The sequence below is a fragment of the Scyliorhinus canicula genome, chromosome 13 (assembly GCF_902713615.1).
Source record: "Scyliorhinus canicula chromosome 13, sScyCan1.1, whole genome shotgun sequence".
NCBI classification, from domain to species: domain Eukaryota; kingdom Metazoa; phylum Chordata; class Chondrichthyes; order Carcharhiniformes; family Scyliorhinidae; genus Scyliorhinus; species Scyliorhinus canicula.
The window spans coordinates 134187659-134764374 of NC_052158.1; the positions used below are offsets into that span (position 1 = coordinate 134187659).

Below are 576716 nucleotides of genomic sequence, written 5' to 3' on the forward strand. Positions count from 1 at the left end.
ACGCCGAGGTCCCGCCAGCTCAGAGCTTGTTAGAACGGTGCCTGTGGGACTCGGGTTTTTGTTTACGGCCGCTCGGCCCATCCGTGCCGGAGAATCGCGGGGGACCACCGGTGCCACGCCGGCCACGTTGGCCCCAATGGCACCGATTTTCCGCTCTGCAGAGAATCACATCGGGGCGGCGTGGCGCGATTCGCGTGCCCCCCCCCCCCCCCCCCCGGCGATTCTCCAGCCTGGAGCATGGTCGGAGAATCCCGCCCTGAACATTTAGAAGTGCGAGTATAAAACCAAAACCGTTGCATGTTCTGCACACTGCTACGACACATTGAAGAAAACACATTTAACTGTGTTAATACACAGGCAAGCCCGATTCAGTTACATTTGGCTGCGCTGAACAACAGTTTTTGTCACTGCTTTCCAGAGGAGAAGTTTTAGATTTTCAAAGAGAAGAGGTGGTGAAAATTCCTTTTGCGTTTGAGACCCCAGAATGAATTATTAACTTACAGCTGACTCCAAATGAAGAGACGGAGCTTCTGCACCTCACCTGTGACAACACATTAAAATAATGCCACAAGTCCATGAGGCTGTCAGTATTCTGGAGTAGTGTCTCTGAGAAGTATCCAGTGCTGAGTAAAACAAGTATTTTGTTGCTATTACCCTTCACAACGACCTACATTGAGGTTGGAATTTCCATCCTCACCAATTTAAAGACAGCACAAAGGAACTGGATGACATCTGCAACTGATATGTGCATTTCCCTCTCCTCCTGTGAACCTGACTGGAGTGAGATCGGGAGGACCAAGCAGGCTCATCTGTCGGAATAAAGGTCAGCAAAAATGGGTCCTGGGGAGAAAAAGTTTGAAAAACATTGCCCTATGTGGCAGGTTCCACGTTCCTGCATGGTTGAGCACTCACACAGTTCATAAAGGACAATTGTTCAAATGTACTTCATTGCCAGTGAAGTGATTTGTGATGCCCTGAGGATGTGAAAAGTGCTTGATAAATGCAAGTTATTTCTTTGTTTTCTCAGGATCCATAGATGTCACTTAATAAGAAATGCACTGTTATCTCTGCCTGCTGATGAGGTATAGAAAGTCACTATTTTTGTAAAGCTAGCGTTTTCTCATGATCACAAACAATCCTGAACAATGAGGTTTCTGCAGAATTCCATAAGCTCTTTAATGTGTTAATCTGTGATCTATTTTTCCTGTTGAATTTTTATGCTATTCAGTACAAATTTATGTAACCAGGATAGACATGTGCAGAGCCACTGAGCACTAATGACCTCAATATCCAATTGTACACCAGCGCTTTGAATGAGAACATCCTCCAAAACATTTTGATCTTTGTATCGTCTGATTTGGAGATTTACTGTCAAACTAAAAACAGAATGAAATCCAACTGTTCTGATGTTTTGATGTTGGATTTTATTAGTTCTTTTTCAGACAGCTTCTGCAACAGAGGAGGTTTGAGCAGTAAAAGTAAAGTCACCATTGTCTGCTGACTGGTGGTGATTTAACCTGAGGCGCTACACCTCAGGCGAGGGGCAAGGCTGAGAAGATGGGGCCTTCATGAATAACAGGAATATGAACCTGTTTGCCTCACTCTGCACCATGAGCCAGACATCCAGCAAACTGAGCTAAACTGGCCCCACTTTGAGCAGTAAAAATACCACAATTATGGCCTAACCTGGAAATTATTAACAGTTAATTTCCACATTTGTTGCTTGATGATCAGGATTAATGACATGTTTAAGGTCCTTCTTTTGTGGGACACACGTTATATATAAAAATGAAAGGTCATCCAAGTTCGAGTGCACTTGGAATCCTTTGATTTATTAGCACCACTAAGGATTGCAACCGTATTCATGACCACAATTAACAGCAGCCAGAACTCACAAAAGAAACACTTTTTCCACAATGTGTGTTTAGGCTTCGGAAAGAACTTCCTAATATCACAGTGCCAGGGTGCCAGGAGTAGTGCCAAGAGCAGTGCAGGGTGCCAGGGGGCAGTGCAGGGTGCCAGTAAGCAGTGCCAGGATGCCATGGAGCAGTGCTAGGGGCAGTGACAGAGTACCAAGGCAGAGCCAGGATGCCAGGGTAATGCCAAAGAGGGGCCTGTTGGGGAGTCCCACTGTGGGAGGGTGGGGGACTCCCCTTTTTGATGTGTGTGAGAGGGGCTTACCATGTACGTGGGGGGGGGGGGGGATTCTTAGTTTCATATTGGAGATGCCAGCATCGCATGGGCCCCACACTGTGTCAGCACCTCGACAACTCAGAAGAGGTGGCAAGAAGTTGGAGCAGCGGAAAGTTCAAGGTTTTCTAACCTTTAACAGAAAATAAATAGCAAGGCTGATATTTTCAGTTGGCAGAGACTCGCCATTACCCCGGGAATCCCGGGGAGCCTAATGTTTCCACACAGACTGATCACAGCACTATCGTGTCCCTCCCACTCCTTCTGCATCCCCCGAGACAGTACTCGCACTGCAGACACAGTGAAGACTGCTGGCCACCCTCGCAATGATATGCCCTGAATCGGTTCCCCCCCCCTCCTCAAGCTGCCTGCCATCCCTAATTGGATGATGATCATAGAGGTGAATTCTGAGTTGGAATCCTGCTGGAAGATTGAACCGGAAGACATGCTGCTGCTGTGATCCAAGTCGGAACCCGAAAATGGTCCAGACAGCTAAAAATGTTCCAAGTCTGGAAAATTCTGCCCTATTTTCTGAGTCTTTATGACATGGGTTAGATGCAGAGTGAAGTTTCTCCTACATTGTCCCATCTAACATGCCCAGGTTAGGTAAAGCACAATGAGGTATAGTATAATCCCGTGTCCACTGTATTTGCGAGAGTCTTCGAAGAGCAACCCCAAATACTCAAGCATGACTTTTTCCATTTCCTACAAAGAGTAAAATGTATCTTCCTCAGTCTCAGTCAGTGCAGATTTGCTGGCCTTTTTGTATCGAGCGACCATAACTTGATATACATAATGTGACTAACCATTTTTATTTCACATTCCACACAGCAGAGAGGCAATTTTCATTGTATCTGTCTGGATTGAATTTTGAAGTGAGGTCTCAGAATGTTAGGCATTATTGTCATGTCCTGTTTTAGTGATCAGTCCTTTCTCAATTCATAGAATCATGGAATTATAGAATTTACAGTACAGGAGGCCATTCAGGCCATCAAGTCTGCCTTGACCCTTGGAAAGAACACCCTACGCAAGCTTCCAACATATCCCCGTAATCCAGTAACCCGATCTGACTCTTTGGACACTAAGGGGCAATTTAGCATGGCCAATCCACCTAACCTGCACATTTTGGACTGTGGGAGGAAACCAGAGCACTCGGAGGAAACCCACGCAAACACGAGGAGAAAGTGCAAACTCCACACGGTCAGTCACCCGAGGCCGGAATTGAACCTGGGACCCTGGAGCTGTGAAGCAGCAGTGCCACTGTGCATCCCGAAGTTCCATCATAGTCCTGTCTCAGTCCATCTCAGTCCTAACTTAGTTCCATCTCAGTCCTATCTCCATTCAATCTCAGTCCTATCTCAGTCCTATTAAGTCCTATCTCAGTCCTATTAAGTTCTATCTCCGTCCTCAGTTCTATCTCCTTTCTCAGTTCTATCTCCGTTCTCAGTTCTATCTCCGTCCTCAGTTCTATCTCCGTTCTCAGTTCTATCCCCGTTCTCAGTTATATACCCGATCTCAGTTCTATCCCTGTTCTCAGTTCTATCCCCATCCTCAGTTCTATCTCCATCCTCAGTTCTATCTCCGTTCTCAGTTCTATCCCCATCCTCAGTTCTATCCCCATCCTCAGTTCTATATCCGTCCTCAATTCTATCTCCGTCCTCAGTTCTATCTCCGTCCTCAGTTCTATCCACATCCTCAGTTCTATCCCCATCCTCAGTTCTATCCCCAACCTCAGTTCTATACCCATCCTCAGTTCTATCTCCGTCCTCAGTTCTATCTCCATTCCCAGTTCTATCTCCATTCTCAGTTCTATCCCTGTTCTCAGTTCTATCCCCATCCTCAGTTCTATCTCCGTCCTCAGTTCTATCCCCATCCTCAGTTCTATCTCCATCCTCAGTTCTATCCCCATCCTCAGTTCTATCCCCATCCTCAGTTCTATCCCCATCCTCAGTTCTATCTCCGTCCTCAGTTCTATCTCATTCCCAGTTCTATCTCCGTTCTCAGTTCTATCTCCGTTCTCAGTTCTATCTCCATCCTCAGTTCTATCCCTGTTCTCAGTTCTATCTCCATCCTCAGTTCTATCCCTGTTCTCAGTTCTATCCCCATCCTCAGTTCTATCTCCATCCTCAGTTCTATCCCCATCCTCAGTTCTATCCCCATCCTCAGTTCTATCCCCATCCTCAGTTCTATCTCCGTCCTCAGTTCTATCTCATTCCCAGTTCTATCTCCGTTCCCAGTTCTATCTCCGTCCTCAGTTCTATCCCCATCCTCAGTTCTATCTCCATCCTCAGTTCTATCCCCATCCTCAGTTCTATCCCCATCCTCAGTTCTATCTCCGTCCTCAGTTCTATCTCATTCCCAGTTCTATCTCCATTCCCAGTTCTATCTCCGTTCCCAGTTCTATCTCCGTCCTCAGTTCTATCTCCGTCCTCAGTTCTATCTCCGTTCTCAGTTCTATCTCCATTCTCAGTTCTATCTCCGTCCTCAGTTCTATCTCCGTCCTCAGTTCTATCTCCGTCCTCAGTTCTATCTCATTCCCAGTTCTATCTCCGTTCTCAGTTCTATCTCCATTCTCAGTTCTATCTCCGCTCTCAGTTCTATCTCCGCTCTCAATTCTATCTCCATTCTCAGTTCTATCTCTGTTCTCAGTTCTATCCCCGCTCTCAGTTCTATCTCCGTCCTCAGTTCTATCCACATCCTCAGTTCTATCCACATCCTCAGTTCTATCTCCGTCCTCAGTTCTAATCCCGTCCTCAGTTCTATCTCCTTTCTCAGTTCTATCCCCATCCTCAGTTCTATCCCCGTTCTCAGTTCTACCTCCATCATCAGTTCTATATCCGTCCTCAGTTCTATCCCCGTTCTCAGTTCTATCCCCGTCCTCAGTTCTATCTCCATTCTCAGTTCTATCTCCGTCCTCATTTCTACCTCCATTCTTTGTTCTATCCCCCTTCTTAGTTCTATATTCCCCATTTTAGGGTGACTAACTCAAAGGAAAGAAAATAAGGTACACTTTAACCAGATCTGAAGGGGTTGGTGCTGGCGAGACTAAGGAAGTTGGAGCTTTATAATCATCCACTTGTTATGGGAGGAGCGTTTTCAGAACCCCAAAATGTATCATGGAGTTCAACCAACCTCTCCCTTTAATGTATTGTTGCTTTTGAAGCACACGGCTTGGTCTCCAGGTGTGGTATTACAATTATGGACACAGGGGTTTTTAAACACAAAACAATGTTTATTCCATGAATTCAACTTAACCTTTTCAAATAAACATTGGATCCCGTAACACCCCTTACTTCAAAGATAACCCCGAAAATAATACAACACTAAATAATCCCCCAAAATGTTCCTTCAAACCTCCAAACGACTTAACACCTTTAAACAGAAACACATCAGGTTAGAGACATTACTATTATGAGTTTAAATCACCCAAATGATTCAGAGATAGTCTTTCATGGCAGAGACCAGCGCAGATCCAGCTTACTGCAAACACAGACACATCCAAGCTCTTTTCCTGAAAAGTGAACCCAAAACACTGCAAAATGGCTGAGCTAAAACCCAGCTCCACCCACACTCTGACATTACTTCAGTAATAGGAGCTGTCCCATTTCTTAAAGGTACTCTCACATGACACACTCAATTAAAGATTTATGTTCCTGTGTGGGGAAATTAGAATTCACCCAACTACAAAACCTGCCCCCTCGGAACACACCTCATTTAACCCACTTTACTTCTAGTTTGTTTCCTTGACCCTTTCGATGTTCCACACATTGCTCCCTCGACCTTCCACACTGCTTTTCACCACACATGTAGCTCTTCCCAATTCCCTTCCCTGCACAGACTCACTCAGTAGCCCCTCTTCCCAACACCCCTGCTACTCATTCACAAAGCACTGCAGGAACCCCACCCAAGATTCAGACTCCAGTCCTCTCAGGGGCCTTTCCCCATATCACTCGGGCTGTGCTGTTCACATTCCCTACTCTCACACCACTCTGGGCCCATTGCTTAAATTAATCAACATTATGAAATCAGTATTTTTGAATTCACAAAGTTTTTATAGCCATGCCAGAGGTGTGTGACTACTTTAGTGGAAACCTTCTGCTGTCTTTCTGTTGTTCCGTAACCTCCCAAACTGCTGTAAATGTATCTTGAAGGCACGTTGCTGGTGACTTTAGATAGTAGTTTTGATTACAATTCCAGTTTCAAATGTTCGGGGAGGTCCGTATGGCTGGTATCTAAGTATTACTTAAGGGGACTGATTGGATGGGTTTAACTTTTATATTTTCATCTCTCAGGCTGGATGCCAGTCAGAGCTACATAAGGGCCATTGTAGCTATGGAGCAGGATTTTCAAGCTCAGGGTCGTGATCCATGGGTGGCTGGTATTGGGATGGTCACGGAGTGACCGGTTGCGGCGTTCCCGACTGTGGGAGAAGTGCCCAACGGCCGTGACCAGCTTTTAAAAATGCCGGCCATGACCAGCTTTCAGGTTGAGAATGCCGGCCGCCACGTGCATATGTGCCCCCTCAGATGGATCCAGCAGTGCACAGGCCCAGTGCCCAGGGGGGCAGACTGCCTCTGCCTGACATCAGCGTGCTGTCCCAATACCGTCTCCTCCTGATGTCAGCGCGCTGTCCCAGGACCAAATTTATTTTTAAAAACGGCAGTCTTCCCGCCAGGAGCGGCGGCAGAGAGCAGGTGACCCGTCCAGCATGGACACTGACGTCATGCGGCCTGTACTTTTGGTGTGAAATTACGGAGGAGAGATTCCTCTATTTTGTAGCTGCAGCAAGCAAGCAACAGAACTGTGTGCAGAACTGAACATGAATCAATAAGGAAGAGAGGGCCAGAGGCACAAAAGGGCCAGGATCTCACAACTGAACCTGCTGGTGAGAGCTTCACAGCAGTGCCAACGGCAGGACAAAGCAGTGGTGTGAGCTCCAGGGTCTCTGATGAACAACCCATTAAGAAGAAGCTAAAATCAATTACAAAGCAGGACAAAGATGATTTCCTGAAATTTGGCTTTATTAATTGTGCCAATGAAAATGGGATGCAAAGCCCATGAGTGTTATATACAGGGAAGTACAGGCAAATTAAAGTTTAAAACCCTCAAAACTTCAAAGGCATGGTGAGTTCAAGGACAAACCGCTTGATTTTTTTCAGAGGATGCAGCAAGACCTTAAATCATCAGCTGAAATGCTTAGCAGAAATGTAACATTGAATGACAAAGCAAGTGAGATCATGAGAACCAAGCAGGCTCACCTATCGCATTAAAGGGAAGCAATAATGGTGTGTCGCAAACTTTGGGCGGCGTGGGTCGTGAAGGTCGGCCAGTGTGGGTCGTGAAGGTCGGCCAGCGTGGGTCATGAAGGTCGGCCAGCATGGGTCATGAAGGTCGGCCAGCGTGGGTCGTGAAGGTCGGCCAGCGTGGGTCGTGAAGGTCGGCCAGCGTGGGTCGTGAAGGTCGGCCAGCGTGGGTCATGAAGGTCGGTCGGCATGGGTCATGAAGGTCGGCCAGCGTGGGTCATGAAGGTCGGCCAGCGTGGGTCATGAAGGTCGGCCAGCGTGGGTCGTGAAGGTCGGTCGGCATGGGTTCCGAATTGGTAAGCCAATTGGTAAAAATGGGTCCCGGAAAACGAAACTTGAAAAGCACTGCTATCGATCACAGACCAGGTGCAACAATGTTACCTTTTACCAGAAAGGCGTGAAGATATTGTGTCACCTCTCAGGCAATGAAGTAAGAGTAATGTTGTCAGCTGAATTACTCAACAACAGAAAATACTCGATAATGTTTGCCAGAGGATTTGTTTGCAAATTTACAATTGAAAGAAGCCTCGTATATCCAATGTTTGTGACTATTTTAAAGGGATGTTTTAGCTTGAATCTAAATCAGCAGGGTTTCCACCTTTCTCTTAACGTTTAAGGGGATAGCATAAATTCCCTTTGTGTTCGCTTTTCTCTATTCCAAATTATTTTGTGAGGAGCATACCGTCTCAGTCTGCAACATCATTAAAATCACTTTTTGATTTTCCTTCTCGTTCAAACACACCAATTAATCTTTATCTCTCCAAAGCTACTACCTCGGAATTAATAAGCCATTGCCACAAAATACATCTCCATAGCGACACCGTTGGCCCAACGGAACCTGGGGCTGTAGAAAATGGTGAGTGTAACGCACCTGCCACCTTCCAGCACAGCCTGTGTAGCACCAAATGCTTGTTGGGGAGGCCGTGGCGCAGTGGCATTGTCACTACACTATTAAACCAGAGACGGAGAGTAATGCTCTGGGGACCCAGGTTCAAATCCCGCCAGGGCACATGGTGAAATTTAAATTCAATAAAAAATTAATTTGGAATTAAAAGTCGAATGATGACCATGAAAGTATTGTCACGTATCTGGTTCACTAATGTCCTTTAGGGAAGGAAATCTGCCATCCTTACCTGGGTCTGGCATCCATGTGACTCTAGACCCACAGCAATGTGGTTGACTCTTAACTGCTCCCTCAAGGGCAATTAGGGATGGGCAATAAATACTGTCACATGAACAAATAAAAAAAAGAGGGCATTGTGGTACATTGTAGCAGCTGATCATATTGTGATGCTGTCCGATCTGCTGGGAGTGTGTGAGCAGCACAGTTGCTTCACAGCTCCAAGGTCCCAGGTTCGATTCCCGGCTGGGTCACTGTCTGTGCGGAGTCTGCACGTTCTCCCCGAATGTGCGTGGGTTTCCTTCGGGTGCTCCGGTTTCCTCCCACAGTCCAAAGATGTGTGGATTAGGTGTATTGGCCATGATAAATTGCCCTTAGTGTCCAAAAATGGTTAAGTGGAGTTACTGGGTTACAGGGATAGATGGAGGTGTGGGCTTGAGTAGGGTGCTCTTTCCAAGGGCCAGTGCAGACTCGAAGTGCCGAATGGCCTCCTTCTGCACTGTAAATTCTGTGATTTCATGATTCTGTGAATAAACCAGGTGACAACATGGCCGCTATAGTAGTCATCATGTGAGTTATTTCCAGTTCAAAACAACAGAGGGTGGGATTTTGTTTTTACATTTTTTACATTTCATTTGACACACTTTTTGAAACTCCTGAAGTTAAATCTGAGGCTATTTTGAGCATTTCAAAAGATTGCTCTATAGTCAGTAAGTCAGGAGTCTGTGTAGGGTACATAGTGTAGAAACGTTTGCGTCTTTACACCGCAGATCTATGAACTGTGGGCAGATATGAGTTTAGACCGACTGCAAGAAAAAGGTGCACAAAAAGCATATTTAGGGGTCAATGGGAGTCGTCATCCCTAACAAAGAAGACTTGGGTAATTATGAATGAATGTGCAACATTTGGATGAAAACAAATAAAACAGATGATGAGGGTAAAGCTGATGGAGTTCTTCACCATGACGGGGGCGTTTGATGTAGTGTCTATCCAGTGTTGCCTGATGCAGGAGAATGTTGAGGGGGTTTTGAAAGCAATGACTCCAGAAAACAAGGGAGGGATCGTCTGGTGCTGCCCACTGCGAGACCGGAAGTTGCTGCCTGAAGCCGGTGGGTCTTTGGCTTCTGAATAAGAGTCATGTTGGACTTGAAATGTGAACTCTGTTTCTCTCTCCGCAGATGCTGCCTTACCTACTGAGTTTTTCCAGCACTTCCTGAAAATGAGTCACAATACATGAGGCATGAAACCTGGAGAGTTCAGTGTTGGTCAGAATGTTGTGATGAAAAATAACTCAGGTGACAAGGCAAATTATGTGATTGGAGTTCCAAAGGTATTAAGTGCATTAATGTATCTAGTGAAGATCGGAGAGCGACTCCATCAGTTTCATGTCGATCATTTGTTTGAAAGAGGAAATCAGATGAAAGGAGAAAATGATAACCATTCTATAATCCAAATTCCTCCTCCTGTCCAAAGTGAAAGTCAGAAAGTTAGTGAGAGCCAGGGGTAAATTAGAAGCATCACAGAATCCACCGGTCAAGCAAAGTGAACCAGAATCTTTGATTGAGACAAACCAATCAATCCCACAGTCCCAACCATTAAAGTGTATTGCAAGCCAAAGTTCAGCATTCTTACCATCAGAGATGCTGAGAGAGCAGAGGCAAGCGCATGTAAATAGAAATGATAGAAATTACCCAGACAGAAAAAGAAAGAAGCCAGATATGTTAATTGAAAGTATATAGGGAGTAAGAAGCAGGAAATGCAAGTGGAATAGGAAAATTGGAAGTAAACGCCTACTGACTATTCCAAGAGGAGTTAAATTATAATTTTTTATTTTTCTATTGATGCACGATCAATTAGGACGAGACGACAGTAGAATGTAATCGAGGCTTTATTACACAGATGTGTGGGCTCCTACAGCAGCTGGCGAAAGGCTGCTGTTCGGAGAGCGCACACATTTATACTCCGCCTACTGGGTGGAGCCAGCAGGCAGGGAACTACCCCCATACCTGTAGTACAGGGGCCTTACCGTAATACCAGTATATACAATATAATACAACAGTGGTGACTACCACATTCACCCCGTTAAAAATGAGTCCAGCAGATTGGCTTTAAAATTACAGAGAAGGTTACAAATTTAGACGATTGGGCGCCTTGATCTGTCGTTGAGAGCGCCGCAGTGTTGGTGGCAACTCAGGCGTCGGCTTGGTCTTTGGTGACTCCGGGAGTGTGTCGACATCCTCTTCATCCTCTGGTGGGTCGAAGGGAAGGATGGATTGTCCTGGAGTGGGGGCTGAGGTGGGGCATGCTGGGGGGAGTGAGGGTGGTGCCGGGGCAGAGGGGGTGGGGTGTGTGGGGACCCAGCTGGTGCCAGGTCCCTGAGGGAGAATGTGGTGGACATCGGGGTACACTATGTAGGCGTACTGCGGGTTTGCGTGGAGTAGCTGTACCCTCTCAACCAACAGGTCCGCCTTGTGGAGCCGCACATGCTTGCAGAGGAGAACGGGTCTTGGAGCTGCCAGCCACATTGGGAGCATTGGGGACGGCAAAGAGACGTTCATGGGGGGTTTTGTTAGTCGCAGTACACAGGAGCGACCGAATGGAGTGAAGTGCGTCGGGGAGGACCTCCTGCCAGCGGGAGGCCGGGAGATTTCTGGACTGTAGGGCCAGCTGGACAACCCTCCAGACCGTCCCATTCTCCCACTTCACCTGCCCGTTGCTCCTGGGGTTGTAGCTGGTCATCCTGCTCGAGGCAATGCCCCTGTTGAGCAGGTACTGGCGCAGCTCCTCGCTCATAAATGAGGATCCCCAGTCACTGTGGACAGAGGCGGGGAAACCGAACAGAGCCAAGATGGTGGTGAGGGCTTTGATGATGGTGGCAGACATCATATTGGGGCATGGGACGGCGAAGGGGAATCGGGAGTACTCGTCGACCACATTGAGGAAATACGTGTTACGGTCGGTGGAGGGGAGGGGCCCTTTGAAGTCCATGCTGAGGCATTCAAAGGGATGGGAGGCCTTCACCAGGCGTCCATGGTCTGGCTGGTAGAAGCGCAGTTTGCACTCCGCGCAGACCGGGCAGTCTCTGGTGATAGCCCTGACTTCCTCGATGGAGTAGGGCAGATTGCGGGCCTTAATGAAGTGGTAAAAGCGGGTGACTCCTGGGTGACAGAGATCGGCGTGCAGGGTCCGGAGTTGGTCTGCTTGTGCGCTGGCACATGTACCTCGGGACAGGGCTTCGGGGGGCTCGGTGAGCTTACCGGGGTGATACAAATTCTCGTAATTAAAGGTGGAGAGCTCAATCCTCCACCGCAAGATCTTATCATTTTTGATCTTACCCCGCTGTGTGTTGTTAAACATGAAGGCAACCGACCGTTGGTCAGTGAGGAGAGTGAATCTCCTGCCAGCCAGGTAATGCTTCCAGTGCCCCACAACTTCAACGATGGCTTGGGCCTCCTTTTCGACTGAGGTGTGCCAAATTTCGGAGGCATGGATGGTGCGTGAAAAGAATGCCACGGGTCTGCCTGCCTGGTTGAGGGTGGCTCCCAGAGCGACGTCTGATGCATTGCTCTCGACTTGGAAGGGGAGTGTCTCTTCGAACCGCGTACATCGCGGCCTTGGGGATTTCGGCCTTGATACTGTTGAAGGCCTGGTGAGCCTCGGCTGTCAGTGGGAAACCGGTAGAGTGGATGAGTGGGCGGGCCTTGTCTGCATAGTTAGGGACCCTCTGGGATTCGTACGAAAAGAACCCCAGGCATCGTTTGAGGGCCTTGGGGCAGTGGGGAAGGGGGAGTTCCATGAGGGGACGCATGGGATTGGGGTCGGGCCCTAGAACTCTGTTCTGAACCACATAGCTGAGGATTGTAAGTTGTAAGACTTGTTGTAAGTTAGGTTGAGGAGTTTGGCGGTGTGGAGAAATTTGGAAAGGTTAGCGTCGTGGTCCTGCTGGTCATGGCCGCAGATGGTGATGTTGTCCAGGTACGGGAAGGTGGCCCGCTGTCCGTACCGGTCAACCATTCGGCCCATCTCCCGTTGGAAGACCGAGACCCCGTTGGTGACGCCGAAGGGAACCCTAAGGAAATGGTAAAGGCAGCCGTCTGCTTCAAACGCAGTGTATGGGCGGTCCGCCTTGCGAATGGGGAGCTGGTGGTAGGCATACCATATCATACCATACCATAACAGATATGCGTGGGAGGGTTACGCGTCGAGCTGTGTGTACCGATTGATGGTCTGACTAGTCAACGACCATCCTGTTTTCTCCACAGCTTTCACCACTACGACTTGGGCTCTCCAGGGGCTGTTGCTGGCCTCGATGATGCCTTCCCACAGCAGCCGCTGGACCTCAGACCTGATGAAGGTCCTGTCCTGGGCACTGTACCATCTGCTCCTGGTGGCGACGGGTTTGCAATCCGGGGTGAGGTTTGCAAACAGGGAAGGCGGGTCGACCTTAAGGGTCGTGAGGCCGCAAACAGTAAGGGGTGGCAGGGGCCCGCCAAATTTCAGGGTTAGGCTCTGGAGGTTGTACTGGAAGTCCAGGCTGAGTAGCAAGGCAGCGCAGAGGTTGGGGAGGACGTAGAGACGGAAGCCCCTGAACTCTAAGCCCTGGATGGTGAGGGTGGTGATGGAGTACCCCCGGAGTGGGATCCGGAGGTCAGGGAGATTCTCTGGTTAATGGGGTGTACCTCGAGGGAGCAACGCCTTACCGTATCGGGGTGGATGAACTCTTGAGTGCTCCCAGAGTCCAGAAGGCAGGATATATTGTGCCCGTCGACCTTCACCTTTTCGACGCAGTCGCGAGGTTGTGCGGTCGAGACTGGTCGAACGTGACGGAGGCGAGATGCGGCTGGTCGTCGCCGATTGCAGACGATGAGCGGCCCGATGAGGTGCCCAACGGGAAGGGGTTCTGAGGCGGGTAAGATGGCAGCGCCCACGGGCCACTCATGTTGTGGGTGGAGCAAGACGGCGGAGCCCACGGGCCGCATGTGGTCTGAGGAGAGGAAGATGGCGGTGCCCACTGTCCGCATGTGGGCGGGTGCCGGGACAATGGCGGCGATTGAGCAGGCTTAGCACACTGCAGCGAAAGGTCCCTTCTTGCCACAGGCCTTGTACAGCACGCTCCACGCCGGGCAGCGCTGCCGGGGGTGTTTTGTCTGTCCGCAAAAGTAGCACTTGGGTCCCCCGGGGCTGGTTGGCTGCCGCGCTGCACAGGCGTTGGCTGGGGGCGGTTACTGGTGGGGTGGCCGCTGGCGGGGTCCACGATGCACAGGAGGGGTGGGCCGTGTGTTCGGGAACATAAACCTGTACGTTGCGTGAGGCAACTGTGAGCGAGAGCGCTAGTTTCTTGGTCGCAGCGAGGTCAGGCGTGGCCCCTTCTAAAAGGCGCTGGCGGATATAGTTCGACTCTATGCCCGTAACAAACGCATCTCTCATCAGCAGGTTCGAATGTTCAGTGGCCGAAACGGCCTGGCAATCTCTGTGTGGACTTTGCACATTCTCCCCGTGTCTGCGTGGGTCTCATTCCCACAACCCAAAGATATTCAGGTTAGGTGGATTGGCCCATGCATATTGCCCCTTCGTTAAAAAATACTCTGTGTTGTGTAACGGACAGGAGGTGGCTTAATTTAAACAGCCCTGATTTCTCCATTCATGACCCATCCCGAAACTGAAAGGTATATTGATTTCCCCATTTGTAAGTGTTGTAATATTTCCAACCTCTCAGTTTTGGTCTGCTCGAACTTTTATTAATAACCCCACAGTAAACATGTGTTAGGGTAAAATCAGAGGGTTTGTTTTGTTCACATACACTCAAAATACAGGAGGAGGTACCATTTCATAAAACTAAAGTGTGATCGAGAAGGATTTAGGGGGCAAAGAGTTATTGTTTCATGTGAGTCCAGAATCAAAGTCCTATCATGTGTTCATTCACCGAGGTCTGCAGGCTGGAAACTTATGAAAGATAATTTACTTTTCCAGTCGAGATAACTTCCACGATGATAGGCGTGCAGAGATACATTAGTTTGTAAGCATTGGTTTAGAAGTTCAGAAGTCCCAGTAGAAAGAGTGTAGATGAGGGTCAGCATTCATACCTGGGCAAAACCTTTTTCGGAGCCGCTATTTCGTACACTGAGCTTTGTAGCTTCATGATGTTACAGGTTCTTCACGCGACAGGGAGTCATGTCACCTGACTCCCTACTCTCCACTTTGGCTTTGACTAAAGGTGCATATTCCTTTGTCGGGTTCCTTAGATTGTTAACATCCCAATCATTGAGAATTACAAAAGAAGATTTCAGGGCTCATTGCCTCAACAGTCTAGTAGACCAGGCCTAGCTTATAAAAGGTAATTGGTCAGTTTAAAACATTTTAGGATATGTTGATATATGTATATTTCATAAAAAGATAGTATGAGGTCTTTGCTCCATTACAGTACACAGATTCACATTGCAGCTTCCGTGCGGGATGGGGAACAGTCGCCATGATGCTGGATTCTCCGTTTGGGAGACAAGGGGCCAGATTTTCCGATTCTGAGGCTAGGTGCGAAGGATCTGTGGCATTTAACGTGGAAATAATCAGCGCCACGGCACATAAAACTCCCGGCCTCCACAAAATAAATGGCTGGAGAACGGCTGGGTCCATGGCCGCACATGCGCACGGTGACGACGTGCAGCGGTCGTGCCGTAAAAAATATCGCCGGCCGTGCGTGGACCCGGCCTGCCAGATAGTGTCCCCCTAGCCACCCCCTCGCCACCCTCTAGCCACCCCCCACCAGACCCCCCAGCCCTCACAGAAGACCCCCTCGGTATTTAGCACAGCTCCCACCCGACTGTGGAGGCGCTGGACACAGTCTGCAGCCGCCATGCCGGGTTCCCGCACGGTTGACACCATGAGTGAACCACGGCATTGTGAACTCAGCCCACTGGGGGCGGGGCATTGGGGGAGGGCATTTAGATGATGCGCTGAGGCCATCCCAACAGTGTGGGACAGGAGCCGAGATGACGCAGTTTTGGAGGGGCGGAGCATACAAAACCTGCGTCAAACAGGTACCACCCCCGATTTCGGTGTCATGAAATCGGTGTCGGGGAACGGAGAATCCCGGCCATAGAGCTCCCGTGGAACTGAATCGCGCACAATTTGCATTCCTGCTGGGAGCTATGTTTGGTCTGAAATTCAGGATATGTAAGCAATTCCCAGTCCTGTTGGCGTGAGATTCGCTGAGGCCGGAATTCGCGTTAAAGAGCCTGACAAGTTGGAACTGCTTATACGCTCTCCACTCAACCACACACTCTCATTCCAGTCAAGAAGATGGCTCAGTGAAGACCTGACTCTGATTTCAGAAATCTGAAGTGAGCTGACTGCTCGATGCCAATAAAAAGAGGAGGGACACCCTCATCACCAGAGTGGGGCGCAGACTCAAGCCCTCCCTCCATGAACAGCACCTAGGAGGAGGTGGCAGAGGCAGTCAGTGCTGCCAGCCTCTCCAGGAGGACCAGCATGCAATGCAAGAAGATAAATGACCTCCTTAGGCCGAGCATCTGGTGGGCCTGGTACAGATTGAAGGTGAAGCAGTCTGATGCCTGGATGCATAGGGCATCTGTCACCACTCAGATGCAGCTGTGTGTGGACGGTTTTCAAGATCCCACACAGGTCCCCACTCAAGTAGGCTGATGTAAAGCAAGGGCTTTACAGAAAGCAGAACACAGAATCTGATAACTCCGCAGAACAGGTTGGTCTGAAGATGTCCAGGAAAAGCTGTGAGTAAGATGTTGCTGACTGCATGGACGATCAGTATGGGCTGTAAACCAGAGATTTTAAAGCATGCTCATACAATGAAAGTGCACTGAAGAACGCATTATACAAAGCAATAACTCTTATCTTTTGACCTTAACCCTTATTATTTTACCTTTTTCACCCCTCTGTGTTTGTCTGTCTTGTGTTTCTGGGTGGAGGGTGGTCCAATTGAAGAGGAGCCGGCCATTAGCTTGACACTAATCAGCTGCATTCACTGCATATTTCATATTTGTTCTAGTTATAGTAAAACAGGAATTATGTTTAAACTTACAAACCTGGTGACTGTCATTATTGGACAGAACTGGCTTGGTTATAGAAGACAGAGAGTAACGGTGGAAGGGTGTTTTTCAGAATGAAGATCTGTAGCTAGTGGTGTTTCGCAGGGATCAATACTAGGACCTCTGTTTTTTGGAGTATATACAAATGATATGGAGGAAAATGTGGGCCGTCTGATTAATAAGTTTGTGGATGACACGAAGATTGGCGGATTTGCTGATAGTGCCGAGGATTGTCAGAGGATACAACAGGAGACAGATAGATTGGAGACTTGGGCACAGAAATGGCTGTTGGAGTTTAATCTGGACAAATGTGAGGTGATGCATTTTGCAGGATCAGATTTAGGTATGAATTATACTATAAATAGCAGAATCCTTTGGAACATTAACATACAGAGGGATTTGGGCGTGCAGGTCCACAGTTCCCTAAAAGTGGCAACACAGGTGGGCAAGGTGATTAAGAAGGCATATGGCATGCTTGCCTTCATCAGCTGGGACATTGGGAACAGGAGTTGGGAAACAGGGCCGGCTCAAGGCACCGGCAACTCGGGCGACTGCCCGGGGCGCCATGTGCTCGGGGGGCGCCAGAGACTCGGGTCCCGCGCATGCGCAGTTGGGCCGGTGCCAACCAGCGCATGCGCGGTGGCCGCCCGCCCCCAGGGCGGCCCCCCGGCTCGGTCCGCCCCCCCGCTCAGTCCCCCCGCCCCGCCCTCGGGTCCGCCCCCCCGCCCCGCCCTCAGGTCCGCCCCCCCGCCCCGCCCCCGGGTCCGCCCCCCCGCGTGTCCGCCCCCCTCTCGGGTCCGCCCCCCGCCCCTCCTCGGCCTCGCCCCTCCCCGGCCCCGCCCCCCTGCCCCTCCCCGGCCCCGCCCCGCCTCGCCCCCCCCCCCTCGCCCCCCCCCCCTCGGCCCCCCTCCCCGGCCCCGCCCCACCTCGGCCCCGCCCCCCCTCGGCCTCGCCCTCCCCCCCCCCCCCCCCCCCCCCCGGCCCCGCCCCCCCCCCAAGGGCGCCGAAGTTCAGCTTGCCCGGGGCGCCAGCAACCCTAGAGCCGGCGCTGTTGGGAAACCATGTTGCAGCTGTACAAAATCTTGGTTATGCCGCATTTGGAGTATTGCGTGCAGTTCTGATCACCAAATTATCAGAAGTATGTGGAAGCTGTGGAGAAAGTGCAAAGAAGATTCACCAGGATGTTGTTGCCTGGTCTCAAGGGTGTTGGCTATGAGGAGATGTTACATAAACTAGGATTGCTTTCACTGAAATGATGGAGGCTGAGGGGAGACCTGATAGAGGTCCATAGAATTATGAGAAGCATAGACAGGGGGGATAGTCAGAGGCTTTTTCCCAGGGTGGAAGTGTTAATTACAAGGGGGCACAGGTTCAAGGTAAGAGGGGGAAAGTTTAAGGGAGATGTGCGGGGTACGTTTTTCTCAGAGTGTTGTGGGTGCCTGGAACACGCTGCCAGAGGATGTGGTGGAAGCAACATTTAAAAGGCATCTGGATGGGTACATGAATAGGGAGGAAACAGAGATACGGACCAAGTAATGGCAGAAGGGTTTGTTTTTAGTTAGGGCATCAAACATGGGCAGCACAGTAGCACAGTGGGTAGCACTGTTGCTTCACAGCTCCAGGGTCCCAGGTTCGATTTCCAGCTTGGGTCACTGTCTCCACTGTCTGTGTGGAGTCGGCACGTTCTCCCCGTGTCTGCGTTGATTTCCTCCAGGGGCTCTGGTTTCCTCCCACAGTCCAAAGATGTGTGGGTTAGGTGGATTGGCCATGCTAAATTGCCCGTAGTGTCCTAAAAAGTAAGGTTGGGGGGGAGGGGTTGTTGGGTTACGGGTATAGGGTGGATACGTGGGTTTGAGTAGGGTGATCATTGCTCGGCACAACATCGAGGGCCGAAGGGCCTGTTCTGTGCTGTACTGTTCTATGTTCTATGTTCTAAGTCACGAAAGACATGCTGTCAGGAAATTTGGACATTCTGAATTCTCCATCTGTGTACCTAAACAGGCGCCGGAATGTGGTGACTAGGGGTTTTCACAGTAACTTCATTGCAGTGATAATGTAAGCCTACATGTGATAATAAAGATTATTATTAAGATTGGCATATGCTTGGAGGGCCAAAGGGTCTGCTCCTGTGCTGTTCTTTTTTGTTCTTTGTATGTGTAGTTGGTGCAGTAAGTGTTTAATGTCTGAGATATGTATGTAACTGCTTTATGTTTTTAAAAATCCGGGTTTAAAAGACAGTTAGGCTTTTTGGAGACTGATATGCAATTAAATCATCGTAAAAGTTTGGGCTAATGGACTATTGTTTATATTAAGAGGGTTCCTTGTGGAGTTGATAATTAGAGACAATGGACTGGATTCTCCGTTATTGGGACTATGTCCCTCCGCCGCGGTCAGAACTGTGGACTTTCACGCCAGAAAAAATGGCGTGAAAAGGCCACATACTCCTAGACCTGCAGGAGGCTGGCAGGCGGCGTGCTCCATGGCAGACTCGGACCATGGTGCTGGACCCTGAAAATAAACACCCCGATCGGCTGCGCGGCCCGATCCTGACCACGCACACAAACATTTCCCGGCCCCGGGCCCTCCGATCGGCCCACCCCCGACTAGGGCAACCTGAGTCCGCAGCCGCCACGCTAGATTCCCGACTGGCTGGACCACGTTAGATCCACACTGTCGGGACTTTGGCCGGTCGGGGCGGAGAATGGCGGAGCAGGCCTCCAGCAATGGTCCCAGATAGGTGCTGGGCGGTGCCACGTACTCTCTGAGTAGGCCGCTTTTCGGCACTGGTCCCGATTCCGTGCGGGGACATGGATTCTCCGCCCCCGAGCCAGCCGTGATTTTGGTGTTGGGGTGTAGGGAATCCAGCCCTTGGGTTCAGCTTAGTAAGATGACGTAGCTAATGGGAGGAGTCAGCCTGAAGCAGGTTCTGGTATTGATCTGTCTATGAACAGACTAGCCTCTTCTCTCCCAGCTGTTTAGTAAAAATGATTTTTGCCTGTGGACAGCACAGAGGTTTCTGAAAAGGCAAGAGTCTGCCAGTTGTTTCCTGGAGGATATTTTTCTCAGAGTAGTTTATCCAAGGCATCACTTTACAGCAAGTATTCCTGAATCTGCTAATTGTGTTTAAAAGTGGATTGTGACCTGAGATGGGTTTTCCTTGAATGGAGATAAAAGATAGCAGTTCGGAATTAGTGTTTGATTGTCATTGTTAAGTATTGTTTGATGAGTAATTGTAAGCTATTCTCTTGCGTGATGTTAAGGAGATTTCAATCCTGTGTTCGTAATAAAATTTGTTTCAATATACCATCTCCCTATTTGTAAGTGGAATCACTCCTGTAGCTAAGTGTTCTTTCCTCACAGACTTACAAAATTAAAATAAAATATTGGGGTTTCTGTCCAGTATTCTAATAACTATTGGGGTCTGGTCTGGAATCATAAGAGAAGGAGTCAAGAGCACTCTGTTGGGCCAACCATGTGCTTCGGATGTCAGAGTCCCAACAATCAAAGGAAGTCTTCTTTCCCCAGATCAAGGAAGGCTCCCGGACAAGAGGAAGACAAAGAAAGCACTTCAAAGACACCCAGGCTTAACTCAATAAATGCAACATAGATGTCAATGCCTGGGAGACCCTTGCTCAGAAAAGGAACTCCTGATTGAAGGGACACAATTCTTCGAGGATACCTGATGGCAAGAGGAGGCCCAGAAAAGGAATCTGAGAAAGGAATACCAGCAATCCAGAGTACAAGTTGTCAAATGTGCAGTCGAAGATGTGGTTCTCGAATAGGGCTCATCAGCTATGTAAGGACCCACAGGGCCTTTCCGTGCCTTCAGTTGGTGCGTTTCTCGTGTTAAGGATTGCCTTGTAAACATCCATGCTTGATTTATTCAGTTTCTTGATGACTTTCTTAATTTTGGTGAGTTTCACTATTGTTTCAACCTTTCCATTGAACTGGGGATAGAGTGGAAATGGTGTATAATTTTGAATTTCCCAATCCTTTGTGATTCAGCTGAATTCTTCACTCAGGAATTGAGGGCCATCATCACTCGTCATAATGACTGGAATGCCATAATTATTGAAGTGTACTTTCAGGCTTTCTACAGTTTCACCGGTTGCCATTGAAGTCAGCTGGTTTAACTCTTAGTAACATAATCAGCTCCTATGAGAGTGAAGAGGTCAACTCCCAACTTCATCCATGGCGTCTAGGAGATCATGCATCCTCAGCGGCTTTCTAACCAGGTTGGTACTTATTACAAACACTGCTCTGGCTGGTGTGGTTCTTAATTTCTTTGCTCATGTTTGGTCAATGGAGAGATTCTCTTGCTTTCCTCAGACTTGACTCCCCAAAACCACAAGATATAGGAGCAGAGGTAGACCATTTAGCCCATCGAGTCTGCTCCACCATTCACAGGATTCAGTAATTTGCATTACTGCTGTCACATATAGATCAATATATTATTTTTCCACCTTTAGCCCTAATTTAAATACATAACATTCATAAGTTATATTCACTTGGAGTTCAAAGCATGTCTTCAAGTCTTTCAAGATTATTGCCATCTGTTTTTTCTGTTCTTCAGAAGAATTTAGGGTGTTAAGAGTATTCCTCCTCATATTGGCTCCAACTTGTAAATTTAAAAATTATGTTGCAATTTCATGATTTTGACATTGTTAGTGGAAAAACTGCCAGTTCTGCCACATATCGCCTTTCAGTTCAAAAGGAGCAAGGAGAGAAAAATTAACAACCATATTGACTCACCCAGTGCTTTACTTGCAGGCTGCTTTTTTTGTTTGCTTTTCCTTGTCATTGGATTTTAGCAGCTTTGGGTTTTTCAGTGTTCCTCTTTTAGTAGCTGTGGCCTCTCTCCAGCTTTTCAAAACAATCTCAGCTTCACTCCTGACCTCTCCTCTCCCAAGGCCTCCAACCATCTCCAAAGCCCATTATTTCCCCTCACCTCCTGCCAACCAACCTTCTCAATGCTCTTGATCGAAGCTTAAAACCCCAAGGCCACAGATCTTTCCATCCAAAGACCTCTCACTAGCAGCCCCCAGACTTCGTATCCTCGAATCTCTGACCACCACACAAACCCAAGGTTTTGGACTCCATTCATGGAGGCAATTGGATACACCGCCTCCTTCTCAGGAATATACCCTGCAGGGCCCCAGGACTGGACCTCCTGGGATCATAACTCCCCATCCTAGGATCAAGGATTCCTGGATTCAGACCCTCCCTTTTGTCAAGGCGGCGACCCACCTGGTCCTTCAGGCCTCCTCTGGACCTCTTTCTGCCTTGAAGCTGAACCTGCCAATCAGGCCAGCTTCTTTGATACACTGATATTCGGGTTCCCCTGGTCTGCTACTGGTTATTTGATTTGATTTTATTTGTTATTGTCACACGTATTAGTATATTAGGTGAAAAGTGTTGTTTCTTGCATGCTATACAGACAACGCATACTGGTTTGAGTGATGGACTGGGCTACATTCACAACCTTTTGTAGTTTCCTGCGGTCTTGGGCTGTGTTGGGCATACCTAGCTGTGTTACAACCAGAAAGAATGTTTTCTATGGTGCATCTGTAAATGTTGGTGAGAGTCGTAGCTGACATGCCAAATTTCCTTCGTCGTCTGAGAAAGTAGAGTCGTTGGTGGGCTTTCTCAGCTTCTATATTGTTGGCATGAGGGGACCACGACAGGTTGTTGGTAATCTGGACCACCTAAAAACTTGAAGCTCTCGAGCCTTTCTACTTCGTTCCCATTAATGTAGACAGGGGCATGTTCTCCACTACGCTTTCTGAAATCGATGACAATCTCCTTCGTTTTGTTGACATTCCCCCTTTGCTCCTCCGCTAACCCACTCCATCTGCTTTGGCCCCAGCCCGCTCCCCTTCTCAGTTCCTGACGGGTCAAAAACATGTAGACCCCAGGGAAAGAAAATAACGTTTGAATTTAGATTTGTGTTTATTGATAACACTACTGTCTCCTTCATAAACGAGCACAGAATTTTGTTGGTGAAAGATGTTTCTCTGCGCAAGCCTTTGTGTTGCTTTGGCAGTGCTACTTTTTCACTCCCATTTTACTCGTCTCCTGCAAGAACAGGAGCTCTGAGTTGTGAATCTGTAAGCAAATGACATATTGTCATTTGATTTCAAAGCTGCAGTACAACTTCCCAAGCTGCCTCTCTTTGGCAGATGGAATAAGTGCATGAATCCATCCCCATGGTAACTGCAGCTGTGCCAGGCAACCAGTACTCTGCTGATTAAAAAAAGACTGCAAAAAAAAAAACCAAGTTGTCTAGCGATCAGAGACTAGGATCACTATTAGCCTAAATAAGCGACAGAGAAAGCAAAGGCGAGACAGAGGAGCTATAAATACAGCAAGAGGGGGTAATTTTGACTTTGATGGAAGTAAATATCAGGAGAGATGTAAAATGGGCCAGTGATGTGTTACCACCCACTTTTCACCATGGCACAAATTGAACATTACCCCCCGAGAGAGTGAGATAAACACTCACGCAGGAAACAATACGCAGCGACTGTGAAAATAACACCCATGAAGAGACAGGCAAAAGAGAGGGAGAGAATCACAAAACGAAACAGGCTCATCGAGCTTTTTTCTTAAATATCTTGCATTTTTTTTCATTCCTTACATGGCGATGAAAAAAACAAACCAGGGAGGAAGAATTTTATTCGAATCAATAGCTCCAGCTGAAGAGATGCCGTAGTTGCGATGGGCCGAGTGGAGTCCTTGTGTGTTGTAATTTCTCTAATTCAGTGTAAAAATGGAGCAGGATTAACTGCACAGATTTTACACACTTCAATACATTGAGCCCCTCAATTTCCTGGGCAACATGAAACAAAACAGCGACTCACAGGAGTGATTTCGTTGATGCACTGTTTGTGTGTGACATTGCATATGGGAAAGGCATCTCTGAGATAGACTTACTTCTGTATCTGAAATTAAAATATTAATTTTTTAATCATCCATGATTCCGGTATCTGGGTCCATTGAATGTATTTGCCAGCAATACTTCAAAACCACACTTAAGTATGTGAATATAAGCTTAGTTGAAACAGACGGCGATGGTTTTGAATGTGCGGAATAATCATTTCTATAACTTCAGGTTGGCACAAGAAGCCATTTGTATTGCCCCACGGGCACAATATAGTCCTTGTAATACAACCTGGCAATTCAAAATATTAAAATGGATATATTTACATCAAGAAACATATATAAATGAAAAGGTGTCCAAGACTCTGCGGATGCAGAGTTTATCCAGAAATGACGTCACATTTATTACGTAAATATTAGTCTCTAAGAGAGACCCTCACATTTATTCCCCAGTCTGTTATACTCAATAGGGCTAGACAAAAGCCATCTTGTTCCTCAGAGGATTGGAGCTCCTTGCAAAGACAGAACAATCATCACAACAAACACAGGCAGAAACACTGTTGGTCTGAAAGGAAATATGTTTGTCTGTCTCTTGGTCTTAAATTCTAAACCTTAGTTCAAAATTCCAAATTTTTAAAATGGTATCAATATTGTTACAGGTAATTTATCCTCTCTCGCAGGCTTTGTTGTTGTTCCAATTGTGCTTTCTTTCCACCCCCCCCTAACACTGATCTTTGTTTACAATTTCTCCATCCTGTTCCTCCAGCAGTGATACAAAGCATTGTGGGGATTGTTGTGATACAAATGCACAGAGGTGGAGAAAATGGCATTATTTCAAAATACAAGAGTCCTCGTGGAAGGAATATAAGAATCTGACACTAGAAGGATTTGCAGCTTGTCAAAATCAATATAAACACTAAAATGTTGCCACCTCTGTTTGTTTTTTTTAGGAACAAAATTAAATTGATGAATGCCCTACTGTGTAAGTTGTCTCCTGGCGTAAACTGCTTTGCATTTTCCATTCATTGCTAGTATTCCATTTTCTTCCCCGTTTCTTCGCATCACCAGATCGTACAAAGTTACATATTGTCTGAGATGATAGTTAAAATGTGAATATAAAATATGTGGAGCCAACTACATCATGAACCTGTGGCCTTGTAAATCTGTTTTGTCCTCTTAGCGAGGGCCCGGAGTGGTAGAGAGGAACCATTCCGTTCATGGGATCTGGTTTGGATCACTCTTTGCGCAAGTGACATTTCATTTGAGTGGTTATATCCAGCCATAGCTCAAAGTGTCTCGCTTCTGAGTCAGAAGGTTGCCTGTATGGGTCCTAGACCAGACACTTGGGCACATCTAAGCTTACACTTCAATGCAGTACTGAGGGAGTGCTGCATTGTCAAAGGAACTGCCTTTCAGATCACAGCATCAGGATCCCAGGTTTGATTCCCAGCTTGGGTCACTGTCTGTACGGAATCTGCACGTTCTCCCTGGGCGGGATTCTCCGACCCCCTGCCAGGTCGGAGAATCGCCGGGGGGGAGCGTGAATCCGGCCCCCCGCCGGTTGCCGAATTCTCTGGCGCTGGAGATATGGCGGTGGTGGGAATCACGCCGCGCCAGTCGGCGAACGCTGGCAGCAGCCCCCCCAGCGATTCTCCAGCTCGCGATGGGCCAAGTGGCTGCCCGTTTTCGGCCAGTCCCGCTGAAGTATGTTACACCAGGTATTTGCAGGCCGGACATGGCTGCGTGGGCGGCCGCCGGGGTCCTCGGGGGGGGGCACGGGGGGATCTGGCCCCGGAAGGTGCCCCCACGGTGGCCTGGCCCGCGATCGGGGCCCACTGATCCATGGGCGGGCCTGTGCCATGGGGGCACTCTATTTTTCTGCACCAGCGGCTGTATCGGTCTGCCATTGCTGGTGCAGAGACGAACCCCTCTGCGCATGCACTGGGATGACACCAGCACACGCTGGCGCTCTCGCACATGCGCCAACTCGCGCCGGCCAGCGGAGGCCTTTCGGCACCGGTTGGCGTGGCGCCAGGCCCCTTCTCCGCCGGCCGGCGCGGCGCAAACCACTCCGGGCCGGCCTAGCCCCTGAAGGTGTGGAGGATTCCGCACCTTTGGGGCGGCCCAACTCCAGAGTGGTTCACACTCTTCGGCGCCGGGACCGCCCGCCCCGCCGGGTAGGGGAGAATCCTGCCCCCTGTGTCTGAGTTGGTTGCCTCTGGGTGCTACGGTTTCTACCCATAAGTCCCAAAAGATGTGCTGTTAGGTAGTTTGGACATTCTGAATTCTCCCTCAATGTTCCCGAACAGGCGCCGGAGTGTGGCGACTAGGTGATTTTCACAGTAACTTCATTGCAGTGTTAATGTAAGCCTATTTGTGACAATAATAAAGATCATTAGGATTATTAAGATTATTATATCAAACCTAGATTAAACTTGTCTATCCTATCTAAGAGGATCCTATGGCACCATTTGATGGGGGACAGTTCTCCCAGTGATTGGCCAATATGCATCCCTTAACTAACATCACCAGAACAGATAATCTGCTTTTGCTATTTATTGGATCTTGTTCTGTACAAATTGGTTCCTGTGTTTCCTACATTAATACAGTGACTACACTTCAACACATGACCGTCATTGCCTGTAAAGTTATTTCTTCCATCTGACTTACTAGCTGTGCTGTATGAGAATACTACTGTACCAGAACAGCACCTGTTAGGTTGTAGCACTGCTGCTTCACAGCATCAGGGTCGGGGGTTCAATTCCGACTTTGGGTGACTGTCTGTGTGAGGTTTGTCCAGGTTTCCTCTATACCATGAAGGATAGGTACAGAATTTACTCTCGCGAAACGAAAACAACAAATGTATATCTGCGACAAAAACAGAAAAACCTTGAAATACTCAACAGGTTAGGCCCCATCTGTGGTGAGTGAAATGGAGTTAGCATCCAGAGGAGGGTAGAACAATTTGAAGAAGAGTATTCCTGGAGGAGAAGTGGGAGTTAGTTAAACATTGAACTACCTGCAAAGTGGTGCTGTACAAGGATCAGTGTTATTGGGCCACTGTTACACGGAATTTCCACCGCTGACTCGGATTTAGAAATATGTATCTCAATATCAAAATACGCAAATGATGACAAACTAGCTTTAACTGAGGAATAATGCAACATAATGCAAGGTGGCATTCACAAGCTTGCTGGCATGGCAGTAAGTGCTAAATGAACTTCAAGATAGAAAAATGAGAGCTGATGTTCTTGCAGGAAAAGAGAAACACCACCAACACCTTAGGAAATGGAAAAACTGAATAAGGTAGAAGAGTAAAGGAATCTTTAGGCAGAAAGGTGAGCAAATCATTTAAGAAGTCTCACAAAACCAGGTCCAACAAGTTTATTTGAAATCACAAGCTTTCTTCAGCAGGTAAAGAGGAGGCAGGTTCACAATCACAGCATATACAGGAGAGACACAATTGCAAGGTAATTACAGATTGGAATGCGAAGAGTGGTTAGAATGCGAGTCTTTACAGGTGAACAGGTCTTTACAGGTACAAACAGCGTGAGTGGAGTGGCGGATCATCACAGGTAATCAAGGTACGGTTTGTCTCAAGTCAGGACAGTTAGTAGGATTCCTCACGCCGGGCAGCACGATAGCATGGTGGTTAGGACAGTTGCTTCACAGCTCCAGGGTTCCAGGTTCAATTCCCGGCTTGGGTGACTGTCTGGGCGGAGTCTGCACGCTCTCCCCGTGTGTGCGTGGGTTTCCTCCGGGTGCTCCGGTTTCCTCCCACAGTCCAAAGATGTGCAGGATAGGTGGATTGGCCATGTTAAATTGCCCTTAGTGTCCAAAACAAAAGGTTAATTGGGGTTACTGGGTTAAGGGGATGGGGTGGAGTACGTGTGTGCTTGAGTGGGGTGCTCTTTCCAAGGGGCGGTGCAGACTTGATGGGCCGAATGGCCTCCTTCTGCACTGTAAATTCTATGACCACTCTAAAATTCACCATCCAACCTTCACCAGCTTGTGATTTCAAATAAACCTGTTGAACTTTAACCTCATGTTGTAGGACTTCTTACTGTGCCCACCCCAGTCCAACGCCGGCCTCCCCACATCATGGCAAATCATTGAAAGCAGCATCACAGGTCAGCAAATCAATTTAATGCTAAAAAAGCATTTCACTTTATTGCTTTGGAGGTAGAATTCAAAAATAGTGAAGTTATGATAAACTTGTACAGGACCCTGGTCAGTATTGTACGGCCCATGGTTCTGGTCTCCATACTGTAAAAAGGGCATGGATGCGTGGGGGAAAGTGCGAAAAAAAAGACTGACAAGAATGATACCCAAAGGGAGAGTTTAAAATTATCGGGAAAGATTGAAGAGATTAAGGCTTTCCAGTTTAGGAAAGCTTAAATGTAGGCTGGGACTTTCTTCGATATCAGCAAAGGCTGATGTCAGGCGGGAATCGCTGTCTGCCACTGACGGGGGAAGGGATGATTCTGTTATGTTTTCACGTTGGTTTGAAATGTGACTTTGGACTTTTCGCAATATTTTTTGCTCCTGCCCACTGAAAACGGAGCAGAAAATCTTGGCCCCCAGTATTTAAAACTAGGAATGAGTTGGACAGAGCAGATGTGGAGCGAATATTACTCAGAGAGCTGTTGTACGGATCTTGCTACCAGAGGAAAATGTTGTGGTGAATTATAAACACCTTTTAAAGGAATCCATGGGTATGAGTCACCCACTGAGTTGCATTCGGCATGGATCAGGGTGCGGTGGGTAAATAGCGGGAAAGGCCAAAATCGAGAAACGCGCCAGGTACAAACCAGTGTGCAATTTTCCTGGCCTGCTCCCGATGGCAAGTTCCGGATCTTGGCCAAAAAAAGCAAGCATATTGTGGTGCTAACAATTGCACACAAAGACTCGAATCGGTACAAGAGAGGCTTTATTACAGTGAGATGCTATTCCTTTGGCTGCAGCTGTAGAATGGCATCTCAGGGAAACTTATGAATATTTATACTGCTCCCTGTGGGCGGAGCTAGCCGGCAGGGGCTTACCGGAAAACCTGTAATACAGGTACTGTCGTACATCCCCTAATGCAAGCAGACACATATATATACAGTGGTAGGTCACCACACATATCATTAACCCACATTTGCATTTAGTTCAATCTCAGTAACGAGATTGAAGTCGAATACAGCAGCCTCCTGGGAATTATCTGACTCACCAGCGAGGAATCACGCGGGCGTCGTTTAGTACTCCTTTTTTAAAATGTGAAGCTGGAGCAATGGCTGCTGAGGGAGAGTGAGCAGGTGAATAGCCATTTCAATTTTCCGGCATGTGGCTGAAGGGCACCAGAGCTGTTGTGCCAGTGCTCAGGGTGGGGAGGGTGGTGCGAGACCCTCAGAGGAGTTGGGCTTGGTCACAGTCACCCCTAGGTCAGGGCAGGGGGGGTGGGTAGGAGGGTTTGGGGTGGGGGGGTGGTGATGGCCTTTTGATCTGTGAGGTCTTCAAGCCATATTTAAATATTGTGAAGACCCATAAAAGGGGCAAGCTACAGCCTGTCTGTGCCATCAAACACTCTTCCAGGATAGAGCCTTGTTGCGTCTTCAAAGCTGAAAGTCAATTTCACTCCCTTTGACTGTGACCAGCCTCTAGCTGCACAGTTGAAGGCTATTGTAAATGATGAATTAGTTGTGAGAGCACTTGACAGCTGCAGGTTGTATTTGCTGCTGCTCCTGCTGGTGGCTGCAAATACCTGGAGACTGCTGTGGCTGTTTCCTCTCTTACTGTAGCCAGAAAGAAAGGCAATTTTTTCTAAGATAGCTGGGCCCTGGAATACCAGGCCCAGGGGGATTTATAAGTCCAGCAGGCAATCTGGTTTGAAAGGAGAAGGTTATGCGGAACTGGGTGCGCGACATTGTTCCAAATGGGCCACTTGAGGACATCATTGAAGAAACGCTTTTGTAGATTGATGATGCTCTGGTTCCTGGTGCGGTGAGTGCTGCATATAGCTAGCATGTCACTACGGCTTAAACACGCTGGAAATCAAAGATGTTCAACTGCACCTTGAGCCCCAGTGGGATATGTGGATGGGAGGATTTGGTTACGGTGAGATTGGGAGGGCCTGTACAGCTGCGGCTCCTGGATGGAGAATGGCACTCCGTGGATTCGTGGAACAAGTAACACATTGATGGATCAATTATTTCTGCAACAAAACTCTGGACATGATCACACATTTTCAGGTTTATCCTCCGTTTCTGTTGAGGAACCTGCGAAGGATGATACTGTGCGTTTGGTTTTATTTGTTCAAAAGACTTGACTCAATTACAAACGGGCACAGGTTCAAGGTGAGGGGGGAACGTTTCGGGGAGATATGTGGGGAAGTTTTTCACGCAGAGGACGGTGGGTGCCTGGAACACGTTGCCAGTGGAGGTGGTGGAGGCAGACACAAAAGTAATGTTTAAGATGTATCTTGATAGACATATAAACAGGCAGGGAATGGAGGGATACAGATCTAGAAGAATCATAGAATTTACAGTACAGAAAGAGGTCAAACGGCCCATTGAGTCTGCACGGCCCTTGGAAAGAGCTCCCTACTTAAGCCCTCACTTCCACGCTGTAACCCAGCAACCCTACCTAACCTTTTGGACACTAAGGGGCAATTTAGCATGGCCAATCCACCTAACCTGCACATCTTTGGACGGTGGGAGGAAACCGGAACACCCGGAGAAAACCCACACAGACATGGGGAGAAAGTACAAACTCCACACAGCCAGTCACCCAAAGCCAGAATTGAACCTGAATGCCTGGCGCAGTGAGGCAGCAGCGCAAACACTGTGCCACTGTACTGCCAAGATCATTTGGGCAATAAAGTGTAGGCCTAAATAAAGAAACAGGCTCGGTGCGCCAAAGGGCCTTTTCTTGAGCTGTAATGTTCTTTGTTCTTTGATATACTTCATATTGGTACCAATATGGAACAGTGCTGTTTCCTTGTTGTTTAGTGGTTAGTGTGAAATGTGGAATGTTACGTATCTTTGTTTCAAAAATCTTTGTTACTGTGGACCGCTTAATAAACAAAATATTCTCAACTCTCAAGTGCCTCCTCAAGAGCACATGTGCCATGTCTCAGAGGATGATTAGTGGATAGCATCTCAGGAAACTTTGAACCTGAATACTGTGCCTGAACTGCAGAAGCATCAGCACCATTGAGGCAGCTACCAATCAAACATTAAAGAGCAGACCTTCAGCACCCGGGATCCTCTCATGACCAAAGGGTAAGTGTGTGGATCAGGGGAGGTCACCGGTGCATGACCTCCCTGCAGAGGTCTGCGGTCTTGGGTCTAAGAGCCCCTGATGTGGCTGCGGATGAGAGTTCAGAGCAACATTTACCAGCACAACTGGTTCACTGGACTGCACTCTGGCAGAAGGCAAGAGAGTCATGGTAAGGGTGGGGGGGCTTGGGGGTGGGTTTGTGGCATTTGAGGGTCTCGGGATGGAAGCCCTAAAGGATTATTGGTCTCTGTCCTTCTCCAATTCCTTTCAGATTAAAGAAATGTTTGCTGGTGTGGATTCCATGCCAGACGCTATCCTCACTTTGCTGGTGGCAGCCAAGGCAGGCAGAGGTTGGTGAAGGCAGCAGGAGCAGGCTGGAAGCAGCACCCAATGTGCAGGGGACCGCAGGACAGCCTAAAGACCAGTCCGCCTATATGGCCAAGGGGGAACCCAGCGGGGGAGGCCAGCGATGGCCCAAGGTGTACAGGCAACGTTGGTCTTTCGACGAGAAGGCAGACAGCATTGCCACAGGAGACTCCACCTCAACAAGACAGTGCGGCACCTGGAGGAGGACACCCATTACCGGTGGCCATGAAGATTACCGTAACCCTGAACATCTATGCAATAGGCTCATTCCAGGCCTTGAGGGGGTTCTATGCGGCATTTACCAAGCTGCAGCCCACAGGTGCATTTGGGAGGTCACTGATGCCCTGTGTGCCCGGGCATCCAAATACATCATCTTCAACCTGGACCAAGCCCACCAAGATGCTTGCATTGCAAGATTCTCTACCGGGTCCAGGGGGCACTCATGTTACCTTGTGCACACCAAGGCATCAGGGAGTGTGCTTAACAGGAAGAGGTACCACTCCCTGAATGTTCAGCTCATGTGCAATCATCACCTCCACTTCATGCACTTGTGTGCATGCTGCCCAGGGACCGTGCATGACAGCTACATCCTGGGAAGCTCTGAGATCCCCAGTGTCTTCGAGGACGACCCAGGGATTTTGAGTTGGCTCTTGAGGACAAAGGGTACCTGTTGAGGTCCTGGTTGATATCGCCTGTGCAGATGCCAGAGGCCAAGGCAGAGACTCGATATAATGAGGCAAATGCTGCCACTCGTGTTGTCGTTCAGCAGTGCATCAGACTGCTCAAAATGCGTTCCGATGCCTGGACTGCTCTGGTGGTGCCCTGTAGTACACCCCCCAGAGGATCTCCAACGTTGTGGTGGTCGTCTTCATAACCTAGCACAGCAGTGGGGTGAAATGTTGGAGGAGGAGAAGGAGGAGGAAGAACATGCGTCCTTGTCTGAGGAGGAGGAGGAGGAAGACCAAGAGGAGGACGAGCTCGGAGAGGAGCAGCAAAGGTCCCGCATGCCTGGAGGACAAGGGAGGCCTTCATTCACATCAGAGTCACATTGGACAAAGCTATGTCTGTCAGCTCAACCCCTCCTCCCCTGATTTCCCTCCTCTCTGCCCAATCCTCCCCAAACTCCGGGGGATAACTCTGGATGGCCTGGCCTCATTATATGGAGATCCTGCGAGACAATGGACATGTGGTCAGTGAGAGGGAAGGATCATTTATTCTGACATGAACTACTCACCTGGATCAGATCATCTGGCTGAAGGGATAGTGGATCCTCTGTGGTACAGACCAATCTCGCTGTCGGTGACTGCTCTGTTTTTGGTCAACCCCGTGGTCTCCACGGCCGTTCCTCATCGGTGGTGAGGACTCAGATCTCTGGGACTCCATCCAGTCTTGGCTCTTTCCCATTTATCATGGGCTATCTTCTCCTGTGGGGACAAAGAGAGGGCATTGTGAGTCACGCGCTTGATGGGTCAGGGTGGTCTATAGCAGATGGCATGTGTGGGCACCACACCTTAACATTAAGGGGCTGTGCTGGTGTGTGCTGGGGTGTTCTAAGGAACAAGGACAAAGATCGGATGCGGAGACGGTACGAGGTGTCAGCCAGTGCTCTGGGGGCAGGGGGTGGCGGGTTGGGAATTTGAGGGGTGGCAGGCAGAACTGATGCCAGGAGAGAGGTGGTCACTTGCCCTTGCTGCTCGGTGGAGGTCGTCGGTCTTCTTCCGACATTGAACTGCTCCTGGACATGCGGCCCACACTGATCACCGCTGCTTCCCAGGATGCATTGCTGATCCTGCTGCTGGGCCTCTGACCTTATCGGGAAAACAGAATGTCCCACGTCACATCCACAACGTCGAGAAGCAGCAGGTCTGCTCACTGCCATGCTCGTGTGTTGACTGGGAGTGAGCGGTGAGGAAGCGTTTACAAGCAGCTCCCCCTGGTGAGCGGCAAGACGCTGAGATGCAAGTCTGGCAAATCAGACAGTGAGACAGTCAGTAAAGGCGAGATTCAAGTGGGACTCATTTTCGGCACGGGAAGTGATCTCGCCAACACGGCTGTTGAGGAACACCCCACCAAACACACCTAAAATGACACTTAGAAATGTTTCCGTTGAATCATACCCCAGTTAAGTGCATGAGAATAATGGGAATAAAAATAAATTTTGAAAGGCTGAGATGAGACAGATGGAATTAGTGGAGGTTCATGTGGAGTAAAAACACGAATCCAGTTGGGTCAAATGGCTTGTTTCTTTGCTGCATGTTCTATACAATTCTATACTCATGTCTGATAGTAAACACTATTGCAAAATGTGTGAATGTAGGCATATCTATCAAAACTATTATTCCACTGTTTAGAAGTAATCAATGCCAAATGAAGCTTCGGAAGTAGTGAAGTAACGTGAGAACTCTACATGAAGCAGTAATACATTTTATAAGCTTCAGAGCCGTGCACAGAGAGACTCCAATAAACTCAAAGGTCTAGGACATAAAAAGGAAATCTCAGTTCAGTTTCTGGCATCTTTCTATAAAAGTTCAGGAGGCCCAGGGAGGTTAGCTTGAACAAAGTTTAGTTCCACGACAAAAGCAAAGGCCGCAATGCGGCTTACAGGCCAAAGGTCCCAACCAGGACTACCGATCACGCTGGTCCCAGTTCAGGCCAACTTTTACAAGGCGATTTCATGAGCTGCAGTTGGTGGGCCTCCAAAGGCCTCCAAGGGAGCTTGTTTACCATGTGTCTCCTGGGCGATACCAATCGGTGTGTCCTCATGGGTGTCGTGAGGGTTATTATACCTTCCATCTGCAAAAGATGATGGACATGCAGCAAAAAAAGTCAATTTCAGATGGCTGATTTTCTTGTGGTGCATCTTTGCTGATGACTGCTGGAGGCTAATCCTTTTTTTAAAAATAATTTTTATTGAAATTTTTTGAAAAATATATGTCAACAAAACAATAATAACAATAACAATAATAAATACCCCCCGGCACCCGTAACAACGCATCTTACAAACCCCCCCACCCCCCCCCCAACCCCAATAAACAACAGAATAAATTAACAATAAGCAAATTAACTTAAACTTAAACACTATCCCCCTAAACCCTCCCCCCCCCTCCCCCCTCCCCCCCGGGTTGCTGCTGCTGCTGACCTAGTACCTTATCGTTGAGCCAGAAAGTCGAGGAAAGGCTGCCACCTCCTAAAGAACCCTTGTACCGGCTCCCTCAGGGCGAACTTGACCCTCTCCAACTTAATGAATCCCGCCATGTCATTAATCCAGGTCTCCACACTCGGAGGTCTTGCATCTTTCCACTGCAGCAAGATCCTCCGCCGGGCTACTAGGGACGCAAAGGCCAAGACATCGGCCTCTTTCGCCTCCTGCACTCCCGGCTCCACACCAACCCCAAATATCGCGTGTCCCCAGCCTGGCTTGACCCTGGATCCCACCACCCTCGACACTGTCCCCGCCACCCCCTTCCAGAACTCCTCCAATGCCGGGCATGCCCACAACATATGGGCATGGTTCGCTGGACTCCCCGAACACCTGATACACCTGTCTTCACCACCAAAGAACCTACTCATCCTAGATCCGGACATGTGGGCCTGGTGCAGCACCTTGAAGTGGATGAGACTAAGCCTCACACATGAAGAGGAGGAGTTCACCCTCTCCAGGGCGTCCGCCCATGTCCCCTCCTCAATCTGCTCCCCCAGCTCCACCTCCCACTTAGCCTTCAGCTCCTCTACCGACGCCTCCCCCACCTCCTGCATTACCTGGTAGATGTCAGACACCTTCCCATCCCCAACCCACACCCTCGAAAGCACCCTATCCCTTACCCCCCACGGGGGCAACAAAGGGAACCCCTCCACCTGTCGCCTAGCAAACGCCTTGACCTGAAGGTACCTGAACATATTCCCCGGGGCGAGCTCAAACTTCTCCAGTTCACCAAGGCTGGCGAACCTCCCGTCGATGAACAGGTCTCCCAACTTTCTAATGCCTGCCCTGTGCCACCCCACGAACCCGCCGTCCATGTTCCCTGGGACAAACCGGTGGTTCCTCCGCAGCGGGGCCTCCACCGAGCCCCCCGCTTCCCCCCGTGTCGCCTCCACTGCCCCCAAATTTTGAGGGTAGCCGCCACCACCGGGCTCGTAGTGTACCTCGTTGGAGGGAGCGGCAACGACGCCGTTACCAGTGCCTTCAGGCTCGTGCCTCCACAGGACGCCATCTCCATCCGTTTCCATGCCTCCCCCTCCCCATCCATTACCCACTTGTGTATCATCGAGACATTAGCCGCCCAATAGTACCCAGAGAGGTTGGGCAGCGCCAGCCCCCCATTATCCCTGCCCAGCTCCAAAAAGACCCTCCTTACCCTCGGAGTCCCGTGCGCCCAGTGGAGGCTAATCCTTGAGAGACAGGTTCTATCACAAGTGCAGCACATGAAGCTACCGAGAGTCATTGTGGGTTTTTTTTGTTGTCGGTGTCAGCATTGGTTTTCAAGACTCTGTAGCCATTGTGGCAATGCCCACCAGTCACACAAGCACCATTTTCTCCTGTCATCAGTGAGTATAATCTATCACATTGAGATAAACATGGAATCACAGATGCAAAACATGATTGTATATTTAATAAGATTGAAAATCATACTTGTGTCTGCAAGTAATGAGCAAAGAATTCTGCTTTTACTGTTGCTTGCTCGACTTCTGCAATTACCCTTTCCTCTATTTTCAAATACACGTTGGAGGTGTATCCCAACATCAGAGAATTATACTTGTCTGCCTGTGGCAAGATACTGGCCTCAAAACAATGTGCATTTAGTAAGAATGTGAATGGTAGGTAGCCTTACTGCCACTGATCGGTCCAAAGTGCTCAGCCACAAGGAGGATATTACCATCATAAAGCCTCAGGGATTGTTTTTATGGAATTGCCAATAGGATGAACTCAATGTCAAATGATGCGTCCAGTGATTTTCTTGCTCCTGCCACTGAAGTCATAAGCAAGCTTTTGGTGCAACCTGCTAACAACAAAGCAGTGACAAACATTATCAGGCAAAAGTGGAGCACTTGAAGCTTTCTAAGAGCAGTTAATGTTGCAAAAGTGTATCATGATTCAGGGTGTTGTGAGACCAGAAGGCATGCCATGAAAATGAAAAGAGATCAATGTACACTTACAAGAAGCATAATCATGCAATAATGATCCTGTTATTCTTCTGTTGACTACAATTTATAATCAATCCTGATCAAAGGGTTTTTTGAAACTACTGTTCATGACTGAAAACTCAAATTGGCTCCAGTAAATTGATGAGAATATCATCGGGGTTTGGGGAAAGTGATGTACTAAGTTGGCATCTGACCCAACGGAAGGTAGCTTGCAGAGTGTTCTGCACAAAGAATTCTTGATGAAACCGTTCGACAGGAAGAATGGGATCCATTCTGTATCACGGAGCTAATGATGTGAGAAGTGGCAGGAACAGTATTTATGTTAAATTTCTAACAGCTGCTCTGGATAAGGGAGGATGGAGAAGTGATCTTACAGACCAACGCCAGGAAATATTCCCTTGAAGCTGGGCTCACAAGATTCTGTATGAAATGAGCAAATCCTGAGTGTTCCAGAGAACAGGTGGCTTCTATCCAGGATGAATCAAAGTAACCCTGTAAATTACTGAGGATATTTGCTGGCACCAGTCGTTTGCAAGGTGTTTTTTGTTTTGTAGGTTGTTGGATTTCACATTAGATACTTTGGAAGCTGATTGAGTAATCAGGATATTACTTTTATGAAGAATGCGTAATATTGGGCTCAGGAAAAACTCATTTGTGCGACTTCTACTGACTTTTCTGAAGCATTCGAGCTAAAATTATGCTGTTCATATAAAGGGGCTGCAAACTGTAGGCATATATGGTTTAGCTCAGTTGTCTAGACAGCTGGCTTGTGATGCAAAGCAAAGCCCACAACATGGGTTCAATTCCTGTACCAGCTGTGGTTATTCATCAGGCCCCACCTTCTCAACCTTGCCCCTTGCCTGAGATGTGATAATCCTCAGATTAAATCATCACCATTCAGCTCTCCCTGGCAAAGGGGAAAGCAACCTATGGTCATCTGGGACCATGGAGACTTTATTTTTCACCTTTATCGAGCTCTTTAAATACACTTTTGTTGCAATCACATCTCAGCAGTTCAGAATGGCCATTTGATATTAGAGGTTGATGACTCAGAATTCTACTGGAATAAAAAATGGAAAACGACATAGGGTCAGTTTTTAAAATAGGGTCCAATAATCCATATTATTGAGAGCGAAGGCCTAATACCTGTATTATACTCAATGCACCTCATGCATCCAAATGCATCTTGCCAGCACAACATTCAGTAACTGTTCCACCCAACAAAAATGTAAAGTAAAGGCCTATTCATAATGTAGCTGGATCACTTCAGAATTGCACCACAGTAGCCGATTGGACTTGAAGAGGAGATCTTGTACCCACATCATCCTTGAAACTCCCATCACCTTTAACATTGTTTCACCTTTGGCGTACTGTTTTGGGCTCATCTCCCAAACCACAATATCCCACGGGTTCTCTATGGGGAGCCAGTGGTACTTAATCTGCTGCTGGTGCCTTGAAGTTTGGCTCTCGCTACTCCCAGCTAATGGTATGCCAGTTTTATAAATGAGAGCGATAGGTTGCCTCAGGTCATCTGAACAGCAATACAACTCCATAGGAACTGAATTAGCGGCACAATAATTAACTGCAGAGGCATTTTGTTGGCAGAACCAAATCTGACCAGGGAACCTGTGGAATGCTGAATGAGTGGAAATCTGGCATAACAGGCCTCTGCTTCTCTTTCTAATCAGTTAGGCCCACATCATGCCCATCATTTGGGCATAACTGATGAAAACTCACCGCTGTGAAATCTGCAGTGACCTAACATTTAAACATAGCTACACACATCATACTTCAGTCAATTATTATTGTATGTACTAGTTGTGGCATCTTATTCAAGCTTATAATCCTTTGAGCTCACAGAATTATCTTTTCCCAGAAAGAGAATGCTTTTAAGCAGCAACCTAGATAGGGAGGGGAAAGATTAAGCACTGTGAGTTACAAATGCCAACCGTTTATAGGTGATCTGCTCGAGTTCCATCCGAAAAGTCTTCATAATAGAATCGTGGAAAGACGGTGAGGATAACAATTCAGCTGTTGTAAATGCGCAGGTACTTTAGGAATTTGATGCATCACCATCCTCTACAAAGACATGCTGTGCTATCAATAAAGGTTCATCACTCCCCTTCTTATCAGTTATTTTTGAGCTCATTAAAAAATTATCCTAGACAAGACGGTTGCATCTTCTGACACGTTACTCTTGCGTCTAAACTGGATTGATTTTTGCCAACCTTTCTATCCAGATAATTCTGGCTAGTCTTTCCACTCTACTCGAGGCTGATGGACCCATGGGTATGATAAAAGGTTTTACAATAAAGGGGAGAATTAATAAGGTGAATGTAAAGAGTTTCTTGGAACAAAACCAGAACAGGGACAAGGCAACTGAAGAATACAGTTGCAAAGAATTTACAAATACTTATGCTTTGTCCTTGAGCAATGGGTCATGTGATCAATAGTCATTGAGGCACAAAAGTCCGGGGGAGCAAGCGTGCAAGGAACTGAGGATGGCGGGCATGACATTTCCCAACACGGGCTGTCAAGCCGGTTTCCGGACATTGTTCTGACAATCGGTGATTTTTTTCTAATGAGATGGGATGGTGGGACCTGGCAGCCCGCCTGATTCAGAGAAATTTCCAACTAAGTCTGTTAAAGAGCCTGTTGTCATCTCATTCTGGACTAGCCTTTGTGCCAAGGCAAGGGTTTACCCTGCATCTGGAACAGGTCAAGTAGAAAGGGGTGGCAGCACAGTGAGAGATGTCATGGCCATGCCATTTAATGAGCTGAGCTTATAAAAGTGGCCATGGCTGAGAGGGCCATTCATCCATTGGGATACCATCGCTATTGAGTGAGAAAAGTAACTGGACGGTGCACACTCGGTCAGTGGAGTGGGTTGTGACCTTCCAGATCACCGGGGCCATAAGGGAGTGTACAGTAAGCATTATGAATGCAGCTGACCGCAAGCAAGTCGACAGCTGGACTTGGACAAAGGGATGGGTAGTAATGAGGGTCAACAACCTCACAATTAAATGCACTGCCCGAGGTATGAGAGGGCAGAGGAGAAGAATGAGGGGTAGGAAAGCAATGAAGTCCGTACCCTCAGAATTGAAACGTATCACTGGAGAAGAAGCTTGCTGGACCTTTCAGAGGATCAGTGCCAAAGGGGACTGTCCCTATGTTGACAGATAGCACATGAGCGTTGTGGCTTTGTTGAAGAAAATGACACACCTCATAGAACTGCTCATCATGCTCTGCCAGTAGCTCTGAAAGTTACTGTGGCTTTGAACTTATTCTCCTTTGGATTGTTCCAAGGATAAACGTGGACCTGGTGGCGTCTCTCATGCAGCAACACGCCATTACATTTCACCAGTTATTGAATCCTTATTTTTGAAATCTGGGCAATATAACAATTTCAAACAGTTGGGCCTCATAGCACCAACATTGGATTGCCCCAGAGACATGTTTCACTAATTGCACCAATGTGGTCATCAGGCACAAAGTAAGCGGCCAATGAAATTCATTAATGGGGAGGGCTTCCATGCCCTTAATGTTCAGCTGGTCTGTGACTGTAACAGGTCCACATTTGCTTTCCGAATACTTGCCATAACACTTTCATACTCTGGTCCAGGCTGCTGAAGCTCTCCCAACCCCCCAAAAAGTGTGGTTGAATTTGAGGGGTCAAGGGATAGCCCTTGAAGAGATGGCAACTCACCCCTTTCCCGGACACTGAGACAGACGCATAGAGGTACTATAACCAAAGCCATCAGCTCACAAGGACCAACCATCGAGCAACCCATCGGTTCTCAAAGCACTTCCAGAGCTGAACCGATTGATACCCTCCCGCACAAATCTCCTAAATTGGGGTCTTCTGCTGCTCTTCAAAACATGGCCTGCCAGAGAGGAGATGGAGGATGATGCAAAGCAGAGAGGTGCCCATGCTGTGCAGAGAGGTGGCAGGGATCAGCTCAAGAGACTCAGGTCTCATCAAGATGATAAGAATACCAGGGAACATTTGCTCCAAGCGAGTTTCACCTGAACACTGCTCCTCCAATTTTCTGTGTAGCTTCCTCCAACTTGATTAAAATCAAGATTGTGCAGGAGGCCAGAATTGGAGGAACACTGCGGCCTGCACAATCTTGATTTTAATCATTCCATCATTTGATGACAGTGCTTCCCCTACCTTGGTCCTAGATATTTCCTCCCTAAACTTTTCTGTTTCTATCTTTCTCTTCTTTTGAGATGCTCTTAAAAACTTAATCTAGCTTTTGGTCATCTTTCTTGATTTCACGTTCTGTGGCTTGGTGTCAGAAAAGGTCAAAAAATATATTTATTGATCCTGCTATCATTAAGTGCCTTGAGATGTCTCACTGAATCAGATGCACAATGTAAATGTAAATGGTTGATATTGTTGTTTCATGGCCAGCTTCACACTCATGTATTCTTGGCTAGTTTTGTGTTTTGTCTTATCGCTTTATTCCATTTATTTGGGGAGAAAAGTGTGTCCCATGAGTTGAGCTGAGTATTTTCCATCAGCTTGCTGGCTTGTGCAGATTTTGTGAGTTCAATATGTCAACAAGTTCCCTGCTGTTTTGCTGATTTTAGGAGACATTTGGGATGATATAGCTTTTGGGCAGTAGCACAAAATAGGCAGTAGTGAATCGCAGCTGTTTCATACCATCAAAGTCAATGGAAAATTAAATCAACCAGGGTGTAAAATGGGCTGTTAATTAGTGACTGCCCATTTCATGTTACTGCCCAAGACAAATTTAATCTTCAGTGATGAATTTCATGGAGTCGTCTTGATTTTGTAGAACTCATAAAAATTACAGCCTGTGAAACATATAGGTAGGTGGTTCCCTGCACATATGCAGGGTGATTTAATTCTGCCTCCAAGTAGTGGTAAGATTTAGTAAAGTCACATGCAGATCCACATAATTACTCAGGAACACTCCAGGCTCATTTGTTCCCATACGGATCAATTGGGAGCAGTACTATGTTATGTACCGAAGAGTCCAAAGCCATATGTTTTGATCAAAAAAGGATGTTTAATCCAAATAACTGAGTTTATAACGTCAATATTAATTCAATATGCAGATATACACAAGCTGGTTTAGCTCACTCAGCTAAATCGCTGGCTTTTAAAGCAGACCAAGCAGGCCAGCAGCACGGTTCGATTCCCGTACCAGCCTCCCCGGACAGGCGCCGGAATGTGGCGACTAGGGGCTTTTCACAGTAACTTCATTGAAGGCTACTCGTGACAATAAGCGATTTTCATTTCATTTCCTGTACAGAGGTTTGTGTCGTTTGGTGAGTTTAAGACTGCAGAATTGTGGAAATGGCCAATTAAGACTGCAAAGATGTTATAATAAAAGGAGTTAAACAGGTTGCAATGTTGAGTTGATAGCTCCAGAGGTAAATGGAGTTCATAATCCTCTGCCTCCCACAATCTCCCATTCGTTAATGATATAAAAGATCTATTTGTTGATCTTTGAGAGTCATAAAGACTATTTCAGGGTTTAAAGTATCTACTGTATAACATTTGAGAACATTATTTGCTATAAATCTTCAAATTTGAAGTTAACATAGATACCAAGAAAGGCATAGATTCGATCAGTGTTTATATGTGTAATCATGGCAGCCTTAGAATAGATGATTTTTGAATGTGTATTTTAGTTTCAAAACTTGAATGCATTGTTTGAGTTAAAAAAGATGGATTTTCACTGAAGAACTTATTCTCCATTGTTTCACTCATGTCAGTTTAAATAACATCATGACAGTATAATAATCTCATTAAAACATTGGTTGGAATCTCAACAATCTTCTTTCTTGTTCCTGGATGAAGGAGCAGCATAGACTGTGGAAGGGTAAGTCTCTCCACACACTCTAAAGGTCAAAAGGCCTGATCCATGAACGTAGTAGCATTGATGTGACGTTTACATGAAGTATAATAACAGGGTTTATTTACAAGAAACTGTCCTCTATTAATAGAAAGTGAATGCAGATTTGAATAAATTATTCATATCTTGCAGTGTAACCTACAGTCACACACTGAGGAAACGAAAAGCAATTCTCTTGTGTTTATTCCTTCAAAACTGCCACTGTAATCTTTAATTAAAGTGACAAGCATTCGAACATATCAATCGGATTTAAAATAATAGCCATCACTGAAGATTGCGTAATCATCTACATCAGCATTGGAGCTGGGACTGCCGGGCAGAGTGTAGGTGGCCTGTTACTGGATCAATAGAGCGGTCTGTACTTGAGCCAGCTGTCCTGCCATTATGGAACGGGAGCAAATGATAGTCTGAGGAGTGCGTTCACTACCCTGCTATGTCTGCCTCGGCAAGAGTGTAAAAGAGTGTTGGGGTAACACACTTAACAGCAAGAAAACCTATGAACATTGCAAGGCATAATTTCCTGTGCAGGAAAGTGTCAGGAGTCTGGAGAGTAACAAGGAGAAGACAGATAGGAAGCCAGGGAGAACAGATGCAGGGCATTCGCTTGATGGCAAACCCTCGTTTCCCTTCATTTAGCATTGCCCCATCTCCTCGATACACTGCTGACATTGAACCTTTCATCTCAAGGCGCATCCTCGAAGGGAAGCACAAACTGTCTGTCTCCAAACTTCCCCATGTTCTCTATCTGCAGAGCCCAGAGGATTGATGTTGTTCTAAAGTCAGCAAGAACGCACTTGGTAATTATTATTACAACACTGAGCATCAGACTGATTGTGGCAGAAGTCCCCGGGCAAAACAAAACCGCGAAGGCTGCCAACTGTTTTCTGCATTCAAAATGTACACAGTAAATTAAGTTGAATGGTTTCAGTTATGCTGAAAGTTGTCCTACTTACATTCTGAACGATTGTCTGGGGAAGTTTGGGGGAGGTGGGCGGTGGGGTGCACATTTCGATTGCAGAATTAATGAAGGACTGTAGCTGATTTGATTTTGCAGAAGCTTACCATTCGAATACTAAGCCTGCTTTAAATAGTTTTCATCTTGCTGAGAGTTTAGGCTGGGTTTTTTAAAATCTGATGTAATTTACGTTGAGGTGGGGGAGGTGCTGTCAGGAAAAACAAGGCAGTTTCTAAAATTATTCCCAGTATTCTTTCATGGTATTGAGATTGGGCTGGTGCCCTTGATGGATTTTGGCGGTTTAACTGAAAATACGACATCCTGCACTTAAATATATTTCACAGGCACTTGACGGTGTGAATGTGAATAATTGCTGAGGAACTGGAAAGATTTATCTCCTCTTCCGCCCCCCCCCGCCCCCCTCCCTTCCGCAAAAAAAATGTCAGCATTGTCTTGGAATTTGCCTCTGCTTTTCTAAACCCGGAAATAATTTATTGTTTTACCTAATAAATATAAGCAGAAAGGTCTCTGCTGCGTGGATCAAAACAGTCAGGCGTGGTGAACTATCAGATCAAGGCAAAAGTTAATCCTTTTGTGCTTCCATCTTGGCCACTATCCAAAGATTTACATGTTAGCAGAGGGTTAGTGCTGAACACATTAGAGATATTACAATCTCTCCCATCAACCCAGAGTCTCTTAATGCTCCAATTTGAGACAGACAACATAATGACACAGATGTAACAATCATTTTCTTTTTTGCAAATTGATTGTTGTAGGCAGCATTAGATTATCCTCCGAATGATTCATAGTCGAGATATTATCATTCTTTTCCTGGCTCAATTTTGGGTCAATTTAATCACTTCCAGTTCAACCAGCTAGAAATTTACAGGCTGATTTGATTATTACTCTTTCAATCTTCCAGCACTGAAGTAAAATGTGAACAAGTTTAAAATAAAAATTCTCAGAGTGACTGAGTCTACACAATCTCCCGCACAAAGCTCAGTATATTCAAAGTTATGATATTTCCAGTGAAATCTCTGATGTGAACATTCTATTGCTAGGATACATTTATTTTAAGTGTATAGGTTACATTAAGATAAATCTTATACAACAAAATAAACAATGCAAATGCATAATCTAGGATAGACCTATCACTTTGTTTCAGCTGCATTGGACAACTATTTAGCGGAACATCTCTCAGACCCAGCCCCACAATCTACCCTACCCCCAACAGCACCATTGAGCTTGACCCAGTTTTCACAGCAGTACAGGGGCCAGATATACTAGGATTTGCTTTTGGCTTTTTCATTTTATATAGCCCGAAGGTGTGTAGAGATTGGCAGGTGATGTATTGGGTAAGCTGGGTCTACGAGGACTGCGTTTGCTACAGTAGTGAGGGACAGGCTTCCAAGACTTGAAGAAATGCAACTCGATTTTATTGAACACTTAACTAAAATACATGCTTTAACTGTGGGTTGACACTATGCTGACTTGACTGGAGACCTGAGGCTAACCTGACCAGACTATCTTACTACCACATGGTGTTTGTTCTAGTTGCTGCTCACGAGCTCTGACTGTCTCAGAGGTTGGATCCCGAGAGAGCGGGAAAACTAGTGCCCTCTGGCTTTATAGTGGCCGTGTCCTGTCTGGCGATTGGCTGCTGTGTTCTGTGTATTCACTGGTCATCCTGTGTGTCAATCACTGCCTGTCTGCACACCACCATATACCTGGATGTATGTTATGACATCTCCCCCACCTTTAAAAAAAAAATATGTTCAGGTCAATAAATAGTGAGTATGTGTACAGGAGCCTGACTATATACAGAATCTGCTAATTTATTTACATGGGAAGGTGTCCAGTGCAGATAGAGGGCAGATAACACATGAGAAAAAAAAATGATATGTACAGATATGTAAACGATGAGATAACAAGGTAATGCAACATTCAGTCTATAAATTCAGTCTCTGTAGCGGGCGATGAATTCTGGTTGACCGCCTCAAGGGTGGGTCAGGTGCCGCCTGCACTTGAATGGGCGGAACAGCCTCCAATGTAGAGGTCGGTAGAATAACTGGCAGATCGGTGGCCTCGTGGAAGGGCGTGTCCTGAGGAACCAGTGTGCGAGGCTGGACATCACGGTCAGGTGGCGGGTGTGGAAGTCGACGCAGTGCCCGCCTGTTACGCTGAAGAAAGGAGCCATCAGGCATGTGAACGAGGAACAACCTCCGGGCCACTTGTTTAACCACCACAACTATGGCAGACCAGCCACCGTCAGGTAGCTGAACACGAACTCGGTCAGCAGGGACCAGGTCAGGGAGATCTGTGGCGTGGGCGTCGTACGCCGACTTGCATTGGGCCCGAGACTGTTGCATCTTCTGTAGGACCGGGAAGTTGTCAAGGCCTGGAATGTGGATAGCCGGCACCGTCGTTTGCAGTGTGCGGTTCATAAGGAGCTGCGCTGGGGACAGCCCAGTGGACAAAGGAGACGCCCTGTAGGCTAACAGCGCCAGGCTGAAATCAGAACCCGAGTCAGCAGCTTTGCACAACAGTCTTTTAACGATGTGGACCCTTTTTCAGCCTTCCCATTCGACTGGGGGTAGTGGGGCTGGATGTGACGTGCTGAAAGTTGTACAGCTGGGCAAAATCTGTCTACTGCTGACTGAAGAAGCAGGGGCTGATGTCACTCATGACCATGAGTGAGATCCCATGCCAGGCAAAAGTCTCCTTGCATGCCTTGATTACCGTTCTGGTAATTTGTCAGTTTGACCACCTCGGGGTAGTTGGAAAAGTAGTCCACTAGGAGGACATAGTCTCGGCCCTTGGCATGGAACAGGTCAACACCAACCTTGGACTATGGAGAAGTGACAATTTCATGCGGCTGTAGAGTCTCTTTAGACTGAGCCGGCTGGAACCTTTGACACGTTGGGCAATTGAGGACCGTGTTGGCGATATCTTGGCTGATGCCTGGCCAATATACTGCCTCTCGGGCTCGATGATGACACTTTCCGGCCCCCAGGTGACCCTCGTGGACTTGGCCGAGGACCAACTCTCGCATGCTCTATGGGATCACAATTCTGTCGAGCTTCATTAAGATGCCGTCTACCACCGTTAGATCATCCTTGACATAAAACTGGGGGCACTGCCCCTTTTGCCGACCATCTGTGAGGTGTTGCATGACCTGCTGGAGTAGAGGATCCCTGGCCGTCTCCTGACGAATTTGCATGACCCTCTCATCAGTGGCCGGAAAGTTGGAGGCACAGAATTGCACCTGCACGTCTATTTGACAAAGTCAGTCTGCTCACACGGTGTGGTGATAGATCTGGAGAGTGCATCGGCCGCAATGAGTTCTTTGTCCGGGGTGTACACCAGGTCGAAATCGTAGCGGCGGAGTTTGAGGAGGATACGTTGTAGCCGTGGCGTCATGTCATTGAAGTCTTTTTGGATGATGTGAACCTGTGGTCCGTCTCGACCATGAATTTGGGGAGGCCATACACATAATCATGGAACTTGTCGATCCCATAAGGAGGCCCAGGCATTCTTTTTCAATCTGAGTGTATCGTTGCCCAATGGACGTCATGGCTCTAGAGGCATATGCAACTGGGGCCCAGGAGGAGGAGTCGTCCCGCTGGAGGAGTACTGCCCCAATGCCAGCCTGGCTCGCGTCGGTGGAGATCTTCGTCTCCTTGGCAGGGTCGAAAAACGCCAGCACCGGGGCCTTGGTGAGTTTCGCCCTGAGCTCACACCACTCTTGCTCATGAGCAGCTAGCCACTGGAAGTCCGTAGTTTTTTTAACGAGATTGCGGAGAGTTTTGGTGTGTGATGCAAGGTTGGGGATAAACTTCCCAAGGACGTTGACCATCCCGAGGAAGCGGAAGACCGCCTTCTTGTCCTCCGGGGTCTTCATGGCGTTGATCCCCGAAATTTTGTCTGCATCTGGCTGCAAGCCGAACTGCGAAATGTGGTCGCCGAGGAATTTGATTTATACTTGACCGAACGAGCATTTGGCTCTATTGAGTCGGAGGCCATGCTCGTAGATCCTGTGGAACACCCGCTTGAGGCGATCGATGTGCTCCTGAGGAGTTGTGGACCAGATAATGATATCATCGACGTACACTCGCACCCCCTTGATGCCCTCCATCATTTGTTCCATTATGCGGTGGAACACCTCTGAGGTGGAGATGATGCCAAAGGGCATTCGGTTGTAACAGTAGCGACTGAACGGGGTGTTGAACGTGCACAGCTTTTGACTGGACGCGTTCAGCTGTATTTGCCAAAACCCCTTGGAAGCATCCAGCTTCGTGAAGAATTTGGCGTGAGCCATCTCGCTGGTTAGCTCTTCTCGTTTAGGTATTGGGTAGTGTTACCTCATGATGTTACGGTTCAAATCTTTGGGGTCAATACAGATTTGAAGTTCCCCTGATGGCTTTTTGACACAAACCATGGGGCTAACCCAGTCCATGGGTTCTGTGACCTTATAAATGACGACATGGTCCTGGAGGTCTTGCAGCTGCTGCTTGAGGCGGTCCTTGAGGGGTGCCGGCACCTGACGCGGTGCGTGAACCACAGGGGTGGCATTTGGCTTCAACAGGATTTTGTATCAGTAAGGGAGTGTGCCCATACCTTCGAACACGCTATGATATCACGCTATCATGTCATCAAGTTGGGCTTGGAAGTTGACATCTGGTGAGGCCGTTGCCTCTGCAGACGACATAGTGTGAACCCGCTGCACAAGGTTCAGAAGTTTGCAGGCTCGAGCACCGAGCAGGGAAGCTCTGTTGGTTCCTACAATTTCAAAACGCAATATTGCTTTTGAAAAACGATGGGACACCGCAAGCTGGCATGGGCCACTGGCAGCAATGGCATTGCCATTGTAGTCGAGGAGCTGGCAGGCCAGTGGAATAATGCTTGGCTTGACGTGAATGGTGTCAAGGTCAAACTTTGAAATGAGATTTGCTGAAGCGCCGGTGTCCAGCTTGAAGCCTATGCGAGCCCTGTTAACCATAAGGGTGGCACACCACTCGTTGTCCGGATCAATGCTCATAATTGGGAGTTGTTTCACCATCGTTGAAAAAGGCAGCATATGCTTGGTGATGACGCCCACCCGGAATAGGGATTTGAGGCCCTCAGTGTCGGGATCTGGTAGACTGTCTGGATCGGAGTCTGTGACGGGTTGCTCTACTGACTGGATGCTCCTGCACTGTGGCTATGATCGCTGTGTGTTGGGCAGTGGAGCAGATCTGAAAAGGGCTGCGTAGTGGCCAACCTTGCCACACTGGAGACAGCGTCGAGATTTTGCGGGACATTGACACATTAAATGGGCGGAGCCACAGTTGGAACACGTCATGGCGCTGACGTCAGGACGTTCCGTGCGCCACCGCGCATGCGCAGTGCAGTCGAACGACGTGCGCACTTGCGCGGTCTAGTCGTCGGTCTCGCCGCCCCCACGGTCATGGCGCGCATGCGCTGGAGCCCAGGAAAAGCGTGCGAAATGGCCACCCTCATCCAGACTCAGGCCCTGCATTTGTTTGATGGCCTGCACCCGTTCTGCCTCGTGGGGGTTTTGCCGTGCCGTTTCTGCCGCCCTGATGTTGGAGTACCTGTAGTTAGCGTGCTCGTGGAGGACGCAGGTCTCGATAGCGATGGTAAGGGTGAGCTGCTTAACTTTTAGGAGCTGCTGGTGAAGGGGATCGGAGTGAACCCTGAAAATGATCGGATCCCGGATCATGGAATCAGTAGTCGAGTCATAGTTGCATGACTGCGCGAGGATGCGGAGATGGGTTAAAAAGGACTGAAAAGGTTCATCCTTACCCTGAAGCCTCTGCTGGAACATGTACCGTTCAAAGCTCTCATTGACCTCGATGTCATAGTGGCTGTCGAACTTCAGCAGGACTGTTTTAAACTTTGTCTTGTCGTCGCTTTCAGCAAAGGTGAGGGAGTTAAAGCTGTGGATAGCGTGGTCCCCGGCTGTAGAGAAAGAGAGCGATCTTCCTGGCATTCGATGCGGCCTCGAGGTCGGTGGCTTCAAGGTACAGCTGGAACTTCTGCTTGAAAATCTTCCAGTTAGCACCGAGGTTGCCGGCGATGCGGAGCGGCGGGGGAGGGCGGACGCTGTCCATGGCTGGTTGGCTGATCGCTGGTCAAAAGCAGATTATCTCAAGGTAGGTCCGTCAAACTCGAGCATGGCTCACTGGTACCATGATGAGTTGGGTAAGCTGGGTCTGCGAGGACTGCGTTTACTGCAGTGGTGAGAGAGACAGGCTTCCAACACTTGAAGAAATGCAACTCGATTTTATTGAACACTTAACTAAAATACATGCTTTAACTGTGGGTTGACACTATGCTGACTTGACTGGAGACCTGAGGCTAACCTGACCAGACTATCTTACTACCACATGGTGTTTGTTCTAGTTGCTGCTCACGAGCTCTGACTGTCTCAGAGGCTGCATCCCGAGAGAGCGGGAAAACTGGTGCCCTCTGGATTTATAGTGGTCGTGTCCTGTCTGGTGATTGGCTGCTATGTTCTGTGTGTTTACTGGTCATCCTGTGTATCAATCACTGCCTGTCTGCATACCATCATATATCTGGATGTATATTATCACAGCAGGGACACCAAGTTTGGCATAATCACAAATGTCCTATTTTCACCATTTTAATATTTAAAGAAACGCTAAGCAAATATCTGCTCAATAATAACCAGGTTGGTATTACCTTCATTCTTCTAAATATATTTGTGAGTTTAGATCGTGTTTTAAATAGTCACCACGGTCCCAGGTTCAATGCCCGGCTTGGGTCACTGTCTGTGCGGAGTCTGCACGTTCTGCCCGTGTCTGCATGGGTTTCCTCCGGGTACTCTCGTTTCCTCCCACAAGTCCTGAAAGACTTGCTGTCAGGTGAATTGGACATTTTGAATTCTCCCTCTGTGCAACAAGTGCAGGAGTGTGGCGACTAGGGGATTTTCTCAGTAACTTCATTGCAGTGCTAATGTAAGCCTACTTGTGACAATAAAGATTATTATTATTATAGTCTGAATGATGGCTGTATGTTAACATCTGCTCGTATTTGTTTAATAGGCAAGTTGGTTCCTTTCTAGCCAATGGCAACTGATAAACCATTCCGATGGAATCCAAAGGCTACTGAAGGGGTACTGTCTACCTCTGATGTTTGCAGCATTAAATCTAATATTAGACACATCATTTTAAAATAAAATTTGTCATACTATGGTTTTGTAATAGGATTATCAGAGTGAACGCCCAAAACCGCATCGGAATTGTTAAAACATCTTTTGAAGAGTCCCATAATAAGGGGAATTTGAAAATCAAATTGTTTTTAACACCACATGCAGCTTCTCGAGGGTAATTAGAGATGAGCAACAAATGCTGTCCTCACCAGAGTCACTTACATCCTTATGAAAGAATTAAGAAAGTAAAAATGGCAGTTTGGCATGGAAGGAGACTTCTCATTTTCAGCAGGAAGTTAGAATGATGGTAATGGTTTTCATAGCGTCAGGAAAACAGCAATTAGGGTCTTTATTGGGTCGGCATATCCAATTTATAACAGCATGCTACAGTTCCTGAGAACTGAAATGGTATGCTCATTAAATGGTTTCCCGTTCCCGTGCAAGAATAAATGAGCCAAATAACTTGGCAAATCCAGCAAATGAATAGTAATATGCTATCTGTTCCTATAATGGCTTCCACAGTCCTGTGAGGAGAAACAGAATGAATCAGAGATTAAAGAAAATCTGGTTATCACTCATTCTCAGTTAAGGAAAGCTTTAATAAGGTAAAATGCATCATGCATCAGTCTGACTGATGGCTGGTCACATTGATGGAACTATCAGGCCAATGTCTATCTGTTTAAAAGGTTAATGTACGTACATACACCAATAGCAAAATTAAATATATTGTCTGCTGTGGAATAGGTTGTCCTCTCTTTGATCACGAGCATCCACTACCATTGCCTCCTGCCTCATAGCTAATTAAACAGATAAGTAACAGAAGGGGCAATGGCAGAATTGGTTAAACACATTAATTTATCAACCTTTTTGAAAGCTTGCTCTTTTACATTATGTTGTCTTTCCTTTATTTCCAAAATGCCATTTGAATATTTTCCTTACAACTAAATCTGCTTAATCCCTTTTTACTCAAAATGCCTTAGGTGTCTATTTATCTGAGGTTAAACAACTCATATGCTTACTGTCAGATCCATGCTTATTAGCAATCTTCCACTCTATTTTTCTGGTGCATTCTAAATAAATATAGGGGCTGGTTTAGCACACTGGGCTAAATCGCTGGCTTTTAAAGCAGACCAAGGCAGGCCAGCAGCACGGTTCAATTCCCGTGCCAGCCTCCCCAAAAATGCGCCAGAAAGTGGCGACTAGGGGCTTATCACAGTAACTTCATTGAAGCCTACTCGTGACAATAAGCGATTTTCATTTCATTTCATTTCATAATGTTCATCCTTCGGCTTTCGAAAATGTCAGTTCTGCACCCACCATATCTCTCCACAGACAACTGTCAAGCTGCAATACCATGTTCCCCAAGCCCTTTCTGTTTGTGCTGAACACTTGCACTTATCAATTCTAAGCCACATAACTGTTCATTGATTCTATTTTACTCCATTGCTCTATTTTGATACATATATTCTATAATCAACCACAGGAGCCACAGATGAACCTTTAAATGTGTTGCATTGCACAGTTGTGTGTTTTATAACTAGAAGCTGAAGAATGAAACTCACCAACACACAACAATTATGGTCTGGGGCTGGTAGCTCGATCCCACTAATTTTTGGCTATTGCATTGATTCAACTGTGCCCCTTATTAATGGAAAAAAGGTCATATGTGTTTTCATATTGTCATGGGAGTGTCCCTTTAAGAAATGTTTTCTATTATCACATGGCTTCAGTGCTGTCATTGTGTGGGTGGAGCTGGGCTGTGGCTCTGGGCTTTACTTTCATTTTGAGCTGGGAGCTGGCTGTGACTCGGAGTTTAACTATTGTTTTACACAATTGGAAGCTGGATTCAGACAAAGAAGGCTTCTCTTATCTCTTGCTCTCCCTCTGCATGTTAAAAGGTGTCCAGATCACTTGATAATTTAAATGTGATAACTGTTTTCTGAAAAGAGTTCAAACCTACTTTTGGTAAAAGGGTTTTTCTGGTTTACTAGATGATATCAAATTGACACAGTTAAAATGGAAGTTATTAAAGGTTATATATAGAGAGAACTGTAGCTGTGTGAGGTATTTATGTCTGTACTTGATAAAAATGCTTACTGTGCGTGTTTATAGAAGTGTTAACTGAATTTGGAGAATAAACAGTGTTTTTGATTAAAAGTGCTTAAGTCCTCTGTTGAATAATAGGCCTGAAAGGTAGGCCCTTATGCTCCTCATAACCAAACTCTATAAACAATTGTAGGTCAGGTGAACTCCATGATATACTTTGGAGTTTTCTACACCCGGGCACATAACAAGATATAATTGATATCAATTATATTCACTCAAATCCGGTGATGTTATTAAGTGGAGAAGCTAATGTAACAACTTTCACAATATTTCATCAGAACTACAACAACAGCTTGTACTGATATCACCTTTATCATACTAAGTGTCCCAAGGCACATCAAAGGAACAGTATTTTAAAAAGCCTGACACAGAAATATATCAGGAGACTTTAGTTGATCAAAGAGGTCGTTTTTAAGGAGCATTTTAAAGGAGGGGAGAGAGATCGAGAGACGGAGAGATTTAGGAAGAAAATTCCAGAGCTTAGGTTTTCAAAAGTTGAAGGCACAATGGCTTATTCTGCGATTGTCGCTCGATCCTGGATTCTAGGCATGGAACTTGGTTAGCTGACAGCAGACATAATCTGGTAACTGCTTGTTTATTAGTACTACACCTAAACAGGTTACAGAGTGGCCATGTTGCTCCCGGGCTGGATTCGAACTTCTCTCTCTGAGAGATAGAGATGCCATGTTTTAGGTTAGTATTGCGGCACCACCCTGCCCAAACACTGGAAAGATCCCCCCACCTCAATCCCTGCAAGGCCGCTCCCCCAAGTGAGTAACACCCTGTTATCGGCTTGCCAAATGCCCCCATTTCAGGCCCTTACCCTCAGTTCCCCTCATTCAAGCCCTCCCTTCAGGTCCCCCCCCCCCTTCAGTCCCTCCTCAGCACCCCCATTCAGGAAATCCCTCAGACCCCTTCAGGTCCCACCCCTTGGCAGTGCCAACCTGGGACCATGGATTCCGATGAGGGGGTAAGAGGTGAGTATCCTCTCTTCATGTACCTCCAGTACGCAGAGGAGATCCTTCAGGGGAGGTGCAAATTGGGAGGCTCGGGCTGGACTGGAGATGTTTAGGTTGAGTGCCTTTCCTGGCATGGGGTTCATTTGGCAGGTCTTTCTCCTGTAACTTTGAAAATCATTAAACTGGCTTTCAGCATGTCAAGGCGTAGTTAAAAGTTTTTCCTCTGATGTGTTGAAACCCTTTTATGTCTCTCCCAGCATGCAAATATCAATGATGTGTCTGATGAAGGTATAGTGTTTCTTTTGATGTGTTGGAAACATTTGAAGTGCTTTTCTTTCCAGTCAATTTAATTCCTTTTTAACTTTTTCTAGCCTCTGGGTATACTGAGAAGCCTAAAAGCTTTGAACTGCATTGCCTATATTCAATTTCACAATCCATTTCCTTTTAGCAGCCTCTTGATTGACAGGTCCAGGCTATTCCAGAGGAGGGGATGGCTTTGTTTGTTTTTATAGCTCTTCACGTGGCATGGTGGCACAGTGGTTAGCACTGATGCCTAACAGCGACAGGGACCTGAGTTCGATTCCAACCTTGGGATGAGTTACCTGTGTCTGCATGGGTTTCCTCCCACAGTCCAAAGATATGCAGGTTACGTGGATTGGCCATGGTAACGTGTCCCTTGGTGTCCAAAGATTGGGTGGGGTTACGGGGATGTGGTGGAGAGTGGGCCATGGTAGAGTATCCGTTAAGAGGATCGATGGGGGCTCGATGACCCAAATGTCCTCCTTCTGCACTGTAGGGATTTGATCATTAACTCTTAAGTGCTTACTCATTTGAGCAAATGTTCTTTCTAACTGCAGTTTTTTTTACAAGAGTGTGTTTCTTTGTTCTGAAGAGCTTCCTAGAAAGAGCAGGTGAGGGGGAAGCACTCAGAACTTGGTGAGTAAACAGACATAATCTGGTATCTGCTTAACACTTGTTTATTAACACTATATTTAAACAGGTTACAGAGTAGACTTGTTGCTCCCAGGCAGGATTCCAATCTCTCCCCCTCTCCGTCTCCCTCAAGAGAGGGGCTAACATGATTTACTGATGTCAGTGGTGCATCATCATCTATGTCATATACTAGCATGACCCATCGGTTAACCCTTTATACGACATGGTGGAGCAATTCAAAGCCGGAATGCACACATTGGAGAAATGCAGATATCGCAAGGCACTGTAGGGTTAGATGAGGGAGAGTTGAGGCCATTGACTAATTTAAAAGCAAGGAAGAAAACTTTAAAATGTAAGTGTTGCTTAACCATGAGCCAATGCAGGTCATCAGGTGCAGGTGTGATAGGATGGTTATTAGTGACGCGATGGCACTTCAGACTTGTATTATTCAAGCAAAAGAAAAAGTAAATAATGGACCACTTGCCAATAACATAGCAAGGCACCAAAATCAGAATTTGGATTAAACAAATAACATTTTGTCATCCTGTAATTTGCACCTCATGAATTGCAAACTAAAAATTCAGAAAGTAAACAAAACTTCTGCTTCTGTATAAAAATTCATTATTGAAGTTCAATTTGTTCCTTCCTCGACTCTGGGTTTTAAAAAAAATCACGAGTGACATGGCCGGACCTCTCCGATTGCGATTCACGTTCCCCGTCGGAAGCGCACCAACCCCCCCCCCCCCCCCCCCCCTGCTCTTCCAGATTTTCCGGTGGCATGGGGTGGTTTCAATGGGAAATCCCATTGGCAAGCAGCTGGAAGATAAAATAGATAAAATCCCACCGCTAGCGAACAGGGCATGCCGGAAGACGCGCAGTTGGGGACCCGGAGAATCCCACTCAGTGGAACCACTCGACTATGGGCAGCACGGTAGCCTTGTGGATAGCACAATTGCTTCACAGCTCCAGGATCCCAGGTTCGATTCCGGCTTGGATCACTGTCTGTGTGGAGTCTGTGTGGAGTCTGTACATCCTCCCCGTGTGTGCGTGGGTTTCCTCCCACAGTCCAAAGATGTGCAGGTTAGGTGGATTGGCCATGCTAAATTGCCCTTAGTGTCCAAAAATTGCCTTTAGTGTTGGGTGGGGTTACTGGGTTATGGGGATAAGGAGGAGGTGTTGACCTTGGATAGGGTGCTCTTTCCAAGAGCCGGTGCAAACTCGATGGGCCGAATGGCCTCCTTCTGCACTGCAAATTCTATGATGATGATTATTTTAAAAGGGCAGCACGGTAGCATGGTGGTTAGCATAAATGCTTCACAGCTCCAGGGTCCCAGGTTCGATTCCCGGCTGGGTCACTGTCTGTGTGGAGTCTGCACGTCCTCCCCGTGTGTGCGTGGGTTTCCTCCGGGTGCTCCGGTTTCCTCCCACAGTCCAAAGATGTGCAGGTTAGGTGGATTGGCCATGCTAAATTGCCCTTAGTGTCCTAAAAAGTAAGGTTAAGGGGGGGGGGGGTTGTTGGGTTACGGGTGTAGGGTGGATACGTGGGTTTGAGTAGGGTGATCATTGCTCGGCACAACATCGAGGGCCGAAGGGCCTGTTCTGTGCTGTACTGTTCTATTCAGCCACTTGCTCAGTTAATGAGTGGGTTTTGTAATAAAATGAAGCCATTGATTTGAACTTCATGTGCCCCTGTCAGATTCGGCAACCTGAGACTTTGACTGCCCTCTCAAGTGGTAAAAGATTTCAATGGTGCCACTTCAAAAAAGAGCAGAGGTTAGTTTTGTTTTCAAATTTCCAAGCCAATGTCAAGCAAACCAACTGACATAGGTGATCTGGCCATTGTCTCATTGCTGTTTGGGAGATCTTATTGTGCACAAATCCTCTGCTGTATTTTCTCCATTATAACAATGACCGCATCTCAAAAAATTCTTCAGTGCCAGTTAATTACTTTAGGACATTCTGCGATCATGCAAGGTATGATGAAAAAAAGTATTTCTTTCTATTCAAGATATATTCAAACTTAGTTAGGGAATAAATTCTCGTTCAAACATTCTGAGGTGGCCTCTCCTCTAAATTGCTAGCACAGGGAAGCAAGGTATGTGTGTCATGCACTGAGCTACAGGTTATAGATAAACATAGAAAGATATAAAATAGGAGCGGGAAGAGGCCATTCGGCACTTCAAGCCTGCTCCACCATTCAAAATGATCATGGCTGATCATCCAACTCAATAGCCTAATCCCACTTTCCCCTATATCCTTTGAACCCCAAACTTGTTCTGTGAGTAAGCACCTCTATCCTATTTTTGCCAGCAGGAAATCAGCCTTCGAATGTCTGTAAATAAAAAAAGACAATGTTGGAAATACTTGGAGAGAGTTGCCCCCTCAACCAACCAGCCCAGACTGTTGCCATGCATGTCAAAATGGTTTGTTTTGAAGCCACGTCTTCCAGGCCCAGAGCAGCTCAATATCAAGCTGCAAGGCCATCTGGAGGTACTGTGGTGATCGTAGATCTGTGTAGATGCAATACAACTGAGCAAGCACTAGAGGGAGCACGGGAGAGCTATAAATACAGAGGGACAGGAAGTGAGGGCACACTTCACAGAATGGGGGACTTGGCAGCAGGACAGGCAGGCAGCATTTGAGGTAGCTGTAAGTTAAGCTCTGAAGACAGAACAAATTCACAATAAAGCATCTTCTCCAACTTTGAGACTACGAGCTTTATTAAGACACAAGGAACAACACAGGTACGTGCACTGGAAGTCAGCAGCTTTGAACCAACCAAGCGGCGGGGTGGAGAGTTCCGCCCGCGATTTATAAATTGCAAAGTGCATTTTGTGTTGCCCTCTAATTTTTGAGGGTCAAGATGGTGATTTTTGAGTGGTGAAGATGACAACATGATGGACAGAGGAAGGTCCAGGAGTGTGGGATGATTAGGGTTGAGGCTAGCTTCTCACATACAACTGGACAGAAGGCTGCCGTCTACTTTGCAACCTCCCTTTCTCTTCTCCTATCTTCCTCCTCCCTCTACTACCAGCTTGTCCTGCTTCTGTGTGGCTTCCGTTCATTTTTCCAGTCATGCTCGATTTTAAGTGATGGCATCCTTGTCTGGGGACAACTAATTTGGACACAATCCTTGCAGTCAGAACAAAGCACTTCAGCCACATCATTCCCTGTAAACGTTTGAAACTTGAAATAAAAAAACTCTGGAAAGCTCCAGAACAACCAGAAGAAATCAACCAGCAACTAATCTGCAAATAGTTGCGCATCCCCTTCAGTAGCCCAGGTGAGAATTTCTTTCCTGTTGTTTAATATATGTTGAGCTGTGTAAGGTTAAGAGACAGTATCAGCTGGAGAAAGGATCTCCAGAATGGCAGTTCTAACATCAAATCAGTGCTGTATGTGAATTGATGTAATGACCTCCCTACACTATATTTCTGGTGGATATTCGCTGCACATGTGCCAACCCGTCTAACAAGATGTCTGACGCTCTTTGCATTGGAAGTATGTGTGCAATGTAGATGGAATTTTAGAATCCTAAGGCACTTGTAACACCCAGAAAATGGGTGCTGCCACTGAAACCCATTTCGTGCCCTGATTGCACAGAGAATGAAAACAATTAATAATCCTTTTATTCCCTTCAAGTGATCCATGCTGTACTTTTTATTTCCACAGCTATTTAAAGAAATCTTTTAAAAGTAGGTCCAGTTTCAATACATTTACTCCAGCCGTTTCAATGATAAGACTCACCTTGTTAGGAAACACCTTCAATTTAAAGGTTCTCGCATTTGTAGATTGATTTTTTCATCTTGGCAGTTTGAAGTACTCAGTCAGGGTGCTGAAGATTTCTTCACATTATGCGGAATCAAAGTTTGGATGCTGTTTGCTGTAATCTTTCGCAGTCTGAATAAATCACACTTTCAATTGGAATTGGAGAAAACACCCCACAGGCAAACTAACAGTTGTGGTGATTCACACAGATGGGAGCAAAGTGAAAATGAGAGGATTAACTAGAGCTCGCCAATAACTCCAGGTTGATCAATGTTATACCTTTTAAAGAAGTATGGAAAGATAGCACCTCTTTCGAAGATTCAAACTAGATTAACTGTTGTACTATGAAGAGTATTTATGATTGATTCTCTGGACATGTCATTTCCAATCCACATCGCCATCAACTTTAATGTCCATATTCACGCAATACAAGTCACAGCAGGCATCATTGTGTTACGCTCTCCTTCCATAAGTGCCGTAACTTCCAGGTGGGGTAGCTGAACTAATATCACCAAGTATGATCTCAATTCATCTTGCTCAGTCTCCTCATATGTTCAGTTCATTAATCCATTTGATCTTCAGATATAAATAATAATAATCGTTATTAGTGCCACAAGTAGGTTTACATTAACACTGCAATGAAGTTACAGTGAAAAGCCCCAAGTCGCCACACTTCGCCGCCTGTTCAGGTACACTGAGGGAGAATTCAGAATATCCAATTCACCTAACAGGCATGCCTTTCTGGATTTGTGGGAGGAAACCGGAGCACCCGGAGGAGACCCACGCAAATGCAGACGTCTCTCTCTGTTCCTCTAAACTTTCCCAATCTGTTCCTCTTTAGTTCCTCTTCCTTCTCCTCCCTGTTAGGATTAATTGTGTCACTAAACACAACACAGGAAGATTAAGATAATGTTGAACATTTATGAGATAGGTCAGGCTGCAGTTTTGGATATCCCATTACAGAAAAAATAATGGAAATGGTGCAAGTAGATTTACTACAAAGACACAAGAAATGTGAAGATACCAATATGGTGAAACTCAAATTCACAGGAGAGATACGTGGGGGTAAGGCTAAGGGATGGAGAGAAAGATTGATGGCTTCAGAGAGTCAATGACAGGTGCAGTGGTCTTTGGGCAGGTGGGGCAGCACGGTAGCATAGTGGTTAGCACATTTGCTTCACAGCCCCAGGGTCCCAGGTTTGATTCCCGGCTTGGGTCACTGTCTGTGCGGAGTCTGCACGTTCTTCCCGTGTGTGCGTGGGTTTTCTCCGGGTGCTCTGGTTTCCTCCCACAGTCCAAAGATGTGCAGCTTAGGTGGATTGGCCATGCTACATTGCCCTTAGTGTTCAAAATTGCCCTTAGTGTTGTGTGGGGATACTGGGTTATGGGGATAGGGTGGAGGTGTGGGCTTGGGTAGGGTGCTCTTTCGAAGAGCCGGTGCAGATTCGATGGGCTGAATGGCCTCCTTCTGCACTGTAAATTCTATGAAATTTATGAAAAAATATCTAGAGCCAATACTCTACTAGCTCTGGTTCCAAAATCATCTTGATAACCCAAATTGAAGAATATAATCTTTGTTCCTTGAAAACATTTTGCTGGTAACAACCTGACCTTCCAATAGTCCGAACTAGTCAAGTAAGTTAAATGTTAAATTCAAGAGGCTGGGACATGTGCTGCAGAGTGGTTGATTTTGGTAGAAAGCATCATCGGTTGAGAACAGCCTACAGAAGTGCCTGACTGGTGTGCCCAGCAGCAGAGATGCGGTGTTGCAGTGAACCAAGCAGTTGACCTGTGGCAGCCAAGTCAAAATTGAAAAACAGCCCAATGAACAGCATAGATTCAGTTACCATTCATGGGAGCTTGAGTGTTGAGTCACATTTGTTTGGGTACTTTGATGGGAGATGTTATGATTTTTTAATATTTTGGGAGTCTATTGTGTTATTATGGGAAGCATGCTTATGTTCTGCCTGTGTGTGAAAATACTTTAATTAAGCAGGGAACTGATTGCCTGATAGGGTTTGAGATATGAAAGGAGTGTAGGTGTTAAAGGCATGCTTTGAAGTCAGTATGGCTAAGTGAATTTTCTATAATTAAACAAGCAGCGAGTAGAAATTTGCATTTGCAGATAAGTAAAGATTTGGATTTTCAACTGTTAAATATCAATGGGGAGTAAAAAGATTTACAACTTGGAAAATGCAGTAAATAAATAAGAAAAGGTTATTATATTTTATTTGATCCAAAAGTGGGGACAATTGGGAGAAAATAAAAGATTTTTATATTTTTGGGAAAGTTAAGTTCAAAGAAAAGCAAAGGGCAATGATATTGAAGATGAAAGAGAAAAAGGATATTTCAGAAGAAATAGTGAGCTGTGTTGCTGTGGCTATGTGAGACCTCTTGGGGTACAGCTTTGTGTGGGAAAACGTGCTGTGAAAAGGTAAAATTTGAAGTAGCCATTCCAGAAAAGTGTCTGTTTGTGAAGTTTCCTGAATTTCCACAGCACAGTGGAAGAATTTAGAGAAGTCCTATGATATACCTTTCCTACGACAACAGCGGGGTTGCCTTGTGGTAATATTATTGGAATTATGTAGATAAACATCTATAAGTGAGTGTTGCCTAGATGGTGTTTACTTGTGTGTCTAATCAAATTTTGAGGGATGTTCTGTGAAGCAAATTTTAACTGAGTAACTATAATCTTGTGTGATTAAGTTTTCTTTTCCTTTGTTAATAATCGTTCTAACTTCATTTTTCAAATCCTAAAAAGTGTGACTGGAATTTGTGGCTTCAGAGTTCAGTTGACTATTTTTTTCATTGTCAGAACACAAAAATAAAAGATTGTGAAATGTGGCCCAAGGTTTCCTTCGGGATTTCCCTTCCTCAGCTCTAATCTACGGAACTCAAGTCTCCCTACCTTTCTTTTTCCCTTTAAAACTCTCCTTAAAATCTATCTCCTATTTAAATATTGCCTTATGTGGCACAGTGTAACATTTTGTTTATTAATGTTCCTTTGAGGCACCTGGGATATTTTACTGTATTAAATGTGCTAAATAGATGCAAGTTGTTAATCGTGAATCCATTATCCATCAAGCCAAGGAGTTGAGCGGGGGGGGCCTAATGTGTATCACTTTCAGTGACAGCCTTTACCATCCCAATACACCTCTTAATGTAACTGGTAAGAGACCTTCATTGATTTGTCACTTTGAGCTAACATGCAGGTGAAGACTCAATTAAGCCAAGTTAGCTTTGACTGCAAGAGGGATTTGAGTGTAGGGTTTGAAGAGGGGTGTGTGCAGTTACATACAGACTTAAATATGAACATTCTAATTCGTGGCGGAGCACATAATTTGAAGATCGAATAGATTAATGAACGAAAGATATCAGAGGGATCTTAATTTAAGTGAGGTGGTCGTTTAAGAAGCATTGATGAAATGTAAATGAGTTCCTGACATTGTTCGTTGGGAAACTCGACACTCCTTTATCCTACCATTAAGGTCCTAAAACAGGTTCATTCTGGCATCGGGCAATTGTTTTTTTGGCCTCATGCCAAATTAAGCACCTGCCAAGCTTCCTGCTGCTGGTGTGACAGGAAGATTCCGCCACGGGTTCCATGAATTTTGACCCAGTGACAAATCACCAAGGAAAAACATTAGCGATTTAATGTGGCCACCACAGCTTTCTTCAGACATGTAGGGCAGGGCAGCACGGTGGCACAGTGGTTAGCACAGCTGCCTCACAGCGCCGTGGTCCCAGGTTTGATCCCAGCTCTGGGTCACTGTCCATGTGGAGTTTGCACATCCTTTGCCGTGTTTCGCGATTTTGATGTCAGCCAACGGAGAATCCAACCCAATATATATATGCACTTCCCGGTAAACCCTACAGGGTTCTTGTTTGGCCGGTGCCTTACTGGCCAACCTTATATACTCTGAGTAATTGAGATACCCCGACCTTAGTGAGAGAGCTCGTACTCCACAAGGAGCACAAGGGAGACAAGCATTCTTACCCCTTAGGTCCCATGCAGGATATTATACCAACCTACAAGGCCCTTTAATGCCTGTGACCAATGAAGCAATTAGCAGCAAGGTAGGACACAGGAAACGTCCAAACAGTGCATGAGAACTTATATTTACAAATCACAAACCTATAAACAATGATTGTGCACCTCTACCACCTGTGTGCCTTCAAGGCTTAATATTTTGTTGCCTGCCGGTGCATCTAGGTGCAACCCCAAAATCCACAGCTGAGGTGAACGCAGCCTCTGACTGCTATGCCCTGTTGATTGTGATGACTTTGGCAGGCATTCTCTGGTGTACCGAGGCCTCGAGGGCCTGGCCTGCTAAGGGTTTCCTGCTCAGTGGTCAATGAACATCTCTGGCAGCCACCGCACGTTCTTCTGGACCTGGATCTCCAAGGTGGCCACCGCCTTTCCATGGAGGTAACCAGGTGCTCACATTCCAGAACCACAGCATCAGGCATAGAGAGGACGGACTCCTCCAGCCTTCACGGCTGATTGCACAGACTCACCATCTGCCGGGGGCTGAGCAGGGCCTGGTCTTCAGCAGTCCTCTGAGAGTACCCGGATGTCACCTCCTCTACCAGCTGTGGGCCTGTGTCAGTGATATGTCAGTAAATTGCAACCTCAAGTCTACTCCAGAACATGGACTTACTGAGGCGCGTGTATCTGTGCTGCTGGAGACAGCCGGTAAACACATTGATGGTGCATCCTCGGAGGTTCTGGGTCATCCTCCTCAGTTGGACACAGGTTGGTCTGCTTGTTGGCCTCTCCCTTTTCTTGTTGGTGCCTGGAGTAGAGAAAAGAAAGTATTAGTTAGTGATAGTTAATTAATGTCTCACTCTGAACAGCTGAAAGCCACAGACTGGACTGTGGACAGTACGGTGACACAATGTTTAGCACTGCTGCTCAGGGCCCAGGTTCAGATCTGGCCTTGGGTCACTGTCAGTATGGAGTTTTCACTTTCTCCCCATGTATGCGTGGGTTTCCTCCGGGTGCTCCAGTTCCCTCCCACAGTCCAAAGATATACAGGCTATACAGGCTAGGTAGATTGACCATAATAAATTGCCCCTTGGTGTCCAGGGAGATGTAGTTTAGGTTATGAGTGTAGGGCGATTGGGCATGGGTAGAGTGCTCATTCAGCGATTGCTGTTGATTCGATGGGCCGAATGGCCTCCTTCTGCACTGTAGAGATTCTATGATAATCAGTGGCTTCCCGAGGGAGTCCAATCTCACCTCCAGTACAGGCATGGTCCTGGTGCTCCCTGGCTATTTCTGTGGCCTGGCTTTATATGGAGTGGGTACTGGAATGTCCAGATTTCTGCTTCCAGTCTGGGACAGCTCCTGCTTGTTGTGGGCACTCTTCTGCAAAATGACAGAAGGATTGGTTTCATCCCAATGGTCACACGAGCAGTTCAACGGCGTGCATGCTGATGGCAGCTGTTGAGCCCTCGCCAGTACGCTATTCAGAAGCAGGGTGTCCTACAACTGATACAAGGTTGAGGGCACAAAGTGGCTGGCACACATTCAGTGCAGATGTCCCACCTCCTGATGTGTACTGCAAACCAATCTCCAGTCTGTCACTGAAGCTGCCTGATGCCCCTATAGCATCCATTTACAGTGAGTAGATGGTGCACTTAGCCGAGTGTAACATTCATCCTCTTCCAACACTGCTGGACATTTCTGCGCTTGGCTCCATGGATACTAAGCTCCACTGCGATCTCTGTCCAGGCCATAGTGTGGCCATACCAGGGAAATAACACCCCTTGTCTTTCCTGGACAGCCTGGAGGAGAGCCTCCAGGGGTGATTCAATGAACTGTGGGGGCTATGCACTATTTTTGCCTCTGGGATATCCTTGTTTGGTGTTGGAGGATAGCCAGAAGCTCCTGACCAGAGTAAATGGCTGCCTAGGTGCCCTTTAAATATGGTGCCCAGTCCTTTGACTGCATATGGTAATGGCGGGAATGGTGGCATTCTGCCTGCCCACCACGAGGCTCCGCAAAGATGCGTGTGTAATGAGCTGAACCGTGCCAGATTGTGCATGGGCAGCCAACCCTCCCCCCCCCCCCCCAGTGTGAATGACCCCTATTTCTGTGCCCGCCACCAAACCTGGACTCCAGAATGGAAGATTTTCTCCTCTCTGTCATACAGCACTGTGGGCATACCGACACAATATGTCAACACTGCAGTGGTTCAAGAACACAGCACACCATTACCTTCTCAAGGATAATCGCAGATGAGCAATAAATGCTGGCCTTGCGAGCAATGCTCACATCCCATGAACGATTAAAAGAAATGCCAGCGGCAGGATGTTCAGTGCTCTGCTTTCCTTGATGCGAATCCTTCTGAGGATTAACACAGGGGGAAACAGCACGAGTGAAAAAACAAGCAGCAAATGGTGAAATATTGATATCAGTTTCAAGGCACAGAATTGCACTGCCTGGGCTACAATCATGAATGTTAAGGATATCAAACAAGCTGGTTTCAATTGTGCAGCTAGCGAAGGCAGGAAGGTAATATTTATGCCTTGATCAGAGCAGCTTGCGACTTGAGAGGATCTCCACCCATCCATCAGTAAATTGATCCTTTCTGTTTCTGTCATGCAAGGACAAAGGTAACACCTGGGCAGGTTGCTGCTGGCATGAAAATGATGAATCTTCCAAGTATAGGCCGTACTCAGATAAACCAACAGAGGATGAATGAGCAATGATAAGAAAAGAGGACAGTGCAGGCTGTCAGTTTTCAACTCTTGGATAATGATCACGGAACAGTGCCCAAGAAAAACATTGAAATTGCAACTTTGTTTCCTGTGAAAAAAGGTGACCACAATTGGTCCAGGTAAATGTCACTGATAAGTTGGAGGTTATTCTTCAGGGACTGAAAATTGGGCACAGAACACAAATATCTTGAATATTTCAACGTGTTGCAAAACAGCACAGGTTATTAAAGTTGTCATGAATATTTATTTCAACTTCCTGCATCTTTAATATACTTGAAGTATTAATGCTACTAAACATTGAAATATTTGCATATTTTGCCTTTAAGTCATTCAGAATTTTATAATTACAAGCAAACATTGACAGAGCGCCGGTCAAGGTGAATTATTACTGGATTGCTGAGACATGGCTACAGAAAACTCAAATTTGGGAATTAAACATTGCCTAACATATGTAACATATTTAGTAAAAAGAGACAGAGGGAAACAGGGACGTGGAGAAACTGTGACCGTGATTCAGCGACTCCGTTGTGCTGGCGCGGACCTGAGCGCAACGGGTGAATTGCGTGAGAGCCACGTGTCGGGCTCCAGGCAGGGCCGATCATGAGTCACCCAACTCGCTCTTCCCGGCGTGATCTGGATCTTGCCCTCGTTGGGTGAGATTTAGATATGTATGTTTAAATAAGCCTTAAATTCCCGGATGCAGGATTCACCCGGCACCCGGGACTCAATGGCTGGGCCTGCCAGACCCGGCCAGGGAGCCATTTAGTACAAACATGAACCATGTATAATGTCACCTCGATAGGGGTGGGGGGTGGGAGGGGGGGGGTCTCGCAGAGCATTAAATATCCCCGGGTAGTCGAAGAAGGGCAGGGTGGTACTTTAGCACCCGGGCACTCAGATTGACAGTTCCACTTGGGCACCCGGTGAATCACCTCGCCACACGCGCCCAAAAGTGGACTTAGTTTTATGTCCACTGAAGCACGCCCTGTATTTATTCAGGATAACATAATGGTGGGAGAGAAAAGAGATTCAGCAAACTAGGAGACAAAAATAGAACCTGCGGTCAGAGTTTGACGTTGTTTGGGCTGACGTGTCCCCACCTGGAAGCTTGTGACATCGCGCAGATAGACGTTGGGCGCCCGCCCCAATGCCATTGTGAACTGGTGCAATAATTTGGTTGGTGGCGTGCACTAGAAGCGGTCGGCCGACAATCAAGGAAGCAATCTGGCCCATGGCCAATTAGGTGTAACGTCATGTAGCTTTTAGGTTGGTGAGTGGGTCAATTGGTCAGGCAGCCTTTAGGTTTTAGCTGCACTTTCAATCCAGGATGGGATGAACTGCCAGGGCTGAAATAAAATTTCAAAGGTGTCTAGGGTGAGGTTTGCCTTTGAACGTCCTGCCCAGATGCTCTTTGCAGCTTTTTTCCATTGCAATTTGTTCTTTCTACATGTCGTCGGCTTCCTGAGATAGCTGCAGTGGCTGAGCTCCAAAGCGACGACATTAAAATCGCCAGCCGCACCCTCTCCTTTCTCTGCACCCACCCTCACCGAAAGTGCTGAGCCATTCCCAGTGTGCGTTTCACACCGGCTGCCCATTAGTTAGCCAGCCAGCGTGAAGTTGCATTCCAGGGGCTGGATTCTCCGACCCCCCGCCGGGTCAGAAAATCGCCGGGGAGTGGCGTGAATCCCGCCCCCGCCAGCCGCCGAATTCTCCGGCACCGGATATTCGGCGGGGGCGGGAATCGCGCCACGCCGGTCGGCGGGCCCCCCCTGGCGATTCTCCAGCCCGTGATAGGCCGAAGACCCGCTGCTGTAATGTCTCTCCCGCCGGCGTGAATCAAACCACCTCCCTTACCGGCAGCGCGGGTGCTGGGGGGAGTCGGGGGGGGGTCTGGCCCCGGGGGTGCCCCCACGGTGGCCTGGCCTGCGATCGGGGCCCACTGATCCGCGGCGGGTCTGTGCCGTGGGTGCACTCTTTTCCTTCCGCGTTGGCCATAGCCTCCACGATGGCCGACGCGACGTGACCCCCTCCCCTGCGCGTGCGCGTGGGTGACGTCAGCAGCCGCTGACCGGCGAAGTCCCTTCGGCCCTGGCTGGCGTGGCGCCAAAGGCCTTCCACGCCAGCCGGCAGGACGGGAACCACTCCAGCGCGGGCCTAGCCCCTCAAGGTGAGGGCTTGGCCCCTAAAGGTGCGGAGAAATACGCACCTTTAGGGCAGCCCGACGCCGGGGTGGTTCACGCCACTCCATCCCGCCGGGACCTCCCGCCCCGCCGGGTAGGGGAGAATCCAGCCCCAGGTTCGCTCACGCTTGGGAGCGTATTTTGCGTCCGCCGAGTGCACGTGCCCAGCAGGCAAAAACATTCAGTGAGTAGAAATAAAAGGCAATCAAGGATTAATCACATTCATAGGTACAGACATCATAGGTACAGACAACAGTACAATGGAGGTGGCAGAAGAAATATGCAGGCAAATTGAGGAGTTTAAAAAAAACAGAATAATAATCATGGAGGATTTCAACTACCCCAATATTAATTTGTCAGAAGAGGTACGTAGATGGGATTAGGGTATCTAGTTCCTGCAATGTGTATAGGACTCCCTTCTAACCCAATATGAAAAAATTCCAACAAGGGAAAACCAGATTGGCAAATAGCTGATTTTGAGATGCCAGAATTGAACTTGGGAAAACAAAATTGGTAACAACATTGACAAACTGCGACATATCACGGTAATGGGAAACATTGAAAAGTGTGTTGAGCACAGTGTAGGGAATTATATATTATGCTATAAGGTAACAACAAAATAAATATTAATGAAACTCCATGGAACAATAAGTACCTAAGGGAACAATTGAGGGTTAAAAAATAATCATACGTGAAGTACATAGACGGCAGAAGATTGCATGATCAGAGAGACTACAAGAAGATTAGAATATAAATCAAAAGAAAAACAATTATGAAGGCAAAGAGGAACAACAAAATTAAATTATCAAGAAACTTAAGACAAAATAGTAAATGATCTTACAAGTACATCAATTTAAAAAAGGAAAACTGGGATAGGAATAGGACCATTGGGTACAGACAGGATTATACCAAAACTAACAATAGGGAGAAGACAGGAATATTAAATAATTATTTCACTTTGGTATTTACCAGGTGGCTTTGATCAATGAGATTATTGATTTTACAATAAAAAAGGTGATGCATTAAATAAACTTAACAAACACAAACAGGATAAATCCCTAGTCCAGCTGAATTGCATTCATTCATTTTACAGAATCTAGGGAAGAAACATCAGAGGCATTACTACACATATTTAATATTCTTTTTAGAAAGGAGAGTGCCAGAGGCCTGACAGATAACTAACCTAATTTCTACTTTCAAGAAGGGTTCAGAACATGCCCAGGAAATTACAGACCAGGCATCTTAATATCAGCTGAGGAAAAACAATGGAATCCCTCCTGAAGGAGAGAAGAGGAGAACATCTAGAAAATAAATACATAATAATGAACTGTGAGCATGGATTTCAAAAAAGGAAAACCTTGCTTAACTAACATTCCTGATTATTTTTAAAGGAGGTAATAGAGATATTAGCGAATGGTAAGGCAATTTATATGTATTTTCAAAAGGGCCTTTACGAGGTAAACACTTTTTTATTTTGGTTTTATAAATTTAGAGTACCCAATTACTTTTTTTTTCAATTAAGGGGCAATTTAGTGCAACCAATCCACCTACCCTGCACATCTTTGGGTTGTGGAGGTGAAACCCACGCAAACACGGGACGAATGTGCAAACTCCACACGGACAGTGTCCCAGAGCCGGGTTTTAAACCCGGGTCCTCACCTCAGCGTCGTCGGCAACAGTGCTAGCCACTGTGCCACCATGCCGCCCAACGAGGTGATCTCAGGACTCATGAATAAGGTCAGGAAATGTGGAGTCACCGGATGGGTGACAGAGTGAATTGAGAGCTGACTTCAAGACAGACAGCAGAGAGTGGGAGGACAAGGCAGTTTTAAAAGCGGCAGAAGATGAAAGTGGCATTCCACAAGGATCACTGGGACCACTGCTGGTCATAGCTTAGATTAATGCTTTGGACTTTGGAATCAAAGAAACAAATTCTAAATCTGCAGATGACACCAAATTGGTGGGTATGGTCAGTACTAGGGGGTGTAGTCTATACTGAATTACAGGAAGATGTTAATAAACTTTCAGCATGGGCAAATAATTGACAAATGAAGTTCAAAACAGATAAATAAGAGGTAGTATATATAGCTAGGAAGGTCTCGGAGCTCGCTTATTACTTGGAAGGTGAGAATCTTCATTGGGTGGAGAAACAAAGTGATATTGATGTCTAAATACACTAAACACTAAAAGCTGAATCACAGGTTAGCAAGGCCATAAAAATGCAAACCAAGCACTATGCTTCATTTTTAGACATAAAATTGAATAGTTGGGAATTTATGCTTAAACCTGAAAGAAACCTTGGCTAATTATACTATACTTCAGAGTAGTGTGCAGTCCTGGTCGCCATGTTAAAACAAACGTGGAAATGTAGCCAGTGACTGACCAGATGTTGGGACCTTGAATTTGGGCAGCTAACATGGAGGTTTGGAGGTGGGTTGGGAGGTGATGTCGGGAAGCATCGAAGACCACATGAGTGACAGGATGCCACAATATTATAGAATCATAGAATGATACAGTATAGCAGGAAGTCAATTGGTCCATCATGTCTCTGCTGGTTCTTCGGTAGAGCTATAGTCCCTCTATTAAGTAGTTATCTGACCTGTATGTTGACTTTCAAATTGAGTGCTGTGTATGAATTCAACCATCCAGAAAAATAAATCTAGGAGTGCAATCAAACAGAAAGGAAGATGAAAGAAGCACAACCATTAATGACCCAGAAATTAGCTAAAGGCCCAAAGAGAGTTTGAAGTGAAGGTCAAAGGCCCAATCAGGAATCTGCTTTCATTTTCAATTTGTGGGGAGCAAATAGGAGGCTGCGACGTTGATTAAAAAGAGGATAAGTAAATGAATCCACACAAAATATTAAGACAATATATAAAAATAAAACTGTCTTGAGGAAAAAGCCAAGAGAGCTAACTTAAATACAGAAACGTTTCAGGGAGGATTTGTGTAAATGTTCACAGATTGGTCACAAAGCTATCCAGTGGCAAGGTTGTGTAATTATAGCACAACAGGTTTACCTGTATTAATTGTCAGTTTCTGATGAGGAAAGTTGACACAAAAATAGGACAAGAATATAACAACAAGGAGGCAAGTGGAACAGCCAGGAAATGCAAGCTTTTTGAAAAGATGGAGAGAGTTGATAGGGTCCTGTTGGTTTGCAGTCTTTCAACAATTACAGGCTGGATTCTCTGCCCTGGAATGCCCGGAATGCATTCTCTGATGGTATGGAGAATCGGGCATTGGGGCAAAATCGAGATCGTTGGCGGGTGCCAATCCGAACACGATGTTCCAACCCCCCCCCACTGCTGGTCTGTGGGGCATTACTAGGTGGATGGGCGGTGTGTGAGTGATCCTGGGGGCTTCCCCGAGGTTTGGGGGAGGGGGCTAATGGGGGTGGACTGAAAGGAGGGGTAAAGATCGGGGCAGCGAGGCAAAATGAGCCCTGATCTGCGAGGAGCCTTTCTCGCTGGGCACGCCAACAGGAAGAGACACAACTGTGACCTCAGCCGATAGAAACTCCCCGAGGCCAAAGAAAACCACAAAATTCCATTGAGCAGCGGGGCGTTTCTCTGCACTGCTGTAGCACCCCGCTAAACGTGCCCAAAACCGGACATAGATTTTCTTCCTCTGAATCTCGCCCGTACTCTTTAAAGATAAGACCGCCATTCATTGATGCACAAATGCCCAAAGGAAACTGCTTCCTGTATTAAATGTTCTTTACCATCATACCAACTGAACTGTTATCTTCACTCCAATATCTTCATTGCTTACGTCTTGCGAACATTTCTTCACGTCGATGCAGCACTCTTCTATACATCACAGCAACCATGGCTTTCCTTCATCTTCATGTTCCCTCTTATGTCATGTGAGAGTACCTTTAAGGAATGAGTGTTTAAAGGAATGTGGGTCACATAGACCCATATCACTATTGAACACGGATGTGAAAGTATTGGCTAAGTTGTTGGCGGTGAGGATGGAGGAGTGTGCCCCGGGGGGTGGTTCCAGAAGATCAAACAGGCTTTGTGAAGGGCAGTCAGCCCGCGAGTAATATAAGACGGCTGTTGAATGTGGTGATGAATCTGTCGAGAGCTCTGGTACCGGAGGTGGTGGTGTCCACGGACGCGGAGAAAGTATTTGATCAGGTGGAGTGGTGGTACCCGTTCGATGTTTTGGGAAGGTTTGGGTTTGGGCCGAGATTTGTGGCATGGGTGTGGTTACTGTATGTGGCGCCAAGAGCGAGGGTGAGGACGAATGATATGAGCTCACAAAGTTTTGACTTACTCAGGGGTACGAGGCAGGGGTGCCCGCTGTCACCGCTGCTGTTTTCTCAGGCCATACAGCCATTGGCGATGGCTCTCAGGGGATCGGCAGAGTGACAGGGGATAATGAGGGGACAGAGGGAGCATCGGGTGTTGCTCTATGCCGATGACCTTTTGCTTTGTTTTGGATCCGTTGGAGAGTATGGGAAGGATTATGGGCCTGTTGGGGAGGTTGGGAGGGTTCTTGGGATACAAGCTGAATGTAGGGAAAAGCGAAGTAGACCCAGTGAATGAGCTGGCACAGCGGGCTAATTTAGGGGGGGATGCCATTTAGGGTAGCGAGGGATACGTTTAGGTATTTGGGGATTCAGGTAGCAAGGGAATGGACGGGGCTCCATAAGTGGAACTTAACGAAGTTGGTGAAGGAGGCCAGGGAAGATCTTACGAGGTGGGATACACTGCAATTAACGTTGGCGGGGGGTGGGTCCAAGTGGTGAAAATTAATATTCTGCCGAGATTCGTGTTTATCTTTCAGGCTCTCCCGATCTTTATACCAAAAGCCTTTTTTCGGAAAGTGGACACAATCATCTCTGACATTGTATGGATGGAGAAGGTGCCGAGGGTAGGGAGGACCCTGCTACAGAGGCAGAGGCAGCAGGGGGGGTTGGCATTTCCAAACTTGCTTCACTATTATTGGGCGGCGAATGTGGACAAGGTGCGACGGTGGCGGGAAGGAGAACAGGTAGAGTTGGTTAGGATGGAGGAGGAATCTTGTAAGGGGTCTAGTTTGAGGGCTATGGTGACGGCAGCATTGCCAATGGCTCCAAGTAGGTATTAAGGGAGTCCAGTGGTGCAGTCCACGGTGAAGATATGGAATCAGCTGAGGAGGCATTTTAGGGTGGAGGGGATGTCGGTGCTAACGCCGCTGTGCAAGAATCATGGGATTGAGCTGGCGGGGGAATAGATAGTGTATACAGGAGGTGGAGGGAAATGGGGCTGGTCAAGGTGGGTCTGGTCAAGGTGAGGGATTTGTATTTGGAGGAAGGGTTCGCTAGTCTGGAGGAGCTAAGGGAGAGGGTAGAGCTGCTGAGGGGTAGTGAGTTCAGGTATCTACAGGTTAGGGACTTTGCACAAAAGGTCTGGAAGGGGTTCCCTAGACTGCCGGGATGAACCCTGTTGGAGCGACTGTCGCTTCCGGATGTGGAAGAGGAGGGAAGAATTGGGGATATATATAAGTGGCTGGGGAAGAAAGAAGAAGTTGCAATTATAAAATCTCTTTCATTTTTACAGAACACACCAAAGCACTTCACAGCCAATTAAATACGTTTTGAGTATTGTCACTTGTTACGTAGATAATTCGGGAGCAGCAAGCGTGTGCAAAGCAAGGTCCTGGAGCACATGCAGCATTATGATGAATGACTAAATCATCTGTTTTAGGTGGCCTTGGTTGAAGGATGGATATCACTCAGTGCCCCAGGTGAACTTCCTGCTTCCTTTTGAAACTATACCCACCTGAATAGGCAGTTCAACATCTTGGAGTAGAAATTGGGAATCGGACAATCCAATTGACTTGCGTAAGATTGGCTCAACTGAAGGTCAATTTCAGGAATCAGTATCCTGCATCCCAAGGACACCTGAAAGGTGGGTTGGGCCTGATATTGAATGGGCGAATGTATCAGGGATTTCTGGCAGCCACCTGAAGCAGTTGGTAGGTCCCCTGCACACGTATATGAAGGCTACTGCCTGTTTTAGGCTGTTGGGAAATTGGATTGTGGCCAGTGAAACAAGCACCAAGACTGCTTCATTTTGGATTCAGCAGCAGCCCCTGCCACCTGAGCAAAAGCCGCCAAAGGCAGGTTCGAATATATGGAGCAGGAATAATGTCGCGGAATTGAGGGTGAACTCAGAAACGGGTCAGAACTCCTGATCTGAAAGACAGTAACTCGATCAATCCAACACTCCCTCAAAACACCACTGAAGTGTTAGTTGGGTTTTGTGCTCAAGTCTCTGCAGAGGGACATCCACAATCTCCTTGATGAGCGATCAATGAACACAAAAACGAAGGAGTAGTCCGAATCGAAGGCTTTAATCTACAAGAAGTGTGCCCAGCAACAGGAGTACAGAAATGACGATGGCTGCTGGGAAACACGGGTTTTTATACTCCGCCTCATAGGCGGAGCTACCTCCCTCGACCAATGAGAAGACACACTTGGGCGAATGGGCAGTGAGCCTTCTACACCAATAGCAGCTCACACTCTCAGGTACCGCAATACCCCTAGTCAGACTACCACATTCACCCCGTGTTGAGAAAAGAACCCGGGGGGGGGGGGGGCATGTGCCTTTGAGAAGCCGGGGAATGAGAGGGGGGGGGGGTTGGGGTGTGTGTGTCCCGTGCGAGTGGGATAAGAGAATGGTAGTATGACTAGTGATGTGGGATCATACCTCTCCAACGGTGGCTGCCCACTGGCCCGTAACTATATACAGGGACGTGTTAGAACACGGCAACTATTTACAGAGTTGAAAAACGGAAGAACAAACAAAAAAAGTCCATTAACAATTCATATCGACTTGATCAGCCGATCGGGGGCCTTGGACGTCCTCTGTGACCTGCGGAGCTTCGCTGGAGACATTGGAGATGCGGCCGTCCATGACTCCGGGAGCGATGATCCGGTCCTCGTGGCTGCGTCCATACCCCTAGGCGGAGCTGGTGAGGGCCAGGCCGTGGGGGGGGGGGAACCGGTCCTCTCGGCGGCGCGGGGGGAGAGGGTTGGCGGGCCAGGGAGGGGAGCTCCTACGGGGAGCAGTTGCGGCTGGAGGGGGGGCGGGGGGGGGGGGGGGGGGGGGGGGGGGGGGCTGGTGCCGGGGGCGATGGCGGGGATCCGGCGGGCGCCAGGTCCAGTAGGGAGACCGTATCCTGTCGGCCATCGGGGTACTCCACATACGCCTATTGCGGGTTTGCGTGGAGCAGCTGGACCCTCTCGACCAACAGGTCCGACTTGTGCGCCCGCACGTGTTTCCGGAGCAGGATGGGCCCGGGGGCAGCCAGCCAGGTCAGGAGCGGGGTCCCTGAGGAAGACTTCTGGGGAAAACAAGAAGGCGTTTGTGAGGCATTTGATTGGTAGATGTGCAAAGCAGTGACCGGATTGAGTGGAGGACTTCTTGCCAGCGGGAGACTGGGAGATATCTGGACTGTAGGGCCAGCAGGACGGTCTTCCGGACCGTACCGTTCTCCCTCTCGACCTGTCCGTTACCCCGGGGGTTATAACTGGTTGTCCTGCTTGAGGCAATGCCCTTGCTGAGCAGGAATTGACGCAGCTCGTCACTCATAAAGGAGGACCCCCGATCGCTATGAATGTGAGCGGGGAATCCGAACAGGGAGAAAATGGTGTGGAGGGCTTTAATGATGGTGGTTGTGGTCATGTCGGGGCAGGGGACGGCGAATAGGAAGCGGGAGTACTCGTCAATCACGTTGAGGAAGTACGTGTTGCGGTTGGTAGAGGTGAGGGGACCTTTAAAATCCATACTTAGGCGTTCAAAGGGGAGGGAAGCCTTTATCAGATGCGCTTTTATGGGGTGGTAGAAGTGCGGCTTGCACTCCGTGCAGATGTGGCATTCCCTAGTGACTGTCCTGACCTCCTCGATGGAGTAGTGCAGGTTGCGGGTCTTTACAAAGTGAAAGAAGCGGGTGACCCCCGGGTGGCAGAGGTCCATGTGGAGGGTTCGGAGCCGGTCCACTTGTGCGCTGGCACAGGTGCCGCGGGGCAGGGCGTCGGGAGGCTCATTCAGCTTCCCAGGACGATACAAGATGTCGTAGTTGTAGGTGGATAACTCGATCCTCCACCGCAAGATCTTGTCATTCTTTACCTTGCCCCTCTGTGCATTGTCAAACATGAAGGCCACCGACCATTGGTCTGTGAGGCGGGTGAACCTCCTGCCGGCCAGATAGTGCCTCCAATGTCGCACAGCTTCAACTATGGCCTGAGCTTCCTTCTCGACCGAGGAGTGGCGGATTTCGGAAGCATGGAGGGTACGGGAGAAGAAGGTACGGGTCTGTCCACTTGGTTGAGGGTGGCTGCCAGAGCTACATCGGACGCGTCACTCTCGACCTGGAAGGGGAGGGACTCATCGATAGTGCGCAGCGTGGCCTTTGCGATATCCGCTTTGATGCGGCTGAAGGCTTGGCGGGCTGCCATCGACAGGGGGAACGTGGCTGTTTGGATGAGTGGACGGGCTTTGTCGGCGTAACTGGGGCCCACTGGGCGTAATATGAGAAAAACCCGAGGCAGCGCTTGAGGGCTTTGGGACAGTGGGGGAGGGGGAGCTCCGTCCGGGGACACATGCGTTCCGGGTTGGGGCCTATCACTCCATTTCACACTACGTAGACAAGGATGGCTAGATGGTCGGTGCTGAACACGCATTTGTCCTTGTTGTAAGTTAGATTCAGGAACTTTGCGGTTTGGAGGAATTTGCGGAGATTGGTGTCGTGGTCCTGCTGATCGTGGCCGCAGATGGTGACGTTACCGAGATACGGGAAGGTTGCCCGTAAGCCATATTGGTCGACCATTCGGTCTATCTCCCTTTGGAAGACCAAGATTCCGTTTGTGACACCGAAAGGAACCCTTAAAAAGTGGTAGAGCCGCCCGTCCGCTTCGAACGCAGTGTAGTTGTGATTGCTTGCGCGGATGGGGAGCTGGTGGTAGGCAGACTTGAGGTCCACCGTGGAGAGGACCCTGTACTGCGCGATCCTGTTGACCAGGTCGGATATACGGGGGAGAGGGTACGCATCCAGCTGCGTAAACCTGTTGATGGTCTGACTGTAGTCTATGACCATTCTATTCTTCTCCCCGGTCTTTACCACCAGAACTTGTGCTCGCCTGGGGCTGTTACTAGCCTCGATGACCCCTTCCTTCAGATGCGCGATCAATGAACACAGAAACGAAGGAGTAGTCCGAATCGAAGGCTTTAATCTACAAGAAGCGTGCCCAGCAGCAGGAATACAGAAAAGACGATGGCTGCTGGGAAACACGGGTTTTTATACTCCGCCTCGTAGGCGGAGCTACCTTCCTCTCGACCTATGAGAAGACACACTTGGGCCAATGGGCAGCGAGCTTTCTACACCAATAGCAGCTCACACTCCCAGGTACCGTAATACCCCTAGTTATACTACCACACTCCTGTTTTAGACATGAGCCAAAGTGATATATGTCAGGGGCGGCACAGTAGCACAGTGGTTAGCACTGCTGCCTCACAGCACCAGGGACCCAGGTTCGATTCTGACGTCAGGTAACTGTCTGTGTGGAGTTTGCAGATTCCCATGTCAGCGTAGGTTTCCTCCGGGTGCTCGGGATTCCTCCCACTGTCCAAACATGTGCAGGTTAGGTGGATTGGCCATGCTAAATTGCCTCGAGTTGGGTTTCAGGGATAGGGTTGGAAATTGGGCCAAGGTTGGGTTTTCTTTCAGAGGGTCGGTACAGACTCGATTGGCTGAATGGCCTCATTGTGCACTGTAGGGATTCAATGTGACACATTGTGCAACTGTCCTTCTGTATCAAAGATAATCTATATTTCTCATTGCTTGAGTTAGTAAAGATACGCAGGCATCAATGTAAAAGCATGCTTGCCAAACTTACCATTCAGCCATTTTGTTAAAGTATTGTGCCTTTAACAGTTGAATTATTACATTTTTCACCACTGCAAAAGCTTTGAGCAATAGTGATTACAACTGTCTCAAGGTGGTCAGTTTTCTTTCTTGCTCGAGCTAAAAAAATTAATAATTCAAAACTGTGGGCGGGATTCTCCCATCCCGCGGCAGAGTCCCCGTGCCGTCATGGACATCATGTCGCATTTTACAACGGCGTCAGGGGCCCGATCCGACGACGCATTCTGGCCTACAAAAGGGACAATACGGGCGCATCGCGGGGGGGGGGGGGGCGTGGTGCCATAGCGGCGTCATTCGCGTGACGACCCAATGGCGCGGCGCCAGGTCGCTTAAAATGTGCGCGAGGACCGCAAGTCATGAGACAGGCAAGATGGACGCCCCCCGCCGTGCCGTCCCGAGGTTCCGTGACCACGACCTCGAGACGCTGCTGGACGCGGTGGAAGATCAGAGGGTGATCCTGTGCAGTCGACGTGGCCACTGCCAGCACAGTGCGGAGGAATTGGCGTGAGGTGGGCGTTGCAGCAAGCGCGGTTGGGCAAACCCCACGGACGGCCGAGCAGTGCCACAAGAAGATGCACGACCTGACGAGGGCAGCCAGGGTGAGTACACCGAGACGTGCCCCTGGCACCACCCAACCCCTACCAGCCACACATGTGACCAACCACCCCCCCCCCCCCCTCCCCCCACCCGAGGAGCATTGCCAAACCCCCTACCTGACCCTCATGGGCTGCACACCCCTGAGAGCCGCTGTGGCTGGCTGCCCAGTGCTCCCATGCCATCATATAGGCGACACCTACGCAGGATGCTGTGTACCGATTAACTCTGATGCCTTGCTGCCCCTCCCCCCCCCACCCCCACCAGGAGAAGGCCGCCCACAACCACAGGGAGCGTGCGAGAACTGGAGGGGGTCACCTGTACTGCAGCCCCTCACAGTTCACGAGCAGAGGGCACTGGACCTGGTTGGTGGAGCCGACGACCGGAGGTTGCCCCTTGCCAGATCGGTGGTGCACCAGCAAGTGAGAGTCCCCTGCCTGCCTACACCCCCCGCCCCAGCACACACCCTCACCCCAACCCCCCCCCCCCCTCTCCAGCACACAACCTCACCCCAACCCCCCCTCCCCAGCACACACCCTCACCCCAACCCCCCCTCCCCAGCACACACCCTCACCCCAACCCCCCCTCTCCAGCACACACCCTCACCCCAGTCCGCGTGTGTAACGATACATGCTGCATTGTGTGTTGCAGGACCTGCCGCATGTCGTCCCGGACCGTCTGGTGCTGCTCGGACCACACAAATGCCAGGTCCAGATGCCCCCAGGGACGGACGGCACGGCGGGGAGGGCAGACGGCAACGAAGGCCTTCCTCCGTCATGAGACCGCAGTCGGATGCACAGAGGACTGAGATCCAGGACAGTGATGAACAGAGGACAGACACACAGGACAGCGACAGCCCTGAAATGGGGACGATGGACACTGACGCTCAGGACAGTGACACACAGATGATGGACAGACCGGACATTGCCCCTCAGATGGGGGCGAAAGAAAGAACACCGGCCCAGGGGTCGACGCAGGAACCACATGACTCTGGGACCGATGATTACCCTGACATGGTGTCACTGCACTCACCCACACCCCCCACCATCGCAGAAACTTGCACCTCGGTTGGCCACTTTAGTGATGAGGCTTCTGGGACACACACTGGTGCGCACCACACAGCTGTACCAATATAGCAGGTGGATGTAGGAGCAGCCGAGAGTCCGGATGGCCGGAGGGCAGCCGAGTTCCAGCAACCAGCTGCCGCCCAGACGGTTCCCAGGTTCCTGGACTTTCCAGTCCCACCCATAGACCCGATGCAGTCATACACCCAGGGACTAGACAACGGGATGACGGCCAGCCTCCAGCAACTGCAGATGCAGGTGGAGGAGTCCATCCGCGTCCGGGAGCAGGAAGTGGTGCCGGTCATGGCTGCCACCCAGGCCGAAACCGCGCGGGTGGCGTCCACAGTGGAGGCAATGAGTGCAACGGTGTCAGCCATGGGTCAGGTTATGCAAGGCGTGGGGCTTCATGTGCATGCGTCATCCGTGGCCCAGGACAGGGCCGCCCTCTCACAGGCAGCCATGTGCCAGAGCAAAATGGACATCTCATCCGGTCTACAGAGTCTGGCCGAGTCTCAGCAGGCCATCGCTCAGAGCATCGGCGGCATTGCCCAGGCGATGGCCCAGTCTCAGCAGGCCATCGCTGTGAGCATCGGCGGCAATGCCCAGGCGATGGCCCAGTCTCAGCAGGCCATCGCTGAGAGCATCGGCGGCATTGCCCAGGCGATGGCCCAGTCTCAGCAGGCCATCGCTGAGAGCATCGGCGGCATTGCCCAGGCGATGGCCCAGTCTCAGCAGGCCATCGCTGAGAGCATCGGTCATTGCCCAGGCGATGGCCCAGTCTCAGCAGACCATCGCTAAGAGCATAGGCGGCATTGCCTAGGCGATGGCCCAGTCTCAGCAGGCCATCGCTGAGAGCATCGGCGGCATTGCCCAGGCGATGGCTCAGTCTCAGCAGACCATCGCAAAGAGCATCGGCGGCATTGCCCAGGCAATGGCCCAGTCTCAGCAGGCCATCGCTGTGAGCATCGGCGGCATTGCCCAGGCGATGGCTCAGACTCAGCAGGCCATCGCTGAGAGCATCGCCAGCAATGCCCAGGCGATGGCCCAGTCTCAGCAGGCCATCACTGAGAGCATCGGCGGCATTGCCCAGGCGATGGCTCAGTCTCAGCAGGCCATCGCTGAGAGCATCGGCGGCATTGCCCAGGCGATGGCCCAGTCTCAGCAGGCCATCGCTGTGAGCATCAGCAGCATTGCCCAGGCGATGGCTCAGTCTCAGCAGGCCATCGCTGTGAGCATCGGCAGCATTGCCCAGGCGATGGCTCAGTCTCAGCAGGCCATCGCTGAGAGCATCGGTCATTGCCCAGGCGATGGCTCAGTCTCAGCAGGCCATCGCTGAGAGCATCGCCAGCATTGCCCAGGCGATGGCTCAGTCTCAGCAGGCCATCGCTGAGAGCATCGGTCATTGCCCAGGTGATGGCCCAGTCTCAGCAGGCCATCGCTGAGAGCATCGGCGACATTGCCCAGGCGATGGCCCAGTCTCAGCAGGCCATCGCTGAGAGCATCGGTCATTGCCCAGGTGATGGCCCAGTCTCAGCAGGCCATCGCTGAGAGCATCGGCGACATTGCCCAGGCGATGGCTCAGTCTCAGCAGGCCATCGCTGTGAGGATCGGTGGCATTGCCCAGGCGATGGCTCAGTCTCAGCAGGCCATCGCTGTGAGCATCAGCAGCATTGCCCAGGCGATGGCCCAGTCTCAGCAGGCCATCGCTGTGAGCATCAGCGGCATTGCCCAGGCGATGGCTCAGTCTCAGCAGGCCATCGCTGTGAGCATCGGTCATTGCCCAGGCGATGGCTCAGTCACAGCAGGCCATCGCTGAGAGCATCGGTCATTGCCCAGGCGATGGCTCAGTCTCAGCAGGCCATCGCTGAGAGCATCGGCGGCATTGCCCAGGCGATGGCTCAGTCTCAGCAGGCCATCGCTGAGAGCATCGGCGGCATTGCCCAGGCAATGGCCCAGTCTCAGCAGGCCATCGCTGAGAGCATCGGCGGCATTGCCCAGGCGATGGCTCAGTCTCAGCAGGCCATCGCTGAGAGTATCGGCGGCATTGCCCAGGCGATGGCTCAGTCTCAGCAGGCCATCACTGAGAGCATCGGTCATTGCCCAGGCGATGGCCCAGTCTCAGCAGGCCATCGCTGACAGCATCGGCGGCATTGCCCAGGCGATGGCTCAGTCTCAGCAGGCCATCGCTGTGAGCATTGGCGGCATTGCCCAGGCAATGGCCGAGTCTCAGCAGGCCATCGCTGTGAGCATCGGCGGCATTGCCCAGGCGATGGCTCAGTCTTAGCAGGCCATCACTGAGAGCATCGGCGGCATTGCCCAGGCGATGGCTCAGTCTCAGCAGGCCATCGCTGAGAGCATCGCCAGCATTGCCCAGGCGATGGCTCAGTCTCAGCAGGCCTTCGCTGAGAGCATCGCGGCATTGCCCAGGCGATGGCTCAGTCTCAGCAGGCCATCGCTGAGAGTATCGGCGGCATTGCCCAGGCGATGGCTCAGTCTCAGCAGGCCATCGCTGAGAGCATCGGCGGCGATGGCTCAGTCTCAGCAGGCCTTCGCTGAGAGCATCGCGGCATTGCCCAGGCGATGGCTCAGTCTCAGCAGGCCATCGCTGAGAGTATCGGCGGCATTGCCCAGGCGATGGCTCAGTCTCAGCAGGCCATCTCTGAGAGCATCGGCGGCATTGCCCAGGCGATGGTTCAGACTCAGCAGGCCATCGCTGTGAGTATCGGCGGCATTGCCCAGGCGATGGCTCAGTCTCAGCAGGCCTTCGCTGAGAGCATCGCGGCATTGCCCAGGCGATGGCTCAGTCTCAGCAGGCCATCGCTGAGAGCATCGCCAGCATTGCCCAGGCGATGGCTCAGTCTCAGCAGGCCATCGCTGAGAGCATCGCGGCATTGCCCAGGCGATGGCTCAGTCTCAGCAGGCCATCGCTGAGAGTATCGGCGGCATTGCCCAGGCGATGGCTCAGTCTCATCAGACCATGGCTCAGTCTCAGCAGGCCATCGCTGAGAGCATCGCCAGCATTGCCCAGGCGATGACCCAGTCTCAGCAGGCCATCGCTGAGAGCATTGGTGGCATTGCCCAGGCGATGGCCCAGTCTCAGCAGGCCATCGCTGAGATCATCGCCAGCATTGCCCAGGCGATGACCCAGTCTCAGCAGGCCATCGCTGTGAGCATTGGCGGCATTACCCAGGCGATAGCTCAGTCTCAGCAGGCCATCGCTGAGGGCATCGGCGGCATTACCCAGGCGATGGCCCAGTCTCAGCAGACCATCGCTGAGAGCATCGGCAGCATTGCCCAGGCAATGGCCGAGTCTCAGCAGGCCATCGCTGTGAGCATCGGCGGCATTGCCCAGGCGATGGCCCAGTCTCAGCAGGCCATCGCTGAGAGCATCGGTCATTGCCCAGGCGATGGCCCAGTCTCAGCAGACCATCGCTAAGAGCATAGGCGGCATTGCCTAGGCGATGGCCCAGTCTCAGCAGGCCATCGCTGAGAGCATCGGCGGCATTGCCCAGGCGATGGCTCAGTCTCAGCAGACCATCGCAAAGAGCATCGGCGGCATTGCCCAGGCAATGGCCCAGTCTCAGCAGGCCATCTCTGAGAGCATCGGTGGCATTGCCCAGGCGATGGCTCAGTCTCAGCAGGCCATCGCTGTGAGCATCGGCGGCATTGCCCAGGCGATGGCTCAGACTCAGCAGGCCATCGCTGAGAGCATCGCCAGCAATGCCCAGGCGATGGCCCAGTCTCAGCAGGCCATCACTGAGAGCATCGGCGGCATTGCCCAGGCGATGGCTCAGTCTCAGCAGGCCATCGCTGAGAGCATCGGCGGCATTGCCCAGGCGATGGCCCAGTCTCAGCAGGCCATCGCTGTGAGCATCAGCAGCATTGCCCAGGCGATGGCTCAGTCTCAGCAGGCCATCGCTGTGAGCATCGGCAGCATTGCCCAGGCGATGGCTCAGTCTCAGCAGGCCATCGCTGAGAGCATCGGTCATTGCCCAGGCGATGGCTCAGTCTCAGCAGGCCATCGCTGAGAGCATCGCCAGCATTGCCCAGGCGATGGCTCAGTCTCAGCAGGCCATCGCTGAGAGCATCGGTCATTGCCCAGGCGATGGCCCAGTCTCAGCAGGCCATCGCTGAGAGCATCGGCGGCATTGCCCAGGCGATGGCCCAGTCTCAGCAGGCCATCGCTGAGAGCATCGGTCATTGCCCAGGTGATGGCCCAGTCTCAGCAGGCCATCGCTGAGAGCATCGGCGACATTGCCCAGGCGATGGCTCAGTCTCAGCAGGCCATCGCTGTGAGGATCGGTGGCATTGCCCAGGCGATGGCTCAGTCTCAGCAGGCCATCGCTGTGAGCATCAGCAGCATTGCCCAGGCGATGGCCCAGTCTCAGCAGGCCATCGCTGTGAGCATCAGCGGCATTGCCCAGGCGATGGCTCAGTCTCAGCAGGCCATCGCTGTGAGCATCGGTCATTGCCCAGGCGATGGCTCAGTCACAGCAGGCCATCGCTGAGAGCATCGGTCATTGCCCAGGCGATGGCTCAGTCTCAGCAGGCCATCGCTGAGAGCATCGGCGGCATTGCCCAGGCGATGGCTCAGTCTCAGCAGGCCATCGCTGAGAGCATCGGCGGCATTGCCCAGGCAATGGCCCAGTCTCAGCAGGCCATCGCTGAGAGCATCGGCGGCATTGCCCAGGCGATGGCTCAGTCTCAGCAGGCCATCGCTGAGAGTATCGGCGGCATTGCCCAGGCGATGGCTCAGTCTCAGCAGGCCATCACTGAGAGCATCGGTCATTGCCCAGGCGATGGCCCAGTCTCAGCAGGCCATCGCTGACAGCATCGGCGGCATTGCCCAGGCGATGGCTCAGTCTCAGCAGGCCATCGCTGTGAGCATTGGCGGCATTGCCCAGGCAATGGCCGAGTCTCAGCAGGCCATCGCTGTGAGCATCGGCGGCATTGCCCAGGCGATGGCTCAGTCTTAGCAGGCCATCACTGAGAGCATCAGCGGCATTGCCCAGGCGATGGCTCAGTCTCAGCAGGCCATCACTGAGAGCATCGCGGCATTGCCCAGGCGATGGCCCAGTCTCAGCAGGCCATCGCTGAGAGCATCGCCAGCATTGCCCAGGCGATGGCTCAGTCTCAGCAGGCCTTCGCTGAGAGCATCGCGGCATTGCCCAGGCGATGGCTCAGTCTCAGCAGGCCATCGCTGAGAGCATCGGCGGCATTGCCCAGGCGATGACCCAGTCTCAGTAGGCCATCGCTGAGAGTATCGGCGGCATTGCCCAGGTGATGGCTCAGTCTCAGCAGGCCATCGCTGAGAGTATCGGCGGCATTGCCCAGGCGATGGCTCAGTCTCAGCAGGCCATCGCTGAGAGCATCGGCGGCATTGCCCAGGCGATGGCTCAGTCTCAGCAGGCCATCGCTGTGGGCATCAGCGGCATTGCCCAGGCGATGGCTCAGTCTCAGCAGGCCATCGCTGAGAGCATCGCGGCATTGCCCAGGCGATGGCTCAGTTTCAGCAGGCCATCGCTGAGAGCATTGGTGGCATTGCCCAGGCGATGGCTCAGTCTCAGCAGGCCATCGCTGAGAGCATCGCGGCATTGCCCAGGCGATGGCTCAGTCTCAGCAGGCCATCGCTGAGAGCATCGCGGCATTGCCCAGGCGATGGCTCAGTCTCAGCAGGCCATCGCTGAGAGTATCGGCGGCATTGCCCAGGCGATGGCTCAGTCTCATCAGACCATGGCTCAGTCTCAGCAGGCCATCGCTGAGAGCATCGCCAGCATTGCCCAGGCGATGACCCAGTCTCAGCAGGCCATCGCTGAGAGCATTGGTGGCATTGCCCAGGCGATGGCCCAGTCTCAGCAGGCCATCGCTGAGATCATCGCCAGCATTGCCCAGGCGATGACCCAGTCTCAGCAGGCCATCGCTGTGAGCATTGGCGGCATTACCCAGGCGATAGCTCAGTCTCAGCAGGCCATCGCTGAGGGCATCGGCGGCATTACCCAGGCGATGGCCCAGTCTCAGCAGGCCATCGCTGTGAGCATCGGCGGCATTGCCCAGGCGATGGCTCAGTCTCAGCAGGCCATCGCTGAGAGCATCGGTCATTGCCCAGGCGATGGCTCAGACTCAGCAGACCATCGCTAAGAGCATCGGCGGCATTGCCCAGGCGATGGCTCAGTCTCAGCAGGCCATCGCTGAGAGCATCGGCGGCATTGCCCAGGCGATGGCTCAGTCTCAGCAGGCCATCACTGAGAGCATCGGCGGCATTGCCCAGGCGATGGCTCAGTCTCAGCAGGCCATCACTGAGAGCATCGGCAGCATTGCCCAGGTGATGGCCCAGTCTCAGCAGGCCATCGCTGTGAGCATCGGCGGCATTGCCCAGGCAATGGCCGAGTCTCAGCAGGCCATCGCTGTGAGCATCGGCGGCATTGCCCAGGTGATGGCCCAGTCTCAGCAGGCCATCACTGAGATCATCGGTCATTGCCCAGGCGATGGCTCAGTCTCAGCAGGCCATCGCTGAGAGCATCGGCGGCATTGCCCAGGCGATGGCTCAGTCTCATCAGACCATGGCTCAGTCTCAGCAGGCCATCGCTGAGATCATCGCCAGCATTGCCCAGGCGATGACCCAGTCTCAGCAGGCCATCGCTGTGAGCATTGGCGGCATTACCCAGGCGATGGCTCAGTCTCAGCAGGCCATCGCTGTGAGCATTGGCGGCATTACCCAGGCGATAGCTCAGTCTCAGCAGGCCATCGCTGAGGGCATCGGCGGCATTACCCAGGCGATGGCCCAGTCTCAGCAGACCATCGCTGAGAGCATCGGCAGCATTGCCCAGGTGATGGCCCAGTCTCAGCAGGCCATCACTGAGAGCATCGCGGCATTGCCCAGGCGATGGCTCAGTCTCAGCAGGCCATCGCTGAGAGCATTGGCGGCATTGCCCAGGCGATGGCTCAGTCTCAGCAGGCCATTGCTGAGAACCGGCGGCATTGCCCAGGCGATGGCTCAGTCTCAGCAGGCCATCGCTGAGAGCATCGGTCATTGCCCAGGCGATGGCTCAGTCTCAGCAGGCCATCGCTGAGAGCATCGGCGGCATTGCCCAGGCGATGGCCCAGGCGATGGCCCAGTCTCAACAGGCCATCGCTGAAAGCATCGGCGGCATTGCCCAGGCGATGGCCCAGGCGATGGCCCAGTCTCAGCAGGCCATCACTGAGAGCATCGGCAGCATTGCCCAGGCGATGGCTCAGTCTCAGCAGGCCATCGCTGTGAGCATCGGCGGCATTGCCCAGGCGATGGCCCAGTCTCAGCAGGCCATCTCTGAGAGCATCGGCGGCATTGCCCAGGCGATGGCCCAGTCTCAGCAGGCCATCGCTGTGGGCATCAGCAGCATTGCCCAGGCGATGGCTCAGTCTCAGCAGGCCATCGCTGTGAGTATCGGCGGCATTGCCCAGGCGATGGCTCAGTCTCAGCAGGCCATCGCTGAGAGCATCGGCGGCGATGGCTCAGTCTCAGCAGGCCATCGCTGAGAGCATCGGCGGCATTGCCCAGGCGATGGCTCAGTCTCAGCAGGCCATCGCTGAGAGCATCGGCGGCGATGGCTCAGTCTCAGCAGGCCATCGCTGAGAGCATCGGCGGCATTGCCCAGGCGATGGCCCAGTCTCAGCAGGCCATCGCTGAGAGCATCGGCGGCATTGCCCAGGCGATGGCCCAGTCTCAGCAGGCCATCGCTGAGAGCATCGCCAGCATTGCCCAGGCGATGGCCCAGTCTCAGCAGGCCATCGCTGAGAGCATCGGCGGCATTGCCCAGGCGATGGCCCAGTCTCAGCAGACCATCGCTGAGAGCATCGGCGGCATTGCCCAGGCGATGGCTCAGTCTCAGCAGACCATCACTGAGAGTGTCGGGGGCATTGCCCAGGCGATGGCTCAGTCTCAGCAGGCCATCTCTGAGATCATCGGCGGCATTGCCCAGGCGATGGCTCAGTCTCAGCAGGCCATCGCTGTGAGCATCGCCAGCATTGCCCAGGCGATGGCTCAGTCTCAGCAGACCATCGCTGAGAGCATCGGCAGCATTGCCCAGGTGATGGCCCAGGCGATGGCCCAGTCTCAGCAGGCCATCGCTGTGAGCATCGGCGGCATTGCCCAGGCGATGGCCCAGTCTCAGCAGGCCATCGCTGACAGCATCGGCAGCATTGCCCAGGCGATGGCTCAGTCTCAGCAGGCCATCACTGAGAGCATCGGTCATTGCCCAGGCGATGGCCCAGTCTCAGCAGGCCATCACTGAGAGCATCGCCAGCATTGCCCAGGCGATGGCTCAGTCTCAGCAGGCCATCACTGAGAGCATCGCCAGCATTGCCCAGGCGATGGCTCAGTCTCAGCAGGCCATCGCTGAGAGCATCGCCAGCATTGCCCAGGCGATGGCTCAGTCTCAGCAGGCCATCGCTGAGAGCATCGGCGGCATTGCCCAGGCGATGGCCCAGTCTCAGCAGGCCATCGCTGTGGGCATCAGCAGCATTGCCCAGGCGATGGCTCAGTCTCAGCAGGCCATCGCTGTGAGTATCGGCGGCATTGCCCAGGCGATGGCTCAGTCTCAGCAGGCCATCGCTGAGAGCATCGGCGGCGATGGCTCAGTCTCAGCAGGCCATCGCTGAGAGCATCGGCGGCATTGCCCAGGCGATGGCTCAGTCTCAGCAGGCCATCGCTGAGAGCATCGGCGGCATTGCCCAGGCGATGGCCCAGTCTCAGCAGGCCATCGCTGAGAGCATCGGCGGCGATGGCTCAGTCTCAGCAGGCCATCGCTGAGAGCATCGGCGGCATTGCCCAGGCGATGGCCCAGTCTCAGCAGGCCATCGCTGTGAGCATCAGCGGCATTGCCCAGGCGATGGCCCAGTCTCAGCAGGCCATCGCTGAGAGCATCGGCGGCATTGCCCAGGCGATGGCCCAGTCTCATCAGACCATGGCTCAGTCTCAGCAGGCCATCGCTGAGAGCATCGCCAGCATTGCCCAGGCGATGGCCCAGTCTCAGCAGGCCATCGCTGAGAGCATCGGCGGCATTGCCCAGGCGATGGCCCAGTCTCAGCAGACCATCGCTGAGAGCATCGGCGGCATTGCCCAGGCGATGGCTCAGTCTCAGCAGACCATCACTGAGAGTGTCGGGGGCATTGCCCAGGCGATGGCTCAGTCTCAGCAGGCCATCACTGAGAGCATCGGCAGCATTGCCCAGGCGATGGCCCAGTCTCAGCAGGCCATCGCTGTGAGCATCGGCGGCATTGCCCAGGCGATGGCTCAGTCTCAGCAGGCCATCGCTGACAGCATCGGCAGCATTGCCCAGGCGATGGCTCAGTCTCAGCAGGCCATCACTGAGAGCATCGGTCATTGCCCAGGCGATGGCCCAGTCTCAGCAGGCCATCACTGAGAGCATCGCCAGCATTGCCCAGGCGATGGCTCAGTCTCAGCAGGCCATCACTGAGAGCATCGGCAGCATTGCCCAGGCGATGGCCCAGTCTCAGCAGGCCATCGCTGTGAGCATCGGCGGCATTGCCCAGGCGATGGCTCAGTCTCAGCAGGCCATCGCTGTGAGCATCGGCGGCATTGCCCAGGCGATGGCTCAGTCTCAGCAGGCCATCGCTGTGAGCATCGGCGGCATTGCCCAGGCGATGGCTCAGTCTCAGCAGGCCATCACTGAGAGCATCGGCGGCATTGCCCAGGTGATGGCCCAGGCATGGCCCAGTCTTAGCAGGCCATCGCTGAGAGCATCGGTGGCATTGCCCAGGCGATGGCCCAGGCTCAACAGGCCATCGCTGAAAGCATCGGCGTCATTGCCCAGATGCTGGATGGCATCGCTCAAGCACAGAGGGAGGTGGCACAGTCCCAGAGAGGAATGGCCCACTCCCCGAGCTCCATCTCTGCTGACGTTCGGATCCTGGTCAATACCACAGCGGGCCTCCAGGACTGGCAGCGCCAGGTGTCAAGGGTGCCTCGGGGCCCGTCCCAGAGAGAGGCCCGGGGGCCACCAGGCACCCCGAGGGAGGAGGAGGATCTGGGGCCCGTCCCGGTGACTCCGACAAGGGAGATCCCCTGCTCAGAGGGCCCCTGCTCGGAGATCCCCTGCTCGGAGAGCCCCTGCTCGGAGATCCCCTGCTCAGAGGGCCCCTGCTCGGAGATCCCCTGCTCGGAGAGCCCCTGCCCCTGCTCGGAGAGCCCCTGCTCGGAGAGCCCCTGCTCAGAGGGCCCCTGCTCAGAGAGCCCCTGCTTGGAGAGCCCCTGCTTGGAGAGCCCCAGCTCGGAGAGACCCTGCTCAGAGGGCCCCTGCTCAGAGGGCCCCTGCTCAGAGGGCCCCTGCTCGGAGAGCCCCTACCCCTCTAGTTGTTTAAATGTGCAGCTATTAACGCCTTGCGTGCGCGCTGCCCAAGCCGGTGGTGTCGTGGAGCCTCCTGTCCATAACCCGCCCCCATGTCGCGTCCGTTGCCCCCCTCGTCCCCATCCTCCTCATCTGGAGTGGCGTCCCCTCCCCCGGCCATCCCCTCTGCACCCTCCTCCTCCTCCAGCACATCGCCCCTCTGCTGGGCAATATTGTGGAGGATGCAGTAGACAACATCTATGCAGCCGACCCACTCCGAATGGTACTGGAGGGCCCCTCCAGAGCGATCCATGTACTTGAAGCACATCTTCAGCAGCCCAAAGCACTTCTCGATCACCCTTCTTTTTGCTGCATGGGCCTCATTGTATCGGGTCTCCGCGTCGGTCTGTGGCGTCCGTATAGGCGTCATCAGCCATGACCGCAACAGGTAACCCTTGTCACCCAGCAGCCAGCCCGCAGGCAGGGGGGCATCCCTCGAACTCGGCGGGGATGAACAATTGTGCTATTATGAACGCATCATGTACACTGCCGGGGTACTGCGCGCAGACGTGCATTATCTTCATGCGGTGCTCACAGACCACTTGAATGTTCATGGAGCCCTTCCTGTTCATGAAGACTTCCCTGTTCTCCGCTGGTGGCCGCATGGCGACGTATGCCCCATCGATCGCCCCCTGTACCATGGGTATCCTAGCCACGGTAGCGAATCCCGCTGTCCGGTCATTCTGGTGGGCGAGGTCCACTGGGAATTTAATGTAACGGTCCGCGATGTTGTAAAGGGAGTCAGTCACTGCACGGATGCACCTGTGCACCGATGGCTGGGAGATGCCGGAGAGGTCCACACTCGGCGACTGCAACGACCCTGTCGCATAGAAGTTAAGCACCACCGTTACCTTGACGGCCACCGGGAGAGCATGTCCCCCGTCCCCCCCCGGTGCAAGATGTGCCGTTCGGTGGCAAATGTTTGCGAACATTTCCCGACTCATCCGGAGTCTCCTCCTGCCCTGTCCGGCAGGTCCTCGAACGACATGCGGCACCAGTAAACACGTGGCCTCATGGGACGCCTCCATCGCCTTGTGCCACCATGATCTGCTCGATGTCCTCATCGGCCACCTCCTGCGCCGGTCGGGTAGGCAGCCCTGCAGCCTGTGCATCCCACCTGGCCTGCTGCAGCCCGTCCCTCTGCTGCAGCCTGTCCCTCTGCTGCAGCCCCTCCCTCTGCTGCAGCCCGTCCCTCTGCTGCAGCCCCTCCCTCTGCTGCAGCCCGTACTTCTGCTGCAGCCCGTCCCTCTGCTGCAGCCCCTCCCTCTGCTGCAGCCCCTCCCTCTGCTGCGGCCCGTCCCTCTGCTGCGGCCCGTCCCTCTGCTGCAGCCCGTCCCTCTGCTGCAGCCCCTCCCTCTGCTGCAGCCCCTCCCTCTGCTGCAGCCCGTACTTCTGCTGCAGCCCGTCCCTCTGCTGCAGCCCGACCCTCTGCTGCAGCCCCTCCCTCTGCTGCAGCCCCTCCCTCTGCTGCAGCCCGTCCCTCTGCTGCAGCCCGTTCCTCTGCTGCAGCCCGTCCCTCTGCTGCAGCCCGACCCTCTGCTGCAGCCCGTCCCTCTGTTGCAGCCCCTCCCTCTGCTGCAGCCCCTCACTCTGCTGCAGCCCCTCCCTCTGCTGCAGCCCCTCCCTCTGCTGCAGCCCGTCCCTCTGCTGCAGCCCGTCCCACTGCTGCAGCCCGTCCCTCTGCTGCAGCCCCTCCTCCTGCTGCAGCCCCTCCCTCTGCTGCAGCCCCTCCCTCTGCTGCAGCCCCTCCTCCTGCTGCAGCCCCTCCCTCTGCTGCAGCCCGTCCCTCTGCTGCAGCCCCTCCTCCTGCTGCAGCCCCTCCCACTGCTGCAGCCTGACCCTCTGCTGCAGCCCGTCCCTCTGCTGCAGCCCGTCCCTCTGCTGCAGCCCACCCCTCTGCTGTAGCCCCTCCCTCTGCTGCAGCCCGTCCCTCTGCTGCAGCCCGTCCCTCTGCTGCAGCCCGACCCTCTGCTGCAGCCCGACCCTCTGCTGCAGCCCGACCCTCTGCTGCAGCCCGACCCTCTGCTGCAGTCCGTCCCTCTGCTGCAGCCCCTCCCTCTGCTGCAGCCCGTCCCTTAGCTGCAGCCCGTCCCTCTGCTGCAGCCCCTCCCTCTGCTGCAGCCCGTCCCTCTGCTGCAGCCCGACCCTCTGCTGCAGCCACTCCCTCTGCTGCAGCCCCTCCCTCTGCTGCAGCCCGACCCTCTGCTGCAGCCACTCCCTCTGCTGCAGCCCCTCCCTCTGCTGCAGCCCGTCCCTCTGCTGCAGCCCGTCCCTCTGCTGCAGCCCCTCCCTCTGCTGCAGCCCATCCCTCTGCTGCAGACCCTCCCTCTGCTGCAGCCCCTCCCTCTGCTGCAACCCCTCCCCCTGCTGCAACCCGACCCTCTGCTGCAGCCCGTCCCTCTGCTGCAGCCCGACCCTCTGCTGCAGCCCCTCCCTCTGCTGCAGCCTCTCCCCCTGCCGCAGCCCTTCCTCTGCTGCAGCCCGTCCCTCTGCTGCAGCCTCTCCCCCTGCCGCAGCCCGCCCCTCTGCTGCGGCCTGTCCCTCTGCTGCAGCCCCTCCCTCTGCTGCAGCCCGTCCCGCTGCAACCCATCCCTCTGCTGCAGCCCCTCCCTCTGCTGCAGCCTGACCCTCTGCTGCAGCCCGTCCCTCTGCTGCAGCCCGTCCCTCTGCTGCAGCCCGTCCCTCTGCTGCAGCCCGTCCCTTAGCTGCAGCCCGTCCCTCTGCTGCAGCCCGTCCCTCTGCTGCAGCCCCTCCCTCTGCTGCAGCCTGACCCTCTGCTGCAGCCCCTCCCTCTGCTGCAGCCCGTCCCTCTGCTGCAGCCCCTCCCTCTGCTGCAGCCCCTCCCTCTGCTGCAGCCCGTCCCCCTGCTGCAGCCCCGTCCCTCTGCTGCAGCCCCTCCCTCTGCTGCAGCCCGACCCTCTGCTGCAGCCCCTCCCTCTGCTGCAGCCCGTCCCTCTGCTGCAGCCCGTCCCTCTGCTGCAGCCCCTCCCTCTGCTGCAGCCCGACCCTCTGCTGCAGCCCGTCCCTCTGCTGCAGCCCGTCCCTCTGCTGCAGCCCCTCCCTCTGCTGCAGCCCGACCCTCTGCTGCAGCCCGTCCCTCTGCTGCAGCCCCTCCCTCTGCTGCAGCCCGTACCTCTGCTGCAGCCCGTCCCTCTGCTGCAGCCCCTCCCTCTGCTGCAGCCCCTCCCTCTGCTGCAGCCCGTCCCTCTGCAGCCCATCCCTCTGCTGCAGCCCCTCCCTCTGCTGCAGCCCGTCCCTCTGCTGCTGCCCCTCCCTCTGCTGCAGCCCCTCCCTCTGCTGCAGCCCGTCCCTCTGCTGCTGCCCCTCCCTCTGCTGCAGCCCCTCCTTCTGCTGCAGCCCGTACCTCTGCTGCAGCCCGTCCCTCTGCTGCAGCCCGACCCTCTGCTGCAGCCACTCCCTCTGCTGCAGCCCCTCCCTCTGCTGCAGCCCGTCCCTCTGCTGCAGCCCGTCCCTCTGCTGCAGCCCCTCCCTCTGCTGCAGCCCATCCCTCTGCTGCAGACCCTCCCTGTGCTGCAGCCCCTCCCTCTGCTGCAAGCCCTCCCCCTGCTGCAGCCCGACCCTCTGCTGCAGCCCGTCCCTCTGCTGCAGCCCGACCCTCTGCTGCAGCCCCTCCCTCTGCTGCAGCCTCTCCCCCTGCCGCAGCCCTTCCTCTGCTGCAGCCCGTCCCTCTGCTGCAGCCTCTCCCCCTGCCGCAGCCCGCCCCTCTGCTGCAGCCTGTCCCTCTGCTGCAGCCCCTCCCTCTGCTGCAGCCCGTCCCTCTGCAACCCATCCTTCTGCTGCAGCCTGACCCTCTGCTGCAGCCCCTCCCTCAGCTGCAGCCTGACCCTCTGCTGCAGCCCCTCCCTCTGCTGCAGCCCGTACCTCTGCTGCAGCCCCTCCCTCTGCTGCAGCCTGACCCTCTGCTGCAGCCCCTCCCTCTGCTGCAGCCCCTCCCTCTGCTGCAGCCCCTCCCTCTGCTGCAGCCCCTCCCTCTGCTGCAGCCCGTCCCCCTGCTGCAGCCCGTCCCTCTGCTGCAGCCCGTCCCTCTGCTGCAGCCCCTCCCCCTGCTGCAGCCCGACCCTCTGCTGCAGCCCCTCCCTCTGCTGCAGCCCGTCCCTCTGCTGCAGCCCGTCCCTCTGCTGCAGCCCCTCCCTCTGCTGCAGCCCGACCCTCTGCTGCAGCCCGTCCCTCTGCTGCAGCCCGTCCCTCTGCTGCAGCCCCTCCCTCTGCTGCAGCCCGACCCTCTGCTGCAGCCCGTCCCTCTGCTGCAGCCCCTCCCTCTGCTGCAGCCCGTACCTCTGCTGCAGCCCGTCCCTCTGCTGCAGCCCCTCCCTCTGCTGCAGCTCCTCCCTCTGCTGCAGCCCGTCCCTCTGCAGCCCGTCCCTCTGCTGCAGCCCCTCCCTCTGCTGCAGCCCGTCCCTCTGCTGCTGCCCCTCCCTCTGCTGCAGCCCGTCCCTCTGCTGCTGCCCCTCCCTCTGCTGCAGCCCCTCCTTCTGCTGCAGCCCGTACCTCTGCTGCAGCCCGTCCCTCTGCTGCAGCCTGACCCTCTGCTGCAGCCCGACCCTCTGCTGCAACCCGTCCCTCTGCTGCAGCCCCTCCCTCTGCTGCAGCCCGTCCCTCTGCTGCAGCCCCTCCCTCTGCTGCAGCCCGTCCCTCTGCTGCAGCCTGACCCTCTGCTGCAGCCCCTCCCTCTGCTGCAGCCCCTCCCTCTGCTGCATGCCCCCCCCCCGGCTCGCGTTGATACCTACCCCTGGCTTCTTTCTCCGCAAGGGGTGAATGTGGTGGTATGATTTACATAGCTGCCTGTCATTGGTGCAGAACACCGGCTTACCATTGGCCCTGGTCTGTCATGTGCCTCTCGACCGATTGGGTGAGACCAGTCATGTGACAGCTCCCCGATTGGTCGAGAGGCTGAGTTAACCCCCGCCCTGAGGCGGGGTATAAATACCCAGTACTCCCGGCGGTCGTCCTTATACTGTAATCGACCGCAGGGCTAATATCTAGCTGATTAAAGCCATACTTTTGTACAGCAACTCGTCTCGCGTTCAATTGACGGTACACCGCAAAACTCCTTAACCTAACTTACAATAAGGATAAGTGCATGTTTAGTACTGACCGTCTAGCCAAACTCGACTACGTAGTGCGTAACGGAGTGATAGGCCCCGACCCCGAACGTATGCGCCCCCTGATTGAACTCCCTCTCCCCAATACCCTCAAATCCCTTAAACGCTGCCTGGGTTTCTTCGCTTACTACGCCCAATGGGTTCCCAATTATGCCGACAAGGCCCGTCCCCTCATTCAGTCCACGACCTTCCCGCCATCGTCAGAGGCCTGCCAGGCCTTTAGCCGCATCAAAGCGGACATCGCAAAGGCCACGATGCGCGCCATCGACGAGTCCCTCCCCTTCCAGGTCGAGAGCGACGCATCAGAAGTAGCTCTGGCGGCCACCCTGAACCAAGCAGGCAGACCCGTGGCCTTCTTCTCCAGAACCCTCCAGGCTTCCGAACTCTGCCACGCCTCAGTGGAAAAGGAAGCCCAGGCCATAGTCGAAGCTGTGCGACATTGGAGGCACTATTTGGCCGGCAGGAAGTTTACCCTCCTCACAGACCTATGGTCAGTGGCCTTCATGTTCGATAATGCACAGAGGAGCAAGATTAAGAACGACAAGATCTTGCGCTGGCGGATCGAGTTGTCCACGTACAACTATGATATCTTGTATCGTCCTGCGCCAGCGCGCAGATAGACCGCCTCCGCTCCCTCCACGCGGACCTCTGCCATCCAGGGGTGACCCGTTTCTATCATTTCATAAAGACCCACAACCTGCCCTACTCCATCGAGGAAGTCAGGACAGTAACCCGTGACTGCCACATCTGCGCAGAGTGCAAACCGCACTTCTACCGCCCCGAGCGCGCGCATCTGATCAAAGCATCCCGCCCCTTCGAAAGTCTCAGCATAGACTTCAAAGGGCCCCTTCCCTCTAGCAACCGCAACATTTACTTCCTGACGGTGATCGATGAATACTCCCGCTTCCCCTTCACCATTCCCTGCCCTGACATCGACCGTCATTAAGGCCCTCCTCTCCATCTTCTCCCTGTTCGGCTACCCCGTGTACATACATAGCGATCGGGGGTCCTCCTTTATGAGCGACGAGCTGCATCAATTCCTGCTCAGCAGGGGCATTGCCTCTAGCAGGACGACCAGCTATAACCCTCGGGGTAACGGACAGGTCGAGCGGGAGAATGGCACTATCTGGAAGACCATCCTACTGGCCCGCCGGTCCAGAGATCTCCCTATTTCCCGATGGCAAGAGGTTATCCCCGATGCCCTACATTCTATCCGCTCCCTCCTCTGTACCACAACAAATCAGACATCTCATGAACGTCTTCTTGTTTTCCCCAGGAAGTCGTCCTCTGGTTCCCCTCTCCCGACGTGGCTGGCCGCCCCCCGGACCCATCTTGCTCCGGAAGCATGTGCGGGTGCACAAGTCCGACCCGTTGGTGGAACAAGTCCAATTACTCCACGCTAACCCACAGTATGCGTATGTGGAGTACCCCGACGGTCGGCAGGACACGGTCTCCCTCCGGGAGCTGGCACCCGCCGGCGTGCGGCCTCCCCCCCTTCACCACAGACCCCCCCCCGCCCCTTTTCCCCCAGCGCCCCACCCAGGCCACCCCTTCCTCATCCATGGCGTCTCCACCACCAGCCCGGGGTACGGAGACAGTTCAAGGACCATCGCTCCCGGAGTCGAGGACATCAGCTGAATCACCACCATCGGCTGAACCAACGTCACCAACTCCCCTGCGGCGGTCTGCCAGGACGTCACAGGCAACAAAAAGGCTGATCGAGTCCATTTAACTTCAACACCACCATGGACCTTGTATGGACACTATGTACTGTTGCGAAATGTCTGGGCCAGTGGGAAGCCAAGGATACATTATTTTGTTCTCTCCTTACTACTCATACCACCAGTTCTCCCCCCCCTCCCCCCTGCTTCTTTCACCGCAAGGGGTGAATGTGGTGGTATGATTACCATAGCTGCCTGCCATTGGTGCAGAACACCGGCTTACCATTGGCCCTGGTCTGTCATGTGCCTCTCGACCAATTGGGTGAGACCAGTCATGTGACGGCTCCCCGATTGGTCGAGAGGCTGAGTTAACCCCGCCTCCAGGGCGGGGTATAAATACCCAGTACTCCCGGCGGTCGTCCTTCTACTGTAATCGACCGCAGGGCTAACATCTAGTATATTAAAGCCATACTTCTGTCCAGCAACTCGTCTCGCGTTCAATTGATGGTACATCAAGGCCCGACCCCCCACACAAGATGGAGGCCCCACCCTGCCAACGTAGAGGCCCGCCCCCCCTGCCGAATGTGCAAGCAACCCCCCCCCCCCCCTCGTCCGCAGCCCCACGACTGGCTGATGATTTTTTTTTGCCGGTGTGAATGGCGATGGCGTGACCTGGGGTGACACCGTCGGGACTTTGGCCCATCCGGGCCGCAGAAACAACGGGACACCGGAGAATCGCAGGACTTGCCCCCTCGGCCGATTCTCCAGGTGGCATGGTGCTGTTCACGATTGCGCCGTTCACGCCAGGTGGGAGAATGGCGGGACGGCGTCGGACCGGCGCGGCGTGAAAAATTAGCGCGATCGAGGATTCTCTGACCCGGGGTCAGAGAATCCCGCTCTGTGTTCTTACTGCCCTGTTAGAGGGTTATAAATAGCAATACAAAATAGGAATTCAAAAAATGCTAAAGTCGGCCCATGGTAACCAGCAGGCCACAGGCACTGAATGTTAAACCGTTGCCACTCTTTCCATGCATCTTGTGCAGGTGTTGCTGATGTCCGGCCGATTTTACCCCTGCTTTTGTTTCAGCATCTTGCCCAGTAGTACATCAGTAGTTTCAGAGTTTAATTTGCTAATGTTGCTGATTTTAATGATGGCAGTATTTCTGGCAGATTGCGACGCTCCATATGAAAGCACGGCTGATTTTGTTGCCTGTGCACGGCTGGTTAGATTGCTGGGGTAAGCTGATATTTTCAGATTGCTTTAACAGACATACCACATCAAATACCTTCATTGGGTCTAAGGAAGTCAAAAGAATCTCAGTATTTGAGTGGCCCACAGTACTCCTTACTGGTGCTGATCCCTAATCCTGAGTTACACGGCCATCATTGCAAGATGATTAACTTAACACGCTTTATAGAACCCTTACTATATCATGCAATCACAACTCTATTAATAAAACCCTAATTTTATTATGGGTATCTGACTATCGATTATTGGACCCATATTATTTCATGACATCAACTACAAGGGGCGGCTTTTCCCTGTATTTGACGGAGTGCAACCGCGAATGGGGCCAGTGACGTTGAAGCCGTCCTCGCCACCGGTGGTTTCTCTATAAAAGAGAGGTAGCAAACTGAAAAACTGTGCCGCCCTGATTTCGCCGTATAAACGATTCTCCAGCTAATCGGCGAACCCTAATGCATGAGCTATCTGTATGATACCTTAACCTATGACCTGGAAGTGGTGATACGAGCTACTTCCAGGTCCTGTACTGTAACCCCGGTGGGCTCCACCTCTGGCTCCGCCCTCACCGGGGCCATATATAGACCGGCCACCTGTGGGTGGCACTCATCTGTACAGCCGACTCTGGCTAGGCAAGTTCATGATTAATAAAGCCTAATGTTCATTCGCTCTCTCAGTCTCTTGGTGAATTGACGGTACATCAGAGGAATGAAAGAGGAGCCGGGAGTTTATAAAGAGCGAGAGAGGAGCCGGGATGTCCCGAAGAACAAAGGCACCTCGGCGTGTTTGTCCATAGATTTCTGAAGGCAGGAGGACAGGTGAATATGGTGATGAAAAAGGCATATGGAACACTTGCCATTATCAATCGAGGCATAGATCACAAAAGCAGGGAGGTCATTTTGGAATTGTATAGAACTTTGGTGAGGTCACAAGTGGAGCACTGTGTGCAGTTCTGGTCGCCACATTATAGGTGTGGTAGTATGACTAGGGGTATTACGGTACCTGGAAGTGTGAGCTGCCATTGGTGCGGGTAAGTCATGTGCCTCTCAGCCGATTGGCTGAGAGGTAGGTAGCTCCGCCTACGAGGTGGGATATAAGAACCCGTGCTTCCCGGCAGTCGGCCTTTCTTCTGTACGCCTGCTGCCGGGTACACTTCTTGTGTATTAAAGCCTATCGTTCGGACTTCATCTACGCTTCGTGTCCATTGATGGTGCATCAATTTAAAACACAAGATTTTAAAGGATGGAGCTTCGCATCAAGTAGAAGGGCCTTAAACTCAGCCCGCACGCAGCAAATGCAACAGCAGCATTTGAACACTGGCTGGCTTGCTTCAATAGCTACTTGAGTACAGCCGAAAACGTCCCGCGAGGGAACAGAAATTGCACATCCTCCACTTGTGCGTCGGCACCACCGTGTACACGTTCATAGAGGACACGACAGACTACAACGTGGCCATGGACTTGCTTAAAGGACATTTCATCCGGGTGGTGAACCAGGTCTACGCTCGGCACTTACTGGCCACGAGGCAGCAATTTCCTGGTGAGTCTCTAGACAAATTTTACCGTACCCTCCTCATTCTGGGGAGGAACTGCGGCTGCCCACAAGTTTCTGCGGCCGAGCACACCGAACTTTTAATCAGAGGCGCATTTGTTGCGGGTATGCAATCTTCGTAGATCCGCCAAAGACTTTTAGAGAAAGAGACTTTAAGCCTCACCAAGGCACGGGCCCTCGCCTCCTCCCTAGACGTTGCGAATTGTAATGCCCGCGCATATGCCCCCGACCACGCTGCGGCCCCCCCTCACCTCCGCAGACTCGGACTCCCCCCCAGGCCTGCGCCGCAGGGCGCCCCGATAAACCCATGGGGCTCCGCTGCTACTTTTGCGGCCACGCAAAGTACCCACGCTCCGCAACCTGTGAAGGCTGCGGCAAGAAGGGCCACCTTTCGGCTGTCTGCCAATCAAAGGCGGTCGCTGCGGTCCCCCCCCCCCTCTCCTCAGGGGCCCCATGCGGCCCACGGACCTTGCTGCCCCCACCCCCCACGGCCATGAGTGACCCCCGGGTGCCGCCATTTTGAGCCCCCGACTCCACGTGTGATTCCCGGGCGCTGCCATTTTGTTCACCCCCCCCACCACGTGCGGCCGACAGGTGCCGCCATCTTGGATCGGCACTGAGGACCCTGCAGGCGACTGCTCTCTGCCAGATGACGACTCGGAGTTCCTGCCACGACTCGCCTCAGTCACATTGGACCACGCTTTCCACGGCGACCACGAAGATCCTCCTCAATGGCCACGAGACAAGCTGCCTGCTGGACTCCGGGAGCACAGAGTGTTTCGTCCACCCCACCACGGTAAGACGCTGTGCACTTCCTATTTACCCGGAAAACAAAGAATCGCTCTGGCCTCCGGTTCGCACTCGGTCCAGATCACAGGGTGCTGCATAGCGGACCTCACGGTCCAGGGGAGGGAGTTTAAAAACTACAAGCTGTTCGTCCTTCCCCACCTCTGCGCGGCAGCACTCCTGGGGTTAGATTTCCAGTGCAACCTCCAGAGCTTAACGTTCAAATTCGGTGGCCCTATGCCCCCCCTTACTGTCTGCAGCCTCGTGTCCCTCAAGGTTGATCCTCCGTCCTTGTTTGCAAACCTCACCCCGGATTGCAAACCCATCGCCACCAGGAGCAGACGGTACAGTGCCCAGGACCCAACCTTCATCAGGTCCGAAGTCCAATGGCTTCTGAAGGAAGGGGTTATCGAGGCTAGCAACAGCCCCTGGCGAGCACAAGTGCTGGTGGTTAAGACCGGGGAGAAAAATCGGATGGTCATAGACTACAGTCAGACCATCAACAGGTTTACGCAGCTGGACGCGTACCCTCTCCCACGTATCTCCGACCTGGTCAACAGGATCACGCAGTACAAGGTCTTCTCCATGGTGGACCTCAAGTCCGCCTACCATCAGCTTCCCATCCGCGCGAGTGACCGAAAGTACACTGCGTTTGAGGCGGATGGGCGACTCTACCACTTTTTAAGGGTTCTTTTCGGTGTCACAATCGGGTCTCGGTTTTCCAACGGGAGATGGACCGAACGGTCGACCAATACGGTTTACGGGCAACCTTCCCGTATCTCGATAATGTCACCATCTGCGGCCACGATCAGCAGGACCACGACACCAACCTCGGAAAATTCCTCCGTCCGCAAAACTCCTTAATCTGACCTATAACAAGGATAAATGCGTGTTTAGCACCGACCGTCTAGCCATCCTCGGCTACGTAGTGCGTAACGGAGTAATAGGCCCCGACCTCGAATGCATGCGCCCCCTAATGGAGCTTCCCCTCCCCCACTCCCTCAAAGCCCTCAAGTGCTGTTTGGGCTTCTTCTCATATTACGCCCAGTGGGTCCCCAATTACGCCGACAAAGCCCGTCCACTCATCCAGTCCACCTCTTTTCCCCTGTCGATGGAGGCCCGCCAGGCCTTTAGCCGCATCAAAGCAGACATTGCAAAGGCCACGATGCGCGCTATCGACAAGTCCCACCCCTTCCAAGTCGAGAGCGATGCGTCTGATGTAGCTCTGGCGGCCACCCTCAATCAAGCGGGCAGACCCGCGGCCTTCTTCTCCCGTACCGTCCACGCTTCCGAAATCCGCCACTCATCGGTTGAGAAGGAGGCACAGGCCATAGTCGAAGCTGTGCGACATTGGAGGCATTATCTGGCCGGCAGGAGGTTAACCCTCCTCACAGACCAAAGGTCAGTGGCTTTCATGTTCGACAACGCACAGACGGGCAAGATAAAGAACGACAAGGTCTTGCGGTGGAGGATCGAGTTGTCCACCTACAACTACGACATTGTGTATCGTCCTGGGAAGCTAAACGGGCCTCCCGATGCCCTGTCCCACAGCACCTGTGCCAACGCACAAGTGGACCACCTCCGAACCCTCCACGCGGACCTCTGCCACCAGGGGGTCACCTGCTTTTTCCACTTCATAAAGACCCGCAACCTGCCCTACTCCATCGAGGAGGTCAGGACAGTGACCAGGGACTGCCACATCTGCGCGGAGTGCAAGCCGCACTTCTACCGCCCTGAGCAAGCGCATCTGATAAAGACTTCCCGCCCCTTTGAACGTCTCAGCATGGACTTCAATGGTCCCCTCCCCTCCAACAACCGCAACACGTACTTCTTTGATGTGATTGACGAGTACTCCCGCTTCCCGTTCGCCATCCCCTGCCCTGACATGGCCACGACCACCAACATTAAAGCCCTACACACCATTTTCTCCCTGTTCAGTTTCCCCGCTTACATCCATAGCGATCAGGGGTCCTCCTTTATGAGTGACGAGCTGCGTCAATTCCTGCTCAGCAGGGGCATCGCCTCCAGCAGGACGACCAGTTACATCCCCGGGGTAACGGACAGGTCAAGAGGAAGAACGGTACGGTCTGGAAGACCATCCGACTGGCCCTACGATCCAGACATCTCCCAGTCTCCCACTGGCAAGAGGTCCTCCCAGACGCCCTCCATTCTATCCGGTCACTTCTCTGTACCTCCACTAACCAAACGCCTCATGAACGCCTTCTTGTTTTTCCCAGGAAGCCTTCCTCAGGGGCCCCGCTCCCGACCTGGCTGGCCACCCCCGGGCCCATCCTGCTCCGGAAGCATGTGCGGGTGCACAAGTCGGACCCGTTGGTCGAAAGAGTCCAGTTACTCCACGCGAACCCGCAGTATGCGTATGTGGAGTATCCCGATGGCCGACAGGACACGGTCTCCCTTCGGGACCTGGCACCCGCCGGATCCCGGCCACACCCCCGGTGCCAGCATCCCCCCCCCCCCCCCCCCCGACCCCAACTGCCCCCAGCAAGCCCCCCCCCCCGGCCCCACCAACACCCCCACGACCCAGCGGACAGGCCGCCTCTCCCCCAGCCTAGCCCCCGCTAGCTCCGACCAGGGGTACGGACACAGGAACAGGATCATCGCTCCCGGAGTCATGGACGACCACCGCTCCAACGTCGCCGGCACAGCTACGCAGGTCAAGCAGGACATCAAAGGCGCCCAATCGACTGATTGAATCGATGTGACCTAGTGGTAGACTCTTGCCTGCTGAGGGACTCTTGTTTTTCTTGTCTGTTCTCCATTTTATTTCCCCCCCCCCCCAAATTTTTATATACTGTACATAGTTTGTTGTATTTTGCACATAATTGCGGGCCAGTGGGCAGCCAACAATGCAATGGTATGACCTAAATGTCTCTAGTCATACTACCAGTCTCTCACGTACTCACGGGACATGCGCCCCCCCCCCATGTCCGCGTTTCCCGTACCACCCCCCCCGGTTCTTTTTCAACAAGGGGTGAATGTGGTGTATAACTAGGGGTATTACGGTACCTGGAAGTGTGAGCTGCCATTGGTGCAGAGGACTCACTGCCCATTGGCCCGGGTAAGTCATGTGCCTCTCAGCTGATTGGCTAAGAGGTAGGTAGCTCCGCCTACGAGGCGGGATATAAGAACCCGTGCTTCCCGGCAGTCGGCCTTTCTTCTGTACGCCTGCTTCCGGGTACACTTCTTGTGTATTAAAGCCTATCGTTCGGACTTCATCTCGCTTCGTGTCCATTGATGGAGCATCAATAGGAAGGCTGCAATTGCACTGGAGTGGGTGCAGAGGTGATTCACCAGGATGTTGCCTGGGATGAAACAGTTAAGTTATGATGCAAGGTTGGAGAAACTTGGGTTATTTTCATTGGAGCAGAAAGACTGAGGGGTGACCTGATTGAGGTGTACAAGATTATGAGGCGCATGGACAGGGTGGATAGGGAGCAGCTGTCCCCCCTTAGTTGAAGGATCAGTCACAAGAGGACACAAGTTCAAGGTGAGGGGCAGGAGGTTTAGAGAGGATGTGAGGGGAAACCTTTTCATCCAGAGGGCGGTGACAGTCTGAAATGCGCAGCCTGGGAGGGTGGTAGAGGCGGGTTGCCTCACAGCCTTTACCTGGATGAGCATTTGCCACGACATAACAGTCAAGGCTACGGACCAAGGGCGGGATTCTCTAATCCTCCTGGGGCTCCAACCTGTACAGACCTGGATAAAGTTTATCAAACGCTGCATTAACCTTCGCTGGCACGAAGACCAATGTGCCACCCGAGTCCCTTACCTGTACAATCTCCCAGGAGCTGCCTCAGCTGATGCACTAAAAGGTGACTGGCCTTCTCCCCATGCTCATAAAAGGTCCCCCTCAGACATCGCAGCTGGCCCACCTCCAAAGCTGTTGGGAGTAGTTTGAATTCCATCTGTAACTTCTTCCTACTTGCCAACAATTCCGGTGTAGGGGCAACTGAGTACTGGCAGTCCAGTTCGAGGATGGAATCCACCAGCCTCTGCTGCTCCACCCTCCCTGTCCTGTCCTGTCCTGCATGATTTATCAGAAATGATCTCGTCCTAATGACCACCTTGACGACATCCGAGAACGAAGAAGGGGAGACAGAATAAGGAGGAGGTCCTGCGCTCACAGGAATATTTATCTGCCAACAGCCCCATGTCCAATCTCCACAGCAGACATTAAGAGGGAGCCGGCTTGAACACCAAATCCACAAAATGTGGAGCATGATCTGAGGCAACAATTGCCGAGTATCCTGCCCTCTTCACCGCAGGAAGAAAGACCTACCCAGCACAAGAAAGTAAATCCAAGAATAGACCTGGGGTGGGATTCTCCGATTGCTGATGCCGAAATCATTTTCGGCGATGGGCCGGAGAATCCCCGTTTGCACCGAAATCGGGGGGCGGAGGCGTTTTTGCGATGCTCCGCCCCCTCAAAAACATCATACTCTGCCACACGCCCTCAGGACATCACCTGAGGTGCTCCCCCGATGCTCCGCCCCCGATGGGCCGAGTTCCCGACGGTGTGAAACACTTATGCTATTTTTTTTCGTCGCCCCCCACGTGGCGGCTGCAGACTGTGTCCAGCGCTGCCACAGTCGGGGGTGGGAGCCATGGCGCTGGCCGGAAGGGCTTCGGCGAGGGCTGGGGCAACTGGTGGAGGTTGGTCTGGGGGGGTTACTGGTGGCGAAGGGGGTTACTGGCCGCCATTATTTGGCAGGCCGGGACTGCGCACAGCCGACGCCATGTTGCACGGTGCAGCTGCCGCAGACCGCCGCCGTGTGCATGTACGGCCACAGACCCGGCCATTATCCAGCTGTTTTTGGCATGGGAGCCGGGAGCTTTACCGGGCACAGCTGCAAACCCCCCAACCGTCCCGGAATCAGTGCAGTTGTTGCACCGTTTCTCTGGCGTAAAATGTCACTGTTCCCACGCTGGCATTAGCACTTAGTCTGGATATTGGAGAATCCAGCCCCTAATGTATATGGGATAAGAACAAAATGTCCCTTATCCCTCGAATATAAAAACCGCCACAGGTCTGCTCCCCCATCTGCTCCCGTGTGTGCGTGGGTTTCCTCCGGGTGCTCCGGATTCTTCCCACAGTCCCAAGATGTGCAGGTTAGGTGGATTGGCCATGCTAAATTGCCCTTAGTGTCCAAAATTGTCCTTAGTGTTGGGTGGGGTTATTGGGTTGTGGGGATAGGGTGGAGGTGTGGCCCTGGGTAGGGTGCTCTTTCCAGGAGCCGGTGCAGAGTCGATGGGCCAAATGGCCTCCTTCTGTAAATTCCATAATAAATTCCATGATAATCCATGATAAAAGTCCCCAGCACTGCTGTCACCCCTATTGGAACCAAAGATTTAAGCCTAGATCGGTCCATTTGAGAATCTAAACCACAATTAAAGTCCCCCCAAAATTAGCCGGTGTGAGTCCAAATCCAGAATAGTAGTCAGTAGCTTGCTAATAAAAGCCGCATCATCCCAATTTGGAGCATACACATTCACTAGAACCACCGATGTGCCTGCCAAAGCCCCACTAACCACCACGTCTCTCATGTGTTGGGACCGCCATAATCCTAGCAGCCAAAAAAGAATTGCAGGCTACGGGTCCTACCATCAAAACCCGAGTGGAATATTGTGGACAGAGCATTGTGGATAATGGGGCTGTAGTAGAGAAGACTAGACCAGTCTCTTACGCGGTCAAAACCAAGCAGCAGACGGTACGCAAACAAATGGACCATCTGAAAGGCAGATGGTCTTTCATCTGCACCAGAGCCAGCCCCGCCAAATGAATCAGTCCTTCGTCCCTCTTGCCCAGCATCCGTGAGTCAGGCAGCAATATTGCCCAAGGGCCAGGATACAGATATGCGCAGGGAGGAGGATTCTGGGTCAGACATGAAGACAAAAACATTTATAGTCACGGATGACAGTTTGACCAGGGGAGACCATCAACAGGACCCCCCACATACTCAGCATGGAAGCGACGCTCCCGAAGCATTACACACACCCCCAACCCAGCCCCACAAAAGCTGTAAACACAGCCACAGGCAAAGAAGTGAAGGAGACCAGCTCAACCTCCAACGACAGAGGGACCTATGGACTTCGGGCGGGAGGGTGTAATTACTTTCACGAGACCCAGGAGGATGACCCAATTGGTCTCCCCATGTGGCCCATGGAATACAAGCTCCCCCCCCCGCTGAGGGGCAGAGGGCTAGCAACTGGGGCTCGTGAAGCAGGTACTTAAAAGCTGGCCAGGATTGGGACAGGCATGCCAGGATTGGGACTGGCATGCCAGGATTGGGACAGGCATGCCAGGATTGGGACTGGCATGATCGGTAGTCCCGGCTGGGACTTGTTTGCTGTATGTTGTTGTGTTATGCTTCTTGACGTAGCATAAGCTGCTTCCTTGATGTACACTTTACAAAGGAAGGTTCAGACTTGGAGATAGCTTTGACACATTTACTGAACGGTTAACTATTCTCCTACTTGAGTTCAACTCTCTTGCTAATCTAACTATAGTAACTATACCTAACTAACCAGTCTGCTGTAATCCATGCGGCGGGTGTGATACTTTCCTGATCTGCTCCTGTCTCTCCGAGTGTCGCCTATGGAGAGAAAGAGCATGTGTGCCCTGTTCTTTTATATGGGTAGCCCCCTTGTGGTAGTATCACCTCTGGGTGTGTCTTGAATGCCCATTGGTCGTGTCCTATCTTACTGGCCTATTAGTTGAATGTCTGTGTGTCATGATGTCTCTGGTGCTCCCTCTAGTCTTCATCTAGTCTAAGTGTATTTACATTAACCCCTTGTATATTTACAGTGATGCATATCACCACATATGTCGCATTGCAGCCTTTACTTTTGTTTACCTAAATAAACCTTTGTTGTTTAACCATCTTGGGATTCCTGAAAATATTCTAAAGGGGAAGCTAGATAAACACACGAGGGAAAGGGGAATGACAGGCTATGCTGAAAAAGGCTCTTTCGCCCTAAGCCAGAAGCTTCACTCCCAAGACTTCAGCGTTAAATCTAGGCTGACACTCCAGTGCCATACTGATGCTGCAGTATCAGAAGTGCCATCTGTTGGATGAGATGTTAAAACTGAGACCCCATCTGCCCTCTTGGGTGGACATAAAAGGTCTTGTTGCACAATTTCCAGGAACACGGGAGTCCTCTATTAATCTCTCAACGAACATAACTAAAACAGCTTATTAGACCATTTATTAATCCCATTGTTCTTTGCGGAACATTGCTTTTTGCAAATCGGTTGTCACATTTCCTTTTGTTACAATAGTGACTCTATTTCCGAAGTGCCTTATTGGCTATAAAGTGCTTTGGGACATCCTGAGCTTCTGAAAGGGCCATGTAAAAAGAAGTTCTTTCTTTAAGCATCCAGCAATTCGAGGGCTAATTTCCCAATTGGTCACTCTTGGCATGGAGTAGCTCTCGGAAGGGAAATTATGAGCCTGCCGTGCTTGAGGTTTCATCCGTTAATTGTTGTTTTGGCTCGTAGTTTAACCTTATGCTCAAAACAAGTGAATGATGCAAACATAATCCAGCTGCCAGTACAAACACAGTAAGGTACGATTTATTCTGCTCTATTTACTGGGGAAAGCAGAGTTCTGGAAATAACTGAGCTTGAAATTTTATGAATTATATATTCTTCAGCTTCAGAACGTGAGCTGACATGTGTGATATGTGCACATTGCATGAACATTCACTGCCAAAAGAAGCTAATTAAGCTTTAAAAAGCTTCAGAAGCAGAAGGAAGCATAGGTATGTGTGCATTACATATATTATAGAGATAAAACATATAGTATAAAGATATATATATATGTTCATACAGAGAGAGAGAGAGTTTATCTCACATTAGACAACCAAATATAGTTTCAGAAGATTAAATTGTCATATTGGAACTGGAACAAATTATCAGATGCAAAGTGAAAGTGATAGCTTGTCACAGTTGTGGGGAGGAGTTTCATTCTCAACTATCAGAATAACAATTCAATAGGGTATGCGTGCCTTTAAAGGTAGGTTTTCACAGATGTTCAGTTACTTTTGAAGCGTCAAGCAAGAATCGCAAGTCAGTTAATTTACATATATGTAATGCACGCAACTAGAATTATATTTGATCCTAATTGGAAAAGACTAGTTTGTCTGGAAACATTCACTCAGATCCCGTGCTAATCTGTTATCCAGCTTCTTCCCTGAGGCATCTAATTTTATCCCAAGCTGCTACCTTCTTGCAGTCATAGCCAATTCCATCTCGGAATCTGCCCTACGTGGTACCTCCTGAAACTGTTGCTACAAATCCCATGGTGACCCTTAATCCTTCCCAATGTTGCAGGTTGTGGTGGTATGATTTGCATAGCTGTCTGCCATTGGTGCAGAACACCGGCTTACCATTGGCCCTGGTCGGTCATGTGCCTCTCGACCGATTGGTTGAGACCAGTCATGTGACGGCTCTCCGATTGGTCGAGAGGCTGAGTTAACCACGCCTCCATACCGAGGTATAAATAGTCGGAACGCCCGGCAGTTGTCCATTTTATTGTAGTCAACCGCAGGGCTAAGTTCTAGCTTATTAAAGCCTAACTTTTGTATAGCGACTCGTCTCTCGTGCAATTGATGGCTCATCACAGGTATTCCTCCCATGCACATTCACTGCTTCCAAATATTGTTCCCAATATTAGTCATTTTTTCCCCGTGTTGTGCCTGCTCATCTCAAAGATACTGTAAGGGTGGTCCCAGTACTGCATTTATTTCTTCCATGGTCACTGTCACCATTTCTCTGAAGTTGTCATAGAATAAAATAATTACCACAGAGGGCGATCATTCTTCCCAAGAACAGGCTGATGTCATTATCATTACAACTGAAACCATCAATTTTAGAATCTCTACAGTGCAGGAGGAGGCCATTCGGCCCATCGAGTCTGTACCAGGCTTCTGAAAGAGCACTCTATCTAGGCCCACTTCCCCAACCTTATCCCCGTAACCCCACCTAACTTGCCCAACTTTGGACACTAAGGGACAATTTAGCGTGGCCAATCCACCTAACCCGCACATCTTTGGGCTGTGGGATGGAACCCACGGAGACATGGTAGCATAGTGGTTAGCACAGGGTCCCAGGTTCGATTCCCGGCTTGGGTCACTGTCTGTGCGGAGTCTGCACGTTCTCCACGTGTCTGCGTGGGTTTCCTCCGGGTGCGCAGGTTTCCTCCCACAGTCTAAAGATGTGCAGGTTAAGTGGATTGGCCATGATAAATTGCTCTTCGTGTCCAAAAAGTTTAAGTGTAGGTTACTGGGGTACAGGGATATGGTTGAGTGGGGTGCCCTTTGTAGGGGCCGTTGCAGACTCGATGGGCCGGGTGGCATCCTTCTGCACTGTAAATTCTATGTAAAGACATGGGGAGAAAGTACAAACTCCACACAGACAGCCACCCAAGGCTGGAATTGAACCTGGGTCCCTGGCGCTGTGAGGCAGCAGTGCCGACCACTCTGCCACCATGTCACTTTTGTAGCACTAGGGACTAAGTAATTGGGCTTGTTAGCAACCTAGTTTTTTGGGTGGTATGAATGCCCTTGGAGCTCCAAATTGGCATGCATGGTCAGCCTGCACAGTTTCCGGGTGAATCACAGTGGGCACCATATTTGTGATGCACATGAAGTGAACAGCTGCCAGATTTAGGTAGATGGTGATGTCAATCCACATGGAACACTGATTTGACTCAGCTGGGCCGTGTCGGAGCTCAAAGTCCCGGCTACTTACTTCTCTTCGCCTCGCACAGCTGCACATGTGTTCAGCAGCAGGAAGGATTCCCCATTAGCTTTGTTTGAAGTGATCATCAACTATTTACACCTTCTTTAGGCTGTTGTTACAATTCCTAGTGTTTGGAGCTTCCTTTGGTTGTTTCAAGTTGCAAAGGTCTTCAGGGAGTGGCTTGGAAGGCGCTGACGGATTTTTAATGGCTTGAACATTTTTGCACAAGCTAGTTGCCCCAGACATGGAAGCATTAAAAGCTTTTACTTCGGGAATGCAGCTTTACTGGAAGAATGAGCAGAGGCACACAGCGCAGGACACATAGAGCCTGAGAACGAGGAGCAGGAATAAGCAATTCAGCCCCTCGAGTCCACTCCGCCATTCAATACAATGATGACTGATCTCCTCTCATCCTTAACTCCACTTTCCTGTATGTTCCCCATAACCTTTCAATCCATTACTAATAAAAATTCTGTCTACCTCCTCCTTAAATGTACCCAATGTCCCCGGCATCCACTGCACTCTGGGATAGTGAATTCCACAGATTCGCAACCCTTTGAGAGAAGGAACAGAGCAGAGTAAGGATCACATGGCCTTTGTGGCCAATCGGGATTCAGAGTGTAGAGTCACCCCCATGGTGAGAGAAGCTCCGAGACAGAGACATGTTGGGAGCTTGCAACGGCCATGAGGCTACTGTACAATTCTTATTAATTAATACCATTTGTGTTCACCAATGAAGTCTCTGGATGTGCATCATTACATCTGGCACTCCAGATAAATTATCCTGACAATGCCTCTGTGTCTGAAAAACAAAAGTAGTCACCAGAATGCCTCTCTTTTAGCAAATAGACCCATTTGACATCTTCATGAAGGACTGGAGGCAACATATCGAGTTTCTTGGGTATTATTTCTGAGAAAACAAAAATAGGGGAGGAGGTGAAATGTGAAGCAATTCTCCTACGTATTTGTGGAGCTCTGACCCATAAGGTTATTCACAGTCTTACAGCCTCAAGCACGCCTGGCTCCAAACCATTTAGTGAGCTTGTGGATTTAGAAAAGGCTCAATTTGGGGATGGCACAGTGGTAAGCACTGCTGCCTCACAGCTCCAGGGACCGGGTTCAATTCCGGCCTCGGACTCTGTGTGGAGTTTGCACTTTCTCCCCGTGTCTGCGTGGGATTCCTCCGGGCGCTCCAGTTTCCTCCCACAGTCCAAAGATGTGCAGGTTAGGTGGATTGGCCATGCTAAATTGCCCCTTGGTGTCCAAAAGGTTAGGTCGGCTTACTGGGTTTATGGGGATAGGGTGGCGGTGTGGACTTAAGTAAGGTGCTCTTTCCAAGGGCCGGTGCAGACCCGATGGGCCGATTGGCCTCCTTCTGCACTGTAAATTATATGATTCTATGATTTCAACCTCAAGCATCAATCATGCTCCAGAGATTCAACTTTACTTTGAGAGTGAGAGCCCCAGGTGAATCGATGGGGCTTTGCAGTGCTGCACTGAGCAATTATCGGAGTATTGTGATTTTAGAGTCACACTGGCCTGTTATAGGATAGGTTATTCTGTGGTATGAACACCAATACCATTCAGCACAGATTAATTGCAGAAGGTGACATAAATTTTAAATGACAATGGAGAAAGTGCTAACCATGGAAAGTGCTGTAATGATGCCATTCACCAGTTAGAGAAGGAAGCTGCAGCCAGTCCTGTGCCAAAACCATCCAAGCAGCTGCAAAGCAGGAAACAATTTCAGCAATTCCAACAAAGCAAAAAGGTACAGAATATGCAATCAGTCTTGGTGCTTAAAGGAGAATGTTACCAATGTGGACATAACCACACTCCTGGATCATGTTCATAAATTAACACGATATAGGAGCAGAATTAGGCCAATCACCCATCGTGTCTACTCTGCCATTTGGTCATGGCCGATATGTTCCTCATCTGCTACCTACAATGCTACAGACCAAGAGCTGGATTGCGAAATCAGCCAGAGCATCTCCTCCCCAGAACACATGACCTCGGAGCGGAAATAGGAAATTTAGCCTCGCGGGCGTAACACCCTCAAAGTGATCATGGCTGATCCCATCCTGGCCTTAACTCCACCGTCCTGCCTGTTCTCCATAACCTTTCAGCCCATTACCAATTAAAAATCTGTCCAACTCCTCCTTAAATTCAGTCACAGTCCCAGCATCCAACGCATTCTGGGGTAACGATTTCCACAGATTCACAACCCTTTGGGAGGAGTAGTTTCTCCTCAACTCTGTTTGAAATTTGCTATTCTAAGACTATGGCCTCTTGTTATAGAATGTTCACAAGAGGAAACACCTGCTCCATGTCTACTTTAGCCATACCATTTAGCATCCTGTAACCTCAGTTTGATCTCCCCTCCTGGAGCACTATCAGATCCCTGAGGATTTTGAGGGAGAGCAGTAGCTGCGGAGATGGGTCCTCGGGGACAAAGGGTAGCACCTCAGGAGGTGGCTGATGACGCCATTGTGGAAGCCGCAAACACCTGAGGAGACTCGCTATCATGAGTCTCATGCATCAACGCACGCGCTGGTCGAGTAGGCAATTAGATTGTTGAATATGTGGTTCTGGTGCCTGGACTGGTTAATGGGATGCCTGCGATACAGCCCCCAGAGAGTTGCGCAGTATTGTGGTCTGCTGCGATCTCCACAACTTGGCATTGTAGAGGGAGACTAGCTAGACTAGGAAGACATGGAGGAGTGCCACATACACCCCTTCAGATAAGGAGGAGGCTGAGGAAAATGGTGAGGCGCTACTTGCGGAACAGGAGGAGGAAGGACCTTGGGCCATGGCCAGGGCCCGTGTGGGCCGATGGGATAGGAAAGCCCTCATCGCCTCTAGATTTAGGGACGACCAGGACTAGGCAGTGAGGAGCTCTCCCACCGTGCTGGCTGAATCCCGTCCATAAATATGTAGATATTTATTCCGTTCCTGAGACTAAGTGTTGACGCCAGGACAGGATTCGTGAACGTCTACGACAGCAAATCTAGCGCCACACCTGGACCGATTCACCGACCATTGAGTGGCTAGCACCGGTGCCACGTGAAACACGATCAATTCCAGTGAGAAACGGTGTCCGATTCGCCTGGTTCGGGATTGACACTCTGTAGGCTCGCAAGCTGCAGCCGCACATACACACATTACTCCCCACACACACCATCCCAGCCAACAAGATGGCAGCAAGGAGAGCGGCACTCCGATTTATGAATGCTGAACTGGAGACCCCGCTGGATGCTGTGGAGGGGTAGTGGGTGACTCTGTACCCCGGGTTGGGAAGGAGGCTGCCAGCCACCTCCGTTTGCCGTGCCTGGCCGCAGGTGAAAGAAGTCATGAGCGCAGTGGGCAACACCCTAGGACCATCCAGCAGTGCTGTAAAAAACTGCGCAACCTCCTCAGGTGACCAAGGTGAGTTGGCAGCACTGTGCGCCAGGCAATGATCCTTGTCCCACACACCCCTAATCCCACATGCCGGCCGCCATCGCAGCATACCCTGGCCACTGAAGCCACCAGCTACCCACCCCTTGGGCTACATGCTTTGGGCTGTCTAACATGGTGCATATTCTGTTTCCTCTGCCCTGCCTACCCACCCCCTCGGAGAAGGCCACTCATAATCGGCGTGAGTGGTAGAAGACTGGAGGGGAACCGCCGGAACAGAGGGCACTCAATGTGGTCGGTAGGCCCAGAGAAACGGCAGTCGCCAAGGAGGAGGTTGGCACTGGGTGAAGAGGTGAGGCCCCACTGAGTTGCATAACCCTTGGCACATGAGTCACACCACCCCCCCCCCCCCCCCCCACACCACCCTCTATCCCCCCACACCGTCTCTCCACCCTTCTATCCACAAATCCCCCCCCACCCGGCCCGTGATGCAAACATGCATCCTATCTTGTATCTTTATTGTCACAAGTAGGCTTACATTAACACTGCAATGAAGTTACTGTGAAAAGCCCCTCATCGCCACATTCCGGCGCCTGTTCGGGTACACTGAGGGAGAATTCAGAATGTCCAAATTACCTAAGAGCTCGTCTTTCGGGACTGTGGGAGGAAACCGGAGGAAACCCACGCAGACATGGGGAGAACGTGCAGACTCCGCACAGACAGTGACCCAAGCCAGGAATCGAACTTAGGACCCTGGAGCCGTGAAGCAACAGTGCTAACCACTGTGCTACTGAGCTGCCCACTCTTGCAGGAGCTCCTGGTGATGGCGTGGGCCCTTCAGGTGATGGCGTGGGCCCTTCTGGTGTCCTGAACTCCCGACCCCAACAAGAACCATAAGTGGATGGCAGCGAGGACGGGGACATATACAGCGAGAGGAGCCCTCGGCAAGCATCCGGTGACACCCTGGGGCTCGTGTCTGGGGAAAACATCGTGATGCCCCGCCGGCGGGTGGCGGCCAGTGGTGGGGGTGGGGAGGAGTTGTGGTATGACTGAGGATGTGATCCGGGGGTGGCATGGCAGACGGTGGGTTGTGGGGGATCGTGGGGTGGCATACCCCATGGCCTGTGGCACTCTGCAGAGCCACAGGCCACGGTGGATGGTCAGGGGGGTAGACAGCAAGATGGCTGCCTTGAAGGCCATGATAATGGTGGTCGGTGCCTGGACACCCCTGAACCATAGGGGACACCCCGGCCCCATGGCAAATCTCCTGGTCACCCCCGCATCCCACCCCCACAGCCCAGCCAGTGTCAGGACTAACACCCCACGATCCTGCCTCTGCATTTCCTCCCTCTTCTCTCTCCCTCATCAGCCATGGAGCCTGTTTCCTGATTTTTAAAAGCACAAGTGAACCTCGCCATCAGGAATTGTCAGAGGCAGAAGATCACGGATGCCCCGGAGAATACTGGGTCAGGCCCGCTAATGATACGCAATGCATGCACTTACTGTACAAGCGGAGTGGAATGCATTGACACTGCTGTTGAGGAACCGGCGAATTGCGATTTCTATGAAAACCCTGCGCCGGCTACGATTTCAGCGTTTGGAATGATTCTCCGCCTTTCCCGATTTTGGCATTGGCTGATGAAGAATTCCCCCCCAATGTATATAAATTCCCACTTGATAGAAAATTACGTGGGAATGTAAGATTTGAGAAGGGGAGGCTTCAAAGAGATACAGGCAGGTTGAAGGGAATTTAACCCAAGTGACAAAGGATGTTGGTCAGAGCTCCGCTTCACCTCATTTGGGGAAGGCCCACCATATTAAGTGCCGGTCAGGCCCCTGAGTGATCAGTTAGCGGCCTTCCCCGGGATCAAGAACCCTGGGCCAGTAACTCCCCATTGTCAGGAGAGCGGTGGCAGTGCCAGCAATGCACCTACCAGAGGCCCAGGATTAGTGAGGGGCCGAGACTGCAGGTGAATGAGGAAAGGATAAGGATTGCAGGAGAGTGTCTCTGGCTGAGGGGGTAGGGTATTAGAAGACAGCGCAGGGAGGTGGCTCTCAATAGGCCCCCTCCCTGTTCCCAATGAGTGTTTGTCAATGAGGGACCTTCCCCACCCTCATTCCCAGTTTCTCACAAGCAAACATGACTCCCCATGTGGCAACTGCCCCGCTTCCCACTGATTGAATAATACAGAGGCGGGGTAAGGCTCTTAAGTGTGCAGTGATTGCTAGCCAATATAGAACCCTATATATGTTGTGGTACTAGTCACAGCAGTTGTATTAATAATAAGCTTCCATTTAATTTTAAACAAATATAACACCGGATTGCATCAGTCCATACTTCTATTTGCATGACTGGCTTCTATTTTTGGTTCAAATGGCAACATTTCACAACTGTGTGAGATTCAATGAATGAAATGGATTTAATTCAATGAGACATTTTTGGAAAATTGAAAATAGTTCTCAGTAATTAACGCATTCACAGATAACCTGACAACAGCTGGGAATTAGCAACAACATATTATTTCTGCATAACCAAAACAATTTGGCACAAAATCACAGTTTAAAACCTTTCAAAATTGTTAACCATTAAAATGCCCCAAATCTTAGTCTGGTGTGCTTGAGACTTGATTGGTGGAATGCCAGATGGCCTGATTGGCACCTACGCAGGCGATAAGAGTTTCCATCACTCTTCAGCCACCTCAACTAATCTTACACGCCATCCTGGACATAAATTTGACTTGTGCCTAAAGAGTTAGAAAGTAGGCAGAGCATTTGCTCCATGTGTCATCCATAATAGCCTGAGGACCAAACAGAGGTCAGCCATGGACCTCGTTTAAATATCACTCATGGGTTTCAGACACTAAATGGGCACTGTGGTATTTCTACGTTTGCTTAAAACAACCTTATCATCCTCATGCAGGATTCATGAACTAAACTTAGGTTTTGTTTGTTTAAAGACATAGTACAAAAATGCATAGCAGGCAGATTTACTATAAAGATTCACCAGCTATTGTTAACAAAACATTGCAGCTGCACTTCCTTCACACCACATGCTGCTAGCCAGACTGAAAGCTCCTCTGAAAACAATCTGTGGGTTACATGATTAACATGGTTTACTTGCTCAGTATCATAATCTCTCTTAAACAATATCACATTCAGCACCACCATGCAGCCCAGCAGTTGTAAAGTATCTGATTCCCACGCTGAGCTGACCATCAGGCGGGGTCTGGTGCAGTAATGATGGGTGGATAGGTAGGCTGGTGGGGAGATTCCTGAATGGCCTGTCAGCAGACTAGTGACTATTTTCCAGTCCCAGAAAGAGGACTTCTGAACACAAAAACTCAAAATGTCCTTGGCCATTTATCAAGAAGCTTCAAACTATCCCTTTTAATGTCTGCTGGTTAAGGCTATTAAATGCCTTGTTCAAGGAGGCAAAATGTGTACGGCACATACTCCACCACCAATTTATACATCTGGGGCGCAAGATCTCTCATTTTATAATATAGAGGGTGGGATTCTCTGATCCTGAGGTTAAGTGGTGGCCTGAGGATAAGCAACACGGCCCCAGGATCAGCAATTCTGGCCCCTACAGGGGTCCAGCAGAGCACTGGAGCTGTTAATGCTGCTGATCCAGCCGTGGAATGGGCGTCGAGGGATGCGCGCATGCGCAGTGGGACCGGCGCGAACCCGCGCATGCGCAGTCCCACTGGCGCGATTTCCATGCATGCGCGGTGTCTTCCTTGTCCGCGCCAGCCTCGACCCAACATGGCGCAGGAGTACAGGCGCCCCCGCGGAAGTAAGGAGGCCGGGAGACAGAGAGGCCTGCCCGCCAATCGGTGGGTCCTGATCGCGGGCCAGGCCACATTGGAGGCCCCCCAAGGGTCGGACCCCCGGACCCTTGAACGTCAAGGTCCCGCCAGCCCAAAGCATGTTAGAACGTTGCCGGCGGGACTTTTTTTTTTAACAGTTGCTCGGCCCATCCTGGCCGGAGAATCACGGGGAGGACCGCTGCCACGCTGACCACGCCGGCCCCAATGGCGCCGATTCTCCACTCTGCGGAGAATCATGTCCCGGCTTCGGGGCAGCATGGTGCGATTCTCGCGGCCCCCCCCGGAGATTCTCCGACCCGGCGAGGGGGTCGGAGAATCCCGCCCAGAATCTTTATGAGTGTCACAAGTAGGCTTACATTAACACTGCAATGAAATTACTGTGAAAGTTCCCTAGTCGCCACGTTCCAGCGCCTGTTCAGGTACACTAGGGAGAATTCACCTAACAGCACATCCTTCTGGACTTGTGGGAGGAAACTGGAGCACACGGAGGAAATCCACACAGACATAGGGAGAACATGCAGACTCCACACAGACAGTGACCCAAGCTGGGAGTCGAACCAGGGTTTACATCAGTTTCATGCAGGATCTGACTGTCATAGCCTGCATGGGATCTATGGGGTGGGAATGATTATCTTCCCTGTAGCCCTTACTGAGTACGAGCTCTCCTGCTAGGGGTGAAGAATCTCTATTGACCTCAGTATAAAAGGTCAGCCAGCAAGGCACTGACTGATGAGGAACCCGGTAGGGATCTGCCAGGCTGTGTATATATTGTGCTGCAAATAAAAACTTGAATTTCTTTATTTTACTGAGTGTGGACTTCCCGTGTCCTTATTAACCTGGCGATGAGGAGTAAACTGGCTTGCTATCGATGCTGTGACCTACTCCCCTGAGCCAACTCCCCGATTTTCTGGACCCAGGTTTGGATTTACATGATTCACCATGCCTCTGTTTGGTCGGTTAGACGCATTTGACACAGGTGTTAAATACTGGAACCAATACGTAGAACATCTTCCAGTTACATCTTCCAGGTTAACAACATCATAGAGAATGAACACCAGACGGTCATATTGTTGACAGCCTGTGGAGTCCACTCTTTCAGAGTGATCTGGAGTCTCACGTACCGGCTGCACCAGATATGCAATCATTTGACCAACTCGTGGCAACAATTTAACCCGATCCCGAATGTAATCGTTCAAGGTTATCAGTTCAATACGATGGAGGGGCCCCTGGTGATTCTGTCACCGACTTTATATCATGGCTGCGGAGGATAGCTGAGTCTTGTGAGTGTGGAACTGCCTCATCCAATATGCTCCATGATCGTTTGGTCTGGGCTCGCATGCACGCTAATTTCACTGGTCCATTCTTGGGGTTGGTGTTCCTCATCCTGGTGGATGCCCACTAGAAGTGGCTGGAGGTCCACAGAATGGCGATGATCACGTCCCAGGTGACTGTCGAGAGACTGCACATTTCTTTTATCACTCACAGAATCCCTGAGGTGCTCATGACAGATAACGGGGCCTCTTTCACGAGCCAAGAGTTTGCCACTTTTGTGAAAAATAATGGGATTCACCATGTCCGCATTGCCCCATACCACCTGGCATCAAATGGCTTGGAGAAAAGGGCCATGCAATTGGTTGAACTGGGGCTAAAGAAACAGACTTTCGGTTCAATAGACACCAGCCTTACAAGATTTTTGTTCTCATACAGGACCACACCGCACACAGTAACTGGAGTGGCCTCCACTGAGAGTTTACTGGGTCATAGGCTTCGTACATGACTGAGTTTGATTATCCCGGTCATTGGCATGAAGGTGTGGCGTAACCAAGATTTACAAGGGTGTTCCCCAGTTCGACGTCGACCACTTCGATCTGACGACATGGTGTTTATTCGTAACGTCAACAATGGCACTCACTGGCTCTCTGCAATTCTGCAATTGCCATTCTCCAAACAGGACCAGTCTCTTACCAGGTTCGGGTCTGGAGGCAAATTATGCGACAGCATTTGGATCATATTTACTCACGGAGGTTGCTTCCTCGTGAGGTTCCTCAAAAGAAACCTGTCCTGGGTCCTCCACGGCCTTGATGTCTCTGGTCTCTCTCAACGCCGACATGCCCGCCAACATGCCTGACATTGTATCGTCCGACTCTGAAATGGAGACGCCGGTCTGCTGCCTCCCATCAATCAACCACCACGGCATTCCTGCTGCAGACGATGTTCATCAGAACGGTATACGCCAACCAATTTGGTGCATAAGCTCAATGACAAATTGCCGTCCACCTGCTCCTCCTTCTCCGTCCCATCGGTCATCAGGGGGGTCTTCGGACATTGAGGGGGAGGAATGTAACACACGAGGTCTACAAGGTGGGAATGATTACCTTCCCCTTGGCCCTTGCTCAGTACGAGCTCCCCCATTAGGGGAGGTTGGGGGAGGAGGTCTCCATTGACCTCTGTATAAAAAGTCGACCGGTAAGGCACCAACCAGAGAGGAACCTGGTAGGGGTCTATCAGACTGAGTCTATATTGTGCTGTAAATAAAAACTTTGTTTCTTTCCTCTACGCGGTGTAGACACCCAGTGTCCTTATTAAAGTGACCACTCTCCCAATTGCAAGCCCACCTGGAGAGGCCATCAGACATGCATTGGACATCAAAATGGCAGCCATGATCATCCTTCCCAACTAATATTCAATTGTTGGCCCCTTGCTTTTCAGGTGCAGCCAAAAGTTGAATTTCCCCCTTTCTTTTCCCAACAGAATGTGATTTCCACATAAAGGAATTGGATCCGAGATGCCGTGGGCTGGGTCCGACTGGGCCACCTCTTTGGTTTGCTTTATCTCCAAATATCACCTGAACCAGAAGATAATACAGCATGTAGTATTCACGCAGGACAGATTTGCCGACAACTGAACAAGAACAAAATCAAACTGCTGTCAGCAGTATTCCTGTGCTGCGTGAGTGAGAAGAGAAAATAAGGGTGGTCACACGGTTCCTCATTAGTAATTTACTTCCCGCTGTGCTGTCTTGACAATCACCAATAATAACATTCAGGTTGAGCTCTTCTTAGATTGTCAAGCCAGCCCAAACACCCCGCCATTCCCAACGGATTCCAGATCCAGAAAAAGTTGCCGTCTTTAAAGAGGTCACACAGCGGTGGCTCAGTTGGGAGCACTCTCATCTCTGAGTAATAAGGTTCTGGTTTCAAGTTGCACTAAGGGGTGCAAAACTCAAGGCTGATACTCCAATACTGTAGTAAGGGAGCGCTGTCCTGTGGGAGGTGCCATTGGCTGGGATATCAAATGGATGCCCCATCTGCCTGGAAAGATTGAACGGTGCTACTCCGAAGAGGAAGAGATTTATCCCATGTACTCTAGCCAATAATTATCCCTCACTCAACAACACAAAACTGTATCATATTGCTGTTCATGGGAGTTTGATGTGTGTAAATTGGCTGCTGTATTTTGTACATTACACCAGTAATTACACTTCAAAAAGTACCCCTTTGGATAGAAAGCGCTTTGAGATGTTCGATGATTGTGAAATGAGCTCTAGCTGTGCAAATCATTTGTATTTTCTTTAAATCAGGGGCAGGATTCTGCGGTTTCCCAGCCATGTGTTTATCGGCAGAGCGCCATTCTCTGGCGGTGGGATTCTCTACTTGTCATGATCTGCAAACATGCAACCAATGAACACTCAGAATAGGACACAACCAATGGGCAGTCAGGACACTCAGAGGTGGCATCACCACAAGGGGGCATGACATAAACACTATAAAAGGGATGAGGCACTCACACCCTGCCTCTTTCCACAGACAGACATCTAGAGAGTTAGACAGGGTTGATCAGCAGCATCACACCCCAGCACGTGGCTTAGAGCAAGCTGGTACAGTTAGACTGAGTTACTACAGTTAGATTAACAGAGAGTCAAACTCATTTGAGAACTGTGTTAATAGTTCAATAAACACGTTGAACTCATTTCAGAGTCTGGAGAATCCTTTAGTTAAGACTGCATCAAGTAGCAGCCTGTGTTATCCGAAGCAGCAGAACACAACACTACTCCTGCCACTTGTCAATGGGATTTCCCATTGAAGCCACGATGCCAGGAACCCCGCAGAGAATCCCAACGGTCGGAGAATTCTGGCCCAGGTTGTACTGTGGAAAGGAATTGTTTGAAGGATAGTGGCCTCGAAATTCAGCGATGTCATTGCCCATTTTATAGGCACAAAACAGATGTAAAAACATCTGGGGCTGAATTTCCGATATTTTTTCCGAGTGTTAGTTTCTGCGAGAAAACTGACGTGTGGCTGTCCAGTTGCACAGCCGAGCTTTCTTTCCAGTTTCTCTGGCAGTCTGTTCATAGAGAATCTGTGGGTGGTTTCACAGTCACGCTGGCGGGGTCTGATAGAGTTGCCAATGTCGACCAATAGGGATCGGGATGCCATCTATAAAGGGCTCCCCAAACTGCATCTGAATCAAACTACCAACCACAGCCCCATGGACACGGGGATCCCCACAAGCACCAGGGTGAGCCCTCCCCCACCAAAAGCATCGGGCCAGCCCAGCCCCCCCCCCCCCCCCCCACCCCCCACCCCACACACACACACAAAACAGACATTGGGGCGTCCCTTCCCCCCACCACACAGGCATCAAGATCATTCCTCCTTCTCCCCCCCCCCCCCCCCCCCCCCCCCACACACACACACAAAACAGACATTGGGGCGTCCCTTCCCCCCACCACACAGGCATCAAGATCATTCCCCCCTCTCCCCCCCCCCCCCCCCACACACACACAAAACAGACATTGGGGCCTTCCCCCCACCACACAGGCATCAAGATCATTCCCCCCTCTCCCCCTCCCCCCCCACACACACACACAAAACAGACATTGGGGCCTTCCCCCCACCACACAGGCATCAAGATCATTCCCCCCTCTCCCCCCCCCCCCCCCCCCCCACACACACACAAAACAGACATTGGGGCCTTCCCCCCACCACACAGGCATCAAGATCATTCCCCCCTCTCCCCCCCCCCCCACACACACACACACAAAACAGACATTGGGGCCTTCCCCCCACCACACAGGCATCAAGATCATTCCCCCCTCTCCCACCTCCCCCCCCTTCCCTGCCTGCCACAAGCATCAGGACGCCTCCTCCACCCCAAACATAAGGAGAACTCCCAAAGGTGGTTCTTTCATTTCAAGAGGTGAAAGATTGAGGGAGACATGTAGGAGATTGTTAAACATGGTAAAACCTGTTTCTTCTTAATGTAGGAGAACTTCTTCATCATACACTGTGGAATCTGACGAAAGGCAAAGGACCAACATGTCCTAATCCATTTTGTGAAAGGGGTAAGAGAGATCGAAACTACCATGTCCTCTGAAGCAATAGGTGGTGGAGAGGTTCAAGCGTCGGCAGCTGGAGTTGGCTCATGCAGGACAGACCTGGCCAGCTGAAGCAGCTTGATGTGCATCATTTCTGTTACTGCTATTGGCTTAAACATATGACGGCAACAGCAAAGGAAATGGATGAAATAACATTGCCGTGGTTGATTTTCTCTCCACAGAAGAAGGCACAGTGTGTAAGGTCAACATCAATCAGCACCACAAAATAGTTCTTCCACTCTATCGCTTAACTAATCGGCAGCAGTAACCAGCCCAGGCAGGAGTCACCTGAACCGAATTTGCAGGAATGTGGGAGAAAACAAAACTCCAGAGCATGTGGAAGTGGAAGAGGAACTTGAAGTTCAGAAGTGGATGTCCAGCAAAATCCTCTGGTTCCAGATGCAGCCGACAATGATCTGAGGAATCACTTCCAGCAGCGAGGCAAACAGATCTGAAGTGTCTGTATTCCAGCTCCTACAAAAGTGTGACACTTGGATGCCCAGGCAGTCTGAGCTCAGGTCTGTCTTTTGGAGGGAAAAAGGGGGAAACTCTTCAACGTATTGCATCCTGGAGTAATTGGCAGCTGCCGGAACAACTTCATTGTCCTCATAATAAGAAGGATTTAAGGCCATGAGAATCGACAACCTGAATACATTTCTTAATGCCTCACGTCTTTACAGACAAAGAATCAGTGGCAATCCTAGTCTCTACATATCTACTCCGCTGACCACCTATAACCCCCACCAAGAGATTGATGTGTGCAGAATTCCAATTTCCCCAGAGTACCACCGTGGAGGGTTGGCAAGCCACCAGGTACACTCTCCCTTCAAGGTATAAGGACCTTAATGAATTAATTAGGGCTGTTTTCGGTGGTCACCAGCAAAGTTCTCTTTCTGTATTTTTTCCAACTATGATTGGAATGAATTTTGTTATGTACATTATTGTCAAAATAGTGTGCACCACCAGTAGGAACAGAAAAACCTGTTCATCCAATGGGCGCAATTGTTGCGCACTCACTCGAGCGAAATGAGGCCGGTGAGTTAGGGGGAGAAGCCGCAAACGAGTACCACGCCAGCCACCAAACAGTTTGCAATGAAACCGGCCCGCTCCCGTAGACAAAATTGGGATCTCGCCGTAGCGTGGGTGAAACTAATTATCACTACTTAAGCCGTATTTCCATACAATTAATGGGAGCCCCCCCCATATCCAACCCCATATCATGGTTAAGTGAGCACTTCACACAAGCCAAGTGGATTTCTGTGGGTGGGCGGGCCATGTAGCGTGTGGGAGTCGTTGCCCAGCATCCCAATCACACCTTGATATCTGGATGCTGTGCTTGAACACTGAGAGAGGAACACCACACACACAGCAGCCAACATCCGAACACCCAGGGGATGGGACACAGCTCCAAGGACATGTCCACAGCTGGAGGGTGGGTGAGTGCCCAGTCCAGGTGACGTTTTAGGCGGGTGTTCGGGGTACAGGGCCTGTGGTCCAGTGCGGAGAGCCTGCTGCCGCTGGGAGTCCATGGGCATGCCGTTCCGGGTGGGGTGGCTGTCACACTCACCGCAGCCCTGAACCTTTATGCCTCAGGATCCTTCCAGGACTCGAACGGGGCCTGTATGGCATCTTGCAGGTCACAGCCCACAAGTGTATCTGACAGGTCACGGATATCCTGTTTGCCTGGGCGGAAAACTACATCAACTTTGACGTGGGCCAAGCACAATAGGATACCTGGGCAGCAGGTTTCTCCGCCATTGCTGGGTTGCCCCAGGTCCAGGGGTTAGCAGATGGCATTTATGTCACCCTGCACTCACCGGGCCAACTGGGAGTGCCCGACGTTAACCAAAAGAAGTTCCACTCCCTGAACATACAGCTCGTGTGCGACCCCCAGATGAAGATCATGCATGTCTGTGCAAGCTTCCTGGGAAGTGTGCATGACAACTACATCCTGGGGCAGTCAGTCATCTCCGGCCTCTTCGAGGAGCACCCCAGGATGGGCGGCTAACTCTCGGCAGATAAGGGGTATCCGCTGAGGACCTGGCTAATGATGCCAGTACGGAGGCCGGAGACTGAAGCGGAGACCCGGTACAATGTGGCTACCCAAGCTGTCATTGAGCGGTGCATCGGACCCCTCAAGATGCGGTTCCGATGCCCCGGCCGCTCCGGTGGTGCACTCCAGTACATCTCCTGGAGAGTCACCCATATTGTGGTGGTCTGCTGTGCCCTCCACAACATAGCTTGATGGAGGTTGGGAATGAGGAACATGCGGCCATCTCCGAGGAGGAGGACGAGGAGGTGCCAGAGCAGCAGGGGCTTGGAGGACGAGCCCAAGGAGGAACCAGAGGCCCACCTGGAAGCACAGGACAGGCGGCAAGCACGGAGCGCAAGAGAAGCCCTCATACTCACCAATTCACATAGGACGTAGCCTGGTCCATCATCGCTACCTTACCACCCCCTCCCCACCCCTCCAGGGACTGTGTCGGTACCATGAACGGGTCACTGTCGAGGGTAGGGGGGTGATGCATGGTGCCGACATTGTGCACCAGGCTCTCCACTGCAGTCACCACCTTAGCAGTGTTGGCCTCAGTGCTGCGCATTGCCAGCAATATCTCTTGCGCCAGGAGCCTCTGTGATTCCTCCAATCAGCTATGGATCTGCTGCAGTGTTGCTGACATCCTCCTCTGACTATCCTGACTGCCCCCTATCGTCTCCATCTGCTCTGGGAATATCTCTTCCATAGGCTCAGCATCAGGCTGGGACACAGCTGGGTCCTGGGATCCAGCAGACCTCTGACTGCTGTCTCACCTGCAGGTTCCTGCCTCCACCTGATGTACATCATCAGCGGTGTGGCGCTCACCAATTTGTGCCCCAGAAGGCTGATTATCAACATTTCCCCCTGAGGTGCGTGTATCTGCGCTGGTGGAGGGTGAGGATGATAGTTGTGACACCTTGATCGTGTCTTCCTCGGAACTCCCCTCCGAGATGGCCCACTGGGAGGTTAGGGAGGGGGCCGGAATGGGCTGGCGCCGCGGGAGAATGGACATGTGGTCAGTAGGAGGATGGGTCAGTTAGTATTGCAAAAACTCATGTTTGACAGGTCCTCCGAGTGGAGCCGAATGGTTCCTCACCTCTGTGGCGTCCGCCAACCTCCAGGTGGGTGAGTGCCCTGTCCTCGGCCACCCCAATCACCTCCAGGACATGCTTCCCAAAGGAGGTGAGGATTCTTAAGTCTGGCTCCCCACCGCCAGTTTGGGCCCTTTCCCGGCGATTGTGGGACACACAGAAAGGGCATTGTTAGCCACATGCTTGGTTCAAAGTGGTGGGGGTGTGTGTGAAGGAAGGTATGGGGGAGTTGAAGGGAGAAGGGGTGAAGGAAGGGTTGAGGGTCACTTGGAGAGTTGGGGGGGTGTGGATACACGCATGGGGCAAAAAAATCTTGGGGGATGGGGGGGCATTGTGTCTACTCACTCGTGCTGCCCGGTCTTTTCGGCATCAGAGACCAGTCTTCCCGGTCACACGCCCGGAGTTTACAGCCGCCGGCACCTCGTCCAAGGCAGCACTGGCTGCCCTGTGGCTGAACCCCCAGAACCCTCAGGGGAACAGGACATCTCTCCTGGCTTCCACTGCGTCTAGGAACCTTCCCCGAATCTTGGGGCTGGTATCGTGGGCGCCATTGTTGTGAACTTCATTTATGGCGAGAAGCCTATGGGGCCTCATTAAGTTGACCAATTAACGTTGAATGCCGTTGCTGGCCTCGTTGGGCTGAGCGCTGGTAAGCTCATGGCTGTTCCCGCTCGCTACCACACTTAGAAATGTTTCCGGAGAATTACGCTCAATATATTTTTGTATTTATTTCTAAAATGCATTATGTGTATAAAGAAATAACGGGCAGCACGGTGGCGCAGTGGGTTAGCCCTGCGGCCTCACGGCGCCGAGGTCCCAGGTTCGACCCCGGCTCTGGGTCACGGTCCCTGTGGAGTTTGCACATTCTCCCCGTGTTTGCGTGGGTTTCACCCCCACATCCCAAAAATGTGCTGGATAGGTGGATTGGCCACACTAAATTGCCCCTCAATTGGAAAAACTTAATTGGGTCCTCTAAATAAAAAAAAAAGAAATATCATTAAACCAGGGCATAATTAACAAGTTGCACCGCTTAAAATGATAATTTGAAATGATATCAGACAAAAAAAATTTAAAACTGCAACATTTTCAGTAGCCTTTTAGAATCTTACAAAATAATCAATTCAGAAAACAAAATATGTTATGAATTTTAATGCCCACAATCAAATAATATTCATATTTATGCTTAAAATTACCCACTCTTAGTAACTTAGCAACTTTAGCAAACTTAGCAACTCTTAGTAACTTAGCAACTCTTAATAACTTAGCAACTCTTAATAACTTAGCAATCTTAGTAACTTAGCAACTCTTAACTTAGCAACTCTTCGTAACTTAGCAACGCTTAATAACTTCTTCCTGCTCATCAATTTCTGACTCCAGCTCATCCCAACTCATCGCACACCCTCCAAAACTTCCGCTCTCCACTTCCCTCCAGCTCGCTGCCTCTTCCGCCTCACCATTTCCCTCCCAAATCCTCCAGCTCGCTGCCTCTTCCGCCTCACAACTTCCCTCCCAAACCCTCCAGCTCGCTGCCTCTCCCGCCACACCACTTCCCTCCCAAACCCTCCAGCTCGCTGCCTCTTCCAACTCACCACTTCCCTCCCAAACCCTCCAGCTCGCTGCCTCTCCCGCCTCACCACTTCCCTCCCAAACCCTCCAGCTCGCTGCCTCTTCCGCCTCACCACTTCCCTCCCAAACCCTCCAGCTCGCTGCCTCTCCCACCTCACCACTTCCCTCCCAAACCCTCCAGCTCGCTGCCTCTTCTGCCTCACCACTTCCCTCCCAAACCCTCCAGCTCGCTGCCTCTTCCGCCTCACCACTTCCCTCCCAAACCCTCCAGCTTGCTGCCTCTTCCGCCTCACAACTTCCCTCCCAAACCCTCCAGCTCGCTGCCTCTTCCGCCTCACCACTTCCCTCCCAAACCCTCCAGCTCGCTGCCTCTTCCGCCTCACCACTTCCCTCCCAAACCCTCCAGCTCGCTGCCTCTCCCGCCTCACCACTTCCCTCCCAAACCCTCCAGCTCGCTGCCCACCTCACCACTTCCCTCCCAAACCCTCCAGCTCGCTGCCTCTTCCGCCTCACCACTTCCCTCCCAAACCCTCCAGCTCGCTGCCTCTCCCACCTCACCACTTCCCTCCCAAACCCTCCAGCTCGCTGCCTCTCCCACCTCACCACTTCCCTCCCAAACCCTCCAGCTCGCTGCCTCTCCCGCCTCACCACTTCCCTCCCAAACCCTCCAGCTCGCTGCCTCTTCCGCCTCACCACTTCCCTCCCAAACCCTCCAGCTCGCTGCCTCTCCCACCTCACCACTTCCCTCCCAAACCCTCCAGCTCGCTGCCTCTTCCCGCCTCACCACTTCCCTCCCAAACCCTCCAGCTCGCTGCCTCTCCCGCCTCACCACTTCCCTCCCAAACCCTCCAGCTCGCTGCCTCTTCCGCCTCACCACTTCCCTCCCAAACCCTCCAGCTCGCTGCCTCTCCCACCTCACCACTTCCCTCCCAAACCCTCCAGCTCGCTGCCTCTCCAACCTCACCACTTCCCTCCCAAACCCTCCAGCTCGCTGCATCTTCCGCCTCACCACTTCCCTCCCAAACCCTCCAGCTCGCTGCCTCTTCCGCCTCACCACTTCCCTCCCAAACCCTCCAGCTCGCTGCCTCTTCCACCTCACCACTTCCCTCCCAAACCCTCCAGCTCGCTGCCTCTCCCGCCTCACCACTTCCCTCACGATCCCTCCAGCTCCCCATGTCTGCTGCCTCACCACCCCCCTCCCAAACACCCCTGGTCATCACCTCGCACCCCCCGCCCCCTCCATTACCTGACCAATCCTTCCTGCTCACCACTTTCCCTCTCACCACCCCTTCCCAACCCTCTGCTCACCACTCTGCAGCCTCACCACCACCCTCCCAATCCCTCTACTCACCACCTTTCCCCTCACCACCACCCTCCAAAAGGTGGCAATAATGTTGCTGGGAATCCAGAGAAGCAGCTTGCCTTAGGTCAATTCCAGAAGTTAGCATGCCTGAGAAATGAACTCTCTTTATCCGGAGCGTCATTGTAAATGTAAGAATTCTTTCAAAGAGACCCCGGGCTGGATTCTCCGATTTGAAGACTAAGTGCTGACGCCGGCGTGGGAACAGTGGCGTTTTACGCCCAACAAAAAGGCGCAAAAGCTGCACCGGTCCTCTGTCTGGTGGGGGGGCGAGCAGGCACGCAGCGTAGGCTTTACCTGCAGATACGGCCAGAGAATCGCCAGGCCTGTGGCTGCCCATTCGCACGGCGGCTGCCTGCAGCAGCCACCCGTGAAACATGGTGCCGGTCGCGCACGGACCAGGCCTGCCAACTAGTGCCCTCTTTAGCCAGGCTCGCCACACCCAGACCACCTCTCAACAGTGCCCCCAGCCCCCACCAAAGCCCCCCCCCCCCCCCCCCCCCCACCTGCAGAACGGCTTCCCCCGACTGTGGCGGCGTTGGACTCAGTCCGCAACCGCCATGCCAGATTCCTGAAGATAAATAGCGTGAGTGATCGACGCCATCAGGAACTCAGCCCATTGGGGGCGGAGCATTGGGGGAGGGCCTCAGGTGACGTCACGAAGCTGTCCCGACGGCGTGCGGCGTACTCCGAGTATGCCGGTTTGGAGGAGGCAGAGCATCGCAAAAGCGGCACTGCCTCCAGATTCGACACAAATTCTCCGTTTGATCGCCGAACATAATTGCAGCGTTGGAAACTGGAGAATCCCCCCAGGTCCACAGACAGCGTCAGGAATATCGAGTGACATTATACATTTCTGACCATCTCCAGCAAGATAAATCTCCCCTTGACATTCAAAAGCATTAGCATCGCTGAATCCCCAAATATCCACATCCTGGGAGTTACTGAACTGAACTACCCATATAAATACAGCATGATAGCACAAGTGGATAGCACTGTGGCTTCACAGTTCCAGGGTCCCAGGTTCGATTCCCTGCTGGGTCACTGCATGTGCAGAGTCTGCACGTTCTCCCCGTGTCTGTGTGGATTTCCTCTGGGTGCTCCGGTTCCCTCCCACAGTCCAAAGATGTGCAGGTGAGGTGGATTGGCCCTGAGTGACCAAAAAAAAGGTTACGGGGGTAGGGTGGAAATGAGGGCTTAAGTTGGTCAATGCAGACTCGATGGTACGATGGGCTGAATGGCCTCCTTCTGCACTGCATGTTCTACTGTGGCTACCAGAGTAGGTCAGAGGCTGGGAATGCTGAGGTGAGTAATTCACTGCCTGATTCTCCAAAGCCTGTCCACCATCTATAAGGCACAAGTCAGGGGATGGAATACTTCCCACTTGCCTGGATGAGTGCACCTCCAACAACACTCAAAAAGCCCAACAGCATCCAGGAAAAAGCCCGGTTTATTGGCACCCCATCCACCACCTTAAATATTCACCCCCTCCATCTCCAACACATAGCGGCACCAGTGTGTAGCATCTCTAAGCTGAATTGCAGCAACCCATCAAGGCTCCTTCATTCACACCTTTCAAACACGTGGGCCATGATCCAATGGCCATGCTGTGCCAGAGTAGCCGATAACAGCCGCTTCCAAGATTTACTCTGCTCTCAATGCCTTGCAAGATCCAATGCGATCTTGCGAGAACATTGCAATGTGAATCCCGCTCATTGTAGGCGTGATCACCTTTTGGAAAATCTGCATATTAGAGTGAGGCAGTAAATCTCATTCTAATGTGCAGTTTCCCGAGGAACCTGAGGCTTTGGGATTCGTCCCCTTCATCTCGAAGGCCTGGGTGAGTGCGACACTGGTCACCCATGTGGCACTGCCAGGGTGCCAGGATGACATTGGCATGGGCAGTGCCATGTTAGCACTGTCGAGGTGCCAAGCTGGCATTTTTTGTGCACGTGTGATTGGGCAGGTGTGCCCAGGGTGGGTGTTGAAGAGGGTGTATAGGAGGTTCTGGGGATCCTCCAATAGTGCATTCTGGCTGGGGGGAGATCGTGATCACTTTGGGGGCATCAGAGTTTTGGACCCCATTTTAAAATGGCGTCCCAATCTCTTGCTACACGGAGAAGTTCTGGCAAGCGGAGCTCCCCACTGTACAAAACTATGTGCGGCATCGGCCGCGCGTTTCCCGTTGAGGCCCCTTTCCAATGCGAGTCACGTTGAATAGCCATGTGTTTCTCAACACTGCAATCGCCAGGAAACACGCGGCTAAACGCACTCGCTATGGGACTTTGTTCCCATTTGGTTGAATCAAGCCCATGATCTGTACCATCTAAAAGGACAACAGATACATGGGAACACCACCATTTGCAAGTTCCCCCCCGAAGCCACTCACTATCCTGAATTGGAACTATATTGCCATTTCTTGACTGCCACTGGGTCAGAATAGTGGAACTCCCTCCCTAACAGCACTGTGGGTGTATCTACACCATAGGGACTTCAGCGGTTCAAGAAAGTGGCTGACCTTCTCAAGGGCAATACGAAATGGGCAATAAATGCTGACCTAGCCAGCAAAGTGCACATCTGAGAAAGAAATGTTAAAAAACTTGCAAGAGGCATGTGTGAGGGTGGTTCTTATCTTAGGTGTTATCAAATTGTAGCAGAACCATAACCGTAGTGATGTATTACATGCTATAGTTCAAGATGAAAATTAAGGTTTCCATTTTATTCTATATTGCTTTTCATGAGCACTGGACATGTCAAAGTGCTTTACAGGCAATGAGATACTATTGAAATATAGTTGCTGTTGTAATTAGAAGTACAACAGCTAATGTGCACACAGGAAGCCCCCCCCGCCCCCCCCCCCCCCCGCCCCCGAAAACAGCAATATGATAATGAGCAGATAATCTGTGTGATGTTGATTGAGGGATGAACGTTGACTAGGGCACTTCATCCCCTTCAAAATAGAGCCATAGGCTCTATCACACCCACTTGAGAGGGTAGATAGGGCCTCAGTTGAATGTGTCATCTGAAAGATTGACCCTCGGATAGTGCATCGTTTCCTCAATACTGCACTGGAATGTCAGATTTGATTTTTGTGCCCAAGTCATTGATCCGTACTTCATAATCCCAAAATGAATTGGAACTGCAAATGTTAATAGTTGTTACATTCGGTCAAAAAAATGTAACTGGAAATGGAGAAAAAAAAATAAAAAATAAGCCTGGGGTTTGGAGAATAGTGACCTTGATATTTAACCTGCAATATGAATTGGACCTGCAGCTGACTGTGATGCAAATGATCCTCGTCATGCCCCATCACTTCCTGCTTGATAGTTTCAGCCACTACTTCGCTTTCCTTCTCAGAGATGTCTATCTGAAAGTCTTTCTTCCACAACAAGAAAACATGCGGCACACAACAAGCTATTACTATTCTGAACACCGAGCTTTGAAAACCTGACCACTGAAGGCTCTTGAATCTTCCTTTCAAAAGACCAGTAGTTTGCTTAATCCTGATTCTAGTCCATATGTGACCTAATGCTCCTCTTCCGCGTCAGTTTAATATAGTGGAATCAATTGAGAAGGGAACATCAGCAAGCATTGTCACCGAGTAGCTTTCTGTTAACTGCCTTTATTTGTTAAAGGGAGTAGGGACTTAAGACTGTTTCCGAATAAAGGAATCACAGCAGTTCCTTGCAAACATAGTATCAATGTGAAGAAAGTTGCGATGCTAGTTACAAAGAACAAAGTCCCTTAACAGCTAATTAAATGGTGAGGGTGGATTTATCACCACATACCTGCAGTGAATTGCTCCAACAACTTCGAAAAATACTTACAATTCTATTAAAGTTATCAACCTTCTCACTCATTTACCAGGGTCAAACTGAGATGAACTGAGGCGGTTGGATGCACAAGACATTTGTACTCTTACTAATGCAACAATGCACTTCACATTAACTAACTTGACAGAAGTCAGTAGTAGCCGCTTGGAGCAACGCAGTAATAAAATATTGTCTTACCTTCAGTGTTGTTTTCTCCTGTATTGGAGCATCATCCTTGATGAGCTCTGCAGCTCATTCTTTGGGGAGGTAAGGGCTTTCACAGCTGCAAGAGTGAAATGAAGCATCTGGAAGCATATCGGTAATGATATGTTGAGAAATAAGCATCATGGCCTCTGCTCACAGGGTACCTCTGCGAGGGTTCCCAGTCTAGCCTAATCCCCCTGGTTGAATGGCAGCTCATCTTCCTCTTCTCCCTCTGGGTGAACATGGTGGATAAAAGGAATGCTTTGCGGGAATTTCTTTCTGAAGCACGTTGCTTCCCAAAAATGAGCTCAATTGACATGAACACTTGCAAAAATACCATAAATCACGGAGTTCCTAAGGTGCAAGCACGATTAGCTTTTCCCCGGAAACAAAGCAAGAATAAGTCACAATTTCAAAAATGTTGGACAACTTCAGCTTTTGTACTTTGCTTTCAAGAAACCACTTCTGAATGCATCATCAGTGTGACATTATGATAAATATACAGAACTGTATGGGTTAATATTATGTCCAAATCAACCATTAGAGGGATCTAGATATAGAACCAAATAAAGCATTGATGCTAAGCCTTGGGGGTGAGAGGTTAAGGAGAAAGCTAGAAGACAGGCTGTCGGAAAGATAGTGTGAGTGAGAGCAGGTCATAGTTAATGTATTAGTGTAGAGATTTGTAATAGTTGAGTGTAGATTGTATGTTTATTACCAACTGTATTAGCTAGGAGTATGTGTTGAAACCAATTAAGTTGTGTAAATAAATATTTAGCTTAGTTCAATATAAAAGCTATTTGTGGTCTTTGTGAATACTACGCCAACCATCCTAGGATTAGAACTACAAAGAACACCACAATCAGGTTCTTGCAGAACTGCCTGTGAAACACGGCGGTTTGTTATGTGAGCGAATTCCAAGCCACGGCGCCAGTGAATCATTTTTCAACAATATTCTTTCCATTTCAACGAATACCGAACCCAAGATCAAGCAAATAACAGCAAAGCTGCCAATCAAACATCAAAAAGATGATATCGTGGTAACTACTTTTAGAAGCCAGGCAATAAAAGCCAGGTTTTGCTGTTGGAGATGGATTCAAGAGTTAACCGAGCATCTCTTCAGGACTTAGTGTCAGAGTTAATAAGCATGTTTGTTAACGCAAGATTTCATTATTTTGGGACCAGCAATAAATTCATCCTAATACCCATTCAGTGGGCTGTTCAATGGAGTGGCAATATCAATAATGAGTGCTAACATCTGTCAGCAATGTTAAATGTCCCATTGAAACCTCTGAGGTAAAGCAGATGAAAGTAGGGCAGCTGGTAATTTTTCTGTGCTATGGAAGCTGGAAGAGATAAAAAGCAAGCATGGTGACCAGGCGCTGTGAGAACTTGTCGAAGGAGGGAGAGACCAGAAGAAGTGGCCACTGAGCAACTGCCTCTGAACCATCAGATATGGATGGAAGCAGACAAGCTTTTCAATGCTATCTCTGGTACCTGGTATACCTGTAATTATATGAAGACACAGGGAGTGAAATTTGTCTAAAGTAACATAACAAAATAGGAGTGGATCGACAGCTCATGAGATCCATGAAAAAGAAAGTTGGGATGGTGCAAAACAGGTTGCTGATTTGCTATTGGCTGCTGTCGGCTACTGCACAAGATTAGTCCCACCTCCCAAGATAACTGACTAAATCCGCTCGATGAGGCAAATCACTGATGTGCATTACGACCACTGAAAAAAGTCACATGCAACAAAATTTCCCTAGCCAAACTTTTGATCATTTTCTACTGAATCATGTTATCCAGAAGAGGCTTTCCCAGTACAATATTGGCATGACTGAACTAGGACAATGAATATTTGATATTAATGGAGACTCTCTCACATGGCAGTATACGTGTGAAAAGCAATGGAGCAGGTATTCTCAGCCTGAGAAGCAGCAGAATCAAGCAGAGGGACTCCAGCTCTCAACATTACACTAAGTGCTGAATTTGTTGGCCTGCTGGATAGTTATCAGATCCTGAAAGCCCGGAGACATAGTGGTCTCCACATTCTGCAACTGCAATTCTTCTTGCGCTCCATTCCAGAACTGCAGCCTGTGTTTCCACTGAGTTGGGGGCACCGATTGCTCCCTGGCCACTTTCAGATGGGTATCTGCTGCCATTTAGGTTGCCACTCACTCCCTCGGCAACCTGCATGAAAGACAAAGCTTCCATGATGTTGGAGTAATGCACGATTGTCGGCAAGAGAATTCTACATTGCAATTGCCTTAAATCCTTGAAAATTGATCTTTGACCTTCATATAAATGTAATGGTCTTCAAACATCTAAGGGCTGGTTTAGCTCAGTGGGTTAGACACCTGGTTTGTGATGCAGAACCAGGCCAGCAGCGCGGGTTTAATTCCCGTACGCGCTTACCCGAACAGGCACTAGAATGTGGCAACTAGGGGCTTTTCACAGTAACTTCATACTTGTGACAATAAAAGATTATTATTATTACATCCTTGCTTCAGGAAATCCCCAATGAGATCTGGACACCATCACTCCAAAGCCATTGATCTACACTGGGAAGGGGCCACATCCCCATGAAGTCCCAACTCCTCCTGCCCCTCATGCACAGTGAATGATTTGGTGCTGTATCCTCAATACCATGACCTAACTCGCCCCCTCAGATAATAGTCTCCCAGCTGGTGCATAGGAGAGAGGAAGCAAGTACTACAGATGCAGATTGAGGGAAAAGAAGATGGGGTGGGGTGAAACTATTACCATTAGTGTTGGTCTGGTTATCATACAGCATTAGAGTGAGAGGGTTGTCCCCTTATCAGAAGCTGAGTAATTTGGACCTATCTATCTCTGTCTTTTTTAAAATAAATTTAGAGTACCCAATTCTTATTTTTTTTCAATTAAGGGGCAACTTAGTATGGCCAATCCAGCTAGCCTGCACATCTTTGGGTTGTGGGGGTTAAATCCACGTAGACACGGAGAGAATGCGCAAGTTCCACATGGACAATAACCCAGGGCCGGGATTCGAACCCGGGTCTTCAGCTAACCACTGTGCCACGTGCCGTCCATCTATCTCTGTCTTCAAGACACTCAGCAATTTGGCCTCCACAGCTTTCTTCAACAGAGTTCCACAGATTCACCACCCTCTGGCTGAAGAAATTCCTCCTCATCTCTGTTTTAAAGGATCGTCCCGTTAGTCTGAGATGGTGCCTCTGCTTCTAGTTTTTCCTACAAGTAGAAACATCCTCTCCACGTCCACTCTATCCAGGCCTCGCAGTATCCTGTAAGTTTCAATAAGATCCTCCTCATCCTTCTAAACTCCAACGAGTACAGATCCAGAGTCCTCAACTGTTCCTCATAAGACAAGCTCTTCATTCCAGGGACATTCTTGTGAACCTCCTCTGGACCCTTTCCAAGGCCAGCACATCCTTCCTTAGATACAGGGCCGAAAACTGCTCACAATACTCCAAATGGTGTCTGACCAGAGCCTTAAATAGCCTCAGAAGTACATCCATGCTCTTGTATTCTAGCCCTCTCAACATGAATGCTAACATTGCATTTGCCTTCCTAACTGCCGACTGAACCTGCACATTAACCTTAAGAGAATCATGAACAAGGACTCCCAAGTCCCTTTGTCCTTCTGATTTCCTAAGCATTTCCCCACTTAGAAAATAGTCTATACCTCCATTTCTCCTTCCAAAATGCATAACCTCACACTTTTCCACATTGTATTCAATCTGCCACTTTTTTGCCCACTCTCCTAGCCTATCCAAGTCTTTCTGCAGCCCGCCTGCTTCCTCAATACTACCTGTTCCTCTACAGATCTTTGTATCATCTGAAAATTTAGCAACAGTGCCTTCAGTTCCTTCTTCCAGATCATTAATGTATATGGTGAAAAGTTGTGGCCCCAGCACCAACCCCTAAGGGATGCCACTAGTCACCAGCTGCCATCCTGAAAAAACCCCATTTATCCCCACTCTCTGCCTTCTGCCAGTCAGCCAACCTTCTATCCATGCCAGGATCTTTCCCGTAACACCATGGGCTCTTAACTTATTTAACAGTTTCCTATGTGGCACCTTATCAAAGGCCTTCTGGAAATCTAAATAAATCACGTCAACTGGTTCTCCTTTGTCAAGCACCCTTGTTACTTCCTCAAAGAACGTTATCAGATTTGCCAGATATGACGAAGCAGTGCTGATTCAGCCCTGAATGGATTGGCAAACCATCCAAATGTCCATTGACTTCAATCGGATTGGAAAATTCCGCTAGATGAAAATTCTGTCTTTGGTCTCTCAGAGAATCCAGTGATAATGGGAACAGACAGGAAAGTCAAATTGAGGCTGAAGATTAGCCATGATCATATTAAATATCCAGAGCAGACTTGAAGGGTTGTATGGTCATCTCCTTTTCCTATTCCTTATGTTCATATTCTCTGCTTCATCAAAGAGGACACATTCTCCATCTCTGCTTTCTTCTCCTTGTTTTTATCATCATTATTCATGTGCCTCCCATTGCTGTAGTGGATCCGCAAGAAAGGAGTGGATAGAAAAGAGTGGGTGAGCATTATCCTTCAGGTTCAAGGAGAGAAAGATAGGCAGTGGAACGTTCCATCTGAAACGTGCTTCAGAGGGATGTCAGGTAACAATGTAGCCTATCATTCATTAACCTGGCACCAACAAGATGCTGGTTAGGGTTAGGGTCTGCATCAAGAGTTGAGTCCATGATCTCTACAGCCTTGTCCTTGAAGAGGTGGAGTGGGTTAAAGGCTCACCGCTCTGGTCATCTGTCTTTGATGAGAATTGAGTGTTTTCTTTGCTTTGAAAAAAAGGTAGAGCTAATGGCGGTAAGATTACTGGTTCGGAATATGTGCCAGGAGGCATAGGCAAGGTGGGGAACTAGGCTGTAGAAGTGGACATAGCAAAATAATGTGCCTGGCTCACCATAAAATAAGTTGTCAAATTAAAAGCATCTAAAGGGAGTGAAATATGAAGAATTAGTTGTGGAAGATACTTGAAGTATGCTGTTGCCAAGGGTGATCAAAGAAGAAAAGCAGAGTGCCCAGCGTAACACTGTGGCAGTCCTGGGGAGGTCACTAAACCTTTCATATCAGTATTGCACAATCCTGATGGCGCAGACTTGGAACTGGTTCATTTCTATCACAGGTCTGATGAAAGAAACGCTAGGGTGAATAGGAATTGGTCCTCAGGCCTCAACTGCATAATCTCATTAGGCTGTTTGTGGAGAGCAGACAAGCAACTTACCCAGTTGGAGAAACCAAGTTGGGGCTATGTATCAGCAATCATCAGCTAAGTCCCAGGAGGTGGCTTAGTCAGCATCTAAGGAGGGTTGGGGGAGGATGGGGGTTGCCTTGAGGGTGCAACTGCGATGTCTGTGGTGTTGAGAATTCCTCCTGCTCTTGGTTTCAGAAGAAGGGATTTAACAAAAAAAAGGATTTACATTTAGTTGATAGCCATGGGGCAAGTGACCTTGCCATTGGCCTTGCAACATCGACCCTTTGCCATCGTGGGCACAGTGGGCTAAACAGCAGAACAGGGTAATGCAGAACAATGCCAGCAGCACGGGTTCAATTCCCGTACCGGCCTCCCCGAACAGGCACCGGAATGTGGCGACTAGGGGCTTTTCACAGTAACTTCATTGAAGCCTACTTGTGACAATAAGCGATTATTATTATTATTTAATTCTCCTGCCTCACACCTTATCACAAACCTTTGCTTTTGATCTTTTTTCCCACCTTCCTCTTCTCCCCCTTCTTGAAACCTTTTCCTGTCTCCGACTTTGCTCAGTTTTGATGAGATGTTATCAACCTGAAATGTTCACCTTGTTTGCGTTAGCCCAGAGGCTGCCTGACCAGCTGAGCGTTTCCAGCATTGTCTGTTTGTATGTATTTACGGTGGGGGGGGGGGGGGGGAGCTTGACGTTTTCACAGAATTATGGAGCACTACAAGGTTTTCTGTAGAAATCAGGGGCTGAGGGGGAAAATGCGATGTCAAGGTGAAACAGCACCACGCAGGGAGAAAAACATCAAAGCCAAGTCAAACTCAAGTGGCTCACTCAGATCTCTTAAGATATTGTTACAGAACAGCTTTGGCAAGATCACTCACAGTTGTGATTAAGGATGATGCGCAGAAGGAGGAATGGGATCAAAGGAGGGAACAAAAGTAACCGAGAAGAGAGAAACTAAGATAAGTGCTTTTTGTTCTTGTTGAGGTGTGAATCTGGGACACTCAGTCGCTGTAATCATCTTTTTGTAACTGGCTGACTGCCTTCAAGTTCACTGAACTCTGTGCTTATGCAGACATTGGCTCGGCACACATTTCACAGGCCAAGGAATCCACCAACACAGATATTAAGAATAAAAGACTTTTGACATTCTGGCTTTTAAGGGAAAGGCCATATATCCCCAAAGGATCTTGTGGTTCTCTGCTTGAGAACTAGCTGACACTGCATTGGAGACCCCCAGCTGCAGTCGCAGCTTAAAAGCCCTCTTGGCGGCATAGTAGCGAATGTTACACAATTGTAATTAACTCAAGAAGGGGAGGTGATAGAATTGCACGAATCATAATGGAAGCTGCGGTCTTTGTCGAGTTGTTTTAGTAAATGCAATCATTAAAAGTCATCGCCATGACAAAGGGTGGAAAAGAAAGAAGCAAAACATCTGCATGCTCACTCGACACGAAGACACTGACACTAGATTGCTGTCCGTGGTGCTAAAAGAACAGTGAGGAAACTTTAATTCTCATTTAATTTGAACAAGATTTAAAAATTCCCCAGCCTTTTCTTCACCACCATTTCATGTTTCTCAAGCAGACTAATCTCTGTGAAGAATAATTTCACGTTGCACCATACATGGAGGAAAAAGAATTGAAAAGAGGATATGGAGCATTGACTGCCTTGTCAGAATTAAGCGGCTGCTCATTTTACTGAAGCGTCACGTGCTCAAATTCACCTTTCCCCATCACGTGAGAAGGATCCACATCAGTGAGAGGTTGACTTTGACTGCTTTTCCGAGCTGTGGGGGAATAACACAAGGTGTGCCACACAGTGGAATTGAGGCAGTTATTTTAAATTCTGTGCAGCCTCGTTCACTAATTAAAGAGGACTGTTGTGTGGGGAGGAAAGGGAGCATGGGTTGCTGCCTAGACAGCAGCCTCTAATGAGGATCGCGACCCCTGGGAGCTGATATTGAAAGCAGAGTGAGTTTGCTTTGCTGCTTTCTCTGCCACCACAGACACTGATCCCCTTCCCCTCATCGATGGGCCTAGCCAAAAGCTGTCCAGAGTGCTGGCATGTTGATCAGACGGTCAGTAAATACCTGCAGACTGCACACAGACCGAAACAGAACTGCTATTTCCACAAGAAGGTAGGCTGCCTTTGCTGGCTGTTGATTTAACATTCAGAATCCTTGATTAATCCGCAGTTAGTTTCAAGGACTGAAGCAGCTGAGGATTGTAAGCTTGCCAGTACTTATTGGGGAGGGGTGAGCGGTGGCGGGGGGAGGAGAGATGATGCCACAAGACAGAATGCACAGAACCTGCTGAAGCTAATAGGGAGAAGGGAAAGGATGAGAAAGCATCTCTCTGTACCAGGAGGAAACCATTAGAAGATGCTGCCGTTTATTTATTATTCGCATCTCTTTTTGCCTGGGTAACATTAGCGTGTGCAAATGAAGCTTGCTGGCGGACTGGAGGTGATTGTATTAGGGCTGTGCCGTTTCCTTCGGTGTTTTAAAGTGGGTGAAAAGGATCCAGCTGTCTTTTCACTAGACTGACAAGCAAGGGTGTAATTTACAGCCGGGGCCCCCCTCCCTTGGTTTCTCTCGATGGATGTGGATAAGTGGAAGACAGCACCTGTTCTCAATCTGAGCTAAAGCCAACAACAAAGAATCCAAGGACAATTTTTGCATGGTAAACAATCTAAGAGGGGGGAAAATAATCAACTTGTCATTTTCCTGCTTTTTTTCCTGCGCACCACGAGAATCGACAGGACTTAAAGCTTCATGCAATGTGCTGCAAGGAAAGCTTGATTTAAAAAAGTGTTGCTGGACAGTTAGTACCGGAAAAGAAAATCCTTCGAACTGCACTGAGGTGATCGACAGGAAAGGAGAAGGGCTTTATTTAAAAGTTCATTTGTTTAAAGGCAACACAGTGGACAGTGGTCTCCTAACTGCTTTCGTTCAGTATCTCAGCACATGTGGGTATGTTTGCTGATTCTTTTACCACATTGTCTGTTTGAGTGATCTGCTCTTGTGTTTGCTGGATTTCAATTAACCGTTCGAGGACTGCAATGGCATTTCAGCACCCAAATAAAAATTAACATAGATCAAGGTCATTATTTTATCGTTGGTTCCAGAAATCGCACGTTCCAGAACTAACATAATTTTTTAAAAATTGATCTCCTATTTTCTGTGTACCTTTCTTTTTATTTCATTATCAAAATCAAACGGTGCGGGTAATACACATTAAAGGATGCTATTGGGACAAAAAAGGTCATTCAGTGCACAGAAGGTTAAGTGGAATTAATTCTCCCTGTTAACCAGTGACTACCTGCACAGATTTTATGGGAGGGCAAATCTTAAAAAAAGGAACTAGTTTACATTTTTGAAATTAAAGTTATCATCATGTATTGCCTTCACAAGTCACTTCTTTATTAATGAGCCAATAACTTTTATTAATAATTCATTATAGCTGGCAAACCGAACACTGTGCATTTCTTCTATAGTTTATTAATCATTTATGCTATCATGGCAGTTTTTTGACAAGCACCACAACTTCCTCCTGGAATCATTTATCACACATTCACCCAGAAGCTCAGCCCATCCGTTAAATGGGATTGCAGTCTGTGATGCTCTGAGTCTTGTACATGCTACATGCAATTCTGACATTTGCTGTAGAATCCATTTTGTTTGCCGTGTGCAATTTATTCCACAGCCATTACTGTATGTCACATGAAACATGCCTTATTTTGAGTGTGCTTTAAAAATACTCTTGCTTTGCTCCAAAATGTAACAAGAAAGTGCAATTGGAATCAATTCTCCCTTGAGCGCCATGCAGCAGCTGCATGCACGTGTACCATGGCATCCACAGTAAATGTGCAAGAACGAAATTAGCTTGCACAAATTTTCTAATTTTAATTGTGAGTTCCCCTCTGCACCCATCAAGAGGAATAAATGTGATTCAGGGAGAGACAATGATTTCACAATTTCTAAATGGTTATTTTGCCTATCCTGGTGCATCCGCCTAGAGCAACTGGCAATGTGGGACGATCTAACTTCAAACAGCTCTTCATTGTGTTCACTGGCCCGTTCTGATTAAACAACATTTTAACAGTTTCCAGTCCCTGATGAAGGAAGTTTCTGGATATTGGACTTTGATTTTTTTAAAGTTATGAACTGGGAGTAAAGGTAATTTTACTGAGAGCTTTGTGTGCGTTCGCAATGAAATAGAATCAAAGCTTGGGGCAAGTGTTCACTGCAACTGTTTAAACTGGTTGACCCTTTGTGTATCACCCTGCAATAGGGAATTACTCTTACACAACAGAGAAAATAAACCCTCAAGTCTAATTACGAAACATTTGACCTTATTGGTAATAGCTGTGATGAGTAATTTGAACGTGCTTGCTGTTTTTAATAGAGATACTCTCTCCACATCACAGAACGTGCTACTCCATTTCACATCTGCTTTTTGAAGGAAGATGACTTCTAAGCAGGAAGATGCTGCCTTGACCAATTTTCTCCAGTTCATTGAAGACAAGGGACTGAGGGCTTATGATGCTTTGGTGATTCAAAATGCCTCAGACATTGCTCGTGAAAATGATCGCATGCGGAATGAAACAAATTTGGCATACCTCAAAGAAAAAAGTGAAAGACGGCTGAGGCAAGAGGAAGCAATAAAACGGTAAATATTAAAATACATTTTTCCATCTGATGACCAATTGGAAAAAAAGCACATTCCAATATCAATGACACTTCTGAAATAGTGGAGAATGCCCGGTAGAGATGCCCACTGTAAGTCATAGACTCATAAAATCTCAGAAACTGGCATAAACGAAGGCCTTCAGCCCATCATGTTTCTGCTGGCTGAAAAACAGCCAATCACCCTAAATCCATGATCCAGCCTGTGTCCTTTTGGGTTATCGCAATTCATGGGAACATCCAAGTACTTTTAAAAATGTGCTGGGTATTTCTGCCTCGATCACACTCTCAGGCCTGAATTCTGACCGCCCACCAGGTGAACTAATTCTCCTCTAATCCTTCTGCCAATTACTTTCAATCTATGCCCCCACTTGTGGTCCTTCCTATCCCCTCTAGGCCCCTCTTAATTTTATACATCTGAATTACACTTCCCTCAATCCCAAAGGGAAAATAACACCCTATCAAATCGTTCCTCAGAGCTAAAATCCTCCATTCCAAGGAACATCCTCGTAATGCCATCGGCACTCTTTCTAGTGTGACCACATTTTCTCTCTAATATGCCGACCAGAACTGTACACAGGCCTAACTGGTCTAACTAGTGCTTTATACGTTTATTTAATCCCTGCTTTTATATTACATGCCTTGGCTAATAAAGGAGAGTGTCCTGTGTGCCTTCTTTTTTTTTTAAATTTAGATTACCCAATTATTTTTTCCAATTAAGGGGCAATTTAGTGTGGCCAATCCACCTACTCTGCACATTTTTGGGTTGTGGGGGCGAAACCCACGCAGACACGGGGAGAATGTGCAAACTCCACACGGACAGTGACCCAGAGCCGGGATCGAACCTGGGACCTCAGCGCCGTGAGGCGGTTGTGCTAACCACTAGGCCACCGTGCTGCCCGCTGTGTGCCTTCTTAACCACCGCTTCTACCTGGACTAGCCAATTCAAGAATTGGTGGACGTGCCCTCCAAGATCGCTCTGTCATTCTACACTTTACAGCAGCCTAAAATTTACTGTGTATTCCCTTGTATTTTTTTGCTCACCCCAAATATGACAACTGCAAGGCCAATTTTTTCTTCATCTGAAAACCTCTGAATTATGTCCACTACATTCAGGTCTAAATCATTGATATATACCACAAAAAGCAAGTCACCTGTTACTTAGTCCTGCGGAACCTCACTGTAAATGGCCTTCTATTAATAAGAATAACTTTCATTGGTGTCACAAGTAGGCTTATATTAACACTGCAATGACGTTACTGTGAAAATCCCCCAGTCGCCACACTCCGGCGCCTGTTCGGGAACACTGAGGGGGAATTCAGAATGTCCAATTCACCTAACAAGCACGTCTTTCGGGACTTGTGGAAAGAAATTGGAGCGCCTGGAGGAAACCCACGCAGACATGGGGAGAACATGCAGACTCACATAGACAGTGACCCAAGCCGGGAATCGAACCTAGGGCCCTGGCGCAGTGAAGCAGCAGTGCTAACCACTGTGACACCGTGCCAAAAATATTCATCGACCATAACCCTTTACTTTTTGCCATTGAGCTAATTATGGATCCAACTTGCCACTTTCCCTTGGATCCCAAGGGCTTTCACTTTTCTAACCTGTCTGCCTTGTCAAAAGCCTAGTTAAAATCCATGTAGACTGCATCAAATATGCTACCCTCACCAACTGTCCTCGTTACTTCATTTCTCAAGTCAAGTTAGTCAGACACAACCTTCCCTTAACAAATCCATGCTGACTGACCTCGATTAATCCATGCCTTTCTGAATGATGATTGATAATTTTACTCCACTTTTTCTGTTGGTTTGTCCATCACCAAGGACTGTAATTACTGGGTCATTTTGTTTTGTTGCCCTTTTTGAACAAGTCAGTGTTCAGTCCTTCAGTCCTCTCATGTTACACCTGCAGCTAGAGAGAATTGGACAATTTTGATTCAAGTTTTTGGTATTTCCTCTCATTGCTTCTTTCAGCAGCCTTGGATATATTTCATTCAAGTTGAATGATGTGGGGCAGAGGTTTCCCATCCCCACCCTCCTGCCTCTGCGGGTGGGTTTAAAGGTGGGAGGGCAGGGAGAATGCAGTGGAAGGTCCAAAAATCATTCCATTCCATAAAATGACGGTGAGAACTTCCACGTCTGCCCACCATGACAGCACACTTGATGGCAGCGCAACATTGATCTGAATTCGGCTTATGGAATGCAGATGAATGTCCGACCGGAATTGCCGTCCCATGCCCGATCGTTTGCGATGTTATTGGGCAATCACACCTGTCCCGAACACATCTGGACTAATGTGATGTGTAAAAGTCGGGACTTACCTGAAGAAGGTCGGTGACTGTCTCCGCAGTTTGGGATGCAGACCTCCAGTGACCGTAGACACTGAAATATGCAGCAGTGTGTGGGGGGAAGCATCAATGAGGTGCATCTTCCAGCTTTGAGGAGGTCCAACCTCAATCCTCAGTGTTCCTTAAGATCCAACTTCTATCTTCAGGAGGTCCACCTTCTATCTTCAACGGTGGGTCAGTTTTGTCCAGATGTCTTTTAAAGATGATGTGTGGAGATGATGGTGCACGGAGATGATGGTGGGGCACAAGCTGCCAACTTGCCCTGCCACTCTAAACATCACAAAATGCCCCAATGCTTATTTAATGAGGCCGGTTCCCGCAATATGGCGCAAATCTATGGTGGCCTCTGCTGCGGGAAACACTTCCTGTCCCCAGCCCAGGCCATGGGACTTAGTCCCAGATGGGATAATTCCACCTAATTCCAGGTGTTTTACAAGGACTGTAACATTATACCACACGACACACAATATAATGTTTCACGACTGGCAATTGGTCTGTTCCTTTAAGGCCACAAGATCTAATAGTTATAAATAGTAATATTATGAGGTTAATTAGAGGTTGGTTTATTGTAGATTAATTAAAGGGTAATTGTTTCTCAATTGACAGCAGTTTTGTTAATCAATGTCTCTTCTTAATCCAGAATAAATGAACAAAATGAGACTCGCTATTAACTGGTCTTAAAATTGCTTTGCATCTGTAACAAGTTTTAAAATGTGACATCTCAGGTATGACAGACACAGATGTGTGCTATATGAAATACTTCTTTATTATGTGCCATTTATATAAATAGAGTGAAAGTGGGCCCATGGGGCCATGTGACACAGACACAAATAGAATACTTTGAAACCTAGTAATGCTACAAGACTATGCAATAAGCAAGATTTTCAGATTGTTTGATTTAAATTATGTCCTGACAGATGTGAGTAACACACTAATGTTTACTTATTTTATTATGGAAAATGCTTCTGAAATACAAATCGCTGTATCATGGAAATTTGCGCTGCTAGAGGAGCTGTCTTTTGGGAGAGACAATAAACCATTACCGAGTTTACTTGATGCAGTGATCAAGGTGAACATAAAAGATCTCAGCCCACTATTTGAAGAAAACCAGGGGCCTCAGCCAGTGTCTAGGCCAATATTCGGCCTTCAACCAAAACACCCATAAACAGCTCAAGTGGTCATTCAGCTCACTTGCTCTGCATGGAACCATGCTAAATTTGAAGTGGTTTTCAATTAGCCTACACAACAATAGTGACTACTTTCCAAAAGCATTCATTGCCTGTGAAGAGTTTTCAATGTTTCTCAGGAGTGTGGCAAGGTGCATATATTAATGCAATCTTTCCTCATTTTTCCATTATTCCCTGTATAAAGACCTGGATATTGCTGAATTGGGGTACCTCACAGTACCTCTTACATAATTACACTAGAAAAAGGGCAGGAGTGAACATCAAGGCCCATTTAGCCTACTCTGCCGTTCAATACGATCATGGCTAATCTTGGGCTCCGACTCCATTTTCCCACCTGCTCCCCATACCCCTCAAATTTCCTGAGAGATCAAAGGCAGAATTTTGCCTTTTTTTTGCGTAAACTCGGGTGGGATTAGCAAGTGCAGTCCAGCACAAGCTGCATTGCCGTCTTCCCCTGCCATATGTTTTGACACTTTTTCAACAGAAAAGCAAGTGCGTATCGCATGAGGTCATGCTGGTGTGCGGGCTCTGATTGACATCGCGCCCCCCCTTCACCCCACCCCACAGCAACCTAGGCTAAAAGGGAGCCTTGATGTAATAATGCTAGATAAAGGAACACCCCATGGACACGGAACTGTTTCCCCATCCCCCCTCCCCTTCCAGGGACATGGAACTCCCTCCATTTCCCTCAACCATGGAACCTCCGGTACCTCCCCCATGCATACTCCCCGGGACTGCCAGCTGATACTTTCGCCAGGCACTGCTCCAGCGACAATTTGTGCGGCACAGTGGTTAGCTCTGCTGCCTCACAGCTCCAGGGAGCCAGGTTCAATTCCGACCTCGGGTCACTGTCTGTGTGGAGTTTGCACGTTCTCCCTGTGTCTGCGTGGGTTTCCTCCGGGTGTTCCGGTTTCCTCCCACAGTCCAAAGACGTGCAAGTTAGGTGGATTGGCCATGCTAAATTGCCCCTTAGTGTCCAAAAGATTAGATGGGTTACTGGGATATCGGAATAGGGTGGGGGCATGGGCTTAAGTAGGGTGCTCTTTCTAAAGGCCATTGCAGACACAATGGGTCAAATGGCCTCCTTCTGCATTGTAAATTCTATCATTCTATGACAATGCCTGATGTGCAATCAGGTGTAAATGGGGATCCCGACTTTTAAAGTTGGAATTCGCGTTCTGTAATTGGAGGGAGTCAGGAATAATCGAGCAGGGAAATCCCACCCACGCAAGGCCTTTTTGGGTCTCCCACTCGATTCTCCCCCCCCCCACCGAAAATGGGGGCGGAAAATCCACCCCCCCCCCCCCCCCCCCCCCCCAAAAATGTGTCTACTCAATCAGCCTTAAATATATTCAACAGTGGACCATAACCCTCTGGGATAGAGAATTCCAAAGATTCACAACTCTTTGAGTGAAAAAAACGCCTCGGTCCTAAATGATCAGCCCCTGATCCTGAGATTGGGCCCCAAGTGTTTTCGATTCCCGAACTAATGGACGCAATTTCGAAGTGTCCACACTATCAAGCCCCTTGTACGTTTTAATGAGATTGCCTCTCATTCATCTAAACTCCAAAGAACATAGGCCCAATTTACCCAGCTCTTAGTTTATCCTTCGCCCTTCAGCTTGAAAATGTCTTGCCGTGTAAGCTGCTGAAAGTGTAAGCTGGCATTTGGGACCTTGCTGAATAACAGGAACAGCAACCCATCTTCAAATCCAATGAGATTTAAGGATTGTGAAGCAAAACACAGGGATGATGTAGAAGGAAATAGGGATGCAATACAAATGCTCGGAAGGGATGGAGTTGTTAGGGAAGTGGCGGGAAGATTTGAACTCTGTTCCATAACTCTGTTGTGGGAGTTGATGAGTGGAGTCCACTCCATTCCTGCCGATCCCCGACTTATTTGTGCCTCCCTGTGCCGCCACTGCATTCCATTTGGTGTAGGTACAACTGTTTGGAAGGGAGTTGGAGTTTTTGATCCATGTCAATGAAAGGTATAGTTCGACGACCAGATGGGGTGTGTAATAACTTCACCAAGGCCAGTCTTCTAACAATAATGATAAGTAACAAAAAGGGCTGCTACCAAAGCTTACAACACTCGTGTCCCAGCCCGGCCACCTAGGATGATGCCAGTCTCGGTTGGAACTTCAGGTTTTAAGTCCCCCACCATGCATCTCCTCGTGGATGATCCTCCTCCACCCGCTCAATCAGGAGATCTATTGATGGTCCCCCGTGTCCTTCATGGCCACTATAACAGTGTGAGTCTTGCCGAGGAACTTGCCAGTGATGCTATTACCATGTATCTGTTGCCCTTGCTCTTCTAGGTGGCAAAGGTCACGGTTTTGTAAGTTGCTCTTGCAGCCTTGGCAAGTGTCTGCAGTGCATCTTGTAGACGGTCACACTGCTGCCACTGTGTTTCGGTGGTGAAATGAGGGAATGTTTAAAGTGATGGAAAAGTTGCCGATCCAGCAGGCTGCTTTGTTCTGGATGGTGTTTAGCAAAGGTCAAACTCAGGCAGGAGCCTCTTATATAAAATGCCAATCAGTTTTTACAATATCAACGGGACCCTAAAGTAAATTTAACCAGAGTTGGTGTATGGAAGCCCCTGTGGCCCCTCCAAGTCCTGCAAAGAAAGTCATACTGTCTTTTCCATCAAACCTCCCCTCTTGCCCACAAAACTATGCAGAAACCTGTATAGGTAATTACTTGCAATCCCCAACTTCCTGTGCCAACACCCACTCGGCACCTTCTTCTTGCCCGTATTGGATGGGAAGTCGGATGGTGACATTGAAGCGAGATCCATGCAAGACTTCAAATACCTCAGGCCTGAAGCGTGGGACTGGAGAACAAACCATCTTCTTAAAATCAAAATGCTAAAGTAGCCTTTTCTCTAAAAATCAGTTAGCTGACAATATGATAAGCATCATATAAATAGGATTGTTAACAAAGGCTAAAGTGATGCACTGTTAATGTTGCTGTACAAATAGGACAGTTGGTGGGTAGCTGTATGATAGGCCAGTATTTCTCAAATGTAAAAGTGTACAAATAGAATTACTCGTGTACCATTTTGACACATTGGTGTTTGTCACAGTGTTGTCAGAATAGTAGGGGGCATGTTCTGGTTGATAGCGAATTATGCACCAATTAAATTGCATTTTAAAAATGAGAAGATTTGTGATTAGAGGGGATGAGAGACTGTTTGTGTACTTGTGACAGATGCAGAATCACGGTCCAAAATAACTTGAGGAAAGGGAATGCGTTTTGAAAGAAATTGGAGAGTGCAAGATGGCTAAGCCACTGAGTCTCGATGACAAGCATCCTAGGTTATCAAAGAAAGTCAGAGAGGAGATAGTAGAGAGTCCGACCACAATTTTTCAATGTGCCTTAGAGTTGAAAATTGTGCTGGTAGAACTGGAGGGTATCTATAGTCTATAATACAGTGTGGACAAGCTTTTAGGGTAGGATTTTCCAGCCCTTGCCACTGGCAGGGACTTCTGGACCCGCCGGTTTGGCCATCCATGGCAAGTTCCCTGGTGGTGGGGTGGGTAAGCCATGAAAAACGCCACAGACTTTGGGGGGAACGAGAAGATCCTGCCGGTGGCTCATGACTCACTACACCCACTGCGAGAAACCACAATTCGAGATCAACAAAGTGATCATTTAGAGACACAGAGGCTAATCATTATGCGATGCATGGATTCATTAAAGCAAATTGTGATCAACATGTTCCATAGGTTTATTTGGGAATGAAAATGGATAGGGAATGTAGTAGTTGTGGAGTATATGGATTTTCAGAAGATGTTTACTAGGTGTCTCACAGGCTTGTAACAAGAATTTAGGCATACTGTGTCAGAGCAGGATGGAAAGAAAGTTCATTGACAGACGGGGGTTAGGGATAATTGATGCTGCTCAGATTAGACAAGGGTTGGAATTGGTTTTCTCAAGGATCAATGCTGTATTGGTTTTAGCTCTCATAGATCAATGATTAAACTTGAACTTAAAATGGACAAGACTGAAGTGGCAACACAAAAGCAAAATGCTTGACTAATTAATTCAAAGAGTACTGCACCAAATTTCAGAAGGCCATAGTTAAGCAGGTGACAGCGAAATGTCAGGCAATACATGGTGGGCGAAAATCACCAGGATTGAGAGTGTGCCCTTAATGTGGGTCAAGAAGAAAGCCTTGGGGGTTAAACACATAGGGCGCTATTTTCCCAAAAGGAAACAAAGTCCCCAAGTGAGCGTGTGTTCCCAGCACTCGCAGTGCCAAGAAACACATGGCTTTTCACATTGAATAAGGGGCCTGAGCAGCAAACACGCAGCCTGAGGCCGCACACATAGCCCTGTTTTTTTACAGTGGAGAGCTCCTCTCACCTGAACTTCCCATTGTAGCGAGAGATCAGAACGTCATTTAAAAATGGTGCCCCAATCTCTGAGGCCCACGAAACAATCCCTGACATCCACCCCAGCCCGAATGCAGTTTGGGAGAGTCACGTTTTCTCTCCCCCCCCCCCACCGCCCCTCGCAACCCCAACACCAGGCAACCCCAGCCCAATCGCGCATGCAAAAATGCCAGCTTGGCAGTGCCAACCTGGCACACTGACAGTTCCCATTCCAGCTGGCAATGCCACCTGGGCAACTTGGCAGTGCCAGGTTGGCACTCAGGTAGTGTTCCAGGGTTCCAGGCTGGCACTGCCAGGTTGGAACTGTCAGGGCATCCAGGTAGCACCAGCAGTGCCAAGGCACCACACTGCCTAAAGTGCATGCAGCTGGGGGCCTCCAATCCCTTGGAGACCCCCACGAGTGCCATTCCGTCTGGTCCCAATTTGTGGGGACCAGCACCAAACACGCTTGCCCGAGGTTTCTGAGGTGAAGCGGTTGAATCCCAAATCCTCAGGTACCTCGGGAATCTGCACATTAGAGTGAGACTAACTCTCACTCTAATTTGCAGATTTTCTAAAAAGTGATCGTGCCTATTGTGGCCGGGTCGGAGAATCGGCGGTTGGGGGAGGGGGGGCATGATTTAACGCGATGCTGCTCCGAAGCCAGTCTGCCGATTGTCCGGTCATGGTCGGCGTGGCGCCGAGCGCCCCTCCCGGCGATTCTCCGAGTGGCTGCCGAGATAGGTTGAGTCCTGCCGGCGCTGTTCACAAGTGGTCCTACCTTGCAGGACCTCGCCATTCATCCTGCAGGGGCGGCCTGGTGGGGGGGAGGGGGGATCCAAACCCTGGGGGGGGGGGGGGCCTCCACCGTGGCCTGGCCCACAATCGGGGCCTACCAATTGGCGGGCCAGCTTCTCCAGGTGGGGGCCTATTTTACTCTGCGCCGGACTCTGTAGCTCTCCGCCATGTTGCGTTGGGGCTGGTTCGGAGATGGCAACTAGCGCGAATGCGCGAGTTCGCGCCGGCCGCAGTACACACGCACAGACCTGCAGCGCCCGTTTGACTCCAGTATCGGCAGCTGGAGCTGCATGAGTCGCTCCAGTGCCATGCTGGCCCCCTGTGAGGCGCAGGATTGCTGATCCTGGGGGCCTGTTGACGCCGTAGTAAAATGTGATGCCGTTTACGACGGCGTCAACACTTAGCTTCAATATCAGAGAATCCCAGCCCACATTGCAACGTCTCGCAAGATTGCATTGCGTGGTGTAGGATCGTGTGATTTTTGGCCATTGCCGGCATTGGGATCGTCCAGTTGTGTAGAAAGTTAACAGACTTTTGGCTGGGCTGCCAAATCTCCCACGGCGTATCTACCATGATGGTGCATACCTGCAAGGGCTGTGAAATTCAGACATGCAATAACACTTCTCGTTGAACAGCACAGGCCTACTTTCCTGCAGAGCGAGGCCAACAGTGCGGAATCAATTCCTGGACAGACTGAGGTTATTCATGAATGCCCCGCCTTCTCATCCTTGCCTCTCGCCTGAGGTGTGGTGAGCCTCAGGTTAAACCATCACCAGTCAGCTCTCTCACTCAAAGGGGAAAGCAGCCTGTGGCCTTCTGTGACTATGGCGACTTTACTTACTTTACTTTACTTCCCCAGAGCACAGGCTACGCCATGGGCCACACAGCTTTTCATTGATCCCACTCCTTTCTGAGGGTGGACGTTAAAACCTGGCGCTTCCCCACCCTCTGCTGCCAACAACTGTGACATCGCTCCTCATGCCAAACTTCACATCCATTGTGGATTCTTCTGTGTGCCTTGGTGTTCAATTTTCTAGAATTTCTATTGCAGTGATATACGTGAGCAACTTCCCTTTAAGAGACAGCCCATCTGTAGGAAAGAGCAGGCTGTCTGAATCACATGCTGCCTCACTGTAGAAAAGCATTAAAATTATAAAGAGCACCCAGACTGCATTCACCAGGCATAAACTACTATAGTTCTGTGAAGAGACCTGAGATACAAGGATGACTCCACTGCAGCATTTAAACCGAAGCAATTTAAAAAGAGATTTGAAAACAAATTTGAAAGTTTTGATTAAGTGTGCAGCAAAGTACTATTTCCTTTATGGATAACGATGAGGAATCATCAATTTAAAAACTGTCACTGGAAGGATAACAGGAGAAGTTAGGAGAATTTAAAAAAAAAATTTAGATTACCCAATTTATATTTTCCAATTAAGGGGCAATTTAGCATGGCCAATGCACCTACTCTGCACATTTTTGGGTTGCGGGGGCGAAACCCACGCAGGCGTGGGGAGAATGTGCAAACTCCACACGGACAGTGACCCGGGGCCGGGATCGAACCTGGGACCTCAGTGCCGTGAGGCAGCTGTGCTAACCACTAGGCCACCGTGCTGCCCGAAGTTAGGAGAAATTATGCAGTAAGTTGTTGGAGCATGAAATGGTGTGCCAGATGATAATTGCTGGAATAGAGATAAATGCACCATTTAAGATAAAAGAGGCCAACTATTTGAAGCAGAGGAAGATGCAGAATGATTAGCATAGAGCAGAACAGTGAGATCAGCATTGGATTGTCCAGAAACAGGTGCCACAGATATAATATCCAAAATCTTCCCAGGCCTGCGGAACAGCTTTGGAGGTGGGAACATGAAAGAAATTGACCCAACGCATTCTCGCCTCCGAGCGCTTTTCCCGTAATTGGATTAAGGGATTCGATGGCAACCTGCTCGGCGGTAAGGGGGAAGCTAATTAAGGCTAATAATGAACCAATAACCTGCAATTAACCTCGTCGCAAGTGACTTTCCCTGGAGGACAGGTCCTCTGTGTCAGGGGTCCGGCAATGGATCACAGCCAACTTCACAGCAGAATGTCCAAGCTGTGACTCAATTGAAGATTTACACTTATTTGCCTGTCATAATTCACAAAGAGGACATATCCTCAAGCAACAGGCATGCACTTGCAGCCACTTCCTGGGGACTGAAGCCTTTGCTCATACATGCCCTGCTTCAGCGATAGCTGCATTGCTCCCACTTGAAGGCACCTCCATGCCTTATCACTCCTCCTGATGGTTCGGCAATGGCCATACTGTGAAAGCGGATGGCAGACTTATCCATAGGCCACACTGATTGGACCTCCTGAATTAGGACCCAGCACCGTCCATGATTGGATGTGGGCCACAGGCATGGCTTCTTAATTGGCCAAATCCAGGAAGATCACTTCTGATGTCCTGTCGCTCACTCTTCTGGGTTCCTGAGCTAGAATTCATCACGATGGTCTGCATTGGCAGTCCAGTGGCAAAATTCAGCCAAAAGGGTCTCATCGGCTTCCATCTCTGGTGTAAACCCCTCTAGTTCTATGTCTGCTTAGGTAATATGCTAAGTTATATCTCCAAATATGGGTTCATCTAAATAGAAAGGTTTCACTGAAAATAGATTGAAAACTCTAAAGTCAATTATTAGTGGCTGATTCAAACAAATTAAACAGAGAGCCATTCTTTGACCATTGCAGCCTGCTGCCCACATAGCTTGCACAGTACATTCCCACAGTCCAAAGATGTGCAGGTTGGGTGGATTGGCCATGCTAAATTGCCCTTAGGTTTAGGCAGGGTTACGGGGATGGGTGGAGTGTGTGGGCTTAAGTGGGTGCTCTTTCCAGAGCCGGTGGAGACTCGATAGGCCGAATGGCCTCCTTCTGCACTGTAAATTCTATGAGTCTATGATTTTATGGCACCTGCACTAATATTTGCCGAGGCACTGGGATAGAAATCCAAATGGTGGTGACTTTTCTTCACTTGTTCTTTGAATGCTTGTGTCTGAGGAGGAGGAGTCGGAAGGAAGTGGTGAATATTCTTACATAAAAGAGAAGCACGTAGAACCAAATACCCTTCACCTTGGGAAAGATTATGATTTTCTCTGGTTATAAATTTATTCAACGCTCGAGAAGCAGAAAACTTGTTGGGAGAATCGGGTCACGTTTGTTATGTACTAAATCTCCACACTCCATTTGGAGGGATTTTAACTGCTGTAGCTCTAAACATCACCATAATCATAATTGCCTTCATCTCTGGTTTGTCCACGGCACCAAGAGGTGAAATTCTTGTGTAGATAAGAGGGATTAATAACATCCTTATTGAACAATACTTCAACCAAAGCAATCCCTTTAATCAAGCCTCTATCATGAGGCAGCATGATGGGGCTGTTAATATGATCCTGGCGCCTCTGCTCATCAGATGTTGCAGTTCATTTGAAGATTTTATTGTTGCTCCCAGCGTATTACACATGAAGTGTTCATTAAGGAAAGCAGGCCTTCATTAAACAGGAAATAGGATCAAAATGCGCCTTGCATACATTCTCTCCTCAGAGTAAAATCTGCAACTGGTGTACTTCACGGTGCAGTGAGCACATCAGGTACTGAATAGGCCTCAACACCATGTAATCTGAAATCATTTCACTCAAAGACAGTCGCAATTGTAGTGCCAAGGATCACCGTAAGATCATAAGAACAGGAGTAGGCCATTCAGCCCCTCGGGCCTGCTCCACCATCCAATAGGATCATGGCTAATCCGACATTCCTCACGTTAACTTTCCTGTCCGTTCCCCATAGCCCTCAATTCCCTTATTGGTCAAGAATCTATCTATCTCAGCCTTTATACACAAGGACTCTGCCCCCACAGCTCTCTGTGACTACGATTTCCAAAGACTCTAACCCTCTGAGAGAAGAAATTCCTCCTCATTTCAGTCTTAAATTGGCTCCCCTATATTCTAAGACTGTACCCTCTGGTCCTAGATTCTCCCATGAGGGGGAACATCTCAGCAATTACTCTGTGAAGCCCCTTTAAGAATCCTATATATTTCAATGAGATCACCCCTCATTCTTCTAAATTTCAATGAGCAGAGACCAAACTTGTTTAATCTTTGCTCATAAGACAATCCCTCCAAACCGGGGATCATCCTAGTGAGCCTTCTCTGAACCGTCTCCAATTAAATATCTTTCCTTAAATAAGGGACCAAAACTGATCACAGTATTCCAGCTGTGTTCTCACCAGTACCTTGTACATTTGCAGCAAGTCCTCCCTCCTCTTGTACTCCAACTCCATTGAAATAAGGGCCAACATTCCATTAGCCTTCCTGATTATCTACTGCACCTGTGTTCCAGCTTTCTATGTTTCGTGCACAAGTGCCCCCAAGTCCCTTTGTGTTGCGACTTTCTGCAGTTTTTCTCCATTTAAATCATATTTTGTTCTTTTGTTGTCCCTTCCAAAATGAACAACTTCATGTTTTCCCACATTGTACTCCATTTGCCAATGTTTTGCCTACTTGCTTAACCTATCAATATTTCTTTGCAAACTGTTTGCATCCCTCTCACAACTGGCCTTTCGACCTATTTTTGTGTCGCCTGCAAAGTTGGCTATAGTACATTCACTTCCTTCCTTCAAGTCATTAATATATATTGTAAACATTTGTGGTCCCAGCAATGATCCCTGTGGAACCCCACTAGTTACAGGTTGCCAGCCTGAAAAAGAATCCTTTATTCCCACTTGCTGTTCCCTGCTAATTAGCCAATTCTCTCTCCATGCCAATATACTACCTCCAACAGCATGGACTCTTATCTTATGACTTAACCTTTTGTGAGGTACCTTGTTAAACACCTTCTGGAAGTCTAAATACAACACATCTACTGGTTCCCCGCTATCCACTGTGGTTCAGAGCTCCTAGAAAAATATATTAGTCAGACATGATTTCCCTTTCATGAAGCCATGCTCACTCTGCTTGATTTGATCATGACTTTGCAAATATACTGCTATTACTTCCTTCATATTGGATTCCAACAGTTTCCCAACAATAGATGATTGGCTAATCGGCAGAGAGTTACCTGCTTTTTGCCTCCCACGTATTTTGAATAGGGGTGTCACATTGGCAGTTTTCCAATCCTCCGGTACTTCTCCAGAATCCAAGGAATTTTGGAAAATTCCAACCAATGCATCCGCTATCTCTGTAGCTACTTCTTTTAGGACCCTAGGATGCAAGCCATCGGGGCCAGGTCACTTTATTTCCTTTAGCCCCATTAGTTTGTCTAATGCTCCTTCTCTGGTGATGGTATTAACAGTGATGTGGAGTTGGACTGGGGTGGGAACTTACAACACAGGTTAAATTCCAACAGGTTTGTTTCGAATTACTAGCTTTCTGAGTGCAGCTTCTCCTTCAGGTGAATGTATTAACAGTGGAATTCAGAGAATAGATCATTGTTTGGATTACATCTAAATAGACAGGGACCTTGCAAACTGGGCCACAACTTGGATACTGTGGTTGGAAAATAGTTTTGAAGCAGAAATGGAGTGACAAAGCATAAACCAGAGAATGATAAATACATTTAATGGCTGAACATATAAGAATCTTACAGTTTATCCTAAAATGAAAGTTCAATTTCAGAACTCAGCTGAACTGTTTTAACACACAATACAATCATCTATATACATTTATTCCCAGTTGAAAATGATCTATCCAATTTCACTTCAATATTTCAATCAGCACAGCCATCCAGTAATCACTCTTGCTATTTTTAGCATCAACATTCATTATTTTACGTTTATTAATATTAAATACAATCTGCCTGGGTTTTAAATCTGTCTCTGAATTTTAATGTCATCCAAAATCTCTCAATATCCTAATCAAGATCATTTAGATCCTGAAATGACACATCTACACTATTCCTTAGTCCAAAATTTCAACATCTTGTCAGTTTTACTTTCCACATTGTCATGCCAAAGGGTTAGAGTTTGAGGGGGGTGGGAGGGGAAACTTCACCTCAGACATTGTCAATCCCAGTTTTTATATCTTTTGTTCTCCACTGGCTGTACATCGCCTGAATAAAATAGTGTCAGCCCAATTCCCCATGATTGCTACTTTACAACACAGAGCAGTTAGCATAAATTAGTTCTTAATTATGAGCTTCACTTAGAGAGGCCCTCAGGATCACTGGTGTTGGGATGGGAAAATTCAAACTGGCACAGCAGAATGCATGACCTGAGGGGCGTGATGCTGGTGTTAGGCCGCAACATTAGAAAGGCATCCTAATCTCTACCAATAACAGCTTCTTTTCCTTTATTCTTCCACGCGATATGTGTTTTGCTGGCACCATTTGTGGCCCATCACTAAATGCCCTTGAACTGAGCGGCTCAAAATACCGTTTCAGAGGGCATTTAGAGTCAACCACAATTCTGTAGGCCTGAAGCCGCAGGTAGGCCAGTCCAGGTAAGAATGGCAGATTTCCTTCCTGAAAAGGTAACATGATAGTTTCATAGGAGTAGCTTTCACTGCCAGATTTCATCAATTGATTTAAAATGTATGGGATTTGAACCTATATCCCTTGGAGCATCAGTCTGGGCCTTTGGATTACTAGTTTGGATTACCACAACACCATCGCCCCCAGTTTTCACCTTGAGAGCCAGAAAGGGATGAAAAAAAAATGTAAATCATTATAACTGCCTCGAAGTGGAGAATGAATCCTTGGGTGTTCATTGGTAACAGCTGCTCAATTGAAACTAGTACCACTTCCCATGATTTTCAGTTTTATTTTATTTTTTTTTAAATTTAGAGTACCCAATTCATTTTTTTCCAATTTAGCGTGGCCAATCCACCTACTCTGCACATCTTTGGGTTGTGGGGGCGAAGCCCACGCAAACACGGGAAGAATGTGCTAACTCTACACGGACAGTGACCCAGAGCCGGGATCGAACCTGGGACCTCAGCGCCGTGAGGCAGCGTGGCTAACCCACTGTGCCACCGTGCTGCCCGATTTTCCAGTTTTATATTATTTCACCAATTTGAAATCCAATCAAGAATTTTTTCCTTTACTAGAATAATTTTAACTTTAGCCACATATTTCTTATGAAGCATTTCCTCATTGTTTTCTGGGAGTAATAACATACCATTTTCATTCAGATCAATCTGTCAATTGTAATAATAATAATAATAAGAATATTAGTGTCACAAGTAGGCTTACATTAACACTGCAATGAAGTTACTGTGAAAAGCCCCTAGCTGCCACATTCCAGCGCCTGTTCGGGTACACTGAGGGAGAATTCAGAATGTCCAATTCACCTAACAAGTACGTCTTTTGGGATTTGTAGGACGAAATCAGAGCACCCGGAGGAAACCCACACAGACACAGGGAGAATGTGCCGACTCCGCACAGACAGCGACCCAAGTCAGGAATCAAACCGGAGTCCCTGGCACTGTGAAGCAACAGTGCTCACCACTGTGCTTTGCGCGGACAAATACTTAAAATAATCCAGTGTTAAAGTAGCGAATAAAGAAATTTCATAAGAAAACATAATTTCATTACTTAAGTGATTTTGAATCAATGTATTCTTGTGTGGCCGCTTTCATATTTCCACTTAAAGAGTACAGCCCTGGAATTGAAACTCATGAGGTCTAAGCTATTCTGTCCTTTTTACTCTATCTTTGTGCACTGGGTCTTATTGGAGGGCCAAAAGATAGGCACCTACTGTTCTGACACACATATATTGGCTCTGGCCCTCTTTTAGTGCATTTCCTCACTTCATTGATCTCCCTGCTTTAGCTGTCATCCATGGCTTCACTGGCTCTGAATCAGATGATTGCAAGTTTAAGTCATGAGACTTGAGTATACAATTCAGGCTGACAACTCAATGTAGTGCTAAGAAGGTGCCGCACTGTCGGAATTGAGACATAACAAAAGTCCCAGTTGCCTGGGTGGAAAAGATCCCATAACATTTATTCGAAAAAGAGCAGGAGAGTTCTCCTGATGGCTTGAATGAACGTTTCTCCCTCAACCAACACAGCGATAAAAAGACGATCACATTATTTTATCTCATTGTAGTTCGTCTGATCTTGCTGTGTTTAAATTGGCTACTGCGTTCGCCTTCATTACAGAAGTCAGTGAACTTTAGATGTCTATTGATTGTGGTGCTTTGCAAGAATGTCTAAAATCCAGGGGCGGGATTCTGCTAAATAGCATTTGGTCGATGGAATGCCAGATAATATTAGTTTGGAATAGTTGAAGATAGAGCAGATAGAGCGCTAACACAATTTCAGGAAAGAATAGTGGACGGTATTCTCCCTTCTGGGGACTAAGTCCCCACGCCCGCCGGAAAACGGGCAGGAATCACTCCGGACTTTTTCCGAGGAAGTCCGGGGTGATTCTCCATCTAGAAGGTGGCTAGTAGGGCCCCGGCATGCATCCCGCAGCTCCAGCTGCCGGCGGGACCCTGCAATTACATCCGCCCAGCCACGCATGCGCTCGGTGGCCGGCCGCTGGTCTGCACATGCATGCGGTGGCCATCTTCGGCGCAGAGGGACATAGCATTCCCCCCCCCCCCCCCCCCGGAATGAGAGGTCCCGCCGATCGGTAGCCACCGATCGCAGGCCTGGCCACCGTGGAGGCCCCCCTGGAGTCGGATGCCCCTGTCCACCCCCACCAGGGTGGCCCCGCAGCCAGAACGCTGAGGTCCCGCTGGCTGGGACCACAAGGGGCTGTTTAGCACAGGGCTAAATCGCTGGCTTTGAAAGCAGACCAAGGCAGGCCAGCAGCTCGGTTCGATTCCCGTAACAGCCTCCCCGAACAGGCGCCGCAATGTGGCGACTAGGGGTTTTTCACAGTAACTTCATTTGAAGACTACCTGTGACAATAAGTAATTTTCATTTCATTCATTTCATGTGAACCACGCCGGCGAAACTCGGCGGGCACTTGGCCCGTCGAGCACGGAGAATCGCCGCGGGGTCCGCTTTCAATGGCCCCCGACCAGCGCTGCGTCGCTCGCGTGTCCGCGACTGCTGGTGAATTTCCGTCGCCAGAGAATCGCATGCCGGCGTGGGAGCCTAGTTTAGGTAATTGTCTGCCCCGTGCCGAGTGCGTATTCGGCGTGTAGGGTCGGAGAATCCCGCCCAGTGTGCATGCTTTTTCCATGTACCAATTAACACCACGTAACAACTCAGTTCAGAAGTCCTGCTATCTTGGGAATATCCTCCCCAAAATCACCATGTGTGATGATGAAACCACATTGGTTGGCAAAAGCAAAGTCATTATTCCACAGGTTGACCCATAGACTTTGGAGAGATCCTCAAATCAAAGATCAAAGTCTACCAGACATTGGCTCTCATAATGTCTCTAAGGCTGTGAAGCATGGACAACCTATCCCCATCATATAAAGTAACAGGAATCATTCCGCCTTCGCTGCTGAAGATCTTTAACATCAAGTGGCAAGACAAAGTCCCAAACACTGCAGTTCTTGCAAGGTGCTGCATACCTGTTATTAAGAGCATGCTCATCAGAGATCAGCTTTGTTGGTTTGGTCACATGATTCATATTGAGGATTCCCAAATAATAAAGACAGTATCGTACAGCCAGCTGAGCACGGAAATCTGATAGGCTGTTTCGAACTCAGATCCAAAGATATTCTGAAAGCCAAACTTAGAGCCTGTAAATTAAGCCCCGTTTCATGGGGAGAAAAACTCCCCAATTTTGGACAGATCCAAACGGAGATGTCTTTGTCATTAAGCAATTTCAACAGATGCAGAGAACAGAGTCAGATCCTGTGATGGCTCGAGACGTACACTGGAGGTGCCCAGTAGTTAACAAAGGGGTTTATTGATGAAAGGCAAAGGCAGTTAAGTAACAGACACAGAGCACCATACACCATGCAGGTCTTAACATTTCAGCTCCCTCGTCCACACTGCCTGAATCCTGCTCCCAGCACCCCGCACAAACTCCATATTAGCGGGGTTGACGTGTTTCTGCATGATTGCCGTTCACGTGGCCTGTGGAGCTCATTCCTTAAAGGGACTTCCACAGGTCCCTGAAGGACAAGTGAGCACATCATAAAGCCATTGCCTTCACCCACCCCTCCAACAGTGACTTAATGGGCGGGATTCTCCATCCTGCCAGCCGGCCAATGGTGTTTCCCATGGTGGGCAGCCCCACGTTGTCGGGAAATCCTCTGGCGTGGGTACGCTGCCAGTGCAACGTAGAATCCCGCCAGCGGAGAACCCAGCCCCATAGATTCTTTGATTCTATTTAGCTTAGATCGGCTTTTTGGTTGGCATGAACCAGTTTGGGCCGAAGGGCCAGTCTCTGTGCCATAGATTCTATGAGTCATATGTAATATTTGCAGTTGGATCTGCAAATCAGTAGATGACACCAACCTAGATGGTGAACAACTGGCCTCCTTGCTGAACACTCATCCATCTATGTGATGGGGGAATCGATCACCATATGTGGGTGAATAGAGGTTTGTTGAAGGATGTTGGCGACAGACCTGATTGAGATTGTGACTGTGGCTAAATATGTTAGCGTTTGCTACTGTAGCCATTCTCAAATATGATACAGTGAAATAAAACACTTTGCTTAATTGTTCTGGGTCTTGGACTGAGTTCTAAATGACACATTGCAATATTGAAAAACAATCTGCAATACTAGTTCCAAAACGAACCAATTTTTAAACTTATTTGTTTCAGTAGTGGGATCCAGTGACATCAACAAGAAAACTTCCCACATAAGACTAACAGTACAGGGAGCTGAATCAAAATGTATCTCTCAAATGGCAAAATTACTGGAGTACTCTTACTTAAAGATTGTAATTACCTGTGTTAATTAGTCTCCATCATTCTGATAAAGCTAATCAGAATTCTTTACAACTCTGTCTTCTTCAGATGAGTAACTAGGTACAGTCATTAATCACAGCACTGTGCTTCCCCTCTCTTTATCCGGATAGGATGAAGTCCCTTCACTGTGCAATACAGAATGGTAAGAAGTCTTACAACACCAGGTTAAAGTCCAACAGGTTTGTTTCAAATCACTAGCTTTCAGAGCACAGCTCCTTCCTCAGGTGAAGGGTGCTCACCCCAGTCCAATGCCGGCATCTCCACATCATGGCTACACAGAATGAGCCTCTGTGAAAAGGGTTTGAGTAGCCACATTGGAGGTCCCAGTGGATAAGAATCAATAGCAGAAAACAATCAGTAATCCATTGCACATCAGTACTTGATTGATAATCCCATCTAGAAAAACAATAATTTAATTGGTTTGGGCACTGTTGTAGACAGAATAAAATTATTGTGCTGTGCAGGGCAGAAGGATGCCTTTCGGCCCATCAGGTCTGCACCAGCCCTTGGAAAGAACACCCTACTTAAGACCACACCTCCATCCTATTATCGTAAACCAGTAACACCTAACCTTTTGGACACTAAGGGGCAATTTATCATGGCCAATTCATCTAACCTGCACCATCTTTGGACTGTGGGAGGAACCCAGAGCACCTGGAGGAAACCCACGCAGACACGAGGAGAAAGTGAAAACTCCACACAGACAGTCACCCAAGCGCGGAATTGGAGGGCAGTCCCTGGAGCTGTGAGGCAGCAGTGCTAACCACTGTGCCACTCTATCTTTCATGACATCAGCATTCCCCAAAGCATTTTGCAATGAATTGTTTTGGAAATGTAGTTACCATTGTAATCTAGGGAACCGCAGTAGCTAATTGGCAAACATCAAGGTTATGCAACAGCAGTGATATAAATACAACACCGGGGTTAGCACTGTTGCCTCACAGAACCAGGGACCCGGGTTTGATTTTCGCCTTGGGTGATTATCTGCGTGGAGTTTGCACTTTTCTCCACCTGTCTGCCTGGTCTTCTCCCGGTGCCTCCGGTCTCTCTCCCCCCCCCCCCCGGTTTCTTCCCCCCCCCCCTCTGGTTTCTTCCCCCCCCCCCCCTCTGGTTTCTTCCCCCCCTGCCCCCGGTTTCTTCCCCCCCCCTCTGGTTTCTTCCCCACCCCCCCCCTCTGGTTTCTTCCCCCCCCCCCCCCCCCCCCCCCCCCCCACAGTCCAAAGATTGTGCAGGTTAAGGTGGAACAGCAATTTACATTTATGTGGCACCCTTATTGTAATAAAACTCTCCAAAGCACTTCACAGGAGTGTTTTACTGAGCCACACAAGATGATGTCAGGTCAGATGGTTGAAAGTTTAGTCAACGAGGTCGATTAGATGAACATGTAAAGAAGGAAAGAGAGATAGAGAAGCATTGAAATCGTCAAGTCCAGAAGTAACAAAGGCATGGCTACTAGTGGGTCAGATAAAAGTTGGAAGTCATTTCAACTCCTTACAGCAGTCATTACTGAGGTTTCTGATTGGCCTGAGAGTGAAACCTAATGGTTTGTGCCAAAGTCTTCCACTGTACCAGAGGGAAGTGTGGTGTCGCAGGAGACCGTGAACCCAGGGAAGAGCATTTCAGTGCTTCAATAATACTGATCGGCATCTACTGCTGGAGGCTATGAGGGAGTTGAAGTCCTATTTCCAGAGGGTAGCAGGAAGTGGCCACATTCTCATGCAGCTTATAATAATCGTCATTAGTGTTACAAGTAGCTTTACATTAACATTGCAATGCAGTTACTGTGAAAATCACTCTCAGACCAGCATCATTCCCCTCTATTCAGCATCATCTCCGCCTGCCTCTTCCACCTCCTCTCTATTCCTTGTGCTCCTGCTTCTCCCCCCATATCCTGTCTCCTTCTAGGGCCTCATCGTCCTCAATATCCACACTTCTCTGAAGGACCGTGTTATAGAGAGTGCAGCAGACCAGCATAGCAACTGAGACCCCTTTCAGGAAGGCATCGGAGAGCACCTCCTGACTGGTCAGGGCACTGGAATTGAATCTTCAGAACCCCAATGGCGTGCACAATGATTATCCTACTGAGCTAGTGGCATTTGTCATTTTGCATCTGTGCCTCCGTCTGATGTTCACATAGTCAGCAGCCACCTCTTCCAGGGATATCCCTTGTCCCCTTCAATCCATCACTTTGGGGGTTGGAGTGAAGATCTGATGCAGCCAGGACTGATGGAGGGGGAAAGAGATATGGAAGCTGCCAGGAAAGCAAGTGCACGCATGCAGGAACATCTTGTTGTGATTGCAGATCACTGAGTGGAAGCCATCCCTGTTAATAGATCTTACAGGCAGATCACTGGGTACTTTGATGGCCACATGGATGCAATTAATGATGTGCTGGAGCTGGGGAAATCAATGGTGCAGTTCAAACTCAATGTCCACTGTCCTTCCAACCCCTTGATCAATTCCTAACGAGCTTTGAATAGATGCCAAATGGCCTTAACTGGGAGGAGAGTGGGATTCCTGCCTTGCCCTCCTTTACCCTGCTGAATATTGCCAGTGCCCAGACCAGCACCTTGAAATTGACATGTCGCCTGGAGCCTGTGTTTGTATGGCCTCCATTCTCGGCTTCGAGGAAGCTGAAAATTCAGCCCCATATGTGAGATGCAGAAACTGAAAAAAGTTCCCATCCCCCAATGCTAATGCCCTGAAGAACACAGTAAATCTACTGAACCTTTTTTTTTAAAAAAGGGACCCATTGGTAAGAATGTTTTTTGTTGATTTTCTTCTGAAGTTTCAGTGCAGAGACTGCTGAATAATTCATTGCAATTTCAAATTATATTTTAGCCTTGCCCTTCAATCAGCTCTTTCTCCTCTATTCCAACACTCAATCTGCTGCATCAATCACGTGCCTCACAGTAGGCACACTTCTCAAGTTTTAATTAGCTCTCCATCTTCGATACCAATGCGGAAGCTGCTTTCTTCATTTGCCATAGCTTCATATTCTGCTCTCTCATCATGCTTTAGTCACATCTCTGCCCCTGTACTATTCCCTTTGGTCTTTATTGTTTTGTGACAGTTGCTGGAACTGTGTTGGTATAATCGAACAAAGGGGCTGATAATCCGCTTGGCAGTAATCTTCACACTGTGACGATGCTGCCTAACTGGCGTAAAAGTGCTGTCAGACAGTAAGGACAATGACAGTTTGCATTTGCAATGATGGGTTTAACAGGGTGGTCACATTTTAATACTGAGGGAGGGAACGGTGCAATGTCAATTTGCATTTTCTCTGACAGGTTTAGAGGAGCGTTCAAATTTTGATGTCAGAAAAATATAGTGCAACCATATTCAAAAGTATAGAATTCTTATGGCAATTGAACCAATAGATTCCAATTAAAGCTCACGGTGGGTCTGTGCAAATTAATAAATATAGGAGCAAAGGAAGGGAACCATCTGGTACATAAATGAGTTATATATTTAGACATTCAAATAAGAGATATCGGTTATGAACTGGATACATATTTCAAGTTCAGAGAGGCCATTTTATTCGAATCTACCTATTTGAAAATTAATACGATTGGGTGGAATGCTGGTTTCACACCCTGCACAATTTTATTTTCCAATAAAGCCAATTAAGGTTAGGGTGGCGCAGTGGTTAGCACTGCTGCTTCACTGCACCGAGGACCCAGGTTCAATTGTGGTCCCGGGTCACTGTCTGCTTGGAGTTTGCACATTCTTCCCGTGTCTGCATGGGCCTCACCCACACAACTCAAAGATGTGCAGGGTAGGTGGATTGGCCACGCTAAATTGCCCCTTAATTGGAAATTAAAATTTGGGTACTCTAAATTTTTTAAAAAGCCACTTAAGGTTAAAATTAGACGAAATTTAAAAGCAGCGATCCACCAGTGAAGGCAAGGGTTTCTTGTCCTGCAATATGGGTTAAAAATGACCCGACCATGAGTTTGGTGTGATGATATGCATCATGTAAGTCTGTACATAAGGTTATGCAAGCCCTTCAACCAGAGGTGGCATTGCAAACACATCATGTCACCATGTGATCTGGGAGTTGGAAGTTGGTCGTGCTGGAAGATAGACGTATTTGCAGCAGTTCCACGAGAGTTGGTTAGTGTTAATTGTTTGTTAGTTAATTTATCCTCGTTATCTTGCCACGCAGTTTGTTCTATAATTTATTTAAAACTACATGTTCTATAGATTATTATTCACTCCGGCCAGTCTACAGAACATGACATTTGGTTTGGCTTGAAAGGCTTGTCCTTACACAGTCCTCATCACATCTCTTAGAAACACCTCAAAGTACTTCAGGTGTGGTGAGTTTGCCAAAACTGTGATGACTTTGTTATGTAATCAAAGGTAGCAGGCATTATGCACAAGATTCCATGAACAGCAGTGGTCTGCTAGTCTGTTCTGAGTGATTTTCATTGTGGGGAAACCACTGACCAGGACACCAGCATAACTTCCTGCTCTTCTACTTCAATCAATGCTCAGGAATATTGTTCCCCATCACCAGAACAAGCAGATCGGACCTTAAATCATTGGTAAACCGCGAGTTCAGCAGCTGCAGCGAGGCACAGTTCCTCAGGACTGTTTGGAGTGCCAGCTATGATTAAGGCTTGAATGATATGATTTTAACCAGCCAGTTCACCAGTAGGAGGATGTATTCAGCAACCAGTCAGCTATTTGGCCATCGGTTCATTGCAATAAGAATTGACCTTCAGAGAATAATGGAGCATATTTTTGTCTGGCTCTGTAACGTTGGGGCTCGGAAGACAGGAAATTAGGGAAGAGCCGTGTTGTGATGTCTCTCAGCCACTGGGAAATAGATAGGCTGCCAACTCCACAGCGGAGGGCCCAATTAGGGCAATTTGGTGGCCTCACTGGCATTTTGCAGCTTGCAGTGGAAGCCACCTCCATACAAAGGTTGTCTCCGGAGGCGACCTCCCTACTGCAGGCTGTGGGGTCATCAGAACCAGAGACTCCATTCTCCAGTGACGGAGCTGGGACAGGCAAGGCTGCAATTGGGGCTGCATCTAATCCAGCGGAAATATTTATCTTCCATTCTGAGAGGTCTATTTTCTTCAGTGCTCATGACTTTTTAAAGTTTAATCCATACCTCCAAAATGTTGACCTGCTGTGTTTCATGTATAAGGACAGCAGACTGATTGCCTTGGATCTGTCAGAGTCTTTATTCAACTAAACAAGAAAGGCAGACAACAGTCAAAGTGCCTCATAGCAAAGTCATAGAAACATAAACACATAAAAAATAGGAGCATGAGGAGGCCGTTCGGCCCTTTGAGCCTGCTTCACCATTCATTACGATCATGGCTGATCATCCATCTCAATCGTCTCATCCCACATATCAAGTGCTATATCTAACTGCTTCTTTAAAACATGCATGCTTTGGCCCCACCATTTTTCTGTGCAGCTTGTCAGCCTCCCAGGTGTCAATCATGGACCCAGCAAGTCCTGCATCATTTTCCATTGGAATCGATTGTGTTCCACGTGGTGCCAGTGCTAGCTCCTCAACAGTAGCGGAACCGGTGCAGGTGTGGCGTCAGGTTTGTTGTCGCGAAAGTGCACGAATTCTGCGTTGACGTCAACACTCAGAAACGGAGAATCCTGCTGCTTGTCTCAGTCAGAGGGCAAAATTTTCCCAAAAGTGTACAGAGTTTCAGTCTCTGACTGAAAGCCAACGTGTTTCTCTCCAAAACCACAGTCGAATTTTCAGACCAGATTTTCTGGCACTCAGTGCACAGAAATTCTGGGGACGTAGTTTATGTTGTCACTCTGGAGGGACAGGGCCTGATAGATCCAGCAAGGTCAACTTCACAGAGATCGGGCACCATCTTTAAAGAGAAATTCTCCCCACCTCTCCCCACGAACATGCAGGACCACCCCCATAAACCTTAGGATGACCACCCCCCACCACAGACGTATCTAGGGAACTTTGCCCCCTCCCCCAAACCTCACATAATGTGAATCCCCTCCCCCAATGGAAGAGGGTTACCTCCCCGGCCATGCCCACTTAGCACTGTCAGGAAGCACAGCTAGGGTGCAAATCCCAACCTTGGCGCTCAACCTCCGGGTCCTCCAGGCCTCCAGTGTGGTCATCACAATAGATTTTCACTTTTGAAACCCAGCAGTGATTAGCGCCGGCGTTACATCACACCGCTAGGAGGGGAGGATCCATCACGTGTGGACGTTGCGGCTTAAAGCCTTTGACACATTTAAATGTATTAAAACAGATGGAAATCATGATCACACCACTAGCAGGGACGTGGATGGTCCTCTCATGAGGTTTAGCACCCATAATGGGATTAGCGCCAATGGCGAATGGGGCTGCTATATCCCAGAGTTTTTGGCTGAAATGTTTGGGATCTTCCCACCTGCGGGATCCTCCAGCCCCACCAATGGTGATCCCCTGCGGTGCATTCCCCAGCGGGGGAGACTGTGAGGGCATTAGTGAGAATAGAAGACCCCCTTACTGACCAATGGGCGGCTCTCTCTACTGCCAGAAAATATGCCAAAGGGAGACGAAAAAACCCACCCTTTGTTCAACTGATCAGAAATGGCAGCCTACAGTCAGAGTGCTTCATGGCAGAGGCACTTGATAATGGCAGGACAGTTACTCAGGTCTTCCAAGATTGCATTTTCAAAATCCAAACACGCAGCACCTTTAACTTCTGATGGGGTTGCTGGCCCGCTGATCGGGACCGCAGCATGTAGGATGAATGTGGAGGTGGCCAATGAGAAGACCACCTGGCAGAAGGTCGTGTTTGTGGACACGTTGCTAGAAAGTTCTTGATTCGTGACACCCGACATTGGTGTCTAGCAGCTTGCGGCAAAGTCAAGCCCCAAGATATTAGTTGTGTTATAGGTTCTGAAAAGCTTTTCCAATTACGTTATTGCACAGATTTTTATAAGACTTGTCACAGTACTTAATGGCGATTGTTAGGGCTTTGCACTGTTCGGATTTCTTAACCTATTGCCAGTGGTAACAAGTTTGGAGAGTAAGTTTTGTGAATTCATGTAGGGGCATGAATTCATAAAACTTAATCTGATATCTAAAGAGCTTTCATGTAAATAGCGCAGATTATCATTCGCAAAGACTTTCAGGCATTTTATAACAGTTGTAATTAAAACCCTTGGTGCAGCCAAGTTGGATGGAATCAGTTTTTCATTCAGAATTGAAAAGGAAAGATTTACAGAGCTACGGGGAAACAGCAGTAGAGTGGAACTAATTGAATAGCTCTCTCAATGATCCAGCATGGGCAGTGTGGCCTCCCCCTTTGCGGTATTAACCTATGATATTTAGTATGATTTTATAATTTTCTTTTAGAATTGCAGAAAGTATTGTTATTGTAGTCCATTTGAGAAAAGGTATTTACCCTAACCAGATCAAACCAGTATCTATCCAGAGTGCCAAAATCATCAAAAATGTTTCTTAATTCTAATAGCTTCTTTTGCTAAATGGGAGAATTTTGTCAACCATTCAGAACTCTATATAATTATTGTAAATTACTAGCTCTTCTTTTCTTCTCAACATTTAACAGGAAACCATGAGCTAGATTTTTCTCATTGCAGCTAGGGTAACAATAGCTAGGGTGACACTTCAGACCATTACTACAATGCCATTACAGTATACTACAGCTAACCAATTTTACTGGACCAGGGTATATGTGGCAGGCAGATTAGTCTTCCAGGGGGATCTCCAGGAACAAAAGCATGACCAGGAAAATTCTGGACTAGAAAAGGGCACAAAACCCCAAGGCAGAAGTTAGGAGCTTGGATCCATTATGGAGAGGGAGGAAGCCACTACTAGGCCCATCTTCCTCTGTCGACTGAACCAGGGCCCTTTTTGCTGTCACTTTTCCTGAAGGCATTGTCCAGTTGGGCAATATACTTTTCTCAGTCATCAACCAACTCAATGATGGGGGAACACAATCCAACGCCCGCCCTGCCATCACTACCGCCCTTGGACCACCTATCTCAGAGTGGTCCCTGGGATTGGCTGACAACGTGGTTTGTTCAGGCAGGGAATCGCCCAGAATCCTGACTCATCCTATCCCTACCATTTACATACAGAAAGAGTGGCCAATAGCATCCCAGCCAGAGTTGGTGAGGAGAAATTGAAGTCTGGGCTGGAATGTGGCAGTGGGCCACAACCCATTTCCTGCAGACATCTTGCCTGATTTCAGATACAGGAGTGAACAAAAATCAATCCTTATGATATTAAAATGTATTATCACAACATTAATTTATTTGAAAAGAGAAAGCTTGCTCCCTCTCACACATGGAAGAATTTTTGCCACAAACAGCGAAATCCCTTGGAATACAGATGGTTTATTTAATCCAAATATTTAAAAAGTAGAAAACAGGGGCAGGATTCTCCCCTCCCTGGCAGGGCGGGAGGTCCCGGTGGGACGGAGTGGCGTGAACCACTCTGGCGTTCGGCCGCCCCAAAGGTGCGGAAGCCTCTGCACCTTCAGGAGCTAGGCCCACCCCGGAGTGGTTGGTGCCCTGCCGGCTGGCGGGAAAGGGGCTTGGCGCCACGCCAACCGGTGCCGAAGGGCCTCCAACGGCCGGAGCGAGTCGGCGCATGCGCGGGTGCGCCAGCTTGTGCTGCCGTCATACCCGTGCATGTGCAGAGGGATTCGCTTCCGCACTGGGAATAGCGGAGGACCAGAGCCTCCGGTGCAGAATGTTAGAGTGCCCCGACAGCACAGGCCCGCCCACGTTTCGGTGGCCAGGCCACCGTGGGGGCACTTCCCGGGGCCAGATCCCCCCGCGCCCCCCCCCAAGAACCCCGGAGCCCGCCCGCACCACCAGTCAGTAAGGGACCCCGGTCCCGCCAGTAAGGGACCTACTCTAATTTACGCCGGCGGGACCGGCAACAGACGGGCGGGACTTCGGCCCATCGCAGGCCGGAGATTTCGGTCAGCCCCAGGGCTCACTGAGTCAGGCCGGACCCCGCCATTCTCCGACGCAGGCGGAGCGACTCACGCCGAGGCAGTTTTTGGGGTGCGGGAGAATTAGGAGGACGGCGGGGGTGGGATTCACGCCGAACCCCGGCAATTCTCCCACCCGGCAGGGGGTCGGAGAATCCCGCTCCAGGTTTTTCAGTGGAGTAAGCGCTGTTTTATTTTGTTGGTTACATTAACCAGAGATGAATATAAAATTGTTTCCTAAAAAAATCAATATGTTTGTTGGAATGTACTTCAGTAGCTGCTGTTGAGGAATATTTGGGTGGACTCTATTTTTGGTGATTTTGTTGGTCTGTATTGTGATGATCTTGCTGGGCTATTGCTCATAGTTAAGTGGTTATTCTGGGATGTAATGGGTGGTTTTCCTTTGGGGTTTTGAGATATGATTAGAACAATTTATTCACATAGTGGGTAACAAAATGGCCTGTTTCCATGTTGTAATTTGCAAGTATTCCCCTGTATTTTTAATTATTTAGATGCCTTTCCAGAATATCGAATCATCGATGGATTACAGCACTGAAGGAAGCGATTTGACTCATTGGGTCTATGTCAATGAGGACGACTATTTCTCACTCCCTAGCTCTTCTCCAGGGGCGCTGCAACTGTTTGTCCCTTCAGCTGTCTCTCCAATTCCCTTTGGAAAAGGAATATAGTTAACTGGGTTTACTGGGGTGGGTGGGGGGGCATGGGAGGGGGTTTACTGGGGGGGTTGTGCAAGTGGATTTACTGGGGCATGTGTGAGTGGGTTTGCTGAGGGGACATGCAAGTGGGCATTCAGGGGACATGTGCAAGGGGTTTACCTGGGGATCGTATGGCTGGGTTTACTTGGGGAGGGGGCACATGAATCCTCAATGATTTCTCCATTGTTATTTTTTAAGTCCACATGGAAAACATTTTGCTAACATCTACACAAACCAGTTGCATCCACACGTAGATGCACTCGCAGACATGCCCCAGGTATTATAACATGGCGTGAGAATGAACAGATGCCACACAGCGAAGGACAAGCTGCTGGAAGAAAGGGAGAAGGAGGGAGATGGTGAGAGGGGAATGGTGGACATCAGAGTTGGTAGGGGGAAGGAGGAGTGTTTGTGAAGGTCAGAGGCAGGCAAGGGCACATCAAGACCAGTATTGCAACTTTCAGTAACCAAACCTGCAGATGGACTTAGAGGATAACCTCAAACAGTTCTGCACCTAGAAGGCCCGGTTGTGGATTGCACTGCCTCAGCATGAGACGGTTAGGCTGGACTGGTTGACTGGCAACAGCAAAGTGACAGGGTAGACAGATGAATGTCGTCATCCAGGGAAAGAACAATATAATGCTTGGGAGGTCTCCCTTGACTGGTACGTTCTTGGTCTAGCTAGGCAGTAGACATTGCTGAATCTGCTGCTAGGGAATGAGCTGCTCATTGCGGATTAAGTGTTTGTCAGAGAATACTTGGGTAAGAGTGATCACCATCTCATAAGGTTCAGATTAATACAGGTACCGTGACTCAAAATCTAGCAACCTCGGGTCCGGGGGTGAGCCGGCTTTATGATCTTTCTGGACTTTGGGTTGGCAGTAAGGGTCAAGCTGGATCAGGTGGGGTCAAAGGTCACATGGAGCACAGGAATAGACTGGGCTCCTTGGATGATTAACATAGAAGATTACAGTGCAGTACAGGCCCTTCGGCCTTCAATGTTGCGCTGTCCTGTGAAACCCTTCTAAAGTCCCTCTACACTATTCCCTTATCGTCCATATGCCTATCCAATGACCATTTGAATGCGTTTAGTGTTGGCGAGTCCACTACTGTTGCAGGCAGGGCATTCCACACCCTTACTACTCTCTGAGTAAAGAACTTATCTCTGACATCTGTCCTATATCTATCTCCCCTCAATTTAAAGCTATGTCCCCTCGTGCTAGACATCACCATCCGAGAAAAAAGGCTCTCACTGTCCACCCTATCTAATCCTCTGATCATCTTGTATGCCTCAATTAAGTCACCTCTTAACCTTCTTCTCTCTAACGAAAACCACCTCAAATCCCTCAGCCTTTCCTCATAAGATCTTCCCTCCATACCAGGCAACATCCTGGTAAATCTCCTCTGCACCCTTTCCAATACTTCCACATCCTTCCTATAATGCGGCGACCAGAACAGCACGCAATACTCCAAATCCAGCCGCACCAGAGTTATGTACAACTGCAACATGACCTCATGGCTCCGAAATTCAATTCCTCTACCGATAAAAGCTAACACACCATACGCCTTCTTAACAACCCTCTCAACCTGGGTGGCAACTTTCAGGGACCTATGTACATGGACACCGAGATTTCTCTGCTCATCCACACTACCAAGAATCTTACAATTATCCCAGTACTCTGTCTTCCTGTTATTCCTTCCAAAATGAATCACCTCACACTTTTCTGCATTAAACTCCATTTGCCACCTGTCAGCCCAGCTCTTCAGCTTATCTATGTCCCTCTGTAACTTGTAACATCCTTCTGCACTGTCCACAACTCCACCGACTTTCGTGTCATCTGCAAATTTACTCACCCACCCTTCTACGCCCTCCTCCAGGTCATTTATATAAATGACAAAAAGCAGTGGCCTGAAAACAGATCCTTGTGGTACACCACTAGTAACTGGACACCAGTCTGAACATTTCCCATCAACCACCACCCTTTGTCTTCTTCCAGCTAGCCAATTTCTGATCCAAACTGCTAAATCACCCTGAATCCCATGCCTCTGTATTTTCTGCAATAGCCTACCGTTGGGAACCTTATCAAACGCTTTACTGAAATCCATATACACCACATCAACTGCTTTACCCTCATCCACCTGTTTGATCACTTTCTCAAAGAACTCAATAAGGTTTGTGAGGCATGACCTACCCTTCACAAAACCATGTTGACTATCTCTAATCAAATTATTCCGTTCCAGATTATGATACATTTTATCACTTATAAACCTTTCCAAGACTTTGCCCACAACAGAAGTAAGGCTCACTGGTCTATAGTTACCGGGGTTGTCTCTACTCCCCTTCTTGAACAAGGGGACAACATTTGCTATCCTCCAGTCTTCTGGCACTATTCCCGTACACAAAGATGAGTTAAAGATCAAAGCCAAAGGCTCAGCAATCTCCTCCCTAGCTTCCCAGAGAATCCTAGGATAAATCCCATCCGGCCCAGGGGACTTATCTATTTTAACACTTGATGAGGTGGTAACACCAGCACAAGTAGAAATAGAGGTTCAAGCATCCATGGCTTGAGCCATAGGGCAAGTAGGGAGGGGGGTGCCTTCATATTCTTGGAGCATTGGAGCCAGTTCTGGGGCAGGAGGCACCTATTCAATAGGGATAGGTTACACCTCAACAGGACTGGCACCAATGGCCCTATAGGGATATTCACTAGTGTGGTTGGGGTGTGGCCAGCAGCATATACAAGTAGAAAACAGGGATATGCTATATAAAGTAGTCTGGGCTACTGGGATGGTACTAGGAAGAAAATAATACCATATTAGATAGGAGCATACCAAGAAAGGTTACAAAGAATATAAAAACAGGTTTACAGTGTAAACGCTCAAAACGTGATGTGTAAGGTTGGGAAGCTGCAAGCAAAACTAGCCGTGTGGAAATATGATGCAGTGGCAATAACAGAAACGTGGCTTTAAAGCGGTGAGGACTGGGCAATTAATATTCATGGACAGAAAGCGCCTTCTCCCCGTAACCCCTGATCCTCTTATTAATCAAGAACCTATCTATCTCTGTCTTAAAGACACTCAGTGATTTGACCTCCACAACCTTCTGTAGCAATGAGTTTCACAGATTCACCACCCTCTGGCTGAAGAAATTCCTCCTCATCTCAGTTTTAAAGGATTGTCCCTTCAGTCTGAGGCTGTGCCCTCGGGTTCTAGTTTCTCCTACTAGTGAAAACATCTTCTCCACATTCACTCTTTCTCAATATCCTGTAAGTTTCAATAAGATCCCCCTCATCCTTCTAAACTCCATAGAGTATAGACCCAGAGTCCTGAACCCTCCTAGTCAACAACCCTTTATTTGGTTAACCAGCATTTTTTGGGGTACTTTGTCAAACACTCTCTTAAAATCCAGATAGACAACATCCACCACATTTATTTCATCAGCCTTCTCCATTTTGTCATCAAAATGTTCAATTAGAATAGTCAAACAGGATCTGCCTTTTACAAACCCATGCTGGTTCTCCTTCATTAATTCAAACTTATTATTTCTTTCCCATGCTTACTGTTTGTAATCTCTTGAAAGTCTGACTGTATCTGCTTTCTCTATGTTGTTGGTACCAATGTATACCACAACTTGTGACTCGCTCCCTTTCCCCTGTGGAGTATTCTTAATCTTCTCCATCCTGTACCCTGGCAGCAGAGCATGCGGGATTCCTGTTGGTAGTTATAGAACTGTCTGTTTGTCTCCCTGCTTATTGAATCTCCTGCAACAATTGTATTTCTACACTCTACAGTTTTGCCCTGTGCAGTGCCTTGCCTATGAATGTCATGTTTTTGACTACACTCTTTCAAGGTTCCATCTATACTAGCACTCTCCAACGTTGAGTACTGATTTTGAGAGTGGCAGGCACCCTGACACCTCCCGCACTCTCTGCCCTCTCCTACCCTTTCTGATCACCAGCTATCGACTAGCTGGTCCTGGGGTCCCGGGGTCCTGGGGGGGGGGGGAGGGGCTGGTTTAGCTCACCAGGCTAAACCGCTGGCTTTTAAAGCAGACCAAGCAGGCCAGCAGCACGGTTCAATTCCCGTACCAGCCTCCCCGGACAGGCGCCGGAATGTGGCGACTAGGGGCTTTTCACAGTAACTTCATTGAAGTCTACTCGTGACAATAAGCGATTTTCATTTTTCATTTTCATTTCCTGACCTTTCTCCGCCGATGGGGTGGATACCCCCCTAAACCATTTGGCCCAAGAGGCTTAGCCTCTCTAATGTTCCTCAGTGACTGGAGTTGCTCCTCCAAGTCAAACTCAAACTCACAAAACCTGAGGCCAAGTTCAGTCAGTTGGAGACACTATCTGCCCACGTGGTTCCCCCAAGATACATGTCCTGAAGTTCCCAGTCAGGAATTGGAAACAACAAATTTCAGCTGACCATCTAAAATCTGAAAAATATCTCTATTCCCTCTTTTGGAATTTAGCTAGTAATTAGTTTAAGCTATTAATTTTAATTAATGTTTCTGAACCTCAGATTCCAGCTCTCATTGTCTCCTGCTCAGGCTGCTCTTAGAGTCATAGGGCGGGATTCTTCGACACCCCCGCCGGGTCGGAGAATCGCAGGGGGTCGGCATGAATTCCGCCCCCGCCGTCCTCCGACTTCTCCGGCCCTCCAAAAGTTGGCGAGGCATGAGTCGCGCCACCCGCCTCGGAGAATGGCGGGGACCGGCGCGACTCAATGGGCCCCGGGGCTGCCTGAATTCTCAGGCCCATGATAGGTCGAAGTCCCGCTGGTTTTTTGCCAGTCCCGCCGGCATGGATCAGACTAGGTCCCTTACCGGCAGGACTTGGCGGCGCAGGCGGGCTCCGGGGTCCTGGGGGGGGGGGGGGGGGGGGCGATCTGGCCCCGGGGGTGCCCCTATGGTGGCCTGGCCCACGATCGGGGCCCACCGATCCGTGGGCGGGCTGGTGCCGTGGGGGCACTCTTTTCCTACGCATCGACCGTGCCAGCCTCCACGATGGCTGATGCGTAGGTGACCCCCCCCCACCCCCCGTGCATGCGCGGGGATGACGTCAGCAGCTGCTGACGCTCCCGCGCATGCACGGACTTGAGCCAGCCGGCAGATTCCCTTCGGCCCCGGCTGGCGTGGCGCCAAAGGCCTTCCACACCAGCCGGCGGGGCGCAAACCACTCCACCGCTGGCCTAGCCCCTGAAGGTGCGGAAGATTCCGCGGGCCGCGCCGGAGTGGTTCACGCCAGGACCCCCAACCCTGCCGGGTACAGGAGAATCCCACCCATAGTCAGAGATGTTTACAGCATGGAAACAGGCCCTTTAGCCCAGCTTGTCCATGCACCCAGTTTCTATCACTAAGCTTGTTTGCATTTGGCCCATATCCCTCTATACTCACCCTGCCCATGTAACTGTCTAACTGTTTTTTAAAGGAAAAAATCATACCCGCCTCTACCACCCAGATGCTCACCACCCTGTGTGTGAAGACATTTCCCCTCTGGTCTCTTTTTTATCTCTCCCCTCTCACTTTAAACCTATACCCTCTAGTTCTAGACTCCTATACCTTTGGGAAAAGATGTTGATTATCTACCTTTTCTATGCCCCTCATTATTTTATGGACCTCTATAAGATGAAGCCTAAGCCTCCTATGCTCCAGGGAAAAAATGCCCAGCCTATCCAACCTCTCCTAGTAGCTCAGACCATCAAATCCTGGTAGCATCCTCCTAAATCTCTTCTGCACTCTTTCTAGTTTAACAATATCCTTCTTTTTAAAAAAAATAACAGAAGAGCAGCTCCTCCCTTGCTGCACAAAACTCCCTTGCTCCTTTAATTCCACAAGTTTAATATTCTGTGCAGGGAGTGCTCCATAGAGCCGGACGGACTCCATGCATTAGCAAAGATTCCAAAGACCTGAGTCAGCCCATGCTGACAATAATTATCAGATCCTAATTACCAGTTATCTAATTAACTAACTATGAAGCTGGCACTAGCAGGCAGCTTGTTTATCATCGGCGAACATTGTAAAATGAATTATCAATTAATATTAAAGTTAAGTTAAATATTGAATTCAAAACTTAAATAAATTTTAGAACAAGATCACCCCTTGGTACCTTAAAATTGCCTCACTCACTAAATTTCCTTAGATTAGTATTCAACAGAAACAGTTACGCCACAAAACTATAGCCGGTGATGCTTACTTAGCATTTCTTCGAACTTGATTAGCTATGCATCTGTGTTTCAATTTGAATGGGTAAGTGAAATTTCCAATGCAAGCGACATGAATGAGTAACACAGAAACAGATTTATGTAGGGGAAAAAAACTCCGAAAAGGTGCTTAATCCTTCTTTGGCCCTGTAGGGATTAAACCTGGCTGGAGATTACAGTTGCTTGCTTGTGACCGAAGTACTTTGATCACTGCGAACATTTCAAAGGAAGTTAAAAAATGCACGAACACACTTTACCATGGATTTAATGATTATCTCACCTTTTAGGTAATCTTCAGTGACTAAAAACCTATGTTAATTGCCAAGAACATTGTTAATTCTGATTACCATCGCTACTGACTATTGAAAGGCCTGGATACATTGCAGGACAGATCATTTGTATCATTAGCACTGTAGTTGTAGTATAATATTCATGTCATAAAACGCAATGAAGCACGATCGGTATCATTCCACCTTGCTTTACCCACATTTGCTTTCAATGTGAGATTGCACTTTACACAAAGCCAATAGCTGTTGAATGCTATAACTACGTTCCTGAGCTGAGTCAGCTCAATATTGATTCCCTCGTCCAGTAAATGTAGAAAATTGTGCTGTGGGGAGTGCAGCCTCTCTTAAATGTGATTACTGGCATAATTAATCATGAGCAATTAAAAGTGCTTGTCCATAAGTAATTGTAATTTTTTTTACAAGTAATGGCACTGAAGCAGATACTCCATAACTTCAGGTCTCATTTTTGCTGATGTAGCTCAAACACTAGTTTGAATTAAATGTGGGATATTAAAATCCTTGCAACATTGTCAGCCAGTTGTGGGATAGCATCCTTAAAGATTTACCAGACTATTGTATATTATTCAAATCGAATTGACAGCGCAATGCAAGCCACAAAGTGCAGGATACCTGTATTCTTTAATATCATGCAACTGGACACGGTTAAAAAAGTAAAAATTTAATTTCACAAAAGTTGCAGACGGCACAAAACTTAGAGAGGGGCCTGACGATCCCGCCGGCAGAAGGGCCGGAAAATTCTGCATGTTTGGAAAAATAACAAATTATGACAGGAGGAAGAGCATTTTGTACAATGAGGGTTAGGGTCTGAAATGCACCAACCTCAGTGTTATGGAGGCAGATTCAATGTGGCTTTCGAAAGGGAATAGGATAAGCATCTGAAGAGAAATTGAAATGCGCAGGGCTACAGGGAAAGAGGTGGGAGGGGGAATGGTATTAGCTGACTTTGCCCTGCACAGAACAGGCACAATCACAACGGGACGGCCTCCTTCTTTACTGTAATCATTTTATGACTTTCTGCAGTGAACATGGGGGATATAATTCCTCTTGGGAAAACTCTACTTCAAGATTGCAACTGATAGATTTGTGGGAATGGTCAAGTCAACTCCATTAAATCTCCGCATATTCCAGGCAGTTTGGCAATTGGCTGTAGATGTAAGATGTGTTTTTATTGTTTGGGAGGTGACAGTGGAAAACCTCTCATAGTTCTTCCTGCACTTCAATACACAATTAAAGAGGAGTGGTAATATAGCGGTTATGTTACTGGGCTAGCAACTTGGGAACAGAGTTCAAATCTCCACCACAGCAGATGGAGAAATTGAATTTGGTTAATAAATAACTCTGGAATAAAAAGCTAGGCCATAATTCCCCAGCCATTGCGATTCACCTTTCCTGCTGGCATCGCACCCCATCCACGGGTTTCCAGGCATCATGGGATGGCTTCAATAGGAAATCCCATTAACAATCGGCAGGAGTATAGAATGGTGCCACCAGCGTACTGACAAGAAACATGTGGCTGGGTTCACCAATGTTCTTTAGGGAGGGAAATCAGTCTGTCCCTTGCCTAGCCTATTGTGGTGCAGACAACAGCAATGTGGCTGACTCTTAACTGCCCTATGCAATGGCCCAGCAAACCGCCCAGTTAACGGCAAATAGGGATGGTCAATAAAATGCTGGCCTTGCGAGTGATGCTCACATCCTGTCAATAAATATACAAAGCACTGATCGTAAGTAGCTTCAATCATCATTCAGATTTTAAATAGTTGTAACTCTTCCCAGAATCTGTATTCAAATAGGTTGTAAAATAAAATAATTCCTTTTATTGCAACAGTTTAACATATTCCATGTACACTATGCAATTATACTTTTATGAATTATAATGATATATGTAAGTTACATAGAGATTGTTGTAGGTAGTTCTGAAGCTGGTAAAAAATCTCAAGTGTCCTGGTTTGGTCCAACACATAAAAACATGTGCATTGATTAAGGAACATGTGAACACCTGGATGGAATTATTTTTGTCATAAATCACACTCATAAACTCACTGTAGGGGCCAGAATTTCTGATTCTGAGGCCGTGTTGACGCCGTCGAGAAACGCGACGGTGTTTCCTCAGGATCAGAGAATCCCGGCCATAGAGTTAACGGGTGTGATTCGCTTCCCCAAAGTTTCTAAGTTAATTTATGGCGGGTTTTTCAGGGTGTTTCCAGCCGGCTCTGCCGGCGAGTTCCCACCGCTATTCAATCACACTAAGGGCTGGATTCTCCTGCCACGCCCACCGCAAAACCGCCACGGGCGTGCCACATAGGATGGAAAAGTCCATTGACATCAGGCGGCATTCTCCAGGCGAACATGGCCAGAGAATCCCCCACTTAGTCATTTTTTCGGGGCCTGGGGAGTTTCTCGCCAGCTTAGGCCATTCTTTGTGGACACGAATCTCCAGCCGCGTTGGGCTCTCACTTGAGCGCAACACAGCCAGAGAATGCCAGGAGAGGCCTCTAGGGAGCCTCTCTCGATTCTTCAGTCTCCCCAGAGAGGCTGCAGCCAGGCACCAAGTTAAGGGGCCCAATTCTCCCCAATGTTCTCAGTTAATTTGTGGCGGGTTTTTCGGGAAGTTTCCCGCCGTCTCTCCCAGCGAGTTCCCCACCACTCTTCAATGACATTAGGTCGCTTTTTTGGGTTCTGGGGAGGTTTTCACCAATTTAGGCCACACCTAGAATTTCTTTTAACACTGGAGAGCTGAACTCCGATATAGGACCACCATTTTGAAAGGGTACCCCAGTCTCTAAGTGAGCTTGTGGGTCCCCCCCCACCCATTGGCAATGTCATCCCCGCACACATGGACACCCCCCCTCCCCCGCAAGTGAGGACACCCCCTTATGGGGTCCCTGGGTGTCCTCCCTCTACAGGCCCCCCAAACACCCTTACAGCACTCCCTTTCTTTTAGGACCCCCACCCATCACCCACCTCCCAGAGGCCCCTTCTTACCTGCCCTGCACACCCCTACCCTTCAACATCCCCCTTCCACCCTAATTTTATGGGCATGTTCCCCCTTACTCCCTGACCCTTTGCACTGCCACCCTGGCACCCAGGAAGTGTGCCTACTGGCTTGGCTGTGCCACCCGAGCACCTTGGCAGTGCTGGGTGCCAATGCCAAAATGCCAGCTGGGCATTGTCAAGGTGCCCACAATCCAGGGGGGAGGGCCTCACTGAAGAACAAAGAACAAAGAAAAGTACAGCACAGGAACAGGCCCTTTGGCCCTCCAAGCCTGCGCCGACCATGCTGCCCATCTAAACTAAAATCTTCTACACTTCCGGGTTCCATATCCCTCCATTCCCATCCTATTCATGTATTGAAGAGTGTGAAGTGTTTCCAAAACAATTGTCAAAAGCGTAGTTACAGAATGTGAGCTTGAAAGAGACTCTGCCAAGGAACAGTGTTGAGAATCTACTTTCATGTCCAGAAAATGAGTTTGATGAGGAAAAGCGAAAACTGGCGAGAACACTGGAGTGTCGCTCGCAGGAAATAGAAAGCTTTAAAAACCTGCTTAAATGATGGACTTGTACAAACAAGTTCAACAAAGGCAGACCTTCAATTAAAACGTGATGAACTTCGAGCTGAGCTCACCTGTCCAGGAATTGACTTTAAAGAGTAGCTTCGATGGGGTGTTCCTCTGCAAGGCCCAAAAAACCAGCAAATGCAGCACCGAGAAAGACCCTGCTAAATGCATCAATCAGCAGACTTTAACTTGGGTCCGCTGAATCGCACCCACTATCCCTTTTTGGCACCTGTCCTCATGCATTGAATTTATGGGCAGAGTCATCTGGCCCCCCCCTATTGCAGGTCATTTATATTGCTAACGCCTCCTCAGGTACAGACATCCAGGAAAGAAATAGAAGAGATTTGAGTATAAACTGTTGAAGAAAAGAGCAGGATCTGGTGCCTATTTTTCCTCTGCATTGCCCCTGTTTCCTGAGTAGAATTTGAGAGCAGTGGTAAAGCGGGCCGGCGGCTTTACCTGATCAAATGGCCCAGATAATTTCATTCACAAAAATGACCTCAATGCTTTTAATGAAATGGGGTCGAGTTGGATTAATTTGTGTTCTTAACAAAATTACAGTACACCGTGAGGTAATTCCTATGTATAGTATTGTTTCCTCTTATTTTGCTCAGTATCTCTTAATAGCATTTTCTCATTTTCCTGATGGCATACTGATGACTAAAGATAGTTGCTGATGACTTTCCGACTGAAGGATTAATGATCATAGCATACTATAGTCAGATTACTGAAATTAAATCGCCAGATGATTACTGAAAATAATACGGTTAAAATTTAGTGGCTGCCTTGGACATTCTTTGTATGTACAGTGGTCACCCGTCTCAGAGATCTGAGCATTTTTGAGGTTGTGGGGTGTACTGTCTGATATTTAACAATGTGATTGCATAACTCAGGACCGTTTTATTAAAATACCTTTTTGATCTTAACTTGTAAATTGTATCTTTTATGAAAGCAGACTAAACAGTTGGCAAGACAAGGCCAAACCATTCAGCCTCTGTATTTAGTAAACTGCAGATGAACACAAAGAAGAGAATTCAAAACATTTTTTTTCTTTACTCCTTAATAGGATGTGGGTGTCACTGGCAAAGGCAACACTTTGCTGGGCTGAGATAGACAGATTTTTAATCAGCAAGGGAATCAAGGATTATTGGATAAGGTGGGAAAGTGGAGTTGATGATTATCATATCAGATCAGCCATGATCTCATGGAAAGAAGGAGCGGAAAGGGTGGAATAGCCTGCTTCTGCTCTTCCGTCTTATGGTCATTTGTCGCCAATTCCTAATTGCCCTCGAACTGAGTGACTTTCTAGGTTATTTAAAAGGGAAGTTAAGAGTCAACCATATTGTTGTGGGTTTGGAGTCACTTGCAGGCCAGACCAAGCAAGGATGACAAGTTTCCTTCCCTCAAAGACATTTGTGAACCGGATGGGTTTTTATGAGAATCGATGATAGTTTCATGGTCGCCATTACGAAGACTAGTTTTCAATTCCAGATTTTGTGAATTGAATTTAAATTCCACCAGCTGGCATGGTGGGATTTGAACCAATGTCACCAGAGCATTAACCTGGGTCTCGTCTGGATTACTAGTCTTGGGGCATTACTGCTATACCACCATCTCCCCCTGCTCAATTCCACTCAATCTCATTCCTCTCATGCAAAATATGAAAGAAATTAATAAACCACATGCCCTGTTCCTTTCATGGGCTAACTTACTTGTTTTTGGTATTATTCTAACTGCAAAAATTGACCTGCATTTTTGGTGTACAGCTCCAGGTCCAGTTCTGTCTTTAAAGTGTGTCTGCCCCTGCATCTAGTTGTCCCTTTCCTTCTGTTAACTCTGGCCCCAGGAAGTGGAGCGGCCATGACCCTGGTACCCCCTAAACTGAGAATAGGCACCGAGCCTCATCAAAGCTGATGTCCATCACCAATAAGTGTAACCTTTTGCAGAATACATATGCCAACATGAATAAAATATCCGTCACCACAATGAATGTGAATCTTTGTTTGATGAATGGAGGTAAGATGGTGGGTTCCTTAACATGCTCAATCATCTTTAGTACTGATTCTGGAATAATGATGTGGAGATGCTGGCATTGGACTGGGGTGAGCACAGTAAGAAGTCTTGCAACACCAGGTTAAAGCCCAACAGGTTTGTTTCGAATCACCAGCTTTCGGAGCACAGTTCCTTCATCAGGTGACTGGAATAAGACAAAAGGGGGAGGTGGGGGAGGGGGGGGGGGCGGAATTGGCCTTTGGCATTAGCTCAAAAAGCATGATAAAGAATTGGGAGTCCGTTGTACGATTCGCCTTGAAATGAAGATGAAAAATCAGTGGTTTGCTATAGGAGCTGTCAATTCCTTATGGCACATTTTGTACTTTTGTCAAAGACAAACTTTACCCCCCAATTATTCTTCTGTGTCTTGTAGGTCTGGCAGTACAGTTAGTTATTTATCTACTCATATTATATCCTTATTATAATAGATACAAGTTGTATTTATATGAACTATATTGCATGGCAAACTGCCTGTTAGCGTTTTCACATACTAAATTACTTTTTAAATGCAGAGACTCTTACATAAGCATCAGCAGAACTTTATTTCCCCAGATATCCACTGCTGGCACATGTCACGTTTAATTAAAATGTTTTTTTATTTAAAAAAAACTAACAAGTAGTGAATCCAAACACATTTTTACTATGTAATACTGACCGCAAACAAGTATGATAGTTAATACAAGGGTGGTTGGAGTATCTTATGCAATTTCAGTAAGATCACACAAAGGACGAGTATATATAGTTATATGTGATTTTAAAAAACTAGGGATGTATTCACTAGATTAGGGAAGATAACAGCATCAAACAGAAATGCTCAAATTGTGAAAAGGTTTGAAAACAGGAAAAGTGAGGGATGTTTGTTTGAGGTGGCATAGTGTGATTGTCTCGGAACTGGTAATCCACAGACCCAGGTAATGCTCGAGGGACCTGGGTTTGAATCCCGTCATGGCAGCTGGTGGAATTTTAGGACAGCACGGTAGCACAGTGGTTAGCACAGTTGCGTCACAGCTCCAAGGTCCCAAGATCGATTCCCGGCTTGGGTCTGTATGGACTCTGCAAGTTCTCCCGGTGTCTGCATGGGCTTCCTCCTGGTGCTCCAGTTTTCTCCCACAGTCCAAAGATGTGCCGGCTAGGTGGATTGGCCATGCTAAATTGCCCTCAGTGTCCGAAAAGGATGGGTGGGGTTACTGGGTTGCGGGGATAGGGTGGAGATGTGGGCTTAAGTGGGGTTCTCTTTCCATGAACCGGTGCAGACTCAATGGGCCAAATGGCCTCCTTCAGTATTGTAAATTCTATGATGCTATGAATTCCACTGGTGGGTGAATTGGTAATGAGGGGACATAAAGATATATTTTTGTCCGTGTGTTATTAGGGTACAGAATACTTTACAACAGTTGCTACTTAAGCCAAGTCAGTTACCATGAAGAAAAATATCCAAAAAATGTAGGGAAATGAGACGAGGGAGGTTAACTCTATTGAAGAAGTTAGCACTGTAAGGTGAGTGGTCTCTTAATGTTTCTGTGATTCTTGACACTGTACATGTTGCATTGTGTCTTTTACAAAACGGCCACTCTGGCCAGTGAACAACAAACAACTGATAAAAATATTCATTGGGCAGAATTTTACGCTCCCCGCCAGCTGGGTTCTGAGGTGGGGGTGGGAGGGGACCTTCCCTGACTCAGACGCAATTTCACAGTTTGCCGGGCATGGCATCAGGTGGGAAAGACATCCTTTCCCCCATTAAGACCCTTTGTCTTTTTCTGCCCAGCCTCAATTTTTCGGCCGGCAACTGTGGGTCAGAGACAGTCCCTTCAGATTGGGGCGTCCTCCCCTCCAGGTCCTGGAAGCACCAGCCTTCCCTCCTCTCTAGCCTGATGCCATGATTGCCTCCTCTCAACCCCCAAGGACATCTCCTACCCTCCAGACCCTGGGACCCCTGGGATTTACCTTAAGAATGGTCGCGGGGCTCAGTTCGAGGCAGAGCACTGCAATACCTCTTCTGGCCACTGCAACGCTGGTGTCTGGACGGGTTGGAGAGTTGGCTGGCAATCTGATTGACCGACAGCTCTCCAAGGCCGGACTTCCTTCCAAGGTGGATGGAATTCCCGCACGTTGGCAATCAGAGCTCAATTGAATGTGATATGGCAGTGGGCGTCTGAGAGCTGGCAGGAGGGTGTGGTGCGCCCACTCTCAGGATGGCGCTCACCATCCTGAAAATTAAACTGAGCTCAAAAACATTTGCAGCCAGTTACGTTGTGTAACACAAGATTGACGTTTTGTGGTGAACAAACTATTTGTGTTATGTTATATCTCAGTTGTGTCATTTTGTATTTGGAAACAACATATAATGGTTACTACCAACCCTCCTGAGTATATAATCTATATAATTTATATTTTGTACACAAGGGATTCTGTAACCATATAAATTATATTGGCACAAATGATTTTCTGCTGCTGCAGAAACATCATAATAAGGCACATTATTCTGAGACTTAATATGCTTTATTAATATTTCATGATCCTGCACACATATAAATTATACCAGCTATTTTCAGGATGAGCTGCACCATAGCACATACCTTTGGATCAGGCTGTACTGTAAAGCATTCTCATAAACCTCAAAATCCTAATGTGAAATATCAACATTTAATCATTTCAACATCAGCATTTCATTTCATTTGAACTCCCCTGTCTGCCAATTTAGTGGAGGTGTTAACCTATTTATTTGAAACTAGTTAATGGCTTCCTACCAAAATATAAAAGGAAGGGAAGAGGAGCACGTTATGCAATTATATGTCACTGGGCCCACAGTGAATGTGAGGTGATTTTGCATGATTGGTATAAGAGCGAAGGTGGGTTGGTGGGGGTGTGGATTGGCATGGGTTGGCACTAAGTTGGCATTGGGGTTCTGGAGGGTCATGGGGTGCGAGGGGCATTGATTTTCATGGAGGGTATGAGGGACTATGGGAGTGTGGAAGGATGATAATCTAATAATCTTTATTATTGTCACAAGTAGGCTTACATTAACACTGCAAAGAAGTTACTGTGAAAATCCCCTAGTTGCCACATTCCGGTGCCTGTTCGGGTACACTGAGGGAGAATTCAGAATGTCCAATTCACCTGACAAGCATGTCATTCGGGACTTGCAGGAGGAAACTGGAGCACCCGGAGGAAACCCACGCAGACACTGGGAGAACGTGCAGACTTCGCACAGATAGTGACACAAGACAGGAATTGAACCTGGGACCCTGGTGCTGTGAAGCACCGTGCTACGCATTGTGTTGCCGTGCCGCCCCATTTGGCATGTATGGGGCAGGGGCAGTGTGCGTAGAAGGGGAGGATGAGGGGTGAGGGCTGGACTGATAGCTCATGATTTAATCATTATTTTAAACTTTGGTCACCGTTCTGGATCCAAAGTCAGGCCTCCTGCCCCAGACTAAACCTGTACCCAGTGTCTGCCTCAGTTCTGCCTGGATTGCCCAGCCTGCCGCCCCCGGATCTAAAATCTGATATCTAGGCATTTCTATTTCTAAACATTGGTTTTTCAGACCCGAGAGCGAAAATAAGTACCTTCCAGTTAGAACTGACTTGCCGACATGGCAGATGAATCATTCGTGATTTTAATTTTTTAAAAGAATTTAAAGTACCCAATTCTTTTTTTTTTTCGAATTAAGGGACAATTTAGCATGGCCAATTCACCTACCCTGCACAGCCTTGGGCTGTGGGGGTGAGACCCACACAGACACGGGGAGAATGTGCAAACTCCACACAGACCGTGACCCGGGGCCAGGTACTCTCCACGGCGCTGCCGAGCTGCCCATTCATGATTTTATATGGTATTTCTGTCTGCTGGTCACAGTGATCAACCTGTTTATTTTAGATTGATTACTATTTCACAATATTAGTGGATGGAAGACTGTCATACCAACGAGTTAAGAATTCATCCAATGAGCCTTTACTAACTTCAAATGAATTTGAAGCTGGAATAATTTAAACCAGTCTGACTGAGTAAGCAGCAGAAAAGAACATCAATATTTATGATGTATGTAGACTACTAAAGGAACAATGAAGGATTCTGATGCCACTTTACAAGGTGGACATCCTGGCAGTTTAACAATCATGCAGCTAATGATCTATCAATAATCTAATTAGGTTCCTTTGGACAACCCATAATAAAGCAGATATTCAATGTAAAAGCTTTTCTCTTTCCAGGTGAACCTCTCCAGAAATGCATTTGCCAAACTTGCATTGATGCAGTAATGGATTTATTCAATGTACTCCTGGGAAACAGGATTGATTGATTTTTCATGCACTGGCCCTCAATTGCCAAGACCTTCACTTATGAACCTCGGCATGATCTGCCTGCATGGGATGAACTGGCAAAATCCTGCCCAAATTCCCAAATTATCTAAAATAATGTTGTTCTCCCAGGCAATTCTGATAAATAACATTTTCTGTAAGATAGTCCGATTTGCAGAAGGAAGTTCTGATCCAGATGTAATTTGCCAATGAGAGAAGTATTTTTTTGCTTGGTTGGCTATGTGTTTTGAATTTCGTTTTCTAAGATGCCAAAATTGATGGAAAATTAAAGTAGACTATTGGGTTTTCAAGCATTATATGCTGTTAATGTTGCCTTTGTAGCTTTACACACCCTTTCCTCTAGCTCGGAACTGACCCTAGAAGCGGTCTGCCTTGGAGCTGTACGAGTGCAGCACCAACAACATTCAAGAAGCTCCAAGCCATCCAGGACAAAGAAGCCCACATGATTACTACCCCATCCACCACCTTCAGCATCCACTCCATCCACCATTGATGCTCAGTGGCAGCAGTGTGTACTAGTCACAGGTGCACTGCAGAAACTCAGCAAGGCTCTTTGACAGCGCCTTGCAAACCCGCAGCCTCTACCACCAGAAGGCCAAGGGCAGCAAATATATGGAAACACCATCACCAGCAAGTTCCCCTCTATGGTATTTTTAAAGGATTAGCTTGTCAAAGACAAAAGTACCAACAAACAAGAGCTTGATTGGAAAGGTGTTTACTCTACTGGCTGTTAGGATAGACTGCCCGTTTACCTGGGCAACCAGCCGATGATGTCATCAATATATCACGTGATCAGACACTTAAAGTGACCTTGTTCCAACCAACGAATAAACATGAATACACAACATTTTCCTCCCCCTTTATATTAGTGGTTCCTGCAATTAAAACACAATATAATGCTATCAAAATTTACAATATGAACAATAAACACAACAGTCAATAAGTTAGACATTTCAGAGGACGTTGATATCTGTGTGGTTGTCCACGAAATTCGGGGGTGGGATTCTCCACCCCACCGCCGGGTCGGAGAATCGCCGGGGGAGCGGTGTGAATCCCGCCCCTGCCGGCTGCCGAATTCTCCGGTGCCAGAGTTTTTGGTGGGGGTGGGAATCGTGGTGCGCCGGTCGCCGCCCGCTGGCAGCGGACCCCCCCCCCCCCCCCGGTGATTCTCCGGCCCGCAATGGGCCGAATGGCTGCCTGTTTTCGGTGGGTCCCGCCGGCGTAAATCACAACAGGTCCTTACCGGTGGGACCTGGCTCCATGGGCGTCCTGCAGATTCCCGGGGGATCTGGTCCTGGGGGGCTCACTGACCCGCGGCCGGGCCTGTGCCCTGGAGGCACTCTTTCCCTCCGCACTGGCCGCTGTCAACCTCCGCCATGGCCGGTGCGGAGACGAACCCCCCTGCGCATGCACTGGGATGCCACCAGCACATGCTGGCGCTCCCACGCATGCGCCAACTCACGCTGGCCGGCGGAGGCCCTTTGGCGCCGGCTGGCGCGGCACCAAACACTCCGGTGCCGGCCTAACCCCTGAAGGTGCGGAGGATTCCGCACATTTGGGGCAGCCCGACACCGGAGTGGTTCACACCACTCCTCGGCGCCGGAGTGGCCCGCCCGATCACTTCGCGGAGAATCCCGCCCCGGGTGTTTGATTTTTACTTGACCGAAACCTGGTGTTTTTGGTTTAGTTTGGACATTGTCCGTAATTGTCTCAACCGGAGTAAACGTAGTGTTGACGTTGGCTTGCCGTTGAATTGTTCTCAACTTGGGTATGAACTCTCACAGTTGTTTTTGGTAATGTCAGGTTCTCAGGAATGCCTATGTCTTCACTTTGCGCAGTTTGTTGTGGACTCTCGGTTGACCCTGTCACTGGCAAACTAGTTCTAATTTCTGAACGTTGAGCAGTGTGTCTCCCCCCCACTACATCGTCCCGAGTTTGAACGGTGCAGGAGACCGGTCCCGGGTGTGCTCAGACGCTGGCAGGAACCCACTTCTCACTGGTGGTATAGTTCCTGGCCAATAGTTCTTGACCTTTGTGAAAAACAGGGGGTGTGATTCTCTGTCCCGCCGAACCTGATTTCCGATGCGGCTTGCACCCACTGGCATCAGCCGACCGATGGGATTTCCCATTTTGGGCACCCCCACACCATCGGGAAATCCACGGGCGTTAGTGAGCTGCCGGCGAAACGGAGGATCCCGCCGACGGAGAATCTAGCCCACGGTGCTTCACGTCGCAAGGCCTGACTTTGCTGCTACCTCTCGACAATCTTTGGCTTCATCAAAGCAAACGCTGTGCGTTACAGACATTTTCCAATGAGTAATGCCAGAGAACTTTGCGTTGGTGAATGTGTTGCATTCCTGTATGTCATTTGGAATTGGTTTTGTCATTTTGATAATGATCCTTGTCACGAGTTACCATCAATAAATGCTTCACAGTCTGAACAAACCTTCCAACCAGCCCATTTGTGGCAGGATGTTAAGGAGCGGATTGGATGTATTGGATTCTGTTCTCCTTTCGATAATTTGCAAAATGAACGGTTGACGATTGTTGCTAACAAGTTGTTCAGGGTAACTGAATCTTGAAAAATCTCACCCAATCTTTCTCTGGTTCCCTCCGAGAACATAATCTTCAAAATGACGGCCTCAGGCCACTTCGAGTGCCCGTCTGCCACAATGAAAGAAACTCAAACTTCGAATGGTCCGGCATAATCTATATGAACTCTTTGCCGTGGCCCTTTGGTCATTCCCATGGGTGTAATAACGCCAGTGATGGCAGGTTTCAAACCTTTGCACAAACATAACAAATGCCCGTCTGCTCCTTGATTTCATTTTGGAGCCCTGGCCACCAAAAATAACATCTGGCTACCTCCTTCATCCTTACTATCCCACAATGACCTTCATGAAGTTGGTTTAGGACATTTTCCTTAACAATGGCAGAATAGTGACCCTCATTCCCCAGAGGAGACAATCAGCCTGTACTGATAGTTCTGGTCTTCGGGTAACATTTGGTTTCAACTCCAGGTTTGCTCTCGCGAAGTACCATGTCTATAACTCCTGACAGTAGTGGATCATTTTTGTATACTTCTTAACTTGTCCTGCGGTTACAGGAGTGTTGTCAACTTCTTCAAAATAGAAAACATTACCACTCAAACTATTCACAGACAACTTGTTAGGTAAACGTGTTAGAGAGTCCAACAGCGTTCCCATGGAAATTTGAATCATGATATTTTACCGTGTATGTGTGTGATCAACAGCAATGCCCTTATCTGCACCCAACTCGCTGCTAGAGATTGAATACCGGTGTGCAGCCCAAGTATTGTTGACAGTGGTCAGTGATCTGTTAGAAATGTAAATTTCCTTCCATATATCTATTGGTAAAAATATTTGATTCCAGAAATGATGCCAAGAGCTTCCTCCTCGATCTGTGAATAGTTAATTTCTGTTTTGTTCAAGGATCTTGATGAAAATGCAATTGGCTACTCTTCATCATTTGGTATTTTGTGAGAAACCACTGCTCCCACCCCATATAAGGTGATGCGCTGTACGCCAATTGCTGGGGTAACTTTGGAGCAAAGTGTGTCAGGACTTCTGACTTCAGTTGTGCCTCTTTAGCTTGTATGAAAGCCTTCTCACACTGATCCACACATTTCCATTTCCTGTTTTGACACAATAAGTTGTGAACAGGCTCGAGAATAGTTGTTAGATTAGGGACATACCTTCCATAATAGTTTAATAAACCCAAAAACAATCAATGTTTAATGATGTTTTGAGGCGCAGTTGCCTCAATTATGGATTTTACATTGGAAGGCAATTTATGCCGACCCTTTGCATCTATGATATGCCCCAGGCTGTTTCCTGACAGGATCTCTTTCTCTCTTCAACCAGTCTCTCAAAAGGTCTTTCTCTCCAAAGATAGCCAAGTAATTCTGTGTTTACTAACTTTATTTAAAAGTGGATTTTGACGTGTGATGGGTTTTGCTTGATTGGAGATATAGAGGTAGCAGTTAGGAGTTAAGTGTTTCATTTTATTGTTTTTAAATAGTACTTGGAAGCAATGTGTCAATACTGTTAAAAGCTGTTTAATACTGTGTTAATAATAAGTTAATAAAAGTTAATAATAATAATCCTAGTTGTGTGTGGAATCACTCCTGGAATGAAGTATCACAAGTATGCCTACCCTCACAATTTTACACATTTTAAAAAAGTGATTCCTACCCGAGTGAATGATGGGATCTGGTCCGGGATTGTAATAAAATTAGGGGCTCACCTAAGATTTAAAAGTATAATGCCAAGTTTTGTTTGAGATTATTGAACTCAAAAACAGTGAGTGTGTGAGGAACTGGTGGCAGCACGGTAGTATGGTGGTTAGCATAAATGCTTCACAGCTCCAGGGTCCCAGGTTCGGTTCCCGGCTGGGTCACTGTCTGTGCGGAGTCTGCACGTCCTCCCCGTGTGTGCGTGGGTTTCCTCCGGGTGCTCCGGTTTCCTCCCACAGTCCAAAGATGTGCGGGTTAGGTGGATTGGCCATGCTAAATTGCCCGTAGTGTTCTAAAAAGTAAGGTTAAGGGGGTGGTGGGGTTGTTGGGTTACGGGTATAGGGTGGATACGTGGGTTTGAGTAGGGTGATCATTGCTCGGCACAACATCGAGGGCCGAAGGGCCTGTTCTGTGCTGTACTGTTCTATGTTCTATGTTCTATGGTGCTTTATTTTAGGTTTGCAGTTTAAGTAGGGATTGACTTGGGAAATGGCTCTTTCCATTGCAAAGAATTTCCTCAGTGTGAACAAGGTCACTCTGGTTGGCTTTCAAAGGGTAATTAAAGCAAAGCTTTTGGATTTGGTGGTTAACCTGCAGTTGACTTTACCAGAAGGGGTGAGGAAGGTGGAGATAACACAAGCGATAGCTCACATTTAAGTTTTCCAGAGACGCAGCCTGAATCATTGGAATGAGCTGTAGTTCAATTACAAATGAAACAATTAGAAATGCATAAAAAGTAATAGAACTGAATGAAGTAAAAAGGCAGGCAAAAGAGAGGGCTTTCCAAAAGGAAATGGAAATAAGGAAACTTTATGTGGAAATGGGAAGATTGGCAAGGGAAGAAAGGAATAAGGAAAAAGAGGGAGAAAGGCAATGGCAGAAACAAAGGAAAAAGGAGAGAATTTGAACTTCAGAAAATGGAACTACAAAGAGAACAGCAACGTAAAATGTTGGAGTTAGAGGCCAAAGCTGAGGAAAACCTCGAGGATGGATTAGCACATCCTGGTCAAAGCCTAGAGGGATATGTATAAATGGATTATTTTGGAGTAATTTAAAGATTCACTTTCCAGCAGTAGTAATAACTCACGTGGAAGAGCAAAGGGTTAAAACCGTTAGATTGGCAGCAAAAAATGGCAGTTGAATTTGAATTAGTTCATAAATCAAGGCCTTCTTTTGATATAAATTTCAATCTGTGAAGGATAGAAACTGCGGAAATGAGAAATTCACAAGTGGGCAAGGCGAAGGAGATCTTGTTGGAGATATTAAGGAGAGTTTGCCTCGGGTTAAAAAGGAAGCCTATGACAGGGGAAGAGAGATAAGTAAACTTAAATGTTTCCATTGTGATAAAGTTAGACACGTGAGGTTGCAGTGTTGGTAGCTCAAGAAAAGTACTGGGAAGATAGACCATTAAAAAAATTTAAGCCAGTGGGGTTTATAAAAGTGGAAAAAAAAACATGGGGCGGGGTTCTCTGATCCTGAGGCTAAGCGTTGACGCCATCATAAACACCGTTGCGTTTACGACGGCGTCAACAGGCCCCCAGGATCAGCGATCCTGTGCCCTACGGGGGCCAGCACGGCACGACTCACGCAGCTCCAGTTGCCGATACCGGTGTCAAACAGGCACCGCAGGTCTGCGCATGCGCGCTGCGGCCGGCCCAAACTCGCGTTTGCATACTGCGACAGGCGCAAACTCGCGCATGCGCACTAGCTTCCTTCCCCACGCCAGCCCCGACGCAACATGGCGGAGAGCTACAGGGGTTGGCACGGAGTAAAAGAGACCAGGAGAAGCCGGCCCACCGATCGGTAGGTCCGATCGGGGGCCAGGACACGGTGGAGACCCCTCTGGGGTCGGATAACCCCCCCCCCCAAAAAGGCCGCCCCCTGCAGGATGAACGCCGAGGTCCTGTCGGGTAGGACCACATGTGAACGGCGCAGGCGGGACCCCGGGCTATTGTGGCGGCCACCCGGCCCAATCCGCGCGGAGAATCGCCATACGCGGCCCCGGCCTGCACCGTGCCGAACGCACGGTGACCGGAGAATCGGCGTCGGGGCAGCGTCGCGTGAATCACGCCCGGCCCGGTGATTCTCCGACCTGGCCCAGGGGTCAGAGAATCCCATCAATGGTTTCAGCGGAAGAGGTGCAAAAGAGTGTACAGCCTGTTCAGAGGTTGGTGAATAAGCAAGTGCTGGATCTTTTAAAATATTTTATTTGTGAGGGTAAGATTTACTCGTATGTTCAAGGTGGAGTAGGTAAGAAGATTAAGATCTTAAGAGATACAGGAACAAGTCAATCTTAAATGGTGAGCGATAAGTAGATATGTAATTTGAAAGGAGTATTGCCAGGAAAGGAAACTGATGGTGAGAACAGTAGTGTGCCACTATGGAAGGTAAGGTTAGAGAGTCTGGTGTAAAGTGGTGAAGTGATGGTAAACTTGGCTAAAAGTGAAAGTTACATCCTTAGGCCATACAGTTGGACATGATCAGATGGCCTCATGGATAGTGAAAATAAAAGCTATTGGAGAGTTGCCAATACCATCAACAAGAAGAGAAGTTCTGAGATTTCTGTACAGAATGTTTTATGACAAATGTTAGCAGTGTCGTTGCTCCACTGACTGAACTTCTGAAAAAGCATAGGAAATTTCAGTAGCCATCAATATGTCAAGAGGCATTTGACAATCTGAAAACTGTTAACCACTGCACCAGGTTTAGTGACACCAAATTATGCCAAGCAATTTATGTTGACAATTGATGCAAATGATATGGATATGGGTGTTATACTGTTACAGGAAGACAACAAAAGAATAGAAAGGCCTGTTGATTATCTTTCTCAAAAACTAAATATTCATCAAAAGAAGTACTCGATCATTCAGAAGGAGACATTGATGTTGCAACATTTTGCCATTTATGTTGCGAACAATTCATCGTAGACAATTGTATATACAGACCTTAATCCATTAAAGCTTTTGAAAAATGTTTAAGGGTCCGAATGCAAGAGTTAACTTGAAAATTATACATGTAGCATAAAGATAAAACATGATTGCAGATGCTTGCAGATCCCGTACCAGCCTCCCCGGACAGGCGCTGGAATGTGGCGACTAGGGGCTTTTCACAGTATCTTCATTGAAGCCTACTCGTGACAATAAGCGATTTTCATTTTTCATTTCATCTTTGAAATGTGCGAAGAATAGAAAATTTGAAGTTGGAAAAGAAAGATTGAAATGGACTATACTCATGTTTAAATTTGCATACTTCAATATAATATGATATGTATCTTAATAAATACTAGTGGTGTTTAATAATGAGTAATGTTTAAAGTTAAAAAGCTTTTAAAAATGAAGCCATTTTTTCATATTGCTAGTTCATTTTTTCAAGAGGGAGGTGTGAATTTAAGAAATTGGTGTGTGTGTATACATATATCTACCATATATTATTATTTGTATTAGGTGTAGTATTGGTTAACAGCTTGGGGTAGGATTTGTATATATCTGTTGCAGTGATATATTTTTTAAAATTCAGGTTTACAAGAAAGACAGACTCTGTGGCTGCAGAGGTGCAATTTGGATGTCGTATAAGTGAGATAATTGTTATTTCAAACCATGCTTATGTTTAAAAGGAGAGGCCTATTGGGTGACTGTTACAATTTCTGGAGAGTTGATAATTGGAGACATTGAGCAGGATACTCCCAGCCCTGCGCCGGGCTGGAGACTCCCCGCAAACGGGCCACGCCGCCCTACAAATCGCTGGGGGGGGGGGGCGTTGTGAATCCTGCCCCGCCGCCCTACGACTGCTGTCGAATTCTCCGGCGCCGGTTTTTTGGCGGGGGCGGGAATTGTTGGGGGCCGTTGGCAGCCCCCCCACCGCTGATTCTCCACTCCACGATGGGCCGAGCAACCACCCGCTTTCGGTCAGTCCCGTCAGCATAAATGACACAAGGTTTGTACTGGCAGGACCTGGCTCTGAGGGCGGCCTGCAGAATCCTCGATCGGGGGCGCGTGGGGATCTGGCCCCGGGGGAGGGGGAGAAGAGGAGGGGAGAGGAGATGGGAGAGGAGGGAGGGGGGAAGAGGAGGGGGGAGAGGAGGAGGAGGGGAGGAGAGGGGGGAAGAGGAGGGGGAGAGGAGAGGGGGGAGAGCAGGGGGGAAGGGGCAGCCCACGGTGGCCTGGCAACCGATCTGCAGGCGGGCCTGTGCCGTGGGGGCACACTTGCCCTCCGCGCTGGCCGCTGTAAAGCTCTGCCATGGCGGGAATGGAGAAGAACCCCCCTGCGCATGCGTCGGAATCACGGCAGCGGGTCTGGGTACACGCTGACGCTCCTACGCATGCGCCAACTCACGACGGCTGGCGGAGGCCCTTTAGCGCCAGTTGGAGTGGCGCCAATCACTCCAGTGCCAGCCTAACCCCCAAAGGTGCGGAGGATTCCGCACCTTCCGTGCAGCCCGATGCTGGAGTGGTTCATGCCACTCTTTGGTGCCGGTATGGCCCGCCCGCCAGGATACCGGAGAATCCCGGCCATGGAACTCAACCAAGCCCAACAAGAGAAACAGGAGACGCAAGAGGGAGGGGGCGAACAGGTGCAACAACAACTGAACCAAAGGGGAGAAAAGCAAAGGGAAAACTGGTGGGAAGTGAAATGCAAGGGACCATAATCGCCACTGCAAACACTGTACGGAATTAAAAATAGGAGAAACTGTGATGTATTTATGTAAGTAGTCGAAGCCTATCTATATGTAAATAGTTTTAGTTTTACTTCTTATATTCTCTTGTTTCACTCCCGCTGTTTGCTCATATTTATATTTGTTTTGTATACCAAAAACACAAAAACATTTTTTTTAAAGTATGGGAATAGGGATCTGAACCCTTCATGGTGGGATCCTCATGGCAATGATATGAGGGATATGTGGGTGGGGGGGGGGGGGGGGGGGGGGGGGGAAACAATGTCAATGGGAAAGCCTGCCGGTGTAAAAGCTGTTTGGAACCTTATGTTAGATTCTCTGCTCCCACTAGCTTAACTGCCTGCTGAAAACGGCGCTGGAAAATTCCCCCCCCCCCCCCCCTCAGGAAGAGCTAATGAGGCCTAACGGTTCGATAGCACAATGTGTTAATAGCAGAATTAGTACTCTCTGAAAGAAAAAACAAAAGAGCAAGTTACAGTCTGCCCCTGTGGGAGGAGGAGTTTTGGAAAAAAAGGTTTAGCAAAATGAAGGACAGCGTTCATGGTTTGCAGTTGTTGAACTCAATGTTAAAGTCCAGAATGGCTGTAAAGTGCCGAATCGGAAAATGCTGAAGTGTTGAACCTCCAGTTTGCATTCTGCTTCACTAGAACCTTGCAACAGGCCAAGGACAGAAATATGAGTGTGAGAGCACGATGGTGAATTTAAATGGCAAGTGATAGGCAGATCAGGGTCATGCTTGAGGGCTGAGCAAAGGTATTCCGCAAGACGGACACCCAGGCTGTGTTTAGTCTCACTAATGTAAAAGGGACTGCATTGTGAGCAAAGAATGCAGTCGACCAAATTGAACAAAGTGCAAGTGATTCGCTGTTTCCCCTTGAAGGGGTTGTTTGGGTTCTTGGATGGTGAGGAGGGAGGCGGTAAAGGGCCAGTTGTCACACCTCCTGCGATTGAATGAGAAGGGGTGTGTCAGGGTGATAGAGGGGTGGACCAGCGCGCCACGAAGGGACCGGTCCCTATGGAATGCTGCTGGGGGCGATGAGGAGAAGATACGTTCCACGGGGATATCATGCTGGAGTCGGCAGAAATGGCGGAAGATGGCCCTTTAAATGCGGAGGCTGGTGGAGTGAAAAACGAGGACTGGGGGGACCCTATCACGGCTCAGGGAGGGTGGAGAAGGGTTCAGGCAGAAGTGCGGGGGCTGAGGTGGACAGAGTTGAGGTAAATACTATGAAGATTCATGCATTTTAGTGATGGAAGAGTCTTTGACAACATACAACATACCAATATACAAAATAAGAACATAAATCATGATAAAAATCTGCATTGTGCTATTTGCTTATGACATGACTGAGACAAAATGATGGATGGATCTTCTCCCCCTCAAATCAAAACATGTCTGTCAAAAGATTTGACAAAGACTGTGCCAGTTGATAATTTCTCTCAGGGGCAATATATATTTCCACCTTTGGATGCATTTGATTTTCCTGTTCTGAGGGATTAATGCTAAATTAGAGATTATTTGGTTAATACAACTGGGACTACCATTGAGGAACAGATTAGTCACAAATGTAGCAGATAATAGTTTGTGAATTGCGATGCATACAGCTTAGCAAACGCCCACGTGCTTTCAAAATAAATTCTTGTATTTTGCATATTCTGACATCTGGCTGTCCTCTGGAGCAAACCTGGGCTTTTGACATGATAATGTCATTAGCTTTCATTACAAATCAACTGACTGAATGTGTTCAGCAATATCTTTTGTTGGACATGAAATCACAAGGAACGTAAATAAAAGTTTAAACCATGTTGTATGAGGTAACAGACAGCAATGGGTGATTATTAAGCGACACAGCCACTAATTTGCGATCCCAGAAAAATGGGGGTGTATTAGTACATCGATTTGGCAGATCTATGTTCATATGACCAACCTCTTGTAGGCCCTAGGTTAATGGTTCCGTCCCCTCAGGGGCTATTCTCCCATTTCCCAATCTCCCCTACTCCTGCACAGATCCCACTTTGCCACTTTGGATCAACCTCCTCCCCCCCCCCCCCCCCCCCCCACCCCGCCAGTTTCCGCTTGGACTTGCCTGTTGCTATGGCAGTCAGTGACCAGCCAGCTGCCTGCCCCACTGAAGGCCAAACTTTCAATCAATATGGGCCTCCAGATGCCCCCCCCCCCCCCCCCCCCCCCCCATCACAAACCCTGTTCTCTAGCCACTGACTCCACATCCCTCACTGGCCACTATCTAAGGCTGAACCACACTGTTTGCAAACAACACATATCCATGTCATCACTTAAAACCTCCTATTTCTGCCTCAATAACTGTACCCCTGACAGCTTTTGACACCTACCCTCATATTTCTTGAAGTGGTTCGTGTATCACATTTTGTTTTGATAATGCTCCTGTCAAACATCTTGGGATGCCAGCATTTGCAGTGAATTAAACAAATTTTGGCATTTTACTATCTGAAAAGGAAACACAATTTTGGCAGGGCTTGATGAATCATACACCGTCATGAATAACAATGAAACAGAATACCCAGAGGCCTTGTTCATCGTGGCCGGCAACTTCAACCAGACCAACCTCGAGTGTACTGCCAAAATTCCACCAACACATGTCCTGTCACTTCAGGTGCGCCAACATCCTTGACCACTGCTACACAAACATCAAGGGCGCCTTCCGATCCATCTCCCGACCACAATTCGGAAAATCGGACCACAAGACAAGTGCTCCTTCTCCCGGCATACAAGCATAGACCTAAGCAGGAGAATTCGGCTAAGAAAGTCGTGCAATGCTGGTCCGAGGCAACAGAAGAACTCCTACGCGACTGCTTGGAGTCAGTGGACTGGTCTATATTCAAGAACTCAGTGGCCAACCTAAACGTGTGTGTCACCACTGTCACAGACTTCATTAGTCAGTGTGTAGAAGACTGCATGCCAAAGAAGGTAAGACATGCGTTCCCCAATCGGAAACCATGGTTTAACCGGGAGATCCATGCCCTACTGAAGTCCGAGGCATTCAGCCAGGCGACCCTGACCTATCCAGGAAATCCAGGTATGGCCTCTGCAAACCCATCAGGGATGCCAAGTGACAATACCAGACTATGCTAGAGTCACAAACTAACAACACAGACTATCATCGGTTGTGGCAAGGCATAAACATCATAACGGGCTACAAAGCAAAGCCGAGTAGAAGCTCCGGCAACAGTGCATCTCTCCCCGATGAACTCAATGCATCCTATGCTCGTTTCGAGCAAAAAACCAACAAAAGTTGTCAACTTCCCCAGCAGCCTCAGACACACCCATATCTACCATCACAGCTTCCAAAGTCAGATCGGCCTTCTTGAAAGCAACGGATCCTGCGAAGCCCCTGGTCGTGCACTCAGATCCTGCATGGACCAGTTGGCAGGTGTGTTTGCGGATATCTTCAACCTCTCCCTACTCCATTCCAAGGTTCCTACCTGCTTCAAGAAGACCACCATCATACCGGTACCAAAGAAGAACCAGGCAAAGTGCCTGAATGACTACTGTCTGCGGTGGCTTTGACATCTATCATTATGAAGCGCTCCGAGAGGTTGGTCATGAGACACATCAACTCTATACTCCCAGAATGCCTTGATCCACTCCAATTCGCATACCGCCACAACCGGTCCACAGCAGAAGCTATTTCCCTGGCCCTACACTCATCCCTGGAGATCTCGACTTCCACGTCAGACTCCTATTCATTGACTACAGCTCCACCTTCAACACTATAATCTCAGCCAAGCTCATATCAAAACTCCAAAACCTAGGACCTGGCTCTTCCCTCTGCAACTGGATCCTGGACTTCCTGACCCATAGACCGCAATCAGTAATGATAAACAGCAACACCTTCTCCACCATAATCCTCAATACTGGGGCCTGCTAGGCTGCATACGTAGCCCCGTATTATACTCCCTATACACATACGACTGTGTGGCAAAATGTGGCTCCAACTCCATCTACAAGTTTGCTGATGACTCGACCATAGTGGGTCGGATCTCGAACAATGATGAGTCAGAATACAGGACAGAGATAGAGAACCTAATGGAGTGGTGTAATGACAACAATCCCTCCCTCAACGTTAGCAAAACCAGGGAGCTGGTCATCAACTTCAGGAAGCCAAATATCGTACACACCCCTGTCTGCATCAATGGTGCTGCGATGGAGATGGTTAACAGCTTCAAATTCCTTGGTGAGCACATTCCCAACAAACTATCCTGGTCCACCCAGGTCGACACTATGACCAAGAAAGCACAACGGCACCTATACGCCCTCAGGAAGCTAAGGAAATTCACCATGCCCATATTGATTCTTACCAATTTTTACAGATGCACCATAGAAAGCGTCCTATCTGGCTGCATCACTGCTCGGCCCAAGACCGTAAGCAGCTACAGAGAGTAGTGAACATTGCCCAGTCCATCACGCAAACCCCCCTTCCACCCATTGACTCTGTCGACACCCCCCGCTGCCTTGGGAAAGCAGGCAGCATTATCAAAGATCGCTCCCACCCGAGTTCTTCTCTCTTCCAACCTCTTCCATTGGCAGGGGATACAAAAAACTGAGAATATGCACCAACAGTTTCAAAAACAGCTTCTTCCCCACTGATACCAGACTCCTGAATGAACCTTTCATGGACTGAACTGATCTTGCCACACATCGTCTCGACTGAGTAGTACGACACTCCGTATGCTCACCCGATGCCTGTGTCTTTATATTTACATTGTGTATTTGACGTATGTCCTATGTTTTTTCATAGTGGAATGGGTGGAATGATCTGTCTGGACTGGACGCAGAACAATACTTTTCACTGTACTTTGGTACATGTGACAATAAACCCAAATCCAATCCATTGTCCTATTGGTACCTTCAAAATCATTAGCTTCCTGCAAGGGAGGGAGTTTTGCTGCTCATGATTTTTACTCTTCCATTATCACATTCCATTGTGACAAGATCCCCTGTAATGACAGTCCAGTATAATGAATCCCTCTGTAATCATTCTCACTGTCAGTGCATGAAGACCCCTATAATCAGGAAAGTTAATTGGCTGAATGTTTATTTTCTATCTAAAACAGATGGAGTGCATAATGGACCAACTTTATCAGTGTTAATTTTTTGAAACTCTATTTTGACCTTTATTGGGCTTGGCGAGTTAGCAAAGGCAATCTGAAGCCTGGACATTGACTTCAGGTAGAATAACTGGATGTGCTGGCATTGTATATATCATTACCACAGCAAGGGGTGACTGAGCAGTTGGATGAAATTTTGAATTGCCCAGTAAATTAAGTTTAAAAAATTTTTTTTTTATAGTTAATGTTTACTGAACATGTTTATTTATCAGGCTCCGAGCCCTTTTATCATATAATCATAGAATTTACAGTGCAGGGCAGCACGGTGGCCTAGTGGTTAGCACAGCTGCCTCACGGCGCTGAGGTCCCAGGTTTGTTCCCGGCTCTGGGTCACTGTCCGTGTGGAGTTTGCACATTCTCCCCGTGTCTGCGTGGGTTTCACCCCCACAACCCAAAAATGTGCAGAGTAGGTGGATTGGCCACACTAAATTGCCCCTTAATAGAAAAAATAATTGGGTAATCTAAATTTATAAAAAAAAAGAATTTATAGTGCAGAAGGACGCCCTTCGGCCCATCAGGTCTGCACCAGACCTTGGAAAGAGCACCCCACCTATGCCCACACCTCCACCCTATCCCCATAACCCTACCTAGCCTTAACACTAAGGGCAAATTTGCATAGCCAATCCACCTAACCTGCACATCTTTGGACTGTGGGAGGAAACCGCAGCACCCGGAGGAATCCCACGCGCACACGGGGAGGACGTGCAGACTCAGCACAGACAGTGAGCCAAGCCGGGAATCGAACCTGGGACCCTGACGCTGTGAAGCAACTGTGCTAACCACTGTGCTACTGTGCTGCCCTATGTTCAAGACCATCATGGAGCAGAGACTGGACGTTGCAAAGCCACTTGTCATCAAATTCATTGATTTCAAGAAGGTTTTCAGCAGAACCCGTCCGCAGTCAGTCCAGTACATCACAAGATGGTACAGTGTACCAGAGCAGAATGTTATCATCATCAAACCTTATACCATAACCTCAGCTGTCACATTAAAACCAACACAGGCACCAGTGACTCCTTCAACATCATTTCAGGAGTACGGCAGCAAGGCTGCATAATCTCAACACTGCTTTTCTTCTTGGTTATGGTTTTATCATGAGAGAGGCGATGGTTGGCGCAGACCTTGGCACTACGTGGCACCATGTGGCAACACCAGCTGATTGGCGGACCTTGGATTTCAGGATATTCAGTCTTGAGACTGGCGGTGCCAAGGTTGGTTTACGCATCAGCTGTGTGAAGACTCGACTGCAATAAGGCCCTCCCATCACCATCTGGCAGCAGAACATCGAGAGTGTCGAGCGTCTCCCCGACTGAGGAAGCAACATCTCCAGGGAAGGTGCTGTAAGGATCGACATCCACACAAGAATCAGAAAAGCAGCATCAGGCTTCCATTGGGTTGACAAGGTCTGGACGTCCCGCACCATCAATACAACCATAAAGCTGTGACTGTACGGGCATGGTTCTCCCATTTAGAGACTAAGCTGCCAGCGGGAAAACCGGAGTGGCATGAGGAGTGATGCTGGGATGCTATCCCATGGCACTTAGAAAATGTATTTCATGGGATCGGGGTTTTCCTGCCGTTCCACGGCACATATAAATTTTTAAAAGAGGATTGGGGTTTTGCTGGGCCTGAGGGGGCAGGGCCTCGGGGCCGAAGGGCAGCACCCCCCAAATCGCTGGCAATTCCCCCAACCTGAGCCCACCTCGCCTCAATTCCCCCTGACCTCCCCCCAACACAGCCTGCCACCCCCAGATCACTGGCAAGGCCCTCACCCCCCACCCCACCCACTCAGCGCCCCTACACCACCAGCCTCAGCAACTCCCTCAGTCCCCCACTTATCATAGAATCATCGAATTTACAGAGCAGGTGGAGGCCATTCAGCCCATCGAGTCTGCACAGGCCCTTAACAAGGGCGTGCTAACTAAGCCCATACATCCACCCTTTCCCAGTAACCCCAACGAACCTTTTTTTGGACACTGAAGGCAATTTAGCATGGGCAATCCACCTAACCTGCACATCTTTGGATTGTGGGAGGAAACCGGAGCACCCGGAGGAAACCCACGCACACACGAGGAGAAAGTGCAAACTCCGCACAGACAATGACCCTAGCCGGGAATCGAACCTGGGACCCTGGAGCTGTGAAGCAACTGTGCTAACCACTGTGCCCCCCGCACTTCAAGCCTCATCTCTTGGCAATGCCAACCTAGCACCTTGCACTCTCCCTACCGCCCTACCCTTGCCTCCAAGGGTGGTCGATTAACTCCGAAGAACAGCTGTTTTTCTAACCGCAGAGGCTGTCTCTTTGTTCTGAAGAGCTTCTGGGCGTTAGCAGCGCCTGGTCCTGTCATGCCGATAGACAGTTTAAAGGCTCCAGGTAGGGAGACCAGCCAAATAACCCCCATCCCAGATAGGCCCTCAGCCTGAGCCCCTCCAGCACAGTACCAGCCTCTCCCTGACCCCACCTCCCATGAATGACATATCCCCCCCCCCCAGTATCCTGGAGGCAAGTGTACGGACGATACACACCCACTAGCGGCACACCCGGCTGGGGAAGTTGCTGGAGTGTCCCAGGAGGCCAGTGCATTGGCTGGCGGCGACCCCAGACAATCCCCCTTCCGCACCCGCTACATATCCATTGTAATACCAACTGTAAGCAAAACATGGAGAAGAACAGCAAAGGTGTCTCATAATTTAAATAAAAGCAAATTACTGCGGATGCTGGAATCTGAAACCAAAGAGAAAATGCTGGGAAATCTCAGCAGGTCTGGCAGCATCTGTAGGGAGAGCAAAGGGTGGACGTTTCAAGTCCAGGTGACCCTTTGTCAAAGTTATAAGACAGAGAAAGTGGGAAATATTTATACTGTGGAGAGAGAATGAAATATGAGTCATAGACACAGAAACCCAGGGAAATGGGGAGCTAATAGCCACAGAAACCAAGGGGAAAGAGTGCTAATGGCAGTCCCCAGAGAGAACAAAAGGTGTGAAAAGCCAAACAGCAGAGAAACTAACATCAGAGGGTAAACTGTGACAGATGTAGATGTGGGGGGAGGGGAAGGGGAAAGAAAAGGTAAGGAAAGGTGGATAAGATGGGGGGGGGGGGATTATAGATAAAGAAAGAAAGAAATGATACAAGACAATTAAAATGAAATGGGATGAAAACAAATGGGTCGAGGTGGGGTAGAGCTAATCATCTGAAGATGTTGAATTTGATGTTGAGACCGGAAGGCTGTAGCGTGCCTAACCAGAAGATGAGATGTTGTTCCTCCAGTTTGGGTTGAGCTTCACTGGAACATTGCAGCAGGCCAAGGACAGACATGTGGGCATGGGAGCAGGGTCTTGTGTTAGAATGGCAACGGGAACGTCAGGGTCCTGAATGCTCACAGACCGAAGGGGCTCAGCAAAGTGATCGCCGAGTCTGTGTTTGGTCTCTCCGATGTAGAGGAGACCACATTGGGAGCAACAAATGCAGTAGACCAAATTGGAAGAGATGCAAGTGAAACACTGCTTAATCTGGAATGAGTGTTTTGGGCCTGGGATGTTCAGAATAATCAACATTCTACCTGGGATAATGTTAAGCCTGGGATGTCGCATAATTTAGATGTTTTTCACCAGCACTGCCTATAGTAAGATCCTGGGCATCACATTGAGAGGCAGCGGCGCCCATGAAGAAGTGCTATAGAGGACCGGTCAGGGTCGTACGTGGGGCATCGTGACAGAGAAATGACTGACAGCGGCCACGCAGATATTTCATCTCCTTGACGCACACACCACCACCAGCTGTAGAATGGACACCATCAGGCCAAAAAGGACCTGGTGGGGTACATTTAAATTGGACCTTCAAGAGCAGGGCACCAACTGAGCTGGAGCGAAAGAGATTGCGGGGGTGTCAATTACAAGGGGTCACGATTTCAAGGTGAGAGGGGGAAAGTTTAAGGGAGATGTGCGTGGAAAGTTTTTTACGCAGAGGGTGGTGGGTGCCTGGAACGCTTTGCCAGCGGAGGTGGTAGAGGCGGGTACGATAGCATCATTTAAGATGCATCTAGACAGATATATGAATGGGCAGGAACAGAGGGAAGTAGACCTTGGAAAATAGGAGACAGGTTTAGATAAAGGATCTGGATCGGTGCAGGCTGGGAGGGCCAAAGGGCCTGATTCTGTGCTGTAATTTTCTTTGTTCTTTGAACCGAGGCTGGTGGTAGATTCTTGCTGTTCATTGTCCCACAAGGGAGCAGAGGAACCAAGTCTAAGCAAGAAAGTTTATTCTGCCGAGTCCAGGTCCCTCGCAGTAACAATATGCGATTATTATTCATCTGGCAGATTATGAATATGCATTGTGTATTTCGCAGGATAAGGATTATTAATTATGTAACTATGGGATCACTGTTGATTTAGCAGGGTAAGAACCTCTTGTAGTAACTGTACGCAGTTATTGCTTACTCAACAGGGAACGATTGCTCATTGTGTAACCTTATGGAATTCCTGGGACAGAATATTCTCTGGAGATTTTCTTGTAATAAGGAGAGGAAAAATCAGGCAGGCAGCTGTTCCACAACTGCCTGTCGCACTCCAGCAGTTGCAGTGATTTTATGCATAAAGCGACATTGTGAAGTGCACCTTCACCCTGGCAGCCATATTGGTGCAAGTGACATGATTTCCTTCCGATGATGCGTAACACAATGATTGCCAACAGGAACACACCGTGTCACACTGGCAGGTGGATGTGCATTTAAACTTCAGTAGCCCAGGTGAAAAGTAATCAGTTGCCCAATAATCAATTCCAACCCCGAAGACACCTTCTGTTAATTGAAACAAAAAAAAATCATTTTGTTGGCTATCGTGAATCCGCCAGCCACGGGAAGCTGATGTGGACTGCTGGGTCCTGTGGAAGCAGTTCCGCTCCCTCCCTCACAAACAGGTTTAGGGCAGAAATAGCTTGTTTCACCAAAGGACCAAAAGCATAATAGCTGTTGCAGGGGGGATGGGGAAGTTTGAGAAGGGTTGTGGGTGGGTGGGAATGGCTTGTTTTACTTGTTGCTGCTTTGCAGATGTTTGGAATAAAGTACTTTTTTTATAAAGCACCTAATCTAATTAGAACTGAAACAATAAAACCCAATAAGAATTGTCCAAGCACATTTGAATATAGATGACACTTTTTGATCCGGAAATACTATTGACAGTCGGGAGTCCTCTGCTCAGTATTGTTCCACTGGAAGTCAATGTCAGCAGAGTTGAGGTCAGCACACACATTTACTAGAGGCTGTGACAGCACTGGTTTACTTGGGGGAGAGGTTCAGTACAAATGAATGCTTTCATTTCAAAGAAAGATGCCTGTCAAAGTGTAAAAGATTAACTAGCTTCCGAGTCAGCAGCTTTAAAATGTACAGAAAGTATAACAGCATGTGTTGCATTGTGAGACCATGTGGTGCACAGATCGACTGGGTGCTGGAGAGTGACTCCATGTGGCCATCTACTGTAGTGCATGTGCTGAACAATGACATCATAGGAGCTGCTGCCCTGTTAATGCTCGATAGTGGCTCCATGTGGTCATCCATCATAGTGCATGCAACCAAGAGATCTATAATGTGAATCCACACTCCAAACTATAAGCACTGCACAACAATGGCATGTAGGAAGCTATGACCCATTGTTACCATTCAGCCCATCAAGATCATGACTGATCTGATATGATACTCAACTCCACTTTCCTCCATTATCCCCATAACCCTTGATTCCCTTAATGATAAAAAATCTGTCTATCTCAGGCTTGAGCATACTTAATGACCCAGCCTCCACAGCACTCTGCAGTACAGAATTCCACAGATTCGCTACCCACTGAGAGAAGAAATTTACCTCATCTCTGTCTTAACTGGATGACTCTTTACACTGAGATTATGCCTCTGGTCCGAGACTCTCCCAAAAGGGGAAAGAACCTCCCAGCATCTACCCTGTCGAGCCCCCTGAGGATCCTGGGTGGGATTCTCTGAGCCTCTGCCAAAATCGCGCTCGGCGTGGGGGCGGAGAATGGGACGTCAGGCCCGCAATCAGGTCCGACACCTACCCACAATTCTCCGGGGACCCAGTCCACGGCCGCCCTGGTGGGTGCCGGGGGGGCCTCCAGGACTGCCAGGCTCGTGATCGGGGGCCACCGTTCGGCAGGCACGCGCGATCTGGGTGGGGCGATATTGTTGGGGCTGGTCCGCGATGTGGGTCCTTCAAGTTGCGCGAGGCCGCCGTCACAGGCGCGGACCCGTGGTCAGAAGTGCAGGGCCCTGTATCGGCAGCCGGAGCTGCGATGTGCACTCCGGGACCCTGCAGGCTCCCTTCGAAATGGAGAATCACTCTGTCATAATATATACCAATATATCATGGTGCAGACACACACTGATGGACACACACAGGGACCAATCAACATGTACAAACACCGCAGCCAATCACCAGTTAGAAAACACACACTAAAAAGGCAGAGGGCACCACGGTTCCCGCTCATTCTGGGTGCTGCCTCTGAATGTAACAGGAACTTATTCAGCCCAGCACAGACTCACAACACGTGCTGAGAGAATCAACTGGTTCGGACAAGGCTTAGGTCTCTAGTTCAAGTTCGCATTATTTAGACCCACAGTCATCGTGTGTTAGTTACTTAGAAGTAGTTAATAAAATTGAGTTGAACCTTCATCTGTGTTGGAAGTGTCTGTTCATCTCTCAAGCCTACACAAGCCAACACAACACTCTGGACTTTCTCCACAAAAATCCAGAGTGATGCGGGCCCGTTTTCCCATGGGTGTGAGGACATAGCCCCATTATCAGAGAATTCTGCCCCCTATATTTCTCAATAAGGTCACCCCTCTACTTTCTAGATGCCAATGAGTACAGGCGCAACCTACTTAACCTCTTCTCATAATGAAATCCCTCTATACCCGGGATCAACGTCATGAACCTTCTCAGGACTGCCTCCAATCCCAGGATATCCAAAGATGTGCGGGTTAGGTGGATTGGCCATGCTAAATTGCCCTTAGTGTCCTAAAAAGTAAGGTTAAGGGGGGGTTGTTTGTTACGGGTATAGGGTGGATACGTGGGTTTGAGTAGGGTGATCATGGCTCGGCACAACATCGAGGGCCGAAGGGCCTGTTCTGTGCTGTACTGTTCTATGTTCTATGTTCTATCTTTCATTAGATAAAGGACCAAAATGGTTCACATTATTCCAGGTGTGGTCTAACCAGTGCCTTGTACAGCTTTAGCACAATTCCCTATTTTCATACTCCATTCCCTTTGAAAGAACTATCAACATTCCATTTGCCTTCCTAATTACCTGCTCAACTTGCATGTTAACTTTTTGTGATTTACATACAACGACCCCCAAATCCCTCTGCGTTGCGGCTTTCTCCATTTAAGTAATTTTCAACTCCTTTATTCTTCCCATCAAAGTGCATAATTTCACTTTTTCCTACATTATATTCCAACCGCCAAGTTTTTTTTGCCATCTCACTTAACCTGTCTCTATCCCTCTGCAGATTCTTTGTCATCCTCACCAGTTGCCTTCCCACCTATTTTTGTGTCATCCACAAACTTGGAAATAGTTGCATTCACTTTCCTTGTCCAAGCTGTTAAAAGATATTGGGCGGGATTCTCCGATCCTGGGGCTAAGTGCTGACGCCGTCGCAAATGGCGGACAGGGGGCCAGCACAGCACTGGAGCGCTTCACGCAGCTCTAGCTGCCGATACGGGCGCCAGCACGGCCGGCGCGAGTTCACACATGCGCACCACGGCCGGCTCGAGTTCGTGCATGCGCACCAGGGCCGGCGTGAGTTTGCACATGTGCGTGGGTTGCCATCTCCGCGCTGGCCCCAATGCTACAGGGGCCTGGCGCAGAGGAACATGGGTCCCCACTGGGATGAGCCCGCCCGCCGATCAGCAGGGCCCGATCGCAGGCCAGGCCACCGTGGAGGCCTTCTCGGAGTCAGATCCCCCCCCACCACGCCGCACCCGTAGCCAGAACGGCGAGAACCCACCGGGCAGGACCACACGGGAACGTCGTCGGCGGGACTCGGCCGAACTCTGCAGGCACTCGGCCCAACGCGCGGGGTGAATCGGCGGGGAGGCCGCCTTGAGCGGCCCCGACCAGCGCCGCACTGACGGCGCCGGTGACTTTGGCGCCGATTCTCCAGCGGCCTGGAGAATCGGTGGGCCAGCGTCGTAGTGGTGTCGTGGGATTCCCACCCGGCGATTCTCCGATCCGGCGCGGGATCGGAGAATCCCACCCATTGTAAATAATTGCAGCCCAGCACTGATCCCTGTGGCGCTCTACTAGTTACAGGTTGCCATCTTCAAAATGCCCCTCTTAACCCGACTCCCTGTCTTCTATTAGTTACCAATCCATGGGCGGCATGGTGGCACAGTGGTTAGCACTGCTGCTTCACAGCATCAGGGACCCAAGTTCAATTCCATCCTCGAGTGACTGTCTGTGTGGAGTTTGCACTTCCTCCCCGTGTCTGCGTGAGTTTCCTTGGGTGTTCCGGTTTCCTCCCACAGTCCAAAGATGAGCAGGTTAGGTGGATTGGCCATGATAAATTGCCCGTTCGTGTCCTAAAGATTAGATGGCGTTAGTGGGTTATGCGAATGTGATGGGGGCTCTTTCCAGGGCTTGGTGCAAACTCGATGGGCCAAATAGCCTCCTTCTGCACTGTGAGGATTTGATGATTCTATCCAAGCCAATATACTGCCCCCAACAACAAGGGATCTTATCTTATTAAGTAGTCTTTTGAGCGCTACCTTATTGAACATTTTTTGGAAATCCACATGAAAATTAAAGTCATTCATGATTAAAGTACTGCCTTTTTTACATGCCCTCATTATCTCCTGATTTATTCTTCATCCTGCGGTATAGCCACTCCCACCAATGTCTTCTTCCCCTGGTATTTCTTACCTCCACCCAAGTGGATTCTGCATCTTCAAATCAGAGATAATTTCTTGCTATTGTACTTGTTCCATCTCTTACTAACAAAGCTACCCCACCACCCTTTCCTTCTTGCCTATCCTTCAGGAAATCACATTGCCTTGAATGCTTCCCCGCTTTGATCTCCTTGTAAACACATCTCTGTAATGACAATAAAATCACACGCACTAACCTCAATTTGTGCCGTTAATTCATTTATTTTGCGCTGAATACTATGTGTACATATGTACAGAGCCAATGACTTTCCTTTTTTTACCATTTTTTGTCCTTTGACCCTATTTGCTGCTTTTTAAAATATTTGTGCACTTTGTCATTTCCTGCCATACCCTGGGTGTCATTATTTAAATAGCTGCCTTGCAATGGTGCCATATCGTTTTGCCTTGTAAGCCTATGTATTCCCTCTACAGAACATCCCCCCTCCCCACCCTCAGCCCCACCGGCTCCTATTTTGTTTCAAACCCTCTGTACTTTCCACGCTGTGCGGTTTGCAAGAATACTGGTCCCAGCAGGGTTCAAATGTAGGCCAGCTCGGCGACACAGCCTCCACTTTTCTAGTACTGATGCCAGTGTTCCGCGAACTGTAGATAGCAACAGATGTACAGGCGGGGCCTTTTGGATCTATCCTTGCACCAACCCTCTTCACTACATGGTGGGGAATTGCTCCTGTGAAATGGAGCCTGCCAGCACAGGGGTGGACAATCTGAGCAATGCAGTAAAGCCATCAGAAGCAGCAAGGGGATTTAAAGGAGCGGTACAATGCTAAAGATAGGATCAAGGCCCACACTGAAGCCAAGGCCTGGGCCTTCAACAGGTGGTTGATCTTGTAACCGCAGCGATGGCCATATTGTACTGCAAGTAAGTGCCAGGTTGAAGACAGGAAGGAAAGCTGCAAAACCATGGCTCATGTCAATAGGATTTTCAGCTCCTGCTGTTCCTGCTGATTACGGAATAGCTGCATCCCATTTTCAAGAACCTAAAAAATGACGGATGCCTAAACCATTCAAATGCCATCGTAAACCGATTAATTATTAGCAATACACTTAACCATGGAGTGGGTGCATAAAACTAATTTTAAAGTACAATTTGGCGTGAGTACAAAACTTGAACTCCCTCTTTGTGCTTATGCTGACTTGTTAACAGGCAGAAATGTATTCACCTAGACCACCTCCACCAGCACAAACAGTGTACGGAAACAATTAATCTGCTGTAAAAACGATCAGGAAAATTATCGCTAATATTTCACCATAAATATATACTGTATCCCTCTTGCATACACTTCCGTGGCAAAGGTCACAGGACTGGAAGTTCCTGTGGTTGGCGAGTTGTTGCAGTACATTTTGTAGAGGATACACACTAGCCACAGTGCACCGGAGTGCATGTTTAAGGTGGTGGACTGGGTGCCAGGCAACTTTGCCCTGGATGGTGTCAAATTGTTTGAGTGTTAGAGCTGCACTCGTCCAGGCAAATGGAGAGTATTCCATCAACACATTAGAGCAACAGTAACTGCACTGTGAAAGTAATTTATTTGATGTGAAACACTTTGCCATGTCCTGCGAGACATCATAGAATTTACAGTGCAGAAGGAGGCCATTCGGCCCATCGGGTCTGCACCGGCTCTTGGAAAGAGTACCCTACCCAAGCCCACACCTCCACCCTATCCCCATAACCCAGTAACCCCACCCAACGCTAAGGGCAATTTTGGACACTAAGGGCAATTGATCATGGCCAATCCACCTAACCTGCACATCTTTGGACTGTGGGAGGAAACCGGAGCACCCGGAGGAAGCCCATGCACACACGGGGAGAACGTGCAGACTCCGCACAGACAGTGAGCCAAGCCAGAATCGAACCTGGAACCCTGGAGCTGTGAAGCAATTGTGCTGACCACTATGCTACCTTGCTGCCCTATGTGCTACCGTGCTGCACATGATTGGGTGCTATGTGCATGCAACTTGTTTCTTTCAGTGGTGATTGTGTGCAGAAATGAAATAAATGAGTAAATGCTCATTGCGTTAAGTCAGTTAAACCCTCCATCAACCATGTGTCTCTCATCAATAAATGGGTGTCTCATCGTTGAGGAAAAGACGGACTATGGGCGGGATTCTCCGGTCGCCGGCAGACGCGGCCGGAGAATCCCGCCCGAGGTCAATGGACCTCTCCATTGCCTGCACCCTCGCCTATGGCATTCTTGCCCTATGTCTTTTGATTGATCAGCTTTTTCATGTGATAGTTGATGGCAAGAGGTAGGAATTTAAATGTATCAATTTAATTAGCTCGCCATGACGTTATGTTGCATTTGGAAGGGTAGTGGTGCAAGGAGGGGGGGGGGGGGGGGGGGAGGGGGGGCTGCTCCCGTTTTATCTCACGCCTTTGACAGATATTGTGAAAGGCAATAAATTGAGATTTTTAAAACATTAATGCCGCTGACATTAATAATTCAACTCAAATTCCGTTCGACAACCTTCAACCTTCTTAAAACCCAGCATTAACCTCGAGAGTGCACACTGCCAGTTTTGCTATTGACTTCGATGATGAAGGCTGCACCCCTTGAAATGTGTTGTTTGTTTTCCATTTCCAATTTTAGTCCATTAAAAATGTTGAATTTGCTTTCGACCATAAAACTATAGTGCTCTGTCATTTGCGTGGGTCCACCTTTTATTAGCAGCTGAAGGATTTATAAACAATCCCAGCCTGACACACAATGAAGGTACTCACATTTGAGACCCGTTTGGTTTGATTTGATTTATTATTGTCACATGTATTAGTATACAGTGAAAAGTATTGTTTCTTGCATGCAGTACAAACAATGCATACCGTGCATAGGGAAGGAAGGAGAGACTGCAGAATATAATGTTACAGTTATAGCAAGGTGTAGAGAAAAGATCAACTTAATACAATTCAAAAGTCTGATGGCAGTAGGGAAGAAGCTGTTCTTGAGTCGATTGGTACGTGGCCTCAAACTTTTGTATCTTTTTCCTGACGGAAGAAGATGGAAGAGAGTATGTCCGGGGTGCATAGGGTCCATAATTATGCTGGCTGCCTTTCTGAGGCAGTGGGAATTATAGATGGAGTCAATGGATGGGAGGTTGGTTTGCGTGATGGATTGAGCTAAACTCACGACCCTTTGTCATTTCCTCAGGTCTTAGGCAGAGCAGGAGCCATATCAAGCTGTGATACAACCAGAAAGAATGCTTTCTATGGTGCATCTGTAGAAGTTGGTGAGAGTCGTAGCTGACATGCCAAATTTCCTTAGTCTTCTGAGAAAGTAGAGTCGTTGGTGGGCTTTCTTAACTATAGTGTCAGTATGGGGGGACCAGGACAGGTTGTTGGTGATCTGGACACCTAAAAACTTGAAGCTCGTGACCCTTTCTACTGCTTTCCCATTGATGTAGACAGGGGCATGTTCTCCTCTATGCTTCCTGAAGTCTATGATAATCTCCTTCATTTTGTTGACATTGAGCTTTCAGGAAGCTTTGCTGCTCTCCCATCCCTGAGTTTAGCCTTTAGGTACTTTACAATTACTGAAGCCTTACAACTGAAGGACAGGATCGCACACAAAGCCGAAGTCAGCATAAATCATACAGCTGTGAAATCAACCTCTGTTACATAACATAAATCTTCACATTCCTACTTTACGGTTTAGAAGAACACAGCTTTTTAAAGCGATCGTGTTCTCAAGCTGTGATCCAGTTTAGCATAAGGAGAGTAATATATGGCCATCTTGTGATCGGAATGGCCAAGTTTAGGTTCTTTAAACATTCTGATAGTTATGCTGGACATGTTTAGGCAGAGGCTATTTGTAAAATGGACTATAATTAGGTGATGAATTGTAGTCACATTGAGAGCACAAACTAATAACACGCACTATGGAACAGAAAAACAGCACCACGTGCGAGATGATTTATCAGTCTCCTGTGGGTGCTTTACTTTTCTACATTCCTACAAACATAATTTATTGCTCTTACATTCTGTCTGGGAGATAGAACCAGAGAAATTGCTGTTGGTTATGCATTTGAAGTTAGATTTTCACCTTTACTGTCTCAGCGTTAAGCTGGGTGTAGCCCAGAAAGTAAAGTCTAGTGGGGAGCTGCACATGCACAAGGGACCTCTCAGGTTGTCCTTGCTTTTGAATTGAATGGAAGGACGATCATCAGATTCTGGAAGGGGTGTGCAATCAGTTTGAATTGCTAAATGCATCTCCACTTACATCGAAACGCACAAACACACGCACGCGCACACACACCTAACAATTCGTCGAACTTTCAAATTCCTTCTGGGAATTTTAGTATTTACCAGATAGCAAAGAGCCTCCATACATTTACCCGCACCAATCCATGCCTGAGCGCATTGGTTTGAATGAGCTCCTGTCCAGATTCAGCTTCTTCATTTCTGTTCCTGTCATGTTTTTACATCGATCCATGGGTCATCCATCTTCATTCAGCAGTTGTTTATTTTCATAGAATCAATAGAATTCCTACAGTGCAGAAAGAGGCCATTTGGCCTATTGAGTCTGCACTGACCCTCCGAAAGACCACTCCACCAGGGCCCATTACCCCATACTATCCCCATGCATTGATTGTGGACAATCCACCTAACCTGGGCACTTGGGCACTTGGGGGCAATTTAGTATGCCCAATCCATCTAACCTGCATATCTTTGGCCTGTGGAAGGAAACCAAAGCACCCAGAGGAAACCCACACAGACACAGGGAGAATGTACAAACTCCACACAGACAGTGATCCAAGGCTGGAGTCGAACCTGGGTCCCTGACGCTGTGAGGGAACAGTGCTAGCTACTTTTGTGATTGTATAATGATTCTAATCACTTCCACAAACTTGTTGAGAAATAATGCCTCAAAGATTGGTTAGTTTGCGAATGTCATGTTTTATGACACAGTATGTGACATGTTGGTACCAACAAACATGGTAGGCAGCAGGTTTTTGGGGATCACTGGTGTCCCCAAGTATCAATATTCAAAGTTCAAGGTGCTACACACAAGAAGTGTAATTCACATGGTGATTAATTCTAACTCTCTGAAACAGCATCTCAAGCACTGTTACAAAGCATGATTTTTAAATTAATTCTCGGAATTTGGGTATCATTGGAAAGGAAGATGAACATAGTCTGAGGCCATCCTGACTATCTATGTAGTCTACAGAATGGGTTGGATAGGATAAATAAATCTTTCTCATTCCTATTTTGATGTTCTAATGTTCGGATATGAATAACACCCATTTTCCACCTGGTCTCGAAATAAAATCATATTGGAAAGCGATAAAAAAACAGACCAATATCCTGGTACACATTGGTACCAAAGTTCTAGGCAGAAAAAGGAATGAGGTCCAGAAAGAAGAATTTAGGGAGCCAGAATGTAGATTAAAAAACAGGGCCCAGAATTACTTCCGGCGCTACGTGTTCATGAATGTGGAAATAGGAGGGTTGGTCTAAACGAATGTGTGACTGAAGAATTGGAGCAGGAGAGAGGGCTTTAGATTTCTGGGACATTGGGACTGTTTTTGGAGACAGTGGAGCCTGTAGAAGGTGGACAGCACTGGAACCAAAATGGGTGAAAAAGTAGTGCTAACCACTGCTCACTGTGCAGCCCGGTTAGGTAATTGTTTTTGACCAGCGCAGGTGGGATGGGTTGAAATTCTTTGCTGTCGGACTCGATGACACTAAGTGACAAAAGAATTCTTCACATAACAGGGAATGATAAAATTGCTTTTCATTACCAAAGGCTGAAAAAGATGGAGCAGAAATTCACCTTTTGTGTTGTAACCATCTCTTGTTGTTTTTCTTCCAGGTTAGGAGGAGAGGTTGGGAAAGGAAGTGAAAGCACTTGCATGGGGAAACACTTTCGGATGGGATTCATGACACTGCCTGCTCCTCAAGACCGCCTGCCGCACCCTTGTGCCAGTGGCTTTTCAGTAAGGTCCCAGTCGCTTCATTCTGTGGGGGGTGGCGATGATGAAAGCCATGCCTATGCGCGCAAACAGCCACCTCCAAAACCCAAGCGCGATCCAAACACAAAGCTGAGTATTTCAGCAGAAACTGTGAATGTTGGGTTCACAGCAACGTCAGGAACAGCAGGAACGCCAGTCGGAGCAGGATGGGCGTCAGGAACAGCAGGAACGCCAGTCGGAGCAGGATGGGCGTCAGGCACAGCAGGGACGCCAGTCGGAGCAGGATGGGCGTCAGGAACAGCAGGAACGCCAGTCGGAGCAGGATGGGCGTCAGGCACAGCAGGGACGCCAGTCGGAGCAGGATGGGCGTCAGGAACAACAGGAACGCCAGTCGGAGCAGGATGGGCGTCAGGAACAGGTGGGGCACTAGAAGCCGGGACATCAGGAACAGAAGGGATACCAGGATCAGGAGGAATACCAGCAACCGCTGGAATAGGAGGGACTCCAGTGGCAACTGGAACCACATTGAAAGAGCAGGACAAAAATGCAGGTGAGCGAATCACACACACCAAATGATTGAAATGTTATGGGTACAGTTTGGGATGTTTGCAACAGTATGAAACATGTGATGGTCAATCAGCAGCTTGTTTTCATCTCAGGTAGATTTTTAGAATCATCGAATCATAGAATTTACAGTGCAGAAGGAGGCCATTTGGCCCATCGAATCTGCACTGGCCCCTGCAAAAAGCACCCCACTTAAACCCACACCTCCACCCTATTCCCGTAACCCAGTAACCCCACCCAACCTTTTTTGGACACTAAGGGGAATTTAGAATGGCCAATCCACCTAACCTGCACATCTTTGGACTGTGGGAGGAAACCGGAGCACCCGGAGAAAACCCACACAGACACGGTGTAGTACCCTCAATAACGGCACGAGAGTGTGGAATGGTAAATGAAGGCTTCAATAAGCAGAGAACTAAACAGTTAGCGAGAGGCTTACTGAGTGCCACCTACAGGGCATCACCTTATAATCGGTTCCCTGGTGGGTGGAGCCGGAGGCAGAGCCCCCAGGGTTCCAAACCTGCTCTTAAAGGGGCATCACCTACATAGTGTTAAGGGTACAGTAACCATTCATTACACATGGGGAGAACATGCAGACTCTGCACAGACAGTGACCCACGCCGGGAATCGAACCTGGGACCCTGAGGCTGTGAGGCAACTGTACTAACCACTGTGCTATCACGCTGCCCCAATTTCCTGATGAAAGGTGGCTCCCGAAGAAACAAAACATAAATTTAAAAACAATTTGCTATTTGGAATAGCGTGGTGTGCTTTTTATTGCTTTCTGCTGTTATAGAAAGCAATGTTTAAAAGGGATCTTGAATTGTTACATTTCTTCACTCACAAACTCTACTCCAAGTTAAATCAGCTTCTTCTTTGTCATTAACATTGTCTTACCCAAGTTTCACCGGTTCCACCCCTCAAACAATAGAGGCATTTGCTGCTACGTACAAGTTCATGCCATCCACTCTACTTGTCAAGGGTGAAGTCTTGATATAGCCCCTGGTTTAGGCTATGGTATAAGTAGATACTGGGCAATGTGAGTTGACTCAGGAATGTATTGTAGGAGTGCCAGGCAGAACTGAATCAGAGGAATATTGAAGGGGTTGCCCTGGGACTGTGTCCATGCTGTCAGGATCACGTTGCAGTGCTGTTCTGGGTCTGAAGCCATTCTGTCAGGGGCGTATTGAAGGGCGGTCCTGGAGCGGAGGGCACACTGTCGAGGGCACATTGAAGAGATTGTCCTGGGGCTGTGCAGACATGTTAAAGGGCTCACACATGTCTTGGCCCTTGCCTTGGTCGGGGGAAGGCCTCTCTGGGCAGTGATGGTCATGCACAGTATGGTGTGCCGGGCATGGTCAGTCACCTAAGGAATTTGGTCCTGGGGTTAGAGTCATGGTATTGTGAGGCAGATGGACAGTAATGGGTAGGGGAGCATCTGTATTCTGTATTTCTGCAGCTATAAGGTCATGGGGATGGTCTTAGGGCAGAGGTGGTGGTGGGGGTGGGAAGGTTGGTCCCAGAGAGTCGGGGTGCATGTGGCCTCAAGAAGGAGGAGGGGTCAGGTCAACAAGGGCTCAGGGCCATCAACAATAAAGGAAAGGAGGACAGGAACATCCTCATGGATGAGGGTTAAGTGGTGACTGGGTGAGTCTGCATAGTGATAGGAGGAAGGAGAATTAGGGCATTTATCTGTGCAGATAGAGGGTGCAAGTGAACACAATGACGGATCTTCAGCCAATGGTTCCTCAGCATTCTCACCTGAAGTGGTCTGGGGCTAAGGCACTTGCTCAAACTCTTCCTCGGCTTTTTCTTGCTTGTGGCTGGTGCTTGGCCAGGCAGTTCCTGAACTAGAGGTTACTCATTGTCTGCATGTGGAATATTATACTGGAGGGAATCTCACTGGCTTGTTGAGGGAGGCCGATCTCTCCTTCCATGTTGGAATGATCTCCTGTCCATTATGACGATCTAGTTCTGCATGAAGGCAAATGGATTGACTGTGAGCACTACGGATTAAAGAGCAGTAGACAAGCATGCATACCTACTGAGCCCTCCCCAGTGAGGGATTAAACGCCGTATGTGCAGATTCTTACATGAAGTGGCACAGTGGTTAGCACTGCTGTCTCACAGTGCCAGGGACATGAAAAAAAATGAAAATCGCTTATTGTCACGAGTAGGCTTCAATGAAGTTACTGTGAAAAGCCCCTAGTCGCCACATTCCGGCGCCTGTCCGGGGAGGCTGGTACGGGAATCGAACCGTGCTTGGTCTGCTTTAAAAGCCAGCGATTTAGCTCAGTGAGCTAAACCAGCCCCTATGGGTTTGATTCCAACTTCGGATGACTGTGTGGAGTTTACACCTCCCCGTGTCTGCGTGGGTTTCCTCAGTGTGCTCTGTGTGGAGGAGTGGGCCTAGGTGGGGTACTCGTTCAGGTGTTCATTGTAGACCCGATGGACTGAATGGCCTCCTTCTGCACTGCAGGGATTCTATGATTCTATTGAGAGCTTAAAGTAATCAGCAGATATTCAGTTTTGATGTTCCATCTGCTGATAGTGTGTGACATCTCTGTGGACGCCAACCCTTTGACTGCTGATGACCTTATGAGAGTGTAGGTTTGGCATGAGTAAAAGTTTCAGGTAACCTGGCAGAACTCATCAAATAATTCATTTATTTTCTGCTCTGCAGAAAGTTCCTTTTTTAAGTGCCATGGGTACTGACTTTCCTGGCGACCTCCTCCCTTGCCAGGGTGGTCAGGTCAGAGGACCTGCTTCTCCTATTCCAAGAAAAGAGGATCTTCCATCTGTCCTGGAGGAGAATCCTTGAACCATGGAGCATATGGTTTTGTATGATCGGCATTCTGCCGATGTTCAGCTCACACTTGGCCTGCGTTATCAGGTGTTGGGCATAGTTTTGGTAGGTCTTATTAAAGGATTTGTAGTCTTTGGTCATTCCACAGTAAATACTTATTAACTACCAGAAGCACTATGCATAGGTACAGTAAAGGTCCAAGCCAGGAACTGTCTCCATGCTTGTTTCTACACACAGCTCTGTCCAGCACTCCACTGAACCCGAGAGGTGCCAGTCATGTGTTCTCTTATATCACTGTGTGGGTAGTACTGTACTGTCTCATGTTAACCATTCTTGTGCCAGATCCTTGTACTAAAGCCAGCCGTGAATGAATGTCTGGTCTGGGAATGCAATAGTTATAGGGGGTTCAATTGTGAGGAGAATAGATTGACGTTTCTCTGACTGTAAACGAGAGTCTAGGGTACAATGTTGCCTCCCTGGTGCTAGAGTCAAGGATGTTTCGGAGTGGCTACAGAACATTTTACAATGGGAGGGTGAACAACCAGTGGTCATGGTACACATTCTTACAAATGACATAGGTAAAAAAGGGGATGAGGTCTTAAAAGCAGAATATAGGGAATAAGGAAGTAAATTGGAAAGTAGGACCTCAAAGGTAGTGATCTCAGAATAACTACCAGTGCCATGGACTAGTCAAGCAGAAGTAACAGGATATATCAGATGAATATGTGGCTGGAGAGATGGTGCAAGGGGGAGGGTTTCAGATTCCTGGGACAGGTTTTGGAGGGAGGTGGGACCAGTACAAATTGGATGGGTTACGCCTGGGCAGGACAGCGATTGATGTCCTTGGGGGAGTGTTTGCAAGATCGGTTGGGCAGGGTTTAGATTAAAATGGCAGGGGGGGATGGGAACCTGTACAAGGAGTCAAAGAAGGGGAGACTCATGGACAAGAACAAAAGATAGAAAGGGGAGTAAGAAAAGTGATAGGCAGAGAAATGAAGGGCTAAAATAAATAGGGCTACAGTGAAAAATAATAGGAATAGGACAAGGAATGTTAAAAAGACAAGCCTTAGGGCTCTGTGCCTTAATGCACGGATCATTCAGAATAAAGTGGATGAATTGATCATGCAAATAGATGTCAATGGGCATGATATAGTTGGGATTACAGAGGCATGGTTGCAGGGTGACCAGGGATAGGAATGAACATCCAGGGTTATTCAGTATTTCAGAAAGTCAGACAAAAAGAAAATGCCAGTGCTGATTCATTGCTGGTTAAAGAGGAAATTAATATAATAGTGAGGAAGGATATTAGCTCCAACAATGTTGAATCTGTATGGGCAAAACTGAGAAACACCAAGGGGCAAAAACTGATAGTTGTATATAAACCCCCAAATTGTAGCAGTGATGTTGGAAATGGCATAAAGCAGGGAATTAGAGAAACATGCGATAAAGGAACATCTGTAATTATGGGTGACTTTAATCTGTTTATAGATTGGGCAAAATCAAAATAGTAACAATACCGTAGAGGAGGAACCCCTGGACTGTGTACTGGATGGTTTTTTGGACCAATACATTGAGAATCCAATGAGAGAACAGGCCATTAAAGATTGTCTATTGTGCAATGAGAAAGGAATAATTGGCAATCTGATTGTGCCAATTCATTGGGGATGAGCGACCATAATATGAAAGAGTTCTTCAACAAGATGGAAAGTAACAGTTGATTCTGAGACTTGGGTCCAGACCTAAATAAAGGAAACTACAATGGCCTGAGGCGCGAGTTGGCTACGATGGATTGGGAAACTTTACTTAAAGGGATGACGATTGATGGGCAGTGGCAAATATTCAAAGAGTGCATTGGTGAACTGCAACAATTGTTCACTCCTGTCTGGTGCAAAAATGAAACGGGAAAGGTGGTCAAACCATGGCTTACATGAGTTAGTATTAGATCCAAAGAAGAGGCACACAAATTGGTCTTTAAAAAATCAGACCTGAGGATTAGGAACAGTTTAGAATTGAGCAAAAGACAAAAGGGTTGATCAAGAAGGAGAAAATAGAGTATGAGAGTAAGCTTGCAGGGAATATAAAAACTGACTGTAAAAGCTTCTATAGGTATGTGTAGAGAAAAAGGTTGGTGAAGACAAATGTAGATCCATGACAGTCGGACACAGGGGCATTTATAACAGGGGAGAAGGAAATGGTTGACCAACTAAATACATACTTTGGTTCTGTCTTCTTCAAGTGAACACAAATAACGTACCAGATATGTTGGGGTACACAGGGTTTAGTGAGAGGGAGGAACTGAAGGAAATCAGTATTAGTAGGGAAATGGTGATGGGTGAAATTGATGGAATTGATGGCCAATAACTTGCCAGGATATAATAATGTACATCGCGACAAATTTAAGATTACGGCTCTAGAAATAGCAGATGCATTGATGGTCATCTTCCAGTATTCTATAGACTCTGCAACAGTTCCTACAGATTGGAGGGTAACTAATGTAACCCCACTATTTAAAAAGGGAGGTAGAAAGAAAACAGGAAATTATGGGCCAGTCAGCCTGACATTGGTCATGGGGAAAATGCTGGAGACCATTATAAAAGATTTAATAGAAGAGCACTTATAAAACAGTGACAGGATCAGACAGAGTCGACACGGATTTATGAAATGGAAATCAAGCTTAACAAATCTCCTGGAATTCTTGGAGGATGTAGAAGAGTTGGCAAGGGGGAGCCAGTGGATGTGGTTTATTTGGACTTTTAGAAGGCTTTCAACAAAGTCCCACATAAGAGATTAACATGTAAAATTGAAGTGCATGGGATTGGGGGGAGTGTACTGAGATGGATAGAAAACTGTTTGGCAGACAGGAAACTAAGAGGAGGAATAAATGGGTCTTCTTCCAATTAGCAGGCAGTGACTAGAACATAGAATATAGAACAGTACAGCACAGAACAGGCCCTTCAGCCCTCGATGTTGTGCCGAGCATTGTCCGAAACCAAGATCAAGCTATCCCACTCCCTGTCATTCTGGTGTGCTCCATGTGCCTATCCAATAACCGCTTGAAAGTTCCTAAAGTGTCCGACTCCACTATCACAGCAGGCAGTCCACTCCACATCCGAACCACTCTCTGAGTAAAGAATCTACCTCAGACATCCCTCCTATATCTCCCACCCTGAATCATATAGTTATGCCCCCTTGTAACAGCAACATCCACCCGAGGAAATAGTCTCTGAACGTCCACTCTATCTATCCCCCTCATCATCTTTCCATCCACCACCACCCTCTGTCTTCTATGTGATAGCCAATTACTTATCCAATTGGCCAAATTTCCCTCTATCCCACACCTCCTTACTTTCTACATGAGCCGGCCATGGGGAACCTTATCAAACGCCTCACTGAAATCCATGTATACGACATCAACTTCTCTACCTTCATCTACACACTTGGTTACCTCCTCAAAGAATTTAATCAAATTTTTGAGGCAAGACTTACCCTTCACAAATCCGTGCTGTCTATCCCGGATTAAGCTGCATCTTTCCAAATGGTCATAAATCCTATCCTTCAGGACCTTTTCCATTAACTTACCAACCACCGAAGTAAGACTAACTGGCCTATAATTACCCTAGTGGGATGCCGCAGCAATTGGTGCTGGTACCCCAGCTATTCACAATATATATTAATGATTTATATAACGGAACTAAATGTACTATCTCCAAATTTACAGATGACACAAAGCTGGAGGGAGTGTGAGTTGTGAATGGGCAAATGCATGGTAGATGCAATATAATGTGGATAACTGGAAGTTATCCATTTTGGTACCAAAAACAGGAAGGCAGATGATTATCTGACAGGCTATAGATTGACAGAGGGGAATGTGCAACCAGACTTGGGTGTCCTTGTACAGTAGTTGCTGAGAGTAAGCATTCAGGTGCTGCAGGCGGTAAAGAAGGCAAATGGTGGCCTTCATAGCGAAAGGATTCGAGTACAGGAGCAGGGATTTCTTGCTGCAATTATACAGGGCCTTGGTGAGGTCCTGGAATGTTATGTGCAGTTTTGGTCTCCTTATCTGAGAAAGGGTGCTCTTGTTATAGAGGGAGTGCAGCAAAGGTTTACCAGACTGATTTCTGGGATGGCGGGATTGACATATGAGGAGAGATTGAGTCAGTTAGGATTATATTTATTGAGTTTCGAAGAATGAGGAGGGAGCTCATAGAAACGTATAATATTCTAACAGGACCAGACTGGGTAGACTCAGCATGGATGTTCCCGATGGCGGGAGAATCCAGAAGCAGGAATCACTCTCTAAGATAGGGGTAAACCATTTAGGACTGAGATTAGGAGAAATTTCTCCACCCAGAGTGTGGTGAGCCTGTGGAACTCGCTACCGTAGGAAGCAGCAGAGGCCAAAACATTGTATGGTTTCAAGAAGGAGATAGTTATAGTCCTTGGGGCTAAAGTGATCAAAGGGATCAAAAGGGATCATCTAACCTTTGGACATTTAGGGTCAGTTTAGCATGGCCAGTCCACCTAACCTGCACATCTTTGGGCAGTGGGAGGCAACTGGAGCACCCGGAGGAAACCCACACAGGCACTGAGAGAATGTGCAAACTCCACACAGTTAGACACCCGAGGGTGGAATTGAATCCGGGTGCCAGGTGCTGTGAGGCCCCATCATGCCGCCTTTTAGAACGACTGTTGGCGTCAAAGTAATCTGCAGCTGCAGTTTACAAAAGAAGTCATCGCGAGAGATAGAAGCAATTATTACTAATGCTATTTTATGTCTCAGATCGAACAATTTTCTTTAATTATTAAAGATTTTTCATCACTTCATTAGAAGGGGAAGTAATTGATCTTTTCTGTTTCTGGGAAAATGTCTGTACTGTTGGGATTGGTTTTCGCTTTTCTTTGTAATGTGTTTTTTCTAAACGTGGCACAGCAATTTATACCTGTCACACTATCTGTGTCAGAGAGGGTGGGGAGTTTGATTCCCGTTGTGTGGGATGGGCCAGTGACTTTTCCACTGGATATCTGCCCTATTTAACCAGGTCCTTCAAACTCCAGAAGGGCAGGATGGGGACAGGGACAAAGGGCTACTTATATCCCCTTAAATGTCCTGGGGTAGCTCCCCAAAATATAAACAGCTTCCTTGAATAAAATCCCCCCTTCCTCCCTCCCTCTTTCCTCCCTCCCCCGTTCCCCCCCCCCCCCCCCCCCCCCCAGCATATTTTCCAGCAGCAGAGACAGCTAGTAATTGTCTGCCGGTGGGATTTTCCAGTTCTGTCAAGGTCTATGGCGTTTTGTATGGTCGCCCACTCCACCGTCGGGGAAACTGCCACGGGGGTTCACCTCCGGCAGGGCCAGAGGACCCCACTGGCGGGAAGAGTCGGAAAATCCTGCCCCACTTCTTTCATTTGAAATCCCAGTCAAAGTGAGAGCAAGTGTGACAGATACAGAAATTGTAAAGCCTGGACAGTAACTCAAGATTAATTGCATAAATCAGTGCCATTGGGATTTGTGGGATGAAAAATCTTCAGGGATTAAACGAAAGATTTCCATCGGAGACATAAAATGGCATTACTAATAATTGCTTCTATCACACGCAATGACATTGTTTTGTAAACTGCAGCTGCAGACCACCTTGACGCCTCCAGTCCGGCCTTACCCATTCATTTACTCACAAATGAATAATCATGCTGAAAATATCTAAAGATTGGTACACTTCTATTCCATTGAATGGTCAGCTCTGTGACATTCGGGTGGTCAGACTGGAAACTTTTATAAATTGTTGCATGGGCAGTAATGGATTTGTAATTCAATAATACAAAATGTTCAAATGGCTCCCTTGCTGCCTCAGTGATTTTAAGCAGCATACCAGGAATACCTCGCTTTCCTGCATGTTCAGCACTGATTTAGTTGAATTCAGCCTTATAATTAATCCTGGCGCGGAAGAGGGAGAATCGGTCAGCCTTCTTGGTCCTAACTGCTGATTTCTGATGGATGTGAGCCAGTGTGGATATCAGATGGAGATGGGAATGGGGGACAGTTGGTGACGTTATCTATGATCAAATTACCCGTCAACGCTCACGGGTGAATGGATGTTGATTTGGGTGAGGCCAGAATTTCTTTCTAGGGTCCTGAAAAATTATTGAGAAAGAGTAATATCTTTAAGAGACAGCGTGACATTTTACCATCAGGTGACAATCAAAATGACTTAAAGTTGCATCATACCACCCGGCATTATTCTGCATGTGATTTCGCAATAGGTCGGAAAAATCAAATCCGTAATCCCAATTTTGTCATGTTTTATCGTGCTGATTGTACTTTTATCAAATGCCCCCAGGTGGAAATTAAAATCAAAAGATTGTTGCAAACTGTTGGAATCTAACCAGCACCCCAGTGTAAGGAACAGGGCCAAGGTTTTACATCCCCGCCATGGTGTGCCTCCCCACAGCGGATGTAGTGGGCCAATTCAATTGCTGTTCACTTCGGCGGGACCGTAATATCCTGCTGGGCGGGAGGGGCTGTAAAATCCTAGTCCAAATTATAGAAGGAATTTAACCGAACAACTGGAGGACCTTATTATCGTGCTTCTCTTCTGTTTCCTACCTGGCAGCCAGCCTGATTGTCAGGCCAACCAACTGATACGTGGTAAGCGCATGGTAGAATGTCATAGGCAGGGAACATCCAAAGATGTGCGGGTTAGGTGGATTGGCCATGCTAAATTGCCCGTAGTGTAAGGTTAATGGGGGGATTGTTGGGTTATGGGTATACGGGTTACGTGGGTTTAAGTGGGGTGATCATTGCTCGGCACAACATCGAGGGCCGAAGGGCCTGTTCTGTGCTGTACTGTTCTATGTTCTATGTTCTATTTCGGATGGATCCCAGCAACGAGGAACAATTGTGTGTTGACTGGTGTGTGTGTGTGTGTGTGTGTGTGGGGAGCGGGGGGGGGGGGGGGGGGCTGTCAGACTGACAAACAGATGGGAGGGAGAGACCAAGAGAGATTGCAATTTAGGGATGGAGGGGGTCCACTCAATGCGGCAGGAGGTTTGCTGGGAGACCAGGGAGGAGCGCTCCTTCTCCTCGCTTACGAGCCATGCTATGAAAGGTACCGCCTGTTGCATCTAGCTGCTCCACCATCCTTTTACCTGCTGGGTTTCCTGAGCCCTGGGAAAACGAGATGCCCAGCAATACATTTACATTGTTGCCAAAGTATTGTGAGCCAAGCTCGAATTACATATCACAACGACAGACCTGTTTCACCATAACAGACTACTCTGACACTCCCATGACCTGTTTAAAATTGAAGTCACTCCATTGTGGGTTGGGTTCAGGGTTAAATATTTTCCAATTTAACTCCCCCGACCCTCTTTTGCCCATCATGGGGGAATTAAAATGATCCTCAATTCTTAGGCTGATAAAAGGGAAGAAGAAGCTTCAGGTGGATGTATTTAAACCTTTAAAGCTAGTGTCCCACCGAATAATTTCAGTGCCATCACATTGTGGAGCCAGCAGGCATTGTCATATCCTCAGTCATGAGGATAAGTACAACTCACGAGTGCCATCATGATGCCTCAGGTATCATGCTTCCTGTGCAGATATACATACACCCTGATATCGTCCTTGTATAAGCGTGGTATTTAGAGATATCCTCCAGCAATTTTTCTATTAACTTCAATCAGAAATATATTGAGCTGTTGTTCTAATTAATTCTGCATAACTATCCATTCAAACAATACCAAAAACTATGGCCAGCATGTGCAATAGTAATCAGAATGCCCACTGTGACCGCAGACGGGTGACATGCTAACATGCCTTTAACTTGTTTATTTTTTTTAAATGATTCCATTGAGGGATGTATTGGGCCTGATCAGGCCAGTGTCATCCTCACGTTGATCAAAGTTTAAAAAAAAATATTTTGTGGTTTTACAATAAGCATTGTCAAGCTTCACTGCTTCAATTATAACAGATAGGTTTTAAAATTGACCTTTTCTTTATTATGGGAGGGATTGTGGTTCTTTGCAAGACATGCTGATTTTGAAAGGTATGGGGCAGCACCCAGTACAATTGATCTCGAGAAAATCAATGGCTGGTTCACAAAGAAAGCCTCTAAAAGTAGAAACAATCTAAGTAATAGCATCTGCACAAATGCAATGGAGACAGACAATCATGACCGAATAAGACAAAGACATGCTTTTTAGTTGCATAATTCAATTTCAAAACCGTATTGGAAATGGGAAAATTCTTCAATGCTTTGACATATAATCTACTAGACACATTCACCTCCAGGGGAAATGATTCCCTTCTCGTGGTTTATTGAAATTGTTGTTTATAAATGTCAGTTCTAATTTGTCATACGCGCGTCCTAACAATACTGGAAAAGCCTATCATGATTGTTCGTATTGTGCATTTAATATATTTGGGTGTTCCACAAAGGCAACACTCAAATAAGCAAAGTCAATTCTGAAAGAGTTACACTTAGGTTCATGTGTGCTTCATGTAGAATCCACCAAAGAGACACACAGGAACGCCCAGTAGGATGTGAAATGAACCCAGGTTTATTTGGTACACGCAGTTTCCTCGTCCTGAAGGGTCGCCATGAGGTTCCCTCTTGCCGAGCGGAAGCTTTGTTAACTGGGGGTGTTCATACTCTGTGGCCATTGAGGGGATTGCATAGTTCGTGACCTCTGAGGGGGTCATAACACTTCAAAACAGTAGCTTAGAAATTGTCTCAAATTATTGTTTCATCCATTTGTGTGACTTTTGTTTTGCCACTTGTACCACAGGTATTATACCATTTATTTAAAATCAGTGAAATCCTTTTTGAAAACACCACTTCAATAGCAGTTTGAAGGCCTCATATGGCAGCATGAACTCTCCATGTTCAATGGTGATACTTCCAATAAAATACACAAAACAAGCCGATAAATTAATTTGAAACACACATTGATCAAAAAAACTGGCTGGCTTGTGTTTTGGCAGCAAGAACATAAGTCTATAGTTCAAGCACCATGCTTACCTGTGGGAGGTAATTACAGAGATAGGGGCGGATGATATGGTTCCACTTAAAATTGGTGTAACCCTGACAAAGATCTGAATATGAATTTGTAACTTGAAATCATGGAGCATCCAGGTAAAACTGTCTGAGCCCTACTGTGACAGCTGGGTCAGACCCATGGCAACACTGTGGTACCAGCTGGGTGAACTACTTTCATCACCAATGCACTGCACAGCCAGATCAAATACACCAACAGGCCTTATTGCTAGTGTCAGTCAAGTTTTTCCCCCCCCTCCTGTATGTCAGCGTAGTGATAAAGAGTCGCCTCTAAAAGCTTATCCGCAGCCACATTTTAAGTGTTCTGTGGAAACCTAGTGACACAGAGAATCTACAGTCTGTATACATGCTGCAAAGAACCATGACCATTCTTCATTGAGAACAGTTTGCGTCTTCTGTGTGACAGCTTTATGACAAGTAGACAATACTGCAGATGCTGGAAGTCTGAAATACAAACAGAAATCGCTGGCCTGGCGCAGAGAGAATCAGAGTTAATGGGTAGAATTTACTGATTATGGTGGGTGGCGGGGTGCATTCACCTGCTGAAAAACAGATGGCACCCACTGTTTGGAGGCCTCAATGGGAGTACGTAGCTCCCAATTGGGCACTACTTACCTTCCTGTACCATCAAGCTTTCTGAGTGGAACTTACCTCCAGGTATTCTCGTGCAGGGTAGATGCTGGCACCACCAGGTGCAATGGCCATCATTGCAGTGCGGCCTACACCATGGATCGACCATGGAACATCAGGGAACAGGTGAGTCTGGGCCCGACAAGTGGTGCAGGGAAGGGGGGTCGACTTAAAGGTCAGAAGGTCCCTCACTCCGAGTCTCTTTATTCCTGCCTGGTTTAACACCAGCACCAATTAAGGGCCTCAGTTGGCCTCCAGGTGTGAAGGCCATCTCAAGCTTTCTAGTCCAGGAAGGTGACTGGTTCTCCACTCCACAACTTCATGCCCAATCACGAGGCTTACCCCCAGTTGAACCTGTTCCAGGGAGGGTATTAAATTCCGCCCTATCTTTGACAAATAGTCATCTTCAGTAATTTGCTTTAAATACCACACCCAATGTTTCAAGTCAATGACCTTTCAGTAATATTGGGAAAAGTTAGAAATGTAATAAGTTTAGAAATGGGTGGGTGGGAAATGGATGAAAGGGCATGTTGGCGAGGTTTACTGGGAGGATGTTCCCACTTGTCGGGGAGACTAGAACTAGGGGACACATTTGAAGAATAAAAGATCTCCTTTTTTTAAAAAGAGATTGGAATTTGATTCTCTCAGATTATCATTAGTGTGTGGAAATTTCTTCCCCAGAAAGCACTGGAGACTTCAAGGCACAGTTCGGCAGATTTTTGATAGACAAGGGGGTCAAGGGTTATATGGGGAAGGCAGGAATGGGGAGTAGAGACCAGAATGAGATTAGTCATTAAATGGCAGAGCAGACTCAAAGGGCCGAGTGGCCTAATTTTGCTCCTAAGTGCAATGTCCGTATGTAAGAAGTGTGCTGATAGTGACAGGTTTCTTAGTCTTCATCACCCCCATTTACATTCCCTTTGTCTTCCTGTCCTCGACATCTTTGTCAATCTCCACCTATCACTGGCCCTCTAACAAGCCCCACTACTCCACGCACCGCACCACACCCCCAACAGTATAAATCTTTTTTTTTAATAAACATTTTATTGAGGTTATTTTTGGCATTGTAACAGCAGCAATATAAACAATGTACATGAGAGTATAAACATAGTGCAAATACCACCTCCCTCCCTAACAGGTCCCACCCATTAATTAACCCCCTAATCTACGCTAACCTCCCCCCCCCCCCGCTGACGATTAATTTTCTGATGAATGGTTGCCACCTCCGGGTGAACCCTAACAGTGACCCTCTCAGGGTGAACTTGATGTTCTCCAAGCAGAGAAAGCTAGCCATGTCAGAGCCAGGTCTCCAACTTCGGGGGCTTTGAGTCCCTCCAAGCAAATAGTATCCGACTCCGGACTACCAGGGAAGCAATGGCCAGAATGTCTGCCTCTTTCTCCTCCTGGATTCCCGGATCTTGCAACACCCCGAAAACCGTCACCTCTGGACTCAATGCCAGCCTTGTTTTTAATACCCTGGACATGATATCAGCAAACCTCTGCCAAAATCCCCTAAGCTTTGGACATGCCCAGAACACGTGGACATGGTTCGCTGCTCCTCCCGCACATTTGCACACCTGTCTTCCACCCCAAGGAATCTGCTAATCCAGGCCACTGTCATGTGAGCCCGGTGAACCACCTTGAATTGAATCAGGCTGAGCCTGGTACATGTTGCGGTCGCATTGACTCTACTCAACGCGTCTGCCCATAGACCATCCTCTATCTCACCTCCCAGCTCCTCCTCCCACTTGCACTTCAGCTCCTCAGTCTGCATCTCTTCTGACCCCATAAGTTCTTTGTAAATGTCAGAGACGCTCCCCTCTCCTACCCACCCTCTGGAAACTACCCTGTCCTGAATACCCCTTCGCGATAGGAGCAGGAAGGTTGACACCTGTTTACGCAGAAAGTCCTGCACCTGGAGATATCTATATTTGTTTCCCCTCACCAATGCAAACTTCTCCTCCAGTGCCCTCATACTCGGAAAGCTCCCTTCTATAAACAAGTCCCCCATCCTCTCAATCCCTGCTCTCTGCCATATTCGGAACCCCACCATTGATCCTTCCCGGGGCAAACTGGTGATTATTGCAGATTGTGGACCAGACCGATGCTCCCATATATCTCCTCCATTGCCCCCAGACTCTCAGGGCTGCCACCGCCATGGGGCTGGTGGATTACCATGCCAGCGGGAACGGCAGAGGCGCAGTTACCAACGCCCCCAAACTTGTGCCCTTGCGTGAAGCCACCTCCATATGCACACATGCCGACCCCTCCCCACCACCCACTTCCTAATCATGGCTATGTTAGCCGCCCAGTAATAATTGCTAAAATTCGGCAGCGCCAGCCCGCCCTCTCCCCGACTCCGCTGAAGCATTACCCTCCTCACTCGCGGGGACTCCTCCCCCCCCCCCCCCCCCCCCACGAAGCCCGCAATAACTTTGTTGATTCGCTGAAAAAAGGACCGTGGAATAAAGATGGGGAGACATTGAAATACAAACATGAATCTCAGGAGACTGTCATTTTCACCGTTTGGACTCTCCCAGCTAGAGACAATGGGAGCGCATCCCATCTCCGGAAATCATCTTTCATTTGATGCACCAACCGGGCCAAGTTCAATTTATGTAGCTGATGCCAATCCCACGCTACTTGAATACCTAGGTACCTGAAACTGTCCCCTACCACTCTAAATGCCAGTTCCCTCAGCCGCCTCTCCTGACCTCTCGCCTGGATCGCAATCGTCTCGCTCTTCCCCATATTGAGCTTATACCCCAAGAAGCGGCCAAATTTCCCTAAAATTCCCATGATTTCTTCCATCCGCTCAATTAGATCTGCAACATACAGGAGCAGGTCATCCGTATAAAGCGAGACTCTGTGCTCCACCCCCCCTCGTACCACCCCTTCTAGCCCCTTGAGGCCCTCAGAGCAAAATTTTGGCCAGCAGGTTGCCGTCCACATTCAACAGGGATATCGGCATGTAGTACCCACACAGCTCCAGGTCCTTGTCCCGCTTCAGAATCAACAAAATCGTGGCCTGTGACATTGTCTGGGGCATTCCCCTTGCCTCATTGAACATCCTCAAGACCACCGGCCCCAATATCCCGGAGAACGTTTTGTAGAACTCCACTGGGTTCCCATCCGGTCGCGGGGCCTTACCAGCCTGCATGGCCTTCAGACCCTCCACTATCTCTTCCAACCCGATCGGGTCCCCAGTCCTTCTACCAGCTCCTTGTCCACCTTTGGGAAAGTCAGCCCCTCCAGGAAGCGCCTCATCCCCTCTGGCCCCGTAGGGGGTTCCGATCTGTACAACCTACTGTAGAAATCCCGAAACAACTTACTCACACCCGCCAAATCCCCAACCAAGTTCCCATCCCCATCAATAACATTCCCTGTTTCTTTTTCTGAGCTGCTGTGCAAGCATCCTGTTGGCCTTCTCACCATGCTCGTAGATCGCACCCCTCACCTTTCTCAGCTACTCCACTGCCCTCCCTGTGGTTAACAGGCCGAACTCCGCCTGTAGCCTCCGCCGTTGCCTTAAAAGCCCTGCCTCTGGAGTCTCCGCATGCTTCCTGTCGACTGTAGAATCTCTTTCACCAGTCGGTCCGTCTCTGCCCTGTCCGCCCTGTCCCTGTGAGCCCGGATCGAGATCAGCTCTCCTCTCACCACTGCCTTCAGCACTTCCCAGACTACCGCTGCTGAGACCTCCCCTGTATCATTTACCTGCAGGTTATTTTGTATGCATTTCCTCAGCCTCTCGTACACTGCTTCGACCGCCAATAGCCCTACATCTAACCTCCATTGCGGGCGCTGATTGCTATCTTTACTAACCTGCAGGTCAACCCAGTGTGGAGCATGGTCCGAGATTGCAATCACGGAGTACCCCGTGTCCACCACCCCTGCCAGCAAGGCCCTACCCAAAGTGAAGAAATCGATCCGAGAGTATACTTTATGCACGTGTGAGTAGAAGGAGAACTCCTTCGCCCTCGGCTGCCTAAACCTCCATGGATCCACCCCCCCCCCCGCCCCCCCCCCCCCCCCCCCCCCCCCCCCCCCCCCCCTGCTCCATGAACCCTTTCAGTTCCTTTGCCATTGCTGGCAACCTGCCCGTTTTCGGGCATGACTGATTCAGGCCGGGATCAATAACTGCATTAAAGTCCCCTCCCATGACCAGTTTGTGCGAGTCCAGGTCCGGTATCTTCCCCAACATCCTCTTTATGAATTCCACTTCATCCCAATTTGGCGCATACACATTAACCAGCACTACCTTCATCCCCTCCAACTTACCACTAACCATAATATATCCACCTCCCACATCCAAAATTATTCTACCCACCTCAAATATCCCCCGCTTATTAATCAAGATCACAACCCCTCTTGTCTTTGTGTCCAGCCCCGAGTGGAAGACCTGACTGACCCAGCCTTTCCTCAATCTAACCTGGTCCACTACTCTAAGGTCCGTCTCCTGCAACATTACCGCGTTCGCCTTCAGTCCCCTCAGGTGCGCGAACACACATGCCCTCTTAACCGGCTCATTTACCCCTCGAACATTCCAAGTGATCAGCCGAGTTGGAGGGCACAGTGACCCCCCCCCCCCCCCCCCCCCCGCCAATCAGCCATCCCCTTTCTTGGGCCCGCCTCCTGCCCATGCGCCCGCCCCCCCGGCTGCCCCCGCCACCAACCTCCTCTCTGTCCCTCAACCGAAGTCCCTCCCTAGTCAGCAGAACAACTACCCCCCCCCCCCCAGCAACACCTCTCTGAAACCTAACCCATATAGCAAACTAAACATAGACACACACCCCCACTGCGCTTCCATGAGCTAGCTCACCCAGCTAGCTTGGTGGCTCCCAGTGCCAAATAGTCTCCCACCTTATGTTCCCTCACTCCCCTCCCACCCCGCTCATAAAAAAAACGATCTGACGATCCCCACACAATCACCCAACTGAAAGAAAAACACCGAAATCCAAACAAGCGTGTCTCCATCCCCCAAAAGTGCACATCAAAGCAAAAGGCATTGCCAACATTCACCATAAAGAAAACCCGAACAGGAAAAACTTTTCTCCCCCCCCCCCCCCCCCCTTCTTAAACAGAACTCAAAAACAGAAGAGGAAACAAAAACCCAATATACGTCAAAAACTTACATCAAAGTTGAAAAGTCCTCAGTTCACCACCAGTCCTTTTCTTTTCGCGAAGTCCAGCGCGTCTTCGGGCGACTCAAAATAATGATGCTGGTCCTCATGTAACCCAGAGACGAGCCGGATACAGCAGTCCAAACTTCACCTACTTCTTGAAACAGATGGACTTAATTTGTTTGAAGCCTGCTCTTTTTCTGGCCACTTCCACACTCAGGTCCTGGTAAACCCGCAGGATACTGTTGTTCAAGCGTTCGCTTGGCCCATTGAAGAATACTGTGGAATCTCACCACCATTGCCCTCGCAGGGTTCCCCGTTCGTGGCTTCCTTGCAAGCACTCTGTACGCCCTGCCCACCTCCAAGGGTCGGGAGAATGTCCCCTCCCCCAGGAGCTTCTCAAACATACCGACTACATCTGCCCCAGCATCAGCTCCCTCAGACCCCTCCGGGAGCCCAACAATTCTTAAGTTCTGCCGACGGGACCTATTCTCTAGGTCCTACACCTTGTCCAGCAGACTTTTCTGCTGGCCCCTCAGCATCCCCACCTCCAGCTCCAGCGCAGTTTGATGCTCCTCCTGCACTTCTCAACCTTCTGGATCGCCCGATCCTGGGTGTCCAATCTGTGCTCCAGCCGATCAATCGACTCTTTTATCGGGGCCAGGCAGTCCTGTTTCTGCTTAGCAAAGCCATCCTGGATGAGCTGCATCAACTGCTCCGTTGATCGCTGGGCCAACACACCAGGAGTCCGATCCTCGACCACGCTGCCTCCTGCTGCAGCTTCAGCACAGCTCTTGCCTATCTTTCTATTTCTGCCTTTTCGTGCACTTCTGGTTCTCTTCTCCATGCACCGATACGTGGAAACGGTGCCCAATTGCCTCAGCCTTCGAATTTACAGTTTAAAACCGGAAAAAAGTCGGGGGGAAAGGTCCAAAAGTCTGACCAGAGCGGGAGCCACCAAATGTGCGACTTACTCCTTCATAGCCGCCACCGGAAGTCGGCCAACAATATAAAACTGACCCTATTTTAAGTTCTATCTAGCTTTGACAAAGAGTCATCCAGAATCGAAATGTCAGCTCCTTTTTCTTTCCACAGATGCTGTCAGACCTGCTGAGAATGTCCAGTATTTTCTGTTTTTGTTTCAGATTCCAGCATCCGCAGTAGTTTACTTCAATCTTAAAGTTAATTAATGTTCGGGTTCCCTAGTATTGCATTTAGTGAGTATTCCAATGATGCACTGGGGAATCTCACTTGGAAGTTCCCACATGAAGGTTTACCTGGAAATTGCCCAGAAGCACTAACTTCCCCTGGACAGTTACGCTGGGCTCGGAACCATATGACAGATGTGACTTAAATCGCTAACTTCGGATGGTTCTGCCAGTTTTACCCTGATGGGTACTCTGAATGAGTTAGAAGGAAAAAAAAGACTTCTAACTCCAGGGTAACTATTTAAAAACCCAACCCAGCCTTTGCGCCCTCCCCCCATCCAACCTGACCCCACCCCCGACCCCGCAGCCCGCCCTTCGTTTCCCCTCCCCCCATCCAACCCGACCCCGCAGCCCGCCCTTCGTTTCCCCTCCCCCCCATCCAACCCGACCCCACCCCCGACCCCGCCCTTCATTTCCCCTCCCCCCATCCAACCTGACCCGACCCCACCCCCGACCCCGCAGCCCGCCCTTCGTTTCCCCTCCCCCCACTCCCAGACTGACCCACACTCCAGTCTGGCCCCCTCCTCCTTGTGCAATCCATCTAATCCCCTCCTCCAGTCTGACCACCACCCCCTCCAACACCATCTCCACCACCACCTCCCTGTCTGATCCGAGCCAATCCAACTCTTCTCCCTCCAGGACTGACACAGTCCGACACCCCCATCGCGGTCCGACACCCCCTCCCGGTCAACACAACCCCCCCTCCCTCCGGTGCAACACCCCCTCACCCTCTGATGTCATTACAGGAAAACTGTACCGCAGGCCCCAACCAAACAGAAGCATGTCTGAGGTGGTACTGAAACGTTATCAGATATTACACCAAATAGGCCTCACTGTGAAGCTGAGCAGTGAGTAGGTCAATGCACCAATATACGTGATGGGTAGCTATGCACACGAGATCCCGTTGGGGTAAGGATCTACAAAGACAAAGGTTATGTATGATGAAGTATTAAAAGCCTACTTCAATCTGTGTAAGAATATCATTGTTGAATGGACTAGATTTAACATGTGTACTCAAAGACAAGGAGAAAGTATTGATACATTTATCAACAATCTATTTAGACTTGCAAAGGATGATGAATAAGCCAACTTAAAAGACTAACTAATCAGGGGCAGAATTGTTGTTGGAGTCTCGGATGAAGTATTGTCTCACCATTTGCAATCAAGTGCTGATTTAACACTTACAAAGGCCATTCAACTGGGCAGACTGGCTGAGAACAAGAAGCAAACTCCATCGGTGATTTGGGGTGACAGGGAGAACCATGTCCTAAAAACGAGTGATCAACGGAGAATGTTAAATCTAAAAGCAGAGAGATAGCCATTCAAAAGCTGGGGGGGGGGGGGGGGGGAGGCAGGAAAATTGTCCATCAACCACCCCAGATAACTGTAATCAGTGTGGCGGCAAGAAATACATGTGTGAAACATGTCCTACCAAAGAGGCTGAATGCCATTTCTGCAGAGAGAAGGTTCATTTTCAGGCTGTGTGTCAATGCAAGAAGCTGATACAGAATAAGCCATAGAAGAAAATTCTTTAAAAGGTGGCAAGATCCATGAAATAGAATATATCAATGATATTATGATGTCTTTCCTTGAAGAGACCCAGGAACCAAATGGAAGTTACTGGCTTACTGGTGTCCGAGTGGAGGGAAACAAGACACCCTGTAAGTTAGACACAGATGCAGCAGTTTCAGTTCTTTCTGATGTTGAACAGTGGTTGGAGAAAGGTTTTCTTCAGCCATCACGGTTCAGGAGGTATAGAACTCAAGGTGACTGTAACCTCTCAATATAGAGAGAGAAAAATCACTGAGAGCTTAAATGAAATATTGAACCAGAGTTGATTACTCTTAAACAGGAATGCCTGTATCAATGTACATCTGATTTGCAGAATAGTGATTCTGGAACTTTGAGAAGATCAACCTAAAATCTTCAGAGCTGAATCTCCACAGCCATTTACAGGAAAGCTGAAGACAGCAGACCACATCACAATGTACTGAAATGAAGCCACTCTGAAAAGTTCCTCATCCGCTCTTTCCAAAGGCAAAGAAGGAAATTGACTCTGTTGAAGCAAGGAGTTACTTTAACTGTGACAGAACCAACAAATTACTGCTCAGGGATGGTCCCAGAGCCAAAACCCAACAGATCTAGTAGAATTTGCATACATCTTACTCAATTGAACAAAGCAGTTGGATGTAAACTCTGTGGACAAGAACTTTGCAAAATTGGGAAAGAATTCAAGCTTCACCAAGTTTGATGCAAATAATGTTTTTTGGCAACCACTCCTTGATCATAGAACATGCAGTGCAGAAGGAGGCCATTCGGCCCATCTAGTCTGCACCCACCCACTTAAGCCCACACTTCCACCTTATCGCCGTAACCCAATAACCCCTCCTAACCTTTTTGGTCACTAAGGGCAATTTATCATGGCCAATCCACCTAACCTACACGTCTGTAGTTACATTGTATATCTATGTAGCTACAGTGTATATCTATGTAGTTACATTGTATATCTATGTAGTTACATTGTATATCTTGTGTTGCCCTATTATGTATTTTCTTGTATTTTTTTGAATTTTGTTTAATTCCCTTTTCTTCCCATGTACTGAATGATCTGTTGAGCTGCTTGCAGAAAAATACTTTTCACTGTTCCTCGGTACACGTGACAATAAACAAATCCAATCTTTGGACTGTGGGAGGAAACCGGAGCACCCGGAGGAAACCCACGCAGACACGGGGAGAACATGCAGACTCTGCACAGACAGTGACCTAGCAGGAAATCGAACCTGGGACCCTGGCGCTGTGAAGCCACAGTGCTATCCACTTGTGCTACCGTGCTGCCCTGATGAAGGATCAAATATGCAACCTTTGGGAGGTTTTATTTCAACAGATTACCCTTCAGCATCAAATCAGCACCAGAAATCTTCCAGAGGATAATGTCAAGCATCCTAGCAGGACCCAGACAGAACATGACACTAGAGTGCGAGCTGTGCTGTAACACCTACAGGAAGGAGGACTTACACTCAACAACAAATGTGAATTCTCACAGCCGACTGTCAAGTTCTTTGGGCATATTGCGGATGCACCTCAAATCAGAGTTGACCCATCAAAGACAATAGCAATCAAGGAGTTTCCAGTACTTCACAACATGACCGAGCTCCAGAGATTCATGGGTATGATAAACTAATTTGGAAAGTAATTACCCACACTTACTCTTGTGACCGAGCCACAACTTTTACAATTGGCACTGGGAGGAAGCAGGACAGAGATCTTTTGAGAAAACCAAAGAGATGCTGGTATCGCCTGATATTTTAATTCACTATGGTCCAAATCTCTGTCCACTATCATTGTATCTTCTGCAGGACTACAAGGTGTACTCTTTCAGATACAGATGAATGGAAAGCGGAGGCAAGTTTACGACGTGTCCTGTTCACTGACAGAGACTGAATAGAGGTTTGCAATGTTAGAGAAGAAAGCATTAGCTGCTATACGGTCTTGTGAAAAGGTTGTGTATTATGTTCCTGGTTTCCACTTTAAGATAGAGACAAACCACAAACCCTTAGTGACGCTCTTAGATTCTAAGGAGTCCGCAAAAATGTCTCCACGAGTATTACAATTCAGAATGAGGATGTTGAGGTTTGATGTGTAGCCAGTGGCCATTTGGGATCACCTGCCGGAGCTGAATTGTACCTCTGTGGGGGATCTCTTCATTTAGGGGCTCTCTAAGGGGGGGGGGGGGGGTTTCCTTATTCAGAGGGTCCCTGTTGGTGGCTCTCTTTATTTAGGAGTTCTCTGGGGTGGAGTCGACAGGTCTTGCATTGGGTTGGGGGGGGGGGGGGTGTAGGGTAGCCCTCTGATGGATTTTGGCGGAAACTCCCTTACAGAGTTACCCCCTTGACCTACTGCGAGGTCTACCACATCAGGGCCATGTTTGCCAGGACCAGTAGTAATTCTGTCCCACATGATTCCCATCCCAGTGGACCCAGAGACTATGGTACCCGGTCCGCTAAGTCTTAACGACCCTTTTTTTTTGTTCATGGGACATGGCCGTTGCTGGCTGTGCCATCATTTATTGCCCAACGTTAATTGCTCTCGAGGGGCAATTAAGAGTCAACCACATTGCTGTGGGTCTAGAGTCACATGTAGGCCAGGCCAGGTAAGGATGGCAGATTTCCTTCCCTAAACAACATTAGTGAACCAAGTGGGTTTTGACGACAATCGACAATGGTTTCATGGTCATCTTCAGACTTTTGATTCCAGATTTTTATTGAATTCAAATGTCACCATCTGCAGTGGCGGGATTTGAACCTGGAACCCCAGAGTACTCTGCATCTCTGGATTATTAGTCCAGTGACAACACCACAACCCAATTTACGCTAGCGCGGGGCTTGAACATTGATCCCGCCGTCTGTGAGGGACCGGAGCATCGGAGACAGATCGGCGTCTCCCAATTTCTCCCCGATGCTGGATTCCATGCCTCATCGGTAACTCTGCAATGCATAGCGCGAGGCGGAGAGTCCAGCCCAGCCTATATTCTGAGAAAACAGCAGATTACAGAAGATGCTTAATCCTGTATCTCAGTGGCAAGGCCAGAACAAGTTGATGTAGTCCTTCTTGAAGAGATAGGAACCTTCACATCAACCAACAACCACAAGTCTACCAGCAACCACTCAGCGGCTGAATATAACTAGAGATGTACAGAAATCTAATGATGAATGTGCTCAGGTCAGCAAGCCCTGTGTCAAAGGATTCTCAGCATACATGCCACACAGTCCCATTCTCAAACAGTACTACGAACAGAGAGGACAACTCAGTGTGGCTCATGATTTACTCATTCATGATTTATGACAAGAGATTGGTCATTCTGAGAGGTCTGAGACTCGATATACTACAACTATTGCACCAAGGACATTTGGGCATCGCAAAAGGTGTTGAGCCAGTGCAAGGTATTCCAGGTCTGATTTGGTGGCCAGGTCTCTCAAACTGTATTGCTCGTGCTGTTCATTGTCAGGAGACAAGAGAACCAGGATACCCAGGTGGGACTGCCAGGCTGGCAGTGCCAAGCTGCCCAGCTGCCAGAGGGAGTACCAGGGTGCCACCCTGCCCTGTACCAGGGGTCCACATTTGTGGAAATCAGTACCAAACGGCACTCTAGCGAGGTCTCCCTGGCACAGCCGTTCAGGTCTCGGGTGCTGGGAAAATCCCAGGAATGCATATTTAAATGAGTCTAATGGCTCCTTTAAATATGCTGATCTGGATCACACCCAGTGAGGGAGAGGTCCAGATCATGCCATCTTGCGAGACTCGGTTAAATCTCGTGAGGTGTTTTGAGCTCCGCAAATCTCACGAGAGGCCTCCCGTCCTGACACCATCGTTAAATCACACCATTAACTATGTTGTGAAACATCTTAAAGTGGCTTCTTTTTACCATGAGATCTACAAGCGGGAGCAAGATCATGTGATGTTGCATCACTTCCTATGATCATCAGCATACCACAGTTAGAATTAACCCGTAAGTCTCTGATTCCCCCCATTTTATATCTCCCTCACAAGTGTCTAACTTATATTTCTTTTATGATAAGGGCAACCAACCACGTCTGTGGTTTCACTAGTCAGAGTTTGGGTGCAGAGGGTGGCAGAGCTCGGGTGCCAGGTTGGCACTGCCATGGATCGGGTGGTGGGGGTGAGGGGGTGTTTCCGGGGGCCTCCTCGAGGTTGCGGGGGAAGGGGGGGGTTGAAAGAGGTGGGGGGAAGGTCGGGGCAGGCAGACAAAAGGGCTGCCTGATCTGACGGGAACCCTTCGCGCTGGGTTCGCCGACAGGAAATGACTCTGTGCGGCCTCGATGGAGAGAAACTCCCCACTAAACGCGACCAAATCCAGACACAGATTTATTTTCCCAGTTAAATCGCGCCCATTGTTTTCCTTACTTCAGCACACTCTGCAAATATTATATCCCAGCACAATGAAAGCAAGAATATCGTAGAAGGCTGGAGATATTAAATGACGAAAGAGCTACAGAGCAGAGCCAAAGAGAATGGTAATGAGACAAGTGCTCTTCGTCCTTTGAGTGACTTAAAATCCAATGTACTTCTGTCCTTGCCCAATTGTAATGAAAGGTCATCTACCTGAAATTTTAATTCTGTTTCTCACTCTCCACATGCTGCCAGACCTGCTGCATATTTCATGCATTTTCTGTTTTCGCCCATTCAAAAATGATTGAGATGCTTCATTCCTTCCTCGCCAGATGAAGTGTTTAAACTGTCTATACTTAGCCCTTTAGTGCCATCTCGATGGAATAAACCAGTGAACTACAATCAGCCTGAAAATATCAAATGGTTGAGGTGCCGCTGTTGTCAACATATCGTTCTCAAAGGGGCGGCACAGTGGTTAGCACTGCTGCCTTCCAGTGCCAGGTACCCGGGTTTAATTCCGGCCTTGGGTCACTGTATGTGTGGAGTTTGTATGTTCTCCCTGTGTCTGTGTCGAGTTTGTATGTTCTCCCCGTAGTCCTCCAGTACTCTGGTTTCCTCCCACAGTCCAAAGATGTTCAGGTTTGGTAGCCATGCGAAATTGCCTCTTAATGTCCAGGCATGTGCAGGTTATGTTATGGGGTTACAGGGATTGGGCGGGATGGGCGGGGGAGCCTAAATGGGTAGAGTGCTCATTCAAAGGGTTGGTGCAGATTCGATGTCCGAATGGTCTCCTTCTGCATTGTAGGGATTCAATGGCATCAGGGTGAATAACTCAATTATTGCACAACAGCAACTTCAGTTGAGGACAAGGAGAGAAGGGCAAATCCCAAAGACTATACCGTACCTTTCTAAAAAGTTACAATTTTCATTTCCTTTAACAGTCAAGTACAGAGTCACACTTTTCTATTTCTAAGATAACCCAAGTTCAAGTGTGTCAATCCAATCGAATGTGGGTTAGCTTTTCTACAGTTAACATCATAGGCAGGGCGAGGAAGGAAGTTCTGCAGAGGAATTAGGCACTAAATTCAGAAGTAGAATCATAAAGGCTCCCTGAGCCATGTTCAAATTGTCAGAGGACAAATAAGATTAGAGAGATGAATGCTTGGCTCAAAAACTGATGTCCGAGAAGTGGGTTCCGGTTTGTGGGCTACTGACACCAGTACCGAGGAAAGTGAGATCTGTACCGTTGGGACGGTTTACAACTGAACCGTGCTGGAGTGGTGTTTTAGCGAGCCGCATAATTAGGGAAGTAGAGAGAGTCTTAAACTGAATAGTGGGGGGAGAAGGATCAAATTTAGGAAGATATGGAATATCAAAGAGACGAGATTGGTACTAATACAGGAAATGATAAATGGACCATGGCAGGAAAAGACAGAGAGGACAAATCTAAGAATAAATCAGCAGGTAAGGCTAGATGCTGCACAAATAATAAAAGGACAAAACTAAAGGCTCTGTATTTAAACGCACATAGCATTAAAAACAAAACAGAGAAATTGATAGCAAATAAAAATTAATAAGCTCAATTTGATAGCCATTATAGAGAGATGACTGCAGGATGACAAAGATTGGGGCCTGAATTTTGAAGGGTATGTGGCATTTAGAAAGGACAGCAAGTTAAGAAAAGGTGGAGGGATGGTTCTGTTAATTAGTGATGGTATTACTACAAGAGAGAGGGATAACCCAAGTTCAGGAAACTCGTATGTAGCAGCTGTTTGGGTTGAAATGAGAAATGATATAGGCAAGATGTAACTTGTGGCACTGGTGTACAGGCCCCCTAATTGTAACTACACAGAAGGACAGAGTGTAAAAGAAGAGATAATGAAAGCTTGTCAGAAAGGTAGAGAGATAATCATGGGGGAATTTAATCTACTTATAGATTCAAAAAATCAAATGGGAATTTAATGTTTTTGAGAAAGTTTCTTAGAACAGCACATTCTGGAGCCAAGCAGAGGACAGGCTACACTGGACCTGGTATTGTGTAATGAGATAGGATTAATTGATAACGCCATAGTGAAGGCACACCCAGGGAGCAGCGATCATCGTATGATTGAATGTTACATTCAGTTTGAGGGAGAGGGAAATCATCCACAACTAATATTTTAACCTTAAATAAGGACAGTTATGAGGACGTGCAATAAGAGCTAACCTCAGTGAACTGGCAAATGTATGTAAGGGATAGATCAATAGATGTTCCGTGACAGACATTTAAAGGGATATTTCAGAATGCACAGATACATTCCAATGAGAATAACAAACTCCAAATAACAAACCCCGTCATCCATGGTTAATTAAAAAGGTTAAAGACAGTATTAAACTTAATGAGAAAGCATATATTTGTGCAAAGATGAGTGCCATGTTAGATTGTAAAGAAAATCAAAGAATGACAAAAGATTGTTAAGGAGGGAAAAACTAGAGTATGAGGGAAAGCTAGCCAGTGATATAAAGATTGACAGTAATCATTTCTGTCGATGGTTAAGTAAGAAAAGAGTTAACAAAGTGAGCATTGATCCTATAGAAAGTTCATCTGGGGAATTGATAATGGAAAGCAGGGCTACGGCGGATTAAATAAACAAGTGTTTTGCATAAGTGTGTACTATAGATGACAGAAGTAACATCCCAGCAGTAGCTGAAATCAGGAAATGGAAGGGAGAGAGGAACTCAGGAAAATTACAATCTCCAGGGAAGTGGAATTGAGAAAATTGTTGGGTCTGCGGGCTGACAAAACCCAGGTCCGGATGGACTTCACCTGAAGGTCCTGAAAGAAGTGACTAGATAGTTGATGCATTGGTTTTAATTTTCCACTCTTCCCTAGATTCAGGAAAGGTTCTATTAGATTGGAAAATCGCAAATGTAATTCCTTTATTTAAAAAGGGAGGGAGACAGAATGCAGGAAACTACAGGCCAGTTAGCCTAACATGTGGCATAGGGAAAATGTTATACAGCATTATTAAAGATGCCAAGCAGGGCAGTTGGAAAAATTCAAAGCAATCAGGCAGAGTCAACAGGGTTTTCTGAAAGGGAAATCATGTTTAACCAACTTATTGGAGTTCTTTGAAGGAGTAACGTGCTGTGGATGAAGGGGAACCAGTGGATGTACTGTACTTAGACTCCTGTGAGGCATTTGATAAGTTTCCACATCAAAGGTTATTGCGGAAAATAAAAGCTCCTGGTGTGGGGGGCAATATATTGGCATGAATTGAAGATTGGCCAGCTAGAAGAGAGTTGGCATAAATGGGTCTTTTTATGGTTGGCAGGGTGTGACAAGTGGTGTGCCACAGAGACAGTGCTGGGACCTCAACTTTTTACAATTTATTTAAATGAATTGGATGAAAGGACCAAAAGTGACCAAAGAAACAGGTGGATGAGGGTAAAGCGGTTGATATGGTGTATATGAATTTCAGTAAGGCATTTGATAATGTTCCCCACGGTCGGCTATTGCAGAAAATAAGGAAGTATGGGATTGAAGGTGATTTAGCGGTTTGGATCAGTAATTGGCTAACTGAAAGAAGACAGAGGGTGGTGGTTGATGGCAAATGTTCATCCTGGAGTTCAGTTACTAGTGGTGTACCGCAAGGATCTGTTTTGGGGCCACTGCTGTTTGTCATTTTTATAAATGACCTGGAAGAGGGTGTAGAAGGATGGGTTCGTAAATTTGCAGATGACACGAAGGTTGGTGGAGTTGTGGATAGTGCTGAAGGATGTTATAGGATACAGAGGGAAATAGATAAGCTGCAGAGCTGGGCTGAGAGGTGGCAGATGGAGTTTAATGCGGAAAAGTGTGAGGTGGTTCACTTTGGAAGGAGTAACAGGAATGCAGAGTACTGGGCTAATGGCAAGATTCTTGGTAGTGTAGATGAACAGAGAGATCTCGGCATCCAGGTACATAAATCCCTGAAAGTTGCCACCCAGGTTAATAGGGCTGTTAAGAAGGCATATGGTGTGCTAGCCTTTATCAGTAGGGGGATTGAGTTTCGGAGCCACGAGGTCATGCTGCAGCTGTACATAACTCTGGTGTGGCCGCTCCTGGAGTACTGCGTGCAGTTCTGGTCACCACATTATAGGAAGGATGTGGAAGCTTTGGAAAGGGTTCAGAGGAGATTTACTAGGATGTTGCCTGGTATGGAGGGAAGGTCTTATGAGGAAAGGCTCAGGGACTTGAGGTTGTTTTCGTTAGAGAGGAGAAGGCTGAGAGGTGACATAATAGAGACATATAAGATAGTCACAGGGTTAGATAGGGTGGACAATGAGAGTCTTTTTCCTCGGATGGTGATGACCAACACGAGGGGACATAGCTTTAAATTGAGGGGTGGTAGATATAGGACAGATGTCAGAGGCAGTTTCTTTACTCAGAGAGTAGTAGGGGTGTGGAACGCCCTGCCTGCAACAGTAGTGGACTCGCCAACTTTAAGGGCATTTAAGTGGTCACTGGATAGACATATGGATGAAAATGGAATAGTTTAGGTCAGATAGGCTTCAGATGGTTTCACAGGTCGGCGCATCGAGGGCCGAAGGGCCCGTACTGCGCTGTAATGTTCTATGAATGATTGCAAAATTTGTTGATGACCTAAAGATAGGTAGGAAAGTAAATTGTAAAGAGGACGCAAGGAAGCTACAAAGAGACATAGATAGGTTCAGCGAGTGGACAAAAACTGACAAATGGAATATAATGTGGGCAAGGATGAAATTGTCAATATTGGCAGAATGAATAAAAAATAAGCTTATTATCTAAAAGGTGGGAGATTACAGAGCTCTGAGGTACAATGGGATTGGGGTGTCCTAGTGCATGAATTACAAAAGGCTAGTATACAGGTACATCAAGTAATTAGGAAAGCTAATAGAGTATTATTGTTAATTGTGAGGGGAATTGTGTACAAGAATAGGGAGGTTATGCTTAAGTTGTACAGGGCATTAGTGAGACCACATCTGGAGTATCGTGTACAGTATTGGTTTCCATATTTAAGGAAATATGTAAATGCATTAGAAGCAGCTCAGAGAAGGTTTACTAGGCTTATTCCAGGAATGCGTGGGTTCTAGGGAATACAAATTAATATAACCCTAGTCATTGAGAGCAGGCGGACAGCCATCAGCCAGGCAGGATTCAGGCATTCATAGAAGCTCTGTGATGATCGATGCACTATTTCTACTGCAAGTCAGCATCATACCCCGGGAATGTAGGATTATGGTCAACCGCTCCCTCCCCATGACAGGAGCCTTATCACAGGTAGTCTGCATTTCCATCAGTCAGACGGAAGATAAATGTTCACAGATGCATGTGAAGATAATGTCATGCCCTCACTGGATGTCTTCATCTAGCTTTGTCCACTCTAGTGGATCCCGAGCTCTCATCTCAGATGCAGACATTGTCCAAAGCTTTGCTGCAAGGCCGTGCACACAACCTGGTCTATGGAGGGAGGGGGGGGGGGGGGGGGGGCGCATGTCAATTAGCACCTCAGCACATAGCCAAGGATTAGGAGTGCTTTCTTCAGGCAATATAGCTATTGCCATTGCAAACCCTGTAAGGGGATATAGTTGCTTGCCCAGTTGGCCAAAGGTACAGATATGCCTTGGCAGTCATCGATTTTTGAAGTCAGCACGACAAGGGTTAAATGCTGACCAGCAATCTGTGCCACTCACACACAGAAGTGGTTCTTGATTGGGCATAATTGTGTGACCAGTTTGACTCCAGGCATGTCAATTAAGTTACAGCTGAACAGTCTTTGCTGCAACCGAGTACTGATCATGGACATATCTTTCCATTAGCTTGGCCTTTGTCAACGTCCAGCTCCAGAAGACACCCCCCCCCCCCCCCCCCCCTCCATCTGTCTATGATGATTCCCCACCACTGCAGTGCCCAGGCTTCCTTTCCCTCGGTGAGGTCCTTCCAAGGCTCCCGTGGTGCAGCAGGAGAAGGAAACCTCAGGAACTTGGGGTTGACATGGGGGATATCGGTTCCGACTCAGGGGTCACCAGGCTTTGACCCGGGAGTGACTTGAGGCGGCACAGTGGTTAGCACTGTTGCCTCACAGCACCAGAGAACTGGGTTTAATTCCAGCCTTGGGTAACTGTCTGTGTGGAGTTTGTACGTTCTCCCCATGTCTGCGTGGATTTCCTCCAGGTGCTCCAGTTTCCTCCCACAGTCTAAAGATATTCAGATTAGGTGGATTGGCATCCTTAATAGCCCCTTAGTGTCCAAAAAGGGGAGGTGGGGATAGGGGATAGGATGGGGGCATGGTCCTAGATAGGATGCTCTTTCAAAGGGTCGGTGCTGACTCGATGGGCCAAATGGCCTTGTTCTATACTGTAAGGATTCTTTGATTCTAAAATTCTATGAACTGTGCTTTTCATGCATGATTTCCATTGTGATTGCTCAATGGTGATTTGGTGCTAGGCAATGCATTCTAAGAAATGACATACATAATGAATACCTGTGACCAAAACCTACTTGGTGCAAAACATAAGTCTTGAACTGCACGGCACATGGTCGTCATTGATCACTCAGGCTACATAATACGGCCTGACTAGATTTTCCCAGGGTTACAATTCAGATGGGAGATTAATTATGTATAATTAATTGTCAAGAGGGTGGCAGAAGGAGTTAGTAGCAAAAAATTTCCTAACTTCTTCCAATATACTCACGGTATATTGGGCCTCACGGTAGCATGGTGGTTAGCATCAATGCTTCACAGCTCCAGGGTCCCAGGTTCGATTCCCGGCTGGGTCACTGTCTGTGTGGAGTCTGCACGTCCTCCCCGTGTGTGCGTGGGTTTCCTCCGGGTGCTCCGGTTTCCTCCCACAGTCCAAAGACGTGCGGGTTAGGTGGATTGGCCAGGCTAAATTGCCCGTAGTGTAAGGTTAATGGGGGGATTGTTGGGTTACGGGTATACGGGTTACGTGGGTTTAAGTAGGGTGATCATTGCTCGGCACAACATCGAGGGCCGAAGGGCCTGTTCTGTGCTGTACTGTTCTATGTTCTATACTCCCAGTTAATCAGAAAGGGATTCCCATCAGCAGTGTTGAAGTTTCCTTACTGTAGTGAAATGCCTGGCCTCTATAAGATACCTCTCCACGGGCAACACATTTCAAGAATACGTACATGCCAGTGTGAGAGATCCTAAGTGTAAACCCACTAAATAGAGTTGTTTGTTAGCAAAGATCACCATTGTGTAACTATCATTCTATTTATTACAGGTATTTCAATTGAAAATTAAATGAGCTTTAATGAGCATCTTCGTAGCTCTTTTGAAGCATAAGACCATTAATTGAGCTTGTTTAATGGTGTGCCTTTGTACTTGCAGTGTTATCTGTGTCAAAACATGATTTAATTTCCACTGGTATGCACCCAAACAAATATTATAAAATATGTCACTATTGTATTCTCTTTGTGTGGAAGGCTAATGTATGACTCACAAGAATCTTTCCACTGCAACAATAAGAATAAATATCTGAATTGAATGAGTAATTTATGGCTAGAAACCCGTGGAAGAATGATTTACATAATAACACACCTGCTTAACTTTGTCTAGCATCAATAAAACCCAGACCACACAGTGATGAATATGGCAAGAAGATACCCCCGCCTAAACCTCGGCGCGATCCAAACACACAGCTCAGCACATCCTTTGATGAATCATATGGCACAAAGCATGGTGGCAGAAAGTCAATGTCTATGGCAAGCAAAGAGAACACTTCAGGACAAGCTTTCAGCCCAACCCAGGGCGCTGAGGAAGATGAGCCGGTGTATATCGAAATGGTTGGGAATATACTCCGTGATATTAAAAGGGACGATGATGATCAAAGTGAGGCCGTCTATGAGGAAATGAAATATCCAATGTTTGATGAGGTGATCCAAGATGTCAAATGGATCAGTGCAGCCAGTTCAGACCCTCATTCTCAGTGTGCTACTCCTACTGTGCCTGACTTGGAAATTACAAAGTCTTCAGTGCCATCAACTCCAAAGGGCTTATTTTGTGAGATTCCACCTCCGTTTCCAAATCTGCTTCCTCATCGCCCCCCACTACTAGTGTTTCCCCCTGCTCCAACACAGTGCTCCCCAGCCTCTGACGAGTCTCCTTTAACCCCTCTTGAAGTCACGAAACTCCCAGTGCTGGAAACAAGCATATCTTTTATCAAGCAAGCTGGTGCTTCTCCATCATCACTCCCAGCTCAGGCTTCTGGATACCAGAAAATAGAAAAAGACTTGCCACCTTCCCATGGAATAAGTGCAACTGGAAGGTCCTCCTCTCCACCACTCCCTTCAACTCTTTATAGGACTCCATCACCTCATAGTCTTCAAGGTCACTTTAGTCACTCAATATCCCCATCTCCAGTCACTATGGGGCGCTCCATGACTCCTTTAGGCTTAAAAAGACCCCCACCCTATGAGTCTATACATCCAACCCCAAGATGTTCTTCCGCAGTGCCTCAATCTACAGTGAAAACCCCAGTACAGGAAGGAGGGAAGATAGGAAATGCTGCTTCTTCTCATGGAGCTACGCATACTGGGTCAAGGTCCAAAACACCAACCAGTCCCTTGGAAGAGCTCAGTTGCCTCTTTACCTCAGGAAGGAGTCTATTGAGGAAATCTGCCAGTGGAAGGAAATCCAAGGAACCCACGGAAAGTAAGTGATCATTCAGTCTTATAATTCATGAAACAGTAACTTGTTTGGTACTCTTCAGTTCCAAAAATGTAAGCATCTGAGGGGTGGAGGAGTCATTTTTTTAAACTCATACCTGAACCCTACAAACCAATTGAATGGTTGATATGAAATCTCTTTCACCATTAGTGGAGTGGTAGGTCCAACTGATGATGTAATCAGGCATATACTTTTCACCTTCTTGCCTATATTGCAATCCAGCATGGATAATGGGACAAAGGTCTCCTCTTCAGGCAGACAGTACTGTTTGCCAGCACAGGTTCCTGTGGGCATGAATCCAGAGCAGAAAATTGTCCACAAATTGTGCAATAAATGTGGCCTTGACAGTATTACCTGCATGCCATGGACAAAGGTTCATGCTGTACCTGGTCTGAAATAGCTCTGTGTTGGTAATGGATGCAAAAGATGGAATAATGTTCCTTTCCCCAGAACAAGCATCTTTCAATTTCGAAAGGGCAAAATGTACAAAAAGATAATGGTCTGATTTTGCCCTCAATGCCAAATGAATGGCACCAGATATTCAGCACACTTTCACTGGCCCACAGACTTTTAATGAGATTTTGCACTGGAACTTTGAGTGTGGCACCCACTACATAGCTGCTGGAAGCTGTGTTAAAGGGCAAGTATCTATATTTTTTAATTGATCAGATTGAAGGATCATTAATCAGCAGCCAAAAAGTGTCAGTTGGAATATTTAATTCAATGTTTAAATCAGGTATAGAAAGTGAATCAAAGAGAGTGAAAAGATAGATTAAGAGAGAGGAATAAAAGAGACAAACAGATTTTTAAAAGTTGCTTTATTTTTAGATGTTTAATAAATTAAAACCTGCAGAAGTGCAATTACATATTTTTAAAGAGTGAATTTTCAGAACAGAAATTAGGACTAATCATTCCATTAAATAAGAAAAAAAATAGACCTATCAGTTGCGCTGTAGGTTAGCAAGGCCTGAATAGAATTGAAAAGTGGAGAGGTTACTCTAAGCGTGCATGGAACATGGGTTAGATCACATTCAGAGTACTGCGTCGAGTTCTGGTCGCTAAATTATATAAAGGATAAAGAGACACTACAGTGGGTGCAGATAAAATTTATAAGAATTATACTAGAAATATATGGCTACTCAGATAAAGTAAGGATGAATAGACTGTTTTGTTATTCTCTCGCGTAGCATAAGCTGCTTCCTTGATGTGCACTCTGACAAAGGAAGGTTCAGACATGGAGATAACTTCAACACGTTTATTAAACTATTAACAATTCTCCTACTCGGATTCGACTCTACTGTTAATCCTTCTATAGCTACTCAGACTGACGAACCAGTCTGCTACAATCCACGTGGTGGGTGTGATGTTCAATCAACCCTATGCCTGTACTCACTGAGTGTCTCCACTGGAAAGAGGAAGATCATATGTGCTGTGTCCTTTATATATGGGTTGGTGTAACGCCCCCCTGTGGTAGTGTCACCTCTGTGTGTATCGTGAATGCCCATTGGTCGTGTCCTATCTTACTGACCTATTGGTTGAATGTCTGTGTGTCATGTCTCTGGTGCTCCCTCTAGTGTCTAGCTAGTCTACGTGTATTTACATTAACCCCTTGTGTATTTACAGTGATGGATATCACCACATAGACTATGGGCGAAAATCTCCTAAAAATTTTCTAAGTGTGGTCTCCGGCAGGAAACGAGGTGCGATTCCCACTCGGTGGATCAGCACAATCCAGATTGCAATCCAGCCAAACTCAGCTGGGGTGATCCGTGCCAAAAATGTGATGTGTGGGACCCGAAGGCGTTGGCATTTCCGGATCCTCAGCGATCAAGGCGTCATCCTTAAAAGAAACCCCAATCTCAGAATCAAGATACAGTAACCCCCTCCCACCCCGCCCCCCCTTTTGCCTCCCTCACCAGCAAAGACCCCCCAATCACTGTCATCAGACCCCCCCTCCAAGTGAGCAAGACACTGCTTTGGGTTCACTAAATGCCCCCCTACTTCAAGCCCTTGCCCACTTCAGACCCCAATCCCCTCAGCCCCTCCTTCAGGCCCTGCCTCTTGGCAGCGCCAAACTTGTACTGCTCCCCTCACCCTGACAGTGCCAACCTGGCACTGCCAGAGAGCAGTGCCAGGGCACTGTCCAGCCATGTCCCTGACCACCCAGGGGCTACAAAGGCCTCCAAGGCCCCCCCCCCCCCCACCCCCCAGGGATCTCCTTGCCCCTTCCTGCTGTCCAAATTGCGTTTAAATTTTGAGGATTCCAAAATTAAGCACTTGGATCCTGGAGTGTGACTGGGCACTACCCGGCTTTCATTTGAGGGGAAAAACAGACAAATGGTAACACATTTGAGAGCCAATTTGCATTCCTCTCTTTTTATCCGATTATTGTTAGAGACATTGTTGGCTGGAGTATTTACAGTCTTTTGATGGTGTGAGCAAGCCTCATTAACGTTGGTCTGTCACCCAAGGTTGCACCAGCTTTTAAAATAGGATTATTCAGCTTCCTCTCAGGAAGCACTGAGCGGAGGTATTGTCTAATAGTTCTCCCAGCAATGTTACGACCGTCATGCTTTAACAAAACGTCAACTCTATAATTGGATGTAACAAAAAGAAAGTAATCGAACTCAGATTTCTTCTGTCACTGATATTGATAGAGGCCTTGATGGCAAACAATCCATATTTACCATGGTCTCTCTGTTTAGCAGAACCTCACCGTTTACCTCTTGGTAGGACAGTGTGCTGAGATTGCTGGGAGCACTGCTGGTCAGTGCCTTGTTACATTGATGGACCAAGTAAACCTGCACACTCACAAGTTGCAGCAACTCAAATCCATTTCAAGGCACTTTTTATCACAATGTTGCATTCCTTTTGGAAATCTGGCACAGGAAATTGCTGGCATATGTAGGTGGCTCCAAGAGCCAAGTGTCTGATTGACCGAATGCCCAGTTTCTCATTCAAGTCAATAGCTCTCCTGCTTTGGTGGCTTTTGCAACCTGACATCAATGAAGCTTATTTTGTTGCAATTTCACACTCTTTTATGTATCACTCGCCAAAGCTGAAATCATATGATTGGGGTTAACCTGTAAGATGGCATTTATTATTTCCTATTGCTGACAGAGCAGTCTGTGTAATGAGTACAATAGAAGGAACATTTGAGAGCAATTTATTTTCCATTGATTTCCCTGCGACTCTATGGATTTTTCTGATACACTGCACCACTGGAGCAAAAGCGGCTGTTCAACACTTCCTAGGAGAAATTTGCACATCGCTGATTGGGGATCAGTAGTGGGAGTAGGAGGATAGCTTTTTAATGGGTGGTGAATAGGTTTGGGAGAAGGTAAGACCTCAGACTCGGGTTATGAGAAATCAAGATTAATTATTTTTTATCCGCACAAAACACCAGGGGTGGGATTCTCCGTTCCTGAGACTAAGGGCGGGATTCTCCGACCCCCCCCCCCCTCCACCGGGCCAGAGAATCGCCGGGGGGCGGCGTGAAACCCGCCCGGCCGCCCCAACGCCAGCTGCCGGATTCTCCGGGGCCGGTTTTTTGGCAGTGGCAGGAATCGCGTCATGCCGATCGGGGGCCGTTGGCAGTGGCCACCCTGGTGATTCTCCGCTCCGCGATGGGCCGAGTGGCAGCCCGTTTTTGGCCAGTCCAGCCGGCGTAAATTACACAAGGTCCTTACCGGCAGGACCTGACTCCGCGGGCGGCCTGTGGAGTCTTCGGGGGGGCGTGGGGGGATCTGGCCCCGGGGGGGGGGGGGGGGGGGGGGGGGGGGGGGACACGGTGGCCTGGCTTGCGATCGGGGCCCACCAATCTGTGGGCGGGCCTGTGCCGTGGGGGCACTCTTTCCTTCCGTGCCGGCCACTGTAACGGTCCGCCATGGCCAGCATGGAGAAGAACCCCCCTGCGCATGTGCTGGGATCAAGCCAGAACACGCTGGCGCTCCCGCGCATGCGCCAACAAGAGGATTCCGCACCTTCCGGGCGGCCCAACAACGGAGTGGTTCACGCCACTCCTCGGCGCCGCCCTGCCGGATAGCGGAGAATCCCGGCCCAAGTGTTGGCGCGGGGGAAGGATTCGTGGACTTCTACAACAGCAAAACTGGTGCCACACATGGACCGATTAAGCAACCATAAGGCGGCTAACACCAGCACCACGTGGAACACAATCGATTCCAATAAGGAACGGTGCCGGATTCGAGGTTGACACTCAGAAGGACGACTTCACTCCCCACACACAGTCACCCCAGTCAACAAGATGGCACAGGTTGCGCTGGAGTAGTCCCATCCCGTTGATGGGTCGGCTAGGGCAAGAGGACATTTTGTGGGTGGTGGGCTGGGGATACACCAGAACGACCCATGGCACTAAGTTCACAGTGAGCAGATAGCTGGATGTGCAGCTGCATGGCTGTCTTGCAGCTTCAGCAATTGTGTTCCTTGCCCGTCCACCCCGAATCCCACAACCCAGCACCTGGCCACCACCCCACTGTGGCACGGTAGCACAGTGGTTATCACTGTTGCTTCACAGCGCCAGTGACCCGGGTTTGATTTCAAGCTCGGGTCACTGTCTGCGTAGGTTTTATCCGGGTGCTCCAGTTTCTTCCCAGAAGTCCCAAAAGATGTGCTGTTAGGTGATTGTGACATTCTGAATTCTCCCTTTGTGTACCCAAACAGTCGCCGGAGTGTGGTGACTAGGGAATTTTCATAGTAACTTCATTAAAGTGTTAATGTGAGCCTACTTGTGGTACAAATAAAGATTCCTATTACTATTATGACTGCCCCCGGCCTTGGCAGAAGCTCCCCAGCTACTGGCACAACTGTCAGCGCACTATAGCAATGCTGGACATTTTCCATACCCCCTCTCTTCCCCCTCAGCAGTCACAGCACCTGTTTCCCAATTTTTAAAGCACAAGTGAACCTCGCCATCGGGAATTCCCCGCAGTGGAGGGGGAGAATAGCAGAGGCCCCGGAGAAAACCAGCGGCTGGACTGTCCGCAACTCCGCGCCAAAATCGCATTTGGCGCGAGGGCGGAGAATCGATGTTTGCGCGGGAAGATGGAATCATGCCCGGCGCCGCTCCCGCGTTTCTCTGGGGGGGGGGGGGCATTGACAGAGGCCCCCCCCCCCCCCCCAGCGATTCTCCGGGCAAAACTGGCCGAGTTCCCGGCGCCGTGGTTCTAACCTCAGGTGGCGGCTGAGGACTCGGTACACGGCAGCCCTGGTGGGGGTTGGGGGGAATGAGCATCGGGGGGAGGGACGTCATGGGCGGGGATTCTCCAATCTGCGAGGAGCCCTGCCAGCCCCCTGCAGGTAGGAGAATCACTCTTGACTTTTTTTACGAAAAGTCAAGAGTGAAGCGGCAGCATTTTTACACCTGCGTGGGGACATAGCCCCATTTTTGGAGAATCCAGCCCCAGGTCAGGCCCGCTAATGATATGCAAACGGTGTTTACTGCACATGCAGAGAGGACCGCATTGACACCGCTTTTGCGGCACCGGAGAATTGCGATTTGGCGTGAACCCGACACAGGCCATAATTTCAACATCAAACTCGATTCACCTCCCAATCACCTTTCCTGATTTCGTGGTCAGCCGATGGAGAATCCAGCCCCAGGTGTGTAGACCAGACCAGACTCAGACAAGGTAGACCATTGAGTCCATCTTGGTTCGTTCCTCCAGGGAGAACCTGCAGTCCTAACATTGCCGATTCTAATTGTTTCTTAATTCATTAACAAGGTTCACTTCGGTTGTCCTTCCTTTTGAGACTGGAGGAGAAGCAACTGCCCATACATATCTCTAATCATGCAAATTATTGCTAGAGTCTGGCTCCCAGAGATTGCGGTCTGGGAGGATACTGTACATCATCCAGTACATTGAGAGATATTTTCACATCTCAGCAAATCACGCCCTTTTGGAAATATTGTCATTTACAAGACAGGAAACAAAAGATTAAAAGATCAGGAAAAAAATCATTGGAGGGATTCTCCGCGAACTGGCGGGGCAGGCCACTCCGTTGCCGAGGAGTGGTGTGAACCACTGAGGCGTCGGGCTGCCCCAAAGGGGCGGAATCCTCCGCACCTTCCGAGGCTAGGCCAGCGCCAGAGTGTTTGACGCCGCGCCAGCCGGCACGGAGGAGCCTCCGCCGGCCGGCGCGAGTTGGCGCATGCGTGGGAGCGCCAGTGTGTGCTGGCATCATCCCAGCGCATGGGCAGGGGGATTCTTCACCACACCGGCCATGGCGGAGGTTGACAGCGGACAGTGCGGAGGGAAAGAGTGTCCCCATGGCACAGGCCTGCCCGCGGATTGATGGGCCCCGATCGCGGGCCAGGTACCGTGGGGGCACCCCCGGGGCCAGATCCCCCTGCGCCCACCCCCGAAGACTCTGCAGGCCGCCCGTGGAGCCATGTCCCGCCGGTAAGGACCTGTTATGATTTACGCCGGCGGGACCCGCCAAAAACGGGCAGCCACTCGGCCCATCGCGGGCCGAAGAATCGCCGGGGGGGGGGGGGGGGGGGCTGTTAGCGGCTGCCGACCGGCGCGGCACGATTCCCACTCCTGCCAAAACCCCGCCACCAGAAAATTCGGCAGCTGGCGGGAGCGGGATTCACGCCGCCCCCCCCCCCCACCCCCAGCGATCTCCAACCCAGCAGGGGGTCGGAAAAATCCCGCTCCGTAGGTGCAGGAGACAAGTCAGTCCATTTGTTACATCTACCCATAGAAATAAAGCAAAAAAAGACAGGGATAAGCTAATATGCGTATGATACAGAAAATGGGATGAGAATAGATAGATGCTTGATGGCCAGCGCAGACACGATGGACCGATGGATCTCTCTCTGTGCTGAAAAAGTCGATAACTCTATCACATATAAACAGAGAATTCAACAGTGGCTGTGAGAAGGCCTCATGGAGGAATCCTTGCACTTTAATATCTGAGTGCCGACGGCTGCTTCTGTGGTGGCAAGGTACCTCCAGGGCAGACACGCATTTCAGCCGAAAAGATTGCTGTCAGTCAGAGTGCATGGTCTTTCTAGGAAGCGCTTCAGAGTAGAAAAAAAATCCACTCTGAAAGGAAGTACTCCGACAGAGTGCATGGGGCGGCTTTCTCTGTCCCACCAGCAGTCGGCCAATGGAGTTTCCTATTGTGGGCAGCCCCACGCCGTCGGGAAATCTCCGGGTGTGGGTGCGCTGCCGGCGCAATGGAGAATCCAGCCCAAGGTCTTTCTACGAAGCGCTTCAGAGTGGAAAACAAAACCACTGAAGAAAAAATGCGGTTAAACAGGATACCTGCTCAAAGGAGGAAGCACTTTAGAGTTAGTGGACCATAAAGTGCCATCAAAACAAAGAGAAACCCTCCCTTGAGATAGCCGTTAGCTGTCAATCAAGAGGCTCCTAAAAGTCAATGAGGTGTGAAATTCAAGGTAAATGACCAAGTACAAAGGGATAAAAGCAGGCATACTGCAAAAGTGAAACCACAGAGCCAACTGAAACCTCATGGTATATAAACAAACAAGTCCAAAGGGATAAAAGCAGGCATACTGCAAAAGTGAAACCACAGAGCCAACTGAAACCTCAAAGGGAGTGAAATGGTATATAAACAAACAAGTCCAAAGGGATAAAAGCAGGCATACTGCAAAAGTGAAACCACAGAGCCAACTGAAACCTCAAAGGGAGTGAAATGGTATATAAACAAACAAGTAAAAAGGTACAAAATAAAGCATATTGCAACATTGAAACTACAGAACCAAATGAAACTTCAAAGGGAATGAAATGGTATATAAACAAACGCGTACAAAGGGATAAAATAAGGCATATTGCAACATTGAAACTACAGAGCCTATTGAAACGTCAAGGGGGGTGAAATACTTCTCTAAGAAACAAGCTGCAGAATGGCTCTTCCTGTGAGATGATTTTCGGACAGACAGGCTGCAGTTCTGGTTTGCTCTGCTATGGGGTGTTAAACATGACAGAAAGTGGGCTTCACAAACCCAAAGCGGCCCCCATTCCCAGGGGAGGCAACTGACTTGGCCCCGTCCAGCCCACCACAAGTCCCCCAAGCCTCAGTTCCTTTAAAGGATCCCCATGCCCGCTGGAAAACGGGCGAGAATTACTCCGGACTTTTTCCTCAAGTCTGGGGTTATTCCCCGTTCTCCAGGGGGCTAGCAGGCCTCTGCCGTGTGTCCTGCAACTCTGGCTGCCGGCGGGGCCCTGCTGGACAAACCATGCAGCCGTGTATGCGCACGGAGGCCGCAAGCAGGTCCGCGGATGCGCGCGGCTGCCCACCTCGGCGCGGGCCACGCACAGGACCCACGCACAGGAAGATAGGTTGCTCCCGGATCGCGATGGCTCGCTGCTCGGTGACCCCCCGATCGCAGGCCTGCCCAGCGTCAAGGCCCTACTTGGTGTCCAATCCTCATGCCCCCCCCCCCCCCCCCAATCATAATGCCCCCATCAGCCGCGACTCCGAGTTCCCGCCGGGTGGAACCACATTAGAACTACCCTGACGGGACTTGGCGGGTACTCGATCCGTTGAGCGTGGAGAATCGCCGGGGGGTCCTTTTCCAACAGCCCCCGACCTCACTGCATCAATCACGCGCGAATGGCACCGATTCTCCAGTCAGTGGAGAATCGCGTGCATCGTGTGGGCCTACTTTGGGTAATTCTCCGCCCCTGCGCCAAGTGCAATTTCGGCGCAGAGGGTCGGAGAATCCCGCCCCATAACTAAAGGCCATTAATACAAGATAGTCACCAAGAAATCCAATAGGAGATTCAGAAGAAATCTCTTTGCAAAGGGTGGTTACTACAGAGAGTGGTTGAGGAATATTTTTGATGCATTTAAGGAAAAGGTAGGCAAGCATATGAAGGAGAATGGAGAGAGAAAGATGGAGGAGACTCACGTAAATCATAAACACCAGCACGGTTGGACCAGTGGCCTGTTTCTGTGTTATATATCCTTTGTAATCCTATGTAAAGATATGGGGCGGAATTCTCTAATCCCGCGGCAGAGTGTCCACGCCGCCGTAAATGCCGTCGCGTTTAGCAACGGCGTGAATGGGCCGACCCGACGGCTAATTCTGGCCTGCAAAAGGTGTCAGCATGGCACTCGAGTGGTTCACGCCGCTCCAGCTGCTGAACCCAGTGCGAACTGGGCGCCGCGGGATTCGCGCATGTCCAGTGGCGCCGGTGCCAACGCCAACCCCGACACAACATGGCGCAGGACTACAGGTGCCGGCGTGGAAGAAACGAGGCCCCCAGCCAGAGAGGCCGGCCCGCCGATCGGTGGGCCCCGATCGCTGGCCAGGCCACATCGGAGGACCCCCCCCGAGGTCAGATCCCCCATCCCCCACACAGGGGGATGGGGGATCCCCCTCCCCCCCCCCGACCCTTCCACGCCGAGGTCCTGCCAGCTGAGAGCAGGTGTGAATGGCGCCGGCGGGACTCGGTGTTTTCACGACGACCGCTCGGCCCATCCGGGGCCGAGAATCGGCGGGCCAGCCGTGTAGAGCGGCACCTGACTGGCGTCATGTCAACCATGCTGGCGCCAATGGCGCCGATTCTCTGCTCTGCGCAGAATCACATGCTGGGCTGAGAGAATCCCGTCCATGCTTGCCACTGGAATGGACAAGCACTTCCTTTTCACTTCCTTGCCACTGGAATGGACAAGCACTTCCTTTTCCTGATGACATTCTCTTCCTGGGTACTCGACATTTCGCAGAAACAAACAAAAATGAAAAGGAGTGAATGGCGTTGTTAGTGTTGGATGAAATCGGCACAATAATGAGAGAGTATATTCTAGATGTAGATGCATGGAGCTAAGAAGCAACAAGTGGAGGGAAAGATTAGTGTGAGTTGTCGAAAAGCTTTGAGCAGTCGTAGTAAAGTAGGGGATGGCATTAAACAGGAAATTAGAGATGCATCGAGCAAGGGTGCTACATTCATCATGGGTGACTTTAATCTACATATAGATTGGGCAAACAACTTGGCAACACTACTGTGGCAAATGCATTCCTGGCGTGGGTACAAGATAGACCAGTATATTGAGGAACCAACTCGGTAACACGCTATCCTAGATTTGATATTATGCAATGAGAAGAAGTTAATTAATAATCTTGTTGTGCGGGGTCCTTACGGGAACAGTGACTATAACATGATAGAATTCGTCATTAGGATAGACAGTGTAGAAGCCTGATCTGAAACTAAGGTCCTAAATCTAAACAAAGGACAGGCAACATGGTTTTGTATGGGGAAGGTCGTGTCCTACCAACTTGATTGAGATTTTTGAAAGAGGTGATAAAGAAAATTGATGAGAGAAGGGCTGTGGATGTTGTTTATATGAACTTTCGTAAGGCGTTTGACACGGTCCCACATGGCAGACTGGCACAAAAACTAAAATCATATGGGATTCGGGGTGGGCTGGCCAGGTGGGTACAGAACTGGCTGGGTTATAGAAGACAGAGAGTAGCGGTGGAAGGGTTTTTTCAGAATGGAGATCTATAGCTAGTGGTGTTCCGCAGGGATCAGTGCTGGAACCTCTGTTGTTTGCAGTATAAATGATCTGGAGGAAAATGTGGATGGTCCGATTAGTAAGTTTGCGGATGACATGAAGATTGGCAGAGTTGCCGATAGTGCTGAGGATTGTCAGAGGATACACCACAATACAGATAGATTGGAGACTTGGGTACAGAAACGGCAGATGGAGTTTAATCCAGACATATGTGAAGTGATGCATTTTGGAGAATCAAATCTAGGTATGAATTACACTGTAAATGGCAAAACCCTTAAGAACATTAACATACAGAGGGAACTGGGCGTGCAGGTCCACAATTCCCTAAAAGGTGGCCAAGGTGGTTAAGAAGGCATATGATATGCTTGCCTTCATCAGCCAGGGCATTGAGTACAGGAGTTGGGAAATCATGTTGCAGCTATATAAACCGTGGCTGGGACGCATTTGGAGTTTTGCGTGCAGTTCTGGCCACCACAATATCAGAAGGACGTGGAAGCTTTGGAGAGAGTGCCAAGAAGGTTCACCAGGATATTGCCTGGTCTCAAGGGTGTTGGCTGTGAGGAGAGGTTAAAGAAACTATGATTTATTTCACTGGAAAGACGGAGGCTGAGGGGAGACCTGATAGAGGTCTACAAAATGATGAGAGGCACAGACAGGGTGGATAGTCAGAGGCTTTTTCCAAGGGTGGCAATGTTAATTACAAGGGGGCACAGGTTGAAGGTGAGAGGTGGAAAGTTTAATGGAGATGTGCGGGGTAAGTTTTTCATGCAGACAAGGTGGGTTCCTGGAATGCGCTGCCAAAGGATGTTGGGAAAACAGGCACATTATCTTTATTTAATTTATTTTTATATAAATTTGGAGTACCCAATTCATTTTTCCAATTAAGGAGTCAATAGGGCCTACCCTATCTTTTGTGTTGTGGGGGCGAAACCCACGCAGACACAGGGAGAATATGCAAACTCCACACGGACAGTGACCCAGAGCCGGGATCGAACCTGGGACGTCAGCGCCGTGAGGTTACAGTGCTACCCACTGCGCCACCGTGCTGCCCCTTGCAGGCACATTATTAACATTTAAGAGGCATCTGGATGGGTACATGAATAAAGAAGAAATGGAGGGATATGGACCGAGTAAGGGCAGAAGGTTTATTTTTAGTTCGGGCATCATGCTCGGCGCAGGCTTGGAGGGCCAAAGGTCTTGTTCCTATGCTGTACTTTTCTTTGTTCTTTGTTCTTTGAAACTACGAAGGTATGAGGCATGTGGTGGCTAAGATAGATGGGGGAACTTCATTAAAAGGCCTGACGGTGGATAGACAATGGTTAATATTTAAGGAACAAACGTATGCATTGCAACAGTTATACATTCCTTTCTGGTGCAAAAACACAACAAGAAAACACAACTATGGCTTGCAAAAAAATTAAGGATGGTATTAGATCCAAAGAGGATACATATAAAGTTGCTAGAAAAAGTAGCAAGCCTGAGAATTGGGAGCAGTTTAGAATTCAACAAAGGAGGACCAATAGATTTATTAAGAGGGGAAAAATAGAATATGAGAGTAAACTTGCAAGTAATAAAAGAGGACTGTAAAAGCTTCTATCGGTATGTAAAAAGAAAAAAATATGAGTGAAGACAAATGTAGGTCCTTTAAATCCGAAACAGGATAATTTATAACAGGGAACAAGGAAATGGCAGGGCCAGTAAACAGTTACTTTAGTTTGTTCTTCATGGAGGAAGAAATAACTTCCCAGAAATGCTAAGGAACCAAGGATCCAGTGAGAAGGATGAATTGAAGGACATTAGTATTACTAAAAAAATAGTGCTGGAAAAATTAATGGGACTGAAAGCCAATAAATCCCCAAGGCCTGATAATCTAAACCCCAGGGTACTGATGGAGTTGGTTATGGAAATAGTGGGTGTGTTGGTTTTCACCTTTCAAAATTCTGTTGATTGTGGAACAATCCAAGGTGAAAATAGATAAGTCCCCGGGGCCTGATGGGATTTATCCTAGGATTCTCTGGGAAGCCAGGGAAGAGATTGCTGAGCCTTTGGCTTTGATTTTTAGGTCGTCATTGGCTACAGGAATAGTGCCAGAGGACTGGAGGATAGCAAATGTGGTCCCTTTGTTCAAGAAGGGGAGTAGAGATAACCCCGGTAACTATAGGCCGGTGAGCCTAACGTCTGTGGTGGGTAAAGTCTTGGAGAGGATTATAAAAGATACGATTTATAATCATCTAGATAGGAATAATATGATTAGGGATAGTCAGCATGGTTTTGTGAAGGGTAGGTCATGCCTCACAAACCTTATCGAGTTCTTTGAGAAGGTGACTGAACAGGTAGACAAGGGTAGAGCAGTTGATGTGGTGTATATGGATTTCAGTAAAGCGTTTGATAAGGTTCCCCACGGTCGGCTATTGCAGAAAATACGGAGGCTGGGAATTGAGGGTGATTTAGAGATGTGGATCAGAAATTGGCTAGTTGAAAGAAGACAGAGAGTGGTAGTTGATGGGAAATGTTCAGAATAGAGTTCAGTTACGAGTGGCGTACCACAAGGATCTGTTCTGGGGCCGTTGCTGTTTGTCATTTTTATAAATGACCTAGAGGAGGGCGCAGAAGGATGGGTGAGTAAATTTGCAGACGACACTAAAGTCGATGGAGTTGTAGACAGTGCGGAAGGATGTTGCAGGTTACAGAGGGACATAGATAAACTGCAGAGCTGGGCTGAGAGGTGGCAAATGGAGTTTAATGTGGAGAAGTGTGAGGTGATTCACTTTGGAAAGTATAACAGGAATGCGGAATATTTGGCTAATGGTAAAATTCTTGGTAGTGTGGATGAGCAGAGGGATCTCGGTGTCCATGTACATAGATCCCTGAAAGTTGCCACCCAGGTTGATAGGGTTGTGAAGAAGGCCTATGGTGTGTTGGCCTTTATTGGTAGAGGGATTGAGTTCCGGAGCCATGAGGTCATGTTGCAGTTGTACAAAACTCTAGTACGGCCGCATTTGGAGTATTGCGTACAGTTCTGGTCGCCTCATTATAGGAAGGACGTGGAAGCTTTGGAACGGGTGCAGAGGAGATTTACCAGGATGTTGCCTGGTATGGAGGGAAAATCTTATGAGGAAAGGCTGATGGACTTGAGGTTGTTTTCGTTAGAGAGAAGAAGGTTAAGAGGTGACTTAATAGAGGCATACAAAATGATCAGAGGGTTAGATAGGGTGGACAGCGAGAGCCTTCTCCCGCGGATGGAGGTGGCTAGCACGAGGGGACATAGCCTTAAATTGAGGGGTAATAGATATAGGACAGAGGTCAGAGGTGGGTTTTGTACGCAAAGAGTGGTGAGGCCGTGGAATGCCCTACCTGCAACAGTAGTGAACTCGCCAACATTGAGGGCATTTAAAAGTTTATTGGATAAGCATATGGATGATAAGGGCATAGTGTAGGTTAGATGGCCTTTAGTTTTTTTCCATGTCGGTTCAACATCGAGGGCCGAAGGGCCTGTACTGCGCTGTATCGTTCTATGTTCTATGTTCTATGACTGGAGAGTGGCAAATATAACCTCGCTTTTTAAAAAAGGTGAGGGAGAAAATGGAATTAGATTGGTTAGCCTCACATCTGTAGAAGGGAAAATGCTGGAGTCTATTATAAAGGATGTGATAACAGGAGACATAGAAACTATCAATGGGATTAGACAAAGTCAACATGGATTTATGGAAGGAAAATCATGGTTAACAAACCCACTGGAGTTTTTTGAGGTTGTAACTCGCAGAATAGATCAGGGTGAACCAGTGGAAATGGTGTTTTGGATTTTCAGAAAGCTTTTGAAAGTACCACATAAGAGGTTAGTGCAAAATTAAAGTGCATGGAATTGGGAATAATATATTGGCATGGATTGAGAATTGGTTAGGAGATGGGAAACAGAGAGTAGGAATAATGGGTCTTTTTTTGAAAGTGGCAGGTTCGAAGTGGGCTCCTGCTATTCACAATATATACCACTGATTTGGAAGAGGGAAACAAATGTAATATTTCCAGGTTTGCTGATGACACGAAACTTGGTGGGAATATGAGTTAAGAGGCTTGAAAATGATATGGACAATTTGAGAGAGTAAGAAAATGCATCGCAGATGCAGTATAACGTGGATAAATGTGAAGCTATCCACTTTGGGTGGACAGAGAAACAGAATGGCCGAGTGTTATTTAATTGGTGATAGATTTGGGAAATGTTGATGTACAAAGGGACCAGGGTGCCCTAGTACACCAGTCACTGAAAGCAAGCATACATGTACAACAAGCAGTTTGGTAGTAAAATGGTATGTTGGCCTTCATTGCGAGAGGACTTGAACACAGGAGCAAGGATATCTTGCTGAAGCTACACAAGACATTGGTGAGATCACACCTAGAGTATTGTGTGCTGTTTTTGTCTCCTTATCGAAGAAAGAATATACTTGCCATAAAGAGAGTGCAGCAAAGGTTCTCCAGACTGATTCCTGGGATGGCAGGATCGTCGTATGAGAGGCGATTGGGTTGATGAGGCCTGTATTGACTGGGATTTAGAAGAATGAATGAGGATCTAATTGAAATGTCTCAAATTCAGACAGGGCTGAACAGACTGGATGCAAGGATGTTGTTTTCTGTGGCTGTGGGGTCTAGGGCAAGGTGTCACAGTCTCAGGATACAGGGCAGGCCATTTAGGACTGAGATGTCTTCATTCAGAGGGTGATGAACCTTTTAAATTCTCTACCACAGAAGGCTGTGTAGACCAAGTCACTGAATATATTCAAGAAGGAAATATATAGATTTCTTGGCTCTAAGGGCGCAATTCAGTGACTCCGTGAATCGTGCGCGAGTTCATAATCGGGCTCTGCCCAGCGCGATCTGGATCTTGTCCTCACTGGGCAAGATCCAGATCTGAGTATTTTTAAATGAGCCTTACAGCTCACTGGACCTACTGGCCATGCCTGGGAGACCTCGCCAGGGTGTTGTATAGTACTAGTCCGCACAAACGTGGACCCTTCATAGCAACATCTGGGGGGGGGCGATTCCCAGGCAATTGGAGATCCCCAGGTAGTCAGGGACAGGGCAGGGTGGAACCCTGGCACTCCCCCTGCCACCTGGGAACCTTGGCACTACCAGCCTGGCACCCAGACACCTTGGCACTGCCAACCTGGCATATCAGTGCCACCCTGGCCTTGCCATGATGTTAGGTTGGCGCTGCCAGGCGTCAAGCCCAGGGGGCCACATGCAGTCATTGGAGGTCTGATTTACACTTGAATAATAAGAAATTTCTGATAGCCTCCCTGTTATTTCTGCAGCAAAATCAATCCAATTGAAGAAATATCATTCTTGCCTGTGCTGTTCCCCATTGGTGAATACGCTGACTACCAGTGATGTTGGTCTTTGATTTTCCAGCATAACTGCTTCATTTGGCAGTCATCAGTGAAGCCATGGCACTTGCTGTTGACCTCATCATGACAGCTGTCCACAAAGATAATTTGTGGCGTTGATTTCTTGTCTCCTGACATCAATTTGATTTGGCCACCAAGTCAATGTAGTTATGAACTTAGTACACCATTAAAAAGCCAGCTCCACCTCATTCGACAAAGTATAATGCTTTGAAGGATTTTAAAATTGAGACTAAGAACATAAGAATGAAAGTTCCCGTCCATTTAATGATTTCTGATTGATTGCATTCTGGTAGAATCTCAACAGCGCACCCTAAGGTCAAGTGTAGAATCACTGACAACTTCACTTTTAACTGCACATGTACAGGCACCAGGGCCAGAATTTTACACATAAAGTTCAGGCAGGCACCGGACCCAGAATCAGAATCACAGAATAATACAGTGCAGAAGAGGACCTTCAGCCCATCGAGTCTGCACTGACACACGAAAAACACCTGACCTGCCCACCTAATCCCATTGCCAGCACTTGGCCCGTAGCCTTGAATGTTATGATGTGCCAAATATTCATCCAGGTACTTTTAAAAGAATGTGAGGCAGCCCGCCTCGACCACTCTCCCAGGCAGTGCGTTCCATACCACCGCCAGCCTCTGAGTAAAAGGGTTTTTCCTCAAATTCCCCCTACACTTCCTACCCCTTAACTTCAACGAAAAGAAACAAATGTCCACTATCCATTCTGTCCATACCCCTCATTACACCTCGATCAGGTCACCACTCAGCCTTCTCTGCTCCTGCAAAAATAACCCAAGTCTATCCAACCTCTCTTCATAAGAAATGTTCCATCCCAGGAAACATCCTCGCCTCTGCAGTCCCTCCAGTGCAATTGCAACCTTCCTATAATGTGGCGATCAGAATTGCACACAGTGCTCCAGCTGTGGCCTCACCAAAGTTCTATACAACTCCAAAATGACTTCCCTGCTTCGACTGATAAAGGCAAGTGTCCCATATGCCTTTTTCACCACCGTATTAACCTGTCATTCTGCCTTCAGAGATCGATGAACAAACAGGCCAAGGTTCCTTTTTCCTCAGGACTTCCCAGCATCATGCCAAGAAGGGTGAAAAATTCAGGACCAGAAGTCACAGTCAGTTTCCGAGGAGTAATGACATCCAATGCTGACAGTAACATCCATAACTCATTCCTACTGCAACACCCAATCTTTCGGCTATAACCTCCCAGGAGCGGTGATCAGAGCTGGACTGCCACTCCATAACGACTTATCTGAGCTTAAATTCTTAAGTACCTGTCTTGCTGGGCCATCCTGACTCAGGTCGGGGGACACCCATGCAGCGCTGGCCCTGGCTCCGGGGTCGAAGGGTAGAAGAAGCAGAGAGAAGGAGGACGCGCCCATTTTTCTATGGCACTGGCTACCGTAAAGCAGGCAAATTAAAAATAACAGGCCAGGGAGTTGTTACGTGTCTAAGGTAAATGGGATGTAGAGTAGTGGGGGAGTTCGGACATGGGAAGGGAGTCTGACATTGGCTGGGGTGTAGAAAGGTCAGCCATCGGTGGGGTAGGGTGGGGTGGGGGGATTGGACATCTGGGGAGGTTGGGTCGTGGGTGGGGTGGGGTGGGGTAGATTGGGTCAGATCGGGTGGGGGGCGCGCAGAGGGGAATCCCATGCAGGTTGGGAATCCCATGTGGATGGAGAATACCATGGGTGGTGGGATGCTTAGTTGCAGGGGGGTAGGGAAGTCCTGGGGGTGGGGGGGAGGGGAAGTGTTGGGAGAGGTGAACCAATGGGGAGTGGTGGCCCCGGGGGCATGTCCCATGCAGGACTCGATCTGAGTATTTAAAATAGTTCCACTGAAATTAAAAGTGCTTTTATTTCTTCTAACTCTTTCAGAATAATTATTAGCACATCACTGGCAGAACCATCCAAAGTTAGCGGTTTAATTGGCTTTGTCGGGTGGTTCTCAGCCCAGCGCAGTTGTCCAGGGGAAGTTAGTGCTTCTGGACAATTGCCAAGTAAACCCTAACGTGGGAATATCCGAGAGATGTTCCCCACCACATCACTGGGGTGCCACCCAAATCTGACACTACACAGGCAAGAAATTACAGGCCAATATTTTATAAGATATTTGATGACACGGTGTTCTGGAAAATGCCGAATAATGCAGCTTGCATCTAAAAGCGAAGGAAGAGAACAAGGGGTAAATTGCTTTGTATGTTAAATCAGCTGCTGCCTTTTATTATTAATAATAATAATAATCTTTATTGTCACAAGTAGGCTTACATCAACACTGTAATGAAGTTACAGTGAAAAGCCCCTAGTCGCCACAGTCAGGCGCCTGTTCAGGTACACAGAGGGAGAATTCAGAATGTTCAAATTACCAAACAGCACATCTTTCGGGACTTGTGGGAGGAAACCGGAGCACCCGGAGGAAACCCACGCAGACACGGGGAGGATGTGCAGACTCCGCACAGACAATAACCCAAGCCGGGAATCAAACCTGGGAGCAGTGCTAACCAATGTGCTGCCGTGCTGCCCTCATGAATGAGATTTCAAATGAGATTCAAGAATGTGCATAATTTTGCAATGTCTGTGAAGAGCGGAAATTAAATTAGTAAATGGGATTGGGTACCTGTGCTGTGAGAAAAGGCTGAGGCCGGAACGTGCCGTCTGTTCACGCCAGTGGGATCTTCCGGTCCTGTGATGAAGCACCTCCATCACGGGTTTTGCAGCGGTGAGGGGTGCATTCCATGGGAAACCCGTTGACCATGGCAAAACCAGAAGATCCCTCTGCCGTCCAGTAGGGGGTGAGTATTCACAGCCAGTTGTGTGAATAATCCCACCCTCGGAGCACTGAAAATGTTTACATTAATAAAGAGATAGTTAAGAGCATGGGAGCATGGGACCCCCCCCCGACCACCACTCTCTATCCCACCCCGGCCACGGGACTTCCCTACGGCCCCGAAACTAAGCAACCCACCAATGCCCCCACCCCCCCTCCCCCCCCCCAACCCTGCCCAGGCCCCATTGACCCGACCCATCCTCGACCCAACCGAAATTTAAACCGGAAGAGGTGAATGGATAGTTAAGATGAAGCATGTTCATACAGAGTTGTTGACATGTGGAATTGTTTGGTCAAGAAAGTTGTGGAAACAGCTGACCTTATAATGGTTAAGAGTGTCGTGGATTTTTTAGGCGGACAGGGCTGTTGAAGGACATCAGAAGTAAAATAGAGATGGAAGTTTGAAACTGGCCGTGAATGGAACTTTTGATTTCGATGTATGATCCTATGACGGCAAGACTTGTGGCTGGCCTTCCTGCCCCGCTGCCAATTGAGGCCCTTAGTGGGCAATTAATATCCACTTAAGGGTTTCAGCCAACCACCACTGGTATTCAACGAGCAGCTGGTGCTGAAGACACCACATGGGAAACCAGAAAAGCAAAACCCTTCCTGGTGTGCTTCCAGGTTCCCAGGGAGGTCCTTCTGTCAGGTATTCAGACCGAGGGACTTGGCAGTGGGAAGGTGGAGGGGGCATGAAAGTCACCCCTGTCCTTGCTGCCAACACCCCACTGCTTAAGTCACCTGTGGCCAGGACCCTTCGCTGATTCTGAGCCTCTGTGCATTTCTGGCAGCTGTCACCCCTCTTACCGCCACTGCCTGCAGTAGACAGCTGACAGCCTCTGAATGGCAGCTCTCAAGCACTGAATTTCTGCCTGGGGAAGAGAGGGGGCAGAGGCCGTGATCCCAGGGAAGGGCTGGTGCTCATCATTTTAGTGCCTGATTGGCACTTAACGTGGTGGACATTCCCCAAAGGAGGTTACTTGGTACTCTCGATGGCTCTCCAGTTAGCAGGCAAGAACCCCATAGTCTGGATTAAATGCCACCCATTGTCTACACTTCATATGATATTATCGCTTCCTATGACTGAGGGTTTTCTCTCTCAGCCATCCTGCCTGTCTTTATTAAACAGTGGGTTTTCTTCTGTTCTTAATCTAGCAAGAAAACGTAAAAGGGGAGCAAATAAAAGGCATGGCTATTTCTCCTTCCCGTCAAAACCAATTGATTAACTATTTTAAAGTGTAAAGCAGACTGGAATGGTCACACATCTCCGTTCTCTCGGTGTCAGCTGTGGCCATTTTTGTGAAAGTGGCCAATTTGGCAGGAAGAATAATAAATAATCTTATCATCTAAATGGTGGGAGATTGCAGAGCTCTGAGGTGCAGAGGGATCTGGGTGTCCTAGAGCATAAATCACAAAAGGTGAGTTTACAGGTACAGCAAGTAATTGGGAAAGGTAATAGGATGTTATCATTTATTGTGAGGGAAATTGATTACAAATATATGGGGGGTTATGCTTCAGTTACACAGGACATTGGCGAGACCACATCTGGAGTAGTGTGAACAGTATTGGTCGTCTTATCTATTGAAAGATGTAAATGCGTTGGCAGTTCAGAGAAGGTTTACTAGACTAATACCAGGAATGAGCATGTTGTCTTATGAGGAAAGGTTGGAGAGATTAGGGGCGGGATTCTCCAACTCCCCGCTGGGTTGGAGAATCGCCGGGGGGGCGACGTGAATCCCGCCCCACCGCTCCGACGCCGGCTACCGAATTCTCCGGTGCCAGTTTTTTGGTGGGGGCGGGGACCACATCGCGCTGGTCGGGGGCCGTTGGCAGTGGCCCCCCCGGTGATTCTCCGGGCTCTGATGGGTCGAGCGGCCGCCCGTTTTCAGCCAGTCCCGCTGGCGTGGATTAGACAGGGTCCATACCGGCGGGACCTGGCTCTGAGGATGGTTAGCGGGGTTCTTTGGGGGGGGGGGGCAGGGGGATCCGGCCCCAGGGGGGCCCCCACGTTGGCCTGGCCTGTGATCGGGGCCCACCGATCTGCGGGTGGGCCTGTGCCCTGGGAGCGCTCTTTCCCTCCGTGCCAGCCTCTGTAATGCTCCGCCATGGCCGGCCCAGAGAAGAAACTCCCTGCACATACGCAGGGAGCACGCCAGCGGTTCTGCGCATGCGCCAGCCCGGCCCTTTGGCGCCGGTTGGCGCAGAACCAACTACTCCAGCGCTGGCCTAGGCCCCGGAAGTGCAGAGGATTCCACAACGTCCGAGCGGCCTGATGCTTGAGTGGTTCACTCTTTGGCACCGGTACGGCCCGCCCGCCGGTTGGGAGAGAATCCCGGCCTAGGTTTGCATCCACGGGTGACTTGATCAAAACCGTTAAAATCCTGGGTGGATGTGGAGTGGATGTTTCCTCTTGTGAGAGAATCTAGAACTAAGGGATCACTGGGTTTCCCTTTTAAGAGAGATGGGGAGTAATTTTTGTGACCAGAGAGTCGTATGTCTCTGGAGTTTTCTTCCTTAAAAGGCAGTGGAAGCCGAATCTTTAAATATTTTTAAGGCAGAGCTGGATAGATTCTTGGTTAACAAAGGGGTGAAAGGTTATCAGGGTGAGGCAAGAATGTGGGGTTGAAGTTACAATCAGATCAGCCTTGATCTAATTCAATGACGGGGCAGGCTCGAGGGGCTGAGTGGACTACCCCTGCTCCTTGTTCGTATATTCATATTGTTTTAAGTTACAAGGTCCTAGCCTGGGCCTTGAGGCAAAAATTGAAAAGTGGACCCTCTGGTGTATCGCTGAGGGGGCACTGCACTGTCAGAGATGCTGTCTTTTGGATGGGATTCCAAACCAAATCTCATCTGCCTTCTCAGACCAATGTAAATGATCCCATGGCGCTCTCGGGAAGCAGAGGCAGGTCGGTATTCCAGGTGTCCCAGCCAATATTTATCCCTCAATCAAGATCTTGAAAATGGATTATGTCGGTCCAATCACATTCCTATTCGTGGAAACTTGCTGTGTGCAAATGGGCGGCTACATTTCCAATATTACAACAGTGACTACATATCATTAAAAACACATCATTAGCTGCAAAGCTCTGAGGTCTCTGCTGGATTTCAATATAAGTGCAAGTCTTTCTTTTCTTTCTTTTTAGAACGTAGAACATACAGTGCAGAAGGAGGCCATTCGGCCCATCGAGTCTGCACCGACCCACTTAAACCCTCACTTCCACCCTGTCCCCGTAACCCAATACCCCTCCTAACCTTTTTGGTCACTAAGGGCAATTTATCATGGCCAATCCACCTAACCTGCATGTCTTTCCTAAATTTCTCTCTTACTGCACAATAATAAAAGGCAGAAGACTATATTGTGTATTGGGCTACAAGGTAGAATCAGTGAAATGAGGATGGGATGTGGAGACATTCTACGTGGTTATCTTACACACTATAGATACAAAGCAACATCTTGTGGTTATCTATAATGTCCGGACACATTCCCGATCCTATCAAAACTTCCTTTGAAGAGGAACAACCAACATGTTTTTTTATCCAGAAGTATGTAACATTTTCATCAGTAACAAGCAGGCTAAGCTTTGATAGATCACAGAAATAAATGAAAGTGATCATTCACATAATTTCAAGGAAGGTTATCATTCCAAATATAATAATAATAATGATAATTTTTATTATTGTCACAAGTAGGCTGACATTAATACTGCAATGAAGTTACTGTGAAAATCCCCGAGTCGCCACACTCTGGCACCTGTTCGGATACACAGAGGGAGAATTTAAAATGTCCAATTCACCTAACAAGCTCGTCTTTCGGGACTTGTGGGAGGAAACCGGAGCACCCGGAGGAAACCACGCAGACACGGGGAGAACGTGCAGACTCCACACAGTCAGTGACCCAAGCAGTAATCGAACCTGGGACCGTGGCGCTGTGAAGCAACAGAACTAACCACTGTGCTACCGTGCCGCCAATACCTATGAGCTCACTGTCACAGCATCTAACTATTGCTTGAATAATTCCAGAATTTGTGCTTCAGTAACTGATGAGCCATCAATTGCACGAGAGACGAGTTGCTATACAAAAGTTAGGCTTTAATAAGCTAGAACTTAGCCCTGCGGTTGTCTACAATAAAATGGACGACCGCCAGGCGCTCCGACTATTTATACCTCGGTAAGGAGGCGTGGTTAACTCAGCCTCTCGACCAATCGGAGAGCTGTCACATGACTGTTCTCAACCAATCGGTCGAGAGGCACATGACCGACCAGGGCCAATGGTAAGCCGGTGTTCTGCACCAATGGCAGACAGCTATGCAAATCATATCACCACAGTAACCCTACCTGTAAGTTTCAGTTTGCAGAAGTAGGTCCTGTCATGAACTTTTTTACTAGCTTACAACAATGGCTCGTTGTCCTTCAGTTATAATTTAACTTGGACCATTTCTCTGGATTAACTTCCTCGATTCAAATTATTCCCCTCTTATTACCCTCCAAGATCCTCCTTTGAAGATTTGAGGAATCAGTTTTTCTAAATTTTCTTAACCGTACATCAGTCCTTTGACGTACGGACATAAGAAGCAGGGGGAGGAGTAGGCCTTTGGGCCTGCTCTGCCATTCAGTGATATCACGCCTGAACTACCTCATTACTATTTTCCTGCACTATCCCCATATCCCTTTTCAATATGTAGAAATTCATCAATCTCATCATCAATGACTGAACCTCCACAAAGCTCTGGAGCAGAGAATTTAAAAGATTCGCCAGCCTCTGAGTGAAGAAATCCATGCTCATCTTCGTCGTCAATGGCCTTCCCCTTATTCTGAGACTGACCTCTCGTTCTAGACGCCTCTTGTTCTAGACGCCCCTCGCTCCCCAAAGCCAGGCGGAACATCTTTGCTGCACCTACCCTGTCAAGCCCTGTATGAATTTTCGATATTTGAATAAGGTCACCTCTCATTCTCCTGAACTCCAGAGAATAAAGGCCCAGCCTATTTAAACTTTCCTCATAGGACAATCCCTCCATCCCAGGAATTAATTAAGTGAACATTCATTGTACTCCCTCTACGGTAAGTGCACCTTTCCTCAGGTAAGGAGACAACAATTGTGCACACAACCCCAGGTGCTACCTCATCAAGAACCTTTAATCATTGCAGCAAGGCATCCAATACACAAATCCTCTTGTAATAAAGGCTAACATATTCGAAATTGGCCTTGCCCCGATTTAGAATTTTAACTTGTGGGCCAGAACTATCATTTTCCATCGCTATCTTAAAACTAATGGAATTTTGGTCACTGGTCCCAAAGCGATCCCTCACTAACAATTCCGTCACCTGCCCTTCCTTATTCCCCAAGAGGAGGTCACGTTTTGCCCCCTCTCTAGTTGAGCCATCTACATATTGAATGAAGACTTCTTCCTGAATACACTCGACAAATTTCTCTCCATCCAAACCCCTGGTGCTCTGGCTGTCCCAGTTAATGTTGAGAAAGTTAAAATCCCTTACTATTACAACCCTAATCTCTTTACATATTTGCTTCTCGATTTCCCGCTAACTATTTGGGCAACTATAATACAGTCCTAGCTCAGTTGGCTGGACAGCTGGTTTATGATGCAGAACTGAGGCTGCAGCACAGGTTCAATTCCCATACTGGCTGAGGTTATTCATGAAAGCCCCAACTTCTCAACCTTCTCCCTCGCCTGAGGCACGGTGACCATCAGGTTCAATCTCCCACCTGTCACCTTGCCCCTCTCAAAGGGTGACAAAAATGTTACCTTTTAAATTTCAGTCCCATGCAGGCGATGCATTAGTGCACTGAAGCAATTGAATAGTGTCAGCTTCAACTTGGAAAATTATTCAATTCACTACCAGGCAGTTATCAGATCCATTATAAATAGCTTCATTTCTCTCTGACAGTGATTATAATCTCAGAACCTAATAATTACAAAGCAGTCACCTTTTTATTAACATTGCTCTTCCACCTTGAAGCAAATATTAGCCAGATATTAGCCAGGCTTGGATTTTGATTCAACAGTTTCTCGAAGCTCGGTATCTCACACAACCCTACGAGGAGGAACAGCCCATAACCTACTGATAACGAATGTCTGACTGAGCTCGCTGTGACATTTGGTCTGCCACAGTTGTTACTTAAAATGATTGCTTTAGTTTAAGTACAGTGTGGCTTCGTGCCTGCCGCCTGCTCAAAGCCGCTAAAATTGATTTAGTTAGCAAGTTCTGTCTGATTGATGCCTGTTACTGACACTAACTCCACTTTGTCTCGATTGAGTATTATGGTAAAACTGGGTTGTTGGCCCTTCCCCCACCTTGATTTATAACATTTGCTGGTCTCTTTAGTCCTTACCAGACATATTGACCAAAATAAATATTCAAAACCAACACACACTCTTAAAAACAAAATCACAATTTGTAATTGAATTTCTGAAAGAAAGTACTGGTGAACGATCCATAATTGGGACAATTCAGAATGTGGTTTCATTTTGTATCGAGGACCTGCGCACTGTATTAATAACAGCTCGAGTTAGCAATGTTTAAATGTACAGTACAAATGGGATGGCAATGCTGACTTACTGCTGGACTGTAAGATGACTGAGTATCTCAGCAAGGGTTGGTTTATAAATGCAATTGCTTCCACCTTTGCACTGAAGTGTTTCTGTGCACCTGTCCGTCAGCTTCTGCACAAGCAAAGAGAGAACTTGCATTTAAATGACAACATTCACCATGTCAAGTTGCCGTATAGAAAATGAAGTGTCTTCACTGTTTCTGATGTATAAAACAATGTTGTGGTGAATTGTCACCTGAATGTTTGACTTGCACTTTTTTCTTTTTTTTCCTATTTCTTTTGTACCTTGTTCTTCCTTTTTATATTTTTCGAGCTTTTTTTGTATTTTACTTGAATTTATTGTTAAAGTAAGCGCCGGAATGTGGCGACTAGGGGCTTTTCATAGTAACTTCACTGAAGCCTACTTGTGACAATAAGCAATTATTATTCCGCCTCTGGCCACAATGGGAGTTGACCTCAAATAAACCTTTGTGAGAAATAAGTCAAGTAGCTCCAACAAGCAACAATGCGATAATGAGCAGGGCCGCGATTTAATGGAAAATGTTCTCAGTGTCATAGCGGGCTCGACTTCCTGGGTGTTTCCCGATGGTTGAGACGATAAGATTGTGGCCTGTAATTAACAGCACTTGATGCCGGGAATGATCCCCACGGGCTCCACGCTGGAACTGGCTGTCCCGTCAGCTATTCACTGGACTTGCACCCGGCAAATCCCCACTAACAAGGGGGAATTTCTCATTAGCTCTCCCTCCAAACTCACTCACAGGCAGCACACAACCATGGCACCACATAGACTGGCTCCATGTTTCAGAGATGCTGACCTGGCCAGGTTGTTGGATGCCACGGAAGGCAAGACGGGACACTGTTCCGCTGAGGGGGTCGGAGGACCAGCAGCAGGACTACCGATGCCACCTGGGAGGCAGTGGCAGTGCACGCCATTTTGGGCAGCGTGACCAGGAGGACCACCGTACAGTGCAGGAAGAAGACCAATGACCTCCACCACCCCCACGTCCTCCCTTCCACCCCCAAGTCAGCATCTAGCACCTCGCACCCTTCCCCACCATGCTCATGCTCCTACACACCCGATCACCCACCACCCACAATCCCTCTGTGCCCAAAGCCATAGACCGCCCTGCTGCATCATGCGTGTGGCTCACAATGCCGCCTCTCTTCCCCCGGAGGAGAAGATAACCCATAATAGGTGCGAAAAGGCCCAGAAGGACTACAGAGTTCCAGGCATCACGCCAAGAGGAACAGGCCCTGGAGATCACTGGATTGGCCGAGGATAGAGCAGTCACTGACAGCGAGGTTGGCCTCCCCTGCAAAGGTGAGGAACCACTGCCCCTTCACCCAGATGACCTGCCTCAAGTGAGTTGTTCATGTCAGACAATATTATCCTTCCCTCCCATTGACCACATGTCCACTCTCGCAGGATCTCCAGCTGATGGGCCGGGGTGGACCCTCCGCCACCCAAGAGAATACCTTGGAAGAGAGCTCCGAGGAAACCACCATCAAAGCATCACAGCTGTCATCCCCACCATCCACCAGCGCAGAGAGACATACCTCGATGGGCGACACTGGTGGACAGGTTTTTGGGGCACAATCTGTGAGCGCCACACGGTGCACTTTGGTTGGAGGCAGTAACACCCAAAGGAGTCAGGAGTCCTCTCAGATGCTGAGCTTCTGCACAAGGTCATTTCAGAGCTGATGTAGATGCTAGGACACAGCCGTGAGATTCAGGAGGGGTTGTCAGCGACACTCTGGCAAGTGCATAGCCGATTGGAAGAGTCCCAAAGGCTCTGGGCGCAGGAGATGGCACTGGCAATGCATGGCGCCAAGGCCAACACAGCTAGGGTGATGACCGCAATGTAAGGCCTAAAGCACGACGTCAGAGTTATGAGTGGTGGCATCTAAGGCGTGGCTCAGTCAGTGACGACCGTGGCTGAGGGCCTCAACACCATGTCCCAGTCAATGAGAGACAAGTCCCAGAAGCAGATAGACATTGTCGAGGCTCTGCAGAGTGTGGCTCAGTTGCAGGTGAACATTGCCAAGGATTTCCGGAGCATATCTCAGTTGCTGAGGAGCATCGCCGGAGGCGTCAATGCCATAGTGCAGAAAACGAGGAGATGCCAGGACCGGCACAGTCGGTGCCCGCCACCAGAGAGACAACAACGGTCTCCACCTCACACGAACCCCCCCCCCCCCCCGACACCGTGTGTCTCCAGGTCAGTGGGTCGAACAGGGTGGCACGGCAATGCCAGTGACGCTGGTAAGTCGGCTGGGGCCCCCCAGCTTCATAGAACATACAGTGCAAAAGGAGGCCATTCGGCCCATTGAGTCTGCACCAACCCACTTAAGCCCTCACTTCCACCCTATCCCCGTAACCCAGTAACCTCTCCTAACGTTTTTTGGTCACGAAGGGCAATTCATCACGGCCAATCCACCTAACCCGCACGTCTTTGCACTGTGGGAGGAAACCGGGACACCCGGAGGAATCCCACGCAGACACGGGGAGAACGTGCGAACTCTGCACAGACAGTGACCCAGCGGGGAATCGAACCTGTGATAATCACTTGTGCTACCGTGCTGCCCTCTGGGGGCTTCAGGCCCCCAGAGGATGCCCGCCAAGGGCATCAAAGGCCACAGGGCGCGAGAAGCAGCAGGCTGTCCCCACCTCCTATGTGCATCTTGGGGATACACCTCAATATAATGGCAGAGCATGGAACATTAAGAGGATAGAGGATCACTAAGTTGGCATTGGGGGTGGGGGGGCACTACCTGTAAGTAGGGACAATGGAAGTTTTAATTGTTCACCATTCACATCTAAAACCTGAGGCATGTGAAGCCTCTGTCATGTCATTATGCACAGTGTGCCTGCCTCTAACCCCACCCACTGCTGCCCTCCATTCCACCTAACCCTCTGCTTCCTAGGTACAGTGGTCCTAGAGCAAGAGACCCCCGATGCACACCCCATGCAGGTGATGGGTGTGAGCGCGCTGTCAGCAGAATTACGGGACTCAGACTTTGGCATAAACTGAGGAGCACCAGATCTTTCCTCACAGCGAGCTATCATCACCCTCGTGCATTCTAAATTGACCCATTGACAGTGCCAACGCAGGTCCATCACCCTGCACTGATGTCACACGGATCCTGGGAGAGTGGAACAGAGTAGTCGGGGAATGAAGGGTGTGGAGGGGGTTGAGGGTTGTGGAAAGGGGGCGGAGGAGGGAATGAAATGGGTGGGGAGGAGGGGCAAGTGGATGGTCAATGGGGAAGGGGTGAATGGGGTGGGGTTGGGAGCTGGAGAGAGTGTGGCGACGGACAGAGCCTTAATTTATGCAAACAAGTGAGAATGAAGGCCTCCCTGGCCCTCCGGGGATGCTGGACCCTCGCCGCCGCCTATCCTCATCCTCTGGCTGTTCCCACCGGGCTAGTCCTCCAGCCCCTTATGGTGCGGCTGCTTCTCATCCTCTTCAGACAAGGCCGCATGTCCCTCTCCCTCCTCCAGAATGTCACCTGCTCTGCCAGGTTGTGGAGGGCGCAGCAGACCACCACAATGTGGAAGACCTCCTGGGGGTTTACTGCAGTGCACCACCAGAGTAGTCCAGGCATCAGAACGGCATTTTCAGCAGCCTGATGCACAGCACAGGTGGTAACATGGTGCTTGTTATATCAGGTTCATCAACAAGGAAAATGCTTGGTGCCTTGTACATACAAGTACCTTTTCACAGAAGAATGTTGGTCCAAACACAAAACTACAACAATCCACTTGTATGAGGAAAACCATACACTACATCACCCTTCGTAAGATTCTCTGCCAAGCTGGCAGCAACACACAGCAGTGTGAAACACATTCGTACAACATGCCATGCTCATCTGCCAGTCACCTCCAGGGTTTGGGATGGAGGCCGCCGGCAGGCCTGGAACGCCTCAGCAGTGGGGCGGGGGCGCATCCACAGGTGGATCTTCCACATCAGGTGTCCTGGAGGTGGGTCCATCCTCCAGCCTCAGAATGTTCCTAGAGATCCATCTTCAATCTCAGGAAGTCTATCGTCCAGTCTCAGAGTGCTCCCGGGGATCCAACGTTCGGCCTCAGAGAGTTGCTGGAGCTCTTATTCACTTTCAGCTTCTTTCTTCAATGGTGGGTCAGTGACGTTGGGCACCTTTTCAAAATGGCACCCGGACACAACAGCAGACTAAGAGCTCACCCAGGCTTGCCCGTCCACTGAAAACAGCATGAAACACCTGGGTGCATAATTAATGAGGTTGGGCCAGATGATTTGGCATGTTTTCCCGCCAGCCTCCGCAGAGGGAAACATTCCACTATTCTGCCCGTGCCACAGCACTTCATCTCATAATGGGAGACTTCCAGCCAGTACCTCCGTGATCTAGATTCCCCAGCCAGAGGAAACAACCTCCATCCTGTCAAGCCCCTTCAGAATCTTTTACGTTTCAGTGACATCGGCTTCAAAATGAGAGAGAGTATAAACCCAAATTACTCAACCTCTCATAGGGCAACCATCTCATCCCATGAACCAACCTACTGGACTGCCTTCGATGTACCGCCTCTAATGCAAGTATAATCCTCCTTAGATATGGAGACCAAAGCCACCAGGATTCCAGTTGTGGTCTCACCAAAGCTCTGGACAATGGTGCCAAGGCTTTCTTATTCTTATACTCTAAACCTCTTGCAACAGTGGTCAACAAGCCACTGGCCTTCCTAACCTAATTGCTTGCTGCAGCTGCATGCTAACTTTCTGCGTTTGTTGAAAGAGAACATCCAAATCACGCCTTTTGAAACATATTCCCTTTTCCATTCTTATTACCAAAATGAATAACCTCAGACTTCCCCAGATTATTCTCCATTTGCATCCTATTGCCCCCTCATTCAACCTGTCCATATCTCTTTGTGTCCTTTGCAACACTCACCAAGCAATTTGAAAGTGTTCCATTTCTTCCTATTCTCTGCTTCTTGTCTGTTAACCAGTCCTCCATCGTGGGTGTGGGTTTCCTCCGGGTGCTCCGATGTCCTCCCACAGTCCAAAGATGTGCAGGTTAGGTGGGTTGGCCAGGCCAAATTGCCCTTAGTGTCCAAAAAGGTTAGGTGGGGTTACGGAGATAGGGTGGAGGTGTGGGCTTAAGTAGGGTGCTCTTTCCAAAGGCCAGTGCAGACTCGATGGGCTGAATGGCCTCCTTCTGCATTGTAAATTCTATGATTCTGTATGATCCATGCTAATATATTTCACACCATTCCATGAGCCTTTATGTTTTATTTTAACATTTTGTATGACACCTTACTGAATACTTTTTGGAAATCCAAGTATACTACATCTACTGATTCCCCTTTATCAGTCTCACTACCAGCTTCATCTTCAAAAACCTCTAAAGAATTTGAAAAACTTGCCCTTGTCATAAACAATTTCCTTTTCATAAAACCATGCTGACTGTTGGGTCATACTTTGACTTTGTAAGTGCATGGAGGAGACTTCTTTAATAATAGATTCCAGCATTTTCCTGATGACTGCTGTCAGGCTAATTGATCTGCGATTTCCCGCTTTTCTCTCTCCCTCTTCTCTTGAACAGCAGTGTTACACTTGCTAACTTCTAATTGGCTGGGACCATTTTATAATCAAGAGAATTTTGGAAAATCATCTGCAATATCTGCAGATATCACTCCTTTCAGAGCCACAGAATGTTGGCTATCAGTTCCTTGGGATTTGTTCTTTCGTCACTCATGTTTTTAAATATTTTTTCTCTGCTGATATCAATTACTTTAAGTTCCTCAATCTTATTAATCCTTTCGTCACCCCTATTTCCGGGACATAATTTGAGTCTTCAACTGTGAAGGCAGGCGCAAAATATTTGTTCAATGTCTCATTCCATTTCTCCATTCTCAATGATGATTTCTCCTGTTTCTACTTCAAAGGGATCAATATTTATTATCCTTTTTTGCATACTTATTAAAGCTCTTGCAATCAAATGTTATCCTGACTCATTGCTCTTCTTCCAATTTTTTGCCTTTTTAGTCAAGTTTTTGCTCAGTCTTTGCTATTAACTAAAACTCTCTCTATCCTCAGGCGTACGATTACTCTTTGCAAAACCATCAACCTCTTTTTTAATCAAATACTGGTCGAGTGGAATGCGTGTCCTATAATATGTGTAAAGTCATGGTCGCTACCGGCACCCTAGACAGCCAGAGGTGCTGGAAGTGCTGACAGCTGCAGAAACTTGAGCTCTGGGTTTCGGAGCTCAAGCGGCGGCTGGAGTCGATAGGGTGCATTCACGAGGCTGAGAGCTACGTAGATAGCACAATCAGAGAGGTGGTCGCAGCACAGTTTAAGAGCCTGGAGGCAGAGACGGAATGGGTGACCATGAGATAATCGAAGAGAACTAGGCAGGTTGTGCAGACGTCCCTAAGGATCCCGCTCAGAAATTGGCTTTCCGTTTTGGAAGCTGATGGGGGCACTGGTTCCTCAGAGGAGTGCAGTCAGAGCCAGGTATGTAGTACCACAAGTGGCTTGGCTGTACAGGAGCAGAAAAAGAAGTAGGGAAGAGCAATAGTGACAGGGAATTAATTAGTTAGGGGAACGCACAGGTGTTTTTGTGGCTGTAGACGTGACTCCAGGATGGTATATTGACCCTTTGGTTACAGAGTCAAGGATGTCAGAGATTGGCGTCTGGACATTCTGCTGGGGGAGGGTAAACAGCCAGAGGTCGTGGTCTACATTGGTACCAATTACTTCAGTAGCAAGGGAAATAGGGGGTGGGATTACCCCAGCCAAGGGCTGGGCCGGAGAATCCCCCCGAACGGGCCACATGACCCTACGCTGGCATGGCGCCGGCATGTTTGGCGCGACGCCAGTCACGGGCTGCTCTATGCGACCGGCTCGCTGATTCTCCAGCCCGGATGGGCCGTGCGGCCGTAGGAAAAGAGCCGAGTCCCGCCGGCGCCGTTCTAACCTGCTCTGGGCCGGCGGACATCGGCGTGGAAGGGTCAAGTGGCGGCCTGTGGGGTGGGGGGGGAGGGTCCGACCCGGGGGGGCCTCCAATGTGGCCTGGCCCGCGATCGGGGCCCACCAGTCGGCGGGCCGGGAGCCTCCTTTCCTACGCGCCGGTCCCTGTAGCCCTGCGCCATGTTGCATCAGGGCCATAGAAGGAGGCCACTGCGCATACGTGCGTTGGCACTGGCACCACTGCGCATGTCCTCGTTGGCACCGGCGCAACTGCGCATGCGCGGATTCCGCGGCACACAGTTTGCGCCGGGATCGGCAACTGGAGCGGCGTGAACCGCTCCAGCGCCATGCTGGCCCCCTGTAGGGGCCAGAATTAGTCCTGGAAGCAGCCCGTTCATGCCATCGTAAAACGTGACAGCATTTACAACAGCATGGACACTCTGCCGCGGGATTGGAGAATCCGCCCAGGGTTATGCAATCAGGGAACTAAGTAAAAATGATTAAGCTGATCCAGTAATGTGATAATATCCGGATTAGCCCAGTGCCATGTGCAAGTTAGTACAGAAATAGAAGGATAAGGCAGATGAATGCATGGCTGGAGAGATGGTGCAGGAGGAAGAGTTCCTGGGACACTGGCTCCGGCTAAATCAGGGTTACTGTGCATGTATGTGGATGCATGCTGTATAGTAAAAAGCTTTGGGATGTTTCAGGTACAGTATGCATTGTGGAAATAGATGTTGTGCCGATAACAAAGACTGGCTCAAGAAAGATTAGTACTGCGTGTTAAATATTCCTGCGTGCAAGTTATTCAGAAAATATGGGGAAGGAAGCAAAGGGGTGAGGTCGGAGGAATGGTTAAGGAGAGCATTGCAGTGCTGGGGAAAGAGGGTTCAAGGACAGATGAATTTGACTAGAGCTAAGGATCAAAAAAGATTCAATTTACATTGCACGGTGTAGTCCATAGATACCTAACTAGTGAATGAGAAGACCAAATCTGCAGGGAAATTATAGCGCAATGCAAACATTATAGAGTAATTATAATGGAGGACTTTAATTACCTGAATATTGACTGGAACAGTGGTATTTGGCATTGTAAAGAGCAGAGAGGGTTAAAAGTTCCTAGATTGTGTTTAGGACAATTCTCTACAGCAGTATGTGTCCAATCCAACAAGATGGGCCAAATGGCCTAATTCTGCTCCTGTACCTAATAAAGGATGCATTGTTGGACCTGGTTCTTGGAAATGAGGTGGGTCAAGCAGATCAAGTGTCAGTGGGGTAACATTTAGAAAACCGTAATTATTGCATTGTAAGCTATAGGATGATGATAGAAAAGGATAATAGGTAATCTGGAGGTACGCAGATGATTGTAACCCCAAGGGGGGGAAGAGCGTCATATCTGGGCAATGCCCCTGGCATTGCCTGAGCAGTGCCAGGGAAAGTGTCCGTGGCAATTCCAGGGTGCAGTGATTGGGGGTGTTTTATTCGGGGGTTGTGTTGTATGGCTGGGTGTTCCATTGGGGGCTGGGAGTTCTGTGCTCATGTGGGGTGGGGGGAGTTGTGGGGGGTCCCATGAGGGGAGATTTCCATGATGATAGACTGGAGGGGGGGAGTTTATGGCTGGGGAATGGGAGAGTTCTGTGGTGGGGGCAGAGTGGGCTCCATAGTGGGAGAGGCAGTTGCATGGGTGGGAGATCTATATTTATTTTTGAAATAGAGGGGGGGGGGAGCCTCGATCTTTTGTGAACCCAACCCGAGATTGTGCTGTCATGGGACCAGCCCCTTAATTTGTTTTGACCAAGTGGCTAAAAATAAGGCAGAGGAAATGTGGCCAACGGCTTCCTCTGCCATTTTCCCACCTGCTGCGCCACTCTGCAAACAAATGAGAAAATTCCGCTCTTTGATATGAAAGTGACCGGTATTACAAAGATCCATCTTGTATGTTCAAAATATTTCCCCAAAAGCTCCGAAGAGTAACACAAGAGTGAAATATGGATTTGTTAATCCCACCACGTTTGAGAACTGGATAGAGCCCATCGTATAATGTCGTCATACTGCCACAAAGATGAAACAGCAGAACACATTCCCAAGTACTGAACATCAAATCTGTGCTGGTGAATTCACAACTGACATCAATAGGCAAGCTAAACAGTCTGCTGAAGTAAGTCCTATTTGGAGAGCTGAAAAACGGCAATTAGGTCCGAGATGAATGGCTTTTGGAATGTGGATCATTTTTGCGATTGTGTTAGATATTTGTAAACTGAGCCCCGCAGGCTGACAATATCGCTTTAAGAATATTTTATACGAGCTTGCCTGAAGATCTAAGAAGCTGTGGTGATGTCACCCTTACAATGACAAATTCAATAATACAAATTGCATTTGACTGGGGGCTATGATTTGCATTGAGTGTTCACTTCCAGTATCCGCTGGGATCTCTCCACGTGTATAAGATGTGATCTCAGGCCCCGATGGGACCCATATTACTCAATTTGGAACAAGTGCAGCTTAGAAACTGAATAATATATATCCATTGCAGGGTAAGTAGGTAAAGTACTGTATTGACCAGCTTCAGTTAGGGCTGTACTGCTTCCTGTTACAGATGTATCTGTTGCAATTATTCATTTACATGCAGGCTTATGAATAATTCCGCTATATTTATACCAATCAATGTTTAATTCCTATTGTAACATGCAGATATTGAACCATCCAAACAAGTCTGAATAGTAAATTTTGATTAGCTCCTCACTCCTAACCGAAAGAAAAATGTTCCTGTTTATAGTCTGTCCACAATGCCCTAAAATGAGTGCTGATGGAGGAAGGCTCCAGGCTGCAGACTACTGCAGACAAAATTGATGATTTTGACTTTCCCCACATCAGCATGGCCATTCAGGCATGCAACGCTGAAGGTTATCACGGCTCACACATACCTCTGGCAGAGTCACCTAAGATCCACATCTCGAATGTGGCCAAGGCTTTAAGGGCTCAGATAATTCAGTTGCTTTATTTTGTTGCAGAACCAGGGGAGGACCTAAAAGGACGGAGTTTCAGCATTGAACTGGTGCCAAAGGCAGAAAGCAAAGAGAAAGGGGCGCAAGGTGCTTCAGGAGAGCCAGTCAAATCTCAGGAATGGGATGGAAGCCCTGGGCCATCAGCAGCAGTGTCCAGTCGAATGGGAAGGTCCTCAGTCAGCCCGACTCTGTTGGCAGGGCATAGCAGCTCGGATACCATGCAGCCAGGTAACTATCAAACTCTGTGCCAAACAGTACATGCATTTAAATACAGTGACCTTAGAACTGTTTCTGTTTCTTTACAATCTTCATACTTCAGTGCAGCTTAAATAGTAAATTTACAACATCTACTGCTGTAAAAGTGATCCCCAACCCAAACTGACATTAAATAGAACATTCTAGAAAATCGTATTCAAGGACAATGTCAATTTTTTAAGGAATTCACTCCAGTTTGGGTTTAACATCTCGGGTCACTTCCATAGGCAATTTAACACATTGTGGGTTTTTATCTGTCTGATACTGATATAATACGTAGTACATCCAACAGAAAACTCGCATTAGAATATTTTAGCTTTCTGGGTTTCAAAAGAAGGTACAGCATCTAAAGCATGCTCGGGTTTTAAGCTGGCAAGCCAATTATTAAACAGTAAATGGATCAGAAAACAGAAGCAATTTGCACATACAGAATTTACAGTAGTGCCGGAGCAAGTCGGGATCCGTTAATGGGCTAGCACCGCCGACACCACGTGGAACTAGTGCCATTCCAATGCATGATGGCGTCCGATTCGCCGAGGTCAGGATTGGCACTCCAGAGGCTGAGAAGCTGCAGCCGCATGTAAGCACTCCACTCCCCACACATACTCATTCTAGCCAAGAGGATAACACCCCAATGAGCGGCACCCCGTTTAAACTATGCGGAGCTCGAGACCTTGCTGGGGTGGTGGGGTGGGGGAGGTCGGTGGTGGGGTGGGGACACCCATATGGCTAATGTCGCTCTGCGCAACCTCGGGCCATGGTGGGCGGTCAGTGGGGTGCGCAGCAAGGTGGCTGCCTTGCAGGCCACGGCAATGGCAGTCCACGCCTGGACACCCCGGTCCCGGATTGACGACCCAACCCCACGGCCCATCCCCTGGTCATTCCCCACGGTCACACCTCTGGGAACATGTCCTACCTCCTCTCTCACCCTCAGCAGCCACGGCGCCTGTTTCCCGATTTTTAATACCACAAGTGAACCTCACCATTGGCAATTCGTCCTGGCAGAGGTGGAGCATCGTGGGAAGCCCAGAGAATACCAGGGCTGGCTGGTTAATGACAATGGTGTTTATTGTACAATTTGCATAACCACACTGGCATCAACTTCACATTCCGTCTGCTCCCAATCACCTTTGACTCCCTTATTAGTCCAGAAGTTATCTCCCTTTGCCTTAAAAATATCTATTGACCTGCATCTACCGCTGTATGGGGACGAGAGTTCCGAAGATTCACGACCCTTTCAGTGAAAACAATTCTCCTCATCTGAGTCTTAAATTGGAGAGTCCCCATTTTTAAACAATGTCCCCCAGTTGTAGCCTCTCCCACAAGGGGAAACATTCTTTCAGCATCCACTCTGTCAAGCCCCTTCAGGATCTTATATGTTTCAATAAGATCACCATTGTGTCGTCTAACCTCGCATGGATATAGGCCCAGCCTGCCCAATCTTTCCCCGTAAGATAACAACCCCATCCCAGGCAAGTGAATGTTCTCTGAACGAATTCTCACATATTTGCACCCTTTTTAAATAAGGAGACCAAAACTGTACACATTACTCTTGATATAATAACACGCTTCACAACTGTATCAAAACATCCCAATTTTAGATACCATTGCTTTTGCAATAAATAACTACATTCATCCTGCCTTCCTAATCATTTGCTCGACCTCTGTATTAACGTAATGCAGCAGGACACCCAGATCCCTCTGTACCTCAGAGTGATTGAATTTCTAAGTGATATTCTGTTTTTCTATTCTTGCTGCCAAAGTGGACAAGTTCCCATTGGGCGGCATTTTTCCGGATATTGGCAAAGTTGATAGCGGTTGGGAAAAACAATGTTGAAGCCACCGAAAGCAACCCCGCTTTCTCGTCTCATCATCCCAGATTTAGCGTGGAAAAACCTGAAGGGGCGGGTCCCACAATGTAACATTGGCAGGGCGACCTCCTGATCGAGCCTGAACCACCAGAAACTGAATCCCTCAATGATCAGGGTGCCATAAAGGCCGCCCCAGCACACAAGAGTTTGCATGTAACCACCTGGCTCAAGCATTGCCCCAGGCACTTTCCCACTAGGGGGCAGTGCCTCGATTGTGCCATCGGGTAGTGGCAGATCCCGGACAGTGCTTGGGCAGTACCCGTGCATTTCCCCCCCCCCCCCCCCCCCCACCAGAGCAATACACTCACCTGAGCTCCCTGGGAGGTCTCCTTGCCAGGTGCATCCCTGTCGGGTTTCATGCTGATCTGCCCTTACGCTATCATGAATAGAATTTCTGACGGCGGGGTATTGATTCAGGTGTAGAGTCCTGATAATGAGATGATAATGTATTCAAACATGTGTTCCCGACATTGAACATCGGGAAGTGCGCCCTGTCACTGAGAGGGGAGGTGACAATCGTGTCACACGTAAATGTCAGCATTCATCACGATTTGAGACTTCTTACGAGATTTCCCGCTTCCTTCACCGAACCCGCCCTACGGAAGCGGGAGTGGAAAATTCAAGTCAGGAGCAATTAAGAAAGGTTTGTCCTCAGAGTTTAGGCACAAATACCCATGTTGTTGAGGTCCATCTGGGGCTGAGTTCTCCGCCTCCCGACGCTGGCAGCCAGAATTGCGATTGGGCGGAGAATAGCGGGTCATGCAAAAATTGCGATTTGTGCCTGGCTCCAATTCCGAAGCAATGCTCCACTCTGTTTCGTTGTTTTGTCTGTGGGGACAAAAGGTGGAAACTTTCAGCTTGACAGGGGCAGGAACCTACCTCCTGAACTGTATCACCAACATATCCACAGATCCCTGAATATAGCAGTGCAGGTAGATGAGGTGGTTAAGAAATCATATGGGATGTTTGCATTTATTAGCCCAGGCACAGAATTCACAAGCAAGAGATGCCATGCTGGAACTAAAGAAAACGCTGGTTAGGCCACAACTGGAGTACTGCATGCAATTCTGGTCATCACATTATAGGAAGGATAAGATTGGAGAGGGTGCAGATGAGATTTACCAGACGCTGTCTAGGCTGGAGGGTCTGAGCTGTGAGGGAAGGTTAGATAGGCTGGAGCTGTTTTCCTTGGACCGGAAAAGTTGGTAGAGGCGTATAACATGATGCGAGGCACAGATACCGATGGTAATTAAAGTACTTTTTCCATAAGTAGAGGGGTCAATAACCAGGGAACATAGATTAAGGTAAGGAGTAGAAGGCTAAGAGGGGAGTTCAGGAGAAACTTTTTCACTCAGAGGGTGGTGGGAGTGTGGAACTCACTGCCAGAAAGGGTGGTTGAGTCAGAAACTCGTAGCATTTAAGAAATATTTAAGTATTCATTTGTGCTGCCGTAACCTCTTGGGAGATGGACCAAGCCCTGGGAAATAGGTCGAGTGTAGTCAGATCTTAGTTGATCGGTGTGGATAAGATGGGCTGAATGGCCTCCTTCGGTGCTGTAAACGTCTATGTGTCAATAAATCTTTCACCCACATTGAATGTAAGAGTTGAGGCCATTCTGGAAGATTTGACAGAGAGTAGGATGAGAAAAATTATTCTTGAGGAATCCCTTCATGTATTTTAGATGCACCCTACTTCTTAGGAGGGGTGGAACGTGCACCAAGCATGAAATATCAGCACTTCAGAAAGGAACTCTTTTAGCCTTAATGTCAGACTCAATAATTGAAGATTGTGTTACAAAGGGTGTGGACAAGCTTTAAGGAACACTTCCTACCAGGTCTGAAGAGTTTTAGTGCAAGTATTTCACTTAAATTTAGACCACTTATAGTATCAACATTTATATCCTTCTGGGGCAGAAATTATTCGGCCTTATTTCTAAAATCTTGGATAAAGTGCTTTTTGTGCTATTTTAATGAAGGCATTGGCTCATTACCTTCTGTTACAGAGTGGACACAATGTTAGGAAAGCCTTTTGGTAATATTAGCAAATGAATGCTTAATATATTTGAACGACCTTCCTCTGACTATTGTAATGGAATTATTTTTTTAGAAAGTAAATAGGTTACCATCCCATTAATGTAGCGGGAAGAACAAGGTCATAGAAATGCATTAAACATTCATACAATGATGTTACCAATGGTAATTTTTAAGCAATAGGAAGTGTGTTTGCCAAGCAGTTATTTCAGAATCATTCTAAGCTTTATCCAAAGCCATTGGTATAGCATTAAATGTGGCTTTATTAACATGCTGCAAGGCATGGGCCTGGACATCCACTTCTTTTCTAACTCAGCTTTCCATCCACAGAGACAAAAGCAAGCTGCAAGCTGGGCCGATCTGCGTCTACTTCAGGTGTGCCTCCTCCATCCATCACTCCTCTCAGGCAATCCAGCGAGACACAACAGAGCCAGGTACCATCGCTAGCCACTCCAGAATGACCTCACAGTTCAACATGCCAAAAAAAAAGTTGTCACATGTCTGTCCTCCATTTTATTACCAGCTTGTTGCCGCCTCCCTCCGTGTCAATCATTGGCAGTAGCAGGTTTCCGAAAGGCATATGGTCTCTTTCTGTGGCTCATCTTTCAGTCTTTCCTCTTTTTTTAAACTTAAAAGAAACAAAAACTTTTCATCCAGTGTTATCTGACTGTGAATGAGATGTACTCTACATACATAGATATAGAGACTTTTCTGACTTCCTCATTGTGTTTTGTGTGTTTTAGCAGATTTGTGTGTCTTTGAAATGAACAAATCTGATAAACAAAAAATGTCTCCGATCTATCCTTGCTGGTGTACATTTTTTCTTCGCTCTGTCGTCATAAGGAGTTGCAGTGTTGTGATGTTTCGTTGCTAACTTGTACATCTTTTAGTGGAGTCAATCTTCTTTATCGTTGTTTCTTAGTCGTTTTGATGTCTGTCTGTTCTTTTGTGGCCATATCATATTTTGTGTACATTATCTTTATTAAAACTTCTCAGAACATTTCACAAAAGGCGTTGGGAGTGTTGAAAATCTTTGCGATTAATTCATTGCGATGGGCTGCCTGCCAAAGTTCCTTATATGGAAAGAAAATCTTTTCAGAAAGAGTGTCGGGGGCAGGCAAGAATGGAGAGACTTCTGAGGGAGCCCATGATTGTATTACATCATTATAACCAAGAGTGCTAACCTATGGGTTTTTCACATCGAAATTAATGAACATTTTTCAGGAAATTTGGTAATCCCATTCATTAAAATAGAATTTTCCTGATTCATTAACTTCTGCCCCAATTCTAAATGCATGAAATTGTGAGATGTGTTGCCATAAACGTGAGTAAAAGAGCGGAGATCCCGTGTGACAAAGATGCATTGTGACTAATTCAGTCACACTCAACATCTTACTGGATATTTTATGCACTGTGCAATGTCCCAGAGGGATTTAGAAGTTTTTAGATCGCTTTATATTGAGAGTTTTCTGTTCCTTGGTGTCATCACCTGAGTCCACCCACGCATTTTGACAATCGCTGAATGGATAGACTTTGCCTGACCAGCCAGTGTACAATCCTTGTTCATGTCCATGTGATAAGCAGAAAGCAAATTTATAGTAAGTGCTAATGTTATTTGACTGAAAGGAATTCAGTGGAACATGAGCATATGGAATTTGCAACAAAATCTTGTAAAACCCTATAATCAGTCTCATGCTGCAGTTGGTCTGAATTTGTTTTGGGTCAAAAACATTGTAACATCATTTTACTGATGATATTTAGCATAGTGCCCGCACAAGTGAATAACATGCCAGAGGTTTCCAGATATGGTAAGTAATCAAACTTATTTTCTTTAAAAATGAGCACAAAATAGTCTATTATTTCATATGTTAAAGAATACATTCCTTTAGAGGGTGACTAAACTTTAAAAAGAACATTGTGGTCCAGGTACAGCTCTCAAACTATAGCCTGACAATTTTGGGTATCCTTCGAACCTGGTAATTGCTTTTCAGTATTTTCAAGTTGATCTTGAGGAATATTCTTCCCAGTTCTGTCCACGATCAGTTATTTCTTTCTTTTACCTTTGTGATGCCTCTTATGCGCTTGCTTTATATAATTATTGCCAACCCAATTAATGAAAGTAAATGAAAATTGCATTATTCCTGTAACAGGCAGCCAATCTGCAGTGTTTGTTTTATGTCTTGGTAAAAAGTTGGAAATCTACCACGGTATCCCTGAGGACTAACACAGCAAACAGCCTTCCGAAACATTTAGGAGCGAGAATGGGAAAGGGAGATACTATTCAAACCGGACACTTTGAACATTAGCGTAGTATCCACTTTACAAGATCTTGACGTCAAAGTTGGAAGGCCCTCATTAACCCTTACAATTGAACACACTAAATCCAGTTAATAAACAATTGATTATTTACCTACTTGCTTCTATTACGATTCCAGACCAGAGCCCAACAGTAGCCAGGATACCAGACAGAAACCCCAATGTTTTATTTTAATTTTGTAAGACTGTGAGGAAAGGATGCCTCAATCCAGTAGTGATTTCACAAAAACATAGGGATATGATATATTGAAACAAATTTATAACTAACACCGTATTAAAATACCAATTAATGAAAGTAAATGAAAATGAAAATATACGTCACACCAGAAAATAACTTACATTTACCCCTTAAACGATGCGAATCAATGCAGTAGCACAGTAACTCTTATCTGCAATGTGTATTCCCACTCAAACATCAAAAAAACCCATCTCGGCTCTCAATCCACTGTTAAAATACATTTAGCATTCAGGAATATCTGATTTACAGAGCCGTATGAAAGAGAGATCTTTTGACACTGCTTTTAAAAAACGATCTGACTCCTGTCAGAACCATGCAGAAAACTCTGGCTGTATTTCTCCAGATGAGGCAGTGGCGTAGTGGTATTCTCCCTGGACTAGTAATCCAGAGACCCAGATTCAGAGGACCTATGTTTGAATCCTACGAGGGTCGTTGGTGGAATATGAATTTAATGAAAATCTGGAATTAAATGTCTAAAGGTTTTGTGGAAACCATTGCCGATTGTCATAAAAACCCATCTGGTTCACTAGTGTCCTGTAGGGAAGGAAATCTTGTTGTCCTCACCTGCTCTGGCCTACATGTGACTCCAGACCAACAGCAATGCCCTCGGGGGTGGGCAATAGTTGCTGACCTAGCCAGCGACGCCCACATCCTGTGAATGAATCAAAATATCCTTCTCAAATTGTTTCAGCTCACCACCTGTTCAGACAAGTCATAATTGCTTGAAAAGACTGCTAATCTGTCTACAGACATATTTTTAACTAAACTGCAGTGAGAGGAAAATGCTTGATGTCTGCTAACAGCGCCATCAAATTCTCAACTGAAACTCTGTTTTCCTGCAAAATGCCTGGGCCTGGATTCTCTGATCCCACGCCAGGTCGGAGAATCGCCGGGGGGCGGGCGCAAGAATCGTGTCACGTCGCTCCGCCGCCTATTGGGCCCGCGGGGTTGCCGCCGTGCCAGTCAGGAGCCATTGAAAGCAGCTCTCCCGGCAATTTCCGTGCTCAACGGGCCGAGTGCCCGCCGGGTTCCACCGAGTCCCGCCGGCGTGGGTTACGTATGGTCCTAACTGGCAGGACCTTGGAGTTCTGGCTGCAGGGTGCGTCCTGGTGTGGGGGCGTGGGATCCAATTCCAGGGGGGGGGGCTCTACGGTGGCCAGGACTGCGATCGGGGCCTACCGATCGGCGAGTGGGCTAAGCCTATATTGCTCCGCGCAGGGCCCATGCGTGGACCCGTGAGCACTCCAGCGCTGTAGTAGCCCCCTAGGAAGGGGTGAATGCCTGGTCCTGGAGGCCCATTGATGCCAGCGCCACTCGCGCCTGTTTTGACAGGGCTCAACACTTGGCCAGGATTTCGGAGAAACCCGGCCCTGATACCTGAGCTCCACCCACTCACTATATCATCCTACCAAGCTGAAATCTAATGAACGCCACAGGGAACCCCTCCCCCCCTTTAATCCAAACAAAACTGCATTAGTCCAAGCTTTTATAATGCTAATTGCACCCCTGGCTCCCCAAAACATGCCTTTTGAACCAGGATTCTTTAAAAACATGACTGCAGCAGGCATACACACACTAACCCAGCCTGCTAACCTTTACTACATCAAATACAGATATGCAATACAAGCCCCCCTGCCCCATCTCCCCATGACCCCACCCTGAGAATACCACCCCCCTCCCATGCCACAAATTATTTACTTGTAGCCTGAAATCCTTGGAATCCAGGGAGTATCCTTCTGGATGCAGCCACTGCCTCCTCACTGACACTTCTGAACACAAGATTGGGAGACCTGTCCCACATAATAGTCAAGCTTGACATAGTCATACTCATGGAATCATAACTCACAGATAATATCCCAGACACCACCACCACCCTGGGTATGCCGTCCCCCACCAACAGGACAGACCCGGTAGAAGTGGTGACACAGTGGTATACAGGCAGGCGGACACTGCCCTGGGTGTCCTCAACATTCACTCTGGACCCCATGAAGCCACATGGTATCAGGGCAAACATGGGTAAGGAAGCCTCCTACTGAGTGCCACATACCGAACCCCCCCCCCCCCCCCCCCCCCCACCCCCCACCCCCGGGGCAAGAAACATTCACACCACACAAGTGCCAGGTAGTGGCCATCTCGAACAAAAGATAATCTAACCATCCCCCCTTAACATTGAATTACATTACCATTGCTGAATCCATCACTATCAACATCCTGGGGGTCACTGTTGACCAGAACCTGGAATGGAACCCAGCCTTCCAAATACTGTGGCTACCAAAGCAGGTCAGGAATCCTGTGGCAAGTAGCTCCCCTCCTGACTGCCTAAAGCCTGTTTGCCATCTGCAGGTATAAGTTAGGAGTGATGGAATACTCTCCATTTGCCTGGATATGTGCAGCTCCATGGGTGGCACGGTAGCACAGTGGTTAGCACTGCCGCTTCACAGCTCCGGGTTCGATTCCCGGCTTGGGTCACTGTATGTGTGGAGGCTGTACATTCTCCTCGTGTCTGCGTGGGTTTCCTCCGGGTGCTCCGGTTTCCTCCCACAGTCTAAAGATTTGCAGGTAGGTGGATTGGCCATGCTAAATTGCCCTTAGTGTCCAAAAAGGTGGGGTGGGGTGGTGTTACTGGGCTACGGGGATAGGATCTGTTGCTCGTTATGCTTTCCCTTAATTTGCTCTGTTTTAATTACCTTTGCTCAAGAGTCGCCAGGTATCTTTCTGATACCACCACAAGGTTCAAAGCCGAATACTGATCAATGACTCGATAACAAAAGGGACAATGCTGGAAAATCTCAGCAGGTCTGGCAGCATCTGTAGGGAGAGAAAAGAGCTAACGTTTCGAGTCCGATTACTCTTTGTCAAAATACAATACACCAGTTACACCAGTTAGTAAGTTTGAAATCAATGCACATTTATTTACACACACAGTCAATTATTACTCATGCATAAACTCTACTGGCTAAACTACAACTACTACTAAAAGTCTATACTTCGCTTCGAGTCCCCACTCAGTCAGAGGATCAATGGCCGTTGTCCGGTTCTGATACTGCTGGCTTCGAACTGGTATAGAATAGTAGCTAGGAGCGCCGATCTCATAGCGTGCGTTGACCTTAGACTTACTTGGCTGGTGCTTGGCGGCCTCTCGTCGCTGTGAGCCAAATGCCAAGGTGAAGATGACGAAGAGGAGTAAGAGTAAGAGAGCGAACTGACCTTGGGAACTCTGTTTTATAGCCCCCAGGGATTCGCCCCCTTCTGGGCGGACCCTGGACTTGGTCCCAATTAATTGGACCATGTCCCAATCGTTTGTATCGATTCTCTCCAATAACGGGGTCGTTCCCCAATCGTTGGGCGGGCTTTAAGTAACCGTTGGCCTGCCTTTGTTTTATCCTCCACTGGCGCCGGGAAGTCTGTCCTGGTACCGATTGTTTCAATGTTTCTTTTTGTCCCCGGAGATAGCTCATTACTATGCTAATGGCTTGTAGTTTCAGTTCTGTCTGGGCTCTGCAAGCTCCAATCCACAGGAAACCTTGTACCTTCTTGTTTTTCTAGTACTGTCCATTTTTCCCTGCACTCTTTGCGAGTATACATTTTGGAATCGGGACGTGGCCACCCCAGGTGGCTACAGATGGAGGTGTGGGCTTGGGTAGGGTGCTCTTTCCAAGGGCTGGTGCAGACTTGATGGGCCGAATGGCCTCCTTCTGCACTGTAAATTCTATTTTCTATGTTCTCATACACAAGAAACTTGGCACCATCCAGGACAAAGCTTGATTGGCACCCCATCCACAAACATTCACTTCCTCCAGCACTAAAGTTCAGTAGCAGCAGTGCGCACCATCTACAAGATTCACTGCAGTAACTCAACAGCACCTTCCAAACACACAACTGCTACCATCTAGGGAGACAAGGGCAGCAGACAGACAGAAACACCACCACTTGACTGGCATGTGGTTGAGCAGAGTTTCTCACTGGCCCTGCAGTCTGGAGGCAAGACCCCCAATGCCACAGTAAGATTTTGTCCGACTTTTGAAAGGCACATTGGACATAGAAGCAGCAGCATTTGCCTTATTAGGAAAGTAGCACAGTGTCATTGATGATACTGCCAAAGGGCATTGGGCCAGGAAGGAGGATGGTAAGAATGGTAAAGTTACTTGATTAGAATCCGGAAGCCTGGAATAATGCCCTGGAAGCATGAGCTAAACCCTCACCACGGCAGCTGGACTATTAGAAAGTCATTAATAATAATCATTAAACTGTGGAGGAAATCTGCAATCCTTAACCCAGGCCAGTCTGTATGTGACTCCAGACCCAGTCAATGTGATGACTTCTCTTAACTGCCCTCTGAAACAGTCTTGCTAGCCATTCAGATGTAGGTGGCTCACTGCTACCCATTCAAAGATAGTTAGAGATGGGCAATAAGTATTGACGCTCACATCCCAAGAAGGAAAGAATTAGAGTTCTCTCCCAGACCCCAGAAAAGTAATCTGAGCCATCCCCATCTGCTGTCGGACCACTAGCCTTTGGGCTTCCTGATATTGTGCTGGCATGAGCCCGATGAGCTGAATTAGGGTGTCCATTTTGGGCAGGCTGCTGTTATGTAATGAGGCATCGGCCTCAAAATGGCTCCAGCCTCTCCGGTACCGGAACAGATAATAATAATAATCGCTTATTGTCACAGGTAGGGTTCAATTAAGTTATTGTGAAAAGCCCCTAGTCGCCACATTCCGGCGCCTGTTCGGGGAGGCCGGTATGGGAATTGAACCCGTGCTGTTGGCCTTGTTCTGCATTACAAGCCAGCTGTTTAGCCCACTGTGCTAAACCAGCCCCTAAACCAGATGTTCTCCTCTACACAGGGATCCAAAAGTCAAAATTGACTTCCCAGACAAAAGAAATTCCTTCCAAATTCACAATTTGATCCGTTAGTAACCATCTTATATTTTTGTGCATTATAACAGTAACTACACTTCAAAGGTACCTCCTGACTCCAAAGTTCATTGGGATATCCTGAGGTGATGAAAGGTGCTATATAAATGTAAAACTTTCTTTTCAATGCCCCGCCCACCACCCCCCCCCACCCCTTGATCTGGCCGTCCCAAATAAAAGTTTCTCCAGGTCTACCCTATCGAACCCGCTGCACAGATTTTTTAAAAACTTGATCTTATGCAGCTCCATGATGAAAGGTAACCAGCCTATTTCCAAGAATCCAAATTCTTGTTGCACAAAGACTCCTTCAGACTGTTGTTACCCTTTGAACAATTAAATCACATACTGAGCACAACCAGTCTATTAATTACTCACAATACCTCAGTACCACCCACACACAAACATATTTTTCCACTTACAGCCTCCGCCGTAAAAATACGTCTACCTCTGAGTTCACGGGCAGGCCATCCTTGTTTTTTTTTAACTTAAACAGCTAATACCGCTTCATGACAGTGAGCATTTTTTTGAAAAACAATACTTTATTTTTCTCTGTATAACTCCATTCTAGATGGCAGTGGTGACTATTGACCATAACCAAGATGTCCTTATTCTCCTTTGCTATTCCATCTGATAATTCTGTAGCCTGTGATTGAGGGATGTGTATTTTTACTGAAGCCTTATTGTTCGTTCTATCCAATGTGGGCCTGTGTTGAACCGAGTATGGGGCTGGATTCTCCCAAACTGGGACCAAGGCCCCACCCTGGCGTAAAAACGCTGGGGTTTTACTCCGGAGATTGCTGCAGAAAAGATCAGCTAATTCAGTGACCTGCAGGGAGCTAGCAGGGGCCCAGAGTAATTCACGCAGCTTTAGCTGCAGATACGGGCCCCCACACGTTCCACACATGCGCAGGGCGGTGGCCACCGGCGGCCACGCCAAGCGCCATGATGGACTCGGACCGAGGAGGCAGATTGAAAATGTAGATCCCCCCCCCCCCCCCCACCCGATCGGCCACCGCGCGGATCTGTCCTCCGGCCGCTTATAAGGCCCCCACCCCCCGGTGTCCGATTGCCCCACCAGGGCGGCCGCGGACTGAGTCTGCAGCCGCCATGCGAGCATCCCGACTGGCAGGTTAGTTCCACACCATCGGGAACTTCCCCGGTCAGGAGCAGAGGATCACCGGGCAAGCCTCTGGCAACGGGCCTCCAACCGCGGAGTACTTCGCAAGCACACTAATCCCCGGGTCCCAGAGAAGCGCCTGACCGGCGCCGGGCCCGGTTTTGGCGTGAAATTGGATTCTCCGCCCCCCACGCCGAACGCGATTTTGGCACGGGGCTGCGGAGAATCCAGCCCCATGTTTCATTAAGGAGTCCCAGTGCACCATTAGCGAAAGATGATAACAGCATCTCTGTACCTTTGTGCCCCCATGTCACACCTCGTTGTTCTTGCTTTGAACACCTGACTTAAATGCTTCTGGATTTTATGTAATGCGTCAGAGTTGTGAACTTTGTTTTATTCCCTGCCTTTTTGATTTCCTATTTCCAAATCCAGCCATTCAAATGAAATTTGAGCAGTAATGATAAAATGGCCAGATAGTTCTGCTAATTTGTCGTAATGTTGGGGTGGCACGGTGGCACAGTGGTTAGCACTGGCTCCTCACAGCTCCAGGGACCCAGGTTCAATTCCAGCCTCGGGTGACTATGTGGAGCACATTCTCCCCGTGACTGCGTGGGTTTCCTCCGGGTGCTCCGGTTTCCTCCCACAGTCTAAAGATGTGCAGGTTAGGTGGATTGGCCCTGATAAATTGCCCCTTTATGTCCGAACATTAGGTGAGGCTACGAAGTTGCGGGGTGTGGGCCTAGGTAGGATGCCCTTTCAGTGGGTCAGTTCAGACTCTGTGAGGTGGAATGGCTTCTTTCTGCACTGAAGGAGTTCTATGATTCTATGATATTGTTTTGTATTCCATGAGAGCAAGCCAGAGATCACTCACTATGTTCAGCAGGTTTTCTGATTCTATTTTGTCTCCTTTGCTTCCCCATTATTTTGTGGATATTTGGGCCATTATAGCGCACAGAAATCAATGCAGATTTGCACAATTCTCAAAACAGGTTGTTGAAAATTGTTCCAGAATGCCATGTTAAGTAAAGATGCTTAATCACATCGGAAGTACTTGGGCGGGATTCTCCCATCGGGCGGCTAAGTGGTGACGCCAGCGTAAAAACGGGAATGTTTTACTCCGGAGTTGGCGCCCGTTCCAGGACCCCATTCTGTGGCCCACAGAGGGCTAACATGGCACTGGAACGGCCCACGCCGCTCCAGCTGCCGATCCCGGCCTGAACCCGGTGCCTCGGGGTCCGCGCATACGCAGTTGGGCCGGCGCCAGCTAGCGTATGCGCAGTGGCCCTGCCATGTCTCCGACTACTTGGGCTACAATGGCATCCAAACCCCCCCCCCCCCCCCGGTGTGTTCATCGCTACCGGTCTCCGTTTCATTGTTGATTGCCGCCAGCACCACATGCCGCCGGCGATGGGAACATATCACTTTCCCGGAAGATTTGGTATCAAGCCAACTTTGCATATTCAAATCAGGTTCATGCCTGATTGAGTCTGCCCGGGAACATCGTGAACTGTTTGGTGCTCAGCACAAATCCTGTTTCAGGGCTTTCCCGATACTTTACTGGAATAGCAGGATTTACCGGACAATCCCCCCTATAATTTAGTAACTGTACCTTTTCGATTTGAGCAGATCTGTTGGTACATTCTATTGGGGCAATGCCGCATTACCTCGCAGATAGGGGCATCATTTTGTCCCGCAGCCTCGATCTTTCCCCCTGCTTTCAGGCCCTTTCCCCTTCCCCCGCTCAGGCCAATAATGAGCAGATAGCATAGCATTCAGTTATATCGCAGGACAGTGGTTAGCACTGTTGCTTTATAGCACCAGGATCCCAGGTTCGATTCCCGGCTTGGGTACCTGTCTGTGCGGAGTCTGCACGTTCTCCCCATGTCCGTATGGGTTTCTTCCAGGTTCTCTAGTTTCCTCCCACAAGTACCGAAAGACGTGCTGTTAGGCGAATTGGACGTTCTGAATTCTCCCTCGTGTATCCAAACAGACGCCGGAATGTGGCGACTGGGGGATTTTCACAGTTACTTCATTGCAGTTTTAATGTAAGCCTACTTGTGACAATAAAGATTATTATTATTATATTATAGTTCATCTGCATAGTTTTCTGAGATCGTGACTGTACAGGACGGTTCAAATAACTGAGTAATGCATAATCATCATGCAGAAATAATATACTAGACCAGTGAACTAAACCAGTCTAAAACCTACCCGGCTGGAGTATTTCAGCTATGAAGAGAGACTGGTTAGGCTGGGGTTGTTTTCCTTCGAGCAGAGAAAGCTGGGGGAGACCAGATTGAGGTGTACAAAATTATGAGGGACATAGATATGCTGGATAGAGGGGTCATTAACCAAGGGCATAGGGTTTTAGGTAAAGGGCAGGAGATTTGGAGGAGATTTGAGGAAAACCTTTCTCACTCAGAGGGTGATGGGAATCTGGAACTCACCGCCCATCTCTCAGAACATAGCATTTAGATAAGCACTTGAAATGCCATAGCGTACAACAACCCTGGGACTTGATGGCCAAGGAAGGTGAGTTCATAATGCAGCCAAACAGGTTGGGTGTCAACCTGCAAATCCTTCCGAACATGCCAATAGCTAGCGGTAAAAGCAGGAGAGACTCCAGGTCAACTGCACTTGATGTGGAGAGACGGCCCCTCTCAAACTATAAGCCCCTGACAACAGGCGAGCGATCTGTTCTGGGAATTACTGTTATGGAAACAGACAAACGGCTGCCTTAATGCGCCTCTAGATTTGGGAAAAGAATTGGAATTTTACTTTAAATTGATTGCCTTAATTGACATTTGTGCAAGTTCATATGTTTCTGATTTGTTTTAGCTTTTGTCCATTTGCTAACAGAAAGAATGTCCTAGAATGCCTACAGTGCAGCAGGAGACCATTCAGCCCATCAAGGGGCTAGTTTAGCTCACTCGGCTAAATCGCTGGCTTTTAAAGCAGACCAAGCAGGCCAGCAGCACGGTTGGATTCCCGTACCAGCCTCCCCAGACAGACGCCGGAATGTGGCGACTAGGGGCTTTTCACAGTAACTTCATTGAAGCCTACTCGTGACAATAAGCAATTTTCATTTCATTTCATTCAAGTCTGCACCGGTCCTTAGAAACAGCACCTACTTAAGCACCTAAGTAACCCAATCTAACCTTTTGGACACTAAGGGACAATTTATCACGGCCAACCCACCTAACCTGCACATCTTTGGACTGTGGGAGTAATCCGGAGCTCCCGGAGTAAACCCTCGCAGACACGGGGAGAAAGAGCAAACTCCGCACAGTCACCCCAGGCCGGAATTGAAACCGGGACCCTGGAGCTGTCAGGCAGCAGTACTAACCACTGTGCCTCCCTGCTGCTGGTTCTTCCTCACTGAATTTCTGCCAGTGAGAATGAGCAGCTTTAACTTCATGTGTTCTGGATGTGTTAATCCAGCTGTTTGTCAGTTGTGTGCTGATGTGGTCCAAATGCCACACAGAGGCAGAAAAACAACAAAAAAAGTGGCCTGTGCACAAGGTCAGGCGATAGATCTCATGGACAGCCTGATGGAATGAAAAGTCTCGGCTGGATCCCAGCCGAAGCTGATTGCTGTCAGTTTTGCTGGATTGATGCAAGTTTGGGGTTTCCTGTTTTCTGCCATAATTTTCATCTGAAGTAGAGGATGTGTTATTAAAAACCGACTCGCTAATTCTCTCCTGTGAGATTTCCGAATCCCCTTGTCACTTAGGAAACAAATTTGTTTTACACTCTGTTGAGTGTAATCTGATCTTTCTGAAGCCCGAGGCAATAGCAAGGCCCACATTTTCTCCCACATTATCGGAGTCTGTATTTGCAACCACCACAAGCACAGAGATGGACTTCCTGGGAGAGATCTGGAAATGAATCAGTAATTTTGTTTAGACACAGAATGGCTCTTTATCATGAAGATTAAGGCTTCAGAAAATCATTATTTGGGGAGAAAGAAAACAAGGAGACCCGAGTGCAGTTATTTCTTTAGAAATTAAATCACAATTCATAAAATGCAGTATCATATTTATCATTTTATTCTGCTCCCTTCACGCGTTCCATAACTTTGCTTCCAATTTTTTCTCCATACTTCACTAGTCATTCAGATAGATTTAGACAGCGCACAACTTCAATGTCCTATGTTTCAATCTGATCATAGCTTCTATATTCAACCCATTAGCAGACACCTATGTATTTACAAACAGCATTTACAACCACCTTCCTTGTGGGCCACTTAAATTCCTCACCATACAAGTGATAACTTGTCCAAAGGTCTACAACACACATTCTGCCCTGCGCAATGCATGCTCAGCTATCACCCCGTCTTTGCCGACCCGCCTCTTGCTTCAGATCCCCAGTGATGCATCAAATCCGAAATACTCCTGCTTATTTGCAAATATGCCTTGGAGCTCCTGCGTAACCTTCTGCACCCATTGCCCCAGTAATATTTCCCAGCACTCGCTTTGTGATCCTGTGACTGTGGATCCTGTGACTGTGGATCGTGTGTGCACATTGTGTGCTCTCGGTGTTTTAATGATAAACTTGCAGCCATTTCTCACTCACTCAGGAACTCCCTCTTAAACCTCTTCACCTTATGACTTCCCTATCCATCATTAAAGACTTCCTCAAAAGCCACTTCTCTGATTGTTCCCTCAGTTAATTCCCCTAAATATTTTGCTGTTTAGTCTACTCTCTTCCTGGGGAGGCACTTTGCATATTTAATTTCTTTAACTGCACAATACAAATGCAAGTTTTTTGCAAACAAGAAGGTAGTTTGACAAACACTTGTGCCGTCACTTTGGAGCATATCCTGTTGATCAAAAACATTGACTCATTAGCCTCTGACCCTTACTTTCTTGAGAATTGGCTTTCCTCTTGTTAAAAATACCAACCTGCTAAAAACTGTATACACGAGACTGTACACTGATGATTATCTGATGAGTCAAAGTTTCATTTTGGACAAATGAGCCTTTGAATCATCTTAATTCTGCAATAAAATATACTGACAAAATAATTTAATGGAATGGAGTGCAAGAATATATTCCAAAAACTAGGTTAAATGTAAGCAAGTGGTCCATTGGAATGGAACTTTTACTGAAATGGTCTGCAATACTACAGTGTTTCACTAAAAGCAAAGCAAATGAATCTGTTGCTTTAAAAACTCAAGAATTCCTCTCAGCTTGCTGAGGTATTTACTTGTGAACAAGTTCGCAACTTTTAACGTTATGGTGGTGCCATTATTAGGAAGCAAAGCTACGAGGATCTTTTCAATCTTCTCTTTTCCCCAAACCTTTACTTAGCGCACATGACAATTCCAAACCAGGCATTTCTCCCATCCTCTTGAACTCGACATTTTTATTTGGCTTTTACATGGTCCACTATCTCATTATTTGATTTGATATTTACATATCACAAGATCACAGAGTTGTACAGCACAGAAGGAGGCCATTTGGCCCATTGTGTCTGCTTCGGCTTTCCAAACGAGGATCATGACTTAGTGTCATTCACCTGCCTTTTTCCTGTACCCCTGCACCTTGTTTCTAATCAAATAACCATCTAATGCCCTCTTAAATTTCTCGATTGAACCTGCTTCCACCACACTCGCAGGCAGTGCATTCCAGACTCGAAACACTCATTGTGTGAAAAAGTTTTCTCTCATGTTGCATTTGCTTCTATTGCAGATCCCTTTAAATCTGTGCCCTCTTGTTCTTGATCCTTTTGTGGACGGGAATAATTTATCCCTATCTATTATTCCCCCTCTCTCTCAATTATGTGTCTGTTTTGCATATTCTTCTGTTAACATTTTTTTAAACCAGAGAATTGTGTGCGATTGCACTTTCATTCGTCTTCCATGAAATGAGCAAACAACTACTAATCACATCTGGAATTGAATCAAACCTCAAAAAATTCCCCGACTTCACAACATGCTACCTTTCATTCATGCATTCTCGAGGCATCCAATAGAGGGAGCTTTTATATTCTGGAATATTAATTATAAGTAGCACCTTGTGTCACATTCTACTATAATCTAAAGTGTGATGTATATACATGTTATTTGCAACGCCCCAAAAAGGCAAAAAATATTTAGTTTGATGGAGCTATGTTAATGAAATGTTTTCATTTCACTGGTTGTTGTAAATCAAAATCAGAGACAAAGTGACAATGTCATGAAAATTCAAACCTTTGCTCGAATTCCAGTTTGGAATGTTTTGAGTGGGATTTTCACAGTGAGAGCCATGGTGTAAAGCTGGGCTTTGTTCTAGTTTAGCAGCTTCTCTCTGAGACACAGGTAACCTCCTTGGAAGTGTGTGAGAGTAATAGCAAAAATTAATCCCTGTCAACTATCTATCTTTGGATTAACGCCAGTGCAATGCCTGCGTTGGAGCTGCATTAACTGTTTCTTCATTTCACTCCTCAATGGCAGATTCTGTATCAAATTATTCTGCTCTGCTCCTCACAGTGAGTTCTTCCCTGTAATGTCAGATTTGATGCTGTTAGCGAGATTGCCCATATATTCCCCTTTTTACTAGTAGTAACAGTGCGTTAACCAACCTTTGCATATCCATACCCTTCCTGAGACAGCTTTAGGTTTGTGAATGTGCAAGTTTAAAAATAGGGTTAGTTGAATGTTGGTTGCCTCTAACAATACCCTAATGCTTCTCACTGGCATTTATATGTAAGATATCAAAGTTTTTTAAAATTCTGCTGAATCGACAGATTCTGGTCATTAAAGTTAAATAACTGTCATTGATTACTAAAATAGCACTTGGAGAAAGTATAACTTTAATTACTACAATCGATATAGCAACTGAAAACATTCGTAAGTCAAACCGAAATTCTACTATCAACATTGACTACATTTCAAAAATTCCTCTTGGCTGCAAAGTGATTTTGGGACATGAGATCATGAGAGGCACTATATAAATTCAAGTCTATTTTTTTGGAATGGACAAGAAAAATTATGTAAACACTTCAATCCTTAGCACATAATTTCTCTATCTTTCAAATACAAATTGGCATTAACATGATTTTTCTTAATAGGTTTGTCAGTACAATGGACATTCTAGCAAACTCGGTGCCAGGATAAGACCATAAGGTATAGGAGCAGAATTAGGCCATTTAATAATAATCATCTTTATTATTGTCACAAGTAGATTTACATTAACACCGCAATGAAGTTGCTGTGAAAATCCCCCAGTCGCCACACTCCAGCGCTTGTTCGGGTACACAGGGGGAGAATTCAGAATGTCAAATTCACTTAACAGCACGTCTTACGGGACTAGTGGGAGGAAGCCGGAGCGCCCGGAGCAAACCCACGCAGACACGGGGAGAACGTGTAGACTCCGTGCAGACAGTGACCCAAGCAGGAATCGAACCTGGCGCTATGACGGAACAGCGCTAACCACTGTTCTACCATACCGCCATATTTGGTCCATCATGTCTTCTCCGCCATTCAATCATGGCTGTTATGTTTCTCATCCCCATTCTCCTGCCTTCTCCCCATAACCCCGATCCCCTGATTAATTAAGAACCTATTTATCTCTGTCTTAGAGACACTCAGCGACTTGGCCTCCACAGCCTCTGCGGCAATGAGTTCCACAGATTCACCATCGGTCGCAAAGTGCTAATTAAATGACGAGTGCAAGAATTGTGACAATTTAGCATGTGGAATGGCAATGGGCCAAGGTGCTGGAAAATTGGATTAGAGTAGACAAGCGCTTGGTGGTCGGCACGGACACGATGGGCTGAAGGTCCTCTTTCTGTGCTGTCAAATCTCCACAGAGTCCCTGTCCCGCCAGCCCCATTTTCCAGCAGGGTGCGTTCCCACCAGTAGCAGGATTCTCTGTTCCAGCAGCCAGCCAATGGGCCTTCCCATTGTGTCCATCCCAAACCATCGGGAAACCTGCAAGCGTGCCCTGCCGGCAAAACGGAAGATCCCTCCGAAGGAGAATCCTGCAATATGACTCTGTGATTATAGAATGAAAGCTAGGGAGCTTTGCTTGATATTGTAATCAGGAAATTATTTCATTCTCAGAAAGTCCATTGTAGCATATAATTTCTGATCAACCGAGAACAAGGTTATAGAACATAGAACATAGAACGATACAGCGCAGTACAGGCCCTTCGGCCCTCGATGTTGCACCGACATGGAAAAAAACTAAAGGCCATCTAACCTACACTATGCCCTTATCATCCATATGCTTATCCAATAAATTTTTAAATGCCCTCAATGTTGGCGAGTTCACTACTGTTGCAGGTAGGGCATTCCACGGCCTCACCGCTCTTTGCGTAAAAAACTCACCTCTGACCTCTGTCCTATATCTATTACCCCTCAATTTAAGGCTATGTCCCCTCGTGCTAGCCACCTCCATCCGCGGGAGAAGGCTCTCGCTGTCCACCCTATCTAACCCTCTGATCATTTTGTATGCCTCTATTAAGTCACCTCTTAACCTTCTTCTCTCTAACGAAAACAACCTCAAGTCCATCAGCCTTTCCTCATAAGATTTTCCCTCCATACCAGGCAACATCCTGGTAAATCTCCTCTGCACCCGTTCCAAAGCTTCCACGTCCTTCCTATAATGAGGCGACCAGAACTGTACGCAATACTCCAAATGCGGCCGTACTAGAGTTTTGTACAACTGCAACATGACCTCATGGCTCCGGAACTCAATCCCTCTACCAATAAAGGCCAACACACCATAGGCCTTCTTCACAACCCTATCAACCTGGGTGGCAACTTTCAGGGATCTATGTACATGGACACCGAGATCCCTCTGCTCATCCACACTACCAAGAATTTTACCATTAGCCAAATATTCCGCATTCCTGTTATTCTTTCCAAAGTGAATCACCTCACACTTCTCCACATTAAACTCCATTTGCCACCTCTCAGCCCAGCTCTGCAGCTTATCTATGTCCCTCTGTAACCTGCAACATCCTTCCGCACTGTCTACAACTCCACCGACTTTAGTGTCGTCTGCAAATTTACTCACCCATCCTTCTGCGCCCTCCTCTAGGTCATTTATAAAAATGACAAACAGCAACGGCCCCAGAACAGATCCTTGTGGTACGCCACTCGTAACTGAACTCCATTCTGAACATTTCCCATCAACTACCACTCTCTGTCTTCTTTCAACTAGCCAATTTCTGATCCACATCTCTAAATCACCCTCAATCCCCAGCCTCCGTATTTTCTGCAATAGCCGACCGTGGGGAACCTTATCAAATGCTTTACTGAAATCCATATACACCACATCAACTGCTCTACCCTCGTCTACCTGTTCAGTCACCTTCTCAAAGAACTCGATAAGGTTTGTGAGGCATGACCTACCCTTCCCAAAACCATGCTGACTATCCCTAATCATATTATTCCTATCTAGATGATTATAAATCGTATCTTTTATAATCCTCTCCAAGACTTTACCCACCACAGACGTTATCCTTGGAATGAAACCATTTATTGTGGGCAGCACGGTAGCATTGTGGATAGCACAATCGCTTCACAGCTCCAGGGCCCCAGGTTCGATTCTGGCTTGGGTCACTGTCTGTGCGGAGTCTGCACATCCTCCCCGTGTGTGCGTGGTTTCCTCCGGGTGCTCCGGTTTCCTCCCACAGTCCAAATATGTGCAGGTTAGGTGGATTGGCCATGATAAATTGCCCTTAGAGTCCAAAATTGCCCTTAGTGTTGGGTGGGGTTACTGGGTTATGGGGATAGGGTGGAGTGTTGACCTTGGGTACGGTGCTCTTTCCAAGAGCCGGTGCAGACTCGATGGGCTGAATGGCCTCCTTCTGCACTGTAAATTCTATGATGCTATGATTGTGTGTTTTACTGCTAGCTTTCTCGCTCAATGAGATAGGCAGACGTTTTAAAATTGTATATCTAACCGGGGTAATGAAAAGCATGTGACGTTTGATTGATTCCTGAAAACCCCACAGATATCAATACAACGCCACATTTCTGGCAGGATTGAAATATCTTCATCGCAGGCTGTTTGCTTGGTGCAATTGTCTGTTGAGGAAATTATTTTCTACAAAATGATCTTCATTTTCATGTTGGTGACCATAAAGAATATTTTGAAGCCAAGTAATGGTCTGTGACATTATCCTTTTGCTTAGAATATCTTGGTTAACCAGCGAAAGGACAAGCTCAAATTTGCCTTTGCCAATGTAAACAAAGTCATCATTTAATGTTTGTCCAGGGAAAACACAGTTCCCTTTATTACCAGTAGGTGTCAGTAAATGTTCCTATAATCATTTGCCTCCACTTCAGTAACAAACTGCATTTTTCCAAGCTTTGATATGATGTTTATCATATCAGATGCCGGGCATTTTGTATTGTGGAGCAAGTGAGAAGTCACTATCTTAATTGCACAGAATCTATTTCTTGGCAAATAAGCAAGTTCTACCTTAATTTTACAAAAAGAAATATTTCAACGTGACAGCTTCATTGCTGGTTGTCAAGGCAAGATAAGAACCCCCTAGCTTCAACAGATAATGGTACTAATCTCTTGCCAAGTATTATGAATGTTTTATTATTATTTTCACTTCAAAGAAAATACAATTTTTTTTCAATTTTCATCACGTTTCCCCAATAGACACAGAAAAGCATATAATAATGCCCCTTAAATTTATTGTCAATTTAGTTACACAGTAGTTTGTGCAGGTTATATGTGTGGGCGTCACGATACCTTGTATAATTTCTAGTTACTGAAGATTCAGTATATCTATACACAAGCATAAAAATATGGAAAAATACAACTGCCGTGTAAATATTACATTGATGCGGATGCAACATCCTGGACATGTTGCGAAACAGGAGGCTAACATTACATAATTCTGGTGTTTATTTTCTGGTGACTGTATACAGCTTCTTTCAATGTCAGAGAATCCTGTCACCAATGTCTTCTTCACAAATACGGTTCAAAGGAAACTGCAAACGTATATTTTCTTTTAGTTTCCTTCCAAGTACTTTGCAGGAAGCTTAGGGTGATTTGCAACCAGGCATTCCACAGTGTGGCGAAGTAGCTTACTCCAAGAGCAGGAATGGATTCACAAACAGAACCGCTTTGCCTTCCCCGACCTATGCTTTCAGCAAAATTGCCAAATTGTTCCTTCATAACTGCTCTCTTGGGCAATGCAAAGCCTCTCTGGAGACTCCGAGCCAATAATCCTAAAATCACAGGCAGCACGGTGGCGCAGTGGGTTAGCACTGTGGCCTCACGGCGCTGAGGTCCCAGGTTCGAATCCCGGCTCTGGGTCACTGTCTGTGTGGAGTTTGCACGTTCTCCCCGTGTTTGCGTGGGTTTCACCCCCACAACCCAAAGATGTGCAGAGTAGGTGGATTGGCCCTTAATTGGAAGAAATGAATTGGGTACTCTAAATTTTTAAAAATATTAATAATCCTAAAATCTAATAGGAGTACAGAGTACCCTTGGTGCCGAGACACACAGTTACCTTGAAATTACTGAAGAAAAAAAACATACTTTTTCAAATTGTGTTATTGGCCTTTTTGTTGGTCAGTGAAATTGGCCAAGTCTGATTTGAAAGCTGCCAAACACGGTTTTCACAGCCTGCTCTCACATGAGGAGAAAAACGGTCCATGGTACTCGAAGTGTTAAATCCTAGCAGCAAGCTGTGGGAAGTCACATTTTACAGTTTTTATTGTTTACCGCAGTCATATGCAAAATAATCCATCATCTGAAAAGCCCCAGTTGTTTTGATTTGTGATATAGATTTGGAATTTTCTGACAATGTGGCCTCTCCTTAGCACCTTTTTAAACGCATATTATATGGTCATTCCTCCTGGCTGGTACTCGCCAGGGAGATTTTGGGCTCATTCACCTTTGACCTTTGCCGAGCAACCTTTAGGCAGTTTGAAACGTGAGCCTTTGAAACATGTCTCACCGACTGACTGATGTTTGCTTTTTCTCCTATCTTATGATTTCCCTGTCCTTTAATGTGCTATGTTCTGTTCGGTAGTCCTTACAGAAAGCATTGTTTCATTAACTGTGGTCAGTCTGGGCACGTGTTCTGCCACTTTTTATCCTCTCCTAGATGTAGCCCATGGGGGAATCTTCATAACAGCTGCTCTCTGTCATCTTCATGTGTCTTCTGTAAACATTGCACAGACGTTTTTGTGGAAAAAAAACAAGTATATGATCAAGTTGTTTATAATTTTGCTGTACAAAATATGCTGATATTTACAGTATGCCTGCAAGGCCATCATAAATAGACACATTTCGGAGCTCATAAACAGTAGGTCACAATTGAAAGATAAATACCACATTTGCTGGGACATTTAAACCCTATGTCGGCATATTCCACAAAAACAGCCTCACCTGTTTCGACAGGTGCGATTATAAATTGTGTCATCCAAGGTGAAAATGTAACCCTTCATCAACTGAAGACTAAAAGTGAGAGTTGGAGAGAGCGAGAGAGAGAGAGAGGGTGCAACTGGGAGAGTCAGAGAGCAAGCGGGAGAGAGAGAAAAGCAAGCAAGGGGAGCAAAGAGCAGGGATAAGCTGGGAACAGAGAGACTGGGGCAGAGGTTTAGAAGTGAGGAAAACAAGGGAGGAAAGTGAGAAAGAGTTGGGCGATAATAATGAGTGCAAAAAATGTTTAGAAGGCACGAAATATAATAAACAGCAGGGGGGAGTTGGGAGGAGAGTCGAGAAGCAGTGAGAAGTGTGGGTTGTCATAAAAACCCATGTGGTTCAGTAATGGGTGAAAATCCACTGTTATTACCGAGTCTGACCTCTATGTGTCTCCAGACCCACTAAACTGGCTAACCTGCCCTCTGAAATGGCCTAGCAAGTCACCCAGTTGTATCAAAACGGCTACAAAATAAAATAATGAAACTGTCTCAACCATTTTGACTAAGGTGAAGCCCGAGGTCAGTTGTAATGCATGTTCTTGTCTATTCGGATCTAGTTGGTCTATTTTGTGGGGATCATGAATTGGATTAAATTTGAATTTGAATTGTTTTTGGGAGCAAGCGTGGAGATGGATCAAGGGCTTTCCCCATCCACTCTGTGCACTGGTTTTGTAACTCTGAGAAAGGAATAATATTTTTTTTAAAGAATTAAACTGGACAGACAACCCAGCAATAACCAAGGCTCCAAATTCTGACATGACAAAGACCCTGTTGGCCCTGCAAAGCTTTCCTCACTAACATCTAGGAACGTGTGCCAAGGTTAGGAAGGCTTTTCCACGAACCAGTCAAGCAACACCCTCACACAGTCATCTCACAGAATCGCAAGTTTTAGCCACATTCCCAGACTCCTCCAGCACCATCCCTGGATATGTCCTTTCCCAGCGACAGGGCAGACCAACCGGATGTGGCAGCAAGTGGTATACAATAGGGATAGAGTGGCCCTCGGAGTCCTCGACATTAACTCCCAATTCTATACGGTCTCCTGACATCAAGTCAAATATAAGCAAGGAAAGCTTCTTGCTAATTCCCATCTATTGTTAAACACCGCTTTGAAAAACACTGAGGGTAACAAGAATACACTCAAGTCAGGGAACTTCAATGTCCATTACCAAAAGTAGCAGCAGTTCTGTCCAAGCGGACACGTCCTGAAGGAGACATCAAACTGAGGGAAAAATCTACTTGAACTCATCCTCACCAATCTACCAGTCGCATGTGCATCTGCTCATGACAGTATTGGCAGAAGTGACCATCACGCAGTCCTTGTGAAGACAAAGTCCCACTCTCATACTGCAGACGCCCTCCATCGCATTGTCTGGCACCATTGTTGTGCTAAATGGAACAGATTGAAAACAGGTCTAGCAGCTCAAAACTGTGTATCTGTGAGGTGCTGTGGGCCATCAGTAGCAGCAAAACTGTATTCCACCACAATCTATAAATTCATGGTCCAGGAGGTTCCTCACTCTACCATAATCATTGGAATTCAGTCTGAAGAAGAATAATGTAATACATTTAAGGAAGATTACACAATAAATGGTAGGATTCTGAGAAATGTCGAAGGACCTTGGAGTGCATTCCCACATACTCCTTACGGTAGATAAGGGGGTTAAGAAGTCATACGTGACCCTTTCCTTTCTGAGCTGAGGCATAGAGAATAAGAGCTGAGAGGTTATGCTGAAACTGCAAAACACAGTAGCTATGCCACAGAAGAACCCACTATACAGTTCTGGTCACCATATTACAGGAAGGATGTGAGTATACTAGAGAGAGTACAGAGAAAACTTATGACAATGTTGCCAGGACTGGGGAATTTTACCTCTGGGGAAAGATTGGACCAGGTGGGCTTGTTTTCTTTGGATCAGAGAAGGAGATGGGGAAATTTTATTGACATGCAGAAGATCTTGACGAGCCTAGGTAGAGTGGTGCAGGAAGACCTAGTAACTTCAACAGAGGGGTTGATAACCAGGGGCCATAGATGTAAAGTAATTGGGAGAAGGAATGGAGCTGAGGAAAAAAAATGTTTTGTCCAGATGGTGGTGGGTATTTGGAATTCACTGCCTGACAGAGTGGTGAGAATCAGAAACCCTTAAATCCATTTAAGGAAGTACAGATACAGTACTGCAATGTCTGGATTAGGGCCATGCCAGATTCCAGATCTGACCAGATTCCTGGTTGGACGGTTTAGGCCATGGATGGTTCAGGTTAAGCCAGGTTTGATCGGATCAAGGGTCACTTGGAGCACTGGAATAGACCAGGGCGCAAGCAGTAAATGTGATAAATAGTCTACCGCCACACCGTGCCAATGTCGCATCTAGCCAAATTGCCCAGGTAAGTTTATTTTATTTTACTCAATTAAAATTGATGCATGGCACATTCTAAAAATGTTTGATTTTTGGACCATGCTGGCTTCTGGACAGCTGGTTTCAGACCCTGTACTTAGATATGCATTTGAAATGTTGTAATCTACAAGTCTATGGACCAAGTGTTGTAAAGCGAGGTAAGACTGAATAGGTCTTCTTTAGTCAATACAGACACTTAGGGCAGGATTTTCCATTCTTCCAGTAGAGGAAAATGACCCACCATTGGCAGGAACCCGCCGCTGTCAAAGGGGTTTCCTGTTCCTTTCCACCCCCTCCCCCCCCCCCCCCCCCCCCCCCCTCCCCCAAACCGGGAAAGCCTTCAGGGTTCACCATCGGCTGGACTGGAAGATTCCGCCGGCAAGAACTGCAAGATAACCGCCTTTAGTACCCTAAATTTGTGTGATTCTCTGATTTTATACCATCAACCAAGGGAGCTCATTCAATGAGATGTGAGGAAGGGCACTCCAGGAGCAGCACCTAGTTTAGTAAAAATGCCGTGTCTTTCTGGTGAAGCTACAACACAGGCCTACATGCATGCTCAATAGCAGAAACAGCATAGCACACACAGCTCTAAGCAATTCGACAAGCAACTGATCAAATCAGAGCTCTCTGTTCTTGCCCCATCATCATAAATGATGGTGAACAATTAAATACATTACAGGAGCAGGAAGACCCTTGAAAATCCCGATCTAGCGGTGCCCAGAAAGCTGAAGTGTTTATGACCATCTTCAACCAAAAGTGCCACGTGGATGGGTAATCTTGGCCTGCTGCTGAGGTCCCCATCTTGACATGTTTGGGTTCTGTCGGGATCACTCAGAATCAGGGCTCATTATAAACTTGGTTCAGGCATAGTCAAAATAGCTGAGTTTCAGAGGTAAGCTGAGAGTGACTGCCCTTGGCATCAAAACCAGATTTGACTAAGTGTGTCATCATGGAGCTATAGTAAAATTGACACACTGTCGGGAATCGGGAGGAAAATCTCCACAGACAGCGCCATACCATTCACAAAGGAAGATAATTATACTTGTTGGAAGCCGATAATTGTAACTCCAAGCTATCATTTCAGGAGTTATTCAGGATAACGCCCTCGGCCTATCCACCTTCAGCTGCTTCATCAATGACCTTTCCTCCAACATTAGATAAGAAGGGGGGGATGTTCACTAACTATTGCAGCGTTTGATTTCATTCACAGCTCCTCAGATACTGAAGCAGTCCATGCCAACATTCAGCAAGGCCTGGATAACATTGTGCCGATAAGTGGCAAAGAGTATTTGCATGCCAGGCAATGACCATCTCCAACAAGAAAATGTCTAAACACCTCCCTTTGACATTCAATGACATCACCATCATCATGGAGATCACTATTGACACATAAATACTGTGCCTCCAAGGGCAGATCAGAACCTGAGTATTCTATGGCAACTGACCCACCTCCTAACTCTCTAAATACTTTCCACCATTTACTAGGCACAAGTCAGGAATGTTAGGGAATACTCTTCATTTGGCTGGATGAATGCAGCGCCAACCACACTAAGGAAGCATCCAATACAAGATAGTGCCACATCCACCACCTTGATGGTTCATTCAATTCACTATTGGCACACAGTGGTAGTCGTATGTACCATCCATAGCAGCAACTTCCAAACATGCAACCACTAGCTGCATGGGAACACCGCTGCATTTTCAAAGGTGGAAAATGGGTCATTTTCGGTGAGTTCGGGGAGCGGACTCTTGTTTCCTAAGATCCCACCCTCCCAAGTCACATGCCATGCTGGAACTATATCGCCATTCCTTTACTGTCACTGTGTCAAAATCCTGAAACCCCTCCCGAACAGCTCCCTGGGCGTGCCTATATCATATGGACTGCAGTCCTTCAAATGGTTCCTCAACATCATCTCAAGGGTACTAAGGGATTGGCCAGAGCTACTCATGTCCTCCGAATTAATGTAAAAAGGATATATTTTTTAAATGAAGTAATTTGGGAAACTAAAACTACCATAGCATGCTTGTTGCTCTGATGCACTTGGTTGCTTTCCAAAGGCCACAGTTAAGAGAAAAAAAATCAAATGTTTTTCTTCATTCCCTTTGAAATGAACTAGGATGGCAAGATTTAATTTTGTGAGTATCCTCCCCATGGTTCCTGCTTACAAGACACCAGCTAGCATACCACTTGCACTGGGTTAAAATCCTGAAGCTCCCTCCCTAACAGCACTGTGGGTGTACCTACACCACAGGGACTGCAGCGGTTTAAGAAGGCAGCTCACCACTACCTTTTCAATGGCATCTAGGGATGGGCAATAAATGTTGGCCTAACCAGCAACAGCCACATCCTATAAATAAATTTTTAAAAGACTCAATGGATAAGAATGTAATCAATATGGCACCTTCTTCAACAAAGGCGCTGTTTGGATAACATGGGTTGGATTAAATGCTGTGGGCGGGCACCCCACACTCGGTTGAGCCTGCCTCTGCTTGGCTGGGCCTTGCCCCACATTACTCTATCGGGAGATGTTCCTTTAATTAGTATCAGGCAGGGCTTGTTCAGTGGGAAGTCCCCCATCATAAAACAGCAGGAGATTCACGCCACACCAGGATCGCTTGTCACTGCTGGGACTGTAGGAAGAGACACCATGGGTGCCCTAAAACAGGTAAATCAGTATTTTAGTTTCCAGGGCTGGGTTGGCATTCTCCAACAGGGGATGTGTATGGGCTGGCAGAAGACACACTGCCAATGGCACGGCGACCTAATTTACAGGTCTGTTGTCCATAAAATTCAACCATGTGTTACTTCATCAAAATATTGAAGATTGGTAGGATCTTGCGCACCCGCCCAAGTCCACAGCGTTTTGCATGTCTAGCCTGTCACGCTGCGGGGGAACCAGCCCGATGTCTGTTAGTAGCAGTTTTAGGTAGATTTTGTATTTGCCACCCAAGCGTAAAACTGACAGTGCAAATCAGCCAGTGATAATATATATGGGTGTATATTGAAGTTAATGGGATGAGTTCTATAACAATTGGGCTGTGCACATCACTACCCAAATAGTGAAGATGAAAATGACCCCGTTTTAAAAAGAGTTTGATAAGGTTCCTAATCTGGAATCAATAATATTACTTTGAGTACTGTTGCACTGTTGGGGACCCTGCTCTCTCCCTCTTTGTGGAGGTCCCATGTCACGCCCCCCCCCCCCCCACCCCCCGGTGACGCGGTGACGGCCTAATGATGCCAAGCCCTGCCCCAATTATGTCAAACCCCTCCGCAATTATGTTGAACCCCACCCACAATGACATTGAGCCCCACCCACCACGACACCGATCCCCACCCTATGACATCAACCCTGCCCACAATGACTTTGAGCCCCATCCACAATAACATCAATGCCCTCCTGACCGCAGTCCACCAGTCCCTCAGTTCACACAATGCAAGGCACAGAAGCCCAAAATCGCTGCTTTAAAGACTGCTATAGTGCTCCATAACGCATGATAACTACAAGCCTGTACTAATGGATAAATTGAAATCCAAGCATACCTATTGTCAGCATGACGATAGAAGTGATCAATATTGTAATCTCTGTGTCTTCAGTCGAGCAAACATGAACTGGCTGATAAGCCACGGGATGGTGAAGTCAGCCAATGATATGATTGCAGCACAGGCCAGTGCAGGACAAGATGAGCCAGCAAATGTCCAGGGCAGGAGCAAATACTTCAGTGAATTGAAATGTCCAGTCCATGTCTAATATCAGTCGCTTTGCTGGCGACTGTCTGGCAGGATTCCATTCTTTAATTGTCCAGAACAGTAAGAAGAGACTGTCTGAAGGCCAGTAAAGAGTAATGGGTGATGGGGGTTACTCACCGGTTATAACTGTCCGCGTGCGCCCACCAGCCATTTTATCAGACCAGCATATGTTCTCTCTTGAAGAACAGAATTTAGACTGGAAAACATGGTAGAGGGACTGAATTCTTCACTTTTCTTCCTTCACCAGTTGTTTGCACTCCGTGACAATTTTCTTCTGCACTTTTTCTTCACAAAATCATCAATCACATCATCGCACATGAAATCTTGTAAGGATGCATTTACAATTGTCAGTATTGCTAAACTTATCAAATGTTCCTGACTCATCGTATTTCGCAGATAATTTTCTACTCTTTTCAACACAGGGAAAGAAGGTTCACTGGAAGCATTTGTGACAGGTATTGTTAAAAAGATCTTCAGAATGGTTTCCACATTTGGAAAGGTTGCCTGCAAACCATCACGCCTAAGTCTGTACAAATCAGCTGGCGATCACAAACCACAGAGCTCATCATTATAATGAAATGAATGAATTGTTTCACTTCATCTTCAAAAAGATTTTTGTCTATGCCTCCCTCTATAACTCTGCAGAATTCTCTTACAGCAATGGCTCTTCGCATTCTAATCCAAACATTTGTTGAAAAGCATGCAAAATAATTCAACTTTCTTCTTCAGAGATTCACTTCTACTCTGCAATTGCACCATTATAGTTTTACAAATGACACTGACAGTCTCGATAGTGATCTTCTCTTTCCTATTTAAAGTGATTTCTTTGTCTCTAGTTTAATCAAAAATTAACTTTCTGTGTCTTGTATGCTTCTCATCTTCAGAAGGTTCTATATTTTTTGTTAACATTTGTGCCTCTGCTTCCACTGAGGTACAATCATTTTGAACTACCATGGCAACGTTTTAATAGAGGCTAACAATTGGGAAGCATTCAATTAAGTTGTATCAACATTGTGCAGTGATTTTCTGTAAGTATTAATTATTTGAAGTAAGTGGTTCTACAAAACAGTAAAAACTGCAACTTCGTACTTTTCAAACTTCTCTACTGAGGATTTTGCTTCCGCTTTCACATGTGGCTTCTCTGATTTTGATGTGGCTATGTCTGATAAGCATTCCTTTATTTCGACAAAGTTCGAAAAGAAGGCATACAAGGTTTGAACAAAGTCAAAACAATGTAGGGCTGCCTCACATGATTCAGCTGCAATATTGCAGATTAAATTCAATGAGTGACTGGAACATGGGATGAATAATGTACAGGAACTTGCATTGTTCAGTCTTGCTTGTTGACCTGAATATTTTCACGCCTTATTTGCGGCATAATCGAATTTTGGCCCACGACAATTTTTGATGTTCAAACCTAAATTTGAAATGATATCCAAAACCGTTGTCTCCAGGAACTGAGATGTGTGGAATTGTAGCTGGATAAAACAGAGAAATCGTTCTACAACCTCACCAGCGCTGGCCAACATATCTTAACATTAATGTTCATTGGTCCACATGACTCACATCTGGTGTTGAATCAACTATTATGGAATAGCATTTGGCATCTTTTACCTGATTAGTGAATTGGTTTCCAATCCGCTCTGCCATCATATCGATTAAGTCATCGTAGGTTCTGTGCGTTAAAATGTTGGTCTTCCCTGAGGCACAATATTGATAACTTTTCTAATATTCTTTGAGAAACTCATCAAATTCACTGAAATATTCAGGACAGGCTAAAAAAATTACCTCTTTGACTTGACATTGATGACTCATCATGTCCTCTTGGAGGTTGTCCCAATGAAAACAGCAGTTTGACTGTGGCAACAAGACATCTCAGCACTTTCCTCCAATAAGAACACTCTTTTTCAAGCTGAGCCAATAACGCAGAATCAATACTTCCACATAATTTACATCTTTAAACAAATGCATGCTTAGCTTTAAAATGACCTCTGAAAGTTTCACGATCAGCAATATCTCTTCCACCCTTTCTCCAGTTAGAGTATCTGTCAATAAAAGCTTGCTTCCATTCACTAGGGAACATTTGCAAACGTAACAGTCGACTGCCTTAGAAGCTTCTGAAAAAAATCAACCAATTTCTCCTTTTGTCACAGTAAGAAGTCTTACAACACCAGGTTAAAGTTCAACAGGTTTATTTGGATCCTCCTTCATCGGGTGAAGGAGCTGCGCTCTGAAAGCCAGTGATTCCAAATAAACCTGTTGGATTTTAACCTGGCGTTGTAAGACTCCTTACTGTGCCCACCCCAGGCCAACACCATTTCTCTTCACCCTCAAATGTGACTCATGAAGACCTCAAAACTGCTTTTGGCCTCGAACCTCAAACTCTTTTCTCAAATGTCCCACCTTACCTATGTTCTCTGATCTATCTTTTACGACATATTCTATCATGCCCAGTGGCACAGCTTTTGGCCACAAGACAATGTCTTCAGAGTAGGTTTCTCCTCTCACTTCAGCAGCAGAAGAACAAAGCGCTTCAGCAGTATCCTGTAGTTTGAGTCCCATTTCAGAGTCCACATTGTGTTCACGTTTTTCAGGCGCTGTGTTGCCTCCAGAAATTTGCAGGTTAAGTTACCAAAACCTTTTGTGGACATTGTTGTTGAGGGTGAATATGCAGTTTGAGCACTGCTCAATACTTCAAACTGTTTAAAGTAAAGTGTGAAACATTCTTTTTGCCTAGCTTCGTCCTCTTGCCAGACCCTCAACTTCCTGTGTTTTTGACTTTTGAGATTCATCGTGTCTCATCCTATTGACTGGGGTTGATCTGTCTTGCGTTCAACAATTCACGAATAAATCTTCAGAATCATCTGTCGAGTGAAGCCTCCTGAAGCAAAAGAAAGCGATTGTCAACGCTGCACAAAAGCAGTGACAAATTAAACAAAGCTTATGAGTTGGTAGGGGGGTTGGTCTTCGAAAACTGTGAAAAGAATTGGTGTGAGGATGAGCTGGAATTCACAGTCAAAATCCTCCCAGAGTAATGGACTGCTGGCAATAATTTTAGAGAAAGCTATTTTGATCATGGCAAGCCGGGTTTCATTGATGAGAGAGAGAAATGACTGACATCAAAAAGGCAGTAAATTCAACATGCAAAACAGGAAGATACAAGATGTTGGTTGCTGCCCAGCATTCTCACTCTCAGCCCTGCCTGGAAGGCCTCTGGCTCTGGTTGAGTCACCCCATTCTTGCTGGTCACTGCTCCCCGATTCCCTGAGACATGGCACTGGTGCTTGCCTGGCCTTCTTGCCTTCCCTGCTCACCTCCGGGCTCTCACTCGGTTGGCCGGGCCTCAAGCTTTGACCCTCGATGACCACATGTGCTCATGGCTGGCTGCCTGGCTGCTGCTGCTGGCTATCTGGCCTTGTGGCCTCTGTTCTTTGTGGCTGGTTGCCCACCCTCCTCAGCTCTGGCCTGTAGGTTGAGAGTTGCCCTCCTGCTCCCTTCAACAGCCATAAGCTAGCGCTTCCTCCTCGCCTTGCTGAAGGTTTCATCGGCTCACGCACCGATGTTCGGCCAGCAACCTCACTTTTGCCTCAGGCTGCCCACCAGACCGAATGCCAGAAACTTGGCTGCTGCTTTGCACCTTTACTCGGTGACCATTAATCTCTTGGGGCAGCAGGGTGGCACAATAGTTAGCATGGCTGCCTAACAGCGCCGGGGACCCAGATACGATTCCAGCCTTGGGTGAATGAGAAGTTTGTACTTTCCCCCGATGTCCGCGTGGGTTTCTTCCGGGTGCTCCAATTTCCTCCCACAGTCCAAAGATGTATAAGTTAGGTGGATTGGCAATGATAAAATTGCCCCTTAGCATCAAAAGGTTGAGTGGGCCTGGATGGAGTGCTCTTTCAGATGAACGGTGCAGACTTGATGGGCCGAATGACCACCTTCTGCAGTGTAGGGATTCTATGAAAGTTCAGAAACTTCACACTAATTCAGGAGATCTAAGTGCTCTAAATCACCACCGCCTTTCAATATTTGGTGAACTATTTTCCTGCTTCACCAATCAGAGCCCGACATTGTTCTGTCTTGCTTGCTGCTGGGCTCACTTTTTTTTTAAGCTATCCAACCCATTGGCAGTTCTTGCCGGCAGAATCTTCCACCCCTGCCGACGGTGAACCCCGCCGTGGGTTTCCCAGCGGAGGAGGGGTTGCAAAAACCGGGAAACCCTGTTGACAGCAGCGGGATTCGGCCAATGATGGGTCGTCTCCCTCTGCTGGGAGAATGGAAAATCCTGCCCAAAGTGTCTGTATTGACTAAAGAAGAACTATTCAGTCTTCCCTCGCTTTCCAACCCTTGGTCCATAGACTTGTAGATTACAACACTTCAAATGCATATCTCAGGACAGGGTCTGAAACCAGCTGTCCAGAAGCCAGCATGGTCCAAAAATCAAACATTTTTAGAATGTGCCATGCATCAATTTTAATTGAGTAAAATGAAAGAAACTTACCCGGGCAATCGCCTTACTTATCTTGGAAGCTCGCCTGCCCATTTCCTTATCGAGGTGGTCCCAATAAATCTTGCCTTTGGATCCCAGATTTGATATTGGAGTATTACCCCCACTCCATCCATTCAGGCCTCTTTTTGTTCAAATAGCTCCGAAGGGTTTCCTCCCATTCAGCACGGCTGGCCATGACTAACTCTATCACTATCTCTCGGGTTCCTTACAGGGTGTGAGAATCGACCGGGGTTTGGATCCAGTTTTTACTAAATTCCCTCCCACTGAGTTTACCCCACTTCCTTGACTATTCTCGTAACTACGCAGTTTGTTCACCTTGTGTTGCAGACACCTGGGGCTGGATTTTCCATTTCAGGGATTATGTTACCACGCTGTCGTGAAAACTGTAGCCTTTTACGGCAGAAAACCTGGCGTCAAAAGGCCGCAGACTCACAGCTCTGTAGGGGGCGAGCAGGGAGCCGTCGTGAAGCTCCCAGCTCCAGCTGCAGATACGGCCCCCCGCGATTCCGGTCAGAGGCCCCGGATGCGCACAGCGGCGGCCTCCAGCGGCCATGCCCTGCTCCATGGCGGACTCAGACCGCGGAACTGGATCGCGGAAATAGTGCCCCAGATAGGCCGCGCACCTGACCCGGATCGGCCGCTTAAAAACACCCCGTCCCGTATGAGGCCTTCCCTGTCCTCTGATCGGCCCGCCCCCGACCATGGCGGCCGCGGATTGAGTCCGCAGCTTCCACACGAGTATCCCGAACGGCAGGACCATGAGTGATCCACGTCATCAGGAATTTGGCTAGTCTGGGGCGGAGAATAGTGGATGGGCCTCTGGCAATGGCAGCAGGTTGTGGATAGGCGACGCGGGAGTACGCCACTTTTCGGGGGCCAGAGAATTGAGGAAACAGTGCCGGTCCCAATTCCATACGTGGAACTGGATTCTTCGCCCCAGCGCCGGGTGGGTTTTCGCCGTCGGGGTACAGAGAATCCAGCCCGGGCTTATGGCCCAGTTTAGTGGTCAGACACCTGTACTCTTGTCCACCTGCTTGAATCCTGGAAGTCACATGGGGCGACTGCCCTCTTAATTCAGGCTCAGGCTGAGTGTTGGAGAATACAAAGCTGGTGGGTTCGAACTTGGAGCAACTAGGTCACTTCCTATCGAAGACCAACCACAGGGACGCCACTTGTTGTCTGTAAAAGTTCAAACACTTCGACCAGTCTACTATTCAAATGTTTTACCCAGGTGCCCCTATTTGTGAGATGAACAAAGGACAAATACAAGTTTATAATTCAACCAAATTTATTATCAAACACAGTAAAACAGTTACCCCCTCTTAAATTATTCCAGCTGCAATAATTCGAAGATTTTTAATACTACCCATGCCAATGAACTCAATCAAGCGGCAGATCCACTTCTCTCCGCTGCTTTCTTCCTTGTCTGCCGCTAATCTTCACTGTTGCCTGTGCGCCGGGTCTTCGCTGGAGAGGATCCTGGTGGTCAATTCTTATTCCCCTCTTCATACTTTTTCAGAAATCTCTCTGGCCCTCAGCCAATGAGTTGTAAGGGTAGGACGTGCAACTCCTAATGGAGTTGCCAATTGCAACTCTGCAGGACACCAGGAACCCATCCCCAGGGTTCCATCTCCAAGTGTACTGTTTGCACGCAACCTTACTCCATTTATGCTAACGGCAGGAAATCTGGGTGCCAGAAAGTCTAGCTTCATCTGGACAATCCATAATAATTGGTCCATTTGAATGGGACCAATTATCTCCTGATGTCCTGTTTACAGGGCAGGTCCAGACTTGTCCCGACTGTCTGTCTCTGCTCAGTGGCTTTGAACTTGGCTGTTCAAATTCCCATCAGGCCTGCCTGTGGGCTGGTTTCATTTCAAATGTCCAATTCTCAATTTAAAGTGCCCAATTGCATATCGGGCCTAAAATTCAGGCTATTGCCCATTTGATCACACTTTGGACTCAGTTCTCATTTCCAATCAGTTTGAATGTATATGCATGGGTTTTCTAATTTTCTTGAATAGTAGTTAATAAAATCATTGTGGGATCTGGTCCAGTTTGACAAATTTGGGGCACCAGCCTTGGTGACTAGTCATAACACCGTACAGCCAATATATATGCTCCAACAAGTGTTGATTTGCTGCAGACAGGACTTCCGTCCTTGACGCGGTAATAAGTCCAGCCTTCGGGAGCTGCTGGCCATTCCGATTGGCTGGCAGCTTTCCAGTCCTTGCCGAGACAGTGCTGCAGTGGACAGAAGAGGAACTGCACAAACCCCTCCCCCCTGAGCTCAAATGCCATAGCTGGAGGACAAGGTAATTGTAAGAAGCCCCAGGGCAGGGACGTAGGGTAGGCCCGGTGGGTTGCAATGGGGCAATGAGGGGGCTTGGGGACTGAAGGGGGGGAAGGAGGTCACTGGGCCTTAAGAGGAGGGCATCGCAATTCAGAAGGGGGTTTCTGCTGGAGATCACACCGCCCCCCCGCCCCCCACCACTAGCCCCACCGGCCCCACCCGAGTCCTAAATTTGATTCTTTCCAGTCTTTCCCCACAGAGGTTCAATCTTCCTGCCAACTTAAAAATTAAGTTAGGTTAGGAAACAGACCTTAAGTGGTCATTAATTGGCCACTTAAGGGCTTCACTCGGGGCAGGGGTGGGTTTCCCACCTGAAGCCTTGCCCGCACCAGTTTAACTTGATGTGTGGTCAGGGTGGGCGAGAACCGGAGGGAATCCCATCCCAGCGATTTCGCGCTCTCCTGCCTAAAAACGTGCCAGTGGAGGAGTACAATACCCAGGCCAATAATACAAACTTCAAACTCTGCTGTACACCCGATGGCCTCGTCTCAAATTATTGAATGCTAGTTTCAGAATGTACTGTGTAACTGAGCAGGAAGTAGCTGCTGCATTCAGGGCCGACACTTGTTGTGTTAGCTTTGTGGGCCTAAAAATATGTAAATTAGGGCTAGCACCTATAACACAGCTGTGCAGCACCTCAGTTGCCCTGAGCCCAAGTAAGATAGATGCTGCAAAATGTAGGGACACTTTATATGTTGGGACTTTGCATTGAAAGTGGTCTGATTTGTTTGGGCGTACTGTGAGGGATTGCAACATTACTGCTTTCCATTTATTTTTGTATTTTTTTTTTCTGCTTCGCCACCAAAAAACATCCGGCCAGCTTTTTAAAGCCACACTCCTTGGGAGGGATTCTCTGAAATTGGGAAAGGCAATTGGGCGGACAATCGGTTTTGACGCCAAAATCGCGGCAAATGACATTCGACGTCAAATCACAATGGTGCAGCTCCTCAACCTCGGCGTCAATGCGTTCCAGAACGCATGTACAGTAGACCACATTTGCATATCATTATCGGGCCCGACCCAGTATACTCCGGGTCCTCCGCGATTCCAAGCCTCCGATGGGCCCAGTTCCCGACGGCGTGGTTCACTTGTGCTTTTAAAAATGGTGAAACCGGCGTGATGGCTGCTGAGGGAGAGAGAGGGGCTACGGGAGGTGGCCAACATCGCCATAGTTTGCTGACAGTTGTGCCATTGGCCAGGGTGCTTCTGCAGGAGGAGTAGCGGGGGGTGGCCACGAGGTGGGCTGTGGGGTCGGGGTGGACGCACACGGAACACCATTGCCGCAGCCGGTAAGGCAACCATGCAGTTGCGCACACTGCTAACGGCCCACTTTGAACTTAGTGGGGTCATATAGGTGTCCCCATCTGGCCCCAGTCGGCCCATCAGCTGTAAGGGCGCGCTCCAGCACAACCAGTGCCATCGTTTTGGCTGGGATAAGTGTGTGTGGGTTGTGTATTGTGTATGTGCGGCTGCAGCTTGTCAGCATCCCGAGTGTCAATGATGGACCCGGCGAATCCCGTACCATTTGGAATCGATTGTGTTCCACGCGGCACCGGTGCTGGCCCCTCAACGGTAGCGGAACCGGTCCAGGCGTGGCTCCAATTTTTCTGCCATGAAAGTCCATGAATTCTGCTTTGGCATCAACACAAGGGGCGGGTTTCTCTGTCCCGCCATCGGGATTCTCCGTTTCGCCGGCTGGTCCATTGTGGGGCAGCCCCACGCCGTCCGCAAACCCCCGGGCTGCCGGCAAAGCGGAGAATCTCGCCAGCGGAGAATTCAGCCCCTAGTCTCAGAAACGGAGAATCTGCCCCCCCCCCCACGTAGTTCATTCCCCAGAGATATCTCATAATATGTGGGACCTCTCTGGGTATCTCTCCACATTTGCAGGTTTATTGGAGAAGTGGGAAGAGGATCGGAAGAGTCATCCCAAACAGATATGATTGCACTTTCAGTACCCAGTTAGGAATTGTCCTTTTCTGCCAGCTGTGGGTACAGGGTAAGACAATAATATCTGAATGTGTCTAAAGAGCCCTTCATCTGGAGACTGTGGTTCCTCTCAGAGGCTGTCATGTACAAATTTATGGCAAACCATTTTGATTGCAGCAAAGGTTCTGTCAGTAGCAATGAAGTTGACATTTGATTTGAATTTGTACACTACTAGGTTCTTCCAGACTTCAGTATGAGATGTCCACCAAACTCCAGTCCATATGAAATAGAATCGGTTCGACATGCATTTGGCGTGACAATCTGCATGCATCTAGCACATGGGTTTATTACGAGCTTCTCTGTGCTTGCGTCAGACACCTGCTAATCACATTTGACATGTTTTATGGCTGCATCTCATGATATTGCACTCAGCATGCATTTGTCATGATATACTGCATGTACTTAGCCCTCATTTGATTGACCCACCCGCTGGAATGTTATCCTGTCACTGAGAGAGCAGGGTCCTTATCATTGTGCCTTCTTTTCAGGGACATTGTGTTAAATCAGTGGATCAGGTCAGTGGCAAAATACTCCAGCTTGCTATGTTGGGGGAAGAAATGGTCCAATTACATTGAAAATCTTAGTTAAATTGCTTCATTAATAATACTGGCAATAATATACATTTACCAGGCTTTTAACGTGTTAAAATAGTTTATTGATTATGGGAAACAGTTTACCTTCCTGAATAAACAGGAACTCCACAGAGTTGCAAGAACAGCAGTAAAGTGTGCCTTAATGAACAAAGGGTAAACATTCAAGGTCATCTCAGTTAACACCGACTGGCTTTGTTTCATGGCAACTATCTGATGAATCAGCAACAACTGAGCATTTTGCCGCCCCAGTTATGCTGAACCGTATATGGTTATTGATGCGAATGCTGGTGTCAAATGAAAAACGGTCAGAAGGAAAGAGAGAATTCTTTGCCATTAACCCCAGAATCAAGCAGCAGGGATTGATGCCTTTGTTTTCTCTTGTCTTTTTCCTTTCTTTCGAACCAGGCATTGTATCAGCAATGGTTCTACGGAGACAACACATTACTTGAAATGATTGAGAAGAAAAGATGTCTGTGCAAAGAGATCAAGTCGCGGCAGAAGCCAGATAAAGGGCTTTGTAAACAGGACAGCATGCCCATTCTCCCGAGCTGGAGGAAAAACAGCATGACAAAGAACCTGAAACTGACGGCACCACCCTGCACGAAACAGCAAACCGTTCTTTGGGACACCGCGATCTGACAAAAGTCCTCTGTGAAGCATGCTTCCCCCAAGGTTTTGACCTCTGACCATTCCAGGCATCCTCAAAGGGTCATTTCCTAGATGACTGCTGTGACCTTTGACACCCACATTGGTCTGCCCACCTGGGCTTTCCATTAATTCAGCTCTCAATGATTCAGTTGCCTTGAGGAGACCATGGTTCACTGTGACTGGAGCCAACATGTCACATGACAGAGGCTGAACCAATTACCATGCAGGTCAACTGCGGCAGCGGCAAAAGTCTATGCTGCCTCATAGAAGCACTGTACTGAAATGTTTGAAAGTAATACTGCTATAACAATAATAATTAAAACAGCTGTGCTGTTATGTGAACCGATTTAAACATGATTCGTTTTATTGTCAGCTTTCAAGAAATTGCAATCAATCAGAGGCAGGCACGGAAAGAATTGGGTGGCAGAGGGCAGCTCTATTCCTGACCACCCACGGGGAAACGCTCCTCTTGTGTGTTATGTGCAGCAAAATCATAAACCCAGTCTTGATTGACAGACTTAGAATTCTGCTGCACATGGAGCCCTGATGAATTCTTCCCGGCCTACTCAAAATATTTTGTCCCACGAGCACTTTTCTAACCTGTTTCTGAAATGAGGGAAGATGACACTCAACCTGCAGGAGAACACAGAAATTTGCATCTCCTGTCACTGATAAATTTCAACAGGGTTACGTTCTACCCTGCAGACTTCTGTTCAAGGGAGGACCACTTACTTTCCTATGCAAACACCAGTAGAGTTTGGTGGTCTGTGTTGTCATTGTCTACAACACAGCCCAGTCCCTCTCCGGCCCACAGGCCCCGTGTGAGCTGCAGTAATTCATAAGGGGTTTTTTCAAAGGAAGGTTTATCAATGCTCAGAGCATTAAGGATCAAAGTCTTAGAATATCAAATGGCCAGGATTAGGTTTCCTTTGTAACTCAACAAAATAACATAGGAGAGATTTTCATGGTCTGCACTCCAGAGCAGTGGATCGCCTGGGCCACAAAGTATATTGAAAATCCATGTAACAGATCCCACTGACTTACCTTAGATAAATGGAGTAAACTCAGGCAGATTCCTTCATTCCAAGGAGTGTGCTACAGGCCAATTGATTTGGTTGCATCCAATGGACACTGCCATGCAGTTTGTGTGCAAATGCAAGAAAATCTCTCCTAGTTTGGACAGAATCTGTGCAATGTAATTTCAATGGTGGATGTTAGTTTAAAACCTATTGAAAGGTAATCAGGAGGAATTGAAGGCTTTTAAATATTTTCTACTGATGTGTATTATTGACCTATGATATATCTATATATAAATATATATACAAACTAATTATGATGTTATTGTCCTGTATTCACTTTTCTTGATTTTTAATAGTATAATTGAATAATAGTGTGAACTTTATATTATTTTTGTGTAAATCACACTGTGATTACAAAAGAAAGAAAGCACAGTCAAGGCACACAGATTATCATCGTCAATGCATGCCCCCAACACTGATCATAATGCATACACCCAACAATATAATCACAATTCTCACCTCTAATTCTGATTACAGTGCATAATCCAATCACTGATCATCGTGCTTACAACAATACTGATCACAATCCATAAATCAAATGCTCATCGTCCTGACAACAATACTGGTTCTAGTCCATTAATCCAACAATCATTATAGTCTATACACCCAAAGGCAATCTTATAGCCAATACCAGTAAGTGCATGCATCCAATATCAATCGTAGCTTATACACCCAACAATAATTAAACTGCACATGTTCTATCACACTGCATCCAACCAACACCTTTTATAATGCTTACACCCAACAGCAATCATAGTGCCTTTATCTAACCCTCATCATAGTGTATCACCCGACACTGATTAGAATGGCCACATCTAACGTCAATGAAAAAAACCTAACACCAATAATAATACATGAAATGAGCATTCATCACAATCCACTGTATAAACCCTCAACATCAGTCAGAATCATAATGTGTATCTCAACATCAATCAGTCAGCACTCGCGCACCAGCATCAGTCAGAGTCAATGTACATATCTCACCATCAATCACAGTCAGTAGTGTATCCCAAAGTCAATCATTGTCAAGCACGGATATCACAGCATCAATCAGTCAGTGCACATACCTCAGTATCAAGCAGTCAGTGTGCACATGATCACAGTCAACGTATACCCCAGTGTCATTCAGTTGGTGCACATGTATCACAGCTGCTATGTGCACTCTAATATTGATTAAAATCGGTGGATACATTCCATAATCAATCAGGGTCAATGTACACACCATAGTCACCGTCACCTCAGTTAGATTCAGCTCTCACACTGGAGATTGATCACGGTAAGGATATCCACACAATTATAGTGTGTTTAGCCGGAGGACACATTACAGACAGCGACCTCATAATGCATCATATTCAATCTATTTATTCCAGCATTGATCACATTCAGGGCATGCATCTCAACATCCATTTTCAGTTGGAACACGTAACCCAACATGGATCATTATTGGTGTCTAAATCCAAATGTTGATCACAATCCATGAGTGCAAGAATCCACATTTAACACTCCAGCATTCACTTATGCATTTGTCACAGGCGAATCACCGCACACAGACTCGAGGTGATGTGATGGAAACATTCACCTATCACAGTCAGATTATAGACGCACACCTACACAGTAACAGTGCAGATATGCACAAACCTATTGTGGGGTCCAAACACACAAGAACATCTATCACAGTCAGAGCAAGCGCACACATGAAGATCTAACTTTATATCAGTTTGGAAAAACACAGTCATAGGGTAGACACATACACACAGCTACAGAACAACAGTACAACCACAAACAGATTCACCACAGTCAAAACAACCCCGCACACTTACACAGATACAATAACAGCAATGTGGACACAGACACATTGATCACAATCACCAGACTAATATATAAATATGTGTACAACAGGAAGCACACACGCGCACACCTATCAATCTGAAACACCAACCCCTGTCTCATAGTCATTTTAAATATCATTATATCTGGTTTTATTTTAGAGGAAGATGACTTTTTCAGCAACTACAAGGAAAGGACAGGGACTTTGAAGGAAAATATCTGTCCAGATAATGTAGCTTGATCATTTGTATTTTTGCAGTTTCTTGGGCAAAAATTGCAGAAAATCCCTCAGTGGCCTATTTATTATTCATTGTACAGACCAGGACTAAAGTAAGTGTCAGTCCTGCAACATGTTCATTCCAACTTAACTGTTTACAAATAAACCTAACAATATTGAATGTTTTTTCCATTCTTCAGTGATGTTTTTGCAATGTTAATAACTGGTATCAGATTAAATAAATGTGAAACAGGCCAAGGATTCTTGTGAAATGATAGAATGAATGGGTGTGTGTTCATCGACTCACTGACTCTCACAATAAACACAGAAATTTGATATTAAACATTTTTTCTATTCTTGATGGTCTTTCTTTGCAATATTTATTGGTGAGTAAAGCCGAGTGGATTAAGCCATGGTGCTTTATTTTAGAGATGAAGTGTGTTGTGACCTGTACACCAGCTGGCCCCACATAAATGCAGCCCGCATTAGGCATAGGGGTGGCTCTGCTAAAATAATGTACAGAAGAATGCCCTATGCCACTATATCCCTTTCTCTGCTATTGTCACCAAAGAAATTATAGGGGAGAAATTTGATAAGGCCCTTTGTCCGGCATAGGGAGTGTGATGCCTGAATACCCAGTGCTTGGTCACGTTGAATATCACATAAGAATATAAAAAATAGGAAGATATTACATTCAGTAAGTTATTGGCTTAGCTGATTGGGGCTTCAATTCCACTTTCCTGCCTATTCAGCCACCCTATAGCCTTTAACTCCGTTGTAGCTGAAACATCTGTCTACCTCAGCCTTGACAATAGTCAAGGACCCAGTTCCACTGCCCTCTGAGGTTGTGACTTACAAAGATTAATGACCTGTGAAGAAATTCCCCCTCATCTATGTCTTAAATAGGAGACTCTGGGCTGGATTTTCCGCAGCCCCCGCGCCGAAGTCGCATTCGGCGTGGGGGGCAGAGAATCCAATTTCACGGCGAAATCAGGCTTGTCGCTGGTTCGGTGATTCTCCAGGACTCGCGAATCGGCGTGGTCGTAGAGTATTCCGCTCGGCTGGGAGCCGCATTGCCAGAGACCCGCCCAGTGATCCTGCGCTTCTGACCAACCGAGTTCCCGATGGTGTGGAACTAACAACCTATTGCCAGTCGGGATGCTCGCGTGTCGGCTGCGGACTCAGTCCGCGGCCGCCCTGGTTGGGGGGGGGGGGGGGGAGAATCGGACACGGGGGGCGTATAGGCGGCCAGGGGACAGGATCCCAAGGTCGGATGCTCAGGTGTGTGACCAATCGGGGGGGGGGGGGGGGGGGGGGGGGGGGGGGGGGGGGGCGGGGGGGGTCTACATTTTCAATCTCCCTCCGCAATCCGAGTCCGCCATGGCGCTCGCCGCCGCGGCTGGAGGCCGCCGCCATGCGCATGAGCAGACTCAATACCGGAGGTGCGAGGGCCCATATCCGCAGCTAAAGCTGTGAGATTTACTCCCGGTCCCTGCTGGCTCCCTGCAGGGCTGTGAATTAGCTCCACTTATTCCCAGGAATCTCCAGAGTAAAACACCAGCGTTCTTACGCCGGCATGGGGACATAGTCCCATTCTGAACATTGGCCCCTAGTTCTAGATTTCTCCAAGAGGCGAAAACACCCTCAACATCTATGGTGTTCAGCCCCTCAAAATATATGGGGCGTGACTTAGCCATAGCGGGAAAGGCCAAAATCGAGATCCCTGCTTGCCACCAATCAGTTTGCCATCTAACTAGCCCGCTCCCGATGGCGAGTTCTTGATCTCGCTCAAAGCTGGCGAGCATATCAATGACCCGAATTTGCATCAATCTCCATCTCACAAGCGAGATTGAAGTCAAATGTAACGGTCTCCCAGGAATTAACCGGCTCCCCAGCGAGAAATCACGTGGGCATCATTTAGTGCTCCTTTTTAAAAACGTGAAGCTGGTGCAATGGGTGCTGGGGGTAACTGAGGACGTGAGTAGCCATTTCCATTTCCGGCATGCAGCTTAATGACACTGCAGCTATCGGCCCAGTGCTCGGGGAGGACGCAGGGGGAATATCACAGGAGGCTTGGACTTGGCCGTGTGGTGAAGTGTTCCAGGTCAAGGGTCGAGGGGCTTTTCATCTGTGAGGTCTTTAAGCTATCTTTAAATATTGTGGATACCCATAACAAGGGCAATTACAGCTGCTGCCTGTCTGTCCGACAAGCACTTCCAGGACTGAATCCTATTCTTGGTGACATGCTAAAGGTCACTTTAACTCCCTTTCACTGTGAGCAGCATCTAGCTTCACAGCTGAAGACTATTGCAAATAAGGAATTGTCCTTGCTAGGTGTGCGAGCACTTCACAGCTCTCAGGTGAATTCCCATGGATACACATGCCATGTCTGAAACAATCATTGTATCACATTTCAATCAAACTTTGGAGCCTGAACTATTTGCACCATAGGAGTCAGTGTCAGCACCATTAAAGCAGCAGCCAACAATCAAACACTCAAGGGCTGGGCTTCAGCACTGGGAATATCCTTGTAACCAAAGAACAAGCGTGTGGATCAGGGAGAACACCTGAGCACAGTCTCCCTAATGTTCCTAGCAGGGGTCTGGGGTCTAGGGGCTCCTGCTGTGGCTGGGGGTGAGTGTGCAAAGTGAGGTTATCCAGCACAACTGGCTCAGTGGACAGCACTCTGAGAGAAGGCGGGACACGTAAAGGCGTGAAGGCTTGGGGGATTTGAGGGTCCCTGGGTGGAGGCCCTAACTGATTGTCAGTCTCTGTCCTTCTCCAATCCGTTACATCCAAAATGGATTATCCCGCAGAGGATGTCTTCACGGTGCTGGTGGCCGCTCAGGAGGCCAGACGCCGGGAAGGCAGCAGTATTGACACAGGCTGGAGGTGGCATCCCATGTACAGGGGGCTGCCGCACAACCTGAAGACCCAGTACATCCACACTGCTAGAAAGGGAGCTCCAGGATTTTGACCCAACAACAGTGAAGGAACAGCAATATAGTTCCAAGTCAGGATTGTGCACAATTTGAAGGGACTTGTAGGGGTGGTGCAGCTAAGCATTTTGTGCCCTTGTCCTTCCAGGTGGTAAAGGTGGTGCGGTTTGGAAAGTGCTATCGAAGGAGGTACGGTGAATTTCTGGAATGCGCCTTGTAAATGTCACACACTGCTGCATTATGGGTCAATGATGGAGGGAGTGTATACTTCAGGTGGTGGACGGTGTGCTGATCAAGCAGGCTACTTTGTCCTCAATGGTGTTAAGCTTCTTTAGTGTTGTTGGAGTTGCACTCATCCAGGAAATTGGAGACTATTCCATCACACTCCTGACTTGCACCTTGTAACTGCCGAGACTTTAGCAAGTCAAGAGGTGAGTTACTCGCTGCAGAATTCCCAGTCTGACTTGCCATTCATTGTTTGAAATCTCTACCCCAGAGAGCAGTGGAGGCTGGGTCATTAATACATCCAAGGCTGAGATAGATAGAGTTTTGATCTACAAGGGAGTCAAGGATTATGAGGACAGGTGTGAAAGTGGGATTAAGGCCACAATACGATCTGCCATGATTTTATTGAACGGTGATCAGGCTAAAGGTGATCATGCTCACCTGACCTCTTCCTGCTCCTGCTTCTTAATTTCATGCATCAAGGGGAGATGGTTAGATTCTCTCTTGTTGTGGATGATCAATGCCTGGCCCTTATGTTGTCAATGCCATTCGCCATTTATCGGCCCAAGCCCGAATGGTGCCCATTCTTGCTGCATTTGGACACGGATTGTTTCAGTACCTGAGGAATTGCAAATGGTGCTGAACACTGTGGGCTGGATGTCACAGCTCCCCCACTGGGCATGTTTTAAGTGGGGTGGGCATGTAAAGTATTTCAGGCGGGTAGCCCATCGCCTTCCTGTCTTCCTGCTGACCCCCAACCTAGTCCCCATAACGCGGAGGATTCAGTGAGGTGCCCACTAGTGCACTCACCCTTAAGTCTATTGAGCCCTGAAATGGCCAATTAATGTCCACTCCACTGCCACAATACACTGAGCAGCAGAAGGCAGACGAGAGTGGGATTTCAGAAAGTAATGGGGGTACATCCTTTGGGAGTGGTGGGGCTACATCCTGTGCATATTGGGGATACTCCACTAAGATTGACTGACTACTTTGTGCCACCCCGTCTGGCCTCCAAAACACCTCGCCACCTCACCCTCCTCGCCCGTCTCCCGAGGCAGCCCTGTTCCTCCTGACTTACCTTTTTGCAGTGCTAATGGCACTTCTTCCTGGGGACTCTTTGCATTCCCCGTGCTGCTCATCAATATCTTCTGTTGCTGCTGGGACTGCCAAGAGCTGCTGGCCAATCAGATTAGTTGGCAGCTTCTGATAGCGGGACTTTCCTCAGCTGAGTGGTGGAAGCCCAACCCTGGCCTTGTTCAGGCTACCCACAATGCATCATCACGGCAGGGTGGCCTTTTTTGAAGCCAGTCAGTTTCTGACCATGTTTTCTTCCGCTCAGGATCAAGCATTATGCCTCCCTCACCCATAAAATCCAGCCCTTTGCCACCCCTATGCCTGACCTTGTGGTGGAGGGAAAGTCATTGATTAAACAGCTGAAAATGGTTGGACCTAGGACACTACCCTGGCTAACCCCTGCAATGGTGTTCTGGGGCTGAGATGATTGGCTTCCAAAAATCACAACCATCCTCCTTTTTGCTTGACTTCGGCCCGAGAGGTTTTCCCCCCGATTCGCATTGTCTTCAATTTTGCCAGGGCTCCTGAATGTCCCACTCGGTCATTCTCACCTTAACTCGTAATTCAGTTATTTGGCCCATGTTTGGACCATGGCTGTAACGAGATCAGGAGCCAAGTAGCCCCAGCAGAACCCGAAATGAACAGCAGTGAGCAGGTTTTGCAGTGTCAGTGCCGCTTGATGGAACTGTTGACCATGCCTTCCATCAGTTTGCTGATGATCGAGAGTACACTGGTGGGGCGGTAACTGACTGGATTGGATTCATCTGTGACTGGGCAATTTTGCACAATGTCAGCTAGATGTTGGTGGGGTAGCTGTACTGGAACAGCTTGGCTAGAGGCATGGAGAGTTCTGGTACCCCATTCATCCCAGCAATCAACCTAGTGAACTATCTTTGATCTACGCCCAATGATTTCCCTCCCAAGGAGACCAAACTGTATATATTCCGCCAGTCTTACTACAGCAGGAATGTCATCTGGGTCCATAGTTTTTAAAATTTTGTTTTTAAAATACATAGGGGTGCCATTTGGTGTTCTGCATAACGATCCATTTTATTAACTTGTGCCTTTTGCCCTGAACTCAGCTTCTCTTTATGGGAGGAGACTGACCAAGTGCATCCTTGCACACCTCCATGGAATGTAATAAGCCATGACTTGGGAATGATCAGAATCAAACCTCAAGATCCTGGATAACACATAGGGTGCGACCTGATGGTCGCCTGCCTCAGGAAGTGACACAGCCGGTAAAGATTTACCCAGCCCGTTATGCCGCGCGAGATCTAATGGTATCTCGTGAGGTGTTGCAATCTGGATCCCGCCCACAGTGGGTGGGACCCAGATTTGCATATTCAAGTGCGCATTCAGGCTCACTTGAATAATCTCTCGCCGGAGTTGCCCAAGGCGGGCAACCCAACCTCACGCCTCGGAGACCCTGAGCGAGCGGTGTTTAGATATGGTCCTCACCAAGTGGACCAGACGTAGCGGCACCTGGGGGGGGGGGGGGGGGGTCCCAGGGGATCGGAGGCCCCTTGTGGTCGGGCTCTGGGCAAGGTGGTACCCTGCACACACAATGCCACCCAGTCACCATGACACTGCCACCTGAGCACCCTGGTTGTGCCAAGGTGCCTGGCTGGCATTTTTCCCACACCGGTTATTGGGCTTGGGGTACTCTGCCCTCATGAGATGTGGTGGGGGGAGGCGCGATGCTCCCCTTTTAGGTGAGCTGAGGTGTTGGGGGTGGGGGGGGGGGGGGGGGGGGGGGGGGGGGGGGAGGTGCGGATGCCGCGGTGTCCAGGGATCGGGGCGGCAACTAATGAGCCAGGTCGTTCTCAACAGCGGGAAACACCCGGATAAATACACTTTACATTATAACTCTGTTTCATTTCCATCAAATTGCGCCCATAATATTGGAGATAGTGCTGGGGTTGTTCTTCCTTGGGGGTGGGAAGAAGAAAGTAATGTTTTTTAAAATAAATGTAGGGTACTCAATTAATTTTTTCCAATTAAGGGGCAATTTAGTGTGACCAATCCACCTACACTGCACATCTCTGGGTTGTGGGGGTGAAACCCACACAAACACGGGGAGAATGTGCAAACTCCACACACACAGTGACCCAGATGTTCTTGCTCTCGAGGGAGTGCAGCAAAGGTTTACCAGACTGATTCCAGGATGGTGGGACTGTCATATGAGAGATTGACTAGGTGAGGATTGTTCTCGCTGGAGTTCAGAAGAATGAGGGGCGGATCTCATAGAAACTTATAAAATTCTAACAGGACTAGACAGGGTAGATGCAGGGAAGATGTTACCAATGATGGGTGTGTCCGGAACCAGGGGTCACAGTCTGAAGATTCAGGGTAAACCATTTCGGACAGAGATGAGGAGACATTTCTTCACCCAAAGAGTGGCGAGCCTGTGGAATTCATTGCCACAGTAAGTAGTTGATGCTAAAACATTAAATATATTCAAGAGGTGGCTAGATATAGCACTTGGGGAGAATGGGATCAAAGGCTATGGGGGGAAAGCAGGATTAGGCTATTGAGTTGCATGATCAGCCATGATCGTGATAAATGGCGGAGCAGGCTCGAAGGACCAAAGGCCTCCTTTTGCTCCTATCTTCTATGTATCTATGTATTACAAAATGATGCTCTAACATTGAATGATAATTGGCAAAATATCTCAATAATCCACCATCCAAATCTGTCAGCTTCTACAAAGACAGTAAATATAAGCATCATGGCCTAGACTGAAATAAGTCCTATTCAGGAACAAGACTTACTTTCTGAACATGAAGATGTTCTTAAATTTAATCCACAGGAGCAGTTTGTTTTAACATCATTGGAAAGGAACCATCAAAGAAATGGGTATAATTCTAACAGAAAGGAATTTTAGCTCAGAGTAACCTTTCCTTAACTTTCTGCATTCACTCTAAGGAGCGCTTCCTATTAAAATACACACAGGTAGAACTTTGTTTCAAACCTTGTCCTCCCCGAGCAGCCGTGACGTGGGGATGAGATTTTAAGGAAACGGGAGTCTGACAGCCCATCCAGAGCAAAGTGATCCCAATGCCTCCTGCATTCCTGCTCCTTACCCTGCTGTTCCTCATCATCTCATCATCCCGTTCCTTCTCCACCTCTTCCTCCTCCGTCAAGGTGACCTCCGAAGGTCTGCTCGCAGGGGTCGTGTCCTCATGAGAGCAAGGTTGTGAAGGACATTCCATGGCATTACCATCACTGAACCCCCCCCCCCCCCCCCCCCCCCCCCCCCCCACTTATAAAGTTACCGTTGACCAGACACTGGACTGCACTGGCCATATAAATACTGTGGTGACAAGAGCAAGTCAGAGACTGGGAATTCTGCAGTGAGCAACGCACCTCCTAACCCGCCAAAGCCAGTCGACCGTCTGCAAGGCACAAGTCAGGAATGTAGTGGAATACTCTCCCCTTGCCTGGTTGAGTGCAGTACCAACAACACTCATGAAACTTGACACCATCCAGGACAAAGAAGCCCTCTGTATTGGAAACCCATCCACGATCTCCAACATCCACACCTTCCCCGACTGATGCATAGTGGCAACAGTGTGTACCATCAACAAGGCTCCCTCGACGGCACCTTCCAAACCCATTACCTCTACCACCTCTTCACTCACCTGATGGAGGAGCTGCGCTCCGAAAGCTAGTGATTCCAAACAAACCTGTTGGACTTTAGCCTGGTGTAAGGCTTCTTACTGGATCCACATAACGTCATTATTGGTAATAAATAATTGGCTTCTGGAGAGGTAATCTCTTAAAAGCTAGTTCATTGCAGCAATCTTTTCCAGGCAGTTTTGCTGGCAGGTCCATACTTAAATATGCAAGAAATGTAATTAGCAGAAAGGATCCCAGTTTTGCCACTTGTCTCAGAATTGGATTTGATTTGAAGCCGGTCAACATTAATAACTCCATACACCAGGGATTAATTTCCACATAAAGATACAGACAATGGGAGGCACTGTTCAATACAACACCTTAAACCATATGCACCAGACCACAATGTCAGTCCGTCCTGCTTCAGCATCTCCCTGGATGGCAAAAAAAGGACATTGATTTGGTTTTCATTTGGATCCATAAAGAAATTTACAGTTCAATTACATAAATATCTCATTCCAGCTCCACCGTACCTGCCAGCAGTATTGCTGTTGCCAATTCCTCATTTAATCTCTCTCTTCATAGAAATGAGCATCCTACTAAAGGTTTCAGTAGCTTGTAAGGGGTGGCATGGTGGCACAGTGGTTATCACTGTTGCCTCACAGCACCAAGAACCTAGGTTCAATTCCGGCCTCGGGTGGCAGTGTGGAGTTTGTATGTTTTCCCGGGTCAGAGAATTGCCGGGGGGGGGGGGGGGGCGGGGGGCGATGTAAATCCCACCGCTCCCGGTGTCAGCTGCCGAATTGTCTGGCGCCGGTTTTATCGGGCGGGGGCAGCACCGCGCCCCCCCCCCCCCCCCCCCCCCCCCCCCCCCCCCGCCAATTCTCCGGGCCCTAATGTGCCGAGTGGCTGCCCGTTTTCGGCCAGTCCCGCCAGCGTGAAATAGGCATGGTCCATCCCGGTGGGACCTGGCTTGGAGGGTGGCTAGCGGGGTGCTGGGTGGGGGCACGGGGGTATCCAGCCGCCACGGTGGCCTAGCCCATGACCGGGCCCACCGATCTGCCGGCAGGCCTGTGCTGTGGGGCACTCTTTCCCTCTGCACCGGCCTCTATAAGGCTCCACCATGGCCGGCACGGAGAGGAAAACCCCAGCGCATGCGGAGGAGCCTAGTCGTGCCGGCACACGACGAGCCTACGGCACCGGTTGGAGCGCGCCAACCCCGCCGCCGCCGGCCTAGCCTCCGGAAGTGCGGAGGATTCCGCAACTTCTGGGTGGCCCGATGCCGAAGTGGTTCGCGTCGCTCTTGGAGCCGGCGTCAGTCCGTACCGCCAATTGCAGGAGAATCCCGGGCCCTGTGCCTGCTCTGGTTTCCTCCCACAGTCCAAAGACGTGCAACGTGATGTGTTGGGTAAGTGGGGTCTGCGAGGACTGCGTTTACTGCAGTAGTGAGAGAGACAGGCTTCCAACCCTTGAAGAAATGCAGCTCGATTTTATTGAACTCTTAACTATCATACATACTTTAACTGTGGGTTGACAGTATGCTGACTTGACTGGAGACCTGAGGCTAACCTGACCAGACTATCTTATTACCACATGCTGTGTGTTCTAGTTGATGCTCACGAGCTCTGACTTTCTTAGAGGCTGGATCCCGAGAGAGCGGGAAAACTGGCTTTATAGTGGTCGTGTCCTGTCTGGTGATTGCCTGCTGTGTTCTTGTGTGTTCACTGGTCATCCTATGTGTAAATCACTGCCTGTCCGTGCACCATCATATACCTGTGTGTATATTATGACACAACTTAGTGGATTGACCATGATCAATTGCACTTTAGTGTCACAAGGATGTGCAGGTTAGATGGGGTTGTGGGGTTACGGGGATAGGGTGGGGGTGTGGGCCTAAGTCGGGCGCTCTTTCAGGGAGTCAGTGCAGGCTCAGTGGGCCGAATGGCCTCCTTCTGCACTGAGGGAATTGTATGGTTCTATATCCATGCATGTCAGGATATCCTGGATGTCACTTTGCTCAGGATTATAATATCGAAGCGTTGTTGTGCTCGACCTGCCATACCTTCATAGCCTTTTGAAATATCATGGGCTGGATTCTCCATGTGCTGACGCCGGCGTGGGAACATTTTACAACAGGAAAAATGGCGCAACATCTGCACCGATTCAGCAACTCTAAATGGGCTAGCACCATCGTCACGTGGAACGCAACTGGCTCCATGGGATACGGCGCCGGATTCGCCGGGTCTGTGATTGGTGCACATGAGGCTCACACACGGCAACCGCACTTAAACGATCCCAGTCAATAAGATGGCCGCAAGGAGAGCAGGGCCATGGTTCAGGGATACTGAGCTGGACACTCTCCTAGATGCTGTGGAGGAGAGACGGATGACCCTGTACCGAGGCTCGGAAGGAAGGCCGCCAGGTGCCGCCGTTTACCATTCCTGGGCCCAGGTGGCAGACGTGGTCAGTGCCTTGGGCAGCGCAGTCTGGACTGGCATACAGTGCCGGAAGAAATTTCACAACCTCCTCAGGGCGGCCAGAATGTGTAGGCAGCACTGTCCCCTGTCACTAACCCCACCTCACCACACACCCCCAACCCAGCCTCTCCCTCCCTCAGGGGGATAGCCGAAGCCCCACCCTGCCCCACATGTCAGGACCCATGCCAGCCGCAATGGTCGGGTTCCCTGGCCATTGATGCCATCAGCTACCCAACTCCTGGACTGCATGCATGGAGCTGGTCGGCGGCCCGGAGGAAAGGGAGGTCACCGAGAGGGAGGTCGCTGGCAATCGAGCAAGAGATACCCCGCTTAGCTGCGGATCCCCAGGACATATGTGTGGACACCTCACCTCCCTCATCGACCTCAGCCCTCATCCCCCACCTCCTCACCCCCGCACCCTCCTCACCCCCGCAACCCCCTCAACCCACAACCCCCACCCCCTCACCCCCTTCACCCTCTCCTCCCCGCTCACACACACACACACACGCTCCCCCGCCACCCCCACACCGCTGTCTAACCATATATGTCTTCTTGTGTCTTACAGGACCTGCCGGAGATGGGCTGGTCCATCCGGAGCCCCTCGCCCCCAGCCAGTGCCAGAGCTGGTGCCCCCCAGACTGCCGAGCAGCCCGTACGCCAGCCCGCTGCTCGTGACACAGGACACGCTGGAGTTCGGATCAGAGGAGGACACTGACTTTCCATCACAGCTGCCTCCTACACCCTCCGTCTCAGAGACTATCACCTCGGGTGGGCACATTAGTGAGGAGGCTCCTGGGACACTATCTGGTGCGCACCACACATCGTGTCCGGTACAGCAGGTGGAGGTAGGAGCAGCCGAGGGGCCGGACAGTCAGAGGGCAGGCCGGCCCCAGGAACCAGCTGCCGTCCAGACAGGTCCCGGGCTCCTGGAACATCCAGTCCCACCCACAAAGCAGGTGTAGTCAGAGGCCCAGGGACTAGACTAGAGGGGATAACAGCGAGCATCTGCAGGCGCAGGTGGAGGAGTCCATCCATGTGAAGGAGCAGAGGGTGATGCCTGCCACCCGGGCTGACACCGCATGGGTGGCATCAGCGGTGGAGGCAATGGGGGCGACGATGTCGGATATGGGTCAGAGTGTCCAAGGCCTGGAGCATTCAGTACAGGCGGGGGCCGAGGCCCAGGACAGGGCTGCCCTCTCACAGGCAGCCATGTGCCAGAGCCACCTGGACATTGCAGTGGCGCGCCTCAGCGTGGCCCAGTCACAGCCGGCCATGGCTCAGAGCGTCGGCGGCATTGCCCAGGCGCTGGCCGGCGTGGCGCAGACACTGAGCTGGGTGGCCCAGTCCCAGAGGGAGGTGGCCCAATGCCAGAGGGAGGTGGCCCAAACCCAGAGCGAGGTGGCCCAGTCCCAGAGGGAGGTGGCCCAATGCCAGAGGGAGGTGGCCCAGTCCCGGAGGGAGGTGGCCCAGTCCCGGAGGGAGGTGGCCCAAACCCAGAGGGAGGTGGCCCAATCCCAGAGGGAGGTGGCCCAAACCCAGAACGAGGTGGCCCAGTCCCGGAGGGAGGTGGCCCAATCCCAGAGGGAGGTGGCCCAAACCCAGAGGGAGGTGCCCAATCCCAGAGGGAGATGGCCCAATCCCAGAGGGAGGTGGCCCAGTCCCGGAGGGAGGTGGCCCAGTCCCAGAGGGAGGTGGCCCAAACCCAGAGGGAGGTGGCCCAGTCCCGGAGGGAGGTGGCCCAATCCCAGAGGGAGGTGGCCCAAACCCAGAGGGAGGTGGCCCAATCCCAGAGGGAGATGGCCCAATCCCAGAGGGAGGTGGCCCAGTCCCGGAGGGAGGTGGCCCAATCCCAGAGGGAGGTGGCCCAAACCCAGAGGGAGGTGGCCCAGTCCCGGAGGGAGGTGGCCCAGTCCCAGAGGGAGGTGGCCCAGTCCCGGAGGGAGGTGGCCCAGTCCCAGAGGGAGGTGGCCCAGACCCGGAGGGAGGTGGCCCAGTCCCGGAGGGAGGTGGCCCAATCCCAGAGGGAGGTGGCCCAATCCCAGAGGGAGGTGGCCCAGCCACTGGCTGATGTGGCACAGACCCTCAGGTTGGTGGGACATCACGGCATATTGTGCTGCAGTCCCAGACGGAGATGGTCCACTCCCTGCGTTTCATGGCCATGAATGTGCAGACCCTGGTCGACACTAGAACGGGCCTCCAGCTCTGGCAGTGCCAGCTGATTGGGAGTGTGGCCCCAGGGGATAGCTCCGCTCGCACCCCCATCCCATGGAGTAGCCCGGAGGCCATTGGGCACCCCGAGGGAGGAGGAGGTGATGGGGCCCGATTGTGCCACAATAAACACCTGTTAACACTGTTGAAACCTGTTTGGTGCTCTGTCTGATGGTGTGGGTGTGTGCTGGTGCGGGCTGGCTGGAGTGAGGGGGTAGCAGGGGACCAGTGCAAGCTCTGTGGGAGGACCGTGCTCCCAACCTTCCCTCCGTGCCCCAAACGCCCCAGCAGCCCCACCCCAGGGATTCGACGGGACCATTGATGGACTGGCCTGCTCGCACAGAGCGATCACCCAGGTGGAAGCACCAGGGCTCATTGCAGTGCGGGTTGTCCTCATCCTCCATCCCATGGACCAGACCTGCTGTCACTGCCAACCCAGGGCCCCCAGCTCGTAGCGCCAAAGGTATGTATAACAAAGGGGTGTGCAAGCGGAAGGTTTGGTGATGTGGGAGATGAGGGGGTGTGGGTGTGGGATGTGGTGACCCTGCCCCTGGTCAGCATGCCCCGCCTCTCCACCCCCTCCCTCCTAGTCGGTGAAGCTGGAGGCGAGCAGGGCTCCCGTGCGTGCTGGCCCTGGCGATGATGTTGTGTGGCTTCCCGTGCCTGCCCAGGCTCCATGTCCTGCTCATCGTCCCCGGCCCCTACATCCTCTTCAACGGACGATGCCTGCCCTTCCTCCTCACCCTTCTCCTCCAGTACATCACCTCTCTGCTGCGCAATGTTGTGGAGGATGCAGCAGGCCACCATGATGCGGGTGACCCTCTCAGCCTTGTACTGGAGGGACACTCCAGAGTGCTCCAGGCAACTGAGGCGCATCTTCAGGATGCCGAAGCACCGCTCAATCACATTCTTGGTCGCTGTATGAGTGTCGTTCTAGCGGGTCTCCGCATCAGTCTGTGGCCTCCAGAAAGGTTTCATCAGCCGCAGCGGGTAACCTGTCACCCAGGGGCCAACCCCTCAGCCGGGGAGGGTGCCCCTCGAACTTGTCAGGAGTGCCCGAGTGTGCCAGGATGCAAGAGTCGTGTCCACTGCCCGGGTATTGGGCACAGAGGTGCACGATATGCAGCTGATGGTCACAGACCAGTTGGATGTTCATCGAGTGATACGTCTTTCAGTTAGTGTACAGTGGCCTGTTATCCACATGTACCTGTCGGGCAACATGCACGGTATGGACAGGACGGTCGCACAGTGGTTAGTTCTGTTGCTGCACAGCTCCAGGGTCCCAGGTCCGATTCCCGGCTTGGGCAATGCAGAGTCTGTCATAATATACATCCATGTATATGATGGAGTGCAGACAGGCAGTGATTGACACACAGGATGACCAGTGAGCACACAGAACACAGCAGCCAATCACCAGACAGGACCCGACCACTATAAAGTCAGAGGGCACCAGTTTACCCACTCTCTCAGGATCCAGCCTCTGAGACAGTCAGAGCTCGTGAGCAGCAAACACCATGTGGTAGTCAGTTAGTCTGGTCAGGTTAGCCTCAGGTCTCCAGTCAAGTCAGCATCGTGTCAACCCACAGTTAAGCATGTAATATAGTTAGATGTTAAATAAAATCGTGTTGCATTTCATCAAGTGTTGGAAGCCTGTCTCTCTCTACACTGCATCAAACGCTGTCCACATAGACCTAGCTTACCCAACACATCATGGTACCAGGTCTGGATGCTGTGAATTGACGGACTCACCTTGAGGTAACAGTGTTGACTAGCAATCAGCCATCCGGAAACATGGACAGCGTCCGCCCTCCTCCGCAGCTCCGCATCGCCGGCAACCTCGGTGCAAACTGGAAGATTTTCAAACAGAAGTTCCAACGCTATCTTGAAGCCACCGACCTTGAGGCCGCATTGGATGCCAGGAAGATCGCACTATTCCTTTCTGCAGCCGGTGACCACACTATCCACATCTACAACTCCCTTACATTGGCTGAAGGTGAAGACAAGACGAAATTTAAAACAGTCTTGCTGAAGTTTGACAGCCACTGCGACATGGAGGTGGATGAGAGCTTTGAACAGTACGTTTTCCAGCAGAGGCTTCAGGGAAAGGATGAACCTTTTCAGTCCTTTTTGACCCCATCTCCGCATCCTCGCGCAGTCATGTAACTATGACTCGACAACTGACTCCAGGATCCGGGATCAGATTGTTTTCGGGGTCTGTCATAATATACACACAGGTATATGATGGTGCACAGACAGGCAGTGGTGGACACACAGGATGACCAGTGAACACACAGAACACAGCAGCCAATCACCAGACAGGACCCGACCACTATAAAGCCAGAGGGCACTAGTTTTCCCGCTCTCTCGGGATCCAGCCTCTGAGACAGTCAGAGCTCGTGAGCAGCAACTAGAACAAACACCATGTGGTAATAAGATAGTCTGGTCAGGTTAGCCTCAGGTCTCCAGTCAAGTCAGCATAGTGTCAACCCACAGTTAAAGTATGTATGATAGTTAAGAGTTCAATAAAATTGAGTTGCATTTCTTCAAGTGTTGGAAGCCTGTCTCTCTCACTATTGCAGTAAACGCAGTCCTCGCAGACCCATCTTACCCAACACATCATGGTACCAGTGAGTAATGCTGAAGTTTGACGGACCTACCTTGAGATAATCTGCCTTTGACCAGCGATCAGCCATCCGGTAGCATGGACAGCATCCGCCCTCCCCCGCAGCTCCGCATCGCCGGCAACCTCGGTGCAAACTGGAAGATTTTCAAACAGAAGTTCCAGCTGTACCTTGAAGCCACTGACCTCGAGGCTGCATCGGATGCCAGGAAGATCGCTCTCTTCCTCTTTACAGCCGGGGACCACGCTATCCACATCTTTAACTCCCTCACCTTTGCTGAAGGCGAGGACAAGACAAAGTTTAAAACAGTCCAGCTGAAGTTCGACAGCTACCGTAACATTGAAGTCAATGAGAGCTTTGAACGCTGCGTGTTCCAGCAGAGGGTTCAGGGTAAGGATGAACCTTTACAGTCCTTTTTAACCCATCTCCTCATCAGTCTTGCAACTACGGCTCCACTTCCGATTCCATGATCCGCGACCAGATCGTTTTCGGGGTCCACTCTGACCCCCTTCGCCAGCAGCTCCTTAAAGTTAAGCAGCTCACCCTTACCATCGCCATCGAAACCTGCGTCCTCCACGAGCACGCTAACAGCGTGGCGGCAGAGACGGCGCGGCAAGGCCCCCACGATGCGGAGCGGGTGCAGGCCGTAAAACAGCTCCAGGGCCTGAGTCTGGATGAGGGCGGCTAATTCGCACGCTTTTCCCGGGCTCCTGCGCATGCGCGCAACGACCGAGGACAAGACTCCTGAACCTAGTGCAGCGGGTTCACACCATGTCATCCGCAGAGGCAACGGCCTCGCCAGATGTCAACTTCCAAGCCCAATTAGATGACATCACAGCACAATACCGCAGCGTGTTCGAAGGTATGGGCACACTTCCTTACCGATACACGATACTGCTGAAGCCGAATTCCACACCTGTGGTTCATGCTCACGCCAAGTTCTTCATGAAGCTGGATGCCTCCAAGGGGTTTTAGCAAATACAGCTGGACGCGTCCAGTCGAAAGCAGTGCACATTCAACACCCCGTTCAGTCGCTACTGTTACAACCGAATGCCCTTTGGCATCATCTCCGCCTCGGAGGTGTTCCACCGCATAATGGAACAAATGATGGAGGGCATCGAGGGGGTGCGAGTGTACGTCGATGATATCATTATCTGATCCACAACTCCTCAGGAGCACATCGATCGCCTCAAGCGGGTGTTCCACAGGATCCACGAGCATGGCCTCCGACTCAATAGAGCCAAATGCTCGTTCGGTCAAGCAGAAAATAAAGTTTCTTGGCGACCACATTTCGCAGTTCGGCTTGCAGCCAGATGCAGACAAGGTGTCGGCGATCAACGCCATGAAGACCCCAGAGGACAAGAAGGCGGTCCTCCGCTTCCTAGGGATGGTCAGCTTCCTTGGGAAGTTTATCCCCAACCTGGCATCTCACACCACAGCTCTCCGCCATCTTGTTAAAAAAACTACGGACTTCCAGTGGCTAGCTGCTCATGAGCAAGAGTGGTGTGAGCTCAGGGCGAAACTCACCAAGGCCCCGGGAATGGCGTTTTTCGACCTCGCCAAGGAGACAAAGATCTCCACCGACGCGAGCCAAGCTGGCATTGGGGCAGTACTCCTCCAGCGGGACGACTCCTCCTCCTGGGCCCCAGTCGCATTGCCTCTAGAGCCATGACACCCACTGAGCAACGATATGCTCAGATTGAAAAAGAATGCCTGGGCCTCCTCACAGGGATTGACAAATTCCATGATTATGTGTATGGCCTCCCCAAATTCATGGTCGAGACGGACCACAGGCCATTGGTTCACATCATCCAGAAAGACATCAACGACATGACGCCACAGCTACAACGTATCCTCCTCAAACTCCGTCGCTACGATTTCGACCTGGTCTACACCCCGGGCAAAGAGCTCATTGTGGCCGACGCACTCTCTAGATCCATCACCACGCCGTGTGAGCAGTCAGACTTTGTCTGTCAGATAGGCGCTCAGGTGAAGTTTTGTGCCTCCAACTTTCCGGCCACTGATGAAAGGGTCATGCAAATTCGTCAGGAGACGGCCAGGGATCCTTTACTCCAGCGGGTCATGCGATATCTCACGGGTGGTTGGCAAAAGGGGCAGTGCCCCCAGTTTTATAATGTAAAGGATGATCTAGCGGTAATGGATGGCATACTAATGATGTTGGACAGAATAGTAATCCCACAGAGCATGCGAGAGCTGGTCCTTGGCCAAATCCACGAGGGTCACCTGGGGGTGGAAAAGTGTCGCCGTCAAGCCCGAAAGGCAGTATATTGGCCAGGCATCAGTCAGGATATTGCCAACACGGTCCTCAATTGCCCAACCTGCCAACGGTTCCAGCCGGCTCAGCCGAAAGAGACTCTACAGCCGCATGAAGTTGTTTCCTCCCCATGGACCAAAGTTGGTATTGACCTTTTCATGCAAAGGGCCGAGACTATGTCCTCCTAGTGGATTACTTTTCCAACTACCCCGAGGTGGTCAGACTGACTAACCTCACCTCAGCAACAGTAATAAAGGCATGCAAGGAGACTTTTGCCCGGCAAGGCATTCCACTCTGTTATGTCTGACAATGGCCCTTGCTTCTTCAGCCAGGAGTGGATGGATTTTGCCCGGCTGTACAATTTTAGGCACGTCACTTCAAGCCCCCACTACCCCCAGTCGAATGGGAAGGCTGAAAAGGGGGTCCACATCATTAAAAGACTTGTGCAAAGCTGCTGACTCGGGTTTGGATTTTAACCTGGCGCTGTTAGCCTACAGGGTGACTCCTTTGTCCGCTGGCCTGTCCCCAGCACAGCTCCTTATGAACCGCACACTACGGACGACGGTGCCGGCTATCCACATCCCGGACCTTGACAATATTCCGGTCCTGCAGAGGATGCAACAGTCTCGGGCCCAATGCAAGTTGGTGTACGAGGCCCACGCCACAGATATCCCCGATCTGGTCCCTGCTGACCGAGTTCGTGTTCAGCTACCTGACGGTGGCTGGTCTGCCACGGCTGTGGTGGTTAAGCAAGTGGCCCCGAGATTGTTCCTAGTTCACATGCCTGATGGCTCCTTTCTTCGGCATAATAGGTGGGCACTGCGACTACTTCCACTCCCGCCACCTGAACGTGATGTCCCGCCTCGCATGCTGGTTCCTCAGGACGCACTCTCCCACGAGGCCACCGATTTGCCAGTTCTTTTACCGACCTCTACATTGGAGGCAGTTCCGCTCGTTCCAGTGCAGGCGGCCCCTGACCCACCCTTGAGGCGGTCAACCAGAATTCATCGCCCGCCACAGAGACTGAATTTATAGACTGAATGTTGCATTACCTTGTGATCCGTTCACACATCTGTACATATTGTTTCTTCCAACTTTGTTATCTGCCCTCTATTTGCACTGGACACCTTCCCATGTCAATACAATAACATACTTTGTACATAGTCAGGCTCCTGTACACACACACTCACTATTTATTGACCTACAGATTTTTTTTTTAAAGTAAAACAAAAGGGGGGGGAGATGTCATAATATACATCCATGTATATGATGGTGCACAGACAGGCAGCGATGGACACACAGGATGACCAGTGAACACACAGAACACAGCAGCCAATCACCAGACAGGACACGACCACTATAAAGCCAGAGGGCACTAGTTTTCCCGCTCTCTCGGGATCCAGCCTCTGGGAAAGTCAGAGCCCGTGAGCAGCAACTAGAACACACAGCATGTGGTAATAAGATAGTCTGGTCAGGTTAGCCTCAGGTCTCCAGTCAAGTCAGCATAGTGTCAACCCACAGTTAAAGCATGTATGATAGTTAAGAGTTCAATAAAATCGAGTTGCATTTCTTCAAGTGTTGGAAGCCTGTCTCTCTCACTGCTGCAGTAAACGCAGTCCTCGCAGACCCAGCTTACCCAACACATCAGGGTCCACTCTGATTCCCTTCGCCAACAGCTCCTGAAAGTCAAGCTGCTCACCCTCACCATCACCATCGAAACGCGCGTTCTCAACGAGCATGCTAACAACCGGTACTCCCACATCAGGGCGGCAGAAACGGCAAAGCTGAACCCCCACGAGGCAGAACGGGTGCAGTCCATCACACAAATGCAGGGCCTGAGTCTTGATGAGAGCGGCCATTTCACGTGCTTTTCCCTGGCTCCAGCGCATGTGCGCCACGACCAAGGGGACGGCGAGACCGACGACCAGCCTGCGCAGGAGCGTACGTCATTCGACCGCACTGCGCATGCGCATTGGCGCACAGAACGCGCTGACGTCGGCGTTATGACGTGTCCGAATTGTGGCTCCGCCCATTTAAAGCGGCAATGTCCGGCAAAATCACGACGGTGTCTCCAGTGTGGCAAGCTTGGCCACTACGCAGCCCTTTGCAGACTCAGGATCCGATTTCAACCTGGCGCTGTTGGCATACAGAGCGACCCCACTGTCCAATGGGTTGTCTCCAGCGCAGCCTCTCATGAACCGCACACTGCGGACGACGGTTCCAGCCATCACATTCCGGACCTTGACAACTTCCCGGTCATACAGAAGATGCAGCAGTCTCGGGCCCAACATAAATCAGCGTACGACGCTCATTCCACAGATCTCCCCAAGCTGGTCCCAGCTGATCGAGTTCGTGTTCAGCTGCCTGATGGTGGCTGGTCCGCCACAGCTGTGCTGGTCCAGCAAGTGGCCCTGAGATCGTTCCTCGTTCGCATGGATGATGGCTCTTTCCTCCGACGCAACAGGCGGGCCCTGCGCAGACTTCCACGCCCGCCACCCGACCGTGATGTCCCACCTCGCACACTGCTTCCTCCGGACGTGCCCTGCCACGAGGCCACCAATCTACCAGCAATCCTGCCGACGTCTGCGCCCACCGCATTGGAGGCAGTCCCACCCGTCCAAGTGCAGGCGGCCCCTGATCCACCCTTGAGGCGGTCAACCAGAATTCATCACCCACCACAGAGACTAAATTTATAAACGGCATAACCTTGTTGTCTCATCGTTTTGACATCTGTACATATCGTTTTTTTTACTGTTTTACCTGCCCTATATCTGCACTAGCAACACCTTGCCATGTATATAAGTTAGCATATTCTATATATAGTCAAGTACATGTGCACATCTTCACGCATACGCACCTCAATATTTATTACCTGAACACAAACATTTTTTAAAAAGGGGGGTAGATGTCATAATATACATCCATGTATATGATGGAGTGCAGACAGGCAGTGATTGACACACAGGATGACCAGTGAGCACACAGAACACAGCAGCCAATCACCAGACAGGACACGACCACTATAAAGCCAGAGGGCACCAGCTTTCCCGCTCTCTCGGAATCCAGCCTCTGGGACAGTCAGAGCTCGTGAGCAGCAAACACCATGTGGTAGTCAGTTAGTCTGGTCAGGTTAGCCTCAGGTCTCCAGTCAAGTCAGCATCGTGTCAACCCACAGCTAAGCATGTAATATAGTTAGATGTTAAATAAAATTGTGTTGCATCTCATCAAGTGTTGGAAGCCTGTCTCTCTCTACACTGCATCAATTGCAGTCCACATAGACCTAGCTTACCCAACACATCAGAGTCTGCACGTTCTCCCTGTGTCTGCGTGGGTTTCCTCCAGGTGTTCCGGTTTCCTCCCACAAGTCCCGAAAGACATGCTGTTAGGTGAATTGGACATTCTGAATTCTCCTTCTGTGTACCCAACAGGTGGCAGAATGTGGAAACTAGGAGCATTTCACAGTAACTTCATTGCAGTGTTAATGTAAGCTATTTATGACAATAAAGATTTTTATTATTATTATTACATCATGTATCCTGTCTATCGCCCCCTGGACCAGGGCCATCCCGTGCACCGAATCTGTGAGACCCCGGACAGGTCCCTACTCGGCGACTGGAAGGACCACGTCGCATCAAGGTTCAGGGCGACCTTCACCTTGATGGTCACCGGGAGCGGGTGTCCCCCCTCCCCCCCTATAAACCCGCAGTGCCAGCTGTGCCATCATATGGCAAATGTGTTGCACTGTTACTCTGCTCAGCCAGAGTCTCCGACGTCACACCCGGTCCGGCACATCCTCGAATGACAGGCAGTACGGTACACACGAGGCATCATGCGGCGCCTCCTTGGCACCTCCGCCTCCTTGGACTTTTGGGCGGCCAGCCCTCCAGCCTGTGCAGCTGCCACCTTCCCCTCTGCAGCCCACTCCTCTGCAGCCCGATCCTCTGCAGGCCGTTCCTCTGCAGCCCGCTCCTCTGCAGCCCGGTCCTCTGCAGCCCGGTCCTCTGCAGCCCGCTCCTCTGCAGCCCATTCCTCTGCAGCCCGCTCCTCTGCAGCCCGGTCCTCTGCAGCCCGCTCCTCTGCAGCCCGCTCCTCTGCAGCCCGGTCCTCTGCAGCCCGCTCCTCTGCAGCCCATTCCTCTGCAGCCCGCTCCTCTGCAGCCCGGTCCTCTGCAGCCCGCTCCTCTGCAGCCCGCTCCTCTGCAGCCCGATCCTCTGCAGCCCGCTCCTCTGCAGCCCGCTCCTCTGCAGCCCGGTCCTCTGCAGCCCGCTCCTCTGCAGCCCGGTCCTCTGCAGCCCGGTCCTCTGCAGCCCGCTCCTCTGCAGCCCGCTCCTCTGCAGCCCGGCCCTCTGCAGCCCGGTCCTCTGCAGCCCGCTCCTCTGCAGCCCCGGTCCTCTGCAGCCTGGTCCTCTGCAGTCATCTCCTCTGCAGCCCAGTCCTCTGCAGCCCGCTCCTCTGCAGCCCGGTCCTCTCCAGCCTGGTCCTCTGCAGCCAGGTCCTCTGCAGCCCGGTCCTCTGCAGTCATCTCCTCTGCAGCCCAGTCCTCTGCAGCCCGCTCCTCTGCAGCCCGGTCCTCTCCAGCCTGGTCCTCTGCAGCCAGGTCCTCTGCAGTCCGCTTCGCTGCTGCAGCTTCCCCCTCTTCTTCGAGAGGGCGCCGCTCATGCGGCCGCAGGGCATCTCGCAGAGCCGCGACCATCGCCACGTCGGCCAGTATTGCAGATTGATGTCCAAATGCCATTGTCTGCAGGGGGTGGAAGGCCAACATGTTAGAATGGCACAGACTCCTGTGCCTAGCCAGGTTCCATGGGCTACATGGTGGCACCGGTTGGCACTGCGGGCTCTGCTCACACATGTCCCTTGTGGTGAATGTGTAACCACTATAAATTCATACTATACATTACTGCAGGGGTGGGCAAACTTTTCCATGCAAGGGCCACATTCAGAAATTCACAATTCACAAAGGGCCGCATAGTATATTAAGTAAAATAATTACTTCACCCGGTTATGATTCTGGGCGCCTCATATAGAACATAGAACAGTACAGCACAGAACAGGCCCGTCGGCCCTCGACGTTGTGCTGAGCAATGATCACCCTACTCAAGTCAACGTATCCACCCTATACCAGTAAGTAACCCAACAGCCCCCCCCCCCATTAACCTTAAAAAAAAATTTAAAAAAACAAAAAAAATTTAAAAAAAAAATTTTTTTTTTTTTTTTTTTTTAATGACTTGGTGGGCCGCAGAAATACCTTTGGCGGGCCGCATGCGGCCCGCGGGCCGTAGTTTGCCCACCCCTGCATTACTGTGTCCCTGTGGGCTCTATCTGTGAGCCATTGCGCGGCTCTGCCCACAGGGGGAGATGAGGAGCATGTACAGTGCTCCGCCTTTGGCTCCGCCCCCAGCAGTAGTATAAGTGCTGCGGTCCCACGAGTCCGCCCTCAGTTCAGTATAGTCGCAGGCAGGCTCAGTTGTAAGCCGATTAAAGCCACAGTTTACTTCAACTCATGTCTCTGAATGAATTGATGGTCGCATCAATTTAATCGACTTAAAAACTACTATGGAATCAGCCCTCAAACCTGACCGACTGGAACTCGATCCACAGGCCGCAGAAGCAAAATAAATTTTTTTGCATTGGCGTCGGTGGTTCAAGGCCTACCTGGCTGCGTCAACTACCTCCTCTGTTACAGAAGAACAGAAACTCAGTCTTCTCCACGCACGGGTGAGCCATCGTATTTCAACTCAACTTGATGTAACTGACTCTTATACTGAGGCCCTCGCGATACTTGACCGCCTGTACGTGCGACCCGTGAATGAAGTCTACGCGTGACACATCTTTACAACACACCGCCAGCGCCCTGCAGAATCGCTAGAAGACTACCTGCGCGACCTTAAAGCTCTAGCACGAGAATGTAACTTCCAGGCCGTGACAGCCTCCCAGCACATGGAACTCGCCGTCCGAGACGTGTATGTTGCAGGGATCCGATCCAATTATGTGTGGCAGAGTCTTCTCGAGAAAGGGGCCCAGGACCTGGAGGACATGGTAAAAGTTTAAATGCGTTCCCGGCCGATCATGCAACCCCATCGTGGACCCCCGTCCAGAGACTGCCCCAGGCCTGCGCCGCACGGCCACCCGCCCACCACGGAGGGCTATCGTCCCACTTTTGCGGCCAGCCCCAACACTCCCGGCAGCACTGCCCGGCCCGCAACGCGACGTGCAGCAGCTGTGGGCGAAAAGGGCCACAGCTAAAAACTCTAACTCGAACCCTAACCAGAACACTCGCTCCTCCAACTCACAGGCCCGCAGACCCCACAATGTGGCAGCGTGTCTGCCACTTCCGCCTCCGCACAACATGGGCGAATCATGGGGGCCGCCATCTTGGCAATCCTCCTCCACGCGGCCGGCCATGTGCAATTCATGGGGGCCGCCATCTTGGGCGCCATCTTCCTCGTCGCCCGCTTCGTGTGATCCACGGGGGTGGCCATCTTGGACAACCTCCACCGATTTCTCCAAACCACCCAAAACCTCAACCTCACATATAATAAGGAGAAATGCGTTTTCCGCACAACCAGACTAGCCATCCTCAGCTACATCATGGAAAACGGGGTCCTAGGACCCGACCCTGACCGTATGCGCCCCCTACTATAACTCCCTCTCCCTCACTGTTCCAGGGCCCTCAATAGGTGCCTCGGATTTTTCTCATACTACGCCCAGTGGGTCCCCAGTATTCGGACAAAGCCCGCCCACTATTTAAGGCTACACTCTTCCCACTGTCAGCCGAGGCTCGCCAGGCCTTCAACTGCATCAAGGCGGACATCGCCAAAGCCGCCACGTGGGCGGTAGATGAATCCATCCCATTCCAGGTGGAGAGCGACGCCTCAGAGGTCGCTCTCGCTGCCACCCTGAATCAGGCAGTTAGGCCAGCAGCGTTCTTTTCCCGAACCCTCTCCGCTTCGGAACTTCGACACTCCTCAGTCGAAAAGGAAGCCCAAAACATTGTGGAAGCCATACGGCACTGGAGGCACTACCTCGCTGGTAGGAGGTTTACCCTCATCACCGACCAGAGATCGGTTGCCTTTATGTTCGATAACTCGCAGCGGGGCAAAATCAAGAATGACAAAATCTTGCGGTGGAGGATCGAACTCTCCACCTATAATTATGATATTGTATATCGTCCTGGGAAGCTCAACGATCCCCCAGATGCCCTGTCCCGCAGCACATGCGCCAGCGCGCAAGACGACCGACTACAGGCTATCCACAATGACCTCTGCCACCCGGGGGTCACCCGGCTCGCCCACTACATCAAGGCCCGCAATCTGCCTTTCTCCACCGAGGAGGTTAAAGCTGTCACCAGGAATTCCCGATCTGTGCGGAGTGTAAACCGCACTTCTATAGCCCAGACAAGGCCCACCTGGTAAAGGCATCCCGGCCCTTTGAACGACTGAGTATTGATTTCAAAGGGCCCCTCCCTTCGACCAACCGTAACATCTACTTTCTCAATATTATAGATGAATTCTCCCGTTTCCCGTTTGCCATCCCGTGCCCCGATATGACCTCCCATACAGTCATCAGAGCCCTGCACAGTGTCTTCACCCTGTTCGGTTTCCCCAGCTACGTCCACAGCGACAGGGGTTCGTCCTTCATGAGCGACGAGCTGCGTCAGTACCTGCTCGACAAGGGCATCACCTCGAGCAGGACTATCAGCTACAACCCAGGGGGAACAGGCAGGTGGAGAGGGAGAACGCGACGGTCTTGAAGACCGTCTTACTGACCCTACGGTCCAGGAATCTCCTGACCTCCCATTGGCAGGAGGTCCTCCCCGACGCGCTCCATGCAATTAGGTCCTTCCTTTGTACGGCCACAAACCAGACTCCTCATGATCGATTATTTGTCTTCCCTAGGGGCACTACCACAGGGGCCTCGCTTCCATCCTGGTTGAGGACACCGGGCCCTGTCCTCCTTCAGAAGCACGTCCTGACACATAAGACAGACCCCCTGGTAGAGAGGGTCCTGCTCCTGCAGTCAAACCCCCACTACGCGTTTGTCGAACACCCCGATGGCCGACAGGACACCGTTTCCCTCCGGGACCTGGCACCCGCGGGATCTACTACCACTACCACTACCGCCGAGGTACCCCCAACACCACACCCCACCTGACCCCCCACGCCCTGCGTCCCTGCACCTACTTGCTTCCCGCGCCCCTTCCACCCGTCACACCGGTCCACAGGAACGAAGCTCTGGAAGAACCACCCCCGGAGTCCACCCTCGGATTCGCACCGAACATCTGTCCACAGCCATCCGAAGCGGCTGTAACTTCAGTGCGCCGTCTGTCTCAAAGTACGATTCGAGCGCCGGACCGACTGAACTTATAGACCCGTCACCCCCGACGGACTTGATTTTTTTAACAGGGGGGTGAATGTGGCGTGATTTCGCACATGCGTGGAATGGCCGGCTTATTTCCACGCATGTGCAGACCGGCCGGAATATTTCCGCGCATGCGCGGGGGTTCTCTTCTCCGCGCTGGCCCCTGGGCAATATGGCGGAGCCCAACAGGGGCTCGCGCAAAGGAACGAAGGCCCCTACGGAAACAGCCCGCCCGCAGGCCCCGCCGGGCCAGACCACCGTGGGGGCCCCCCGGGGTCGGATCTACCCCCCCCCCCCCCCCCCCCCCCCGCCCCCCCCCAGGACCGCCCCCGCATACTCACCTGCCAGGTTACGCCGTCCGTGAGGTGAGTAGTTCACGCTGGCGGGACTGGCCAAAACTGGACGACCGCCCGGCCCATCGGGGCCCAGAGAATCAACCGGGGGGAGCCGCTGTCAGCAGCCCCCGACCAGCATGGTGGGAATCCCGCCACCGCCCGAAAAATGGCGGCGGAGAATACGGAAGCTGGCGTCGGGGCGGCAGGGCGGGATTCGCGCCTCCCCCCGGGGACTCGGCCGGAGAATCCGGGCCAGGGTGTCAGGCCCGCTAATGATATGCCTATTGTATCCCACGCGGTGAACAACTCATTTACGCCATTTACGGGGTGCCGGAGCATCCTGATTCGGCGTCAAACTGTCAAACCACCGCCTTCAGCGATTTACTCTGCGCCCACTCACGTTTTGCTATTTCGCCATCGGCAAACGGAGAATCCCACCCTTTGTGTTGACTCCAGGACAGAATTGGTGAACTTCTATGACTGCAAAGTTGGCGCTGGTCCTGGAGCAATTTCGGCACCATGTGGAACATGACCCACACGGGCCAACACGTGGCCACACACCCCCCCCCCCCCCCCCCCCTACTCTCCCAGCCCTGACAGAAGCGTCCCAGCACAATTGTCAGCACACTATAGCGATGTTGGACATCTTTTGTACCCCCTCTCTCCCCCTCGGCAGACTGATTCCCGATTTTTGAAACCCCAAGTGAAACTCACCGTTGGTAATTCCTCTTGGCAGAGGCGGAGCATCCGGAGAAAATCAGGTCAGGCCCGCTAATAATAATAATCATCATTATTAGTGTCACAAGTAGACCTACATTACACTGCAATGAGGTTGCTGTGAAATGCCAACAGTGTTTAGTGTATTTGGGAGTAGAATGCACTGACGCCGCTGTTGAGACACCGGAAAATGGCGTTCTGTCGGGCTGCCGGCACCGCCCACGATTCTCGCCTCACGCTCCATTCTCCGCCTCATCCAGTTTTACGATTCTGGTGTCGACCGACGGAGAACCCAGCCCGGAGTGTTTTTCACCAGTGAGGCGTCACCTGAGGCCCTCCCCCGATGCTACTCCCCCAATGGGCTGACCGCCCGATGGCGTGGGGCGCATGTCCTCTCACTTTTCAAGGACCTTGAGTGGTGGCTGCGGACTGTGTCCATCGCCACCACACTCGGGGAGGGGGGGGGGAGCCTTTCCACTGGTAGGGAGGGTTTCGGCCGGGGCGAGGGAGACTGGTGGGAGGTGGCCCGGGGGTGGCAAAAGGGGTTAAGGGGGGGCAGTTTTTGGCAGGCCGGGTCCAAGCATGGTCGGCGCCATGTTAGAACATAGAAAAAATACAGCACAGAACAGGCCCTTGGGCCCACGATGTTGTGCCAAACTTTTATCCTAGATTAAGAACAAATTAATCTACACCCCATCATTCTACCGTAATCCATGTACCTATCCAATAGCCATTTGAATGTTTCCGACTCAACTACTTCCACAGGCAGTGCATTCCATGCCCCCACTACTCTCTGGGTAAAGAACCTACCTCTGACATCCCGCCCTATATCTTCCACCATTCACCTTAAATTTATGTCCCTAAGATTTGACTTCTATCAAATGTCGTATCAGCCTTATTTTCCATAAGGAAAACAGTCCTACCTTCTCCAATCTATCTTCATGACTGATGTTCCTCATCCCTGGAATCATTCTCTTGAATCCTTTCTATTCTCTGTCCAATGCCTGCACACATTTCTAAAGAGGCGCCCAGGACTGGGCACGACGCTCAAGCTGAGGCTGAACAAATATCTTATTCAAGTTCAACACAACCCCCTTGCTCTTCGGCAGCATGGTAGCACTGTGGTTAGCACTGTCCCTTCACAGCTCTAGGGTCCCAGGTTCGATTTCCCGGCTTGCGTCACTGTCTGTGTGGAGTCTGCACATTCTCCTCGTGTCTGCGTGGGTTTCCTCCGGGTGCTCCGGTTTCCTCCCAAAGTCCAAAGACGCGCAGGTTAGGTGGATTGGTTATGCAAATTGCCCTTAACTTCCAGAAAATGTAAGGTGGGGTTACTGCGTTACGGGGATAGGGTGGCGGCGTGGGTTTCAGCTTAAGTGGGGTGCTCATTCCCAGGGTTGGTGCAGACTCATCGGCCAAATGGCCTCCTTCTTCACTGTAGATTCTATGATTCTATGTACTCCATGTCCCTATTAATAAAGCTTAAGATATGCTTTATTAATCATGTCTCAAACTGTCCTGCCAACGTCAATGATATATGCACATACACACCGGGATCACTTTGCACTCCCTTTTAGAGTTATATCAATTATTTTCTTTTGTCCCTCGACGTTCTTCCCATGACTCCACATTGAACTTCATCTGCCACCTGTCCGTTCATTTCACCAACTTGTCTAAGTCCTTTTGAAGTTCTACTGTATCTTCATCTACTGTATTCTCATCCTATATCCCTCATCATCCAAATGTAACAAAGTAAAAGTACAGCACAGGCTGTCAATGTGCGCATGTGCGGCCACGGACCCGGCAATTCTGTGTCCTTATCGGCAGGTAAAGCTGGGGGCTTTACATGGCACTGCTGCTAGCCCCCACTGGGCGGAGCATCGGTGCGGGTGTGGCGCCGACCTTTTGGTTGTAAGACCAGATGGATTCTGCGGCTATATCCAGACCCATGTGTTTCATCAATGTCCTTTAGGGAAGGTAAAGGAAGAACTTTTTCCTGGTCAGGCCTGCATGTAACTACAGGCCCACCACAATGTAGTTGACCCTTAATTCCCCTCTGAAATGCAAGCCAATCAGTTCAAGGGCAATTGATGATTAGCAATAAATGGTGATCGTGCCAGCAACATCCACATAAATGAATGAATAAATTTTACAGAAATTCTCTCACCCCTCATACTCCTTCTTCCCGTGTCACCCACCAAACTCTGTCCCCTACTTCTTCAACCCCCATTACACCTTCCTCCATCCTTACTCCTTCCCCAATCCAGCTTCAACCCCTCAATAATATCTTTGTTCCCCTTCCCAGAATTCACCCCTCCGAACTTCACACCCCTCACCGACACCTTCATCCATCTCTCAAAAGTTCACCACACCCCTCCCTCAGCACCTTCATTCACCCCTCTGAGTTTCATTCTCAATGGGCACCTTCTACCCCTCCATCCAGCTTCACCCCCCCCCCCTTCTTAAGACCTCCCTCTCCCACCCAGACCTAACCTTCCTCCACGCCCTAGCTTTGCCAGGTCTTTACCAGTGCTTGGCGAAGAACCTGAAGTTCCAAAGCAAGTTTGAGAAGTGATGCTGCTCCGCGGAGGCCCCCCCCCCCCCCCCCCCCCCCTCTCCCCACCTTCCAATAGATGTTTAGGGGCAGCGCACGTGATTTGAGGATCCAGCCACCATTCCAGGGTGCAGCAGCGACAGGCTTCTCGTCTTTTCCTTGAATGTCTGTGTTGTGAGCACGGCCCTAAAGATAAGTCCTAACGTCTGCATGCCATGTTGGTCCAGACGTATTCCAGTGCTTTCCCACTGTCATAATGGAGAATCAGAAATGGGGGGAAGGATTCCGGTCGGTCCTTCAGTTGCATCCCATTAGTTGAATGAAAACCAGTTTCGTGCCAGCATCCGACATGATTGGCACCTGCCATGGCGGGCACCAGCAGACGGTTCCGCAGGAAATTCGAGGCGTGAAATCGATTTTTGGGCCACTTTCCAAATTCTCTCTCCCCCCCGCCCCCCCCAGGCCTTGAACCCATCGACAGAGTTTTGGGAGATGTCCGCCTGTCATATCTGACAGTGCGACGCTCCTTCAATACTGCACTGAGGTACCGTAGATCCTGGTCAAATGCTGCCCACATAATCCTGTGCACATCTGTAAACAGGTTACCATGATATTAATTGTTCCACACATGTGCACATTTGATTTGCCAATGGTAACATATTAAATTGACTGCAGCATGTAAAATCCAAATAAACATAATTGGAAATAATCCACTTGGCCATTGCCAACAGATATGGCTAATTATGCACTGATGGAAAACCTTGCAAAGTTTTAGGCAAATTTACAGGAAGATTTATTTCACATTCCCTGCAGGCAACAGAATACGTGGCTTTAAATAGTCCACGAAGTTAACCACATTTCAAAACTCAGGGGGAACACGGAATTGGAGTACAGCACATTCATATTTAACAGAATATTAAAGGCAGCATTTGTGACGAAGCATTAGTCACACATCATTGGAGTTATTAATCCTATTGTTTAACAGGGCACATTTAGACACAGACACAGAAAATGACAGCTCGCTTTATTTCAGCCTGATTCGCTCTTTAATTAGTGGTTTAATTGGTACGTTAGTCATCATGCACTAACCCATTAGTTAGTTTAATTCAACGTGAAAAATAAGATTGATGGTAATTCCACTAAAAGCTTTGGTTCTGGCAAAATAACAATGTTGCCTGCTAGGAGGATGAGCTGAGCAGTAGCACTATCGGGAATGACACGATTCCTCCCTGTAAGTCCAGCAGACAGTTTTACAATCGGAATGCTCTCCCTTATTAAGTCCTGCTGTATAGATCTCGGGCGGGATTCTGCCGTAATCGGCGGGGCGGGCAACTCCGGCAGGACGGAGTGGTGGAAACCACTCCGGCGTCGGGCCGCCCCAAAGGTGCGGAATACTCCACACCTTCAGGGGCTAGGCCCACCCCGGAGTGGCTTGCGCCCCGCCGGCCGGCGGGAAAGGGGCTTGGCGCCACGCCAACCGGTGCCGAAGGGCCTCCGCCGGCCGGCGCGAGTTGGCGCATGCGCGGGAGCGCCAGCGTGTGCTGCCGTCATACCCGTGCATGCACAGAGGGATTAGTTTCCGCACCGGCAAGGGCGGACTGCTACAGCCGCCGGTGCGGAACAATAGAGTGCCCCCACGGCACAGGCCCGCCGGCGGATCAGTGGGTCCCGATCGTGGGCCAGGCCACCGTGGGGGCACCTCCCGGGGCTAGATCCCCCCCAAGAACTCAGAAGGCAGCCCGCGCCGCCAGGTCCCGCGGGTAAGGGACCTACTCCAATTTATGCCGACGGGACTGGCAAAATACAGGCAGGACTTTGGCCCATCACAGGCCGGAAAATTCAGGCAGCCCCAGGGCCCATTGAGTCGCGCCGGTCCTCACCATTCTCCGAGACGGGCAGCGCAATTCACACCGGGCTGATTTTTGAGGGCCAGAGAATTTGGAGGACAGTGTGGGCGGGATTCACGCCGACCCGTGGCGATTCTCCGACCCGGCGGGGGGTCGGAGAATCCCACCCCTCATTCTTCCCTTGCAAATCGCTTGAACAAATTGTTTGATTGTCACTCAGGGGTAACAGGTTAATTAAACTACGTTTCAACAGAGGATGCAGAATCAGTAAATACGATTCCCTTCGCCATTGAGTCAATTTTCTTTTTAATGTTGTTTCATGAAATATTTCTACACCGTGTGAGAATTTGGACGGAGAGTTCAACCGTGCTTGCCATCACCAATCCTACTTCTGTCCATATCCAGCGCCCATTTTCTCCAGCAGAGTTCCATTTGGAAAATTATGAGTGGGAGAATTCTTTTCCTCAGCAGATAGTTATAATTGCCGTAGAGAATGATCACATGACAAGGTTTTAAGTTTTAAGACTTTACTGCAACACACACACTAAAATCAACATTCACCAAACACTATGTCAATAAGAACAATACACTCTAAACTTTAGGAAAATTCCCCATCTAGCATTTAAATGACTAAAAATTTCACCCTTACTCTGTCCCTTAAGTAGACACTTTGGGCTGGATTCTCCGATTGTGCAGCTATGTCCGCAGTATCTGTCTGGTGTTATGACCAGAAAGTAGGCGCCGCACCACACCGATCCTCCACCCGGTGGGGGGCGAACAGCCACGCCACATAAATCCCCTGCTGATACGGCACAGAATGGGCGGGTCTGTGGCCGCGCATGCGGACGGCGGCGGCCCGCACCGGCCGTGCCGTACAGCGTGGCGCCGGCAGCACGCGGACCCAGCCTGCCAAATACTGCCCCCCTACAACCACCCTCGCCACCCCCGGACTACCCCCCCCCACCAGTCCCCCCAGCCCCTACCGAAGCCCCCCTTGCCAGCTGGATGGCTCTCTCAAGACTGTGGTGTCACTGCACACAGTCCGCAGTGGACCGCGAGATCCCCAAATGTTGTGAGGACCCGTGTCCCACCCCGTCGGGGACGTGGCCCATCGGGGGCGAAGCATCGGGGAGGACCTCAGGTGATGATCTGAGCCCATCTTGACGGCATTTTGAGGGGGCAGCGCATCAGAAAAACGGCGCCATCCTCGATTCCAGAATGGATGATCGGAGAATCCAGCCCTTTGTTCTTCAGGAACCAGTTAAAAGTGAGGAGGGGGACATTAGAGGGGCAGAGTCCGCGGTGCCAAACAGGAGCACCATGTAGCCTATTGGACCTGGTTGAGCCTTTCTGCTGATTGTATTCCAATATCCATTGCCTGCCTTACATCGCCAACAGACAATGGATATTTGAATACAATCAGCAATGATGGCCTTCCTGCTAGTCACCACAGTCCTGGGGGATGCCCTGCAGCTGTACGAGCTGGAGCTGTTCGAGGAGGAGGAAGCTGCAGCAGCAGAGCACGCAGCAGCGGAACAGGAGTCAAGGTGACGGTCGCCCTGAACTTGCAAGGCATGGGGGTCCTTCCAGTCGCCGAGTGGGGAGCTGTCCGGGGTCTCACAGACCTCGGCGCCCAAGTGCATCCATACCATCACCGAGCCTTATATGCCCGGTCAGCACAATAGGTCCATTTCAATATGGACTGAGCCAACATGGCCCAGGTCCAGGGGGTGATCGATAGGATGCATGTCATCCTACGGTGACCTCGATGAGTGAGCAGTTGATCATGCACGTCAGTGCCCAATACCCCGGCAGTGTGCACAACGTTTTCATTCTGGCACACTCGATGATTCCCGGCTTCTTCAAGATGCTCTCCCGGCTGGGGGGGTTGGCTCCTGGATGACAGGGGTTATCTGCTCTGGTCGTGGTTGATGGCGTGAATCCAAAGGTCACAAACCGACGTGGAGACCTGCTACAATGATGCCCATGCAGCGGCCAGGAGTGTGATCAAATCCAGCCACATAACTTTAAGGTTCACTTATATCTTTAGGAAAGCCTGTAACCCGATATCATATTGACTCCCCAGTGACTTTTGTCCACGTAAGTCCCAACTCTATGGCAGTGTGAAACACATGGGGCAGGATTCTTCAATAATGGGGCTCTGTCCCCAAGCCTGCAAGAAAAGGGGCGCGAACCACTCCGGCATCAACGGTCCCCGATAATGATGAATGTTCCTGTTCCTAAGGAGGTAAGTTGGCAGCGGAGTGGTCCCCGCAGCTCCAGCCAGCGCAGAACGGCCGGTGCGAGTTTGCGCATGCGTGGAACAGCCGGCGTGATTCCGCGCATGCGTGCTACAGCCGGCATGATTCTGCGCATGCGTGAGGGTTCCCTTCTCCGCAACGGCCCCCAGGAAATATGGCGGAGCCATACAGGGGCTCGGCGCGGAGGAACATAGGCCCCAACGGAACCAGCCCGCCCGCTGATTGGTAGGCCCCGATCGTGGGCCAGGCCACCGTGAGGGTCCCCCTCCAGGGTCGGATCCCCTGACCCCTCCCTCCAGGATGGCCCCCGCGGACACATCTTCCAGGTCCCCCCGTGTGGGACCTGTAAACCACACCAGCGGGACACGGTGGAACATGGCATCCTCTCGGCCTGCCGGGGCCCGGAAAATCGCAGGGGTGGAGGGGGGGGGGGGGGGCGTGCTGTCAATGGCTCCCAGCCGGCGCGGCGGGAATCCCGCGGGCGCCCGTGAATCAGCAGGGGAGAATCGGTAAGCTGGCAGCGGTGCGCGATTCTTGCGTCCCCCCCAGGGATTCTCCGACCCGGCGCAGGGTCGGAGAATCCCGGCTAAGGCCTTGTATCCAAGTAGAAATGTTAATTAGTTATCCAATTTCATTCTATTAGGAATTAAATGGACTGTTTAAAGTATAAGTGTTTACAAAAACTTGTATTCCTAGTCCCTCCCCATTACTTGGAAACCAAATGTCTATTCACTGTCAACACTGCTGCTTACGTCATTGTTTACACCTGCAAATGTTTTGTATGTGACACCTTTCATTCCTCCATTTTACCCTAAATTAAAATTCCAAAGTATCTTATAAAACCTCACATTTGGATATTCAAATACTCCTCTCACAGCCCCATCTATCAGCACTAACTGAGTTAAAGACAGGGTTGAAGCATTTGCAACTATCCTTCAGCTAGGCGTGCCGAGTGGATGATCCAGCTCGGCAACCCCCTGAGGCCCCCAGCATCCCAGATGCCAGTCTTAAGCCACATGGTGAAACAGCCAAAGGCACTGAATACTGCAAAACCTATAGGCCCTGACAATATTCCGGCAATAGTGGTGAAGACTTGTACTCCATCGCTTGTCACGCCTCCAGCCAAGCTGTTCCAGTACAGCTACAACATCTGCATTTACCCAGCAATGTGGAAAATGTCCCAGGTATCAGGGGCGGGATTCTCCGACCCCCCGCCAGGTCGGTGAATCGCAGGGGAGGGGGCGTGAATCCCACCCCCGCCGGCTGCCGAATGCACCAGCGCGGGGGATTTGGCAGGGGCGGGAATCGCGCCGTGCCGGTCAGTGGCCGCTGGCAGCGCCCCCCCCCCCACCCCCCCCGGGCAATTCTCCGGCCCGTGATGGGCCGAGTGGCCGCCCGTTTTTTTTTTGCCAGTCCCAGCCAATGAAGGCAAACATGCCATAAGCCTTCTTGATACCTTCTCCTCCTTTCAGTGTTGCCCCTTTCAGTGACCTGCGGACCTGTACACCAAGATTTCTCTGACTGTCAATACTCTTGAGGGTTCTACCATTCACTGTATATTCCCTACCTGCGTTAGACCTTCCAAAATGCATTACCTCACATTTGTCCAGATTAACCTCCATCTGCCATCTCTCCGCCCAAGTCTCCAAACGATCTAAATCCTGCTGTATCCTCTGACAGTCCTCATCGCTATCCACAATTCCACCTACCTTTGTGTCGTCTGCAAACTTACCAATCAGACCAGTTACATTTTCCTCCAAATCATTTATGTATCCTACCAACAGCAAAGGTCCCAGCACTGATCCCTGCGGAACACCACTAGTCAGAGCCCTCCAATCAGGAAAGCACCCTTCCATTGCTACTCTCTGCCTTCAATGACTGAGCCAGTTCTGTATCCATCTTGCCAGCTCACCTCTGATCCCGTATGACTTCACATTTTGTACCAGTCTTCCTTGAGGGACCTTGTCAAAGGCCTTACTGAAGTCCATATAGACAACATCCACTGCCCTACCTGCATCAATCATCTTTGTGACCTCTTCGAAAAAGTCTATCACGTTAGTGAGACACGACCTCCCCTTCACAAAACCATGCTGCCTCTTGCTAATATGTCCATTTGGTTCCAAATGGGAGTAGATCCTGTCTCGAAGAATTCTCTCCAGTAATTTCCCTACCACTGACGTAAGGCTCACCGGCCTGTTGTTCCCTGGATTATCCTTGCTACCCTTCTTAAACAAAGGAACAACACTTGCTATTCTCCAGTCCTCCGGGACATCACCAAGACAGAGAGGATCCAAAGATTTTTGTCAAGGCCTCAGCAAACTCCTCTCTAGCCTCCTTCAGTATTCTGGGGTCAATCCCATCAGGCCCTGGGGACTTATCTACCTTAATATTTTTCAAGACGCCCAACACCTCGTCTTTTTGGATCTCAATGTGACCGAGGCTATTGACACACCCTTCTCCAGACTCAACATCCACCAGAATGTGCAGACTTCGCACCGGCAGTGACCCAAGCCAGGAATCGAACTCGGGTCCCTGGTGCTGTGACTCAACAGTGCTAACCAATGTACTCAACCATCACTGAATACTCCAGTTCAACATCCTGGGGTTACAATTGAGCTGGGCTAGCCATATAAATACTGTGGCTACAAGAGCAGGTCAGAGGTTTGAAGTCACATGAAGAGTGCATCACTTTCTGATTTCTGATTTCCCCACAGCCTGACCACCATCTTTTTTGTAAATTCTTTCATGTGATATGGGCCTCACAGGCAAGGCCAGCATTTGTTCCCCATCCCTAATTGCCCTTGAACTGAAGGGACATTGCTGTGTGTCTGGAGTCACATATAAGCCAGACCAGGTAAGGATGACAGATTTCCTTCCCTAAGTGAACTGGATGGGTTTTTACACCAATCGATGATAGTTTGATAGTCCCCGTTACTGTGACAACACCATTTCAATTCCAGATTTTATTCATTGAAATTAAATTCAATGAGCTGCGATGGTGGGATTTGAACCCATGTTCCCAGAGCATTCGCCTGAGTGGCTTTACCACGACATTACAGTCTCCCCAAGGCACAAGTCAGGAGTATACATAGAATATACAATGCAGAAGGAGGCCATTCGGCCCATCGAGTCTGCACCGACCCACTTAAGGCCTCACTTCCACCCTATCCTCTTAACCCAATAACCCCTCCTAACCTTTTTGGACACTAAGGGCAATTTAGCATGGCCAATCCGCCTAATCTGCACATCTTTGGACAGAGGGAGGAAACTGCAGCACCCGGAGGAAACCCACGCAGACACGGGGAGAACATGCAGACTCCGCACAGACAGTGATCCAGCGGGGAATCGAACCTGGAACCCTGGCACTGTGAAGCCACAGTGCTATCAACTTGTGCTACCGTGCTCAGAGAGTGCAGGCACTAGGTCCACCCAAGATAGCCGCCAAACCCACCAGGAAGACAAAACAAAGGAAAATCTTTCGCCACCATCAAAAAATTATCTCTGTCCTCCACCCCACCCACAAACAACACCACACCCAAATGCACACCCAAACAGTAAGGTAAATAAAAAACACTGAATCCTACTTCTACTAAGCCTCACCCCAAACAGAACAAAATCACTGAGCTCATTATCTAAAACCAAGCTAATATAATGAGCTTCAGCTACCCGCATCGCTCCAGTTAGCTAGCTCTTTGATTAGCAGAGCGGCCCCCGCCCAGAGTGAGTAAAACTATTAACAGAAAAAAGACACAAAGTATTAAAAAACCCTTAAAACATCTTAGTCCAACAAGGAGCTATATGTCTACCATAACATTTATCGCACAAAGAACAAATCCACCCATAACATTAAGGCCCCCCATCCATATTCAACCTACGAAACACTCATCCCACACAAGAACAAAGAAATGCAGACATGTACAATGAACCTCAACACCTCCCTCTATCCACATGTTCACCCCAACATCCAAAAGCCTCACCGCAACCTCAAACAACTTGCACCCAGCCATTGTTATTTTACAAGTTTTTTGTTCGTTCAACTCTTTGAATGTACATCTGGGTATGGCACTGCCCGGGAGCGGGTGGGGAGGGGGGGAGCTGAGGACAGGGACAGCCCCTCTGTGATGCTCCTTAGCCCATCCCAAGACCCATTCCTTTTCCTGGAAGCTGTGGAATTTCACAATAACAACTTGTGTTACACGTGGGCGTAATGGGATACTCTTCCCTTGCCTGGATGGGTGAAACTCCAACAGCACTCAAAAGCTAGGCACCGTCAGGGAAAAGAAGCCCAATGGATTGGCACTCCATTCACCACCTCTAACATCCACTCCCTCCACCACTGACACATACAGGCAGCTGTGTGTGACGCCTACAAAATTCACTGCAGTAACTCACCAAGGATTCTTCAACAGCACCTTCCAAACCCGCAATCTCTACCGCCAAGGAGGACAAGGGCAACAGATGCGTGGGAACACCCCCACCTACAAGTTCGCCTCCAAGACAAACCGTATTGACTTGGAAAATATCTAATTTTCTTCACTGTCGCTGGGTCAAAACCCTGGAACTCCCGCCCTAGCATGCCTGCAGCGGTTGAAGAAGGCAGCTCACCACCACCTTCTCAAAGGCAATTAGGGTTGGGAAATAAAATTTTGGCGTAACCAGAGACACCTGCAGTCCAGGAAAGAATCTTTTAAAAATGGAATCTGATGTGCATTTGGTTGCTGAAATGAAAAATTCTGAAGTAAATCCAAAAAAATTAGGATTAGGCCTTTACTCCTGACAGATTGGTATAATACTTGAAACATGCAGATCATTATCAAATCCACGACCATAAACATAAGATGGTCACCAATCTGTTCAATAACAATTCAGGAGAAGCTACTTTACCCGAAGAGTGGTTCTTATGTGAATCTCATAACCACATGGAGTAGTTGAGGTGACTAGCTTAGATCAATTTAAGGGAATGCCGGATAAATAATTGGGGCAAAGAGGACGCGAAGGACATGATGGCCGGATATAATGCAGAGGTCTGGAAGGAAGGTTGCGTGGAGCAGAAATGTTGACTTAGACCTGTTGGGCCAAATGGCCTGTTTCTGTGCCATGAATTCTATGTAATTTCCAAGCAACTAATAATCCCTTGCTGCCAATCAGGCGAGGGCTGTCAGTAAGATACAGCTGCTAGAATTATTGCACCATATTATGGTAGAGCTTTGTCAAGAGTCAGATTAATGATCCAACTGGGCGACAGTTTCCTCTCACATTATTACATGTTTACCTCTCACACTAGGAGCATTACACCAGGTGTCCAAACCTGATTCAGGAGTGTGAGAATGAACTGCTGGCAACAAAATAAAGAACAGTACTGCTTTCAAGTCGGTGCCAAGTGCAATCTACAGCCTGGAGGTGCAAATCATCTGCATCAGATCACCCTGTGCTTGGCCAAGTCTAAACCACAACGAAACCTATCATTATCCAAAACATTAGAATGCAGTACCGCCTTTCACTTCAGTTGCATTGGTAGTTATTAACCCTGTCGATACATATAGTGCAGCAAGAACATTTGATGGTTACAAATGCTGCAGTATTTCATTTGCAGTAAAAATTCAAGCAAGTGTACAGAGGCGCAGCCAAAGGCTGAGAAATTCTGATTGCGCTTGGATCAAGATCTCTCACATTCAACAGTCAACATGCAAAGCTCTATGATGGAGCTTGTATCACAATTAATTTAAGCAAACAAAATCACTCAGCAAAGGAACCCGATAGAATGATACAACACAGAAGGTGGCCATTCAGCCCATCATCCCTGGGCCAGTCCTACTACCCCTTCCCCCTGTTACCCTCCAAGTATTTATCCAATTCCTCCTTCATAAGTTACGACTGAATTTGCTGCCCCCACTTTTTCAGGGAATGCATTCCAGATTGTAACAACTTGTTACTTAAAATAAACTTCCTCCCCAACCCTTACCATCCCCCTCCCCTCCTCCACCCACCCCCCCCCCCCCCGCAATTCTTTTACCCGCATCATTGTGGGCAGCACGGTAGCACAGTGGTTAGCACAGTTGCTTCACAGCTCCAGGGTCCCAGGTTCGATTCCCAGATGGGTCCCAGTCTGTGCAGAGTCTGCACGCTCTCACTAGTAGTGTGGGTTCCTCCGGGTGCTCCGGTTTCCTCCCACAGTCCAAAGATGTGCCGGTTAGGTGGATTGGCCATGCTAAATTGCCCTTAGTGTCCAAAAAATGATAAGTCGGGTTTACTGGGTTATGGGGATAGGGTAGATACGTGAGCTTCAGTGGGTGCTCTTTGTAAGGGCCGGTGCAGACTCGATGGGCTGAATGGCCTCCTTCTGCACTGTAAGTTCTACGATTCTACGATCATTGTAAAATGTAGGTGGAATTGGATAAGTATAATGAAATGCTGTCTGAAGGTGAATGTTAGCAGTGGAATTACTTGCATGTTGAGGTCGGGATGTCAACCCAACAGTGTTGTCCTGGAGTCTCTATGAATATAGGTGTTGGAGCAGGAATAGGCCATTCAGCCCTTCGAGCCTGCTCCGCCATTCGATAAGATCATGGTTAACCTGGTTGGGGTTTCAATACCACTTTCCTGTCTCCCCGACCTCCTTGTCGCTCAAAACTCAATCAAAATCAGACTTGAATAAATTCAATGACCCAGCCTCCATTGCTTTCTGTAGATGAGAATTCCACAGATGAACTAAAATTCTCCACATCGACATCTCAAAAGGGAGACCTCTTATTATTAAACTGCTTACCTTCAATTCTCGTGACTGTAACAAGAGGAAACTCCCTCCCAGTATCCACGCTATTAAGTCCCCTCAGGATATTAGAACATAGAACAGTACAGCACAGAACAGGCCCTTCGGCCCTCGATGTTGTGCCGAGCCATGATCGGCCTACTCAGACCCACGTATCGACCCTATACCCTTAACCCAACAACCCCCCCCCCCCCCTTAACCTTACTTTTTGGGACACTACGGGCAATTTAGCATGGCCAATCCACCTAACCCGCACATCTTTGGACTGTGGGAGGAAACCGGAGCACCCGGAGGAAACCCACGCACACACGGGGAGGACGTGCAGACTCCACACAGACAGTGACCCAGCCGGGAATCGAACCTGGGACCCTGGAGCTGTGAAGCATTTATGCTAACCACCATGCTACCGTGCTCCGTGCTCACAGTGGCGGGGCAGGTGGGTGCCAAACCTGGGAGCCCATGAAATAATACACGAGGAAGTTGGGCACCAATCAACATTAATGTGCACTCACGCATTACTTCGCTCAGCGGGCACAGGCGCAGATCGGGCATGCACCCACCAACAATAAGAGATGTAATTAAGGGGACTAAAACCCCAATTGACCCAAATTTAACACTGCCTGGGCAATATTAAGCATGTTGCACGGGCAACACGGGCAGACAGACCAACCAAAATGTGATCTTTTTTCATGCAAGGACAGGATAAAAGGCCCCTGCTGCAAATTCTGGCTGAGAAATTAGGTGTTGATAGGGGTGAGGTGAGTTGACCTTCTGGAGTATTGATCAAGTGTTTTTTCTGCTGATGCATCAGGGTGTGGTATTTAAATGACATTTCTGTTATTTGGCACCAGACGGTTTGGGCCCCTCTTTCACCCCTTGTGCACGGGTGAGCCCCATTCGCCTGATGGGGATTGTGCACTCGGCAGGGAGCACCTCCTCCTCTGAGGAGGAAAGAGAGCAAAGATTGAGGCCTGGTGGTCGTAGGACCATCAGGCAGAAGTCTAGGCATTGGATGATCAGGCCAGCAGAAGGCGCCACTATCCTGCTGCCAGGGAGTACAGGCAGGGATCAAACTAACTTGATATGACCGAGATTGAATGCCTCAGGACGCTCCTCCTATCATGCCTTCCATGACTACCATCTGCCAAATGATTGGGTCAGACATAGCCTCCAATTATGTGGGTTGCCACCCAATGCCTGTGGCCCTGAAAGTCACAGTGACAGTAAATGTTTCTACCTCCCGATCCTTCCAGGGCGCTTGTGGGTACTCTTTGTGGAGTCTATCAGTCAGCTGCACATAGCTGTGTCAAGCTGGTCTCTGAAGAACTGTCCAGGCATGTGAGCAGATTCATTTATTTCAGGACAGGACAGGTCAGCCAGGCTGAATGAACGAGAGGATTTTCTGCCATTGAAGAGTTTCCTTGCATCCAGGGTGCCACTGATTGCACCCATGTGGCCATCAGCTGGGTCCCTTTTTGAACAGAAAGAGTTTTCACTCGATGAATATTCAGATTATGTGTGTCCACAGGACCCAGATTCTGCAGGTGTGCACAACGTAGCTGGTTCATTCCCATGATGGATAATTTCTTCACCACTCGCAGGAGGTAACCAGCTGCTCCAACTCGTTTGGACATGTGGTTGATTGACAACAAGGGTTACCGCTGAGAAGGAGGCTGATGTCACCTTTCTGGCACCCAAGGGCAGGCGCTGAGGAAAGATACAACTGCTGCCATGTATCCACAAGGGCGGTGGTGGGTAGGACCATTGGGCTGCTGAAGACAATATTCAAATGCCTCAACCTATCCAGAGCACCCTGCAGTACCCGTCTGAGAAAGTGTTGCTCAGAGTAGTTATTTACTGCGCTTTTCACTATCTCGCCCTCTCCAGGGGGGCACTATCTTGTAGAAGAGGACGGAATCTGCCTGAGCCGTGGGCACAGACGAGGACTCAGACACTGAAGCCGGGCAGCCAGAGGGCAAGGACGATGAGCATGCAATGTGGAACCTTCAGGGGGCAGGGACACACTGATTCAACGGTTCTTCATATAGCCTGGCATGCCCTGCCTCCCTGCATCCACCAGTGGGCACAACCGTGATCACAGATACATAACACTCATTCATTCCATGAGGCCACTCCCTATCACATCCTGGACACCTTTGAACAGGCAATGGTTAGCCTGACACCAATGTACCTCTGGCTTGAGTGCAGTCTGATAGTAACAGTGATAAATTCAGTATGATTCAAAAAAAGTAAATCCATCCAGATCATTAACATAACTCTTTAGATTTAAATAAAGCTACAGCACACAACGTAGACCCCTGCTTGTGGTTAGCGTGTCGTCAGCTTACGTTTGAGCAGTGCTACGGCCAGATGAAATTCTACCCGATGTATTCAAGAAGTTCACCTCCCATTATTTAAACTCCATTGCGTTTAGGCCTAACCTGATCAATCTTCCTTCATTATATAAGCCCTTCATTCCAGGAATGAGTTGAGTGAACCTTCTCTGAACTGCTTTTTTAAGGCAATTATATCCTTTTTCAAATAAAGAGACCAAAACTGTCCACCAATACTCCAGATGTGGTCTCACCGAGACTGTGTACAGCTGCGGTAAAACTTCCCGACATTTTTAATTACCCTTGCAATAAATGCCACATCCCATTTGCCTTCCTAATCACTTGCTGTTCCTTCATACTAACCTTTTGTGATTCATGCAACAGGATGTCCAGATCAATCTGTACCACCGAGTTCTGCAATCTCTTCATTTAAATAACATACTGTTTGTCTATGCTTTCTGGCAAAATCCTGTCAATATGCTTTATCTGCCAACTTTTTGCCCACTCACTTATCCTTTCTATAGCCCTTTGTAGACTCCTTATCTCCTCTATACAACTTACCGTCCTACCTATCTTGCTGTCATCAGCAAATTTAGTTACCATACATCAGTCCCCTGACCCAAGTCACTGGTCTAGATTGTAAATAGTTGAGGCCCCAACACTGATCCCTGTGGCATTTCACTAGTTATAGCTTGCCAAACCAAAACTGACTCATTCTTCCCTACTGTCTCCTCTTAGCTAACAAATCCTCTATCCAGGCTGATATGTCACCTCCTAAGCCAGGAGCTGGTATTTTGTGCAGCAAGTTTTGATGTGACACCTCATCATGGGCGGCACAATAGCATAGTGGTTAGTGCTGTTGCTTCACAACGGCAGGGTCCTGGGTTCAATTCCTGCTTGGGTCACTGTTTGTGTGGTGTCTGCATGTTTGCCCTTTGTCTGCGTGGGTTTCCTGCGAGAGCTCTGGTTTCCTCCCACAAGTCCCGAAAGACGTGCTTGTTCGGTAAATTGGTGAATTCTCCCTCATTGCAGTGTTAATGTAAGCCTACTTGTGCCAATAAAAATTATTATTATTGTCATCAAATGCATTTTGGAAATCCAAGTTCACCTCATCTACCAGACTCCTCCTTATCCATGATTGCTTGTGACTTCCTCAAATAACTTTGATTAATGAGTTAAAATATAATTTCCCTTTCACAAAACCGTGTTGACTCTGCCTGATCCCACGATGATTTTCTAAGTACCCAACTATAACCTGGGACGCGCCTGCGCAGGGCTGACGAGCCATACCAGTTCCGCCGGAAAGCATGGTGCCGGCCATGATGGAACTCTCCCCACCCCCTGGCAACCCCCCACCACGCCCCCAGCTCCAGCAGCAGCCCCCCCCTCCCCCTCCCCCGGCCAGCGGAACGAATCCCGGCCGAGTGTAGTGGCGCTGGACACTGTCTTCAGCCAGCTCGCCAGTTTCCAGACCGCAGGGACCACACGTGGCCCGCACTGTCGGGAACTCGGCCCCTCAGGGCGGAGCGTCGCGGGTGGGCCAGCTGATGACGCGCCAACGGCTTTACGACTCCATATGGTGCATGTCCCAATGACTCCAATTTGGAGGGGGCGGAACATGGTGAACCAGCGTCAAACCAGCGCCTGTCCCGAATCTGGCAGCATTAGCCATTCTCTGCCCGATCTCCGATCCCGATATCAGCGTCGGGCTACGGAGAATCCCGCCCCATATTTTTTCCACATTCTTCATAAAAGCATTTTATAATTCTATTAATATTGGAAATTGGGAAAAGGCAAGAGTTATTTGAGTCAGGAGGCCATGTAATGAAATCTTCAGGAATATGTGCATCCAGAGTTGGAAATGTTCTGTGCAGAGGAAATCCTCAATAGGAAGCAGCTGATTCAGGCCAGAATTAAAAAGTTAAAATTCACACATGAAGTTTGTTTGCCAGATAAACTCATCCTGGTGCAGAGAAACATGTGCAGAGAATTCTAGTGGGTAATCATCGGCCAACAGGGCCAAGAAATCAGCCTATTTGAAGTAAAGGCTGGAAAATAAGAGGCTTCAGGACAGCAATTCTCCAGTCTGTGGGTGTTATGGGTATCACTCTACACATAAATGAGGATGAATCCATTGGATCATTTATTCTACATAATAAAGCAAGTGAATATGTAGAAATGCCATACATTGAATGCCTAAGCAAGCAATAATATCATTCAATCCTAGTTGTTTAACTACATTTTGGTTGCCTGTCCTAATATTCCTTCATGCCAGGCAATGACCATCTCCAATAAAAGAGAATCTAAGCATTGCCCCATGACTTTCAATGACATCACCATTGCTGAATCGCCCAATGTCAACATCCTGGGGACTACCATTGACCAGAAACTGAACAGAACTAGCCAAATAAATACTGTGGCTACAAACGCAGGTCAGAAGCTAGGAATCCTGTAGTAAGTAACTCATCTCCTGCGTTCCCAAAACGTGCCCACCATCTATAAGGCACAAGTCAGGAATGCAATGGCATTTTCTCCACTTGCCTTGATGAGTGCAGCTCCAACAACACTCAAGATGATCGACACCATCCAAAGGAAAGTGGCTCACTTGATGGACACCTTATCCACCACCTTCAACATTGACTCCCTCCACCATTGACATGTGTACCATCTACAAGATGCACTGCAGAAACCCACCAAGCCTCCTTCCAGAGCGCCTTCCAATCCATGACCTCTATCACTAAGAACAAAGGACAAGGGCAGAAGGTTCTTGGGAAAACCATTATCTGCAAGGTTCCCTGCAAGTCACTCACCATCCTGACTTGGAAATATATCACCGTTCCTTCACTGTCGCTGAGTTAAAATCCTGGAACTCCATTCCTAACGGTGGGTGTACCTATTCCTAACAGTGGGAGTTACTGTGGGTGTATCTAAACCGGGGGTGGGCAAACTTTTCCGTGCAAGGGACACATTCAGAAATTCACAATTTTAAAGGGCCGCATAGTATATTAAGTAAAATAAATAATATTTAAAATAGCCAAAATAAAAGGTTTTTAAAAAAAAAAGCAATTAATTTTTATTAATTAATATTTTAAAGTAGAAACTTCACATGAAACAGATGTTGTGCCGAGCAATGATCACCCTACTCACGTCAACGTATCCACCCTATACCAGTAACCCAACAGCTCCCCCCATTAACCTTAATTTAAAAAAAAAAAATCTTTTTTTTTTACGACTTGATCTTGGTGGGCCGCATAAAGACCTTTCGTGGGCCGCATGCGGCCCGCAGGCCGTAGTTTGCCCACCCCTGATCTATACTATATGGTGTGCAGCAATTCAAGTAGGCAGCTCATCACCACTTCCTCAAGGGAGATTAGGGATGGACAATAAATGCTGACCAGAGACACCCACATTCCATGATAGAATAAATTCTTGAAATTGCAGCTCAGGGTCAGACCTTAGTCATATAATCCTCCTGTGAAGTATCTCAGAATATTTTCCGCAATAACGATACCAGAAAAGCGCAAGTTGTTGCAGGTCTTTGGCAGAATTTGGATTTCAGGTCTAGGGCAGAATAATGCACGGGCTGAATGGCATGCACTCCATTCCCCCCTCCCCCATTCAGCATGGGACTTGTCCCTTAGCCAGAAAGTGTTTTGCGTTGGGTTAATGAGAAACAAGTGGGACGTCCGCCCCTCATGGGTCCAGCAGAGCCAGGAAGGCTTCAGTGGCAGTGCCAGAACTGCAGGAAAAGTTGAAGATTAAGGCCCATGGATCACAGGAGCAGCTAACTGGTCTTTATTATTTGCTTGGGAGGGTTTGGGCGGGTAAGCGAGATGGGTGAAAATGGGGAGGAGGTGGGTTTAAGGTAGGGAGCAGGTTGGGAAGAAGGGGTGGGTTTGATGTAAGGTGGGGAGCTACCCTGTGATGGGCCCAGGGCAGTCCCCGAAGAGCAACCACACACTTCCTTCCCGCCCTTCAAACATTTAAGTTCTAAGAATGGACATCCGCTTGCACTCTGCTGCCCATCGCAAAGGTTTCATCATGTATGCAGCGTATTATCAGGCGAGAAGGTTGCCAATTCCCCCCCCCCCCCCCCCCCCACCAGGGGCACATAAAGCCCCTGGATTTTCATTTCATATCCCTACTGGTGTTTGCATTTGTTAATTCTACAGCGAGGTGTCTCTGTTGTCCATAATCAGGTCACATTATAGATTTAAAAATCAATTTAACAGCTGAACACAAATACAGAATATTGATTTGTTTGGGGGAAAATTAATTTATGTAAAATAGCACAACATGAAAAAGTTAACCAAAAGGAAGAAACCTACAGAATTCAACTCCTTCCTGCTTCTGGACTCTTTCAACTATTTCTCCACCAACGACAGAAGTTCCTTTATGGATTAAAATAACAGTCACCATGAGAAAGCCCGTTTTCTAATCAAATTAATAGGCCATAGCTGATAAAATATATATCTTCTCACTTTCAAAATATGCATTGAACTGCAAAAATCAAATGCCACTGACAACTTATACACCAGCAAAACTTTTTTTCTTTATTCTTTCATGAGATGCGGTGTTGCGAAGAAGGCCAGCATTTGTTGCCCATTCCTAATTGTCCTTGAACTGAGTGGCTTGCTCGGCATTTAAGAGTCAACCACATTGCAGTGGATCTGGAGTCACGTGTAGGCCAGGTCAGGTAAAGATAGCAGAAGCATTAGTGAATTAGATGGGTTTTGACAACAAATGGTCATCTTTTGACATTTAGGACGGGATTCTCCGTCCGGTCGCACTTATTTTCTGGTGTGGCATGCCCCCCCCCCCCCCCCCCCCCAGCGGGATCCTCCATCCCACCAGCCGGCCAATGGGGTTTCCTATTCTGGGCACCCTCACGCTGTCTCCCCGTGTCTGCGTGGGTTTCCTCCGGGTACTCCGGTTTCCTCCCACAGTCCAAAGATGTGCAGGTTAGGTGGATTGGCCATGATAAATTGCCCTTAGTGTCCAAAATTGGCCATAGTGTTAGGTAGGGTTACTGGGTTATGGGGATAGGGTGGGGGTGTGGGCTTGGGTAGGGTGTTCTTTCCAAAAGCCGGTGCAGACTCGATGGGCCGAATGGCCTCCTTCTGCACTGTAAAGTCTATGATTCTATGAGTGCGCTGCCGGTGAAGCGGAAGATCCTACTGACTGAGAATCCAGCCCTTAATTCCTGATCTTTTTCATTGAATTCAAATTCCACCATCTGACAAGGTGAGATTTGAACCAGGGTTCCCAGAGCATTACCCTGGGTATCTGGATTACTACAAAGTTGCCTCTCCAAAATTGTGGAAATGAAGAAAGAATTTGCATTTACTTAGTGTCTTTTGCAAATTCAGGCTGTCACAAAGCGGGAAGAAGTTTTCCAGAATTTGGCAAAACGCCAGGTTCAGACAGAAAACTGGCATGTAACTCCAGTTGCACAAACAAGTTTCTCATGGAATCTTGAGTCTCTCTGCCAAAAATAAGTGAGTGGGCGTGGTTAACGCCCTCACTCTGACGGGGCGGGACCTCTCAGAGCCGGGAACCGGATGCAAACAGATCGGACGCCATCGTTAAAGGGTTTCTGCCTAGCGCTGCAGCCGAACGGCCTCTAGCCCACATCACGGAAGTCTCCGAGTCTCTCCTCCTGATATTCATCGCTGGAAAAACCCCAGCTCCCCCTCAATCACCGTTCTCCCCCCACCCGCTCACCACACATCAATGCGCCCCCCCCAACCGGTCTCACCAACCTGACAGTGGTGACCTGGCAATGCCAACCTGTGCCAGGGCACTTCCCGAGCACACCCCGGGCATGTCCCTCTGCCCTCCTGAGTATATTTACCTCTGTGCCCCTGGAAGCATCCCCTCGACTGCCTCACACCTAGCCCAACCTATTGTAAACCTCACTGATGTGACGTTGTGTCGGCGAGGGGTGAATATTTAGTGAGGGATGGTCATTCGACGGGAGGGGGGGCACTAGTAATATGTAATATGTAGGCAATATATTAAACTGAAGTGGGCGTGAACCTCATGATGTCGCCGACGACAAGTGGGGAAAATCAAGAAACACAATCTCTCCAGCAAGAATCGCATTTCTGGATTCTGGCGAGATTTTCTGACCTCCCACCGACTCTGTGAGCAGAGAATGCGGGGTCAAGATTCTAGCCAGCATTTACCAGCCAATGAAGTACTTTTAAAGTGCAGTCAAACAGAGAGACACTGTAACGGAGAGTCAGAGCGCTTTCTCGGAGAGTCAGAGCGCTTTCTCGGAGAGTCGGAGTGATTGTCAAATTTGTCAGGCTCTCGATGTGCAACCAGGAGCCTGAATTAAATTTACCCACTGCGGCACGAGTTTCCCAGGCCTCAGGAAACCTGGTAAGCAAAGTGGAGGTGGGAGATGCCAGCTCCAGTGCCATTGGCAACGCTTCTTGGGGGCCAGGAGGTGCAGGGGTGTTCCCCCAAGCCTATAAAATAATCGTTTGGACTCCCTTCTGCCAATTGTAGTCTCTCTCTTCCACTGATCCCCACCCCCCCCCCCCCCCCCACTCCTCGCCCTCACTGCTCCGCCCCACCCCTAACCTCGATCTGTGAAAGTTCCCGATATTGCTTTACCTGCCCGCTGCCTGGTGAGTAACAGAATTCAAACATGATAATGAGGTGCTGCGATTAACTTCAGCGGCATCCACATCCCTGGTGTCACGGTATTCGTTTGGCCTCTCCCACTCCTATCCCACCACCTTGCTAAATCTCAGGATCCTCGCCTCTAAAATCCTCACTGAACTGTTTTGACTAAGCCTTGAACACTGAAAAAAAAATGAAATGAAAATCGCTTATTGTCACGAGTGGGCTTCAAATAAGTTACTGCGAAAAGCCCCTAGTCACCATATTCCAGCACCTGTTCAGGGAGACTGGTATGGGAATTGAACCGTGCTGCTGGCCTACCTTGGTCTGCCTTAAAAGCCAGCGATTTAGCCCGGTGTTCTAAACCAGCCCCTGACGGCAGTTATTTACCACGTAATTTTTTTAACAGAATTACACATAATTCTCCGAAACACTTCCCGCATTCACAGCTCAAACAAAACAAGATCCTGCAAGTCAGCACATTCAACAGTGAATAATTCACAACCATGCAAGGGCAGCATGGTAGCACAGTGGTTAACAATGTTGCTTCACATCTCCATGGTCCCAGGTTCGATTCCCAGCTTGGCTCACTGTCTGTGCGGAATCTGCACGTTGTCTGCGTGGGTTTCCTCCGGGTGCTCCAGTTTCCTCCCACAGTCCAAAGATGTGCAGGTTTGGTGAATTGGTCATAATAAATTTCCCTTAGTGTTCAAAAAAATAGGTTTGGTGGGGCTACTTGGGATAGGGTGGAGGTGTGGGCTTAAGTAGGGTGCTCTTTACAAAGGCCAGTGCCGACCCGATGGACCAAATATCCTCCTCCTGCACTGTAAATTCTATTATTCTATGAGATCAGAATGAAAATGTTATTGTCGCTCCGGTCTCTCAAGGTAGCCTACATGACAGATTTAGCAACTTAGAGGAGGCAAGAAAGGTTATATCAAGACATCCATCCAACTCTGCTGGCCTACAGGCATGTAGAACATACTCATGGCCAGACTACAGTATAGAAAAGATCAGAGCCAAATCCAACAACCAATTTATTGTACAGTCGATCCTTCCCTTTTATTTGGTTTGGGTTGACCTGCAGGCTTTGATAACATAACAGGACGCACAAGGAAAAAAAACTTGAATATTAGGAAGAATCATTGTCAGCTAATTATGATTGACAGCACAGTGTAGAAATGTCACAGACAATAGTGCTGGTAGTGTGTGAAAGCTCTGTAAAGGACGTTCATAAAAGAGATGACAAGAATAATAAACTCTCCGAAATTTCAAATTATGAAAAGACATCTGAACTATCTTTTATGAAGTGTGATGACAGCTAGACACAATATTCCACGCATGGTGCCACTGATGCTTTAACGAGTGTCAATTTTTCTCGCGTGCATTTACTTTCTATCCATGTTCCTGAACTGCGCTGCCTTTTGCAAATGCTGTCTCAATGATGATGAGATTCTCAAAGCTGCCTCCATGCACTGACCCAGTGTGCAGGACTATGACTTGCCAAAAAAACGCCAAGCACCCAATATTCCCAGACCATTGATCCCTACGTAGCCTCAGACCCCCAAAATGGTTGTTGAGCCTCCTCACCAGCAGACCTTATAACGCCAATGATGTGTTGGGTGCTCTGGATCCGTGAAACACATACAGGCCACCAACACTTAAAATAGTACAACACTATTTTATTAAACTATAAACTGTTGAACATACTCTTACTGTGGCTTAACACGATGTTAGATTAACAACTAAAGCCTGTCCTAACCTGTCTGATCACTCAGCACATGGTGAGGATCTATGCTGTAAACTATAAGCTCTGTACTTCTGAAAGGCTGCATCCCGAATGAGCGGGAAAACTGATGCCCTCTGACTTTATAGTGAGTGTGCTCTAACTGGTGATTGGCTGCGGTGTTATGCATGTTGATTGGTCCTATTGTATGTCCATCAGTGTGTGTGTGTGTCTGCACCATGATATACTTGTGTACATTATGACAGCCAACCCGGTAACCTCATAACACGGATCACTGGATAGCCCTAGACAGCAGCGATCAGGTCAGTATTGGAGCTCTTCTCATCAACCAGGCCATGAACCCCTGTTGCCTCACTTCCTCACATTTGCGTTCCCTACAAACCCAACTTTTCCAATGTTCTACTCACTGTTCACTCGGTTTCCATCCTACACAAAGTTCACTTCACCCAAAAGAAACACCCTTATTCTCACTCACCACCACTGGCTCCCTGTTCCCAATGTACCAAGGTAAAAATTCTCGTCCTCAAGTCAAAATCACTTTATTCCCTCACACTCTTCACAACGAACTTCCAGCTTACTTCAAGGCCTCCTGTGAATCCTTACTTCTCTCTGCTACATCATCAATCTTGGAGCCTTTAGCCATTGTGGTTTTACTTTGTAGAACTTCCTCCTTTAATCATTTCCTCTTGGGTTTCTTACCCACCTGTAAAAGCTGCTGAAGCATTGATCCTTTCACCATCTCGGTTAACTATTGGTCTGCATATGTTTCTTTCCTAGTCTCACAATTAGCGGTGTGATTAAAAGTCTGTGGGTTGATGTGGCCATATAAAACTTTGAATGAGTAATTCAATATTTTTAAGTAATACATAGCAAACAGCTCAAGTATATACACCACAATTTTCTTCCTTTGCTAACTCCTTTGTCCCAAGAACAATCTTCCACAAACCTTGTCCTCCAAGGATTCATTCAAGAAACAAATGCTCAACTTTTTAAGCTAATGTGACCATCGCCTGCAATCATTGTACCCCTCCTGTAAAAGTTAAAAATTCCCTGGTGGAAGACTACAGAGGGAATTCTTACTGAGTGCCAAGTATCAAGCACCTATACCGTCCATTATTCAATTATATGAGAGCCAGATGTGAATCATGATGCTAGTTTATTTTTACAAACAAAACAAAAGTTATATAACAACTTCTATAATAACAAAGTTAATTCATTTCACATAAAAGTAACTGGAAATATTTCAGCAGGTCTGGCAGCATCTGTAGCCAGAGAAACTGAGTTAATGGGTGGAATGTAGTGGAGCTGACCAGGGCAGGCATGATGGCAGCACAGGCAGAAGAATCGGACGGGATTATTCACATCGGATTCCGAGCATTAGGATCTCTGTCTTCAATTAAGTCAGGTGCAGGTAGGGGCTAGACACGGGATTCCCGCCCCCCACGGTAGGCTGTCAATTAGGATCATGAATGAGCCAGCTGAGAGCAATGATCCCCGAGATCTCCAGAATTTAATGATGGCTCATGGATAGAACCCCTACAGTGCAGAAGGAGCCATTCGGACCATAGAATCTGTATCGACCTTCCAAAAGAGCAGATTCCTTGGTTCATTCTGCCAACCTATCCCCGCAACCCTCTGCAGTGATCTTGGCCAATCCACCTAACCTGCACATATTTGGACTGTGGGAGGAAACCAGAGCACCCAGAGGAAACTCACGCATCCACAGGGAACATGCAAACACCACACAGACAGTCAGCCAAAGTCAGAATCAAACCAGTGTCCCTGGCGATGTGATGTAGCAGTGCTAATCCACTGTGCCACGGAGCCGACCAGTTATGGGACCCAGCATTAGAAATAGTTTTTGGGGGGGCTCACAAAATCTACCCAATACCCCTATCCTCCCCTCTCTCCCAGACGATCATCTGCCCGCAACTTCCAATCAGGGTGAGATTTACCCCCGCTTGGGGGCTTGATTACATGGAATTAACATTGGCCAGTTAATTGCCTGAGAGCGCTTAAATCACTTCCTGCACAGAAAGGACCCAGGGCTCATACCCGTTCTCCAACTGCGAGGGTGATTCCTGCATGACCAGAATTGAATCCCAGCCAATTTCTCTGGCCGATGACTTTTCATCAGAACTGGGAAAAGTTAAGTGTTGTCACAGGTGTAAAGCAAGTAAAAGAGGTGAGGGCAAAAAAAAAGGACAAAGGCTGAAGAGATTAAATGGCAGAAGGAAGATCAAAGGAAAAGTTAACGGGACAAGTAACAAATAAGGAGACAGAAGGTGTGTCCAGATAAGGGGTGAATGATAGAATGATGAACAGCTGCCATCCTAAAGCAAAAAAGAGAAGAGGGGAAAAAAACAGAAAAAGAAAAAGCAGGTCAGTTCCAAATGAGGATCGAGATATGTTCCGGAATTATTGAAAACACTGTTGCGTCTGGAAGGTTGTGAAGCATCTTAGTGAAAGGTGAGGTGCTTACATTGATCTTCACTGGAACACTGCAAGAGTGGACTGGATTCTCTGCCGTCGGGATTCTTCGTTGCGCCGGCAGTTATCCCAATCCAGGGATTTCCCGACGGCGTGAAGCTGCTCACAATGGGAAACTCCATTGGCCGGCTGGAGAGGCGGAGAATCCCGCTGCCAGGAAACTGGTGTGGCGGGACGGAGAATCCCACCCATGGACAGAGAGTTCAAAGTAGAAGCAAGGTGGAGAATTTAATGGAAGATGACGACAAACTCAGGCAGCCAGACAGCAAAGCAGCCATCCAATATTTGTTTGACCTCCTCACTGCAGAGGTGACTGCATCATGAGCAGCGACTACGGTATATCACATTTGAAAGAAGCAAGAACAAGTCCTTTACCTGGAAGGATTCTTTGAGGCCTTGGGTTGTGTGGTGATATGCATCACTCTAAATACACAAGAGGTTAATGTAAATACACATAGACTAGATAGACACTAGAGGGAGCACCAGAGACATGACACACAGACACTCATCCAATAGGCCAGTAAGATAGGACATGACCAATGGGCATTCAAGATAAACACAGAGGTGACACTACCACAGGAGGGCATTACACCAACCCATATATAAAGGACATAGCACACATGATCTTCCTCTTTCCAGTGGAGACACTCAGTGAGTACACAGGATTGATTTGAAACACATCACACCCACCATGTGGATTGTAGCAGACTGGTTCGTCAGTCTGAGTAGCTATAGCAGGTTTAACAGGAGAGTCCAATCCATGTAGGAGAATCGTTAACAGTTTAATAAATGTGTTAAAGCTAGCTCCAAGTCTGAACCTTCCTTTGTCAGAGTGCACATCAAGGAAGCAGTTTATGCTACGTCAAGAGCATAACAAAACAGGCTGTGAGAAGGGTAGAAAGTAAAAGGCAAGAGTTGCATCTCCTGTGCTGGTGTAGAGAAGCACCCTGAATATGGAGAGCTATTATGAAGTGGACCAGATTTTCAGGGAGGAAAAAAAAATCTTTATTTCACTTCATTTTGGGTTGTTCTGAGAATGTCGATAGTGCTATGCAAATGCAAATTTTCTTCATTTCAAAGCTCTCCTCAGTAATAAGAAGAGATAATACGCCACACCGGGGGTTCCCAATCTGGGGTCTGTGGACCTCCAGAGCTCAGTGAAGGCCTCCAGGGAGTCTGCAAAACTGGTGGTCAAACACACGGATTTAAAAAAAAAAAATATTTTTTAAATCTCCTTTTTCACATTTTCTCCCAAATTTACACCCAACAATAAAAAATAATCAGTAACGAATGTAATGTCAATCCCCATATCAATAACAACGATCCCATCCTCCCACCAAACCCCAGACATTGGCCCGCATGTTAACATAAACAACTGACAAAAAGGAATCAGGTATCACCCATAGTCACCATTAACACACACAGTCCCCCTCCCCCAACCCTCCCAGCGCCCAACCCCCCCTAATGTTCGAAGTGATCCAATTCTCGAAAGTGCATAATGAATAATGCTCATGAATTGTAGAACCCCTCCATCCTTCCCCTCAGTTCAAATTTGATATTTTCAAACATTAAGAATTCCAGCAGGTCCCCCCGCCACGCCAGGGCACAGGGTGGAGAGGTTGATCTCTACCCTAATAGGATGCGCCTTCGGGCGATCAACGAGGCGAAGGCTACAACATCTGCCTTTGCACCCGTTTCCAACCTCGGCTGGTCTGACACCCCGAAAATGGCCTCCTGAGGGCCCGGGTCCAGTTTCACGTGCACCACTTTAGAGATTACCCTGAACACCTCCTTCCAGTAATCCTCCAGCTTTGGATAGGACCAAAACATTATGAACCGTGATTAGCGGGGGCCCCCCTGCAATGTTCACATCTACCCCCTCAAAGAGCCGGCTCATCCTCACCCTTGAGAGCGTTATTCTATACACCACCTTCAGCTGTATCAGCCCCAACCTCGCATACGAGGTGGAGGCGTTCACCCTCCGGAACACCTCACACCAGAACCCCTCCTCCATACCCTCTCTCAACTCTTCCTCACACTTTGCCTTGATCCCTTCTAGTGGTGCCTTCTTCGCCTCCAAAATAGCCCCGGATACTACCCACTTCTCCAGTCCCCCTGTCGTCAGCACCTCCGCCAGCAATGTGGAAGCCGGCTCTACTGGGAAGCTCTGTATCTCCTTTCTGGCAAAGTCTCGAACCTGCATGTATCCAGCCAATACTTTGTTCCCAGCTCCTTCAATCCTGCAAACCAAACCCCAAGAAACAAATCTTTTCGTATTCTAATTCCTTTCTCCTCCCATCTCCGAAAATTAAACACCTGGATTTTAAGAAATAGACTAAATAGCCTATCAGAAACAGTGCTCTGAGAGACCTTGAAATGCTTGGCCTTATTGATGTATTCCATCTGGTTTTAGCTGGGAGAATAGCTTGTGGCCAGCAGTGAGTCTGAAAGGAGACGACTGGCCACTAGCTGGGTGGTAGCAGCAAGAAGAGGCTTCACAGGGTCTCCAGGTGGTGACAATGGGGCCTCAGGAAAGGTGCAGTGCAGTGCAAGCCACAGGAAAGGGGTGGTACAGTGCAGGACACAGGAAAGGAGCAGTACTGTGCAGGGCCCCAGGAAAGGAGTGGTGCAGTACAGGGCTCAGGAAAGGAGCAGTACTGTGCAGGGCCCCAGGAAAGGAGTGGTGAAGTGCAAACCTCAGGAAGGGAGCAGTGCAGTGCAGGGCTGTGGGAAAGGAGCAATGCAGTTTGGGCCTCGGGAATGGAGCGGAACAATTTGGGCCTCAGGATGGAGCGGAACAGTTTGGGCCTCAGGATGGAGCGGAACAGTAAGGGGCTCGGGAGTGGAGTGGAACAGTAAGGGCCTCGGGATGGAGTGGAACAGTTTGGGCCTCGGGAGTGGAACGGAACAGTAAGGGCCTCGGGATGGAGCGGAACAGTAAGGGGCTCGGGAGTGGAGCGGAACAGTAAGGGGCTCGGGAGTGGAGCGGAACAGTTTGGGCCTCGGGAGTGGAGCGGAACAGTAAGGGGCTCGTGAGTGGAGCGGAGCAGTAAGGGGCTCAGGAGTGGAGCGGAACAGTTTGGGCCTTGGGAGTGGAGCGGAACAGTTTGGGCCTCAGGATGGAGCGGAACAGTTTGGGCCTCAGGATGGAGCGGAACAGTAAGGGGCTCGGGAGTGGAGAGGAACAGTTTGGGCCTCGGGATGGAGCGGAACAGTAAGGGGCTCGGGATGGAGCGGAACAGTTTGGGCCTCAGGATGGAGCGGAACAGTAAGGGGCTCAGGAGTGGAGAGGAACAGTTTGGGCCTCGGGATGGAGCGGAACAGTAAGGGGCTCGGGATGGAGCGGAACAGTAAGGGGCTCGGGATGGAGCGGAACAGTAAGGGGCTCGGGAGTGGAGCGGAACAGATTGGGCCTCGGGAGTGGAGCGGAACAGTTTGAGCCTCGGAAGTGGAGCAGAGCAGTTTGGGCCTCGGGAGTGGAGCAGTTTGAGCCTCGGGATGGAGCGGAACAATTTGGGGCTCGGGAGGTTGAGCGGAACAGTTTGGGCCTCGGGAGTGGAGCGGAACAGTAAGGGCCTCGGGAGTGGAGCAGTTTGGGCCTCAGGAGTGGAGCGGAACAGTTTGGGCCTCGGGAGTGGAGTGGAACAGTTTGGGCCTCGGGAGTGGAGCGGAACAGTTTGGGCCTTGGGAGTGGAGCGGAACAGTAAGGGGCTCGGGAGTGGAGCGGAACAGTTTGGGCCTTGGGAGTGGAGCGGAACAGTAAGGGGCTCGGGAGTGGAGCGGAACAGTTTGGGCCTCGGGATGGAGCGGAACAGTTTGGGCCTCGGGAGTGGAGCGGAACAGTTTGGGCCTTGGGAGTGGAGCGGAACAGTTTGGGCCTCGGGAGTGGAGCGGAACAGTTTGGGCCTTGGGAGTGGAGCGGAACAGTAAGGGGCTCGGGAGTGGAGCGGAACAGTAAGGGGCTCGGGAGTGGAGCGGAACAGTAAGGGGCTCGGGAGTGGAGCGGAACAGTAAGGGGCTCGGGAGTGGAGCGGAACAGTTTGGGCCTCGGGATGGAGCGGAACAGTAAGGGGCTCGGGATGGAGCGGAACAGTAAGGGGCTCGGGAGTGGAGCGGAACAGTAAGGGGCTCGGGAGTGGAGCGGAACAGTTTGGGCCTTGGGAGTGGAGCGGAACAGTAAGGGGCTCGGGAGTGGAGCGGAACAGTTTGGGCCTCGGGATGGAGCGGAACAGTAAGGGGCTCGGGATGGAGCGGAACAGTAAGGGGCTCGGGATGGAGCGGAACAGTAAGGGGCTCGGGAGTGGAGCGGAACAGTAAGGGGCTCGGGATGGAGGTGAACAGTTTGGGCCTCGGGAGTGGAGTGGAACAGTTTGGGCCTCGGGAGTGGAGCGGAACAGTTTGGGCCTTGGGAGTGGAGCGGAACAGTAAGGGGCTCGGGAGTGGAGCGGAACAGTAAGGGTCTCGGGAGTGGAGCGGAACAGTAAGGGGCTCGGGAGTGGAGCGGAACAGTTTGGGCCTCGGGAGTGGAGCGGAACAGATTGGGCCTCGGGAGTGGAGCGGAACAGTTTGGGCCTCGGGAGTGGAGCGGAACAGTAAGGGGCTCGGGATGGAGCGGAACAGGTTGAGCCTCGGGATGGAGCGGAACAGTTTGGGCCTCGGGAGTGGAGCGGAACAGTTTGGGCCTCAGGATGGAGCGGAACAGTAAGGGGCTCGGGAGTAGAGCGGAACAGTTTGGGCCTCGGGAGTGGAGCGGAACAGTAAGGGGCTCGGGAGTGGAGCGGAACAGTTTGGGCCTCAGGATGGAGCGGAACAGTAAGGGGCTCGGGAGTAGAGCGGAACAGTTTGGGCCTCGGGAGTGGAGCGGAACAGTAAGGGGCTCGGGAGTGGAGCGGAACAGTTTGGGCCTCGGGATGGAGCGGAACAGTTTGAGCCTCGGGATGGAGCGGAACAGTTTGGGCCTCGGGAGTGGAGTGGAACAGTAAGGGGCTCGGGAGTGGAGTGGAACAGTTTGGGCCTCGGGATGGAGCGGAACAGTTTGAGCCTCGGGATGGAGCGGAACAGTTTGGGCCTCGGGAGTGGAGCGGAACAGTAAGGGGCTCGGGAGTGGAGCGGAACAGTTTGGGCTCGGGAGTGGAGCGGAACAGTAAGGGGCTCGGGAGGTTGAGCGGAACAGTAAGGGGCTCGGGAGGTTGAGCGGAACAGTCAGGGGCTCGGGAGGTTGTGTCTGTGTGTGTGAATATGAGTGCGTCTGTGTGTGTGAGAATGTGTGTGTCTGTGAGAATGTGAGTGTGTTTGTGTGTGTGAGAATGTGAGTGTGTCTGTGTGTGTGAGAATGTGAGTGTGTCTGTCTGTGTGAGAATGTGAGTGTGTCTGTGTGTGAGAATGTGTGTGTCTGTGTGTGAGAATGTGAGTGTGTCTGTGTGTGTGAGAATGTGTGTGTGTCTGTGTGTGTGAGAATGTGAGTTTGTCTGTGTGTGTGAAATGTGAGTGTGTCTGTGTGCGTGAGAATGTGTGTGTCTGTGAGAATGTGAGTGTGTTTTTGTGTGTGAGAATGTGAGTGTGTCTGTGTGCGTGAGAATGTGTGTGTCTGTGAGAATGTGAGTGTGTCTGTGTGTGTGAGAATGTGAGTGTGTGTGTAAGAAAGTGTGTGCCTGTGTGTGAGAATATGAGCGTGTGTGTGAGAATGTGTTTCTTTTTGTGTGTGAGAATGTATGCGCCTGTGTGTGAGAATGCGAGTGTGTCTTTTTCTGAGAATGTGAGTGTGTCTGTGTGTGTGAGGATGAGTTTGGCTGTGTGTGTGAGAATGTGAGTGTGTTTTGTGTGTGAGAATGTGAGTGTGTGTGAGAATGTGAGTGCGCCTGTGTGTGGGAATGTGAGTGTGTGTGAGAATGTGAGTGTGTCTGTGTGTGGGAATGTGAGTGTGTCTGTGTGTGTGAGGATGAGTTTGGCTGTGTGTGTGGGAATGTGAGTGTGTTTTGTGTGTGAGAATGTGAGTGTGTGTGAGAATGTGAGTGTGCCTGTGTGTGGGAATGTGAGTGTGTGTGAGAATGTGGGTGTGTCTGTGTGTGGGAATGTGAGTGTGTCTGTGTGTGTGTGGGAATGTGAGTGTGCCTGTGTGTGGGAATGTGAGTGTGCCTGTCTTTGAGAGTGAGTGTGGCTGTGTGTGAGAATGTGAGTGTGTCTGTGTGTGTGGGAATGTGAGTGTGTCTGTGTGTGAGAATGTGAGTGTGTCTATGTGTGAGAATGTGAGTGTGTCTGTGTGTGAGAATGTGAGTGTGTCTGTGTGTGAGGGAATGTGAGTGTGTCTGCGTGTGTGACAATGTGAGTGTGTCTGTGTCTAAGAATGTGAGTGTGTCTGTGTGTGAGAATATGAATGTGTGTGAGAATGTGAGTGTGTCTCTGTGTGAGAATGAGTGTGTCTGTATGTGTGAGAATATGAGTGTGGCTGTGTGTGAGAATGTGAGTGTGTCTGTGTGTGTGACAATGTGAGTGTGTCTGTCTAAGAATGTGAGTGTGTCTGTGTGTGAGAATATGAATGTGTGTGAGAATGTGAGTGTGTCTCTGTGTGAGAATGAGTGTGTCTGTATGTGTGAGAATGTGAATGTGGCTGTGTGTGTGAGAATGTGAGTGTGTCTATGTGTGACAATGTGAGTGTGTGTGAAAATGTGAATATGGCTGTGTGTGACAATGTGAGTGTGTCTGTGTGTGAGACTGTGAGTGTGTCTGTGAGAATATGTGTGCCTGTGTGTGGGAATGTGAGTGTGTCTGTGGTGAGAATGTGAGTGTGTCTGTGCGTGAGAATGTGAGTGTGTCTGTGTGTGTGAGAATGTGAGTGTGTCTGTGTGTGTGAGAATGTGAGTGTGTCTGTGTGAGAATGTGAGTGTGTGTGTGAGAATGTGAGTGCGTCTGTGTGTGTGAGAATGTGTGTGTCTGTGAGAATGTGAGTGTGTTTGTGTGTGTGAGAATGTGAGTGTGTCTGTGTGTGTGAGAATGTGAGTGTGTCTGTCTGTGTGAGAATGTGAGTGTGTCTGTGTGTGAGAATGTGTGTGTCTGTGTGTGAGAATGTGAGTGTGCCTGTGTGTGCTTGAATATGAGTGTGTCTGTGTGTGTGAGAATGTGAGTGTGTCTGTGTGTGTGAGAATGTGAGTGTGTCTGTGTGTGTGAGAATGTGAGTGTGTCTGTGTGAGAATGTGAGTGTGTGTGTGAGAATGTGAGTGTGCCTGTGTCTGTGAGAATGTGTGTGTCTGTGTGTGTGAGAATGTGAGTGTGTCTGTGTGTGTGAGAATATGAGTGCGTCTGTGTGTGTGAGAATGTGTGTGTCTGTGAGAATGTGAGTGTGTTTGTGTGTGTGAGAATGTGAGTGTGTCTGTGTGTGTGAGAATGTGAGTGTGTCTGTCTGTGTGAGAATGTGAGTGTGTCTGTGTGTGAGAATGTGTGTGTCTGTGTGTGAGAATGTGAGTGTGCCTGTGTGTGCTTGAATATGAGTGTGTCTGTGTGTGTGAGAATGTGAGTGTGTCTGTCTGTGTGAGAATGTGAGTGTGTCTGTGTGTGAGAATGTGTGTGTCTGTGTGTGTGAGAATGTGAGTGTGTCTCTGTGTGAGAATGTGAGTGTGTCTGTGGTGAGAATGTGACTGTGTCTCTGTGTGAGAATGTGAGTGTGTCTGTGTGTGTGAGAATGTAAGTGTGTCTGTGTGTGAGAGAATGTGAGTGTGTCTGTGTGTGTGAGAATGTGAGTGCTCTGTGTGTGTGAGAATGTGAGTGTGTCTGTGAGAATGTGAGTGTGTCTGTGAGTGTGAGAATGTGAGTGTGTCTGTGTGTGTGAGAATGTGAGTGTGTCTGTGTGTGCGAGAATGTGAGTGTGTCTGTGTGTGTGATAATGTGAGTGTGTCTGTGTGTGTGAGAATGTGAGTGTGTCTGTGTGTGTCAGAATGTGAGTGCGTCTGTGAGAATGTGAGTTTGGCTGTGTGTGCGAGAATGTGAGTGTGTCTGTGTCTGTGAGAATGTGAGTGTGTCTGTGTGTGTGAGAATGTGAGTGTGTCTATGTGTGTGAGAATGTGAGTGTGTCTGTGGTGAGAATGTGAGTGTGTCTATGTGGTGAGAATGTGAGTGTGTCTGTGGTGAGAATGCGTCTGTATGTGAGAATGTGAGTGTGTCTGTCTGTGTGAGAATGTGAGTGTGTCTGTGTGTGTGAGAATGTGAGTGTGTCTGTGGTGAGAATGTGAGTGTGTCTGTGTGTGTGAGAATGTGTGTGTCTGTGTGTGTGAGAATGTGTGTGTCTGTGTGTGTGAGAACGTGTGTGTCTGTGAGAATGTGAGTGTGTCTGTGTGTGTGAGAATGGGAGTGCGTCTGTGTGTGTGAGAATGTGAGTGCGTCTGTGTGTGTGAGAACGTGGGAGTGTCTGTGTGTGAGAGAATGTGAGTGTGTCTGTGTGTGTGAGAATGTGGGTTCGTCTGTGTGTGTGAGAATGTGAGTGTGTGTGAGAATGTGAGTGTGTCTGTGTGTGAGAAGGTGAGTGTGTCTGTGTGTGTGAGAATGTGAGTGTGTCTGTGTGTGAGAATGTGAGTGTGTCTGTGTGTGTGAGAATGTGTGTGTCTGTGAGAATGCGAGAGTGTCTATGTGTGTGAGAATGTGAGTGTGTCTGTCTGTGTGAGAATGTGAGTGTGTCTGTGTGTGAGAATGTGTGTGTCTGTGTGTGAGAATGTGAGTGTGCCTGTGTGTGCTTGAATGTGAGTGTGACTGTGTGTGTGAGAATGTGAGTGTGTTTCTGTGTGAGAATGTGAGTGTGTCTGTGTCTGTGAGAATGTGAGTGTGTCTGTGTGTGTGAGAATGTGAGTGTGTCTGTGTGTGAGAATGTGTGTGTCTGTGTGTGAGAATGTGAGTGTGCCTCTGTGTGCTTGAATGTGAGTGTGTCTGTGTGTGTGAGAATGTGAGTGTGTTTCTGTGTGAGAATGTGAGTGTGTCTGTGTCTGTGAGAATATGAGTGTGTCTGTGAGTGTGAGAATGTGAGTGTGTCTATGTGTGTGAGAATGTGAGTGTGTCTGTGTGTGTGAGAATGTGAGTGTGTCTGTGTGTGTGAGAATGTGAGTGTGTCTGTGTGTGTCAGAATGTGAGTGCATCTGTGAGAATGTGAGTGCGTCTGTGTGTGTAAGAATGTGAGTTTGTCTGTGTGTGCGAGAATGTGAGTGTGTATGTGTGTGAGAGAATGTGAGTGTGTCTGTGTGTGTGATAATGTGAGTGTGTATGTGTTTGTGAGAATGTGAGTGTGTCTGTGTGTGTGTGAATGTGAGTGTGTCTGTGTGTGTGAGAATCTGAGTGTGTCTGTTGTGAGAATGTGTCTGTGTGTGAGAATGTGAGTGTGTCTGTGTGTGTGAGAATGTGAGTGTGTCTGTGGTGAGAATGTGAGTGTGTCTGTGTTTGCGAATGTGAGTGTGTCTGTGTGTGTGAGAATGTGAGTGTGTCTGTGTGTGCGAGAATGTGAGTGTGTCTGTGTATGTGAGAATGTGAGTGTGTCTGTGTGTGTGAGGATGTGAGTGTGTCTGTGTGAGAATGTGAGTGTGTGTGTGAGAATCTGTGTGTGTGAGAACGTGTGTGCCTCTGCGTGAGAATGTGAGTGTGTCTGTGTGTGTGAGAATGTGTGTGCCTGTGTGTGAGAATGTGAGTGTGCCTGTGTCTGTGAGAATGTGAGTGTCTGTGTGTGAGAATGTGTGTGCCTGTGTGTGCCAATGTAAGAATGTGGGTGTGTCTGTGAGTGTGAGAATGTCAGTGTGTCTGTGTGTGTGTGTGAATGTGAGTGTGTCTGCGAGAAAGTGTGTGTCTGTGTGTGTGTCAGAATGTGTGTCTGTGAGAATGTGAGTGTGTCTGAGTGTGTGAGAATGTGAGTGTGTCTGTGTGTGTGAGAATGTGAGTGTGTCTGTGAGAATGTGAGTGTGTCTGTGTGTGCGAGAATGTGAGCGTGTTTTGCATTAAATCAGTAAGTCGCATCATTGATAAGTTGAACATTCATGGAAGTTTGAGATGGGAAATCAAATGAGCTAAATTATGTTAAAATACATCTTCAAGACCGACCTCTTTAACATGTAATCTTGCCTTTGAATCTGCAGCTACTGGTTGCGAATGTAAAAATAATTCAACTTCAAACACAGCACTTAAAAATAGTTCATCTTCAAGTCCTCTTGATGGATAAATTGATGAAAAAAATCAGAAAATGCGATGGTAGGGTTTTCTCATATTCACACACTAATCTGATTGAAAGCCCAGAAGATCTAAACAGTCTAACTGTGGCCCTCAGGAGTGTGATGGAATACTCGTCACTTGACTGGATCCAACTGCACTCAAAAAGCTTGACACCACCCAGGACAAAGTGGCCCACTTGATTGGCACCCCATCCACAAACAGTCACTCCCTCCACCACTAACGAAAAGCAGCAGCAGTGTGTGCCACCTACAAGGGTAGCAGATATCTGGAAACCCCACCACCTGGAAGTTCCCCTCCAAGCCACTCACTATTCTGACTTGGAAATGCATCACTGTTCCTTCACTGTCGCTGGGTCAAAATCCTGAATCTCCTTCCCTAACAGCACTGTGGGTCTACCTACCCTAGAGGAACAAGGACAAGCAGTTCAAGAAGGAAGCTCACTATCACTTCCTGAAGGACAACTAGAGATGGGAATTAAATTCTGTCCTAGCTAATGATTCCCACATCACAATGAATATAATTTTTTTTTAAATCATCACCAGCTGGGCACCAATGACAGCCAGCTCCATAAATGTCCATTGATGGTATGAGTTGTCCACTTAAACTTGCATTGCTTTTGATGAACTTGCTCTATTCCAGAGGGGGGCAGTGAAAGCCCAGCTTATCCTATTACATCTCTCTCCACTGAAGATATAATTACAATATTCAACCTAAAAGTAATGCTTTAAGATGGAAGCTTATCTTACTAAGAACTGGAATTATGCAGAAACATTTGACACAAATCATCACTACTTTTTTTTAAAAACTAATTTTGTTCCATTTATTGGCAGGCACTGGGATGTGATCCGAAAATTCCATTTGCAGAGTGACTCTATTGAGTAATGTGTAGTGTCGGCTCCAGACGGGTTCTTACCATGTAGGAGATGACTGAGAGGGCTGGGGCTTGCCATGGGTTTGGAGATGTTCCAAATCTTTAGGGAAACTGTACTATTCACTGAATAAGGATAGCCCATTTAGAGTCACATCAGCCCACATCAAAACTTGTTTTAATCTTCATGAGATTTTTTTTCCCCTTTCCTGTGACAGCTGAAAGCGTTGTTAATTATGGTTCTCACTGCAAACTAACAGGAGACTCTGTAAACAAAACTGCAGAGAGCCAATTGCAACCAGACTTAAAGTGGGAGCATTTCCCAGAACACGGACGAGTTTGTTGAGTTCCACTATCCAGGCAACATTTTAATCTACACTTTGTGGGTTGGCATTGACACATACATCGATGCACAGTCCCATCTCCAGTGTGAGAAATAGTTTTTATCCACTGACACCAGTATAGGGTGTCACCAGCTATTTAATTAGAAAATAATGATATCTGACCCTAATTGCCAGGTAGCATCCATAGTTCCATATGACGTCAATCTAAAATGAGATTGTAGTGTTAAAATCACTCCCCATCGATTTTTTAAAATAGATTTTATCTACCCTATGATTTATCATGGCATTGTTCACAGGCCGTCTGAGATGTGGACCACACAGCTGACATACTTTTTTTTAAAAATGTTTAAAATAAATTTAGAGTACCCAATTCATTTTTTCCAATTAAGGGGCAATTTAGCGTGGCCAATCCACCTACCAAGCATATCTTTGGGTTGTGGGGGTGAAACCCACGCAAACACGGGGATAATGTGCAAACTCCACACGGACAGTGACCCAGAGCCGGGATTGAACCTGGGACCTCGGCGCCGTGAGACTGCAGTGCTACCACTGAGCCACCGTGCTGCCCACAGCTGACATACTTAACAGCTAACCCGGTCGTGTCTCTTAAGCCAGTGTTGTTATGTTACAAGCCGCTACTTGGTGTAGGCGGTGCTGAAGGATACTCCAGACCTTGAGGTAAGTTGAACATATTTATTGAGCGATTAACAAAGTTCTATCCTCTACTAATCTGACTCTAGTAACACAGTATACTCTACTAACTATATGAGCTTGCTCTAGACCACGTGCTCTGGTGTGACGGTGCTGCTCTCAACACACATCTTGCTCTCTAGGTTTCTGCCGGTGGAAGAGACAGGGCCTGTGTGCCTTGTCCTTTTATAGTGGTCATGTGGTGCCCTCTTGTGGTGATGCCACCTCTGGAAGTCCTGATTACCCATTAGTTGTGTCCTGTTCTGATGACCCATTGGTTACGTGTCTGCATTTCATTACATCCCCCTTTTTTTTAAAGATGCCTGGCTAATATGGTAATGGCAGCTATGGTTGACGGTATTAAAGAAAACAACCTGATATGCATGACTTGTATATACAGTGCACATAAGAAGGCCAATGTTCATAAGTCCAGTCTCTGGGTCTCTGTCTTATCCTTGATGACCTCCGGAGAGGTGGCGGAGAGGATGCTGATATCTTGATATGTGTATGGGAGTCACGACTGGTGGAATCGTGGTTTGTGGTATCTTGAGGTGACGCTTCAACAGACGGAGGTGGAGGGGGAATTGGTTGTGGGCGTATGATTTTCCGAAGTGCCCTTTGATTTCGTCGAATGATGGTGCCGTCAGCCGTTTTTATCACATGGGATCTGGGCGCGGCCTGCCGAATGGTGACAGCTGGGGCAGAACACCCACCATCAGGTGTTTCAATCCTGACAGTGTCTGCTGGGGATAACGCGTCCAGATCAGTGGCATGGGCATGATAGTTCTGTTTCTGACTGTCACATCGCTGTTGCATCTTTTGTAGTACCGTTGGTGATCTGGGTTGGGCAGGTGTAGGGCTGGAAGTGTTGTCCTCAGGTCCCTGTTGAGCTGTTGACATGCCAGTTGATAAGGGAGTCACCCGGTACGCTAGTAGTGCAAGGTATATGACGGAGGCGGAGTCCGAGGCTTTGTGGATATGTTGCTTGACGATGTGCACTCCCTTTTCGACTTTGCCATTGGACTGCGGGTAGTGTGGACTGGAAGTAATGTATTTGAAGTTGTAGCTTTCAGCAAACATGGTCCATTCTCGACTGTGAAAACACAGGCCATTGTCGTTCATGACAGTATTCGGGATGCCATGCCGCGAGAACGTCTCTTTGCACGCTTTGATGACAGTCTTTGAGGTGAGGTCGGACAGCTTCAGCACCTCAGGATAGTTTGAGAAGTAATCAATGAGTAGGATGTAGTCGCAACCATTCACGAGGAATAGGTCAATGCCGACCTTGGACCATGGCGAGGTTTCTAGGTCGTACTGTTGGAGCGTCTCCTTGCCCTGTGCTGGTTGGAACCTCTGACAGGTCTCACAGTCCAAGACCATGTCTGTGATGTCCTGGTTGATGCCGGGTCAGTAGACGGCTTGTCGGGCCCTGCGTCTACATGTTTCTATGCCCAGGTATTCCTCATGTATCTGCCGCAGCACCATGTGCTGGAAACGCAGCGGGATCACTATTCTGTCCATCTTTAGCAGGATTCCGTTGATCAGCGTTAGGTCATCTTTGACGTTGTAGAATTGAGAGCATTGCCCTTTCGACCACCCATTGTTGAGATTGTGGATGACTCGCTGCAACAGAGGGTCTTTGGCCTTCTCTTCTCTGATGAGAATGTGTTTTTCATCTGTTGCAGGGAGGTTACTTGCGCACATTTGTACCTGCGATTCAAGGTGCTGGATGATCTCTAGTGGCTCACTCAGGGAATGAGTGGGACAATGCATCAGCAATGATGAGCTCTTTGCCAGGCATGTACACCAGATTGAAATCGTACCTCCGGAGTTTGAGCTGAATTCTCTGCAATCGGGGTATCATGTTGTTCAGGTCCTTTTGGATGATGTGGAACAGAGGTCTGTGACCTGTTTCAACAGTAAATGTTGGCAGGCCTAGACGTAGTCATGGAATTTGAGGATGCCGGTGAGAAGACCTAAATGCTCCTTTTCAATCTACGCGTACCTGGTCTCCGTCGGTGTCATTGCCCGTGACGTGTATGCTACTGGGACCCATGATGATGTGTCTTTTTTCTGTAGCAGTACCACTCCAATGCCATACTGACTCGCATCAGTCGAGATCTTAGTTTCTCGATCTGGGTCAAAGAATGCGATGACGGGTGCAGTGGTGAGTTTGGCCTTCAGCTCCAACCACTCTGTCTGGTGTTCCGTCTTCCGCTCAAAGGCGGTTGATTTTTTGATCACTTTTCTTAGGGACGTTGTGCGTGTGGCCAATTTCGGGATGAATTTGCCCAGGATGTTTCCCACTCCAAGGAAGCGCAGCACGGCTTTCTTGACCTCGGGTCTTTCATTGCCTCAATGGCTTTTATTTTGTCCGTGTCCAGGCGGACACCGTGTTTCGATATCTGATCACCCAGGAACTTCAACGTGGCCGTCCCAAAGCAGCACTTGGATTTGTTTAGCTTGAGGCTCATGTATGTGTGGGAATACTCTCTTTACATGTTCCTCCAGAGTTGAAGGCCAGATTATGACACCGTCAACGTAGACACGAACCCCGCCTATTCCTTCCACCATCTGTTCCATGATGCGGTGGAATATTTCTGATGCGGAGATGATGCCAAATGGCATTTAGTTGTAGCAGAATCTGCCAAAAGGCGTGTTGAAGGTGCAGAGCTTTCTGCTGGATTCTTCGAGTTGAATTTGTCAGAATCCTTGGGATGCGTCCAGTTTTGTGAAGAAGCGCGTGTGTGCCATCTCACTCGTGATTTCTTCCCTTTTTGGGATTGGGTAATGTTCTCGCATAATGTTTTTGTTTAGATCCTTGGGGTCGATGCAGATGCGTAGGTTCCCCGAAGGCTTCTTTACGCACACCATCGAGCTGACCCAGTCGGTTGGTTCAGTGACCTTAGAGATGATGTCTTTCTTTCGTAGGCTTGTGAGTTCTGCTTTCAGTCGATCCCTCAGTGGAGCAGGAACTCTCCTTCGTGGGTGGACCACTGGTTTGCGTCAGGCCGCAGTAGAATCTTGTACTCATATGTCGTCGATGCTGGCCTGAAGATCCTGATGAGACAGCGTCATGGTGTAGACCCTTTGGATGAGGTTCAGTTGCTTGCAGACTTGTGCACCTAACAGGGACGCCCTGTCTGGTTGGACAATCTCGAACCTCAGGCTTGTCTCTATGTGTTGGTTGGACACTGTCCGATGGCTTGACAGTGCCGTGGTTGCGTTACCGTTGTAGTCCTGGAGTTGGCAAGCAGCTGGAAGGATTTTGGGAGCCTTCTTGATTTTCGTGAAGTCGCACTTCAAGATAAGGTTGGCGGAGGCACCTGTGTCCAGTTTGAACTGGATGGGCCATTGGTTGACATCTATCACTACGTTCCATTCATCCTCGGAATCAACGGCAAGGATTGATTGGACTTCCAATGTGTCCGCTGTGGCATATTTGCACTTAGTGATGATGCCTACTCAGTACGTTTTATCCAGGTAGTCATCGTCTGGATCTGTTGCACTACCTTGATCACAGTCATCCATCTGGTGTTGCACACTTCTGATGTGGTTCTGTTTGAACTGTGGTCGCTGATTCTGAATTGTGGTACAGATCTGCATAGGGCTGCATAGTGGTTGAGTTTCCCACATTGGAGACATTGTTTGCCTTTTGCAGGGCATTTTTTTCTAACGTGGGTAGTTCCACAGTTTGCAAGTGTCAAGACGTCTGCGTCATGACGTTCCGTGCGTCGTCGCGCATGCGCGCTGTGCTTATCGGCCGTTTGCACATGCGAAGTACAGTTCGCATGAGCCGGGCCCCGGGAGGAGCGCGCGAAATGGCTGCCGTCGGAGATGTGGAGGCGCTGCATCCGGGAGATGGCCTGAACACTCTCCTCTTCATGGGAGGTTTGTTTTTCACACTCAGCATTTTTGTATTGTGATTTGGTCTCTGATCATGGAGTTATGTCACCGAAGTTGCAGGATTGCGCTAGCAGTCTAAACTTAGTGAGATAACTATTGAAGGATTCAGCTTTACCTCGCATCCTTTGTTTAAAGATGTAGCGCTCAAATATTTAGTTTGTGTCAACCTCGCAGTGGCTGTCAAATTTTCCAGGATAGCTTGGTATTTTGTTTTGTCCTGCCCTTCTGTGTATTGAAATGAGTTGAAAATCTCTATCGCACGGTCACCCGCAGTGGTCAGTAGGAGAGCTATCTTCCGTGCATCGGTCGCGCCGTTCAAGTCGGATGCTTCTACATATAGTTGGAATTTTTGTTTAAACGAACGCCAGTTAGCACTAAGATTACCGCTGGCCCTGAGCTGATGAGGAGCCTGTGTCTTGTCCATCGTGCCTGGATTCGGTAGCTGTTTGTCTGAGTTTGTCTCTGACCTTACTGAGTTGAACTAGGTAGATTGAGTAGCCACTGCTGTACCATGTGTTGTTATGTTACAAGCTGCTACTTGGTGTAGGCGTTGCTGAAAGATACTCCAGACCTCGAGGTAAGTTGAACGTATTTATTGAGTGATTAACAGAGCTCCTAAATGAGTTCTACACTCTACTGATCTGACTCTAAATAAATCAAATCTAGTAACACAGTATACTCTGCTAACTATATGAGCTTGCTCTAGACCACGTGCTATGATGTGACGGTGCTGCTTACTACACACGTCTTGTTCTCTAGGTTTCTGTCGGTGGAAGAAGCAAGGTCTGTGCGCCTTGTCCTTTTTATCGTGGTCATGTGTGTCATAATATCCACTCATGTATATCATGAGATGCAGACAGGCAGTGATTGATACACAGAATAACCAATGAACACACACTACACAGAACAACCAATCACCAGACAGGACAACACCACTATAAAGCCCACAGGGCATTAAGACTCTCTCTCTCTCTCTCACAGGACACAGCTACTGAGATAGTTGGAGTGCACAAGCCAGTGAACATCATCACCATGTGGTAGAGAGCTAGTCTGGTCAAGCCAGTAGGAGGTTATCAGTTAGGTTAATAGAGTGTCAACCCACAGCAGATTATGTACAGCAATCAACAGGTTCAATAAAACAGTGTTGGACCATCTCCTGTGTCGGATGCCTGTTTCTCGTTTCACTGCATCCAGTTGCAGTCGATGTTAGACCAACACAGATAACACATCAGTGTGGTGCCCTCTTGTGGTGATGCCACCTCTGGGTGTCCTGATTATCCATTGGTTGTGTCCTGTTCTGGTTACGTGTCTGCATATCATTACAAAGCCTATTGTCCAACCTGGGCTCCCTGTGGAGAAGTGGCTTCAACCGACAAATCCTGAGGACAAAATACAGATTAACAACTCTTTACGTTGGACATTTCTCGGGTGACTGTTTGGCCCCACTCACTGGGGGAAACCAGGTTACATGAAGAACAGAGAAATCAGCAGGATATCTTTGTTGGCTGACAGACACCTCGCTGCATAGTTAACGATCCCGTGGCCCTTGCTTACGGATAAAATAAACAAAAGAATTGAAGACAAAAATAATATTTTGCCCCATCATTGCAGGAAAGAAATATGCCTTTCCCTTCAGCAAGCTTTTCCCCACAAGCATTGGGGTTCCGACATCAGGGTCAAATGCGGGTCAGAAGCCCGCACTGTGCGAGAAACTGCCGCCCGGCAATGATTTTCCTGAATTGGCCCACAGTGGCCAGAGGTCCGACTTATGGCCCAATTCAAACAACAGGCTGGCTTTTGATCCTAGAGGGCCAACAGGGGGGCCTTCCCACACTGACAATGTAGCAGGCTGCCTCTCCCCTCTCGAAGTTTTCAAAATGTGAAATAAAAATTCCCTTCAGCAGCCAGGCCACCAGTGAGAGGGTCTCCACATGGTGGCCTATAACTAGAGCTGAAGCCAGGCAGACAGGGAAAGGCCCCAAAGCCTGACTTCAGGCTTCGGGGCCTCCAAACTGTTCTCCAAACAGTTGGCCTGTTGCCCAAGACCTCCCTGAAAATTCCATACAGCCTCTGAAAATAGGCCTTGATATCCTTTACACGGCCTTAACTGGTTACCTGCTGTTTGCAGGTAGGTAGCCCTTCTGCCCTTCAACAGCTCCCACCCTGCCCTCATAGAGTCATAGATGTTTACAGCATGGAAACAGGCCCTTTGGCCCAGCTTGTGCATGCCGCCAGTTTCTGTCACTAAGCTAGTCCCATTTGCCTGCATTTGGCCTATATCCCTCTACACCTACCCTGCCCATGTAACTGTCTAACTGTTTTTTTTGGTAAATTTAGAATACCCATTTTTTTTTTTTACAATTAAGGGCCAATTCAACATAGCCAATCCACCTAACCTGTACATCTTTGGGTTGTGAGGGTGAAACCCATGCAGACACGGGAAGAATGTGCAAACTCCACAAGGACAGTGACCCAGGGCCGGGATTCGAACCCAGGTGCTCAGCGTCACAATCCCAGTATCCCAGTGCTAACCACTGTGCCACGTGCTGCCCCCTCACTGTTGTTTTGAAAGGAAAACATTGTACCCGCTTCGACCACTGCCTTGGCAGCTCATTCCAGATGCTCACCACCCTCTGTGTGAAATGTCCCCTCTGGTCTCTTTTGTATCTCTCCCCTCTCACCTTAAACCTATGCCCTCTGGTTCTAGACTCCTCTACCTTTGGGAAAAGATGTTGACTATCGACCTTATCTATGCCCCTCATTATTTTATAAACCTCTATCAGATCACCCCTTAGCCTCCTCGCTCCAGGGAAAAAAGTCCCAGTCTATCCAGCCTCTCCTTATAACTCAGACTATTAAGTCCTGGTAGCATCCTCCTAAATCTCTTCTGCACTCTTTCTAGTTTAACAATATCCTTCCTATAATAGGGTGACCAGAACTGAACACAATATTCCATGTGTGGTCTTACTAATGTCTTGTACAACTTCAACAAGATGTCCAAACTCCTGTATTCAATACTCTGACCAATAAAACCCAGCATGCTGAATGCCTTCTTCGCCACCCTGCCCACCTGCGACTCCACCTTTGAGGAGCTATGAACCTGTACCCCTAGATCTCTTTTTCCTGTAACTCTCCCCAACTCCACACCATGAACTGAGTAGGTCCTGCTCTGATTTGATCTACCAAAATGCATCACCTCACATTTATCCAAATTAAATCTGCCAATCATCGACCCATTGGCCTAATTGGTCAAGATCCTGTTGCAATCTTATATGGCCTTCTTCACTACCCACTATGCCACCAATCTTGGTGTCATCTGGAAACTTACTACCATGCCTCCTATATTCTCATCCAAATCATTTATATATATAAAACTAATAACAGTGGACCCAGCACCGATCCCTGAGGCACACCGCTGGTCACAGGCCTCCAGTTTGAAAAACAACCCTCCACAACCACCCTATGGTTTCGGTCACCAAGCCAATTTTGCATCCAATTCGCCACCTCACCCTGGATTCCGTGAGCTTTAACCTTTTGCAACAACCTACCATGCGGTACATAGTTACATAGAATTTACAGTGCAGAAGGAGGCCATTCGGCCCATCGAGTCTGCACCAGCTCTTGGAAAGAGCACCCTACCCAAGGTCAACACCTCCACCCTATCCCCATAACCCCACCTAACACTAAGGGCAATTTTGGACACTAAGGGCAAATTATCATGGCCAATGCACCTAACCTGCACATCTTTTGGACTGTGGGAGGAAACCGGAGCACCCGGAGGAAACCCACGCACACACGGGGAGGATGTGCAGACTCCGCACAGACAGTGACCCAAGCTGGAATCGAACCTGGGACCCTGGAGCTGTGAAGCAATTATGCTATCCACAATGCTACCGTGCTACCGTGCTGGTACCTTGTCAAAGGCCTTGCTAAAGTCCATGTAGACAATGTTGACTGCACTGGCCTCATCTACCTTCTTGGTTACCCCTTCAAAAAACTCAATCAAATTGGTGAGACATGACTTTCCCCTTACAAAGCCATGCTGACTTTCCCTAATTATCCCTTGCCTGTCTAAATACCTGTAAATCCTGTCCCTCAGAATACCTTCTAACAATTTACCCACTAGAGACGTAAGGCTCACCAGTCTGTAGTTCCCAGGCTTATCCATACAGCCCTCTTAAACCAGGGCACAACATTTGCTACCCTTCAATCCTCAGGCACCTCTCCTGTCGCCGTCGATGATTCAAACATCTCAGCTAGGTGGGCGGCAATTTCCTCCCTAGCCTCCCACAATGTCCTGGGATACATTTCCATTTCATCAGGTCCCTCTCTGTAATATGTACATTCCTCAACACATCACTTTATATTTCCCAAATTTCCCTAATATTCGTGCCTTTCTCAACAGTAAATACTAATGAGAAATATTCATTTAGGACCTCTCCAATCCCTTGTGGATCTACACGTAGATTACCTTGTTTATCCTTAAGAGGCCTTACCCTCCCCCTAGTCACCCTTTTATCCTTTATGTATCAGCAAAAGCTCTTTGCATTTTCCTTTGCCTTATCTGCCAAGACAATCACATGTCCCCTTTTTGCCCTCCTGGTTTATCTCTTAACTCTACTCCGACAAGCCCTATACTCTTCAACGGATCCATTTGATGCCAACTGCCTCTGCATGTCATATTCCTCCTTCCTTTTGACCATGGCCTCAATCCAGGGTTCCCTCTTTCTACAAGCCTTACCCTTCACTCTAAGAGAAATGTGCTCACCTTGAACCCTAGTTAACACCTTTTTGAAAGATTCCCCCTTGCCTGCAAATAGGCATCCCCAATTAACTTTTGAATATTCCCGCCTGATACCCTCGAAATTGGCCTTGACCCAATTTAAAATTTTAACTTTTGGGCCAGAACTATAATTTTCCACAGCTATCTTAAAACTAATGGAATTATGGGCCGGGATTCTCCCCTATCTGGCGGGCGGGGGGGGTCCCGGCGTGATGGAGTGGCTTGAACCACTCCGGCGTCGGGCCGCCCCAAAGGTGCGGAAGTCTCCGCAGCTTTAGGGGCCAAGCCCTAACATTGAGGGGCTAGGCCCGCGCCGGAGTGGTTGGCGCCCCGTCAATCGGCGGGAACGGCCTTTGGCGCCACGCCAGCCAGGGCCGAAGGGACTTCACCGGCCAGCGGAGCATCAGCGGCAGCTGCCGTCATCCCCGCGCATGCGCATTGGAAGGAAAAGAGTGCCCCACAGCACAGGTCCGCCCGCTGATCGATGGGCCCCGATCGCGGGCCAGGCCACTGTGAGGGCACCCCCCTGGGGTCAAATCGCCCCGCGCCCCCCCCCAGGACCCCGAAGCCTGCCTGCGCCACCTGCTCCCGCCGGTAAGGTAGGTGGTTTGATCCCGCCGGCGGGAGAGGGATGACAGCGGCAGGACTTCGGCCCATCGCGGGCCAGAGAATCAGCGGGGGGGGGGGGGGGGGTACGCCGACCGGCGCAGAGCGATTCCCGACCCCACCAAATCTCCAGTGCCGGAGAATTCGGGACACGGCGGGGGCGGGATTGACACCGGCCCCAGGAGATTTTGGAGAATCCCGCCCATGGTCACTTGTCCTAAAGTGATCCCTCATTGCCCTTCCTTATTCCCCTAGTGGAGTTCAAGTTTTGCCCCCTCCCTGGTCGGGCCATCCACATATTGGGCTTCCACACCAAAATTGTGATCGGTGCGAGGGTGGAGAATGGGCATTTACGCCGAAATCGGGTCTGCGGAGAATCGCTCGGGAGTCTCTCACACGCGAACTACAAGAGGGCAATGAGGGATCACTTTAGGACAAGTGACCATGGACGGGATTCTCCAAAATCTCCTGGGGCCGGTGTCAATCCCGCCCCCGCCGTGTCCCGAATTGTCCGGCACTGGAGATTCGGCGGGATCGGGAATCGCTCTGCGCCAGTCGGCGTTTCCCCCCCCGCCCCGCCGATTCTCTGGCCCACGATGGGCCGAAGTCCCGCCGCTGTCATCCCTCTCCCGCCAGCGGGATCAAACCACATATTGGCCATTGGGAACAGCTGGTGGCGGCTGCAGACCCAGTCCGCTGCCGCCCTGGTGGGGGGGGCGGAGGGATTCCTCATCAGGGGGCCTCATGGATGGCCAGGCAAGTGTTCGGGCGGCACCGATCCACGGCGAGCGATCTCAGGGGGGCCTACTTCTTGGATTAGGGTCCGCAGTGCGAGTCCGCCATGTCTGGACTTTCTTATGGAAAGTACAGAGTGAAACGCTAGCGTTTTGACACAGGTGTGGGGGCATAGGCCAATTTTTGAAGAATCCATATGAGGAATTCTTCCTGAATACACTCGACAAATTTCTCTCCATCCAAACCTCTAATGCTATGTCTGTCCCAGATAATGTTGGGAAAGTTAAAGTCCCAAACTATTACCACCCTATTTTTCTATCTGTAATCTCTTTACATACTTGCTCCTCAATATCTTGCTGACTATTTGGGGGCCTATAGTACAGTCTTATCAAAGTGACCTTATCCTTTTTATTTTTCAGTTCTACCCATATAGACTCAGTGGGTGAACCCTCACATATGTCCTCTCTCTGTACTGCCGTCATACTGTCCCTAATCAAAAACGCAACTCCCCCTCCTCTCTTACCTCCTGTTCTATCTTTCCTATACATCTGGACTTCGGAACATTGAGCTGCCAGTCCTGCCCCTCCTTTAGCCAAGTTTCAGTAATAGCTATAATATCCCAGTCCCATGTACCTATCCATGCCCTGAGTTCATCTGCCTTGCCAGTTAGGCCTCTTGCATTGAAATGAACCCATTTCAATCCATTTCTCTGCCTTCCACTTTTCTCCTTATTGGCGTTTGTTTTTATCCTCTCTTTACTACTCTCCGACATCCTGCATTGGTTCCCATCCCCCTGCCACATTGGTTTAAACCCTCCCCAACAGCGCTAGCAAACAAACCCCTTGGACATTGGTCCCAATCCTGCCCAGGTGTAGACTGTCCGATTTGTAATGGTCCCACCTCCCCCAAAACCGGTTCAAATGTCCCAAAAATCTGAATCCCTCCCTCCTGCACCATCTCTCAGGCCACACATTCATCCTGTCTATCCTGTCATTCCTACTCTGACTAGCACCTCCAACCATTTCACTACCCTCCCCCCCCCCCCCCCCCCCTCAACTCCACAATCGGCCTCTGGGAAAATTACCTGGGAATAGGATGGTGCTAGAAAGCTAGCATGTCGATCAGCAGCTTAAAATACCCGGCATGTCCAACACTGTGCTTGCATGCATCCAAATCACCCTCTGTACTTTATATGACACACTAGAAAATCATAGCTGGCCAACTTTTGACACTTTTTTTGTTGAGCAAAACGCAATGTAGTATCAGGGGAAAAGGAATTTAAAGCAGCGTCTCATCTTTTTTCTGCAGCCATGTGTTTACTGGCTGGAATCACTTTGGCAGCAGACTCCCAGCCAATCAAAGGCCACTTGCTCAGGTGTCATTCAAAAAAAATGCTGCGGAATTCTCCGTCAGTGGGATGCACCCCCCCCCCCCCCCCCCCCCCCCCACGGATTTCCCAATGGCGTGGGGTGGCCACAATGGGAAACCCCATTGGCTGTCTGTGGGAACGGAGAATCCCACTGCAGGCAGGGGCGAGCCGCACATGGCTGGTGGACTGGAGAATCCCGCCCCTGGACTAGTTGATTGCCACCATCCTTTCCATTTGTTTGAAAAATGACTGCATTCCAATCTTATGGAAGTTGCTTCCAACTTCAGTTTGGATGTTGAGATCCAGAAGGAGGAAGAAAACTGGCAAGAAGGTTATTTTATTCATAATTCTTCAGGGGTTATACTATAAGTTAAAATATCAAATAAACACCATAATACAAAACAAAATACAATGGGTAACAAGGAGAGTTTAATTGTCTTAGTGGAATTGGGGCATATATCTCAGTCGAGAGCCTTTCACCTGGCACACAACGTGAGGCAATCTATACGCCGCGCCGTGCCCGAAATGGGCCTCTCACGGGATTTTCCCTGCTTGCCATGCCTCACACGACCTAATGGGCGGGATCCAGATCTGGCTAGTCTGCATATTGAAGTGCTGCAGTAAGCAGCACTTTGATGTGCGCTCACCGGAGTTACCCAAAGCGCAGGATCTAACCCCTGCTCTTCGGAGACCCCAAGCGAGCACTGATTAGTACTGGTCTCCACCCCCGGTATGCAAATACCAAATGTCACGACATACTGAGGTTCTACCTGTCCCCGGTGTTACGAAGGATGGGCCTGGCCTCATTGCCGCGGAACGCTCCAAGTAGTTGGACCGTGCCGTACCACCTGTCCCTCGTGGAAAAATATTTGAAGAAAAACACCTTTGACCACAAGGCAATGAAGCAGTGGTCAGCACGTAGAGTCCTCAAGGCCCTCAGGGAAAAGGAGACTGTGGAGGATGTTGGATGGTTCCCTGAGCAGACTGTCAGAGTCATCTGGCAGAACGCCTCATCACCAGAACTTATAAACAAGCACCAACCCCTAGCTTGGCTGGTGGTGAGAAGGGCCCTCCCTGTCAGATTCTTCATGTACACCCGAAGGCTCAGCACTGTTGCACGCTGCCCTCGGAGTGGCTGTGGGGGAAATGAGATGGTCACCCACCTCCTTGTGGAATGTACCTTTGCAAAGAAGGTCTGGAGAGAGATGTAGTGGTATCTGTCAAGGTTCATCCCGAGCAGCTCTGTGACACAGGACTCTGTGATCTACGGACTGTTTCCAGGGGGACACACACCGAGACAATCATCAACTGCTGCTGGAAGGTCATTAACTCGGTGAAAGATGCTCTTTGGTCTGCCCGAAACTTGCTGATCTTCCAGTGCAAAGAATTGTCCTCGACCGAGTGTTGCAGATTGGCAAATTCCAAGGTCCAGGACTACGTGCTGAGGGACGTACTCAAGCTTGGGGCAGCTGCTGCCAAGGCGTAATAGGGAAAGTACCACTGTGTAAGGTCTCCCAACAAATGTACACCGAGGGGCTGGTAACTATGTAAAACCCCTCGGTCTGGGTCATTAACACTCCAATGTATAAAAGAAACATGACGATGTAAATATCTAAGAAAGAATTGTAACGTAAAGAGGGATATGTGTGTAATGTCATCCCAATTGAATGGAAGAAAGTCAAGGGAATGTGTAACTTTGATAGAAATGTACAGTCAAGACAATTCAAAATGTTCTGTAATGTTTATTATAGATTTTATGAATAAAGTATATTTTTTGGGAAAAAAATGGTCTCCACAAATGGGGACCAGGCGTGCCGGCAATTGGGACTAAGTGCGGCCTTGGTGGGTCCTTCCCTGCCAAAGCCCCAAAATGGAATAGAGTCCCATTAGATAGCAGGGGCATCTCAGCGCTGTAAGCGCCAGGAAACACCCGGCCTAACACACTCAACAAGGGACTCCGTTTCTTTTCCATTAAATCCCACCCACGATACTCCTGACTTCAGAATATTCCCGTTTTGGGGTAATTTATACAAATAAGGACGAACCCACTGGATTCCAGTCTGAATGAGTTGTGACAGCAATGGGAGTCTGCCGCAACGTCACATTGTAGGTCTTATAGCGTCCATCTAACATTTTTTTTTAATGTCTTGCATTTGTTGCCGAAACAGAAGTGATTGCTGAGCAACTGATGGTTTGGGATGTTGGGTCTGAAATTGTGCATGTTCTATGGACAGGTCAAGATTGATATGCCAGGTTACCCTTCTTTCTTAATTCTCAATGTTGTGAAAGGTATTAACAATGTGAAAGGGGAGAAACCTTTTCCAAAGACAGGGAGCTCAAAGGCAGAACATAGAAGGCACAATTTTGGATAATTGGTAGAAGAGCCAGAGGTGGCATTGTTGTAGAATTAATACACCTAAATGGATGTGAAATTACATTCAATTGTAACGTCAAACAAGGAATCAGATAAATACCTCCAGGCTAAAATGTTGCGGAGCTCAGGGACTGTGGGTGGGGACAGACTAATTGGATTTTTTAGAGTCCTCAAGGCCCTCAGGGAAAAGGAGACTGTGGAGGATGTTGGATGGTTCCCTGAGCAGACTGTCAGAGTCATCTGGCAGAACGCCTCATCACCAGAACTTATAAACAAGCACCAACCCCTAACTTGGCTGGTGGTGAGAAGGGCCCTCCCTGTCAGATTCTTCATGTACACCCGAAGGCTCAGCACTGTTGCACGCTGCCCTCGGAGTGGCTGTGGGGGAAATGAGATGGTCACCCACCTCCTTGTGGAATGTACCTTTGCAAAGAAGGTCTGGAGAGAGATGCAGTGGTATCTGTCAAGGTTCATCCCGAGCAGCTCTGTGACACAGGACTCTGTGATCTACGGACTGTTTCCAGGGGGACACACACCGAGACAATCATCAACTGCTGCTGGAAGGTCATTAACTCGGTGAAAGATGCTCTTTGGTCTGCCCGAAACTTGCTGATCTTCCAGTGCAAAGAATTGTCCTCGACCGAGTGTTGCAGATTGGCAAATTCCAAGGTCCAGGACTACGTGCTGAGGGACGTACTCAAGCTTGGGGCAGCTGCTGCCAAGGCGTAATAGGGAAAGTACCACTGTGTAAGGTCTCCCAACAAATGTACACCGAGGGGCTGGTAACTATGTAAAACCCCTCGGTCTGGGTCATTAACACTCCAATGTATAAAAGAAACATGACGATGTAAATATCTAAGAAAGAATTGTAACGTAAAGAGGGATATGTGTGTAATGTCATCCCAATTGAATGGAAGAAAGTCAAGGGAATGTGTAACTTTGATAGAAATGTACAGTCAAGACAATTCAAAATGTTCTGTAATGTTTATTATAGATTTTATGAATAAAGTATATTTTTTGGGAAAAAAATGGTCTCCACAAATGGGGACCAGGCGTGCCGGCAATTGGGACTAAGTGCGGCCTTGGTGGGTCCTTCCCTGCCAAAGCCCCAAAATGGAATAGAGTCCCATTAGATAGCAGGGGCATCTCAGCGCTGTAAGCGCCAGGAAACACCCGGCCTAACACACTCAACAAGGGACTCCGTTTCTTTTCCATTAAATCCCACCCACGATACTCCTGACTTCAGAATATTCCCGTTTTGGGGTAATTTATACAAATAAGGACGAACCCACTGGATTCCAGTCTGAATGAGTTGTGACAGCAATGGGAGTCTGCCGCAACGTCACATTGTAGGTCTTATAGCGTCCATCTAACATTTTTTTTTAATGTCTTGCATTTGTTGCCGAAACAGAAGTGATTGCTGAGCAACTGATGGTTTGGGATGTTGGGTCTGAAATTGTGCATGTTCTATGGACAGGTCAAGATTGATATGCCAGGTTACCCTTCTTTCTTAATTCTCAATGTTGTGAAAGGTATTAACAATGTGAAAGGGGAGAAACCTTTTCCAAAGACAGGGAGCTCAAAGGCAGAACATAGAAGGCACAATTTTGGATAATTGGTAGAAGAGCCAGAGGTGGCATTGTTGTAGAATTAATACACCTAAATGGATGTGAAATTACATTCAATTGTAACGTCAAACAAGGAATCAGATAAATACCTCCAGGCTAAAATGTTGCGGAGCTCAGGGACTGTGGGTGGGGACAGACTAATTGGATTTTTTTCACAGGGTTGACAGCAAGCAAGAGGGCTGAATGGCCTCCTTCCATGATTCACTTATCTCAATAAATTTCATCCAGCCTCTTTTTTTTTGTGTAGGAGCTAATCGGCAGAGCATTAGCTACTTTTGCAGGATCTGTTCCACATATTCACTGCAGTATTACTCCACATTATTACAGTACCATAGTATTAGGCAGCTGTTGCTCAATGAGATTTTACAGGCAATTTCCGGGCAGGCAGCCAATCATGCTGTGCAACTTGTGAAACTTCAATACGGCACAATTGCTGGAAATGTTCCGGAAGAAAACTCGAAATCAGAGAATGGGTAAGCAGGACATTTTTACATAAAATGGGAACCAAAGAAATGGTGCTGGAAAGCTGCTGTAGCAGGATCGTACCATGACCGATGTTTTGCTAGGAGCTGTAATTTTACACTTTATACTGTTTTCACCAGTGATCTTCAGAACCATTATTGCTATCTAGATAGCAAACTTGCATGGCAACGTCCTGTGTATCAAACATACACGTCAGCCTATAGCTGTGAGGAGAGTCGAGACACTTGAAGCTCTCTTGGTGTCACACCCCTTCAGCAGGAATTTGATGCCTGATTTTCTAGTTTTCTTCAAACCAGCATTGACAGACTGTTTCCCGTTGGAGGTGATTCTGGCCATCGTGATTGGGGGTGTATTGAGTGGGAATAATTTTAGGCATTTTCCAATAGCAATTGAGAATGCAACCCTGTTCTTCACCCGTCTACTAAACACCCATTTCCCAGGCATTATGGGAGGGCAGGGCTAGAGTCCTCTTACATTAGGTTACCTCCATTTGTGTCACCTAGGATTTCAAGGGATTTCCACGTGGGCGGAGCAGGACCATTGTCGGCTATGGGTGAAACTTTTGTCAGCTGGTCAAGCTCAACTTCTTCTCTGTATGACCGATGGCATCCACAAACAGTCACACTGTAAGAAGCTAGCACAGAATAATGCCCTCGGGCCCTCTCCAGTCAGAGCCTGAGCAGATCTGCTGGCAAGCAACTGGGGCCCCTAAGTTAGGCTTCAGGGCTTCCTCTTCAAGGATCCCATTGGATCATCAGGACTGGGGGCCTTGCAACCACTTTCTCCACCAGAAGCAAGATAAGGCTGGTATCCGATGCACAACACAGCTCCACTCACATCAGAACTCATAAGTATTCAATTGATTTCAAAGAAAAGTGTAAGAAATCAACTCAAATGGATAATAAAATTGTAAAGCCAACAATGTGGAAAATTTTAACCTTAAAATAAGTAAGATATGGGGCAGAGCTTCACCAGAATTTAGCAAAGTGTCAGGCTCAGACTGAAAACTGGTGATTAACGCTCCAGTTGCACAGATCACTTTTCTCCCCAGGTATTGAAACTCATAAAAGTATATGAATGGGCATGGTTTAAGCCATCACTCTGATGGCGCGGGGCTTGATAGATCCGGCAATCGGTTCCACAGAGATTAGAACCATCTTTAAAGCCACCTTTAAAGGGCGCCCCAATCAGCACTGCGACCTAACAGCCCCCAGCCCCCACCACGGAGCGGTTGGAACTCCCCACCGCTTGCCCCCACCCCCACAACATTCAGCACCAGCATGTCCCTCCCTTGGCCCAATAATCACCGCTGCCATTCCCCACCCTCCTATCCCACCCCCATGGAGGTATCGCTGGCACTCCCCTTCCCTCAGTGTCCAACCCCCCCCACACCCTCCCCACCACACATAAATGAACCCCCTCCGCCCTATGGGGCTCCCACTAAAGCCTGCCCTGGCACTGTCCTGACACAGCTTGGCACTTCCAGGTTTGCATAGTGCCAACTTAGCAGTGCCAACCTGTGCCTGTGGCAGTGCCTACCCGGGCATGTCCCCCTCCTCGCCGGAGGCTATACTTACCTCTGCGCCCCCAGAGGGATTCCCTTGACTGAATCTCGTTTTGTTAAAACCTGTTTTCAACCTCGCCTATGTGACATCAGGGTAAATTCTCTGTCCCGGGACGCCCAAAGTGCGTTTCCTGATGGAATGGAGAATTGAAAAATCGGGTTGGGCATCGGCAGGCGCCAATCTGATTGTGATGCTCCGACACCTGACTGGGATGGGATTGGGGTTCGCGCCTGCCCGCCAGCAGGACAATGTAAATTAATGCAAATGGGTCTTAATGCCCAATTTGCATCCATTAAGCAGGCCCGGCTCTCTATTTCCCGGCCCTCCATGATTCTCCGGTCCCCTGGGCCTTACTATAGGTCTCACCAAACGTGAGCCTGATGTGGTGGACCTCACGATGGGCCTCAAGGGAGTTGGCCCCAAAGTCCATTTGAGAGCCACCCTCCCACTCCCACAATGCACGACATGTCCACTCCTCCTCTACCAGATCACTCCAGAAACCCCCAAACTGGGGGACCCGCCAAGAGAATCCTTTAATAAGTAGACCCCTCCCATGGTCCCTCTTAATAGGAAGACTCCCCCAGGCATCTCTTTAATAGCAGGACCACCCCCAGGAATCCCTTAATTGAGAGACTCCCCTAGCGATCCCCTTAGTCGGGTGACCCCCCCCCCCCCCCGCCCCCCACAGACCCCCTCAATAGAAAGACTCCTCTGGGATTCCCTTAATAGGGTGACCCCCATGAACGAATCCCTCCCCCCACAGAGACCACTTAACTAAAGGAAACCCCTCTCACATGGGCCTCCTAATTAAAGGAACCCCACCACAGAGATCCCCTAATTATAATAACCTCCTACAGGGACTCCCTGACTAAAGGGAAAGCCCCCTCACAGACCACAGACCCCCTCTCCACCCCCACCTGAAAAGAAACCCCTGTCTGGAGAGCAGTCCTGACAGGGGCATTGTAACAAATTACAGCTGTAACACTTACCTGGAAGCTCCATGTGTCCATTCCTGGAAGGAGAACAGCAGTGACCTGTGTAATAGTAGCAGATCCCATTAGCTGCAAGCCATTCATTCATTTCTAGTCGTGGGCTGTGATTGACAGCTTCCACAAAACATCTGCAGCCTTTATGCATTCATTTCCCTTCATGGATGAGTGACTCTGTGACCTCAATGCTTACAAACATCAACCACATCAAAGGGCAGTAAGTGCATTGCGATCAAATGCACTGAGTGATTGGACTGCCCTAACTGCCCTCCTTGCAGTCCAATCACTCAGTGCATTTGATCGCAATGCACTTACTGCCCTTTGATGTGGTTGATGTTTGTAAGCATTGAGGTCACAGAGTCACTCATCCATGAAGGGAAATGAATGCAAGGAAAACGAAGCTGTTCGGAAAGGGGTTCCAGGATTCTGACCTTGTGACAGTGAAGGAAAAATTACATGGTTCCAAATCGGGATGGTGTGTGACTCAGAGGGGAACTTGTAACGGTGGAATTCCTATGGTATCCGTATCTTTCTGAGGTTGAGATGTGGATTTAAGAGATACTGCCGAAGAAGGTTTGATGGGCTGTTGCTGAATTGTGTGCTGTAGATGGTACATATTGTTCCCATTGTGTCGGTGGTGCAGGGATTGAATGTTTAAGTTGATGGTGGACCGGCAGTCAATCAAGCTGCTGTCCTGGATGGTGTTGAGTGTCTTGAGAGTTATTGAAGATGAACCCATCCAGGTAAGGGAAGTCATTTCACTCTTGACTTGTCCTTGGAGATGGTGGACAGGCTTTGGAAATCAGAAGGTGAGTTACTTTCCACTGAAATCCTAGCGTTTGATTGACTCTTACAATCACAGTATTTATATGACTTGTCCAGTTCAGTTTCTGGGTAACCCCTCAGGATGTTGATGGCAAGGGATTCAGTGATGGGAATGACATTGAACATCAGGTGGAGATGGTTAGGTTCTCTTTTGTTTGAGATCGTCATTGCCTGGCCTGAATTTTTCATGCCACTTATCATCCAAGCCTGAATGTTGCCCAAGTCTTGCTGCGTGTGGGCATTAACTGACAAGTTGTGAAGATACTGGACACTGCAATCGGCAGCATGCATCCCATTTCTGACATATAATGGAGTGAAGTTCATTGATGAAGCAGCAGGAGATGGTCGGGCCGATAAGTTGATAAGGTATAGGATCAGAATTAGGCCATTTGGCCCAATGAGTCTGCTTCACCATTCGATCATGGCTGATTCCATCCTGGCCTTAACTCGACTGTCCTGCCCGTTCTCCATAACACTTCAACCCATTACCAATTAAAAATCTGTCTAACTCCTCCTTAAATTTACTCACTGTCCCAGCATCCACCACACTCTGATGTAGCGACTTCCACAGATTCACAACCCTTCGGGAGAAGTAGTTTCCCTACGACTCTATTTTAAAATTGCTCCCTCTTATCCTCAGACTATGACCCCTTGTTCTAGAATGCTCCACAAGAGGAAGCATCCGCTCCAGGTCTACTTTATCCATTCCTTTTGTCATCTTGCATACCTCAATTTGATCTCCCCTTATTCTTCTAAACTCTAGAGAGTATAGGCCTAATCTGTTCAATCTCTCTTCATTCGATAAACCCCTCTTCTCTGGTATCAACCGAGTAAACCTCCTCTGAACTGCCTCCAATGCCACTGCATCTTCCCTCAAATAAGGGGACTAAAACTGTGCACCATATTCCAGGTGTATTCTTACAAATGCCTTGTGTATTTGCAGCAACACTTCCTTACCTTTGTACTCTATTCCTTTAGTTATAAATGCCAACATTCCATTCACTTTCTTTGTTATCTGCTGCACCAACATGCTCGTTTTCTGGGACTCATGAACGAGGACTCCCAAATCCCTCTGTAATGGAGCACCCCAAAGTCTACTACCGTAAGGAACCTCCTGTGGAGCTGCTCTGAGGCTGAGATGATTGATTTCAAACAACAACGGCCATCTTACTTTGTACTCAGTATAACTGCAACCGGTGGAGAGCTATCCTCCCAATTCCCATTGACTTAACTTTTTTCAGACTCCTAGGTGCCACATTCAATCAAATACTGCCTTGATGTCAAGGTAGGCACCCTCACCATGCCTCTGGAATTCAACTCTTGTGTTGTCATTTGGATCAAAGCTGTGATGGGATGCGGAGATGAGTGGCCCAGATGGAATCCAAAGTAAGCATCAAAGAGCAACTGAGGGCTGAGTGCAAGTGTTCGCTCAGGTGGAATTTCTTGCCAGATAATCCAGCACTCAGTGCAACAAAATAATGGAGGCACAGCCCACACCTTCGCATAGGCAACACCCCTATGGGCCTCCCCCACCTCACCCTCCCTCCCCACGGACACGGGAACCCCCTACCCATGGACCTCCCCGGAGGGTCTCTCCAGCACAGTTCCCTGGCACCGCCGGACAGTGCCAGAGACACCGACGGGGGAAGTGCCAGGAGACACTACCAGTGTGCCAGGGGGCAGTTCTCCATGGATATTTCACTCTCCCCCCCCCCCCCCCCCCCACAAGGGACTACACCCTTTGCTTGGTTCCAATTTTTATAAACCTGTTGTAAACCTCGCTGACGTGACGTCTCCATCAGTGAGGGGGGGTTATCCCAACGTGGGGGGACAATACAGTGAGGAAGACCTTTAATGATATTATAAGTTATTTAAGTGAGGATCCCAACCTGTCCAAGATGGTAACCTTGTTACAACATTGGCAGGAGGGAGAAGAAAATCTGAAAATGAGATCTCCCCGGGGAGATTCTTGCTTTTTGACTGTTGCAGGACTTTGCGCCCACATCTCTGTTTGCGCCCACGGCAAACGCGGGCACAAGATCACAGCCCTTGTCTCAGTGATGGCTACCTATACCCTGAGATAGAAGCCTGTGTGTTCTTTCTTTTTTTTAAATAAATTTAGAGTACACAATTATTTTTTTCCAATTAAGGGGCAATTTAGCATGGCCAATCCACCTAACCCTGCACATCTTTGGGTTGTGGGGGTGAAACCCATGCAGGCACGGAGAGAATGTGTAAATTCCACACAGAGACCCAGGCCAGGGATTCGAACCCGGGTCCTCAGCGCCGTAGTCCCAGTTCTAGCCTCTGTGCCACATGCCGCCCAGGCCTGTGTGTTCTAGTCCCAAGCTAAAGGCAGGGGTGTTTTGGCTAATGGTGCCTTGGCTAATATTTATTCCTGAACCACCATCGCCGGAAGCAGATCGGTTGACCTCAGCGAATGTTTAAAGGTATGAAAGGGTCAGACAGAATAGATGAACACAGACTGTTTGCAGTTGTTATAGGGTCTGGAATAAGGGATATAAATACAAGATTAAATGTAGGAGAATCAGGACTGAAACCAAGAGAATTATCATCACACATGGGGTTGCCAACTGTGATTAAATGCATTCCTGGAGGTTTCCTTGCACTCCAGCCGCCAGTCGGCCAACACATCCATCCTTGCGATACAGTGCCTTCCTACACCAATTGGAAGGCTAAAAGACTCATCACCCAACTGAATGTTTGACTGTCAGACAAACAGCCTTTTCCCCCCCCTCATTTTCAATATTTTTTATATCTAGCAAATAGAAATGTTCAAATCTTTTTTGATAAACTATCTTTTTTAATGTCCCACTGAATTTTCTCCAAGGTTGTACACACGGCAGTGTGCCGAAGACTGATCTTCAATTCCTGGAGACTCCAGGTCAATCCTGGAGGGTTGGCAACCCATCCACACGAGGGTTTGCAAACCTGTGGAATTCATTTCAGTGGTTGAACTTGAAATCCTATCAACATTCAAGGTCATATAATTATAGGGGCATGGAAAAATATGATGAGGGGAATTAGGGGGGCGGGGGGGGGGATCAGGATTACTTACTCATGTGAAGGGTAAACACCAACATGGACAAGTTGGGCCGAATGGCCCGTTCTCTTGTTTAATTTCTATAAGTGATTATCCATTCGATTGCAATTTGTTAGATCATATCCATGGTGCAAATTCACTGCCACATACCAAACAGCAGCAACGGCACTGTGAAGGGGATTCATTAGCTGCAAATGTTAAAAGAAAAGGCACTGTATAAAAATATTCATTTCTCCCAAAAGCTGCGGTGTTTTCTAAAGAGTTACCAGGCTGTACCTCAAACTTTAACATGCTATTGACACGCCAAGCAGAGAGTTAAGTCTTTGGCAGCCCCTGAATCACAGCAGCGCTTGCATAAGATGGCTGAATGTACAAGATGGTAACTGCGGCCTACAGCAGTGCACAAAAGCCTCACAAAACCTTGGGTCAATGGATCTAAAGGCAGGCAACAAAAGTTTCCTGGGGGAGGGGTTTCATGAAAAGAAAAGGTGTCGTTGGAACAATTTATCATCAGATACTTCGGGTAATTAGGAAGCAGATCACTTGCTGTTAAAAATGACCCTTTTCATTCTCTTTGTCCTTCCGATTCCCAGCAGGTTCTTTATAAACATCACTTCTTTAAAAGATGAGGAGAGCTTTTCTCCTTTTTTTCATTTTTTTTTGATCTTTAATCCCTGCGCTCTTTGCGCCAGAATGGACAGTGCCACCACCCTTTAAAAAGCACCTAAATAGCTAAATAATGTGGATGCTTTCTATGTTAAATGTCTTTGATCAGCCTGAACCTGTCAGTCTCCACTGAAGACTTTTTCTACTCGCTCTTGTTCCTGGCTGAGAGTGGAAGTAATGCACTTTGAAAGAATTACCCCAGGTGTCCTGCAAATCATCAATCTTTTCTCTTCTTTTCCTCTTCTCTGTGCTGCCCACCACCCACCCTCCCCACTGCAGCACCCCCCCCCCCCCCCCCCCACCATGTCATTTGGTATACACAATGTGACATACCAGTCTGACCTGCTGGGAGCTCACTGTCTGAGACTCCACCATTTTTTGCAGACAGGGGAAATCCTTTCAATATCACAACACCAACAAGTTATATGTGCTGCAATGTTTATTCCTTTATTTAACGATGGTCAGAGTCATTTATAAAAAATACAACTCGCCACGTCCTGTTTTTTTTATTTAGGGTTAAAGGGAATCATTCTGAAGCGGTGATGGTAGGTGCATATATTTATTAATTCTCCTCCTACATTTTGAACACCTTAGAGCCAGATATATTTGCAGTCGGCCAAAAAAACATTCAGCAGAAAGAGGGGTTTATCTTTCTCGTACCGCGAAAGGGAGAGTTTCCCGTGCAGTGAAAAGATGCAGAAATGTCCAGGCTGTATGGTTGAAAAACACGTAGAGAGTTTCTCTGCAAGTTGCAAGCTTGTGGAGGCCCCTTGTTGGAAAGCAAGGGGCTGCTGAGTGGAAAATTCCTGTCAAGGCGACGTGTTTCCATTCCTAATGTAAAGAAAGGGAGGGCTGTTCCTCTCACAGGCAGGTCTGTGAAAGGCTGGCAAAATGCAGCAAAGATGGAAAGAAAAATGACCTCATCGAGCCTACTATTGTTAATCAAGACAAGTACTGATTTAAACAAAGACTAAGCCCTCAGGGGTTATCTTGTGTTCCTAAAACAACAGCAAAGCAAGCTTTTTTGTTGCAAAATACTGAGTTTGCTCCTTGGTCAGCACTTTGGAACAACACACTGTGATATTCCAATTGTGCATCAAAATTACTCCTTCACTGTAAACAATACACATTATACATCACACTCCCCATGTTAAATGCTGCATTGATTTGATCTGCTGTTCAGTTTTTATTATTAGATTTAAAAGGCCAGAGCGTTTCATATGTTCTTTCTGTCAGACTGAGTTACTTTATTTTCCCAGAGATATGTACCGAGAAGGGAGCCCCCAACCAACCAGAGCTCCTTATTTTTTGTCTGGTTTTCCCATTGTGTGTAGATTTGCTGCTGGTAATTTGATGAAGTGTAATTCTCCTGGACGCTGGGAAAGTCGCCTGGAGTGACCAGCAGGCGTTTGATGTGATCGCACCCGTGAGCCCCATCACGTAGCAGCTAATTGGATGGATTGGTGCACACCCCGAAGCTGAGCCGAAAGCTTCTCTCCTGTAAGTTTTGCAGACAAACATTCCACTCTGGTTTCTAGGGCAACAGACATAACAACAGCTCAAAGAAACTATGGGTATCTGTCTTGTTAACTCTTAAAGGGCGCTCATTGAATAGAATACTTCCTGTGGGAAACAAGCCATTTTAGTCAGACAGCCCTACTGTCAACAGCAACATTTCATTCACCAGGGCAGAAATCTTATCACCCAACAACATGATGTCTTATGGTTAGCAAACATTGCTTCACCAATTATCGGTTCAAAACTGCCAGGAATATGATTTGTATTCATATTTAATTTGTTTATAAAGGGAATTTTAGTCCTCAATTACTGTACTCGCATAGGAGTGGGAGTGGGCCTTTTCGCTCCCAGAGCCCCTCTATTGAATTAGTACATGGTTGACCTGTACCTCAACTCCCTTTACCCGCCTTAGCTACCAATCCCTTGATAAACCTACCGAACGAGAATCAGAGATATGTGTTTGTGTGTACAGATGTTCCATCCATCCCAACATTTCTCTATCCTGTCACTGCTTCGATAGATCATAGAATTTACAATGCAGAAGGAGGCCGTTCGGCCCATCGAGTCTGCACCGGCCCTTTGAAAGAGCACCCTACTGAAGCCCACGTCTCCACCCTAAGCCAGTAGCACATCACCCAAAAGCTAAGTTGTGGGTCAGTGCTTGCTAGTACTGCTTTGCACCTGATGGGCACCAAGGAGCAATTTAACGTGGCCAATCCACCTAGCCTTTTAACGTGAAGGGGAAATTTAGAATGTCCAATCCACCGAACCTGCACTTCTTTGGACTGTGGGAGGAAACTGGAGCACCCAGAGGAAATCACGCAGACACGGGGAGAAGTGCAAACTCCACACAGTCACCCGAGGTCAGTATTGAACCCGGGTCCCTGGAGTGGTGAGGCAACCATGCTAACCATTGTGCCATTGTGCCGCCCAAAAGCTAAGTTGTGGATCCGTGCCTTGCTGGAACTGTTTTGCACCTGATGGACACTACAGGCGCCCATACTGCGATCACTGCTTTTCTTAGTCTAAATTAATTGGGTGTACAGGGCATAGTTTGAACATTTGAGGATGACATAAAAATTAAAAGTGTTGTGATCTGTGAGGAGGATAGTGATTGGCTTCAACTGGATTGGCCTGATGCATAGCAGATTAAAAAGTGTGAAGTGATGCATTTTGGGAAGAAGAACAAAGAGATGCATAGAAGATAAAGGGTACAATTCGAAAGGGGTTGCAAGAGCAGAAGCACCTTGGGATATATATGCACAAATAGTTGAGGGTGGCAGGGCAGGTGGGGAAAGCAGCTCATGAGGCATGGAGGATACTTGCTTTATAAATAGACACAAAGTGGTGTATTTTACAGCCTCCGGCAGTGGGAGCCAGCACATAAAATACGTTTTGGTATTTTGATCGGCAATTGGTCGGCAGCTCCTGGAGATGAAATGTCATCTCATACAACCATCGGCCAAAAAATTCAAGCAGAGCATGCCCCAAAAATTTATCTGTATCCCGTTGCAGCCTCCTTGTACTTTTTACAATTTATTTTCCTCCCTATCATTGTGTTATCAGTAATTTTCCTTTACATTTAGAGTACCAAATTCATTTTTTTACAATTAAGGGGCAATTTAGCATGACCAGTGCACCTACCCTGCACATCTTTTGGATTGTGAGGAGAATGTGCAAATTCCGCATGGACAGTGACCCAGAGCTGGGATTGAACCTGGGACCTCAGCATCGTGAGGCAGCTGTGCTAACCACTGTGCCACCATGCTGCCCTTGGTATCAGCAAATTTAGCAACTATACTAATGGACCATTCATCTTAAATTATTTATATAAATGGTAAAAGGTTATGCACCTAGCACTGATCCCTGTGGCACACCACTCATCACATCATGCCAACCAGAAAAAGACCCATTTGTACCTATCTGCTTCCTGTTAGCTAGACAATCTTTTATCCATGCCAATATGATAACCCTTACACCATGAGCTTTTATATTCCACAATAACCTTTGGTGAGGCGCTTTATCAGATGTCTTCTGAAAATCTATAGTACATCCGCCAGTTCCCCTTTATCCGCAGAACTTGTTACTTCTTCAAAGAATTTCAATAAATTGGTTGAACATGACTTCACTTTCCCAAAACCATGTGGACTCTGCTTGATTACCTTGAATTTATCTAGGTGGCTTGTTATAATGGGCATGAGTCAACTAAAATGGAACAAAGTCCCATAGCAAGCGCATTTAGCCGCATGTTTCCCGACACTCGTAGCGTCAAGAAACACATGGCTATACAGCGCCACTCACGTTAAATAAGGGGCCTCAGCAGGGAATGCGAAACCGAGGCTGCACATAGCCCCATTTTCTGCACTGAGGAGCACTGCTCGCTGGAACTCCTCAATATAGCGAGAGATCGGGACACCATATGAAAATGGAGTTCCGATCTCCAATGCCCCAGGCACGACCCCGACCACCCAAGCCCCAATGCACTATGGGAGGGTTCCTAACTCACCCCCCCAAAACCCACACAGGGCACCCCTGGCCCGATCACCGGCACAGACAAAATGCCAGCTTGCAGCGGAACCTGGGCAGTGCCATGCTGGAACACAGGTGGCACTGCCAGGGTGCCCAGGTAGCACCAGCAGTGTCAGGGTACCACCCTGCACAAAGGTCATGCATCTGGAAGCCTCCAATTCCCTGGGAGACCCCCATGAATGCCGTTCCGTCTGGTCACTGTTTGTGGGGATCAGTGCTGAACCGTGTTCGCCTGAGGTCTCCGAAGGGGATAGATTCCAATGCCTTGGTTACCTCGGGAAACTGCGCGTTAAAGTGAGACTAGCTCTACCGCTTTAATGTGCAGATTTCCTAAAAAGTGATCCCGCCCACAATTAATGGGATATACATCGCAACGCCTTGTGAGATCTCGTTAGATCTCGTGAGGCATTGCGAGCCGGGTAGATTCCGGAAGTGGGGTCTCCCAGCTTTTATCAGCGCTGCACCACGGAGAGCTGCGTTTCGGGTGCAGCATGGCCATTGGAGCGTGCCCAGTATCTTTAATAATAGCTTCTAACATTTTCCCTATGACAGATGTTAAGCTAACTGGCCTGTAGTTTCCTGCTTTCTGTCTCCCTCCCTTTTTGAATAAAGGAGTTACATTTGCTATTTTCCAATCTAATTGAAACTTCCCCAAACCTACTGAATTTTGGAAAATGACAACCAAAGAAGCAGCTATCTCACTAGCCATTTCTTTTAAAACTCTCGGGTTAAATCCATCAGAGCCAGGGCATTGTCAACCCGCAGTTCCGGCAGTTTGCTAAGTTCTATTTCCGTGGGTGATTTTAATTTTCTTGCGTTTTCCCTTTACCTTCCAATTCCTGATTTACAGCCATTTCTAGGATGTTTCTTGTATCCTCTGCAGTGAAGATTGATGCAAAACACCTGCTCAATTCATCTACCATCTCCTTATTTTCCTTATTTTCCTTTAACTCCCCAGACTCCCTCACAATGTTCACTCAGTTAACTCTTTTCTTTTTCTTTTGAAATCTTTTTTATTGGCATTTCTCATATTTATAAACAGTTGTATATATACATTTTTCTTACCCGCGTTAATTTACTTTATTGTACAGAAGAGGTTTATTTTGTCTTTCTTTTAATTGGTCTTATATACATTTCGCTGCCCTCTGGGTCAATCTATGGTCCCTCCCCCCCTCCCTTGCATACTCCCCCGACCCTTCCCCCCCTCTCCCCGTTGACTTCAGCTGTGCTTTGTTTTTATTTTAATGAGGGAGTTATCTCCCTCTTCTCTTCTTTTTGTGGTCACTCCACGTTCCTTCCATCCCCCCCACCCTGCCCCCCCCCCCCCCCCTTCTACCCACCCGAGGTTGCGCAGTCCTTTGGTTCCTCATCTATCTTGTTTTTTTACGAAGTATCGGGGAAGCCTTCCTTGGACCCTCGGATGCCACACTTAATCTTCTCCAGGTGGAGAAATTCTGAGAGGTCAGCGAGCCAGTCTGCAGCTTTGGGTGGTGCTGCCGATCGCCAGCCGAGCAGGATTCTCCGGCGTGCGATTAGGGAAGCGAAAGCTAGGGCCCTTCCTCATGTGTCCTGGTTGCTCCGATACCCTGAAGATTGCCACTATTGGGCATGGCTTCACCCTCACCCCCCCCCCCCCCCCGCAACCTTGGACAATGGCTCGGAGAAGGCTGTCCAGAACCCAGCAAGCTTGGGGCAAGCCCAAAACATGTGGGTGTGGTTGGCCAGGCCTCTCTGGCACCGCTCACATTTACCCTCCACCTCCGGGAAGAACTTGCTCATTTGGGTTCTGGTCAGGTGCGCTCTGTGCACCACTTTGAGCTGCATTAGGATTAGCCTTGCGCAGGAGGATGTGGAGTTAGCCCTGCTCAGTGCATCGTTCCAGAGTCCCCACCCTACCTCTGTCCCCAGTTCGTCCTCCCATTTTTGTCTGATCTCATACAGTGGTGTCCGGGCTCTGCTCAGTATTTCCCCACATAGCCCCCCCTCCTTGCTCTCTATGCCTATCAGGTCCCCTAGTAGTTTTCTGGGGCGGTTTCTGGGGCCCTGGGGCATCCTACTGTCTCTTTGCGGATTAAGTGTTTTATTTGGAGGTGTCTCATTTCCTTTCCTTTTGCTAGTTTCTACTTCCTTGTCAGTTCGTCCAGTCTGTGCCCTACGTAAAAGACCTCGACCGTCAGTGTGCCCCCGTCCTGCCTCCATCTTTTAAAAGTGGTATCTAGCATGGCTGGGGGAATCTGTGATTGCTGCAGATGGGGGCCATGGGGGACATTTTAATTAGCCCGAAGTGTTGTTTCAGCTGGGTCCACATTCTCAGCATGGCCGCTGCCACTGGGCTCATTGTGTATCTTGTTGAGGGGGATGGGAGTGCTGCTGTCGCCAACTTCCTTTCTTTTTTAAAGTATATGTGGAAACTCTTACTGTCTGGCTACACCTCTCTGCATTCCTCCAATTCTGGAACTTTGTAGGCCTCCAATTTCCTTTGTCATACCATTGCCTTCGGCTTCCAAAGCTCTGGAATTTCTTCCCTGAATCTCGACTCCCCCTTTGTACCCCTTTCTCTCTTCACTCTTTTAAAAGACTCCTTAAACCTCCTACTGTGGCTCAGCCTTTGGTAACCTGCTCCACTATCTCGCTATGTAGCTCAGTGCCATAATGCGTCCTGTGGAGCACCTTGGGATGTTTTATTGCATTATGGGCACTATCTAAGTTACTGCTGTTGTCCTGGTGTGTGGAATGAAGATAAATCAGGTGACCCAGCCTGCAGGCAAGGCAGACAGTCCAGCCAATACTAATGGGAGCATTATGAAACAAAATATCTGGATTTGTCCTCTATATTAGAAATGCATAGAGGTTACAAGGTGCAAACAGGTCAGCTTGGCCCAACCAGTATGTGTCAGTGTTAAGTTCCAAACGAGATCCCCATTATACAATTGCAATTATGCAATTGCAAATCCTTCTTTCTTGGTTTCGCTGGGCAGAAAGCAGAATGCTCTTTCGTAAATGTCCGTGTTGTCCAGTCTCAGTAATATTAGGAAAATAGATGAAATAGTGATTCAATTTTTTCTCTTTACGAGCGCACATTGTAGTGAAACACGCAAGTACAAATCCCTTCGGAAAATAATCGTGACAGTTGATAAAACCACAAAAGTCTCCTCAGATTCTCTCTCGCATTGCCACGTGATAAGTCCAGTAGACTTGCCATGCTGTAACACCTTAGTGCAAAGTCCGACAACCCTCTGAAATACCTGCTTCACTGCCAGTTGCAGTGAAGCATTGTCAGGGTTTTAAGTGATAACAACTAACAAGTTATGTTGCCATGTATCCTGCTGATGCTTTTTTTCCCCTGACGCTACCTCACGGTAGCATGGTGGTTAGCATCAATGCTTCACAGCTCCAGGGTCCCAGGTTCGATTCCCGGCTGGGTCACTGTCTGTGTGGAGTCTGCACGTCCTCCCCGTGTGTGCGTGGGTTTCCTCCGGGTGCTCTGGTTTCCTCCCACAGTCCAAAGATGTGCGGGTTAGGTGGATTGGCCATGCTAAATTGCCCGTAGTGTAAGGTTAATGGGGGGGATTGTTGGGTTACGGGTATACGGGTTACGTGGGTTTAAGTAGGGTGATCATTACTCGGCACAACATCGAGGGCCGAAGGGCCTGTTCTGTGCTGTACTGTTCTATGTTCTATGTTCAGCACTGGCGGGTTGCAAGACAGGGAGGCTCATAAAATGCATTGCGGTGACTGCCCGCACCACGCAGGCTCCATCATCACTTCTTCGGGGACTGACTGCCTTCCCAGCAGTGGCCACCGCTCGAACCTTGCACTGCTGGAACTTACAGCTGCTGGCCATCCTTCCAAGGTGGGGGATGTGCAGCACGCACCATCAAACAGGGATGCATTCCCCGACCGCTCTCCAGGCCTCCATAAACCTGTGGGGGTGCAAATCCAAGTCGTATCTGACGTATCACCAGCCACTCACCACTGGTTTGATGGGCAACAGGTACCAGCCTGACTCTTGAGTGGGGAGCCTTATCACTAAGTTTAAATCAGAGTCTGATTATGTAAGCTCGGATCTCGAAGCCATTGAGTGGACCTTTCACTCGGTAGAATCTATTGGCCAAGAAGGGAAGGTCTTCAAAAAGTAGTTGAAACAATTGGGAATAGGAGGAGCAATTGGCAGGCAATTTTGTGATGAACACCAGCAGTATTTTATCCATATTTTCCACGCATTAACTTTTCAGGCACCTGCAAAAATATCAGAGGCGTCACCGAATGAAATCAACACAATTGGGAGTTCAGAAGCGCAGGCTGCCGAGTAACCTCGCTTCCCTGGATTTCAACAGTTCTGTAACGGATATACATTTTGAGGGGGAAAAGATCACTTTATGTTGCTGGGGTTACCAGATATGATGAAACTGCTGGACATCCAATAGCGTAGAGTTGCCGCTGTGATACTCTTTACCGTTAAAATTAACCGGACGTGTCTGGGGCTTCTGCAAATGAAGGGGACAGGCTTGGTCTTCATTGGCAGCCCTGTAGATTTTCTCTACGCTGTGGATAGTTTGAAGTTTAAGGTCCTATCTGGCAATTTCAAAATTGTCTGCCTCCTGATTTGATTTATGCGGCAGAAAAGCTGTGCCTGACCAGTCTGTCGGGTGTGAAGGCTAGTTTTTGTCACACTGTGTTATGGGTGATATCACATGAAATTGTCAAGTTCCTAACAAAGTAGCAGTTGTTTTTGCGGATGACTACCATTGCTGGAGTTTAGCCTTTTAGGATCAAGCCAAGGTTTAATTACAAGATACGTTAAAAAATATATAATTTTCCAGGGCTATGAATCGACCACTAGAGGAACACTAAAGCCTGTTCCTTTAGCTGGAAAAAACAGCCGATTCAGTTTTGTGCTGTTCATTAACATGTGTTGGTTTGGGTTAGTAGTATATAATAAAGCACAGAGAATGGGGCAGGTTTCCGAGAATTGTTGGTTCAGACATTTAATGGAGTAATAGTTCATGTAAGCTGCATAATTTTGGAACATGTGCGAGCACACCATTTTCCAAATCCAGCATGATAAGCAAACCAAATCAGAGTTCAGTCCCACTAGTGTAGCAACTCAACATGCAGAAAATGATCCTGTGATCCCTACTGAACGTATCAGCACAGAACCCAGCTAGTCCTGTGCCAAAGCTGTTATCTTCTGAATGAGCTATTAAACCAAGGCCCAGTCCATACCTGTTCAGAGGAAAATAAAATATCTCATTCCACTAAGAGAATTTCATTACCAACTATCTCCTCAATGCCACCTCCCGCTTCCATGTCACCTCCACAATAACCTTGAACAGTTTGAGGAGCTCATGGACTTCTTCATTAATATTTTTAAAAATAAATTTAGAATACTCAATTATTATTTTTTTCCAATTAATGGGCTATTTAGCATGACCAATCCATCTACCCTGCTCACGTTTTGGGTTGTGGGGGCGAACCAGGGAGAATGTGCGATAGAGAGCATCCTACCCGGCTGCATCACAGCTTGGTGTGGCAACTGCTCGGCCCAGGATCGCAAGAAACTGCAGGGTGTGCTGAACTCAGCCCAACGCATCACACAAGCTTGCCATCCTCCCATTGATTCTGTAAACACCTCCCGCTGCCTCAGAAAGGCAGACAGCATTGTCAGAGACCTCTCACACCAAGGCCACCAAGGCTTTTCCAGAGCCACCAGGCAGAGGATACAGAAGTCTGAAGGCCCGCACATCCAGACATAGGAATAGTTTCTTCCCCACAGCTACTAGATTCCACAATGACTCTCCCTTGGACTGATCTGTTCCCTGTAAGATCACTATTCACGACACCCTATGCTGCTCTTGTTTGACCCTTTTTCTGCACTGTAACCAATCACTATTTGTTGATGCACCATTTGTCAATATACTCTGTTGATTATTCTTTTGTCTACTAGGTACGTACTGTGTACATTCCCTTGGCCGCAGAAAAATACTTTTCACTGTACTTCGGTACATGCGACAATATTTTCAATCAATTAATCAATGTGCAAACTCCACACAGACCGGGATCGAACCCGGGCTCTCTGTGCCGTGAGGCAGCAGTGCTAACCACTGGGCCACCGTGCTGCCCACTTCTTCATTAATATTGAGCCATCAGTTCAGCTGCCTTTGCAGCATTCTCTCCTTTCTCTCATACACCAAGCCCCCCAGGCTTCCTCTGTCCTAGTCTTGAACCTGTATCTTTCTCTAGTTCCTTTGATGTCAGCTGAATATGATGGCATCTGGGGCTTTTAAAAGCACCAGATCAATTATGTATGACTTATTATGGTGGCCATTCCCATGTCTAGAGTGCCGGTAATGCTGATTACACCGAAGAATGTGTGGAACCGCAGGGTCAATCACTTGGGAGCGCACAAATCTCGTCCAGTAGGGAGTTTGTGTGGGGCCCTGGGAGCAGGATCTCAGGCAGTGTTAAGTCAAAGTGTTAAGATCTGTTATATTATGTTCTGTGTCTGTTATTTATCTGCCTTTCACCAATAAACCCCTTTGTTAACTGCTGGAAGCCTCCAGTGTATATCTTGAGCCAACACATTGGTGACGAGGTCAAAATTTTGAACGCAGCCGACAGTCATTGTGAATTGAGGAGGGAAGGAAGGAGCAGTTCAAATAGTAAAGAAATAAAGAAGGCGAGGACAAGCAGAAGGTGATATTTCTGACAGTTTGCGGGCCCCAAATGTAAAATTTAATTAAAACCTCATGTGCCTGGAGGCACCCGACTCAAAGACTTTTGACCAGATAGTGAAAGGACATTTCAATCCAAGACCTTTGATTATCCTTAAACATGGACCGCTCTTAGTGACTTGTTGCGTATTCAGCTGGATTGTGACATCCACAACCTTAATATCCAGAAGTCGCTCCTGGTTGAAACCACTTTAACATTGGAAAAAGCGATAGAGATAGCTCAGGCGACAGAGTTTGCTGAAAAAGGCTCCACTGACCTTCAAAGTGTGGCTGAAGGAAGTTCAACCAAGTATGGGGCGGTTTGCTGGCAAGGTGCGCGGCAGGATCAACAGGCACAGCGGAGAACCGGACACATTCCTTGGGTTTGGACTGGCATCAAAGGACCGGGTAGAAGTCAGGGCATCAACCCAAGACAGAGGTGGACTGCTATCATTGAGAAGGGCAGCACGATGGTGCAGTGGTTAGCACTGCTGCCTCATGGCGCCGAGGTCGCAGGTTTGATCCCGACCCTGGGTCACTGTCCATGTGGAGTTTGCACATTCTCCCCGTGTTGGTGTGGGTTTCGCCCCCCACAACTCAAAGATGTGCAGGGTATGTGGATTGGCCATGCAATTTAGCCCCTTAAGTGGAAAAAATGAATTGGGTACTCTAAATTTTTATTTTTAAATCATTGCAGGGGAGAAATCCCCAGGAGACCTGTCATGTTCGGGAGTTTGTGTGTTTCCAATGCAACCACAGGCTAGGCAAAGTGTGCCATGCAGAAAGAAATATATAGCAGCAGCAGCAGTCCACAGAGCCATGAGCATTGAGGAGAAGAGATCTGAAGAAGAGCATGGAATGTATTGGTTGAACGCAGTCCAATTGAATCAGATGACCCCAAATGAAAAAGCCTTTAGGGTAATTGGCAAACCCCTAAAAATGGAAGTTGACACCAGGGCTTCGGTGACCATAGTGGGAAAACAGATTTTCCAATATTTTCATGCTGGAACTCAGCTTTTAAGTTTGAACAGTACTACAGCCAAACTCTCCATGTACAGAGGGGAACCTTTGAAGATCCTCAGAATCACCAACACTCCAGCGGCATACAAAGGGCAGGAGGCTAATCTGTCCTTGATTGTCGTGGAAGGGCACAGATCCAGCCTGATGGGAAGAGACTTACCGGGACATGGTTGCATCCCCTGGAAGAAAAGGTCAACTTTTAAACTTTAATCCCCTGCTGTAGGATAGGGTTCACAACTCTGAGTGGCCGTGCACCATGACTCTTTTCAAACCTGGTCCAATAACTGCATGAAAATTGCAGAGGTCTAGGACCTGACTAGCTCCGCAATGGAGCCAGCCAGGTCGAGAGTGCCAGATGCAGGCTTTTGATGGGAACCAGCCTGTATCCTTTATAGGCTCTCCCAAAAAATCAGACATCCCGGGAAAGGGTTGGGAATCCCAGAATTGAGACCCGCCCATTTTTAAAGAGCCCCTAAGTCAACTTGACTCAGTGAAAATCCAAGCCAAGGCAATGTAGATGGGTTACGAGAATGGGCAAAAATTTGTTGGATGGACGATAATGTGGGAAAATGTGAACATATCCTCCTTGGCACAAAGAATTGAAAAGCAGCATATTATATAAATGAAGAACGATTGCAGAACTCTGAGGTGCAGAGGGATCTGACTGTCTCGGTACATGAATCACAAGGACTTAGTATACAGGTACAACGAGTGACTAAGAAGGCAAATGGAATGTTGCTACTTATGGCAAGGTGAATGGAATATAAAAGTAGGGATGTTTTGCTACAGTTGAACAGGTCATGGATGACATCACATCTGGAGTATGATGTCAAGAACAGAAAGTACTGGACAATCTCAGCAGGTCTGACAGCATCTGTGGAGAGAGAAGGGAGCTGACATTTCGAGTCCGGGTGACTCTGTCAAACCCAGGTTTTTTTCTCAACCGATGCTGTCAGACCTGCTGTGATTGTCCAGTATTTTCTGTTTTTGTTTCAGATTCCACCATCCACAGTAATTTGCTATTTTCTGGAGTATTGCACACAGATTTGGTCTCCTTATTAAGAAAGCATAACATTGCATTAGAAGCATTTCAGAGAAGCTTCATTTTACTGATTTCTGAGAATATCCTGGGTTTATTTTCATAGAATCATAGAATCAGAATTTACAGCGCAGAAGGAGGCCATTCGGCCCATCGAATCTGAACAGGGCCCTTGGAAAGAGCACCCTACTTAAGCCCACATCTCCCCCCTATCCCCGTAACCCAGTAACCCCACCTAACCTTTTGGACACTAAGGGGCAATTTAGCATGGCTAATCCACCTAACCTGCACATCTTTGGACTGTGGGAGGAAACCGGAGCACCCGTAGGAAACCCACGCAGACACGGGGAAAAAGTGCAAACTTCACACAGACAGTTACCCGCGGCCGGAATTGAACTCGGGTCCCTGGACCTGTGAGGCAGCAGTGCTAACCACTGTCATTTTATGAGGAAGCTGTATCAATTGGAGCTCAGAAGATTGAGCGGCGATTTTGTTGAAACATGTAAGATCCTGAGAGAGCTTGACAGGGTGGATGCCGGGAGGATGTCTCCCTTGTGGGAGATACTGGAACTGGGGTGGGGTGGCACACAGATTAAAAATAAGGGGTTTCCCATTTAAGGCAGAGGAAGGGAACCTTTTTCTCTCAGAAGGTCATTAGCCTGTGGAACTCTCTTCCCCAGAGACCAATGGTGTCAGGGGTCATTGAATATTTTTAACACCGATAGATAGATTCTAGATTGACAAGGGAGACAAAGGGTGCAGGGGTAGACAGGAAAGTGGAGGCCAGAATCAGATCAGCCATGGTCACAGGAAATGGCCTGTCAGGCTCAAAGGCTCAGTGACTCACCCCTGCTCCTAATTCAGACATCCGTATGTTCATAGCATTACTGTTGCAGAGGGAGTTTTCTTATTAATGGCACGGGGTTTCGTTCAAATCTCTTATCATATTGCAGAATTCACGCTCTGTGCTGCATAAACTCCATTCTTGTCTGCACTCACCCTCAAATTCATAAGTACTTTAGCATATCTGTCCCTTAAGCATAATTGCTGCCTAACCTGCTAGTAACCTGACAAGGATCCCCCTGACACTGACCTGTGTGATGTCTTTTCAAAATGGGAAACATTGGAGAAAACACATTTTAAGTTCTCCACTCTGTGCAGCTGGAAAGTAACATTTTGTATTATTTCCACGTGAAATGGAGCATTGTTTCTTGCTTTATTGGAGGGCTTCTTGTCGGTAGTTCCGACTGCATTGCTTATGCGTAATATTGGCAGAAGTTTATCTTGGTTTAAGGGTTGATCTCGTCAAGCAAAGACTGGGTCATGGCATTGTCAAATATTTCCTGTTTGGATATCACTTGGATGAGCCCGGTCTTCTGTGGAATATCAGTTCCAGAACATTTCCAATCTTTTTCATCTTATGAATGAAATGAAGGGGTGACTTTTAGCATGGGTGCGTTCCTGGGTTTCAGTGTCAATGTCGGGAGGGGGGTTGCATGGGTTGGGGGGAGGGGGATGTTTGGGACTCCTGGAAAAATGCTGGTTCCGACTGATTACATTCATATATGAACTCCAGAGTGTCAGGCTGCGTGCACATATCTACCTCAGGAGAGGGGGAGCGCCAATTTCAACATATCAATTGTTTCATTTGAGTGATATTAACATTGTTTTTGCAATTTAACAGTAGGTCCATGGGATTCCTGGAGCTGACCAATCAAAGCAAGGAGGAAACGCTGTGGCTATGAAAGGAGCCAGAAATATGAGAGAGAAATACGTCAGTAAGTATTTTTTTTTTAATAAACAATTTTATTGAGGTAGTTTTTGGCTTTATAAACAGTTACAGACATCATCAGAAAGGAAGCAAAAAAGGCAAAAATGTGCAAACATCCACGTTCTTTCAATACTTCCACCGTAACATATTGCACAAGCCCGCTCCCCTCCCATCGGTACTACCCGCCATATTTTCCCTCCTACTCTACTCTAACCCCCCCCCCCCCCCCCCCCCCCCCCTGCTGACGCTCACTCTCCCGCAAAGAAGTCAATAAATGGTTGCCACCTCCGGGTGAACCCCTGCACAGAACCCCTCAAGGCGAACTTGATTTTTTCCATCCCCAGGAAACTCGACATGTCCGCTAGCCACCACTCCGTCTTCGGGGGCTTTGAGTCCCTCCACGCCAATAGTATTCGTCGCCGGGCTATCAGGGAAGCAAAGGCCAGCACATCGGCCTCTTTCTCCCCCTGGACGCCCGGGTCTTCCGAAACCCCAAAAATTGCCACCCCTGGGCTCATCACCACCCTTGTTTTTAGCACCTGGGACATGACCCCCGCAAATCCCTCCCAGTACCCCCTCAGCTCAGGGCATGCCCAAAACATGTGAACATGGTTCGCTGGTCCTCCCGCACACCTAGCGCATTTGTCCTCTATCCCGAAAAATTTGCTCATCCGAGCCACCGTCATATGGGCCCGGTGAACGACCTTAAATTGGATCAGCCCGAGCCTAGCACATGTCGCGGTCGAGTTTACCCTACTCAGGGCCTCTGCCCACAGCCCATCCTCCATTTCCCCGCCTAGCTCCTCCTCCCATTTAAGTTTCAGTTCCTCTGTCTGGGACCCTTCCTCCCTCATGAGCACCTTATAAATACCCGAGACTCTACCCTCCCCTCCATCCCTCCCAGAGACTATTCTGTCTAGGATCCCCATTGGCGGGAGGCGCGGGAAAGATGGGACCTGTCTACGAACAAAGTCCCGCAACTGTAGGTATCTAAAATCATTTCCCCTTACCACCCCAAATTTCTCCTCCAAGCTCCTCAAACTCGCGAAGCTCCCTTCCAGGAACATATCACCCACCCTTCCCGCCCCTGCTCGCCGCCATACTCGGAACCCCCCATCCATACTGCCGGGGGCAAACCGATGGTTGTCGCAGATTGGCGCCCAGACAGACGCCCCCATCTCCCCCACATGCCTCCTCCACTGGCCCCATATCCGCAGGGTCGCCACCACTACCGGGCTGGTGGTGTACTTGGCCGGCGGCAGCGGTAGAGGAGCCGTGACCAGGGCTTCCAAACTGGAGCCCCTGCACGAAGCCGCCTCCACCCGCTCCCAAATAGACCCCGTACCCACCATCCACTTCCTTATCATAGCGATGTTGGCCGCCCAGTAATAATTGACCAGACTCGGCAAAGCCAGCCCTCCCTCGCTGCGGTTCCTCTCCAACATCGCCTTCTTTACCCGCGGAGACCTTCCCGCCCAGACAAAGCTCATGATCAGCCCGTTAACTCTTTTGAAGAAAGACTGTGGGATAAAGATCGGGAGGCACTGAAAAATAAACAAAAATCGAGGGAGGATTGTCATCTTTACAGTCTGCACCCTCCCTGCCAGCGACAGCGGGAGTGCATCCCATCTCCGAAACTCTCCCTTCATTTGCTCCACCACCCTGGCCAAATTTAACTTATGCAGCCTGCCCCAGTCTCGTGCCACCTGGATTCCCAAATACCGGAAATTTTCCTCAACCAGCCTAAACGGTAGCCCTCTCAATCTATTCTCCTGGCCCCTTGCCTGGACCACAAACATTTCACTCTTGACCGTATTTAATTTGTATCCTGAGAACTGGCCGAACTCCCTCAGCATTCCCAGTATAGTTCCCATCCCGGCCACTGGGTCCGACACGTACAGGAGCAGGTCGTCTGCATAAAGAGAAACCCTGTGTTCAACCCCGCCCCTCACCATCCCCTTCCAACCCTCTGCGGCTCTCAGCGCCATCGCCAGCGGCTCTATGGCCAGCGCAAACAGCAGCGGGGAGAGCGGGCAGCCCTGCCTGGTCCCTCGGTACAACCTAAAGTACTCCGACACTTCTCTGTTAGTCCTGACGCTGGCCCTCGGGGCCTGATATAATAATTTGATCCAATCCACCAATCCCTCCCCGAACCCAAACCGTCCGAGCACCTCCCATAGATAGTCCCACTCTACCCGGTCAAAGGCCTTCTCGGCGTCCATTGCCACCACTACCTCCACATCTCTACCCGCCGGGGGCATCATTATCACGTTGAGCAATCTCCTCAGATTGGCCGCCAGCTGCCGACCTTTAACGAACCCAGTTTGATCCTCCCCAATCACCTCCGGTACACAGTCCTCCATTCTCCCCGCCAGTACCTTTGCCAGGAGCTTGGCGTCTACATTAATCAGGGAGATTGGCCTGTAGGACCCGCACACCTCCGGGTCTTTACCCCGCTTCAATATCAGAGATATGGTGGCTTGTGACATTGTCGGCGGCAGGGTCCCTCTGTCCCTTGCCTCATTGAAAACCCTCGCCAAGACCGGGCCCACCAGCTCAGAGAACTTCCTATAAAACTCTACTGGGTATCCATCCGGCCCCGGGGACTTCCCCGATTGCATGGCCTTTAGGCCCCCCAATACCTCCTCTACTCTAATCGGGGCGCCCAGCTCTTCCACTTGCCCCCCCCCAACTGTTGGGAATGTTAACCCGTCCAGAAACCTTTTCATCCCCTCCGGTTCTTCCGGCGGCTCCGAAGTATACAGCTTACGATAGAAGTCCCGGAATACCCTATTCAATTCTGCCGGATCCTCCACTTTGCGCCCCCCCTCATCCCTCACTCTACCTATTTCCCTGGCCGCCTCCCTCCTCCTGAGTTGCTGCGCTAACAGCCTGCTAGCCTTTTCCCCATACTCGTACACCACTCCCCTCGCCTTCCTAAGCTGTTCCACGGCCCTGCTCGTGGATAGTGCCCCCAGTTCCGCCTGTAGCCTCCGCCTTTCCCTGAGTAAAACCTCCCCCGGGGACTCCGCGTGCTCTTCATCTATCCGGCCCATTTCCCTGACCAATCTATCCATCTCTGCCCGGTCTGCCTTGGCTTTGTGGGCCCCAATTGAAATCAGCTCCCCCCGAACTACTGCCTTTAGCGCCTCCCACACGGTCGCCGCTGAGACCTCCCCAGTGTCATTCACCTGCAGGTAATTTTTTATACATTTCCGAAGCCTCTCGCAGATCCCCTCCTCCGACAGCAGTCCCACATCTAGCCTCCATTGCGGGCGTTGATAACTCGCTCCCCCGAACTGCAGGTCCACCCAATGCGGGGCATGGTCTGAAATGGTAATTGCTGAGTATTCCGTGTTCTTTACCTCCCCCATACAGTCCCTGCTTATTACAAAGAAATCTATCCTGGAATATACTTTATGGACGTGCGAGTAAAACGAGTAGCCCCTTCCTGTTGGCTGTCCCTCTCTCCAGGGGTCCACTGCCCCCATTTGCCCCATAAACCCTTTCAGCTCCCTTGCCATTGCTGAGAGTCTCCCCGTTCTGGGACCCGACCGATCCAAAGTCGGGTCAAGGACCATGTTAAAGTCCCCTCCCATTATTAGCTTGCGAGAATCCAAGTCCGGGATCTTCCCCAGCACTCTTTTAATAAAGTCCACATCATCCCAGTTCGGGGCATATATATTCACCAGCACCACCCTTCTCCCCTCCAGTCTGCCCCGTACCATCAGGTATCTGCCCCCCCTGTCTGCAGATATGCCCTCTGCCTCAAATTGCACGCGCTTGTTGATCATGATTGCCACCCCTCTGGACTTCGAGTCCAAGTCCGAGTGGAAGACCTGGCTAATCCAGCCCTTCCTTAGCCTGGTCTGGTCTGACACTTTCAGATGTGTCTCCTGCAACATAATTACGTCCGCCCTCAGGGCCCGCAAGTGCGCGAACACCCGCGCCCTCTTAACCGGCCCATTCAGTCCCTTGACGTTCCAGGTGATCAGCCTGGTCGGGGGGCACATCCCACCCCCCCCACCCCGCCGGTCAGCCATAGCCTTTCTCGGGCCGGCCCCTGACCCGTGCGTCGCGCCATTCCTGGCCCGCCCTTCGGCTGCCTCCACCCTCGACCTCCTTTCCAGTGCCTATTTCAAGTCCCTCTCCCGTCAGCAGAACAACCCCCCCCTCCCCTAACCCCATCCCCCGATACCCCCACCCCCGCCATCTACTGGCTGTTACTTCCCCCCCCATCTGACTTCCTTGACTAGCCAATCTGCTAGCCCGGTGACTCAACACTCCGGCGCCTTCCTGTCCCATTCCCCTTGTTCCCCGCCCTCCTCCCCACCCACTGGGGCAAGCCAGTTCCAGTGTCTTCCACGAGCTGCACAAAAAGCCCAAACAGGAAAAAATAAAAATAAAAATATAAAAAAAAATAAAAAAAAAACCCCCATAAAAAGGGAAAAAAAACCACAGAAAAAAGAGAAAAAGCACATAAATGTCCATGAACAAAGGAAAGAGTCTCAAATGTTCCGCTTGGCCCCTTTGGCCCAGCAAACCGTTGAGCAGCGGTCCAGGCACATTCGGCGTTCCTTCCCACAGAAATCCTCGGGCCCTAACTCGCGTCCTTGGGGCCTCCTTTCGGGACCAGCCCCAGGTCCCTCACAAAATCCATCGCTTCTTCGGGCTCGGAGAAGTAGTGGTGTTGACCCTGGTGCGTGACCCATAACCGGGCTGGGAACAGCAGACCAAACTTCACGTGCTTCTTGAACAGCACCTCCTTGACATTCTTAAAGGCTGCTCGCCGCCGAGCCACCTCCTGGCTTAGATCCTGATAAATGCGGAGAACACTGTTGTTCCACGTGCTGCTCCTGGCGCTCTTTGCCCACTGCAGCACCCGCTCCTTGTCCACGAACCTGTGGAACCTAATCACCATCGGGCGGGGGGGTCCGCCCGGCCGCCCCTGCCTTGCCTGCACTCTGTGTGCCCCCTCCAGCTCCAACGGTCGTGGAAAGGCTTCGGCTCCCATCAGCTGCTTCAGCAGGTCTGCTACAAACGCTGCAGCATCAGCTCCCTCCGCCCCCTCCGGGAGGCCGACCATCCTCAGATTGTTCCTGCGGATTCTATTCTCCAGCTCCTCCACTCTGTCCAGCAGTCTTCTCTGCCGCTCTTTCAGGCCGTCCACTTCTACCGCTGCAACCGTTTGCGCATCCGCCTGCTCCTCCACCGCCTCTCCCAGCTCCTTAACTTTCACATCCTGGGCGTCCATCCTCTGGTTCAGCTGATCCACCGCTTTCTGGATTGGGTCCAAGCTGTCCCGCTTCAGCGCTTCAAAACTGGACTTCATTACCTGGAGCATGTTATCCAGCGCCAACTGGATTGCTGAGTCCGGGGTCCGTGTGTCCGCCATCTTAGGTCCCAGGTAATTTTCTTCAGGTCCTTGTCTCTGTCCCTTTTTCTCCTTCTTCTTCTGCCTTCTGGAATCCCGCTGTTCCATATGCCGCAGCCCGCTCCTCAGCGCCTTCGCTGCCGCTTTCCTTTGCCCAGCACCTTAAATTTTTACCCCCTCCTGGGCATCTGAAGTGGGTCCAAGCTGTCCCTCCTCAGCAACTCCAAACTTTTTTTTCCCTTTGTCCTGGAGGAAGGAAGGTCCGTGGGTCCGCCATCTTACCCTGCAGGTCAGCTTCCTCCTTGCCTCCGTCTCTCTCTCTTTCTTCCTCACCTGCTGGCCTCCCACACTTTCATTTTCTGCAGCCCGCTCTCCTCTTCTGTTCCCGGCAGCCTTTCTGCCGCCTCCGTGGTCCCGCTATCGCGGGGAAACAGCTGTTCAGTCCCGCCGGAGTGAGAGCCCACCGAATGTGCGGCTCACTCGGACATCGCCGCCACCGGAAGTCCATACGTCAGTAAGTATTGACACCTCACAGCTGTTTCAGAACCAGAGGAAAGTTACGGTGCAGAAAGGGGCCATTCAGCCCATCGCGTCTGCGCCGACCAAAAGAATGAAACTAGCTGCTGATTTTTAATTCCACCTTGCAGCACTTGGTCCATTGCAGGTTGCAGCACTTCAGATCCAGGTACCTTTTAAATGAGTTGAAAACTTCAGCCTCAAACACAAACTTAGGCAGTGGATTCCAGATGCTCAGCACCCTCTGAGTGATAAATGTTTTCCTCATGTCACCTCTAATCCTCCTACCAATCACCTTAAATCTATGCCCCCTGGTAATTGACCCCTCAGCTGGGGGAAAGAAGGCTTTCCTCTCTACCCTATCTAGGCCCCTCATGTTTTGTACCCCTTCTCTGTTCGAAGGAAAACAACCCTCCCTTCCCAATCTCTCCTCACAGTTGCAATTTTCAAGCCCTGGCAACACTTTTGTAAATCTCCTTGTACTCTCCACAGATCAGTTATATACTTGCTGTAACATGGTGACCAGAACGCCAGCATTTTACACAGTTACATCATTACATCCCTGCTTTTGTATTCAATACCTCACACAATAAAGAAAGCATTCCATAAGCTTTCTTGATCACCTTTGTCCACCTGTCCAGCCACCTTCAAGGATCCGTGGACATGCACTCCAAAGTCTCTCACTTCCTCGACCACTCTCAATACCTACCTGTTTATTAAATATCTACTTGCTGGGTTTGTAATCCCCAAATGCATTACCTCTCAATTTCTAGATCTAATTCTATTTGCCACTTCCCTGCCCACTCAACCTAACCATTGATAGGGGGCTGGATTCTCTGATTTTGCAGCTAAGAGCCGACGCCAGCGTGGGGACTGTGGCGTTTTATGACGCCAAAATCGGCGCTGAACCCTCCACCAATCCCAGGACCTAACAGCAGCCCCAAGTAAAGCCCCTAGCTCCCACACCACAAATGGCTGGAGAATGGCAGGGTCCATGGCCATGCACGCGCACAGTGACGACCTGCAGCGGTCGCACCATACCCGACCTGCCAGATAGTGCTTCCCTGGATCCTCCCTCGCCTCCCCCGGTCCGGCAGGTCCTCGAATGACAAGCGCTGCCAGTACATATGAGGCCTCAGGCGGCGATCCGGTTACACTCCCTCCTCGTTCTGTTGGACGGCCAGCTCTCCATCCTCACTGACTGCCTCCTGTTCTTCTGGGACAGACTCCATCTCGTACAGCCTCAGTGTATCCCCCAGGGCTGTGGTGACTGGGAAGAAGGCCACCATTGCTGGTTGTATTCCAATATCCATTGTCTGCAGTGGGTGAAAGGCCAACATTTTAGCATGGTGTGTACCCTTGTGCCCAACCATGTCCAACATGGTTGCCCCAGGTTGGCACTGCGGACCCTGTCCATGCATATCATAGAACATAGAGCATACAATGCAGAAGGAGGTTATTCGCCCATCGAGTCTGCACCGACCCACCTAAGCCCTCACTTCCACCCTATCCCCGTAACTCAGTAATCCCTCCTAACTTTTTTGGACATTAAGGGCAATTTAACACGGTCAATCCGCCTAACCTGCACATCTTTGGAGTGTGGGAGGAAACCGGAGTACCCGGAGGAAACCCACGCAGACATGGGGAGAACATGCAGACTCCGCACAGACAGGGACCTATTGTGCTATGCTGCCCTCCCCTTCCTCCCTCTCTCCTGGTCACGTCAGTGCCCAGCACCTTGGGGGCCTCTGGCCCTGGCACCCATCCCTGCCACCAGGCTTGTGCTGCCCTTGCCAGTGATATGCTCCACTGCACTCATCTGGCGGTTCTCTGTTGCCGTTGGGTGGGCCGCGTGATGCTCTGTCGCCGGGTGGCAGCCAGTTTGGGGGGTGGTATAGCGGGGGCTGGGGTGTGGGAAGTGGTGGGCTGGGGGCACCCATACTGCCGGTGGCATTCTGTATGACCAGGGGCCACAGTGGGTGGTCAATCGCAGCAAGATGGCTGACTTGCAATGGCGGCCCATGCCTGGACAATCCGGTCTCGCGGGGGGGTCATCCATGGCCATTCACTGGTTACCCCCATCACCCCCTCCCCTTTTCCCAACTGCGCTGATAGTGCCACGCCCCATCAAGACCCAGCCAGCCTGGCCAATGCCAGGACCGGCTTGAAATCAGCATCAGCCACAATTCCGGCATCGACTGACGGAGAATCCCATCCAGGATGGGAGCAATTGACATCCCCATGGATCTCGCTGAATATGAGCTGCCCCACTAAGGAGGTGGGGAGCCGAGATTGATCATGTTGAGTTCTATATAAAGTTAGCCAAGGATGGATCCGACAGACAGATCTGGCTGGGATCTGGCATATATTTTAAATACCTTTAAGTTACAATAAACCAAAATTATTTTTTACTGAACTCGTTTGGACTCCTTGTGGTCTACAAAACTGGCGATGAGGATAAACCTGGATTCCTGTCAATGCTGCTGCACCATTGGGTAAACCACCTCCATTATTCTTCTGGATTAAAGTTGGAAATTTTCTTTCTTTCAAAATGCCTCTGTTTGGAAGGTTGGACGTATTCGACGTTAGCTTAGAGGTTTGGACACTGTACACTGAATGCATGCGGTACCTTTTCCGGATGAACAATATCACGGAGAATGAGGGACAGACGGCAATATTGCTGACTGCCCGTGGTGCACATACTTATGGAGTGATTAAAAGCTCCGGACACTAAAACCTTTTAACAGTTGGTAACCCTAGTGGGACAAGACTTCAATCCAAGACCTTCTGGGACCCAGAAATCTGTGGCAAGGCGATGTATGGTAGCAAATTTTGTGAAAGACTACCTTGTCTTTAAGAAATGCTGCATGATATTTTGGTCTGTGGCGTAAACAATGTGGCTACTCAGCGGACGTTAGTAGCCGAATTATCGCTAGACCTACAGCAGGCTGCGCAAATTGCGCTTTTGTGCGAAAGCACTGAGAAGAGTGCAGGGAATCCAGGGGATGGAGGTAAACACCTTAGGATGCGCCTCCTACCGGCGAGTGCACCCCCCTCTCAGGACCAATACACCTCCCAGGACCAAGCACCTTCAGGGTCAGTCAGGTCCGCTGGTTAAAGACCGAGTTACCTCCCCAGAATCTATAGAGTCAGGACGTTGTGGGAAATGTGGACAAAGGGCTCGAAGGGAATATAAATTGTAGGTCAACTGGAGATCCAAGCACCCCAGTTGAGGCAGGCGCCAACCTCGGGCTTGCACCTTCCACCTGGATGAACCAGAAGAGGAGGAATGTATGCAGCTGAATTGTGTTGTGGCCCCCGAGTGGGTCCTATTAATATATCTGTGCAAGCTATTTGGCATCCATTAGATATGGAGCTCGACACAGGAACTGCGGGAAGCAGACGTTTGATAGGATGAAGTCAGGGATGCAGAAATTGAAATGAAATGAAATGAAATGAAAATGAAATGAAATGAAAATTGCTTATTGTCACGAGTAGGCTTCAATGAAGTTACTGCGAAAAGCCCCTAGTCACCACCTGTCCGGGAAGGCTGGTACGGGAATCGAACCGTGCTGCTGGCCTGCTTGGTCTGCTTTAAAAGCCAGCGATTTAGCCCAGTGAGCTAAACCAGCCCCTAAATTGGATCTGAGGACACAGATGGAAGATCAGCAACATATACCAGTGAATCGTTGGCCATTGCAGGGGCCACTATGACCCCGGTGGTTTACAGACAACAGTCGACATGTCTTCTGGTAAACATTGTCAAAGGTCATGGACCCAGCCAACTAGGCCGCGATTGATTGGCTGAAAGGCCTACATTTGGACTGGCAGAAGATATTCCAGATAGGATCCTGGGGCCTGTATGAAATACTCAGAAAATATCCCGATGTATTTCAGCCCGGTCTGGGAAAAATAAAAGAGGCCATGGTGAAAATCCAGGTTGACTCAAACGCACAGAGCTCTCCTATCCCTTACACCTTGTTAAAGGTCGAGATCGAACTTAGCCGGCTCGAAGGACTTGGGATGATCAGGCCTGTACGTTTTGCCGATTTGTTCCGGTTCTCAAACCAGATAAGAAGGCCAGATTGTGTGAGGACTTAATTGACGGTTAACATGGTTAACCAATTGGATCGTTACCAATGCTCCGAATCGAAGACCTACATGCAAAACTGACCAGCGGTCACTCATTTGCCAAGTTCGATATGAGCCATGCGTATTTGCAGTTAGAATTGGATGCTGCCGTACAGCACAGTGCTGCAGTGGTTAGCACAGCTGCCTCACAGCGCTGATGACCCGGGTTCGATCCCGGCCCCAGGTCACTATTCATGCGGAGTTTGCACATTCTCCCCATGTTTGCGTGGGTCACACCCCCATAACCCAAAAGATGTGCAGGCTAGGCGGATTGGCCACACTAAATTGCCCCTTAACTGAAAAAATAATTGGGTATTCTAAATTTATGTTAAAAAAAAGAATTTGACCCTGCCTCCCATAAGAACGTCATGATAAATACGCATAGAGTTTGTATGAATACCCTTCGGAGTGTCATCAGCCTGTGCCATATTCCAGAGGGTGCTGGAAAACACACTACGAGGATTATTGCAAGTGGCAGTATATCTAGATGGCGTGTTGATTACAGGGATTTATGTAACTTGGACAAGATGCTCCATCGGTTCTCAGAGACAGGTGTCCGCCTGCGGAAAGAGAAGTGCATCTTTCACGCGAGGGACATGAGGTACCTGGGCCACCGAGTAGACCGGGAAGGGTTGCATCCGGTTGCAGAGAAGATACGAGCCATTCAGTAGACCTCCTACCCTTGAAAACACCACAGAGCTTTTCTGGGATTGGTGAACTATTATGGCAAATATATCCCAGGCCTCACGGCAATATTAGCCCCTCTACATTGCCTCCGGAAAAAGAACCAGGAATGGGCCTGGAGAAAGGATCAGGAAGAGACATTCACACAGGTAAAAAAACAATTTACTTCTTCTGGCGCACTGACGCATTATGATACCTCCAAATAGCCATTTGTCGCATGTGAACGGTCGCCGTGCGGTATTGGCACCATTTTATCACATCGCATGGAAGATGGCAGGGAAAGGCCAATCGCATTCGCCTCCCAGATACTGGCCGCAGCCAAGTGCAATTATATGCAAATTGAGAAAGAAGGGCAGGCAGGACCTTTGCCGTGAAAAAGTTCCACCAATTTGTGTATGGTCGATGTTTCACGATCATCGTGGACCACAAGCCACTACTCACTCTGTCCGCCAGGATCCAGCATACAGCCCTCCAGCTGGCCACCTCCAAATACTCATTTGAGCATCGTCCCGGCACACAGAGAACAACTGTAAATGCAATAAATCGATTACCTTTGCTGAATAGATAACCTCTCCTTCCAGTACAGGTGAGGTAGTGGACAGTCTCAATTTTATGAACTTGGTACACGTTTCAGTGTCCCAAGTCCGTGAATGGATGCAGATCCTTGGGAATGGCTGTGGAGACATAGAACATAGAACAGTACAGCACAGAACAGGCCCTTCGGCCCTCAATGTTGTGCCGAGCCATGATCACCCTACTCAAACCCACGTATCCACCCTATACCCGTAAACCAACAACCCCCCCTTAACCTTACTTTTATTAGGACACTACGGGCAATTTAGCATGGCCAATCCACCTAACCCGCACATCTTTGGACTGTGGGAGGAAACCGGAGCACCCGGAGGAAACCCACGCACACAGGGGGAGGACGTGCAGACTCCACACAGACAGTGACCCAGCCGGGAATCGAACCTGGGACCCTGGAGCTGTGAAGCATTTATGCTAACCACCATGCTACCCTGCTGCCTTGGGCATGTTTACACGGCGATTACGCTGGCCCATTTCAAGGGCCAATGTTCCTGCTCTTGATTGATGCCCATTCTACGTTGTTTGATGTCCATAGGATGCCGGCACCCATTTCTAGGGCAATCATTGAAAAATTCCTTCTGTACACACGGAATTCCTGAGGTGTTAGATACCGATATTGGAACACTTTTCGCAAGTGAAAAGTTCTCGGGATTCCTGAAGGCTAACGGAGTGGGGCACGTTCGAGCGGCCCCGTATCACCAGGCCTAAAAGGATTGGAGGAAAGGGCAGTACTAATGTTCAAACATGGAATCAAAAAGAGGACTTTACAGTCTCTGGACACAGTACTGAGCAGGTTCTTGTTCTGCTATAGGACCACTCTACACGCTGCAACTGGGGTAGCATCAGGTGAATTCCTCATGGGCCGGAGGCTTAGAACCCGTCTTAGTATGATTTTCCCTGTTATAGGCCCAAAAATACATCACAAGCAGGACATGAAAGGGCATTGTCCTATTCGACAAAAAACACCCAGCCTATTCATACCAGGTGATGCAATATATGATAGAAATTTTGCTGACAGCACCTGGTGGATCTCCAGGATATTTGTCCAGCAGACAGAACCGGTATCTTATCAACTGCAGGCACAAGGTCAAATCACGAAAAAGCACCTCCATCATATGCGTGCCAGATGGCCAGTTCTACATAATTTTCCTTGGGAGAGGAAAGCACCCATTAAACAAAATACGATGTCCGAAGAGGCTAATATATTACCCCAAAGAGGGTCAAGGCACCGAAATATGAGACATCATAGATACGGATTCCGACATGGAAATTCAGGAGTCGGAGGTCTCCGATGGGGAGCAAGTAGTGCAGCAGCCTCAGACAATAGTTCCACCACGACCCTCCAATCAGAAGCTGTGCTCACCATTCAGATATGCGCTGTCAGATCCAGTGTATGACACGCAACCAGTCGTGGGGAGAGTCTGACACCTTCCTACTCCACAGTTGTCAGAGGAATCTTCATACTTTAAGGGGAGGGATGTTATATCCCATACAAGGCTTATGGAGTGAGAGCAATCCCCATCCCCATGAGACCGTTGTATAGGAGCTCCACTAAGGAGGCGGGAGAACGAGATTGATCATGTTCATATAAAGTTGGCCAAGGATACAACCGAACACAGACCCAACTGGGATCTGATGTATATTGTAAATTCCTTCAAGTTACAATAGAAATTGTGTTTTGTTCAACTGTGTTTGGACTCCTTATGGTCTACCAAAACAGCTATCCTTTTCATTATGAACTATACAGCTAATTTCTGTGTCATCTGTAAATTTCCAATTATGCCTCCCACTTCAAATCTAAATCATTAAGCAATACAACCAACAAGGGCAACAACACTAAGCCTTGTGGAACACAATTGGAAACTGTTTTCTAGTTGCAAATAAATGCATTGACCATTGTCCTTTTGATATACCTTCAATTCATAGTGAGGCAGAGAGAGAAAGTGAACAGTAGGTTTTATTTGTCATGAACTTGCCGAGCCAGAGTCAGTAGTACAGAAAGAATGCCGCCCACAAGAGGCCAGCTGATATATGGCCCTGGTGTGGCAGAGCCAGAGGCGGAGCCATACCGGGGTTACAGTACCTGGAAGCAGTTCATAACACCACTTCCAGGTCATAGGTCACAAGTTACAGTATCATGCATGCATTATGGTGAATACATTCACCACACCATTGTTTCTCCTCACTGAGCCAATTTTAGATCCAACAAGTCACATTCCACTGGATCCTGTGATATCTCACTTTTCTGACCAGTCTACCATGTGGGATGTTGTCAAATATTTTACTGAAATCCGTGTAGACAACATCCACTGCACAACCATCATCAATCCTCCTTGATACTGCCTCAAAAATTCTATCTTCCCCTAACAAAATTATGCTGACTATCCCTGAGCCTTTGGCGATAGTTGACCCTGTCTCTCACAATTGTTTCCAATAATTTTCCCACCACCAATGTCAGGCAGACAGGACTTTCATTTTCTGGCCTAACCCTCTTTTTGAATAATGGTGCAGCATTCGCAGACCTCCAAACCTCTGGGACATAGGTGGAGGGGCAGGTAGTATTGAGGAGGTGGGGAGGCTGCAGAAAGATTTAGACAGTTTAGGAGAATGGTCCAAGAAGTGGCTGATGAAATTCAACGTGGGCAAGTGCGAGGTCTTGCACTTTGGAAAAAAGAATAGAGGCATGGACTATTTTCTAAACGGTGACAAAATTCATAATGCTAAAGTGCAAAGGGACTTGGGAGTCCTAGTCCAGGATTCTCTAAAGGTAAACTTGCAGGTTGAGTCCGTAATTAATAAAGCAAATGTAATGGTGTCATTTATCTCAAGAGGCTTGGAATATAAAAGCAGGGATGTACTTCTGAGGCTTTATAAAGCAATAGTTAGGCCCCATTTAGAATACTGTGAGCAATTTTGGGCCCCACACCTCAGGAAGGACATACTGGCACTGGAGTGGGTCCAGCGGAGATTCACACGGATGATCCCAGGAATGGTAGGCCTAACATACGATGAACGTCTGAGGATCGTGGGATTATATTCATTGGAGTTTAGGAGGTTGAGGGGAGATCTAATAGAAACTTACAACATAATGAATGGCTTGGATAGGATGGACGTAGGGAAGTTGTTTCCATTAGCAGGGGAGACTAGGACGCGGGGGCACAGCCTTAGAATAAAAGGGAGTCACTTTAGAACAGAGATGAGGAGAAATTTCTTCAGCCAGAGAGTGGTAGGTCTGTGGAATTCATTGCCACAGAGGGCGGTGGAGGCCGGGACATTGAGTGTCTTTAAGACAGAAATTGATAAATTCTTGATTTCTCGAGGAATTAAGGGCTATGGGGAGAGAGCGGGTAAATGGAGTTGAAATCAGCCATGATTGAATGGTGGAGTGGACTCGATGGGCCGAATGGCCTTACTTCCGCTCCTATGTCTTATGGTCTTATGGACATGGCCTGTACCTAATGAGGATTGCAAAATTATTTTCAGATCATCCTATTTCCTTCCTGGTGTCCTTCAACAGCCTGGCATACAATCCATCTGGCTCTTCAAGGATTGTCATGTTAGGGAGATATTAAGAACTTGAGTCCAGAAATGGGGTCCAAGATGTATCAGGCAGTCTAAGGCTTAAACAGTCTGAGGGAAGAGACTGTTTCAGCAGAATCAGAGGGATATGCCCACAGCCTGAGTTACCTTGTCCCATTCAGACTTAACCTTGTTAGTGGGTATTATATTCACAGGATGCCTTGGTTCTGCCAGGATTATCCACTCAAGATCCATTACCATTCAGGACAACCTTGTTAGACCAGCCATTATCCCTTCACAGAGTCTGATGACCTATTTGCCCGTCAATGGAAGGTTGGTTGCATATGAATGGCATAGCTCTGTTCTTTTGTAAAACAGGAGTGGCAAATCAGACAGCCCAAATAATGACAATGGATTTAAGTCTGGTTATCTCAGTGGAGAACCTTTGTTTGAGGGGGTGTGTGGAGCTTCGAGATAACGAGAGAGAAATGCTGCTTTGAACAGTTACATGAGAAGGCTGTGGAAATCGAGCAGAGAGGTCATGAAAGCTGTCACAGAGGCCGGCTTTGGAAAAGGGTTCTGAAAATTGTCCCTAACAGAAGAAAAATTGCTTTGTAAATGCAAGCATTGCCTTAGCCTGTCTGTATAATTGGCATGAGAGCTGCATGGTCATGTAAAGTGTTGTGTAATGGGAACTAGTATGTTAAGGGTGAGAAACAGCATGTAAAATGTTAGTGTTAGAGTGGAAGTAAAAGGTTAAATATTGTCTACTTTTCCATAATTGTAATAATGTTTGTTTATAAAATAACCAAGCCCTATTTCTTATATTATCAATCCTCGAACAAATCTTCTTAATTTCTTCTTAAGGGCAGCACGGTAGCATTGTGGATAGCACAATTGCTTCACAGCTTCAGGGTCCCAAGTTCGATTTCGACTTGGGTCGCTGTCTGTGTGGAGTCTGCACATCCTCCCCGTGTGTGCGTGGGTTTCCTCCGGGTGCTCCGGTTTCCTCCCACAGTCCAAAGATGTGCAGGTTGGGTGGTCCAGTCTCTTAGCTATTGTTGAGAGCTGACCAGGCGTCCATAACAGGATGCCAGTCCCTTTAGTACTTCCTCGCTCATTATGCTTATTGTATCTAATATTTCACACATCTCCTCTTCAACTAGAATGTCTGCATCATCCCTCTCCTTAGTGAAGGAAAAGACAAAGTGCTCATTGGGGACCATGCCCACATCTTCTGAATCAACCCACAAGTCACCAAATACATCTCTGAAACGCTTTACCTCTTCCTTTATTATTCGCTTGCTCTTAATGTATTGGTAAAACAGGTTAGGATTTTCTTTGATCTTACCTTATTTTACGTGCTCTCTCTCTGCTTTCCTAATTTCCTTTTTTTAGTTCCGCAAATCAGAGGAATCCGACAGTGCAGAAGAAGGCCATTCGGCCCATCGAGTCTGCACCCACTCACTGAAAGAGCGCATCACCCAGGCCCACTGCCCCGCAGCCCCCTCTAACCGTTGGATACTAAATGGCAATTTAGCATGTCCAATCCAATTAACTTGCACATCTCTGGATTGCGAAAGGAAACCGGTGCACCTGCAGGAAACCTACCCAGACACGGGGAGAACGTATAAACGCCATACAGACAGTCACCCAAGTTCGGAATCAAACCCTGGCGCTGTGAGACAGAAGTGTGCCATTGTGCTGCCTGTACTTTCTATACTCCCCTAGAATTTCCACACTATTATGCTTTTTGTGACTGTCAGAAGCTTTCTTTTCTGTTTTGTCTTACCCTATATGCTTCTGGATAATCAGGGGACTCTAGAAATGGCAGGACCTCCCTTTTCCATGTGCGGACATGTCTACACTCTGCCCATAGAGTTTGGCTTTTGAATGCCTCCTGCTGATTTGACATAATTTTCTCTTCTGGTAGCTCTATCCCTTGCAAGCTCATCTCTCAGCTTTGTAAAAGTTGTCTTAATTTTATCCAGGAAAACTGGGCCATTACCAGCAATGGCAGGCTACGTCCCTTAAATGAGCATTAATTGCCCATTAAATGCCTCAATTGGTGGTAAGGCGTGAAGGACGTCTATAGGGATCTCTACCCACCCCTGCCAGGGTAAATGCCCCGTGCCATGGGGGAAGTCATTAAATTCTCCCATAATTTTTTACAGAGTTCTGATCTGTTAGGGATTAAATAGGCCAAATTCAATGTGGTTTATAAGCCAACTTTCAATCCATATTGGTTCTTAGTTTTAAAAAAGGAATTTGGGATTTTTATCCCAAATTTCGTGATCTTTAAGGGTTCATCTCTTAATTTATGACATAGTGGGGTTGGAATGTCTGCGACACATGGAGAGAATTTGGTGGGTGGGAACATGTCATCATCATGAATTTGATCCACGGAATAGAACAAAAGGAACATTTTTTGGAAGAATGACTAACCCGACCTATTGATAAACAGCACCGTGCAGAATATGAGTAGAATAACTTCAGATACTTTTCCTTGGGTTTGCTGGGATATTTGGTGATATCCCAGGGTCATTTTAAAGGATCACTCTTTTATTCTTTTTTATTTTCCCAATTAAGGGGCAATTTATCATCATTTTTAAAATAATAATAATAATCTTTTTTGTCAGAAGTAGGCTTACATTAACACTGCAATGAAGTTACTGTGAAAAGCCCCTAGTCGCCACATTCCAGTGCCTGTTCGAGTACGCAGAGGGAAAATTCAGAATGTCCAATTCACCTAAAAAGCACGTCTTTCGGGACTTGTGGGAGGAAATCCCGGAGGAAACCCACGCAGACACAGGGAAAATGTGCAGACTCCGCACATGACAAGCCAGGAATCGAACCTGGGACCCTGGCGCTGTGAAGCAACAGTGCTAACCACTGTGCTACCATGCCGCCCTCAGCATGGACAATCCACCTACCATGCACATCCTTTTGGGTTGTGGGTGGTGAGTCCCAGGCAGACACGGGGAGAATGTGCAAACTCCACACTAAAGAGTGATGCGGGGTCGGGATCGAACCCAGGTCCTCAGCGCCATGCGGCAGCAGTGCTAACCACTGCTCCACCGTGGTAATGATATCTTAAACATTCCTAAAGCGTGCACCTCCAATAATCGGCCTGGCAGATTACTGCAGGCATTGAACATCCATAGTATGGCTATCCGACGTAAGTTTCCCTTTCACTGGCGTCCACCTGTCCTTCACTGAAAATTTACTGTGAACAATCATATAAATGCTTCACATATTTAATCTCATTTCTCTGCCCCTAAACAGTAAACGGGACGACGCCATCATAAAAAGTAGCAAGAGACACGAATTTGATAAGTCGGCATTAAAGAGTTCATACAAGAATTACTTTTTCCATTGTTTAATATCATAGTGACCTGAGTGAGGTCCCTCCATCTGTTTTCTCCCTCGCTGTTAAGACTGATATTCTCTAATCCGTCCTCGTAGTTCATCTCTTATATTTGGAATCATTCCAGTTATGACTCTCTTCTGTACACAATAGTCTTATATCATGTTAACCAGAAATGTATGCAGTATCCTCAATGGCCTCCTCAATACAATCTCAGCACCTTTACAATTCTACATTTCAGCATTTATATTTAGTTGCCTCCATGCAGTGGACTGGACTTTCCTGCATTCCATTGCCCAGAATTCGACGGCACCGCAATGGAAAATCCAAAGAAATTCAGACATTAAGATTTTCACCCCCATGCTCCCCCCTCCCCGCTGCGCTGTTTCTCACCCTTCAACCAGCATCATACCTGGTCACAAACGCCACTATGGACTCATCCAAATTTATTTCACAAAACCTTTGGAACTGATGGAAGGAACAGACTTCAATGTGAGATGGATTGGAATTCATGTGCTGGGCACACTATCACAGCCCACTCTTGTCGAATTCCCTCACTTTTTAGCACGTAAGGGTATGCGTCTGATAGCAGAAACTGTGGCGGAGTAGGTTTAAAGCTAACAAATATAGAAGTCTCCTGAGCTGGAAAAAGACAATATGCAGCAGCTGGATGGCTTCAGGCAACAGCAGGACACCCAAAGCTTAACAGGTGGTGGGGGGGGGGTTATGATCTAAACCAATAAACAGCTGCCTGGAGGAAATAGCAGACCTTTTTGCCAATAAAAAAGTAAATGGGAAGAATCGAACCCAGTGCAAGACAAATATGAAAGCAGAAATGCATTTGTAGTCAAGGATAGAAAATACCTTCCATTGTTGCTCGGGAAATTTGAAACTCATGGAAAGCAGAATCAGTCCAGTCACCACTGCAGGCCACAAACTCAGGGGAAAGTCCAACATGTTGATTGTTTGGTGAAAGCTGGAGTTGCATTTTCCTTACTCCTGGCCTGTGCAAGGCTCCCCAGCACTAGCATCTCCTGTAGCTAAACTTCAGTGACATTTTTGCTGAAATGTTAAAATTCCACTGAAAACCTAATATCAGGATTTGCCCCAACATCCCTTCCCCTCCTCCTCCCCTCACCCCTCCCCCATCACCACCCGTCCCCACCCATTCGCTCACTTGTTGAACAGAGTGCACGGCAGAACCAGACATAGCAAAATGCCTAAGTTTCAATGCCTTGGCTGTGCTGAGTTAAGTGATCTCAATAGGTGTTACAGCTCAGCTGTCGCCTCAGCATGTCAGTGATTGTGGGGGTCGAGGGGGATGTGGCATGAAGTGGAATTGCAGAAGGTTCCACTGCTGGTCACTTTTCAATTACCCCGACTTGACAATGTATATGCACATGTCAAGTAAGGATAAGACTCACCCAACTGGGACGCACCCCACCAACAAACTGACTTGTTATCCCTCATGCAAGAACTCTGGCCTCTTAGTTAGATCCCAAAGTGCTATTGATTATTGATGTTCATGAAGTAACATTCCAGTGCGAGTGATTGCCTACTGGAGAGGAGGGGTGTGATTGGAGGCAACTATCCAAAAAGACCTGATGTTGTAAGACTTCTTACTATCCTAAAAGAAACATTGGCATCAAAATGTCAGCATGTACTTGCGCAATCTCAGGCAATTAAGTGAGTTGAGCTCATTTACAGATTTTTAGTACCCAATTCATTTTTTCCAATTAAGGGGCAATTTAGCGTGGCCAATCAACCTACCCTGCACATCTTTGGGTTATGGGGGCGAAACCCACGCAAACACGGGGAGAATGTGCAAACTCCACACGGACAGTGACCCAGAGCTGGGATCGAACCTGGGACCCCAGCGCTGTGAGGCAGCAGTGCTAACCACTGCGCCACCATACTGCCCTGAACTCATTTACAGTTAATTCAAAGTCCTTAAAATGCTGGCTACATTTTCTGTGATTTTCCACACTGTGAACGATATATTCTTGCCAAATGGAATGTTCCTAAGCACATCATTTAACATTACTGGTGTGTGGTTTTCCTAAGCCAGTCTACTTTATTCCGACCTAGCTAGCCTTGCAATTGAAATGAAATGAATTCATGTGCTCTGCAACAAAACCATCCATCTCTCAGAAAAAAATAATTCACAGTGCCTGTGTGTGGTCCCTGAAAGGTCAAGGGAAAGCCAAGATGGAACAGCTAATCCTAGTCAAACTGGACAGGGTTGTCAAACCCCTAACCTATATATGGCTGTCCTTACTTGATCAGTGGTGATCAAGACAATTCAGGTGTCAGACATTGAGATAATGATCCTGAAAAAATAGCACCATTTTTTGGAAATCCTCCAGAAGCACTCTCACTGCTGTTGCCTGACATGTGGCCATGTGGCTCTCCAAGAAGCATTGTTTCAGGGCTGGGCAGTTTTGGAGAAAGGGTTCATGGTCAACCATGGTCTTTGCTCAGTAACTGGCAATGATCCATAAGCAGACTCTGGTCACATATCAGATGGCCTCATGGGTGGGATTCTCCGTTTCTGCGGCTATGTGTCGGCTCAAACAGAGAATCCGCGGGAAGTTCTTGTCAGGAAAATCGGCGCAAACACCTCACCGATTCTGGTACCGGTGAGGGGCTAGCACCAGCGCCGCGTCAAACACCTGCGGGTCGCGCCGCAAGTGGCCGGAGAATGGCCACGTCCTGCACCGGTCACGCCATACAACATGGTGCCGGCTATGCACGTAACCTGACCCGCAAACAGCGACCTCACAGCCCACGCCCGACCACTCCCCACCAATTCCCCTCAACCCTAGCATGCGACCCCCTCCCCCCGCCCCCTCGTGACACGGATCTTGGCTGATCCAGTCCACAGCTGGAACGCCGGCTCAGACCACACACGCTGTCAGGAACTCTGCCCGTCAGGGGCGAAGCATCATGGGTGGGCCAGCCGATGAGGTGCCAACGGCCTTGCGACTGCGTGCGGCGCACACACTGATGACACCAGTTTGGAGGGGGCGGAGAATCGCAAACCGGCCTCAAACCAGTGCCACCCAATTCCGGCATTGGAATTGATTTTCCGTCCGATCGGTGATTACAATTTTGGCATCGAGAAACGGAGAATCCCGCCCATGTGTCCCTCCTCTCAAAACACCACCACTGCTCCACTCCCGCACCCCTAACCCCAGACATTTTTATTAGACAGTTTTGGGCTTCACCATGACATTGTGCAAAGGAATATGAAAGAGACAGATCCTGAGAAAATTCCCTCTGCAAAATGTCAAATCTCATAATGCTCCATATAAATGTCCATCTGTCTTCATATTTCCACCAAGAATGTTCCTCAATATACCTGGTTTATTTTGTTTCCTTCATAACACAGCTCATATTAGTTGCATTCCGCTTTGAAAAAATCCCAGAAGAGACAATCACATCTCTAGTATTGCAGTTTTAAGTTAACCCGTGATCCATTCCATGATTCTGTGCTTTTTCTTACCCTGCAGTTTTCAAATAACCTGGCATCAGCAGCATAGTCATCGTAATTAATGAGGCACTGTAATTCAGGGCAGTTTAATACAGTTGAAATTTCCCACTGAAAACTACCTAAAATAAGCTGCAACACCACAGTTCCTACCAGTTAGTAGCGGCTGGCCACTCGAAGTGATCATCAATCTCTAAGCAGCAGTCACAAAATATGGAATGGATCAATACCAATCTAGTGAATACATTTTAAATCTTTTAAAGTCAGAATTCAGGCAATTAGAGTGATGCACAGGTTTTACGTTGAACAGACACACCTTCGATCGTAAATTTGTGAGACGGGAAATGATCAGTAAGCCGCATAAGTCTGCAGTTCTGCAACTGTCCTGGAGGAACTGGCAAATTACGATGTAAAGGAGAACAAGGTTCACTCAAGGCCACCGTCTCATCCCTATTTTTGATTTCATAATGACTATTGATTGCAGATATTTGCCAGCAGAAAGACTATTTGATATTGATTTCGCAGATGGAACAAAAATGTTACAAACGCTTAAACCATTACACAAAGCTTTACAGATAATTTCCTGGTATCTATTTCAAATAAAAAATAATATTATTTCAGCTGCTTTAGTTCTGGACAAGTCATTCTGCAAACATGTGTCAGCCCATCTGTGTACCTGGCTCTTAGTCAGTAACAAACTGTACTTAAGTCTCGTCAATTTGTGGCCCATTCAAACAGCCTCTTCTTAAATAAAGGGACCCAATAGTATTGAAATAAATTTGCAAAACATAATCAAATAACGTGCGTATTTCCCGGATTTTTCCGAGAGATTTCGCCCCAGCCAAGTATTCCTTCCAGATTTGTTGTCTCCAATGACATTCTGCTTTTTTGAAACATTTCCTGAAATGTATATGTTTATTACTCTCTCTGCATAAACTGTTGAATACTTCACTGTAATTGAGCAATGTGCAAGCAGGGCAATTCATTTAGGGCGATGGGGAAAGAATAGTAGACTGGGATTAATTAGATGCTACAGCTCTTTCAAAGAACTATCACAGGCGAGATGGGCAAGCTGTCGAATTGTGTATTTTCTTCCTCATTTCACATATATAGGGCTTGACACCAAACCAAGTAGGTAAACGTGTATTTAGAGGTTGCTACATGCTTTACAATCCTTATTACCTTTTTAGACCATTGTAATGTAGTAGTCATGTACTTTGCCCTTCCATTTGTCTTAATCTGCCCTTGAAAGCAAGTTTCAGTGGGATATTGGACACTATTGTAAAACAAACAAAAGCAATGTATTGAAACTTAAGAACAACATATATTTCTTGTAGTCCAACATTAATTCAGAATGTCTGAGCATCCATAGCCGAGGCATGTCATTTTAAAGGATAAGTGTATTTTAAAAATGTATTTATTCAAGCAATGTGTGCGTTGCCAGCAAGGGAAGCATTTACAGCCCATCCCTTATTGCCTGTGAGAAGGTGGTGGTGTGCTGCTTTCTGGAAAGGCTGCAGTGTGTGAGGTACAGTGCTGTTCGGGAACGAGTCTCAGGATTTTGACCCTATGACAATGAATGAATGGCAATGTGGTTCCAAGACAAGGTGGTGTGTGACTTGGAGGTGGTGGTGTTCCCATGACCTTGCTGTTGTAGAGGTCAAATGGCATTAAGAGGCTGTTGAAGAAGCCTTGGTGAGTTGCTGCAAATCACTTTGTAAAACCCTGCAACACCTTGGATTTTATATCGCACTTTTAACATGAAACATCCCACAGCACTTCACCAGGGCGTTATAAAATAAAATTTGTGAAAGGTGGAAGGCAAGGTAGAGACGTGGAGAGATTTGGGGACGGAATCCCACAACTCAGGGCCTATACAGCTGAAGGCACGGCCGCCGATTGTGGACCAATTCAAATCAGCAATGCTCAAGAGTGGAATTAGAGGGCACATGATGTGGAGATGCCGGCGTTGGACTGGGGTGAGCACAGTAAGAAGTCTCACAACACCAGGTTAAAGTCCAGCAGGTTTGTTTCAAACACGAGCTTTTGGAGCACTGCTCCTTCTCAGGTGAAGGTTCAATGAGTCTCCTGTAGCAATGCTGCAGGAAACTCACTTGAGGGTGAAGGAACACGTGAGACTCAAAAAGGGCTGGGTTAGTCAAGTGTTTCACTCTGGATTTGAAGGAAGGGTTCGAGGGGTAGTGGTAATGGTCAGCAAAAGAATGCGCTTCCAGATGGAGAAGGTGGTGGCAGATCAGGGGGGTAAATGTGTGATTGTGACAGGGGCGCTGGAGGGGAGGTTAGTGGCGCTGTTAAGTGTATATGGCCCCGATTGGGATGATGTGGGATTCGCGAAGAAGTTGTTTGGGGCCATCCTCGACTTGGACACACACGTACTGATAGTGGGGGGGGGGGGGAACTGGAACTTGGTGCAGGAGCCAAGGTTGGACAGGTCACGGCCGCGCTCGCTGGTCCCATTGGGGGGGGGGGGGGGCGCGAAGGCGTGGCTGGGCTAATGGTGGAAATGGGAGGGTGGACCCTTGGAGGTTTCTGCACCCAAGGGAGCGGGGGGACTCGCTTTTCTCAGCAGTCCATGAGGTATACTCACCGATCAACTTCTTTGTAGTGGGGAAAGCTTTGCTGGCTGGGGTTAAGGGGTCGGAATGCTCGGCAATTGCAGTGTCAGATCACGCTCCGCATTGGGTGGATATAGTACTGGAGAAGGGGGTAGCGCAGAGGCTGAGGTGGATGCTGGATGTGGGACTTTTGGGGAACCAAGTGTTCTGTGACAAAATTGAAAAGGTAATTAAGGAATATGTATGTTTCAACTGTGCGGGTGAGGTGTTGAAGGCGGTTGTCTGGGAGGCTCTAAAGGCGGTGGTGAGGGGTGAGGTAATTTTGTTTAAGGCCAGGGTGGACAAAGGGGAGAGGTTGAAGCAGCAGAGGGTAATTGATGAGATGTTGGAGGGAGATAAGAGTTATGCAGAGGATGGGGACCCAGCAAAGCCGGAAAAGAGGAAGGAACTTTGAGGCTTTGACCGACTATCTACCAGGTCTGCCAGCTGAGACGAGCAAGGGGTGCAGTTTACGAACATGGAGATAAGGCAGGTATGTTAGGTCAGCTCTGAAGGGAAGCAGCGGCAAGGGAAATTGTGCAGGTGAGGGATAGGGCAGGGAGGTTGGTGATGGCTCCGGATCTGATTAACAAGGTTTTTGAGGAATTCTATGAGAGGTTGTACAGGTCAGAACCACCTGGGTGAGACCGGGAGATGCAGGAATTTCTAAATGGGTTGGAGTACCCGAGGTTAGGGAAGGGGGACAGGGCTACATTAGAAGGAGCGATAGTAGAGCAGGAGATATAGGATACGATTAGGAGGTTGCAGTCGGGGAAGGTGGCAGGGCCGGATGGGTTTCCGGTGGAATATTATAAAAAATTCAAGGATAAGCTGGCACCCCTGATGGTGGGGATGTTTGAAGAGGCGGTAGGGAAGGGGGTGTTGCCACAAACCTTGGGGCAGGCATCGATTTCCCTGTTGCTAAAAAAAAGGATCCGACGGAGTGTGGGTCGTATAGGCCCATATCACTTCTGAATTTGGAAACAAAAATATTGGCGAAGGTACTGGCGGGTAGGCTGGAGGAGTGCCTCCCGAAGGTGATAGGTGAGGATAAGACGGGGTTCGTGAGAGGGAGGCAGCTTTTTTCAAACATTAGAAGGGTATTGAGCTTCGTTACGGCACCGGCGGAGGGGAAGGAAACAGACGTGGTTGTGGCATTGGACGCTGGGAAGGCGTTCGACCAGGTAGAATGGGGGTACTTGATGGCAGTTCTGGAGCGGTTTGGGATTGGACCAAGATTTGTGAACTGGATAAAGCTATTATACAAGGAACCCAGCGCGCGTGTCCGCACAAACAACATCAGCTTGAGATACTTTTCTGTCCACCATGGGACCAGGGCTATTTGCACTCACGATTGAGCCGTTCGCCATCGCGTTAAGAAGTTTGGGGTATGGAAAGGAATAGTGCAGGGGGTATAAAGCATAGGGTGTCCTTATTTGCTGATGACTTGCTGTTATACGTGTCGGATCCAAGTGTGTTGATAGGGGAAATATTTGAGCTGTTTCGAGTGTTTGGGTCTTTCTCGGGGTACAAACTAAATCTAGACAAGAGTATTTTGTGGTGTCTCGGCCGGGGTTGGGGGCAGGGGTGTGGGGTCTGTCATTCTGTAGGGCAGGGGCTCACTTTAGGTCTCTTGGGGTACAGGTTGCCCGGGAGGTGGGGCGGGGGGGACTTCACAGATACAACATCACTAGTTTGGTGGGGAGAGTGAAAGCTGATCTGGCAGGGTGGGATGGTCTGCCTCTGTCACTGGCGGGTCGGGTACAGGCGGTTAAAATGAACGTGTTGCCGCGATTTCTGTTTATTTTTCAATGCCTGCCGATTTTCCTGCCAAAGGCTTTTTTCAGAGAGGTTGAGGGAAGGATTACCTCGTTCATATAGGGAGGGAAGGTGGCCAGGGTTAGAAAGGTGCTGCGACAGAGGGGAAGGCAGGCAGGGGGTTTGGGTGTTCCGAACCTAATGTATTATTACTGGGTGGCGAATGTGGAGAAGGTGCGGAGCTGGGTCAGAGGGGTTGATTCCCAGTGGGTCAGAATGGAGGAGAGTTTGTGCAGGGGGCCGAGACTGAAGGCACTAGCAACAGCTTCGCTCCCGAAAGCCCCGGGGAAGTACTCAGAGAGTCCGGTAATAATAGCTTCATTGAGAATTTGGAGGCAGTTTCGTCAACACTTCAGGTTGGGGGCAGGGTTAAGGGAAATGCAGATTCGGGGGAACCACAGATTTGGGCCAGGGAGGTGAGATGGAAATTTTCGGAGATTGGTGAAGGGGATTAAGACACTGAATGATTTGCTTCCTCGGGGTCAGTTTGCAGGATTGAAGGAGCTGGAAGCGAAGTGTGGGCTGGAGCAGGGGGAAATGTTTAGATACATGCAGGTTCGAGATTTTGCCAGAAAGGAGATACAGAACTTCCCGGAGGAGCCGGCCTCCACATTGCTGGAGGAGGTGCTGGCAACAGGGGGACTGGAGAAGGGGGTAGTGTCAGCGGTGTACGGAGCTATTTTGGAAGAGGAAAAGACACCACTGGAAGGGATCAAAGCAAAGTGGGAGGAAGAGTTGGGAGAGGATATGGAGGAGGGGTCTGGTGTGAGGTGCTCCGGAGAGTGAACGCCTCCACCTCGTGAGCGAGGTTGGGGCTGTTACAGCTGAAGGTGGTATATAGAGCACACCTCACGAGGGCGAGGATGAGATGATTCTTTGAAGGAGTAGAAGATGTGTGTGAATGTTGTGGGGGGCGGGGCCCGCTAATCACGTTCATATGTTTTGATCCTGTCCAAAGCTGGAGGATTACTGGAAGGAGGTTTTTAGGGTAATTTCTAAAGTGGTGCACGTGAAACTGGACCCGGGCCCTCGGGAGGCTATTTTCGGGGTGTCGGACCAGCCGGGGTTGGAAACGGGTGCAGAGGCAGATGTCGTAGCCTTCGCCTCGTTGATCGCCCAAAGGTGGATCCTGGTGGGTTGGAGAGTAACCTCTCCACCCTGTGCCTTCACATGGCGGGAGGACCTGTTGGAATTCATGACTTTTGAGAAGGTTAAGTTTGAACTGAGGGGAAGGATGGAGGGGTTCTACAATTCATGGGCATTATTCATTATGCACTTTCAAGAACTGGATAACATCAAACGTTAGTTTGGGAGGGTAGGTGGGAGGGTTGGGGGGAGGGGGGCGGTGTGTGTTAATGGTGACTATGGGTGATTCCTGATTCCTTTTTGTCATTTGTTTATGTAAACATGTGGGTGAATGTTTTGGGTTTGGTGGGAGGATGGGATCGTTGTTATTGATATGGGGATTGACATATTTGTTACTGATTATTGTTTATTGTTGGTAGGTGTAAATTTGGGAGAAAATGTGTAAAAAGAAGGAGAATAAATAAATATTTTTTTTAAATTCTAAAGGTTTCTCCACCACTGTGGTTAAATTGATTGGCCTGTAGTTGTTGGCATTATCCTTACATGTTGCTTTTGGACCAACGGTATAATAATCTTCCATCCTCTGACACCAACCTTGTATCTATTTCTTGCTGGAGATGATCATTGCCTGACACTTGTGTGGAACCAATGTTACCTGCCTCTTATCAGCCCTGGCCGGGATGTTGTCTGAATCTTGCTGTATGCAGGAATGGACTGCTTTAGTGTTTGAGGAGTTGAGATTGGTATTGAACACTGTGCAGTCATCAGCCTCACTGCTGATCTTATAATTGATGGAATGTCATTGATGAAGCAGCTGAAGATGTTTAACCCTGAGGAGGTACTGCAGCAACGTCCTGGGGCTGAGAAGGTTAAAAATCAACAATAATCCCCCTTCCTTTATATTCCTTTATCTCAGTATGACTACAACCAGTGGAAAGTTTTCCAGCTGGTTCTCATTAATGCCTCCGTCCCGTCAAGGGCAGTCACTCTCACCTCACCTCCGGAATTCAGTTTTTTTTGTCCATGCTTGAGCCAAAGCTTTAATGGGGTCTGGAGTTTGGTGGTCTTGATTGGACTCTGACTGAATATCAGTCAGCAGCTTTATTTGATAGTTTATTGGCATTGTCAGCAGCACCTTCCATCACCTTGCTGATAATTGAGAAAAGACTGAAGGTGCGGTCTGGATTGGATTTGGCCTATTGTGTGGAAATTGCAACATTTTCCTGAAAAATGGCAAGTATATATGAGAAGCATGAATGGTGTATCCCAAGATGCTTTAATATTATAGTTTGGATCATGGAAAAACAATTCAGTGTGCTGAACCTTTTCATTTACAAGCCTCTTGTGTGGGCATCCTCCTGCACTGGACCTGGCAGTGACCTTTTGGCCTTCTCACACACTCATGATGATAACATCAAGTCAATAGCCTAATTGAATGTCTAATGATGACCTTAAAATTATTGCTGAAGGTCATAAAACCCACATAGTTCACTGTTGTTGTTTAGGGAAGGAAATATGCCACTTACTTGGTCCTGCCTACATGTGACTCCAGACACACTGCAATGTGGTTGACTCTGAAATGGCCGGCCAATGGAAGGGCAATTAGGGATGGGCAGTAAATGCTGGCCCAGCCAGCGATGCCCACATCCCATGAACTCATTATTTACAAAGTCAACTGATGTCGCCATGTCCTAAGATACAGAGATTCATTCACATTGTGATATTCATCCATCTTTTTTTTCTTTTCGTTCTTGGGATGTGGGCGTCGCTGGCTGGATCAGCATTTGTTGCCCATCCCTTATTGTCCTTGAACTGAGTGGCTTGTTGAGCCACTTCAGAGGGGGCAGTTAAGAGTCAACCGCATCGCTGTGTGGGTCTGGAGTCGCATGTAGGCCAGACCGGGTAAGGATGATAGATTTCCTTCCCTGAAGTACGTCCGTGAACCAGATGGGTTTTTACGACAAACGGAATTGGTTTTATGGTCATCTATGGTCATGTGGACTTTTAATCCCAGATTTTTATTGAATTTACATTTCGCCATCTGCCATGGTGGGATTCGAACCCGGGATCCTGCACTTGCCGTGTCCACTCTTAGGAATGCTTGGGGAATCAGCCTGATCTAAGAGACATTGGGTTTTCACTGACAGCTGCACTGACAATACAGGGTGTATGGATCTTCCGCTGCATTGCCAGCTGATCAGGATCCATGTACCAAAACACACAACAGTAACATTACATGGACAAGCCTTCAGACTTTGATAGTTTTGAAGCCGCCTGGAAGCTGTCAGATATCTTTATGTTGCATTATGTAATTCCACTGCATAATAACATCACAAAGAGGAACAGTATGCTGAGGGCAGCACTCCCCATTCTTTTCCTATGATTTGCCGTCTCCATTACAACTAGATCATTACATGTGTATGGACTAAATGAGAGGGTAAGCAAAATCAGCTGAATGACCTTTTCGCATTCCTACCTTCTTATGTTCTTACTTAGCCTCTGAGAAAATCACTTCCAGCTCAGCCTATTTGTACAGACTTAGCAGCTCTGCACAAAAGTTTCCACTGCCACATACTCGCCAGCTATCCGGGATTTTGCAAGAAGAATGCAGCTCAAAATATTGTGAAGCAATAAAAAAAAACAGCTGCAATTGAAAACCAGCCAATATAATTTAAACATAGAACGTCTGACATCCCCTCAAGCTGTGCTGCTATTAGCTCTTGCCTCTCCTTATCTCTGTAACCTCCTCCAGTCCCACAGCCTGCTGAGAATTCTGGTTCCTCTGGACAACCCCCAATGCCCCCCACCCACCTCTCCACACATCCCCCCCCCCCACCCCCTCCCATCCCATTTACTTCCATCATTTGTGGCCTTGCCATTAGCCCCCTGGGATCTGAGCTATGGCATTCTCTTCTTCCCACCTCTCTCTCCTGGTTAAAATGTTACCTCTCTGACCAAGTTTAATCGTCACCTCAGTGAAAAATCTCCCTTGGCTCAAATGTCCATTTTGGTCAGATTAGACTCCAATGAAGTGCCCAATCGGAACACCCCTCTGTGTCAAAGCACAACATAAATACATCCGTAAGTGTCGGAATTATATAACAGGCCAAGCAGCATCTTTGCAGAGAAAAACAGAGAGCATGTTTTAGGTCTGTAACCTTTCATTAGAACCTCCTTTGGCACTGACAAAACATATCCGGATAAATGTCTGAAACTCGTGTTTTTTATTTTTTTATAATCTTTATTGTCACAAGTAGGCTTACATTAACACTGCAATGAAGTTACTGTGAAAAGCCTAGTCGCCATATTCCGCCGCCTGTTCGTGTACACAGAGGGAGAATTCAGAATGTCTAAATTACCTAACAGCACATCTTTCGGAATTTGTGGGAGGAAACCCAGACAGACACAGGGAAAACTCCACACAGACAGTGACCCAAGCCAGGAATCGAACCTGAGACCCTGGAGCTGTGAAGCAATAGTGCTACCCACTGTGCCACCATGCTGCCCTAGCCAGTACAACCAGTGCGAGATTCTCTGTCCCTATATTATTTCTCACCAATCAATTATCATAGACATGCCATGATCACAGAATCATAGAATCCTTACAGAGCAGTAGTAGACTATTCGGCCCATTGAATCTGCACCAACCCTTTGAAAGAACACTCCACCCAAGCCCACTCCCCCACCCTATTCCCAATAACTTCTCACCCTAACCTACACATCTTTGGACACTAAGGGGCAAGTTAGCATGGCCAATCCACTTACCTGCACATTTTTAGACTGTGGGATGAAACCGGAGCACCCGGAGGAAACCCACGCAGACACGGGGAAAACGTGCAAACTCCACACAGATAGTCACCCAAGGTCGGAATCGAACCCGGGTCCCTGGCTTTGTAAGGAAGCAGTGCTAACCACTGTGCCACCATGCCGCCCCGGATCATTTGTATCATTACAGCTGTGGGGAGCTGACAGGTGATCCTGAAATAAATGCTGCAACCATTTCCTCCCCCCCCCCAGCAAGGTGAATGATCAACTGGCATGCACCAAAATTATTTAAATGTGGCTCACCGCCCCCCCAGCAGACAGGTAGGCCAGGGTGCAAAGTCTGCCCTGCCATCAATGAAAAGCTAAGTAGTATCAGCTTATCAGCCAAGTGTGGCATCACTATCAAGCTGGCAAATGTCTTTAATCAGCATTCATATTTACACATTTACAAGTGGAAGTCATTGACTGGCAATCAGGACCAAGAACCTTGACCGATTTCTGTCTTTTCATCTCACAATACAGATACCAATCACAGCATTCCAACCATTAATATAGCTGAGATCAGTTCAAGAAACCAAATCTGGCGCCTTTGGGCACATGGCTCACTGTATTGATCTCTTGGCTCACAGGAGAGAAGGGAACATTTGTGTACCATTTACAAGGAGAGCTGTAGAGTCCGCTGCCTGAAGAGTAATCACTATTATTTGCAAAACCTTCTCTTCAATCATGGCTGATATTTTCTCATCCCCATTCTCCTGCCTTCTCCCCATAACCCCTGATACCCTTATTAATCAAGAACCTATCTATCTCCGTCTGAAAGACACTCAGTGATTTGGCCTCCACAGCCTTCTGCGGCAAAGACTTCCACAGATTCACCACCCTCTGGCTGAAGAAATTCCTCCTCATCTCTGATTTAAAGGATCGTCCCTTCAATCTGAGATTGTGTCCTCTGCTTCTAGTTTTTCCTAGAAGTGGAAACATCTTCTCCACGTCCACTCTATCCAGGCCTCGCCGTATCCTGTAAGTTTCAATAAGATCACCCCCTCATTCTTCTAAACTCCAACGGGTACAGACCCAGAGTCCTCAGCCGTTCCTCATATGACATGGTTGCTGCTCTGTACCTGCCGAGAAGTCAGTGTTGTCCCCGAACATGTGCTCCTTGGTGTTGCAGGGTTGCGGCAGAGGGGCGAGGGACACCGGACGGTCCGAGGGGTTGTGGTGAGAGGTAACCCTGCAAGTCACAAGACAAGATGCATGGTGAGATGGCAGGTAGGCGTGGTGTGGCGGGCGGAGTGACTCACGTGCCATTGGGAGATCGCAACGCATCGGGGGCTCGCTTGGTTATCCCATGCCAATCTCCATCTACGTGACTGCCCGTTCTCCCAGCCCGCCGACCAGGTCCATCACATTTTGCTCCAAGACGATGAGGTGCCGCAGGTCCAGCGTGCGCCCAGCAGTTGTGGCCCAGCCTTCTCCTGGGGGACACTTGGACACAGGCAACACAGGGGGTCCACAGCCGGTGGCCTGTTGGTGCAGGGCACTCAGCCATGGCGGGCAGTATGGGTCTTGGCATGTGGTGCAGGGTGAGGTACACACAGACTGCCAGTGGGTTGAGTTTTATCGCCCTCTAGGAAGGGGAGTGGGTTATAGGAGTATGGGATGGAGTGGTGCCAGGTGTACAGAGCTGGTGACTCACCCAGGCCGCCCTGAGGAGGTTGTGCAGCTTTGTTCTGCACTGCTGGCCGATCCCCTCGCGTTGGGGCCCACAGCGCTCGTGAGAAGAAGGCTGCCACCTGCTGGCTTCAACCGGGCCTGGGTGCAGGTGGCAACCTCCTTCCCACCTCAGGGAACAGGATCTCCTCCAGAAATATCTCTAGCTCTGCGTCAACGAATCTCGGGGCCGCTCTCCTGGGTGGCATCTTGACTGGAATGCGAGTGTGTGGGGAGTGGAGTGCTTATATGTAGTTGTGGCTTGTCAGGCTCTCCAATACCAATCCCGACCCCAGAAAACCCAATGCAGGCGTGCACTGGAATTACACTATTTACACGTGGCTTGACTGCTGGTCCATTTGCTCCGGCAGTCACATCCTTATCGGGACCAATGGAACACCCGCCATTCAGTCCTGTTATCAGCACTTAGTCTCTCAGAAATCAGCTCTGTGTTTTTACTAGTTTGCCCTTCCCTGCTGACTCTGTTTTCTTGTGTCCGATGGTACAAAACCTACTTTGTTCAAATCCCAGGCCCCATTGCATTTCAGCACATTGTTTGCTGTAGCAGCCACGATGAGTTTTCTCCTGTGCGTCGCAGTGTTTAAACCACGTCATTTGTTCACCCTGATCTGAGGCTAGTGAAAGACATCACGTCACGTTGGCTGGGAGATAATGTCAGTTCAGGTACCTGGTCACCACAAAGAAAGCATCTAACTCTCAGAACAGATGGTCCAACTGGTTGGAGCTCGCAAGAGATGGGAATTAAGCCAAAAACAATAATTGGCTTCAGTCACAGTGCCAGACTTATGGCAGGCGCATGATGAAAATGGTAACCAAGAGTTTCCTTGCTATTCCACAGAATTAAGGGAAAGCCTGGTGTTATGCTGTATCATGTCAGAAGACCCCAAGTTTGTTCTGCAGTCAACACGGTGAGTTAAGTGATTATGGGCAGAATTCTCCACCACTCGTCACCGGATGCATGGTTCCCGATACGGTTGAGAATCGGGCGTCAGGGGGGAAAAAACGGGATTGGCACCCATGTTCCAGTTCCCCGCTGGCAGCAGGATCAAGGTTCATGCCCATCCACCAGTGGAGTATCAAAGTGAGTCATTAAGCTTAGCGGGGCAGGCACCATCTTCTCTGGGCCTGCATGGTTCTCTGGTCCTCTTGGCCGGGAATCATGTGGGTGGGATTTACTCATGGTATTTCCCAGCCTGGCCCTGACATGGTAGATCTCGTGGTGGGCCAAGGGGGAACCATCTTCCGTCATGGTTCAGTAATTCGGAAGTGCTCTGACCATGACATTTACAAACGTCAACCACTTCAAAGAGAGTTAAGCGCTGTCAATTTCCAGCTGAGCACTTCAAAATCACTCAAGTGTGATAGGAATGCACTTAACTCTCCCAGCTGTGTATGTGTGTGGAAGCTGTCAATCACAGCCCACTAAGGGAAATAATGTAAATAAAAGGAAATTACTGCAAGTGCTGGCATCTGAAACAAAAACAGAAAATGCGGGGCAATCGCAGAAGGTCTGACAGCATCGGTGGAGAGAGAAGGGAGCTAACATTTCGAGTCTAAATGACTCTGGGAATGAATGAGTGGCTTGCAGCTCAAGAATCTGAGGGATTTAAACACAGGTCACTGCTTTCTCTTTCCAGGATTGATACGTGGTGCTTCCTCTGTCTGAGCCAGAAGGTGTATGTCCAGGTAAGTGTTACAATAGTAATTGAGTGGATGATCCATCTCCATTTCCTGCAGAGGTCCCCAGCATGTCAGATGTCAGTCTTCAGCCAATACAATTCACTCCACATGATATCAAGAAATGGCTGAAGCCAATGAATACTGCAAAGGCTATGGGCCCTGACAATATTCCAGCAATAGTACTGAAGGCCTGATCTCCAGAATGTGTTCAGTAATGGGTTAAGAAACATTCCAACTAGTTGTCTCATTTATATTAAGTATCCAATAATTGACACTGATTATGTAAAGGGGCCTTTGTGTCAGGTGAATTGATGTTAGAGTTTTGTGCAGAGTCAGTTGAAGTAAATTAAAGGTGTTTGTGGAAAAGGAGCAGAACCTTTGACTCTTTATACTAAACATCCAACAAATGGTAGCAGGGGACGGTTGCTGTTCAAATGTGAAGGGTAGAAAGATACAACTTTTCCAGACCCAACCAAGGAGTGAGTAAGAAGAAAAAGAAAACCAAAGATATATGGCTGAACCTCAAGATGGCTGGGTATGACTACCCTCCTTATTTTCTGAAAAGGGATCGTACGACCAATAGAGAAGTGCAGTAGTTATGTGGACTAAGGTAACTGCCTTGGGAAAGAGAAAGCAAGGTATGGCATTGGCTCTTTCTCTACCTTATGACAGTAAAATCCAGGGCAAAATGTTTCCTGAGATGTAATTGGAACAGTTAGACTCAGAAGAAGGTCTGGAGACTCTATTACATGACATAGATAAGATTTATAAGAAGGATGACTTGTTAAGTGCGTATGAAGCATGGTCGGATTTTAATAGGTTCTGGAAAATGGAGGATTTCTCCATTGAAGACCATATAATACAAATATATAAACACAACCTGGAATTTCCGCAGTCTCTTTTGGCCTTTAAATTACTTGACTGTGCGAGAGTGAGCAACATGGATAGTCTCCTGGTTTTGACAGGAGTTCAGTTTGCGGATAAGAATACCTTATTCGGTCAGATAACAGAAGATTTTAAAAAGTTTCTGGGGAAACATTCGATTTGTATGACCCAAAAAGGTCAGCCTGCAATAAAGCAGAATATGGAAGATACACTACTAACAGGATGACGAAATCATATGGCTACAAACAGGTTCCAAGACTATAGAAGGAGATCGGGACCTGGAAAGTATGAAGACAGAAACCCAGTTAGAACCTACAATAGGAAGATGAACCCTAGAAATGCACAGGGCATGATAAATTGATGTTTTCGATGTGACTCTCAATACCATTATGCTTTCAAATGTCCAACACGTCATAATAGAGTGTTTGAAGCGACACATTGTTATGGGCCAGGGTTTAGAGAACCCCAAAGTGTATCATGGAGTTCACCTGACCCACAACTTTTAATAGGTTGTGGTATGGGGAGCACACTGCCCACTCTACAGGCGTGGTACAGCAGAAATGGAAAAGTATTTTTTTAAAGCAAAACAATGTTTATTTTATGAACTCAAGTTAACCTTTTTAAAACATACAGTGAACATCTTAGCAACCATCAATTCAAATACAACCCCAAAGAATAGAGAACTAAGTAATCCTTAAGCTGTCCTTTTAACATCTATAAGACTTTAAAAAACCTTTAAACAGAAGCACATCAGCTTAAAATCACTACTGAGAGCAGTTATTAGTATTAATCACCAAGGGATCGATTTACATAATTTAGATTACAGAGAGAGACTCATACACCTTCTGGCTGTGACTGCAGCTATCCAGCTCTGAAAACGAAACTAAAACACACCCTGCAGCAAATAGCCTAAAACGAAAAGTAAAAAGCTGAGACAGCCCAGCTCCACCCACACTCTGACATCCCTGATAAACACCCATTTCATAAAGGTACATTTCTTAAACACTAATTTCTTAAATGTACTCTCACATGACACCTCCCCCCAAGAAAATAAAATAAACCATCAACGCCAAGATGGTTTCATTTTTCACCTTTTCACTATCCTTTAAGAAGTGCACACAGCCATTTTCATTTCAAAAAACACAACATGCGAACAGGTATGATAACATAGTCCATTTTTGTTCTTGTCCCTCCAACTGAACCTGCTTCCGTTCATTTCCCTTTGCCTCGACATTTCTCTTTAACGTCAGATACTTTAGTTCAATCTGATCACAGAGTCCCTTGTAATTCTCCTACACAGGAGAATTGGTTATCACAGCTTTCAGGCCGTCTAATGCCTGTTGAAAGTCCGCTGTCCACTGAAATTTTTGATGTTTCTTCAGCAAGTCCATCAGTGGAGCAACCACGCGACAAAAATTTTTCACAAGTATTCGATCAAATCCACTCATGCCAAGAAATCGCATTATTTCTCTTTGACTTGAGGGTATCGGAAACTCCTCAATAACTGTTGGTTTCACATCCCGTGTTACCGTTCGACCCTGTCTGATTGTATGGCCAAGGAAAGTGACTTGGGCTTTTTCAAATTCACTTTTGGCTAGGTTTATCACCGAACCCACCTCCTGAAGTCGATTGAATAACTCCATCAGATGTTTCAAATGTTCTTTCCATGTCTGGCTTAAAACCGCACAATTGGGTAATCCTGGAACAATTTTGTTAGTTAACCGTTGAAATGTGGCTGGGGTGTTTTTCATGGCAAATGGCATAACTTTGAATTGGTATATACCATCTGGAGTCACAAAAGCTGAAATCTCCTTCACCCTTTCTGGATAAAGGTACATACCAGTAACCTTTATGTAAATCCAGTTTGGAAATAATTGTCCCACTTTCTCAATGCATTCCTCCAAATGTGGGATAGGATAAGAGTCCGTTCTTGTAACTGCATTAACCTTTCTATAGTGCATACACAACCATTGGGTACCATCTGGTTTAGGTACCATCACTATTGGTGAGCTCCATTGGCTGCAACCCACTTCAATTATGCCATTTTTAAGCATAATCTCAATCTCTTTGTTAACCTGTGCCAATTTTAAAGGGTTAAGTCTGTATGGATGTTGTTTGATTTGAACAGCATTTCCCACATCTACATCATGTGAAGCAATTTTAGTACTTCCCAATTTATCTCTACAAACTTGCCCATGTGATATCGATAACTCTTTCAGGTCAGTCCGTTTTTCCTCTGGAAGGTAACTCAACAATTTATCCCAATTTTTAAGAACATCCTCATTTTCCAATTTCATTTTAGGTATGTCAAATTCACAGTCATCGTGATTTGGTTCGTTATTTTGAGTTAGAATCATTAAAACCTCCTTTTTCTCTCCTTCCCTTTCAAAGTCCCTTTTAAGCATATTCACATGACACACTCAGTGAGTCTTCCTTCTATCTGGTGTTTTTACCACAGAATTCACTTCACTTAATTTCCTTTCAATCTGATAATGTCGACAAAACCTAGCTTTTAAAGGCTCACCTACCACTGGTAACAACACTAAAACTTTATCTCCATTGGCAAAACTACAAACTTTGGATTCCTTGTCCAACATCTCATTTTGTGCAACTTTTAAATGCTATATAGCCAATTCACCTGCTCTTTTTAATCATTCCCTAAAATTTGACACGTAATCCAATAATGTAAGTTCTGATTTCTCACTCACCAATCTTTCCTCAATTAAATTAAGTGGTCCTCTTACCTCATGACCAAAACTTAGTTCAAAAGGACTGAATTTGGTTGATTCATTAGGTGCATCCCTAATTGCAAACAGTACGAATGGAATTCCTTTGTCCCAATCCTTTGGATAATCGTGACAATAAGCCCTCAACATTGTCTTTAACGTCTCATGCCACCTTTCTAATGCTGCCTGCGATTCTGGATGGTACGCAGTTGATTTAAACTGTTTTATTCCTCAGCTATCCATAACTTCTTTGAATAACCTTGAGGTAAAATTTGATCCTTGATCCGATTGTATTTCTGTGGGTTGTCCATAACGAGTAAAGAATTTAAGTAACTCCTCCACAAACTTTTTAACTGTAATATTACATACTGGAATGGCTTCTGGAAACCTAGTAGATATTGATTCCCACTTTTCGTTTTAGGAAGATGTAACCATCACAGATGGCCACCTGCAAAGGACCATGGGACTTATGGCCAACCCAGGACTCAGACACACTCAGAGCTTGTGTGTGTATTTGCAACCCAGATAGCTAGATGCGATCGAAACACCCGCTCGTTTTCATTCTAATGGCCCATTTCCCCAGAACAAAAGGACTGTACTCAGGTAACCGATGCAGATACAGACTAATCAGCGCCACTCCCTTCGCGAAGAAAGCCCAAACAGCCAAGGTCAATGACCGCTCAAGACACACCCAGCCATCATGGCACCCACCCCTTTATTGGCCAAAATCGAAGGCAGTGATCGAAGCCTGTCGAATTATTGGGTCCAAAGCTAAGGACCGCCCCAAAGAGCGCAAAATCCCAGAGGGATAAAAAAGAGACACAGCCATGTGTTCGGTCTCTCTTGGCCCCGGCCTACGCCTAAAACCAAGTGTAGCATTACAACCAGAAGACAAGTTCAAGACCAACGATCGCTACCAGACGGATGAGCCCACCAGAAACGAAGCCACTTCTTCTACCCAGCCACGCAAGATCCGAACAACGGCCTTGTTCATCTGCAAAGAGCCAGTTGCCCTGAAGTTAAGTGTAGGTTATTGTAGTTGTTAGGTGTATTTTAATTTGTAGTACTTGATGTTGCATGTCAAAGTAATCCTTGTGTGTAAATAAACTATCTTTGAACTTGAACTGACTAACTGGTTTTTTGGTCTTTGATCGATATCCAGGAAAGCCTTGTGGTGGTATCATTTGATACCTGGCGACTCTGAAAAGCAATATTATCATTAATAACGGAAATATCTGGTTAATTTGGCAATATTATTGGTGCAGATTAGCAACATTATTGGTGACGCTGGTGGGATAGTATTCCACTCATTAAAAAGAGCAACAAAGCGGTCCTACGCAATCAATTAGTACCCTTGTAAAAGGTTCCTCAAATTGTGGAATGGGGATTAAGGGTGCTGGTTTTATCATTGCTTGAGGTTTCCCTATCACTTGACATGTGTGACATGATTGACAAAATGTAACTATATCTTTATGTAGTCCAGGCCAATAAAAATGTTTCTGAGTTTTAGCTTGAGTTTTCCTTATTCCCAAATGACCTCCCACTGATACCTCATATGCAACTCGCAACACTCCTTTGTATACCCTACCGGCAATACTACTTGATTAATTTCTGCCAACTTTTCATCCGCCTGCATATGTAAAGGTCTCCATTTTCTCATCAAGACATTACTTTTACTGTACTAACACTCTGGAATACACTTAGATTCCTCTTCCGTGTATGCTTTCTGATACATCCATTTTATTTCTACATCTTTCTGTTGTAACTCTGCCAATTTTTCTGAACTAAAATATCCGCCTCGTCCTCCACCTGTTCTTGTTCTTTTTCAACCATCTGATCAAAAATCCTTTCTGATAATTGCACTTCAACTTCACCTACACTCTTTGATTTCTCCTCTTGTCTTAACCTGTGATTTTGCGACCGTGTTACTACACAATCTGGACAAATCCCAGGATATTCGCCCTTCAACACTTAAGTTGTCTGATTTTCCACTGGCTTGTCAACCACAGTAGATATCACTCCCACCTGCAATCCAGCTATATCATTACCCAAGATAAACTGTATTCCTGGACAAGATAGTTTCTCTATTACTCCTACTACCACTTCACCACTCTTCACTGGACTTTTCAATCTTACCTTATATAATGGAACACTACTCCTCTCACCCTGAATTCCACATATTACCACCTTTTCTGGCAACAATCCTCCAAACTATATAACTCATCACTTACTATTAAAGATTGACTAGCTCCCATATCTCTTAAAATTGTCCTATACCTGCTCCTCCTGATACACATGAGTAAACTTTATCCACACAAGTAAATTCTTTAAAGAGATATGGCACCTTCTTATCAATCACCTCTTGATCAGGCTGTACAATCTTTAGCCCCTCCTTCATTTCACTTGGGTTTTCCTTTACCACATTAACACACTCCACTGTCTTATCCTGTTTTACCACATCAGCCTTCACAGTGCTTTTCTTCAACCACCAACACTGTGACTTTACATGGCCTAGTTTATTACAGTTAAAACATTTGAAATCTTTCATTTCTTTCCACCCTCCTGGATTTCATTTTTAATCTGAGGTACACTCTCCTTATTACCTCCCATCAGATCACCTTTACCTCTACCACTTGAGTATTTCTCACGTCCTCAGTTTCTATCCCTCACAGGCTGAAACTGATGTCGGAAAACAAGCTTTGATTTATGAACTAATTCATAATCATCTGCCATTTCTGCTGCTAAACTTGCAGTTTTAACCCTCTGCTCTACTACATGAGTTCTCACTACATCAAGAATAGAATTTTTAAACTCCTCATGACGTATAATTTGTCTGAGAGCTTAATGCGTTTGCTCTATTTTCAAAGCCCTTATCCACCTATCAAAATTATTCTGTTTGATCCTTTCAAACACCATGTATGTTTGACCAAATTCTTTCCTTAAATTTCTAAACCTTTGTTTGTAGGCTTCAGGCACTAGTTCATATAGTTCATAAAAATCCTAAGATGGATTTTTTCACCTCTTCATATGTCCCAGATACCTCCTGCGGTAGTGATACAAATACTTCACTAGCCCTACCTATCAGCTTTGTTTGAATCAGTAATACTGTCATGTGAGAGTACCTTTAAGAAATGAGTGTTTATAAATGGGTGTGTATATAAGTATAGTAAGGATACCTTTAAGAAATGAGTGTTTATTACTGCTGTGATGTCAGACAGTGGGTGGAGCTGGGCTGTCTGTCAGATTTTTACTTTCCTTTTAGGCTGTTTGCTGCAGGGTGTGGTTTAGTTTTGTTTTCAGAGCTGGATAGCTGCAGTCACAGCCAGAAGGCGTATGAGTCTCTCTGTGATCTAAAGATTGTAATTCGATCCTTTGATGATTTAAAACTAATAACTGCTCTCAGTAGTGACGTTAACCTGATGTGCTTCTGTTTAAATGTTTTTTAAGTCTTCTGGATGTTAAAAGGACAGCTTCAGGATTACATAGTGTTGTATTCTTTGGGGCTTGTATTTTAATTAATGGTTGCTAAGATGTTCACTATATGTTTTAAAAAGGTTAACTTGAGTTCATAGAATAAACATTATTTTGCTTTAAAAATACTTTTCCATTTCTGCTGTACCACACCTGTAGAGTGGGCCGTGTGCTCCCCATACCACAATCTATTAAAAGTTGTGGGTCAGGTGAACTCCATGATACACTTTGGGGTTCTCTAAACCCTGGACCATAACAATACCCACATGCCCCGTGGCCATTTCATTTGTTTAGCTACCTTCTTAAATGAAATGAAAAAGTCTTCCACCTCCTTCTCATCAAACATAAGAACTAGGAGCAGGAGTAGGCCATCTGGACCCTCGAGCCTGCTCCACCATTCAATGAGATCATGGCTGATCTTTTGTGGACTCAGCTCCACTTTCCGGCCTGAACACCATAACCCTTAACCCCTTTATTCTTCAAAAAACTATCTATCTTTATCTTAAAAAACCTTGGCAATGCTTGGACATATTTAAATAGATCCCCACTAAGTCTTCGACTTTGATGCTCTTTCTCACTGTCCTCATCACTATCATCCAACTGTACGTTTCCCTTTACGTCTGCCAATTTTAACTGACTATCATGTTTCATGGCCATTTTCTGAAGTTCAAAATCTCTCGCATTATATTTTTCCCTGATCTGTATCTCCCTTTCTCAGGGTATTCTTCCTTTTCTCCTTACTTCTCTCTCCTTTTCTTTTTCCTCTCTCTCTCTCTTTCTTTTTCCTCTCTTTCTCTTTCTTTTTCCGTTCTCTCTCTTTCTTTTTCCTCTCTTTCGTATTCAAGCTGCTTTAATTCTTTCTCATGTTCCATTTGTTTAATTTGTAACTGAATTTTTGCCATTTCCAATGAGTCAAACTGTATCTCAGGCAACTTTAAATGCTTAGCCACCACCATAATTACTTCGTCTTTTCGCATTTTGTCAGGTAATGTTAACGGCAATGTTTTGCCAGATCTAACAGTCTGCTTTTAGTCTCTGTCCGTAAGGCACTGCGTGTGACCGTCTCCACCTCTAAAAGCTTCAGAGCCTCTGAAAGAGCCATTATCCACAACACACTCCCCACTGAAACTGAAATACCACACCTGAAAAGCAACCACAATATGCTCACCCCTCACTGTCTTTAAGTTCACTAATCCAATCCAATAGATAAACTTTTATCCCCTCGAGCCCCCAATTTGTTATGGGCCAGGGTTTAGAGAACCCCAAAGTGTATCATGGAGTTCACCTGACCCACAACCTTTAAAAGAATGTGGTATGGGGAGCACATGGCTCGCTCTACAGGTGTGGTACAGCAAAAAGGAAAAGTATTTTTAAAGCAAAACAATGTTTATTCTATGAACTCAAATTAACCTTTTTTAAAACTTACAGTAAACATCTTAGCAACCATCAATTCAACTAGAACCCCCAAAGAATACAACACTAAATAATCCATAAGCTGTCCTTTTAACATCCATAAAACTTTTTTAAAAACCTTTAAACAGAAGCACATCAGCTTAAAATCACTACTGAGAGCAGTTATTAGTTTTAAATCACCAAAGGATCGATTTACAGCCTTTCGATTACAGAGAGAGAGACTCATACACGTTCTGGCTGTAACTGCAGCTATCCAGCTTTGAAAACAAAACTAAAACACACCCTGCAGCAAACATCCTAAAATGAAAAGTAAAAAGCTGACAAACAGCCCAGCTCCATCCACACTCTGACGTCACTGATAAACACCCATTTCTTAAAGGTACATTTCTTAAACACACATTTCTTAAAGGTACTCTCACATGACAACATGACACGGAAGAGTCAGAATTGGAAAAAGATAGTGACCAGAAAGAAGGTATTGTCCTATTAACAAGCAGCTTTACGCCGGTAATGAGGGTGTTAGTTGCAGAATCCTTCAATTGTGCTGTATTGGACAGTGGCTGCACCTCCACTGTGTGTGGAATTGACTGGCTAAAATGTTACCTGGACTCCTTGAATGCTGAAAATCGTAACACGGTTAAGGAATTTGAAAGTTCCACAAGTTTCAGGTTTGGGGATGATAATACTCTGAAGTCGCTGATAAGAGTGGTGATCCCTTGCAATATTGCCAGAGTAAATCATTTCATTAGCACGGATGTTGTATCAAGTGAGATACCTTTGCTTCTGGGCAGACCGGCGATGAAGAAAGCACACATGAAACTGAAACTGTTTTTTGGAAAGACGGTGGACTTACAATTTACACAGTCGGGACACTATTGTATTCCATTACTGACAAATAATATTTCAAGTACAGTTGTTAAGGATGTGTTAATGGCAGTTGAAAATGGGACTTTAGCTGATAAAAAGCTTGTTGTATTAAAACTGCATCGGCAATTTACGTATCCGTCACCTCGGAGGCTAAAAAAGTGTACTAAAGGATGCAGGGGTAAGGGATGAAGACTATACGAAGCTAATAGAACAGGTTAGTGATCGCTGTGAAGTTTGTTGGAAGTTCAGAAGGACACCAGCACGACCGATAGTAACCCTATCTTTGGCCAGGGAGTTTAACAACATTGTGGCCATGGACCTTGAGATCTGGGATAAAGCCAATAATATATTTATTTTGCATTTTGTAGATTTAGCAACCATATTTAGTCAGTCAATGATTGTGCAAAGTAAACGTGAATATCACAGTTATGAATACAGCTGCAGAAAGCCCATTTAGTAATGGTGTGTGTGAAAGAAACCATGCGGCAATAGATGACATGCTCCGGAAAAGTTTGGCAGATAGACCAAACTGCAAGCTAAATTCAGCTTTCGCATGGGCGGTGCTTGCAAATAATTAATTGCAGATGTTTGGGGGCTATAGTCCCTACCAATTAGTGTTTGGCAGAAATCCTAAAATTCTGTCCATTTTGGATGACCAGCCTCCAGCTTGGGAAGGGACTACAATTAGCTCTGCCTTTGCTGAGCATTTAAATGCATTACTTAGCTGTAGAAAAGCATTTTTAGAAGCAGATGTTTCTGAAAGAATTCGCAGAGCTTTGAGACATAATGTACGGCCATCAAATACCACTTTTCAGCAAGGAGACATAGTATACTATAAGAGAGACAATGCTAATGAATGGAAAGGCCCAGGGAAGATCATAGGCATAGATGTCAAAACAGTTATTTTGTAACATGCAATCAAACTGTTAGGGTACATTAATCAAGGATAATGGGTGCAGATTTCAAATTTTCAAATTTAGACAGAGCAGACAGACATGACGAGGAATCAGGGTCGTCTGGTACGCACGTGTAACAGAACTATGAGGACCAGTTAACTGATATAGACAGGGTTTCTGTGGAGGAACACAACAGTTCTGATGATTTAGAACAAGCCATTTTTCCAAAAGGACAACTGCCAAAAGTTGGTACAAAAGTGACATACTTGTCTGAAGTGTCTAGTCAATGGCAGGATGCAATTGTTATTAGTAGAGCAGGGAAGGCCACTGGAAAGTATAAACATTGGTTGAATGTGCAGCATTCAGGGGAGGGAGTCAAGAGAATGGATTGGGAACACAAAGTTGAAAAATGGAGGGCACAGAAATGCAGTGTCAGTTCAGATAGTACATCGGATAGTGAACAGGTCCGCAGGAAAAGGTCGAGAACTATTGAAAGGACATCCCACAGCAGAAGGGAAAGATCAAGCAATAGCAGTACAAAACGAGGTACCAGGCGGGAGAGGGGACGTGGTTTATCAAGATCTCAGAACATGAGTAAGACTCCAAATACCAATAGGAGTAGGAACCCACATACACGTGAGATTTTGGTGGCTTCCAATAAGTTAGATGAAAAAGTTATCAAAGATGCCAAACAGCAAGAACTGCATAGTTGGAGTGTGTTTGGGGTATATACGGAAGTACCGGATAGGGGACAAAGAGCTCTATCCCACAAATGGATTTGCATGGAAAAGGTTCTTCCGGATGGAACTTATAAAGCAAAGTCCAGGATTGTGGCGAGGGGATTTGAAGAAAACTTAGAAGATCAGGATTTAAGGGTAGATTCACCTACGGCAGGAAAGGTTATTTTAAAGATCTTCTTGGCTCTATTAGCCACAAAGGCATGGGAATGCAAATCTATAGATATAAAAGCTGCCTTTTTGCAAGGGCATCAGCTCCAGAGAGACATTTTTCTCCGTCCTCCTAAAGAGGCAGCTAACACAGAAGGGCTACTCTGGAAGTTGAACAAATGTGTATATGGATTAATTGATGCATCTAGAGTCTGGTATTTTTCGGTAGTCATTTTTGTTAAAGTTAGGCTGTTGCAGTTGAAAGCAGATCTGGCAATGTTTTACTGGCACTATAAAGGAAATATTTCTGGCATCTTTATGATGCATGTCGATGATTTTTTGTGGGGTGGGACTAGTGATTTTGAAGATATTGTAATCTCTGGTTTGAGGAAAGAATTCAGGGTTGGAAGTCAGGCTTCCGGTGCATTTAAATATATTGGACTGGAAATCAGACAGACTAACTTAGTGGCAACTTTACGTCAGCAATCTTATTTGGAAAGCATCAGTCCAATAGCAATTAGTCGTGGCCGGGTTTCACTAAAAGACACAATGGTTTCAAAGATGGAAAAAGAGCAACTGCGAACTGTTTAATTAGGCAACTGAATTGGTTCGGGAGACAGACTAGCCGGACGTGAGTTTTGATGTCTTAGAGTTGAGTACAAAAATGACTGATCCCAAAGTGGAAGACATAATAAGAGCAAATGAAGCGTTGGTCAAACTAAAAATGCAGGAGTGTGTTTTGAGGTTCCTTGTTTTAGGTGACCTTAGGCACTTGAAACTCATAGTTTATAGTGATGCGTCCTATGCAAATTTATGTGATGGGGTTTCAATGGCAGGAGGTTTTATAATTTTCCTTTTGGGGAACAATGGCAAATGTTGCCCTCTTGTCTGGGAAACAAAGAAAATTAGAAGAGTGGTCAAAAGCACTTTGGCTGCTGAGACGTTAAGCCTTGTAAAGACGGTGGATATGGCATTTTATGTATCTCAGATATTGACAGAAATTTTGGGATTAGGGGATTTGGGTAATATACCTATTGAATGTCACATTGACAATAAATCTCTGGGGGAAATGTGCACTCTACAAAAAGTGTCAATGAAAAAAGGTTAAGGATAGACATCGCAAGTTTGAAGCAGATGTTGGACAGAGGAGAAATAGCAAAAAATAAATGGGTTGGCAGTAGCTATCAATTTTCAGACTGTTTTACAAAAAGAGGGGCCAACTGACAGAAACTTTGGATATTGTTAATGTGAATTTTTTTCTTCCAAAATGAAATAAAAAGAAGGGGGAAATTGCATGTGTGTTTTTGAGTTTCTTATAATTTTGTTTTCACCTAATTATTTTTTTATCCAAGGAAGGGGAGACTGTTAAATGATGGGTTAAGAAACATTCCAATTAATTGTCTCATTTATGTTAAGTATCTAATAATTGACACTGATATATAAAAGGGCTTCAGGTGGCCTTTGTGTCAGGCGATATGATGTTAGAGTGTTGTGCAGAGTCTGTTGAAGTAAATTAAAGGTGTTTGTGGAAAAGGAGACGAACCTTTGACTCTTTATACAACAGCAGCTAAACGTCCAACAAATGCGCACCCCTCACCTCGCTGTTCCAGTACAGCTACAACACTGGCATCTAGCCGGCAATGTGGAAAGTTGCCCAGGTATATTCTGTGCCCTAGAAACAGGACAAATCCAACACAGCCAATTACCGCCCTCTCAGTCTACTCTACATCATCAGCAAAGTGTTGTAAGGAGTCATCAACAGTGCTATCAAGTGGCACTTACTCAGCAATAACCTACTCATGGTTGCTCAATTTGGGTTCTGCTCCTGAGGGTCACTCAGTTCCTGACCTCATTGCAGCCTTGGTTCAAACATGGACAAAAGAGCTGAATGCCAGAGGTGAGGTGAGAGTGACTGCTTGACATCAAGGCAGCCTTTGACCTAGTATGGCATCAAGGAGCCCTAGCTATACTGGAGTCAATGTGAATCGGGGGGAAACTCTCTGCTGGTTGGAGTCATACCTAATACAAAGGAAGATAATTGTGGTGGTTGGAGATCAATCATCTCAGCTCCAGGACATCACTGCAGGAGGCCCAACCACCTTCAGCTGCTTCATCAATGGCTTCCCTTCCAAGAAAGTAAGAAATGACTGCACAATGTTCAGCAACGTTCTTGACTCCTGATATAATGAAGCAGTCCATATCTAAATGCAGCAAGATCTGACAATATTCAGGCTTGGGCTGACAAGTGGCAAGTTACATTCACGTCACACAAGTGCCAGGCAATAAGAAACTCCTACAAGAGAGGATCTAACCACTGCCACTTGATATTCAGTGGCATTACCATCGCTGAATCCCCCACAATCAATATCCTGGAGGTTACCATTGATTAGAACTGAACTGGATTAACCATATTAATACTGCGGCTATGAGAGCAGATGAAAGGCTAGGACTCCTACAAGGCACAAGTCAGGAGTGTAATTGAATACTCGCGACTTGCCTGGATAAGTGCAGCTCCAACAACACTCAAGAAGTTTAACACCATCCAGGGCAAAGTAGCTCGCTTGATCGCTCCCTCTTCCACAACATTCAATCCCATCACCACCGTCGAACAGTGGGAGACGCAGATCTACAAGATACACTGCAGAAACTCGCCAAGGTTACTTTGACAGCACCTTCCAAACCCATGACCATGATCATCTAGAAGTACAAAAGCAGCATGTACCTGGGAACCCCACCAGCTGGAGTTTCCCCTCCAAGTCACTCAACACCTTGGCTTGGAAATATATCGCCGTTCCTTCAATGACGCTGGGGCAACATCCTAAACCTCCCTCTCTAACAGCACAATGGGTGTACCTACACCTCAAGAACAGCCGCGGTTCAAGAAGGCAACTCACCACCATCTTGGATTGGATTGGATTTGTTTATTGTCACATGTACCGAGGTACAGTGAAAAGTATTTTTCTGCAAGCAGCTCAACAGATCATTCAGTACATGGGAAGAAAAGGGAATTGAACAGAATTCAAGAAAATACATGAGAATACATAATAGGGCAACACAATATATACAATGTACTACATAAGCATTGGCATCGGATGAAGCAGACATGGGTGTAGTGTTAATGAGGTCAGTCCATAAGAGGGTCATTTAGGAGTCTGGTGACAGTGGGGAAGAAGCTGTTTTTGAGTCTGTTCGTCCGTGTTCTCAGACTTCTGAATCTCCTGCCCGATGGAAGAAGTTGGAAAAGTGAGTAAGCCGGGTGGGAGGGATCCTTGATTATGCTGTCCGCTTTCCCCAGGCAGCGGGAGGTGTAGATGGAATCAATGGATGGGAGGCAGGTTCGTGTGATGGACTGGGCGGTATTCACGACTCTCTGAAGTTCCTTGCGGTCCTGGGCCGAGCAGTTGCCATACCAGGCTGTGATGCAGCCCGAGAGGATGCTCTCTATAGTGCATCTCTAAAAGTTGGTAAGGGTTAATGTGGACATGCCGAATTTCCTTAGTTTCCTGAGGAAGTAAAGGCGCTGTTGTGCTTTCTTGGTGATAGCGTCGACATGAGTGGACCAGGATAGATTTTTGGTGATGTGCACCCCTTCTTCTTCTTCTGAAGGGTTACTAAGGATGAGGAATAAATGCTGGCGTAACCAGCGACGCAATCCCGTATATGAACTAAAACATATTTTTTAATTTCACTGCCTCTGACTAGACTGCTCTCTCGCTTCCAGACATGGGTCTCGTTTCTGGGGGGCTTCCTGTCAGAGGTTTTACTTCTGGGGGTTCTGTGGGGATTTGCTTATTCAGAGGATCCATTTGAAGGATCCGGCGGGGCTATTTAGCAATTTAGGGGTTTTAAGGGAAGTGGAGGGAACCCAGAAAATCTGTGGGTGAGGGGCTGATTTGTGATGCGGTTGTGGCAGGGGGGCTGCTGATTTGCGATGTGGTGGCGCTTTTGGGGGGGGGGGGGGGAGTGGTGCTGATTTGCGATGCGGGTCCTCATAAGCGGACTGCCTGCTCAAATCCTTGCATGGCGAAGGATAGTGAACTGCTTCCTGATCTGCACTCCCAGTGAGACACAAATCAGTTGCAATTCACTTCCGGCGGGAGAAACAGAGAATCTAATCCTATGTAAATCCCTCTTCGACTCTCTAGTTGAGGAGAAAAGTCAACATTGGACCATCAGTGTTTACTGAGACAAAAATCACATTTCAGGATTAAAGGTCTCCATGGTCAAATTGTCTGGGAACACTAACTGATCAGCCTCACACGAAGCCTTGGGCGTAGAGAGCTAGGTTTTAAGGATGGGCTGAAAGGAGATGAGGGAAGTGGAGATGCAGAGAGGTTTAGGGAGAGAAATCCAGAGTGTGGGGTCAGGCTTCTGCCAATTGGTTGAAACCAAGGCAAGGCACAAAGCACAGGAACTGCCAGAACCACAGTTCAGAGGGACAGTTATATAGCTGCAGGAGGTCACAGGGAAAGGAAGGGGTGAGGGCATGAGGGTATTTCAACACATGGATGAGAATTTTAAATCTGAGGTATTGGGAACTGGAGCCACTGAAAATTGACCAGAGCTGAGAATCTGTCACCCCACCCACGCACATATCCTGTGCCACGCACCACATTCCTCACTGGCCTCCATTAACAAAAGTTAACACAAAATGATGCCCTGCAATGTGTTGATTTCAAAATTCTGATTTGTGTTTACTAATCATTTGCTAGTCTCACTCTATATCTACGCAATATTCTCCGTACCACAGGCGGCACGCTCTTCCGAGTCTGAACTGGTATTCCCACCTTAACTCCCATTCACTCCGAAAAACCTTTTAAGACATTGTGGCTTTGCATTCATTACCTGCACGAGTTTGAATCGTCATGGTGATTATACATGGAATAAAATTGAACTCTGTACATTGGTTGGTTTGGTAAGAATTTTAATTTAACGTGCTCAGTGGGAACTCCATGGGATGGGGGTCAATCATCCATTTTCCAACCTGCTCAATTTTACTTGCATTATTTCACATTAAGTCGGTAAAGTTAAAGAGGCCCATTTTCATCTCAAAATCTGGTGCTGAATTCTTCTCCACTTGCCGCTGGTACCAGAGTTTCTATATACAAAACATGTCTAGATATGGACAAACAGTAAGAGACAAGGAGAAAAATAACAAGTAGAACTATTTACACATCGGTCGGTGTCAACTATTTACATACATACATCATCGATTTTTTTTCTCTTACAGAATGGACAGCACGGTATCAAAGTGGTTAGCACAGTTGCTTCACAGCTCCAGGGCCCAGGTTCGATTCCCAGCTTGGGTCACTGTCTGTGCGGGGTCTGCACGTTCTCCCCGTGTCTGCGTGGGTTTCCTCCGGGTGCTCCGGTTTCCTCCCACAGTCCAAAGATGTGCGGGTTAGGCGGATTGGCCATGCTAAATTGCCCTTAGTGTCCTAAAAGGTTAAGTGGGGTTACGGGGTTAGGGTGGAGGCATGAGCTTGAGTAGGTGCAGACCCGATGGGCTGAATGGCCACCTTCTGCACTGTAAATTCTATGATTCAGGATTTACAGTGGTGGTTGTGGTTTCCTGTGTTTCGTTCCCCACCGGATCTTTTTTTTCCCGCTTGGTTCAGGTAGTTGCTCCTGCCCCACCCCCCATGTTTCATGCTTCTTTTGTTACACATGGTTGGGTTCTATTTTCCCTACCCCCCCAACTCCGCTCCCCCCCCCTCCCCCCCCCCCCCCGCCTTCCTTTCTGTGTCGTGGCTACCCTCTCCCCCCTCTTCCATTCTTTGATTTCTTAACTGTTGTTCTGAGATGCTGTTGGCTACAAACAAGTGGAAGCCCCCTCCTCCAACCCTCGGATGGCAAATTTAATTTTCTCCATTCAGAGAAATTCCAATTGGTCGGACAACCAGTCTGCTGACTGCCAGCCAAGCAGGATTCAGGATTCTCCGGCGGGTGATTAGGCAGGCAAGGGCATCAGCCTTCCTCCCCATGAACAGATATGGCTGGTCTGATACCCCAAAGAGTGCCACTCTTGAGCAAGACTCCACCCAGATCTCCACCGCCTTTGCCTCGAAGAAGGCTGTCCAAAACCCAGCAAGTCTGGGGCAAAACCAGAACATGTGGGCGTGGTTGACCGGGCCTCCTTGGCACCATTCTCAATTATCCTCCACCTCCAGGAAGAACCTGCTCATTCGGGTTCTGGTTAAATGGGTTAAATGGGCTCTGTGTACTAATTTTAGCTGCATTAGGCTTAGCCTTGTGTATGTGGATGTAGCAGAGTTTCTGATGCGGCGAGGAATACAGCAGCAGGCGCCAAACCGTTTCTGAGGCTCTGGTCCCCCGTTGGTGGCCCCCATGCTGGCAGGAGAATGTAAATAAGTCAAAATGACCCATTCACATCCTGTTAACGGGTTGGGCACCGGATTCTCCACACCTCCGTGATTGTCTGGCTCTCTAGCCGGGATTCATGTGGTCGTGGATTGGTACAAGTTGCCCAGTGTGGCCCTGACATTGTGGCCCCTCATGGTGGATAAAGGGGGTAAGTATTTAAGGTGGGTGCCCCCCAAGTCGATTGGAGGACACACCCCCACAATGCAAATCTCTGTTTTGGGGGTGGGGGGATCTCTGTTATGGAGGTCTTCTGTTGTGCAGGAGTTCTCTATAATGGTGGTTCTCTATTGTGGGGGGTCTCTGATATGAGTGCCTTTGATGTGGGGGGTCTCTGGTAGGGGGTGGGTCCCAGTTTTGGGGTGTCTCTGGTGGCATCTCTGGTGGGGATCTCTGGTGGTGGTCTCTGGTGAGGGTCTCTGATAGGATTTTCTAATCAGAGGATGTGTGGGGGATCTCTGGTGCGGGTTACCCTCATGTGTATGTTCTATGGGGGCTTAGGGGGTGACCCAGTAATTCCTGTGCTTGGGGGGAGGATGCCCCGATTAATGGAGGAGGGCAGGATTTTAATGCGGGGTGAGAGAGGGAGGACAGCTGCTAGACCTCACCATCAGGCTGCCCACTCAAAATGGCTGCCTGATAGCGGGATTCGTGACTGAATCCCTCGCGATCCCGTCATATATAAATTTGCATGGCAAGGGTCACTGGATTGTTTCTAAGCATAGCACCAGTGCAAAACAGAAGCAATTCAGCTCTATCGGGGGAACATAGGGCTGGATTCTCCATTGGCGTGACCCTCCGTTTCAACATCCGTTCACGTCCGCTTTCACGTCCACGGATTTCCTGACGGTGTGGGGGTGCCCACAATGGGGAACCCCATTGGTCGGTTGGCAAAACGGAGGATCCCGCTGCTGGCGGGGGTGAGCCACACCAGAAAACGGGGGCAGCGGGACGGAGAACCCCGCCCATAGTCTCTCGAATGGAGAATCCAGCCCCTGATTTCCAGTTTATGTACTTTAAACAAGCCTGAAGATGGGCAATTAATAGGCGATTAAACCGTGATGTTTAATATGGTTCACATTTCCCTACCAAATTATCCACTTTGGAGCCAATTTCCCAAATTAGGCCCCTTTTATATAAACCCGAAGGCTTGGTGTATGAGGTAGAATTCAGAATGGTGTCAGCAGTAATAAAATGCTTATAATCCAGGAGAAAGTTATGTATCCCTAACTATAATCGCATCAACATAAGACAAAGAACGAAAGTTCAGTCTTTGATCTGTTTCTCCTGTGTCTGTTCTGGCTTTGAGGTGCAAACACACATTTCCTTCTCTCTATACTGTATCAATCTATCGATCTTACTCAGGTATGAATTTTTATTCTTAAAAATAACCCACTGCCCTCTTTTCAGTGTCAATCCGTTGTGATATATTGCTGTGAAAATGTGCATTATTTTGCTGCACTATCTTCATATTATGGACTGACTGGCTACCCAAGCATGTATGGTTAGATAAAGTTAGCTTACTCTTCACCCAAATAACATGACATTGAATATGGGAATCAGTGTTTGAAGGCTGAATTTTATCTGGAACGAGCTGTAATGCTGAGCTAACAAACGATTCAAGTTAGAACTACCCACTTATTCATTTATAACCTTGCAATTCAAGATGAAATGACGAAATGCCACTGGAATTTCCCCTTTACCTGTTCATTAACCACTCACAAATTACAACAGGAGCAAAGAATGTTGAGATAGCGGTTGCACTGCACAGTTAGACAGACACAGACAGGCATACTGTCTGCAGGGGAAGCAGTGTCCAATTACATTGGGTTCTCATCGCCCATTCAGTGGTCTTAATGGAAATTAATCTCAACATTCCACAACCCCGGGGTGATCATATCTGGAAGTCATCCACCTCCCCCACCCCCCCCCCCCCCCCCCGACTTCATGACAAAGGTTCTCACCCCCACAACAGCAAGCTTGCAAAAACCGATATAATATTATTGCAAGCACTCTGTCAGAGGTGGTATATGTGGGCACTCTTAAGGTGCCAGTGGTTGTAGGCAGAAAGCTATGCAGTGCTAGACGCTGAATAAGTATGGGCTGCGACATCAGGCAAATGAGGCTTTACTGCTGCAGTACCTCCATCCTCACTGCGAGCTGATGTACCATTACCATGTTCATCAGAGATGCCTTTGTTGTGAAAAAACAGATTCCATAAATGCTGCAGTTGGAAGAAGTAATGTTAACATTATAGCTGAGGTATCAGCAATCTACCAATTAGAAGCACTAACCTTTCTTTCTGATTGTCAAATGGGGATCAAACATCAAAAGTACATCAATGACACACACTGGAGTTCGATTTCACATCTCTAAACATAAAATAAAAAAATGACTGCTTTTGAAGCATTAGTAGAGTCTTGAAATCAGTTAGTAACCAGTTACGCTTTTCTCTCAGTCTACCGGCATATTTTAAATGAACTTCCCACTCTCTGAACGTATGTCACCTTTTTCAGTCTGGGTGGGCAGAATGGAGTCAGAGTGGTTCCCATAATCTGACGAATGTTTAACAGCTGCCCACAGGAAAGTGACAGATGTAATGGGCTTTACTTTCATTCCGAACCGCAAAAAGAGATGTGCTAAATCAATTCCTAAAGGAAATTAAGATACATTGTGCAATAATGAGGGTGTTTGGGTCTCTGTTATCCAGGAATCTGTCTGTCACACAATAGGACTGCACATCAGCAGAATCTGTTCGCCGATCTTTCGGCTCAAAAATTATTGAGGCCGGAGAAAGCGCAGTCTGATTTCAGCAGAGGTTGTGGTTGGTATGGGGTGGGTGGTGGGGGAGCAGAGGGGGGTGGGGGGGCCTGGTGGTATCCTGGAGCGGGATTCTCCCATACCCGGCGGGGCGGGGGGTCCCGGCGGGACGGACTGGCATGAACCACTCCGGCGTCAGGCCGCCCCAAAGGCTGCTGACGTCATCCCCGCACATGCGCAGGGGGGGGGGGGTTCACCTCTGCGCTGGCCATCGCGGAGGCTTACACAACCGCCGTGTAGGAATAGAGTGCCCCCAAGGCACAGGCCCGCCCGCAGATCAGTAGACCCCGATCGAGGGCCAGACCACCGTGGGGGCACCCCCCAGGCCAGATCGCCCCGCGCGCCCCTGAGGACCCCCGAGCCCGCCTGCCCCCACCAGGTCCTGCCGGTAAGGGACCAACTCCAATTTATGCCAGCGGGACCTGCATAGAACGGGCGGGACTTTGGCCCATCGCGGGCCAGAGAATCGCTGGGGGGGGCCCACCAACCGGCGCGATTCCCGCCCCCGCCAAATCTCCGGCGCCGGAGCTGAGACCATCGTCCACAACGATGGTAGCCACCATCACGATGCTGGCCTCACTGCCCCCCCCCCCCCAATCAAACAAGAAGTGCTTTACTTACCCTGCCTCGTCATCAGCAAAATCTAGCCAGGATCATCCAGGGATACATTACAAGACATATGCACTAAAAGCAAATAATTACGAGGTGTTCATGAGAGTAAAAAAGATTAAAAGGTGAGAAGTATTGGAGCTTGCAGCCGCCCACATGCTCACCTAGTGCTCCCGCCTCCCCCCAAGGGATTTCATAGAGGCATGTGGAGAAACAAAAGCCAAAGAAGGTCAGATTATTAGTTGGCGGGGGTTCAAATTATTTTCGCGGTAATTTTAAATGCAGGTTAAAATTGCAATAGAACGTTGACCTGAGTCGCAATGTTTTGGAATCAAGCCCCACTCAAGGCATTGGGCATAAACTGGAGGCAGACATTTGGCCCAGGTTTTCATCCCCTGGTCGGGTCTGTTCACTTATAACAAGCAAAATATCAACACAGTATCAACATAGGAAGGCTATTTGAAGATTATTTGAGAGGATTTGAGAATAGGAATGGGGATGTTTTACTGCAATTGTATAGGGCATTGGTGAGGCCACACCTGGAGCATTTTGTGCAATTTTGGTGTCATCTGAGGAAGGATGTTCTTGCTATGGAAAGAGTGCAGCAAAGGTTTACCAGGCTGATCCCTGGGATGGCGGGACTGTCATGTGAGGAGAGACTAATCAATTAGGATTATATTCATTGGCGTTTAGAAGAGTGAGAGAGAATCTCATAGAAATGTACAAAACCTAACAGGATTAGACTATGTAGATTCAGAAAGATTGTTTCCGATGGTGGGGGAATCCAGAACTAGGGGTCATAGTTTGAGGATAAGGGATGAACCTTTTAAGACTGAGGTGAGAAGAAATTTCTGCACTCAGAGAGTAATGAACCTGTGGAATTCACTACCACAGAAAGTAGTTCAGGCCTAAATGTTGTGTAATTTCAAGAAGGAATTAGATACAGTTCTTCGGGCTAAAGGGATATATGGGGAAGGCGGAATCAGGGTATTGAACTTGATGATCATCCATGATCATAATGAATGGCAGAGCAGGCTCAAAGGGCCGAATAGCCCCCTCCTGCTTTTATTTTCTATGTTTCTATAGAAATCAAATATTATATAATGCAATATAATAAAACACAACCAACCATATAAATCCCACCCAAGAAAGAAACCCCCTTTCCCCAACAATAAAAACTAACCCCCCCCAACAGATGATGGTGACTATTTTTTTACAGTTGGAAATGAATGGCTGCCATCTCAGGGAGAACCTTTCAACCGACCCCCTGTCACTGTACTTGACGTTCTCCAGATCCAAAAATTCCATATAGTATCCCAATCAGACCTAGGCATTGGGCGGAGTAGGGGGTCTCCATCCCAGCAGGACTTGTCTCCAGGCTATTAATGAGGAAAAGGGGAGAACATCCGCCTTCACCCCCGTCTGCAATCGCAGTGAGTCCAATACCCTGAAAATGGCCACCAAAGGACAAGGCTCCAGATTGCTAAAAAAGGGGACCCAAAATCTCATCATCTTGGGATACAACCAAAACATATGGGTGTGATTAGCCAGCCCCAGAGAACTCTTCTCACACTTGCCCTCCACTCCCAAAAAGATACCAATCATACTAGCTTTAGTTTGTTTAGCCCTGTGTACCACCTTGAGCTGAATTTTGCTGAGTCGCGCACAGGAGGACGTGGAGTTTACCCTGTGAAGGGCCTCACACCACACTCCCTCAGCTAAAGTAAGTCCCAGCTCCCCCTCCCATTTTGCTCGCACTTCATCCAGCGGGGCTACCTCCATTGACAGGATCTGCCCACAGATACCTGAAATGCTCCCCCACCAGACCCTGCTAGTGATAGGATCCTCTTCTTCATAGAGAGTTGCGGAACCAAGGAAATGTAGGAAAAGTCTTTTGGACAAAATCAGGTATTTGGAGGTAACGGAACAAGTTTTCCCCGGAAAGTTGAAACTTCGCTGACAGCTCCTCCAAACTAGCTAAACGTCCCTCCAAAAGCAAATCCTCCAAACTCTCAAGGCCCTTTCCCTCCCATTTCTTGAACATCACGTCTAAACTCAATAGTACAAATAGGTGGTTGCCGCAGATAGGGGCCAGCAATGACTTGGAGCACAATTTATAATTCTGCCTAAATTGCCTCCATATTCTTAGAGTGGACATCACCATTGGAGAGAAGAGAAGCAAAGCTGTTACCAAAGCCCTGAAACTAGAGGTCCTACAAGAGTTCACCTCCAACTGCCCCCATATAGGGTTCGGCTTCCTGATCCACCCCAGCACCTTCTCGATGTTGGCCACCCAATAGTAAACGAGCAAGTTGGGTAACCCTAGATCCCCCCAACTGCTGGTCCGATTGAGTCCTGTGTCCCGGAGGTGATTGCGGAAGACCAGACAGGCTTCGTGAAGGGAAGGCAACTATCGACTAATATACGGAGGCTGTTGAATATTGTCATTTCCCCCTTCCAGTTTCCGAACCGAAGGTGATTGTGTCCATGGATGCTGAGAAGGCATTTGATAGGGTGGAGTGGGAGTACCTTTTTTAGGTCCTGGGGAAATTTGGTCATGGGCAGAAGATCATTTTGTTGTTTCGGCTACTGTAAACGGCCCCCACGGCCAGTGAATGCACTAACCCTTCGAGCTTGGGGTATTTTTTTATTGAGTAGGGGTACAAGTCAAGGGTGTTCATTGTCTCCACTCCTGCTTGCATTGACGATTGAACCTTTGGCTATCACGGTCCACACATGCTGTTTGTGGAACATCGGTGTGTGCAAATTGGCTGTCACGTTAACTAATCTTCAAACATACTCCATTGGATGTAAAGCATTTTGGGATGCCCTGAAAGCATAAAAGAGATTTTCTTTCATTAGTTGGAAGACTGGTTGAGATACCCTCAATTACGACACAGGAGAGAAGATTGATAATTCAAAGGTTTTAAACATTAGAGAACTGAACAGCAGCCGAGAAGTGTGCTCACCACATGCTGCCGAGTGAGCCTCATCTTATATACCGTTTCCTGGGGGCGGAGCCAGAGGCGGAGTCCCCCAGGGTTCCAAGCCCGGTCTTAAAGGGCCAATGTATTAAAGGTAAGGTACAGTTACAGCAGCTACTGATACCATTCATCACACCGGTTAAGGCTCAGGAATTTAGAGAGTTGAAACTAGGTAGCTTAAGTCATGTCAGGCAATGGGGGCAAAGGGGCAAGGTTCGAGCAAGGGACTGGAGCCAGTGGAACAGATTTTATGGGAGTTGGTTGCAGAGATAGGAGGGTTGAGGCCTCGGAGGCCATTTATACAGATGATTGCAACATTTTGATCAGAAGGTTGCATCAATGGAGTAGCCGTTGAAGTGGTTAAAAATAAATATTCTCTCTGAGCACCATTTGCAATGTTGGGAGCTGCTTCCCTTAATTGATGTTGCTTACGCTAAAAAAATTGAAAACATAAATCTGTTCCTTTATCAGTTTATCCGTTGTCAGCTGGAGATGATTTAAATAGAAAAGATTTAAGATTATGAAAGGGCATGACAGGATAGATGTGGCAAAGAGGTTCCCACTTGTGAGGGAGACCAAAATTAAGGGGCCATAAATATAAATAGTAAATCCAATACGGATGGCAAGAGCAATCTCTTTCCCCAGGGAGTGGTTAGAATGTGGAACCTGCTACCACAAGGAGTAGTTATGGCGACGAGCATAGATGCATTAAAACACAAACTAGATAAATTAGCAGAGGAAGAAAGGAATAGAGGGTTATGCTATTAGGGTTAGATGAAGAGGGTGCAGGGAGGTGAGTTTTGAGGCATTTACACTGTCGTGGGGCAGTTAAACCAAATGGCCATGTGCTTAACTGCATATTATTTCCGTGTAAAGGATTTTTGCACGATACATCAAACACGTTAAATTGCAACTTTTGATGGAATTGAGATTCTCTTGCCAACAAACTTGAAAACAATTCAAAGCCTTTCAATATGTGAGTTCTGAAGTCATATGGTGATACACAAGCTGTCAGACATTTTGTCTGTTTACAACACCAGATGGTGGCTGGTCACATTCTGCAAACAGTCACTGTGACGTGCCTTCTACATGATAACAGGACTGATTATGAATTAGCCCCAGTCCTCACAAATTAGCATTTTATACTTCAGCAGTCCCTTATTAACTGCCTGAGGGACTGGCACACACTGACCGGCCAGCTGGCTGATAGTACCTAAAATAGGAAGCATTTTTTAAAGCTCCAGCAAGTGTTACAGAACGAGAAAGGGTGAGTTGGCTAGTCCAACTAATTCTTTTGAGTGAACCATTTGTCTGTCGGATGTATGAGGCTCTCCCCAATTTCTGTACTCTCACAGTCTTGCTGAAACGTCACGGGTTAAATTTTTGAGGAGAAGGTTCAGCGAGTGGAACATCAGAATCTCCCATGTGAGTAGATGCATGATCACAGTGTTCCCCAGTACTCAGAATTTACTGATTGGGATACAGTGAATCATAGACTGTGCATTCGCATACGGTGTTTTCACCATTTGGAAATGTCAGACGGCGTATGTGTGACCTTTTTCATATCCATCAACAATCCACCCAACTCCAACTGACCAAAGTAAAAAAACAAAGACGGGTGGCAAGAAGAAGCCGTTTCTCTTAAAAAAGTATTCATCTAAATTTGAAATTCCAGTTCTTACTATACACAATGCTTTCAGGGGAATGCAGGACACTTACAGGAACATATCATGTTCTTCTACGAGGAACCAGAGAGGGTTGATGAGAATGGTGTAATTGCTGTTTTGTGTATGAAGTTTCAAAAGACATTTGGTAAAGTGCCACAGTATAGATTTGTAAAGCTTATTGAAGTCCCTGGAGTTAAAGGGTCAGGGGCTGCCTGGGTATGAAATTGGCTAGGGGGATATAAAGCAAATAATGGTGAATGCTTATTTGCCAGAGTGGTGAGGCACATGTTGTGGTATTCCCCAGGGATTGGTGTTGGGACCAGTGCTTTTAGGATCCATAATAATCGCCTTGACTTGGGTATACAAGGAATAATTTCAATGTTTTATTAATGATACTCAGAAAATCAGAATTGTCATAAACAGAGAGGAGGATAGTAACAAAATTCAGGAGGATTAGACTGGGGAAATGGTAAAACTTGTAGCAGGCAAAATTTATCGCAGGATAATGTGAAGTGATACATTTTGGTCGGAAGAATGATTGGTTGATTGACATCTTCCACCTGTGAGAGACGATGGGAATGCAGCCTCAGAACGTTGGGTGAGCTTAGGTAAGTTGTTTTGGTGGCTGAATGAGCTGATCCTGGGAAGTCGAAGGATACCACAAGTGCAGCACATCAAGATGCCTCATGTCAGTGCTGCGGGATGATGCACGGTGACACCTTGGCCGGGATTCTCTGTTGCGAGTCCACACCGCAAACGCTGCTGGCGAAGACGGAGAATCTGGCGCACGGCCAAATATCCCATTCACTACAGCGGGAGCGGAGAATCCCGATGCCATGAACCGATGGAGAATCCCACCCCTGGTTTGCTGGACTAGCATCCTTTGGAGCTTCTGGGCAGGATTCTCCGTTCAGGAGACTAAGTTCTCCAGCTAGAGTAGAATCGTTCCCGGTCTGCATTGGCGCCAGGAGCGGCATCCGTAAGTGATTCCCTCTCCCATGTCTTGCAAATTTACGGGGAGCTCACAGCATTCCGTTGGAATCCCAGTATTGTGGCCGCCATTGTGAGCAGGTGGTCTGATACCAAGGTCTGGCTGCTGAACCCCTCCCCCTCCCCCACAATGCAAATCATGTCCCATTCCCCTCTACCTCCGCTGACAAGTAGGGGCATCCTCCCTCCCACCATCACAGGTATTACGGGTCATCCCCCACAGCACGCACTCTGATATGGGGGTCTCTGATATGGTGGTCTGATGGGGAACGTCTCTGATATGGGAATCTCTGAGATGTGGGGTCTCTTTCATGAAGGGTCTTTGATGGGGGGGAAGAGTCTGATGGGAGGTCTCTGATAGGGGGTCTCTAATGGAGCAGTCTGATGGGATGTCTCTGTTGGGGTCTAAAGGGATCCTGACAGGTGGGTTGGGGAGTTGGGTGGGCAGGATTTCCATTGTGGTGGGGGGCCCACCGATGGAAATTGGAGGCACCAATGGTGAATTTCCTACCCACTTGACCCATCGCGGGGTCCACGATGCCTGGACCATGCTTGTAAATCCTTGCACCGATCCACTCCTACGTGAATCCCAGCTGAGAGGCCTGGAGCACCATGTGGATAATTAATCAGAAGCAAATAGCTTCAAAGCATCCATTTGCATCCCTCCGTCAGCGCGGGGCATGGAGCTCGCTACCGCTGCCAAAGAGGAGCCGGACCATCCAAATAGAATTCGCCGGTCACCAATCCCGCATTTGCCCGATGCCCTATTCTTCACCCGATCAGAAACCAGACATGTCGTGGTGGTGCTGAATTCCTGCCCCCCCCCCCCCCCCCTCCCCACAGCTAGTGACCACCATTTGCAGCAATTGTCAGTCAGAGTTCCCCACTTGTGATTGATATCGAGGGCTTTCATGTCTCTTTTGACAGTGGGCGGGAGCGGGATTCTCCAGTCCCCCAGCCACTTGTTTCTCGGCAGCATGCCATTGGCTGGTGGTGGGGTTCTATCCTCCTGCCACTTGTCAATGGGATTTCCCATTGTAACCATCCCACGCTGCCGTGAAACCCATTGTTGGAGGTGCGCTGCCAGTGGGAAAAATTAATCCCAATAGCTGGAGTGGCTGCGTCGGGTAGAGGCTCCCACCGGTCCGCGATTTTTCAGACTTTTTCGGGGGTTCACCCGTGGTTCTTTCTTCCCACGAAAGGGGAAGGGTTTCTTCGGCCTTTGGGGCCTCAGGGCATCGGGTTGGTCCGGTTTGGAGACGGTGAGGAGCCCTGTGGGAGTGTCCAGCGTCCGGAACGGGAGGCATCGACCCAGAGGTCGGATGCGGAGGCGGAGCTTGACACGAGGCGAGGCAATCGAGGTGGCAGGCCTGAGTCCAGAACGCGATGCAGAGGGGGACCAGAGCACTGGGTGGCTCCCACTGAAAATGGACCTTTGAGGAGTTTGAAGTCTGGTCCCCGGAGATTTCCTGACTTTGGAATTTTTGTGGAAAAAATTTATAAAAATAATTACTGAGTTATTTTCGGATTGAAGAAAGAAAGAAGAAATAAGAAGTCGTTAGAGGATGCGAAAAGCAGCTACGAAGAAGGAAGAAAACCCGGGTTCGCCGTTGAATGAGAAGACCAGCAAAAGCGCGGACAAGATGGCGGATGCCAGACCGCATAGTGGGGCCGGACTACTTACGGTGGAGAAGATGACCGAGGTGATGGCGGTGGAGTTGGTAAAGCAGTTTGCGAGGCATATGGAGGCTTTGAGGAAGGAGTTGGCGGTCGCTTTGAAATTGTTGGTGGAGGAGGCAATCGTTCCGGTGAGAGTAGCTGTGGCAAAGACATCGACCGAGGTGAGAGAGCAGGGCGAGAAGATGAAGAAAGTGGAGGAAGCTGTGTCGCAGCACAGCGACCAGCTCACCTCGATAGGGGACGAACTGCGGAGAGTGGTGGAGGTCAACAGAGGACTCCGAGTGTGGTGAATGTATAAGGCGTATAATTCACACTGTGTATCACTGTGTCCCTGTGGGCTCCATCTGTGAGCCGTTGCACGGCTCTGCCCACAGGGGGAGATGAGGAGATTGTACAGGGCTCCACCCTTGGCTCCGCCCATGGCTCCTCCCACTACCGGAAGTATAAAGTGCTGCGGTCTTGTGAGTCTGCCGTCAGTTCTTCTGGCCGCAGGCAGACTCAGTTGTAAGTCGATTAAAGCCACAGTTTACTTCCACTCGTGTCTTGAGTGAATTGATGGTCGCATCACCGAGCAAAGCTTGAGGACTCGGAGAACGGCTCGATACGGCACAATCTGTGAATTGTGCGCTTGCCCAAAGGGACAGAGGGCCTAAGGCCAACAGAGTACTTCGCTAAGAAGTTGGCGGAGCTGATGGGGGAGGGTGAGAACTCCTCCCAGTACGAGCTGGACTGAGCTCATCGATCACTAAGGCCGAAGCCCAAGGTGAATGAGCCGCCAAGAGCAGTAATTATCTGCTTCTATAAGTACTGCATGAAGGAGAAGGTGTTAAGCTGGGCGAAGCAGATGCGCGAGGTGCAGTGGGGTGGTGCTGGAGTTCGGTTCTATCAGGATTTGACTGGTGAGTTGGCAAAGAGGTGTTCGGTCAGGTGAAGGCGGCACTGTACAAGATTTGGTATGGTATACCCGGCGAAGCTGAGGGTAACGTATAATGCTAAAGACTTTTATTTTGAGACAGCGGAGGCGGCAGAGGCATTCGTGAGGGCAGAAGGCTTGGGACAGACGTGAGGAGCGGAGCTGGAAGAGAGACTGTGTACTGTTTGGGCAGCTGGAAAATGTATAAATGCTGCAACTTTCTTTTTACTGATGTGTATTGTAATTTACTTCCCTTTGCATTGTAACAGAGTTCAAGTTGGGTGGATTGGCATTCTGTGTTGCGACGGTTAAATCTTATGTTAGTGAATTGTATGGGTTGGATTGTTGGTTTTGTTTTTTCTTTCTCTGGGACTGGGCGGAAGGGGACGATATATCTTGGCGGGGGGAGCCACCCGCGCTAGCTAATTAAAGTCAGCTAGTGAATGGAGGTGAGGTGAGAGGAAGGCTGCGGATGTTGGAGCCTGGATAGCAGGCTTCAATGGGCCTATGAGGCGAGCGAGATGGGGGGAAGGGGTTGACACTGGGAGATGTTTTTTTCAAGGGGAAATGTAGGGGGGTTCTTGCGAGGGGGGGAAGGGGTTCGATGTTAACAATGGACAGGGGCGGGTCAGACTTATGGGGCAGGGCCTGGTGGTATGATGATAGTGGATAAGAAGGGGGGAGGGTGACAGACCCCCAGTTCGGATAATCACGTGGAACATGAGAGGATAGGAGGTCCGGTCAAGAGGTCAAGGGTGCTTGCGCATCTTAAAAGTTTAAAAGCTGATGTGGCAATGCTGCAGGAGACTCACTTGAGGGTGAAGGATCAGGTGAGACTTAAGAAGGGCTGGGTTAGTCAAGTGTTTCACTCTGGATTTGACGGAAGGGCTCGAGGGGTAGCGGTACTGGTCAGGAAAAGGGTACGCTTCCAGACGGAGAAGGTGGTGGCAGATCAGGGGGGTAGATATGTGATTGTGACAGGGGCGCTGGAGGGGAGGTTAGTGGTGCTGTTAAGTGTATACGGTTCCAATTGGGACGATGTGGGATTCGCGAGGAAGGTGTTTGGGGCCATTCCCGACTTGGACACACACGTGCTGATTGTGGGGGGGGGGGGAATGGAACTTGGTGCAGGAGCCAAGGTTGGACACATCACGGCCGCGCTCGCTGGTCCCATCCGGTGGGGGAGGGGGGGGGGGGGGCGGCGAATGCGCTGGCTGGGCTAATGGTGGAAATGGGAGGGGTGGACCCTTGGAGGTTCCTGCACGTGAGGGAACGGGAGTACTCGTTTTTCTCAGCAGCCCATAAGGTATACTCGCGGATTGACTTCTTTGTGGTGGGGATGGCTTTGCTGGCTGGAGTCAAGGGGTCGGAATACTCGGCAATTGCTGTGTCAGATCACGCTCCGCATTGGCTGGATATGGGACTGGAGAAGGGGGTAGCGCAGAGGCTGGGTGGAAACTGGATGTGGGGCTTTTAGGGAACCAAGTGTTCTGTGAGAAAATTGAAAAGGTAATTAAGGAATATGTAGGTTTCAACTGTATGGGTGAGGTGTCGAAGGCAGTGGTCTGGGAGGCTCTAAAGGCGGTAGTGAGGAGTGAGGTAATTTCTTTAAGGCCAAGGTGGACAAAGAGGAGAGGTTGGTGTGGCAGAGGGTAATAGATGAGATGTTGGAGGTAGATAGGGGTTACGCAGAGGATGGGGACCCAGCGAAGCTGGAAAGGAGAAAGGAACTACAGGCGAGCTTCGACCGATTGTCTACCAGGAAGGCGGTGCGCCAACTGAGACGAGCAAGGGGTGCAGTTTATGAACATGGAGATAAGGCGGGGCATGTTAGCAGGTCAGCTCTGGAGGGAAGCAGCGGCAAGGGAAATTCTTCAGGTGAGGGATAGGGCAGGGAAGTTCGTGTTGGCTCCGGAGCTGATTAACAAGGTTTTTGAGGAATTCTATGAGAGGTTGTACAGTTCAGAACCACCCTGGGGAGACTGTGAGATGCAGGAATTTCTAGATGGGTTGGAGTACCCGAGGTTAGGGGAGGGGCACAGGGCTACATTAGAAAGAGCAATAGTGGAGCAGGAGATAAAGGATGCGATTAGGAGGATGCAGTCGGAGAGGGTGTCAGGGTCGGATGGGTTTCCGGTGGAATACTATAAAAAATTCAAGGATAAGCTGGCACCCCTGATGGTGGGGATGTTTGAAGAGGCGATAGGGAAGGGGGTATTGCCACAAACCTTGGGGCAGGTATCGATTTCACTGTTGCTAAAAAAAATATAAGGATTCGACGGAGTGTGGGTTGTATAGGCCCATATCACTTCTGAATGTGGATGCAAAAGTATTTGCAAAGGTACTGGAGGCTAGGCTGGAGAAGTGCCTCCTGAAGGTGATAGGTGAGGATCAGATGGGTTTGTGAGAGGGAGGCAGCTTTTTTCGAACATTAGGAGGGCTTTGAACATCGTTATGGCACCGGCGGAAGGGAAGGAAACAGAGGTGGTTGTGGCATTGGAAACCGAGAAGGCGTTTGACCGGGTAGAATGGAGGTACTTGATGGGAGTTCTGGAGCGGTTTGGGATTGGACCAAGATTTGTGAACTGGTTAAAGCTACTATATAAGGAGCCGAAGGCGAGTGTCTGCACAAACAACATCAGCTCGAGATACTTTTCTCTCCACCGTGGGACTAGGCAGGGATGTCCTATGTCCCCCCTGCTGTTTGCACTTGCGATTGAGCCGATGGGAGTATGGAAAGGAATAGTGCGGAGGGGGGGGGGGGGATAGAGCATTGGGTGTCCTTATATGCTGACGACTTGCTGCTGTATTTGTCGGAACCGAGTGGGTCGATAGGGGGAATATTGGAGCTACTTCGAGTATTTGGGTCGTTCACGGGGTACAAGCTGAACCTGGACAAGAGTGAGTATTTTGTGGTGTCTCGGCTGGGCATGGGGGCAGGAGTGGGGGGGGCTGCCATTCCGTAGGCCAGGTATCTGGGGGTGCAGGTTGCCCAGGAGTGGGGGAGGCTTCGCAGGTACAACATCTCTAGTTTGGTGGGGAGAGTGAAAGCCGATCTGGCAAGGTGTGATGGTCTCCCTCTGTCACTGGTGGGTCGGGTACAGACGGTTAAAATAAATGTGTTGCCGCGATTTCTGTTTATTTTTCAATGCCTACCGATTTTCCTGCCAACGGCTTTTTTCAGGGAGATTGAGGGAAGGATTACCTCGTTCATATGGGGAGGGAAGGTGGCCAGAGTGTGAAAGGTGCTGCTACAGAGGGGAAGGCAGGCAGGGGGTTTGGGTCTTCCGGTATTGGGCGGCGAATGTAGAGAAGCAGCAGAGTTGGGTCAGAGGGGTTGATTCCCAGTGGGTCAGAATGGAGGAGAATCTGTACAGGGGGTCGGGACTGAAAGCACTAGCAACAGCGCCGCTCCCCATAGCTCCGGGGAAATACTCAGGGAGTCCGGTAATAATAGCTTCATTGAACATCTGGAGGCAGTTTCGCCAACACTTCGGGTTGGGGGCAGGGTCAAGGGAAATGCCGATTCGGGGGAACCACAGATTTGAGCCAGGGAGGTGGGATGGAAGTTTTCGGAAATGGGAAGAGAAGGGGAGCATTGTGGGGTCTGGTAGGGGTGGGATGGGCAGATCGTGCATTGTGGGGGAGAGGGTGGCCCTCAGGTGGGCTTAGGGGAGAACATCCTTGAGGGGTTACCCCATTGGCCCAGGGTGAGGTCCTCCACGTCAGGGCCATGCTGGGCAATGCTTGCAGTGATTCTCACCCACGTGATTCCCAGACCGGGGAATCGCGAGTATCCAGAGAATCTGGTGCCGGACCCACTAAGTGGGTGGAAATGGATCCATAGGACCCATTTGTATCCATTATCACCTCCCGCTGGCGCACGGTGTGAACCCTGATCCCGCCGCCATCGGGAGGGGCAGAGCATAACGATTGGTCCGGCGCGAACCTTCATTTTGGCCGGACGCGCAATGCTCCAACGTTCATGATCTGTTTGCCGGCGTCACGGGGCAGAAAGTCCAGCCCATGGAGTGAATACCGAAGGCTCTGGATTGGGCTGGTGAGCAGATAGAGGTCACAGTTCATGTTTTGGGGACATCAGCCCAAAGTCACCTCTTCATTCCAACTACACTCACCAGATATCTTTTATCAAATTTTCCAAAATATCTTCTGAAAGAATCCAACCTAATATGCATTGAGTTAATGAATACCATCAATTTCAATGGAGGTTCAACTGGGTTCCCATGTAAACAAAGAGGTGGAATGTCCTACCAGGAACATTTCTGTATCCATCACTACTTTCCTTAATCCCATGAGCTAGCCTACAGCTGCATAGATTTCATGACAGTACTTATCAGGTAATATAAGTAGACTGTGAGCCCAAACAGTCTAAGGCCTCCCTATTAAGAATTTAGCACTGTGATTTGAATGCTGTCAGATCAAAGCGAGTTACTTACTGCAAATTAAAAGATTAAAGCACGATTTAATCAATTTATCAGTCATTGAACTAACTCCAGAATGAGGAAACTGAATTATCGCACACACTAACATCTACCAGGTCACCCTGCTCACTGCTGTAAGGGTAGAATAATATCAAAACTATCCCCTAAATACGCATTACAAAAATAAAAATTGTTGCAGGTTGAAAACTAAATTTTAGGCAAACTGTTGTTCAATAAAAGTTGCTGGAGCAACATTTAATTAGCTCTTGGAGCCAATTGGCAATGTGCAGCCATATTGCACTTGGAAGTAACCTGTCCACCAATCATTGTGGGCATCTGCTCATCATGGGTTAGCGCGGGAAACCTTGTCATTCAGCTGGGCATTGACTGCATGGTTAGCGAGAATGTGCGTCTCCTGTGAATCTGGTCATTTTCTTGCCATTGTAAGCGAGAGGCATGCTTATCAAGACAGGATTACTAACACAAATTCTTTGGGCTGTTCAGTTACTACAAAGCCATCACCACCTCATCCCTCCCCCACAACCCAATTCCACCCCTACTCCAGTTTGCATATCCACGAACAGATGGAAATTCTTTTTTGAAGGAGCACGGCCGTTTCATGCTCTCAACATCCACTGCCTATTAATTTCACTCACAGTTATGATCTGCAACAGCAGTTGGAAAGGAACTTCAACTTGTTGAAATTTTTAAAAATATTTATTTTTCATGCAAAAGAAAGGATTTTGAGTCCCCAGGGGTCCACTGCCAGCTAGACAGAGGTGGACTTACACTTTTGGGAGCTCGCAGGCTGGTGGAAGAATGCTGGGTTGGTCACGGTGCTGTCAAGGTCGGTTGTGAGATGAGGTTCACAGACGTCCAGTTTAAATCAGATGCGAGTCTGGTTGACTGTGAGGATAGCTCACCACTCGTCGTCGGGATCCACACTGAGGATCGAAAGGCGGGTTGCAGGTGCAGTGGAGACTAGTTCGCATGTGGTTATGATGCCCACCCGACATGGAGACTCGAGGCAATCAGCATCGGGGTATGTTGGGCTGTCGGGATCAGAATCCTGCATGTCCTGTACCGAGCGGACACCCCTGCGCCGCAGCTGGGATCGCTGGCTGATAATCGGTGGAGCGGACCTGCAGCAGGCTGCGTAATGGCCAGGCTTCCCACACTGTAGGCATCGGCGTCCTTTGGTTGGACATTGCCATTTTAAATGGGCGGAGCCACAATTCGGACACATCATAACGCTGATGTCAGCACGTTCCGTGCGGCATCGCGCATGCGCAGTGCGATCGGCCGACGTACACACCTGCGCATTAGGGTTTTCGGCCTCGTCGTCCACCCGGTCGTGGCACGCATGCGTAGGACCCGGGAACAGCACGCAAAATGGCCACTCTCCTCAATACTCAGGCCTTGCATTTTTGCAATGGCCTGCACCCTTTCTGCCGCGTGGGAGGCCAGTTTTGAAGTTTCTGCCGCCCTGATGTGGGAGTAACGATTCCTGGCATGCTCATGGACTACGCACGTCTCGATAGCGTCGGAGAGGGTTAGCTGTTTTATTTTGAGGAGCTGCTGCCGTAGGGAATCGGAGTGGACCCCGAAAACGATCTGATCCCGGATCATGGAATCAGCCGTCGAGCCATAATTACATGACTGCGCTAGGATGCGGAGATGGGTCAGGAAGGACTGAAAAGGTTCATCCTTATCCTGAAGCCTCTGTTGGAAGATGTACCGTTCAAAGCTCTCATTCACTCCAATGCCGCAGTGGCTGTCGAATTTTAGCAGAACTGTTTTGAACTTCGTCTTGTCTTCGCCATCGGCAAACGTAATTGAGTTGTAGATATGGATGGCGTGATCCCCCGCGGTTCAGAGAAATAGCGCGATCCTCCTTGCATCCGATGCTGCCTCGAGGTCGGAGGCTCGATATTGTCATACAATTTACAGTGCAGAAGGAGGCCACTCGGCCCATTGAGTCTGCACCGGCTCCTGGAAAGAGCACCCCACCCAAGGTCAACACCTCCACCCTGTCCCCACAACACAGCAACCCCACCCAACACAAAGGGCAATCTTGGACACTAAGGGCAATTTATCATGGCCAATCCACCTAACCTGCACATCTTTGGACTGTGGGTGGAAACCGGAGCACCCGGAGGAAACCCACGCACACACGGGGAGGACGTGCAGACTCCGCACAGACAGTGACACAGCCGGGAATCGAACCTGGGACCCTGGAGCTGTGAAGCAATTGTGCTATCCACAATGCTACCATGCTACCCTAATATACAGGAGGAACGTTTGCTTGAAGATTTTCCAATTGGCGGTGTGGTTGCCGGAGATGCGGAGCTGCGGAGGAGGCTGGATGTTGTCCATGTCGCTGGATGGCCGCTTTCTGGTCATTGCAGATTTACTCGAGGTAGGTTAGGCAGGATTAATAGCACTCTGGTACCATGATGTGTTAGGCAGGGTGGTTCGACGTTGACTGCAACTGGATGCAGGGAAGCTAGAAACAAATGTCTAACACCGGAGATGATCCAACACGGTTTTATTTAACTATGAATTGCTGTACATGTTCAGCTGTGGGTTGACACTCTACTAATCCTACTGATGACCTCTTACTGGCTCGACCAGACTTACTAGCGACCACATGGCAACAGTGCCCACTGACTTGTGCACTCTGACTGTCTCAGTGTCTGGATCCTGAGAGAGGGAGAGTCTTAATGCCCTGTGAGCATTATAGTGGTGGTGGCCTGTCTGGTGATTGGTTGTTCTGTGTTGTGTGTTCATTGGTCATCCTGTGTGTCAATCACTGCCTGTCTGCATCTCATCATATACATGAGTGGATATTATGACAATAATGTCTCATAATCCTGGTGGTTGGGTTCGGGGGATATGCTTTGCTATCTCCCCCATGTTGTTTAGAGGGAAGTTGTGTGGAGCTGGGGCAGGGAGAGGGGTGGAAGGTTGGGATTGGTAGGGTTAGTTCGTCCTTGCTGAGCTTGAGGATAGTTCCCCCAGTTGGAGCGAATCTGTTTCAGAATTTATTTTCTTTTACAATTGAATTTAAGAATCTTTTATCCTTCAATGGCCCAGGCGGACTTCTTGTTGTTCTGGGGAGGACTGGGTTCTGTCTGACTCTTCCTCTGGTCTTTTCTCCAAGTTTGAGCTCTCTCTTTAGCTTTCTCTGGGACTACTGGAATATTAGAATGTCTTATCTGTTATTAGGGCAGGCTGAAGTGGGATCTGTTTTCATGGCTGATGATTGGGGAGGAGGGTGGCTCTGGGCATCCTTTGTGTGACGGTGGTTGGCGTGCGTTTGTTGGGTGTCCCATCCCAGGGAGCTTCTTTCTTCTTCCATAGTCTGGGTGAGCATTGTGCTGGTCCCTGTTCTGGTCTGGCCGGTGGAGCGGGTGGGGGCTCCCGGGTGTCGGGGAGGAGGATGCCGGCCCGCCCTCCCTGGTTGTCTAATTGATAGGTGTCTTGATGGTTCTCCTGGGCTGGAGTCCCCTGCTGGCTAGAGTTGGAACAATCATCCTTTCCTTTTCTTTGTGTGAGTGGGAGTGGTGCATTGCCCTGCATGGGACCGAGTAGGTGCGGACTGGGCGGGGTTGCGGGTTTGGGGTTGTGTGGAAGGTCCTGGGGAAATAATTTCCTGTTTTTGGATGGTGCTGGGCTCGGCCACATCAGGTGCCGTGTCTGGTATCCAGTTGTCCCTGAGGATCGGGGGTGTCCCTTTCTGCGGGGGGGTTGTTGGAAGGGACACGGGGTCCAGAGAGGCTGGGGTTTGCCCATTGAGACTTGGGGATGGGCTGAGCATTATGCTTGGTAGATATCTTGTTTCTTCCCTGGGGTAGGGTGATGACCTGTTGTTGACTGGGTAGCTGGCTCTCCCCTTATTCGTATGTGTCCGGCGAGAAGTTTGGGTTGGTTTCTGAATTCCTTGATATCTGAATAATTAGTTCTGATGGTTCTTGTCTTTCTTCCTTCTTTTTATCTTCTGGGAGGCACTGAAGATTGAGTCCTCCACTGGGTTTTGTTTCTCCTTGAGCTATTTGAGCCCGACGTTTAGTACTAGTGTATGCTGAAGTTGGTTTGATAATGGTGTTCTGGCTGTTAAGGAGTTGGTCTGCCAGAGTGTTCCTTCTCTGATGGTGGCCGCCTTGTGTTAGTCTGGCTATTCTTCTCCAGGGGTACGGTTTCTCTTCTTGTTCAGATGAGCACAGTGCTGGCTTTTTTCCTAAGTGCGCCCTGTTGGTGGGGCAGTCGCCAGTGATGCTGGGAAAGAGGGAATCGGCCCTCCCTCCCTGGGCACCTATTGGTGGCTGCCTTGACGGTTCCTTGGGCTGGTCCATATTTAGGAACTCAGCAACCAACTTAAATGAGTATGTCACCACCGTCACAGACTTCATCAGCAAATGTGTGGACGACTGCGTGCCAAAGAAAACAGTATGTACGTTCCCCAACCGGAAACCATGGCTCAATCGCGAGATTGATACCCTACTGAAGGACAGATCTGAGGCGTCCAAGTCAGACGACCCTGACCTATACAAGAAATCCAGGTACGACCTCCGCAAAGCCATCCGAGATGCCAAGAGAGAATATCAATCCAAGCTAGAATCACAGACAGACTCTTGGCGGTTGTGGCAAGGACTAAACAACATACCGGGCCACAAAGCGAAGCCGAGCAGTATCTCCGGCAGCAGCGCACCCCTACCCGATGAACTCAATGCATTCTATGCTCTGTTCGAGCAGGTAACCAATAATCTGCTGTTTAGTGCCCCAGCAGCCCATAACTCACCCATACCCACCATCACAGCTTCCAAAGTCAGATCGGCCTTCCTGAAAGGGAACCCTTGAGAGGTGACGGGCCCGGACGGGATCCTTGGTTGTGCACTCAGGGCCTGCGCATACCAGCTAGCAGAGGTATTCGCGGACATATTTAATTTGTGCGTACTCCACTCCGAGGTCCCCACCTGCTTCAAGAAGACCACCATCATACCGGTGCCAAAGAAGAACCAGGCAATGTGCCTCAATGACTACCGTCCGGTGGCCCTGACTTCAGTCGTAATCAAGTGCTTCGAGAGGTTGATCATTTTTTTTTATTTATGAAACCAGCTGCCAAATGTCAAGCAGCCAAAGTACTTAATCTTTTCCAATTTCAAACTTTACCTGAGAACCAACGTTCTGGACATTCGACTGCCAGATACCTCGTGTCCTGCTGTGAATCCTTCGCGTTATAAGACTCTCATTTCAACTTTAAATCATCAAATCGTTTCAAGAAACCACAGGCCTGCCATGTAGGAAACCCAAATTGTAATTCACAGACTGAATTAATTGTAATCTGTAAAATTATCTTTATCTGTCTCCAACCTTTGTGTGCGTGTTTGTGTGTGTTTGTTTGTGTGTGTGTGTACACGCGTAGGCATGAAGGCGAGTGTGTAAGAATAAAGAACCTTTCTTATTATAAGCTCACAAAAGCTTGTTGCTGAATTATTAATTGGAATACAGATTCCAATGGTCAGAAAAGACCTCTTTGCATTCAAAAATACTGATTATGGACAGTTAGAGAACAATACATTCTGTTCATGTCCATGAATTCTGTCCTTATTTAAGGAGTGAATTGCTTGCATTGGAGCAGTTTGGAGGAGGTTAACTGGGTTGATTTCTTTTTTTAAAATAAATTTAGAGTAGCCAATTATTTTCTTTTTCCAATTAAGGGGCAAGTTAGCGTAGCCAATCCACCTACCCTGCACATCTTTGTGGGTCGTGGGGGTGAGACCCACACAGACACGGGGAGAATGTGCAAACTCCACACAGACAGTGACCCAGGGCCGGGATTGAACCTGAGACCTCGGCGCTGTGAGGCAGCAGTGCTAACCACTGCGCCACCGTGCCCCCCAACTGGGTTGATTTCTGGGATGGAGAAGTGTTTTTGAGAGGAAAGTTTGAGCAGATTGAGCCTATACCCATTCAAGTTTAGGAGAATGAGAGGAGATCTGATTGAAACGATTCTTATTGCCCAGATCTTGAGGTGTGCTGAGAGGCCGTATCCCCCACACGAGGGACTGTAATACTAGAAAGCACAGTTGCAAAATAAGGTGTCTCACATTCGAGAGGAAAATAAGAAGAAATTTTTTTCTCGAAGGAGGTCATTAATTTTAGGAATTCTGTATTCCAGAGAGCAGTGGAAACTGGGTCATTGAATATGTTCAAAGTTGAATTAAACAGATTTTTGATCAACAAGGGAGTCAAAGGTCATGGGGGCAGGCAGGAAAGTGGAGTTAAGACAACAATCAGTTCAGGGATGATCTTATTGAATGGCAAAGTGGGCTCAAGGGACCAATTGGCCCACTCTTGCTCTAACCCTAACATTAACATATTGCTTCAGAGAGGTCTCTTGCCCTTCTACAGCTGAGGCTACAAGGGAGAGAGCTGATCGTTAAGCAGTGGATAAGGTAGGTAAGTTTTTCCAACTTTTATCACTTATAGTTGAAAGACGTTTTGTGGTTTATGAACTGTCAGGGCTATAATTCGTAGTTACAACGACAAGGAAAGAAGGGCCATAGAGAATTATGTTTAATCTAATGTCAAGCATCTTCCAAAGGTTTTCTTTAATGGGGTAAGTCATGGCAGGAGAGCTCAAAGCCTTGGTTTGCTCTTCTTGTTCCATGTTGGAGGGAGGAACATTTCCAGTGCCCAGGAAAAGCAAATGTGCAGCAAGTGGCTCCAGCTACAGTTCCTGGAAGCCCGAGTTTCGGAGCTGGAACGGCGGCTGGGAAACACTGTGGAGCATCCGCAAGGCAGAAGGCATCATGGATAGCACCTATAGAGAGGTGGTCACACCACAGGTAGGAAGGGAATGGATGGGCAGCATGGTGGCACAGTGGGTTAGCCCTGCTGCCTCACAGCGCCAAGGTCCCAGGTTCGATCCCGTGTGGGTCACTGTCCGTGTGGAGTTTGCACATTCTCCCAGTGTTTGCGTGGGTTTCACCCCCACAACCCAAAAAGATGTGCAGGCTAGGTGGATTGGCCACACTAAATTGCCCCTTAATTAGAAAAAATGAATTGGGTACTCTAAATTTATTTTTAAAAAAGGAAGGGAATGGATGACAACCAGGCAGAGCAAGAGAGCAAGGAAGGCAGCCAGGAGTCTCCTGTGTCCATACCCCTGCAAAACAGATTTACAGCTTTGGATACTGCTGAGGGGAATGACCTCTCAGAGGAAAGCAGCAACAGCCAAATCTGTTGCACCACAGTTGGTTCTGCTGCAGAGGGGAGGAGTAAAAAGTATTGGAATGCAATAGTTATAGGGGACTCAATTGTAAGGGGAATAGATAGGTGTTTCTGTGGCCGCAAACAAGACTCCAGGATGGTATATTGTCTCCCTGGTGCCAGGGTCAAGGATATCTCGGAGTGGTTCTGGGACATTCTGGGGGGGGCGGATGAAGGGCCAGTGGTTATGGTACACGTCAGTACCAATGACATAGGTGGGGGAAAGGGATGATGGCCTCAAAGCAGAAAATAGGGAGTTGGGAAGAAAGTTGAGAAGTTGGATCTCAAAGGTAGTGATCTCAGGATTGCTATCAGTACCACATGCTAGTCAGAATAGAAATAACAGGATATATTAGATGAGGACGTGGATGAAGAGATGGTGTGAGGGGGAGGGTTCCAGATTTCTGGGGCATTGGCACGGGTTCTTAGGAAGGTGGGACCAGTACAGACTGGACGGGTGACACTTGGGCAGGGCTGGACTGATGTTCTAGGGGGAGTATTTGCTAGAGTGGTTGAGGAGGGTTTCAACTAAAATGGCAGGGGTTGGAAAACTATGCAACGAGTCAGAGGAGGAGGAAACAAGGACAAAAACAAAAAAAAGGGGAATAAGAAAAGTGATAGGCAGAGAAACCGAGGGCCAGAATCAAACAGGGCCACAGTGAAAAATATTGGGAGTGAGACACGTAATATTAAAAAGACAAGCTTAAAGGCTTTGTGCGGAGCATTTGCAAAAAGGCGGATGAACCAATTGTGCAAATAGACGTGGACAGGTATGATATAATCGGGATTAAGGAGACGTGGCTGCAGGGTGACCAGGGATGAGAACTGAATGTCCTGGCGTATTCAGTGTTTAGGAAGTGCAGGGGTGGCATGGTAGCACAGTGGTTACCATTGTTGCTTCACAGTGCCCCGGTCCCGGGTTCGATTCCCGGCTTGGATCACTGTCTGTGCGGCATCTGCACGTTCTGCCCATGTCTGCGTGGTTTCGTCCGGGTGCTCCGATCTCCTCCCACAAGTCCCGAAAGATGTGCTTGTTAGGTGAATTGGACATTCTGAATTCTGCCTCAGTGTACCCGAACAGGCGAACCCGAACAGAATGTGGCGACTAGGGCATTTTCACAGTAGCATTGTTAATGTAAGCCAACTTGTGACAATAAAAATTCTTATTATTATAAAAGGAAAAGGCGGTAGAGTGGCAGTGCTGGTTAAAGAGGAAATTAATGTGATAGTGAGGAAGGCTATTAGCTCTGACAATATGGAGTTTGTATGGGTAAAGCTGAGAAACACCAAGGTGCAAAAAACATTGCTGGGCATCATATATAGACCCCCAAACTACAGTGGTGCTGTTGGGAATGGCATTAAACAGGAAATTAGAGTTCACATACGATAAAAGAAAATCTGTAATTATGTGTGATTTTAATCTGCATATAGATTGGGAAAATTAAATTAGCCACAATACTGTAGACAACGACTTCCTGGAGTGTCTCCGGGATGGTTTTCTGGACCAATACCTTGAAGAACCAACGAGAGAGCAAGCCACTCTAGACTGGGTAATGTGTAATGAGAAGGGGATAATTGGCAATCTACTTGTGCGAAGCCCCTTGGGGATGAGTGAGCATAATATGATAGAATTTTTAATCGGGATTGAGAGTGAAGTAGTTGATTCTGAGACTTGGGTCCTGAATCTTAATAAAGGAAACTACGATGATGTGAGGCATCAGATAGCTTTGATTGATTGGGGAACATTAATTAAAGGGATGACAGTAGATAGTCAATGGCAAAAATTCAGGGAGCTCATGGGGGAACTGCAACAATTGTTTATTCCTGTCGGGCACAAAAGTAAAATGGGAAAGGTGGTCAACCCATGGCTTACAATGGAAATAAGAGATAGTAATCGATCCAAGGAAGAAGCATATGATTTGGCCAAGAAAAATAACAGATCTGAGGGTTGGGAGCAGCTTAGAATTCAGCAAAGAAGAACCAAGGGATTGATTAAGAAAGGGGAAATAGATTACAAGAGGAAGCTTGCAGGGAACATAAAAACTGATTGTAAAAGTTTCTATAAATACGTGAAGAGAAAAACATTGATGAAGACAAATGTATGTCAGAAATGGGGGAATGTACAGTGGTGTTGGGGAAAATGATGGGATTGAAGGCTGATAAATCCCCAGGTCCTAATAATCTACATCACAGAGTAATTCAGGAAGTGGCTCTTGAAATAGTGGATGCATTGGTGGCCATCTTCCAGGATTCTATAGACTCTGGAACAGTTCCTGCAGATTGGAGGGTGGCTAATGTAACTCCACTATTTAAAATGGGAGGGAGAGAAAAAACAGAGAAATGTAGACCAGTAAGCCTGATGTCGGCAGTGGGGAAAATTTTCGAATAGATTATCTAAGATTTTATAGCAGAGCACTTGGAAACTAATAGCAGGATCAGACAGAGTCAGCATTGATTTACGAAAGGGAAATCATGCTTGACAAATCTATTGGAATTCTTCGAGGATGTAATGAGTAGAGTTGATGAGGGGAAGCCAGCAGATGTGCTATATTGTGACTTTCAGAAGGCTTTTGACAAAGTCCCCCACAAGAAATAAGTGTGTAAAGTTAAAGCATATGGGATTAGGGATAGTGTACTGAGATGTAAAGAAAACTGGTTAGCAGACAGGAAACAAAGAGAAGGAATTAAGGGTAATTTTCAAATTGGCAGACAGTGAATAGTGGGGTACTGCAGGGATCGGTGCTGGGACCCTAGCTATTCATAATATATATTAATGATTTAGATGAGGGAACAAAATGTAATATCTCCAAATTTGCCATTGACACCAAGTTGGGTGGGAAGGTGAGCTGTGAGGAGGATGCAGAGATCCTTCAGTGTGATTTGGACAGGTTGAGCGAGTGGGCAAATAAACGACAGATGCAGTATAATTCGGAGAAATGCGAGGTTATCCACTTTGGTAACAAAAACAAGAAGGTAGACTATTATCTGAATGGTCATAAATAAGCAGAGGGGAATGTGGAACGAGGCCTGGGTGTCCTCATACATCAGTCACTGAAGGTAAGCATGCAGGTACAGCAGGCGATAAAGGAGGCAAATAGTAGTTGTGATGTGGAGATGCTGGCGTTGGACTGGGGTGAGCACAGTAAGAAGTCTTACTGTATAGTATGTTGGCATTCATCACGAGAGGGTTCGAGTACAGGAGCAGAGATGTCTTGCTGTAATTATACAGGTGAGGCCACACCTGGAATATTGTTTGCAGTTTTGATCTCCTTATCTTGCTCCAGAGGGAGTGCAGTGAAGGTTTACCAGATTGATTCCTGGAAGGGCATACCAACGCATGAGGAGAGATTGAATCGGTTAGGATTGTATTCGCTGGAGTTCAGAAGAATGAGGGGTATCTCATTGAAACCTATAAAATTCTTACAGGACAAGGCAGGGTAGATGCAGAATGGATGTTCCCAATGGTGGGGGTGTCCAGAACCAGCGGTCACAGTCTGAAGATAAGGGATAGATCATTTAGGACAGAGATTAGGAGAAATCTCTTCACACAGAGTGATCAGCCTATGGAATTTGTTACCACAGGAAATAGTCGAGGCCAAAACATTTTATGTTTTCAAGAAGCAGTTAGATATAGCACTTAGGGTGAAGAAGATCATAGGATATGGAAGGAAAGCAGGATTAAGCTATTGAGTTGGATGATCAGCCATGATCATAATGATTAGCGGAGCAGGATCGAAGGGCAAAACGGCCTCCCCCTGCTCCTATTTTCTATGTTTCTGAGTGGGTGCCCTTTGCCCCCGAGGAGCAATCCCGTGGGTCACTGCTGTCCCTGAAAAACAGCAGGGGTCTGTGAGTGTCCAAGATGTCATTGTTATGGACACTATGCGGCAACCAGGCACACAGCTGCATGATGCGCATCACGTGGTCACAGATGATCTGGACATTGAGGGAATGATATCCCTTGCGGTTCGCAAATGATGCACCATGTCTCCACGAGAAGCACGGAGCCACGTGGGGTCAGTCGAGGACACCCTGCACCTGGAACATGGCTGCTATGTGGGCGAAGCCCATGGTCCTGGCATCCTGACTTGCTTGGTCCTGATCCAAGTTGTTCTACCTGTGGGCCCTCGCAAATAGCTCATCTGTGACCTTCCTTATGCACTTGTGAGGACTGAGGGAGAAATGTCGCACAGGTCACCTGTGCAACGCTGAAACGAGCACCTGGCGTAAAGGTTCAGAGCGGCTGTGACTTTCAGGGCCACAGGCAATGGTTGACCTCTCAGTCTGTATGGTGCCAACTCTTGCATTGCCTGACACAGGAGGTCTACCCTCCCCTGGGACTTCTCTGGCACTGGACCTCTGATATCTGGAGGTAGCAGGTTTACTGTACGTGCAGAGTGGAGCGCATTATCACCACTGTAGAGGCACCAGAAAATTGCTATTTGGCATAAAACCGGGCCCACCATGATTTTAGCATCAAAACTGATTCTCCGCCCAAAAGCATTTCCCGTTTCCAGCATCAGCCGACGGAGAATCCCGCCCATGGAGTATGATGTGATAAAATGTGAGGTTGTTCATTTTGGCAGGACAAATAAAAAAGAATCAGATCAACTAAATATGAGAGATTGCAGAGCTCCGAAATGCAGAGGGACATAAGTGTCCTAGTGCATGAATCCAAAAGATTAGTATGCAGGTGCAGCAAGTAATTAGAAAGTTAACAAATTTCATCATTTATTCCAAGAGAAATTGAACACAAGAGTAGGGAGGACCATGGGACCATGGGCTGGATTCTCCAATCCCCGACGCGGAAATCGCGTTCGGCGACGAGGCGGACAATCCCCAATGTCGCAGAAATTGGGGGCGGCACTGCTTTCACGATGCTCCACCCCCTCCAAAGCAGAGTACTCTAAGTAAGAGTATGCCGCGTGCCGTATCCATGACCTCCGTAGGTTGGTTGAGGCCCACCTGCGATGCTCCATCCCCGACCGGCTGAGTTCCCGACGGTGTGGGTCGCGTGTGCCTCACCCGTTGAGAACTCAGCGTGGTGGCTGCGGACTCAGTCCAGTGCCGCCACAGTCGGGGGTGGGCCAATCCGCTGGTAGGTGGGGGACATTATTCGGGGCTGGGGGCACTGTGGTGGGTGGTCAGGGGCACGCGAGCCGGCCGAATGAGGGGACTATTTCGCGGGCCGGGCCTGCAGGCTGCATCCGCCATGAAGCACGGGACAGCCGCTGCAGGCCGCCGTGCGCATGCGCAGCCACAAACCCAGCTGGGGAATATCGGGCTCTACGCTGCCTCCCCTTATGGGAGAATCTAGAACTAGGGGTCACTGTTTAAAAATAAGAGGTCGCTCATTCAAAATGGAGGTGAAGAAAAAAGAATTCTCCCAGAAGATTATGAAAGTTTGGAATTCTCGTCCTCCAAAGGCAGATTCTTGGAATATCGTTAAGGCAGAAGTGGATAGATTCTTGATGAGCAAGGGTACGAAACGTTATCGTGGGCAGGCAGGAATATGAAGTTGAGATGATGGCGGAGCAGGACTGAGGGGCCGAGTTAATTTATATATGCATATGCAGCACCTTTAATGACCGCAGGAAGTGACAAAGTGCTTTCCAGCCAATGAAGAACATTAAAAAAAATAAATTTAGAGTACCCAATTGTTTTTTTTCCAATTAAGAGGCAATTTAGCAATCCCCCCCCCCCCCCCCCCCCCCCACCCCGCCCCTGCACGTCTTTGGGTTGTGGAGGGCGAGACGCACGCAGACACGAGAGGAATGTGCAAACGCCACACAGACAGTGACCTGGAGCTGAGAACGAACCCAGTTCCTCAGCGTTAACCACTCCGTCACCGTGCCGCCTGCCAATAAATAACTTTTCAAGTATAATAACTGTTGTAATGTAGGAAACCTGGCAGCCAATTTGCATACAACACACTTCCACAAAGACCAATAATAATCTGTGTTGGTGGTGTTGATTGAGGGATACTTATTGTCCAAGGCATCAGGGATAACTCCCCTGTTCTTCAAGAGGCGTTATCCAGCTGTGTCAGCCATAAAAGCCAACTTATCTTTTTGAGAATGCAAGTATATCCTGCATTTTGTCTTGTTTTAACTCCCTATGGCTTCAATCTTTTACTATCCTGTGTACTTCCTGTCTCTGTTAGAGACTGGCGCAAGCAGGTTTTATTCAGAGTTGTCAAGATATTTCCCATGATTTCTGCATTTAGAAATTGGAATAACCCGTAACTATTTTATAAAAATGAGCGCAGGCTGGCAGATGCGTTGAATTGTAATTACTCAGCTGGATTAAGTTATTATAACCTAATATATAGAAAAATCACTGCATGACCTCAGGCAAGACATTTGTTTCTTTATTCCTTTGATAATCTTTTATGGCGAATCACTGTGTATTTTCTACTGCGGTTTACACACATTGGGAGAGCAGTTACAGCAAACACCACAAGGCTAGTCCCCAGGCGAAAGAGTTGGGAAGAAAATTAGCATTTCATTGTGGCTTCTAGGAGGCCACTGAAGTTGGCTTCTTCACTTGAATCCGACATGTCACAGTGTATTAGTTCTGGGTTTTTAGCAGGAGGGTGTCAGCAGCAAGTTGTGAGGCTCAAAATACTAAACAAGTACAAACCAGGGAGCAGAGGATACCTTTGATTATTACATGCCTCTCTGATCATTCAATAATAAAAGCAATAACACAAAACACCTCCTGATGGCAAATACATTGGATTGTTTCTAGTGACTTCCTCAGCCCTAAGCTGCCAATATTAAACCCTCCCCGTGCTCACTTACTGAGTTAAAATTGAACTTCCTTCTTGAGGAGATCTTTGACAATGTTCAATTTGTCATTAGCTTCGACAATTGGATAAAAATTAAGCATTCTCCATTCATCAGCTCATTATTGTAGTGATCTCTGTATATGTTAATACATAATTAATTAATGTGCAGTCAGTACAGTCATATGATCACTAGATGGCAACACTAAAAGGAATTATATAAGGAGTTTCCTGCTCTTTTCTTAGTTAGTTGGAGAGTGTGTGTGTAGTGCAGCTAGAGTATGGGCGTGTCCAGCTCAGAGTGTAGTGTATTATATTAATTGTTAGTTTAATCTAATCTTAGTTAATTCTATTACGAGTCAAAGTATTAAAGTGAAAGAACTCACAAGTATATTATTTTGTTACTCAATAAATAATTTGTCATCAACTGGAAGACTTCGAAAATTTATCATCAAGTTAAATACAACTCGGCAAGACAAATGTGCAGCATTTATATTACATCCCTTGTAATATAACAATTATCAGGTATTTGTGGTGGAATTTGAAAATCTTGCATCTGTGGTCGAGATAGGTAAACACTGAAGTGACAAATCCATTTAAGTGATTTAATGAACCACTTGCAGATAGAGATACAGCAGTAAATACAAATAAATCCAAAGATAAATAAAAGGTGTATGCACACAATAACAAGTTTCAGTCTACACTGGATATTCTCACAGATCAAACTAGCCACTCCTGTAAGTGTGCTTTGCTTCGCCCACGATAATAAGCCTACTACTGCTGCCCAAATAATGGCTGAAAAGCAGGTGCCCTTGAAAGGTAAGCGGGGTAACTGATGGAACCATCAATTCACGAGACACGTGCTTTAAGATATGAACAGTGGTTTTAATCTACTTACTACACAGCCAGCCTGTTACCCGTTGAACTCTTGATGAACTGCAGGCTGGCTCTGGACACGGTTATTTATACAGCAGTCAAGGGGGAGGAGTCGTGGGCGGAGCCAAGGGTGGAGCCCTGTACAAACTCCTAAGCATTCCCAGAGCTACTCCCCCTAGTGGTTGGATAACGCTACTGCGCTTACAATGGTATTGGCAAATACAGTGTGAATTACTACGTTACATTCACCACTGTAACTATTTTCGAGAGGCCAGAGGAGCAGAATTTCTTATTTTAATTCATTCACAAGGTGGTGGACACCACTGGCATGGCCCACATTTATTGCTGCTTCCTAATCGCCCTTGAGAATCCCACGTGGTGCAGGTACACCCACTGTGCCGTTAGGGATGGAGCTGTAGGAATTTGACCACGGGGTTCGAGGGAGGGGAACTTTCCGGAAGTGGATTTCCCATTCGTCTGCTTGTCCTTCCAATCCAGTCAGGAGCATTTGTTCCGGAATAACCTTTTTAAAAAAAGAATTGCCTAAAATACAAACTATTGTGTGCTGCAAGATGCAAATCAGCATTTCTAAAACCCAATACATGGCAAGTTGTCAAATGTCTCCTGGGGAAGACAGAATTTACACACATGATAAATAAAATGCACATGCATATACGCACAGCCTTCCGCTCTATCTGGTGGCAGGCTTGGAGGCGGAAGGGGCATTAAAATAGGAGGGCAGCACGGTAGCATTGTGGATAGCACAATGGCTTCACAGCGCCAGGATCCCAGGTTCGATTCCCCGCTGGGTCACTGTCTATGTGGAGTCTGCACATCCTCCCCGTGTCTGCGTGAGTTTCCTCCGGGTTCTCCGGTTTCCTCCCACAGTCCAAAGATGTGCAGGTTAGGTGGATTGGCCATGATAAATTGCCCTTAGTGTCCAAAATTGCCCTTAGTATTGGGTGGGGTTACTGGGTTATGGGGATAGGGTGGAGGTGTTGACCTGGGTAGGGTGCTCTTTCCGAGAGCTGGTGCAGACGCGATGGGCCGAATGGCCTCCTTCTGCACTGTAAATTCTATGAAATTCTATGGATTGTGGCATACCTGAACCCTGCCAGCTTTTCGCCTCCGCTAGAATTAAATTTGAGGTGGGAAGGCGCACGGTCACCCTTGCCGCCCTGGTGAAAATTGGCACGCGTAAGTGGTCAGTTAATGAACACTTGAGGGTTTCATCGCACCACCATTGGTATTAACCAAGCTTCACGCAGGCCTGCCGCTATGCAGCGTGTATGGCAGCTAAAACACCTCTTAGTGGGCAGGGTCTCTCAATCAAGGGCACTCAGCAACTAGATGAGGTGCTTGACATCAGAGAAAGGGGGACCCACTGAATGCCAGCCTCCTGTCTTGCTGCCCCCCCCCCCACTAGAGCGTCTTCCCATGGCCCCCAGCCCACAAAATGCACCCCTCCCCCACTCCACATTACTTACCTGTAACGTGGGTCACTCGGTGTACCTGGGACTCCAATGCCTGTCCTTCTGCCACCCACCACAGCCTTCCATGTGGCGCTGTTTAGCACAAGAACTATCAACTTCTGATTGGCCAGTAGCTCTCGGAGGACAGGATTTCTGCCGCTAATATCTTGTTTCCAGCGGAAGGCCCACTGCTAACCTCACCACTACCTGATTGGCATATGGTTTGGCAGACATACCCAAAAAGAGGCAATGCAGGGTGCTCACTGGCTCTCTAGCTGGTCAGCAAGATACCCAATGCATCAAGATTTTGCCCAATGTATCATAGCATCCAAAGAATCCCTACAGTGCATAAGGAGACCATTCGTCCCATCAGGTCTGCGCCAACCATCTGAAAGAGCACCCGACCTAGGTCCAATTCCCCACCCTATCCCCATATAACCTACACATCTTTGGACTGTGGGAGGAACCAGGGCACCCGGAAGAAACCCACGCAGACATGGGACGAACATGTAAACTCCACACAGACAGTGACCCAAGGCTGGAATTGAACCTGAGTCCCTGGTGGTATGAGGTAGCAGTGCTAACCACTGTGTCACCCGTATCAGTAGGAAAAACTGGAATTGCAATAGAGCTCTCTAAATTGACGCATTTTTGATATTTTATTCCTATAATTTTGTCAGGAAAATAGTCTTTAAAACAAACTTTCGATTTGAATGTGTGACGATTGGAAGATGTTTGGAAAATTGGATTATAAATGTTGCGGGCAATTTAAGGGCTAAAAGCTTGGGATTAGAATGTGTTTGTTTAAAATAATTCTGTTCTGCAGGGCCTGGGTAGTTTTAGCGGCCAGCGGGTGAAATTGGCAAAAGAATGGTTTTTTTAGCCTGGGCTAATTCATAGTGGTTTGCCTGGGGATGTCCCAGGGGAGTTAATGTGCTTGCCAGACCGGAGAGATAAGGGGCAGGATTCTCCGCCGGCGGGATTCTCCATTGTGCCGGCGCCTGGGGGGTTTCCCGACGGTGAGGGACTGCCCCACAATGGGAAACCCCATTGACCGGCTGGCGTAACGGAGAATCCCGCCGGCCGGTCGGGGCAGAAATGCGGTGCGGCGGGGCGGAGAATCCAGCCCACGTTGTTTTTCAGTTTGGGTAGATGAGGTCATTGCTGAATGGAGCCAAGGAAGGCAGAGATACATTCTGAAAGCATCAGAGAGGCATAGAGAAACACAACAACTCAGGTGGAGAAACTTTGGAGAGAGGAGTTGAATTCTGACCTGCCTGATGCCGAGTCCACAATTCTCCCACAGTAAGATAAATTGAGACCTGTATGTTTATTTTCTTGTTATTTAATGGGAAATTGAGCAGTAGTGTTTAAGGTGTAAATTGTAGGCTGTTCTTTTTGGGTGTGAAGTTAAAAAGTTTAATATTGCAGTTAAAATAATATTCCTTTGTGCAATCATTCCTGAGATGATCATTCTTTCCACACAGTCTGTCAAATAAACTAAAGTACTGGAGGTTCGGTCCAGTATCCTAACCACGTTTGGGGTCTGGTCTGGGTTCATAGTACAATTAAGCATTAATTAAGACAATCTTTTCCAGCTGTTAACTCTCATGATAATACACAAATTTCTTATAGCTCATTCAGAATAATTTATTCTCTCAGCTATAATCAGAATAATAATGGCCACAACCACAAAACCCATTTTTTGAACGAAAGGCATTATCCATATCCATAATGTAGCACATTGTATCTATATACCATTCAAAAAGGCTTATATAAAGTACAATAATGTTTTTCGTTAAAACAAGCATCGAATCTGCAAACTTCAGCATAGTGATTGGCATTTTATCCACACAATAAATCATGATTCTTGACTGTTCTTCACTTTTTTTTTGGTTAGGTTTAATGTTGGATTGGATTGGTTTGTTGTCACATGTACCGAGGTACAGTGAAAAGTGTTGTTCTGCGTGCAGCTCAAACAGATCATTCCATACATGAAAATACATAATAGGGCAAACATAAAATACACCGTGTAAATACATAGACAGAGGCATCAGGTGAAGCATACAGGAGTGCAGCACTACTCAGCGGAGAAGATGTGTGAAGAGATCAGATCAGTGCATCCGTCCATAAGATGGTCATTCAGGAATCTGGTAACAGTGTGGAAGAAGCTATTTTTGAATCTGTTAATGCGTGTCGCAGCCTTTTGTATCTCCTACCCGATGGAAGATTTTGGAAGAGTGAATAAGCCAGATGGGAAGAGTCTTTGAATGTGCTGCCCGCTTTCCCATAGCAACAGGAGGTGTAGATAGAGTCAATGGATGGGAGGCGGGTTAGTGTGATGGACTGGGCGGTGTTCATGACCTCTGTAGTTTCTTGCGGTCTTGGGCTGAGCAGTTGCCATACCAGGCTGTGATGCTGCCAGATAGGATGCTTTCTATGGTGCACCTATCAGGGGCTGGTTTAGCTCACTCAGCTAAATCGCTGGCTTTTAAAGCAGACCAAGCAGGCCAGCAGCATGGTTTGATTCCCGTACCAGCCTCCCCGGACAGGCGCCGGAATGTGGCGACTAGGGGCTTTTCACAGTAACTTCATTGAAGCCTACTCATGACAATAAACGATTTTCCTTCTTTCTTCTATAAAAGTTGGTAAGAGTCAATGTGGACATGCCAAATTCCCTTTGTTTCCTGAGGAAGTATAGGCATTGTTTTGCTTTCTTGGTGGTAGCGTTGACGTGGGTGGACAGATTTTTGGTGATGTGTACAAATAGGAATTTGAAGTTGTCAACCATCGCCACTTCAATCCCGTTGATGCAGACAGGGGTGTGTACAGGACTTTGCTTCCTGCAGTCAATGACCAGCTCTTTAGTTTTGCTGATATTGAGGGAGAGATTGTTGCTGTTACACCACTCCTCTCAGTTCTCTATCTCCCTCCTGTATTCTGACTCATCTGATATTCCCATCATTGCATTTGAATTGGTCCATGATCTCACCATTTCCTATCGTTGCAGCCATCCATGGTCAGCCCCTCTCTATTCCTCTATCTCTGAGAGTTAAGGGACCATTTTAACTTCACTCACCTGGCAAGAAAATAATAGTTCACCAGTTAAAATCACCCCAGTCACTTACCTGACCTGAAGCCAGCAGAAGCTGACCATTCTTGATTTTGACCCTTTTGACTGAGCAGGAGGCAAGGACGATGTCAGCAGGGTCCACATTGTGGGTCCTGATGCACTGGGAGCCAAATACAATTCTAACTCATCCCCTGAGTGGGACAGTGAACTGGATTTCCTGCCAGGCCACTTTAGGGAACGGAAGGATTGGGGCCCAAAAGAGGCCCAGAAAGAATTACTTTCCTTGTGGGACCAGGAGGAGTTGCTGTGCTTCTTCAGGCCGTTAAAACCCAAGTCATACAACTTACAACTGCAATAGCTCTAACCCATAAAGACTAATCCATCATGTACCATGGAAGCAGAACCTACTTAAAATCTGAAGGCAGATTGAACGGTAGAGAAGCAATAATATCCTGTTTGTTCAGAGACCATGGTTAAATTTACAGTTCAAAGGTTGTCTGACATTGACATTTGATCATTTAATTTTTCTGAATATAAACAACGGGTTAAGGTGAGTTGTGTTTTCGTTCCTTCCCTTTTCTTTCATGCCAACGCATTAACTTTCCTCTGATTTTCAGTGAAGCGTTCTTCACAGACTTCCCCTGTTGTAATTCTACGCAATGAAAATTCGATGAAAAGATGCATTACTTTACCTGGAATTCATTTTGTCCTGAGGGACTTTGGGAAACAACTAGGGAGGAAGAGACATATTATGGGATGTTAAGATGACAGTGTTCTCGCATGGTACTGACAGCTGGGCTTGATGAAGGGTTGGAATAGCTTTTGAACATGATGTGCGAGAGAACGATGTACTGAGCATCAGCTGGGAGAATGGAGTGACCATTAGTGAAGCAATTACAATAAATGGCCTGCATGCAATAACATTGTGAGGGATAGGTCATGCATGATGATCTCAATAATAATGTAATGTCATAATTAGGCTAATACCTGCCTGATAATATTTATTTTTATATTAATTTTAACAGAGGGTCAAAAGAAGGGGGTAAAAGGACATAATCTCCATTTCAGCTAAATCCAGATCTGTTCTTAAATAAATGTATTGTAGAAAGGTAAGGAAACAGTGATAACCCCAAGTACACTATCTTAAAAATTAAATGTGGTTATCTCCTGCAAGGCCAGCATTTATTGCACTGGCTACAACTGAATGGCTTGCTCGGTCATTTCAGAGAGCAGTTAGGAATCAACTCCATTGCTGTGGATCTGAAGTTACAGCTAGGCCAGACCAGGAAAGGAGGGCAGATTTTCTTCCTGAAAGGACACTAGTTCAATCAGGAGGATTTTTGCAACAATCCAGGAGTTTCGTCTTAACCAACATTTTAAATTCCAGATTTATTTAGAAAACTGAATTTCAATTTTCCACATGCCAAGGTGGGGTTTGAAGTTGTGGCTGAACCTTCCGAGCAGTGGGATTGCCACTGTATCCGTTCCGAGCAGTGGATTGTCACTGTATCCATTCCGAGCAGTGGGATTGCCACTGTATCCATTCCGAGCAGTGGGATTGCCACTGTATCCGTTCCGAGCAGTGGGATTGTCACTGTATCCATTCCGAGCAGTGGCATTGCCACTGTATCCATTCCGAGCAGTGGGATTGCCACTGTATCCATTCCGAGCAGTGAGATTGCCACTGTATCCATTCCGAGCAGTGGGATTGCCACTGTATCCATTCCGAGCAGTGGGATTGCCACTGTATCCATTCCGAGCAGTGGGATTGCCACTGTATCCATTCCGAGCAGTGGGATTGCCACTGTATCCATTCCAAGCAGTGGGATTGCCACTGTATCCATTCCGAGTAGTGGGATTGCCACTGTATCCATTCCGAGCAGTGGGATTGCCACTGTATCCGTTCCGAGCAGTGGGATTGCCACTGTATCCATTCCGAGCAGTGGGATTGCCACTGTATCCATTCCAAGCAGTGGGATTGTCACTGTATCCATTCCGAACAGTGGGATTGCCACTGTATCCGTTCCGAACAGTGGGATTGCCACTGTATCCATTCCGAGCAGTGGGATTGTCACTGTATCCATTCCGAGCAGTGGGATTGTCACTGTATCCATTCCGAGCAGTGGGATTGCCACTGTATCCATTCCGAGCAGTGGGATTGTCACTGTATCCATTCCGAGCAGTGGGATTGTCACTGTATCCATTCCGAGCAGTGGGATTGCCACTGTATCCGTTCCGAGCAGTGGGATTGCCACTGTATCCATTCAGAGCAGTGGGATTGCCACTGTATCCATTCAAAGCAGTGGGATTGCCATTGTATCCATTCCGAGCAGTGGGATTGCCACTGTATCCGTTCCGACCATGGGATTGTCACTGTATCCATTCAAAGCAGTGGGATTACCACTGTATCCATTCCGAGCAGTGGGATTGCCACTGTATCCGTTCCGAGCAGTGGGATTGCCACTGTATCCATTCCGAGCAGTGGGATTGCCACTGTATCCGTTCCGAGCAGTGGGACTGTCACTGTATCCGTTCCGAGCAGTGGGATTGTCACTGTATCCATTCCGAGCAGTGGGATTGCCACTGTATCCATTCCGAGCAGTGGGATTGCCACTGTATCCATTCCGAGCAGTGGGATTGCCACTGTATCCATTCCGAGCAGTGGGATTGCCACTGTATCCGTTCCGAGCAGTGGGATTGCCACTGTATCCATTCCGAGCAGTGGGATTGCCACTGTATCCATTCCGAGCAGTGGGATTGCCACTGTATCCATTCCGAGCAGTGGGATTGCCACTGTATCCGTTCCGAGCAGTGGGATTGTCACTGTATCCATTCCGAGCAGTGGGATTGCCACTGTATCCATTCCGAGCAGTGGGATTGCCACTGTATCCGTTCCGAGCAGTGGGATTGCCACTGTATCCATTCCGAGCAGAGGGATTGCCACTGTATCCGTTCCGAGCAGTGGGATTGCCACTGTATCCATTCCGAGCAGTGGGATTGCCACTGTATCCATTCCGAGCAGTGGGATTGCCACTGTATCCATTCCGAGCAGTGGGATTGCCACTGTATCCATTCCGAGCAGAGGGATTGCCACTGTATCCGTTCCGAGCAGTGGGATTGCCACTGTATCCATTCCGAGCAGTGGGATTGCCACTGTATCCATTCCGAGCAGTGGGATTGCCACTGTATCCATTCCGAGCAGTGGGATTGCCACTGTATCCATTCCGAGCAGTGGGATTGCCACTGTATCCATTCCGAGCAGTGGGATTGCCACTGTATCCATTCCAAGCAGTGGGATTGTCACTGTATCCATTCCGAGCAGTGGGATTGCCACTGTATCCATTCCAAGCAGTGGGATTGCCACTGTATCCATTCCGAGCAGTGGAATTGTCACTGTATCCATTCCGAGCAGTGGGATTGCCACTGTATCCATTCCGAGCAGTGGGATTGTCACTGTATCCATTCCGAGCAGTGGGATTGCCACTGTATCTATTCAAAGCAGTGGGATTGCCACTGTATCCATTCAAAGCAGTGGGATTGCAACTGTATCCATTCCGAGCAGTGGGATTGTCACTGTATCCATTCCGAGCAGTTGGATTGCCACTGTATCCATTCCAAGCAGTGGGATTGTCACTGTATCCATTCCGAGCAGTGGGATTGCCACTGAATCGTTTCCGAGCAGTGGGATTGCCACTGTATCCGTTCTGAGCAGTGGGATTGCCACTGTATCCATTCCGAGCAGTGGGATTGCCACTGTATCCATTCCGAGCAGTGGGATTGTCACTGTATCCATTCCGAGCAGTGGGATTGCCACTGCATCCGTTCCGAGCAGTGGGATTGCCACTGCATCCGTTCCGAGCAGTGGGATTGCCACTGTATCCATTCCGAGCAGTGGGATTGCCACTGTATCCGTTCCGAGCAGTGGGATTGTCACTGCATCGTTTCCGAGCAGTGGGATTGCCACTGTATCCATTCCGAGCAGTGGGATTGTCACTGTATCCATTCGGAGCAGTGGGATTGCCACTGTATCCATTCCGAGCAGTGGGATTGTCACTGTATCCATTCCGAGCAGTGGGATTGTCACTGTATCCATTCTGAGCAGTGGGATTGCCACTGTATCCATTCCGAGCAGTGGGATTGCCACTGTATCCATTCCGAGCAGTGGGATTGCCACTGTATCCATTCCGAGCAGTGGGATTGCCACTGTATCCATTCCGAGCAGTGGGACTGTCACTGTATCCATTCCGAGCAGTGGGATTGCCACTGCATCCATTCCGAGCAGTGGGATTGCCACTGTATCCATTCCGAGCAGTGGGATTGCCACTGTATCCATTCCGAGCAGTGGGATTGCCATTGTATCCATTCCGAGCAGTGGGATTGCCACTGCATCCATTCCGAGCAGTGGGATTGCCACTGTATCCGTTTCGAGCAGTGGGATTGCCACTGCATCCGTTTCGACCAGTGGGATTGCCACTGTATCCATTCCGAGCAGTGGGATTGCCACTGTATCCATTCCGAGCAGTGGGATTGTCACTGTATCCATTCCGAGCAGTGGGATTGTCACTGTATCCATTCCGAGCAGTGGGATTGTCACTGTATCCATTCCAAGCAGTGGGATTGCCACTGTATCCATTTCGAGCAGTGGGATTGCCACTGTATCCGTTCCGAGCAGTGGGATTGCCACTGTATCCGTTCCGAGCAGTGGGATTGCCACTGTATCCATTCCGAGCAGTGGGATTGTCACTGTATCCATTCCGAGCAGTGGGATTGCCACTGTATCCATTCCGAGCAGTGGGATTGCCACTGTATCCATTCCAAGCAGTGGGATTGCCACTGTATCCATTCCGAGCAGTGGGATTGCCACTGTATCCATTCCGAGCAGTGGGATTGCCATTGTATCCATTCCGAGCAGTGGGATTGTCACTGCATCCGTTTCGACCAGTGGGATTGCCACTGCATCCATTCCGAGCAGTGGGATTGCCACTGTATCCGTTCCGAGCAGTGGGATTGCCACTGTATCCATTCCGAGCAGTGGGATTGCCACTGTATCCATTCCGAGCAGTGGGATTGTCACTGTATCCGTTCCGAGCAGTGGGATTGCCACTGTATCCGTTCCGAGCAGTGGGATTGCCACTGTATCCATTCCGAGCAGTGGGATTGTCACTGTATCCGTTCCGAGCAGTGGGATTGCCACTGTATCCATTCCGAACAGTGGGATTGCCACTGTATCCATTCCGAGCAGTGGGACTGTCACTGTATCCATTCCGAGCAGTGGGATTGCCACTGTATCCATTCCGAGCAGTGGGATTGCCACTGTATCCATTCCGAGCAGTGGGATTGCCACTGTATCCATTCCGAGCAGTGGGATTGCCACTGTATCCATTCCGAGCAGTGGGATTGCCACTGTATCCATACCGAGCAGTGGGATTGCCACTGTATCCATTCCGAGCAGTGGGATTGCCACTGTATCCATTCCGAGCAGTGGGATTGCCACTGTATCCATTCCGAGCAGTGGGATTGCCACTGCATCCATTCCGAGCAGTGGGATTGCCACTGTATCCGTAGATTCTCCTGTTTGAACAGTACTGCACATTTCTTGCCAGGCCTTCCAAACCTGACATTGTCAGGAAATTGCAGCGCAGCATCCCCACGGAGAACTCCCGTCAGTTCACAGTGGGGATGGTGGAAGACAGGATAGGCCCCTGCTTTGCAACACTCACTGCTTATGGCAGGTTTAGTTCCAGTTTGAGTGTCAGCGGATGGGTGAATGGATGAATCAGTGAATGGGTAGGTGGGTGTGGTGAGTTGATGGAGGAGGTGGTTAGGTGGGTTAAGTGAATAAGTGGGTAGATGGGTAGGGGAACAGATTGGTAAAGTGGGCAAGTGAGTGGTGTGAAGTAAGGAAATGGGTATGGGGTAGTTCGGTGAGGTGGGCAAATGAGTGAGGTGCGAAGTGAGTAGGTGGCGTGAGATGGCTGGATAGAAAGGATGGGAGGTGGATAAGTGGGTAAATGGATGAGGTGGGTCGGTGGGTGAGTGGATAGCTGTGGTTGGGGTGGGTAAGTCCATAGGTGTGTATAGTTGTAGGGGTAGGTGGGTAGTCAGATTGGGGGTAGTCAGTAGGTCATGAGGGTATTGGGTTCGGGCGGGATCGTAGTTGGATGCTCGGGAGGGTGGCCGGGTGATCTGGAGGGTACTTGGGTGGTCAGGGGTGGAGGTCAAGTGACGGGGGTAGTAGGTGATCAGGGGAGTAGTTGGGTGGGAAGGGTAATTGGAAGGGGGAGGTAGGGTCGGGTCAGGAGAGCAATGGGTTATTGGAGGGGAGGATCAGGGGGTTGATTGTGGGGGGCCAGTTGTGTTGTTATACTAGGTGTTAATCTGTCTAACATTTCCTGTGTAATTATTCAGGTAACTACATTGTGACTGTCCCAAGTCTCTGACTCTAGCTCGGTGCCAGAGACATTGTCAGAGTGTCCAACGGAGCGGGAGAATGGCCCACTAGAAGTTCAAACTTCCCAGGTAATCCTCACTTATGGCCATGCGGCAGGACTGCCGCAGGGTCCCCGCGTCCATCACAGTTGTAAATCTGGTCTCCAATGATCCGAAGGCCAAAAGGTTAGTCCCCGTGCCTCCAGATAACTGCCCAGAATTTCTGGATTACTAGTCCAATAACACAGCCACTGTGCTACCGCATCCAGCAAGTGAACAAGTAATGATATTTATTGTGCTTGAAGTTAAATTCAATTTACTTATCCCGCAATGGCACGGTAGCACGGTGGTTAGCATTGCTGCCTTACAGGCTAGGGACCCAGGTTCGTTTCCGATCTCGGGTGACTGTCTGTGTGGAGTTTGCACATTCTTCTCGAGTCTGCATGGGTTTCCTCCGGGTGCTCGGGATTCCTCCCAGAGTCCAAAGATGTGCAGATTAGGTGGATTGGCCATGATAAATTGTCCCGAGGTGGAACTACAAGGTATAGGAATGGGGATTGGGCATAGGTTAGGGTGCTCTTTCAGCGGGTCGGTGCAGACTCGATGGGCCGAGTGGCCTCCTTCTGCACTGCAGGAATTCTATAATTCTGACATTCTTTTAAATCCAATCTACTTGAGCGAGAAGGACACATCAAAAATGTTAACAGTCAGAGAGAAACTATTTTTGATATCAAAGTGAGAAAATCTGAGGGAACCAGCGGCGAGGCTTTTAGCACAGTGGCACAAAGTTCTGGGAGTGTGTGAATCACAATGGCATGATAAAGTTTTACATCAGAATGCACCAAATGGACAATTTTCCACCTGGCTGAATTCACAATCTTCCCTCTGCCTGGGGTAGCGTCTGTAATGTTGGCTAACCTGTTTCTGCTATTAAATGGTTCACAAGTACTCAAATCATTCTGGCTGGTTTCATAGCGATAGACCTCAAATTAATTCTCCCCTCTCTTAAAAGGAGACTCTCCAATAATAGTAATAGAGCTTCTGTGTCACTCAGAGGTCAAGGCCGCATTGCCATTCCTTTTTTCTTTACTGCGCTAAGGCTTTGAGCCCAGTGAATTTACATTAACCTGAAATTGCCCCAATAATGCAACATATTTAAAATTATACACATGCTATTGTCTACCTACTTTTTGGGTTTTACCATTTTAAGCTGCTGGTCCACAGCAGCCTGAGAGCAGGCATTTTGCATAGAATTGTTTTTCATCCCGTGAGATAGTATTATCACATACGCACTGCATTTTGTGGCATCTAATCACTGGGGCAGCAGTTATTATAATTCCAGTTGCTCTACATAATATTAAACCTGGCTGTAACTCAGCACATCAACTAGATTATCAACCTAGGCAATTATAAAGGTTCATCTTATTTGAAAAGTCCGACTGACATTTTCTGCATAAAGTATGGACAGTATTTTCAGGGTCCATCTTTATGCCAATAATCCCGACAACACTTTCAAACAATTTGACAACAGTTAAACCCCTGATGCCATTCTGGACTCATAAAGCAGAGTTTCACGTCCTCCCCTGAACACGTTTGGAGGCAGGAGAGCATTAAATTGGGGGGAACTGTGCTAGGTGGGGAGCTCACCTCCTTCCTGCCTCTGCCTCAATTAAGTCTGAGGGAGTGCGGTAATCGTCCCTGTAAGGGCAACACAGCAGAGTAAGGGGTCACACGGCCTGGGTGACCAGTCTGGGGAATCACCACAGGGGAAGGAGTTCTCTGAGGCAGACGTGTTTTAGAGCTAACTGCAAACATGCTGCTGCTCTTGAAGATTATTGAATAGATTCATTTTTGTTCGCTTATGAAGTCTCTGAAACTATATTGTTACAGGCAGCAAAGCTCATGGAGGGATTTCCCACCCCAAACCCAGTTGAGGCCCATTAAAAGTCGGAAATTAATGCCCACTTAACGGCCTTATCCTGCCGCTGTCGGTATTCAGTCAATGTCAGATGGGACAGTCACCACACAGGAAACCAGAAAAGAAAACCCTGTCGTGTTTGCTTCTGGGTTCCTGGAAAAGCCGGGGGTCCCTCATTGTCAGGTACTCAGTGCCTGCGAAGGGACCGGCATGGGGAACAGGGTGGGTCTCCTCGGAAAGACAACACTCCCCGCCCGTTCTTCCGACCTCCTCTGCAACCCCCATCCTGCCCTCACTCACCCATCACCTGGATCCTTCACTGATCCTCAGCCACCGATGGGTGCATTGTTGGCAGATACCATCGCTGCCCCGGTGAAGCTGACAGCAATGATGAGCTGCTCGGCTCTCGTTGTCCAGCAGCTCTCTGGTTGTGGTGAGGGGCAGGATTTTCTTGATCCTGGAGAAAGCACAGCATGACCACTTAAGTGCCTGACTGACATGCGGTTTGCCCCCAAGTAGACAAGGCCGAGCTTTCCAGCCAGTGGCAACACCCCCCATCACCTGGATTAAGTTCTGGCTATAAGAATGCTTCCGAAGGAGAGCACTTCTGAAACAGGTATGGAAATGCACAACAGGGTGACCATGGTGGACAGTGACAATATGAGCTTCTCACATTCATCCTGTCAATCATCCATTATTAATGTTTCTTTACCAATCCAATGGGATTTGATCTTTTTTCAGCTTGCTAACCATGCTGGGCTGCTGCAAGTCACTTCAGCCACAACGTATAACATCACATCACATCACATCAGTCATAGGTATCAGACACACATGCCAATAAATCATTGTCTATCTGCAGAAGTCATTGAAGTCATGAGCGACAAATAGGAACAATATTTGACAAAAGTACTGAATGGAAATATTCTTGAGTTTCAAAGGACTGGTAATCTTTTTTTCATATTTGTTCATAGGATGTGGGCATTGCTGTCTGGGCCAGCATTTATTGTCCATCCCGGAGCGTATTTATGAGTCAATGACATTGCTATGGATGTGGAGTCACATGTAGGCCAGACCAGGTAAGGGTGACATATTTCCTTCCCGAAAGGACATTAGTGAACAATGCTTTCATAGTCACCTTTAGACTCCAGATTTTCACCATCTGCCATGGCAGGATTTGAACCCAGGTCCCCAGAACATGACTCTGGATTAGTAATCCAGTGACAATCCCACTACGCCACTGCCTCCCCACAGCAGATTGAGCAACTTGACCAACTGTGCCCAGCCTTCTGCCATGTGGTAATACAAGCAGAATATTGCAATGCAGTAATTAAAGAGTGTGCTTTAAAACAACATTCATATTTCAGTGTTCTGAGCACTGCGGGAACTTCCCACCAAGAACTGCTCATGGAAATTGAGTGGGTAGAATGTGAGTGGGAAATCTGACAGGACAAGTCATCCGTTCTTTCCCGCTTCACAGACCATTTAATTTGTGTTTGGTAATGAAAGGAATAGTTCTAGAGGTGTTACAAACAAAATAGGAAGAACAGCCGCTGCGGCTATTTCACTTAGCAACAAAGTCAGCACATTTCTTTTGCGCCATGTGTAATTTCTGGGATTTGGTTGTGTTAGTGTTCCAATGTGTTACGCCACATAGGAGTCTCACACTGGTTCTTTCCCACAATGCACCTAAACCAGCAAGGCAAGAGCCATTGTAGTGGAAGGGACAAAGGGAAACTTGAAAGGAAATCACCTTAATTCTCTTTCCAAGCTTCCAACAAGATGGGAGCAGATCATCTCTCAGTATTGTCAACTGGATGTCGTGTGAAGAAAGGAAGAGAGACATGAATTGGGAAAGAGAAAGACCCTGTGGGCCAGAACCTCTGTGGACGGGCAATCCAATGGTCATCACCACTCCACGGATCACCATTGGCTTTCCCCTCTGCTCTGTGACACCCAGTAAGGACCACCCCCCACGTCCCCGTCCCCCCTCCCCCCCCTCCCTCCATCTACATCAATGGCTCCGAAGTGGAGATGGTCAATATCTTTAAGTTCCTGGGGGTCACCATCACCAACAGTCTGTGCTGGTCCACTCACGTTGATGCAACAATCAAGAAAGCCCAACAGCGTCTCTACTTTCTCCAGAAGCTATAGAAATTTGGCATCTCTGCATTGAATCTCACAAACTTGTACAGATGGGCGATAGAGAGCATCCTATCCGGCTGCATCACAGCCTGGTATGGCAACTGCTCGGCCCAAGATCGCAAGAAACTGTAGAGTGTGATAAACTCGGCCCAACGCATCACACAAGCTTGCCATCCTCCCATTGGTTCTGTCTAGACCTCCCGCTGCCTCAGGAAGGCAGACAGCATTGTCAGAGACCCCTCCCACCCAGGCTTTGCCCTCTTCCAGACCCTTCCATCAGGCAGAAGATACAGAAGTCTGAAAACTCGCACATCCAGACATAGGAACAGCTTCTTCCCCACAGGTACCAGACTCCTCAATGACTTTCCCTCAGACTGATCTGATCCCTGTAAGAACACTATTCACGACACCCTCTGCTGCTCTTGTTTGGCTGTTGTTCTGCACTGTAACCAATCACTATTTGTTGATGTACCATTTGTCAATGTACTCTGTCGATTATACTTTCGTCTACCAGGAAAGTCCTGTGTACATTCCCTTGGCCTCAGAAAAATACTTTTCACTGTCCTTTGGTACATGTGATTATCAATCAATCAATCAATCAACCAACTGAAGGCTGTATTAAAGACTGCTGATCACATTCCTGAAGGACAATGAGCTTACCGGAAACAAACTGCAAGATGTGATATTTCCTGGAGTATTGTACAGTAACGACACTGCAACAACACTGGAGCCAGAGATGTACCCACCAGGAGGTGAACCCATCGTGTTCTATTGTGAAGAATAGGACAAGAGATAAGAGGTGCTAACTACAGGCCATTCGGCAGGATGGGCTCAGGAAATAAATCTTTAACAGCACAGTACGGCTGATAAGTCAAATTCTAGCGGCTGGTGAAAAATTAGGACAAAGGAAGACAGGTGGCCCAAAGAGAGAGAGAGAGAGAGACCGGGACCAACTCTCCATAAAACAGCCTGAGTTTGAGACCACACGAAGGACTATCCGTATTAGAATTAGAACAATACAGCACAGAACAGGCCCTTCGGCCCTCGATGTTGTGCCGAGCAATGATCACCCTACTCAAGCCCACGTATACCTATAACAGTAACCCAACAACCCCCATTAACCTTATTTTTTTAGGACACTAAGGGCAATTTAGCCTGGCCAATCCACCTAACCCGCACATCTTTGGACTGTGGGAGGAAACCGGAGCCACCGGAGGAAACCCACGCACACACGGGGAGGACGTGCAGACTCCACACAGACAGTGACCCAGCCAGGAATCGAACCTGGGACCCTGGAGCTGTGAAGCATTGATGCTAACCACCATGCTATCGTGCTGCCCTATACCAGGTCTGATCAGGCTGAGGCCCGATGGGTAATATCACACACACAAGAGAATAGTTTTAGTTTATGTAATTACGGTATATCATTAGTAAGTTGCTTTTAGTGCAATAAAGCATTTTGATTTTTGAAGCTGAAATTTGTGTTTCGGGGTTGTTACTCAATAGCACTGGCAAGCATGAGTGATGTGCTGCACAGTAGCTACTGGACTCCTTTCAGTGCAGGGCAGGATCACCGAGGGATGTGAAGCCACGCCTTCTTTCATAGCACTAGCTGCCATAAATAGGGTAAGTTTAATTCCAGCTCTTTTAAGAAGCAGGGTGAAGGTAAGTGTGTAAAATAAGTGATCGAGGGGGTTTGGGGGAGGGGGGGGGGGGGGACTCGGGAGGGGGTCCTGTGGGAAGGTCGGGAGGGTGGTCAGGGGTTAGCGGGTAGTCGGGGCATTGGAAGGGTAGTCGGGAGGTGGGAGGTTGTCTGGGAGATGGGGTGTAGTCAATCGGTCCAGTTGGGGGTTTGGGGGCGGGGAGGGAGTGGTGTTCAGTACTTTACTTTTTAGGTTTAGCACAGTTGTCCGGGTGGTTGGTTTGTGATGCGGAGCAATGCCAACAGCGCGCGTTCATTTGCCATGCCGGCTGAGGTTATTCATGGCCTCTCAAACTTGCCCCTCGCCTGAGGTCTGGAGACCCTCAGGTTAAATCACCACGAGTCAGCTCTCTCTCTCAATAGAAGACAGCAGTCTATGGTCCTCGGGGACTATGGCGGCTTTCATTTAATTTATCTTCAACTTTCTGGGTAAATATTGTGCTAGGACAGTCAGAACCATCCAAAGTCTCCAATTAAAATCAGAACATTGGATAGTTCCAGGTACAGGGTCATTGCCCATCGCAAACTGAAACTGCCCGGGTGTTCTCCAGGTAGTCCTTGCCTAGGGATTTCTGAGGGGAGGGGAGGGAAGATGTTCTGGGCCACGAATATTATATTGTTTTCACCCTCCCCTCCACCCTAATGTTTTTCCTTTTTTTCTTCTCTCTGTGACACTAAGACACCGATAGTATGCATTTCCCAAAACTACAGAAGACCTCCAAAACCTTGACGAAGTTATCATTCTTTATTTATGAATCTAGACCATGAGTTTCAATAAATTACCTGAGACACTGCAGTGTAGTCCAAAATATGTGCATTCTTTCCACCAAGTTGACTAACTGATTTTTTTTCCACTCCCCAGTTTTGTGATGGCATTAGGTAAGTCGCCATAGTCCCAGATGACCACATGCTATTTTCCCCTTTGAGGGGGAGAGCTGGCCGGTGGAATCACCGCACCTCAGGCGAGGGGTAAGATTGAGAAGGTAGAGCCTTCATGAATAACGTCAGCCTGTAACGGGAATTGAACGCATGCTGCTGGCCTTGCTCTGCATCATGAGCCAGCTGTCTAGCCAAGTGAGCTAAACCGGTCCCCATGGTACCATTGTACTGCTCTCAAATGAGATCGGGTCCAGACCAAACATTCACCCTGGCACCTTCCTGATCCATGTGACTTCACATCAGTGAAGTAAATTGGCTACGAACTGCTTTGGAATATCTTGAGCTTGTGAAAGGTGCTGGTAAATGCAAATTTTTCTTTATACCACAGCACATGGTGCATTTGCCTTCCAAGTGTTGATCAACTTCTTAATAATGGATTCAAATCATCAGCTGGTGGAAGCTTTGGAAGTCATGCAAGGCAATAAATGATTCACGATTTTAAGGAATAATATGCTCCAATAATTTTCCTGAGATGATCAGCATGTCATTAGTGCAGCGCAGGAACGAGTGATTCCGACTGCTACGTTAGGTTAGTTTCCTGGAATTTCACATGTTTACTTTGGAGAGTTGGGTGAAAATTCCAATGTTCTGTTTCCTGAGAGGTTTTACCTGTGGTTATTTACTTCCCTAAGGAAACTAAAGATCTCTAAATTACACATGGTCCATTAGAAGTAGTAGACACAGTGAGTCGAGGCAGCTTTCATAATTCAGAACAGAATTTTCATATAAGGAATTCCGAATAGACATAGAGTACTAAGGTAGGCAAAGAACATACATGGAGCTTGCGTGCCTGCTGCATCCTGTATCGATGTTTGGTAAATGGCATTGAAGAAAGCTTTGAAGGCAATAAAAGTGTCACCTTTATGCTCGTCTTAATGTTCATATAAACTATTCACCTGGTTTCCAAGGTAGCATGAAGACAAGTAATGCAATGGGACAAAGTGATTGAGTTATGTGACCTCCTCCCTTGTTGAATTCAGTCAGCAAGATCAGTTTTGCTCCATTTGCAATACGCATGGGACTTTGGATGAGTTCACAATACGTCCCACATGACGATATCTGTTGAACATTTGATCGCCAAAGGGGGCTGAATTTTTGCTGATTTAAGATCCTTTGGTGTTGCGATTTCTGTAGTTCAAGCATATTGTTGAAGGATGGTGGTGTTCATTGTATGGATCAGCTGTACAGCATAAGCAAGTTTGTTTGGACAAATGATACCCCAGAATGCTTCAGGGCTGTTATTGCAAGAAAATTGCCATGGTTACAGTTAGTGTTTAGTGACACTGGCAGCGAGTGTGGAGTGGTTCTTTTTTTTTGCTTTTCAATTACTTGGGTCTTGCAGGAAAATATTCCTGGCAGTTTTATGATTGTGGAATAGATTTTAGATTACTTCCGTGTGGAAAACTGTGGGCGGCATGGTAGCACAGTGGTTAGCACTGTTGCTTCGCAGCGCCAGGGACCCGGGTTCGATTCCCGGCTTGGGTCACTGTCTGTGCGGAGTTTCCACGCTCTCCCCATGTCTCCGTGGGTTTCCTCCGGGTGCTCCGGTTTCCTCCCACAGATTCCACTTGTTAGGTGAATTGGACATTCTGAATTCTCCCTCAGTGTACACGAACAGGCGAACAGGAATGTGGGGACTAGTGGACTTTCACAGTAAATTCATTGCAATGTTAATGTAAGCCTACTTGTGATACTAATAGAGATCATTCTTACCTGCGACGCAGCTCCTTACGGATTCGGAGTGATTTTAGTGCACAAGAGAGGACTATCATCTATCCTTCGAGGACTCCGAAAGATGCTGCAGCAAGCTATCCCAAGGAAGAGCCCAGTAATGTTCCATGGGAACTGAGGAAATTATCTGCACAGACATACCTTCACAAGTTGAGAGTCAACCCATTGAGGTTCGAGCCAAAGGTATCTCTCCTGTAGGACCAGGGCTTGTAATGATGCTCCCAAAAGATCAGGAAGTCCCTGAACCTACTTACCTTATCAGGGGCTGTGCTGAGATTCATTTGTTGTATAATATTGTAAATAGTTCCAGTATTGTTGCATTGTGTTAATCAGGGAATTAAACGGGGAGGGATATAGAAGAATACCTCTTTAAGGGACTGTACTCCTGGAGGATCATGGTTTAGGGCTAATCAGGCTGGACTGTGCGAATCCTGGGCCTGAGTGTTGACTTTACCGTTAGTTAGATGTTTGCACAGTATGGGTAGCCTTTATCTAACTCTCTGTAAACAGTTACTTGCCTTAATAAACGGTTTATTCATTAATCTACTTGGTGGTTGCCAGTCTTTCAAGATATTACAGAAGGATAATCTGATCTAATGATGTGGCACTTCCTGACAATCACTCACTGAGAGAGTTATGAAATTTCCACTTTGAAATGATCGGTTCTAATTTTGTTTTTACCTTTCCTATTTTTGCGAGTTAACCACACTATGTTTATCAAATAACAAAATCATCAATAAATACATATATATATCGGATGGTAAAATTTTAATTCAACAAAAATCTGGAATTAAAAGTCTAATATATGACCGTGAAATCATTGTCGATTGTTGGAGAAACCTACCTGGTTCACTAATGTCCTTTAGGGAAGGAAATCTGTTGTCCTTACCAGGTCTGGCCTACATGTGACTCCAGATCCTCAGAAATGTGGTTGACTCTTAAATGTCCTCGGGGATGGGCAATAAATGCTGGCCCAATCAGCGACACACAGCCCATGAATGATTTTTTTTTAAATAAACAGAAAGTGCTGGAAAACTCCCCAGATCTGGCAGCATCTACAGAGAGAGAAACTGAGTCAATGATTCCAGTCAAATGTCTCTTCTTCGGAACTGAAGGGAGATAGAAACCTGGGGAGGGATTCTCCGACCCCCCGCCAGGTCGGAGAATCGCCGTGGGCCACGTCAATCCCGCCCCCGCCGTGTCCCGAGTTCTCCGCCACCAGAGATTCGGCGGGGGTGGGAATCGCACCACGCCAGTCAGCGGGCTCCCCCCGGCGATTCTCCGGCCCGCGATGGGCCGAAGTCCCGCCGCTGTCAAGCCTCTCCCGCTGGCGGGAATCGAAAAACACCTACCTGACTGGCGGGACTGACGACGTGGGTGGGCTCCGGGGTCCTGGTGGGGGGGGAGGCAGGGCGATCTGGCCCCGGGGGGGTGCCCCCACAGTGGCCTGGCCCGCGATCGGGGCCCACCAATCGGCGGGCGGGCCTGTGCTGTAGGGGCACTCTTTTCCTTCCGCCTTGGCCATGGTCTTCAGCATGGCAGAGGCGGAAGTGACCCCCTCCCCTGCGCATGCGCGGGGATGACGTCAGCAGCCGCTGACGCTCCGGCGCATGCGCGGACTTACGCCGGCCGGCCAAGTCCTTTCGGCCCCGGCTGGCGTGGCGCCAAAGGCCGTCCACGCCAGCCGGCGAAGCGCCAAGCACTCCGGCGCGGGCCTAGCCCCTCAATGTGAGGCTTGGCCCCTAAAGGTACGGAGACTTCCGCACCTTTGGGACAACCCGACGCCGGAGTGGTTCATGCCACTCCAACACGCCGGGACCCCCGCCCCGCCAGATAGGGGAGAATCCCGGCCCTGATGGGTGTTAAGTTATTGAAAGGGTGTAGGGAGGTAAGCTAAAGGGCAAGACTAGAATAAGTTAGGGAGGGGGAGAGGTTAAAGGGAAGGGAATGGGAGAAAGGCATCATTACCAATAAGTTATGCACACACATACCAACATATAATTTAGGAGCAGGAGTAGGCCACTTGGCCTCAAGAACCTGCTCCACCATTTAATAAGCTCATGGTTGATCTGATTGTAACCTCCAGTCTACCCCCGATGACCATTCACCTTCTTCGTGTTTATCAAGAATCCACCCACCTCTACCTTAAAAATATTCAAAACCTCTGCTTCCACTGCCTTTTGAGGAAGAGAGTTCCAGAGACTCATGACCATTTGGGAGAAAATAATTTTTATCTCTGTCATAAATGAGTGACCTCTAATTTTTAAACCTAATTCTATATTTTCCCACAAGGAATCATCCTCTCCACATCCACCATGTCTAACATCCCTACCCTCCCTAACATCCATGGTCTCATATGCTTTAGTCAAGTCATCTCTGACTGTCCTAAACTCCAGCGAATACAAACTTAGCATCTCTAATTTTCCCTCATAAGACAACCAGTCCATTCCTGGCATTAGTCCAATAAACGTCCTCTGAACTGCTTCTACCGCATTTACATCTTTCCTTAAATAATGAGACCAAAACTGTACACCGCACTCCAGATGTAGTTTCACCAGTGTCCTGCATAACCTCTCTATTTTTATATTCAATTCCCCTCGCAATAGAAAATAACATTCTATTAGCTTTCCTAATTACTTGCCGTACCTGCACACTTGCCTAGGACACTGTGATCACTCTATCTCAGAGCTCTGCAATGTCTCACCATTTAGTAATATGCTTCTTTTTCATTCTTCTTGCCAAAATGAACAGTTTCACGTTGGCCCACATCAAACTCCATTTGCCAGGACTTTGCCCACTCACGTAACCTAGCTACGTCCCATTGTAGCCTCCTTATGTCCCCTTCACAACTTACTTTATACCCATCTCTACCGTCAGCAGCAACTTTAGTAACCAAAGCTTCAGTCCCTGCATCCCAGTCATTTATATCAATCATAAAAACTTGAGGCCCCAGCTTTGGGGCTTGGTGGTGCTGTTGGTGGTGCTTGCAATCATAACATCTGAAAGGAATTGGGAAAAGATTTTTGTTAAGGTGTTGGATGAGACAAAGAATGAAATGATCATGGACCTCAATACATTTGCACAGGCAACCCAAGCTCACAAATGTGAAATTAAACTCTTGCTAGTACTTGGAATTATGATGTTATTGCCATTACAGACACCTGGTTGCGGGAAGGACAGGATTAGCAGCTAAACATTCCAGGATTTAGATGTTTCAGGTGGGATAGAGGGATGATAAAAGGGGTGGAGGAGTTGCGCTACTGGTTTTGGGAGAATATCACAGCTGTACTGCGGGAGGACACCTCAGAGGGCAGCGAGGCTATATGGGTAGAGATCAGGAATAAGAAGGGTGCAGTCACAATGTTGGGGGTTTACTACAGGCCTCCCAACAGCCAGCGGGAGATAGAGGAGCAGATAGATAGACAGATTTTGGAAAGGAGTAAAACCAACAGGGTTGTTGTGATGGGAGGCTTTAATTTCCCCAATATTGACTGGGACTCACTTAGTGCAAGGGGCTTAGATGGGGCAGAGTTTGTAAGGAGCATCCAGGAGGGCTTCTTAAACCAATATGTCGATAGTCCAACTTGGAAAGGGGCTGGTATTGGGGAATGAGCCCGGCCAGATGGTAGAAGTTTCAGTATGGGAGCATTTTGGGAACAGTGACCACAATTCAGTAAGTTTTAAAGTGCTGGTGGACAAGGATAAGAGTGCTCCTAGGGTGAATGAGCTAAATTGGGAGAAGGCTAATTATAACAATATTAGGCGGGAACTGAAGAATCTAGATTTGGGGCGGATGTTTGAGGGTAAATCATCATCTGACATGTGGGAGGCTTTCAAATGTCAGTTGAAAGGAATTCAAGACCAGCATGTTCCTGTGAGGAAGAAGGAAAAATACGGCAAATTTTGAGATCCTTGGATAATGAGAGATAGTGTAGGCCTCGTCAAAAAGAAAAATAAGGCATTTGTCAGGGCTAGAGGGCCGGGAACAGACGAAGCCTGTGTGGAATATAAGGAAAGTAGGAAGGAACTTAAGCAAGGAGTCAGGAGGGCTAAAAGGGCTCACAAAAAGTCATTGGATTGGATTGAATTGGATTTGTTTATTGTCACGTGTACCGAGGTACAGTGAAAAGTATTTTTCTGCAAGCACCTCAACAGATCATTCAGTACATGGGAAGAAAAGGGAATTAAACAAAATTTAAGAAAATACAAGATATACAATGTAACTACATAAGCATTGGCACCGGATGAAGCATACAGATGTTAATGAGGTCAGTCAATAATAGGGTCATTTAGGAGTCTGGTGACAGTGGGGAAGAAGCTATTTTTGAGTCTGTTCGTGCGTGTTCTCAGACTTCTGTATTTCCTGCCCGATGGAAGAAGTTGGAAAAGTGAGTAAGCCGGGTGGGAGGGATTCTTGATTATGCTGCCCGCTTTCCCCCGGCAGCGGGAGGTGTAGATGGAGTCCATGGATGGGAGACATGTTTGTGTGATGGACGGGGCGGTATTCACGACTCACTGGGGGTGCTTGCAGTCCTGGGCTGAGCAGTTGCCATACCAGGCTGTGATGCAGCCCGATAGAATTCTTTCTATGGTGCATCTGTGAAAGTTGGTAAGGGTTAATGTGGACATGCCAAATTTCCTTAGTTTCCTGAGGAGGTATAGGCGCTGTTGTGCCTTCTTGGTGATAGTGTCGACGTGAGTGGACTTGGACAGATTTTTGGTGATGCGCACCCCTAGGAATTTGAAACTGCTAACCATCTCCACCTCGGCCCCGTTGATGCTGACAGGGGTGTGTACAGTACTTTGTATCCTGAAGTCAATGACCAGCTCTTTAGTTTTGCTGGCATTGAGGGAGAGATTGTTGTCGTTACACCATTCCACCAGGTTCTCTATCTCCCTCCTGTATTCTGACTCGTCGTTATTCGAGATCCGGCCCACTATGGTCGTATCATCAGCAAACTTGTAGATGGAGTTGGAACAAAGTTTTGCCATGCAGTCGTGTGTCTACAGGGAGTAGAGTAGGGGACTAAGTATGCAGCCTTGCGGGGCACCGGTATTGAGGACTATTGTCGAGGAGGTGTTGTTCATTCTTACTGATTGTGGTCTGATTGGCAAATAGGATTAAGGAAAATCCCAAGGCTTTTTACACGTACATAAAAAGCAAGAGGGTAGCCAGGGAAAGGGTTGGCCCATTGAAGGAGAGGGGAGGGAACTTATGTGTGGCGCTAGAGGAAATGGGTGAGGTACTAAATGAATACTTTGGATCAGGATTCACCAAAGAGAAGGAATTGGTGGATGTTGAGTCTGGAGAAGGGTGTGTAGATAGCCTGGGTCACATTGAGATCCAAAAAGACGAGGTGTTGGGCATCTTGAAAAATATTACGGTGGATAAGTCCCCAGCACCTGATGGGATCTACCTCAGAATACTGAAGGAGGCTAGAGAGGAAATTGCTGAGGCCTTGACAGAAATCTTTGGATCCTTACTGTCTTCAGGTGATGTCCCAGAGGACTGGAGAATAGCCAATGTTGTTCCGTTGTTTAAGAAGGGTAGCAAGGATATTCCAGGGAGTTTCCAGGGCCTTACGTCAGTGGTAGGGAAATTACTGGAGAGAATTATTCGAGACAAGATCTCCTCCCATTTGGAAGCAAGGGGTCATATTAGCAAGAGGCAGCACAGTTTTGTGAAGGGGAGGTCGTGTCTCACTAACTTGATAGAGTTTTCTGAGGAGTTCACAAAGATGATTGATGCAGGTAGGGCAGTGGATGTTGTCTATATGGACTTCAGTAAGGCTTTTGACAAGGCAGACTGATACAAAAGATGAAGTCACACGGGATCAGAGGTGAGCTGGCAAGATGAATACGGAACTGGGTATGTCATAGAAGGCCGAGAGTAGCAATAGAAGGGTGCTTTTCTGATTGGAGGGCTGTGACTAGTGGTGTTCCACAGGGATCAGTGCTGGGACCTTTGCTGTTCATAGTATATATATAAATGATTTGGAGGAAAATGTAACTGGTCTGATTAGTAAGTTTGCGGACGACACAAAGGTTGGTGTAATTACCGATAGCGATGAGGACTGTCAGAGGATACAGCAGGATTTAGATCGTTTGGAGAATTGGGCTGCAAGATGGCAGATGGAGATTAATCTAGACAAATGTGAGGTAATGCATTTTGGAAGGTCTAATACAGGTAGGGAATATACAGTGAATGGCAGAACCCTCAAGAGTATTGAGAGTCAGAGAGATCTTGGTGTACAGGTCCACAGGTCACTGAAAGGGGCAACACAGGTGGAGAAGGTAATCAAGAAGGCATACGGTATGCTTGCCTTCATTGACCGGGGCATTGAGTATAAGAATTGGCAAGTCATGTTGCAGCTGTAAAGAACCTTAGTTAGGCCACGCTTGGAGTATAGTGTTCAATTCTGGTCGCCACACTACCAGAAGGATGTGGAGGCTTTAGAGAGGGTGCAGAAGAGATTTACCAGGACGTTGCCTGTTATGGAGGGCATTAGCTATGAGGAGCAGTTGAATAAACTTGGTTTGTTCTCACTGGAATGAAGGAGGTTGAGGTGCAACCCGATAGAGGTCTACAAAGGGGCATAGACGGAGTGGATAGTCAGAGACTGTTTCCCAGGGTACAGGGGTCAATTACTAGGGGGCATAGGTTTAAGGTGTGAGGGGCAAGGTTTAGAGGAGATGTACGAGGCAAGTTTTATACACATAGGGTAGTGGGTGCCTGGAACTCGCTGCCGGAGGAGATGGTGGAAGCAGGGACGATAGTGACGTTTAAGGGGCATCTTGACAAATACATGCATAGGATGGGAATAGAGGGATACGGACCCCGGAAGTGTAGAAGATTTTAGTTTAGACGGGCAGCATGGTCGGCGCAGGCTTGGAGTGCCAAAGGGCCTGTTCCTGTGCTGTACTTTTCTTTGTTCTTTGTTCTTGTTCTATGCTTCCGGCACTGGTTAGAGGAGCTCTGGGTAGAATTAGTGCAATTCACAATGTCCTCCAATGAGCAAATCACTAAAGGAGACCTTAAGAACAATTGTCAAATAGGTAAACAGCTCCAATAGGCTTCAGGCTGGAGTGAGAATCAAAGCTGAAGAAAATATTAAATGAGCTTGATCTTTCTCCTCCAAACATCTCAAACCGGATTTGGTCATGATGAGCGTTATATTTTCAATAATGACTTATCTGAAATATATATATTACTCTTGAATCCATCAGGATGATAATTGGCCAATAGTCTTCTTGTTGAAAGATGAACTATTTAATGAATAACAAAATAAGAAATTGTGAGTCCTTTTACTCAATACTAAACTAACAATAAAGAATTAAAGTACAATATAGGTAACTATATAACTATACACTATTATAACAAACTAGTTCTAACTTCTCTCACTCTAGCTATTCTATGTCTTGCTTGTTCACTGTCCTGAAACACATCATCATGTCATCTGACTTAGAAAAGGCGGGAAACTAGTTCTTATAGTATCTGACTGTGAGCCATCTAGTGTTGAAATGACTGTACTACGTTTATTTACATACATTGATCATGTACATTGATATCTGAATATCACTACAAGGAGTTCCTGTTTCTCCAGCATCTTAGTTCAATATTTGGAATAATACTTGCACAATCACAAAATATTTTTTTCCTCTCCGTATGCGCAATGTGTGATCTTATCTATTTTTGGCAGTTTCTCCCACAGACAGGCAACTGAAAACAGCTGGAATGTTTTGCAAAAAGGACTGATCCCTTAATGACACAAAACGCTGAAAAAAAAATCAATGTGCCAACGGACAATCGCAAACCTTCTCAAGCCCCCGCGCATTCTGCAACAATGCCGGCTCAACAGGTGTTCATTAGATCTTTTGCTGATCGGTTCGAACCTCTGCACACTAGAGAGAGAAACGCAAGAGCCTTATCTGATGCTCGAGACACAAGAGAAGCAACCTGAATAACTTACGGATTGATGTACAATATCAAGTGCAGTCATTGCCACTATTTTGTTGTTGCATTAATTGCAAAGGTTGGGCTGCTTCTTGTGCTATTCCATGACCTTAAAGGAATATTCCCAAGATTTAAACTGCCTATTCTGGCCGGTGGCCACTACCAGAGGCATCAAGTCCAGCAAAGGACAAGGACAATTCAGCATGTTTAGCAGCAACCACTGCCACCGTAGAAATTACAGGCCTCTCAAATCCTTAAAGCAATGTTATCTGCTCATAAACTCAAATCCAGTTAAGGTCTATGCACAATGATGCTGCTGTCCGACATTTTTGAACTCAAAATAATGAAAGTGCATCAAATGCTCTGTGGTTACAGCAGCTTAGCACCAACACTGATAACACTAGCCTGCAGCCTCACCTGATCACTGCTTCATTTGTGGCAGAACCTGCCTCTCATGGACAGGTCTCTTCAACCATCAGCAAAAATCCCCCATATGAAGCTACCTCATCCTCAACAGGTTTGATCTGCTGCATTTCTATCACTTTAGGTAGATCAATGCAGCAGAACTGTACGGTTTTCATCCCGTCAAGGATCAGAGATTTGTAGCACAGAAAGAGTCCATTCAACCTATTGTGCCAGTTCGGCTTTTTGTAAGATCAGACTAGGACTAACTCCACTTTCTCTATTTCTGTAACCCTGTACCGTTGCCTGCTCCCACATGCCTCCTGGGAGAAGGGGAAGAAAAAAGGAGAGAAAATTGCTGCTGTCAAGGCTTTATTGTCAAATATTTCACAACATCAGGAGACACTTGTCACTCTCTTCCATTAAGATGTTTGTCCGTACTGCCCATCCTTCACCACTATTGCCTTGCAATTTACAATTCAGGGCAATGATTTGTTGCAGCAAATGGCGACTGGAAATGGTGACGAAATGAGAAATGAATGTGCTAAGGAAGGGCACCTTGAGGAATAACATTTTGAAAGCAAACGATCCTCCTGAAGTCATGTGCTGCACGATATCCTCCCAACAGGACTTCATCAAGCTCTCCTTTTAATTCAACTCCTTCCAGGCCCCAGGATGAACCTCAGCAATTGCTAGATATGCTGCAGCCAGTTCTAACAAACCAATGTGGTAAAATGGACAGCAACCTGAATTTTACTCCCGATATACAATTGGAAACTTTAAATTAAGAATTGGACACGTTAAACCACAGTCAGCTCCAGGCAGGCCTGATGGGAATTCGAAAAGCCAAGGCAAAATGTTTGAGTAATAAACTGGTCGAAGTGTGTGAGGCGTTACAGACAACATCAGGCAATCCAGCACAAGTCCCATAACAGATAAGGATTGTGTTGCCTATTTTGTAAGGAAATAGAGTTATTTAAACCAGTGACTCAGAATTCTAGGATTACACAGGTGTCTCACCAGGAAGATTGGCTATTGTGTTCGCCCTTGATTCAGCAAGGGACTTTGCCACTGCATTGCCTTCTGTATTCTCTCTGAGATTACACAGTCCTTCTCCAAAGTAGACAAAGCCACCTTTGACAATTTTGGACACTCCGGAGGATTCACATGCTGGGGCTCTGGTCACAGAGATTGACGATACAATATATGTAATTTCAGTATTTATTGTGCTCCATGTTTTTCCCCTGTTGGCCTATAATGCTAGGCAATTTGCATATGGACTCTTCCATAGCACCTTAGCATTCTCTCTCTTCCATAGAAAATAGTGGAGGCTGGGCCATTGAATATATTCAAGGCTGAGTTAGACTGATTTTTCATTGATAAGAGAGTCAAGGGTCATGGAGGGGAGAAGATGGGTAAACAGATTTAAGGTCATGATCATTGAATGAGGGACAGGTCCGATGGGCTGAATGGCCTATACATGCACCTATTCCTTACGCTTTCGCAGAGCTCTATGGAGCCAAATGATATGCCCCAGAACAATCCACATCAAGAGAAGTTGCACTGTGATTTCCAGCCCTTGAAAATGGCTGAGCAGCGTCAGACAACAGAAAACCCGCAAGTAGGCCTGTTGTAATCCTCTTTAAAGTCTACCCCAAATGCGCCCCCTGACATTGTGTTGTGCTACAATCGCATGATGAGGTATGCTGGTTCAGGAAGGAAGGTATTCGTGCTTTGAGAAAGGTATTGTAGAGGTGACTGGATGTCAGCGTTCAGAGACTTTTCATCCCAGCTCATGACAATGCAGCACTCTTTTCATTAGCAAGTAGCAAGAGAAGTAAAATGAGCATCACAATACAAATGGCACAGCATGTTACAATTGTTACGAATCATAAAATTACTGTAGAAATTACCGTGCAGAAGGAGGCCATTCAGCCCATCGAGTCTGCTCAGGGCCTTGGACCTTATCCAAGCCCACACCTCCACCCTATCCCAGTAACCCCACCTAACCTTTTGGACACTAAGGGGCAATTTATCATGGCGAATCCACCTAACCTGCACTTTGGACTGTGGGAGGACACCGGAGCACCTGGAGGAAACCCACGCAGACATGGGGAGAAAGTGCAAACTCCACGCCATAAGACATCGGAGCAGAATTAGGCCACTCGGCCCATCGAGTCTGCTCCGCCATTCAATCATGGTTGATATTTTTCTCTTCCCCATTCTTCTGCCTTCTCCCCATAACCCCTGACCCCCTTATTAATCAACAATCTATTTATCTCTGACTTAAAGACACTCAGTTATTTGGCCTCCACAGCCTTCTGCGGCGAAGTGTTTCACAGATTCACCACCCTCTGGCTGAAGAAATTCTTCCGTTTCTCTGTTTTAAAGGGTCGTCCCTTCAGTCTGAGATTATGTCCTCCGGTTCTAGTTTTTCCTACAAGTGGAAACATTCTCTCCACATCCACTCTATCCAGGCCTCGCAATATCCTGTTTCAATATGATCCCCTCAATATAATCCTCCAACGAGTACAGACCCAGAGTCCTCAACTGGTCTTCATATGACAAGCTCTTCATTCCAGTGATCATTCTTGTGAACCTCTTCTGGACCCTTTCCAAGGCAAGCACATCCTTCCTTAGATACAGGGCCCAAAACTGCTCAGAATACTCCAAATGGGGTCAGACCAGAGCCTTATACAGCCTCAGAAGTACATTCGCTCTTGTATTCTAGCCCTCTCGACATGAATGCTAACATTGCATTTGCCTTCCCAACTGCCGACTGAACCGGCACGTTAATCTTAAGAGAATCTTCAACAAGGACTCCCAAGTCCCTTTGTGCTTCTGATTTCCGAAGCATTTCCCCATTTACAAAATAGTTTCTGCCTCCATTCCTCCTTCCAAAGTGCATAACCTCACACTTTTCCACATTGTATTCCATCTGCCATTTCTTTGCCCAGTCTCCTAGCGGAATGTGAGACTTTACAAGATGGCCATGTTTCAAACTGTCTCGGTAACTTAAGATAAAACAGAACGTCCTGGATGGGGAATGGGGTGAAATTGTGTTGAAGTCCCATGTGATTCAGTTATCAAGGAGGATAGAGGCCCAGGCTGAAACTCATTGAAACTCAAGTGTTAGATTGCACACCTTGATCATGTTCAACACAGACTCACAATAAGTCAGAGACATAGGAAGAGGGAGATGTAAAAGACTGCTGCTGGGGAAAAGTTGTTTTTGCTTTAATGATGGGAACTGCAGAGATTGGAAGACCCAGGTGTCACCAGAGGGTGTCTTGCTGTTGGAGGTCGTTTCAATTATACTCAGGAGGATTGAATGTGGGGACTTTTAAAAGGACACTGGAAGACTCACCCTGTAGGAAGGGAGAAGAGAGTCTGTTCAATCCCCAGAAGGAATTTGGACTACATCAGAAGGCTACATATGTACTGAGAGTGCGGTATAACGTATAAACATGATCTGGGGTTTTTTGTTGTGATAAATAGTTGGTTGGGGTTACCTTTTCTGCAATTTAGTGTATTAGTTGCTGATCAAATAATGTTTAGTTGATGTTGACTTTAGTGTGTATTACAGTAAAAGTCTTAAAACTTATCATGCAATTCTTTGTGCGTTCTCTGTGAAATTTATAGCTTTTAAAAAGTTATCAGTCGGCACAGGAATCACAACACAATGAACAAGTGGTATACTGCAACATTGCTGCAATTAGATGCGGATGCTCCATATATTTGAAACCTCTATAGATCTTTATATAAAAGAATTATACAAATATATCTCCTTGTGGCTGGGGTCTAATGATTTAAAACAGGGTCTCCTCATGAATGTGGAAGGGTTCTCCTACAAACAGTGATTACCAATATCAGAGCTCACTTAACACAGTGGTTTACAGCCAGCTGTATGCATTTTATGGTATACACGTTGGCAGAGGGATGACTACATGTCTGTTGCTTTGGCTGTGATCAACCTCGAAACATGAAGACATTACTGGGCATTTACAATTCTGTTGCCTTTGCCAAGTTGGATTAATTTTACTCTGCCATCCGTTTCTGCCCCTTCCTTAAATATTTGTCAGCTGTGGCCAAACAAAATCTTTCTAAGACTTTTAACGGCATATTTTGAAAGAAACACTCTATGTGTGATATAAAATGGTGCATGTTATAAACCACTGTGCCACCGTGCTGCCCACAAGGAAGCAGGATATCAATTTACAAACTATCGGAAAAGACTGAACTGATGTTTTTGTCCCTGGAAGAGAGAAGACTGATAGATAAGGTTTTGTATTGATTTCATGGAACCATAGAATTTACAGTGCAGAAGGAGGCCATTCAGCCCCTCGAGTCTGCACCGGCTCTTGGAAACAGCACCCTACTTAAGCCCACACCCCCACCCAATAACCCCATAACCCCACCTAACCTTTTTGGACACTAAGGGCAATTTATCATGGCCATTCCACCGAACCTGCACATCTTTGAACTGTGGGAGGAAACCGGAGCACCCGGGGGAAACCCACGCAGACACGTGGAGAATGTGCAGACTCCGCACAGACAGTAACCCAAGCCGGGAATTGAACCTGGGACACTGAAGCTGTGAAGAAATTGTGCTAACCACTGTGCTACCATGCTGCCCAGAAGTTGGAAGAGAGAATAGACCGGGTGGAAGAGCTCTTTGATTATTCTGCTCACTTTCCCAGGGCAGCGGGAGGTGTAGACAGAGTCAATGCATAGGAGGCAAAGTCACGTGATGGACTGGGCTGTGTTCACAACTCCCCTGTAGTTTCTTACGGTCTTGGATCGGAGATTCTCAGCTTTGTTTTTTGTATTCAAGCTTCGCAGTGGAACTAGTTTCCTGGATCCTTGTGACTGGAGCGGTAGGTGTGCATCAACTGAGCCATGGCTGACATATGTAATGACACACTGAATCAAAAGGAATGTTTGCATTAAGATAAGACATCTTTGGAGATCAAATGGAACACATAGGACAGGGCAAAAGGAATGTTTTTGGAAGGACATATGAAGTGTATTACATATGGGCTGTACTGGGCTGTTTTTACTTACTAAGGATTTAAATGATTTAGCTTATTCTCTAAGGCCCATGAGTCTTGCATAGTTGTTTACACAATAGCTGTCATTTAATGCCTACTTGTATCACCTGAGGTGAGACAGCGACGTGTTAAATGTCTACAAAGTATTAAGAATCAGTAATACATACCTAGTATGCTGAATAATGGTACCATTTGACACCAATCTTCTAATCTACAGGTTATTAATCTGCAGGTATTTCACACCTTGCATACTCCAGCTGCTAAACAGTGTACCTGCTAATCCAGTTGGTTAGTGAGTGCGGGAAATATTTACATTAAGCAGCTGCATTTCTAGGGGGATTGCAGGACTGGTATCACGTGAACTCAGTACAGCGGGCCATGGTTGTAGTTACATTGAGGGAAACAGCTTGTGGGAAGGAGAAATTCTGCAGGAAGAGTTTAATAATTTTATTTGAGATATTGATCTGTTGAAAGGGCTGGCTAGCTCAGATGGTTAGGGTGTTGTGCAGAATAACAGCAATGGCACATGTTCCATCCCGCAGAATGGCTGAGATACTTCATGGCACCTGTCTGTTCTACTTGCCCCATTGTGATATCAAGAGGAAGTCAGAAACTAGAAATTCTGTGGTGAGTAACTCACCTCATGACACCCCAAAGCCTGTCCACCATTTACAAGGCACAAGTCTGTAGTGTGATGGAATACTCTCCACTTGCCTGGATGAATGCAACTCCAACAACAATGATGAAACTCAATACCATCCAAGACTTGGAAGTCCACTTGATTGGCACCCCCATCCACAAACATTCATTGCCTCCACTACCACTGCACACTAGCAGCCATGTGTACCATCTACAAGATGCACTGCAGGAACTCGGCAAGGTTCCTTAGAGGCACTTTCCAAACCCATGACTGCTACCATTTGAAAGAACAAGGGCATCAAACACATGGAAACACCACCACCTGGAAGGTCTCCTCCAAGTCATTCACCATCCTGGAAATAGATCGCCATTCCTTCACTGTCGCTGGATTAAAATCCTGGAACTCCCTCCCAAACAGCACAGTGGATGTACTTACACCACATAGGTTGCAGCGGTTCAAGAAGGCAGCTCATCACCATGTTCTCAAGGTAATACAGGGATGGGCAATAAATACTGGCCTAGTCAGCGAAGCTCACATCCCATAAATGAATGTTTTAAAAACTCTGTTAAAGGGACTATATAAATGCAAGTTGCTTTTGTAGTTGCTGTTGACTGGTGTTGGCTGGAGGAAGTTGCACATTTTCTCTGTAGCGTTTAATTCTTCATTCTGGGACTTTTGGCTGTCATGTTTCAGACATTCATGGGTAGAACATTCAGATCCTCATGCATTTGTAATTAGTTACAGTTGCAGCCTGCTAAGATTCCTGGTGCCTTTTGATGATTGTTTGTGTCTGTGCAAAATTGATACATTTTTCTTTACTATAGTGTTCAGGACACCATTTACTTAAAACATATTAGTGGTACAATACACAGGACCTAACCATCACACTGCCTATGAGTTGCAACGAAGAGTCTTAGAAATATATTAGTCGACTATGTCATTAAACCATAATCTGTGCATAACAGCATTATAGGGAAGCATGTGGGGTATGTCATAGTTACAAGTACATTAATGGAGTCATTTGCTGTGAATAGGAATGGATGGAATACTTTATTTCATTATTAATGCACTGCCAACTCTCAAGTGATCATTTTTCATTGAGAAGACAGTCTCTTGGAGCTAATAATTAGCATTCAGAATTGTATTTAACAAGTGATTTGTAGGAAACGGTAGCTACTGTCTGTTTTCCTTGTGTCTAACCATTTAGCAAGGCTCAAATCAGAAACAAAATTTGAACTTCTTAAGTATCAGCTACACATTCAGGCTCTTTATTAGATCCTGAGAACCAGAATTGTGCTGTTTTCTTGTTAGTATCAATTCCCGTTTGATTAAAGTAATATTGTTTTGATATGGTGGATAACATAGGAAATAAAGCTACCTTCGTATTACATGGATAGCCTCATTTACTTTGATTGCATTTTTAGAGGCATGGATATCTTGACATTATTTTAACCTGGATAAATTGAGGTTGTAAATGCAAACTACCTTTCTAATTTAACTACCAAGTCTACTGCCACATCTGGACACACCAGCTGCCACTGACACTTATTAAATAGGATCTCATTCCTGATCCTTATTATCTACTTATGTTGATGCTTTGTTATATTTTTTTTAAAAGAAGCACGTGTGGAATACCGATTAAGTGATTTATCACCTCTTTGTAATTGGAATTAAAGCCCTCTGGCCATTCCAATGGCTGAGAGAGCTCTGTTGCATTGCAGTTTAATCTTACAGGAGACATGCATGTGAATGAAGTGGCTGTTTACATTTTGGGTTGTTGAACCGCAAAAGTCTGCCAACTATGACCGCTACAGTCTGCCAACTAAGGGCGGCACAGTAGCACAGTAGTTAGCACAGTTGCTTCACAGCTCCAGGGTCCCAGGTTCGATTCCCGGCTTGGCTCACTGTCTGTGCGGAGTCTGCACGTTCTCCCAGTGTCTGCGTGGGTTTCCTCCGGGTGCTCTGGTTTCCTTCCACAGTCCTAAGATGCGCAGGTTAGGTGGATTGGCCATTCTAAATTGCCCTTCATGTCCAAAAAAAAAGGTTGGGTAGGGTTACTGGGTTACAGGGTTATGTTGGAGGTGTGGGCTTACGTAGGGTGTTCTTTCCAAGGGCTGGTGCAGACCCGATGGGCCGAATAGCCTCATTCTGCACTGTAACCTCTATGGTTTTATGACCATGGGAGCAGGTCACTGCACTCCCAGTGTAGACAGCAAGCTGTTGGTTTTGTTAATAAAAAGGATTCCGGTGAAGGGACTTTTGCCTCCATGGACTTATTACACAGTACAACTGGTCAAGGCTGATGTTTATGTTCCACATGGAATACCTGTCACCATAATTCAGCTCAACCAACCAACATATCCTCCTTTCTTCTCTAACTCTTGTACTCCTCTAGTTTTCCCTTACATGCATCTATACTAATCACCTCAACCTTTTCAAGTTGCCATGGGTTCCAAATTCTCACCGCTATCGTTATTAAAATTATTCATCACTACAGTATATTACTTTATGGCCCTTAATTTTGGAATCCCGCACAAGTGCAAAGATTTTTTAGATGTCTATCCCATCAAACAGCACGGTAGCACAATGGGTGGCACAGTAGCACCTGGAACGGTGGTCATTTGAGATTTGAGGAAACAGGAGATAGACATCCAGTGAGGAGATGCTTTTCCGCCATCGGGAAGCATTGTCTAGTCTATTGCCGTGACTTTGCAGGATTTTTACCTGAATAATTGTGGAGCTTGCTTCAATAACTTAGTTTGTTCGGTGATCGTCCAGAGCATTGCAGTTGGAATTTCTCTGGTACTCTTACGTGCCACTGATACACAGTCCAGGGGCGAAATTCTCCGACCCCACACAGGCAGCGTTATTCCCGCTCCCGCCGGGTTTTTAAATCTCCGACCGGCCAAAAACCGGCGTTGTGCAAATCCCGCCGGCAGCCTCTGAGAACAGCTGGCGCCGGCGCGATTTCATTATATTTTTACTTTCACCAAATCTCCGGCCTGGATGGGCCGAAGTCCCGCCGACGTGGCCACGGGTCACGTCGGCGAAAAACAGAGTAGCTTTAAAACGGCGTCAACCATTGATGATGGTTGACGCCATTCAGTGACCTGGGGCGAGTGGGGGGGGGGGCAGGAGGAGAGAGTCCCGGCGTTTGGGGGGGGGGTTGCGGCGTTGAGGGGGGGTTGCGCCGTTGAGGGGGGGGTTGCAGCGTTGGGGGGGGTTGCGGCATTGAGGGGGGGCGGTTGTGGCATTGAGGGGGGGTTGCGGCGTTGAGGGGGGGTTTCGGCGTTGAGGGGGGGTTGCGGCGTTGGGGGGGTTGCGGCATTGGGGGGGGTTGCGGCATTGAGGGGGGGTTGTGGCATTGAGGGGGGGTTGCGGCGTTGAGGGGGGGTTGCGGCGTTGAGGGGGGGTTGCGGCGTTGAGGGGGGGTTGCGGCGTTGGGGGGGGGGTTGCGGCGTTGAGGGGGGGTTGCAGCATTGGGGGGGGTTGCGGCGTTGAGGGGGGGTTGCGGCGTTGAGGGAGATGGGGGGGTACCGGCGTTGAGAGAGATGGGGGGCGGCGTTGGAGGGGGCTAGGGGTGGTGGGGAGGGGGGTAGGGGTGGTGGGGAGGGGGGTAGGGGTGGTGGGGAGGGGGGTTGGGGTGGTGGGGGTGGGTAGGGGTGGTGGGGGTGGGTAGGGGTGGGGGGGTAGGGGTGGGGGTAGGGATAGGGGGTAGGGGTGGGGCGGTAGGGATAGGGGGGTAGGGATAGGGGGGTAGGGATAGGGGTGGGGGGTTGGAGGCAGCGGCGCCCCCCTCTGCCCCCACCCCACCACCCCTACCCCCCCTCCAACGCCCCTACCCCCTCACCACCCCTACCCCCCTCACCACCCCTATCCCCCTCCAACGCCGCCCCCCCCCTCTCTCAACGCCGGTACCCCCCCCCTCTCCACGCCGGTACACACACCCCCCTCCCCCTCCCTCTGAAGGCCAGTACCCACACCCCCCCTCCCTCTGAAGGCCGGTACACACACCCCCCTCCCTCTGAAGGCTGGTACCCACACCCCACTCCCTCTGAAGGCCGGTACACACACCACCCCCCCCTCTCTCCTCCTCTCCCCCCCCTCTCCTCCCTCTCCCCCCCCCCCTCTCCTCCTCTCCCCACGCCGGTACCCGTCCTCTCTCTCTCAACGCGCCACTTCTGCAGCGCATTAAAATGACGCGTATCGCGTCGGTCCGATGCTGGCCCCTCCGGGAACAGAGATTAGCGGCCTAAAAGAAGGCCCCGACGCCGGAGTCCTCTGCACCGCTTTTGCTCGCCGGAAATCGGCGTCACAACGGTCCGCGGAGAATTTCGCCCCAAGTCTCACTGCAGTACAGGAGCATGGTGATGACAACTGCTCTGTACATTAGGTACACTTGTGAAACATTCACTGCTGTAGCTTGTCAGATGCTGAGCTGGCACAGCTGATCCAGTGTTTAATGGCATCATCAACGATGGCCTTTTGAGAGAGGCATGTGCCAAGGAATGGAAATTACTCAACATGTTTCAGAGTTTCACCTTCAACATAAATGGGGCATGGAATATTTGGCTGGCCAGGCCTGGATTGGCATATGAGTTTTGATTTGGCAACATTCGAGGACAAACCAAGTTACTTTTATACAGAATTCAAGAGATCAAGTGGTGTGACTTGCAAATCTTTGCAGAGTGGGCAACGGCACTGCAGTCATCTGCAATCATGTATGTCTATGGTGCTATGTTTAGTTTTGGCATGGAGGTGACTGAGGTTAAAGAGTTTTCCATCTGTACAGTACTTCACACTGACACCAGTGGGAAGTTGATCTTTCAATGAAGTGAATAGCCACTGACAGGCACATTGCAAAGCGTACGGAATATACTTACATCCTTGTTTGACCCTGAGCTGGATTCTGGATTCCACTTCTCATTAGCGAGATTGAAGTCGAAAGTAACGGCCTCCTGAGAATAAACTCTCTCCTCAGTGAGAAATCGCATGGGCACTGTTTAAGGTGGGGTGGGGTTACAGGGATGGGATGGAGGTGTGGGCTTGGGTCGGGTGCTCTTTCCAAGGGCCGGTGCAGACTCAATGGGCCGAATGTCCTCCTTCTGTGCTGTACATTCTATGATTCTCCGCCATCGCCGGGATGTCCCAGGTCCAGGTGGTAGCAGATGTTATGCATGCACCTGGGAGTACCCTATGTTAACAGGAAGGGGTTCCACTCCCTGAACATACAGCTCATGTGTGACCACCAGATGAATATCATGCCTTTGAGTGCACGGTTCCTGGGGAGTGTGCACGACAACTACATAATGGGGCAGTTGGTCATCCTCAGCCTCTTCGAGGAGCACCCCAGGATGGACGCTGGCTCCTGGGAGATGAGGGGCACCCGCTGAGGACCTAGCTAATGATGCCAGTACGGAGGCTGGAGACCAAAGTGGAGACCCGATACAATGAGGTCCATGTGGCTACCCAAGCTGTCATTGAGCGGTGCATAGGACTCCTCATGCCTTGACCGTTCCGGTGATGCACTCCGGTGATGCACTCCAGTACACACCCCGGGGAGTCGCCCATTTTGTGGTGGTCTGCTGTGCCTTCCACAAACTGGCAGAGCAGCGGGGTGACGAGCTGGAGGTTGGTGTTGGGGAACATGTGGCCACCTCCAAGGAGGAGGACAAGAATGATGTGGCGCTGAACTAGCAGGGGCTGGAGGACAATGCCAGGGAGGAACCTGAGGCCCAGCCAGAGTTTCCAGGACAGGCATCAGCTGCGAGGGTCCAGCAGGACTGGAGGGCCACAGAGCCCCTCAGACTCACCCGATTCACTTAGAACGTAGCCTAGTCCGTCACCCACCCACTCCAATTTCTCAACCTCCCAGGGTCTGTGTCGCATCACCCCAGGGTGCTGAGACTGTGTCAGCATCATCAGTGAGTCACTGTCGAGGGCAGGGGGATGATGATAACCCGCAGAGAGCTGAGCATCATTGCTCATCAATCTATGCCATAGTCTGACTCCTGTCTGTCTGCTGAGTGGCCGCTCACACCCATCACCTGCCCACGGTGTGCCTGGGGAAGAGGGGATGATGCCTTGAGAGATGGGCTAACAGTTCGGGGGTCAGCCTGCATGGTGGAAGAAAGTGACAGAGGCATCAAACTGTTTGTGCTCAAGGGTGTTTAATGTGTTTTACAATTCCCCACTCTCCCAATGGGGCCGCCACTCTCCCCCATCCCCTACCCTCCTCTCTCACCCCCTAACTACCCCCGCACCCTGCCCACCTTCTACCTACCCCTCCACCCTGTCTTCCTTCCCCCAATGCCCTCAGTGATCCTGGATGTGCTGTGCCTTACTAGCTGCTCCGTTACGTCCAGGATGCACATCTGAGGTGGAGGCAGCCAGCTGCTTACCACATCTTGTGGCCTTCGATGCCCCTGGCAGTGTCCTCAGGGGGCCCTGGGGCTGGAGGGCTCTAGCTCGCTTATTGGCGGCACAAGCACTGTCATACCGCCATGTCCCATGTGCTGGCTGTGAGACCTGGCCTCATGAGACGGCATAACACGGGGGAGCTGGTGGTCACCGTTTCCACTCCACAGGACGGGTCCAGGTTGGCACTCCTCCTGCTTGGCGCACATAGGGCCCTGAGATTCACCTTGAGACGGAGGGGCAGTTGGTTCGAGGCCCAGCTGCCCCTGCATCATCTGGCCCTGCCAACCCTGGTGTTTCCCCATGGTCTGCATCATCATGTCGAGGCCCTCAGCAATGCTCCTCAGCGCCTGGGACATTCTCTGCAGCATCTCAGCAATACCAACCTGCGACTGGGACCAGCTCCGCAGAGCCTCAGCCATTCCCGAGGGCTGGTTTAGCTCAGTGGGCTAGACAGCTGGTTTGTAATGCAGAACAAGGCCAGCAGTGTGGGTACAATTCCCGTACCGGCTAGAATTCTGAATTGTCCCTCAGTGTACCCGAAAAGGTGCCTGAATGTGGAGACGAGGGACTTTTCACAGTAACTTCATTGCAGTGTTAATGTAAGCCTACTTGTGACAATGAAAAGATTATTATTATTCCAACTGTAAGCGGGTCATGTCCGGCAGATCCTCAACATAAAGGTCAAACTGATACTGGGTCACGTCAACCAACGAGACTCTGAGACTCCTCCAAGTGGCTATGGACCTGCTGGAGTGTCGCTGACATCTCCCTCTGAATGTCATGGCCACACCCTAACACCTCCATCAGCTCCGGGATGACCTCTTTCACAGGCTCAGCATCAGGCTGCGACTCAGCTGGGTCCTGGGATCCAGCAGCCCTCTGACTGCTGTCTTGCCTGGGGGTTCCTGCCTCCACCTGATCTGAATCAGCATTGAGCCCCAGAAGCCTGGCCACGAACATTTCCCGACGAGGTGTGTGTATCTGTGCTGATGGAGGGTGGGGGTGACAGATGTGACGCCTCAATCGTGTCTTCCTCGGTGCTCTCCAATCCGAGGTGTTCTCATGGGTGGTTGCAGAAGGGGCTACCCGTGATGAGCTGGCGCTGCCGGCTGGCATACCTGCAGGAGAATGGACATGTGGTCAGTGGGAGGGTGGGGCAGTCAGTCATGGAATAACAACTCATGTTTGACAGTCCTTTGGCTGGGGCCCGGTGGTTGCTCACCTCTGCGGCATCCGCCAGCATCCGCATTGGAGATCCCTCTGAGCTCAGCCACCCCAGTCACCTCCAGGGCCCGCTCCTCGAAGGAGGTGAGGATTCTTATGTCCAGCACCTATCGCTGGTCTGGGTCCTCTCCTGGTGCTTATGGGTGAGCACAGTAAGAAGTCTTACAACACCAGGTTAAAGACCAACAGATTTGTTTCAAACACGAGCTTTCGGAGCACTGCTCCTTCCTCAGGTGAATGGAGAGGTATGTTCCAGAAACATTTCTATAGACAAAGTCCTAGATGCCAGACAATGCTTGGAATGCGAGCATTTGCGGGTATTCAAATCTTTACAGATCCAGAAATAGGGGTAATCCCAGGTTAAAAGCCAGGACAGTTGTTAGTATTTTGCAAGTCCAGGCCAGATGGTGGGGGGGTGAATGTAATGCAACATGAATCCAGTTGAGGCCGAACTCATGCGTGCGGAACTTGGCTATAAGTTTCTGTTCGGCAATTCTGCGTTGTCGCGTGTCCTGAAGGCTGCCTTGGAGAACGCTTACCTGGAGATCAGAGGCTGAATGCCCTTGGCTGCTGAAGTGTTCCCCGACTGGAAGGGAACATTCCTGCCTGGTGATTGTCGCGCGATACCCGTTCATTCGTTGTCGCAGCGTCTGCATGGCCTTGCCAATGTACCACGCTTCGGGACATCCTTTCCTGCAGCGTATGAGGTAGACAACATTGGCCGAGTCACACGAATATGTACCGCGTACCTGGTGGGTGGTGTTCTCACGTGTAATGGTGGTATCCATGTCGATGATCTGGCATGTCTTGCAGAGATTGCCCTGGCAGGATTGTGTGGTGTCGTGGTCGCTGTTCTGAAGGCTGGGTAGTTTGCTGCAAACAATGGTTTGTTTGAGGTTGCGCGGTGGTTTGCGGGCAAGTAGTGGGGGTGTGGGGATGACCTTGGCAAGATGTTCATCTTCATCGATGATGTGTTGAAGGCTGCGAAGAAGATGTCGTAGTTTCTCCACCCCAGGAAAGTACTGGACAACGAAGGGTACTTTGTCAGTTGTGTCCTGTGTTTGTCTTCTGAGGAGGTCAGTGCGGTTTTTTGCTGTGGCGCGTTGGAACTATTGATCGATGAGTCGAGCGCCATATCCCGTTCGTACGAGGGCATCTTTCAGCATCTGTAGGTGTCTGTTACGCTCCTCCTCGTCTGAGCAGATCCTGTGTATATGGAGGGCTTGTCCATAGGGGATGGCTTCTTTAATGTGTTTCGGGTGAAAGCTGGAGAAGTGGGGCATCGTGAAGTTATCTGTGGACTTGCGGTAAAGTGAAGTGCTGAGGTGACCGTCCTTGGTGGAGATGAGTGAATATAGAACATAGAACATAGAACATAGAACAGTACAGCACAGAACAGGCCCTTCGGCCCTCAATGTTGTGCCGAGCCATGATCACCCTACTCAAACCCACGTATCCACCCTATACCCGTAACCCAACAACCCCCCCTTAACCTTACTCCACAGACTCCACACAGACAGTGACCCAGCCGGGAATCGAACCTAGGACCCTGGAGCTGTGATGCATTTATGCTAACCACCATGCTACCCTGCATGGGTGTGTCCAAGAATGCAACTGATTTTGGGGAGTAGTCCATGGTGAGTCTAATGGTAGGATGGAACTTATTGATGTCATCATGTAGTCGTTTCAGTGATTCTTCGCCGTGGGTCCAAAGGAAAAAAATGTCATCGGTGTATCTGGTGTATTAGGGGCAGCACGGTAGCATTGTGGATAGCACAATCGCTTCACAGCTCCAGGGTCCCAGGTTTGATTCCGGCATGGGTCACTGTCTGTGCAGAGTCTGCACATCCTCCCCGTGTGTGCGTGGGTTTCCTCCGGGTGCTCCGGTTTCCTCCCACAGTCCAAAGATGTGCAGGTTAGGTGGATTGGCCATGATAAATTGCCCTTAGTGTCCAAAATTGCCCTTAGTGTTGGGTGGGGTTGCTGGGTTATGGGGATAGGGTGGAGGTGTTAACCTTGGGTAGGTTGCTGTTTCCGGGAGCCGGTGCAGACTCGATGGGCCGAATGGCCTCCTTCTGCACTGTAAATTCTATGTATAACATCGGTTGAAGGTCCTGTGCGGTGAGGAAGTCTTGTTCAAACTTGCGCATGAAGATGTTATCATATGGAGGTGCGAATTTGGTCCCCCATGGCTGTTCCGTGCTTCTGGATGAAGAATTTGTTGTCGAAGGTGAAGACGTGATCTAGAATGAAGCGGATGAGTTGCAGAATTGCGTCTGGAGATTGGCAGTTGTCGGTGTTGAGGACTGAGGCTGTTGCAGCAATGCCGTCGCCATAGGGGATGCTGGTGTAGAATGCCGAGACATCCATTTTAACGAGGAATGTTCCTGGCTAAACTGGTCCATGGGTGCTGAGTTTCTGTAGGAAGTCCGTCGTGTCGCGACAGAAGCTGGGCGTACCTTGTACGATGGGTTTCAAGATGCCCTCAATGTGGCCAGAGAGGTTCTCACACAGGGTCCCATTGCCTGAAACGATAGGACGGCCTGGTGTGTTGGCCTTGTGTATTTTCGGGAGGCAGTAGAGATCTCCAATGCGGGGATTACGTGGGATGAGAGCACGTAGGGTGCTCTGAAGGTCTGGATCCAAGGTCTTGATCAGTCGGTTGAGTTGGCTGATGTGTTCCTTGGTTGGATCTGCGGGTAACTGCCTGTAGTGTTCCTGGTTGTTGAGTTGTCGGTATACCTCTTTGCAGTAGTCCGTTCTGTTCAGTATGACGATGGCCCCTCCTTTGCTGGTTTGATGACGACGTTGCGGTTGGTCTTGAGAGCGTGGATGGCATTGTGTTCTGCTTGGGTGACATTCGGGGCTGCCTTGTGAATGCGACTGATGAATCTGGCATTGACACGACTCCTGACGGCTTGAGCATACATGTCGAGTCTAGGGCAGCGGCCTTCTGGAGGGGTCCAATTTGACTCTTTCCTTTTCAGTTGCCGCACCGCAGATCTCTCGGTCTGCTGTTCCGGTTCATTGGTCGCCTCCTTGGGTTCGCTGTCGGCCTCTTGGGGTCTGTGGAAGAATTCCCGGAGCCTCATTCGCCTGATGAATTCCTCCATGTCAGACGTGAGACTGATGAGGTCCATTTTGGTGGTGGTGCAGAAATTGAGCCCTCCGCTGAGGACTTCGATTTCGTCTGGTTGAAGGGTGTAGTCTGACAAGTTGACAATAGATTTCCCTGTATTGTTTTCTACTGTGGTACTGGGGGAAACTTGGTTGTTGCTGGTGGTGATGCCGAGTTTCTCAAGCTTCCTGTTCTTGGTGTGCATATAGGTGGCATAGTATCATTGTCTCATCTGTTTGGCGGTGTTCCGCAGGTGGTCTGCTGTGTCCTGAGTGCAAGTTGAGAATATGGCCTCTATCCTGGTTTCCAGGTTGCGGCGTCTGCTGTAGAGCTGGTGTACGAGGTGTTTGAGGAGTGTGAGAGAGGTGCGGCGACAGAGTCTCTCAGCGTAGTCTCTGCTGTAGGTCGACTTGAGTGGGTTTGTGATCTGTAGCCCTTTCGGGATCTTGTCTGCTTTTTTGCATCTTTGTAGAAATTTAATGTCAGTGTCTATATGCGCGATCTTCCTGGAGATCCTCTCCACTTTGAGCCGGCAGTTTGCTGTGTCGATGGTAGCCATGATGTGGAGATTCCGGCGTTGGACTGGGGTGAGCACAGTAAGAGGTCTTACAACACCAGGTTAAAGTCCAACAGGTTTGTTGGAGGTCTGTAAAAATTTGATTACCCGCAAATGCTCCCATTCCAAGCATTGTCTGGCATCTTGGACTTTGTCTATATAAATGTTTCTGGAACATATCTCTTCATTCACCTGAGGAAGGAGCAGTGCTCCGAAAGCTCGTGTTTGAAACAAACCTGTTGGACTTTAACCTGGTGTTGTAAGACTTCTTACTGTGCTCACCCCAGTCCAACACCGGCATCTCCACTTTATGGGAGAGCTATTCCTGAGGAGACACAGAGATGGCATCATTAGCCATATGTATGGTTCACAGTGGTTGGGGGAGGAGGGGGGTGATGGAAGGGTTGGAGGGGGTTGAGGGGAGCTGGAGGGAGGGTTTGGGGTCACATGGAGAGTTGGGAGGTGGATGCTCACATAGGGGTGGAAACGTCCCTGGGGGCTGTGGGCAACAGGCATTGCTGTCTACTCACTCATGCTGCCCAGTGTAGGTCTTGACCTTTTTTCGGCACTGGAGGCCAGTCCTCCTGGTCACACTCCAGGAGCTCACAGCTTCCGCCACCTTATCCCAGGCATCACTGTCTATCTTATCGCTGAACCACTGGGACCCTCGGGGAACAGGACACCCCTCCTAGTCTCCATTGCATCTAGGAGTCTCCACAGATCTGCATCCCCGAATCTTGGGGCCGATCTCCTGGGCGAGTACAGTGCCGGCGAATTAGTTGGCGAGCCTTCATTTTCAGCCTGTGGCGTCTCATTACATGGACTAATTAACGTTGAATAGCGTTGCCGGCCTCCCTGGGCCGAGCGGCGGGAAGCTCGCATCAGTTCCTGCTTGCTTCCACTCTTCGAAATCTATCTGGAGAATCGCGCCCAATGTTTTTCTTAAATTTGCCTGGCAATAAAGATCATGTCGGAGGTTCTTTGTGTCCATTTAACCTTGGCCCATAGGCGGCCCTGGTGGCTTCAAAAAAGCTTTGCATGTCCTGACGGTCAGCACATTGTTGGACCTCTCGGGATTTCTCTTCCCACCACATATCCTTCACATTCCAGATTTGTCTTTGGATATCAGCCTTGAGCTGCTGGAATGCTGCCTTCTTGCCTTGTAACCTTGGATTGTTCTGCCAGGCACTGAAGGCTGCTTGTTTTTCTTCCCAGAGATTACATATTTCAGCATCTTTTTCATCGAATCAATCCTGGTGATGACAATGCTCGTATCCAATGGCCTGGACACAGGGCTCCAGTCCAGTCATTCAGAAATTGAGTCAGATGTGCGGAGGTTTCCCAAATTAGCCATGAGCTGCACTTGGAATTCCTCTCTCCAGTCTGGCTGCTTTAACACTGAGACATCGATCTTCCTCCTCTTGGACCCCAGGGCCTTGTGATGTCCTGGTGCCAGGTGGGCGTTCAGCACTGAGGGAGTGCTGCATTTCTGGAGTTTCCAGATGAGATATTAAACCGAAGCCCCATTAACCGGCTCAACCTCATGTAAAATATCCCATGGTGCTGTTTTGAAGAACAGCCACGTCTTGGCTTGTATTTACCCTCAAACAACTTCTCAGGAAACATACTATCTGATCATTTTCTGTTGTTGTTTATGGGATTTTGCTGCGGACACATTGGCTCCCATATTTCCTGCATTACAACAGTTACTGCGCTTCAGAAAGAGATCATTGGTAAAGTTCTGAGAGGCATCAGTTGGTTGTGAAAATCTTCCTTTTACTATCTTTGTCACCTATCGCTTGTGTGGTATTGAGGAGCGATGGTGGTGTAATGGTAATATAATAATAAATATCACTGGGGGATTAGTAATCCACTCCTGTATGGCCTTTCTAGTAATGCCCACATTCCATGAAATATAGGTATCTTAAAATCCCATCAACCTCTTTTGGAAATTTAATTTAAACCATATGTATTGCAATTCTTTTATCAATTTTCTCCCACTGCTTCAATAAAGTTAAACGTAGCGTATTTTTAGAAGCCTGAGCGATCTGACCTTCATTGCCTCATATTTCCCCAATAACAATGATTTCATCCTATTTAACAAACATGAGCTTAGATTACATAGGATATATGGCACAGAAACAGGCCATCCAGCCCCAACTAGTCCATGCCAACTTTTACCTTCCACTCGAGCCTCCTCCCAACTTTCCACATCTACATCTTTCATTGTAACCCTTTATTCGCTTCCTGGAACAGGAGAGATATCATGGGCCTGGAGCTTCTCCTGTTTCCTGGCCCCCTATTCCCACCCCCCTCCCTTTAAACCTCTCCCTCAATCCCGCACGATGGGCTGGATTCACCGATTTGGAGGCTAAGTGCCAACACCGGCTTGGGAACTGTGGCGTTTTACGACACAAAAATCAGTGGTGAGCCGTCACCCATCTGCGACCGATGAGTGGCTGGAAGCCGCGTCGGGTAAAACTCCCCACTCCCATGACAGAAACGATTGGAGAATTGCCGGCTCCATGGCTGCGCATGCGCACGGTGATAACCTGTAGTGATCGCGCCGTAAAACTTGGCGCCAGCTGTGCACAGACCCAACCTCCCAAATACTGCCCCCCCCGGCCACCCCCCAACCGTCCTCTCAGCCTTCACGGAAGTGCCCTTGGCCAGCAGCAGGCCCCTGGCCGACTATGGCAGCGCTGGACTCAGTCCGCAGCCGCCACACCGAATTCCCAATCGCTCAAACCCCACGTGGTCAGGAACTCGGCCCATCGGGGGGGGGGGGGGGGGGGGGCATTGGGGTAGGGCCTTCCGATGACCCGCTAACTCCGTTCCAATGGCGTGCGGAGCGCGACGCGATGACTCCATTTCTGAGGGGGCAGAGGATAGAAATCGAGCGTCAAACCGGCGCTGCCCCCGATTTGAGTGTCGGAAGGGATTCTCTGCCCAATCGCCAGGTACAATATCGGTGTCGGACAAAGGTGTATCCCGCACGATATCATTTCCCTTTTCAAGATACGCCAATCAATTCACCAATCACAGAAAAGTCCCAGTAAAATTATAACACCAATTGTTGGCATCTGGTTACAAATATCATCCGATATATATGCAGTCTGAGTCATTAATATTAAGGGCAGAAATGATATAACCCAGTGTTAAGTTGCAGAATCCTATAGATGATCTCACCATCGCCATTGAATAAATTTACTTCTACAGCATCGTACAATATTGTCAATTTGATAGGAAAATATCCCATTGGTTATTTATAACACCATGCAAACAATAATACTGACTTTGGTGACTGCCTCAGCCCTCATTAACATGTTCTGCATATTACACCATATGGACACAATGGCAGTAAATGTATGTCTGTGGGAAAGATTCAAAACTTGCAATCAAGATAAGTGCACAAGATCTTTCCCATTCTGTAGAAGTAAAAGACTTTTGCCTGCCTGAGTGCATGATATTATTCAATATAATTATTTCATACAAGGGCTGTAAATTGGATTCTATTTCACAGAATAGGAAGATCAGATGACTCCTGAGCAAGAAAGTGCAATGATTGAACAACATCTTTCTTCACTGACAGTGAGAAGCATTGGCACTTGCAGGTATCTCTGTGTGACATAACAATCAAGAGGCCAGAGGACAAACATGGAATAGTTCACAATTGTATCTGTGTTTCCTTGATTTGCAAGACTGAAGACTCTGCTGCTTCTCACTGCAAAATATTTTCGATGTCGGTGATGCAAGACAACTTTGTCACAATATTTCAATACCTCAGAAGATGCATAAAAGCACCAAGAAAGAGTGGGATAATAGATAGGTAGACAAGGGACTTCCAGTGACGGTGGGCGGGAGGCAGCCGCGCAATGGAGGGCTCCCATTCGGGAACAGCATTTTCGGGGCTTTAAGCCTGGTCCCAGGGTCCACGGAGGCGGCAAAAGCAGGGAGAAGGCACAGAGGAGGCACAGTGAAGACACAGTAAAGGAAAATGTCGAGGGTGAGCAAGGTCACTCGGGGAGTGGAAAGGTCACCGCGGGGTCACCAAGGAAAATGGAGGCTGGAGCACCAGGGGAGGCCGCAATGCTTACGGCTGAAGAAATAACTAAGGTGATGGCTGTGGAATTCGAAAGGCAGTTTACAAAATACATGGAGACAATGAGGAAGGAGATGAGGGAGGTTTTGAGTATGCTGGTGGAGGAGGCAATTTCCCCGGTGATGACGGCGGTGGCGAGCGCAGTGGCGGAGGTGCGGGAGCAAGGGGAGGCACTGAAGGAAGTAGAGGAGACATTATTGCAGCACGGTGATCAACTTACCTCGATGGGGAAGGAGATGCGGAAGGTGATGGAGATTAACAAGGATCTGCGAGGAAAAATGGAAGACCTGGAAAACAGATACAGGCGACAGAATTTGAGGATTGTGGGCCTTCCCGAAGGAGTTGAAGTGCCATGGCCAACTGAGTACTTTGCCACGATGCTGGCGAAACTATTGGGGGAGGGGGAGGATCCCTCCCGGTATGTACTGGATCGGGCTCATCAGTCGTGGAGGCCTGTACCAAAGGCGAGTGAGCCGCCAAGGATAGTGACTGTGCTTCCGTAGGTACAGTGTGAAGGAGAAGGTCCTGTGCTGGGCCAAGCAGAAGCGGGTGGTGCAGTGGGCTGGAGCTGGTATACGTGTATAACAGGACTTTACGGTGGTGCTAGCGAGGAGGCGGGCTGCTTTCAACCGGGTGAAGAGGGCACTGTACATTAGCAAGGTGCAGTGCGGCATTGTGTATCCAGCGAAGCTGAGGGTGACTTACAAGCTCAAGGTCTTTTATTTGGAACGGCGGAAGCAGCGGAGGAGTTTGCGAAGGCATAAGGACTGTGGCAGAACTGAGAAATTGAGAAATAGCCATGTGCCGATGTAACCTCATGACTGTATTTTCTTCTTTTTTGTTTCACTGCGTGTGGGTGTATGAGCTAAAGGAGCCAATATTGTATGTATTTGGATAAGGGAAGTGATGGGACTTTCACTCGAAGTGAGGACTCTTTGGGGTGTAGGTGGATATGCGGGGTTTGTGTGCTAAAAGGGGATTTCTGGGCTTTCCTAGGGCCGGACAAGGGGGAAAGGGACCTGGGCCAGGACCTCCACGCTTGCTGGTTTAAGCTGGCCAGTGAACGGGAGTGAAGTGGGGGGAGGGGCTGCGGCCATCGGAGCCAGGCAGAACAGGGTCCGAGGGTCTAGCCGGGGTGGAATGTTGGGGGGAAGGAACAGAGGTTGGGGGGAGGGGTTTCACAAGAGGCAGTGGTCGGGAGGAGTTGGAGAGGGGGGGGGTGGTATTTACAGCTCTTGGGTATCATGTGCGGCACTCTTTCAGAGGTTGGATGACATTGAGTGTGGAGGGAGGGGGATGGGGGGGGGGGGGAGTGGATTCAATGGTGACCATGGGCGGTCCCGGACTCCTTTTTCTTTTTCTCCTTTGTTTTTTGTTTCCACCGTGGGAGGGTTTGTTTTATTGGATGCATATATTGACAGGTGGGCCGTTGTTTGGGGTGGTGGGAAGATGGGATCGTTGTTATTGTTAAGTGGATTGATTTTGTATTTGTTACCGTTTACTGTCTGTGGGTCGGGTGTAAATTTTGAAGGAAAATGTGAAAATGGAGAATAAAAACATTTTTTAATAAATAGATAAGTAGACAAAAGGACGATACTAAAGTCAATGGGAAAGATTCTTGAGAATCGTGGGCAGTGTAAAACAGGTTGCTGATTCACAATGAGTTCCTTACGCACTCCTGTCCTGGCAATTGCACCCCAAAAAACCTGCTCAATAAACTTCAAATAGCAACAAAAATAAATAGATCTCCAGTCATGTTTCCACCACATTTGCAATGTCATTATGGATGACAAGGACATCTAGCCCAGCCTATCTCACCCTTCCAAATGATGTGGAGATGCCGGCGTTGGACTGGGGTGAGCACAGTAAGAAGTCTTACAACACCATGTTAAAGTCCAACAGGTTTGTTTCAAACACTAGCTTTTGGAGCACTGCACCTTCCTCAGGTGAATCCAAATTATATGAAAAATGGGCAAAAATATTAGGTATAGAAATAAGCCCTTCAAACCGCCTCCACAATTTGAAAGCATTGTCTACATTATATCAGTGATTACAACTCCAAGATGCTTAATTGGCTGTAAAATAATTTGAGGCATTGTGATAGGTCCTATATAAACGTAGGTTTTATTTTCTTTTATTACACGGCATAAAGAGAGGAAAGTAATTTGTAGCAATGGTGATATTAGAACACTAATGCTGATTCTACAAGGATAATCAATCACAAGCAGCCAACTGGTGTCAGGAAATGGCTACATTTACAAAAACATTCAATTCTGTAGCTAATGCAACCTTACCATTCTGAGTTCTCTAGCACCAACCCACAATGTACCATAAATGGAACCTGCTCCTTTTACTCAATTCCTGTCCCCAAGATTTGTCAATTAGACATCTACCAGCAGCTCAGGAAAACTGTAGATTGAATTGTCCTGAATTTCTCAAGCAGGCTGACACATGGTAGATAAATTCAGTTCATCTTTAACTCAAGATTGTTTCCTATTCCCCAGAAATGACCACACAAATTATGTTGTATACTGTGAATTTACAGACTATCTGAGGTAAACTTAGGATGAGGTAGTGATATGTAAAACGTATCTTTAATCAATCTCCCAGTGACAAATAGGGATTTAATTCCTGGACTTGTTTTATTCTATCATGGGATGTGGGCATCGCTGATCATGCCAGCATTTTTTTCCTCTTCTTAGTTACCATTGAGAAGATGGTGGTGAGCCGCCTTCTTCAACTACTGCTGTCCATGTGGTGTAGGTACATCTACATTGCTGCTATGGAGGGAGCTTCAGGACTTTGATCCAGCATCTTGAAGCAATGCCGATATATTGCCAAATCAGGATAGTGAGTGGTTTCCAGGGGAACTTCCAGTTGGTGGTGTTTCCCTGTATCTTCTCCTTCACCTTGCCTCCTGGGTAGTAGCGGTCATGGGTTTGGAAGATGCTGCCGAATGGAACTTTGGTGACTTTGCAAGAATAATAAAATGGATGAAGGCAAGTCACCACCCTGTTTTGCATCACTCCTGGTTTTTATTTTATTTTATTTTCTCACATTTGTTTTGAGGAAGCCCAAGATTCTCAAGCCTTGAGCACATCAGCACAGCATTGTGTCTACTGAAGGGCATAATGAAAATTGAGACTATTATTTATATTCTCCTTTAAATTCATAAGAAAATAATGAGTAATATAAAGTATTTAATTTTGTGGTCCTAGACATTAAAAGTGATCCTTCCAACACCTGAGGCTGCACATAGCCCCGTTTTTTACAATGGGGAGCTCTGCTCGCCGGAACTCCCCATTGTAACGAGAGATTGGGGCGCCATTTTAAAATAGCCCCAAAAAGAATCCCTGACCACCCCGCCCCCACCCAGTGGAACACAACTTGAACAGTGGCGAGCTGCTTTTCCAGCGCAGGGTGGCCGGAGAATTGCACCCCTACTCTTTCAGGTCTGCTGCTCAGTCTGGATGCCATTTGCACCACCGATCCGAGCCCCCCCCCTACTTTAGCCTCTCTAATTCTGGGACTATGTCCCCACGCTGGCATGGGAGCGGGAGCCTTTTACGCCAGGAAAATGGCGTGAAACGGCCACCGATTCCTCATTTTGCTGGGGGCTAGGATGCCGGCAGTGTAGAGCACCAGCTCTAGCTGCCGATACGGACTAGAGAATTGACGGGTCAGTGGCCACGCATGCGCGCGCCAGAGGCCTTCAGAGGACGCGCCGTGCTACATGACAGAGGCCGCTCGCGGACCCGCCCGCGAAATAGTGCCTCCCCTTCGGCCGGCTCGCGCGCCCTGCACCACCTCCTCACAGTGTCCCCAGCCCCTATTAAAGTCCCCCCCCCTGCCCACGGGTCGGCCCTCCCCCGAATGTGGTGGCGCTGGTCTGAGTCCGCAGCCGCCACAGCGAGTTCCCGACGGGTAAGACTGCATGCGTCTGACGCCGTCGGGAACGCAGCCAGTCAGAGCGGAGCATTGGGTGCGGGCCTTGGCAATGGGCCATTTGGAGGGGGTGGAGCATCGCAAAAGCGGCACCGCCCCCGATTTGGTTGGGAACTCTGATTCTACAGCCAATTGCCGAACGTGATTTCGGCATCAGGGCTTGAGAATCCAGCTGTTTGGCACGGTCTGCACACCCCTCTCCCTGGGTCCTGTTTCCTGCTCTCTCATATGTTTGTCGAGCTTCCCCTTCAATGCATCTATACTTTTATATTCCCTTCAACTACTCCCTGTGGTAGCAGGTTCCTCAAACCCACCACTCTTTGGATGAAGAACTTTCTTCAGAATTTCATATTGGATTTCTTGGAGACTATTTTATTTTGATGCTCTCTAATTATGCTGGTCCCCCCAAGTCGAGATGTTCTCTCTGTGCTTGCTCTATCAATACTTTCGTAATTTCAAAAATCTCTATTAGGTCACTTTACAGCCTTGGTTTATCAAGAGAATAGCGACCCAGCCTGTCAATCCTTTCCTAATAGGTATACCCATGGTTTTATTATATTGTCCTTGTAAATCTTCTCTGCACCCTCTCCAATGCCTCTACATAACCTTTTCATAATATGGTGAGCACATGCACACAATACTTAAAGTGTGGCCTAACCAAGGTTCCTTACAGGTTTACTGCCTTCCTTTTCAATTATTTCCCTCTAGTCCAGTGTTCGGTGTCCCTTTTTTTATGGCCAGCTAAACTAACCCGTGGCACAATCTTTAGTGATTTATGTATTTGTACTCTGAGATCCCTTTGTTCCTGCACCCCACCCAGATTTGTACCTTCCAAGAAACAAATGACCTCCCTATTCCTCCAACCAAACTGTACAACCTCATGTTTATCTGTTTTCAAGTCCATTTGCCAATGCTGCGAGTTTATTAATTCCCTCCTGCGATCTATTGCAGTATCAACTCTGCCCCCTCCCCCACCCAAACCTGGTGTCGTCCGTAAATTGTGTTTTTCTAAAGTCCAAATCACTCATGCAAATTGTGAACAACAGTGGCCCCAACACGATCCTTGTGAAACACCTGTTCCCGCCTTCTGCCATTCTCACTCTCCACTTTCTAACTAGAAACCAGCTCACAATTTATTCTCCCACAACCTGTTGCAAAAGTATAACATCATTTTCATGCATTTTACTGAGTCATGACCTTAATTTGTTTTTTTTGTACTGGATTTATAAACAAGGATGATGAATTAAAATTTATCCCACCAGTGGGCAACACAGACCCAGTGGAGGGATAGAAGCTAATGAGGTAGAGAACATCGCCGAGGGACAAGCAGGGAACACTCCATTTAAGTCGATGGCTGGTGGTGGTCCTCACTTGATGCACCTGTACTCATGGTTGTGAGTGTCATAATATCCATTCATGTATATAATGAGCTGCAGACAGGCAGTGATTGGCACACAGAATGACCAATGAACACACAACACAGAACAACCAATCACCAGACAAAACACCACCACTATAAAGCTCACAGGGCATTAAGACTCCCGCTCTTTTCGGGACCCAGACACTGAGACAGTCAGAGTGCACAAGTCAGTGGGCACTATTGCCATGTGGTAGCTAGTCAGTCTGGTCGAACCAGTAACAGGTCGTCTGTAGGATTAGTAGAGTGTCAACCCACAGTTGAACATGTACAGCCGTTCATAGTTTAAATAAAACCGTGTTTGATCATCTACGGTGTTAGACATTTGTTTCTAGCTTCCCTGCATCCAGTTGCAGTCAACGTCAAACCAACCCGCCTAACACATCATGTTACCAGAGTGCTATTAATCCTGCCTAACCTACCTCGAGTAAATCTGCAATGACCAGAAAGTGGCCATCCAGTGACATGGACAACATCCAGCCTCCTCCGCAGCTCCACATCTCCGGTAACCTCGCCGCCAATTGGAAAATCTTCAAGCAAAAGTTCCTCCTGTATATCGAGGCCTCCGACCTCGAAGCAGCATCAGATGCCAGGAAGATCGCGCTATTTCTCTCGACCGCGGGGGATCACGCCATTCATATCTACAACTCGATTATGTTTACCGATGGCGAAGACGAAGATTAAAACGGTCCTGCTGAAATTCGACAGCCACTGCGACATTGAAGTGAATGAGAGCTTTGAACGGTACATCTTCCAACAGAGACTTCAGGGTAAGGATAAACCTTTTCAGTCCTTCCTGACCCAGCTCCGCCTCCTGGCTCAGTCATGCAATTACGGCTCAGCGGCTGATTCCATGATCCGGGATCAGATCGTTTTTGGGGTCCACTCCAATTCCATTCGGCGGCAGCTCCTTAAAATAAAACAGCTAACCCGCTCCATCACTGTTGAGACGTGTGTGGTCCATGAGCATGCCAAGAATCGTTGCTCCCACATCAGGGTGACAGAAAATGCAAAACTGGCCTCCCACGAGGCAGAAAGGGTGCAGGCCATTAAAAAAATGCAAGGCCTGAGCATCGAGGAGAGTGGTCATTTTGCGCGCTTTTCCCGGGTCCCGACGCATGCGCGCCACAGCCGGGTGGACGATGAGGCCGACACCCCTAATGCACAGGTGCGTACGTCGGCCGACCGCACTGCGCATGCGCGTTGGCGCACGGAACGAGCTGACGTCAGCGTCATAACGTGTCCGAATTGTGGCTCCGCCCATTTAAAGCGGCAATGTCCAGCCAAGGGACGGCGATGCCTACAGTGTGGGAAGCCTGGCAGGTCCGCTCCACCGATTATCAGCCAGCGGTCCCAGATACGGCGCAGAAGTATCCATTCGGTACAACAAGACATGCAGGATACTGATCCCGACAGCCCAACGGATCACGATGTTGATTGCTTCGAATCTCCATATCGGGTGGGCATCATAACCACACGCGAGCAGGTCCCTACTGCACCGGCAACCCGCCTCTCGATCCTCCGTGTGGATCCTGATGATGAGTGGTGAGCTATCCTCACAGTCAACCAGACTCGCATCCGATTAAAACTGGACACCGGCACGTCTGCGAACCTCATATCGCAGTCAGATCTCGACAGCATCCGTGACTGTCCAAGCATTCTTCCTCCAGCATGCCAACTCCTTGACTACAATGGCAATGCCATAGCTGCCAGTGGATCATGTCGGCTAGGGGTATCTCACAAGGAATTCAAGGCAACCTTACGATTTGAGATCGTTCGGACTGATTGGTGCTCGTGCCGCAAGCTCCTGAGTCTGGTCCAGCGAGTCCACACCATGTCCTCAACACGGGCGACTACCTTGACCGATGTGAATCTCCAAGCCGAGATAGACAACATCCTCACGCAATACCACGACGTCTTTGATGGAATGGGCACGCTCCCATATCGCTACAAAATTCTGCTAAAGCCGAACGCCACCCCGGGAGCACTACCCAATCCCGAAGCGTGAAGAGTTGACCAGTGAGATGGCTCATGGCAGATTCTTCACCAAGCTGGATGCCTCCCGGGGTTTCTGGCAAATACAGCTGGACGGGTCCAGTCGGAAGCTGTGCACTTTCAACACCCCATTTAGCCGCTATTGCTACAACCACATTCCCTTCGGTATCATATCAGCTTCCGAAGTATTTCATCGGATCATGGAGCAAATGATGGAGGGCATTGAGGGGGTGCAAGTCTATGTGGACGACGTGACCATCTGGTCCACAACGCCCGAGAATCGCATTGTCCGCCTCCAAAGGGTCTTTCAGTGGATTCACGAGAATGGCCTCCAGCTCAACAGGGCCAAATGCTCATTTGGTCGATCCGCTATCAAGTTCCTGGGTGACCACATTTCACAACACGGGGTGCACCCTAACGGCGACAAGGTGTTGGCGATCAATGCCATGAAGACCCCGGATGACAAGAAGGCGGTCCTCCGCTTCTTTGGGATGGTGAATTTTCTCGGGAAATTCATTCCAAATTTGGCAGCCCACACCACGGCCCTCCGGCATCTCGTAAAGAAGTCAACAGTGTTCCAGTGGCTGCCCGCACATGAAAAGGAGTGGCTCGAGCTAAAGGCGAAGCTCACCACAGCCCCAGTACTGGCATTCTTTGACCCAACCAGGAACACCAAGATATCTACTGACACAAGCCAGGACAGCATTGGGGCGGTGCTCCTCCAGCGAGACGAGTCCTCGTCCTGGGCTCCAGTGGCATACGCCTCCAGGGCCATGCGCCGACCGAGCAATGGTATGCCCAGGTCAAGAAGGAGTGCTTGGGTCTCCTGACAGGAATAGTCAAGTTTCATGACTACGTATACAGCCTGCCGAAGTTCACGGTGGAAACAGACCATCGGCCTTTAGTCCACATAATCCAGAAGGATCTAAATGACATGACACCTCGGCTGCAGCAAATTCTTCTTCGTCTCCGCCGATATGACTTCAAACTCGTCTGCACACCGGGTAAGGGGCTGATCATTGCAGATGCCCCATCCAGGTCCATCACCACGCTGTGTGAACAGGGCGACTTCATCTGCCACATAGAGGCACAGGTGCAGTTGTGTGCCAGCAACCTACCAGCCACAATGTGTGGCCCAAATACGTGAAGAAACTGCCAAGGATCCTCTACTGCAGCGCGTGATGCAACACCTTGCCCATGGCTGGCAAAAGGGGCAGTGTCCCCAGTTCTTTAAAGTAAAGGACGAGTTAATGGTCATTGAGGGAGTCCTTCTTAAACTTGACAGGATCATCATTCCTCAAAGCATGCGGGCTATGGTGCTCGGGCAGATCCATGAGGGTCACCTTGGGGTCGGAAAATGTCGACGCAGATCTCGGGAGGCGGCTTATTGGCAGAATATCAACCAGGATATTGCTCGCATGGTCCCCAACTGCCCGACCTGCCAGATGTTTCAACCGGCTCAGCCCAAAGAAACACTGCAACAGCACGAGCTTGTGACCTCTCCATGGTCTAAAGTGGGGGTAGACCTCTTTCGCGCCAATGGGCGTGATTACGTGTGGACAGTGGACATTATTGCCATGTGGTAGCTAGTCAGTCTGGTCGAACCAGTAACAGGTCGCCAATAGGATTAGGAGAGTGTCAACCCACAGTTGAACATGTACAGCCGTTTATAGTTTAAATAAAACCATGTTGGATCATCTCCGGTGTTAGACGTTTGTTTCTAACTTCCCTGCATCCAGTTGCAGCCAATGTCAAACCAACCCGCCTAACACATCAGTGAGCGTCAACCATGCAAGGCCTAATGTGTTATTGCGTATCATAAAGCTGATCCCATGGGCATAACGTTACGGTCCTGACACGGTGCGGGTGGGGCCATAAAATGCAGCGAGCCGTTCAAAAGTCCGCTACCTCCCATGGGACCGCGGTAAAATTCCACTGCATGTTCTGTGTGATGATAGTACAGCACACTTCTGGTCACCATATTATAGAAAGTATATTGTTAAACTAGAAATAGTGCGGAAAAGATTTACTAGGATGCTATCGGGACTTGATGGTTTGTGTTAGACGGAGAGGCTGGATAGACTGGGACTTTTTTCCCTGGAACCTCGGAGGCTCAGGGGTGATCTTATAGAAGTCTATAAAATAATGATGGGTATAGATAAGTTGATAGTCAACATCTTTTCCCAAAGGTAGAGGAGTCTAAAATTGGAGGGCATAGGTTTAAGGTGAGAGGGGAGAGATACAGAGGGGCAATGTTTTTCACACAGAGGCTGGAGAGTGTCTGGAATGAGCTACAAGAGGTAGTATTAGAGACGGGTACAAAGTTATATGGGTAAGATGGGTATAGAGGGATATGGGCTGAATCGGGGCAATTGGGATTAGTTTAGTGATTAAAACTTGCCAATCTGTAAAGGGTGTGTAGTACTCAGTGAAAGGTTCCCATATTGATCAGCTCCAAAGCATCACGTGATTCCAAAATAAATGATTTCTATAACAACCACAACAGCAATGAATGTACCAGAAACACTTTGATACCGTTTGAATCTGAGAATCTGAGAGGAATACAAGCCAAAAAATAGTGATCCTTTGAAATGATGAACGGACCGTATTTATTGTACACTGGAGCACTGGAGAATTAATAAACGCCAGAAATATATTACAAAAAGAGCAGAAGGCATTGCACTGCTTATCTAACCATTAATCGGTTCTTTGCAACCTTAGCCATGAATATATTTTGATCCCAAGAATAAAATTTCTTTCTTGTGTTTGATAAGATTTTCAAGGATGTTGCCTATCATGGAGCTCAATTACCGCATTCTAGCCAGATCTTTAATTCTCTGTCACTTTGAACACACCAGCACAGGCTGTTGGCTGCCAGCAAGATAACAGTTTGTGCAGCAGCTAGGCTGTGAGTCTGGAACCTGACATTTGATATAAAGACACCACTTATGTGACAGCATGAATTTATTAGGCTTCCTAAAAATACATCAGAGTAACAAATCCAAAGCTGTCTGCTTGCTAATACTGGTGTCTCCTCTGTCCTTGGCAATGGCCATGTGTCTGACTCAACTGCTTGAGCTATGTTTTGTCCACCTTAACATTTCAGGAACAATAGCCCCATTGACGCAATCACAGCAAAGGACCAGAAAAGTCACTGTGGCGAAATTCAGGTCAGATCGATTGGTTTTGTAAACCAATCTACTCTCTTACATTTTTAGATGTAATTTTAGAAAAACCGTGTGAGCAATCAGAGTGGTAGATGCCAAAATACATAGTACCGTTATTCCCCTTAATTGATACTTGATGGAAAGTTCTTCTGTCCTAATCTTCCAATGTCAATTCACCTTTTCCTGATGCACACAATGGCTGGGGAACAGGTGGCTCCTCGCAGTCTCTCCCTGCCGACCACCTGTTCTCCAGTTTTAGTGTGCGAGAGCTCTCAGACGTGGCTATTAATCTGCACTTGCTTACTGAAGTTCACTGTCAAGATTCACAGAGGAATAATGGCCATTTGGCCAAGTTATGGGAAGAAAGCTTGTGGTGAGGACCCATATCCCAGAAAGGCCTTGATCATAGCACATTTGTGTGGGGGCTGGTGTACCCAGGTAATTCCGGGTGGGGGGCTGCTGTGTGGAGCGGCGGTTCAAGGCTGATTTGCAATGCGGGGAGGTGGGGAGGGTGGCTACGGGACCACACTGTTGGGTCGCCCGCTCAAAATGGCGTCCCCATAACATGATTTCCACGGGAATCCCTCGTACTCCACGTCATGCATACATTTACAGTCTGCGAGCCCAAGGGGATCATAAATCAGTTGCACTTCACCTGCAGTGGGATAACATAGGGCTGGATTCTCCGTTACTGAGGATAGGTGCTGGCGTCAATGGAGAATCCATGGTGTTCCACGACGGGAAAACTAGCGCGAAACCGTCACCGATTCCAGTACCAGTGAAGGGCTAGTAGCGGCGCTACGTGGAACGTATGCGGAACGCGTGGAAAATGGCCGGAGAATCGGCGGGTCCCTGGCAGTACATGCGCAGGGCTGACAAGCTGCAGCTGCGAATGCCGACACCAGCAATAGTTGTGACGGAAAACATGGCGCCGGCCGTGCTGTAACGCATACCCACCCAGCCCGACCTCACAACCCACCTCCTGGCCAACCCCCACCACTCCCTCAGCCCTAGCAGAAGCCCCCTGGCCAGCGAAACGGATCTCGGCTGAGTGTGGCAGCACTGGACACTATCAGCAGCTGGCTGCTGGGTTCCTGACCACTAGGACCACACCTGGCTCACCCCGTAGGGAATTCGGCCCATTGGA

General features: G+C 48.3%; 1 protein-coding gene and 2 long non-coding RNA genes across 12 annotated transcripts; 2 read left to right on the top strand and 1 right to left on the bottom strand.

Annotated features, from left to right (window-relative positions):
• Nucleotides 1-32417: 32417 nt before the first annotated feature.
• LOC119975818 lies at nucleotides 32418-139192 on the bottom strand. Of its 2 annotated transcripts, XR_005462808.1 has the most exons (5): nucleotides 139114-139192; nucleotides 64330-64458; nucleotides 62768-62902; nucleotides 58086-58682; nucleotides 32418-32602 (listed from the first exon to the last, which is right to left on the bottom strand). It is a non-coding gene; the product is annotated as an uncharacterized LOC119975818 (long non-coding RNA). The 2 variants fall into 2 exon arrangements; XR_005462807.1 differs by lacking the exon at nucleotides 32418-32602 and having other exon boundaries at nucleotides 57950-58682.
• nyap2a (neuronal tyrosine-phosphorylated phosphoinositide-3-kinase adaptor 2a) lies at nucleotides 138738-330435 on the top strand. 8 transcript variants are annotated; one of them, XM_038815698.1, is made up of 8 exons: nucleotides 138738-139995; nucleotides 141453-141694; nucleotides 216233-216882; nucleotides 249200-250294; nucleotides 285594-285815; nucleotides 290074-290177; nucleotides 317289-317321; nucleotides 326714-326847. In XM_038815698.1, the coding sequence occupies exons 2-7, from the start codon at nucleotides 141492-141494 to the stop codon at nucleotides 317316-317318; spliced, it is 2304 nt and encodes a 767-aa protein (XP_038671626.1). In that variant the 5' UTR covers nucleotides 138738-139995; nucleotides 141453-141491; the 3' UTR covers nucleotides 317319-317321; nucleotides 326714-326847. The 8 variants fall into 8 exon arrangements, with proteins under 8 accessions (XP_038671626.1, XP_038671625.1, XP_038671624.1 ...); XM_038815697.1 differs by lacking the exon at nucleotides 317289-317321 and having other exon boundaries at nucleotides 138739-139995; nucleotides 216233-216510; nucleotides 216628-216882; nucleotides 326714-330435; XM_038815696.1 differs by lacking the exon at nucleotides 317289-317321 and having other exon boundaries at nucleotides 138740-139995; nucleotides 216233-216537; nucleotides 216616-216882; nucleotides 326714-330435.
• Nucleotides 330436-419026: 88591 nt separating this feature from the next.
• Nucleotides 419027-467610, top strand: LOC119976193. 2 transcript variants are annotated; one of them, XR_005462881.1, is made up of 5 exons: nucleotides 419027-419194; nucleotides 419984-420149; nucleotides 433153-433246; nucleotides 466762-466831; nucleotides 467561-467610. It is a non-coding gene; the product is annotated as an uncharacterized LOC119976193 (long non-coding RNA). The 2 variants fall into 2 exon arrangements; XR_005462882.1 differs by lacking the exons at nucleotides 466762-466831; nucleotides 467561-467610 and adding an exon at nucleotides 455219-455353.
• The last annotated feature ends 109106 nt before the right edge of the window (nucleotides 467611-576716 follow it).

Excerpts from the sequence above, each read along its gene's own strand:
- nyap2a (XM_038815692.1), top strand. The coding sequence starts at position 141,492 with ATGACTTCTAAGCAGGAAGATGCTGCCTTGACCAATTTTCTCCAGTTC. Across the intron at positions 285,816-290,073 it reads CTCGGATACCATGCAGCCAG|AGACAAAAGCAAGCTGCAAG; the intron begins GTAACTATCAAA and ends TTCCATCCACAG. Across the intron at positions 290,178-326,713 it reads GCGAGACACAACAGAGCCAG|GCATTGTATCAGCAATGGTT; the intron begins GTACCATCGCTA and ends CTTTCGAACCAG.